At 48.1% G+C, this 576716-nt stretch overlaps 8 protein-coding genes, 1 long non-coding RNA gene and 1 pseudogene across 15 annotated transcripts; 5 read left to right on the forward strand and 5 right to left on the reverse strand.

Annotated features, from left to right (window-relative positions):
* The first annotated feature begins 12766 nt into the window (after window positions 1-12766).
* LOC143986855 (uncharacterized) lies at window positions 12767-134299 on the forward strand. The gene is given in 20 exon segments (XM_077485263.1): window positions 12767-12888; window positions 12975-13098; window positions 13215-13312; window positions 13402-13614; window positions 13695-13898; window positions 14015-14153; window positions 15160-16493; window positions 63700-63777; window positions 82322-82528; window positions 82624-82777; window positions 104987-105543; window positions 105624-105818; window positions 105899-106096; window positions 106512-106653; window positions 107917-108686; window positions 130323-130415; window positions 130543-130677; window positions 130874-131101; window positions 131204-131348; window positions 132834-134299. Coding segments are annotated over 19 exon segments (6138 nt in total). The 5' UTR covers window positions 12767-12888; window positions 12975-13013; the 3' UTR covers window positions 133997-134299.
* On the forward strand, window positions 12770-177676 carry LOC143989434 (uncharacterized). Of its 2 annotated transcripts, XM_077489561.1 has the most exons (8): window positions 170491-170688; window positions 171683-171811; window positions 173721-174065; window positions 174182-174279; window positions 174369-174510; window positions 174616-174776; window positions 174898-175039; window positions 175959-177676. In XM_077489561.1, exons 3-8 carry the CDS (start codon window positions 173981-173983, stop codon window positions 177371-177373), a joined length of 2043 nt encoding a protein of 680 aa, XP_077345687.1. In that variant the 5' UTR covers window positions 170491-170688; window positions 171683-171811; window positions 173721-173980; the 3' UTR covers window positions 177374-177676. The 2 variants fall into 2 exon arrangements, with proteins under 2 accessions (XP_077345688.1, XP_077345687.1); XM_077489562.1 differs by lacking the exons at window positions 170491-170688; window positions 171683-171811 and adding an exon at window positions 12770-12888 and having other exon boundaries at window positions 173942-174065.
* LOC143989470 (uncharacterized) lies at window positions 156747-470238 on the forward strand. Of its 5 annotated transcripts, XM_077489608.1 has the most exons (7): window positions 463313-463384; window positions 464989-465103; window positions 465377-465721; window positions 465838-465935; window positions 466025-466252; window positions 466346-466475; window positions 469025-470238. In XM_077489608.1, the coding sequence occupies exons 3-7, from the start codon at window positions 465637-465639 to the stop codon at window positions 469849-469851; spliced, it is 1368 nt and encodes a 455-aa protein (XP_077345734.1). In that variant the 5' UTR covers window positions 463313-463384; window positions 464989-465103; window positions 465377-465636; the 3' UTR covers window positions 469852-470238. The 5 variants fall into 5 exon arrangements, with proteins under 5 accessions (XP_077345732.1, XP_077345731.1, XP_077345735.1 ...); XM_077489609.1 differs by lacking the exons at window positions 463313-463384; window positions 464989-465103 and adding an exon at window positions 182907-183441; XM_077489606.1 differs by lacking the exons at window positions 463313-463384; window positions 464989-465103; window positions 465377-465721; ... (1 more) ...; window positions 466025-466252; window positions 466346-466475 and adding exons at window positions 156747-156995; window positions 157112-157209; window positions 446232-446459; window positions 446566-446707.
* LOC143989492 (uncharacterized) lies at window positions 157291-163564 on the forward strand (annotated as a pseudogene). Its single transcript, XR_013277038.1, has 3 exons — window positions 157291-157497; window positions 157578-157749; window positions 158584-163564. The product of XR_013277038.1 is annotated as an uncharacterized LOC143989492 (transcript).
* LOC143989484 (gastrula zinc finger protein XlCGF66.1-like) lies at window positions 256839-268289 on the reverse strand. Its single transcript, XM_077489625.1, has 7 exons — window positions 268226-268289; window positions 261276-261390; window positions 259334-259468; window positions 259124-259247; window positions 258910-259007; window positions 258675-258816; window positions 256839-258101 (listed from the first exon to the last, which is right to left on the reverse strand). Exons 1-7 carry the CDS (start codon window positions 268237-268239, stop codon window positions 257446-257448), a joined length of 1284 nt encoding a protein of 427 aa, XP_077345751.1. The 5' UTR covers window positions 268240-268289; the 3' UTR covers window positions 256839-257445.
* On the reverse strand, window positions 275670-291785 carry LOC143989488 (uncharacterized). The gene is made up of 4 exons (XM_077489630.1): window positions 291597-291785; window positions 290935-291141; window positions 290672-290807; window positions 275670-276712 (listed from the first exon to the last, which is right to left on the reverse strand). The coding sequence occupies exons 1-4, from the start codon at window positions 291699-291701 to the stop codon at window positions 275955-275957; spliced, it is 1206 nt and encodes a 401-aa protein (XP_077345756.1). The 5' UTR covers window positions 291702-291785; the 3' UTR covers window positions 275670-275954.
* LOC143989508 (uncharacterized) lies at window positions 291838-295005 on the reverse strand. Its single transcript, XR_013277039.1, has 5 exons — window positions 292808-295005; window positions 292598-292721; window positions 292384-292481; window positions 292075-292303; window positions 291838-291998 (listed from the first exon to the last, which is right to left on the reverse strand). It is a non-coding gene; the product is annotated as an uncharacterized LOC143989508 (long non-coding RNA).
* Window positions 312810-386655, reverse strand: LOC143989974 (uncharacterized). Its single transcript, XM_077490219.1, has 16 exons — window positions 386603-386655; window positions 374330-374442; window positions 374116-374213; window positions 373799-374026; window positions 373513-373719; window positions 373250-373391; window positions 361426-362585; window positions 319844-319954; window positions 319632-319755; window positions 319418-319515; window positions 319132-319338; window positions 318812-319042; window positions 318532-318732; window positions 318239-318445; window positions 317961-318096; window positions 312810-313837 (listed from the first exon to the last, which is right to left on the reverse strand). Exons 2-16 carry the CDS (start codon window positions 374412-374414, stop codon window positions 313095-313097), a joined length of 3978 nt encoding a protein of 1325 aa, XP_077346345.1. The 5' UTR covers window positions 374415-374442; window positions 386603-386655; the 3' UTR covers window positions 312810-313094.
* Window positions 422098-431173, reverse strand: LOC143989462 (uncharacterized). Its single transcript, XM_077489593.1, has 7 exons — window positions 431108-431173; window positions 427870-427994; window positions 427656-427753; window positions 427343-427570; window positions 427057-427263; window positions 426815-426956; window positions 422098-423854 (listed from the first exon to the last, which is right to left on the reverse strand). Exons 2-7 carry the CDS (start codon window positions 427952-427954, stop codon window positions 422860-422862), a joined length of 1755 nt encoding a protein of 584 aa, XP_077345719.1. The 5' UTR covers window positions 427955-427994; window positions 431108-431173; the 3' UTR covers window positions 422098-422859.
* Window positions 448227-458860, forward strand: LOC143989975 (uncharacterized). Its single transcript, XM_077490220.1, has 2 exons — window positions 448227-448415; window positions 457929-458860. Exons 1-2 carry the CDS (start codon window positions 448227-448229, stop codon window positions 458472-458474), a joined length of 735 nt encoding a protein of 244 aa, XP_077346346.1. The 3' UTR covers window positions 458475-458860.
* Window positions 470239-576716: the final 106478 nt, after the last annotated feature.

Raw genomic sequence — 576716 nt, forward strand, 5'->3', positions numbered from 1 at the left:
TCCCTCTCTTCTGGTATCTTCCCCAATGTTCTAAAACATGCATTGGTCAACCCCATACTTAAAATGCAAAGAAAAATGTAGCGCTAATAAATATGAAATAAACCAGTGATATATTCAATATAAATAAGTCCACTAGAAGTCCATCTAGAGGGATAATAAGGCCACCATGGATCCGAAGTCAACCACAAACAAGGGGAAATGAAAGCAAACTGTACTTCAGAGGGTAATGGCATCCACGAAGGTAGGTATGATTAAGTACTCTTACCAGAGTTGGTGGACCTGTGTGTCAACGACACCAGGTCAAACAGGCATGGAACGAGAAGCCACTTGGAGAGCAGGTCACAGGGAATCCTCCACCATCTTTGATTGATGTATGTCGCCTGGAAACTCTTGGAGGTCAGAACCTGGGTGACGATGAGGTCCAATATTGGTATGTCTCTCAAAATGATCAATACATTCATGGAGCAGATGTCATGAAAAACATAAAAAACAAGTTCCCAATGGTGTAGGTCAAACAAATATTATGGCTTTTTTATTTGCATAAAATACCAGCAATTTGGCAGAATTGCAGCAACAAGAGGTATTAAAAAATAAATAAAAATAGTGATCACAAAATTCTAAAAGCAATATGGGGAGCGGAAAAACTGGCCCTACGCGTTTCGTCCGAGATGGACTTCTACCGGGGCATAAAAAAAAATATTGCTTTTAGAATTTTGTGATCACTATTTTTATTTATTTTTTTATTACCTCTTGTTGCTGCAATTCTGTCAAATTGCTGGTATTTTATGCAAATAAAAAAGCCATAATATTCGTTTGACCTGGACCATTGGGAGCTTGTTTTTTATGTTTTTCATGACATCTGCTCCATGAATGTATTGATCATTTTGAGAGACATACCAATATTGGACCTCCTCGTCACCCCGGTTCTGGCCTCCAAGAGTTTCCAGATGACATACATCGATCGATTGATGGTGGAGGATTCCCTGTGACCTGCTCTCCAAGTGGCTTCTCGTTCCATGCCTGTTTGACCTGGTGTTGTTGACACACAGGTCCACCAACTCTGGTAAGAGTATTTAATCATACCTACCTTCGTGGATGCAATTACCCTCTGAAGTACAGTTTGTGGTTGACTTCGGATCCATGGTGGCCTTATTATCCCTCTAGATGAACTTCTAGTGGACTTATTTATATTGAATATATCACTGGTTTATTTCATATTTATTAGCGCTACATTTTTCTTTCCTTTTGTCACATTCGTATGTAGCTGCTTTTTTTGTTACATTGTTTTCACTTTTTTATAGCGCAGTATTTCTTCTCTTTCTTTACATTTCCCATACTTAAAAATCCATCCTTGGACCCTGCCAATCTTAACCTACGCCCTATCTCCTTGCTCCCCTTTTCTTCTAAACTCCTTGAACGCCTGGTTTACAACCAACTGAGTGACCACTTCACTAAGAATAACCTTCTTGATCCCCTTCAACCTGGATTTCGCCTCGACAATCCACAGAAACTGCTCTTTTAAAACCTACTAACCACCAATGGACACTATTCTATACTCCTACTTCTGGACCTTTCAGCTGCCTTTTGATACAGTTGACCACCCCCTCCTCCTCAAACAACTTTACTCCCTCGGTCTCCTTGACCGTGCTCTTCAGTGGCTCTCATGCTACCTATCCCAACGCACCTTCAGTGTCACTTACAATTGTTTTTTTTAACAAGAAAGAGGTTTATTCAAATCTTTACATTACAAGTGATGGACAGGCACAGTTGATAACATTTATATTACAGTAGGGTTTACCACATAAAACAATTTGCTGATATCAAAGGTGAGAGGGGAACAAAACCCCTAAGTACAGTAGGATAGTATGTTGATGGATGTATTGTACAATAAGGTCACATGAGGGAGTCATAGGGGGGTGGGGAGGGCTTGAGAAGAGGGAGGTGGAGGGGGGACCCCAAGTGATTAGTTCCAAACTCCACATACCGTTTTTATTGGCGCATAACACGCACCCAAAGTTTAGGAGGGAAGTTTAAAGAAAAAAACTTACATTTAAATGCCCATCTTTGCAGCCTTTTCAGTGTCTTTTTCAGCTTTGCCATTTAAAAATGGCACCGAGATGCAGAGCCGGATGTCCTGCTTTCGGCCGCTCTTGGCGGCTTTCGGCTACTCTCGGTGGCCGAAAGCTAGCGAGAACAGCTGAAGGTGGGCGAAAGCCACCCACAGGCTCACAATCGGCTGGGGATCGGTGTATAACACGCACCCACGATTTCCCCCTGATTTTAAGGAGAGAAAAGTGCGTGTTATATGCCGATAAATACGGTAAGTATTAGCAGGTAAGAAAACAGATATAGAAACAATTATTGTGGTGCAGCCTGAAGACCCAGGTCATCGTCCGTAATCTCCGAGCCCCAAGCATCTATTCATCCTGACCAGATTTTATCGAATTTGCTAGGGCAATTCTGATTAAGGTAGGTGATTCTATAGAGTGGCAGGACAGAATTCAGGACAGAGCGCCAGGAGGACACCGTAGGTGGTGCAGCATCTTTCCAGTGGCAAAATATCTCCCTGCGCGCATAGAATGTGGCATAGCTTAAAGAGGAAGTAAACCCTGATGAGTTTACTTCCTCTTTCATTCCCTGCAAAGGCAAAGCATAATGGACTACTATGCATCGCATAGTAGTCCATTATGTGTCACTTACCTGACACAGGAGCCAGCGAAGTCACCGCTTTCCCCTGTAGTCCAGCGCATCCATCTTCTCGTTGGGGTCTCGCAGCTCCGGCGCTGTCATTCGGCGAAGCCGCGATGACGTCACTCCCGCGCATGCGCACGGGAGCCGACACGCGCGGCAGCTCCATTGTTGGAAATGCCGCGCTCAGTGCGCCTGCGCGCCGCTGTCTACGGCGCATGCGCCGTAGACAGAGGTGCCTGTCTTCGGGCAAATATCTCCTAAACCGTATAGGTTTAGGAGATATTTCTTGGACCTACAGGTAAGCCTTAATCTAGGCTTACCTGTAGGTCAAAGTGGTTTGTAAGGGTTTACAACCACTTTAAGAACAGCCTAGTGCAGTGATGGCGAACCTTGGCACCCCAGATGTTTTGGAACTACATTTCCCATGATGCTCCACTACACTGCAGAGTGCATGAGCATCATGGGAAATGTAGTTCCAAAACATCTGGGGTGCCAAGGTTCGCCATCACTGGCCTAGTGTATCTACCCTAAACGTTGGTGCCGAAGATGTTGAGCAACATATACCTGAGGTCTGACTCGAGGGCCAAAGAGGTTATCCGATTGAGTTAATCAAGAATCCCTGACCAGTATGCAGCAAGGTGTGGACAGGACCAGACCATATGGAGAAAGGAGGCAGCCTGCAGATCACATCTGGGACAAGGAATCGGGGCAACCGGATTCATAACTGTCAATCGTTTTGGGGTGAAGTAGGCCCTGTGCAAGAACTTGACTTGCAGAAAACGGTCCCTGGCTGAGATCATGTTAGTCATCACCAGGTCACAGAAGTGGAGCAGCTTAAAGATGAAAGTGTGAGGCAGTGCTCCCTGGGGCCCCCTGGTGGAGGGTATATGGTGAGCTCTCTCCACAGTAAAAAATTGAGAGAAACGTGCAGAGGGAAGCAATTGTTGCAGAAGCCGTTCAGTAAAGGTGGTGGGGTCCGCACCCTTAGCCCCCTCAGGGAGGCCCAAAATGCGCAGATTGTTCTTCTATTATGGTTTTCAGCATCTTCAGCCCGAGCCGCCAATGCCTTTTTAACCTTAGTTTTTAGGGTGTGCATATCAGCCTCATGGTCACGTACCGTGTCTTCGGTCTGGGAGACCCTCTGTTCCACCTCAGCCATTCGGCCGTGGAAGGAGTCAAAGTCTTTCCTGATGAATTCCCTATTGGCCTGTATGTGATCCATCTTTTCGGTCAGTGAGGAAAAGCTGATCCGCACTCCGGTGATTGCTCTTACAAAATGTTGTATTTATTATCAAGCCACAGTGACCAAACGCAAATACGAAAGGTTGACGCGTTTCAGCCTATAAGGCCTTAGTCATATAGGCTGAAACGCGCCAACCTTTCGTATTTGCGTTTGGTCACTGTGGCTTGTTAATAAATATAACATTTTTTAAGAGCAATCGCCGGAGTGCAGATCATCTTTTCCTCATTTCTCTACTCGGCCAAAGACTGTGGATCGAGCACCCGCGAGCTCTGCATTCTATGTGATGTATGGGTAGTAGCACTGACTTTTATGTTTATATTTTTCAGTCAGTGTAGTGATCGCCTGCATGACCGCTTTAAAATCTGCCTGGATCTCCATTCGGGCAGGAGTTTTAGGCAAGGCTGTGGCCCTACCCGTGATGTTAGGCGCTGCGGCCATACGACGGGGTTTTGCCTGCGATTTCCGCTGATTTCCATCTTCGTATACCCCGGAGGTGTTACTGGGGCCACGGGGACACAGGCTCAACGTTTTAGGTCGGGTCTGCACCCGATAAAAGCTGGATCTAGAGCCGGTCTTCGGGAGCTCAGACACTACATTTCTGCTCCCAGCGGCATTCCGAACATGCCCCCCGTCACTTACAATTCTACTTCCTTCTCTTCTCTTCCCTTCTCAATCGGGGTCCCCCAAGGTTCTGTTCAATCTACTCCTCTTCCCTGGGTCAGTTGATTGCCTCCCACGGCTTTCACTATCATTTCTATGCTGATGACACCCAAATCTATCTCTCTACCCCTCAGCTCACTCCATCGATCTCCTCCGTCATCACTAACTTACTAACAGACGTATCTGTATGGATGTCGCACCACTTCCTTAAACTCAACTTGTCCAAAACCAACCTCATAATATTTCCTCCCCCACGTGCCTCTTCCCCTGACTTCTCTGTCAAGATCAATGGCACAGCCATCCACCCATCCCCACATCAGCGTGCTAGGTGTTATCCTGGACTCTGAACTTTCCTTTTGGCCCCACATCCAATCACTCTCTAAAACTTCATCCCAGAACCCTGCGCTCTGTACGTAGCCCATCCCAGAACCCTGCGCTCTGTACGTAGCCCATCCCAGAACCCTGCGCTCTGTACGTAGCCCATCCCAGAACCCTGCGCTCTGTACGTAGCCCATCCCAGAACCCTGCGCTCTGTACGTAGCCCATCCCAGAACCCTGCGCTCTGTACGTAGCCCATCCCAGAACCCTGCGCTCTGTACGTAGCCCATCCCAGAACCCTGCGCTCTGTACGTAGCCCATCCCAGAACCCTGCGCTCTGTACGTAGCCCATCCCAGAACCCTGCGCTCTGTACGTAGCCCATCCCAGAACCCTGCGCTCTGTACGTAGCCCATCCCAGAACCCTGCGCTCTGTACGTAGCCCATCCCAGAACCCTGCGCTCTGTACGTAGCCCATCCCAGAACCCTGCGCTCTGTACGTAGCCCATCCCAGAACCCTGCGCTCTGTACGTAGCCCATCCCAGAACCCTGCGCACTGTACGTAGCCCATCCCAGAACCCTGCGCTCTGTACGTAGCCCATCCCAGAACCCTGCGCTCTGTACGTAGCCCATCCCAGGACTCTGCACCTTTCCACCCCTTTTTTTTTTAAATGAATGTGCTGGGGTTTGTATGTATCCATGAGACTCTTGTTTGTGGAACAATAATAAAAGCATATTTTATGTGTACAAGGAAGCACGAGTTTTGTTTAATGACACTCCTTATGCTCCTCCCACTGTCAAGCGTTTGAACGCGCCCACGGTGCGCTATGCAAGGTAACTTTCTTCCTCGGGTCTCCCTCATTCTGAAGTTCAAAAGTTGGGAGGTATAATATAAGGGGGTCCTTCTCTCATTGTTCACCAATGTAAGGGACCAGTACACTGATCACTGATATAAGGGGGTGCTTCAACCTCTGCAACATCTCTAAACTACATCCCTTTCTAACCAATGAAACCACAAAGCTCCTGATTCACTCTCTGGTCTTCTGATGACAGATGGCACTAATACGTGGCACTGATGACATGTGACACTGACAGGTGGCACTGGGGACAGCTGGGACTGACAGGTGGCACTGGGGACAGCTGGCACTGACAGGTGGCACTGGGAACAGGTGGGCATGTGTGTGTGAGTGTGTGTTCCACTGCGTGAGTGCTAACTTGCTTCTCACTGACGCTGCAGCTGCAGCACGGAAGCTCTCCCTCCTCACTTGCTGTCTCTGTGTGAGGAGGGAGAGCCGGCGATGAGAGATGATCTCATGTGTTTACATATGAGATCACCTCCCATTGGACACGCCGATCGAGTGCTAAATGGCTGCTGTGATTGGCCATTTAGCACGATCTGTGATTGACTGTGTCCAATGGACACGGCCAACACAGAACTTCCCCGATGCGTGCCCGCGGCAGCGCGCAGAGGGTAAGTAAACAGGAGGACGTCCAGGGACGCCCTCCCATCAGTCATTTAGTGTCCGCGCTGTAGCCATCTTTTGGCTATAGCACAGGTGCAAAGTGGTTAATAATAATAATAATAAAAATATTATTATACAGGATTTATATAGCGCAGCGCTTTACAATGTAGAGAGACACTACAACAGTACAATTCAAAACAAGAGGGTTAGAGGAGCCCCGCTTCTGCAAGCTTACAATCTAAGAGGGAGGGGTTAGTGAAACAATAAAGGTAGGGACTGTGAGGGATGAACTGATGAGGGCAGGAGAAGATTTGGTTGTCAGCTGGAGGCAGGATAGGCTTCCCTGAAGAGATGAGTTTTCAGGGATCGCCTAAAAGTGGAGGGAGGAGGAGATAAGCGGACAGATTGGGGAAGTGAGTTCCAGAGGACGGGAGGGGCTCTGGAGAAGTCCTGGATGTGAGCATGGGAGTAGGAGACAAGGGAGCTAGAGAGTGGAGAGGACAGTTTGGGTGATATTTGGAGATAAGATTGGTGATGTACCTCAGGGCAGAATTGTTTTGAATTTTAGTTGTTGGGCAATGGGAAGCCAGTGGAGGGATTGGCAGAGAGGGGTGGCGGACACTGAACGGTTGGTAAGGTTAATGAGTCTGGCAGCAGCATTCATGATAGAAGAGGGGATAGCTTGCAGAGTGGTTGGCCAATGAGGAGGGAGTTGCAATAGTCAAGGGGAGAGATAAAAAGGGAGTGAATATGTTGCTTAGTGGTCTCAATGTTTGGAAAGGGGCATATTTTGGAGATTTTTCGGATGTGTAGTTACATTGTAGGTGAGATTGAAAAAAGACACAAGTCCATCAAATCCAACCTATGTGTGTGATTATATGTCAGTATTACATTGTATATCCCTGTATGTTGCGGTCATTCAGGTGCTTATCTAATAGTTTCTTGAAACTATCGATGCCCCCCCCCGCTGAGACCACCGCCTGTGGAAGCAAATTCCACAACCTTGCCGCTCTTACAGTAAAGAACCCTCTATGTAGTTTAAATTTAAACCTCTTTTCTTCGAATTTTAGTGTGGCCACATGTCTTGTTAAACTCCCTTATGCGAAAAAGTTTTATCCCTATTGTGGGGTCACCAGTACGATATTTGTAAATTTAAATCGTATTCCCTCTCAAGCGTCTCTTCTCCAGAGAGAATAAGTTCAGAGCTCGCAACCTTTCCTCATAATTAATACCCTCCAGACCCTTTATTAGCTTTGTTGCTCTTCTTTGTACTCGCTCCATTTCCAGTACATCCTTCCTGAGGACTGGTGCCCAGAACTGGAAGGCATACTCCAGGTGCGCCCGGACCAGAGTCTTGTAGAGCGGGAGAATTATCATTTTATCTCTGGAGTTGATCCCTTTTTAATGCCAATATTTGTTTTTTTAGCAGCAGCTTGCCATTGCTGAGCCTATCATCTACTAGGACCCCCAGGTCCTTTTCCATCTTAGATTCCCCCAGAGGTTCTCCCCCCAGTGTATAGATTGCATTCAGATTTTTGCCACCCAAATGCATTATTTTACATTTTTCTACATTGAACCTCATTTGCCATGTAGTTGTTCAGATCTTCTAGCAAGGTTTCCACATCCTGCGGAGAAGTTTTTGCCCTGCTTAGCTTAGTATCATCTGCAAATACAGACATTGAACTGTTTACCCCATCCTCCATGTCATTTATGAACAAATTAAATAGGATTGGTCCCAGCACAGAACCCTGGGGGACCCCACTGCCTACCCCTGACCATTCCGAGTACACCCCATTTATCACCACCCTCTGAACTCACCCTTGTAGCCAGTTTTTAATCCATGTACTCACCCTATGGTCCATGCCAACGGACCTTATTTTGTACAGTAAAGGTTTATGGGGAACTGTAATCCAGATACACCACGTCTACGGGCCTTCCTTTATCTAGCTGGCAACTCACCTCCTTATAGAAGGTTAATAGATTGACTTGGCAAGAACGATTCTTCATGAATCCATGCTGATTACTGCTAATGATACCGTTCTCATTACTAAAATCTTGTATATAGTCCCTTATCATCCCCTTCAAGGGCTTGCATACTATTGATGTTAGGCTAACTGGTCTGTAATCCCCAGGGATGTATTTTTGGCCCTTTCTAAATATTGGTGCTACATTGGCTTTTCTCCAAACAGCTGGTACCATTCCAGTCAGTAGACTGTCAGTAAAAATGAGGACAGTGGTCTGGGAATTACTTGACTGAGTTCCCTAAGTACCCTTGGGTGCAAGCCATCTGGTCCCGGTGATTTATTAATGTTACGTTTCCCAAGTCTAATTTTAATTCTGTCCTCTTTTAACCATGGAGGTGCTTCCTGTGATGTGTCATGAGGATAAACACTGCAGTTTTGGTTACTAAAGCCCCCCCAATTCCCTCGTGAAGACTGAGGAGAAGAATAAATTCAATACCTTCACCATCTCCCCATCCTTTGTAACCAGATGTCCTTCCTCATTCTTTATGGAGCCAATATGGTCTGTCTTCCCTTTTTGCTGTTTACATACTTAAAGAATTTCTTGGGATTTTTTTGCTCTCCTCCACTATGTGTCTTTCGTGTTCTGTCTTAGCCGCCCTAATTGCACCCTTACATTTCTTGTTGCATTCCTTATAAAGTCTGAATGCTGATGATGATCCCTCAACCTTGTATTTTTTAAAGGCCTATTCCTTTGCTTTTATATGCATTTTTACATTGGAGTTAAGCCATCCAGGACTTTTGTTGGCTCTTTTAAATTTTATTACCCAATGGGATGCATTGGCTAATGCCCTTATTTAAAGTGGAAGTAAACCCATGGATTCAAACAGTTAAAAAAAAAGGCATGCCGGGAATGCTAACTGCACATTGGCTGTGCTCTCAGCCAAACTATCAAACCATCCAATGGCTGGTGTCATAACGAATCACATGTGCAGCACCATAGCAGTTGAAGATTAAACAGAGGGGCAAAGATGGCAGCTTCCTTGGCTGAAAACGATAGGAGAGTTTACTTCCACTTTAATATGCTCTTAAAGCAAACCAATCTCTCCTCTGTGTTCTTTGTTTCTAACATTTTATCCCAATTTATGCCTTTTAGCATGGTTCATAGTTTAGGGAAGTTGGCTCTTTTGAAATTCAGTGTCTTTGTATTCCCCTTATGTCTCCTTTTTGTGTGATTTATACAGAAGCCAATTGACCTGTAATCGCTGTTTCCTAAATTGTCCCATATTTCCACATCCGTGATCAGGTCTGTATTGTTTGTAATCAGTAGATCCAGTAACACTTTATTTCTCGTTGGTGCGTCTACCATCTGAACCATGAAATTGGCCTGCAAGACATTTTGTAACTGGCGAGCCTTAGAGGAATGCGCTGTTCCCTCTGCCCAGTCTGTCTGGATAATTAAAATCCCCCATTATGATAACACTCCCCATCCTTGCTGATAATCCAGATTGTGATAGGAGATCCGTCTCCCCTTCCTCCCTCAGGTTAGGGGGCCCATAGCATTATTTCCCCCTTATCTTCATCCCTTTGGAGCTCTATGCATAAGGATTCCACCTCCTCCCTAGCCGAGGTCATCTCTCACATTCACTTGTACATTATTTTTGATATATAGGCATACCCCTCCCCCTTTTTTTACCCTCTCTACCCCTGTGATGAAGGGTATACCCTTGAATGGTTGCCAGCCAATCGTGAGAGCTTTTCCCACAAAATCCAAATCCTCGTCGTACAACAGTATCTGTAGTTCACCCATCTTGTCTGCCAGGCTCCTGGCATTGGTGAACATGCCACATAGTTTAGATCACTTGCATACTATCCTCTTATTGGGTGTTGTGAGATTGCAACTAGTACTTGATACTATACTTACCTTGGGTTTATGTTAGTGATGCACCGAAATTTCGGCTGCCGAAACATATCGGCCGAAAATGCCCTTTTCGGCAATTTGCCGAAAGAGAAAAACGGCCGAAAATGGGGCGTGGCCTGGGTGGGGGCGGGGCTCCGCCCCCGCCCCTGGTGACGCCCATCATAGCGCAGGAGAGCCACCTCCGCCGCCTTTTTGATAACAGCGCCGGGAACATCACAGCTTTCATTTCAATTGCTGTGTGTTCCCGGCCGTGCGCCGTCACACGCAGCCCCTCCCCCTTGTCCGGGCACAAAATGGCACACTGGCTGCAATGGGGACACACTGGCTGCAATGGGGACACACTGGCTGCAATGGGGGATGCCTCCTGTACCACGTCCTCTGTCTCTGACCATCTCCTGTACCATGTCCCCAGTCTGACCATCTTCGGTACCACGTCCCCAGTCTGACCATCTTCGGTACCACGTCCCCAGTCTGACCATCTTCGGTACCACGTCCCCAGTCTCTGACCATCTCCTGTACCACGTCCCCAGTCTCTGACCATCTCCTATACCGTGTCCCCAGTCTGACCATCTCCTGTACCGTGTCCCCAGTCTCTGACCACCTCCTGTACCGTGTCCCCAGTCTCTGACCACCTCCTGTACCGTGTCCCCAGTCTCTGACCACCTCCTGTACCGTGTCCCCAGTCTCTGACCACCTCCTGTACCGTGTCCCCAGTCTCTGACCACCTCCTGTACCGTGTCCCCAGTCTCTGACCACCTCCTGTACCGTGTCCCCAGTCTCTGACCACCTCCTGTACCGTGTCCCCAGTCTCTGACCACCTCCTGTACCGTGTCCCCAGTCTCTGACCACCTCCTGTACCGTGTCCCCAGTCTCTGACCACCTCCTGTACCGTGTCCCCAGTCTCTGACCACCTCCTGTACCGTGTCCCCAGTCTCTGACCACCTCCTGTACCGTGTCCCCAGTCTCTGACCACCTCCTGTACCGTGTCCCCAGTCTCTGACCACCTCCTGTACCGTGTCCCCAGTCTCTGACCACCTCCTGTACCATGCATGCAGTCTCTGACCACCTCCTGTACCATGTCCCCAGTCTGTGACCACCTCCTGTACCATGTCCCCAGTCTGTGACCACCTCCTGTACCATGTCCCCAGTCTGTGACCACCTCCTGTACCATGTCCCCAGTCTGTGACCACCTCCTGTACCATGTCCCCAGTCTGTGACCACCTCCTGTACCATGTCCCCAGTCTGTGACCACCTCCTGTACCATGTCCCCAGTCTGTGACCACCTCCTGTACCATGTCCCCAGTCTGTGACCACCTCCTGTACCATGTCCCCAGTCTGTGACCACCTCCTGTATAAAAATATTTTTTAAAAACAGTCATTTTCGGTATCGGTGCTGTTTCGATATCGGTTTCGGTTTTCGGCCTAGTGTATTTTTCATTTTCGGTATCGGTTTCGGCACCAAAAAACCCATTCGGTGCATCCCTAGTTTATGTGCTTTGGTCAACCTACCACCAATGCCCCCAATACTACCCTCTGGAATATTTTCCACGCTGACTATCTCTACCTCTGCCCCCCTGTCACTTAGTTTGAAAACCCCTCTAACTTTTTGATCATCTTTGCTCCCAGCTGATCTGCACCCTCCTCATTTAGGTGCAGTCCGTCCCTTCTAAAATACTGGTGATCGACTGAGAAGTCGGCCCAGTCCTCCAGGAACCCAAACCCCTCCTTACTACACCAGCTCCACAGCCACTTGTTTACTTCCCTAATCTCCCTCTGCCTTTCTGGTGTGGCTCGATGTACCGATTAGTATTCCTGAGAATACTACCTTGGAGGTCCTTTACCTCAATTTAGCTCCCAAGTCCATAAAATCGTTCTTTAGGACACGCCATCTGCCTCTGACTTTGTCATTGATGCCAACGTGCACCATGACAGCCGGGTCTTCCCGGCTCCGTGATGTGCCGAACCAGAGCGACCGGTAGACAACATACAGTTCAGTTCTTAGGTCTTTGTCGCAGATTGCCTTCTCTGTCCTTCTAAGAATTGAGTCTGGACGATTTGGATTGTGATTGTATGTGGGGCTGAAAGGACAGGTCAGAGTCGAGGATTACACCTAGTACCTTGGAATGAGGGGAGGGACTGATGGTTGTATTATTTATCCTGATGGAGAAGTGAGGGGGGGGGGGCATGGGCTGGAGGAAAAATGATGAGCTTGGTTTTATAAAGATTGAGTTTGGGGAAGTGGTGTGACATCCATGTTGATATGTCAGTTAGTATCACTCTGACCTCACAGCTCCTCCTCCCAACACTCCTCCAACCACAGTCAGATAATCCATTGACATCACACTGACCTCCATAGCTCCTCCTCCCAATGTCCCTCAAACCAGAGTCAGAGAATCCTATTGTGTAGGCAAATATATCTCAGCCTGAAATGGGGCTTTATTACAATAGACACCTGAGGTCAGGAGGATTCTGGGAATATCATTTGATTTTACTATTTATGTTCAAATCTAGATTTTTCCTCCTGTGAAGTCTGGAGCTCATATGACCATCACATTGCCTCCACCTCCCTCCCTGATAGAATAGAGAAATACAAAGAAGATTCTAGAAGTCACCAGAGAGATGATGGAGGAGAGGTGAGGAGGATTCTGGGAATTCTGGGACATTATCCAGTAACAGACAAGGGATGTCTGGATGGTGACTGTATCATTGTGTGTGTCAGGTTCCTATAAGGTGTCAAGATGTCACTGTCTATTTCTCCATGGAGGAGTGGGAGTATTTAGAAGGACACAAGGATCTCTACAAGGACGTCATGATGGACAATCAGCCGCCCCTCACATCACCGGGTAAGAGGAGACTTTATTGTAAAGGAGAGAGCAGTACGGAGGATCCACCTAGATCCCCCATCATCTGATAAACACATAGAAACAATGTATTCAGTCAGTGTGTGTGTTTCCTACAGATGGATCCAGTAATGGGAACCCACCAGAGAGATGTCCCCGTCCTCTGTATTCCCGGGATTCCACACAGGAAGGTCACACCATCCCCCACCATCATCAGGTAGATGAGGAGCAATCACTGATACTATCATTAGGATCTGTACATTATCTGCATGGTTACCATTAATATCATTTTTATTTTATATTCAGAGTGGAGACCTGAGAGATTCTAAAGTTGATATTAAAGTAATAGAGGAGGATGCTGAGGATGGGATAAAGGAGGAGTCAGAGCTTCTAAAAGGACACAAAGATCTGTACCAGGACACCATGCTGGAGTCATCCAGCTACAGAAACCCACCAGAGAGATGTCCCCATCTTCTGAATTCCACACAGGAAGATCACACCATCCCCCACCATCATCAGGTAGATGAGGAACAATTATTAGCAGTTATGATTTATACATAGCATGTTTGTTACAATGAATGTCATATTTTATCTTTCAGAGTGGAATCCTCAGGGATGATTATGTTGCTAAAGAAGAGTATAAAGAGGAGGATGAGGAGTATGGAGTGATAGAGAAGTTTTCAGAAGGACACAAGGATATGATGGAGCCACCTAATACCAGGAACCCACCAGAGAGATGTCCCCGTCCTCTGTATTCCCGGGATTCCATGCAGGAAGATCACACCATCCCTCATCATTACAAGGTTGGTGGGATGGAGTATGTAAAACATGGACTTGTGGAGACGACGTGGGGAGTTTTTTGTATGTGATATGTAAAATATAAGCTTTAATATTGTGATATGTAATTTTCTTGGTTTAGGGTGAAGACCTGATGGATATAAAAGTTGAGATTAAAGCAGAAGAAGAGAGGTATGTGAGGGATGATGAGCAGTCTATGGAGGAGGATGGAATAACGGGGACATTTATAGAGGAGGACACTCCTACAGAGATCAGCACAGGTGGGTCATTAACACTAAATACATTCCTCCACCCATACTGCTCACTGATTGGTCCAGAGTAGGGCAAGGGCTGGGTGATATTGGCCTGTAATCCCCTGGTCACTTTCCTGAGCTGTGTTCCCCGTTCTGTATTCCTGTATTTCTCTTGGATAATCTTCCTTCTCTGTGCTGCAGACACAATTTATGCATCTAGACTGGATTTATGGAGATTCTGGGGCAGGCTGGATGGATTGACTTCAGTCCAACCAGCCTATCAGATTTTTTTGTATATGGGATCACTGCCAGTGGCTATAGCAGCCAGCAATGATCATTGTTGGCAGAACACAATTGCGTTGTGGGAGAGATTCTCCTACCAACCCTGCCTATGGTGATGGAGGAATTGAGCAATCTTAATTTCTTCCATCCGAACGGAAAATCAATGCGTAATCAATGGGCTGCTTAACTTTGTTGTTGGCTGACGGTGCCAGGTAGACAGATATGTCTGCATACTTTTACATGTTGATAATAATGTGATAACATCCTCAGACTTTGGAACCTTAAACAGAAAGTGATAATGAGGGAGGAGTCAATAACCCAATGATGGGGGTCTTCAGGATCAGTCCAGTCTTCATCTTGGTTGTTCTCCCCCCATCCTCACTCTCTGACCTCTGGTGGGGCTCAGCCCCGCTGTTATTCATGACTAAATCATGGACTAAATAAGGAAGTGCAGGACTTCTTGTGTTGGGAAGATGGCAATGAGTGATAGAGGGGGAGGGGACACTCGTCCTATAATCCCCTCATCACTGTCACTCCTATAAAAGACAGTTCTCGTTGTTTCCTCACTCTCTGACTAAGGTCCATGAATAAAGAAATGATCTGGTAGGAGATCAGAGGACCCATTTACTAGTTACCTTGAGGGGGGAATTGTAAGACCCTCAGAGACAAAGCTGCCTGATGTGGGCGGAGTCCTGGTTTAGGGGAACCAATCAGCTCATGTCTACTAATAATCTTTGTATTTCTATTTTAGTAGATGGACGGGAGATGAGGAAAACCTCAGAGGATTGTCTCACTTTGTCTCCAGACTGTAAAGTAGAAGATGAGGACATCACACAGTATAGTCCAGGAGAAAACCCGACTACCTCAAATGTCCATCCGGCACCACACAGTGTAGATGGACCATCATATTCCTCTTATCCTGAGGAGCCTCAGACTGTGAGGGACGGTGCCGTCCTTCCAACAGAGAAGAGGTTTTCCTGTACGGAGTGCGGGAAGTGTTTTGTACGAAGATCAGAACTTGTCACTCATCAGAGATCTCACACAGGGGAGTCGCCTTATTCATGTCCTGAGTGTGGGAAATGTTTTTCATTTAAATCCAATCTTTGCAGACATCAGAAATTGCACAGAGGTGAGAAGCCATATTCCTGTTCTGAGTGCGGAAAATGTTTTTCCGAGAAATGTAAACTCTATACACATCTGAGATTGCACACAGGTGAGAAGCCATATTCCTGCCTTGAGTGCGGGAAATGTTTTATGGACAAATCAAATCTTTATACACATCAGAAATCTCACACGGGGGAGAAGCTGCATTCCTGTCCTGAGTGTGGGAAATGTTTTGTGCATAAATCATTACTTGTCACACATCAAAGGTGTCACTCGGGGGAAAAGCCATACGCCTGTGCTTATTGCGGGAAATGTTTTTCACATAAATCCAATCTTTATAGTCATCAGAAATTGCACACAGGTGAGAAACCATATTCTTGTTCTGAGTGCGGGAAATGTTTTGTGCAAAAATCCGAACTTGCCACACATCAAAGGTCTCACACGGGGGAAAAGCCGTATCCCTGTCCCGAGTGTGGGAAATGTTTTTCACAGAGATCCCATTTTTACAGCCATCAGAGATTGCACACGGGTGAGAAACCATATTCCTGTCCTGAGTGCGGGAAATGTTTTTCAGTGAAGTCGCATCTTGTCAGACATCAGAGATTGCACACGGGGGAGAAGCAACTTTCCTGTTCTGAGTGCGGGAAATGTTTTGTACAAAAATCAGAACTTGTCATACATCAGAGGTCTCACACAGGGGAGAAGCCGTATTCTTGTCCTGAGTGTGGAAAATGCTTTTCGGTTATATCCAATCTTTCCATGCACCGGAGATCTCACACGGGGGAAAAACCGTATTCCTGTTCTGAGTGTGGGAAATGTTTTTCAAGGAGGTCACATCTTTACAGACATCAGAGAATGCACACAGGTGAGAAACCGTATTCCTGTCCTGAGTGCGGAAAATGTTTTTCTTTAAAGTGCAATCTTTCCAGACATCAGAGATCTCACACGGGGGAGAAGCCACTTTCCTGTCCTGAGTGAGGGAATTGCTCCTCACTGAAGTCCTGTCTTCCTGTACATCAGGGATCCCACACAACCCTCGAGGTGTATTAGTGCCTTGAGTGCAGGAAATGTCTTCTATATGAATGTTGCTGGACATCACAGCTCTCATGTGGGGAAGAAGCACACCCTGATATACACCTCAGATATACTCCATGGCTGATCTTCATCATGTAAGAAACAGTTCATAAGGAGATCAGAGATCACCAAAGACATGGATGAAGTGTTGTACCGTGTTGGCCATTGATAGCAGTAGAAAAATAAAACATTGACAAGCATTCATCCAGCGATTGTGAAGTTTGGTTGTATTTTATTCATACTGTGATTTCCTATGTTCATCAGCTCCATTTAATGGCCATAATGTGGTATTGCAATACTTTACCTTAGGAGATATTTCAGGAAAAAACACTTCCTAGGTATTTAACACCTTCGCTGCTCCACTTGTATGGAAACCGTGAACTGAGTTTGTTTTTTAGGGGCGTATTCACCCCCAGCCCTAATATGTAAGATTTCCCCTCATTGACCTTGTAGTACGATAATTTGTTAAACATTTGCAAAGTTTTATGTACCAAAGCCAGGGATGTTTCCGGGTTTGTAAGCATCAGAATAATATCATCAGCAAACAAACTTATCACATGTTCAGAGTTATGGGCCTGAAAAACAGTTATGTTTGGGTGTGACCTGATGTAAACAGCCAAGGGTTCCAAGATTAAATAAAAAATTAGTGGGGAGAGCGGACACCCTTGGCGGGTGCCATTAGTGATATTAAATGGGTTGGAGAGTGCTCCAGAGGTGAATACCCTAGCTGAGGGCTTTGAATACAAGGCCTTATAGCATCTAAAATGTTACCAGAAAAACAATATATAGATAATACTCTACGTAAGTAGCCCCAGTGGACTCTATCAAAGGCCTTCTCTGCGTCCAGCGCTAGGAGCAGAGAAGGCCTCCTGCAGATATTAGCAAGGTGAATAATGTTGGTAAGTCTCCTGGTGGCATCAGAGGTCTGGCGTCCTCTAGTAAATCCAGTTTGATCGGGGTGTATCAAATGGGGAAGGATGTCTATCAAACGATTGGCTATGATTTTGGCGTACAATTTCACATCTGTATTAAGCAAAGAGATGGGTCTAAAATTGGCTGGGATATTCGGTTCCTTCCCTGGCTTCGGTAGAGTCACTATCAGTGCACTCAGCATTTCTGGTGGGAAGGACGAGGAGGCTGCAGCAGCATTGAACATCTCAGTCAAATAAGGTAATAAATACATTTATAAGTTTGGTAATATTCCCCTGTGAATCCGTCTGGGCCTGGAGATTTAGAAGTAGGTAGGGAGTCAATGGCTTTACCTATTTCCTCCATGGTGAAGGGTGAATTAAGGTTTGCTATGTGTTGTGGAGAGAGGGTAGGGAGGGAGATTTGTTGTAGGAAATCATTAATCACTGCGTCAGTAGGTTGAATAGTGTCGTGGTCGACTTTTAAATTGTAAAGGTTGCTATAAAAATCGCTAAATGCATTGGCAATATCCTGAGGATGTTGTAGTTTAGTGTTGTTTGTGGGGTGGAGGATGTAGGGAATTTTGGATTTGTGTCTGTAACCCTTAAACTGATGTGCTAATAATTTCCCAGCCTTGTTGCCCCGTGCACAGTATGTCATTTTAAGTCTCTTAGTCTGTTTTTCGAATTTTTCTAGTAGTAGGAGTCTGAGATCATACCGTAGTCGGGGTTTAGTCTGTCAGTTAAAGATTTAGACGTGGTTTGTTCGTTTTTTGTTTCCAGTTCAAATATTTCAGTGGTAATTTCGCGTATACGTTTTTGCTGCTGCCTCTTTGCCCTAACCCCCAACTTAATGAAAATACCCCTGATAAACGCCTTATGGGCATTCCAGAGTGAGAAGCAATTAGTTACAGATGGTTCATTTATGGAGAAAATTAGTCTCTTGAGCGCATAAAACATCAGAATTATTTATTATTGCCTCTCTCCATAGGGATTTCCTTTTCACTGGGTGATTAAGCCCTTTAGCATTGACAGATAAAAATTGGATAGCTATGAGAGGAGTAGGCAGATGCAAAAGGTTGTAGCTTCTCACATATATTTAGGGCGCTAAAGTTCCTACCAAGGGGATCTGTGTAACAAGAATTGACTTTACCGTAGTGTGAGTACTCACTGACATTGAGAAGTTGAGATAGAGTGCGTCGATCTCTCATCCCCTGTGGACTCAGACGCCGACTCCGGCCTTGTGGATAAGAAAATAGGGATGCGGTAAACCTCGGACCTGGAAAGTGGTTGCGGAACTCCGGAAACAAAAAAATGGAAATAAAAAATGAACAATAGTCAAAGAAAAAACAGAACAAGGTATCGCAAACAGGACGCATAGACATGCGTTGCCATTGCGAGGTGCAGAACACATGAGCATTCTGCCTCATACTGGTCTTGTGTAATGACCGAGTGCAGCCAGATGCTGCTCAGGTAAATCGGGGGATAAGTCCAAGCCTAGCAGGTAGCCTAACACTCCGCTACGGGATACAAGTCTACTCCGTGGTGTGGTATCATTCATTTATGCGACTTGGCGTTACTTTTGGTAACTCTGTGCCAGCCTGGGCTAGATGGTTGCCTGGTGGTAGCACCAGAATTGTCCTCAGAAGCTTCTGGGAGGATTTTCCAGTCTCTCAACAAGGAAAGACCCTTATCCAAAGAGTCCACAACATACGTTTGATCCTGTCTATTGACTACGTTTTTAGTAGGGTAGCCCCATCTGTACGCTATGTTATGGTTGCGGAGCACTTTTGTGATAGTGTTCAAGTTTCTCCTCCTTTGCAACATATGTTGAGATAAATCAGCATAAAATTGCAAGTGCTGATATTGGGATGGGATTTGCTCCAGTAGGCACATTTTTTGCATTAGTTGTTCCTTTGCATGAAAAAAGTGTAGGCGGAGAAGGACATCTCTGGGGATTTTCTCCGGGAGGAATGACAGTTTAGGTAAGCGATGAATTCTGTCTATGGTGACTTCCATGACAGAAAGGTTAGGCAGGAGAGAGGAAAGAGAGGTCAGTCGCATAGGAATGCAGGTCTGATGCCTGGACTGACTCCGGAATCCCCCTAATTTTGAGGTTGTTCCTCCCAGATCTGTCCCCAAGGTCTTCTATTTTGTCTCTTATCCATGCCGAATCCTCCTCCCGTTCCTCATGTGCATCCACCAAATCATTTATGGTGGACACGAACTCTCCCATTTTGCCCTCCATGTGTTCCACTCTATTTTCCACTGCTTTCAATTCACCACTAAATCTGTGCATACATCTCAGCATATCTGTTTGTAAAGTGCTCTTCAGAGAGACCAACATATCTTTAAGCACAGTGTCCAATACAGGCTGATTTGTAGTGGGATAGTTATTAATATAGTCATGGAGCTCCCTGGTGTCATCCTCTGAATCCACCACCGGGCTCAGTGTGGGGCTGCATCCAACGCCATCCAGCTTAAGCTTGGTCATGGCTGGGCTCCCTGATGGTGAGGACGAGGTTGGGGAGTTTTGCTGGCAAAATGACCCATTATTGTCTGGGGATGTTGCACTGGGGAGCAGTCTGGGCAGGTTTTTGGCAGCCAGCATGTGTGCATGGCCGGCACCATCTTGCCTACCTCCTTGCCGCGGCTGGGTGAAGAAGTCCGTCAGCCTCTGTGGCTTGGATGCACCTTTCCTCTTGCGCATCTCATGCCGAGTGTGTGCCCCCACTGGAACGCCAGGTGTGTGCTCCAAAAACTGAGTCTGGGAAGCCGCCGTGAGCTGCTGTATCCTCGGGGTAGCGGGAGCTCCGGAGTTATGCGTCCATATGGCTCTGCTGCAGGCCACGCCCCCGGCCTGTTCTGGTATTAAACGCAGTTTTCCATTTGTCACCCTCCTTAATCCACACAAGATTGTATGTATACCCCTCTCAAATCAAGCTTTGTGAAAACCATTGCTCCCTTGAGGAGGTCAAATAACTCTGTAATCAACAGAATCAGGTAGGCATTCTTAATCGTGAAACGAGCGAGACCCCTATAATCAATACACGGTCTCAGTTCACCGCTCTTCTTCTTCACAAAGAAGAAACCAGCAGGAGACGAGGATTTGCTTATGAAACCTTGAGAAAGTGCGTCTGCAACATACTCCTCCATGGCCTTATCCTCCAAGACCGACAAAGGGTAAACCCGGCCACGAGGGGATATGGCACCAGGTTGAAGGTCAATTGCACAATCATAATGCCAGTGTGGAGGCAAACTATCAATTTGACCTTTGTCAAAGACATTGCTAAAATCGCGGTACTTCTCCGACAGGGAGGAGAGTCAAGAGATGCATAGGACCTTGGCTACCTTCTAGAAGAATGTCTCACTGCATTGTGGTGACCAGGAGAGAACCTCAGCACGGAGCCAATCAAAAGAGGGGTTGTGCCTCTGTAACCAAGGATAACCAATAACCAGTGGAAACCTAGGTGAGGAATTAACTTGGAATTGGATTATCTCATGGGCAGGCTGTAGATGTCTCCCGTCAACAGCCTAATGGCAAGTGTAGTGTCACGCAGCTGCAGCAGAATCGAGTGCTGTGATACGAAGGCAGCATCAATGAACAGGCAGTCTCGATGGATGACTCAGCCCAAGAAAGGGTGACCAAAACCAGGGGCTTATCCTTCTGGATAACTGGGGACGAAACAACGCTACCTAAGGTCTGTCCATGACAGGACCTCAAGGTTCGGCCGTTCACTGGACAGGTAGGATAAGACTTCAAAAAGTGACCTGCCTGGCCACAATAAAGGCACAATCTCTCCCTCCTCCTAAAGACTCTCTCATCCGCAGAGAGACATATGAAGCCCAAGTGCATGGGTTCATCTTCACTGACCGACTCGGTACCAGGAGGCATGGGAGATGAGGAAGGCACAGGTGGGACTGCAAAGCTCGGAGGCAAACGTACAGGAGGCTTCCGCAAGCACTCCTTAAAAGAAAGTCTTTCTCTGAGTCTGGAGTCAATGAGGATGGCAAACAAGTTCAACTTCTCCAGCTCAGTGGGTATATCTCAGGTTGCTATCTCATCCTTGATAGTATCCGAGAAACCATGAGAAAAATCAGCCATGAGGGCCTCATTGTTCCAAGCAACCTCTGCTGCCAGAGTACGGAATTCAATGGTGTAATCGGCAACAGTTCTCGTACTCTGTTTGATGGACATGAGGCACTTGGCAGCAGAAGTGAAGCATGTAGGAACATCAAATACCCTTTTAAAAAGAAGCCACAAACTCAGGGTAACTCAAGACAACAGGGTTTGTAAAGGCCAAGGCTCTCTCAGAAAGAAAAGATATCATGAAACCTACTTTGCTTCTGTCTGTGGGAAAAGCCTGGGGCAGCATCTCAAAGTATATCTCAACCTGATTGCAAAACCCTCTGCATTGGTCTGTATCACCGCCAAATTGCTGGGGAAGCGGAGCGGAACCAGACATGCCTCTTATAGAGGTAATACTCGAGTCGGGTGCCTGCACAAAGAACAGCAGCAGGGATGGCCTGCAACACAGGTTGTACCGGAGCAGCCACAGTGGGAGATTCCAGGTGAGCCACATGACTCAGGAGCGTTTGTAATGGCAATCTTTTTTTTAACAATAAGTTTATTGAAAATCACAGAGCGGACAAATAATCCAGGAGTATATTGAGAACAAAAACAGGGAACAAACAAAAAAAAAGGGGGAAGGCAATAAAGGAATTCAGACAGTAATCGTATACCATTAGCAGATATGGATACAAAGTTAGGGTGATACAGTGAAGATAGAATATAAATATATAGCCTATGTAGAGAGCATCTAATCTATTGGAATACAAATCTCAAGCAGAATAGAGTAGCCTGTTAGAGATATTGGCCTAGTTTGGTTTGAAATATAGAACACTCAGAGGAGCGTTATAGGTGTAAAGGGGGTTCTATGGATTTACTCAAGAGTTAACTGCCTATCCTCCACCCATGCTGCCCATATTTTATCAGAATTTAAGCTGGGAGAACCTCACATACCTTAAGGGGCATACGCATAGATGGAGTCACTTGAGAGTTGGATCTGGGGCTCCGATATATTAAGTTCCTTAACTCTGAGTAGGAGCCAAGCAGCGCTGCCTCCACAATGGAATCAGGGTTGGTTGGCATCTCAGAAAGCCACCTCCTGACCATAACCAGGATTGCTGCCCAATAATATTTAATGTATCAAGGGAGGGCTAGGCCACCCAGTATGACAGGTAACTGTAGGGTCATTTTGGCTATTCTGGGAATTGACCCATTCCAAATAAAGGAGGTATTGATGCTATCCAGTCTCTTAAAAAACAGGCTGGGTATAGGTGTCTGTCTAAAAAGGTAAGTAAACTTAGGTAGGACTGATATTTTCACCAGATTAGCCCGTCCCACCAGAGTTAGTGGCAGGGATTTCCAGATGGCACATCTCTCAGACAACTGGGAAATCACTGGGTTCAAGTTAAGGGTGTTTGAGGTCTTGGTGGATTTCGACCCCTAAATATCTAGAGTGGGAGACTCTCAGAAGCTGCACCCCAGGTGTCTGTGGAGCCACACCAGAGTGGAAAAGAATAGATTTTTCCCAGTTGACACCTATTCCCAAAAAGCGCCCAAATTCATCAATGACCGACAGGGCAGCCCATAAGGAGTCCCCGTCATCCCTGAGGTATAATAGGGTGTCATTGGTAAACAATAATACTTTCTCTTGAAGGGGGCCTATAGTTATACCGCGAACTGCGGGTGTGGATCGCAGAAAAATGGCCACAGGTTCAATCGCCAGGGCAAAAAGCCCTGGAGAAAGTGGAAACCCCTGCCTAGTGCCTCTGTACAAAGGGAAGGATGGAGAGCACAGTGCCAGTGCGCACCCTGGCCGTTGGAGACTTGTACACAGCCCTGACCCAGGAGAGGATGACAGGCCCAAACCCAAGTCTGCGTAGAACCTTCCATAGGTATTCCCATTCCACAGAATCAAACACCTTTTCAGCATCCAGGGAGGCCACTACGGCATCTTATCCGTTCCCTTACCCGGCATGAACCCTGACTGGCCTCATGCACCAGATCTAGTATTTCCTCATTGAGACACCTGGTGAGACTCTTGGTAAGGACTTTAGCGTCAGTATTCAGGAGGGAGATAGGTCTATAGGATGAGCACAGCTGAGGGTCCTTTCCAGGCTTTGGTATCACAACTATGATGGCCTGGGCCATGGATGAAGGAAGAGCTCCTTCTTTCAAGGTTTCTGTGAGCATTTTGTGTACTCTTGGTGCCACCTCCTCCATTTATTGTTTGTAGAATTCTGGTGGGAGCCCATCTTCCCCAGGTGTCTTACCTGTGTGCAAAGAGCTTAATGCTGCTGGACCTCCTCCAACTTGATTGGGCCCTCCAGTCTGTCCCTTGCAGAGGGAGCAAGAGTAGGAAATGACACTCTATCAAGGAATTCAAATAACTCTGTGCTGGAGTATTGTGCTCTGGAGGAATATAATCGAGAGTAAAAGGAGGCAAAGCAGGCACTGATGCCCAGGGGATCCATCACTGTTACACCATCTTCCCCCCCGAATCTGGGCTATAGTGGAAATTGGGGTTTGTTCCCTGGAGAGCCAGGCCAAGAGTCTACCAGTCTTCTCCATTTGTTCAAAGATTATTTTTGTTTGGGCCAGCTGGGATTTTTGCGCCTTGGAGTAACAAAACCTCCCTATATGCTACCTTCATATCCTGACCTGAAATGGGATTAGCGGTAATGGCATAGCGGGCTCCCAGGTCCTGGCCTCCATTTTCAGCTTCCTCTAAGGTAATCGTGGCATTCCTACATTCCCTGGCTATAGAGGAAATGTAATAACCCCCAATGGAAGCCTTGAATGCTTCCCAATGATTCCCAGGTGAGGTGGAGCCTGCATTTACTAACCAATACTCCTTAATTGCTTTAGCTATTTCAATCTCTATGGTGGGGTTTGCTATCCAGAACCTAGAGAGGCACCAGATTCTGTGTGTTGGGGGTGTTTTCGTTTGTAGGCAGCAGAGGAGTTGGGAGTGATCTGATATATCCCTGTGGATGCACCGAGATCTCTTTAATTTTGGGTAGCATACTAGTGCTGGCATAGAAGAGGTCAATACGAGACACGGTATTGTGACAGGTTTAGATGCGGTCTGTTGGGTGTTTCCAGTGCCAGAGATCCATGAACCCAAATAGTTGTGCCCAGCAGGATAAGGCCGAATCAGTAGCAGGGTCAGGGGCTAACTGATCAAGGGAGGGGTTCGGTGGGAGATTAAAGTCTCCAGCAAGGAGAACATTATCTGTAGGATACTGGGAGAGTATTGAGGTGAGCTTGTGTAGAAGGGATAGGGTAGCGGGGGCAGGGGGGGCAGATATATACCACCATAGCAACAGTGTCAACAATTGCATTAACCAGTACATACCCATCCCTCCTTGTCTAATTTAACATCTAATAATTTGAAGCTGAGGGACTTATTAATTAAAATGCTAACTCCTCGTGCATAATTGGAGTGGGTGGCATGGTAATGGTGGTCTTTTCAATCCCACAATTTTACCCCCCATCAGTGTCTTTTGGAGAATGCAAACATGGGGCACATATTTCTTTAGGTAAACAAAAACTAACGAACGTTCAATCGTATTGTTAAGGCCCTTGACATTTCAGGAGAGGACCTTCAATGGAGCCATGTCAGAGGGGTGCATGAATAGGCAACGGGGACTTTCTGATACCTCAGACCCGGAGGGAGCGGTACACCAGTCAGGCCAAGTGAAATTAGAAGGTTAATTAGCAGAGCATAGGCAGACAATATATAAACAATGCATTTACTGTCTTGTTTCTGTCTGTGTAGTAGGAAAACCAGGAAAAAAAGGGAGGGGGGGGGGAGAAATCAAAAGAAAAACTAATACCCAACCCATCCCAACCCACACCCTGATAACCAAAGAACTACGGAGCGTTTGAGTACCCAAAACAAACCCACATTTACCCATGGGTAATTAAGCCGTAGGACAATTTGTTATGGGGGCAGTGCGTAGCAGGTAGCATACCAAGGATACAGTACCTACCAACGGTGGGGAGCTGCTGCTCCACCAGTCGCCTCTCCTGGAGGCAATATTGCAGGAAAAGGGATCACTTTTAAATTAGCAGATTTGTGTACACACGTACGTGTAAACCCTTAGGCTGAGCTAGGGGTGCATACTTCGTTACAATGATAATTGAGCAGAGCAAAATAGAGAAAAAATAGGAGGAGAAAACAAGCAGTTAACAAGGAACTAAACCTTAGAACGGTAAATCAGGTCCACCAATACGGAGTATCATAACAGGCAGAATCCCCTCCACTCGAGCCCCCACCATAACAGAACAGACAGCCACCGTACTTGGGCAAAGGGATACCTCCTGATTGTTAAAACAGATTTCCAAATGGAGTCATGAGGAGTCTCGGGGTTAGGGCCGTCAGGAAATCTGGGTGGCAATTAGGGTGGTGGTCAGTTTTCTGACCCCCAACATGTAGGGGGGAAGGAGGTCCAGGCCCAAGAAACCTGCAGATCCTGGCTGAGCTCACAGGTGGTGAGGTTCCATGGCGGGATTGTCAGCGGCAGGAGTCTCTGATATGAAGTCTTGGCCCTCAAGTAAAGTTCAGCAGTAGAGGGCCCTTGTTGCAGTTCAGCACAAAAGTTTCCATAGAGCAGGGCGATCCCTCCTAAGCCGTAGGAGCGGGCATGGTAGGGCAATAACAGAGACAACATGGCCAAGTGTTAAGGGGTGAGCATAAGGTTGAAAACAGGAGTGGCGGAGCAGCATATAGGTTCCTGATTATCTGGCCCTGGGGAGGGATTCAAGCCATTGAGAAGCCTCCTCAGGGTGGTAAAATAGCGGGTCGACTCACCATCAAGAAGTCGTAGCCGGGCCCGGAACATCATGTTGTATTTCACTCCCTTAAGACGGAGCTGGGCTTTGACATGCGAAGACGCTGCATCTCCAGTCGCGGAAGATCATGATCTTCACATTCTCGTGGTGTAGTTCTTCCTATTTCCTTGCCTCCCAGAGGACCAGGTCCTGGTCTAGAAAATTGAGCAACCGGAATATGAAGGGCCGGGCCTCTGGACGATGGCATTTTGTGGGCCCCGTTCCACCGTGAAATGGGAAGAAAAGGCATCTGCAGGAGAAGCACGCGGAGCAGACTTTCTGTGTAGGTTGCTGGATCATGACCCTCACCAGGCATAGATTATTTCTACGATTGCAGTTCTCCTGGTCTTCAACGCGGGATTCAAGTGCTCTCATTTTGACCTGTAATGTGCGGAGGGATGCATCATGGTTGCGGACCGTGTCTTTGGTATCACCCACCCTCCTTTCCAACTCCGAGAGCCTGTCCCGGTATTTGTCCATGTTGCGTCTAATCAAGTCCATCTGCATTTGTTCAATTTTATCAGTTAATGTAGTCTGGCATTCCGTCATGGCTTGCATCAGGGCAGTGAACTGGTGAGTTTCCATGGAAGTCCGATGGACCTGTTCGGTCTGGGACATCATGCTGGGATTGCGGCCCACGTGTAGGCCCCTTGCTAACGGAGCATTTTTTGGAGCCGAGTTCCGCCTCTTACCAGCTCTGGGGTTCCTCCTCTGCATGCCCGATGCTCACCAGGTCATAAATGCAAGTCAGGGTGATTATAAATCCCTTATAAGCGGATAATTAAGCCTGCCAGGTGTGGAGCATCAGGTCCCCACGTCCTCTCAGGCCGCCATCTTGACCACACCCCTAACACCATGGCAATCTGATCCATGCGCCGATCCTGCTCATCCAATCTGGAAAAAATATTACCAACAAGTGGATTGACTGCTCATCTTCTGAATTCATGGCCTTCGCCTACTGTCAGAAACCATGAATCAGACTGAGACAGAAGTGCAATTAAATCTCACTTGTTTAATAATAATGTAAAAAAAAGGTAAACAAAGTAAATGTAGTCAAGACAGCCAGAGTTCAGGAAACGTAATGGGTAGTCAGACAAGCCAAAACATCAGGGAGCCAGAAGGAATGTCAGCCAAACAAGTCTTTAACAGGAGAATGTTTCTAGAGATGTGACCAAGGCGAAGGCAGAGACCATCTGGACTGGACGGTTTAAGTAGGCAGGATAGACGAGCAGGATATCATCAACAGGTGAGTCACTGTGGAGAGATTGAGCTGGCAATTAGCTGACAGCTAAGCGGCCAGCTCGGAAAAGGAAGGGCTGGGCCCAGACCTGATAGTTGTACAGAGGTCAGTAGTATGTAGAACAGTGTACAGAGGTCAATAGTATGTAGAGCAGTGTACAGGGATCAGTAGTATGTAGTGCAGCATGTGTTGTGGTTGCAGCACTCTATTCTTTGAGCACTTATGATTTATTTCATGCACCCCGGCCAAAGCTCTATTTTTTTAGTGAAACGTGTAGGCCTGTAGGGTATTTTGTTTTCATAGAATGGGTTTTGGTGCATGATCGCTTTTATACACGGGGATATATTTTGGGGGGGAGTGGTTTTGATCAGTCTGTATAAATTCCTCCAGAGTAGGGGTAGGAGAGAGTAGTATACTGCAGCACAGGACAGTTTTTGGGTCCAGCAAGAATAGGGGTGATAGGGATAATTTCAGGAGTAATTTGAACAGGGAGGGACTGTTGGCAGTGGCAGAGAACCCTGATGCCTCCTTGATATACTCCCTTTAGTTACCACAGCGTAGATAGGGACAAACAGTTTGAGAGGAATCTTTTGAACGCACCCCTCCCTATAAGTGAAACACACACACCCAACAAAATAAACTTACTAAGACATTCTTTAGGCTTCATCTCTAGGTCGTTCCATGTGTGAGCATGCACACCTTGTTTAAATAGTATGTAGGGCAGTGTACAGAGGTCAGTAGTATGTAGGGCAGTGTACAGAGGTCGTTGGTATGTAGGGCAGTGTACAGAGGTCAGTAGTAGGTAGGGCAGTGTACAGAGGTCAGTAGTAGGTAGGGCAGTGTACAGAGGTCAGTAGTAGGTAGGGCAGTGTACAGAGGTCAGTAGTAGGTAGGGCAGTGTACAGAGGTCAGTAGTAGGTAGGGCAGTGTACAGAGGTCAGTAGTAGGTAGGGCAGTGTACAGAGGTCAGTAGTATGTATGGCAGTGTACAGAGGTCAGTAGTATGTAGGGCAGAGTACAGAGGTCAGTAGGATGTAGGACAGTGTACAGAGGTCAGTAGAATGTAGGGCAGTGTACAGAGGTAAGTAGTATTTAGAGCAGTTGTACGAAGGTCAGCAGTATGTAGTGCATTCTACAGAGTTCAGCAGTATGTAGGGCACTGTACAGAGGTCGTTGGTATGTAGGGCAGTGTACAGAGGTCGTTGGTATGTAGGGCAGTGTACAGAGGTCGTTGGTATGTAGGGCAGTGTACAGAGGTCGTTGGTATGTAGGGCAGTGTACAGAGGTCGTTGGTATGTAGGGCAGTGTACAGAGGTCGTTGGTATGTAGGGCAGTGTACAGAGGTCGTTAGCATGTAGGGCAGTGTACAGAGATTAGTAGGATGTAGGCTAGTGTACAGAGGTAAGTAGTATGTAAGGCAGTGTACTGGGGTCAGTAGGATGTAGGGTGGTGTACAGAGGTCAGTAGTGGGTAGAGCAGGTGTACAGAGGTCAGCAGTATGTAGCACATTCTACAGAGGTCTGTAGTATGTAGAGCAGTTGTACAGAGGTCTGTAGTATGTAGGGTTGTGTCCAAAGTTCTGTAGTATGTAGGACAGTATCAAGAGGTCTTTAGTATGTAAGCATCAGCATAGCATAGGGCTGGGCATCAGCAGGACAAAGGACTGGATGTCAGCAGGGCAGTGCAGAGGGGTCAGCAGGGCAGAGGATAGGGGGGTCAGGGAAGTGACATTGGGGGATCAGGATTTCCTAGACGTGTAGAGCGGCGCAGTAAAGTAGAAGTAAAAAAAGTGCTGTCAACTGACAAAGATGGCGTCTCTTTTTCCATGTAGCCCTCTCCTGACTTTGAGAACTTGGACAGTGAAGTTTTAAACCCAATTTCTCACAGCCACTTCTTGTGCTACACGAAGAAAGGAGATAGATGCCCATATTGCAGACTTTTTTTTTTCACTTCTATAATAGAAGAGCAGTTTGGTTAATGATCTGCAGATCCAGAGACTCCACCCACTCAAACGGCAAAGCCTTGCTGGCTCCACCTCAGGGAATGCGGAAGTCCTCCATGAGAGTGCATGGACAGAGCTGCTGGGGGCAGGAAGTATGGGGAGGCATCTGTCCCCACGGGTTCATGCCCGGGAGAACAACAATGCGTGCCCCTTGTGTGTCGGTGTTCTGTCAAAATAGCCAACTCTTCGAAATCTCCAACCACGTCACTTCCGGTGTCTCTCCAGCAGCAGTACTTGAATATTTCGACGAGTTGGCTGTTTTGACGGAACACCGGCTAAGGAGGAAAAAAGTTGTCGCCGCCTTGGAGGAGGCCATGTTGTTGGTTACTAGCGGGCGGACTAACAATCTCCACTCGTTATATCGTGTACTGTAGTGTATTCGCTGCCGGTGTTCTGTCAAAACAGCCAACTCATCGAAATCTTCAATTACTGATGCCGGAGAGTGACCAGAAAAGACGACGTGTTTTGGAGATTCTACGAGTTTGGCTATTTTGACAGAACACCGGTGTTATTTCAGATTATTGCTACCCGTCAGATCGTGTAACTGAAGTGACGCTCAGACCAAAAAATACTGCGCATAACCTATGCTTTCCAACATGCCTTCCACGGCGCCAGGGCCGGCCCAAGACATTGTGCTGCCTGGGACCAAAAATGAAAGGCTGCCCCCCCCCCCAAAAAAAAAAAAATCGCGCCCACCTAAAGGCCCCCACATTCATTATTTTATATCATGATAACTAAAGAGGACCTGTCATGGCTCAATACATGTAAATATGAGTATAAAGAGGACCTGTCATGGCTCAATACATGTAAATATGAGTATAAAGAGGACCTGTCATGGCTCTATACATGTATAAAGAGGACCTGTCATAGCTCGATACATGTATCGGAGTATAAAGAAGATTTGTCATGGCTCTATACATGTATATAGGAGTATAAAGAGGACCTGTCATGGCTCTATACATGTATATAGCAGTATAAAGAGGACCTGTCATGGCTCTATACATGTATATAGGAGTATAAAGAGGACCTGTCATTGCTCTATACATGTATATAGGAGTATAAAGAGGACCTGTCATGGCTCTATACATGTATATAGGAGTATAAAGAGGACTTGTCATGCCTCTATACATGTACATAGGAGTATAAAGAGGACCTGTCATGGCTCTATACATGTATATAGGAGTATAAAGAGGACCTGTCATGGCTCTATACATGTATATAGGAGTATAAAGAGGACCTGTCATGGCTCAATACATGTAAATATGAGTATAAAGAGGACCTGTCATGACTCTATACATGTAAATATGAGTATAAAGAGGACCTGTCATGACTCTATACATGTATAGGAGTATAAAGAGGACCTGTCATGGCTCTATACATGTATAAAGAGGACCTGTCATAGCTCGATACATGTATCGGAGTATAAAGAAGATTTGTCATGGCTCTATACATGTATATAGGAGTATAAAGAGGACCTGTCATGGCTCTATACATGTATATAGGAGTATAAAGAGGACCTGTCATGGCTCTATACATGTATATAGGAGTATAAAGAGGACCTGTCATGGCTCTATACATGTATATAGGAGTATAAAGAGGACCTGTCATGGCTCTATACATGTATATAGGAGTATAAAGAGGACCTGTCATGGCTCTATACATGTATATAGGAGTATAAAGAGGACCTGTCATTGCTCTATACATGTATATAGGAGTATAAAGAGGACCTGTCATGGCTCTATACATGTATATAGGAGTATAAAGAGGACCTGTCATGGCTCTATACATGTATATAGGAGTATAAAGAGGACCTGTCATGCCTCTATACATGTACATAGGAGTATAAAGAGGACCTGTCATGGCTCTATACATGTATATAGGAGTATAAAGAGGACCTGTCATGGCTCTATACATGTATATAGCAGTATAAAGAGGACCTGTCATGGCTCTATACATGTATATAGGAGTATAAAGAGGACCTGTCATTGCTCTATACATGTATATAGGAGTATAAAGAGGACCTGTCATGGCTCTATACATGTATATAGGAGTATAAAGAGGACCTGTCATGGCTCTATACATGTATATAGGAGTATAAAGAGGACCTGTCATGGCTCTATACATGTATATAGGAGTATAAAGAGGACCTGTCATGGCTCAATACATGTAAATATGAGTATAAAGAGGACCTGTCATGACTCTATACATGTAAATATGAGTATAAAGAGGACCTGTCATGACTCTATACATGTATAGGAGTATAAAGAGGACCTGTCATGGCTCTATACATGTATAAAGAGGACCTGTCATAGCTCGATACATGTATCGGAGTATAAAGAAGATTTGTCATGGCTCTATACATGTATATAGGAGTATAAAGAGGACCTGTCATGGCTCTATACATGTATATAGGAGTATAAAGAGGACCTGTCATGGCTCTATACATGTATATAGGAGTATAAAGAGGACCTGTCATGGCTCTATACATGTATATAGGAGTATAAAGAGGACCTGTCATGGCTCTATACATGTATATAGGAGTATAAAGAGGACCTGTCATGGCTCTATACATGTATATAGGAGTATAAAGAGGACCTGTCATTGCTCTATACATGTATATAGGAGTATAAAGAGGACCTGTCATGGCTCTATACATGTATATAGGAGTATAAAGAGGACCTGTCATGGCTCTATACATGTATATAGGAGTATAAAGAGGACCTGTCATGCCTCTATACATGTACATAGGAGTATAAAGAGGACCTGTCATGGCTCTATACATGTATATAGGAGTATAAAGAGGACCTGTCATGGCTCTATACATGTATATAGGAGTATAAAGAGGACCTGTCATGGCTCTATACATGTATATAGGAGTATAAAGAGGACTTGTCATGGCTCTGTACATGTATCGGAGTATAAAGAGGACCTGTCATGCCTCTATACATGTATATAGGAGTATAAAGAGGACCTGTCATGGCTCTATATATGTATATAGGAGTATAAAGAGGACCTGTCATGGCTCTATACATGTATATAGGAGTATAAAGAGGACCTGTCATTGCTCTATACATGTATATAGGAGTATAAAGAGGACCTGTCATGGCTCTATACATGTATATAGGAGTATAAAGAGGACCTGTCATGGCTCTATACATGTATATAGGAGTATAAAGAGGACCTGTCATGGCTCTATACATGTATATAGGAGTATAAAGAGGACCTGTCATTGCTCTATACATGTAAAGGAGTATAAAGAAGACCTGTCGTGGCTCTATACATGTATATAGGAGTATAAAGAGGACCTGTCATGGCTCTATACATGTATATAGGAGTATAAAGAGGACCTGTCATTGCTCTATACATGTATATAGGAGTATAAAGAGGACCTGTCATGGCTCTATACATGTATATAGGAGTATAAAGAGGACCTGTCATGGCTCTGTACATGTATATAGGAGTATAAAGAGGACCTGTCATTGCTCTATACATGTATATAGGAGTATAAAGAGGACATGTCATGGCTCTATACATGTATATAGGAGTATAAAGAGGACCTGTCATGGCTCTATACATGTATATAGGAGTATAAAGAGGACCTGTCATGGCTCTATACATGTATATAGGAGTATAAAGAGGACCTGTCATGGCTCTATACATGTATATAGGAGTATAAAGAGGACCTGTCATGGCTCTATACATGTATATAGGAGTATAAAGAGGACTTGTCATGGCTCTGTACATGTATCGGAGTATAAAGAGGACCTGTCATGGCTCTATACATGTATATAGGAGTATAAAGAGGACCTGTCATTGCTCTATACATGTATATAGGAGTATAAAGAGGACCTGTCATGGCTCTATACATGTATATAGGAGTATAAAGAGGACCTGTCATGGCTCTATACATGTATATAGGAGTATAAAGAGGACCTGTCATGGCTCTATACATGTATAGGAGTATAAAGGGAACCTGTCATGGCTCTATAGATGTATAGGAGTATAAAGGGAACCTGTCATGGCTCTATAGATGTATAGGAGTATAAAGAGGACCTGTCATGGCTCTATACATGTATATAGGAGTATAAAGAGGACCTGTCATGACTCTATACATGTATATAGGAGTATAAAGAGGACCTGTCATGGCTCTATACATGTATATAGGAGTATAAAGAGGACCTGTCATTGCTCTATACATGTAAAGGAGTATAAAGAAGACCTGTCATTGCTCTATACATGTATATAGGAGTATAAAGAGGACCTGTCATGGCTCTATACATGTATATAGGAGTATAAAGAGGACCTGTCATGGCTCTATACATGTATATAGGAGTATAAAGAGGACCTGTCATGGCTCTATACATGTATATAGGAGTATAAAGAGGACCTGTCATTGCTCTATACATGTATATAGGAGTATAAAGAGGACCTGTCATGGCTCTATACATGTATATAGGAGTATAAAGAGGACCTGTCATGGCTCTATACATGTATATAGGAGTATAAAGAGGACCTGTCGTGGCTCTATACATGTACATAGGAGTATAAAGAGGACCTGTCGTGGCTCTATACATGTACATAGGAGTATAAAGAGGACCTGTCATGGCTCTATACATGTACATAGGAGTATAAAGAGGACCTGTCATGGCTCTATACATGTACATAGGAGTATAAAGAGGACCTGTCGTGGCTCTATACATGTACATAGGAGTATAAAGAGGACCTGTCGTGGCTCTATACATGTACATAGGAGTATAAAGAGGACCTGTCATGGCTCTATACATGTATATAGGAGTATAAAGAGGACCTGTCATGGCTCTATACATGTATATAGGAGTATAAAGAGGACCTGTCATGGCTCTATACATGTATATAGGAGTATAAAGAGGACCTGTCATTGCTCTATACATGTATATAGGAGTATAAAGAGGACCTGTCATGGCTCTATACATGTATATAGGAGTATAAAGAGGACTTGTCGTGGCTCTATACATGTATCGGAGTATAAAGAGGACCTGTCATGGCTCTATACATGTATATAGGAGTATAAAGAGGACCTGTCATGGCTCTATACATGTATATAGGAGTATAAAGAGGACCTGTCATGGCTCTGTACATGTATCGGAGTATAAAGAGGACCTGTCATGGCTCTATACATGTATATAGGAGTATAAAGAGGACCTGTCATGGCTCTATACATGTATATAGGAGTATAAAGAGGACCTGTCATGGCTCTATACATGTATATAGGAGTATAAAGAGGACATGTCATGGCTCTATACATGTATATAGGAGTATAAAGAGGACCTGTCATGGCTCTATACATGTATATAGGAGTATAAAGAGGACCTGTCATGGCTCTATACATGTATATAGGAGTATAAAGAGGACTTGTCATGGCTCTGTACATGTATCGGAGTATAAAGAGGACCTGTCATGCCTCTATACATGTATATAGGAGTATAAAGAGGACCTGTCATGGCTCTATATATGTATATAGGAGTATAAAGAGGACCTGTCATGGCTCTATACATGTATATAGGAGTATAAAGAGGACCTGTCATTGCTCTATACATGTATATAGGAGTATAAAGAGGACCTGTCATGGCTCTATACATGTATATAGGAGTATAAAGAGGACCTGTCATGGCTCTATACATGTATATAGGAGTATAAAGAGGACCTGTCATGGCTCTATACATGTATATAGGAGTATAAAGAGGACCTGTCATTGCTCTATACATGTAAAGGAGTATAAAGAAGACCTGTCATTGCTCTATACATGTATATAGGAGTATAAAGAGGACCTGTCATGGCTCTATACATGTATATAGGAGTATAAAGAGGACCTGTCATTGCTCTATACATGTATATAGGAGTATAAAGAGGACCTGTCATGGCTCTATACATGTATATAGGAGTATAAAGAGGACCTGTCATGGCTCTGTACATGTATATAGGAGTATAAAGAGGACCTGTCATTGCTCTATACATGTATATTGGAGTATAAAGAGGACATGTCATGGCTCTATACATGTATATAGGAGTATAAAGAGGACCTGTCATGGCTCTATACATGTATCGGAGTATAAAGAGGACCTGTCATGGCTCTATACATGTATATAGGAGTATAAAGAGGACCTGTCATTGCTCTATACATGTATATAGGAGTATAAAGAGGACCTGTCATGGCTCTATACATGTATATAGGAGTATAAAGAGGACCTGTCATGGCTCTATACATGTATATAGGAGTATAAAGAGGACCTGTCATGGCTCTATACATGTATAGGAGTATAAAGGGAACCTGTCATGGCTCTATAGATGTATAGGAGTATAAAGGGAACCTGTCATGGCTCTATAGATGTATAGGAGTATAAAGAGGACCTGTCATGGCTCTATACATGTATATAGGAGTATAAAGAGGACCTGTCATGACTCTATACATGTATATAGGAGTATAAAGAGGACCTGTCATGGCTCTATACATGTATATAGGAGTATAAAGAGGACCTGTCATTGCTCTATACATGTATATAGGAGTATAAAGAGGACCTGTCATGGCTCTATACATGTACATAGGAGTATAAAGAGGACCTGTCGTGGCTCTATACATGTACATAGGAGTATAAAGAGGACCTGTCATGGCTCTATACATGTACATAGGAGTATAAAGAGGACCTGTCGTGGCTCTATACATGTACATAGGAGTATAAAGAGGACCTGTCGTGGCTCTATACATGTACATAGGAGTATAAAGAGGACCTGTCGTGGCTCTATACATGTACATAGGAGTATAAAGAGGACCTGTCATGGCTCTATACATGTATATAGGAGTATAAAGAGGACCTGTCATGGCTCTATACATGTATATAGGAGTATAAAGAGGACCTGTCATGGCTCTATACATGTATATAGGAGTATAAAGAGGACCTGTCATTGCTCTATACATGTATATAGGAGTATAAAGAGGACCTGTCATGGCTCTATACATGTATATAGGAGTATAAAGAGGACTTGTCGTGGCTCTATACATGTATCGGAGTATAAAGAGGACCTGTCATGGCTCTATACATGTATATAGGAGTATAAAGAGGACCTGTCATGGCTCTATACATGTATATAGGAGTATAAAGAGGACCTGTCATGGCTCTATACATGTATATAGGAGTATAAAGAGGACCTGTCATGGCTCTATACATGTATATAGGAGTATAAAGAGGACATGTCATGGCTCTATACATGTATATAGGAGTATAAAGAGGACCTGTCATGGCTCTATACATGTATATAGGAGTATAAAGAGGACCTGTCATGGCTCTATACATGTATATAGGAGTATAAAGAGGACTTGTCATGGCTCTGTACATGTATCGGAGTATAAAGAGGACCTGTCATGCCTCTATACATGTATATAGGAGTATAAAGAGGACCTGTCATGGCTCTATATATGTATATAGGAGTATAAAGAGGACCTGTCATGGCTCTATACATGTATATAGGAGTATAAAGAGGACCTGTCATTGCTCTATACATGTATATAGGAGTATAAAGAGGACCTGTCATGGCTCTATACATGTATATAGGAGTATAAAGAGGACCTGTCATGGCTCTATACATGTATATAGGAGTATAAAGAGGACCTGTCATGGCTCTATACATGTATATAGGAGTATAAAGAGGACCTGTCATTGCTCTATACATGTAAAGGAGTATAAAGAAGACCTGTCATTGCTCTATACATGTATATAGGAGTATAAAGAGGACCTGTCATGGCTCTATACATGTATATAGGAGTATAAAGAGGACCTGTCATTGCTCTATACATGTATATAGGAGTATAAAGAGGACCTGTCATGGCTCTATACATGTATATAGGAGTATAAAGAGGACCTGTCATGGCTCTGTACATGTATATAGGAGTATAAAGAGGACCTGTCATTGCTCTATACATGTATATAGGAGTATAAAGAGGACATGTCATGGCTCTATACATGTATATAGGAGTATAAAGAGGACCTGTCATGGCTCTATACATGTATCGGAGTATAAAGAGGACCTGTCATGGCTCTATACATGTATATAGGAGTATAAAGAGGACCTGTCATTGCTCTATACATGTATATAGGAGTATAAAGAGGACCTGTCATGGCTCTATACATGTATATAGGAGTATAAAGAGGACCTGTCATGGCTCTATACATGTATATAGGAGTATAAAGAGGACCTGTCATGGCTCTATACATGTATAGGAGTATAAAGGGAACCTGTCATGGCTCTATAGATGTATAGGAGTATAAAGGGAACCTGTCATGGCTCTATAGATGTATAGGAGTATAAAGAGGACCTGTCATGGCTCTATACATGTATATAGGAGTATAAAGAGGACCTGTCATGACTCTATACATGTATATAGGAGTATAAAGAGGACCTGTCATGGCTCTATACATGTATATAGGAGTATAAAGAGGACCTGTCATTGCTCTATACATGTATATAGGAGTATAAAGAGGACCTGTCATGGCTCTATACATGTATATAGGAGTATAAAGAGGACCTGTCATGGCTCTATACATGTACATAGGAGTATAAAGAGGACCTGTCGTGGCTCTATACATGTACATAGGAGTATAAAGAGGACCTGTCATGGCTCTATACATGTACATAGGAGTATAAAGAGGACCTGTCGTGGCTCTATACATGTACATAGGAGTATAAAGAGGACCTGTCGTGGCTCTATACATGTACATAGGAGTATAAAGAGGACCTGTCGTGGCTCTATACATGTACATAGGAGTATAAAGAGGACCTGTCATGGCTCTATACATGTATATAGGAGTATAAAGAGGACCTGTCATGGCTCTATACATGTATATAGGAGTATAAAGAGGACCTGTCATGGCTCTATACATGTATATAGGAGTATAAAGAGGACCTGTCATTGCTCTATACATGTATATAGGAGTATAAAGAGGACCTGTCATGGCTCTATACATGTATATAGGAGTATAAAGAGGACTTGTCGTGGCTCTATACATGTATCGGAGTATAAAGAGGACCTGTCATGGCTCTATACATGTATATAGGAGTATAAAGAGGACCTGTCATGGCTCTATACATGTATATAGGAGTATAAAGAGGACCTGTCATGGCTCTATACATGTATATAGGAGTATAAAGAGGACCTGTCATGGCTCTATACATGTATATAGGAGTATAAAGAGGACATGTCATGGCTCTATACATGTATATAGGAGTATAAAGAGGACCTGTCATGGCTCTATACATGTATATAGGAGTATAAAGAGGACCTGTCATGGCTCTATACATGTATATAGGAGTATAAAGAGGACTTGTCATGGCTCTGTACATGTATCGGAGTATAAAGAGGACCTGTCATGCCTCTATACATGTATATAGGAGTATAAAGAGGACCTGTCATGGCTCTATATATGTATATAGGAGTATAAAGAGGACCTGTCATGGCTCTATACATGTATATAGGAGTATAAAGAGGACCTGTCATTGCTCTATACATGTATATAGGAGTATAAAGAGGACCTGTCATGGCTCTATACATGTATATAGGAGTATAAAGAGGACCTGTCATGGCTCTATACATGTATATAGGAGTATAAAGAGGACCTGTCATGGCTCTATACATGTATATAGGAGTATAAAGAGGACCTGTCATTGCTCTATACATGTAAAGGAGTATAAAGAAGACCTGTCATTGCTCTATACATGTATATAGGAGTATAAAGAGGACCTGTCATGGCTCTATACATGTATATAGGAGTATAAAGAGGACCTGTCATTGCTCTATACATGTATATAGGAGTATAAAGAGGACCTGTCATGGCTTTATACATGTATATAGGAGTATAAAGAGGACCTGTCATGGCTCTGTACATGTATATAGGAGTATAAAGAGGACCTGTCATTGCTCTATACATGTATATAGGAGTATAAAGAGGACATGTCATGGCTCTATACATGTATATAGGAGTATAAAGAGGACCTGTCATGGCTCTATACATGTATATAGGAGTATAAAGAGGACCTGTCATGGCTCTATACATGTATATAGGAGTATAAAGAGGACCTGTCATGGCTTTATACATGTATATAGGAGTATAAAGAGGACCTGTCATGGCTCTATACATGTATATAGGAGTATAAAGAGGACTTGTCATGGCTCTGTACATGTATCGGAGTATAAAGAGGACCTGTCATGGCTCTATACATGTATATAGGAGTATAAAGAGGACCTGTCATTGCTCTATACATGTATATAGGAGTATAAAGAGGACCTGTCATGGCTCTATACATGTATATAGGAGTATAAAGAGGACCTGTCATGGCTCTATACATGTATATAGGAGTATAAAGAGGACCTGTCATGGCTCTATACATGTATAGGAGTATAAAGGGAACCTGTCATGGCTCTATAGATGTATAGGAGTATAAAGAGGACCTGTCATGGCTCTATACATGTATATAGGAGTATAAAGAGGACCTGTCATGACTCTATACATGTATATAGGAGTATAAAGAGGACCTGTCATGGCTCTATACATGTATATAGGAGTATAAAGAGGACCTGTCATTGCTCTATACATGTAAAGGAGTATAAAGAAGACCTGTCATTGCTCTATACATGTATATAGGAGTATAAAGAGGACCTGTCATGGCTCTATACATGTATATAGGAGTATAAAGAGGACCTGTCATGGCTCTATACATGTATATAGGAGTATAAAGAGGACCTGTCATGGCTCTATACATGTATATAGGAGTATAAAGAGGACCTGTCATTGCTCTATACATGTATATAGGAGTATAAAGAGGACCTGTCATGGCTCTATACATGTATATAGGAGTATAAAGAGGACCTGTCATGGCTCTATACATGTACATAGGAGTATAAAGAGGACCTGTCGTGGCTCTATACATGTACATAGGAGTATAAAGAGGACCTGTCATGGCTCTATACATGTACATAGGAGTATAAAGAGGACCTGTCGTGGCTCTATACATGTACATAGGAGTATAAAGAGGACCTGTCGTGGCTCTATACATGTACATAGGAGTATAAAGAGGACCTGTCATGGCTCTATACATGTACATAGGAGTATAAAGAGGACCTGTCATGGCTCTATACATGTACATAGGAGTATAAAGAGGACCTGTCGTGGCTCTATACATGTACATAGGAGTATAAAGAGGACCTGTCGTGGCTCTATACATGTACATAGGAGTATAAAGAGGACCTGTCATGGCTCTATACATGTATATAGGAGTATAAAGAGGACCTGTCATGGCTCTATACATGTATCAGAGTATAAAGAGGACCTGTCATGCCTCTATACATGTATATAGGAGTATAAAGAGGACCTGTCATGGCTCTATACATGTATATAGGAGTATAAAGAGGACCTGTCATGGCTCTATACATGTATATAGGAGTATAAAGAGGACCTGTCATTGCTCTATACATGTATATAGGAGTATAAAGAGGACCTGTCATGGCTCTATACATGTATATAGGAGTATAAAGAGGACTTGTCGTGGCTCTATACATGTATCGGAGTATAAAGAGGACCTGTCATGGCTCTATACATGTATATAGGAGTATAAAGAGGACCTGTCATGGCTCTATACATGTATATAGGAGTATAAAGAGGACCTGTTATGGCTCTATACATGTAAATGAGTATAAAGAAGACCTGTCATGACTCTATACATGTATAAGAGTATAAAGAGGACCTGTCATTGCTCTATACATGTGTATAGGAGTATAAAGAGGACCTGTCATGGCTCTATACATGTATATAGGAGTATAAAGAGGACCTGTCATGGCTCTATACATGTATATAGGAGTATAAAGAGGACCTGTCATGGCTCTATACATGTATATAGGAGTATAAAGAGGACCTGTCATGGCTCTATACATGTACATAGGAGTATAAAGAGGACCTGTCATGGCTCTATACATGTATATAGGAGTATAAAGAGGACCTGTCATGGCTCTATACATGTATATAGGAGTATAAAGAGGACCTGTCATGGCTCTATACATGTATAGGAGTATAAAGGGAACCTGTCATGGCTCTATAGATGTATAGGAGTATAAAGGGAACCTGTCATGGCTCTATAGATGTATAGGAGTATAAAGAGGACCTGTCATGGCTCTATACATGTATATAGGAGTATAAAGAGGACCTGTCATGACTCTATACATGTATATAGGAGTATAAAGAGGACCTGTCATGGCTCTAAACATGTATATAGGAGTATAAAGAGGACCTGTCATGGCTCTATACATGTATATAGGAGTATAAAGAGGACCTGTCATTGCTCTATACATGTAAAGGAGTATAAAGAAGACCTGTCATTGCTCTATACATGTATATAGGAGTATAAAGAGGACCTGTCATGGCTCTATACATGTATATAGGAGTAGAAAGAGGACCTGTCATGGCTCTATACATGTATATAGGAGTATAAAGAGGACCTGTCATGGCTCTATACATGTACATAGGAGTATAAAGAGGACCTGTCGTGGCTCTATACATGTACATAGGAGTATAAAGAGGACCTGTCATGGCTCTATACATGTACATAGGAGTATAAAGAGGACCTGTCGTGGCTCTATACATGTACATAGGAGTATAAAGAGGACCTGTCATGGCTCTATACATGTACATAGGAGTATAAAGAGGACCTGTCGTGGCTCTATACATGTACATAGGAGTATAAAGAGGACATGTCATGGCTCTATACATGTATATAGGAGTATAAAGAGGACCTGTCATGGCTCTATACATGTATATAGGAGTATAAAGAGGACTTGTCATGGCTCTGTACATGTATCGGAGTATAAAGAGGACCTGTCATGGCTCTATACATGTATATAGGAGTATAAAGAGGACCTGTCATGGCTCTATACATGTATATAGGAGTATAAAGAGGACCTGTCATGGTTCTATACATGTATATAGGAGTATAAAGAGGACCTGTTATGGCTCTATACATGTAAAGGAGTATAAAGAAGACCTGTCATGACTCTATACATGTATAAGAGTATAAAGAGGACCTGTCATTGCTCTATACATGTATATAGGAGTATAAGGAGGACCTGTCATGGCTCTATACATGTATATAGGAGTATAAAGAGGACCTGTCATGGCTCTATACATGTATATAGGAGTATAAAGAGGACCTGTCATTGCTCTATACATGTATATAGGAGTATAAAGAGGACCTGTCATTGCTCTATACATGTATAAGAGTATAAAGAGGACCTGTCATTGCTCTATACATGTATATAGGAGTATAAAGAGGACCTGTCATGGCTCTATACATGTATATAGGAGTATAAAGAGGACCTGTCATGGCTCTATACATGTATAGAGGAGTATAAAGAGGACCTGTCATTGCTCTATACATGTATATAGGAGTATAAAGAGGACCTGTCATGGCTCTATACATGTATATAGGAGTATAAAGAGGACCTGTCATGGCTCTATACATGTATGTAGGAGTATAAAGAGGACCTGTCATGGCTCTATACATGTATATCGGAGTATAAAGAGGACCTGTCATGGCTCTATAGATGTATAGGAGTATAAAGAGGACCTGTCATGGCTCTATACATGTATATAGGAGTATAAAGAGGACCTGTCATTGCTCTATACATGTATATAGGAGTATAAAGAGGACCTGTCATTGCTCTATACATGTATATAGGAGTATAAAGAGGACCTGTCATGGCTCTATACATGTATATAGGAGTATAAAGAGGACCTGTCATGGCTCTATACATGTATAGGAGTATAAAGGGAACCTGTCATGGCTCTATAGATGTATAGGAGTATAAAGGGAACCTGTCATGGCTCTATAGATGTATAGGAGCATAAAGAGGACCTGTCATGGCTCTATACATGTATATAGGAGTATAAAGAGGACCTGTCATGACTCTATACATGTATATAGGAGTATAAAGAGGACCTGTCATGGCTCTATACATGTATATAGGAGTATAAAGAGGACCTGTCATTGCTCTATACATGTAAAGGAGTATAAAGAAGACCTGTCATTGCTCTATACATGTATATAGGAGTATAAAGAGGACCTGTCATGGCTCTATACATGTATATAGGAGTATAAAGAGGACCTGTCATGGCTCTATACATGTATATAGGAGTATAAAGAGGACCTGTCATGGCTCTATACATGTATATCGGAGTATAAAGAGGACCTGTCATGGCTCTATAGATGTATAGGAGTATAAAGAGGACCTGTCATGGCTCTATACATGTATATAGGAGTATAAAGAGGACCTGTCATTGCTCTATACATGTATATAGGAGTATAAAGAGGACCTGTCATGGCTCTATACATGTATATAGGAGTATAAAGAGGACCTGTCATGGCTCTATACATGTATATAGGAGTATAAAGAGGACCTGTCATGGCTCTATACATGTATAGGAGTATAAAGGGAACCTGTCATGGCTCTATAGATGTATAGGAGTATAAAGGGAACCTGTCATGGCTCTATAGATGTATAGGAGCATAAAGAGGACCTGTCATGGCTCTATACATGTATATAGGAGTATAAAGAGGACCTGTCATGACTCTATACATGTATATAGGAGTATAAAGAGGACCTGTCATGGCTCTATACATGTATATAGGAGTATAAAGAGGACCTGTCATTGCTCTATACATGTAAAGGAGTATAAAGAAGACCTGTCATTGCTCTATACATGTATATAGGAGTATAAAGAGGACCTGTCATGGCTCTATACATGTATATAGGAGTATAAAGAGGACCTGTCATGGCTCTATACATGTATATAGGAGTATAAAGAGGACCTGTCATGGCTCTATACATGTACATAGGAGTATAAAGAGGACCTGTCGTGGCTCTATACATGTACATAGGAGTATAAAGAGGACCTGTCATGGCTCTATACATGTACATAGGAGTATAAAGAGGACCTGTCGTGGCTCTATACATGTACATAGGAGTATAAAGAGGACATGTCATGGCTCTGTACATGTATCGGAGTATAAAGAGGACCTGTCATGGCTCTATACATGTATATAGGAGTATAAAGAGGACCTGTCATGGCTCTATACATGTATATAGGAGTATAAAGAGGACCTGTCATGGCTCTATACATGTATATAGGAGTATAAAAAGGACCTGTTATGGCTCTATACATTTAAAGGAGTATAAAGAAGACCTGTCATGGCTCTATACATGTATATAGGAGTATAAAGAGGACCTGTCATGGCTCTATACATGTATATGGGAGTATAAAGAGGACCTGTCATGGCTCTATACATGTATATAGGAGTATAAAGAGGACCTGTCATTGCTCTATACATGTATATAGGAGTATAAAGAGGACCTGTCATGGCTCTATACATGTATATAGGAGTATAAAGAGGACCTGTCATGGCTCCATACATGTATATAGGAGTATAAAGAGGACCTGTCATGGCTCTATACATGTATAAGAGTATAAAGAGGACCTGTCATTGCTCTATATATGTATATAGGAGTATAAAGAGGACCTGTCATGGCTCTATACATGTATATAGGAGTATAAAGAGGACCTGTCATGGCTCTATACATGTAAAGGAGTATAAAGAAGACCTGTCATGGCTCTATACATGTATATAGGAGTATAAAGAGGACCTGTCATGGCTCTATACATGTACATAGGAGTATAAAGAGGACCTGTCATGGCTCTATACATGTATATAGGAGTATAAAGAGGACCTGTCATTGCTCTATACATGTATATAGGAGTATAAAGAGGACCTGTCATGGCTCTATACATGTATATAGGAGTATAAAGAGGACCTGTCATGGCTCTATACATGTATATAGGAGTATAAAGAGGACCTGTCATTGCTCTATACATGTAAAGGAGTATAAAGAAGACCTGTCATTGCTCTATACATGTATATAGGAGTATAAAGAGGACCTGTCGTGGCTCTATACATGTATATAGGAGTATAAAGAGGACCTGTCATGGCTCTATACATGTATATAGGAGTATAAAGAGGACCTGTCGTGGCTCTATACATGTACATAGGAGTATAAAGAGGACCTGTCGTGGCTCTATACATGTACATAGGAGTATAAAGAGGACCTGTCATGGCTCTATACATGTACATAGGAGTATAAAGAGGACCTGTCGTGGCTCTATACATGTACATAGGAGTATAAAGAGGACCTGTCATGGCTCTATACATGTACATAGGAGTATAAAGAGGACCTGTCGTGGCTCTATACATGTACATAGGAGTATAAAGAGGACATGTCATGGCTCTATACATGTATATAGAAGTATAAAGAGGACCTGTCATGGCTCTATACATGTATATAGGAGTATAAAGAGGACATGTCATGGCTCTATACATGTATAAAGAGGACCTGTGATGGCTCTATACATGTATAGGAGTATAAAGAGGACATGTCATGGCTCTATACATGTATATAGGAGTATAAAGAGGACCTGTCATGACTCTATACATGTATAGGAGTATAAAGAGGACCTGTCATGGCTCTATACATGTATATAGGAGTATAAAGAGGACCTGTCATGGCTCTATACATGTATATAGGAGTATAAAGAGGACCTGTCATTTCTCTATACATGTAAAGGAGTATAAAGAAGACCTGTCATGGCTCTATACATGTAAATGAGTATAAAGAAGACCTGTCATGGCTCTATACATGTATAAAGAGGACCTGTGATGGCTCTATACATGTATAGGAGTATAAAGAGGACCTGTCATGACTCTTTACATGTATAGGAGTATAAAGAGGACCTGTCGTGGCTCTATACATGTATAGGAGTATAAAGTGGACCTGTCATGGCTCTATACATGTATATAGGAGTATAAAGAGGACCTGTCATGGCTCTATACATGTATATAGGAGTATAAAGAGGACCTGTCATGGCTCTATACATGTATATAGGAGTATAAAGAGGACCTGTCATTGCTCTATACATGTAAAGGAGTATAAAGAAGACCTGTCATTGCTCTATACATGTATATAGGAGTATAAAGAGGACCTGTCGTGGCTCTATACATGTATATAGGAGTATAAAGAGGACCTGTCATGGCTCTATACATGTATATAGGAGTATAAAGAGGACCTGTCATGGCTCTATACATGTACATAGGAGTATAAAGAGGACCTGTCGTGGCTCTATACATGTACATAGGAGTATAAAGAGGACATGTCATGGCTCTATACATGTATATAGAAGTATAAAGAGGACCTGTCATGGCTCTATACATGTATATAGGAGTATAAAGAGGACATGTCATGGCTCTATACATGTATAAAGAGGACCTGTGATGGCTCTATACATGTATAGGAGTATAAAGAGGACATGTCATGGCTCTATACATGTATATAGGAGTATAAAGAGGACCTGTCATGACTCTATACATGTATAGGAGTATAAAGAGGACCTGTCATGGCTCTATACATGTATATAGGAGTATAAAGAGGACCTGTCATGGCTCTATACATGTATATAGGAGTATAAAGAGGACCTGTCATTTCTCTATACATGTAAAGGAGTATAAAGAAGACATGTCATGGCTCTATACATGTATAAAGAGGACCTGTCATGACTCTTTACATGTATAGGAGTATAAAGAGGACCTGTCGTGGCTCTATACATGTATAGGAGTATAAAGTGGACCTGTCATGGCTCTATACATGTATATAGGAGTATAAAGAGGACCTGTCATGGCTCTATACATGTATATAGGAGTATAAAGAGGACCTGTCATGGCTCTATACATGTATATAGGAGTATAAAGAGGACCTGTCATTGCTCTATACATGTATATAGGAGTATAAAGAGGACCTGTCATGGCTCTATACATGTATATAGGAGTATAAAGAGGACCTGTCATGGCTCTATACATGTATATAGGAGTATAAAGAGGACCTGTTACGGCTCTATACATGTATATAGGAGTATAAAGAGGACCTGTCATGGCTCTATACATGTATAAGAGTATAAAGAGGACCTGTCATGGCTCTATACATGTAAAGGAGTATAAAGAAGACCTGTCATTGCTCTATACATGTATATAGGAGTATAAAGAGGACCTGTCATGGCTCTATACATGTATATAGGAGTATAAAGAGGACCTGTCATGGCTCTATACATGTACATAGGAGTATAAAGAGGACCTGTCATGGCTCTATACATGTATATAGGAGTATAAAGAGGACCTGTCATTGCTCTATACATGTATATTGGAGTATAAAGAGGACCTGTCATGGCTCTATACATGTATATAGGAGTATAAAGAGGACCTGTCATGGCTCTATACATGTATATAGGAGTATAAAGAGGACCTGTCATGGCTCTATAGATGTATAGGAGTATAAAGAGGACCTGTCATGGCTCTATACATGTATATAGGAGTATAAGGAGGACCTGTCATGACTCTATACATGTATATAGGAGTATAAAGAGGACCTGTCATGGCTCTATACATGTATATAGGAGTATAAAGAGGACCTGTCATGGCTCTATACATGTATATAGGAGTATAAAGAGGACCTGTCATGGCTCTATACATGTACATAGGAGTATAAAGAGGACCTGTCGTGGCTCTATACATGTACATAGGAGTATAAAGAGGACATGTCATGGCTCTATACATGTATATAGGAGTATAAAGAGGACCTGTCATTGCTCTATACATGTAAAGGAGTATAAAGAGGACCTGTCATTGCTCTATACATGTATATAGGAGTATAAAGAGGACCTGTCATGGCTCTATACATGTATATAGGAGTATAAAGAGGACCTGTCATGGCTCTATACATGTATATAGGAGTATAAAGAGGACCTGTCATGGCTCTATACATGTACATAGGAGTATAAAGAGGACCTGTCGTGGCTCTATACATGTACATAGGAGTATAAAGAGGACATGTCATGGCTCTATACATGTATATAGGAGTATAAAGAGGACCTGTCATGGCTCTATACATGTATATAGGAGTATAAAGAGGACATGTCATGGCTCTATACATGTATATAGGAGTATAAAGAGGACCTGTCATGGCTCTATACATGTATATAGGAGTATAAAGAGGACCTGTCATGGCTCTATACATGTATAAGAGTATAAAGAGGACCTGTCATGGCTCTATACATGTATATAGGAGTATAAAGAGGACCTGTCATGACTCTATACATGTATATAGGAGTATAAAGAGGACCTGTCATGGCTCTATACATGTATATAGGAGTATAAAGAGGACCTGTCATGGCTCTATACATGTATATAGGAGTATAAAGAGGACCTGTCATTGCTCTATACATGTAAAGGAGTATAAAGAAGATCTGTCATGGCTCTATACATGTATAAAGAGGACCTGTGATGGCTCTATACATGTATAGGAGTATAAAGAGGACCTGTCATGGCTCTATACATGTATAGGAGTATAAAGGGGACCTGTCATGGCTCTATAGTTGTAAATATGAGTATAAAGAGGACCTGTCATGACTCTATACATGTATATAGGAGTATAAAGAGGACCTGTCATGGCTCTATACATGTATAGGAGTATAAAGAGGACCTGTCATGGCTCTATACATGTATAAAGAGGACCTGTGATGGCTCTATACATGTATAGGAGTATAAAGAGGACCTGTCATTGCTTTATACATGTATAGGAGTATAAAGGGACCTGTCATGGCTCTATACTTGTAAATATGAGTATAAAGAGGACCTGTCATGACTCTATACATGTATAGGAGTATAAAGAGGACCTGTCATTGCTCTATACATGTATAGGAGTATAAAGAGGACCTGTCATGGCTCTATACATGTATAGGAGTATAAAGAGGACCTGTCATGACTCTATACATGTATATAGGAGTATAAAGAGGACCTGTCATTGCTCTATACATGTATATATGAGTATAAAGAGGACCTGTCATGGCTCTATACATGTAAAGGAGTATAAAGAAGACCTGTCATGGCTCTATGCATGTAAAGGAGTATAAAGAAGACCTGTCATGGCTCTATACATGTATAAAGAGGACCTGTCATGGCTCTATACATGTATATAGGAGTATAAAGAGGACCTGTCATGGCTCTATACATGTATATATGAGTATAAAGAGGACCTGTCATGGCTCTATACATGTATATAGGAGTATAAAGAGGACCTGTCATTGCTCTATACATGTAAAGGAGTATAAAGAAGACCTGTCATGGCTCTATACATGTAAAGGAGTATAAAGAAGACTTGTCATGGCTCTATACATGTATAAAGAGGACCTGTGATGGCTCTATACATGTATAGGAGTATAAAGAGGACCTGTCATGGCTCTATACATGTATATAGGAGTATAAAGAGGACCTGTCATGACTCTATACATCTATAGGAGTATAAAGAGGACCTGTCATGGCTCTATACATGTATAGGAGTATAAAGGGGACCTGTCAAGGCTCTATAAATGTATAGGAGTATAAAGAGGACCTGTCATGGCTCTATACATGTATAGGAGTATAAAGGGGACCTGTCATGGCTCTATACTTGTAAATATGAGTATAAAGAGGACCTGTCATGACTCTATACATGTATATAGGAGTATAAAGAGGACCTGTCATTGCTCTATACATGTATATAGGAGTATAAAGAGGACCTGTCATTGCTCTATACATGTATAGGAGTATAAAGAGGACCTGTCATTGCTCTATACATGTATAGGAGTATAAATAGGACCTGTCATGGCTCTATACATGTATATAGGAGTATAAAGAGGACCTGTCATGGCTCGATACATGTATCGGAGTATAAAGAGGACCTGTCATGGCTCTATACATGTAAAGGAGTATAAAGAAGACCTGTCATGGCTCTATACATGTATATAGGAGTATAAAGAGGACCTGTCATGGCTCTATACATGTATATAGGAGTATAAAGAGGACCTGTCATGGCTCTATACATGTATATAGGAGTATAAAGAGGACCTGTTATGGCTCTATACATGTAAAGGAGTATAAAGAAGACCTGTCATGGCTCTATACATGTATAAAGAGGACCTGTCATGGCTCTATACATGTATAGGAGTATAAAGAGGACCTGTCATGGCTCTATACATGTATATAGGAGTATAAAGAGAACCTGTCATGGCTCTATACATGTATATAGGAGTATAAAGAGGACCTGTCATGGCTCTATACATCTATAGGAGTATAAAGAGGACCTGTCATGGCTCTATACATCTATAGGAGTATAAAGAGGACCTGTCATGGCTCTATACATGTATATAGGAGTATAAAGAGGACCTGTCATGGCTCTATACATCTATAGGAGTATAAAGAGGACCTGTCATGACTCTATACATTTATATAGGAGTATAAAGAGGACCTGTCATGGCTCTATACATGTATATAGGAGTATAAAGAGGACCTGTCATGGCTCTATACATGTATAAGAGTATAAAGAGGACCTGTCATGGCTCTATACATGTATATAGGAGTATAAAGAGGACCTGTCATGACTCTATACATGTATATAGGAGTATAAAGAGGACCTGTCATGGCTCTATACATGTATATAGGAGTATAAAGAGGACCTGTCATGGCTCTATACATGTATATAGGAGTATAAAGAGGACCTGTCATTGCTCTATACATGTAAAGGAGTATAAAGAAGATCTGTCATGGCTCTATACATGTATAAAGAGGACCTGTGATGGCTCTATACATGTATAGGAGTATAAAGAGGACCTGTCATGGCTCTATACATGTATAGGAGTATAAAGGGGACCTGTCATGGCTCTATAGTTGTAAATATGAGTATAAAGAGGACCTGTCATGACTCTATACATGTATATAGGAGTATAAAGAGGACCTGTCATGGCTCTATACATGTATAGGAGTATAAAGAGGACCTGTCATGGCTCTATACATGTATAAAGAGGACCTGTGATGGCTCTATACATGTATAGGAGTATAAAGAGGACCTGTCATTGCTTTATACATGTATAGGAGTATAAAGGGACCTGTCATGGCTCTATACTTGTAAATATGAGTATAAAGAGGACCTGTCATGACTCTATACTTGTAAATATGAGTATAAAGAGGACCTGTCATGACTCTATACATGTATAGGAGTATAAAGGGGACCTGTCATGGCTCTATACTTGTAAATATGAGTATAAAGAGGACCTGTCATGACTCTATACATGTATAGGAGTATAAAGAGGACCTGTCATTGCTCTATACATGTATAGGAGTATAAAGAGGACCTGTCATGGCTCTATACATGTATAGGAGTATAAAGAGGACCTGTCATGACTCTATACATGTATATAGGAGTATAAAGAGGACCTGTCATTGCTCTATACATGTATATATGAGTATAAAGAGGACCTGTCATGGCTCTATACATGTAAAGGAGTATAAAGAAGACCTGTCATGGCTCTATGCATGTAAAGGAGTATAAAGAAGACCTGTCATGGCTCTATACATGTATAAAGAGGACCTGTCATGGCTCTATACATGTATATAGGAGTATAAAGAGGACCTGTCATGGCTCTATACATGTATATATGAGTATAAAGAGGACCTGTCATGGCTCTATACATGTATATAGGAGTATAAAGAGGACCTGTCATTGCTCTATACATGTAAAGGAGTATAAAGAAGACCTGTCATGGCTCTATACATGTAAAGGAGTATAAAGAAGACTTGTCATGGCTCTATACATGTATAAAGAGGACCTGTGATGGCTCTATACATGTATAGGAGTATAAAGAGGACCTGTCATGGCTCTATACATGTATATAGGAGTATAAAGAGGACCTGTCATGACTCTATACATCTATAGGAGTATAAAGAGGACCTGTCATGGCTCTATACATGTATAGGAGTATAAAGGGGACCTGTCAAGGCTCTATAAATGTATAGGAGTATAAAGAGGACCTGTCATGGCTCTATACATGTATAGGAGTATAAAGGGGACCTGTCATGGCTCTATACTTGTAAATATGAGTATAAAGAGGACCTGTCATGACTCTATACATGTATATAGGAGTATAAAGAGGACCTGTCATTGCTCTATACATGTATATAGGAGTATAAAGAGGACCTGTCATTGCTCTATACATGTATAGGAGTATAAAGAGGACCTGTCATTGCTCTATACATGTATAGGAGTATAAATAGGACCTGTCATGGCTCTATACATGTATATAGGAGTATAAAGAGGACCTGTCATGGCTCGATACATGTATCGGAGTATAAAGAGGACCTGTCATGGCTCTATACATGTAAAGGAGTATAAAGAAGACCTGTCATGGCTCTATACATGTATATAGGAGTATAAAGAGGACCTGTCATGGCTCTATACATGTATATAGGAGTATAAAGAGGACCTGTCATGGCTCTATACATGTATATAGGAGTATAAAGAGGACCTGTTATGGCTCTATACATGTAAAGGAGTATAAAGAAGACCTGTCATGGCTCTATACATGTATAAAGAGGACCTGTCATGGCTCTATACATGTATAGGAGTATAAAGAGGACCTGTCATGGCTCTATACATGTATATAGGAGTATAAAGAGAACCTGTCATGGCTCTATACATGTATATAGGAGTATAAAGAGGACCTGTCATGGCTCTATACATCTATAGGAGTATAAAGAGGACCTGTCATGGCTCTATACATCTATAGGAGTATAAAGAGGACCTGTCATGGCTCTATACATGTATATAGGAGTATAAAGAGGACCTGTCATGGCTCTATACATCTATAGGAGTATAAAGAGGACCTGTCATGACTCTATACATTTATATAGGACTATAAAGAAGGCCTGTCACGGCTCTATACATCTATAGGAGTATAAAGAGGACCTGTCATGGCTCTATACATGTATATAGGAGTATAAAAGGGCCTTTGTGTAACTGCTCAGAACCCCAAGGTCACCTAATTTCTACCATCTACACACTACTGTTCTCACAACACAAGGTTAAGGACGACAAATTAGTTAAACAATGGGAATCGGATCTCTCTCTAGAACTTACCCCTGTTGATTGGGAACGCATACTTACACTTATTCACAAGGACTCAATCAACGTCTCCACTCAAGAGAACAGATATAAACTGTTTTCCAAGTGGTATAGGACTCCAGACAAGGTCCATCACTTCCACCCATCGGTTCCACCAATTTGCTGGATATGTCACGCTGCACCCTACTCCACATCTGGTGGGACTGTCCTCTTATCCAGCCATTATGGTCCGAAATCCACCAGCGTATATTCCACATCACTACCCACACACCGACCTTTTCACCGGCACACTACCTTTTACATCACACCTCCGAACCTCTTCGCTCATATAAAAAATCTCTTTCACTAAACCTCAACGCTGCCCACCTCTGCATTCCTATCTTGTGGAGAAATTCTGCCCCCCCCCCCCCCACGGTAGATGATTGGATCCGCAGGGTGGACAAAATAGCAGACATGAAAAAGCTCATCTGTCAGACAAACGACAACCCAACTAAATTTTCTGCTACGTGGTCCTGCTGGCTCCATTATAGGACGCTCACCTCTCCGAACACTTCCCTTGCTCCCCATCCCCCTCCACCCTGAACTCCTACCTAGCACTACTTCGAAAAGTCATAGGTTGACCCCTCACACCATACACCCAATTGCCCTTTTTTGAAGGGTATGTGTGCATCCCCAAACAGTCACTGGATTCCCCATTCCCCCCACACACCTGTAAACTCCACACCCCCTCGGGACCCACCAACGAGCCCCAGTGTACCGTCTCAGCTCGCACTACTATTTTACGCGACTCAGGCCCCCCCCCCCATTCACAGCAAGATCCCGTAAGGGGTGAATGGCGCTTGGGAAGGCCATGGACGGTGATTATTTATGCAACCTCCCTACACATCCTGAATCGCCCACTCAACGTTCACCCACATTTCGAATAACCCTGGCCATCTAGAAGACTTCGGTCACAAACTTCACCACGCGATGGCCGTTTTCTACCCCTTTTCTTCTCTATACACCTTGTGCTGATTCTCATTACATGTTTTTTCTCAGAGATGCTTTGCAACCTTAGGCATTGTTCTCCCTTTTTCATTCACCTTCTTGTATCCCTCTTGTATTGGATTATATGCTCATGATATTGCGATGTATGTATCCCGACTGGCAATAGATCCAGTTGAATGGATTTTATTTGCAAACGTCAACCATTGAACAGTCTTTTAACTTGGGAACAGAGGGTTGGAAAGGAAAGTTCAGGTACTCTCAATGTCAAAGTCTATAAACATTATGGAACTTGCTTACTTTGCATCCAGAGAATAGCCATTCGCAGCTGGACGAACACTCAGGTTGGACAGTCCCTCTCTCACAAGGCCTAGCAGCCAACAAGGTGCTTCCTCAAGAACAAAGTCTTTATCACAGACGTTGTTGCAGAACATGTAGGGAAACTAAGCTGTAGAACACTTGTAGGATACTTGGATCTTTCAGCCCACTTGGCGATATCCACAAAACCGGATTCTCTCGGTTACTTCAGCCCTTCCAGGCTCTTGTTAAGAAAACCAATCTCATGCGTGGTGTTCTTCTAAAGAGTCCTCCCCTGGAATGCTCGAAGTATACTTGGTCTCTCCCAGACCGGAGACAGCACCCATCCACCTCAGAATCCTTCCTCAGTTCCCTTGCCTTGGGCTAGCCAGCCCTGAGGTATCAAAGTCGGGTGGAACCGCACCCCAGGCCATAGCCTTCCTGGAGGCTGGTCAGGAGGACCAGGACCATATACTCAGCACAGCATACTGGACCGGAACCCCGAACCATGTGACGTCCTTGTCTTAAATACCCTCTCCCAGAGGGCACAGCGGGAGGGCCACTCCCACTGACCTGACTCAGAGAGAGAATAATTCAAGCGCCTAACCAGACCATAGTTCCATGCCTTTCACCAGAGACAGTGCCCCCCTGTGGCCAGGCTGAACATCTCACAGTCCAGTCAGACTGACACAGAAGCCAAATTTAGTCAAATAGGCCCAAACCAAACTGTAGTTTGGTTAAAGCTTTGACTTTGAAAAACATAGTGCGTGCTCTTCAGGAGCCCGCCACTACACACTCCTGCCACTTATTTAGACAATGTCCCCATCGTCTGGGAAAGCCAGGAAAAAGAAACCCAGAGCTAACAACTAATCCTATCAAAAAAAACATTAGAGTACCTGAGTTGGGGTGGGGAAGGGAAAAAAGGGGAACGGAAAGCAGCAGTAAAACTTTCACATTGCAGCAACACAGAATTATCTTGCAGTACAATTACCACCCAAGTCTGTCTATCTAACCCACCCCATTCTCCAGCGGTTTGATAGATGTCCTCCAGTGGATCCTGAAAAAGAAAAAAACATATGTACAGCAATTTACACCCAACTGTTAGAAAGCAGAATTCCACCAACCTCTGTGGATTTCTCTTTTCTAACCCTTAAAACTTCTTAAATTTCTAAAACCATTGTTTTTTTTTCTGTAAAACTGTACTAATTGTGCCTATGCGTCGCTGAAGTGCAGTCTTTAACCTAAAAACAGTTTAGGTATTCTTGACATGGTGGATGTTCCATTCTCAGTGTGACTGACTCTAATTACCCCAAAGTTCAGTAACTTGAAGAAAAATTGCAAAGGAGGTGAAGACCCGGAGAAGCTCTCCCTGCAAAGTTTAAAGTTTTGGCTCAGGAACAGTTAACCAGTAGAAACGGGGATCAGGCAAAGTTAAGTCTCTCCCCTGCGCATCCACAGTAGTAACAAAGTACACGACACTGTCTTTATCCGGTCTGCAGATCACAACTTTGTCCTCATAGATGTGCGGACCGTAACTCCAATGCCGCAAGCATCCGACAAACCGTTCATAAAGCTCCGGTGAAAAGGCCCTTTTCCAAAGCGGCTTTGGTACTTTTAAATAGCTCCAAACATCATCCTCATACCAGGCCTCATGATTCTTTTCAATAACAGTCATAATGTCCCTTGGAACATAGGGGAATTCCAACCCCATACTCTTTAGCTACTCTCTTATGAACAAGTCTCTGTGACCTTGCAAGTCTTGGTAATGCACGGACACTTCCTTCCCCGGGTGGTATGCAGGAGTTTGGGGACCGTTCCACCAACGTGGCAGAGTCCCTTTTCAATGTGTGGGCAAATTCACGGGTTTAAGGAGAGTCAAGCCGCATACACACGGGCGGACTGTATGGCCAACTTAGTCCGTCAGACAATCCGACGGACAGTTCGTCCTACTTTCGAATGAACGGACTTGACCACACACGGATGAACAACAGTCCGTCGAAAGCTTGCGCGATGACGTGTACAGCACGTACGACGGGACTAGAAATCGGAAGTCCAATACACAGCAATGCAACCTTTCACCGTGTAAATCCTTTCTGAGCATGCGCCATACTTAGTCCGTCGAACTAGCCTACTCACGAGCGGACTGTCCGCTGAAACCAAAGTTGGACAGACAATATTACGGAAATTCCGAAAGACTTAGTCTGCCAGACTGTACGCTGAAAAACTCCACTGAAGCCCACACACGAGCGGACTGTCCGCTGAAATGTGTTTCGACGGACTAAGTTGGCCAGACAGTCCGCCCGTGTGTACGCGGCTTCACATTTACTGTGATGGGGTTTTCTGCACTTGGCGTTTCATCCCCTGAGGTTAGAGTTAGCCAGTCGGAAGCATCTGTACAAGTGGCGGCTACATCATCCCCTCCAGCCCACAACAACTCCTCAAAATGTCATCATCTTCAACATCTGACAAAGACTCTAACTCCGAGTCTCTGTATTCCTCTGCCGGTAAGTAGTTAACTAAAAGTGTACTTATGGTCAGACTCTTTTTCCGAAGCAACCTTCTTCCGCCTATTGGATCCAGCCGGACTCGGTGGCGGAGCTTTACGTTGACTCCGGGAAGACTGTGTGCCTCACTTTCTCCAAAGGAGGCATAGTCATTTCCGTAGCGGTGGTAGAAGCAGTGTACATCTGCTCCAGAGTGGCTTCCTCAGAAGTCTCAGTAACAGATGCAGCGGCATCTCCCTTGAGGATGTCAGCAACAACAGGTGTCACTGCGGTGGAAGGCTTTACCGAAGGGGCGAAGATGGGCGACGACTCAGTTGTCACGCCCATGGTCCAGTCCACGCGATAGGCCCTTGGTAATGTAACTGACTGCTCCACTTTGAAAGCGTACTCTCCAGACTTCTTACATCTGGAGAAAGGCCAAGGGTTAACGACCAGGCTGTTGCACTTCCTGCACAACATACCCAGGCCTTCGATGTCTCCAGTAGTGTAGAGTACGAACCGCCCCTGCGGCAGCAAGCGAATGCCCGTGTCTGTGAGCATGGTACCAGGCAGCTGTATTCCTGTGGGAGGGCATTGGTCGGTGTCAGTAGAGCAATGGACGGTGTCAGTAGGGCAGTGGACGGTGTCAGTAGGGCAGTGGACAGTGTCAGTAGGGCAGTGGACGGTGTCAGTAGGGCAGTGGACGGTGTCAGTAGGGCAGTGGACGGTGCCAGTAGGGCAGTGGACGGTGCCAGTAGGGCAGTGGACGGTGCCAGTAGAGCAATGGACGGTGCCAGTAGGGCAGTGGACAGTGTCAGTAGTTTTTATTATTTTTTACAATTTTATTTCTTTAAATGCTCTCTTTGACAATTTTTTTTAGGAACCCCATTAGGGGGCTTTGGTAAAATATCAGGGTTCTAAACAGGGTGAATATGCATCAGATGGAATGATTAGGGTGTGCCCAGGCACGCCCTATGCCTGTGGCCCTCCTGTCCTATCAGTGTAGCTGAGCAATCTCCCCTCCCACCGCTGCACGGGCCACTGTGGTCTCTAAACGGCTGTGCTATCAAGGGAGGAGTGCTGTTGAGGGATGTACCCGCAATCCGTTTGACACCCCCCACCTCCTCCTGTCACCAGCCAACTCTGTCTAATCCCTGGAACTAATGGAAAAAAATGACCGCCAGAATGCAAGATAGACTGGAAGCCCATAATAAGGTCTGTGAGTTGTGGCACCTCCGGGAGGACCCACCATAACCAGGTAGGACATGCCAAGATGACGATCTCTCCTTACTTATTTCCCCTCTTTCTTTCCTTTCCTCTAACTACGAGTCCCCTAGCGACTGCTTTGACCATTTATGCAAGTTACTCATCACTGTTGATAACCAAACGAATGCGCTAAAGTTGTATTATCGGCTGTAAATTTCTTATGCATATTTGTAATGCAATACAGTAACCCTTGTCACAAAGTGTATAAAATAAAAATTGTTATTTGATAAAAAATAAATAAATTTATGGATAAAAAATAAATAAGGATATACAGTACATTCCTCGTTGGATTACCTTTACATAGACTATCCCCCCTTCAGTCCATAATGAACGCGGCTGCCAGACTCATCCACCTTACCAGCCATTCAGTGTCCTCCACCCCTCTCTGCCAATCCCTCCACTGGCTTCCACTCACCCAACGAATAAAATTCAAAGTACTAACAATAATTTACAAAGCCATCCATAACTCTGCCCCCAGCTACATCACTAACCTACTCCCAAAATACCAACCAAGCCGCTCTCTTCGGTCATCCCAAGACCTCCTGCTCTCTAGCTCCCTTGTCACCTCCTCCCATGCTCACCTCCAGGATTTCTCCAGAGCTTCTCCCATCCTTTGTAACTCCCTACCCCAATCTGTCCGACTATCCCCTAATCTATTCATCTTTCGACGGTCCCTGAAAACCCTTCTCTTCAAAGAAGCCTATGCTGCTTCTAACTAACACTGTTTTACTTCCTCCATCAGCTCACCCCCCCCCCCCCCCCCCACAGCTATTACATAGTTGCCAACATTGTAAAAAAAAAAATTTGGGACACTTTTTTGTCAGTAGGCGGGGCTGTCTTATAATTGGGGGGCGGGGCATGCGGTTATAGGTGTGGCATAGAAAAGGGGAAAATGCTGCGTGCTGAGCGCGCCGTGGCAAAATATGGGCGTGGTTTAAGTAAAATAGTGGGTGTGGTTTACATGGGGGCATGGCTCAAAGGGGTGTGGTTAGAGTCTGAGATGAATGTGGGATGGAGAGGGAAAGGAGGGGGGAGAGGGAAAGGAGGGGGGATGGAGGGACAGCAGCCCCCGGATCCTACACCACAATACCATTATGTGTTTTCCAAAGTTTGACAATCAGCAGATAAAGATACTCCAAATACCTGGTGTTAGCGCTTCAATCATCCCGGCACCATGGTTGTTATGGTGTCAGGATGATTGAAACGCATTATTTCTATTACTACATTGTAATACGAAATGAAATCATTCAACTCACCATAATGCAGAATCAGTGGGAGCCCTGAGGGTGTCACTAGCCACGTTGCCTGCCACCAGATTCCATCAGGTGTCCCAAGCAGAGTCTGTCCTTACATCAGGTGCCCCATCAGAGGTACCTTCCTCACATCTGTGTCCATCAGCAGAGCCCCTCCATACATCTGGTGCCCCTCTGACATCCAGACTGCCCCCCCCCCGACATCCTCAGACCGGCCCCGACATCTCCTCCAGACGTGGCAAGCCGTCGTTGCCACGCGGAATGACTTTGAACTGTGGCGCCGCCCATTGCACTTCGCAGACACTGTCAGCGGGGGTGGGCAGCGCCGCAGCATCTGAGCTCTATCGAAGACCAGCTTCTGGTCTTCTTTAAAATGTCTCCGCCAGCCGTGGACCTCTAGCGGACGGCGGCTGCGAAAAACGGGACAAACCTAATTTTCCGGGACAAAATTAAATCGGGACAAATGTCCTAATCCTGGGAAATTTGGGACAGTTGACAACTATGCTACAAGAGCCAGCCCGCCCTGCTTGCTATACACTAACATACAACATCATACAACGTGGTCTAGGGTCCTTGGTAAGTGACAGCAGAAGATAAGTGGTCTGTAGAACTACAAGAGGCAGCATGCTGTGTGGTACGACCATGCTGGATGATGCAATGCCATTATGTAGCAAACAAGTCATGCTGGCTCTTGTAGTTCTACAGATCACATATGCTGAATGGTGCAATGTTTTTATATAGCAAACAACCCATCCTGGCTCTTGTAGTTTTTCAGCCTTGTTATCTGTAAATGCTGCAATCATACCAAGTTCCCCCGGTGAATGCTGGTGTAGTAGTTCTATAGACTAGATATCTGTAAATGTGGCAACGTTTACCAAGTACCCCATTAAATGCTGGCTCTTGAAGTTCTACAGACAACATGTATCCTGGTGTTACTAGTATCAGTGACCCCAGATCATACTGGATGATGCAATGTCATTATGCAGCAAACAAGGCATGCTGGTTTTTGTAGTTCCTCAGGCTAGTTATCTGTAAATGCTGTAATCATACCAAGTACCCTAGTGCATGCTGGCTTTTGTAGTTCTAGACACCAGACCATGCTGGGTGATGCAATGTCGTTATAGAGCAAACAAGTCATGCTGGTTCTTGTAGTTCTACAAACCACTTACTGTACCTTATGGTGTCTATGCTGCATGAGATGCCATTTTAGTCCAAGCCAGGCATGCTGGCTCTTGTAGTTCCTCAGTAAATTGGTTTACAACCAAGGCAGGCATAAATAATAAAGCCATGGACATAAATACAGTGGTGTGAAAAAGTGTTTGCCCCCTTCCTCATTTCCTGTTCCTTTGCATGTTTGTCACACTTAAGTGTTTCGGAACATCAAACCAATTTAAACAATAGTCAAGGACAACACAAGTAAACACAAAATGCAATTTGTAAATGAAGGTGTTTATTATTAAAGGTGAAAAAAAAATCCAAACCATCATGGCCCTGTGTGAAAAAGTGATTGCCCCCTAAACCTAATAACTGGTTGGGCCACCCTTAGCAGCAACAACTGCAACCAAGCGTTTGCGATAACGTGCAATGAGGCTTGTACAGCGTCCTGGAGGAATTTTGGCCCACTCATCTTTGCAGAATTGTCCTAATTCAGTTACATTAGAGGGTTTTCGAGCATGAACGGCCTTTTTAAGGTCATACCACAACATCTCAATAGGATTCAGGTCAGGACTTTGGCTAGGCCACTCCAAAGTCTTCATTTTGTTTTTCTTCAGCCATTCGGTGGTGGACTTGCTGGTGTGTTTAGGATCATTGTCCTGCTGCAGAACCCAAGTTCGTTTCAGCTTGAGTACACGAACAGATGGTCGGACATTCTCCTTCAGGATCTCTTGGTAGACAGCAGAATTCATAGTTCCTTTTATCACGGCAAGTCTTCCAGGTCCTGAAGCAGCAAAACAGCCCCAGACCATCACACTACCACCACCATATTTTACTGGTATAATGTTCTTTTTATGAAATGCAGTGTTCCTTCTACGCCAGATATACTTGGACACACACCTTCCAAAGAGTTCCACTTTTGTCTCATCGGTCCACAGAATGTTGTCCCAAAAGTCTTGGGGATCATCAAGATGTGTTGTGGAGAAATTGAGACGAGCTTTGATGTTCTTTTTGCTCAGCAGTGGTTTTCTCCTTGGAACTCTGCCATGCAGGCCATTTTTGCCCAGTCTTTTCCTGATGGTGGAGGCATGAACGCTGACCTTAACTGAGGCAAGTGAGGCCTGCAGTTCCTTGGACGTTGTTGTGGGGTCTTTTGTGACCTCTTGGATGAGTCGTCGCTGCGTTCTTGGGGTAATTTTGGGCGGCCGGCCACTCCTGGGAAGGTTCACCACTGTTCCATGTCTTCGCCATTTGTGGATAATGGCTCTCACTGTGGTTCGCTGGATTCCCAAAGCTTTGGAAATGGCTTTATAACCCTTTCCAGACTGATAGATCTCAATTACTTTCTTTCTCAATTGTTCCTGAATTTCTTTGGGTCTCGGCATGATGTGTAGCTTTTAAGGATCTTCTGGTGGACCTTACTGTGTCAAGCAGCTCCTATTTAAGTGATGCCTTGATTGTGAACAGGTGTGGCAATAATCAGGCCTGGGTGTGGCTAGAGAAATTGAACTCGGGTGTGGACAACCACAGTTATAGTATGTTTTAACAAGGGGGGCAATCACTTTTTCACACAGGGCCATGATGGTTTGGATTTGTTTTCACCTTTAATAATAAACACCTTCATTTACAAATTGCATTTTGTTTTTACTTGTGTTGTCCTTGACTATTGTTTAAATTGGTTTGATGTTCCGAAACACTTAAGTGTGACAAACATGCAAAGGAACAGGAAATGAGGAAGGGGGCAAACACTTTTTCACACCACTGTATAACAATCTCAGGCAAACATCTCAGAGTAACCCCTTAATGAATCACTTTGCAATTGCATGGCTCTTCTGGCAAATTATTAATAAAAAAACAAGTATCTAGGCAGGTTAATCAGCAAGACATGTTTTCCTTACTCTGTGCTTTCTACCTGAAACTAATCTCTCTTCTTGCAGTGGAGAGGGGAGGGGCCTCCAATCCCTGCAGCACTGAAGAGAGAAGCCGATTGGCTGCACTCTCCTCTCTGCTGAACACAAGGGGAAACACTACTCCTGGCAAAGGCAGCGGTCATCTTTGTGTAGCCCGCTGCCTTGTTTTTAGACCAAAACATTCCCGATCTTCCCGGGACAAAAGCAAAATCCCAGGAAAATAATCGGGACAAGCTTAAATCGGGACAAGGGTCCAAAAATCGGGATTGTCCCGGGAAAACCGGGACTGTTGGCAACTATGCTATTACATTTTGTATCAATTGCCCCTTCCTTTTTAGATTGTAAGCTCTAACGAGCAGGGCCCTCTGATTCCTCTTGTACCAAATTGTAATGTAACTGTAATGTCTGCCCTCATGTTGTAAAGCACTGAGCAAACTGTTGGTGCTATATAAAACCTGTATAATAATAATAAATAATAATACATACACACTCAATGCAAGGCAATTTTTTGGGGGGGGGCGGGCTGCAGTTCTTCTGAGCTCCACAAGGTGGTAATCTCACTTCTACCCAGACAGGAGATCTCTATGGAAGACAGGAAGTGATGTCAGGTACAGACAGGAAGTTCCGGGTGAGAGGTGACTCGGGAGAAAATAGAGAGGAGACATTGCTGGAAGTGGGAGTAGAGGAGGTAATAAGATCTTATTTTCTATTTACACCCAGTAACCCCCCCCCCCGTCATGTCCGTCCTCTTCCTCCATAGTCACTGAGATGTCTTTTATCTCCAGCAGATGATGAAACACACATATATAGTGTGGAGACCTAGATTAACCCTTTCAGGGGCAGAACATCTCCACACTCATGGGGGCCGGAGCATTTTCTTCACTTTGGAGTAAGGCTTCTGCGAATTACCTCACTGCAGAGCTCCCCCAAGATGGGGGAATTGCACGTGACGGCACCCGGGGCACGTGCCCCAGATCTCTGGGCTGGGAGCCGACGCCGCCTGCCGGTGTTCTGTCAAAACAGCCAACTTGTCGAAATCCCCAACCGCGTCACTTCCCGTGACTTCTCCAGCCTCGGTAATTGAAAATTTCGACGAGCTGGCTGTTTTGACACAGCACCGGCAGCGCATACACTCCGCTAGAGGATATAACGAGTGGAGATTGTCAGTCTGCCCGCTAGTAACCGACAACATGGCCGCCTCCAAGTCAACGCCAACTTTTTTTTCCTCCTTAGCCACCGTTCTATCAAAAAAAAGCCAACTCGTCGCGTACCGGAGTGTATACGCTACCGGCGTTGTGTCAAAACGGCCAACTCATCGAAAATGTCCAATTACTGATGCTGGAGAGTCACGGGAAGTGACGTGGTTGGAGGTTTCGATGAGTTGGCTGTTTTGACAGAACACCGGCCATGCTGCTTTCTGAGAGAGACAGAGCAGTGAATGTGCTGTGCCCAATAGAGCGGGTCATCTGCTACAGGGGGGTGGTGAGTCCTAGAAGGATGCAGCACCAAAAGTGAGAGCTGTGGTTAGAAGGTACTGGGCACAGAAGGAAGAAATGTGGGTAGGAGGGAAGGGGGCCTGCCGAGTTCAGAGGTGAGAACTGTGTAGGGCTGGGTGCAAAAGTGACAACTGTGTATTGGGAATGGTTATAGGTGCAGGGGTGACAGCCGTGGATGGGTGGGGCCTTATTGTAGAGGTTACAGCAGTGGAGGAAGGGGGGGGTTTGGTGCAAAAGAGAGAGCCATGTAAGGGGGCGGGGGGGTTGCTGAGGTGAAACTTGTGGATGAAATGGTGTGCAGAAGTAAGATGTGGAAGGGGAAGACATGAAATATGCAATAGGTACAGAGGTGAGCTGTGGACAGGGAAAGTAGAAGTGGTCTGGAGACGGAGTGGAGATCTGGGGACGGAGAGGAGATGTGGGGACGTAGAGCTGATGTGTGGATGGTCGCGTAGAGGTGATGTGCGCGTAGAGGTGATGTGCGCGTAGAGGTGATGTGCGCGTAGAGGTGATGTGCGCGTAGAGGTGATGTGCGGACGGGCGCGTTGAGGGGATGTGCGGACGGGCGCGTAGAGGGGATGTGCGGACGGGCGCGTAGAGGGGATGTGCGGACGGGCGCGTAGAGGGGATGTGCGGACGGGCGCGTAGAGGTGATGTGCGGACGGGCGCGTTGAGGTGATGTGCGGACGGGCGCGTTGAGGTGATGTGCGGACGGGCGCGTAGAGGGGATGTGCGGACGGGCGCGTAGAGGGGATGTGCGGACGGGCGCGTAGAGGGGATGTGCGGACGGGCGCGTAGAGGGGATGTGCGGACGGGCGCGTGGAGGGGATGTGCGGACGGGCGCGTAGAGGGGATGTGCGGACGGGCGCGTAGAGGGGATGTGCGGACGGGCGCGTAGAGGGGATGTGCGGACGGGCGCGTAGAGGGGATGTGCGGACGGGCGCGTAGAGGGGATGTGCGGACGGGTGCGTAGAGGTGATGTGCGGACGGGAGCGTAGAGGTGATGTGCGGACGGGCGCGTGGAGGTGATCTTCGGACGGGGGCGTGGAGGTGATCTTCGGACGGGGGCGTGGAGGTGATCCGCGGACGGGGGCGTGGAGGAGATCCGCGGACGGGGGGCGTGGAGGAGATCCGCGGACGGGGACGTAGAGGGGATCATCTCTACACCTCTCACAAGTTAACTATGGTGGGGGGGGCGAGATGAGCTGTGAAAAAGGAATGTAGAAGTTAGTAGTGGAAGGTTAATGTGTGACTATTCATTATGTAATCCTCAGCACTCTGTATGCTCAAAAGGCAGCAGTCTGGTGTGCAAAGTTCCTCAGTCAGAAGTATGCAAAGTACGGGCGAGCTTACAATGCTCAGGAGTATGTAACACACAGCCTAGCAGGAGTAAAAATGATATAATTTTATAGCTCAGTATACAGAATAGTGGTTCATACATGGGTGTCCAACCCGTGGCCCTCCAGCTGTTGTGTAACTACAGGGCCCATGAGGCAAGGAAAGTCCCATGAGGCATTGCAAGGCTGACTGTTGCAAGCATGACACCCAACGACTGAGGCATGATGGGACTTGTAGTTCTGCAACAGCTGGAGGGCTGCAGATTGGACACCCATGGGTTAGAAAAATGCCATGTATAATACAGCATACAGTGTACATAACATTTATTGTTTATATACCAAAGACATGCAGGTAGGTTAATTGGCTTCTGTCTAAAATTGGCCCTAGTATATGAATGGGGACCTTGGATTATGGGCTCCTTGAGGGTAGGGATGTGTGATGTGAGTGTGCAATGTACAGGGATAGGGGCAATTGTAGACACTCACTCAGGTTGAACTGGATGGACTGGTGTCTTTATTCAACCTTACTAACTATGAAACTATGAAACTATATATATATATATATATAATATATTATACGGTGTACATAACATTTATTGTATCTTGTATACTTATGTCTGCTGTACTGTACATGATCTACAGTACCCCTGACCAGTGCACTGTACATTGTATACCCCTGACCCCTATACTCATATGCTGTATTGTAATTGCATACTTCTGACTAAAGGGTTCATTTTCTCAAAAGTTGCTGGTTTTAAAATAGTCCTGACTAGGGTTGCCACCTAAATGAATGGATTCAGTCAATGCAAAAAAATCACAATAAAAAATCCTAACCTAAGCAGCTGAACACTCAAGGCCAATATATTGCAATCCTTAAATGAACATAAAATACAAAATAGTGCAGCACTAAAAAAAACAAACTAAAAATGCATAAGAATAATAGCTAGCTGCTAAAAAAAAAAAAATACGCATAGAGAGCCCCAGATTATGAAGTTAGAAAGCCAGTCTTGACATAAATGAAGACACCAGCAGACGGGAGCAAACTTCTCGGTGGTGATCAGGGTGCTCAAGACGATCGTAATTAGTGTACATCCTTATCTGTGCTTCCACCACCATAGGTAGAGGGCGCTCGCCTTAATCTGTAGACCTCTGAAATAACAGAGAGGTCATTCAAGCAGTCCCCACTGGGGCAATCATAAGAGGCAAGTCCGTCTCGCGGTCGATCCAACGATCGAAATGCAGCCTCAATAGTGCAGCAGCAGGATGAAAACTCTCGTATGCAGTCATGGTTCATGGAAAATCAATGAGACATATACATACATAGATATAATATAGTGCTCTCCGTTTTGACTAAAACCATCTTTTATTAAAGGGGTTGTAAAGGTTTGTTTTTTATTTTCTAAATCGGTTCCTTTAAGCTAGTGCTAGATTCTCCTCCACTGTTCCGGAGGTCCAATCCAGTATTAACTCTTTTTTACGTAACTGTCCGTATAGTTCGGATTTAAGTCCCTTAGTTGTACCTGCTTGAATTGGTCTTGATGACGTCACAGGAGCCAATGGGACATGAGGAAGAAGAAGTTGCATGAACTGGTCTTAAAGGGGTTTTAAAGGTTCGTTTTTTTTATTTTCTAAATAGGTTCCTTTAAGCTAGTGCATTGTTGGTTCACTTACCTTTTCCTTCGATTTCCCTTCTAAATGTTTTTTTTCTTTGTCTGAATTTCTCACTTCCTGTTCCTCCTCAGTAAGCTGTTCTGGCTGACTAAACACCGCTCGGATGATGGTGTGAAGTTTACTGAGAAGAAACGGGAAGTGAGAAATTCAGACAAAGAAAGAAAACATTTAGAAGGGAAATCGAAGGAAAAGGTAAGTGAACCAACAATGCACAAGCTTAACCACTTCCCAACCAGCACACGACGATGTACGTCGGCAGAATGGCAGGCAAATTGGCGTACAGGTACGTCCATTTGAAATTGCCGCCATGCCTTCGCATGCACGCCGGCGGCGGCGCGTGCCGGCCGGGACCCCCGTGAGTCCGGTCGCCGCGGGGATATCCGCGATCCTCTCACGGGGAGGCTGAACGGGGAGATGCCGATGTAAACAGCATCTCCCCATTCTGCCTAGCAACAAGTGACACTGACCTCTACTCCCTGTGATTGGAGCAGAGATCAGTGTTCACTAACACAAAGCCCAGACCCCACAGTTAGTAACACGCCCCTAGGACATACTTAACCCCTACACTGCCACCCTCGGTTAACCCCTTCACGGCCAGTGCCATTTACACAGGAAACAGTGCATGTGTATAGCACTGATTGCTGTATAAATGACAATGGTCCCAAAAATGTCCGATGTGTCCGCCATAATGTCGCATTCACAATAAAAATCGCTAATCGCCGTCATTACTAGTAAAAAAAAAAAAAAATTATTAGTAAAAATGCCATAAAACTATCCCCTATTTTGTAAACGCTATAAATTTTGTGCAAACCAATCAATAATCGCTTATTGCAACTTTTTTTTATTTATTTATTTATTTTTTTTACCAAAAATATGTGAAAGAATACGTATCGGCCTAAACTGAGGGAAAAAAAAGTTTTTTTTAATATATTTTTTGGGGATATTATAGCAAAAAGTAAACAATAATGCTTTTTTTTTTTTTTTTTAAATTGTCGCTCTTTTTTTTGTTTATAGCGCGAAAAAAAAACCCGCAGGGGTGATCAAATACCACTAAAAGAAAGCTCTATTTGTGGGAAAAAAAGGACGCCAATTTTGTTTGGGAGCCACGTCGCACGACTGCGCAATTGTCGGTTAAAAGCGACGCAATGCCGAATCGCAAAAAGTGGTCTGGTCTTAAGCCAGCAAAATGGTCCGGGGCTGAAGTGGTTAAAGGAACCTATTTAGAAAAAACAAAACAAAAAAAAACTTTAACCCCTTTAAGAATAAAAATACTACTTACAAACATAGCACTGCAACCCCAGTGCTAGGATGCGAGACATACAGCATATCTCGTGTAAAACAGGGAAGGTGGCTGTGGTGACATCACGGTACCCGCCCGCATGCGTATCGTCCCCGTGGGCGCGAATTCTTCAGCGAATTACAGGCACTCTGGGACTCTCTATGCATTTTTTTTATAGCAGCTAGCTATTACCCTTATGCATTTTTAGTTAATTTTTAACGCTGAACTGTTTTGTATTTTAGGTCTGCCACTTGTTCGGGATTCACCTGGACAGTCCGGGTTTTGAATCGTGTCCTGGTTTCAGGTGGACTGAAACCCGGACACATGATTCAAAACCCGGACTGTCCTACATTATTCAGACAAGAATGTGGCTCGGAACAGGGCCTGACAGGTGGGTGAAGGAGGCTACTATGCGTGCCACACTACTGTTCTCTTTGGAGCACCCAATGGAGTCCCGGGTCTGTTACAATTCTTTAGTGCAGGGGTATGCAATTAGCGGACCTCCAGCTGTTGCAGAACTACAATTCCCATGAGGCTCTGCAAGACTCTGACAGCCACAATCATTACACCCAGAGGCAGAGGCATGATGGGACTTGTAGTTTTGCAACAGCTGGAGGTCCGCTAATTGCAGATCCCTGCTTTAGTGTATACAAAAAAACAAAAAAAAACTGTGCGTCACTAAAGTGTTCGGGTTTGGCTTGAAGAAAAAGTGGCAACCCTAGTCCTGACTATTTGAATGAAGTCCTTCTTAGACAAAGAGTTCTCTGTCTGTATATTATGTGTGCAGTACAGAATATATAAAGGAAGGGTTTCGGTAAACGTATTGTGTTTGAGGTTTTGTGATGTGTTGTATAGTGCAGCGACGTCTGTGCCGTGCACTGTGCACACATACCTGTATAACATCATTTGATCACTGTATTGGTGTCGCCGGTCCCAAAAAAAAGTGTCAGTTAGATGTGTGATTTGTCCGCAACAATGTCGCAGTCCCCTTTTAAAATTACTAGTAAAACAAATAAAAATTCCATAGATATATCACGTCGTTTGTAGGCGCCCCTGTAACTTTTGTGCAAAGCAATCAAGATACGCTTATTGGGAATTTTTTTAACAAAAATATGTAGAAGAAAACATATTGGCCTAAATTGATACGTTTCGATTTTTTTCAATTTTTTTACTGGATATGTATTAGGGCTGCAACTAACCATTATTTTCATAATCGATTATTGGCCGATTATTGTTTCGATTAATCAGATAAAATCATTAAAAAAAGACGTAATATGCATTTTCTTTTGTTTATTTAAAGTAATAATGAAAATTGTGGGGTACTATTCATCCCGGGAACACCAATGGGGCACTATTCCCCCCCCTCCCCCAGGAACAGCAATGGGGCACTATTTCCCCCCTCCAAGGAACACCAATGGGGCACTATCTCCCCCCCTTTCCCCCTCCCAGGAACACCAATGGAGCACTATTCCCCTCCCCCCAGCAACACCAATGGGGCACTACCCCCCCCTCAGCAACACCAATGGGGCATTACCCCTCCCAGCAACACCAATGGGGCACTATTCCCCCTCCCACTCCCAGCAACACCAATGGGGCACTATTCCCCCTCCCACTCCCAGCAACACCAATGGGGCACTATTCCCCCTCCCACTCCCAGCAACACCAATGGGGCACTATTCCCCCTCCCCCCAGCAACACCAATGGGGCACTATTCCCCCTCCCCCCCAGCAACACCAATGGGGCACTATTCCCCCTCCCCCCCAGCAACACCAATGGGGCACTATTCCCCCTCCCCCAGCAACACCTATGGGGCACTATCCCCCTCCCCCAGCAACACCTATGGGGCACTATCTCCCCCCCCCAGCAACACCTATGGGGCACTACCCCCCCCCAGCAACACCTATGGGGCACTACCCCCCCCCCCCAAAAACACCTATGGGGCACTACCCCCCCAGCAACACCTATGGGGCACTATTCCCCCTCCCCAGCAACACCTATAGAGCATTATTCCCCCCCCAGCAACACCTATAGGGCACTATTCCCCCCCCAAGCAACACCTATAGGGCACCCCCCCCAGCAACACCTATGGGGAACTATCCCCCCCCAGCAACACCTATGGGGAACTATCCCCCCCCAGCAACACCTATGGGGAACTATCCCCCCCCCAGCAACACCTATGGGGAACTATCCCCCCCCTAACAACACCTATCGGGTACTATTTCCCCCCTCCAAGCAACACCAATGGGGCAATATTCTCCCCCCCGCAACACCAATGGGGCACTATTCCCCCTCCCCCAGCAACACCTATGGTGCACTACCACCCCCAGCAACACCTATGGGGCACTACCCCCCCCCCAGCAACACCTATGGGGCAACACCTATAGGGCACTATCCCCCCCCAGCAACACCTGTAGGGCACCATCCCCCCCCCCCCCAGCAACACCAATGGGGCACTATCCCCCCCCAGAAACACCTATGGAGAACTATCCCCCCCCCCCAGCAACACCTATGGGGAACTATCCCCCCCCCAGCAACACCTATGGGGAACTATCCCCCCCCCCAGCAACACCTATGGGGAACTATCCCCCCCCCCCGCAACACCTATGGGGAACTATCCCCCCCAGCAACACCTATGGGGAACTATCCCCCCCCCAGCAACACCTATGGGGTACTATTTCCCCCCCCCTCAAAGCAACACCAATGGGGCACTATCCCCCCCCACAACACCAATGGGGCACTATCCCCCCCCCACAACACCAATGGGGCACTATCCCCCCCCCACAACACCAATGGGGCACTATCCCCCCCCCCACAACACCAATGGGGCACTATCCCCCCCCCCACAACACCAATGGGGCACTATCCCCCCACAACACCAATGGGGCACTATTCCCCCCTCCCCCAGCAACACCAATGGGGCACTATTCCCCCCCTCCCCCAGCAACACCAATGGGGCACTATTCCCCCCCTCCCCCAGCAACACCAATGGGGCACTATTCCCCCTCCCCCAGCAACACCAATGGGGCACTATTCCCCCTCCCCCAGCAACACCAATGGGGCACTATTCCCCCTCCCCCCAGCAACACCAATGGGGCACTATTCCCCCTCCCCCCAGCAACACCAATGGGGCACTATTCCCCCCTCCCCCCAGCAACACCAATAGGGCACTATTCCCCCCCCCCCCGCAACACCAATGGGGCACTATTCCCCCTCCCAGCAACACCAATGGGGCACTATTCCCCCTCCCACTCCCAGCAACACCTATAGGGCACTATCCCCCCCCAGCAACACCTATAGGGCACTATCCCCCCCAGCAACACCTATAGGGCACTACCCCCCCCCAGCAACACCTATAGGGCACTATACCCCCCCCAGCAACACCTATAGGGCACTATACCCCCCAGCAACACCAATGGGGCACTATCTCCCCCCCCCCAGCAACACCAATGGGGCACTATCTCCCCCCCCCCAGCAACACCAATGGGGCACTATCTCCCCCCCCCCCAGCAACACCAATGGGGCACTACCCCCCCCCCCCCAGCAACACCTATGGGGCACTACCCCCCCAGAAACACCTATGGGGCACTACCCCCCCAGCAACACCTATGGGGCACTACCCCCCCGGCAACACCAATGGGGCTCTATTCCCCCCCCCGCAACACCAATGGGGCACTATTCCCCCCCCCGCAACACCAATGGGGCACTATTCCCCCCCCCCCCGCAACACCAATGGGGCACTATTCCCCCCCCCCCGCAACACCAATGGGGCACTATTCCCCCTCCCCAGCAACACCAATGGGGCACTATTCCCCCCCGAAGAACCAATGATGGGGCACTATTGCATCCCCCCCCCCAGAAATACTTATGATCAAGTCAAGGGGCACTTGTCGTCACAATGTTTGTACTAGTATTGTTGTATACAGCTGCAGCGCCGCTACCTTTTATATATAAAAAAAACGCAGAGGGGATCAAATACCACCAAAAGAAAGCTCTATTTGTGGGGGAAAAAAGGACATACATTTTATATGGGTACAGCGTTGCGCAATTGTCAGTTAAAATAACGCAGCGCCGTATTTAAAAAAATGGCCTAGGCATAAAGGCCATTGATCTCATGCCCTCCGGTTGGAAACAAAGGAGGGTGAGTATGTGACAGTGCGAGGCCATGCCACTGTGAAAACGTAGGAGAAAATTACTCAAGATTCACATTAAGGGTTAATGCGAAGTTCCGGGCTATCGTTTGTGCCCGGAGAAAGCTGTGTTTTTGTTTTTCTCTGGATTCTGTAGACCCAGATTGGGGGCCTGAAGCTTGAAGGTTCCGAAGTGTCTTGGATGGGACGTAGGGTTGCCACCTTTTCTTCAAGACAAACCTGAACACTTTAGTGGCGCACAGCAATTTTTTTTTTTTTTTTATTATTTTTTTTTTTTTTTACAGCATCTACTATGCAGTACATATATTTTGTGATTAAATAACATTTCTAAGCATATGAAGTTAATCACAAGAGATCCCTCTTACATCAGAGTCCACAGAGTTCCCCTTTTACATCTGAACTTGCAGAGTTTCCTTATACCATAAGGGGATCCTGGGAAACCTGATTTAAGGGGGGGACAATGAGAACACATTACACTCTTGGCTTAGACAGCAACCCTGCTGGGAGTCTGGTCTGAATAATGTGTCCGGGTTTCAGGTGGTCTGAAACCCGGACACATGATTCAAAACCCGAACTGTCCGGGTGAATCCCGGACAGGTGGCAACCCTAGTGGGACGGAACCTTTAATCCTGTGTCTGGATTTTACCAGGTGCCTATGTTAGTGCACAGGTGTGCAGGGTCATTATATAATCAAGCCTGAGGATAGCCCAGAGCTCCCAGTTTGGAGACAGCTCCCAGTTGGAGGTGTGTTTGGACTTTAACCACTTGACCACTGGGCACTTAAAGTGGTTGTAAACCCTTACAAACCACTTTGACCTACAGGTAAGCCTAGATTAAGGCTTACCTGTGGGTTCAAGAAATATCTCCTAAACCTACACGGTTTCGGAGATATTTGCCGAAAGACAGGCACCGCTGTCTACAGCGCATGCACCGTAGACAGCGGCATGCAGATGCACTGAGCGCGCCGCTATCAACGGCGATATGCCGCGAGTGGCGGCATCTGTGCGCATGCGTGGGAGTGACATCATCGCGGCTTTGCCGAATGACAGCGGCGGAGCAGCGAGACCCACCGAGAAGATGGATGCTCCGGACTACAGGGGACAGGGGTGACTTCGCTGGCTCCTGTGTCAGGTAAGTGACACGTAATGGACTACTTTGCGATGCATAGTAGTCCATTATGCTTTACCTTTGCAGAGAATCAAAGAGGAAGTAAACTCATCAGGGTTTACTTCCTCTTTAAACCCCCCTTAATAGCCAGACCAGTTTTCAGCTTTCGGTGCTCTCACATTTTGAATGACAATTACTCAGACATACAACACTGTACCCATATGACATTTTTGTCCTTTTTTTCACACAAATAGAGCTTTCTTTGGTGGTATTTAATCACGTTGTGTTTTTTATTTTTTGCGCTATAAAAGAAAAAAGACTGAAAATTCTGTAAAAAAAAAAATAACATTTTTTTTCTTCGTTTGTTATAAAATTGAGCAAATTAGTAATTTTTCTTGATAAATTTTGGCCAAAATTTATACTACTACATATCTTTAGTAAAAATAAGTAAAAATTGGTGTATATTATTTGGTCTTTGTGAAAGTTATAGAGTCCACAAGCTATGGTGCCAATATCTTAAAATTGATCACACCTGAAGTACTGACAGCCTATCTCCTTGAGACCCTAACATGCCAGAAAAGTTATTTCTCACACACAGCATATGCATACCACAAATTACACCCCAAAACACATTCTGCTATTACTCCCGAGTACGGCGATACCACATGTGTGAGACTTTTACACCGCGTGGCCACATACAGAGGCCCAACATGCAGGGAGCACCTTCAGGCGTTCTGGAGCACCCAGGACAATTCTGACATTTCTCTCCTACATGTAAAAATCATCATTTATTTGCTAGAAAATTACATAGAACCCCAAAACATTATGTGTTTTTTTTTTTTTAGCAAAGACCCTAGAGCAGTGATGGCGAACCTTGGCACTCCCGATGTTTTGGAACTACAATTCCCAGGATACTCATCTACACTGCAGAGTGCATGAGCATCATGGGAAATGTAGTTCCAAAACATCTGGGGTGCCAAGGTTCGCCATCACTGCCCTAGAGAATACAATGACGGTCGTTTCAACTTTTTATCTCCCACAGTACTTGCGCAGCAATATTCCGAACGCGTTTCTTTTGGGAAAAAAAAAACAGTTTTGTGCTTTACAAAAAAAGAAAAAACAGTAAAGTTAGCCCAATGTTTTTGCATAATGTGAAAGATGAAATTACGCTGAGTAAATAGATACCCAACATGTCGCCCTTCAAAATTGCACACGCTCGTGGAATGGTGCCAAACTTCACTACTTAAAAATCCCCATAGGCGACGCTTTTTTTTTACTGGTTACATGTTTTGAGTTACAGAGGAAGTCTAGGGCTAGAATTATTGCTCTCGCTCTAACATTCGCAGCAATACCTCACATGTGTGGTTTGAACACCGTTTTCATGTGTGGGCGAGACTTACGTATGCGTTCGCTTTTGCATGCGGGCACATGGGGACAGGGGCGCTTTAAAAAATGTTTTTTTTTATTCATTTTACTTTATTTTAGTTTGACACTTTTTTTCCCAAAAATAATAATTTTGATCACTTTTATTCCTATTACAACAAATGTAAACATCCCTTGTAGTAGGAATATGGCATGACAGGTCCTCTTTACAGTGAGATATGGGGTCAGTAAGATCCCACATTTCACCTCTAGGCTGGGAAGCCTGAAATAAAAAAAAAAAACGATCCTGGCTTCGATCGTAGCGGTGAGTCGGTAGACGCACCGGAGGAGGGCGGGGGGGGGGGGGGTGTGTCCCTTCTCGCCTCCCGTAAGAACGATCAAGCAGTGGAACAGTCGCTATGATCATTCTTATGGTGTAGGGAATCGCCAGCTGATATCTGAATGATGTCTGTAGCTGCAGGCATCATTCAGATATCCCCACACAAATTCAAGGATGTCCTATGACTGCTGGCAGACGGGAAGTGGTTAAAACGCATTTTTTTTTTTTTTTTTATACAAAGTTGTCCATTTATACAATATTTCTAACACAGCATGTACATACCAAAATGACACCCCAAAATAGATTCTCCTACTCCTCCTGAGTACAGCGATTCCACATGTATGAGACTTCTACCTCCTGGCAACATACAGAGGCCGAGCATAGCTGAGCATGCCTGGGTTTTGCAGAGTATGGCAGAGTATGGAGGGATGGATCCATGGATGTGACTGCAATTGTCACAGACCAGCGCTGTGGGCACTACAGATCCAGCCCATGGCGCTGTTGCCATTCCCTCTCTCCCCTCACACTGTGCCGATCGGTACACAGAGAGGAGAGAGGAACCAGCATCATGTTCTCGGGTGTGCACCCCAGGGGGTGCGCGAGAGCGGAATTCTGGGTGGACGTCACTGTACGCCCTCCCGGGGTTAAGCAACCGCCCTGTAGACATCATTCGGCTATGGGCCGGTTGCTAAGTGGTTAAAACCAGAAATTACATAAACTCGTTTCATCCTCCCACAAGGCGTCAAGGACCTAATTTCTGGTACTTGAAGTCCTGTTTAAATACAAGAGAGGAGTCTCCTCCCTCTTGTATGGCCAATCAACAATTAGACGGTCATAATAATGTAAACTATTATTCTTATAAAGGTAATTGCAGTACCACACGCCACCTGAATGTCATGGCGGCCATTACATCGGTTGGACAAGAATGTGTCTCACAAATGTGTGGCGGTCATTGTTCAGGTTGGAAAAGAGTCAAAAACTCATTTAAAGCGGGATTCCACCCTAAAGTGGAACCCCCGCTAATCAGATCCCTCCCCCCCTCCGGTGTCACAATTGACACCTTTCAGGGGGGAGGGGGGTGGAGATACCTGTCAAAGACAGGTATTTTCACCCACTTCCGGGCATAGACTCCCGTGGGAGTCTACGCCATTTCCTGCCCTGCCGCGCTGTCTGCTGGGACACACACGGGTCCCAGTGACAGCGCGGAGATTTCCTATTGTGCGGCGCGGCTCGCGCATGCGCAGTAGGGAACCGGGAAGTGAAGCCGATTCGCTTCACTTCCTGATTCCCTCACCTAGAATGGTGGCGACAGCAGCCGAGAGCCGAGCGATCGATCGGCCTCGGCTGCCGGCATCGCTGGACCCCGGGACAGGTGAGTGTCCATTTATTAAAAGTCAGCAGCTGTAGCATTTATAGCTGCTGGCTTTTAATATATTTTTTTTTGGTGGAATCCCTCTTTAATTAATAAAATAAAAATAATCCAAAGGACGTCAATCCCTTACAATCTTATATTACTAAATAAAAGATTCTCTAAATTACAAAACATGAATGTTAAGAATGTACCAATACCATCCTATTGCATTTATTCAGACAAAAACAAAATAGAAAAAATACATAAAGAAAAAAATATACAAAATGAAAAAATAAAATAAAATAAAAAATAAATAAAAGTAAATGAAAATAATAATATAAAAATGAAAAATAAAAAAATTACATTAAAATAAAGATAGAAAAATTTAAAGAATTAAAAATCTATAAATTCATACATTATACCCAGTGACCTCTACCAATTGGAAAGCAAACAATTCAGATCGATATCTATGTTAAGGCCCAAAGGACTCATCGTCTTTAGACAATGGATCCACTGGGTCTCGTTCTGGGAGATGGCTTTCTTGAGATCACCTCCTCTCCAATTGTTCCCAACTTTATCCATGCCACAGAATGCCAAACCACTCGGATCCCTCCCATGATGAAGTCTAAAGTGGTTTGACAAACTTTGTTGCCTATATCCCTGCTTAATCCTTTTCACATGCTCACGAAGGCGAACTCCCAACTTCCTAGTGGTTCTACCTACGTACTGTAACCCGCATGAACGTCTTAATTTTGTGATACCTGATGTATTGGATGTGAAATGTGTGGTCTTCCTGACCCTATGTCTGGAAGTCCTACACATCACACATCTCCAGCAACTGTAGAAACCCACTTAGCCCAGGAAGGTGGACCTTCTTGGGTGGATCTACTACATTGGTGGGGGCTTATTGTAAATGAACTGTGGTCTTTCTGGCAATATTTTCTTTAAGTCAGCATCTATTAATAACGGAGGCCAATTATTCTGAATGATACTCTCCATCTGTTTGTGTTGACTAGAAATTGGTCATAAAAGCAACACTATAGTCCTTTTTTACATCCTTTTTTTTTTTTTCGTGAACAGATCTTCTCTCTCATTTCACCAACTAGAGTTTTAGTTTTATTTAAATCCTTCGAAATTATAGCCCTTTTCCTGAAACCTATCCAATAATATATCAGCCTTGCATATTATAATCTTCTTTAGACGCAATTGCGTCTAACTCTCAACAGTTGGTTTTTGGGAATTGCACTCAACCATCTTGGGTGATGGCAACTTCCCAAAGGAATGTAGCCATTCCTGTCCACTTCTTTGAAATAGTCAGCGATTATTCACTAAAACCTATCTTTGAATATTACAAGGTCCAGGAAATACATTTCTGGTCAAACATTGCTGTGAATGAGATACCATAACGATTGTTACCAATTTCATGGCCAAATCTAATGGCTAAATCTTTTTGTTTTTTTTCTAATATTTGAACTATTCAAGGCCCACTCTACTGCTTCAATCGCATGTTGCTGTTGAATGTTGGTGTATGAGGAGTTAATGTCAATACTGGCCAATATATGGTCCCCATCAAACTAAATCTCCTTAAGTAGTTCCATTAACTCTTTACTGTCCCTCAAATACGCTGGACATTTTTGGGCCAAATGCTGTAAAAAATAATGGTCCAAGTATTCGCCCATTCTTGAAATTGAGAATTAACTCCACTAACGATGGGTCTACCAGGAGGCTGGACAGGGTTCTTGTGAAGTTTTTGCAATTGGTAGATGACAGGGACTCTAGGCGCATCTGGCACTAAATATCTAGCCTCCCTTTTGTTCACAATGCCTTCTTCTTGAGCTTTCTTGACCAGACGTTTCAACTTAGCCTTACAGCCAAGGGTCAGAGGTCCCCCAGTCAGGAGTCCAGAGACAGAGGGTCTCATCCAGGGGTCAGAGGAGCCCCAGTCAGGAGTCCAGAGACAGAGGGTCTCACCCTGGGGTTATAGGAGCCCCAGTCAGGAGTCCAGAGACAGAGGGTCTCACCCTGGGGTTATAGGAGCCCCAGTCAGGAGTCCAGAGACAGAGGGTCTCACCCTGGGGTTATAGGAGCCCCAGTCAGGAGTCCAGAGACAGAGGGTCTCACCCAGGGGTTATAGGAGCCCCAGTCAGGAGTCCAGAGACAGAGGGTCTCACCCAGGGGTCAGAGGTGCCTCAGCCAGGAGACATAATATTTCATTTCAGGAGTCAGATGGGCTCCTATTTGGGTGTTAGGAGAGCCCCCATCCAGAGGCCAGGAATGGGCTGTGCAGCATGGCACTGCGACTAAATGTTAGGAGAGCCAAGCGAACCAGAAGAGTTGTTCAAAACAGTCAGAGGGACTGGTTAGAGCAGCAGTACTGCTAACAAGAGAGCCAGATGCCTTTAGTATTTTCAGTTGATCATGTTGATGCGAGAACTTCTGTGGGGACAACTGATGTTTGTGTTAACTTTCCGTTTTATTTAATAAAAGTGGGGTGCCATGCCCTAAATATAGTTTGATCTGGCACAACTCTTTGGAAAAGCACCTACCACATGAATATATTCTGCCAATGCCACAATATACACAAATGTTTTGCCTTTCACTAGACCTGTTAAGAAGGAAGGGTGTAGCACTGACGTGTTAGAAGTGGGGATTGCATCCATCCTCCACAAAGAGGTGCAAGTTAAAGTACCCAGTGACACTGACAGAAAATACTAACAGTGTTGGTAACTGTAACAAGGAAATGTGTGAATCAAAATGGATAGTATTGTAAATGAGGTTTTGGTTGCCAAAGGTAACCACAAAAGGGTTAAGGAACCCTTTTAATGAGCCTAATGCCGCGTACACATGATCGGACATTGATGGGACATTCCGACAACAAAATCCATGGATTTTTTCCAACGGATGTTGGCTCAAACTTGTCTTGCATACACACCTTCACACAAAGTTGGTCGGAAATTGAAAACACCAAGAACGCGGTGACACACAACACGTACGACGAGCCGAGAAAAATTAAGTTCAATAGCCAGTGCTGCTCTTCTGCTTGATTTCGAGCATGCGTGGAACTTTGTGCCTCGGAATTGTGTACACGCGATCGGAATTTCCGATAACGGATTTTATTGTCGGAAAATTTGAGAACCAGATCTCAAATTTTGTGCGACGGAAATTTCGATGGAAAATATCCGATGGAGCCTACACACGGATGGAATTTCCGACAAAAAGCTCCCATCGAACATTTTCCATTGGAAAATCCGACCATGTGTACAAGAGTGGTTGGAGTTGGTACAAATGAAGAAAAGTGGCTCTGGGTTAAAGCGGTTGTATACCCGCTAATGTTTTTTTTTTTTTTTTTTTTGCCACCTGCAAAGGAAAAGGCATAATGAGCTAGTGTGCACTGCATACTAGCTCATTATGAAATACTTACCTTAGAACTATGCACCGCATACTAGCTCATTATGAAATACTTACCTTAGAACGAGGCCCCGACATCTGGCCCAATCCACGCCGAGGGAGCTGACATGTTCCCTCAGCGTTTCTTCCGAGTATCGCGGCTCCGGCGCTGTGAGTGGCCGGAGCCGAGATATCGTCACTCCCGCTCATGAGCGTGGGAGATTTCATCCCGGCCGGGTCCGGCGCCTGCCGGGCTTTCAGCCGAAATCCCCTTGTGCGCATGCGCCGCTGCAGTCAGCGGCGCATTGCGAGGGGAATATCTCCTAAACCATACAGGTTTAGGAGATATTTTTTTATATATTTTTTAGATATTTTTTTTACCTACAGGTAAGCCTTATTATATTATAGTCAAAAAATTGACTATACAACCATTTTAAGCACAAGAGGTTCCCTACAGCTTCAGGACAGGGATTTGGGGAAAGGCAGCAGGAAAGCCAGAATGCACCAAGAAAATGAAAATATCCCTAGGACCACAAGGCTGAAAAGTAGGAGGATTGATAAAAGGATGGTTAGGGCCTCGGTAAGGTCTCAGAAAAAGTGCTTATGGAAAGAAGACTTGGGAAAGACTATCTGGGTCCTGTTTAGAGCTCCCCTTTTAATGGTAAGAAGGAAGGTTAACGGCAGGCAAAAAGTGGCTGAGTTAGGTGGCCACCGGCTAAGAGATGCCAAAGTGAGGAGCTTGGATCTTATGCCCTCCGGTTGGAAACGAAGAGGAGGTGGGTATGTGACAGTGCAAGGCCCTGCCACTGTGAAAATGTAGGCGAAAATTACACAGGATTCACATTGGGGGTTCCAGAGGCTTGAAGGTTCCAAAGTGTCTTGGGTTGAATGGAATCTTTTAATCCTGCGTCTGGCTTTTACCAGGTGCCTGTGTGCAGGGTCATTATATATTCTACAGGTGTGCAGGGTCATTATATATTCAAGGCTGAGGATAGCTCAGTTTGGAGACAGCTCCCAGTTGAAGGCAGATGGTCGCATTCAGGGGTAAGAGGAGCCCCAACCAGGAGTCCAGAGACAGAGGATCTCACCAAAGGGTCAGAGGTGCCCCAGCCAGGAAACCCAGAGACACAGAGGGTCTCACCCAGGGGGTCAGGGGTGCCTCAGCCATGAACAGAGTTGCCCCGGCCAGGAGTCCAAAGCCGAGGGTCTCACCCAGGGGTCAGAGATGCCATTGCCAGAAAATATGAGATTTAATTTCAGGAGTCAGATGGTCTCCTGTCAGGAGTTCAGGAGAGCCCCTATCCAGAGGCCATGAATGGGCTGTGCAGCAAGGAACTGCGACTAAACGCTAAGAGAGTCAAGCGAAACCAGGAGAGGTGGACAATGCAGTCAGAGGGACTGGTTAGGGCTGCAGTACTGCTAACAAGAGAGCCAGGTGCCTTAGTATTTTCAGTTGAATGTTCATGTTGATGTGAGAACCCCTGTGGGGGCAACCGATATTTATGTGAACTTTCCATTTTATTTAATAACAATGGGCTGCCATGCCCTAAAACACAGTTGGATCTGGCACAACTCTTTGGAAGGGTACCTACCACATGAGTGTATACTCCCAATGCCACAATATACACAAATGTTTTGCCTTTCATTTCTATTTTAAACTGAATGGGTTGTTTTAGAAGGTGAGGGTTTACATTATACTTTAGGATTTATACTCCAGCATGTTTGTTACATTTAATGTTTTATTATGCATACAGATCGGAGACGTTGGTGATTATGTTATTGTTGGTAAAGAAGAGTTGAAAGAGGAGTACGATGAGCATCGTGTGATGAAGGATATTTCTGAAGGAAAGGAGGTCAAAATGGAGCCGTCAAGAAACAGAAACCCACGAAAGAGATGTCCCCGTCCTCTGTATTCCCGGGATTCCACACAGGTAGATCACACCGTCCCTCACCATTACAAGGTTGGGATGGAGCATCTAGAACACGTGACGGTGTGTGTTTCTTTATTTGAGTTTATATTTTACAGACTATATTTTCTATCATTCTCTTGGTTTAGGATGAAAATCCGATAGCTATAAAAGTTATTGTACAAGCAGAAGAAGAAGAAGAAGAAGAGACATATGTGAGAGATGATGATCAGCAGTCTATGGAGGAGGATGGAATAACGGGGACATTTATAGAGGAGGACACTCCTACAGAGATCAGCACAGGTGGGTCATTAACACTAAATACATTCCTCCACCCATACTGATCACTGATTGGTCCAGAGTGTACTATGCTGATGGTCCTTACTCCTGCACTATATACTTTGTTATACATTTGTTTTGCGTTTGATAAATACAGTGCCTTGAAAAAGTATTCACACCCCTTGAAATTTTCCACATTTTGTCATGTTATAACCAAAAACGTAAATGGTATTTTATTGGGATTTTATGTGATAGACCAACACAAAGTGGCACATAATTGTGAAGTGGAAGAAAAATGAAAAATGGTTTTCCAAATTTTTTACGAATAAATATGTGAAAAGTGTGGAGAGCATTTGTATTCGGCCCAATAATTCAGTCAATTCTTTGTAGAACCACCTTTCTCTGCAATTACAGCTGCAAGTCTTTTTGGGGGATCTCTCTACCAGCTTTGCACATCTAGAGAGGGACATTTTTGCACATTCTTCTTTGCAAAATATCTCAAGCTCTGTCAGATTGGATGGAGAGCGTCTGTAAACAGCAATTTTTAAGTCTTTCCACAGACTCTCAATTGGATTTAGGTCTGCACTTTGACTGGGCCATTCTAAGCCCTTGTACACACGGTCGGACATTCCGATGGAAAATGTCTGATCGGATAATCCGACCGTGTGTGGGCTCCATCGGACTCCATCGGACTGTTTCTGACCGACAACGTTTTAGAGCTGGGCTATAAAATTTTCCGACAACATGATCCGATTGGATTTTGTCCGATCGTTTGTAGAGAATTCTGATCGGACAAAGTGCCACGCATGCTCAGATCAAATTCCCAGACCAAAGCTATTGGCTACTAGCCTGAACGTAGTCCCGTCGTAACTAAATTACGTCATCGCTTTACGAACGATCGGATTTTCTGACAACTTTGTCTGACGGATTTTGTTGTCGGAATGTTGACCGTGTGTACAAGGGCTAACACATGAATATGCTTTGATCTAAACCATTCCATTTTAGCTCTGGCTGTATGTTTAGGGTCGTTGTCCTGCTGGAAGGTGAACCTCCACCCCAGTCTCAAGTCTTTTGCAGACTCTAATGCCGCGTACACACGACCGGTTTTCCCGTGGGAATAAACTCTGAAGGTTTTTCAGACGGAATTCCTCTGAAACTGTCTTGCGTACACACGATCACACCAAAGTTTGATCATCAAGAACGTGGTGACGTACAGCACGTACGACGGGACTAGAAAAAGGAAGTTAAATAGCCAGTAACCAATAGCTTCCGTCTCGTACTTGCTTCAGAGCATGTGCCGTTTTTGGTCCGTCGGAACAGTATACAGACGAGCGGTTTTCCCGATAGGAATTGGTTCTGTCTGAATCATTTAGAACATGTTCTATTTCTAGGTCTGTCAGAATTAAAAAATAAATAAATAAATAAGTCAGATGAGGCATACACACGATCAGAATATACGATGAAAAGCTTCCGTCTGACTTTTTCTGTCGGACATTACACTCATCTGTACACGGCTTAACAGGTTTTCTTCTAAGATTTCCCTGTATTTGGCTCCATCCATCTTCCGATCAACTCTGACCAGCTTCCCTGTCCCTGCTGAAGAAAAGCATCCCCACAATCTGTTGCTGCCACCACCATGTCTCACAGTGGGGATTGTGTGTTCAGGGTCATGTGCAGTGTTAGTTTTCTGCCACACATAGCATTTTGCTTTTAGACCAAAAGGTTCAATTTTGGTCTCGCCTGAACCAGAGCACCTTCTTCCACATGTTTTGTGTGTCCACCAAATGGCTTCTCACAAACGGGACTTCTTATGGCTTTCTTCTTGCCACTCTTCAATAAAGGTCAGATTTGTGGAGCACACAACTAATAGTTGTCCTGTGGACAGATTCTCCCACCTGAGCTTTGAATCTCTGCAGCTCCTCCAGAGTTTCCATGGGCCTTTTGGCTGCTTCTCTGATGAATGTTCTCCTTTCCCGGCCTGTCAGTTTATATGGACGGCCATGTCTTGGTAGGATTGGTGTTGTACCATACTCTTTCCATTTTTGGATAATGGATTGAACAGTGCTCCATAAGATGTTCAAAGCTTGGAATATTTTTTTATATATATTTGTCCAGACAAAGTCAGCTACACTACTTTGTTATATTCTTAATATCTAAATTTTAATTGGCTTTATTATACTTTATTCAGGATAATAATATTCCCATATTCTCATACTGTGTGAATGCAAAACCTTGAATCAATTAATTCTGTGTTATGGCTTGCATAGCTGGAAAAGTAAATATTTAAAACCTGTCAGGATTTTGATGAATATTGTATATTTTATATATAATTATCTAGCAAAACACGTTAACGTCATCAGCATCACGTGACGCCGCCCATGGAATACCCTGTTTCCTTTTCGGATTAGCAGCCGAAGCTTGACCTTGACTGCAGTCCTATTAGCGGTGTATGCGGTGGACTTCATCACCACCTTGTCCTGAAAGGACTACAGTCACACCGCATGTAGCGGCAACTTAGTGTATGAACAACGGAAGTTGCTCAACATCATCTTTGTATACAACCACTAGGCATGTGCACTGCCGAAAAATGTGTTTTTGTTTTCCTTTTCATTCATTTTTTTGTTTTGTTTTTTTCCAATTTTTGGGCCCTTTGTTATGATCGCAATTTGTAAATTTGAAAAATTATAGTAATTGGAATTTCCTTTCAAATTTGGCTGTTAGTGAGCGTAACAAATACAAATTTATCCAAAGTTACGAATTATCCAAAATAACGAATGCCGCATCTAAACAAATGGAGCGGAACAAATTAAAAATAAAAAGTTTTTATTATTGTTTATTAATTTGTTACGTTCCATTAATTTAGATGATACGGCATTCGCTATTTTGGATAATTCGTAACTTCAGATAAATTTGTTACGTTCACGAACAGCCACATTTTAAAGGAAATTCCAATACCTATAATTTAATATAGATAGACAAAAAGTGCAGCGCTGGGGAATAAACTAATAATCAAAGTGATTATGAATAAAAACCGTTATTATACAAAGGTGTGTTCTAAATAATCAATCATAAAAAACATCATAATAATCCATATTTGTTAATATGATCAATCCACGAGCAACAAACACGTGTATCAAACACAAAAACAGTTCATGGGTGAAATAATCCAACAAAGAAGTGTTCAGCAGGCTTGCTGTTGAAGTACCACCGACTGTCCTCACAGGTAACCGGCCAACGTCTGTGGAAAGTGGTTTCAAAAGGCGCTTCTGTCAGGAGACGATCACTGCGCATCAATGGACGTTTCCTTCCACCAGTGGGATGTAGTCATCCAAAGGATTTCCGCAAAAAGTTGTGAGGAGAGAAAAAAAAAAAAAGACTCCAATAGTGCAGAGATACCTTTTGACTAATTTATTCAAAAAAGGTACCAATAGGTTCACAATCCATAAAAACATGCCTTGCAAGGATAAAAAGGCTCTGCTAATCTCCTCCAAAAAAACAATTCGCAAACTGCGTGTATGCGCAGCGTCCCTACAGCCATTTCGTCACAGCTAACATCATCAGTGTGACGAAATGGCCGTAGGGACGTCACACACACACACACGCAGTGTGCGTTTGCTAATTGCTTTTTTTGGAGATTAGCAGAGCCTTTTTATCTTTTATCCTTGCAAGGAACGTTTTTATGGATTGTGAACCTGTTGGTACCTTTTTTTAATAAAATAGTCAAAGGTTTCTCTGCGCTATTGGAGTCTTTTTTTCTCCCTTCGTCTTTCAGGACAGCACCTGGAGAGAGCGCAGCTCCACCCACTTTCCCAGGAAACACTGCAGATCACTTTAAAGACCGGACACTTCCACCATGGCCTCAGTTGTAGTGTTTCCTCCGGCCATGGTGGAAGCGCTGCAGGGAACCAAGGGGTGCTGCGCTCTCTCCAGGTGAGGAGAGTTGGAGGCATACCATTGTTGTTTTCTTTTTTTGTACAGACCTGGCCCAGCTTCCTCCCTTCACGTGCGGGGGTCGCTCCGGTGTCCGCTCTCCTTCATACCCAGGGGGGTCAGACCGTGGAGGTTCCCCCTCTTCTAGACCGGTGGCTGGGTCTGGGACGCGGCTGAGATTCATATCTCGCGCCGTTCGTTCAGGCTCATGCCTTCCGGGTCCGGATGACGAGCGCGTCATTCCGGCCGGGGGCGGGACTTCCGACGGTGCGACGCGGCTTCCGGTTCTGGCCGCTGGAACGCAGGGAGAGGGGGCGGTCTCTTTGGCTAACATCACTTCCGGGATTAGCGCAGAATTTAAACTGATAAAAGCGCCCAGACGCCATTGATCCTTGCTGAACGATGGAGGAGGATCAATCGGCGGTGGCAGGAGCAGGAGCCACGATTGTCAGCCAGGCTCAGGTAAGCAGGGGCAGTGGTCTCTGTCATTACTGTTTGAGCCATGTCGTTTCCTCCCTTCCTTGCATTGGGAAGCCTGCATCATTGTTTTCCTATGATGCTATTTAGGAATAATGCTTTTCAATAGTTGTTTAGTGAGTCTGTGGGGGGATTCACTGGCTGAAGAGCAAATAGAATTTGAAAATTGTTAATCTGTTCTATTTTGCAGCATATGTTCTTTTTTCTATGTTCATGTGTATTGTAACTGAGGTTTTGGGTTTTTATCCTTGGTATATTTCAGAACGCGAAAGAAAAGACCAAACATGTTTCCCCTCCTAGCAAGAGGAGGTGTCCATCATGTAAAAACTTACTTAGAGATTCTTGGACCAAGGTGTTATGCAGGTCCTGCATAAGCGACTTGGTCAAAGAAGAAGCAGCTTCCAATACCCCTGCATCTCAGCAGGGAGAGCTACTAAGTTCTTTCAGGAAAGAATTGTCAGATACCTTTGAATCTTTCCGGTCTTATTTAGACAGATGCCCAGCTGCAGGTTGTAGCTCAGCGTCCCGTTCTCACTCCCCAGCATCTGCATCCAGGGGGGGCAGTGACTCGGAGGAGGAGGAACATAGTAGGTCCTCTGCTTCTGAGGAGGAGGCAGAGGAAGTAAAGGAGGCTTCTGCTTCATCATCTCGGTATAAATTATTCCTAGAGGAGGTGGATGCCTGCTTAAAAATATCCACACTACTCTGAATATCACAGAGGATAAGGCCCAACTGTCACTACATGACAAAATGTTTCAGGGTTTGGGCGAGGTGAAACAGAGTGTTCCCGGTGCATAAGTTTCTATCCGAAACTGTCAAAAAGGAATGGAGAGACCCTGAGAGGGCTCCTTTCTTTTCCAGGTCCCTCAAACGCAGGTTTCCCTTTGAGGAGGATAGCTCTCAGGTATGGAACAAGAAACCTAAGCTCGACGCGGCCTTTTCTCAGGTCTCAAGGAATACGGATCTTGCGTTTGAGGACATGGGTATCCTCAAGGATCCCATGGACAAAAGGGCTGATTCCCTCCTAAGGAAGGCTTGGGACTTAACATTGGCAAACCTCAAGCCAGCGATGGCTTCAACAGTAGTAGCCAGAAATCTGGAGCACTGGCTAGAACAGTTAAAAGACCACATCGAGGCAGGAACGCCTAGAAAGGACCTGCTCGATACCTTGCCTGTCCTCTTAAAAGCAGTGGGGTATATGGCGGATGCCTCGGCAGAATCAATTAAGATGTCAGCCAGGTCCCTTAGCCCGGATAATCTCAGCCCGTAGGGCCTTATGGGTGAAGACATGGACAGGGGATACTGCCTCAAAAGCCAAATTATGCGGTCTTCCGTTCGAGGGAGATTTGGTGTTCGGCCCTGACCTTGAAGCCATTCTGGACAGAACGGCCGAAAAGAAGAAGGATTTTCCTGTTAAAAAGAAGGTGATTCCCCAGAGCACTAAAAATTTTCGTGCTTTTCGAAAAACCTCAGAAACCAAAGAGACAGGATATAGAAGGCCCTGGAAGCCTCAGAGGGGAGGGGGCAAGTCGGGAGTGTTATTCCGCCCCCCTACCCCGAACCCAAAAAGCCAGTGACGGTCTTCCAACTGTGGGAGCAAGGTTACAGGCCTTTTTTCCGCAGTGGAAGTCAGTGACAAACAGTCTGTTCATCCTCAAAACAATAGAAGAGGGTTACAGGCTGGAATTCGCTCATCCCCCCCCCCGCACGGTTTTATGTAACCCAGGCTCCTCGAGACCCAGAAAAATCAGTAGCCATGATCTCTATTTTGCAGGAACTGATGCAGCAAAGGGTGATCATGTACGTTCCCCCCGAGGAGGTAGGGCTAGGCTGTTACTCACACATTTTCCTTGTAAGGAAACCATCGGGCAAATTCAGATTGATTCTGAATCTGAAGATTTTAAACAAATCGATCAGATACAAGAGATTCAAGATGGATACAATTTTCTCGGTGAAGAGTCTTCTGATGCCAAACTGTTTTATGGCATCCATAGACCTAAGAGATGCATATCTCCATGTGCCTATGGCCATAGCTTCACAGAAATATCTGAGGTTTGCGGTCAGGACGGGAGGCTTGGTGCTACATCTCCAGTTCAGAGCTCTCCCGTTCAGTCTATCCTCATCTCCGAGGATATTTACAAAGATCGTAGCAGAGGCCCTAGCCCCCCTCAGGGTAGAAGGTATATCAATCGTTCCATACTTGGACGACCTTTTAATTTTTGCCAATACAAAACATCTATTGGAGAGGGACCTGGGAAGGACAGTAAGACACTTAGAGGGCCTCGGATGGCTGATAAACAGGGAAAAATCAATCATGATTGCATCCCAGTCGATAAAGTTCCTGGGATACACCATCGACTCCAGACAGGAAAAGATTTTTCTCCCAGTAGAGAAAATAGAAAAAGTTCAGAGTGCCGCGAAGAGGACCCAGACAAACCTGCCTATTTCTATCAGGGCAGCCATGTCTGTTTTGGGCCTCCTCACAGCATCCATCCCTGCAGTACAGTGGACACGCCTTCATGCAAGGGAGCTCCAACAGGCAATATTGACGAATTGGTCCTACGGGGAGTCCCTGGAGAAGCAATTCAGGATGCCCCCTCAGGTCAAGAGAAAGCTCTGGTGGTGGAGGAATCACTCAAATCTAGACAGGGGTCTACTTTGGTGTTTTCCGGTAGACCGGAGGTTGACTACAGATGCAAGCTCCTGGGGGTGGGGTGCCCACCTGGAAGGACAGATGGCCCAGGGGAGCTGGACAGTCAAGGAGGCCAGGAGATCCTCCAATTGGAGGGAACTCAGGGCCATCCTGCTCGGACTATGGGCCTTCAAGGAAGTGGTTCAAGGTCTCCATATCCAGGTCTTATCCGACAACGCCACAGCTGTATCCTATATAACAAGGCAGGGGGGCACAAGAAGCAGGGTGCTGCTATCCCTGGCCAGTCAGATTCTGTCATGGGTAGAAAGCAACCTGAGGTCCATATCAGCAGTACACCTAAAGGGAGACCTGAATGTTGTAGCGGATTTTCTGAGCAGGGAAAAAATTCGGGAATCAGAATGGAGTCTGAACCCCAAGGTTTTTCAAGATCTGACAGTGAGATGGGGACTGACTCAGATAGATCTATTCGCGTCACGGAGCAACACCAAAGTGAAGGCCTTCTTCTCTTTAAACAGGCAAGATCAGGCAAGGGGACTGGATGCCCTAGCACAACCGTGGGATTTCCACTTGTGCTACGCTTTCCCCCCTTTTCAGATGATCCCTTTGGTTCTAAAGAAATTGCAGGGGGAATCCACAAGTCTGATTTTAGTGGCCCCCTTTTGGCCCAAAAGGACATGGTTTGCTACCATACAGAGGATGGCGGTGGGACCCCACTGGGTTCTTCCTCTTCGAAGGGATCTCCTAACCCAGGGACCTCTTCAGCATCCGAACCTCGGGCAACTCAACCTAACTGGGTGGTTACTGAGGAGCAAATCTTAAAGAGAAAGGGGTTATCTGATAAGCTCGTCACAACCCTCTTAGGAAGTAGAAAAGATACTACTAGGTAAATTTATTTTAAAACGTTTTAACTCCTGGTGCCTATCAAAGGAATTCCCTCCCCAGGAGATTCTTTCGGTTCTTGAATTTCTCCATGAGGGCATGGAACTAGGGTTGGCAGCCAGTACCCTGAAGGCACAGGTGGCTGCTTTATCGTTTTTTTCTTGAGAGACAGTTATCTCAAGAACCACTTATTATTAGATTTTTTAAGGCATTGGCCAGAGCTAGGCCTGTACCATTTAAGTTTTTTCCAAAATGGGACTTGTCATTGGTTCTACAGGCATTGACCAAGGAACCTTTTGAACCCCCAGTAGAAGCGACTATCAGGTTGTGGTCGCTTAAGTTAATTCTTTTAGTGGCTATTACATCTGCTAGAAGAGTAAGCGAGTTACAAGCCTTATCAATAGTGGAGCCTTTCTGTTACATATTTCCGGACCGGGTGGTTCTTAAAACTGACCCGGGTTTCCTACCAAAAGTCTCAACAGCCTTCCATAGGACGCAGGAAATAGTTCTACCTACCTTTTGTCCTTCACCTTCAAATGCTAAGGAGAAGTCTTTTCATAGCCTAGATGTAAGAAGGTGCCTATTACACTATCTAGAGATCACAAGTAAGTTCAGGAAGTCAAACTCTCTCTTCGTCGCATTCTCAGGACCACGGAAGGGCTATAGTGCGTCCAAAAATACTATAGCTAGGTGGCTACGAATGGCTATTAGGGAAGCCTATAGAGCATCCGGAGTAGAGCCCCCCGCAGGGGTAGCGCCCATTCCACTCGGGCAGTAGCAACATCCTGGGCGGAAAGAGCGGGGGCCTCTCCGAATCGGATGTGTAAAGCGGCTACGTGGACAAGCTTCTCCACCTTCACCCGCCACTACAGGTTGGACCTGCTTTCAGCTTCAGACCAAGCGTTTGGCAGAAAGGTTCTGCAGGCGGTGGTCCCACCCTAGAGTAAGTACTCTCTTATCATCTCCAGGTGCTGTCCTGAAAGACGAAAGGGAGAAAACCCTAGTTAGACTTACCGGTAACGGTATTTCTACGAGTCTTTCAGGACAGCGCCGATGACCCACCCTAGATTGTATTAGAAAAATGTGGTGTTATTGCTATGTTCTGCTTATTTAATTTCAGCATGGCTGGAGGTACTCTATGAACAACTGAGGCCATGGTGGAAGTGTCCGGTCTTTAAAGTGATCTGCAGTGTTTCCTGGGAAAGTGGGTGGAGCTGCGCTCTCTCCAGGTGCTGTCCTAAAAGACTCGTAGAAATACCGTTACCGGTAAGTCTAACTAGGGTTTTTTTTTTCTCTCCTCACAACTTTTTGCGGAAATCCATTGGATGACTACATCCCACTGGTGGAAGGAAACGTCCATTGATGCGCAGTGATTGTCTCCTGACAGAAGCACCTTTTGAAACCACTTTCCACAAACGTTGGCCGGTTACCTGTGAGGACAGTCGGTGGTACTCCAACAGCAAGCCTGCTGTTCTACTAATGCCTCGTACACACACGATCAAACAATCCGGTGGAAAAGTCCGGCGGACTCAAGTCCGCCGGACAATCCCGCCGTGTGGGCTCCGGCTGACTTTTTTTTTACCCAAAAGTCCGGCGGACTAAGAAAGTATTTTTGCACTTTGCATTTTTGGACTCGCATTTCGGCGGACAATCCGGCCGTGTGTGTGCTAGTTCGCCACACTTTTGAAATGAACGGACTTTTCCCGCCCGGAGAAAAGTCCGCTCATTTTGAGCACATCTCCAGGTAGCCGGGGCCAGCGACACCTCCTTCACTTCACCTGGTATGGACTTAAAGGGGAACCCCTACGCCGAAAAATCAGCGTGGGGGTCCCCCCCAGGTCCATACCAGACCCTTATCCGAGCACGCTACCCGGCCAGCCAGGAAAGGGGGTGGGGACGAGCGGGCGCCCCCTCCTGAGCTGTACCAGGCCGCGTGCCCTCAACATGGGGGGGTGCCTTGGGGACCCATGTTGATGAGGACAAGGGCCTCTTCCCGACAACCCTGGCCATTGGTTGTCGGGGTCTGCGGGCTTATCGGAGTCCGGCAGCCCCCTTTAATAAGGGGGCCCCCGGATCCCGGCCCCCCACCCTATGTGAATGAGTATGGGGTACAATGTACCCCTACCCATTCACCTGGTGAAAAAAAGTAAAAAAAAAACACAACACACAAAAATAGTTTATTGCACAGCTCCGGGGGTCTTCTTCCGTCTTCGGGGGTCTTCTCGCCGGACTCCTCCGCTATCTTCTGCTCTTTTGCTAGCTCTTTCACTAGTGGAGGAGCCCGGCTTTCTTCTTCGCCGCCGCCCTCTTCTTCCGAGTTCGGGGGTCTTGTCCCCCTCTTCGGGGGTCTTGTCCCCCTTCTTCGGTTCTTCTTGCCGGGCCACCGCGCCTCCTTCTAGCTCTTTTACAGGCGGTGGCCCGGTCTTCTATCGCCACTGTCGCCGTCTTCTGTTCTTCTCTTCTTCTCTGCTTAGCTGCAGGGTATCCTTCACAGTTTATTTATTAATTTATTTATGTATTGTTTATTTCACACCTAGCGCAATTGTTTTCTTTTTAAATTTTTTACACTTATAATTTAATAGCTAGTTATAGTTAAGTTATTATTAGCTAGTTTATTATTTCAGATTTTCACATTTTTGGTTTCTCCGATTTCCAGATTTCCGAATTTGCGAATTTACCAATATTCTGAAAAATTTGTTAAACAGGTTTTTGTTCATTTGGATATTTACGAATTAACGAATTAGTCAAAATTAGTTAAAAAAACAAATTCAGAACGAAACGAATTGCACATATCTAATAGCCACCTGGTGTCCAGACGACCAGTAACAAAATGTGTTTGTGTCCTGTGTTTTTTGTTCAGTTGTGTCCCACTGCACCTCTGTGGTGCTTTTGTTGATTAAACCATACTGTGAAGCTGCAATTTATTTTGTAATATTAAAGTGGTTGTAAACCCTTACAAACCACTTTGACCTACAGGTCCAAGAAATATCTCCTAAACCTATACGGTTTAGGAGATATTTACAAAAACACAGCCACCACTGTCTACGGCGCAGGCGCACTGGGCAGGCCGCAGATCACAGCGATATGCTGCTCGGGACGGCTCCCGTGCGCATGTGCAGGAGTGACGTCATCGCGGCTCCGGCGTATCACAGCTATGCATACTAGCTCATTATGCCTTTGCCTTGCAGGTTGCATTTTTTTTTTTTTTAAATAGCCTTTACTTCCTCTTTAAGCATATGTTTTTTTACTTGCGTAAAATTAATACATTTTGTATCTTTTTATATTATCCTACTAAGACCCTTTTTGTTGCAAAAGTAACCCCCAGCCTCTAAGGTTATTTTGTTTATACAGACTTTTTTGGTTACGGTGACAACACCTGATGCGATGAGCGGCCTATGAATGTTTACCGTCGCTGTGGACTATTTAAATAGAACCTGTTGCTTGTGTTGTGTTTTTAGATCTTTTTTTTTTTTTTTTTTTTTTTATAATCTAACCCTGCTTTAAACTTATCCACAACTTTATCCCTGACCTGTCTGCTGTGTTCTTTGGCCTTCATGATGCGGTTTGTTCACCAAGGTTCTTTAGCAAACCTCTGAGGGCTTCATAGAACAGCTGTATTTATACTGAGATTAAATTACACACAGGTGGGGGGGCGTGTCTGGATGTAACAGGAGCAGGACGTGTTTCAGTGGAGCTCCGCCATCCTGATCCCATCCGCATCCATCCTGGGCCCTATTCTGCAGGACAAGTCTCCACGCCATCCCTACCTGACGCCCGCAGCCATCCGCAGCAGCCCTGGTGGTTATTATCCTGCTCGGCCGCCGATCGGTGAATTACAGGGCTATGTCTGGCCTCCTCCGCCGTGGTGCCGCCGCCATCTTGCGGCCTACCTCGCCGCCGGCCCCCCGGGCTCCGATACTGCGCTCTGCGGGTGGGGAGGCAGTGCACCGCGGCGCACACACGGCGGTCGCCCCTGGGACGGTGTGAGGCGGTGTGGGGGCTGGATGAACTGAGTAGATCCCGCGGAGCCGCTCCGGAGTGCTCGAGGCCCTCCGCCATCTTGCGGCCTCACAATCGGCCCCCATCCTCCTCCTAAGACTGCCTGGGGACTCCCCTGTTCGCCTCCTGGGACCATCGGAGGTCCCCTGCACCCAATCAAGCTGCAATTTGCGGGGCCTGACCGGCGGATAGTGTTTGGCGAGACTGTTTGGCACGTAGGACCTCACGGCCATCTTGGGGCCTGCTCTGCGCCCATCATCCGCGGTCTGGGGCTCCGCTGTCTGCGGGAAGCAGGACACCAGCTCCCTCTATGCCCGCAGGAAGTTCCAGGATGAAGGTTGGTCAGGGAGGGGGCCGGGGGAGAGGAGGGGGGTCCCTTATAGCCATCATCTGGTACCCTGCTTTCCTGGACTCACCCTTCATCTTCATCCTTGGGTCTTTCGTGTAGTACTGCAGCATCATAGTGTTGCCCCCTAGAGACTGCCGATGTGTCCTGGAGGTGACCGTACTGCCCCCCCCCCCCCGTGTACCCAACAGCACAAGTACTGCTCTGCCCTCTGTGTCTCCCCCTGCTGTATTTGTGCCCTGCTGGAGGCCCGGACCCTGAGTGAGTATCTCACCCACTCCTATCCTGACCTGCAAAGAGAACCCGGGCGTTTGCTGCCCCTTCCAGTTGGTGACGGGCTCTTCACCGCAACATCCCCCAGGATCCTCCCTCACCGCGGGGTGAACCTCGGATGGGCCACCCTAAGACCCGCTGTTCTAAATCCGGCTCCAGGACTCCACGTGCCCCCCTGCCGGCCGCTGCCTCATCCTCGAGGCGTTCCGCGGCTGTGATGGCGTCCGACGCGTGGGAGGCCGCGGATTCCGGGGAGGTGGGGGCTCCCACGGGAGCGGAGATCTTGGCAGCCATAACATCCTGTAAAGAAACCCTGACAGCCAAGATAGACTTCTTGAGTGTAGATGTTGGTCTCATCCGCCAGGACATGGATAAGTTCTGCTCGTGTGTCGCTGAAGTGGAGGATAAAATCTCTGTGGTGGAGGATACGGTCCGCTCAGACTCCAGGGAAGTTGAAGGCCTTGCAGATTCAGGTGAAGGCGCTGCAAGATCGTGCAATTGATACTGAAAATCGCCTGAGGCGCAACAATATCCGCATACTTGGACTTCCTGAAAGGGCTGAGGGCCCTAGGTCCGCTGAGTTTGCTGAAGGACTCCTGTCCACTTTGTTCAACCTGGGGGAGTTGCCACCCACCTTCGTGGTGGAGAGAGCTCACAGGGTCCCACCACTCCCTCCGAGGCCGGGGGCACCCCGCGCCCCTTCCTGCTGCGGCTGTTAAATTACCGCGACAGGGACCACATTCTTGCGGCGGCTCGTACCATGCCTGAAATCAAGTATGAGAACACCAAACTTCTATTCTTTCCGGACTTCTCTCAGGAAGTGCAGCAACGATGCAAGTCCTTTACCGATGTGAGATGCCGGCTCAGAGAAAGAGGAATTCGTTTTGGTCTACTGTATCCCATCAGGTTACGAATTACTGACGGTGATAACACCCGCTTCTTTGACACCCCGGAGGCTGCGGCGGCGTGGCTGGATGCCCACTGAACATCTGTGGTCGGGCACTTGGAATGGCTGAAAGTGATCACTGGGGGGTAGCAAAGTATCCCTCTTCTTCTTCAATGATTTGACCTGGGTAGAATCCTGGCAACATTTGTATTTTGTTCCCGGCCCTTTCTCCTCATTGAATCCAGCTTTTGCCTTAGGGCCGGTTCACACTGCGGGCGATGCGAGGCGACACCGACTTGCCTCGCCGCGACCTGCCGCGACCTCAGCGGCAACTTGCAAATGACTTCTGTATAGAAAGTAGTACAGGAACCTTTTTTCTGAGTCGGAGCGACTCGAGTCGCTCCTCTCAGAACGGTTCCATTGTACAGAACGGGGGCGACTTGTCAGATCGCGGCGAGGCAAGTCGTGTCGCCTCGCATCGCCCGCAGTGTGAACCGGCCCTTACAGTTTGTTTATTTGTCCTGCATGGCGGGATCGACTGTGATTACTCCTGCCTAAGGAGCTCCACTGGAGGCCACTGAGTTACCCACTTTTTGTGTGAGACGCACCCCCTGTCTACTTCTACTGCCCCTCCCCGTTCTCCCTCCAAGACTGGACTTTGCTTTCCAAAATTGGGGCGGACTCTACTGGGAAGGACTGTACCCACCTGTGGCCCACCATCCGGGGGCCTCAGTGAACTGAAAGTTCTAAAGTTATGGGAAGAAACCCCACATCGGTTTGTATGGGTAGATGGCCTAGTGTTTTGGTCTTCGACCTCAGTTCTTGTGATGTTGAGGTAGGGTTTTATATGTTCTGTGGGGAGGGGGCTTTTTGTCTTAAAGCTAAGTTTCAGTTACGTGCTGTTCGACTACTAAAAAGTGTGTGCACTAAATCTGGGTTTGCCTACACCTACTGGTTGCCTTGGATCATCCTGTTTTTGTTTCCCCCTGACGTCCCGTGATGGCCTCCTCTGATACTGAGTCGCTAACTATTCTATCATGGAATGTCAGGGGACTCAACTCCAAATACAAGCGCTCGCTGTTATTTCAATATCTAAAATTGCATAATCCCCACATAGTCCTGCTGCAGGAAACACATTTAACTGGTAGTAAGGTTCTGGCTCTGAAAAAACCCTGGGTGCAAAGTACTCATACTCTCGAGGGGTGTCGATACTGATCAGTAAGCGAATGCCATGTCTGATCCATGAGGTTCACTTGGATCCCCAGGGGAAATTTGCTATGGTAGTGTTGAGCATCTATAATAAGAAATATGTTATTGTAAATGTGTACTTGCCTCCTCCGAGCCAGGTGCAGGTTTTGTACACTTTATATGAGAGGTTGGCTCCGCATTGCTCGGCATGTATCCTGTTTATGGGTGATTTTAACGCCACACTGTCCCGGGACCTAGATAGACCCTCTCCACAAGCGACTTTCAATCCTGATCTTGGTTCGTGGGCCCTGGCAACTGACTATCAGGAGGTGTGGAGATGGCTTCACCCCCAGGATAGAGCATACTCCTGTTTTTCCTCCACGTTCAAAACGTCCTCCCGCATTGATCTGGCATTTGCAAATGACCTCCTCCTGGCTAATGTCCAGGCCAGCTACCTTCCCTCCGGTCTATCGGATCACCGCCCCCTTAAATTGATTATCAGGACCACCAAAACAAGGAGTAAAGCCCTTTTGGAGGCTACAGCCCCATTGGATCAATAACGTAACAGTTCACGACAGAGTTGCCCCCTCTTTGCAGGATTACTGGGTGCGCAATGTGGGGTCAGCCTCCCTGGAGATGACGTGGGATGCTTCCAAAGCCTACGGTAGGGGACCGTATATTTCTGCTGTGGCGGCAGTCAGAGCGGAACTTGGGGACAGGGTGTCTGAATTGCAGCACAGGGTTGAGGAGGCTCTAGATCAGTACTCCGCCTCAACGACGGTCCCCAACTTTGAGCACCTTTTGTCGCTCAGGCGAGAACTGCATCTCCATGTCTCAAACACCACCAGGCTGGGGCTACAAGACAGCAGACAGAAATACATTGAATATGGAGATAAGAATAGCAAACTACTAGCTATGCTGGCGCAGCAGGACAGGTCTGTAACGGTTATTCCCAAAATACTCACGGAGGACGGGGCACTGGTTACCTCTCCCGAGGATATTTTAACTGCGTTCACCAGGTTTTATACCTCTCTGTATGTCTACTCACTACCTGACTGCTTTGACCCTGCACCAATGACCTCATTGTTAGATATGCTGGCATTGGGGTGGCTCTCTGATGCGGAGCGACAGCTCCTTGTTTCGGAGATCACGCCAGAGGAGGTCACGATGGCCATTGGGTCCTTCCCGGCAGGGAGGTCCCCGGGGCCGGATGGGCTACCCATAGAGTATTATAGAGCCCACGTAGAACTACTTACCCCCAGGCTGGCTCAGATGTATCGCTCTTGTCTTCAGCAGGGCTCCCTGCAACCTTCTATGAGAGAGGCCCATATTGTTCTCATTCCAAAGCCTAATAAGGACCCCAAACAGTGCGCATCTTACAGGCCGATAGCTCTCCTCAATTGCGATTTAAAAATATTGACTAAAATACTGGCCATTAGAATTAATAAAGTAATCAAATCTCTGATTGATTCTGATCAAACTGGCTTTATGCCAGGTAGGTCCACGGATATCAATATTCTTAGACTGTTTTCCAACATTTATGCCCCCCACGATAACCAAGGCACTAGGACTATTGCCACCCTTGATATGGAAAAAGCATTTGATACGGTGGAATTGGTGTATCTGTGGGAGGTGCTTAGAAGAATGGGTTTCCCACTGCGGTTTATTGACTGGATACGCACATTGTACGCTGGTCCCCTGGCATGCATTAAACGGAATGGCTCCTTGTCTCCTTCGTTTCCCCTGCAGAGGGGCACCAGGCAGGGCTGCCCTCTTTCCCGGCCTTGTTTGCCCTAGCCATGGAACCTATTGCTGAGGCTCTCAGGAGTTCGGCTGAGGTCCGTGGTCTTCGGGTGGGCTGGCTGGAGGAGAGAGTGGCTCTCTATGCAGATGACCTTCTGCTCTTTTTGAATGATCCTGGTGACTCTTTGCGGGGCGCGCTCGGAATCATGGATGCCTTCTCTGTCTTCACCGGGTTGAAGGTGAATTGGCATAAGTCTCAACTCTTCCCGGTTGACGAAGGGGCCAAGACCTCTCCATCATCTACCACGCTTCAGTGGGTGGATAGGTTTACTTACCTACTTGGTTATTATTATCTCAAGAGAGAGCAAGGACTTTGTCCGGCTTCATCTTGAACCTGTTTTGGTAGGGATCAAGTCCAAATTGAAGGCGTGGGGCAATCTTCCCCTCTCCCTTATAGGCCGCATTAATCTTCTAAAAATGAAGATCCTTCCCAAGCTTACGTACATTTTTAGGAATTCCCCGCAATGGCTGACTAAAACCTTCTTTAACTCTCTGAAACAGCTTTTCCTCTCCTTCATTTGGGGACCCAAGTCCCCTAGATTCAGATATACCACTCTTGCCAGGCCTGTGGGTAATGGGGGGTTGGCTCTTCCTGATTGCCACAAATATTGTTTAGCTACTCAGCTTGTAACCGCCCACTGGTGGTTGCTGCCGGACCTGACCAACGCCGCAACGGTCCTGGAGGCAGCTATAGTGGGGTCTCTGGAGGCCTTGGGGTTGATATTCAGGGGGCTAAAAACTCCTCACTGCCTCACCCCTTCTATGCGCACCACTATTAGGGCGGGGGAGGCGCTGAGGGCACCCCCGCCTAACTCCTGGTCTCCCCACACCCCCCTGTGGCTGAATCCTAGCCTCCCGCAGTTTAGTACCATTCCGGACCCGCAGGCCTGGGCCAAATGTAAAATCCTGACTCTCGAACAGGTTATCACTAACGGGGAACTTACTCCCTTTCATATACTACGCACTAAATTTAATGTGCCAGCGTGGGCCCATTTTCGTTATCTTTAAATAGCACATGCGTATCGATGTCAATTTTTAGGTCAGTCGGTCGTGCTAGAATACTCTGAGCTTGAATCCATCCTTCGGGTAAAAGACCTGGAGAAACCCATGTCTCAGATTTATGGGTCCCTGCTGGTCGCTGCCGTCCCCGAGTTGTCCTCCCTCCGCAGGAAATGGGCGGAGGACATACCGGAGTTGGATGATGATGACTGGAGGGAGGTTTGGGATTTTCCATTCTCCCCTTTGGTGTCAGCCAGGGACAAATTAGTCCAATACAAAATTGTTCATAGGGCCCACTACACGCCCCACAGATTGCATCAGATGTTGCCGACACATTCCTCGGCGTGCTGGCGATGCTCTTATCGGCCAGGAGACTTCATTCACATCTTCTGGACTTGTCCAGCGATTGAGTGTTACTGGAAGGAGATTCTCCTGGTGATAGTCAGGACTACTGAGATCAGTATCCCTTGTGACCCTAAATACTGTCTGCTGGGGCTAGTGGCGCAAATGTTGCTCCTCAGAGCTAGGAAGACACTCATATCTTTGTTATTGTACTATGCACGCAAGGCCATCACCATGACCTGGAAGCAATCGTCTCCCCCCTCCATCAAATTCTGGAAAAGCCTGGTGAACGCTAGTTTGCCCCTCTATAAGGCCACCTACTCGAGCAGGGGTTGTCCACAAAAATTTGAGAAGGTGTGGACCTGCTGGTTGGATGATACCACTACGGCAACTGATGTAGTGAATAATCCATAGTTCTCTATTAAGGTCAGAGTGAGACGATAGGTTGACCCAAATGCTCCGATGATATTTTATCCTGTACGTATCACACTTAGCACAAATCCTCCTGCAATACCCTCTCCCCACATTGGGGTGTAGCTAGTTAAGGTTGTATTGTTTTGACCTGCCCTGCTGCGGCCTGTTGCTGCATCAGGAACAGATTGTATGTTAAGAGAATATGTTCTTATGTGGCCTCTTGCCACATTTGAAGGTTTACCCCTGCGTGGGAAATGTATGGCCCCTGCGTGGGCAATTTGTATACCACTGAAAACTCAATAAAAATGATTGTTTAAAAAAAAAAAAAAAATTACACACAGGTGGACTCTATTTACTAATTAGGTGACTTCTGAAGGCAATTAGTTTCACTAGATTTTAGTTAGGGGTATCGGAGTGAAGGGGGCTTAATACAAATGCTCACCACACTTTTCACATATTTATTAAAAAAAATAAAATAAAAAAATTTAAATCCATTTATCATTTTCCTTCCACTTCACAATTATGTGCCACTTTGTGTTGGTCTATCACATAAAATCCCAATAAAATACATTCATGTCTTTGGTTGTAACATGGCAAAGTGTGGAGAATTTCAAGGGGTATGAATACTTTTTCAAGTCTGTGTGTACAGTGCCTTGCGAAAGTATTCGGCCCCCTTGAACTTTTCAACCTTTTGCCACATTTCAGGCTTCAAACATAAAGATATAAAATTTTAATTTTTTGTGAAGAATCACCAACAAGTGGGACACAATCTTGAAGTGGAACGAAATCTATTGGATTTTTGAAACTTTTTTAACTAATAAAAAAATGAAAAGTGGGGCGTGCAAAATGATTCGGCCCCCTTGCGTTAATACTTTGTAGAGTCACCTTTTGCTGCGATTACAGCTGCAAGTCGCTTGGGGTATGTCTCTATCAGTTTTTCACATCGAGAGACTGAAATTCTTGCCCATTCTTCCTTGCAAAACAGCTCGAGCTCAGTGAGGTTGGATGGAGAGCGTTTGTGAACAGCAGTTTTCAGCTCTTTCTACAGATTCTCGATTGGATTCAGGTCTGGACTTTGACTTGGCCATTCTAACACCTGGATACATTTATTTGTGAACCATTCCTTTGTAGATTTTGCTGTATGTTTGGGATCATTGTCTTGTTGGAAGATAAATCTCCTTCCCAGTTTCAGGTCTTTTGCAGACTCCAACAGGTTTTCATCCAGAATGGTCCTGTATTTGGCTGCATCCATCTTCCCCTCAATTTTAACCATCTGCCCTGTCCCTGCTGAAGAAAAGCAGGCCCAAACCATGATGCTGCCACCACCATGTTTGACAGTGGGGATGGTGTGTTGAGGGTGATGAGCTGTGTTGCTTTTACGCCAAACATATCGTTTTGCATTGTGGCCAAAAAGTTTGATTTTGGTTTCATCTGACCAGAGCACCTTCTTCCACATGTTTGGTGTGTCTCCCAGGTGGCTTGTGGCAAACTTTAGACGAGACTTTTTATGGATATCTTTGAGAAATGGCTTTCTTCTTGCCACTCTTCCATAAAGGCCAGATTTGTGCAGTGTACGACTGATTGTTGTCCTATGGACAGACTCTCCCACCTCAGCTGTAGTTCTCTTCAGTTCATCCAGAGTGATCATGGGCCTCATCTCTGATCAGTCTGCTCCTTGTCTGAGCTGAAAGTTTAGAGGGGCGGCCAGGTCTTGGTAGATTTGCAGTGGTCTGATACTCCTTCCATTTTAAAATGATCGCTTGCACAGTGCTCCTTGGGATGTTTAAAGCTTGGGAAATCTTTTTGTATCCAAATCCGGCTTTAAACTTCTCCACAACAGTATTACGAACCTGCCTGGTGTGTTCCTTGGTCTTCATGATGCTCTCTGCACTTTCAACAGAACCCTGAGACTATCACAGAGCAGGTGCATTTATACAGAGACTTGATTACACACAGGTGGATTCTATTTATCACCATCAGTCATTTAGGACAACATTGGATCATTCAGAGATCCTCGCTGAACTTCTGGAGTGAGTTTGCTGCACTGAAAGTAAAGGGGCCGAATAATTTTGCACGCACCACTTTTCAGTTTTTTATTTGCTAAAAAAGTTTAAAATATCCAATAGATTTCATTCCACTTCACAATTGTGTCCCACTTGTTGGTGATTCTTCACAAAAAATAAAAATTTTATATCTTTATGTTTGAAGCCTGAAATGTGGCAAAAGGTTGAAAAGTTCAAGGGGGCCGAATACTTTCGCAAGGCACTGTATGTGTGTGTATGTATATTATATATATATATATATATATATATATATATATAGAGAGAGAGAGAGAGAGATATAGAGACATATATATTAGAGATATCTCTCTCTCTCTCTCTCTCTCTCTCTCTCTCTCTCTCTCTCTCTCTCTCTCTCTCTCTCTCTCTCTCTCTCTCTCTCTCATTCATATATATAGTCTTAGAAACAGACATCAAATTTGTTTGAGGGGATACTTTTCCAACAAATGCCTTGGTAACAATTACACAGGCTGTCGTCAAACAATGGGAACTTAGATACCACTGTTGCATTTTGGTTAACAGTTGGATCAGATAGTTGGATCGGCCTACTGTTCTGTAACTGCGGAAAACAATAGCTCTGCTTTTCTGACATAGACAACCTATGGCATGTATGATACCACAGTGCCATCTTGAGGTCTGATTGGAGAATGTTTCTCTAATTGATAAACAGTATTTGGGAAAGGGGCCACACCCATGTGGGGATGGTAAGCTTTTCCAAATAGAAAGCTGTTAGGCATAAGCTGACATGAGCAATCGATAATGACTTCACACCCAGGAAGGTCTGTGCTAGCCAGAAGAAACTATACCTTTTTAAGATGCATTTGCCTCATCTCCAGCAACTGCTTATAGATTAAGCCTGGGCCCTTGTTGCCTGTGGAGAACATAAACCCTACTGTAGCCGGAGTTGAGTAACTTTTAAGCGTATTTCTACCGTTTACAGACCATAGGCTGGTTATTTTGCTAGGAAGCAGGTAGCTTGGTATAGGTATACATAGTTACATAGTTAGTCAGGTTGAAAAAAGACACAAGTCCATCTAGTTCAACCACAAAAAATAATAATATCATACAATCCCATATACCCAATTCTATACCCACAGTTGATCCAGAGGTATATCTGTTAGTCTTTTGTTTAGTAAAAGCGCATTAATTCACTGCAGAGGCTGGACGAATGCTTGTCACACTCACCCAAGAAAATATTTGAATACCCCCCTTAGCTTCCTTGTTTATAACACAAAGGAACTTAAATAAACCAAAGCAAAACAAAATTGCATACTCCTGACCCCTTCGCAAAGTACAATATCTTGGGCATTACCTAGTCCCCATGCCACATCAATGTAACTGTTGTATCTTATTAAATAAGTTGTGGGTTACATACTTCTCTACTGCTCTCTACTGTCTACCCACCAAGAGTTAAAGTGGTTGTACACCCTGTACAAATTTTTTTACCTACAGGTAAGCCTATATTAAGGCTTACTTGTAGGTGCTTGAAATACCTCCTAAACCTCCACGGTTTGAGATATTTTCAAAAGACCCGGGCACCGAGGACTATGGCGCATGTGCACTTTAGAAAGGGCACATCGTGCCATTTATAATAGGGGTCATGCCGTGACTGGCGGCTCCCGATGCATAGTAGCCCATTATTTTTTTACCTTTGCAGGGAAATAAAGAGGAAGTAAAACCCCCCAGGGTTTACTTCCTCTTTAATTGTTCCTTTTAACAGATTGTGTGTTATCGATATTTGGCACCTTGAAAATTCCAAGAACCTGTTCCTTCACCTATAAAAGACAGTTGTGTCCTCACTCTCTGACTAAGGTCCATGAATAAAGAAATGATCTGGTAGGAGATCAGAGGACCCATTTACTAGTTACCTTGAGGGGGGAATTGTAAGATCCTCAGAGACAAAGCTGCCTGATGTGGGCGGAGTCCTGGTTTAGGGGAACCAATCAGCTCATGTCTAGTAATAATCTTTGTATTTCTATTTTAGTAGATGGACGGGAGATGAGGAAAACCTCAGAGGATTGTCTCACTTTGTCTCCAGACTGTGAAGTAGAAGATGAGGACATCACACAGTATAGTCCAGGAGAAAACCCGACTACCTCAAATGTCCATCCGGCACCACACAGTGTAGATGGACCATCGTATTCCTCTTATCCTAAGAAACCTCAGACTGCGAGGGACGGTGCCGTCCTTCCAACCGATAAGAGGTTTTCCTGTACTGAGTGCGGGAAGTTTTTCCAAATTAAATCTAATCTTAACATGCATAAAAGATCTCACACAGGGGAGAAGCCATATTGCTGTGCTGAATGCGGGAAATGTTTTTCAAAGAAGTCCCATCTTACCACACATCAGAGATTGCACACAGGGGAGAAGCCATTTTCCTGTCCTTCTTGCAGCAAATGTTTTGTACAGAAATCGGAACTTGTTATACATCAGAGATCTCACACGGGGGAGAAGCCGTTTTCCTGTACTGAGTGCGGGAAATGTTATTCAAGGAAATCACATCTTTGCAGACATCAGAGATTGCACACTCACAATTATAAGGTAGATGAGTAACAATCACTGATAGTTTAGATTTATACACAAGTGTATTTATTACAATACGTGTTTTATTATACATTTAGGGTGGAAACCTCAAGAATTATAATATTGTTGTTAAAGACAAGGATGACTATGGAGTGACGAAGCAGATTTCTGATGGACCCAAGGGCATCGTTATAGAGCCATCAGGTAGGAGAAACCCACCAGAGAGATGTCCCCGTCCTCGCTATTCCCGGGATTCCATACAGGAAGATCACACCATCGATCACCATCATCAGGTAAATTCATACTTATCATTGGTAACTATGACTTATACACAAATGTGTTTGAAACAATGAATGTGTTACCAAATTTTCAGAGTGGAGACCTGGAGGATTATAATATTGTGGTCAAAGAAGAGTATAAAGAGGAGGATGAGGCATATGGAGTGATGGGGGAGTTTTCAGAAGAACACAAGGATGTGATGAAGTCCCCTAATACCAGGGACCCACCAGAGAGATGTCTGCGTCCCATGTATTCCACACAGGAAGATCACACCATCCCTCACCATTACAAGGTTGGTGGGACAGAGCATCTAGAACAGTGATTCTCAACCAGGGTTCCTCCAGAGGTTGCTAGGGGTTCCTTCAGCATTGGGCAATTTCTGCCTCTCAGATAAGTTCCCACTCACACAATTGATCTTTTTAACTATCTGCAAGGAGGTAATTCTTCCCAAGGACCACAAGTGTAAGGACCATTCTTCCCACTGACCATCACACTAATGTATTATGAGTTGTAGATTTCAAATTTTTAACAGGGGTTCCCTGAGATCGGAGATCTATTTTTAAGGGTTCCTCTGTGTTGAAAAGGTTGAGAAAGGCTGATCTAGAAGATGGGACTGGTAGAAACAATGAGTTGGTTTTTTTTTGGGATATCACATCATAAAAACTTATATTTTACAGATGATAATTTCTCTCATTCTCTTGGTTTAGGGTGAAGATATGATAGATATAAAAGTTGAGAGCAACACAGAAGAAGAAGAGACGTATGTGAGGGATGATCAGCAGTCTATGGAGGAGGATGAAGTAACGGGGACATTTATAGAGGAGGACTCTCCTACAGAGATCAGCACAGGTGGGTCATTAACCACTTAAGCAATGGACCATTTGGCTGGCAAAAGACCAGAGCACTTTTTGCGATTCGGAACTGCGTCGCTTTAACTGACAATTGTGCGGTCGTGCGACGTGCCTCCCAAACAACAAATTTGACGTCCTTTTTTCCCCACAAATAGAGATTTCTTTTGGTGGTATTTGATCACCTCTGTGTTTTTTATTTTTTGTGCTATAAACAAAAAAAGAGCAACAATTTAGAAAAAAAAGCAATTTATTTAAACTTTTTGCTATAATAAATATCCCCCCCAAAAAATATAAAAAAAAAATTTTTCCCTCAGTTTAGGCCGCTACATATTCTTCATATTTTTGGTAAAAAAAAAATCGCAATAAGCATTTGGTTTGCGCAAAAGTTATAGCGTCAACAAAATGGGGGATAGATTTATGGCATTTTTATTATTATTATTTTTTTTTACTAGTAATGGCGGCAATCTGCGATTTTTATCGTGACTGCAACATTATGGAGGACACATCGGACAATTTTGACACATTTTTGGGGCCATTGTCATTTTTACAGCGATCAGTACAATTAAATTGCACCGATTACTGTAAAAATGACACTGGCAATGAAGGGATTAAACACTAGGGGGCAAGGGAAGGGTTAAATGTGTCCTGGGGAGTGATTCTAACTGTGGGGGGAGGGGCTGTGTGTGACACGTCACTGATCATAGCTCCTAATCACTAGGCAAAACGGGGAAATGCTTGTTTACATTAGCATCTCCCCGTTCTTCCTCCCCGTGAGACGATCGCGGGTATCCCCGCGGACATCAAGTCCACAGGACTCTCAATCCTACTCGCGGAGCTCACGACGGGCATGCAACGCTGGCGGTGCACACGTGATGGCACAGCGGCAAATTCAAAGGGACACACAGGTACTCCCGTTTGCCTGTCCGTGCCATTCTGCCAACGTATATCTGCGTGCGCCGGTCGTTATGTGGTTAACGCTAAATACATTCCTCCACCCATTCTGCTCACTGATTGGTCCAGAGTAGGGCAGGGGCGGGGTGATATCAGCCTGTAATAACCTGGTCACTTTCCTGAGCTGTGTTCTCCATCCTGTATTTGTCACAAAGAAGCTGGTAGGAGATCAGAGGACCCATTTACTAGTTACCTTGAGGGTCGAATTGTAAGATCCTCATAGACAGCTAGCTGCCTGATGTGGGCGGAGTCCTGGTTTAGGGGAACCAATCAGCTCATGTCTAGTAATAATCTTTTATTTTTATTTTAGTAGATGGACGGGAGAAAAGGAAAACCTCAGCGTTTAATCCAGGAGAAAACCCGGCTACCTCAAATGTCCATCCGGCACCACACAGTGTAGATGGACCATCGTGTCCCTCTTATCCTGAGGAACCTCGGACTGTGAGGGGCGGTGCCGTCCTTCCAACAGATGAGAGGTTTTTTTGTAGTGAGTGCGGGAAGTGTTTCCCCTCTAAATCCAAACTTAATGTGCATGAAATATCTCACACAGATGACAAGCCATATAATTGTCTAGAGTGCGGGAAATGTTTTTCAAAGAAGTCCCATTTTTTCATACATCGGAGATCTCACACAGGGAAAATGCCATTTTCCTGTCCTTGGTGCGGAAAATGTTTTGTAAAGAACTCAGAACTCGTCACACATCAGAGGTCTCACACCGGGGAGAAGCCATTTCCTTGTCCTATTTGCGGGAAATGTTTTTCACAGAAGTCTACGCTTTACACACATCAGAGATTGCACACAGGTGAGAAGCCGTACTCATGTCCTGAGTGTGGGAAAAGTTTTGTACAAAAACTACAACTTGACACACATCAAATGTCTCACACGGGGGAAAAGCCATACTCCTGTCCTGAGTGCGGGAAATGTTTTTCAAGGAACTCACATCTTTACAGACATCAGAGATTGCACACGGGGGAGAAGCCATTTTCCTGTGCCGAGTGCGGGAAATGTTTTTCAAGGAACTCGCATCTTTCCAGACATCAGAGATCTCATATGAGGGAGAAGACACTTTCTTGTTCTGAGTAAGGGAACTGTTTCTCATTGAAGTCCAGTCTTCCTGTACATCGGGGATCCTACACAACCCTCAAGGTATATTAGTGTGGGGAATGTTTTCTATATGAACGTTGCTGGACATCACAGCACTCATGTGGGGAAGAAGCACACCCTGATATACACCTCAGATATACTCCATGGCTGATCTTCATCATGTAAGAAACAGTTCATAAGAAGATGAGAGATCACCAAAGACATGGATGAAGTGTTGTACCGTGTTGCCCATTGATAGCAGTAGAAAAATAAAAAAAGGAGTCATTACCTTTCATTGGGTGAATTTTGTGGTGTAGAGACTTAGAGGTCTAACCTCAGCTGCTCCTAAACGATCCTCAAAGCCTATGTGTACATGGACACACAGGCTTTTATGGAGTTGCGCTTAGGAAGTTGCTAATGTATATGGAGCCTTATTGAGATATTTTGCAAATAATGGCAATAGATGAAGCTGGTGATCATAGGAAATCACTGTGTTTAATAAAATGCAATCAGAATTTGTCACGGCTGGACGAATGCTTGCCACACTCACCCGAGAAAATATTTGAATACCCCCCACTTAGCTTACTATATCAGGGGTGGTTTCATACAAATAACTCAGATCATAGTGCTTTGTAGCCGGGTGCTGCTGCTGGCTGTGTGACTCCTTTCCTCTGCCACTACGGACAGTAAACAGGGCTGTGTGCAGATCCTCCGCTCATCCTATCCTCCTCTGCTAGTCGGCATATAGAGCGGGAATGCTTCTCTCCCCTCTCCCACTGACGCTGACAAGAGCAGGAACTGTTTAAAATCCCTGGCTTGTTCTTCCACCTCTCCAACCTACCCCTACCCAGGCAGAAATGAAGGGCCAAAAAAGAGGGCAGGTGGGTCAGAGCCAATCAGAACACCATAGGACGACACTTATGGTGCCGCAGAGCCTCATTGGAAATGTAGTATTTTGTAAGGGGCAATTATAATGGAAGTGAATGGCTGCAGGAGCCAAAATCCCTACACACAGATGAGGAGCGATACAGGACTGTTTCCTGGGCAAATCTAGACACTGAGAGGTCTTTGCTGAGAGGAAGCCGTGCTGCTCGGATGTGTTGCCTTTGCATAAAACCTGCACAGAGACCAGGGGCTCTTGCTGTGTCTACAAGAGAAATGAGATACAGATCGCTGCTCTAGGTGAGGATAATAATCCACCAAAAAGGAAGGGCTGGATGCTAGCTCCGGCTCACAACCGCGAACAAGTCGACCAAGTAAGAAAAATTAGCTGCACACCAACATCCATGCAACAGGTTTGATAGACTGCTACCAGGACTAAAACAATGGACCAAGGGGTGGTGACATTTCACACATACATAGTGTTTCTTGAAGAAGCACTATGTGTGTGTGAAACGTGGTCACCCTTTGGTCGGTTGTTTTAGTCCTGTTGGCTGTCTTTCAGTAAACCTGTTGGATGGATGTTGGTGTACAGCAATTTTTTGTTACTTGAGCTACATGTGTCTACAAGAGCCTGAGTGTCTTCAGTGCCTATACCAGAGCTGACAGACTGAGCCTTGTGGAGGGCCGGACCTGCAGAGAGACTGAACCTTGTGAAGGACCGGACCTGCTGAGAGACCGAGCCTTGTGGAGGACCGGACCTGCAGAGAGACCGAGCCTTGTGGAGGACCGGACCTGCAGAGAGACCGAGCCTTGTGGAGGACCGGACCTGCAGAGAGACCGAGCCTTGTGGAGGACCAAACCTGCAGAGAGACTGATCCTTGTGGGTGACCGGACCTGCAGAGAGACTGATCCTTGTGGAGGACCGGACCTGCAGAGAGACAGACTTGTGGAGGACCGGACCTGCAGAGAGACAGACTTGTGGAGGACCATGCCTGTAGAGAGAATGAGCCTTGTGGAGGACTGGACCTGCAAAGAGACTGAGCCTTGTGGGTGACCGGACCTGCAGAGAGACTGATCCTTGTGGGTGACCGGACCTGCAGAGAGACTGATCCTTGTGGAGGACCGGACCTGCAGAGAGACAGACTTGTGGAGGACCATGCCTGTAGAGAGAATGAGCCTTGTGGAGGACTGGACCTGCAAAGAGACTGAGCCTTGTGGAGGACCAGAGACATTGACCTTTGTGTGGGACCAGATGCCTGTATACCAGGAGGGTTGAGCTGAATATCCATGCCTATCCCAATTTTGACACAGTTAATGCAGGAGAGACTTTGTTTGGCAGCTCACTAGCCATCTGCTGCCCACTTATAAAGGGACAGCCACATGTGCACTATCAAGAAAAGGGCCCCAACGAAAGCCGGCTAACCATGACAATTGGGCCCCGGGTATTGTTACTTCCAGGGGTTCCCCTTAGTCAGGAATACATCCCCCCCACCCTCACTATCGGGGCTGTATGCATAATGTGCACTCAATGACTTTTAGTTTCCTGAGATATTTGATGCCGTTACTTAAACTCTATGTGTGCTAGTTATAGTTTAATATAGCATTTCTATAGCTAAATTTGCTACCAGCTTATAGGTCAGTGCTCATATACCTAGTATGTTATCCTTTAATCTGTTTGTTTGTTGAATGATTTGTGCATTGTTTAATTGCATTTCTTGAATACATTCATTTAATCTACCACCAGTCGCTTGGCCTATTTCCTGTGTAGTGTTATAGAGGGTAGCATACTAACACTTAAGTTACACAGGTGTGAGCAGCCTTCTACCTATAACTGGGTGTTGTAGAGGGGACCAAGAACCCATCATCACCAGCGACTCCTGCAGGGGTAAGCAACACACATTTATGAATACAGTAGACATTAAAGGGCAGAAAATAAATAAAAACACAGTATTAAACCAACCATTAAGTTAAAACCAAAAATGCAACATTTGTCCATTAGATGGCGCTAAGTATCAGACCAATTAGTGACCAAATGCAACATTTTCCACTATAAATCAATGGAAAATATTCAACCAGCACCTTGCAATAGCCTAATACCATTCATTTTCATTTCATTTTTTTATACCCAATCACACAGAAGTAGACGTGTATAGAACCTGCTGCAGCAAAACTGATATTTATAAAGAAAATAATTTACATTTTAATTGCTGACAATAAAAAATGTTTAAAAAAAAATGGCGTGCCCCCCCCCAAATACAACCCCAGGCCCTTCTGGTCTGTTATGGATTTTAAGGGGAACCCTATGCCAAAGTTAAGAAAAGAAAAACGGCGTGGGGTCCCCCCCTCAATTATTAATACTAGATCCTTATCCGAGCATGCAGCCCAGCAGGTCAGGGAAGGGGGGGATGAGCGAGTGCGCCCCCTCTTGAACCATACCAGGCCACATGCCCTCAATCCAGGGGGATCTGTGTCGTCGTCCCCCGCCACAAAGCACCTTACCCTCATGTTGATGGGAACAAGTGCCTCTCCCCGACAACACTGGGCTGTGGTGGAGGGGTTCTGCGGGCAGAGGGCTTATCAGAATCTGCAATCCGAGCCTCTCTCTATGTAATGTATGTAATGTACCCGTTAAATAAAGACAGGAATTCCTTTATTAACCACTTGCCTACCAGGCCAATTCTGAAATTCTGACCGTTCTCCCCTAAAAATCATAATTCTTTGCTAGAGAAATTTTCATACGTGTTTTTTTTGGGAAAAAAAAAAGTTTCATGCATAAAAAAACAGTAAAGTTAGCCCAATTTTTTTGCATAATGTGAATGAGATGATAGGCCGAGTAAATAGATACCTAATGTCACGCTTCAAAATTGCACACGCGCCAAACTTTGGTACTTAAAAATCCCCATAGGCGCTTTAAATTTTTTTTACTGTTTACGTTTTGAGTTACAGAGGAAGTCTTGGGCTAGAATTATTGCTCTCGCTCTAACATTCGGGCGGTGTGGTTTGAATGCCGTTTACATATGTGGCGCGACTTACGTATGCGTTGGCTTCTGCATGTGAGCACATGGGGACAGGTGCGCTTTAAAAAAAAAAGTTATTGTTAATTTTATATTTTTCTAATTTGACACTTTCTTTTTACATTTTTTTTTATCACTTTTATTCCTATTACAAGGAATGTAAACTTTCCTTGTAATAGTAAAAAGCATGACAGGTCCTCTTTATGGTGAGATCTGGCATCAACAAGTCCCCACATCTCACCTCTAGGCTGGGAAGCCTGAAATAAAATAAATCTTGGCCTCACAGCCGAGGAGGCGCCATTTTTTCAAATACAGAGGCCGGGCATGACGTCATAACAATGCACCCGGCCTCCGAGCCATCATAGAGACTCCGGGGACCATCTGGACTGCTGGAAATCTCTATCGTCGGCATCCGGCGCTAGCGGCTCCCTTCTACGACTCACTGATGGCTGGGGTGAGTCGCTAGAAGCACCAGAGCGAGGGGGAGGAGATGTCTCTTCTCGCTGCCTGTAAGAACGATCAAGAGGCTGAACAGCCACTATGATCATCCTTATGGTGTAGGGAATCGCTGGCTAAAGAAGAAGATATCTGAATGATGTCTGTAGCTGCAGGCATTCAGATATCACCACTCAAACCCGGCGACATCATATGGCAGGCGGGAAGCGGTTAAAAAAAGAAAAAAAATGTTCCCCTGATTTTAGATCTATCGTCAATTACGATGCCACTGCTGGACCCGAAAAAAAAAAAAACGAAGGCTAACTGCCAAATGCCTGCTCTGTCGTTTAAATAGGTAAGGGGCGGGGCCACCTCAGGACATTACTTGGTGGCATCGCCCCCTTGTGACGTCCTCATTCGTCACCAACCTAAGAGCATGTTATGGTATTGGTTCTCCGGGGTCCCCACTCCGTTTTTTTTTTTCTTTTTAAATTGGCGTGTGGTTCACCTTAAAATCCATACCAGACCCAAAGGGCCTGGTATGGATTGGGAGAAGCTCCCCACACCATTTTCTTTTTCTTCTTCTTTTTTTTTAACATTTTTGTATTGCTGGCAATTTAAATGTAATTTTGTTTCTTTATAAATATCAGTTTTGCTGCAGCAGGTTCTATACATGGTACAGATGTGCCACTTTACAGACAAAGTAAGGGGACCCCCATGCTGTTTTTAAAAAAAATTCTATTGCTGGCAATGTTTTTTCTTTTTCATTCAGCGGTTAGTGGGGAAGCCCATTCACAGGTGATGATTCATCCGTTATTAAGGACGTCATGGCCAGCTTCCAGGCCTGCTCCTTAACAACCAGCCATTCACTATGCCCAGATTGAGCAAAGCTTTGCCCAATCAGGTCTTAGAATGCCATGTGCATTGTGGATCCTTCGTCACATGAACATCCTGCTGAGCGACCCGCAAATTCAGGTGTTCGTCAAACGGGTGAACAGGTGATGTTCGGCCCGAACTGTTCGCCCATCTCTACACAGATGCAATGTACATACTTTTTCATCAGCCGAATTGCAATGCAATTTTTTTTTTTTTTTTTTTATGAATAGACCCCTAAATGTCAGGAGATGTTTCTTTAACCACTTCAAGACCAGACACTTTCACCCCTTCCTGCTCAAGTAAATTTTTAGCTTTCAGGGCTGTCTTAATTTGAATGACAATTACTCAGTCACACATCACTGTACCCAAATGAAATTTTTTTGTAGACAAATAGAGCTTTTTTTCTGGTGGCATTTAATCACAGCTGTTTTTTTCTATATATAGTCTTTGTTTTGCAAATAAATAATCGTAATTTTAGGCCAAAATATATTCTGTGACATTTCTTTGGTAAAAATAACCCAAATCTGTGTATATTATTTAATCTGTTTATTTTATAGTCTACAAGCTATTGTATGAATATTTGAAAATTGATCAATCCTGATGTACTGACGGCCTGTCTCATCTCCTAAAGGATATGTTCACCTTTGTTCACGTTTTTTTATTTTTTTCTAAATTCCAGCTCCCCTATGTACCAATATACGATTAATGTACTTATTTTGCAAAAAATTTAAAGCTTTCCATTAATTCAACAGATGCTTACTTTACTGTCCTCATCCATGTTTCTAAACGTTACCATTAGCGATGTCTTATTTCCTGGACAGACTTTAGGTCATGAAAGAGTTGGCCAGCTGACCTCATTAGCATACACCCTGCACCACCACCCTCCTACCTACCCACCCATTCAGAAATTTTAAAGCTTTCCATTAATTCAACAGATGCTTACTTTACTGTCCTCATCCATGTTTCCAAACGTTTCCATTAGTGATGTCTTATTTCCTGGACAGACTTTAGGTCAGTGATGGCGAACCTTGGCACTCCAGATGTTTTGGAACTACATTTCCCATGATGCTCAACTGCACTGCAGAGTGCTTGAGCATCATGGGAAATTTAGTTCCAAAACATCAGGGGTGCCAAGGTTCGCCATCACTGCTTTAGGTCATGAAAGAGTTGACCAGCTGACCTCATTAGCATACACCCTGCACCACCACCCTCCTAGCTACCCACCCATTCCCAGCTGCACGTTTTGTAAATGAAATGCAATTAATCAGTGATCACCCTTCTCACCAAATACACAATATACAATCAGACTGCATAGTGTATGGCCATCTTAATGGAAGTACAAGTTTATGGAGAGAGTCAAGCCCCGTTCACATCTCTGCGTTTGATTGCATTTCATTTAAAATACGTGCTGGTCAACTCCTTCCTGTGTCATGACCTCTAGTCTGACCAGGAAGTAAGATATTACTAATGGATACATTTGGAAACATGGATGAGGACAAGTGAAGTAAATATCTGTAGATTTAATGGAAAGCTTTGATATTTTTGCAAAATAAGAACATTAACCACTTGCCGACAAGGTCGCACTGATATACGTTGGCAAAGTGGCACGTTCCCGCAAAACAACTTATGGGTATGTCTTCCCCTTTAAGAGCTGCCGGAGGCGCGCGCCCCTGCTGCACGATGGGCGACCCGATACGTCTCTTGCCCCAGTCAGTCACATCCCCCCACAGTAAGAAACACTAACTAGGGAACACATTTAACCCCCTAGTGTTAACCCCCTTCCCTACCAGTGACATTTACACAGTAATCAGTGCGTTTTTATAGCACTGATCTCTGTATAAATGTCAATGGTCCAAAAAATGTGTCAAAAGTGTCCGATCTGTCCGCAATGTCGCAGTTCCGTTAAAAATCGCAGATCACCACCATTACGAGTAAAAAAAAAAATGCCATAAATCTTTCCCATAGTTCGTAGACGCTATACCTTTTGTGCAAACCAATCAATAAACCGTTATTGTGATTTTTTTTTTTTTGATTTTTTTTTTTTTGATTTTTTTTTTTTTTTACCAAAAATATGTAGAAGAATATATATTGGCCTAAACTTATGAAGAAATTTTGTTTTTGTTTTTTACATTTTGGGAATATTTATTATAGCAAAAAGTAAAAAATATTGTTTTTTTCAAAACACTCACTTTTTTTTGTTTATCGCACAAAAAATAAAAACCGCAGAGGTGATCAAATAAAAAAAAGAAAACTCTATTTGTGAGAAAAAAAAAAGGACGTCTATTTTGTTTGGGTACAGCGTCTCACAAAAATGTCCTGGTCATTAAGCAGGAAAATTTTTCGGGTCTGTAAGTGGTTAATGCTATATTGGTACATGGGGGAGCCGGAGTTTAGAGAAAAAAAACAAAACGTGAACTTATCCTTTAAGGACCTTAATGCCAGAACAGAACAAATATCCCCCCCTCCAAAAGAAAAAAAAACTTTTTAAAAAGTTTTTGAAAAGTAAATACCCCAAGGTATTTAGTAAGAGGTGTGGTGAGTTTTTTTGAAGTTGTACATGTTTTTCTATTCTATAAAATCAAGACATTAAATACCTCCTGGGGAAATCTAGGATGGAAAAGGACTTGGGGGTCCTAGTAGATGATGGGCTCAGCAATGGCATGCAATGCCAAGCTGATGCTAACACAGCAAACAGAATATTGGCATTAAAAAGGGGATCAACTCCAGAAATAAACAATAATTCTCCCGCTCTACAAGACTCTGGTCCGGCCGCACCTGGAGTATACTGTCCAGTTCTGGGCACCAGTCCTCAGGAAGGATGTACTGGAAATGGAGCGAGTACAAAGAAGGGCAACAAAGCTGATAAAGGGTCTGGAGGATGTTAGTTATGAGGAAAGGTTGTGAGCACTGAACTTATTCTCTCTGGAGAAGAGATGCTTGAGAGGGGATATGATTTCAATATACAAATACTGTACTGGTGACCCCACAATAGGGATAAAAAAAATTTGCTTAAGGAAGTTTAACAAGACACAGGGCCACTCGTTAAAATTAGAACAAAAGAGATTTAACCTTAAACTGTGTTAAATGGTTCTTTAGTGTAAGAGCGGCAAGGATGTAGAATTCCCTTCCACAGGTGGTGGTTTCAGCGGGAAACATCGATAGTTTACAAAAACTATTAGATAAGCACCTGAACAACCGCAACATACAGGGATATACAATGTAATACTGACATATAATCACACACATAGGTTGGACATGATGGACTTGTGTCTTTTTTCAACCTCACTTACTATGTAAAATACATTTTTTCCACATTTTTTTTTCACATATTGTCACCAGAGCAGTACAGCGTCACCATATTACTGGTGTGGCGGTGATCAGGCACACTGACTGGGAGCCAAACAGGTTTTCTGACACCAGGCTGTCCCATTGCATATGGACATTCCACATCTTCTTTATAAGTCTTGTTGCTAGAAGCTACTATTCCTTTAGCTGCCACCCATGTCTTTCCAAGGTGTTGGCTACCCAACCCAGGTCCCTAACATACCTGGAGTTGTAGAGATTATACCTGTTCAGGAAAATGTTCAAATAGAACTCTGCCATTCCCCAGACTTCTACTACTGGAGTTGTTATAGCAGGTGCAGCTATTGAATTCAGAGTGGGTGTCCAGACCACCAGGCCTTGGCACAATAGAAGCAAAAGGTGCTCAGGCAGGGCAGCTTTAGGAATCCAAGAGCAGATGCATGCCAGACACGCGACAAATGTAGAGACACTGAGGTATCAAACCCAACAGCTGGCAAGAGCTTTACCTTAGTATCAGAGCCTGGCTGGGCAGCAGGACACTGGATCAGCAGAGCCAGCCTGGGCAGCAGACACTTTCAGCTGAGGCAGACTGGGCAGCAGACATATGATTATCAGAAGCAGGCTGACCAGGAGGCACTGGATCATCACAGGCAGGCTTGGCATCAGACACAGGATTAACGGGCAGGTTGGGTAGCATGCACAGGAATCAGAGACAGGCTGGGCAGCAGGCACAGAATCGGAAAAGGCAGTGTGGGAAGCAGGCACAGGGTCAGCAGAGGCAGACTGGGCATCAGGCACACACAGGGTCAGCAGAGGCAGACTGGGCATCAGGCACAGGGTCAGCAGAGGCAGACTGGGCATCAGGCACAGGGTCAGCAGAGGCAGACGTGGCATCAGGCACAGGGTCAGCAGAGGCAGACGTGGCATCAGGCACAGGGTCAGCAGAGGCAGGCTTGACAGCAGGCACAGGGTCAGTGAACACAGGCCAGGCAGCAAACAGGATAAATGGAGTCGGGCTGAAAAGCAGGTAGAGGAGCTGCCCACATCTCCAACACATTTGGGATCAGGCTTCATCCAGGGTAGCCTTGATCAATGGCTCTAGCATTGATTTAATGGCTTCAAGGTGCCTATTGTTTGCCCCAATCCCGGAGATTCCCTCTTCCTCTCAAAAATTGATCAACACTCTCTTTTGCGCTATTCAGTGGGCTATAGTCCTAAATTGGTTCTCAAAGTCAGTCCCCTGGCCCCAGGTTCTTCAGAGGATGGATACCATTCGTCTCATGGAACGCATCCATCATATCATGGATACGATGCAGGTATTCACCAACAAATGGGCCAATTGGCCTCCCAACCTGGGGCCCCATGGTCTGGAACCTCCCCCTCAATAGGGGAATGGTTGATGGCCTACTCAGGTGAAAAGATGAGCTAGGCGAGGGACACTATGGTAACCAAAACAGCTATATCATTGATCTTTATTAAACCCCCTACCTGCTTTTTCTTTTATTCTCGATTGAACAACTTAACAATGTGGGTTTTTGCCACTGTAAGCACAAAACTAAGACCTTATACTTCTCGGTTTTATACGTTTGGGTTTTACGGTTTATATTTTTACAATCTGTTTGGATGCTCTGAATGCTGAAGTAGTACTATTTGCTGGTCTGTAATACAGCTACCCTTTGTGCTTCATCTATTGTACACTGATTTATGCATTTTATGAGATGATGTCAATTGATACATGACCTATGTTTCTCTATGGGTTGCATCCCAACAAAATTCTGTAACGGTCTATTGATCTTATGTTCTATCCAATAAAAACGTTTGTATTAAAAAAAAAAAAAAAGCAGGTAGAGGATCAATGGAGTCAAAGTGCACAATAGGCAGAGGATCAGTGACATCAGGCTGGATAGCTGGTGGCATGTGAGCAGGGTCAGACTGAACTGTAGGCATGTTGTCAAGAACATCAGGCTGGTCAGTAGGTAGCCTATAAGCAAGATCAGGCTGCTCAGTAGGTAAAGGATCATTGGCATCTGACTGGGCAGCAGATGAAGCTCCAGTGGTATCAAACTGGATAGCAGGTAGAAGATCGGTAGAGTCGGACTGGACAGCAAGAGAGGTGTCAGCAGAGTCGAGCTGGAACACGAATTTGGTGCACAGTGGCTTTAAGCAGTGGTCAAGAGCCCCACTTGGCTGAGTGAATTCAGTCTGCCCTAAGGATAGATGGAATTGGAATTCTTAGAAAGTCCTGAGGAAATATTTTTGCCGTAGCGTAAGGCCAGGGTACTGAGAGTCCAAAATATGAAAGGGCTGTAGTCAGAGCTGAGGCCGAGTATGTACCAAACTGACCCATAGTTGATGCAATGCCAGGCCAAACTGAGGCAGCTGGTACAGAGACAGGCAGCACTTGACACAAACAATTAGCGTAGTCTGGACAGGAGCAGCAGGCTCAACTGGGGCAGCAGGCATGGAAGCAGGATGAACTGGAGCAGTAATCATGGAACTGGTTGGACTGGAGCAGCAGTTAATTGAACAAGCGGGATTGGAGTACTCAGCAGTGAAACCGTCTGGAATAAAGGAGCTGGCGCTGAAACAGGCTGGACAGAAGCAGCTGGTATGGAGGCAGACTGGGCTAAGGCAGCTGGGATGATGGCAGGAACCGGCACAGGATCAGGCTGAACAATGGTTGGTACAGGAGTGGACAGTGACAGAATTGTGCGAGTGGAAAAACCCCCCCTGTACTGAAAGTTTTTTCCACTCGCATGAGTTCTATGTACAGTATGTACGCCTATAACATGTACATTGACTCCCTCTTGGGCTGCCATGGGATGTCAAGTCATACAAGCCTAATTGGACAGTTCTATATATTTTCTATACTATTACTTCTGGAATTAAAAAAGAAAACTGCTTGCAAACTTGCATGTCATATTATGTGGATATCAAAATAAAGAATGCATTAAAAAAAACCCTGTTATGGCAGCCCCGGAACTACAAGCCAAGGTTTTTCATGCATACAGATGCCTCTACATATGGGCTGGGGGCTGTCCACAGGATTCTCATGCATACAGACACCTCTACGTAAGGGCTGGGGACTGTCCTCAGGTTTCTCTTGCATACAGACTCCTCTACATATGGGTTGGGAGCTGTCCTCAGGTTTCTCATTGCATACAGACGCCACTACATATGGGTTGGGGGCTGTCCCGAGGTTTCTCTTGCATAGACACCTCTACATATAGGCTGGGGGCTGTCCTCAGGTTTTTCGTGCATATAGACGCCGTTACATATGGGCTGGGGGCTGTCCTCAGATTTCTCGTGCATACAGATGCCTCTACATATGGGGTGGAGTCTTCCTCAGGTTTCTCGTGCAGACAGATGCTTCCACATATAGGCTGTCCTCAGGTTTCTCATACAGACAGACACCTCTACATGTGAGCTGGGGGCTGTCCTCAGGTTTCTCATGCATACAGATGCCTCTACATATAGGCTGGGGGCTGTCCTCTGGTTTTTTTTTTCGTGCAGACAGACACCTCTACATCTGGGCTGGGGGCTGTCCTCAGGTTTCTCTTGCATGCTGACGCCTCTACATTTGGGTTGGTTTAGCCAGGTAAATGTCAGGTCCTCTGCTATGGCAGGTGTATTGATCTCCTCGCACTGACCACAGTCTTTCCTCCCTTTCAGGCACAGTATGCTATTTTATCCCACGCTGTGCCCCGCTGGAAACATAGAGCTCACCTCTGGCCAAACGGGAAGTGAAAGTGAACTATAAATGTAACAGTGAAGCAAATAACCAACCTAACAATTTAAAGCGGTGTTCCGCCCAATAAAAAATTAAAAACCAGCAACTACACATACTGAAGCTGTTGGCTTTTAACAATACTATACTGTCCTGGAGTCTAGCGATGTTGGCACCACAGCTGTTTCCATCAGCTGTCGGGTGTTGCCGCTGCCATTGAGGGTAAGGGTACCCAGCAGTGTAGCCTTATGGCTTTGCGCCGGAAACCCTACTGTGCATGATGGAGGCCCCGCTCCTCTCCCCTACTGGTCCGGGGACAGGGAGAGGAGGAGAGAGCCCCACGGTGATGTCACACGCCGTGGCCCGGACTCCCGGAAGTGGGAACAGGATACCTGTCTCCTCCCGAAAGGTTGCCAATTGTGGCACCGGAGGGGGAAAGGAGACAAATGAGCAGAAGTTTCACTTTTGGGTGGAACTCCGTTTTAACTATAATACACTTTATACAAGTGCAGGGAACCTCGCATAAACAGGGCAAGACCAGAACTGAAAATAAGAGGAGCAGAGATGGGGTAGCAGGATACAGGATCAAGAAGGGAAGTGGCATATAGGCAGAACACTGAGACACTAATAAAAGTTAAGGGAGGGATTATAAACCTTCCCAGTAGCCAGCATCAGGTGAAACCTAATTACTGAAATCTGCTGGTAGTCGCACCTGCCAGTGGCCCCTGAAATTGCACCCTTCCGTGTCACCAGAAGTTGATTCAGGTCTTGGCAACCTTGTGTATAGAGTAGAGCAACGGTCCCCAACCTTGTTTGGCACCAGGGACTGGTGTCATGTCATTTCCAGGGACGTGGGGAGGGGGGGGGCTATTCACATAACCTGTCCTTAGCCCCCCTTTATAGCACAGCTCCCTTTATATCAGTGCCCTTAGTTCCCCTTCACATCACAGCCCCCCTTTATATTGTAGTGCCCCCTTTACATTAATGTGCAAGGGACTGCTCTGTAAAGAGAGGCTGTGATGTAAAAGGGGCACTGTAATGTAAAGGGGACTGCTCTGTAAGGGGGGACACTGATGTAAAGGGGACTGCACTGTAAAGAGGGCATGGTTATATAAAGGGGACTGCACTCGCCTTTTATATTACAGTGCCCCTAGCAATCACAGCCTCCAACAATGCCCTTGCAGGCTGATCCTTCCCTCTCTTAACATGACACTTCCCCATTCTAATCTCTGCCTCCCCTGCACAGGACTCCTTTGGCATTGCAGAGGCTGTAATCATTCCATGTATGATCTCCCGGCTCCCCCGCCCGCCTGATGCTGTCATCCTATTCAGTAGGGCAGGGGGCAGGAGGAGCTCTCCATTATGATCTGAAGCTCCTCCCACCCACTGCCCTGCTGATTGGATGACATCCTCGGCTAGGTGGGCAGAGGAGGCAGGAGAGGACAAGCAGGCATGGCCACACAGCAGGAGGAGAGCAGCGACCACGCTTTGTGATAGCCTCATGAGGACCGCGGTCGCCGCACATCTCCTGTTCTGTGGCCTGGCCATCAACAGACTACGCACTGGTACTGGTCCGCAGCCTGGGGGTTGGGGACCCCTGGAGTAGAGTATTAGAACCATGCAAATCATATAGTCGCTAGTTGGGTTGCACATTTAAGGTGCTCGGCGTGGATGAGCATAACAGATTATGGCTGTCAATGGTTACTAAATAATCAGTGGCTGCTTTTCACTCGCTGAGTCCTTAAAAACCACTGATGCCCCTCAGACCATACTTTATATGGCTGGGAATTGCTAGACACATAAGCAAATGCATAGCTCCCAACTGTCCCTGATTTGGAGCAATGTCCGTCATTCCACCTCATTTGTCCCTCATTTTGGTCTGAGCTATATAGTTGTTTATAAAATGCACTTTTTATCTTTCGAAAAGTGTTTTCCAGTGCTAAATCTTTCATCCAATTTCTAAATTGCTACATTTTTACATTTTAAGAGCCAATATAAAGGAATAGTAGTGGTAAAAAAAAGTCCTTGTGGATTTAATTAACATTTTTTGGGGGTTAATTCTCCTTTAAGGGGGTGTGGCAGGGGGCGTGTCCTATGCCTACATACATTTGTTAGTTGGCGTCCCTCATTCCCATCGCAAAATGTTGGGAGGTATGGCAAATGGGTTGGAAATGCAGCATTGCATCATTGCCTGAATATGGCCATACTTAGGACATGATGTCACCACCCCTACACCTTCCTTTATATAGCTGATAACAGCTTGGGGAGCTTTCGCTTGGCTTTTGTAGAATCTGGATCGATGGTGTGGTTTGGGTGTTTTTTTTGTTTTTTGTTTTCGAGTCAGTGGGCAGCCATTGTAATTGATAATGGATTTACAGTGAGAGACTTTTTTTGGGGGATTTTTATATATATATATATATATATATATATATATATATATATATATATATATATACTGGACATGTCAAACATTTTGGGTGTCTTTATTTCTATACGTTTTTTCTGTGAGCGAGTAGGGGTACTACCCCATACACTTTCACCTGGTGTTAGGGTGTCAGCAGCCACTGACTCCCTATTGTCCAGCCTGAGCAGGAAGCTGCCACATATAGCAGTGGAAGTAATACTGCAGCTCAAGGTTTGACTTGATTAAATACCCATCTAGTTCAGCCATTCGCTGACCCCCCAATCAAGCCAAATTCTGTCCAAACATAGGTCCATTTACTGGTCCTATGGGGGAAGGATTCCCTTATATCAGTAGTCAGAAATAGAAGAACGGTCTTACATCATCATGAAATTGTTGTTACTGAAAGACAGAAATTGCTCAAGAAACCTTTGGAGGAAACCTGGCAGAGAAAGGCTGGTCTAGTTAGTAATATATTTCTATAGCTCCCAACTGTTCCTGATTTGGAGCAATGTCCCTCTGTCCCCCCTCATTTGTCCCTCATTTTGGTCTGATCCATATAGTTATACATAAAATGCACTTGTTATCTTTCATAAAGTGTTTCCCAGCGCTAAACCTTTCATCTGAAATTTTAAATTGCTGCATTTGTAAATGTTAAAAGCCAACATACAGGAATAGGAGTGGCAAAAAAAAGTCCTTGTGGATTTAATTAACCTTTTTTGGGTTAATTCTCCTTTAAGGGGGTGTGTCAGGGGGGGCGTGTCCTATGTCTACATACGTTTGCAGGTAGGTGTCGCTCATAAATCTCAAAATGTTGGGAGGTATGTGTAGCGGATGACATTTTGGACAAAGTGTCATTCATGTGTAAATTTAGTTTTTGCCTCAGAACAGTAGGGGTTCTGAGGGTTAATTACGTAGGTTGAACTTTGACATCAGTTTGGCTGGGCTGTGTTAGAAGTTCTGCCAGGTCATGTGTGCAGTGAGGTGCACATGACAAGCCAGAACCAGGCCTGGTTGGACTTTTTGGGTATCAGCCTTCTCAGAATCAATCAGTGGGTGTGCCGGACCTTGCTGAGGAGTCTGAGAAGGGGCACTTAAGATGTTGAGGTCACGTGTTGAGTAGAGGAGTTCGTGAGGCCCATGTGGTCTGGTCTTGTTTCCAGGACCGGGGTAGCCCCGCGAGGGGTCCCGTTCACGGGGTGTTCGATACCCCGCAACATGCTAATGCTGGTTACCCCCAATAAACCTGTCTGGTCTGGGGTAGGGATCCGTCTGTTCCCGAGTCTCGGAGCTGGCTGGACCGAGGCGCAGTAACTGAGGGAGGATTCAAGGAGTGCGGGTGTGCTCTTGGCTTGGAGGGGCACCGCAGCTCGTGGAAGTGACCGGGGGAGGACTCTTAGGAGGAGGGCCGGCAAGTGGCATCCTGAGAAGTGCCTGGTTACTGAGTTGGGAAGGACATTGATTAATCCACGCTTTTTCCAGTACTATCAAGGAGACAGAGAACGTTGCAGGTACCGAGGAACCTGGAACATTATAACTTATACATGTTCAGAGGATTTTACAAGTTCTGAATCAACGTGCTGATTGCCATGATCTCTGGCTAGAGATCTGTTCAGCCTTGAAGTGCCCAGCTGCGAGTGGCTACTCTCTGGGTGGTATAAGAGACTTTGTTATGTCTGCAGTTCAAGTTGGCCGAGTTCTTCACCCTTGCCCTCTGTTCCTATATGAGACTGTGTTATTGGATGTTACCCTTGCAAAATAAAACCTTTCAAAAGGGACTTTATTGGTGTCAGCTTCCAAGTTGTTGGGTATCAACCCTGGGAACCCCTAGCTGTGGAAGAACAAGCCAAGCGGAGGTAACCGGTAAGCCCAATAAGTCAAGGCCGTCAAGCATAGGGTTATGGCTACTACATATGTATTTCTATCCCCCTTGATGGGAGTGGAGATGACCCATCTATAAAGATATACAGTACATACACACACACAGCACAAAGCCGGTGTTCAAACTACGAGATATTTCTCTGGGATGCAGTTCCTCTGAGCTCCACAAGGTGGTGACCTCACTTATATAGAGACATACAGGAAGTCTCTACGAAAGACAGGAAGTGACGTCAGTTATAAATAGGAAGTTCCGTGTGAGAGGTGAGTCGGGAGGAAGTAGAGAGAAGACATTGCTGGAAGTGGCAGTAGAGGAGGTAATAAGATCTTATTTTCTATTTACACCCAGTAACCCCCCGTCATGTCCGTCCTCTTCCTCCATAGTCACTGTGATGTCTTTTATCTCCAGCAGATGATGATACACACATATATAGTGTGGAGACCTAGATTAGACCCAGGGGCAGAACATTTCCCCCACTTACGGGGCCGGAACATTCTCTTCATTTCGGAGATGTCACCTTAGCACCATTGCCCCCTGTTCCCCCACTAAGCACCAATGCCCCCCTCTCCCCCTTACAGAGCACCAGTGACCCCCCCCCCCCCCCCACACACACACACACACACACACACACACACACACACACACACTGAGTAGCACGCTTTAAAATTGTGCACGCTCGTGGAATGGCACCAAACTTTGGTACTTAAAAATCTCCATAGGTGATGCTTTCAATCTTTTTTACTGGTTAGTGTTACCTGTTTAGAGTTACAGAGGTGGTCTTGGGGTAGAATTGTTGCTTTTGCTCTGACACATGCAGCGATACCTGCAGCAACTGCTCTCCCTACTGTCTTCTCGTGCAGCAACTGCTCTCCCTACTGTCTTCTCGTGCAGCAACTGCTCTCCCTACTGTCTTCTCGTGCAGCAACTGCTCTCCCTACTGTCTTCTCGTGCAGCAACTGCTCTCCCTACTGTCTTCTCGTGCAGCAACTGCTCTCCCTACTCTCTTCTCGTGCAGCAACTGCTCTCCCTACTCTCTTCTCGTGCAGAAACTGCTCTCCCTACTCTCTTCTCGTGCAGCAACTGCTCTCCCTACTCTCTTCTCGTGCAGCAACTGCTCTCCCCCTAGTATCTCCTAATGCAGCAACTGTTCGCCCCCCACTACAGTATCTCCCCGTGCAGCAACTGCTTGCCACTTACTATCCCCCCTGCATCAACTGCCCTCAACCTACTATCACCCCTGCATCAACAGCTCACCCCATACTACCTCCTTGTGCAGCAACTGCTCGGTCCCTACTATCTCCCTGTGCAGTAACTGCTCTCCCCCTACTATCTCCCTGTGCAACAACTGCTCTCCCCCTACTATCTCCCAGTGCAGTAACTGCTCTCATCCTACTATCTCCCCATGCAGCAAATGCTCTCCCCCTACTATCTCCATCTCCCTGTACAGCAACTGCTCTCCCTCTATTATCTCCATGTGCAACAACTGCTCTCATCCTACTATCTCCCCATGCAGTGACTGCTCTCATCCTATTATCTCCCCGTGCAGTGACTGCTCTCATCCTACTATCTCCCCGTGCAGTGACTGCTCTCATCCTACTATCTCCCCGTGCAGTGACTGCTCTCATCCTACTATCTCCCCGTGCAGTGACTGCTCTCATCCTACTATCTCCCCGTGCAGTAACTGCTCCAATCCTACTATCTCCCCATGCAGCAAATGCTCTCCCCCTACTATCTCCATCTCCCTGTACAGCAACTGCTCTCCCTCTATTATCTCCATGTGCAACAACTGCTCTCATCCTACTATCTCCCCATGCAGTGACTGCTCTCATCCTACTATCTCCCCGTGCAGTGACTGCTCTCATCCTACTATCTCCCCGTGCAGTAACTGCTCCAATCCTACTATCTCCCCTTGCAGCAAATGCTCTCTCCCTACTATCTACATCTCCCTGTACAGCAACTGCTCTCCCTCTATTATCTCCCTGTGCAACAACTGCTCTCATCCTACTATCTCCCCGTGCAGTGACTGCTGTCATCCTACTATCTCCCCGTGTAGTAACTGCTCTAATCCTACTATCTCCCCGTGCAGCAAATGCTCTCATCCTACTATCTCTCCTTGCAGCAAATGCTCTCATCCTACTATCTCTCCTTGCAGCAAATGCTCTCTCCCTACTATCTACATCTCCCTGTACAGCAACTGCTCTCCCTCTATTATCTCCCTGTACAGCAACTGCTCTCCCTCTATTATCTCCCTGTGCAACAATGGCTCTCCCCCTACTATTTCCTCCCCGTGCAGCAACTCTGCCTCTCATATGAGGTCTCTCTGTCTTTTGTAGTAGTTTGATGGAGTTGAATGAGCAGCCTAGCTATTATTTATAATATATTCATGGGGTAATGTGTGGTGCTTTTAGTGCACACTGTTTACCACACAGCAAGGTGACGGAGGGCTGTGTACAATGAGTGATCTAAAAACTTTTCAATGTCGTGTATGCTGCACACCCATTGGTTACTTTTATTGTATAATTCCCTCTAGTGTTCTCCAGAATTGTTACATCACATCTCTTGGGGGGGGAAAAAAAGGAAATGTATTTCCTGTACTCCTCGGTTCCATCTAGTGGCCCCCAATGTGTTTTTGTTTACAAGGCCCATAATAAAAGAACATTCTTTCAAAAGAGAAAAAAAGCCTAAAGAAAGTTCCTTGTTGCCGAATTTACAGATACAGCGATTTTCAGAATGAATGGCGATGCAGATATTTAAAAAAAATAAATAAACTAAAAGTAGTCCAACCTATGTGTTCCAATACACAGTGAGGCAGCCCAGCCCACCTATATCTCCATCCTAATTGTCAGGACCCGGGTTAGAACATGCAACCTCTACTGTATCTGGAGGTGTCTCTACTTGCTGAGCCACCTGGGGATGCCAGACAGCTACAACAATGATCCCCTAAGAAACCCAAATGGAACAATAGCTCTATTGCAGAAGTGGATAACTCCATTTGAAGCCTTGCTGACCTCTAGGACCAGGATTGTCCTCAGAACTCTGTAGCGATAGATAAAAGAAAGCGGGCGCACTGGCCTAGTGCATTATCCCACAAATTGTATTAAAATAGAATAAAATAAACACTACTCACGAACACAGGTAGTAAAAGCGCTCATCTGACAACACAACTTGGTTGTAAATCCTCGAACTCTCAGATTACTGCTGGCTAATGTGTTTCGAAGGCATGTCCTCCTTCATTAGAGCCGAAGAGAGTTTGGGAGATTACATCCAAGCTGTGTTGTCAGATTAGCGCTTTTACTACCCATGTTTGTGAGTAGTATTTATTTACTTTTATTCAGTTTTAATAAAATTTGCGGAATAATGCACTAGGCCAGTGCGCCCTCTTTCTTTTATCTATCCTGACAGATGCTGGGAAGCTCTCTGGACAATTCCTTGAACAATCTTGCCTTTAAGCTTGTTTCTCTTGAACCTTTTTTGTTTCTCCCATAAACGTCCTATTTAGGCCACGCCTTTGCAATTCCTGTTTGCCAGATTATTGTGCTCTCTCCAGCCAAAATCATTTTTACTCCTGCTGCCGTCTGCACCTACGCTACCATTTGTTACTGACCTTTGGCTTGTTCCTCGACTACACTTCTGCTTGATCTCAATCTGCAACCATTTGTTACTGACCTTTGGCTTGTTTACTGACTACACTGCTGCTTGTCCCTATCTCCTACTGGACCCTGGGTTGCTCACAACTGGTACTGACATGCAACAAAACCCATCTCCACCATCAGGAGCTCTGGTGAATACCGGGTAGTGCACCTCGGGTCAGCCCCCGTCATCCACCAGGGTGACCTGCTTCTGTACTTATCAAGCCTCTCTACTGCTATAGCTTCTGGTCTCCTAACCTGACCATGACACTAATATTGTACAATTAACCACTTACAGGCCGCTTGCCATTGTTAAACGACGGTTGTTTGAAGAGGAATACCACTGTTACGGCAGCAGATAGCTGCCACAAACCTAGTATCCTCTTCCTTAGCTTGTAGTCCTCTTTCAGATAAAAGTGGTCTCTGCGGCGGTTTCGCCACAAGATCACTTTTATGGGGGGCGGGAGAGGGGGCCCCCCTCCCGACTGCGGTCCGGTGGTCTCCGTCGCTTACCAGAGCTGCCGGTAGCAGTGGAGACAAACGCGTCCTCTCCCCTGTTTTGCTGGCTGCCGAGTGAGGGGAAGATGGCCCCCGCTCGGGTCCATAGCATTGACTGGAGGAAGCAACGTTTTTTACAAATTCCATTTTTTTTTTTTTGCATTTCAGTGTAAATATGAGATATGAGGTCTTTTTGACACCAGATCTCATATTTAAGAGGTCCTGTCATGCTTTTTTCTATTACAAGGGATGTTTATATTCCTTGTAATAGGAATAAAAGTGACACATTTTTTTTTTTTAAAAGGACAGTGTAAAAAAAAAAAAAATTTACAGCGCCCTGTCCCGCCGAGCTCATGTGCAGAAGTGAATGCATACGTGAGTAGCGCCTGCATATGAAAACGGTGTTCAAACCACACATGTGAGGTATTACTGCGATCGGTAGAGCAGGAGCAATAATTCCAGCCCTAGACCTCCTCTGTAACTCAAAACTGGTAACCTGTAGAAATGTTTAAACGTCACCTAAGAAGTAGATTTTTAAGGGTAAAAGTTTTTCACCATTCCACGAACAGACGCAATTTTAAAGCGTGACATGTTGGGTATCAATTTTCTCTGCATAACATTATCTTTCACAATATAAAAAAAAATTGGGCTAACTTTACTGTTCCAAAAAGTGTATATTTTCCCCAAAAAGTGCGCTTGTAAGACCAGTGCGCAAATATGGTGTGACAGAAAGTATTGCAACAACCTGCCATTTTATTCTCTAGGGTGTTAGAATTTTTATATATATATATATATATATATATATATATATACATATATATATACATATATATTATGTTTGGGGGTTCTAGGTAAGTAATTTTCTAGGAAAAAAAATGATTTTAACTTGTAAATGCAGAGTTTGAAAAATAGGCCCAGCCCTTAAGTGGATAATACAGTCCATATACAACATAATTCTCTGCTATCCATCAACAGAGAAAACCATATAGATCACATCAATGAAGATGGAGGAGGACTGGAGTCACATGACTGAGAAGATACTAAACCTCACCCTGGAGATCATCTACCTGCTGACCGGAGAGGTGAGGAGGATTCTGGGAGGTCACATGACATCACTCTTATCTCTATTAATAAAACACAGACCTGACCGGAGAGGTGAGGAGGATTCTGGAATACTAACATGATATTTCTATTGGTTCCTCAATACAGAGATTCCTTCCTGTGAAGTCAGGTGATCATATGACCATCACAGTGCCTCCATGTGACTCCCTAAAACCTGAGAGACACAACATGGAGAAGATTGTAGAAGTCACCAAGAAGATGATGGAGCTGCTGACAGGAGAGGTGAGCGGTGCTGGGAATTCTGGGACATTATCCAGTAACAGACAAGGGATGTGTCTGGATGGTGACTGTATCATTGTGTGTGTCAGGTTCCTATAAGGTGTCAGGATGTCATCATCAGGTAGATGAGGAACAATCACTGATAGTATCGTTAGGATCTGTATTGTTATAATTGATGTCATTTTTATTATATATTCAGAGTGGAGACCTGAGAGATTCTAAAGTTGAAGTTAAAGAAGAGATAAAAGAGGAAGATGATGAGGATGGGGTGATGGAGGAGTCAGGGCTTGTAAAAGGACACAACGATCTGTACCAGGACACCATGATGGAGTCATCCATCTACAGAAACCCACCAGAGAGATGTCCCCGTCCTCTGTATTCCCGGGATTCCACACAGGAAGATCACATCATCCCTTACCATTACAGGGTTAGTGAAAGGGAACATAGACTCTTGGAGATGATGTGTGAATATTTTTTTCATGTAAAAATATCTTTTACAGATATAATTTTCTCTCATAACTTGGTTTAGGGTGAAGATCTCATAGATATAAAAGTTGTAATTAAAGCAGAAGAAGAAGAAGAGAGGTACATGAGGGATGATCAGCAGTCTATGGAGGAGGATGGAATAACGGGGACATTTATAGAGGAGGACACTCCTACAGAGATCAGCACAGGTGGGTCATTAACACTAAATACATTCCTCCACCCATACTGCTCACTGATTGGTCCAGAGTAGGGCAAGGACTGGGTGATATCAGCCTGTAATCCCCTGGACACTTTCCTGAGCTGTGTTCCCCGTCCTGTATTCCTGTATTTCTCTCGGATAATCTTCCTTCTCTGTGCTGCAGACAAAATGTATGTATCTAGACTGGATTTATGGAGATTCTGGGCTTTGGATAGCAGCACAATGTAGATGTTTGCAATAGGCATTACTTAACCTAGGTACCTGGGGCATGTGTCTTGGGCTTTATGCCCCAAGCCTGGGTCTAGCAAGATCTCTGGCAAAACAATTCTCCCAGGGTTACTTCCTCTGTTGTTTGCTGTCTGTGCCGGGTGGAGGGATATGTCTGTATAGTCTCAGACCCAAGTCACTGAGTGCAGTCTCAGGAGATGGGAGGCAGCGGTGTGGGACCTCTGCAACTTGTCTCAGTTGAGGCCTGGTTTACACCTATGCAGGTTGCAGTTTGCATATTCCAGGTGCATTTTGCAATACACGTTTTTGATTCATTGAAGTCTATGGAACTAAAAACCAGAAAAGAGGTCCCTAGCACTTTCCATTAAAATATAAAGATGTGAATGTGACCCATAGGAAACCATGTTAAATGGACTGTAGTGTGCTTCTGCAAAACTGAAAACGCACTAAAAAAATGCATAGGTGTGAACCAAGCTTTATGGTTTTACATAACCAGGATTATGTAGGTACTACATAATCTAAATGGCATATTACATATTCTATGTTGTACAGTCCTATCTATAGTCCTATCTGTTGTATATTATATAATATGTTGTACATTACATAGTCCTGATTTCTGCTCTCTACCCACTGCTATATATAAACATAATATGTATTCTCTTTTGTTTCACCCATTTTCTACCAGCTGTACATTTTTATATCTGATGATTTGATTGGAGCACAGACTTTTACATGTTGATAATAATGTGATAACATTATTAAACTTTTGGAACCTTAAACAGAAAGTGATAATGAGGGGGAGGAGTCCATAACCCAATGATGGGGGTCTTCAGGATCAGTCCAGTCTTCATCTTGGTTGTTCTCCCCCCATCCTCACTCTCTGACCTCTGGTGGGGCTCAGCCCCGCTGTTATTCATGACTAAATCATGGACTAAATAGGGAAGTGCAGGACTTCTTGTGTTGGGAAGATGGCAATGAGTGATAGAGGGGGAGGGGACACTCGTCCTATAATCCCCTCATCACTGTCACTCCTATAAAAGACAGTTCTCGTTGTTTCCTCACTCTCTGACTAAGGTCCATGAATAAAGAAATGATCTGGTAGGAGATCAGAGGACCCATTTACTAGTTACCTTGAGGGGGGAATTGTAAGATCCTCAGAGACAAAGCTCCCTGATGTGGGCGGAGTCCTGGTTTAGGGGAACCAATCAGCTCATGTCTAGTAATAATCTTTTTATCTCTATTTTAGTAGATGGACGGGAGATGAGGAAAACCTCAGAGGATTGTCTCACTTTGTCTCCAGACTGTAAAGTAGAAGATGAGGACGTCACACAGTATAGTCCAGGAGAAAACCCGACTACCTCAAATGTCCATCCGGCACCACACAGTGTAGATGGACCATCGTATTCCTCTTATCCTGAGGAACCTCAGACTGTGAGGGACGGTGCCGTCCTTCCAACAGATAAGAAGTTTTCCTGTACTGAGTGCGGGAAGTGTTTCTATTTTAAATCTGGGCTTATTGTACATACAAGAACTCACACAGGTGAGAAGCCATATTCCTGTCCTGAGTGCGGGAAATGTTTTTCACAGAAGTACCATCTTTCCACACATCAGAGATCTCACACAGGGGAGAAGCCGTATTCTTGTCGTGAGTGTGAAAAATGTTTTTCAGAGAAGTCCTCTCTTTTTAAGCATCAGAGAGTTCACACAGGTGAAAAGCCATATTCTTGTCCTGAGTGCGGGAAATGCTTTGCAAAAAAATCAGAACTTGTCACACATCAGAGGTCTCACACAGGGGAAAAACCATATTTCTGTTCTGAGTGTGGGAAATGTTTTTCACAGAAGTCCCATCTTAACAGACATCGGAGATCTCACTCGGGTGAGAAGCCTTATCCCTGTTCTGAGTGTGGGAAATTTTTTTCAAGGAATTCCGATCTTTACAGACATCAGAGATCTCACACGGGTGAGAAACCTTATCCCTGTTCTGAGTGCGAGAAATGTTTTTCAAGGAAGTCTGATCTTTACAGACATCAGAGATTCCACACAGGAGAGAAGATGTATTCCTGTCCTGAGTGTGGGAAATATTTTTCTTTGAAGTCCAGTCTTTACAAACATCAGAAATTGCACAGGGGGGAGAAGCTATATTCCTGTTCTGAATGTGGGAAAAGTTTTTTGAAAAAATCGAAACTTGTGAGACATCAGAGATCTCATACGGGGGAAAAATCATTTGACTGTCCTGAGTGTGGGAAATGTTTTGTACAAACATCAGATCTTGTCAGACATCAGAGGTCTCACACAGGGGAGAAGCCGTATTCCTGTACTGAGTGTGGGAAACGCTTTTCACAGAGGTCGAATCTTTATACACATCAGAGATTGCACACAGCGGAGAAGCCCCCTTCCTGTCCTGAGTGAGGGAATTGTTGCTCACTGAAGTCCTGTTGTCCTGTACATCGGGGATCCCACACAACACTCGAGGTGTATTAGTGCCTTGAGTGTGGGAAATGTCTTCTATATGAATGTTGCTGGACATCACAGCTCTCATGTGGGGAAGAAGCACACCCTGATATACACCTCAGATATACTCCATGGCTGATCTTCATCATGTAAGAAACAGTTGATAAGGAGATCAGAGATCACCAAAGACATGGATGAAGTGTTGTACCGTGTTGGCCATTGATAGCAGTAGAAAAATAAAAATGGAGTCATTACATTTCATTAGCGGAGTACATTTTCTGGTGTAAGATTTCCAAACACGTAGAGGTCTATTTAAAAAAAAAAAAAATGTTGAAAGAACAGGACCAGCAATTGCCCAAACATGATGAATGTTGGTCGTATTTTACTTTATACACTGATTTCCTATGGTCACTGGTGCCATCTCATGGCCATAATGCAGTATTACTTTTTTTGATAGAGGTATGTCAAGAAAAATACCATATTCTAGGAAAAAGATGGAGTGGCTATAGATTACAACCAAAATTTGTAATGGCTGGGCAATTGCTTGTCAAATTTGTCAAATACATTTTTATGAATAGAATTTTATGAAGACCCCTTATTTTCCTTTTTTAGGCATGCCTTTATACTAATAACTGAGATCATAATCTTGGTTTAACTTATGTTCTGCAAAGTCTACTGTACTCATAGGTGCGTTAGTATTAAAGGCTTAGTTCACTCCCCCCCCCCCCCCCCAAATGTCAGGTTCCCTATGTACCAATATACTATTAATGTACCTCTGTTGCAGAAAAGAAAAAGCTTTCTCTGTCTTCTAGGACAGACTATACCTCGGCCTCCAGTCTAGGGTTGCCACATTTTTTTTCAAGCCAAACCCTAACTTTACTGGCCCACCGCCTTTTTATTTTTTGTAGTATACATTGTAAAAGACCTTGGACACTTTTGGGTGGACTAAAGTGACTACCTGAGGAAGGAAGAGTATTGACTCCCTGAAACGTGTTGGCTAATGACCTGTCATGTGAAATCAATATATACCAGACTTGCTAATTATAATAGTGGTGCCCTTACTCTCTCTACCCTTTCTGTGCCCCCGTTTGAAGTCTGTGTTCTGGAAATTCTGAGCACATTTAAGTACTGCGCAGTGCACCACCCAGCCCCAGAAGCCTCTCATAGTTTAACAGGCAGTCTGTAGTGGGGTTGGTTGGCACATCTGTGCCCTCTACCCATAGCTAAATGCCTAATGTGCATTGGACCTCAGACTACCCTGGGGAATCCCAAGGATACCCCCAGCTGATAGAGAGCTGCTTGAAATTTTACATCTAAAGCCAGATCCTGCCTGTTTTGGGTTCAACGCTCTACCAACACTCTGTCCAGAATACCAAAGGAAAAAGCGGCAGTAGGATAGACTGGGGGTGCAGAGGGACTGACATGGGGCAGAGGGCTAGATGGGGGGCAGTAGAGTTGACTGGAAATAGCGGGATGGACAGGTGGGAAGCGACGTGGACTTGGGGTAGCGTGGTGGACAGTGGGGGCAGCAGAGTGGGCTGGGGGGTAGTGGGATGGACCGGTGGGGCAGAAGCATGGATGGGGTAAGTGGGGTGGACTGGAGGGCAGCAGGGTCGATAGGGGGGACAGTGGGATGGGCGGGGGGGCAGTAGTCAGGTGGCATGTGAGGAGACGGTGGTGGACTGTGTACCTGTCTCCTGCTGGCTGTCTTGTTCTGTAGGCTGCGAGGCGCTGCCATTACAAGTAGTGAGTGCTCAGCTGCGCTTGCTTCTTCTGCTGGGCTCCTTGAAGTCGGATGATCCTGTCAGCACAGGAGAAAAGCAGACAAGGAGAAAGAGGGTCCTTTAGCTGTTGGTGGTCTGTCCGGAGAGGTGCCTGCCATTTTTGGGCACCATAAGCCTTGATGTGTAAACGCTGAATGTCAGTGAGGGGGACAGAAGCCAGCAGTTGTAAATAGAAAAATGCTTGCTGTCACTGGACTTGGGACAGAGATGAGGGGAAGACACATTGGTGGCAGGCTATGGGGGCACTTCAATGGCAGGTATGTCATCAGAATAATGCGTCTGGGAGTTAGTCCTGAAATTTTGTATTTTGGACAGGAAAATAGTTTCAAGGAAATAGCTCGGCAGATGGTTCATTTGACAGAGTGTGCAGGAGCTGAGCGATCACATAACCTATATGGATAGAGCTGTAGTATTGAAAACAGTGAAAAGTGTGTTCGTAGAAGTCTATAAAGCTCCCCATATACTGTACAATCTCTGTTCAATTTCCTTTGGACGAGGGAGGTGTAGTTCAGAGTGACCATAAATGACCATACATGTCTATTCTGTGATGCACTAAGGCAATGCATGATGGGAGATGATCTACAGGAAATGATGGAAGCAGAAAGCATTTTTTAACATTTCAAACAGAAAGGTGAAAATCCAAAGCTGCCATGGTCAAGGTATGTGAGAGATAAGCACATTGGGATGGCTTGGGCAGAAAAAGGCTTCTATTTATTATGAAAAATTTAATTCTGCCTCTAAAAAGGTGAACTTAGCCTTAAAACCAACCAATGATTTAATATCGTAATTAAGTATTTTACAAATTGGCACCATCTAGTGGATAAATATGGTATTTTACATGTTAACCGCTTGCCGACCAGCCGCCGTCATTATACTGGTCGGCACGTTCCCGCAAGCCTTCGTAGCTGTACGTCAGCCCTTTAAGTAGGGATAGCAGGTGTGTGCGCACCCGACGCACTGCAGGGAAACCGATGAGCGTGGCCGCGGGCACGAGAACCAGAACAGGGACGTGTGTGTGTAAGCACACAAATCCCTGTTCTATGAGGAGAGGAGAGACAGATTGTGTGTTCCTACTAGCTAGGAACAACGATCTGTCTTCTCTTCTAGTCAGTTCCTTCCCCCTCCAGTTAGAACACACACTAGGGAACACAGTTAACCCCTTGATCTCCCCCTAATGTTAACCCCTTCCCTGCCAGTGACATTTACACAGTAATCGGTGCATTTTTATAACACTGATCGCTGAATAAAAGTCAATGGTCCCAAAAATGTGTCAAAAGTGTCCGATCTGAATGATACAGTCCCGGTAAATATTGCAGATGACCGCCATTACTAGTAAAAAAAATAATAATAAAAATGCCATAAATCTTTCCCATTGTTTGTAGACACTATAACTTTTGCGCAAACCAATAAATATATGCTTACTGTGATTTTTATTACCAAAAATATGTAGAAAAATATATATCCTCCAGTCTGGACCTTCAGATATCAACTATTGCAGCCAAATGTACAACACTAGCCGACACTAGCTTGCAGGAGCATGGAACTTTATTAGACAAGAAATACAAGCTTCTATACATTTGAGAAGAACATTCCCCCCTCCTAATCATATTACCCTAACAATACAACCGTAAATTAACATGAGCTAATTAACTAATCATTTAACCAGCCTAGGTGACTCAGAGGCCTGACCTTTCAGGGCAGACTTGTCATCTTTTAGCTCAGAAGACACAACACACATTATCATAAATATAAACACAGGACACCTTTACACAATAGCAGGAGCTCCCAGAATTAGCAGACGGTCTGTCTCCTACATTGCAGACCATGGAATCCACATTCAAGCAATGCTTTTATTAATCAGGGATTGCAGACGGCATGGCAACAGTCTACAAAACTCCTACAATGTTCTATCATTCTGATACATTGGAATTAATGTATCATAGATTTCTTGAGGGATATTGTTGATGAATACTGCTGTTCCATTTTAAGTAATCCAAGCCACATTCTTAATGTCCATTATTTTCTTGGTCACCCTGTGCCCCTAATAGGCACAGGGTGGCTTAGACATAGTAGGTGCATGGGGAGCTGAATCTAGGGTTTCCCAACCTCACCAAGGGATTCTGGGTTCCACCAGCCCCCCGCCCAAAGTGACTCCTGTCACAAGCAGTTCAATGAATATACCTTCTAGCAATGTCATTATCAGGCTGCCATTGTAGCAAGCTGTCATTACCAGGCTGCTATTGTAGTAAGCTGTCATTATCAGGCTGCTCTGGTAGCAGAGGCTCAGCCAGCTTCCACACAGGGAATCTGAATGGATCCCAATATTAAAGTAGGGATCCTTCCAAAATCTGGACCAGCTGAGTGTCAGCAGACAGTAAGCCTTAGCCTATCATTGGCTGAATATGGGTCACAGGAGTGCAGATCTAAGTGCACTCCTGTGTAGTGATGGACGAACTTCCAACGGGACATTTCGCAAACGCGGCCGATAGTTCGCGAACCGTAACATTCGCGGTGGGCCCCATTGACTTCAATGGGAGGCGAACTTTGCAAACCTACAGGTCAAATTTGCAGCCACAAAATAATTAATAGCTGTGCAAACATAGTCCCACCACATGGCCAATGACATAACACATGTATGAGGTGAATCTGGGATCGACAACTACAAGCATTCTTTTTTTAGATGGGAAATTGTTGTGAAAATTCAGGACTGTGGAGCGCATGAAGGCAATGGAGGAGAGGGAAGGTCAGGGACCAGGGTAGGCAAAAAAGAGGGCGCAGGAGATGATCACTAGCAGCGTGACATACAGCAATGACACCTGCACCGTGATAGAGTCATCTGACAACAGCACCGTGATAGAGAGCACTGACATCAGCAGCGTGACATAAAGCACTCACACCAGCACCGTGATATACAGAACTGACAGCAGCACCGTGATGGAGAACACTGACATCAGCAGCGTGACATAAAGCACTCACACCAGCACCGTGATATACAGCACTGACAGCAGCACCGTGATAGAGCACTGACATCAGCAGCGTGACATAAAGCACTCACACCAGCACCGTGATATACAGCACTGACAGCTGCACCGTGACAGAGAGCACTGACATCAGCACCGTGATATACAGCACTGACACCTGCACCGTAAGCAGCCCCATGAGGAAGTCAGCATAGCACAGGGATGGTGGGAGCCCCTCATAATGAGCATAGCACAGGGATGGTGGGAGCCCCTCATAATTAGCAGCCCCAGGAGGATGTCAGCATAGCACAGGGATGGTGGGAGCCCCTCATAATAAGCAGCCCCAGGAGGATGTCAGCATAGCACAGGGATGGTGGGAGCCCCTCATAATAAGCAGCCCCAGGAGGATGTCAGCATAGCACAGGTATGGTGGGAGCCCCTCATAATAAGCAGCCCCAGGAGGATGTCAGCATAGCACAGGGATGGTGGGAGCCCCTCATAATAAGCAGCCCCAGGAGTAAGTCAGCACAGCACAGGGATGGTGGGAGCCCCTCATAATGAGCATAGCACAGGGATGGTGGGAGCACCTCAAAATATGCACAGCAGAGGTACAGCCCCAGGAGGAAGTCAACACAGCACAGGGATGGTGGGAGCCCCTCATAATATGCACAGCAGAGGTACAGCCCCAGGAGGATGTCAGCACAGCACAGGGATGGTGGGAGCCCCTCATAATAAGCAGCCCCAGTAGAAATATGACACCGCTCAACCTCTTCAAAGAGGAGGGTACGGGCATATAGTACGGTGTGCTTTTTTTGGACAAGGAAGTGAGCCAAATGAAGAAAGAAGGTCTCTGTGCTCGATTAAAAAAATTGTTTATAGACATATACATGGTCTACTGGTCACATGTGTTGAATTCCTCCGAGATCCATGCCTCATTCATTTTTAGAAATGTGAGGTAGTTAACACTGTCGTGAGCTAGGTGAGTACGCTTATCGGTCACGATCCCCCTTCTGCGCTGAACGTCCTTTCGGACAGGACACTGGATGAGGGGCAAGCCAACAGTTCGATTGCAAATTGGGCAAACTCTGGCCAGAGGTCAAGCCTGCCCACCCAGTAGTCCAGGGGTTCATCACTCCTCAGAGCGTCCACATCGGCCGTTAACCCGATGTAGTCGGACACCTGACGGTCTAGGCGTTCCCTGATGCTGGATCCGGATGACACCTGTCGATGGGTCGGCTGAAAGAATGACCTCATTTTCGAAGTCACCAACACATCTTCAAACCGGCCTCTTCTTGCAGGCGCTGTTGGATTGGTACCCGCAACTCCTTCTCTGGGAGTGGGAATTGCTCCTCTGCCAGCGCACGCAAAAACAGAATGCAGCATTTCTCGAAGCAAGGCCTGGAAGTGCTGCATTCTGACAGCCCTCTGTGACGGCGGTAACATTTCCGCCATTTTGTGTTTGTACCGGGGGTCTAAGTACGTTGCCACCCAGTACTGGTCCTTGACCCTTATGCTTTTTATACGGGGGTCCCTATTAAAACACTGGAGCATGAAGGCCCCCATTTGCACTAAAGTGGAAGCGGTGTGGTGGCCTGGCTCCTGCTCATCATCCAGGATAATGTCGTCCTCTTCATTCTCCTCTCCCCATCCACGCACAACAGGGATCCCAGAAAGGTTTAAAGCATGCTCTTCTTGCTCCTCCTCATCCGCCCCGACACCATCCTCCTCTGACTCCTCTTCAGAATCCTGTTGTTCACTTGTCTCAGATAGAGTAGCCCCCCCCTGGGAATTCATCCAGCATTGCGACTTCCTCATCTTCCCGCTCCTGCTCCTCCACAGCTTGATCAATGACACGACGCAATGCACGCTCCATAAAGAAGGCATAAGGTACCATGTCACTGATGGCGCCAATGGCTGCGACTGACAAGTTTGGTGATCTCCTCAAATGGGCGCAGAAGTCTGCATGCGTCGCGCATGAGCAGCCACTGGCGCGGTGAAAAAAAAACCAGCTCCCCAGAACTGGTTCTGCCGCAGAGTTCATACAGGTAGACGTTAACTGCACGTTTCTGCTGGAGCAGCCTATCAAGCATATAGAAGGTTGAGTTCCATCGCGTCGGGCAATCGCAAATAAGACGTCTGACCGGCAGATTGTGTCACCGCTGAATGTCAGCAAGGCGAGCCATGGCCGTGTAAGATCTTCTGAAATGGGCCGAGATTTTCCTTGCCTGCCGCAAGATGTCCTGGACCCCAGGGTATTTGACAACGAATCGTTGCACGACCAAGTTTAAGACGTGTGCCATGCATGGCACGTGCGTGATTTTGCCCTGTTTCAATGCGCTAAGCAGATTGGCACCATTGTCACAAACCACTTTACCAACTGTCAAATTGAGCGGTGTTAGCCATTGATCTGCCTGTGAACGCAAAGCTGAAAGGAGTGCCGGGCCAGTGTGGCTCTTGGCTTCCAGGCACAACAGACGCAGCACGGCATGGCAACATCTCACCTGGCATGTCGAATAGGTTCTGGGGAGCTTGGGTGGCACAGCGGAAGAGACGCTAGCAGCGGAAAAGGAGGAGTCAGCTGAGGAGGAGAGGGAGGAGGATGGAGTAGGAGGAGGAGGAGAAGAAGAGTCAGCCCTGCATGCAATCCGTGGTGGTAAAACCAAATCTACACGGGTGCCACGGGTTACATGCTTGACGGCTGTCAGAAGGTTCACCCAGTGGGCAGTAAAAGTGATATACCTTCCCTGCCCGTGTTTGCTAGACCACGTGTCTGTGGTCAGATGTATCTTGGCACCGACACTGTGTGCCAGAGATACATTCACTTGCCGCTGAACATGGCCATATAGCTCTGAGATGCCCTTCTCTGAGAAATACTTCTTTGCTGGGACCTTCCATTGTGGTGTTCCAATGGCCACAAATTTGCGAAAGGCCTCGGAGTCCACCAGTTTATATGGCAGTAGTTGGCGGGCTATGAGTTCTGACAAGCCAGCCATCAACCGTTGGGCAAGAGGGTTATCCGGCTTCATCATTTTTTTATGCTCAAACATTAGGCCCACGGAAGCCTGCCTTTTTGCAGAAAAACGTGAGCTTGGCGTGATGGAAGGTGGAGTGGAGGACAATTGTGAGGAGAGAGGAGAAGGAGAAGTAGAAGACGAGGCTGGACGGTGAGAGCCTGCAGTGTGGCTTTGTGTGTTTCGTTGCTCCCACTCGGCTCGGTGATGGCTGCCCATGTGCCTTCTTAAGGCGGTCGTCCCTAGGTGAGTGTTGGGCTTACCGCGACTAATGCGTTGACTGCAAAGATTGCAGATGGCAACGCTATTGTCAGCAGCGGACACGTTAAAAAAAGCCCACACTGCGGAGCCATGTGCCGGTGTCCTGGGAGCGCGAGATGTGACCGTACATGGTCGATGACTCGCTCCTGATACATTTGCAGTCTGCTTTGTCCCTCCTGTGCAATGTAAGTTATTCCTGCTTCTCCTCCCTATCTGCTGGTCCATATCTCGCTCTGAACTCCCCTCCTCTTCCTCTCTTGTGGGCACCCACGTGACATCACTAGACACGTCATCATCAACGTCACCTTCCACACCGCTATAAGTAGAGATCTCGGAGTAGGCAGCAACACCGGGGACCAACCTCCTCCTTGGGCTGATCTAGGTACTGTCGTCAGACTGCTGAGTAGCGGTTGTTGCTACCTCCTCTTCCTGATCCAATACCAAGAGTGGCTGCGCATCAGAAATGTCCTCTTGATATGGATCGGAAAATAATTCCTGTGACTCAAGCGGAAGGTATGTGGTGGTGGTGGTGGTGGTGTTGTTGGTGTTAGTGTCTTTGGGGGTGCACATAGCAAAGAGTGAAGAAGAGGGTGCAGATCGAGAGGATGAGGAGGGTGCAGAAGAGTAAGGCTGAGCGAGCCATTCAACCAAGTCTGGTGCGTCCTTTAAAGTAATTGAACGCACCTTCTGCAACTTCCCACTTTGGCTCAAGCCTGTTGCTCCTGCCCTACCCCTACCACCCCTGCGGAAGAGCCTGCCTCTTCCTCTGCCTGTCATTTTTTAAATGACCCTGTGACAAAGCTCTCAGTCCCTATACCAATGAAGGACTGCTGCAGTATAGGGCAGCGGTCAGCAGTAGTTCACCTCAACCCTATGTATTGTGGACCGATACCAGTCCTTATAGAATAGCAGACTGTACCTCACTCAACCCTATGTACTGTAGCACCCTAGACCAAGTTACCAGTCCTTATAAGGACTTTTGTGGACCAAGTAGGTTGTGTGTGAGTGATTAGCAGACTGTACGTCAGTCCCTATACCGATGAAGGACTGCTGCAGTATAGGGCAGCGGTCAGCAGTAGTGCACCTCAACCCTATGTATTGTGGACCGATAGCAGTCCTTATAGAATAGCAGACTGTACCTCACTCAACCCTATGTACTGTAGCACCCTAGACCAAGTTACCAGTCCTTATAAGGACTTTTGTGGACCAAGTAGGTTGTGTGTGAGTGATTAGCAGACTGTACGTCAGTCCCTATACCGAAGAAGGACTGCTGCAGTATAGGGCAGCGGTCAGCAGTAGTTCACCTCAACCCTATGTATTGTGGACCGATACCAGTCCTTATAAAATAGCAGACTGTACCTCACTCAACCCTATGTACTGTAGCACCCTAGACAGACCAAGTTACCAGTCCTGATAAAGAGCTTTGTGCAACAAGTGAGTTGTGAATGATTAGCAGACTGCAGCAGAAGGGCAGCAGTCAAGTATAATATTCTTTCTATATTTGGAAGAAAGAATATTATACGTGTACAAGCCTATTACCATACCACTGATACCAGTCCTGAAAAGAACCTTTGTGGAACTAATAGTAACAGCTACTGTTTAAACTGACCCTCACTGCTTGACACACTGCTTCCTGCCTGTCCCTATATAAACTGGCAAAACAGAGGCTGCTGGAACAATAACTGGTTACTGGAATAGCACTTTTGTGGACCTGATAGTAACAGCTAATGATGATGACTAATCTGGCTGTCCCTACAGCAGCACACACCGTCCTGTCCCTTTCTCTAAACTGACAAAAGACACTCAGGCTGCTGCAACAATCAGTAGCACAGCAAACCTATATACACCTAACACCTATACCAGTCCTGAAAAGAACTTTTGTGTACCAAATAGCTAGCGATTTATCTCTCCCTGCTCCACACAGCAACCTTTCCCTATAGTGACAGAAGAAAGAATGTAAAATGGCCGCCGGATCAGGTGTATTTATAAGTTAGTTTATATGTCCAAGTGTCCATGTGCTGTAATGTCTCAATTGGCTGTCCTGTACCCCATGATGGATGTGTCATCAGGTCAAAGTTCTTTTACACAGTAAGAACACGGAAGTCCGCCGGGCGAACGGCGCCAATAGTCCGCCGAACGGGCGGACCGCGAACAGCCGAAATTCGCCGCGAAACGACCGCCGGGCGAACTGTTCGGCCATCACTAATGGGGATGAGCTGAATTGCTCAGGGTTCAATTTGAGCAGGGTACGGAGAACTTCAATGAAGTTCAGAATCCCTTTAAGCCAAGTCTGTCAAATTAAAAATGTCAATTTTCTGGGCTAAGAGGCAAAGAGGTGTAAAAAGCAAATGGGGTGGCACCGCTCTGGGGAACTTGAACCAATGCAAAAAAAAAATATAAAAAAAAATCCATTTGGCCATGAGCTGTGATTATTTAAATGTTAAAAGTGAAACATTAAAAATGTTTACTTGCGGAAACTAGTGGAAAGCCTCACTACTGGTATATCCTGTACAAAGGAGTGATGGTACCCTATGGGAATGTTTTACTGAGGACTTCAAGGAATGGGTCTGAATGCCTCCATCTCTGTAGATGTGTACCCCTGCATAGGTGCTTGCCTCATCAGGTGCTCCCCTGATTGGTTATTATCCTGAGGGGACCACCAGTGGTGGGTAGGCTCACTTAGTGCCCCACTTAGTCTACTGTTGTGAATTTTATGTTTATTGTTGTTGTGTCTGACCTTCTTTTTCTTTGTTTGCCTCCTAATCCACCCTTTCTTTCCTCTTCCTTCCACTTTTTTTTCTCCTTTCTATTCCCCTCCACTGCATTGACGACAATATGACAGTCTATCTTTGCACCTCTCTGAATGCTAAGGGGTTGAATATTCCCAAGTAGGGCTCTATGTTGCTTCTTTTTTTTTTTTTTTTTTCTTTGCTACTTCAGCGAATTTATCAGCGAGGTGCCAATCACCTTGGCGTTCATTTTAGTTTGCCTCGTCTTAACTTCACATCATTGTAGCTCTTCTTAATAGTAAACCTTATCGTTCAAAGACTTTATTCATTTATACATTTAAAAAAAAACACAAAAAAAAAAACCAAGAAAGGGAACGCCATCGAGTCATCTTTAACTTTCCCTTTAAATTTATCCCTTATCATCCTTCGCCCAAGTTCTTCACTTTATTTACTCCCCACCCCCCCCTTCCCTCTCTTTTTCACACTCGTTATGGGTAGGAAGAGAAGAGGTAAGCATCCCGTATCCTAAGACGATACATCGAATATCTACTCTCGTTTGTGCCTCCTCTTCTCTTTGTCCCTTTATACTCTTTTCTACCCCCTCCCTCCCACCTCCATGTTCCTGGTTACTTTTCCTCAGAGTTCTACTTAAAACCTCACTTCCAGTTTACCTTTCCCGTAGTTATTCCTGCGTTATTTCCTCCACATATCGCCATGATTTTTTAAATTTCTCCCAGAGATCCCATTTCCGATCCCTCTCCTCCTTTATGGCTGGTTCCTCCTCTCCACCCTCCCCACTTTCCATATGTTGAATTTTGGTAACCTGACGAATCCAATCTTGGATTTTGGGGCTTTCTTTCTCTCGCCATTTTCTCGGGATGAGATTTTTTGCGATGTCTAATAATATAGGGACTAATGATGCTTTGTATTGGTTAATTGTCTCTTCTGTCCCATGGAATAACACCATCCATGGGTCTTCTCTGACCACTTTTCCCGTTACCACCTTTACTAATTCAATTATCTTCTTCCAGAATTCTTTAATTTTGGGGCAATCCCACCATATATGGCCCATACTCCCGATAGATTTACAACCTCGCCAGCACTCCGGTGATTGATCATTTCTAAACCTACTTAGTTTGTCAGGGGTAGCATACCATCTTGCTATACATTTGTAATTTGTTTCTATCATTTTACTCCCTCCCCCCGCAAAGTGAATTAAAGTTAATATTTTCTTTCTAATTTGAATATTACATTGAACCCCCAGTTCTTTTTCCCACTTTTTAAAAAATGTCGGTTCCTCCAGCTCGTCCCCCTCTGAGATTATTTTATATATCGAACCAATATTTTTTCTTTTTTTTGTTGTTTTGTCCTTCTGACACAATTGTTCAAAGGGTCTTAACTCTTCTTTACTCCGGAGGGGATGGGGTAACTTTAAAACAAAGGTTCTTAACTGGAGGTACCGCCATTCATCAATCCTCATCAATTCTGTGTCTTCTCTTAGTGCTTGGAACGTGTTTAAGTTATCTTCTACTAAGATATCTTTTAATTGTGCATTGTCTTTTAATATCCAGTTCCCCCCTATTTCTCGTTGTCCTGGTGGGAAATAGTTATTATCTTTCAGAAAAATCAACGGTGAGTTATACCTCCACTTTTTTTGCGTGTGTAATTGATCCCATAGTTTAAAGACTTGTCGTGTAATCTTGTGAGTGTTTAAGCCCAGTGTCCTGAATTGTGGCGGGTTCCAAATTATTCTTCCTAATTGTGTTTGTGAAAGCGTGCTTTCTATACCTACCCATCTTTTATCATTTCCCTCTTTCGCCCACTCTACCACCCGTGACAGTACTACAGCATTATAATATCTTTTTATGTCCGGGGCTGCCACTCCACCTTGATCTTTCCCTCTCCTTAGTACCGCATACGAGATTCTCGGTTTTTTATTTTGCCATATAAACTTTGATATTATCTTCTTTAAAACTGAAAAATAGGTCGCAGGGAGTGCTATGGGCATCATTTGAAATTTATATATTATCTTCGGGACTAAGATCATTTTTACCACGTTTATCCGACCTAACCACGAAAGAGGACTCGCTGAGATTTTATTTATTTTGCTCTTGATTTCCTCTAGTAAAGGTATATAGTTTTTTAAATATAATTTTCTTACGTTGTTCGACAAGAGGACCCCCAGATATTTAATTTCTTTACGCCAGGGAAAAAAGAATTGCGCACATAGTCTCTCCTCTTCTTGTTTACAGATATTTATATTTAAAACCTCTGACTTTCCAAGGTTAATTTTTAGGTTAGAGATCTGTCCAAACTCATCTATTATCTTTAACAGATTCGGGATCGTTATCTTGGGATTTGTAATGAAGAAGAGCACATCATCCGCATAAGCGGCTAATTTGTGTTCCTCTTCCCCTATTCTAATCCCTTTAATGTCTGGATTATTACGAATCGCAGCCAGCAAAGGTTCTAGTGATATCGCGAACAGTAGGGGCGACAATGGACATCCCTGTCTAGTCCCGTTGCTCATTTGCAACAAAGAAGAAGATTCTCCGTTGACCTTGACCGTCGCTTGTGGGTTTTTATATAGCGCCTTGATCCAGTATAACATCCTCGGGCCCACCCCCATCTCTTCTAGTGTTTCTAACATGAGTCCCCAGTCTACCCTGTCAAATGCTTTTTCGGCATCGATTGACAGGAATAGGCCTGGGGACCCACTGTCTTTTAAAGCTTGGATGAGGAGCAAGGCCCTTATTCCATTGTCCCTGCCCTCTCTCTCCGGGATAAACCCGACTTGGTCCGGATGTATCAGTTTTGTCATATTTCTTTTTAATCTTGCTGCTATTACTTTAGCATATAATTTCACGTCTGTATTTAGCAGCGCGATCGGCCTATAGTTACCACAAAGTGTTTGGTCTTTCTCCTCTTTCGGGATTAAAGTGATCGCGGCCCGCAATGTTTCCCTCCCCATATCATACTCAGTACCTAATCCGTTGATATATTTACATAAATGGGGGACTAAAAGTTCCTTAAATTTTTTGTAGTACGAGATTACGAACCCATCTGAGCCCGGGCTTTTCCCTGAGGCTGTCTCCTTTAATGCCTCGTAGATTTCTTCTTCAGTAATGGGACTCTCCATGTCTTCCCTTTCCCCATCTGTCAGGCGGGGCATTTTGGCTTTACATATAAATTCTTTCATTTTTTCCCTTTGCCCTTTTCCCTGTTCCCCTCTCTTTTCCACATTATACAAGGCTTCGTAATATTGTTTGAATACTTCTGCTATTTCCCTAGAGGTGTATACCATTTTACCATTCTTATCCTTTATTTTATCGATGAAGTTGACCCCTTTTTTATTTTTCACTTGTCTTACTAGATTTTTTCCTATTTTATTTTCCCCATAATACCTTTCTCTAGCTCTACCTAGAAACGTCCTTCTAGTTTCTTCCTCATAAATATCTTTAAGTTCCTCTCTCTTATTGATCAATCTGTGAAAGGTCTCTTGTTGTTGGCCCCCTTGCATTTTGTGCCTCTGTTCCAGACTATAAATCTCTCTCATTAATTTCTCCTTTTCTTCTTTTCTTTCCTTTTTTTTCCTGGTACCTATAGATATGAGGACGCCCCTGATGTAAGCTTTATGACCCTCCCATAGGGCCGCTCCCGACACCCCCTCCGTACTATTTGTCTCAAAGTAAAATTCTATCTCTTTCTGTATAATTTCCGCTGTTTTCTTATCCCAAAGAAGCTCCTCATTTAACCTCCAAGAAAAAGGGCGTCTTTGTATCCCGGGTATCTTCAACTTCATTACCACTGGGGAATGATCTGAGAAAGTGGCTATCTCTATTTTTGTTTCCGAGACCCACTCCAGTAACCTATGTTCGACCAACATATAGTCCAGCCTGGTATACGTCCCGTGCACTGGGGAAAAAAACGTGTAATCTTTTATTTTTTCATGCTGTATCCTCCATACATCTATCAGTTGGCAACGCCTCAACTGAAGTTTTACTTTTTTTATATTTCTCACATTCCTCCCCCTTGCACCGGACGTACTATCAGCTGCTGGATCCAAACAAAAATTAATGTCCCCTGCCACTATTACCTCTCCTTTCTTAAACTCCTCTAGTCTCCTCATTGTTTGTATCATATATCTCTCTGGGTTTTTATTTGGGCAGTATATGTTAGCTAGAGTGATCTTTCTATCTCCTATTTTCCCGTTCAAAAATAGATATCGCCCCTCTGGGTCGGTCAGCCTATCGCACACCTCATATTTAATACCCTTCTCGAACCCAATAGCCACCCCCTTTGCCCTTCTAATTGGTGAATCTCCATAGATCCAGGTTGGATAGTTCACGGAGTACAATTTCACCTTTGTGTCTTGTGTTAAGTGCGTCTCTTGTAAAAAAATTATTTCTGCTTTATATTGTTGAAGTTCTTTTAAAAGCTTAAATCTCTTATCAGGCGAGTTCAGGCCCTTTACATTGTATGACAAGAATTTTATCTCAGCCATCCAATCCTTCTCTGGGAACAAATACTCTGAACCTTTTAGTATACCCTAGTACCCCCCCAGGAACATTTCCCCCCCCCTCCCCCACCTACCCTCCCCCCCCTACCCACCCACCCAGCCCATTCCGGGCCTCTGCTTTGCATAGTGAGTATCACTCCCTCTGCAAGCCAAATCTCCCAGGGTATGACCTTGACTACGTCCCCTCTCCACCCACCTCCCCCTAGGCCCCGATCCCCCTCCTTCCCCCTCAGCCGCACCTCCCCCCCCCTCCCCCCACCCCCAAATCAAGAACCAAACACATCGGGAGACACAGGAAAGACACCGGAAAAGGAGGAAAAAAAAAAAAAGAATAAAAACATGATAAAACACGATTATGCCTCTATTAAGCTGCCTGCGATTCCCCCTTCCTGGGCCTCTCAGTCATTACACATCCCAGGGGTCTAATGGGATCAGAGGAAGTGGAATTCCTATTTTATTACAGAAGTCCTCAATTTCATCCAAGGTTTTGAGCTTGAATGTCATCCCCTCCTTCTGCACTAAAAGCGCTGCCGGGAAACCCCAACTATATTTCACGTTTACACTTCTCAATTGATCCAATAAAGGCTTTAGTCTTCTTCTGCGAGCCAGAGTTCCTGGTGCCAAGTCCTGAAAAATCTGTAACTTTACTCCTTCATATTGAATCGGGGCCAGGCCTCTAAGCTTACTCCAAATCTTCGCCTTATCTTCGTATTGCTGGAATTTTATTATTACATCCCTCGGGATTTCTTCCCTCAGCCCTTGGGGTTTCCTTATTCTGAGCGCACGTTCTAGTTTTAGCTCTGACCCCTCTTCTTTTCCCAGTAAGGGATTAAATATCTTTCCAATTTTTGTACCCAGTTCTTCTCCCTGTTGCTCCGGCAATGATCTAATTCTCAAATTTTGTCTTCGGTTTTGATTTTCCTGTTCCTCCATCTTATATCGGATCTCTCTATGCGCTTCCTGCGATTTCTTTACTTGTATTTTTAATTCCTGTATCTCCCTGGCCTGTCTTCCTGTTTGATCCTCCATTTCTTCTACTCGCTTCAGTAAGTGCCCCATGTCTTTCCTTACAGTTAAAATCTCGGCTTTAATTATATTTTCTAATTTTAGGAACATTTCCTGCATTTCCCCCTTTGTGGGTATCTGAGAGGGGATCCCTTCTCGCCTTCTTCCACTCTCCTGATCCACCTCTTCTCCCGAAGAGTCTCCCCTTGCCCCCTCCGGTTTTCCAACTTCCTTTCTCCGCTCTCTCCCCCCTCTTTGATTTCCCTCGATACCCGGGCTTTTTTGACTTGTTTCCTTTAAATATTTTTGTATTGAGCTGGAGTTCAAACTCTCCCTTGGGTTTTTGGGCTCGTTCGTTCTCGTGTTTTTCCCCTTCATGTTCTCCTTTATCTTTCTTTTCCCCAGGGTTTCCCAGGGACCTCCTTCCCAGCGCTTCTCTTATTGGGGGTTTCTCTTTTACTGTTACCCCGCTACCTCCAGTTTTAAACTTCAAAGGTCGTGGTTAGGGTAGCTTTCCTAATATCAGGCACTGTCCTTTTAATTACTCTTATTCCACCTTTGCAGTATTATTAGGCCACCATAACGGGGGAAATGGTTAGAAAAGTCCTCCTCCCAATGTACTTTAAGCCCAGATTCCTGAGTCCCGATTTTTTCTCTTTTTTTCCCCTTTTTTCCTCTTTTTTTTTTTTTTCTTTTTTCTTCCCTCTTTCCCCCTTTTTCAAACAGGAACCTCCTTCTCTTTTCCAGTTCTATATTCTTGTTCTGATGGTTCCTACTCTGGAACCTGCTTTTATAATTTCACTGTTAACCTTCGAATTTGCAGACTTTGTCTACCATAATTATTATAACTCTCATTTGAAAATGAACTGTATAATATGATACCGTCCCTTTAAGTCACTTTGCAAACCGTGGGAAAAAGAGAGCAGGAGGGGAAGATACTGGAGCTAATAAGCACAGTTAGAACAGACAAACAAGGCGAGGTTTCAAACAGGTGCAAACAGGTGCATAAGGCCAGTCTCTCCGTCCTTCCCAGGAACGGGATCTACTTTGCCCGGATTGCCACTTATTCCCTTACAGGCTTACAGACTTCAGCAATATCCCTTCTCTCAGAACATACCACTGTCCGTCTGATGTTGCATTTATCTGCTGACACGTTCAATCACATCTGAATCATCCCATCTGAGACATAAGCCATAAGGAACAATCTGACCTTATTTTCCCCTCCTCTTACAGAGGAGACCGGGTGTCGTAGAGGGTTCGCTGGGGTTCCGGAGTGAGCGCCACTGCCTCCAGGAGAGAGTCCTTCCTCCCGTCTGTCTTGATCTCGTCCCCTGGTCCCACTGCTCGTGCCGCTACTCCCCCACACACTCCCGTCCTGCTCGCGCCAGAGCGGGAGTTTATCCGGGCGGAACCGCCACTAATCTGCCGCACGCCGTTCTCGATGCTCGGGGGGGGGGGGACGGAGCTGAGAGTCAGTGCGGCTGATCGATCCTTTACGCCGGGGAAGAGCACCCTCTCACTGTGCTCACCTCCGGCTCACTCCTCGGGGCCTCCTCCATCTCCCACGAGGACGCCGTAGTCAGGCCCCTCCCCTCACCTCTCTCACATCCGCCCCGTCATCAGTCCCTATGTTGCTTCTTGAACGCTGTTGCTTGAGAACCCAAGTGGCCTTCATCCTGGAAACCCACATTAGATTTTCTCATTTTAGATTTCCCTTAGCATATCACAGTACCAATCCACACTCGAAATGGAAGAGGGGGGAGTATCCTGCTTGCCAGAATGGTGGCCTAGGTACTTGTGCATAAAAAAAACTAACCGTGATGGTTGCCATTTGTTCTTAAAGAGTGCTCCAGAGGGCAGCAGGGTAACCCTGGCATCAGTCTATCTAACCAATCAAGCGCAGTTGACCCATTTTGAGGACATACTGAATGCCCTTCAGAATTTAATGGAGGGGGGTGATCCTTGGGGGTGATCTAAACATAGCCCTTGATTCCTTGCTTGATACTTCTCAATCTACTTTCCATTTGTCGTATCCCTACCTCTGCCAAGTTGAAAAGGCACTCTCTTATCTTAGACTGGTAGATGTGTAGCATATACTTCACAGCTGCTCTAGGATAGACTATGTTGTGATTTCTCAATCATTACTTCCTGAGGCCATACATGCCGCTATAACTTCCCAGACTATTCCCCAGTCATTCTAGTTATCAGAATGGGTTCTGCTTGTCCAAAAGTGTGGTTGTGGAAACTTAACAAGTCCCAGGAAGGTCCTATTCAGGATGAACTCTCCCAGGCCTTGACTCAAAATTTCCATGATAACGATACTGCTGACATTACCCAAGTTGATCCAGAAGGCGATAGAATTTAAAAAGAATAGGTTGCTCAAAATTCATCAACAAATTGTTTTGGTAGGCAGCCTTGAAAGAGCCCACAAAAAATCTCTTTCCCAAAACATGGCGGCTGACCTCCCAGGGCAACAAGGAAAAATGGAAGGCATGCTTCTACACAACACTAAGACCAAGCTTCCTAGAGTTCACCACACCTATTACAAGCAAGGGAATAAAACGGAGATTCCATGGTTGTTCTCTCCACAAACATTCTCTTAGAGCTACATTCCCTTTATAGTTAAAGAGACAGGACAACACTACCATACCTTCTGAGATATTACGCTACGCTACACTCCTATTACTCAGATCTTTCTAATGTCAACAGCCTGCTCCCTCCCACTCAATCTATTCATCAATGGCAATAAATATGCCTGTACCTTACTGCCTATTTCTTTCCTATGCTATCTGCAGACTCAACTGAACCGCTTAATGCCCCGCTAACTGCTGATGAATTCCTAGCAGGGGTCAAATCTCTCAAACCCAACAAAGACCTGGGTCCCAAAGTTTACATAGGGGCCTGCTATGAAGCATTCTCCTTGATCCTGGCACCTAGATTTTTGTCTGCTTTTAATTCACTTCTGGATGGCAAAATTTCTCCATCATTTGAAGAATGGGAAGGATCCTACTCAATGGCGGAACTATCGCCCAATATCATTATTAAATATGAACTTTGAAGATCTTCATGAATATCCTCTCATGTATCTGCCATTTCTCCTTCAGGAAATCATCCACCCTGATCAGGTCAGATTTATGCCCACCAAAGAAAACAAGTACAACATTTGGACATTGAGGAGTGGGATAGAATTTTACTACAAGGATTGAGGCCATCTACTCAAACCTAATGGTTGCTGTACGAACAAAGGAAAGTGACCTCATCCTACATTCAACTGTCCAGTGATACACACCAGGGCTGCCCCGTTCTCGCCTCTGTTTTTTTATTTTATCCTTGGAACCCTTCTTACTCATTCTACATCAGAATATCAAAGGCCGAGTGGGCCCTACTGAACACAATCATTTCTCTGATCGCAGCTTTTGGTGATGACTTGATGCTTTTTGTTGCCTCTCCGGCGGTCACTCTTCCAAATTTGCTGGAGAAATTTTGTCCATATGCCGCACACACAAATTTTAAAATAAACACATTTCTCTTTCCTCTGCTAGATCCCGAACCCTTAATTTTTCTTTCCTGTTTCAATGGTCTACCTCCTGTCTCCATTACCTGGGAGTGAAGATAACTCCCACTCTAGATATGCTTTTTGAGACCAACTTTCCTCCCATCCTATGTCGCAATACCGATGGTCTGCATAAATGGAACAAAAACTCTTAATCTTGGATAGGCAGAAATGGCAATCTCAAGATAAATATTATGCCAAGGCTGCTCTATTTGTTCCACACACTCCCCATCATGATTCCTCAGTTTTAGCTTAAAAAGGTATATAGCGCCTTTATCCATATTCTGTTGGCCAAATCCCATCGATGTCTTTCTCACAAGTACCTACCCATGCTGAAGATCTATGGAGTAATGTCTTCTCCAGATCCCATCCACTACTTCCAAGCTGTCCATCTCTCTAGGGCACTCTCCTGGAGCAGAGACCAAGGTCACAAACAATAGCTTGATCTTGAACAATCTTCTACCGCTATTCATTTACAATGTCTGCCGTGGCTTGAACTGGCCCTTCTGCAAACCTTCAAGGGTCATTCTCTCATAGGAGTGACCCTTGGAGTGTTGCAACAATGTAGGGGTACCATTAGTTCCCGCCTTACACTTACTCGCATATACCCAGTGATTGGAAATCCTTCCTTCTCACCAGGTTTATCAGATGGTAGATTAAAGCAACCTTTAACCTAAGGCATGTTCCGATTTTATGTCTGGCCAGATGCTAAAGGATCCATCGACCCTGCACTTGTTATTCTTACCACCCCTAGACAAGTGGTGTCTCTAACAGCCCCCTAATTTCCTTATCGCTTTGATGCGTTGTCAGATCTCCTCTCATCCTAATACTCCCTTTGAAGATCTTTGTCTGGAACTTGACCCCATTTCTTATGCAGTTTCAAGCGCTTATAAATCTTTGATCCGTCCAGCTGACTCTTTTGTTCCTCCATACCTACTCAGAGTGAGACTTGGGTAGGGAATTCACTGCAGAACAAAGAGACCCTGGGGAACTGATGAGGCTGCACTGTTGGGCACTGATGAGGCTGTGCTGATGGGCACTAGTGGTGCTGCATTGGTGGGCACTGATGAGGCTGCACTGATGGCCACCGATCAGGCTGCGCTGATGGGCACTGGTGATGCTGCATTGATGGGCACTGATGAGGCTGCACTTGGTACCCACTTTTAATGTACAGAGAGAAATAGGTGGAGCACTAAGAGGAAAAGGTGAAGCTTAAAGTGGAAGGGGTGGGGTTTACAGATGACAGGGTGGGTCTTAAACAGGAAGGGGTGTAATGTTGACAGGAAGGGGTGGATCATATTTAAATTAGGGGGTGCACAAGTTTAGTCAGTCCTAGGGCAGCACAAAGCCTAAATACACCACTGCCCCTTATATCTGTGATCAGTGGGAGAAGGACATTCCTACATCATCATACCTTGGAAAACTGCCCCCCTTACAAGTCATTGATGTCTATTAGATTGTAAGCTCCCAGGAGCAGGGCCCTTCTAACCCTTTTCAGTTGAATTGTATTGTACCTGCATTATCTCCCTTTATAATGTAAAACACTGCACTGCTGGCACTATATAAATCCTGTATAAAAATTTAAATAATAATGGCAGTTGTTCCTGAGAGACAGAAATTGTTCATTTACTGAAGGAACCCCATGAAACCTTTGGAGGTATTCTGGCTGAGAAAGGCTGGACTAGGCAGTAATATATTTCTATCCCTCTTGGTGGGAGTGGAGATGACACCATCTATAAGGATATACTGTAAATACACACACAGCACAAGGCCGTGTTCACATTAGATGTTTCTTGGGGCTGCAGTTCCTCTGAGCTCCACAAGGTGGTGATCTCACTTCTATCCAGACAGGAAGTCTCTATGGGTGACAGGAAGTGATGTCAAGTATAAATAGGAAGTTCCAGGTGAAAGGTGAGTAGGAAGTAGAGAGGAGACATTGCTAGAACTGGCAGCAGGGGAGGTAATAAGATCTTATTTTCTATTTACACCCAGTAACCCCCCCCCCCCACATCATGTCCGTCCTCTTCCTCCATAGTCACTGTGATGTCATTTATCTCCAGCAAATGATGATACACACATATATAGTGTGGAAACCTAGATTAACCCCTTCAGGAGCAGAACATTTCCCCACTTACGGGGCCAGAACATTCTCTTTAATTTGGAGATAAATTCTAGTAATATGGTCCTATAAACAAACAGCACTGACAATAAATGGACAAGAGAATGACCATCCTGACCATACATTGCCTACAAAGGGCAATTATTACACTACACAGGCACCCAATGGGCAATCATTACAATACGCAGCCAACACAATGATGGAGTGCAGGGGTCAGGAGTATGGAGCATAGAGCCACTTATATTTCTGGTCAGGAGGAAAAAAACATTCCCCACCCTGCCATGGAGAATATGTTCCATTATTGGTGTCAGAGGGAGGAAAACCCAACAGAGAAAAGGGAATTTCTGATCCGACAAGCTGAGAGAGTTCTAGGTTCTGTAGCAAACACTAAACAGCCCAGACTAAAATGTGTTCCCATGGGGGCAGTAGTTATTAAATGTGCAGAAACCCTCCTTATACTCCCCCACACCCACATCCTATTATTGTGTGACCAATACCATCCAAATAATTCTTACTTTCATTTCCCAAAGTTATCCGTCTACAAGGAGACCTGTATAGACCAAATGACGGCACAAATGAGGATGGAGGAGGATCAGAGTCACATGACGGAGAAGATACTAAACCTCACCCAGGAGATCATCTACCCGCTGACCGGAGAGGTGAGGAGGATTCTTGGAGGTCACATGACATCACAGCCCTGACCCAACAGGTGATGAGGATTCTGTGATTCTAACATGATATTCCTTTTGGTTCTCCAATACAGAGATTTCCTCTTCTGAAGTCAGGTGATCATATGACCATCACAGTGCCTCCATGTGACTCCCTAAAACCTGAGAGACACAACATGCAGAAGATTCTAGAAGTCACCAAGAAGATGATGGAGCTGCTGACAGAAGGTGTAAGGTGTCAGGATGTCACTGTCTATTTCTCCATGGAGGAGTGGGAGTATTTAGAAGGACACAAGGATCTCTACAAGGACGTCATGATGGACAATCAGCCGCCCCTCACATCACCGGGTAAGAGGAGACTTTATTGTAAAGGAGAGAGCAGTACGGAGGCTCCACCTAGATCCCCCATCATCTGATAAACACATAGAAACAATGTATTCAGTCAGTGTGTGTGTTTCCTACAGATGGATCCAGTAATGGGAACCCACCAGAGAGATGTCCCCGTCCTCTGTATTCCCGGGATTCCACACAGGAAGGTCACACCATCCCTCACCATCATCAGGTAGATGAGGAACAATCACTGATAGTTAAAATTTATACACAGCGTGTTTGTTACAATGAATGTTTTATTTAATATTCAGGTTGAAACTTCGGAGGTTATAATATTGTTGTTAAAGAAGAGTATGATGAGGAGTATGGTGTGACGAAGTAGCTTTCAGAAGGGCAGAAGAATATCTACAAGAATATCATGGAGCCATCAAGTAACAGAAACCCAATAGAGAGATCTCCCCGTCCTTTGTATTACTGGGATTCCACACAGGAATATCACACCATCCCTCACCGTTACAAGGTCGGTGGGACGGAGCATTTGGAAAATGGACTTGTTGAGATGATGTGTGGATTTTTATAACGTGACCTTATGTTTTACAGATAATATTGGATATCCTTCTCTTGGTTTAGGGTAAAGATCTGATGGATATAAAAGTTGAGGGTAAACCAGAAAAAGAAGAGATGTATGTGAGGGATGATCAGCAGTCTATGGAGGAGGATGGAATAACGGGGACATTTATAGATGAGGACACTCCTACAGTGAGCAACACAGGTGGGTAATTAACATTAAATACACTACTCTGTACTGCTCCAGAGTAGGCAGGATAGTCACTGAGTGCAGTCAGATGGGAGACAGCGGTGTGGGACCTTTACAGGTCTTATTAGTTATGTAAACATTTAGGCTACCACTGAATACCAATATTATGAGTCCTGACCCTTACACTATATAACTCATATTGCACTTTACATTGTCCTGATCCCTGTAGTATATACTCTATGTTGTATATCACATAATTCTGCTACTATATACTCCAATATGTTGTACTTTACATTGACCTGACTTCTGCTCTCTATCTTTTATCCACTGCTGTATTTAAACATAATATGCATTCTCTTTTGTTACACTAATTTGATGTAATAACAGCCTCAATAATGAGGGGGAGGAGTCAATAACCCAATGATGGTGGTCTTCAGGATCAGTCCAGTCGTCATCTTGGTTGTTCTCCCCCATCCTCACTCTCTGACCTCTGGTGGGGCTCAGCCCCGCTGTTATTCGTGACTAAATCATGGACTAAATAAGGAAGTGCAGGACTTCTTGTGTTGGGAAGATGGCAATGAGTGATAGAGGGGGAGGGGACTCTCGTCCTATAATCCCCTCATCACTGTCACTCCTATAAAAGACAGTTCTCGTTGTTTCCTCACTCTCTGACTAAGGTCCATGAATAAAGAAATGATCTGGTAGGAGATCAGAGGACCCATTTACTAGTTACCTTGAGGGGGGAATTGTAAGATCCTCAGAGACAAAGCTGCCTGATGTGGGCGGAGTCCTGGTTTAGGGGAACCAATCCGCTCATGTCTAGTAATAATCTTTGTATTTCTATTTTAGTAGATGGACGGGAGATGAGGAAAACCTCAGAGGATTGTCTCACTTTGTCTCCAGACTGTAAAGTAGAAGATGAGGACATCACACAGTATAGTCCAGGAGAAAACCCGACTACCTCAAATGTCCATCCGGCACCACACAGTGTAGATGGACCATCGTATTCCTCTTATCCTGAGGAACCTCAGTCTGTGAGGGGCGGTGCCGTCCTTCCAACACAGAAGAGGTTTTCCTGTACTGAGTGCGGAAAGAGTTTCCGTTTTGAATCCGGTCTTAATATTCATCAAATATCTCACACAGGTGAAAAGCCACATTCCTGCCCCGAATGCGGGAAATGGTTTTCAAGGAAATACGATCTTGACAGACATCAGAAATCTCACACAGGGGATAAACCGTATTGCTGTGCTGAGTGCGGGAAATGTTTTGTAACACAAATATAGCTTGTGACACATCAGAGGTCCCACACGGGTGAGAAGCCGTATTCTTGTCCCGAGTGTGAAAAATGTTTTTCGAGGTATTCCAGCCTTTACAATCATAAGAAATTGCATACAGGGGAAAAAAAAGTATTCCTGTTCTGAGTGCGGGAAATGTTTTGCACGAAAATCAGAGCTTATCACACACCGGAGGTCTCACAGCCGTATTCCTGTCCTGAGTGCGGGAAATGTTTTTCAGAGAATTCCCATCTTTACAAACATCAGAGAATTCACACAAGGGCGAAGTCACTTTCCTGTTCTGAGTGCTGGAAATAAATTGCACAAAAATCTGTATTTGTCACACATTAGAGGTATCACACGGGGGAAAAGCCGTATTCCTGTCCTGAGTACGTCCCATCTTTCCACACGTCTGAGATTGCACATGGGGCAGAAGTCCCATCCCTGTCCTGAGTGAGGGAATTGTTCCTCACTGACATCTGGTCTTCCTTGTACATCAGGGATCCCACACAACCCTTGAGGTGTATGCAACGGTTACATTTTGATAAATGGGACTTTTTAGGCATACTGATTCAAACACAACATTTTAAATTAAAAAGTCCACATTTCAATGTTTTTGTACATTGCGACATCCCAGTAAAAAAAACAAAAAAAAAAAAAACCTACTGGCTGAAGTATTGATATGTCATGTCAACATTTACGATTGGCATCAGCATGCCTAAAAAGTCAAAATTTTGAAATGTAACGATTGTATGTTCCTAAGGGATGCGAGGACATTGCACTTATATGTCACTTCACACATTTTTAACCACATGCTTACCAGGCCAATATTGACATTTCTCACATACATGTAAAAATCTGCATTTTTAAAAAGCAAAGAAAATGACTTAGAAACCCAAACATAATATATTTTCCTATAGCAGAGGCAGAGAATAAAATGGTGGTTGTTGCAATTTTGTTACGTTGCGTGATCTTTGCGCAGCCATTTACCAAATGCAAATTTTCACGGAAAAATACACTTAAATCCATTTTAGTACACACAAAGACAATATAATACTATTTTTTTTTTTTGGTAACATGAGACAGAAGTACAGTTAAATCACACTTTAATAATAATAAAAAAGGTAAACTGAGTAAATGTAGTCAAAACATAGCCAGAGTTCAGAAACTGGAACGGATAGTCAGACAAGCCAAACGTCAGGGAGTCGGAGATGAGCGTAGTAAAACAGCAAGCATGATCTGGAGCCAAAAGGGATGTCAGCCAAGCAAGTCTTTAACAGGAATGCAGCAGATAGTCTCTGTGATGTAGACCAAGGCGAAGGCAGAGATCATCTGGGCTGGATGGTTTAAGTAGGCAGGACTGACGAGCAGGATATCATTAACAGGCGAGTAGCTGTGGAGAGATAGGAGCTGGCAATTAGCAGACAGCTGAGCGGCCAGCTCTGAGAAGGAAGGGCTGATCCCAGCCCTGACAATAGGTGACATTTTAAAAGCCTTTACTGCAGTGGCGGCCTGTCCATAAGGGGCGCCCCCCGATCCACGCACCTGGCCCCGAATATCCATGCAGGGCACCAGACACATGGATTTCAATGTTTTTTTTTTCTGAAGCACATGATTAGAGCTAAAAGCTCTAATTGGCTTCAAAAAGGGTGGCCTCGAGGGGAGGCAGGGCACTGCCCCCTGAGCCCACCCAGTTGTGTGACATTAGCAAATTAATATTCGCTAATGTCTCCCAGCTTCTCCTCCCGGCTAATCAGGAAGCGGCTCCTGAGGCCCGATTGGCTGGAAGTCTCATGACAGGTCTCAGGACCCACCTTCTGTTCGGCTGGGAGGAGAAGCAATGCTCCCCAGCAGCAGCAGTCTCTTCTTTCTACCGCGGATGCAGCAGAGCATCGTCACCTCGTCGTCCTCCCCGCGCCTATATCACAGTAAGACATGGCCATCGATCGTGTTCACAGGGGGGGCTGGTGCTAGTGCGAGAGAATCGCAGCTGAAGGGGTGGTGATAAGAGTAGTGTCAGTAGATCACCCTGTTTTGATCGGAGGGGAGGGGGCAAGGTGCGAGTGAGACCTGACCCCTCCCCCCAAAAAACAAAATTTGACCACCAGCCGCCACTGCTTTACAGGTTACCAGTTTAGAATTGAACAGGAGCTCTGGCAGTAGAATTATTGCTCTCACTCTGACGTTCACAGCGCTACCTTACACATGCGCGTGGGATTTACGTGTGCGTTCACATTTGTGCTCGAGGGGGCGGAGGTGCTTTTAATTTTATTATTATTTAATTCTTTTTTTTTTTTTTTACATTTTTTAAATTGAACTTTTTGCTATTACAAGGGATGAACAACATCCCTTGTGATAGCTCGGGCAGTGACAGGTACTTTGTCTTTGAAGACCCCTGATTTTTTCTCTGTCCTCCAAAGCATCTGACAAACAAAGATTGGATTGATCAAATGCTTGCCTTGCTGGAAATGTTGCAGAAACCAGAAGTGATGAAATCCTCATTGTTTCCAGGATCATTTGTCACAGAGGATGGAGAGAACTACATGTTCCTCCCTGTCCTCTGTGTGCATCCAGTCCAACAGAGTGCAGCAGTCCCGGACTCCCCGGTGTGATGGGAGATCCCTGGAATAATCTTTATGTCCAGGGTAGCAAATGCCCACTTGTATTATATTAAAAATAAGGTTGTAGGGACACTTGATAGAATGTATATGAAGTTTTACGAATTTATGATGTTATGTAAGAGTTTGAGGAACTTTTCAGTATGGCAGAATTTCAAGGTCCGAGATGGGACAGTTTCATGTCCATACATCAGGCCCAGTTTGGGCAATGTCATTCAATCATTCATGGGTCTGGTCCCCTCTCTGAAGAACCTTGTAATCTCTGTAATCCATGGATGAATATGACAGACAATTGGAAGAGCGGTTAGAATTTTCCAATAGACAAGTTAAATACATTTTGACAAAAGAAATTGTCGTTCTCAGAGAGATCCTACACATGGCCGACTCCCCCCTTAGATAGAGATTATGAAGGAGTCACGTCTCATTTTCAGGATAACAACACATCCATGGATTCATCATCTAGCTCATCCTCTTCGCCATTTAGCTCATCCTCTACATCTTCTCTTTCACAGAGCACAAAGCACTTTTTTTGGAGAGAATCGCATTCATTTAAGGTAATGGGTTGGTAACACACCTTGAAGACCACAAGTGATGGGTTTCAACATGTGGGGTGGTTTAGCATGTGTAGCCCCCTCCTAGAATGAGTTGCTGGAGAGGCTCAGGTAAATCAAGTTCTTTAGTAATCTTTGGAGGGGTTTGTGATTTTTGGCTGTTCTGGGTCTCACTGGTTGCAGGCTCAACTACCTCTCCCTGCCTTCTAGTAGATTCATGAATGTAGAGGGTTGGAAGAGGCAGACCCTTGGCCTGAATATTTATGTTGGCTCAGTCAATGCCCTGTAGGTGCCTGAGGAGGGCATACATAGTGCCCTGGGGCCTGGAGCAACAGGGTTCTTGTCCAGGAAAAATAGATCCCAGCCTCAAAGGCTGCTGCCCCTCTGGACACGTAGCTAAAGTTTGCAGGAGTTCATTGAGGTCCCAATTTTCTGAAAGCAATTGGAGTCAAATCAAGGAATCCTGAGCTTCGGTCAGTACTCACAATGTCCCAGGGCCACCACACCTTCTTACTTTCACAAGGCACTCTTCAGTGAGCTCTCTCTTCAGCAAAACTACTTTGCTCCAAAGATAATTAGGAAAAGGCCTTTCAGCTCTGCTATAGCTGGGACCTCGATGAACAGCAGCAGACTCCAGCCAAACTTCCTCAAAGGGGCAATAGCCACTGAGGCTGGGAATTTCTCCAGCAAGACATGAAGACAGCAGTTCTAGACCTCAGACTATTTATGTTCCCCCTAGCCACCTACTGGGCACACCCCATTAGGGTTTGTCTGCGGTACAATATATGTTCAAGCTGCCCATTTGACTTCCCCATTCCTCTATGTTACGGAAGCCTCCAGAATGCAGGGGGAAGTAATCAAACTTGCAGCCTATAAGATCTATAACAGCCCAAAGAAAGCAATAGCTGCTCCGGTGATTACAGAGGAGCCAAAAAGAACTACATTTACAATCCTAAGAACCTACCTAGTCGGGTACCACACACACAAATTTGGAAAGGGTATAGAACCTTATGTCAGGGAATTGCACCAGGATGTGATGGTGGCTTTTCTTTGAGGCTCAGTTCTCCTCCAACAAAAACTGCTGTTTCTAAATCATTAAGGACTTATTTGCATGATAAAAATAGGCATAAAAATGATATGGATTTGGAAATGGATGGTCCCAATATTCGGTCAGTGACTCCAAGGCCATGATGGACTAAGGCCGCGTACACACGCGCGGACTGTTTGCCCAACCTTGTTCGTCAAACAGTTTGGGCAAACAGTCCGCTCAAAATTTGCATGAGCGGACTTGCCCACACACGAGCGGACTGTTTGACGAACAAGGTTGGGCAAACAGTTCGCTCAACTTTTGAAATGAACGGACTCGCCCACGTAAGGAGGAGGCAAATCCGCCCATTTCGAGCGCGTGTACAGGTAGGCGGGGCCCGCGAAGGAGACGTCGCGGGCTCCGCCGCCTGGAATGGGCTTAAAGGGGAACCCCAACGCCGAAAAAAATCGGCGTGGGGGTTCCCCCAAGTCCACACCAGACCCTTGTCCGAGCACGCTACCCGGCCGGCCAGGAAAGGGGGGCGAGCGAGCGCGCCCCCCCTCCTGAGCCGTACCAGGCCGCGTGCCCTCAACATGGGGGGGTGCCTTGGGGAAGGGGGGGCCGCGCGGCCCCCCCACCCCAAAGCACCTTGTCCCCATGTTGATGAGGACAAGGGCCTCTTCCCGACAACCCTGGCCGTTGGTTGTCGGGGTCTGCGGGCGGGGGGCTTATCGGAATCCGGGAGCCCCCTTTAAGAAGGGGGCCCCCGGATACCGGCCCCCCACCCTATGTGAATGAGTATGGGGTACAATGTACCCCTACCCATTCACCTGTGAAATAAAGTACAAAAAAAAACACAACACATGGAAAAAGTATTTTATTGCACAGCTCCGGGGGTCTTCTCGCCGGACTCCTCCGCTATGTGTGTGTAGCTCTTTTACTAGCGGAGGAGTCCGGCTTTCTTCCTCCCCGCCGCCGGCCTCTTCTCCCGACTTCGGGGGTCTTGTCCCCCTCTTCGGTTCTTCTGCCGGGCCACCGCGCCTGGTCCGGTGGCCCGGTCTTCTGTCGCCGTCTTCCGTTCTTCTGTCGCCGCCTTCGGTTCTTCTGCCGGGCCACCGCGCCTTCTTGTAGCTCTTTTACAGGCGGTGGCCCGGTCTTCTGTCGCCGCTGTCGTCGCCGCCGCCGCCTTCCGTTCTTGTTCTTCTTGTTCTTCTTCTTGTTCTTCTCCTGGAGATGTTGACTCGACGATCTCTCCGGCCGGAATGCCAGAGCCGCGCTGTGCGGTCACTTATATAGTGACAATGGGGCGGTGTCACATGGTATATGTCACATGGGTTGGTCACATGGTGACCCCGCCCCCTTACGATGTCATAGTCCCCATGTGACATCAACCCATGTGACCAACCCATGTGACATATACCATGTGACACCGCCCCATTGTCACTATATAAGTGGCAGCGGAGCGTGTCCCTGGCATTCCGGCCGGAGAGATCGTCGAGTCAACATCTCCAGGAGAAGAAGAAGAAGAACAAGAACGGAAGGCGGCGGCGGCGGCGACGGCGACAGAAGACCGGGCCACCGCCTGTAAAAGAGCTACAAGAAGGCGCGGTGGCCCGGCAGAAGAACCGAAGGCGGCGACAGAAGAACGGAAGACGGCGACAGAAGACCGGGCCACCGGACCAGGCGCGGTGGCCCGGCAGAAGAACCGAAGAGGGGGACAAGACCCCCGAAGTCGGGAGAAGAGGCCGGCGGCGGGGAGGAAGAAAGCCGGACTCCTCCGCTAGTAAAAGAGCTACACACACATAGCGGAGGAGTCCGGCGAGAAGACCCCCGAAGACGGAAGACCCCCGGAGCTGTGCAATAAAATACTTTTTCCATGTATTGTGTTTTTTTTTGTACTTTATTTCACAGGTGAATGGGTAGGGGTACATTGTACCCCATACTCATTCACATAGGGTGGGGGGCCGGTATCCGGGGGCCCCCTTCTTAAAGGGGGCTCCCGGATTCCGATAAGCCCCCCGCCCGCAGACCCCGACAACCAACGGCCAGGGTTGTCGGGAAGAGGCCCTTGTCCTCATCAAGATGGGGACAAGGTGCTTTGGGGTGGGGGGGCCGCGCGGCCCCCCTTCCCCAAGGCACCCCCCCATGTTGAGGGCACGCGGCCTGGTACGGCTCAGGAGGGGGGGCGCGCTCGCTCGCCCCCCTTTCCTGGCCGGCCGGGTAGCGTGCTCGGACAAGGGTCTGGTGTGGACTTGGGGGGAACCCCCACGCCGATTTTTTTCGGCGTTGGGGTTCCCCTTTAAGCCCATTCCAGGCGGCGGAGCCCGCGACGTCTCCCTCGCGGGCCCCGCCTACCTGTACACGCGCTCGAAATGGGCGGACTTTCCGAGCGGGAACAGTCCGCTCATTTCGAAAGTACAGCGGACAGGCCCACACACGGGCGGACTGTTCGCTCAAACACAGTTTCAGCGGACAGTTTTTCGGAATTTCCGAAAGACTTTGTCCGTCCAACTGTCCGCTGAGACTGTCCGCTGAAAGCCCACACACGAGCGGACTGTCCGCCCAAACACTGTTCAGCGGACAAGGTTGGGCGAACAGTCCGCCCGTGTGTACGCGGCCTTAGTGTTATTACTTGAAGAAACCGAGGTTCTAAATCGTATTGCCTCCTTGATAGGAGACATAGTAAAGTGTGCCCCTTCCCGAAAAGCTTTGCAACAGTACTGTGTGATATTGTAATTTCAGTGTTCACTATTATATGTCCATGTTTAATTATATGATTATATACTGTGTTTATTAAATATTTCTTGGTCATTCCCAAAGGTACAACTGGGCATACACCTGGGGGCCGTTAGGGGGCTCAGACATAGCCACTCAGTGCAAGTAGGGTGATCAACTGTATGTCCGGTGAATGTACCCCGTACTAGCTCCATTGTTGACCGTTTGGTCCACTGATGTGGGAGCATGGGTCTCCCTGTCACAGCCTGGCTCACCCATTTCTAGAGTGCTTGGGAGGGTGCGATGAGGAGGCCCTCTCTCCTGGTTAAACCCTTAATGCAATTTCCTTTCTCCTTGGCAATTCTCATGCCAGCAGTGGGTAAAAGGCTGGTTGGGTGCTGGGACAGGGCCAGCATGTGTCGTCATCGTGGCGCATTAGGCATTGTGCAAGTAGGATGATCAACTGTATGTCCAGTGAATGTACCCCGTACTAGCTCCATTGTTGACCGCTTGGTCCACTGATGTGGGAGCATGGGTCTCCCTGTCACAGCCTGGCCCACCCATTTCTAGAGTGCTTGGGAGGGTGCGATGAGGAGGCCCTCTCTCCTCATGGGTAAACCCTTAATGCAATTTCCTTTCTCCTTGGCAATTCTCATGCCAGCAGTGGGTAAAAGGCTGGTTGGGTGCTGGGACTGGGCCAGCATGTGTCGTCATCGTGGCGCATTAGGCATTGTTGCCGTGCCACACTTTAGATAGGTGGGCAGTGCACCCTGGCCAGTGTTGTCTCGCATAGGATATAGTTTTAATATGGACTATATTTGACCCTAGTTAAGGAGAATATGATGTAACAGGAAAGGAGGTTATAATGCTTCCCTCAATAGGAGGGCATGGCATTCCTCCATTTTAAATCATGACCAGTATATAAGGAGGCAGCAACCACAGTTCCACATCCCTCTTTGGGGATCTGGACACATTTAATTTGACCCATTTGAGGTAGTCTTGGCATCTTTCTACATAGAACTACATGAAATGTAGATTAGGCTGTGTATATTGGGAGATATTTGGTTTGGTAATGTTTTTTTTTTTCTCAAGTAACATTTATTACTATTTTATTTATTCATATTTTGATTCCCCCACTCCTAGTGGTTGCAGGGACTTAGTATATTTAATGCATTCCATTTATAGGGTTTTTTACCATGCCATTTTTACCATTTACTTAAAAAAAAAAACGTTTTTTAACAGCATTCTCACTATAGTTGTTTATCTTGTATTATTGCCTTACGGGGTATTTAACCCATCTGCGGTGACACAACCCTGTGGGATTCTTTTGAGGTTTCTCAGTCTCTATCGTCTGCTATGGTGGAGGCAGCAGCTGCACCACTGGGAATGTGATTTTAATTTTAATTACTTTTCTTGGCTGATGAGTACTAAAATGTCTTGCACTTTGTAAGTGAGGATCTGTACTGTGTTTGTACCGTGTTGACTATTGCTAGCAGTAGAAAAATTAAAATGTAGTCGTTTCCTTTCATTGGCTGTGTAAACCTTAACAAACACTTAGAGGTCTATTTTTATAAAATTCGTTGAACAAATGTGACATGCATTCGTCCAGCCATGATGAATTTTGGCCTTATTTAGAGCCACTAGATTACTCTGTGTTGGGTCATTTATATATATATATATATATATATATATATATATATATATATATATATATATATACACACACACACACACATTGTTCCCTGTGCAGAATCTAGGTGTGACAGAATAGAGGAATGCTGGCAAGTAAGGTAATGTAGACAGCAATATGGTAATAGCAAGGAATGGAGGTATAGGATGACAGAGTATCCTATCACTAGATGACACTGGTGAACAAAGGAAATTACTGCGTTAAATAAAATATGGCTAGAATTTGTCACAGCTGGATGAATGCTTGTGTCGGGCTATACTGGTAGTGAGCCCTTGTAGAACGCAAGGGGTTCCCCAGAGTCTAAGCCCCCGTACACACGTTCGGAAATTCAGACGGAAAAGGTCCGATCGGATTATATTGTCGGAAAATCCGATCGTGTGTGGGCTCTATCGAACTTTTTCCGTCAGAAATTCCGACAGAAAAAATTTGAGAGCAGGATCTCAAATTTTCCGACAACAAAATCCGATCGAACTTGTAGAGAATTCCAATCGAACAAAGTGCCACGCATGCTCAGATCAAATTACGAGACCAGAGCTATTGGCTACTAGCCTGAACGCAGTCCCGTCGTAACGAACGAACGGCATCACATTGTTCCCGAATGATCGGATTTTCCGACAACTTTGTCAGACCGTGTGTATGCAATACCAGTTTCGGACAAAATCTGATGGATTTTGTGGTCGGAATGTCCGAAGTGTGTACGGGGGCTTAGCCCCCGTACACACGGTCGGACATTCCGACAACAAAATCCGTCGGATTTTTTCCTATGGATTTTGTCCGAAACTGGTGTTGCATACACATGGTCGGACAAAGTTGTCCGAAATCCGAACGTTCAGAACATGATGACATTCCTTCGTTACGACGAGACTGCGTTCAGGCTAGTAGCCAATAGCTTGGGTCGCGTAATTTGATCTGAGCATGCGCGGCACTTTGTCCGATCGGAATTCACTACAAACGATCGGAAAAAGTCAGATCGGATTTTGTTGTCGGAAAAATTTGAGGTCCTGCTCAAATTTTGGAAATTCCGACGGAAAAAGTCTGACAGAGCCCACACACGATCGGATTTTCCGACAATATAATCCGATCCGACCTTTTCCGTCAGAATTTCTGACCGTGTTTACGGGGGCTTAGCCCCAGCTTGCTTCTTCACCAGGGCCCCTGATGGTGGGAATTAGGGATGAACTGAACACCCCTCGGTTTACAGCAGAACATGCAAACAATTTGTGTGAACACCGTTAAAGTCTATGGGACACAAACATATAAAATCAAAAGTGCTCATTTTAAAGGCTTATATGCATGTTCTTGCCATAAAAGGTGTATGAGGACCCGGGTACTCTCTATGATGCATCTCTGTTGTACTTCTTCCTGTGTGGTGTTTCCTGTTCCTACTTGGTCATTCAGTGAACATGGCTTCTGTACAGTAATGGCTTGTGCTGTCTCTTTACTTATATCACATCAAACATGGTTTCAGAAGTATGTGAATCCATACTTTTTCTACACATTTGATGCTGAGAGCCTGACCAAAAAACACGACAGTGATACAAAAAAGATGCCACTTGCTCCCATCTATAGCTGGATATTGCAGTAAGAAGCATTGGAAGGCTAACAACAGGTACAAACAAGGCCAAGGAGAAATCCAAGGAAAAAAAACAAACTTAACTTACCGACCAGCTTGTCAGTGGGATATGTATAAGGTTAGTCTGAGTTAAGGAATGTATAAAATTATAAAAGCGGATCCAAAACCTATTAACTTGTGGGCATGTTGAGTGGAATGGCCTTACTAGAGTTGGCACCTCATCCCTTTAAACCAAAACACATAAAAGTCCATTCACACAGGGGCAACACGACTTCCAGCGAGACTTTGGGAGGCAACTTGGACATGACTTGAGTATGAATCACAGCGCGACTTGAAGCAACTTACAAGGCAACTTGAAGTTGCCTCCAGGACAGGGGACTTTGCCAGTGGCCAATCACATAATAATCAGCTCTGTGGGAGGGAGGGGTTTGCCTAGAAAACGATTTTTACTTCCTGGAAAGTTGCTTCAGTTAAGACAGGAGATCCGACTTGGAGGCAACTTCCATTGAAATCAATGGGTACAAGTTGCCTTGAAGTTGGATTGAAGTAGTACAGGAACCTTTTCTGAAGTCGGAGCGACTTCAGTAGTGTACATTAAGATGGCTCTCATTCTCTTACATTGATTTTATCATGTTGCGTGACTCGAGGCAACTTGGGACGACTTCAAGTCAGATTAAAAGTTGCCCCTGTGTGAATGGACTCTAAGAATTACACAGGTTCTGAGGCTAAATGAATGCAGATGAGGCACCAAGTGAGTTTAATTAGCCACAAAACCTGTTTAATTAATATGTGTTCAGTTTTAATGGGATGAGTTGACAACCCAACCCTTTACATTGGTGACCAATGAGAGAAGGGCCCACTTATATCGGTTATATCAGTGGTCGGTGGGGGAAGGATGTTCTTACATCATCATCAGTGGGAAGGCTGTCCCCTTACAGATCACTGATGACAGTTGTTACTGAGAAAGAGAAATTGTTAATTGCTGAATCTACCCCTAGAAACCTTTAGAAGAATCCTGTCTGAGAAAGGCTGGACTGGGCGATAATATATTTCTATCCCCCTTGATGGGAGTGGAGATAACCCCATCTATAAGGATATACTGTAGGGTTGCCACCTCATCCCTTTAAAATGGAACACATATTAATTACACAGGTTCTGTGTCTGATTAAGGTGGTAAGTAAACTCACTTGGTGCCTTATCTGCATTAAATTAGCCTCAGAACCTGTGTAGATCATATGTGCTCGGGTTTAAAGGGATAAGGTGGCAACTCTAGATATACAGTACATACACACACAGCACAAGGCCGTGTTCACACTACGAGACGTTTCTCTGGGCTGCAGTTTCTCTGAGCTCCACAGGGTGGTGATATCACGTCTATCCAGATGACAGGAAGTCTCTATGGAAGACAGACAGGAAGTGATGTCATGTACAGATGGGAAGTTGCAGGTGAGAGGTGAGTCGGGATGAAGTAGAGAGAAGACATTGCTGGAAGTGGCAGTAGAGGAGGTAATAAGATCTTATTTTCTATTTACACCCAGTAATCCCCTGTCATGTCCGTCCTCTTCCTCCATAGTCACTGTGATGTCTTTTATCTTCAGCAGATGATGATATACACATATATAGTGTGGAGACCTAGATTAACCCCTTCAGGGGCAGATATGGTTGCCACCTCCTCCCTTTGAACACATAATAATTACACGGGTTCTGTGGCTGATGAAGGTGGTAATTAAACTCACTTGGTGCCTTACCTGCATTTAATTAGCCTCAGAACCTGTGTAATTTATATGTGTTCGGGTTTAAAGGGATGAGGTGGCAACTGTAGGGTCAGAACATTTCCCCACTTACGGGGGTCGGAACATTATCTTCATTTTGGAGATAAATTCTAGTAATATGGTCTTCTTTACAAACAGCATTGGCAATAAATAGACAAGACAATGACCGTCCTGACCATACATGGCCTACAAAGGACAATAATTACGCTACACAGGCAGACAATGGGCAATCATTACAATATGCAGCCAACACAACGATGGAGTGCAGGGGTCAGGAGTATGGGGTATAGCGCCTCTTACATTGCTGCTCAATAGGAAGAAAACATTCCCCAGCCTGCCATAAAGAAGTATACATTGTGTTTGTGTAATGTCAGATAACAGGTTAGAAATGTCTGTCCAGAGTTTTTTCAGATGTGGGCAAGACCAAAATATTTGACATTTTTGTCCACGTAATCTCCAACACATGGAGATTTCTGCTAGTTTCTGTGGTGTTAGGTACCACCTTAGAGATATTTTTTGGGTCAAATCAGATAAGAGAATTTTGGATCTGGCAGGGGAAGAGGGTTCATGAAAACGTAGCAAAAGCTTAACAGTCCAAAACTAAATGTGTTGCTATTGGAAAGTGGTTACTAAATGTACAGCATCCCTCCTATTACCCCCCTCACATCCACATCCTATTATTGTGTGACCAATACCAACTAAATAATTCTTACTTTCATTTACCAAAGTTATCCGTCTACAAGGAGACCTGTATAGATCAAATGGCGGCACCAATGAGGATGGAGGAGGACCGGAGTCACATGACTGAGAAGATACTAAACCTCACCCTGGAGATCATCTACCTGCTGACTGGAGAGGTGAGGAGGATTCTGGGAGGTCACATGACATCACTCTTATCGCTATTAATAAAACACAGACCTGACCGGAGAGGTGAGGATTCTGGGAGGTCACATGACATCACTCTTATCTCTATTAATAAAACACAGACCTGACCGGAGAGGTGAGGAGGATTCTGGGAGGTCACATGACATCACTCTTATCTCTATTAATAAAACACAGACCCGATTGGGGAAGTGAGGAGGATTCTGGGAGGTCACATGACATCACTCTTATCTCTATTAATAAAACACAGACCTGACCGTAGAGGTGAGGAGGATTCTGGGAGGTCACATGACATCACTCTTATCTCTATTAATAAAACACAGACCTGACTGGGGAGGTGGGGAGGATTCCGGGAGGTCACATTACATTAGTTATAGGGTTGCACAAGTACTCGTGGAAATGCTCCGATGCCTAATCCGATACCTGGGCAGCCTCCGACATGATTGGTGCGGTGGTGGGGGCAGTTACAAGCACTGATCTCCCTATATAGTTCTTCTGACAGCCGCTTCTCCTCCTCTCCCTCCTGCAGCTGTCAGGGAGATCAGTGCTTGTAACTGCCCGCACCGACTGTCCCCTGCACTGGGTCCCCCTCTGTGCTGAATATCCAAACAAAAGAACTCTGTGAGACGGGAAGCCTAATGATATCACGGGTGCCCGTCTCGGCTCGCCTCCACATATGATCAACACTGAAGAAATGGCTGCACTCCAAGATCCATCAAAATTCTTGCTTAATAAACGAACACCCCAAGTGTTACAAACACTTAAAATGGTAGACGCGTTTTGCACACTAAGAGGTGCGCATAAAGAATAAGCGCACCTGTTAGTGTGTGAAACGCGCCTACCATTTGAACTGTTTGTAACACTTGGGATGTCTGTTTATTAAACAAGAATTTTGATGGATCTTGGAGTGCAGCCATTTCTTCCATGTTTTTCCCCCCTCTGTGCTCCAGGGTCTCTGTATCCTGCTCCGGGTCCCCCTCTGTGCTCTCGGGTCTCTGTGTCCTCCCTCTGGGTCACGATCCGTGTTGTCCTCCAGGTCCTGATCCGCGTCTTCCTCCGGGTCCCCCTGTGTCCTCTCCGACTCTCCCGTTCCTCCGGTCCCTCCATGTCCCGGATCTTTCAGGATGGGTAGCGAAGGAAGGAGCTAGTAAATGTAATTTGCCTGCTCCTTCTTTTTCTGAATGCACAGAGTCCCTGATCACTGACTCTGCATCCATAACTGAGCATCGTAACCTGTGTTTACGATGCTTCTGTTAATGAATGGAGGGGAGATTCTGTCTCCTGTCCATTCATCTTCAGTGCATTTTCAGTGCAGCTGAGGCTGCTGAGAAAGGGAATGGGGAATCTCTATCCTCAGTCCCTTTACCTGTCTCAAAGGGGAGATATCAGGGGTCTGTTTAGACCCCCGATATCTCACCAAAGCCCCCCCCCCCAAAAAAAATAAAATAAAATAATAATAATTGTAATAAATATTAAAAAAGTTGTTACATTTTTTTTAAATAAAAAACACTGACACTGTCCACTCCACCCCCCCCCCCCCCCCTAAAAAAAACTGAAAGCATTGTAAAAAAAAAAATAAACTAACAAAAATATAAATATAAAATTAAATAATTGTAAAAAATAATTAAAGAAAAAACAAAAAAAACTACTGAAACAGACCACACCTCATGAGTGCTGCATATTAGTGCCACTGTCACATGACATAAAAAAAAGTATCTGTAATTGGTATCAGTGAGTACTTGAAAAAAGTATTGGTACTTGTACTCCTTCTTAAAAAAAAAAGTGGTATCCTTGAAACCCTAATTAATAAAACACAGACCTGACCAGAGAGGTGAGGAGGATTCTGGGATTCTAACATGATATTCCTTTTGGTTCCTCCAACAGAGATTTCCTCCTGTGAAGTCTGGAGATCATATGACCATCACAGTGCCTGCATGTCACTCCCTAAAACCTGAGAGACACAACATGCAGAAGATTCTAGAAGTCACCAAGAAGATGATGGAGCTGCTGACAGGAGAGGTGAGCGGTGCTGGGAATTCTGGGACATTATCCAGTAACAGACAAGGGATGTGTCTGGATGGTGACTGTATCATTGTGTGTGTCAGGTTCCTATAAGGTGTCAGGATGTCACTGTCTATTTCTCCATGGAGGAGTGGGAGTATTTAGAAGGACACAAGGATCTCTACAAGGACGTCATGATGGACAATCAGCCGCCCCTCAGATCACCGGGTAAGAGGAGACTTTATTGTAAAGGAGAGAGCAGTACGGAGGCTCCACCTAGATCCCCCATCATCTGATAAACACATAGAAGCAATGTATTCAGTCAGTGTGTGTGTTTCCTACAGATGGATCCAGTAATGGGAACCCACCAGAGAGATGTCCCCGTCCTCTGTATTCCTGGGATTCCACACAGGAAGGTCACACCATCCCCCACCATCATCAGGTAGATGAGGAACAATCACTGATAGTATCATTAGGATCTGTACATTATCTGCATTGTTACCATTGATGTCATTTTTATTCTATATTCAGAGTGGAAACCTGAGAGATTCTCAAGCTGAGATTAAATCAGAAGAAGAAGAGAGGTATGTGAGGGATGATCAGCAGTCTATGGAGGAGGATGGAATAACGAGGACATTTATAGAGGAGGACACTCCTACAGAGATCAGCACAGGTATGACTGATAGGTATGATTTATAAATGGCTTGTTTGATATAATGGATGTTTTATAAAATATTCAGAGTGGAAACTGTGAGAATTATAATATTGTTTTTTAAAGATGATTATAAAGTGGAAGAGTGCAGAGTGAGGGAGGAGTTTTCAATACACAAGGAGATGATGGAGCCACCCTATACCAGGAACCCACCAGAGAGATGTCCCCGTCCTCTGTATTCCCGGGATTCCACACAGGAAGATCACACCATCCCTCACCATTACAAGGTTGGTGAGAGAGAGCTTATAGAACATGGATTCATGGAGATAATGTGTTTTTCTTTTATGTGATTTCACAATATTAAAGCTTACATTTTTTATGATATTTTCCATCATTCTCCTGGTTTAGGGTGAAGATCTGATAGATATAAAAGTTGAGATTAAAGCAGAAGACGAAGAGGCATATGAGTGGTATGATCAGCAGTCTATGGAGGAGGATGGAATAATGGGGACATTTATAGAGGAGGACACTCCTACAGAGATCAGCACAGGTGGGTCATTAACACTAAATACATCCCTCTACTGATACTGCTCACTGATTGGTCCAGAGTAGGGAGGATATAGTCACTGAGTGCAGTCTCAGGAGATTGGAGGCATCGGAGTGGGATCTCTGCAACTTGTTTTAGGTAAGTAAACATTTAAGTTACCACTGATTACTGAACTGCAATATTATGAGTCCTGACCCTTACAATATATACACTATTCTATACATTTCAGAATTATCACACTATATAGTACTAACTGTTTTATCTTATACAATATGTTGTACATTATAGTCCTGACTTTTGCTCTCTACCCACTGCTATATATAAACATAATATGTATTCTCTTTTGCTACACCCATCTCCTACAAGCTGGACATTTTATATCTGATGATTTGATTGGAGCACAGACTTTTACATGGTGATAATAATGTGATAACATCTCAAACTTTGGAACCTTAAACAGGAAGTGATAATGAGGGAGGAGTCAATAACCCAATGATGGTGGTCTTCAGGATCAGTCCAGTCTTCATCTTGGTTGTTCTCCCCCCATCCTCACTCTCTGACCTCTGGTGGGGCTCAGCCCCGCTGTTATTCATGACTAAATCATGGACTAAATAAGGAAGTGCAGGACTTCTTGTGTTGGGAAGATGACAATGAGGGATAGAGGGGGAGGGGACACTCGTCCTATAATCCCCTCATCACTGTCACTCCTATAAAAGACAGTTCTCGTTGTTTCCTCACTCTCTGACTAAGGTCCATGAATAAAGAAATTAGCTGGTAGGAGATCAGAGGACCCATTTACTAGTTACCTTGAGGGGGAAATTGTAAGATCCTCAGAGACAAAGCTGCCTGATGTGGGCGGAGTCCTGGTTTAGGGGAACCAATCAGCTCATGTCTAGTAATAATCTTTGTATTTCTATTTTAGTAGATGGACGGGAGATGAGGAAAACCTCAGAGGATTGTCTCATGTTGTCTCCAGACTGTAAAGTAGAAGATGAGGACATCACACAGTATAGTCCAGGAGAAAACCCGACTACCTCAAATGTCCATCCGGCACCACACAGTGTAGATGGACCATCGTATTCCTCTTATCCTGAGGAACCTCAGACTGTGAGGGACGGTGCCGTCCTTCCAACAGAGAAGAGGTTTTCCTGTACTGAGTGCGGGAAGAGTTTTCATTATAAATCTGATTTTAATGTGCATAAGAGATCTCACAGAGTTGAGAAGCCATATTCCTGCCCTAAGTGTGGAAAATATTTTGTAAAGAAATCAGAACTTGTAGAACATCAAAGTTCTCACGCTGGAGAGAAGCCGTATTCCTGTTCCGAGTGTGGGAAATGTTTTTCACATAAGTCCAATGTTTACAGACATCAGAAATTGCACACGGGGGAGAAGTCATATTTCTGTTCTGAATGTGGGAAATGTTTTTCACAGAAGACCGATCTTTACAGACATCAGAGATTGCACACAGGTGAGAAGCCATATTCATGTCCTGAGTGCGGGAAATGCTTTGTACAAAAATCAGAACTTGTCACACATCAACGGTGTCACACTGGAGAAAAGCCGTATTCCTGTCCTGAGTGCAGGAAATGTTTTTCACATAAGTCGCATCTTTACAGACATCAGAGATTGCACACGGGGGAGAAGCCATATTTCTGTTCTGAATGTGGGAAATGTTTTTCACAGAAGACCGATCTTTACAGACATCAGAGATTGCACACAGGTGAGAAGCCATATTCATGTCCTGAGTGCGGGAAATGCTTTGTACAAAAATCAGAACTTGTCACACATCAACGGTGTCACACTGGAGAAAAGCCGTATTCCTGTCCTGAGTGCAGGAAATGTTTTTCACATATGTCGCATCTTTACAGACATCAGAGATTGCACACGGGGGAGAAGCCATATTTCTGTTCAGAGTGCGGGAAGCGTTTTATACAAAAATCACTACTTGTCACACACCAGAGGTCTCATACTGGGGAAAAGCCGTATTCCTGTTCTGAATGTGGGAAATGTTTTTTACAAAAATCAGTACTTCTCACACATCAGAGGTCTCATACTGGGGAAAAGCCATTTTCCTGTCTTGAATGCGGGAAATGTTTTTCAAATAAGTCTCAGCTTTCCAGACATCAGAGAGTGCACACAGATGAGAAGCCATATTCCTGTCCTGAATGCAGGAAGTGTTTTCTACAAAAATCAGAACTTGTCACACATCAGAGATCTCACACGGGGAAGAAGCCGCATTCCTGTCCTGAGTGCGGGAAATGTTTTTCACAGAAGTCTCATCTTTACAGACATCAGAGATCTCACACGGGGGAGAAGCCACTTTCCTGTCCTGAGTGAGGGAATTGTTCCTCACTGAAGTCCTGTCTTTCTGTACATCGGGGATCCCACACAACCCTCGGGGTGTATTAGTGCCTTGAGTGTGGGAAATGTCTTCTATATGAATGTTGCTGGACATCACAGCTCTCATGTGGGGAAGAAGCACACCCTGATATACACCTCAGATATACGCCATGGCTGATCTTCATCATGTAAGAAACAGTTCATAAGGAGATCAGAGATCACCAAAGACATGGGTGAAGTGTTGTACCGTGTTGGCCATTGATAGCAGTAGAAAAATAAAAATGGAGTCATCACCTTTCATTGGCTCAGTACATTTTTTAGAGGTCTATTTTTGAAGAACTGTTGAAAGAATGTGACAAGGACTTACAGCCAAGACAAATTTTGACAGTTGCTTTTTTATTTCTTATAGTGATTTCCTATGATCATTAGAAACTTCTAGTGGCAGAACTGGAGGATTAATACTGTTTAAGGCCCCTTTCACACTAACGTCCCGTTCAGGCCCGCCTGTCAGTTTTTCAGGCGGACCTGAACGGGTGCTCCATAGAGCTCTATGGAGCGTCGGATGTCAGCGGTGACATGTCCGCTGACATCCGACCCGCTCCGATCCGAAAAAGTGTGACGGAGGAAAAAGCTATTTTTCCATCCGTCTGCGGATCGGATCGGATGACGACGGGCACTGCGGTCCGTCGTCATCCGATCTCCCATAGGGGAGAGCGGCGCTGTGACAGGTCCGTCCCTGCACAGTGTGCGGAGACAGACCTGTCATCTCCCTGCTCAGCGGGGATCGGCGGAGTGATCCCCGCTGAGCAAACGGACATCCACGGGGCGGATCAGAACTGATCCGCCCCGTGTGAAAGGACCCTTATAGACACTAGATAAGTCTGATGATCATAGGAAATCAAAATAAACTATTCCACCCACTCCGTGCTTCTGATGTACCCCTACTCAACAATTCTCAATCTCAAAAAAAAATGACAAACTTGAGTACAAGTGTAACCAATAAAATCCCACCCAACCAATGGGCTGTTGTATTATAAGTCTGTTATGACCAATATAATACATTCAGGCCGGTCCCAAACTTATACAGGACTAAAACAAAACAAACTTGTCTCTGATAGTGCAGAGTCAATCCCAGAAATCACCAAAAATGTATTATTTTACAAAATAAAGGAATATATATATATATATATATAAGGGCTGTTACTGATTACAATTTTTGTGTTTGATTAATACATTTTTTTTTTAAATCGATTAATCGACTAATTCTGATTAATTATAACGCACATACAGATCCAACTACTTTTATCTGATCTCCTTGCATTGCAACTCTGCATTAGTCAGTGGTAAATGTTATATACACTATATACAATCACCCGACACTAGTTCGTTTCCACAATCCATGACTTAACTTCACAGTCCATACAAATATGTTTTTAATTTAAACCGTAGCACTGACGTAAGTCATTTTTTTTTCTCCACAGTAGCGTGACAATCCCTCCACCTCCGGTCTAACTAATCACTCTCACCTTATGGCACGGACCCCTGTGCAAACAGGTGGTCATGCAAGCGCGTCTCAAAAGGGTTAACACGGACCATAAACTTCTCTCGTGTCTCCTTAGATCACAGCAAGGACGCCAGGTCATGGGGTAGAAAGAAAAGATCTAAGTGCTCACCGCTTAACTATGAGATTTCATTTTTGTGTTCAAACACAAACTACTCACATAAAGATGATAAAAACACAGCATGTAAAGCCGACAATCGTGTTAGTTCCGTAGCTGAAGTGCAGAGCAGTCTGGCGGCTGCAGCCAGGAATACCAATAAAAAAAAGACTTGATGTGAATGGATGATAAAGATTTTCTGATTCAGCCAAATGCAGAGAAACCTATCATAGATATTTCAATTATTGATGCTATTTCATTGACAATGTAGAGAAGCTCTTGATCTGCATTGGGGCCATAATAATTTTGCTAATGGCTATGGCTATACAGAATACTCGTTATCAGTCATCATTGGTGTTCCCAGGAGGAATAGTGCCCCATCATTGGTGTTCCCAGGAGGAATAGTACCTCATCATTGATGTTCCCGGGAGGAATAGTGCCCCATCATTGGTATTCCCAGGAGGAATAGTAACCCATCATTGGTGTTCCCAGGAGGAATAGTGCCCCATCATTGGTGTTCCCAGGAGGAATAGTGCCCCATCATTGGTGTTCCCAGGAAGAATAGTACCCCTATCATTGGTGTTCCCAAGAGGAATAGTATCCCATCATTGGTGTTCCCAAGAGGAATAGTATCCCATCATTGGTGTTCCCAAGAGGAATAGTATCCCATCATTGGTGTTCCCGGGAGGAATAGTGACCCATCATTGGTGTTCCCAGGAGGAATAGTACCCCATCATTGATGTTCCCAGGAGGAATAGTCCCCCATCATTGGTGTTTTGTTCTGCAGTTTGAGTGTATACCACCTGCCTCCACTTCAATCAAATCAAAATCGTGACCCAATTTGCATTATTCGGATGTATCAGAATTTCCAAATCACAATAATAACAAACTTCACATGGCTACAGTTGCGCCTTTGGGCATAGTATACCTAGCGCACGGGCATGGTAGGCCCCGCCCACAATCTGGCATAATCAACATTAAAAAAACACCTGCAAGTGTGTTCTGTTTTTCATTGGCTCCTTCTCTGGCTGGAAATGGAAGATAGATGGCTATAAAAGTCAAATTAGCAGCTGAACATTTATGCAGCCCTAGCCAATACCTGAGGAGATTTGCTGGGCTAGCTGGAGGGCCTGGTTGCTAAAGGTTGCTGGTGGAGACTGAGGGACTTTTCATCAGAGGATCTAGTCTGATATCACTGGAAGAAAATGTCCAGAAGGCATTGGCATGTGGCAACCAACTATCTGAAAACATTAGCAAGTATAGACTGGTGTGAGAGATCCTAGATTGTGGGCTCCAGCAGCCAGACCCTTGGCCCCAGCAACCAGGCCCCAGCAGCAAGGGCCTAGCAGCCAGACCCCTGGCCCCAGCAGCCAGGCCCCAGGACCAGCCGCCAGTCCCTAGCAGCCAGGACCAGGAGCCAGATCCTTTGCACAAAGCAGCCAGGCTCCAGGCCAGCAGCCAGACCCCAGGTCCAGCAACCCAGCCCCAGCAGCATTTCATGGGCACTGGTAAGGCTGCATTTCATGGGCACTGGCAGTGCCGGGACAAGGTCATTCGGTGCCCCCCCCCACCCCTCGCTGTGAAAAGCCACAGTGCCTAAAGATGATGGGATTTATACTAACTCATCAGTGACAGTGCCTTCCTGCTACATATTACCAATACCATTGCTAATTAGGCAAACTCCCCTCAGAGACTGCAGACATGATATAAGACAAGAGATGGTTAGAGACTGAGGACATGATGCAGGCGATGGTTAGAGACTTAGGACATCATACTAAACATGGTCAGAGACTGCAGACATGATACAAGAGATCAATGCAGTCTCACCAGTGCCAATCAAATGCATCCTACCACTGTGCCCATGAATTCCACCTCACTGTGCCCACAATCGCAGCCTCTCTGTGACCATAATCACATCCTCTCTGTGACCATAATCGCAGCCTCTTTGTGATCATAATTGCAGCCTCTCTGTGCCCATCAATGCCGCCTCTCTATGCCCATAATCACATCCTCTCTGTGACCATAATCACAGCCTCTCTGTAACCATAATAGCAGCCTCTCTGTGACCATAATCGCAGCCTCTCTGTGACCATAATAGCAGCCTCTCTGTGCCCATAATCACATCCTCTCTGTGACCATAATCACAGCCTCTCTGTGACCATAATAGCAGCCTCTCTGTGGCCATAATCGCAGCCTCTCTGTGCCCATAATCACAGCCTCTCTGTGACCATAATTGCAGCCTCTCTTTGCCCATAATCGCAGCCTCCCTGTACCCATACTCGCAGCCTCTCTGTGCCCATAATTGCAGCCTCACTGTGCCCATCAATGCCGCCTCTCTGTGACCATAATCGCAGTCTCTCTGTGAATATAATCGCAGCCTCTCTGTGACCATCAATTCTGCTTCTCGGTGCCCATAATAGCAGCCTTACTTTGCCTATGAATGCAGACTCACCATAGCCTGCCCAGGCTGCCCTGGATCACACAGCGGACATTTCCCGCCGCCTTGTGTGTCACATAGCTGGGTCTGTGTGTGTGTTTAGCGGCGCCGTAACAAGGTCTCGCCCCCCTAGACCGGCTTGTGTGATCGGCGGGATACTTATTCAATCTGCTACCACACAAGCCGGTCTAGCAGGGCAGGAAGTGAGGAGAAATCTCTCTATCAGCAACATGAGAGAAATAGTAATCCTTTTCCACAGTAGAGTGGGGGAAGGCTAGAAGATGGTCGTGTCTGATTGCGGATATGTCCTTACTTCCTGTCTGGTGTTGTCAACAGGACAGGAAGTGAGGGTAAGTTTCTCTAATGGAGCGGTAGCACATTTTGTTCCAAAATGATAAAAAATAAGTTTTTGTAGTAGAGGGACATCTTGTGAGCTGTACATGTGATACGTGATGGTGGATAAGAATGATTGAGTCTCTATCCTGGGAGGTGTAGAGGGGCTCTTCAGGAGTATAAGACGAAAGGAGCTCAGCACTGATCCCGGGGGAGGGATGACCTGGTGGCTCTTTCCCCCATGTACTTTATAGAAAAGTTGCCAGTACCCACTCCCCCACACACACCCCCTTCCCCGGTGTACTACCTTTCACAAGTCGCCCGTCTGCTCCTGTGTGCGGCTCTCAGAGGAGGGGGCCAGGCAGATGACACGGTCCAGCCACGGGAGGGAAAGACGAACTGCCATGTAGGCCCGTAGAGCACTAGAAGAGGGAGGCAGCCGTAGATGTGAGTGGAGAGAAAAGGCCAGAGGGAAGCAGACCGGCTCCTGTGATAGGCGGAATACTTATTCAATCTGCTACCACACGAGCCGGTCTAGGGGGGTGGGACATTGTTACGACACCTCCGAACAACCACACAGACCCAGCTATGTGACACACGGCGCTCCCGGCGCTGTGTGACAAACAAAAGGAGAACGTGGAAGGGGAGCAACGGATAAAAGCAGCCCCAGGACAGGCAGCCAGTAGCGTGGCCTCTATTGCGCCCCCCTTCCTCCAGTAAATGGCCCCACCCAGGGCATCCGTCCCTTCTGCCCACCCCTTGTACCGGCCCTGGGCACTGGTATAGCTGCATTTAATTGGTACTGATCAGGCTTCATTTAATTGGCACTGGTAAGGCTGCATTTTATCGCTGGGGGGGGTCGGCGCTGGCGCGAAGCGTCGCCTCCCTGAAATGAGTTTGAAACCTCCCCGAAAGACACACAGCACAAAGCCATGTTCACACTATGAGACGCTTCTCAAGGCTGCAGTTCCTCTGAGCTCCACAAGGTGGTGATCTCACTTCTACCCAGACAGGAAGTCTCTATAGAATACAGACAGGAAGTCTCTATGGAAGACAGAACGTGATGGCAGGTACAGACAGGAAGTTCTGAGTGAGAGGTGAGTCGGGAAGAAGTAGAGAAGGTAATAAGATCGTATTTACAGTACACCCAGTAACACCCCAGAATTGATAGATTGTATCTCTTGTTACAAAAGCAAATGTATTTCCTGTGCTCCTTTGCTCCATTTGGTGGCCCCCAATGTGGTATATTACTACTGCCTATAATAAAGGAGTGTTTGTTCAGAAGAGAAAATAGTATGACGAACCTTTGTGTTCACACAAAGCACAATTTGCACAAAAAGAATGTACATGCAGCTTTGCGGAATAAATGGCTATGCCAATGTTGTTTATTAATAGACCCATAGTTAACCCAATCAACGTGCTGCAATTCAAAAAAGGGGGCAGCCTGCCTATTCACCCCCCTATATCCCCATCCTAATATTGTGCAACCAATACTGCCCAGATAATTCTCCCCTGTTTACAGAGCAACCCACATAGATCACAGGACGGCACCAATGAGGATGGCGGAGGACCGGAGTCACATGACTGAGAAGATACTAAACCTCACCCTGGAGATCATCTACCTGCTGACCGGAGAGGTGAGGAGGATTCTGGGAGGTCACATGACATCACTCTTATCTCTATTAATAAAACACAGACCTGACCGGAGAGGTGAGGAGGATTCTGGGAGGTCACATGACATCACTCTGATCTCTACTAATAAAACACAGACCTGACCAGAGAGGTGAGGAGGATTCTGGGATTCTAACACAGTGTTCCTATTGGTTTTTCAATACAGAGTTTTCCCCTTCTGGAGTCAGAAGATCATATGATCATCACAGTGCCTCCATGTGACTCCCTAAAACCTGAGAGACACAACATACAGAAGATTCTAGAAGTCACCAAGAAGATGATGGAGCTGCTGACAGGAGAGGTGAGCGGTGCCGGGAATTCTGGGACATTATCCAGTAACAGACAAGGGATGTGTCTGGATGGTGACTGTATCATTGTGTGTATCAGGTTCCTATAAGGTGTCAGGATGTCACTGTCTATTTCTCCATGGAGGAGTGGGAGTATTTAGAAGGACACAAGGATCTCTACAAGGACGTCATGATGGACAATCAGCCGCCCCTCACATCACCGGGTAAGAGGAGACTTTATTGTAAAGGAGAGATCAGTACGGAGGCTCCACCTAGATCCCCCATAGAAACAATGTATTCAGTCAGTGTGTGTGTTTCCTACATCATCATCAGGTAGATGAGGAACAGTTATGGGTAGTTATGAATTATACACAAATGTGTTTGATACAACAAATATTTTATTACAAATTTCAGAGTGGAAACCTAGAGGAAGATAATATTGTTCTTAAAGAAGAGTATAAAGAGGAAGATGAGGAGTATGGAGTGATGGAGAGGTTTTCAGAAGGACACAAGGATATGATGGAGCCACCTAATAACAGAAACCCACCAGAGAGATGTCCCTGTCCTCTGTATTCCCGGGATTCCACACAGGAAGATCACACCATCCGTCATTGTCATCAGGTAGATGAGGAACAATCACTGATAGTATCGTTAGGATCTGTACATTATCTACATTGTTACAACTGATATTTTTTATTATATATTCAGAGTGGAAACCTGAGAGATTCTAAATTAATGTTAAAGAAGAGATAAAAGTTGAAGATAATGAGGATGGGGTGATGAAGGGGTCAAAGTTTCCAACTTTGCACAAGGATCTCTACAAGGACGTCATGATGGAGAATCAGCCGCCCCTCACATCACCTGGTAAGAGGAGACTTTATTGTAAAGGAGAAGTGTAGAAATCACCAAGAAAATGATGGAGCTGCTGACAGAAGGTGTAAGGTGTCAAGATGTCACTGTCTATTTCTCCATGGAGGAGTGGGAGTATTTAGAAGGACACAAGGATCTCTACAAGGATGTCATGATGGACAATCAGCCGCCCCTCACATCACCGGGTAAGAGGAGACTTTATTGTAAAGGAGAGAGCAGTACGGAGGCTCCACCTAGATCCCCCATCATCTGATAAACACATAGAAACAATGTATTCAGTCAGTGTGTGTGTTTCCTACAGATGGATCCAGTAATAGGAACCCACCAGAGAGATGTTTCTTGAATAATCTCCGTTCTCTGTGTTGCAGACACATTTTATGTCTCTAGACTGGATTTATGGAGATTCTGGGGTTCAGTTGGCAGGAAAATGTTAATTTTCACCATGGGAGGGGAGGGGGGGGGGGGGGTAGCTGCTATTATAACCCATCGTATGTATGAGTTCTTACACCCCAGAAACATTGAATTTGTCCTCCTCCTCTAACCTTTCACCAGGGTCTGGCTCAACCACCCTTCTTATCATTCTATTCTGGGTATTGAATTCCTGTATCAGTGTGTCTATATACATGCATGCATTTTTGTTGGTTAAAATGACTAGTGAGGCTAGGTTCTCACATGCTGCGGTCACAGCTCATAGCAGGGGGTCTGGTGCATCCCTGTTCACCGATTCAGGTGCAAATTAGGTCAGAATTTTTGCCTGAATTTGCACCTGAATCAGAGCCAAAGATGCACAGGACCCTTTCCAAATGCGGACTGCGGCCGCCCTGGAGCTGTGTGAACCAGCTCCACTGAGAGCCAGGCACACTCTCCTGACATGTGAATTGGATGCGGTCAAAGTCACATCCAATTTGCATATGTGTGAACCCAGTTTGAAGCCATCAGGGCCATTTGGGTGATTTCTGTTATCATGATTTAAAAAGGATCCAAAAAACTATGTGATAATAAATGGCTTCATGTGATGGCTATCCTTAAAGCGGGAGTCTGCCGGGAGTTCCGCTGTTTTTTTTTTTTTTAAAAGCCAGCAGCTACAAATACTGCAGCTGCTGACTTTTAAAATAAGGACACTTACCCGCCCAGTGCGCCCGCGATGTCGGCACCCGAAGCCGATCTCTCGATCGTCTCTCGGGTGCTGCCGCCGCCATCTTGGGTATGGGAATCAGGAAGTGGAGCCTTTCGGCTTCATTTCCCGGTTCCCTACTGCGCATGCACGAGTCGCGCTGCGCAATAAGGATGGACCCGCTGCCTCTGGGATCTGTGTGTTTCCCAGCAGACAGCGGGGGACTTTCGGAAAGGGGCGTAAATCTACGCCCCTTTCCGCAGAGAGCTATCCCGGAAGTGGGTGCAGATACCTGTACTGTACAGGTACCTGCACCCCCCTCCCCCCTGAAAGGTGCCAATTGTGGCGCCGGAGGGGGCGAGGATTCCAATGAGCGGAAGGTCCACTGTAGGGTGGACCTCCGCTTTAAATAAAAGACATTATTTTGCCATGATCAGTCATATTTTTAATATTAATGCCAAAATTTCACAATTGCTGCCAGGGTATGCAAACTTTTGCAGCACGACTGTGTGTGAGATATATATATAATATTGTTACATATCTGAGTGTGGATCTCCCCTTACATCAGGATCCCCAGAGAGCCTCCCTTCTTACATCAGCATCCCCAGAGAGCCTCCCTTCTTACATCAGGGTCCCCAGAGAGCCTCTCTTCTTACATCAGGGTCCCCAGAGAGCCTCCCTTCTTACATCAGGGTCCCCAGAGAGCCTCCCTTCTTACATCAGGGTCCCCAGAGAGCCTCCCTTCTTACATCAGGGTCCCCAGAGAGCCTCCCTTCTTACATCAGGGTCCCCAGAGAGCCTCCCTTCTTACATCAGAGTCCCCAGAGAGCCTCCCTTCTTACATCAGGGTCCCCAGAGAGCCTCCCTTCTTACATCAGGGTCCCCAGAGAGCCTCCCTTCTTTCATCAGGGTCCCCAGAGAGCCTCCCTTCTTTCATCAGGGTCCCCAGAGAGCCTCCCTTCTTTCATCAGGGTCCCCAGAGAGCCTCCCTTCTTTCATCAGGGTCCCCAGAGAGCCCCCCCTTACATCAGGGTCCCCAGAGAGCCCCCCCTTACATCAGGGTCCCCAGAGAGCCCCCTCTTACATTAGGCTCCCCACAGAGCCCCCCCCTTACATTAGGCTCCCCACAGAGCCCCCCTCCTTACATTAGGCTCCCCACAGAGCCCCCCCTTACATTAGGCTCCCCACAGAGCCTCCCCCTTGCATCAGGGCCCCCAGAGAGCCCCCCTTGCATCAGGGCCCCCAGAGTGCCCCCCCCCCTGCATCAGGGCCCCCAGAGTGCCCCCCCTTCTTGCATCAGGGCCCCCAGAGTGCCCCCTTCTTTCATCAGGGTCCCCAGAGTGTCCCCCTCTCTGCTGTGCACCTCCAACCCCCAGCACATCTCTGGGGAGGTGGCAATCGGCAGCTCTGTGGATCTCACTGGGGCTACTAGTTCTCTTGAGTGTATACAGTTGAGAGGGGAGAGGCCTCTGACCCGGGAATGTATCAGCAAGAGTGTACAAGCAGAGGGATTCATTTGTACACTGAAGAGTGAAACTGATACCTGCCTGGGACCTGCCTGGGACAGGGGCCCCTCCCCTCTCAACTGTATACACTCAGGAAGAGAACTACTAGCCCCAGGGAGATCCCACGGGCACTATAGAGCTGCCGATTGCCTCCTCCCACACCGTATACTAAACTGACAGCCAGAGATGCAGGGGGAGATGCCGTGTCTTGGGGGCCACTCACAGCGGCAGAATGCCAGGGCCCAGTTGCAAGTGCGACTGCTGCGACCCTGGTAGTTCCGCCACTGATTGTATGTATATGCCGAACACAACTTTATTACCAAAGCATTTTTGTTATTTTACGTGCTTACTTTATACATTTAAAAGTTCTGACTTCTGCTCTCTCCCCTCTACCCACTGCTATATATAAACCTAATATAAATTCTCTTTTGTTACACCCATTTTCTACCAGCTGGACATTTTATATCTGATGATTTGATTTGATTGGAGCACAGACTTTTACATGTTGATAATAATGTCATAATATCCTCAAACTTTCAGAATCTTAAACAGAAAGTGATAATGAGGGAGGAGTCAATAACCCAATGATGGTGGTCTTCAGGATCAGTCCAGTCTTCATCTTGGTTGTTCTCCCCCCATCCTCACTCTCTGACCTCTGGTGGGGCTCAGCCCCGCTGTTATTCATGACTAAATCATGGACTAAATAAGGAAGTGCAGGACTTCTTGTGTTGGGAAGATGGCAATGAGTGATAGAGGGGGAGGGGACACTCGTCCTATAATCCCCTCATCACTGTCACTCCGACTACCTCAAATGTCCATCCGGCACCACACAGTGTAGATGGACCATCGTATTCCTCTTATCCTGAGGAACCTCAGACTGTGAGGGACGGGGCCGTCCTTCCAACAGAGAAGAGGTTTTCCTGTACTGAGTGCGGGAAGAGTTTTCATTATAAATCTGATTTTAATGTGCATAGGAGATCTCACAGAGTTGAGAAGCCATATTCCTGTCCTAAGTGTGGAAAATATTTTGTAAAGAAATCAGAACTTGTAGAACATCAAAGTTCTCACGCTGGAGAGAAGCCGTATTCCTGTTCCGAGTGCGGGAAATGTTTTTCAGATAAATCCAATCTTCAAAAACATCATAGATCTCACACAGCAGAAAAGCCGTATTCATGTTCTAAGTGTGGAAAATGTTTTTCAAAGAAGGTCAATCTTTCCAGACTTTAGAGAACTGGGAACAGGGATCCCACACAACCCTCGAGGTGTATTAGTGCCTTGAGTGCGGGAAATGTCTCCTATATGAATGTTGCTGGACATCACAGCTCTCATGTGGGGAAGAAGCACACCCTGATATACACCTCAGATATACTCCATGGCTGATCTTCATCATGTAAGAAACAGTTCATAAGGAGATCAGAGATCACCAGAGACATGGATGAAGTGTTGTACCGTGTTGGCCATTGATAGCAGTAGAAAAATAAAAGTGGAGTCATTACCATTCAGTTGAGGCACATTTTGTGGTGTAAGCTTTTGCAAACGTTTAGAGCTCTATTTTTGAAAGATTAATTCAATGATCGTGACCAGCATCTGCCCAGTCATGACAAATATTGTCTATATTTCATATAGTGATTTCCTTTAATCATCAGCTCCATCTGGTGGAGATAATGTGGTAGGTCTTCAATTTCAACAGCAGGTTTGGGATAGATACCAGGGGGTTGGTTACGAAGAACAAGAGGTCGTCAGTAAACGCCGCAATTTTTGGGGATAGCGTGTCATCTACGCCGAGGCCTGTGATATTGGGATTGTCCCTAACTGAGCGAAGAAAGGGTTCCAGGGTCAGTATAAAAATCAAGGGGGAAAGAGGACACCCCTGTCTCGTCCCATTGGCTATTCCAAGCGACGCAGAGAGGTGACCATTCACATTTACTTGGGCTGTTGGGTGAGAATAAATGGCTTGTACCCAATTTATCATCCATTGTCCTAACCCCACACACCGCAGGGTCTCTAAAAGGAAGGGCCAATTCACCCTGTCGAAAACCTATGCATCGGTCAAAAGGAGTAACACAGGGGTCCCCCACGTCCTGGCAGCATGAATTTACTCGCCTTTGTGGTATTGTCCTGGGTTTCGGTCGTAGGCACGAAACCTGCTTGATACGAGTGGACCAATTGGGGGATCAGTTCCATTAAGGGGATCGAGAAGATTTTGGTAAAAAATTTTAGATCCACATTAAGGAGAGAAATGGGCTGATAGTTTTTTTCAATGGAGCTGGTCCTTGCCCACCTTAGGGATCACTGTGATGCAAGCATGCAACGTGTTCTCCGGGGGAAGCACCCCGTCCTAGTGGCATTGTACATTGCATAAAAATTTTAGTTCCAGAGATCCCCAAAGGTCTTATAGTACAAGAGGGAATACCCATTCGGGCCAGGGGCCTTGCCGGTTTGCATTCGGGCAATCGCCAGGGACACTTCGTCGCCGGAAAGAGGCACTGTCGGAACCTTGTCAGGCAGACCAGATTTGTGCAGGTATTCTCAAATAGCTCTACGTTCGGAAGATTTCTCCTGCTCAGAAGACACGTTGGGAAGGTTGTATAGAGAAGTGTAATACGTGTGAAACTGTTCCACGATTTCCTCCGTGGCATGGACCTTTAGTAGCGCCCTCACCGAGAAGTTCGGGCTTGTTGCGCTCTCAGGGCCCTAGCTAACAGTTTACCGCACTTGTTACTATGCAAAAATGGGGGAAAGAAGGGATTAGCATGGATTACTCCCAGTGTCTCACCGTGCAATACCAATGGAATTGAGGACTGTCTTGATACCACAAATGGAACAAAAGTAAAAATACAATAATTTTTATTTAAGACAGAAGAAAAGAAAAAATATATAATTTTAAACATTAAAAACATTAATTACAAAGCCAATGCATACTTCATAATGGCATACAAACACATAGTGTAATCATGTCCAGCCCTCTATTTTGGAGAAAGCCAGTAATCCAGAGGTTGATGCCCAAACTGATAGCAGTTCTTTTTCTCAACTAGTTTCACGACCATCAGTTGCTTCTTCAGGAGATCTTAGGGCGTATCTGGAGTTTAAGTGGATAATAGCTCTTGATTAGAAGTATACAATAAATGTGTACATAACTAAATTATAGTTACTATAAAGATTCATTCATTGAGTAAAAGGGAGCATTGTTTGCAATAATAATGATAGATAAATAGAGCCATGGCTTACCAACGAAGTCCCCAAAGGCACACACGGCATGGGTAGCTCCCCGTTAATAACAGGGTTTGCCACCCTGGGGGGGGACAAGGGAGGCTCGTTTATAAATCAGAGCAGGCTGTAAAAACATAATAGATATATAGATGTCCACATCTAGAGTTTTCACTAATATGTACTGTATAGCATTTATTGCAATCATAATACCTACTGGAGAGGGGAAAAGAAAAGGGAGAGAAAGGGGGGGGGGGGTTTTACCCCAGGTTACACCGGAAACAAATCGACGAGGGAGTCTGGATGCATTTGTGCTAAAGACCCCTGCACCAAACATGACATAAAGTTGTTATCTACTTCACATAATTCTACTAGTGAAAATTTAAATATTAATTTAACTTCTTATTCTCTAACCCATGATGAAGTATCGGTTCTTCCATTGGGACTTGGATTTAGTCCAGCCGAACCTATCAATGTATACGAAACCATAAAAGACCTCTATCTTTTTGCTCGTAACCTGACTTACAAATTTTTATACGATAAGGATAGACAGAATTTAAATTTGGAAAAAGAATTGGCCGAAAAAACAAAGCATTTTTCAATGCAAGAATTCCAGGCGCTACGAGACCTTATGTTACTATATGATGAGGGACAGGTGGAAAACGGAGACCCTAACCTGGAGATGTCCAGGGGTGCCTCCTCTTCCCCGGTTGTTGTCCCCATGGCCCCTTCGGACCCAGTGGGGCATAAGCAGAAAACTGTGTTCAAACTGGGGTCTCGTGCCTTTCCGGACTTGATGACCTGCCCTACTATTTGGGTATTTCTAATGGAGTTCATCAAATCATTGAAAAAAACAACAATGGCCGTCTTTACCCTCTAACTTGAATTGGAAACAAAAACGAGCAATTCGTACCCTTCAGAAAAGAACGGATATCGTTATTAAAAAATCAGACAAAGGCAGTAACCTGGTGTTGATGACACACCATCAATACCAACGGATGTGCCTTAAAATTCTATCCAATCATGTATGGTATGCTTCCATCAACCAGTCCATGATGCTTAACTATATTTTAGAGTTTCGCAGCCTGGTGACTGGCGCCTTTTGGCAAGGGTTAATTGATGAAGACACCTTTAAGTTTATTAACACTTTAAAACCACGGGTCCCAACGTTCTACGCTCTACCCAAGACTCACAAAAATCTCATGTCCTTAGCCTGCCATCGTATATTAAAGACACCACTAATTTACTACGCAACCTTGAGGGGGGTGCAAGTTCCTCCAGACACCCTTCTCGTGGCTATAGATGTAGAGGCATTGTACTCGAGCATCCCCCACGAGCAGGGCGTCCGGATGATTAGCACCTTCCTCATGGAACAGGACCATCACACTTGGCCCTTCAATAAATTTATTTTGCAATTGTTAACATTTATTCTCACTAGAAATTATTTCATGTTCATGGACGAGCTATACTTGCAAATCCAGGGTGTAGCAATGGGCACTTCATGTGCACCATCATATGCTAATTTATACCTGGGAGGGTGGGAACGTTCTATTTTTGGTAATGAGAAGTTACAAACTTTTCTGGACTCTGTATTGTGTTGGTACAGGTTCATAGACGATATTCATATGGACAGGCACCACACAGGCCCTTGTTGAGTTCATTAAACTTCTTAACATAAATCAATTTAATCTAACTTTTACCTATTCATACAGTCACAATTGTATTTCTTTTCTAGATTTGAGCATTAGTAAGGATATTCAAGGTAAATTAACAACCAACCTTTACCATAAGTCAACTGCAGGGAATACTCTACTACACGCATCAAGTTCACATCCTCGCCCACTAGTACGTAGCATCCCATATGCCCAGTACCTTAGACTTAAACGCAACTGTACGGAAGAGCGGGACTTCTTGGCCCAGGCAGCAGCATTACGGGAGCGCCTACTGGGTCGTGGATATACACATTCCAACCTCAGGAAGGCGTTCAATAGGGCACGTGCCCGGACACGGGAGTCATTACTGTATGGTCCCCTTGGCAAAATGGCCCCACTACGACTAAAATTGTCACCAAATTTTCAATGCATCACAATGTGCTAAGAAATGTGATTTCGAGCCATTGGCATCTCCTAGCGGACCACCATATTCGGGGGAAGTATGTGAAATCTACCCCAGAGTTGGTCTTCAGGAGAGCTACCACTGTTGGAGACAAATTAACCAGTAGCCATTATCGGACGGATGGACAGGAACCAAAAGGCCCTAGGGGCACTTCCCATTGTGGAAGCTGCCCGAAATGCCCATGGATTTTGGAGGGTGCTACTCACACCCTTCCGAACGGAGAAATCTTTTCTCCTTCTCACCATGCTGATTGTGGCACCAAGGGCGTAGTTTATCTGATGGTCTGTGCCTGCAGGACTTTCTATGTGGGCAAGACCATCAGAGAACTGCAAAACAAGGACACACTTACTCTTTCCCTCCATCTATTGTGTATCACCACTGCGCTAAACAAAACACTATACACTAAGCCACCACTTTAAAAAAACTAAATGTGTACAGTATTTCTTATCTAAACAATAGACAAAGCGGCGCTGAATATAAATCCACACCAGTGAATTCAAAAATATTAAAGATAATAGACCCAATCCAGTGAACATGAATTACTAAATGTTTTGTAAACTATTAATTAATTTTTTCTATTTTTTGTATGCTCGGGGCAGGGCTTGCACAGTGTAGTAACATTTAGTAATTCATGTTCACTGGATTGGGTCTATTATCTTTAATATTTTTGAATTCACTGGTGTGGATTTATATTCAGCGCCGCTTTGTCTATTGTTTAGATAAGGAATACTGTACACATCAGAGAACTGCGCCAAAGAATAGGTGACCACTTATATTATTCATCTGGTGGGAAGCTAACCTCGGTAGGATGACATATAGGCATCTATCACCGTTATCAACCAGAATTTGTAAAAAATTTTGTCTTGGAGGTTGTCTCAGAGGACCCACGTGGTGGGGACTGGGAGATACTGAGGCGTGAAACCCTCTGGATAGAGCGGCTGAACGCCTTGGTGCCACCCGGCCTTAATGAGGCACAGACGTATAAATACTTTCTTAAGTGAGTGTGTTTTTTATATGTCCAATTTTTGGGGCCAGACCTCCTAGATTCCATTAGCTGACTATTGGGACCATTAAGCCGAAGTATAAAATGGTGTTTTTGCTCTATTATTCGTTATTGCTTTAAATTGTTTAATTTATATATTTTTCCATCTATCATAGATTATTCTGACAGTATTGTTGGTGAGATTATTTGTGAATAACTATTTTATATATTGCATTACCTTTTTGTAATATTTTGTATTTATCCAAGTTATGTACAGTATCTGTATTGTTGTAGCGTCATGGCTTGCAGTGAGTTACCCTCCGCAGATGACCAGCATTGGGAGGTTAACTCCCGGGGCAGACATGCGCCGCTCCATCAGAGCAGAGTTCCTCCCCTCTCTTCTTTATTGGTGGAGGACCCGCCTGAGCCTCTGACCCGTGGATGTTTCCATCGCAACCAGAGGCTGGTGCGCAGTCATCAATTGATGTATGCGCACTAGGAGCGGCAGACCCGGTGACGTCAGCGCCATCGTCGGGGTTGTGACGCATACCGGGTTGGAGGCTCTAAAAGGGCGTCTATTCAGACAGCCCGCTCAGAGCAGACGCTCAACCAGAGGACTAGCTGGCGTTCCCCACAGTCAAAGGTAACAGAGGTCCGTTTGGGTAACGGACCTCTATCTAAATACTCTCTGTGTTCTTTAGAGCATTGGAAGACTATATTATTAACCACAGGACTTTGTTCCTGTAACATTTATAGGGACAACTCTGCTTAGGCAACTGTGCTGACGCGGTGGGGATCACTAAAACGTTTCTTCTGGATGAGGTTAAATCAAATCTTACTAGTCATCACTGCTAGGTAGGTGTTGCTTATCTTCAAGCCTTTTGGTCCTCCAACTATGTGTGTATGTATATTTGGATGGACGCATATGTATATAGGTTTGTGTGTGTGTGTGTGTGTGTATATGTACATATGTTTGGATGGATACAATCCTCTTTTCCCCATTTTTTTCTCCCTTTCATTCCCTCTCCCCTTTTCCTCCCCCTTCCCCCCCCCCTTTCCTTTCCCTCCTTTTGCCCCCCCCCCCCTTTCTCTCCCCTTTCTTTTCCCCTCTCCAGTAGGTATTATGATTGCAATAATTGCTATACATATGAGTGAAAACTCTAGATGTGAACATCTATATATCTATTATGTTTTTACAGCCAGCTCTGATTTATAAACGAGCCTCCCTTGTGCGCCCCCAGGGTGGCAAACCCTGTTATTAACGGGGAGCTACCCATGCTGTGTGTGCCTTTGGGGACTTCGTTGGTGAGCCATGGCTCTATTTATCTATCATTATTATTGCAAACAATGCTCCCTTTTACTCAATGAATGAATCTTTATAGTAACTATAATTTAGTTATGTACACATTTATTGTATACTTCTAATCAAGAGCTATTATCCACTTAAACTCCAGATACGCCCTAAGATCTCCTGAAGAAGCGACTGATGGTCGCGAAACTAGTTGAGAAAAAGAACTGCTATCAGTTTGGGCATCAACCTCTGGATTACTGGCTTTCTCCAAAATAGAGAGCTGGACATGATTACACTATGTGGTTGTATGCCATTATGAAGTATGCATTGGCTCTGTAAACAATGTTTTTAATGTTTACAATTATATAGTTTTTCTTTTCTTCTATGTCTTAAAGTGGTTCTGCACCTTTAAAAAAAATATTAAAAGCCAGCATCTACAAATATTGCAGCTGCTGACTTTTAATAAATTGACACTTACCTGTCCCAGGGTCCAGCGATGTCGGCGGCAGATGACGAGCAATCGCTCGTCTCGCTGCTGCCCCCGCCGCCATCCTCTGTCAGGGAATCGGGAAGTGAAGCATTGCGGCTTCACTGCCCGGTTCCCTACTGTGCATGCGCAAGTTGCGCTGCGCGTATCTGCTGGTCCCCGAAACTGTGTGTTTCCCAGAACACAACGGGGGGGGGGGGGCATCTGCGGCGGTCTGTCCCGGAAGTGGGTGCAGATACCTGGATTATCCAGGTAACTGCACCCCCTCCCCCTGAAAGGTGCCGATTGTGGCACCGGAGGGGGGGAGGGATCAGATGAGCGGAACTTCCACTTCAGGGTGGACCTCCGCTTTAAAAAAAATTATTGTATTTTTACTTTTGTTCCATTTGACAGTCCTCAATTCCATTGGTATTGCACGGTGAAACACTGGGAGTAATCCGTGCTAATCCCTTCTTTCCCCCATTTTTGCAACATAATTAATGAGGATGAGGGTACCAACCCCCAACTAAAGTATATCATTTTCAATATTAGGCACCTTAATCGATCTCTGCACTTGTTACTATGTTCGTAGAACGTTCGTTTGCATTTAGCGATCACTTTCTTGGCCCTAACTAGAGCCAGGGAGCGCAGTTGGATTCTCAGGTTAGTAGGCTCTGCCAGAGTTTGGGCAGCTAACGATCTTTTATGCACGGCCTTCAATGACCTAATCTTCTCCAGGTCAACAACTTGCTTAATTCTGGCCTTCTTAAGACAAGATCCAATCTTGATCAAGATTCCTCTGATGTAGCTCTTATGAGCTTCCCAGACCATCATGTGGGTGCTATCGGGGCCCCTGACAGAATTTTTAACAGCTGGGTGATTGCTTCTCACATTCGTTCAACAGGGAGCATGCTCCAGTTTCAGTTCCCTTGTGTTAGCTGCTAATTTCCTCAGTTTTCTTATCTGTGCAGCCCACATGACTATAAAGCCAAACATGTGGGTGTATACAGAGTGGTAAATGACACCCCCCCCTTTTTTTCCTTCTCCATGTCCACTATGTGGATGGGATAAGAGAATGTTTATTAATGGAGACTTCACCTTCCTATTAGTTCCAGCACAGGCTGGAGAGGCATGACACAGCCTATGATTAGCAGAACCTCCTCCAGATATCTTTACAGTGTGAACAAAGTGGAGGCTATTGTTAGTCTACTTGAACTTCGCCCATACCATGTTATTGCAAAAAGAAAATTGTTTTGAAATATAGATTTGTAAAACACATTGTTGCTATTAATTATTCATTTTGATTCTGAAAGCAATTTTTCAAATGTCACGTGACCAACACTGCACCAATTGGCTCTGTGCAGACATAGATTAGCAGAATACTAGAATCTCCTCCCTCAGAAAATTTCCAGAGGACAAGAAAGACCGGTGTAGGCAGGCGCAGCTATCTATTCTGACACTAGGTGGCTCTGTTCCAGAATTGTGTCTAGTTACAGAAGACAGTGTCATCAGGTGGTAGACCCCTTTTAGTTGGAGCCCTCATGTAGTGATATAATGGGTGAGTCAGTGCCCAGTTATAAGCTAGGTTGGAAGGAGCCCTAGAGCAGTTGGGGCATGGGAGTCAAAACACCCCACACCAGTACACATGTAACCAGTACATGAAGACCCTGGGTTGGAGACTGGAGAGAAGTAGACCAGCACCCAGCAGAGCCAGCTGTAGACTTCCTGACCCTTTATGGAGGTGAAGGCCAGGGCTGGTTGCAAAAGGCCTTTCAGGGTCAGATTTCTGTGAGTGTGGCTTTTGCCCTAGAGGGTCCTAGATTAGGTGTACCCATAAAGGAGGTGCCTACAGGGAACCAGTTCTGAGAGTATTCATAACCCAAATGGAAAGGGAGACTGTTATATGGAGATGGCTGCTTAAAATGATGCATTCGTGTAGCCAGGGCAGCCATCAGAAATTGTGGGGCCCCTTAGACAGCTTTAGGCCTAGCCCCCCCCCCCCCCCCCCAGGCCTGACCGCCAACATTCCCCACTGGCTGTCCCACCAAATCCGCCCAGTAGCCTTTCTTTAACACTTACAACGTCATATATGAAAATGAACAGTGTATTATAAGTCATCAGTGCTTTCATATTTATATTTTGCCCAAAAGAGACATCCCAAACCAGCAGCTGTACGCTCACAGCCCCCCTAACACCTGTACGCTCTCAACCCCCCTCACATCTGTACTCTCTCAGCCTCCCTTACATCTGTACGCTCTAAGCCCCCCCACACACGTACAGAGGCACACACATATGTACACAGACACACACACACACACGAACACAGGCACGTACACATGCACTGGCACACACACATATGTACACAGACACACACATGCACAAACATACACACACACATATATGTAAATCTAACCTCTGGGCGATCACTGCTCCAAAATGTTTGTGTACTAAATTCTGGAAAATCCAAAAGCTTTCCTTGCACCCCATCCAAGTTTTACCAGCAATAAAACCAAGAGAAGACATCCATTGCCTGGGTATTGTGTCCCGTGCTTGGCTGTCTGTGGATCCAGAAGGGAATAGAACCTGGTATAAAGTTGTGGGACCAGTCAAAGTCTGTGCTACACAAGCTTTCACATGTGACTGCTGCGGACCGTCCACTAAATGTAATTGGCTATGTAATGTCAAGTGACTCCGGATAATATGTGAATGTGATGTGACTGTTATGCCATTCCCTGAGTACCATCAGTAAAGTGCAGCAACCCTATGCATGTGTGGACGTTCCTTCCTTGGGATATAAAGGTAATGTGGTGTGGTGGGTTCTGGCATGGAGTGGGGCACAATACGGTGGAGGGTTTGGCTTCAGCAGGAGGGACAGTGTTTGTAGCAAAGGCAGGAGCATCGCAGGGACTTGTGCTCTTAGCACCGTTACTAACCAATTACCCTCTTACACCTGGGAAATGTTATGTGACTGTTGAACAGCAATGATTAAATAAGGTACTCGGATGATTTGTCATATTAAACTAAACACAGTGGCATGATCTTTACATATAAATAAACCTGATAATGGCAACTAAACTTTGTATGTTTAGTATCACTTTAAATGAATGGAAAACATTCAAACAGCACAGCAAAGAACCTAATAACATTCGTTTTTTTACCCCAATTCACATAGAAAGGAATGTACATGCATTTTCACTGGGCTAGGTACATTTTTGTATGAATAGATCCCTAAATGTCAGGAGATGTTTATTTAGGCTGGGTTCACACGTATACCAATTGGATGTGGGTTTCTCCGCATCCAATTCGCATGACAGTGTGTGACCGGCTCTCAATGGAACTGGTTCCCACACCTCCGTGGTGGCCGCGGTCTGTGTTTGGAAAAGGGTCCTGTGCTTCTTTGGTTCTGAATCAGGTGCAAATTCAAGCAAACACCCCCCGTGTGTGGCACCCGGGGTGGACCACCCCTCGTTGATATGTTTTGGTGCCACCCCACCCCGCCTCAGCATCCACCCAGGATCCTGCACCTAGTGTCACTCCTGCAATCCAGAGACTAAACCAGGGACAGACTGGCTCCAGGGACAGACTGGCTCTGGGGACAGTGTCCTCAGTCTGGGGACTGTCCCTGAAAATGGGGGACGTCTGGTCACCCTACCTTATATCAGTGTAGAGGTCTCTTACATTTTTTTGGCCAATGGGAGAGGGATCCCCTTATATCAGTGGGCAGTTGTAGAAGAACTTACTTTCACTGCAATTATTTATTGCTCAAGGAACCCCTAGAAGCCTTTGGAGGAACCCTGGCCGAGAGAGGCTGGACTAGGCAGTAATATATTTCTATCCCCCTTGGTGGGAGTGGAGATGACCCATCTATAAGGATATACAGTACATACACACACAGCACAAGGCCGTGTTCACACTACGAGACGTTTCTCGGGGCTGCAGTTCCTTTGAGCTCCACAAGGTGGTGATCTCACTTCTACCCAGACAGGAAGTCTCTATGGAAGACAGGAAGTGATGTCAAGTATAAATAGGAAGTTCCAGGCGAAAGGTGAGTTAGGAAGTAGAGAGGAGACGTTGTTGGAAGTGGTAGCAGAGGAGGTAATAAGATCTTATTTTCTATTTACATCCAGTAACCCCCGTCATGTCCGTCCTCACCTTCTCACCTCATCAGTCTATACTAACGGATTATATGACTTTTATTAGTGGCGGGGGGTGGAGGGGAGGGGGGTTGTCTTTATTATATAAGATTCAAATGGGAAGAAAGAGGAAAAATTAAATTTGTAGTAAATGTTGTGAAATTTTCCCATAATGATCCCAGTCTCAGATATTCATCCTAAAATGTGATCAGTAAAGTCTCCGGAGTACACGGAGATCACAGGAATACGATGTGTCCTGACAAAGCCCAAAGACAAAGGTCATCTTTCAGTTTAGGAGAGGTGGGACGCACCCGGGAGAAATTATTCTGTGTGTAAAGAAGCCTCACAGAGTGCCCCCTACAGCTCCTCCTCCCAATCTCCCTCCAATCACAGTCAGAAAATCCTATGATATCGCACTGACGTCGCAGCTCCTCCTCCAAATGTCCCTCCAATCACAATCATAAAATCCTATGACATCACACTGACCTCACAACTCCTCCCCCCACCAATGTTCCTCCATCTGTCTTTTTTCTCTTCTTTCTGATGCTCTTAGGATGTAGGGGAACTTTTGTATTCTCATGTGCAAAGCAGGACTGTTGGTCCTGAATTGCATGTAATCAGGGACGGCACTTCCACTAGGCAAATCAGGCAGCCGCCTAGGGCGCAGCCACAGCCGCTAGGGGTGTTGAAAATAATCGGCTGAGACCAGAGACCGATGGCGTCCCCTCCTGTCCTCCTCCTTCAGTCATAGTCACCCCCTCTCCCCCGTTCGTGGTTCCCTCAGATCGCTCAGTAACTCCTCAGAAGGCGATCTATGGGGGGGGGGGGGGGGGGGCGGAGTCTTGTTCTGTCTGGATTAGGGGAAAAGACGAATGATGAACTATGAAGGGCGGAGTTGTATGATGTCGTGAAGGAGGCGGGGTTAGACGGTCCGGGGTCAGAAAGAGGGCAGAGTGTATGGGTAGTAATGGAGGTGGTGAAGACGACGTCGGTGTCAGGTGATGTGAGGAGCCAGGATGGCGCTCCGTGCTCATCACACTGATCATACTCTGCCTGACGGTGAGTCACTTGTCCATACAGCCTGACTGCCTTGTGTGTGTGAGAGGACACCGACCTCCCTACACAGCTATCTGCATATGGACTGTGCCCAGGGGGGTGTATTGTACACCCCCGCGCCACTCCCCACCTGTATACTGTACACTTCCTGCCCCCACCTGTATACTGTACACCCCCTACCCCCCACCTGTATACTGTACACCCCCTTCCCCCACCTGTATACTGTACACTTCCTGCCCTCCACCTGTATACTGTACACCCTCTACCCCCCATCTGTATACTGTACACTTCTTGCCCCCCCACCTGTATACTGTAAAATCTTGCCCCCCACCTGTATACTGTACACCCTCTACCCCCCACCTGTATACTGTACACTTCTTGCCCCCCCACCTGTATACTGTACACCCTCTACTGCCCACCTGTATACTGTACACCCTCTACCCCCACCTGTATACTGTACACTACCCCCCCACACACACATACACCTGTATACTGTACACACACAAACAAAAATGCATGCGCTGTGTCACATATGATTGCCCTACACATGTTATCTATCACCACGTACACCGGAGTGAGAGCAATAATTCTAGCATGAGATGCCTTACAGGTCATGAGTTTAATGTTACGCGGGAGTTCTGTTGCTAGAATTATTGAATTCATTTTGAATAATTTTTTTCTTGGTGGGGGGTGGCCATGACCCCCGCTACCTCCACCGTATACATGGGCAGGGCAAAGGGGGGGTGGGGTCAGGGGTGGAGCTAAGTGGGGCAGCAAAACAAGGTTTTTCGCCTAGGGTGTCAAAAATCCTTGAACCAGCCCTGCATGTAATGATGTCAGAATGCCTGCAACAAGCTTTTAACCTCTTGTTCCTATAAGGTGTCAGGATGTCACTGTCTATTTCTCCATGGAGGAGTGGGAGTATTTAGAAGGACACAAGGATCTCTACAAGGACGTCATGATGGACAATCAGCCGCCCCTCACATCACCGGGTAAGAGGAGACTTTATTGTAAAGGAGAGAGCAGTACGGAGGCTCCACCTAGATCCCCCATCATCTGATAAACACATAGAAACAATGTATTCAGTCAGTGTGTGTGTTTCCTACAGATGGATCCAGTAATGGGAACCCACCAGAGAGATGTCCCCGTCCTCTGTATTCCCGGGATTCCACACAGGAAGGTCACACCATCCCTCACCATCATCCGGTAGATGATTGACAATTATTGGTAGATATGATTTATACACAGCATGTTTGTTACAATGAATGTTTTATTATATATTCAGGGTGGAATCTTCGGGGATGATAATATTAATGCTAAAGAAGAGTATAAAGAGGAGGATGAGGAGTATGGTGTGATGGAGGAGTTTTTTGAAGGACACAAGGACATGATGGAACCACCTAATACCAGCAACCCACCAGAGAGATGTCCCCGTCCTCTGTATTCCCGGGATTCCACACAGGAAGATCACACCATCCCTCACTGTTACAAGGTTGGTGGAATGGATCATCTACAACATAGACTTGTGGAGACAAAGTGTTTTCTTCGTGTATGTGATGTCACAGTATTACAGCTTATACTTTACAGATAATATTTTCTCGCTTTCACTTGATTTAGAGTGGAGATCCAATCGATATAGAATTTGAGGTTAAAGCAGAAGAAGAAGAAGAGAGGTATGTGAGGGATGATCAGCAGTCTATGGAGGAGGATGGAATAACAGGGACATTTATAGAGGAGGACACTCCTACAGAGATCAGCACAGGTGGGTCATTAACAACAAATACATTCCTCCACCCATACTGCTCACTGAAAATGAGAAAACAATACAAAAAAAACAGTCCAGAACGTAGTCCTTTTAAAATATTGTAGCAACGCTCTTGTCAAATAAGATGAAATGACTTGCTCTCATAAACAGTTCATGTGAAATCACTAAGTGAACTATAGACTATAACTTGTGCTGTGATATACTGAGAACACCATCCACCAAACACTTCACCATGTGAGGTAAATCTCCCCTTTGGGGATGCACACATCAGAAATATGGTAGTGATAAGCCTTTAGTTATAAATGTTTCTCCAACGCTACCAACCAATACTGGTTACACTGAATGGGGCTCCAGTACAAACGTGGAAAATATAACATCCACATAGCGTAATACTGTATAAAGTTATTTAATGAAACCAAACCCCCCCCCCCCCCTTACAAATTAAGCGTACATTCAAGCCCAATAAATGAAGCTATAATAAAGTGCAGTGTGCTACTGTATTCACCCGTTATCCAGTATTCGCAGGAGAACTCCCGCTGTATACAACAGTGGTCCTACTTTCTGGCTATCCGGCCCATGGAGCGCACATGTCACTTCCGGGAAATGTCATTGATCATGTCACTGACGCGTTTCGTCACATCCTGACTTTGTCTGAGGGCGTGATCCACATGTCCCACACCACATGGCATACGTATCTCAGGCTTCTCGGTCACTGGATTGACGCTATACAAATAAACATAACAACTTTAAAACAATATTATAGTGGTCACAATTTAAAACAAGTTCAGCATAAATGGCATTGAATGATATTAAATAGCAAGAAAATGCTCCATAAAGCTATATTAGAATTATATTAAAAACATATTAAAAATGACAAAAATGTTGATAACCATGCCTACAATGAGAGCAGACATTAAGAATATAACATAATATAATTAGAGATGGCCTTGTGGTTCGCCCGGCGGTCAGTTCGCGGCAAATTTTGCTCTTTCGCGATTTGCCAAACCGGCTGTTCGCGCGGCGGACATATGCGTTTACATTGTGAAGAACTTTGACCCATGATGACACATCCATCATGGGGTACAGGACAGCCAATTGAGACATTTCAGCACATGGACAATTGGACATTCCCCCTAACTTATAAATAGACCTGATCTGGCAGCCATTTTACATTCTGTCTTTTGTCAGTGTAGGGACAGGACGCTGTGTGGAGCAGGGACAGTCAGTTTAATCACTAGCTATTACTATTAGATCCACAAAGTTCCTTTTAAGGACTGGTATAGGTGTACAGTATATAGGGTTGTAATACACTTAGAATATACTTTCTTTCAAGTATATTATGGTGCACTGCTGAGTGCTTGCTGCCCGATTCTGCAGCTGTCTTTTATCAGTGAAGGAACTGAGGGACAGTCTGCAAATCACTAGCTACTAGGTCCACAAAGGTCCTTTTATAGGTGTACAGTATATAGGGTTGTACACGTATAATATACTTTCTTTCAAATATAGAAAGCATCATACAGTGCACTGCAGCGCTGCTGACCGATTCTGCAGCTGTCGTTTCTCAGTGTAGGGAGGGACAGTTTGGTTTTTGGAGCAGGGACAGTCTGAAATTCACTAGCTACTAGCTAGCTACTATTAGGTCCATAAAGGTCCTTTTAAGGACTGGTATAGGTGTACTATTTGGTGTGCAGTATATAGTGGTGTAATACACGTATAAAATACTTGCACATATAGAAAGCATAGTATAGTGCATTTCCACTGTGCAGCATTGTGACTGCTGAGCGGTTCTGCAGCGATACTACAAAGAGTGACAAACGCAATTAAAAAAAAGTATTATAACTGGTGTGATAGACCAGTGGCCCCCAAAAACAACAGATTGAAGCGGGGTGTTATATACCTTCTTCCACATACATACTGCACTTCTCTAGAGACATTTGTCACAGGGTCATTTAAAAAATGACAGGCAGAGGAAGAGGCAGGCCATTCCGCAGGGGTGGTAGGGGTAGGGCAGGAGCAACAGGCTTGAGCCAAAGTGGCAAATTGCAGAAGATGCGTGTGATTACGTCAAAAGATGCACCAGACTTGGTTAAGTGGCTCACTCAGCCTTACTCTTCTGCACCCTCCTCATCCTCTCGATCTGCACCCTCTTCTTCGCTCTCTGCTGTGTACACCCCCAAAGACACTACCACCAACAACACCACCACCATATACCCTCCACTTGAGTCACAGGAATTCTTTTCTGATCCATCACAAGACATTGCCGATGCGCAGCCACTCTTGGCATTGGATCAGGAAGAGGAGGTAGCAACAACCACTACTCAGCAGTCTGACGACAGTACCCAGATCAGCCCAAGGAGGAGGTTGGTCCCCGGTGTTGCTGCCTACTCCGAGATCTCTAATTATAGCGGTGGGGAAGGTGACGTCGTTGATGACGTGTCTAGTGATGTCACGTGGGTGCCCACAAGAGAGGAAGAGGAGGGGAGTTCAGAGGGAGATATGGACCAGCAGATAGGCAGGAGAAGCGGGCAGAACTTAGATTGCACAGGAGGGACAAAGCAGACTGCTAATGTATCAGGAGCGAGGCATCAACCATGTACGGTCACATCTGGTGCTCCCAGGATGCCAGCACAGGGCTTTTTTTAACGTGTCCGCTGCAGCCTTTGCAGTCAATACATAAGTCGCGGTAAGCCCAACACTCACCTAGGGACGACCGCCTTAAGAAGGCACATGAGCTGCTATCACCGAGCCCAGTGGGAGCAACGGAACTCACAAAGCCACACTCCAGGCTCTCACCGTCCAGCCCTGTCTTCTACTTCTCCTTCTCCTCTCTCTTCAGAATTGTCCTCCACTCCACCTTCCATCATGCCATCCTCACGTTTTTCTGGAAAAAGGCAGGCTTCCGTGGGCCTAATGTTCGAGCGTAAAAAAAATTATGACGCCGCATAACCCTCTTGCCCAACGGTTGACGGCTGGCTTGTCAGAACTGATAGCCTGCCAACTACTGCCATATAAACTGGTGGACTCTGAGACCTTTCAAAAATTTGTGGCCATTGGAACACCACAATGGAAGGTCCCAGGAAGGAAGTATTTCTCACAGAAGGGTATCCCAGAGCTATATGGCCATGTTCAGCGGCAAGTGAATGCATCTCTGGCACACAGTGTCGGTGCCAAGATACACCTGACCACAGACACGTGGTCTAGCAAACGCGGGCAGGAAAGGTATATCACTTTTACTGCCCACTGGGTGAACCTTCTGACGGCCATCAAGCATGTAACCTGTGGCACCCGTGTAGATTTGGTTTTACCGCCACGGATTGCATGCAGGCCTACCTCTTCTTCTCCTCCTCCTCCTACTCCATCCTCCTCCCTCTCCTCCTCGGCTGACTCCTCCTTTTCTGCTGCTAGCGTCTCTTCCGCTGCGCCGCCCAAGCTCCCCAGAACCTATTCGACATGCCAGGTGAGACGTTGCCATCCTGTGCTGCGTCTGTTGTGCCTGGAAGCCAAGAGTCACACTGGCCCTGCACTTCTTTCAGCTTTGCGTTCATAGGCAGATCAGTGGCTAACACCGCTCAATTTGACAGTTGGTAAAGTGGTGTGTGACAACAGTGCCAATCTGCTTAGCGCATTGAAATGGGGCAAAATTACACATGTGCCATGCATGGCACACGTCTTAAACTTGGTCGTGCAGCGATTCGTTGTCAAATACCCTGGGGTCCAGAACATCTTGCGGCAGGCAAGGAAAATCTCGGCCCATTTCAGAAGATCTTACACGGCCATGGCTCGCCTTGCTGACATTCAGCGGTGACACAATCTGCCGGTCAGACGTCTTATTTGCGATTGCCCGACGTGATGGAACTCAACCTTCTATATGATTGATAGGCTGCTCCAGCAGAAGCGTGCAGTTAACGACTACCTGTACGAACTCTGCAGCAGAACATGTTCTGGGGAGCTTGTTTTTTTGCATGCAGACTTCTGTGGCCATTTGATGAGATCACCAAACTGGTCAGTCGCAGTCATGGCGTCATTAGTGACATCGTACCTTATGCCTTCTTTATGGAGCGTGCATTGCGTCGTGTCATTGATCAAGCTGTGGAGGAGCAGGAGCGGGAAGATGAGGAAGTCACAAGGCTGGATGAATTCCCAGGGGGGGCTACTCTACCTGAGACAGGTCAACAACAGGAGTCTGAAGAGGAGTCAGAGGAGGATGGTGCTGGAGCGGATGAGGAGGAGCAAGAAGAGCATTCTTTAAACCTTTCTGGGATCCCTGTTGTTGAGCGTGGATGGGGAGAGGAGAACGAGGAGGACGACATTATCCTGGATGATGAGCAGGAGCCAGGCCACCACACCGCTTCCAGTTTAGTGCAAATGGGGGCCTTCATGCTCCAGTGTTTTAACAGGGACCCCCGTATAAAAAGCATAAAGGTAAAGAACCAGTACTGGGTGGCAACGTACTTAGACCCCCCAGGACAAACACCAAATGGCGGAAATGTTACCACCATCACAGAGGGCTGTCAGAATGGAGCACTTCCAGGCCTTGCTTCGACAAATGCTGCATTCTGCTTTTGCGTGCGCTGGCAGAGGAGGAATTCCCACTCCCAGAGAAAGAGTTGCGGGTACCAATCCAACAGCGCCTGCAAGAAGAGGGCGGTTTGAAGATGTGTTGGTGACTTCTGATATGAGGTCATTCTTTCAGCCGACCCATCGACAGGTCTCATCCGGATCCAGCATCAGGGAACACCTAGACCGACAGGTGTCCGACTACATCAGGTTAACGGCCGATGTGGACGCTCTGAGGAGTGATTGAACCCCTGGACTACTGGGTGGGCAGGCTTGACCTCTGGCCAGAGCTTGCCCAATTTGCAATGGCTTGCCCCTCGTCCAGTGTCCTGTCCGAAAGGACGTTCAGCGCAGCAGGGGGGATCGTGACCGATAAGCGCACTCGCCTAGATCACGACAGTGTTGACTACCTCACATTTATAAAAATGAATGAGGCATGGATCTCGGAGGAATTCAACACATGTGACCAGTAGACCATGTAAATGCATAACTCTATAAACTATTTAATCGAGCACACGGACCTTTTTTCTACCTTTGACTCACTTCTTTGTACAAAAAAAGCATACCGTACTATATGCCCGTACCCTCCTGTTTGAAGAGATTGAGCGGTGTCATATTTTTGGGTCCCGCAGTGAGTTGCTGGTATCAGTGCTCTCTATCTCAGTGCTGGTGTGGTCTCAGTGCTCTCTATCACAGTGCTGGTGTCAGTGCTCTCTATCACGGTGCTGGTGTGGTCTCAGTGCTCTCTATCACGGTGCTGGTGTCAGTGCTCTCTCTCTATCACGGTGCTGGTGTCAGTGCTCTCTCTCACGGTGCTGGTGTCAGTGCTCTCTATCACGGTGCTGGTGTCAGTGCTCTCTATCACAGTGCTGGTGTCAGTGCTCACTCTTTATCACGGTGCTGGTGCCAGTGCTCACTCTTTATCACGGTGCTGGTGCCAGTGCTCACTCTCTATCTCGGTGCTGGTGTCCGTGCTCTCTATTTCGGTGCTGGTGTAGTCTCAGTGCTCTCTATCACGGTGCTGGTGTCAGTGAGGGAGATAGCAGCGGAGAAGTTAATCAGCAGGCAGTGCCAGCACCATGGCTGAGGATCAGCACTGGACTGGCACCTCCGGACCACCGCAGTGGAGCCCTGCATAGGTGGGGGTAAGGGCCGGGCAGAGGGAGGGGCTCAAGCACAGGTTGGGACACTGGCACAGGACTGCGCTGCCCTGACTGTGGCACTGATCATCTCCTGCACCCTCGTCATAGCCTGGCCTGACCTTGCCTCTCCTCCATGGTCTTCATGCGCTCCTGAATTGTCAAAATTTCACAGATAAAAAGAGAGTGCTTGTCGTTGTCGATCCCAGATTCACTTAATACTTTTGTTATGTCAGTGTCCATGTTGTGGGACTATGTTTACACAGCTACTAAGTATTTTTTGGCTGAAAATATGACCTGGAGGTTTTTAAGGTTCGCCTGCCATTAAAGTCAATAGGGTCCGCCGCAAACTTTGCGGTTCGCAAACTTTTGGCCGTGTTCGCGGTTCGCATTCGCCAAACGTCCCGCCGGAAGTTCGTCCATCACTAAATATAATATAATAATTAACTGAGTCTATTCTCAAATAAAAAAACACCAATTTCCCAGATATATACCAAATGGATAATGTCGTCCATAAAGATATAAATGCTGTAAAAATGCGACCAATGTATATAAAAAAAACCTTTGAACCAACTAAGGGCAAACAAAGTATATATAATGATTATTATGGAGGAAAGTCAAAAGACGTGTGTGTGTGTGTGTGTATCTATATATATATATATATATATATATATATATATATATAATATAATATAAATTCAGTAAGCATAGTCCCACCGTAGACAATGAGTATGCTTAAAATCTATATGTATAAGAAAATAGAGAATGTGTATATTAAAAATATATATATTTTCCAAATGTATTTAGTAAAACAAAATTCGATGAGATCACCTAATATAGCCAGAGAAATCTAACTCTAATCCGTTTGAAATCAACAACAGTCAGCATGGCGGAGAATGATATTCTAATGTTAAAAATTATAATATCCTATTAAAAGATTTCAAAAAGCTATTTATAATGTTTTAATATAATATGGGACCAGAAGTATGTATCACTAGTAAAACAATGTTGAGTTCTATATTGAGGCCTTTAGGGGAGAGAACATCTGCCGAAAGTATCCGCTGTGACTCTTGTTTCGACAACTCAGGAACCAGGTTCAAACCCCTCCAATGTGGTTAAAGGCGTTCGACACCCCAGAACTCTAAACCAGTGGGATCTTGGTTGTGTTCAAGTTTAAAGTGTGGTTCTTAAACCCTATTTTGATATTGTGAACATGCTCAGCAATCCTTACTCGTAACATCCTCTTAGTGCGTCCTATATAGAGAAGACCACATGGCCATTTTAAGGCATACACCACATGAGTGTTATTGAAGGTGATGAATTGTTTAATCTTATAATTCCTATCGTTCGCAGGGGATGTAAAACTCTCCAGACCTCTTACTGGTCTGGCCACCTCCCTCCATGGCTTTCATCTTCTACAGGCAAAAAAAAAATTTTTTTTGAATCCAGAATGACTGGGGCGTTTTGGGGGGGGGGGGGGGGGTCTATGTCTTTTTTTTACCACTTTGTCTCCAAAACTCATGGCTTTCCTGTATATGAATTGTGGTGTTGAGGGTAATGCCTTATTGAGTTTTTTGTCCATCAAAAGAATGTGCCATTTGTTGCTTAACCACTTTCAGACCGTACCATTTTGCTGGTTTTAGAACGGACCACTTTTTGCGATTCGGCACAGCGTCGCTTTAACTGACGTGGCTCCCAAACAAAATTGACGTCTTTTTTCCCCACAAATAGAGCTTTCTTTTGGTGGTATTTGATCACTCCTGCGGTTTTTATTTTTTGCACTATAAACAAAAATAGAGCGACAGTTTTGAAAAAAAAAACATCATTTTTTACTTTTTGCTATAATAAATATCCCCCCAAAAAATATTAAAAAAAACATTTTTTTTCCTCAGTTTAGGCCGATGCGTATTCTACATACTTTTGGTTAAAAAAATCACAATAAGCGATTATTGATTGGTTTGCGCAAAATTTATAGCGTTTACAAAATAGGGGATAGTTTTATGGCATTTTTATAAATTATTTTTTTACTAGTATTGGCGGCGATCAGTGATTTTTTTATTGTGACTGCGACATTATGGCGGACACATCGGACATTTTTGGGACCATTGTCATTTATACAGCAATCAGTGCTATACAAATGCACTGATTCCTGTGTAAATGACACTGGCAGTGAAGGGGTTAACCAGGGGGGGCAGTGTACGGGGTTAAGTGTTCCTAGGGGCCGGTTACTAACTGTGGGGGGCTGGGCTGTGTTTCAGTGAACACTTATCTCTGCTCCAATCACATGGAGCAGAGATCAGTGTCACTTGTTGTTAGGCAGAACGGGGAGATGCTGTTTACAACGGCATCTCCCTGTTCAGCCTCCCTGTGAGACGATCGTGGGTATCCCCGCGGTGATCGAGTCCGTGGGACCCGCGACCGGACTCACGGGGTCCCGACCGGCACGCACGTGCACCGCCGGTGACGTGCACACGATGGCAGGACGGCAAATACAAATGGCCGTACCTGTACGCCAATTTGCCTGCCATTCTGCCGACCTACATTGGCGTGCGCCAGTCGGGAAGTGGATAAAAATCTCCTCCACGTCTTTATATTGGGCATGGAAGCCAGAAATGAAACCCCATTCTTTATTATTCTTCGAGGTAGAGGGGACCACTGAGTTTTTCTCCTGCAAGCATTCATCTCTGGAAATAGCTCCAACCTCTTTGACCAATCTTTCCAATACCCGTGGATTATAGCCCCTGGCTTCGAATCTTTCAGTGAGAATTTTTTAGACTGTGAGAAGTAATTATCAGCCTCAAAAAAATTCCTCCTCACTCTCATGATTTGTCCTTTTCGGGAAATATTTTTAAGCCAGAAGGGGTGATGGCCACTTGAGGTAGGGAGATGGCTATTTCAGTCAGTTTTTTTAAAAATATACTTTGGTCTCTAATCTATTATTCCGCCGATACACGTTTACATCCTTTAAAAATAACTTTGTCCTCCCATTCTGCCATAAATAAATTCGCAATACTGGGCGCACATTTTGTGCCCATTGCCACTCCTTTTTGTTGCGAATAAAATGTATTGTTTTACCAAAAATAGTTATGGCTTAGGCAAAAGTCAAGGGCGTTTCTGAGAAAAATCTTTTGATTGTGAGGGAGATCATCCCTTTTTGATGAAAGCCCAATTTAATGCAAGTAAGGCATCGTCATGTTGTATTATGGAATACAAGGACGCTACGTCAGCTGAAAAACCAAAAGGACATGTTGTTTACCTAGCAAGTCCACATTTAATAAGCAATTCAGAAAATTCTTTGTGTCTCTCAAATATGAGCGGTTATTAACCACACTTTTTTGTAAGAATTGGCCTAAATATTGACCCACTCTCGAAGAGACAGAATCTATACTGTTGACAAATGGTCTTGCTGGAGGGTTCGTTGGATCCTTGTGGACCTTAGGTAAGGTATATAGCATCGGAATTCGACTACTAGAGGGTAACAAGTATCTCCTTTCCTTAACAGATAAGACCCCAGAACGAAATCCCATATCCACCAATACTTTTAATTGGTTTCTGTAAGATTGGGTGGGGTCCTTATCCAAAAATGTATACGTTGAATCATCGGACAATGTATCCATAATTTGCCCATGATAAAAATCTTTGGAGAGTACCAACACTCCTCCTCCTTTGTCAGCAGGCCTTATAATAATGTCTGTGCGTTTCTCAAGCATGTCTATACCGTCTTGTATATGTCTCAGATTCGCCTCTTTTTTTAGGCTTCAAATGTTCCAAGTCAATCCTTTAAAAATCTCCACTTGGTTATTAGCATTATTCAGGGGGTTAAACAGGGATTTATTTTTTAAACCACTGCTTACTTCCCCAGGATTCCCAACATCGGCAGTGATATGAGGATTGCATCCTAAAAAATATTTCTTTATATTCAGTTTCCTGATATATTTATGGATATCGATAAAGACATTAAACGTATTTATCGGCCTCTTCATACCACATTTCAAACCTAAATTCAGAATATTATTTATTATTATTTCTTTGTGTGTCAATTTTGTCTGGCTTAAATTAAAAATACCTCCTAGTCCAATTATCTTATCTTCTTTTTTTGGGTCCTATATCCAGCCCTACATCCCCAATGTCTTCTGTTCTTGGATGCGGGTGTTGTATCCGGTATTTCACCTACTGATTGGTCCAGAGTAGGGCAAGGACTGTGTGATATCAGCCTGTAATACCCTGGTCACTTTCCTGAGCTGTGTTCCTGTATTTCTTTATTTATCTTAGATATAATCCTTCTTCTCTGTGCTGCAGACAGCATTTATGTATCTAGACTGGATTTATGAATATTCTGGGGTTCAGCTGGCAGCAAAATCCTGGTTTTCACCATAGGAGTTGCTCAGCTAGGCACCTGGGGCATGTGCTCTGGGTCCTTTGCCCCATGGCTCTAGTAAGATCTCTGACAAAACAATTCTACCAGGATTACATGCTCTATTGTCTGCTGGCTGTGCTGGGTGGAGGGATATGTCTGTATAGTCTCAGACCCAAGTCACTGACTGCAGTCTCAGGAGATGGGAGACAGCGGCGTGGGACCTTTGCAACTTGTCTCAGTTCAGTAAACATTTATTCTACCATGGATTACTGGATATCAATAATACAGACTCTCTCTGCCTGGTACATTCACACAGTTGGTCTGTGAAGAGAAGTAAGTTAGGAGCAAAGGGAGGCTGGTCTTCTGCTGCTGGTCTAATGAAAGGACCTCTGACAAGCAAGACATGCAGAATTATTTGTCTGAAACTTGACAACCAGAGGAATACCTGGGAAGTGAAGCGTTAACTAAACAGGAATAAGAGTTCTTGGATGATTTCTCTCTGGGAGGATTACATTCTTGTAGATGAAGGGAAGCCGGCATAGAAGATCTCCTTTGATCCATTATATGCTTTTATATTTACAGACTGATGGTAAGAGTCAGTGATTTTGGGTGTTGGTGACGGTTCCTCCTACTTTTACATATGAAATGGAATATATGCCTTCACTTCTCTACGTTTGAGTCTGATCACTTTGTTTGAGGATATCCCATTGGAAATCGTGAATTATTAAATCGAACTCTTAAAACATATTTTTTGTTTTTATTTTTATTTTATTAAGAGCGCTATATCATAATTTATATATATATATATATATATATATATATATATATATATATATAATATAAATCATTTAAAGGCGAGTTGGGAATTGTATGAGGCAGGTGGCGAATAGAAAGGATAAGACATACGTGGTAGTGATTACATGCAATGATGATCGACTAAAACAGTTTGCATTCTGTCAACGCTTTTAGTGTAAATACACTTCATCAGGAACAGATGCATCCGTTGGTCTGTAAGAGATGTAGATAAACAGATACTGGTAAGTTCTGATAAGAACCCCAGAACCCCAGCATTAAGGGAAGGGGAATGGAAAGGTCATGATCGGGTTACTTACATGGAACTGGAAAGCAGGAGTATATAATGCTTCAAATAGTAATGCTCCCCCTGATTGCATAGCCTGTTGTGTTCTGTTTGCTGACGAATAAAGGCAGACAGTTCAGTAAACTTAAACTCCACAAGAACCTGATCTTGACAATTGGTGGAGGATGCGGGCAGTTTGAGTGGGTTAGGCCAGACCCATGCCCTGGGTTAAAGCCACACAGGCTAAAAAAAAAATCTGAAAAAACAATGGATGAACTGATTAGCAGTAGCTAATGCACAGGCACACACCTGCCATGGACAGGTTTTGGCACAGCCAGTTGTTGCTCAACAAAAGACAACCACTTACTGGTTGAACACATAGCAGATTTACAGAAGGTAATGATCCAGCAGGCTGAAATGGTGAAAGGTGGCTCCATTGTCAAGGGTGAACTGCAGAGGGCTGTGCAGCGGGTTCTACCAAAAATGACAGCCATAGATAACATTGAAGCTTATTTGGAGCCTTTTAAGTGGGTTGCAACAAGTGAAGGACTGCCTGAGAAAGACTGGGCGAATGTGCTGTTCCCTTTCCTGGCTGCAGATTTCGAAAAGGAGTACTGTGACTTGGCCCCAGAGTCATCATGAGACTATACACTGCTAAAGGCAGAAATTCTAGCCATGCCTGGGACTTAACCTGCCCGTGCACAGCTGTATCATCTAAAGCACCTGTTCTGGGATTGTCTTAAACCTGAGGAAAAGACACCTACCCAGATTGTAGAGCGGGTTGCCCTTGACCGTTTTCTACATATTATTCCTAGGGAGCTCAACCGATGGGTGGCTCAGTCGGATCCCCGGTCTCTCAATAAGATGGCCGCTGCTGTTAAATGAAACGGCTTTGCAGAAAGCTTCTGTGAGGACCTTTCTACAAGAGAGCTGGGCCAGTGTACCCCTCTTTGATCCCCAACAGAGAACTGGTCACAGTGCTAAATGTTGAGCCACAGCAACCTGGGGTGTATATATGCGACTACCCCATTTTGCTGTTTATTATTATTTGCTGTATAGAGTAACCAAAGAAAACAAGGTGATACCCTGACCTTTCAGGCCCAAAGTGTCATGTTGGGATCATGCTCATGTACTTGGGGGTCATCTCGGGGGGGGGCTAAAACTCAAAAAACGGGTTTTGCAGCAGTTTTATTAGCCTTGTGTATTTTGGGAAATTAAGGACGACTATGAGTCCTGCCCAACCTGTCAAAGAACTACCTCCAATGCCGCATTTTTGCAGTCCGCTTGTACGCTTCTGATTATCAAGGTGCCCTTTGATCGGATAGCCATCGACCTAGGGGGGCCCCCTACTCAAGTCAGCCCTTGGGCCCTTTAAGAAATTGCTCATCCAAGGTCATAGCAATGGAGTTGTTTCACATGCTCTTGATAACAGGTCTCCCATCTGAAATCTTGACAGATCATGGTACCTCGTTTATGTTAAAGGTGTTGAAAGAGCTTTGTAAACTGTTTAAAATTAAAAGAGAAGTAAAGTTTTTTTTTCCCCCATTTATACTTACATAGGTGGATGTAGCATCGGTCTGATGCTGCATCTGTCCCCCAGCCCCACTACACTGAGAACTGAGCGATCAAACACTGACAATCACTCGGTTTTCAGAGCTCCCTGAGCAGAGAGCTGCTGACTGTCAGTCATATCTCTCTGCTCTTCGCTCATTGGAGCGCTGAGCCGTGGAGGGCCAGGAAGCGGCCGTCTCAGGCTCTCAGCGGCTCCCTGAAAGCCTGAGATGGGTGTCCTTTCAGACACCTGGCAGAACCAGACTTCCATTGTTGGGATGACGCTGTGCTTGGACTGATTCCTGTGACATCAGCAGAGAGCGAACTTCAGCCCGCTCTCTGCTGAAATCGGGTAGCAGGAGTGCAAAGCAGATTGCACTCCTGTGATCCATAGGAGAAGTACAGTCAAGCGAGCTCCTTTAAACACTTGCAGACTGCAGTATATCATCCACAAACTGATGGGTTAGTAGAGCGATTTAACAAAGCCTTAAAGGGTATGCTTTACCACTTCAATACAGGGCACTTATATATTAATACATTTAAAAGAGAGAACAAAAGTCCTGGGTGGCTTAACTCCAATGTAAAAATGCATATAAAAGCAAAGAAGAAGTCTTTCAAAAAATACAAGGTTGAGGGATCATCATCAGCATTCAGACTTTATAAAGAATGCAACAAGAAATGTAAGGGTACAGTAAGGATGGCTAAGATAGAACATGAAAGACACATAGCAGAGGAGAGCAAAAAAAATCCCAAGAAATTATTTAAGTATGTAAACAGTAAAAAAATGGAGGAAAGTCCATACTGGCCCCATAAATAATGAGGAAGGACATCTGGTTACAAAGGATGGGGAGATGGCGAAGGTATTGAATTTATTCTCCTCAGTCTTCACAAGGGAATCGGGGGGGCTTCAGTAACCAAAACTGCAATGTTTATCCTCATGACACATCAAAGGAAGAACCTCCCATGGTTAACAGAAGACAGAATTAAAATGAGACTTGGGAAACTTAATATTAATAAATCACCGGGACCAGGTGGCTTGCATCCGAGGGTACTTGGGGAACTCAGTCAAGTAATTGCCAGACCATTGTTCCTAATTTTTACTGAGAGTCTACTGACTGGAATGGTACCAGCTGATTGTAGAAAAGCCAATGTAGCACCAATATTTAAAAAGGGCTCAAAATACATCTCTGTGAATTACAGACCAGTTAGCCTAACATCAATAGTATGCAAGCTCTTGGAGGGGATGATAAGTGACTATATACAAGATTTTATTAATGAGAACGGTATCATTAGCAGTAATCAGCATGGATTCATGAAGAATCATTCTTGCCAAACCAATCTATTAACCTTCTATGAGCAGGCGAGTTGCCAGCTAGATAAAGGAAGGCCCCTAGATGTGGTGTATCTGGATTTTGCAAAAGAATTTGGCACAGTTCCCCATAAATGTTTACTGTACGAAATAAGGTCCATTGGCATGGACCATAGGGTGAGTACATGGATTGAAAACTGGCTACAAGGGCAAGTTCAGAGGGTGGAGGGTAAATGGGGAGTACTCTGAATGGTCAGGAGTGGGTAGTGGGGTCCACCAGGGTTCTGTGCTGGGATCAATCCTGTTTAATTTGTTCATAAATGACCTGGAGGATGGAGTAAACAGTTCAATCTCTGTATTTGCGGACGATACTAAGCGAAGCAGGGCAATAACTTCTCCGTGGGATGTGGAAACCTTGCAAAAAGATCTGAACAAATGAATAGGGTGGGCAACTATATGGCAAATGAGGGTTAATATAGAAAAATGTAAAATAATGCATTTGGGTGGCAAAAATATGAATGCAATCTATACACTGGGGGGAGAACCTCTGGGGGAACCTAGGATGGAAAAGGAGCTGGGGGTCCTAGTAGATGAAAGGCTCAGCAATGGCATGCAATGCCAAGCTGCTGCTAACAAAGCAAACAGAATATTAGCATGCATTTAAAAAAGGGGATCAACTCCAGAGATAAAATTATAATTCTCCCGCTCTACAAGACTCTGGTCTGGCCGCACCTGGAGTATGCTGTCCAGTTCTGGGCACCAGCCCTCAGGAAGGATGTAGTGGAAATGGAGCGAGTACAAAGAAGGGCAACAAAGCTAATAAATGGTCTGGAGGATATTAGTTATGAGGAAAAGTTGTGAGCACTGAACTTATTCTCTCTGGAGAAGAGACGCTTGAGAGGGGATATGATTTCAATATACAAATACCGTACTGGTGACCCCACAATGGGGATAAGTCTTTTTCGCATAAGGGAGTCCTAGACCAGTGCCCAGACCAATTTTGAGCTTTCAGCGCTGTCACATTTTGAATGACAATTGTGCGGTCATACAACACTGTGCCCAAACAAATTTTTTATCATTTTGTTCCCACAAATAGAGCTTTCTTTTGGTGGTATTTGCTCACCTCTGGGATTTTTATTTTCTGCTAAACAAATTTAAAAAAAAGACTGAAAATGTAAAAAAAAAATTTTTTTTGTTTCTGTTACAAAATTTTGTAAATAAGTACGTTTTCTCCTTCACTGACGGGCACTTATGAGACGGCACTGATGGGCACCGATGAATTGGCACCAATGAGGTGGCACTGATGGGGCACTAATATGCGGCACTGATATGCAGCACTGATGGGTTCACATAGGCAGCACTGATGGTATGGATGGATGCCAGTCAGTGCCAAACAATAATGCCTGCCAATCAGTGATGCCCATTGTGGGCACTGATTGGCATCCACTGTGGGCACTGATTGGCATCCCTGATGGTCTAAAGTGGCATACCTGGTGGTGACATCCCTGGTGGTCCTAGTGGCATCTCTGGTGGTCCAGTGTGGGCACCCTGGGGGGGGGGCTGCACTGATTATCAGCACAGACCCCTGTGTCAGAGGAGCAGCCGATCGGCTCTCCTCTTCTCACGTCTGACAGATGCAAGCAAGGAAAAGCTGATCACCAGCTCTTCCTGTTTACTTTGTGATCAGCCATGATTGGACACAGCTGATCACGTGGTAAAGAGTCTCTGTCAGAGATCGCTGCGATGAGCGCCCCCGGGCGGCTTGATATCCTGGCGACGTCATATGACGTCCAGTCAGGATATTGAAATCATTTTGCCATCGTCATTTTGCTATATGGCGGGAGGTAAGTGGTTTAAAAAGGTGGTAAAAGAGGTTTGTTGTGACTGGGACTGTTTGCTGCCTCCCTTATTGTTTGCAATATGGGAGGTACCCCAGGCCTCCATGGGGTCCTCACACTTTGAGTTGATTTATGTGAGCCCACCCCCATGGATTGCTGAACGTAGCGAAAGGGACGTGTGAACAAGAGGCTCAGAATGTAGTGGAACAAATTGCACAAATGCAGGATCGAATGACCAAAGTTATGCCCATAGTTAAAGAACATTTGCAGGCTGCGTAGAAGGCCCAGAGTTGAGAGTTGGGTGCAGAGGCGTATCTAGTGAAAATGGCGCCCATGGCAAGAACTAAAACTGCGCCCCTGTCAAAACATTTGAAACCCATCTATCAGATAACCTTACCAAAAAAAAAAACAGTTAACAAAATTACAATTCATGTTACCCCATAAATGTGGTAACATCAGCCCCCATGAATGCGGTGACATCAGCCCCTGTGAATGCGGTGACATCAGTCCCCGTGAATGCGGTGACATCCATCAGTCCCCGTGAATGCGGTGACATCAGCCCCCATGAATGCGGTAACATCAGCCCCCGTGAATGCGGTAACATCAGCCCCCATGAATGCGGTAACATCAGCCCCCGTGAATGCGGTAACATCAGCCCCCTTGAATGCGGTAACATCAGCCCCCTTGAATGCGGTAACATCAGCCCCCGTGAATGCGGTAACATCAGCCCCCGTGAATGCGGTAACATCAGCCCCCGTGAATGCGGTAACATCAGCCCCCGTGAATGCGGTAACATCAGCCCCCGTGAATGCGGTAACATCAGCCCCCATGAATGCGGTAACATCAGCCCCCATGAATGCGGTAACATCAGCCCCCATGAATGCGGTAACATCAGCCCCCATGAATACGGTAACATCAGCCCCTATAAATGCGGTAACATCAGCCATGTTTTCCTTCCCTCCAGGTCACAGCACCGGCGTCAGCACGTCACACAGACCTGGGAGACCTCCAGCGAAGCTAAAGCCGATACGCAGAGGAGGGTAGGCGGAGCATTAGGCTCCGCCTCTGGCAGTCACTCTAGGGGAACGTAGGCGACCCGGGTGGTCACTCTGGCCAGAACCAAGTGACCGGCCGTTATGGGGGACACCCGGGCGCCTGTTACAATTGTACCGTGCCGGCGCCGCGCTCCAGCAAGCCAGTCGCGGCGCCGGGAATTGCGGGAGGCGGCAGTGAGAGGACCATGGGGGTCGGTCAGATAGACTAGATGGACTACATTTTTTTGTGCTTTTTTGCCGCCCCCACCATGGCGCCCATGGCACTTGCCATGGCTGCCATACCCTAGGTACGCCACTGGTTGGGTGTCAAGGTTAGAGAGTTTAACCTTGGGGATTGGGTACTTGTTTTAGTGCCTACAGGGGAGAGTACATTTCTCACAAAATGGCAGGGGACTCCTTGAGAAAGTTGAAAAGGTGGGAAAGGTCTACCAGCCCACAAAGAGAAAACCCTACAAGACCTATCGTGTTAATCTGATCAGACTTTGTCCGATCATGTGTAGAGAATTACAATCGGACAAAGTGCCACGCATGCTCAGATCAAATTCCTAGACCAAAGCTATTGGCTACTAGCCTGAACGTAGTCCCGTCATAACGAAATAACGTCATCACGTTACGTACGATCGGATTTTCCGACAACTTTGTCCGACCGTGTGTATGCAACACCAGTTTCCGACAAAATCCATCAGACAAAATCCAACGAATTTTGTTGTCGGAATGTCCGACCGTGTGTACAATGGCTAATGGCAGTACGTCAGAATGCCATTTGGGTTGCATGGGGCCCCAGCCACTTTTCAGAGAAACGTGGACCAAGTCATTAAACCCCATAATGAGTTTTCAGGAACTTACCTTGACAACATTGTCATATTTTAGTCATGACTGGGAAGGTCATTTTACAAAATGTCCACTTGCGCTCCGAAAGGCAGAGTTCACAGTGAATCCAGAAAAAAAAAAGCAAGATTGGATTGGAAGAGACCCACTATTAGGCTGAGGCATGATCAAACCATAACTGAGCAAGGCGGAGGCCATCCAGATCCTAACAATCCTCAAAAGTGATAATGAGGGAAGAATCGATAGCTTAAAGATAGTGGACTTCAGGATCAGTCCAGTCTTCATCTTGGTTGTTCTCCCCCCCATCCTCACTCTCTGACCTCTGGTGGGGCTCAGCTAGAGTTGCCACCTCATCCCTTTAAACCCAAACACCTTTGAATTACACAGGTTCTGAGGCTAATTAAATGCAGGTAAGGCACTAATTGAGTTTAATTACCACCTTACCAGCCACAGAACCTGTGTAATTAATATGTGTTTGGGTTTAAAGGGATGAGGTGGCAACCATAGGCTCAGCTCCACTGTTATTCATGACTAAATCATGGACTAAATAAGGAAGTGCAGGACTTCTTGTGTTGGGAAGATGGCAATGAGTGATAGAGGGGGAGGGGACACTCGTCCTATAATCCCCTCATCACTGTCACTCCTATAAAAGACAGTTCTCGTTGTTTCCTCACTCTCTGACTAAGGTCCATGAATAAAGAAATGATCTGGTAGGAGATCAGAGGACCCATTTACTAGTTACCTTGAGGGGGGAATTGTAAGATCCTCAGAGACAAAGCTGCCTGATGTGGGCGGAGTCCTGGTTTAGGGGAACCAATCAGCTCATGTCTAGTAATAATCTTTGTATTTCTATTTTAGTAGATGGACGGGAGATGAGGAAAACCTCAGAGGATTGTCTCACTTTGTCTCCAGACTGTAAAGTAGAAGATGAGGACATCACACAGTATAGTCCAGGAGAAAACCCGACTACCTCAAATGTCCATCCGGCACCACACAGTGTAGATGGACCATCGTATTCCTCTTATCCTGAGGGACATGGAAAGACTCACACAGGGCAGAAGTCATGTTTCTGTGATGAGTGTGGGAAATGTTTTTCACAAAAGTCCGAACTTGACAAACATCAGAGATCTCACACAGGGGAGAAACCGTATTCCTGTCCTGAGTGTGGGAAATGTTTTTCACGGAAGTTCCATCTTTACACACATCAAAGATCTCACACGGGGTATAAGCCATATTCCTGTCCTGAGTGTGGGAAATGTTTTACACAGAAGTGCGAACTTCACACACATCAGAGATCTCACACGGGGGAGAAGCCGTATTCCTGTCCTGAGTGCGGGAAATGTTTTTCACAGAAGTGCCATCTTTACACACATCAAAGATCTCACACGGGGGAGAAGCCGCATTCCTGTCCTGAGTGCGGGAAATGTTTTTCACAGAAGTCCAGTCTTTCCAGACATCAGAGATCTCACACAGGAGAGAAGCCGTATTCCTGTCCTGAGTGTGGGAAGTGTTTTTCACAGACGTACCATCTTTACACACATCAAAGATCTCACACGGGGGAGAAGCCATATTCCTGTTCCGAGTGCGGGAAATGTTTTTCACAGAAGTCCAATCTTTCCACACATCAGGAATCTCACATGGGGCAGAAGCTGTATTCCTGTCCTGAGTGCGGGAAATGTTTTTCACAGAAGTCCAGTCTTTACACACATCAGAGATCTCACGCAGACGAGAAGCCGTATTCCTGTCCTGAGTGCGGGAAATGTTTTTCAAACAAGTCCAATCTTTCCAGACACCAGAGAGCTCACACGGGGGGAGAAGCCACTTTCCTGTCCTGAGTGAGGGAATTGTTCCTCACTGAAGTCCTGTCTTCCTGTACATCAGGGATCCCACACAACCCTCGAGGTGTATTAGTGCCTTGAGTGCGGGAAATGTCTTCTATATGAATGTTGCTGGACATCACAGCTCTCATGTGGGGAAGAAGCACACCCTGATATACACCTCAGATATACTCCATGGCTGATCTTCATCATGTAAGAAACAGTTCATAACGAGATCAGAGATCACCAAAGACATGGATGAAGTGTTGTACCGTGTTGGCCATTGATGGCAGGAGAACAAAAAAAAATGGAGTCATCACCTTTCATTGGCTGAGTACATTGTGTAATGTAAGCTTTCACAAACACACAAAGCTCTATTTATTAAAATAATTCGTTGAACAAATGTGACCTGCATTTGCACTGCCATGATGTATATTGGTCATATTTTATTTAATATAGTTCACTACTGTATATCATACAGTGAATTCCTATGGTCATTGGCTCCATCTAGTGGCAATAATGGCATACTGCAGTATTGATACCATATTAACACCCCTTGATTGAGCTGACAATCGTAAGAAAATTGCCGCATTAAAGTGGTTGTAAGCCCACTTTTTGGACTCCTACCTATAGGTAAGCCTAGAATAAGGCTTACCTATAGGTAGTGGAAATATCTCCTAAACGTGCGCATAGCAAAAAATAAAAAATATTGATTATTTTTCAAAATTGTCACTCTTTTTTTGTTAATAGGAAAAGAAGGAGGTTTTTACAAAAATCAACGTAGTGGCCACATCCCTAGATTGTGTAGAACATAATTATTTACCCCCTATGTTTGGGACTTTGAAGGCCACAGACACTGATATGTGTAGAAAAAGAATTTTATTACATAAAAAGAATGGTACAAGATCACAACAAATGATCAAACATTAAAAGATGTCTAGCATCTAATACTGTATGCATGTGACCAACATAACAGACAACATAAAACAAGCTGTGACAGTACATATGAAAATAACACTAGTACTCTCCAGTGGATGATAATCCCTGGTAACCGACACGTTTCCAGTTTAATATCTTCGTCAGGGGTAGAGAGTAGGAATAAGTACGGTCAAAAATAGTTTAACTCTAAAACGATAATAAAAGGAAATATCAGAAAGAACAGCAAATAAAACATGAGATATGTACAATAATCAACGAATTTATCTATATCAACAAGTTGATCCAAATGGCGCAAAAAAATAAAAACCGCAGAGGTGATCAAATACCACCAAAAGAAAGCTCTGTTTGTAGGGGGGGGGGGGGGGGGAAGAACATAAATTTTGTTTGGGTACAGCCTCGCACGACTGCGCAATTGTCGGTTAACGCGACACAGTGCAGTATCACAAAAAAACGGCCTGGGCATTAAGGGGGCAAATCCTTCCGGTCCTTAAGTGGTTAAACAAAGAATGTCTGACGTGTGGAACATCCAGGGGACAGCTGTGGGACACAGAGCAGGCTCTGAACCATTCACTTTTAGCAGTTCATTTCTCCTTACCCAGGTCACGTGAGTCACCAGGTGTTGGTTGGCAGACTAAGGTGCTTAGCAGGATTGTTGCATAGGGGCTTGGCGAGCCCTATTAAGGGGTCTCTGCTTTCTGCCTCTGCTGGGTCTTCTCCGCTATCTTCTCGCTCTTTTGCTGGGTCTTCTCCGCTGTCTTCTCGCTCTTTTGCTGGGTCTTCTCCGCTGTCTTCTCGCTCTTTTGCTGGGTCTTCTCCGCTGTCTTCTCTCTCTTTTGCTGGGTCTTCTCCGCTGTCTCCTCCCTCCGTTCTTCTGATGTTGACTCAACACTCTCTCCTGCTCTAATTCTGGGTGCATGGTGTGCCACTACTTATATTGGCATGGGGCGGCATCACCGGAGGCCCGCCCCTTATGACGTCACCGCCACATCATGCCCCGGGTGGTGACGTCATAAGGGGTGGGACCTCCGGGTGACCCCGCCCCATTCCAATATAAGTAGTGGCGCACCCAGCATTAGAGCGGGAGAGAGCGTCTAGTCAACATCGGAAGAAGAACAGAGGGAGAAGACAGCAGAGAAGACCGGGTAAAAGAGTCAGAACACAGCGGAGAAGACCCAGCAGAGGCAGAAGACAGCGGCCAGAGGGAGAAGAACCGGAGAGGGTTAGAAGACCTCGGCGGAGAGGGAAGAAGAACAGCAGAGGCAGAAGATGTCAGTGGAGGCGGCAGAAGAGCCGGACAGGGGAGAAGAGATTGGAAGAGATGACGGAGCTTCCTTAATAAATTACTTTAAAAACCTGTGTAATGTGTTTTAGTTTTGACATTTATTTTAGGGCTTACAGATTCTGATAAGCCCCCTGCCTGCAGACCCCGTCAACCAACAGCCAGTGTTGTCGGGAAGAGGCCTTTGTCCTCATCAACATGGGGACAAGGTGCTTTGGGGTGGGGGGCACAGGGCCACCCCTGCCCCAAAGCACGCACCCCCCCATGTTACGGGCATGTGGCCTGGTACAGTTCAGGAGGGGGGGCACTCGCTCGTCCCCACCCCCTTTCCTGACCTGCTGGGCTTTGTGCTCGGATAAGGGCCTGGTATGCTCTTGGAAGGGAACCCATGGCTTTTTTTTTACATTGTGCGTGTAGTCCCCTCTAAAGATTAATATTAGACACGGTACCTGGTATTGTCAGGGATCAAAGTCAGATCCCTGTTCATTGAAGTCGGACGCATGTCGGACTTCAAGTCGCAGGGCGAAGTCGGATCCGAAGTAGAACGCCTGTCGTGTCATACCAGTGTGAACCCGGCCACATCCCCAAAAAGACTTGCAGCTGTAATCGCAGCGAAAGGCGGTTCGACAAAGTATTGATTCATAGGGGCCAAATACAAATGCCCCCCACACTTTTTATATATTTATTTGTAAAACATTTTGAAAACCATTTATAATTTTCCTTCGACTTCACAATTATGTACCACTTTGTGTTGGTCTATCACATAAAATCCCAATAAAATACATTGACGTTTTTGGTTGTAACATGGCAAAGTGTGGAAAACTTCAAGGGGCCTGAATTCTTTTTTTAAGGTACTGTACATGGAGCCTCAAACATTGAAGCGGGGGGGGGGGGGGGGGTTAGGTAATTTGGAGTAACTTTCTTAATTTTACAGTACGGGATACAAGCAACATATTCATACACCATGGGTTATAGATATGTGTTGTTGGGGACTAGGGCAAGCAGAGGGCTTATCAGAATCTGTAAGCCCTTGTTAAGAAGGGGGCCCCTAGATCCTGCCCCCCCATGTGAATGAGTATGGGGTACATAGTACAGAGACAGTTTTTTCAATCCCTTTATTTAAAAATAAATAAAAATAAAAACATCTCCGATGTAGATCCATCGTCAATCAAGATGCTGCTGCACTGCCGACCCAAAGAAGAAAATTACATTTGCTCAGCTGTCAATCAAGCCAAACTGCCGTGTCCCCCACAGCAAGCAGTTTGCTATGGGGTCACCCGAAACAGCTCCGTGTGTCCATTTAGACAGTTTGGCCCTGTCCCCTCTCTCTCCTGATTGGATAACTGACTTTGACAGCAGCGGGAGCTGCTGAGTAGGGATGAGCTTCGTGTTCGAGTCGAACATACGTTCGACTCGAACATCGGCTGTTCGCCCGTTCGGCGAATTCCGAACGTTATGGGCCGTTCGCACCAAATTCGTGTGGCGCTCACGGCCCACAATGCACTGCACCATCGCAGTGCATTGCTGGCTCATGATTGGCCAAGCATGCACTGTGACCCCGCATGCTTGGCCAATCACAGCGCCGGCAGCGAGGAGAGCCATGATTGGCCACAGGCAGGATGCCTGTGGCCAATCATAGCTCAGGCTGTGTAGTACACGCCCCACACTATATAAGGCCGCCAGCGCGGCGGCCTTGTGTAGTGTGTTGGCGTCTGTAGGAGTTAGTGGGTGTTCTGTGTACCTTCAACACAGTATACACCATTCGTTATCGGCCGATTTTGTGTTCTTGCTCTTTTGTAGTGGTTGTTGTCTGCGTGCTCTGACCGCAGTATACACCGCTATATCCACCTATATAGCTAGCTATATTTCTCTTTTTTAATAGAGTTTGCAGTCAGTTGTAGGAGATTGTGCGTGCTGTCTGCGTGCCCTGACCGCAGTATACACCGATATATCCACCTATATAGCTAGCTATCTTGCTCTTTTTAAATAGAGCTTGCAGTCAGTTGTAGGAGATTGTGCGTGCTGTCTGCGTGCCCTGACCGCAGTATACACCGCTATATCCACCTATATAGCTAGCTATCTTGCTCTTTTTAAATAGAGCTTGCAGTCAGTTGTAGGAGATTGTGTGTGCTGTCTGTGTGCCCTGACCACAGTATAAACCGTTATATCCACCTACATAGCTCTTCTCTAATTGAGCCATCTGCAGGAGTTAGTGGATGTTGTGTGTGCCTCCAGCACAATATACACTACCCAATTGCTGGTTTTCCCATCTCCCTTCAGGCCATTACCATGTCTGGAAGGCCAGCAAGGAGAGGCAGACAGGCGCGAGTCGATAAAAGAGGGCAAGCAGGCTCTGTGTCTAGAGACAACAGTGCTGGTCGTGGACGAGGTGCATCGTCATCATCAGCACGTGGCCATGGTACAAGCTTGTCCTTCTTTTCGGCAGCTGGACATGTTGAGCCGCAACATGCCAACGACTTGGTAGAGTGGATGACCAAGCCCTCTTCATCCTCCACATCCTCTCACCCAGGCTCAGGGTACTAGCAAAGCAGCTGCCAACGCATCGTCTTCCCTCCTCTCAATATCATCATCAGTGACTCCTTCCCTAGACCCACCACGTCCTCCTGAGGAGTCTCCTGAACTCTTTGAGCACAGTGTTGGGTACATACTCCAGGAGGATGCCCAGTGTTTTGTAGGCTCTGATGATGATACTCAGCTAGAGGAAGGCAGTAGCGTGAATGCAGAGAGAGGGGATGCTCAAGAAGGACAGCAATCTGGCAGTCATGTTCCACAAGCTGCAGCATACTGCCAGGTTTGCTCCAGCGATGAAGAGGGAGGGGATGATGAGGGCACTGACTCCACGTGGGTACCTGGTAGGAGGGAGGAGGCACATGTCCAACGAGGCAGGATGCCCTCCGCTGGCCAGCTTAGGGGCAGCACACCGACTGAATCACACCGCAGTGCTCCGCCTGTGCAGGGTGCTGCCTCTGCATGTTATTCTAAAAGTTCTTTGGTGTGGGCCTTTTTTGAGACGAGTGCATCAGATCGCACCGCTGCTATTTGCAACATATGTCTCAAGCGTATCTCGCGTGGCTAAAACATCAGCCGCTTGGACACCACATGCTTGACCAGACATATGTTGACCTGCCATGCAGCTCGTTGGCAAGCGTACCTCAAAGACCCACACCAAAGAACAAAGCGGACCTCTCCTTGCTCCTCATCAGCTGGCATCTCCAACCCCACTAGACCTTCAGTCCTCTCTGAAACCTGCTCTGAGAGGAATGAAGGTGTAGAATTAGGTGTGTCACAGCCAAGTGCTTCTGGGCACTCTGCTAGCAGTACACCCACGTCCGATTATAGCAGGCAAATGTCCCTGCCCCAGCTGCTGGACCGGCGAAAGAAGTTCACTCCCAGCCATCCACATGCCCAGCGGTTGAATGCTAGCTTGGCTAAATTGCTAGCACTTCAACTGCTGCCTTTTCAGTTGGTAGACTCTGCCCCCTTCCGTGAGTTTGTACAATGTGTGGTTCCTCAGTGGCAGGTCCCCAAACGCCACTTTTTCTCATGGAAGGCGATTCCGGCTCTCTACCGGCACGTGGAAGGCAATGTCCTTGCCTCGTTGGACAGGGCGGTCAGCGGTAAGGTGCATATTACCGCTGACTCATGGTCCAGCAGGCATGGACAGGGACGTTACCTGTCTTTCACGGTCCATTGGGTCACTCTTCTGGCAGCTGGGAAGGATGCAGGACAAGGTGCAGTAGTGTTGGAGGTTGTTCCGCCACCACGCCTCCAAAATGCTACTATTGGTTGTGACACACCTCTCTCCTCCACCCCCTCCTCTTCTTCTTCCTCCTTGGCCTCTTCCAGTGCTCTGTCCTCAGAACCAGCGGTAGTCCGTAGGCGTTCAAGGGGCTACGCAAGTACGCAGGCAAAACTATGCCATGCCGTGCTTGCGCTGGTTTGTTTGGGGGACAGGAGCCACACTGGGGCGGATGTTTTGTCAGCTCTGCAGGGGCAGGCCGAGAGGTGGTTGACGCCACGCCAGCTTAAGCCAGGAATGGTGGTTTGCGACAATGGCACCAACCTCCTCTCCGCCCTCCGACAGGGACAACTGACCCATGTGCCCTGTGTGGCTCACGTCCTTAACCTGGTGGTGCAACGGTTCTTGGGTAGGTACCCGGGCTTACAGGATGTCCCGAAGCAGGCCAGGAAAGTCTGTGTGCATTTCTGCTGATCATTTAATGCCTGTGCTCGACTGGCTGAGCTCCAAAAGGAGTTGAACCTGCCCAAGAACCGACTTATATGTGACATACCCACCAGGTGGAACTCAACGTTGGCCATGCTGCAGCGGCTGCACATGCAGCAGAGGGCCATCAATGAGTACCTGTGCGACTACGGCACCAGGACAGGGTCAGGGGAGCTCGGTTTTTTCTCACCATGCCAGTGGGGCATGATCAGGGATGCATGCACTGTCCTGTCACCGTTTGAGGAGGCCACAAGGATGGTGAGCAGTGACAGTGCATGCATCAGTGACACTGTACCTCTTGTCCACCTCTGCAAAGCCTGCGGAAGGATCCTCGGATTTCTTTGGATCAAGGAGAGGAACCATTACTGGCTGGCCACTCTCCTTGATCCATGGTACAAGGGTAAGGTTGCCGACCTTATCTTGCCATCGCAGAGGGAGTAGAGGATGAGACATCTCCGGGAGGCCTTGCAGAAAGGTCTGTGCAACGCGTTCCCAGAGACTGGGAGGTTACAAACTCCTGGTCCTGGACAACGTGTTGCTGAGGCATCCGTCAGAAGGAGCGGTGGAGAAGGTGGCCGTCTGACTGATGCTTTCAGACAATTTTTTAGTCCGCAGCCCCAAGGTATGATCGGTTCCAGCAACCATCGCCAGTGTCTGATTTACATGGTGCAGGAATACCTAGGGGCAAGGTCAGACTTGGACACCTTTCCCACTGAAAATCCTCTGGCTTACTGGGTCTTGAGGATGGATCACTGGCCAGAGCTTGCACAGTATTCAATTGAGCTACTGGCCTGTCCTGCATCCAGCGTTCTTTCGGAACGCACCTTCAGTGCTGCTGGTGGCTTTGTTACCGATCACAGGGTGCGCCTGTCCACCGACTCAGTTGATCGACTGACCTTCATCAAGATGAATCAGTCTTGGATCACCCACAGCTACCAAGCACCTGAAGCTGATGTAACCGAATAATTGTTTTTGAAATATCACATCCCTTCAAGACTGCCTATGCTGATGCTGAGTGACTGTCCTGTTATGTTGATTGTCTATCCTCTTCCTCCTCCGCTGATATGTTGGAAGAACATTTTTGGTTCTGGGTGATGCCACCAGCCCAATTTTTCTGCCCCTGTTTAACAGGGGCGTTTAATTACAATTTTTGATGCAATGCTTTGCAGCAGGGCTCATTCCTGCACTTCAACTAGAGTATATGGGAGAGGTTGCAGTTTTGTGGCGCCAGCAGCCCAATTTTTCAGCCCCTGTTTAACAGGGGCATGTAATTACAATTCTTGATATAATATTTCACAGGAGGGCCTGTTCCTGTGCCCACCCAGAGTAACTGTGAGGACTTATAGTGTTGTGGCACCAGCACCACAACCACCAAAGGTCAATTTTTCTAACACTGTTCAACAATGGCATGTAATTACAATTCTTGATATAATCGTTCACAGCAGGGCGCTCCAGCACCCACCAAGAGTCACTTTGAGGGCTTACAATGTTGTGGCAAAACCAACACCTTTTTCCGCCATTTCTGCAGAGCATATAGGGCAGGCCCCTACTTTCAAACATCCAACTTACAAACATCTCCTACTTGCAAACGGAAGGAGACAACAGCAAGTGAGATGAAAATAGACGGACGGCAAAACAAATTATACAGGGGTGATAACCCTTCCCTATGTTTTCCAAAAAGCTTAAAAATAGATTTTTTGACTGGAGCTACACTTTAAAAATGTACCAGTTGAAAATTACAAATTCTACTTAACATAACAAAACCTACACAGTCCCTGTCTTGTTTGCACCGCCTGTATACTGCTGTTCTGAGTATATAGGGCCTGGGGGCCACACGTATTTCCTTTTTTTAAATATGGGTATGGGGTTCCCCTTAATATCCGTACAAGACCCAAAGGGGCTGGTAATGGGCAGGGAGGGCTACCCATGCCATTTTTCTCAATGATTTTCAACCATATTGCAGGAACCAGATATAACATTAAAACCGCAAGCAGTTTTAAATTATGTTATTTCCGTTTAATGTCATTTTGTGCAGGGACTGTTCTAAACACGGGAAACACGTGGCACTTCACAGGCATACTACAGACACCCCCCAGGCACCATATTTAAAGGAATATTTCACTTTTTTTCCACTTTAATCGTCATTAAAATCAGTGCTCCCGCCAAAATGGCCATTTTTAAAAACATTTTAGGCATTGACCCATGTCCCCTGGGGCAGGAGCCAGGTCCCCAAACCCTTTTTAGGACAGTATCTTGCATATTAGCCATTAAAATTAGCACTTTTAATTTTGAATGTTCGAGTCCCATAGACTTCAATGGGGTTCTAACGTTCGTATGAATTTGGGGTCCGTTTGAAAGTTCTGGTGCGAACCGAACCGTGGGTGTTCGGCTCATCCCTACTGCTGAGTCTCAGCCAATTAGGAGGGAGTGTCCCGGATGACTGAGACACTCGTGAACATCGCTGGATAGAGATGGGGCTCTGGTAAGTATCAGGGTGGGCTGAGGGGGGTGCATGACACTGAAGGCTTTTTATCTTGTTCCATCATTGGTGTCAGAGGGAGGAAATAGTGAAGGTTCTGAGGGAAGTAGATGAGCTGAGGGTCCTATAAAGGGGGTACTGAGGCTGAAGGACTTTTGGGCCTTTGAAGAGGTAGTGTGGTCGAAGGGCTTTGCGTGTGTAGTGTAGCTGAAGGGCCCTTGATAGGGGGTTGGTGGGACTGCAGGGCTCTGAGGGAAGAGGAGGCTGCAGGGCTCAGGAGGACTCCAAGGTAGGGCATGGGGGCTCTTGGTCTATGATGGTCCTCCCACCTAATTACTTTTCAGACTTCCTTACAGAACTCCTGCCAGAAAAGGAAGACCTTCTTTCAAGTGGAATCAAGAAGGGCAGTCCTTGGTGGCACTCATTTTTTAGAGGAGAACTGTTGGTGGAGTATTGCCTAACAGGAGGTCGGGGATCAGTGCTGTGCATCCGGAGGGACAGTTCAATGCATCCCCATGACACTGGCTGTGGCAGTGCCCGGTGCTGGAATTCGGAACACCAGGAAACCACTTCAGCAGAGTTCTGACAATTATCCTGATTAGCTGGCCTCTTTGGCCAATAGTCAGCAAGTTCCCCTTCCTGGACATCATGATGACCCTGGGTTAAAATAATTACGCTGTCCCTTTAAAAGTCAACCAAAAAAAGACAGTGAATGATTAACCTGTTCCCATCCCGCAAGTTGTCTCTCTCTTATCCTGGGCGGTCGTCATATGACGTCCTCTGCTTCCCAGCCGCTAGGGGGCGCGTGCCCCTGCGTCACTCGGGAACCAATGCACATGCCTGGTGACCGCAATGTCTGCCAGGTACCCACGATTGCCGCTCACAGAGCAGGGACACACAGGTACACGTTCTGTCTGGGGAAAGGAAACCCATTGTGTGTTCCCAGTACAGAGGAACACTGATCGGTCTCCTCCCCCAGTCAGTCCCCTCCCCCCACAGTTAGAATCACTCCCTAGGTAACGCATTTAATCCCTTGATCGCCCCCTAGTGTTAACCCCTTCCCAGCCAGTGACATTTATACAGTAATCAGTGCATTTTTATAGCACTGTTTGCTATATAAATGCGAATGGTCCCAAAATAGTGTCAAAACCGTCCGCCGCAATATCACAGTCCTGACAAAAATTGCAGATCGCCACTGTTACTAGTAAGTAAAAAATTTAAAATGCCATAAATCTATCCCCTATTTTGTAAACGCTATAACTTTTGCGCAAACTAATCAATACACGCTTATTGCGTTTTTTTTGGTTTTTTTTACCGACCAGCTTACGCCGATATACGTTGGCAGAAGGACTCATACAGGCAAGCTAACGTACCTGTACGTCGCCCTTTAAGAGATGGCCTGCGAGCACGCGCCCGCAACAAGCTCCATGAGTCGGGTCGTGGGTCCCGCGGACTCGATCGCCACGGGGATAACCAGCGATAGTCTCACATAGAGGAAGGAACAGGGAGATACTCATGTAAACAAGCATCTCCCCGTTCTGCCTAGCGACAGCGTCACTGATCTCTTCTCCCTGTGATCAGAGCATAAATCAGTGATGTGTCACACGTAGCCACGCCCCCCCCACAGTTAGAATCACTCCCCAGGACACACTTAATCCCTCCCTAGCCCCCTAGTGGTTAACCTCTTCACTGCCAGTGTCATTTACACAGGAATCACTGCATTTGTATAGCACTGATTGCTGTATAAATGACAACGGTCCCAAAAATGTGTCAAAAATGACCGATGTGTCCGCCATAATGTCACAGTCACGATAAAAATCGCTGATCGCCGCCATTATTAGTAAAAAAAAAAAAAAATTATTAATAAAAATGCCATAAAACTATCCCCTATTTTGTAAACGCTATAACTTTTTGAAACCAATCAATAAACACTTATTGGATTTTTTTTTTTACCAAAAATATGTAGAAGAATACGTATTGGCCTAAACTGAGGAAAACATTTTTTTTATATATTTTTGGGGGATATTTATTATAGCAAAATGTAAAAAGCAATGCGTTTTTTTCAAAATTGTCCCTCTTTTTTTGTTTATAGCGCAAAAAATTAAAACCGCAGAGGCGATCGAATACCACCAAAAGAAAGCTCTATTTGTGGCAAAAAAAGGACGTCAAATTGGTCTGGGAGTCACGTCGCACAACCGCGCAATTGTCAGTTAAAACGACGTAGTGCCGAATCGCAAAAAGTGCTCTGGTCAGGAAGGGGGTAAATTCTTCCGGGACTGAAGTGGTTAACCAAAAATATGTAGACAAAGTTTTTTTTTTTTTTTTTTAATATTTGGATATTTATTATAGCAAAAAGTAAAAAATTTTGTGTTTTTTTTTTTTTTTTTTTTTTTAATTGTCGCTCTTTTTTTGTTTATAGCGCAAAAAATAAAGACCGCAGAGGTGATCAAATGCCGCCATTCCCTATACACATTTTTTACACTATGTATCTCTTTAGGCTTGCCTTATTTTCTTCCCATGGAGACCACTGCTCTAGCAGATCACCGTCAGCCCATTAGGTAAGGGGGGAGAGGATTTACCTTGGTAAGTAGTGAAGATTAAAAAAGAGAGCAATCCTAATGCTGCCTAATCGGTTAGCCCTACCAGGTCCTCAAAATCATCCAAATCAAGGCACAGAGATACCTCACGCAGGAGAAGCCATTCTGGCCACAGACTGAGCCGCTCAAGTCGCAGGAGAAGTCACTCAGGCCATAGAGGGAGTCGCAGGAGAAGTCGCTCCAGATCATATTCTAGACACAGCCGCTCCTACCATAGAATTTTCTCCCGTGCATAGACAGCGATCCCCAGTGCGACCCTCCTAAAAAAGCATGCTGGATATGCAGGGCCGCAGCTCTCCCCGACAAACTGGCCTGCCGTAGGTGCTTCGAGGAGGCTACTAAGGAAAGAGAACCACAGTCTAAAAATCTAAAGAGCCTGTAGCTCCACAGATTCTTACTTCAGAAACAGAGTTGTCCATGCGAAGCGCCTCACATGCTCCTCCCAGTACGTCAAGAGAGCAGGATTCCCTGTCTGATAATGAGTGGTTGGAAGCATCTGCCAGTTTTGACTTTTCGCTAATAGAACCCTTTGTCAAATCAGTTAAAGAGGGGATTGGTTGGGAGGAACCCCAGGAGGCTCAACCGAAACGGAAGAAATACTTCCCGAACCTCAAAAGGGACTCAGAGGCTTTTCTGTTCATTGAGGAATTGGACGATTTAATGAAGGAAGAATGGCAGGGACCCGAGAAGAAATTGGGTCTGAATATCAGGCTTGCCAAATTGTATCCCCTCAAAGGGCCTAAAGTGAGTCGTCTGGTCTCTCCTCCTATTGTGGATGCAATTAGGCATATGGCACTGCCGATTGAGGATGCTGTGACATTCAGGGATGTTCTGGATAGGAGGATTGACATGGATATGAAAAGGGCCTACCTGGTGGCAGGAGGTGCTTTCAGACTGGCAGTGGCACTCGCAGCCGTAGACAGGGCCATCTCCAGCTGGTGCAGATCAGGAGAGCATAGTGAAAGTTCTGCAGGAGCTGAGTCTCACGGAGGACTTTGTGGCAGAGGCCTCGGTGGATGCGGTTAAATCGGCATCAAGGGCCATGTTGGCATCTGTAATGGCCAGGTGTGCACTGTGGCTAAAACCCTGGGCGGCAGACCCGGTCTCTAAATCTAATTGGTGCCACATCCCGTATGATGGCGAGAATCTCTTTGGTGCAAAGCTGGATTTAGCAATTTCAAAAGTGACTGGCAGGAAGTCGGGACTTATACCATCGGACAGGAAACCAAAGCAACAGAGGCCTCCACCCTTTAGGAATAATCTGCCAGACAGATACAGGGATGCAAAAGCCTATAGGCCGGGGAAAGAATACAGGAGGAGCTAGAAGAACCCAAAACTCCCGCTTCCAGTGATCACAATTCTTTTTGATGGTGCGCCCGCCCAGCCAGCGGTAGTGGGGACAAGGCTTTCAGAATTCAAGCTGGCTTGGGCGGAAGGCAATAAAGGACCCATGGGCAGTGGCCACTGGCTGTTTCAGGCACAGATGGTCTTTCAGAGGATGTCCCCCAGGGGACCATTTTTGTCCGACCAGGCTTCCACCATCAGGGGAAAAACGGTTACTGCTGACCAGTTACGTTCAAGAGCTTCTCCAAAAGAAAGCAATAATAGAAGTACCTATATCACAGAGGGGACTGGGATTCTACTCCCCGTTATTTCTGGTCAAGAAAAAATCAGGGGACCTCCATCCAGTCTTAGATCTGAAAAACCGAAATCGCTCCATCCAAGTGGAGTCATTCAAGATGGAAAGTTTACAATCGATCCTCCAAGCCATAAATCTGGGAGACTGGATGCTCTCCATAGACCTCCAGGACGCCTACCTACACATTCCAATCCATGTCGCCTTCCAGAAGTTCCTTCAGTTCTCTGTAAATCAGGGCCACTTTCAGTTTCAGAGCCTCCCGTTTGGGATCTCTACTGCCCCCAGAACCTTCATGAAGTTCCTATTACCAGTGATAGCATCCTTGAGGGAGAAAGGATTGAGAGTCCATCACTACCTGGACGACATCCTCCTCCTTTCAAACAGCTAGGAGTCCCTTATCCAACATCGAGAGGTCCTAGTTTCCACACTACAAGGACTGGGCAGGTTAATAAATTGGAAAAAGAGCAATGCTCGTCCCACCTAGAGGATAATCTTCCTGGGTGTGGAGTTGGATACCCGGACAAACACGGTAGAGCTACTGGTAGAGAAGCTTTCCCCACTGATTCAGAGGGTGAGAAGAGCAATCTCGGCAGCATCCCTACCAGCCAGAGCATGTCTCAGTCTCCCAGGCTCTCTGTCTTCGACCATCCCTATGGTCGAATGGGCCCAATGGAACGCGAGACCACTTCAAACTTCCTTTCTGCGCCAATGAGATGGCTCATCCATGACCCAACCTATCTACATCTCGGAAGAGGTCAAACAATCCTTGCAGTGGTGGACCCATCTCTGCAATCTGAGGAGATGCAGGTATATAGTCTCCCCCCCCCCTCAGAAAATGATAACCTTGGATGCCAGGGATGGGGGGCACACTACCAACATCATGCGGCTCAGGGGCGCTGGCCATTCAGGATCCAGGATTCAGTCTCAAACGTACTGGAAATGAAGGCAGCCTTTCAGGCCCTCCTGACCTTCAGTGCTCACCTGAGAGGGAAATGAGTCCTCCTGAGGATGGACAAAAGGGTGGCCGTCGCCTACGTCAACAGGCAGGGGGGCACCAGAAGCTCCTCCCTGATGTAGGAAGTTTGCCCCGTGATGGAGTGGGTGCAATTTGAACCTACTGGACCTGAGAGCGGCCTATATCCCAGGGATCGAGAATGTCCTGGCCGACTCACTCAGCAGAAGCTTTGTTTCACACAACGAGTGGTCTCTGAGTCCCCAAGCATTCACGCTCATAACTCAGACCTGGGGCCCACCGGACATAGATCTGGTGGCTACACCAGCAAATGCAAAATATCAGAGGTTCCTATCAAGAATTTCCTTTCCTTCAGCGGAGGAAGTAGATTGTCTTCAACATCCCTGGAACTTCAACCTCGGCTACATCTTCCCTCCGACTCCCCTCATAGCGAGATCAGCAGCATTAGTAGCGGTGATCCACTTTTGGCCAAGGAAGCCATGGTTCGCTACTCTCCTTCAGTTGAACGTGGTGGATCTGCTTCCTCTCCTCAGCAGACCTACTCTGTCAGGGCCAGCTTCTACATCCGAACCCAGAGAGACTACATCTGATGGCCTGGAGGCTGAGAGAATTAGGTATCTAGTACAGGGCTGTTCTCAGAGGGTAGTGGAGAAATTGCTTCAGGCTAGGAAGCCGACTACCAACAACACCCACCGAAGGATCTGGGAGAAGTTTACCACCTTTTCTCAACAACAAGGTTGGGACATATCTTCTCTGGCAGCCTATCAAATTCTGGAATTTCTGCAGTCAGGCCTAGAGAAAGGGCTTCGTTCCAGTACCCTGAAAGTCCAAGTATCAGCCTTATCCGCTCTGACCGGGGTCAAATGGGCACATGATCCTTTAGTCATCCAGTTTCAGAGGGCCTGCCTTAAACTAAGGCCACCTAGGAAACCTTCATTCCCAGTGTGGGACCTCTCAGTTGTCTTGGAAATCTTGTCTAAGGAACCGTTCTCTCCACTCGACAACATCTACCTTTGGGATCTGACGCTCAAGGTTTAATTCCTGATTGCTATAACTTCAGCAAAGAGAGTCTCGGAGATGCAATATGGCTGTAGGAAAGGTCAGGCGGCATCGACTTGCACCATCGCCTTATGGCTGGTAAAGACCATCAAAAAGGACTACTCGCTGAGTGAACTACAAATTCTGGAGGGCTTAAAGGCGCATTCCACCAGGGCAGTGGCAACTTCTTGGGCGGCCTATTGTAGGGTCTCAGCGGAGACTATCTGCAAAGCGGCCACCTGGTCTTCCAGACTCACCTTTATATCGCATTAGAAGGTGGATTCTGCACGATTTTCAACAGTAGACTTTGGAAGGGCCGTCATCCAGGCCAACTCCTCTGTTTCTTGTTAATAAATGTATTTTTTCTTGCATTCCCACCCAGTCTGCGAGTTACTCCCCAGAGTGTATGCTGCCATGATGCGACAGGAAACCAGAAAATTGTATACTTACCTTTCCGTAATTTCCCTTTCCTGTTGCATCTTCATGGCAGCATACAACGACCCACCGAAGGTGATTTATATATACGGAGAATACTGGGGCAGGGGCCATCTTGTCGTCTTATAGCTATGTGGTCCTATCAGGTTGTGGAGGCGGAGTCACAACCCAGAGTGTATGCTGCCATGAAGATACGATAGGAAAGGAAAATTACGGAAAGGTAAGTATACAATTTTCCGGTATTATATTTACTAGGAAGCCGAAAAAAATGCCCATGATGTAGATGAGGGTTACATATAATATAAAAGCAGCATCAAATTTCACTCGCCTAGATTGACAATGCACATACCAATCTCATGGTTTTGGTGGACTTTCTTCTTTTGATTATTCCCAGGTTAACATAAATGAAAGGTCCAATGTCTCCCCTGTTTTCTGCAGACAGATATACATTTCCCGATGTCTGATGCTGCATAGATTCCTCATGTTCCCCAATATGATCACATACATTGTACTTGTTCAACTTTCCAGCCAGTAGTGGATGAACTTGGCAAGATACTCTCCCTATGTTGAGGGCATGTGTCCTGGTATGGTCCAGGAGGGGGCACACTCAGTCCCCACCCCAACCCTTTCCTGCATGCTAGGATAAGGGTTTAGTATGATATTTGGGGGTATCCCACAAGTTTTTCTTGCTTTTCTTGCCTAGTATTCCCTCATGAACCCCTCACCAGCCTTGTAGGGTCTAGTGGGAGTTTTTGTGGGGACTCCATGCATTTGTTTTACAATTTGTTTACATTCTCCTCTCAGCCATGAATTCCCAGTCGATAGCTGAATGTGCCATGTTAGTATACGTCACTGGGTGGTAGGACACTTATGACTGCCAACTCCCTATCAGCCAGCTTGAGCAGGAAGCTACTACATTTAGCATTGGTAGTAATACTACAACTGGAGATTTGAGTTGGCTGAATACCCATTTAGTTTAACCCTTCAATGAACCCCTCAAACAAGCCAAATTCTGTCCAAACCTAGTGCTCATTCCAAGTTTTCCTTTTATTGGTCCCTTTCATTGGTGAAAAATAAGAGAAGGATCCCCTTATATCAGTTGAAGAAGGGCATTTATAAATTAATATGAAATAATTTTTACTGAGAGACAGAAATTGTTAATTTATTTAGTGTACACCACAGAACACAAAATATCGTCTTAAATCCTTGATTAGACACTGGCAAACAAAAACAGGGATCCCCTTCTAGTGCATAATTAATCCCCAGTAGGCAGGATTAAAAATTGTTTACCCACGTCTGTAGGTGATGGCCACTGCACATATTGAACCAGTATCTTGATACTTTCAATGGGGATCAGGAGATGTGTTCTATCAAGATCCATTCCTACAGCTATTATCACTGAGAAAAATGGCACCCTGCAATGGACAAAGAGGTGGCTGTAACGTGGGGACAGCCTATAATGTTGGTGGTCAGCACTCTACCCTGTAATTATGGAACCCTGCGCACTGATATATTGCCCGTTTTCCAGTAGGGTGCTACACAGTTCCAGGATAGTGAACCCTAGCTGGGGAATTGAGTCCCTGAAGGCCCTCTGAGCAAAGCTCACCATGATGGGAAGGGGGTTCTTCTGCTGGTCCGTTTGAATAACTAATTGCCTTCCCTTTCTGCCCTCTCTCTTGGCCATTTTTTGGTAGGGAGTGTAACCCTTTTGGTGAGGTTGTGTGCTGCTTTGACTTTTTTGTGATGGGGACAGCTGTAGAGCTCTGTGTTGACCAGTATGGTTCCACTTTAGTGCCCATTGCAGTGCTAAAAGCCTTCTAGTGACGATTGCACGGGTGGAGTTGTGGTTGCAGATATCTTATAATACCTGTGCAAGTACCTGTGCAAGGCTAGGAATTTTTATCTTCACGAGTATGTTTTGGGTTGTATCTTGGCTTTTCTCCAAACAAGGATTGATATGCCTAGACCTTGAAAATGATCAAGGGGCAGATTTCCAGCATGGCAGTCTTTTTGCAGCAGCCACTTGCTTCTCATTCTTTGGTGCATGCTTTTTGAGGGTTTCACGTATATTGTTCCTTTGATTAGCCTGCCCTTGTGTCCATGGAATCTGTATTTGGTTCTTTCTGTGCTACAAAACACTTCTGAGTCATCTTGGAAACCTTCACTTCGTTAATTCAGCTCAGAAGATTGTGTTTCTGATTGTCATTGATTTGACTCTTATGCTGCGTACACGCGGTTGGAATTTTGGCCAGCAAAAGACCGATGAGAGCTTTTCATCGGAAAACGCGACCATGTGTATGCTCCATCGGAATTTTGCTGGCCGAATTTCCACCAGCAAAAGATTGAGAGCAGGTTCTCAATTTTTCCGATGGGAAAAGTTTCTCATGTGTACGCAATTCCGACGCGCAAAAACTCACACATGCTCAGATTCAACTACAAGATGAAAGCTGCCCACCTTACTAGACTGGTCGACTGGTACTGCCATGCGGAGGCCAAGCAGTGGGTGGCGATGGAACTGGAAGACTCTAAGGGTATGGCCGGGTGCTGGCCATGGGTCGCTACCCCATTTCCGAGGGACCTAAATGACCATCCTACGCTGGGCAGTACCTTACGGGTGATCAGGGACACTTTTCGCTGTTCCTCGATCTCCCCGATGCCCTCCCCCATGGTGCCCGTTTTGGGTAATCCTGACTTTCCGCCTGGCAGGCAAAACCCCGCTTTTGGGCGATTGGCATCAGCGGGGCTCTCTCATTTTTACGACTTTCTGGATCCGGACGGCACCCTTGCACTAGAAGCAAGGCTATCCACTTTAGACCCCCCATTGGACTTCTGGAGTAGTCTCCAGCTCCGCAATTTCCTGCGCAGATGTGCAAGGACATCCGGCATAGCGCACCCGCTCACGGAGCTGGAGCGCATCTGCTACCGCAGGGAACCGACTCGTCACTGTTTATCTCTGATTTACTCCTCGCTGATCTCTCCGCCTGCAGGGTCTGTCCCCCCTTATCTCGCCAAATGGGAGCTGGACCTCGGTGTCCAATTTACCAGCTCACAGCGGGAGAAGATCCTCCACTTCGCCCAGAAGTCCTCTATTGCCACTAGGGTCCAGGAATCCTGCTATAAAATCTTGACCCGCTGGTATAGGGTGCCCACCTCTCTACACCGTTTCTTCCCGCAGGTCCCCAGTCTTTGTTGGCGGTGCAATGTGGGGGAAGGGACGACGCTGCACATTTTCTGGGACTGCCCCAGAATTCAACCTTACTGGGCGGAGGTGGCGCGCACGATTGAACACCTGACTGGTACTGCCCTGGAGGGAGACCCCGCGGCCTGTCTACTGCACCTCTCTAAGCGATCGATAAAGAAGTACAAAGCTTCTCTTACCATTCATCTCTTGAATGCCGCCAAGGCATGCATTCCCTTGTGTTGGAGATCGGAGATTCCGCCAACTAAATCCATGTGGTATGCCAAGGTAAATGAAATCAGAAACATGGAAGATCTTACTGCCACTTTGCGTGGGGGGGAGGAGGCCTTCCGGGAGATATGGCGACCATGGATACAATACATCTACACGGAAGCCTACCTCCGTGAGGTTGCTATCCCGGCTCAGTCTCTGTAGTGTACTCCGTCCTCTGATCAGGAGGTGCCACCACTCCACCCCACTTTCCCTTGCTTTGCTTCTCTGTTCTCTCTCCCACCCCCACCTTCCTGCTTCTTCACTCCCTTTGTTCCCCCTCCCATTACCTGACTCGCCCCCCGCCCTAGGCCGGCCCATCCAGATACTTTGAATATCCTATTTTTTATAACTTATCAGGCGCGCCACACGGCTGGGCCTAGCTGGTGGTGGGTCGGTTCTCCGTGACAGGTATCAGTGAGTCTACCACAGTTTAGCTCTGGTGTCTCAACTGGCGGTAGGAGATTGCTAAGATAACGGTCGGATGGCTCCCCCCGGGGCGGTGCACCGCTAGCCGTTATTCGTAATCATAACCACTTATGCTTATTACTGGGTGCACAGCCTCGGGTTTTGAGTTTTGAGATTTGATGTTTGCTATCTGATGTCTGATATTTGATAATGCTGTTATTACGCCACACTGAACCCGACTCCTGTCTCTGTTTCTTATCTTAACTACTGTCATTTTTTGTTATGGTATGTGACGTTGTTTCATTGTGGAAAATAATAAAGGAATTACAAGATGAAAGCTATTGGCTACTGGCTATTGAACTTCCTTTCTCTAGTCCGGTCGTACGTGTTGTACGTCACCACGTTCTTGACTGTCAGAATTTGGTGTGACTGTGTGTATACAACACAGCTTGAGCGAAATCCCGTCAGGAAAACCATCACAGCTTTTTCCGACCAAAATTCCGATCGTGTATACGTAGCATTAGGGTTTCAGTACTGGCTGTCCTTTCCTGTAAGGATCCATTTCTCCTGCTCCACCATGACAAGGTGATTCTTCAGCCTCAGTGGTCATTTTTGCCTAGGGTGATTTTGGTGTTCCATCTCAACCAGGAAATATTTTTGTTCTTAGACTCAAACACTGGGAGACAAGGCTCTGCATACTTTGGATGTGGTTCACGCTATCAGGATTTATCTGAAGTTCACTGCTGTGATTTGGCAATCAAATTTTCTCTTTGTGCTTCCAGGGAGACCAAAAAAAGTCATGTACTTACCAAGTCTACCATTTCTTACTGGGTTAGTCAACTTATTTCTCAATCTTATTGTTTGAAAAGAAAGATTCCACCTTTTCCAGTGACAGCTCATTCTACCAGGAGTGTATTTTTTTGTTTATTAAAAATATTGCAAACATACAGCTTGTTATTAAAAACATATTTACATATATTAAACACAAATCTACGAGGTAAATGGATAAATCAATTCACCCGTAGAGACAACAGCGCATAATACTCAATAGATAAAAAGAAATTATATGTGATTTGTGCTAGTGCAAACTGTTGTTCTACGGAAAAACATGTATATCTTCCCAAATGTAGTCATACAAAATAAGTATTGTCCATGATCACTGTCCATATATCTAGATTATACTGAGTAATCAAGATGGTTTCAGGGAAAAAACTGAAACGGAATATCTATTTCAGTCCATAAACAAAACACAAAACTGAAACAAAGTGTCCTGGTACAGATCATAAGGGGTATGTGATACAATCCTTCCTTCCAACAGTAAAATGCAGTATTCCCGAATTTGCTGGGGTGCAATCTCAAGCATGAGGTGACCCCCCTTAGTAATATTCTTACCAGATATGCCTGGTTACATGGGCTCTCAGATATTACTCCTCATCGGCTTGATCTCCTCCGCTTCGTAAGCACCAGGTCATGCACGATCAGATTTGATTGGTTACAACGGGCTCTCAGATATTACACGGGCTCTCAGATATCACTCATCAGCTGGATCTCATCCACTTCATAAGTGCTGGGTGATTCAAGATCTCCGAAAAAAGCAATTATGGGAAACAAACATAGCGTAATACCGTCTTGTAAAAACACAATTTATTTTAATAAAAATATTGCACTCACAAAAAAACAATTCTTTAAAGCATTGGTTCACTCAGCGTGCATAGTTCTTTATCACAGTCTAGGGAGAAGTAATAGCATCAGCCGCCAATGAGCCGCCGTGAGCTATTATGTGGTGACGGCCATTGGCGGCTGATGCTATTACTTCTCCCTAGACTGTGATAAAAAACTATGCACGCTGAGTGAACCAATGCTTTAAAGAATTGTTTTTTTGTGAGTGCAATATTTTTATTAAAATAAATTGTGTTTTTACAAGACGGTATTACGCTATGTTTGTTTCCCATAATTGCTTTTTTCGGAGATCTTGAATCACCCAGCACTTATGAAGTGGATGAGATCCAGCCGATGAGTGATATCTGAGAGCCCGTGTAATATCTGAGAGCCCGTTGTAACCAATCAAATCTGATCATGCATGACCTGGTGCTTACGAAGCGGAGGAGATCAAGCCGATGAGGAGTAATATCTGAGAGCCCATGTAACCAGGCATATCTGGTAAGAATATTACTAAGGGGGGTCACCTCATGCTTGAGATTGCACCCCAGCAGATTCGGGAATACTGCATTTTACTGTTGGAAGGAAGGATTGTATCACATACCCCTTATGATCTGTACCAGGACACTTTGTTTCAGTTTTGTGTTTTGTTTATGGACTGAAATAGATATTCCGTTTCAGTTTTTTCCCTGAAACCATCTTGATTACTCAGTATAATCTAGATATATGGACAGTGATCATGGACAATACTTATTTTGTATGACTACATTTGGGAAGATATACATGTTTTTCCGTAGAACAACAGTTTGCACTAGCACAAATCACATATAATTTCTTTTTATCTATTGAGTATTATGCGCTGTTGTCTCTACGGGTGAATTGATTTATCCATTTACCTCGTAGATTTGTGTTTAATGTTTTCTAGTGGTTTTATTGATTTAATACCTTTTAAAACAGCTGCTTAAATTCCACAGCTCCCAGGTAGAAAGCATATTTTTTGATGCTGAGCGCCTTTTATTTGCGTGGTTAACGGGCGGAGGTTATCCTAAGCAAAGGTGCACATATATTTACATATATACAAAAAAATTTTTTTATATATATACATACATAAACAAACAAACAAAAAAAAAAACTTACACCCTCCGATAATAGAAAAGAAAATGGCTTTTGCCAAAAGAAACATAAAATAGAACTATATACAAAGAAACAATTTTATTATCAGTAAAACTACTAAACTATGCAAAACACAACCCTATCGTGCCCTAAACACACCCTCGGGCTAAGAAATGGTTAAACATTTAACCCATGCATACAGCTTTTTTTTTAAAATCTGATTGTAACAAAATCTAGGGGACCTCAAAAGACAGAAAGAAAAGCCACACACCCAGAGACTAACAGACAACAGACACAAATACCTGACATTCCTCCACGCCTTTGTCCAGGCCCCCAGCTACCACCACCTGTCCTGCTGAAGACCCCAAATCTTCCCAACCTCACCCAGAATGTTGTGCACCACCACCTCGACAGGAAGGACTTTGTTCCGAGTGGAAACCCGACACCGTGCATTCCACGTGTAGTAAAGTATTACTGAGCTAACTAAAAAGTGTACAAAAATCCCAGTGAGTCTCAAAAGTCCCATATGACTACTCCGCGTAACTCAAGCACCTGCTTATAGGTTTCTACATTGAGGAAAAACTGAAGCAAGAATGGTCCATCGTTTTCTCCACCCCACCACACTCCACTTTTGGACAACAATGGTTCTCCACAGAGCGATGCTCTAGTTGCCCTCCACATAGCGTCTGTCCTGAAATGAATGCCAGGCCAAACCCTGAAACAAACTTTAAGGGGATTCTTTCCAGGTTAAAGGGGTTGTAAAGGCAGAGGGTTTTTTTTTTTTATCTTAATGCATTTAATGCATTAAGATAAAAAGCCTTCTGTGTGCAGCAGCCCTCCCAAAACTTACCTGAGGTCCCTCTCTGTCTACGAGTGTCTCAGCCGAGTGAGAGTCTCCTTCCTGGGGCAGGGCTCCATGTCTGAATGGACACAGGGAACTGTGACTCAGGTTGGATGCCCCCATAGCATGTTGCTTCCTGTCGGGGCACTGACCAGGAAGGAGGGAGGAGTCAGGATCACAGAAGAGGGACCCAAGAAGAGGAAGATCTGGGCTGCTCAGTGCAAAAAACTGCAAAAGAGCAGGTAAGTATAACATGTTTATTAGTTTTATAGGAAAAAAAATGAGACTTTACAATTACTTTAATTAAACACAGACCCTCCCTCGTAACAGGGCCTGGGCAATCCCTCAAGGCTAGTGGCTCACTAAAGGCAGATTTAACAACCCGGTCGACCTTACCAAGGCCACACATCCACCTGGGAAGGTAGGTTGCAGACTTCTTAATGAGATTCGGTCCGTTTCCCCATAACAGTTGCAAGAAACAGCTGTAGATTCTCACATAGACAGACACTGGCAAAACACAGGCAAAGCTGACATACAGAAATACCAGGATCAGGTAAGTTTTAATAAGGTCAATCCTTTCCCTGTAAGAGAGTTTACAATCCTTCCATCCGGCAACCTTGGCATCTGCATCTTATAGCCTATTTATCAAATTTGCAAGGCCGTAATCGCCAGGAATAAAATTTGATGCCTAAAACTTTAATTTCTTGTTGCGGGTCTGGGAAGGCATCTGGTATCTCAAAGCCTTCACCTCCCTCTCCCATCCAGAAAATCTCACTCTTATTCCAATTGATCTTTGAGTCAGATGCCTCAGCATACTGCCTCATCACTGAGACCACCTCCTCCGCTGTCCCAGAGATAAAAACAGACTCATCATCAGCATAGGCAATGACCCTCAAAGGAGGCTTACCAGGAATGCCCAAAAGGCACTTCGCACAGTGGTCCGCTCTTTAACCTCCAGATGAAGGCATTGATTGTGAATGTGTATATCAGAGGACTCAAAAGGACCCCCGGAAGCACACTTGAGCCCACCTCAAAGGGCCATCCATTCATAATCAAGAAGCTTTTAGCCTCTCTCTTCAGTCAATCGATAAAGCCCCCCCTCCAGGCCATACATGCCAAGTAGTCACAGGTACTCATGACTGACCCAATCAAACACTTTAACCTGACCCAATGCCAGCAGGTACTTTCTCAAGCCTGCAGTCCTGCACCGTTCCAGAGCCTCCCAGACAGCTAACACTTCTGAAAAAATGCACCTACCCTGAACCAAACAGTGCTGGTGGTGAGAAAGTAAATTGCCTGCTACAGACGATAAACGCCAGAAAATTATTTTTGCCAATATCTTCCTATCAACATTGAGGAGGCTAATAGGTCCCCAACTCTATAAGAACCTTTACCCCTTGACAAAAGAATCTCCGCAGATTGTCACGTAGAGGGAGAGAGTGAACCCTCTCTCAGACAGCCACTAAAAACTTCCACCAAATATGGGACCAGTAACCTAGGAGACTGTCAATTAGGCCTACAACTGACTTAAAGCAGAAGTAAAACCATCCATAAAACAGTTTCATTTACGGCAAGCACCGGAAATGTAATACTCCCATTGGTTGTGCTCTCGACCAAACTGCCAAACCATCCCATGGCTGGTGTCATAACTGACCACATGTGCAGCATCATGGCAGTTGTAGATTAAACAGAGGCAAAGATGGCAGCTTCCTTGGCTGAAAAAGATAGGGGGTTTACTTACACTTTAACTTTTCTACCTTGTTTGCAATTCTGGTAAGGGGTCGGGTGAGTGATATTTCCCATAATCCCTTTGCAGAACCAAAGATGCATGCCTGTCACATTGACACTTCCAGAGGAACGTTTTAACCTCAGAGATAATACCTGTATCTCCATTATTCGAGACAAGCCTATCAAGCTTTCCCCGCAGGCGCTGGTAGGCTACAAACATGTCAAACTGTTTATTTCTTCCTATGGCTTTGAAAAACCCAACAATCCTTTGTCTGTGATTGATACCTGTGCCCAAAAAAAATCCTCAAAGGATTAACTCACCTTCACATCATTTACCAGTGCCAAATTCAGCTTTCAAGTAGCCCTTCCCCTAGGTGGTGTATTGGGGCGATTCAGAATAACAGACAGGATAAAGTGATCGGAAAACTTCACCACCTGACACACTGGTGCTGAGAAGGCTGAATTCCCCTTAAAAAAAACTAACAAACAATCTATGCTCCTTTGACTACTTCCTCGCTGAAAAGTTAATCCCGTGTCATCTTGGCAGCAATAAATGTGCACAACCAGACCTGCCTCTCTAGCTATATCACCCATAAAATGGCTGTCACAGTCCAGCCTGGCTCTGATACCTTTCATGTCCTTAGTCCTAGTGATGTTGTTGAAATCACCACCCAAGACAACTTGCTGGGCTGTAAAAAGAAAAGGTTTGATCTTCATAAAGAGGTATTTCCTGTCCGACTTTGTCTGGGGGCCATTTATGTTGATTAGGTGCAGGACCTGCTCCCCATGGAGACGTCCAAGACCATTCATCTCCCCATTTCTACCTCAATAATTCACTTACAGGTTACCATGTTGGAAAAAAAAGTACCGCCACTACAGTGTAAGGCTCGGCTGCAAGAGACCAGGAGAGGATGCACCTTCACCAGATAAATTCCAGCCAAACTTGACAACCAGGTCTCTTGCAAAAAGAAAACATCAGTATCAAACCTCCTGAGCAAAAATAAGGCCATGTTACGAGCACTTACTGATTTTATGCGGGCAAAATTATTGGTCGCCACCTTCAAAGGAGTGGGAACCGCCACCGGGATGATTTAAGTACGTTTGTTAGTCTGCTTACCCCTCTCTCTACTCAGAGACCCTATACGCTTCAATATTCCTTGTGAATCCTCTTTCATAGAAATCACTGACTCCTCACCATAAGAAACCTCACCCCCCCCCCCCCCTCAAAAGAAAACAACTTAAAAGGTATTTGACACCTCCACCCTCACTAGTTCTGAAGCACTGACACCTTTCCTCCTCCTCTACCTCTTACCTCCTTACTACCCATTTACCTTCCAACCATTCCATTACCTTACTTGACAATCTTGTTAGCAGAATCTTGATCAATCTTGACACTCTACACCAGCCACTCTCATCCCCTTCCCACCTTCCCCCCACCATCATGTAATCCATAACCCACCCCACTCCTTGACATCTTCTGAGCTCCAGCCGCATTGCTGCCACTCCGAGGAAGGGGGATTGGTGCAACCATACGCACTAGTCCAGCACCCTCCACTACTCTATGACAAACAGTTTTAGACACAGACTTGACAACCACACTTTCTGGCACTGACTGGGTAATCATAGACTGGGGGAACACTGACACCTCAGACGCACTCACAGACACAGATGGTGATGGGACAGAGACAGTAGGGTTCCCTGGTACAACCTCAGCCAACTCAGACTCTTCCCTATCCTCCACTAACTCTGGATTATTGTGCAAAGCCTCAGGGCACTGGCTATAAGGGTGACCATCCTTATTACATAAGTTACACCTAATGATCTCACAGTCTCTTGGAAGATGCCCCAGTTCCCGACAAAAAGAGCACTTTTGCTCTGGACCGGAAGAGTAGAAATTTCTTTTGACTCTGCATTTATGACACAGCTTAGGTTGACCAGGGTAGAAGATATCAAGCCTATCCCTATCAGTAAAGACAGAGGAGGGCAAACGCTGGACCACACTCCCACACACTCTCAACCTCATCGGCACTAGGGATGAGCCGAACACCCCCCGGTTCGGTTTGCACCAGAACTTTCAAACGGACCCCAAATTCGTACGAACTTTAGAACCCCATTTAAGTCTATGGGACTCGAACGTTCAAAATTAAAAGTGCTAATTTTAACGGCTAATATGCAAGATGCTGTCCTAAAAAGGGTTTGGGGACCTGGCTCCTGCCCCAGGGGACATGGGTCAATGCCTAAAATGTTTTTAAAAATGGCCGTTTTGGAGGGAGCACTGATTTTAATGATGATTAAAGTGAAAAAAAAAATATTTAATATTTAAATATTCCTTTAAATATGGTGCCTGGGGGGTGTCTGTAGTATGCCTGTGAAGTGCCATGTGTTTCCCGTGTTTAGAACAGTCCCTGCACAAAATGACATTTAACGGAAATAACATCATTTAAAACTTCTTGCGGTTTTAATGTTATATCTGGTTCCTGCAATATGGTTGAAAATCATTGAGAAAAATGGCATGGGTAGCCCTCCCTGCCCATTACCAGCCCCTTTGGGTCTTGTGCGCATATTAAGGGGAACCCCGTACCCATATTAAAAAAAGGAAATACGTGTGGCCCCCAGGCCCTATATACTCAGAACAGCAGTATACAGGCGGTGCAAACAAGACAGGGACTGTGTAGGTTTGTTGTGTTAAGTTGAATCTGTTTGTAATTTTCAACTGGTACATTTTTAAAGTGTAGCTCCAGTCAAAAAAACTATTTTTAAGCTTTTTGGAAAACATAGGGAAGGGTTATCACCCCTGAATAATTAGTTTTGTCGTCCATCCTTTTTCATCTCACTTGCTGTTGTCTCCTTCCGTTTGCAAGTAGGAGATGTTTGTAAGTTGGATGTTTGAAAGTAGGGGCCTGCCCTATATGCTCTGCAGAAATGGCGGAACAAGGTGTTGGTTTCGCCACAACATTGTAAGCCCTCAAAGTGACTCTTGGTGGGCGCTGGAGCGCCCTGCTGTGAACGATTATATCAAGAATTGTAATTACATGCCATTGTTGAACAGTGGTAGAAAAATTGACCTTTGGTGGTTGTGGTGCTGGTGCCACAACACTATAAGTCCTCACAGTTACTCTGGGTGGGCACAGGAACAGGCCCTCCTGTGAAATATTATATCAAGAATTGTAATTACATGTCCCTGTTAAACAGGGGTAGAAAAATTGAGCCTTAGGCACTGGTGCTGGTGCCACGACACTGCAACCTCTCCCATATACTCTAGTTTTAGTGCAGGAATTAGCCCTGTTGCAAAGCATTGCATCAAAAATTGTAATTTAACGTCCCTGTTAAACAGGGGCAGAAAAATTGGGCCTTAGGCATCACCCAGAACCAGAAATGTTCTTCCAACATATCAGCGGAGGAGGAAGAGGATAGACAATCAACATAACAGGACAGTCACTCAGCATCAGCCTAGGCAGTCTTGAAGGTATGTGATATTTCAAAAAAAATTATTCGGTTACATCAGCTTCAGGTGCTTGGTAGCTGTGGGTGATCCAAGACTGATTCATCTTGATGAAGGTCAGTCGATCCACTGATTCGGTGGACAGGCGCACCCTGTGATCGGTAACAAAGCCACCAGCAGCACTGAAGGTGCGTTCCGAAAGAACGCTGGATGCAGGACAGGCCAGTAGCTCAATTGCATACTGTGCAAGCTCTGGCCAGTGATCCATCCTCAAGACCCAGTAAGCCAGAGGATTTTCGGTGGGAAAGGTGTCCAAGTCTGACCTTGCCCCTAGGTATTCCTGCACCATGTAAATCAGACGTTGCCGATGGTTGCTGGAACTGATCATACCTTGGGGCTGCGGACTAAAAAATTGTCTGAAAGCATTGGCCTCCACCGCTCCTTCTGACCGATGCCTCAGCAACACGTTGTCCAGGACCAGGAGTTTGTAACCTCCCAGTCTCTGGGAACGCGTTGCACAGACCTTTCTGCAAGGCCTCCCGGAGATGTCTCATCCTCTGCTCCCTCTGCGACGGCAAGATAAGGTTGGTAACCTTACCCTTGTACCGTGGATCAAGGAGAGTGGCCAGCCAGTAATGGTCCCTCTCCTTGATCCGAAGAATACGAGGATCCTTCCGCAGGCTTTGCAGGATCAGGGAGGCCATGCAGTGTAGGTTAGCTGAGGCATTCGGTCCGGAGTCCTCTGGGTCACTAAGGACAACATGATCCACAGCTACCTCCTCCCAGCCACGTACAAGTCCAGGGGTTTCTTGGGACTGTAAATCATCCCTACAAGACTGCTGCTGCTGCGTGCCAGCCTCCACCTCCATGATGACACAATCATCCTCCTCCTCTTCCTGTGTGATGGGTGGCACAGCAGGAACACTGTCTGGATAAAGGGGGCCTTGAGAGGCAAGGAAGTCCTCCTCTTCCTGCCTCTGTTCTGCCTCAAGTGCCCTGTCCATTACTCCACGCAGTGTATGCTCCAAGAGGTGGACAAGAGGTACAGTGTCACTGATGCATGCACTGTCACTGCTCACCATCCTTGTGGCCTCCTCAAATGGTGACAGGACAGTGCATGCATCCCTGATCATGCCCCACTGGCGTGGTGAGAAAAAACCGAGCTCCCCTGACCCTGTCCTGGTGCCATAGTCGCACAGGTACTCATTGATGGCCCTCTGCTGCGTGTGCAGCCGCTGCAGCATGGCCAACGTTGAGTTCCACCTGGTGGGCATGTCACATATAAGGCGGTTCTTGGGCAGGTTCAACTCCTTTTGGAGCTCAGCCAGCCGAGCACAGGCATTAAATGATCGGCGGAAATGCACACAGACTTTCCTGGCCTGCTTCAGGACATCCTGTAAGCCCGGGTACCTGCCCAAGAACCGCTGCACCACCAGGTTAAGGACGTGAGCTACAAAGGGCACATGGGTCAGTTGTCCCTGTCGGAGGGCGGAGAGGAGGCTGGTGCCATTGTCGCAAACCACCATTCCTGGTTTAAGCTGGCGTGGCATCAACCACCTCTCAGCCTCCCCCTGCAGAGCTGACAAAACATCCGCCCCAGTGTGGCTCCTGTCCCCCAAACAAACCAGCGCAAGCACGGCATGGCATCGTTTTGCCTGCATACTTGCGTAGCCCCTGGAATGCCTACGGAGCACCGCTGGTTCTGAGGACAGAGCACTGGAAGAGGCCATGGAGGAAGAAGAAGAGGAGGGGGTGGAGGAGAGAGGTGTGTCACAACCAACAGTAGCATTTTGGAGGCGTGGTGGTGGAACAACCTCCAACACTACTGCACCTTGTCCTGCATCCTTCCCAGCTGCCAGAAGAGTGACCCAATGGGCCGTGAAAGACAGGTAACATCCCTGTCCATGCCTGCGGAGTCAGCGGTAATATGCACCTTACCGCTGACCGCCCTGTCCAGCGAGGCAAGGACATTGCCTTCCACATGCCGGTAGAGAGCCGGAATCGCCTTCCGTGAGAAAAAGTGGCGTTTGGGGACCTGCCACTGAGGAACCGCACATTGTATAAACTCACGGAAGAGGGCCGAGTCTACCAACTGAAAAGGCAGCAGTTGAAGTGCTAGCAATTTAGCCAAGCTAGCATTCAACCGCTGGGCATGTGGATGGCTGGGAGTGAACTTCTTTCGCCGGTGCAGCAGCTGGGGCAGGGACATTTGCCTGCTATAATCAGACGTGGGTGTACTGCTAGCAGAGTGCCCGGAAGCACTTGGCTGTGACACACCTAATCCTACACCTTCATTCCTCTCAGAGCAGGTTTCAGAGAGGACTGAAGGTCTAGTTCGGTTGGAGATCCCAGCTGATGAGGAGCAAGGAGAGGTCCGCTTTGTTCTTTGGTGTGGGTCTTTGAGGTACGCTTGCCAACGAGCTGCATGGCAGGTCAACATATGTCTGGTCAAGCATGCGGTGCCCAAGCGGCTGATGTTTTGGCCACGCGAGATACGCTTGAGACATATGTTGCAAATAGCAGCAGTGTGATCTGATGCACTCGTCTCAAAAAAGGCCCACACCAAAGAACTTTTAGAATAACGCGCAGAGGCAGCGCCCTGCACAGGCGGAGCTCTGCGGTGTGATTCAGTCGGTGTGCTGCCCCTAAGCTGGCCCCCGGAGGGCATCCTGCCTCGTTGGACATGTGCCTCCTCCTCCTCCTACCAGGCACCCATGTGGAGTCAGTGCCCTCATCATTCCCTCCCTCTTCGTCGCTGGAGCAAACCTGGCAGTATGCTGCAGCTTGTGGAACATGACTGCCATATTGCTGTCCTTCTTGATCATCCCCTCTCTCTGCGCTCACGCTACTGCCTTCCTCTAGCTGAGTATCATCATCAGAGCCTACAAAACACTGGGCATCCTCCTGGAGCATGTACCCAACACTGTGCTCAAAGAGTTCAGGAGACTCCTCAGGAGAACGTGGTGGGTCTAGGGAAGGAGTCATTGATGATGACATTGAGAGGAGGGGAGGGAAGACGATGCGTTGGCAGCTGCTTTGCTAGTACCCTGAGACTGGGTGAGAGAGGATGAGGAGGGTGAAGAGGGCTTGGTCATCCACTCTACCAAGTCGTTGGCATGTTGCGGCTCAACATGTCCAGATGCCGAAAAGAAGGACAAGCGTGTCCCATGGCCACGTGCTGATGATCACGATGCACCGCGTCCACGACCAGCACTGTTGTCTCTAGACACAGAGCCTGCTTGCCCTCTTTTATTGGCTCGCACCTGTCTGCCTCTCCTTGCTGGCCTTCCAGACATGGTAATGGCCTGAAGGGAGTTGGGAAAACCAGCAATTGGGTAGTGTATATTGTGCTGGAGGCACACACAACTTCCACTAACTCCTGCAGATGGCTCAAATAGAGAAGAGCTATGTAGGTGGATATATCGTGTATACTGGGTTCAGAGCACGCAGACAGCACGCACAAATCTTCTACCGCTGACTGCAAGCTCTATTTAAAACGAGCAAGATAGTTTGCTATATAGGTGGATATAGCAGTGTATACTGGGTTCAGAGCACGCAGACAGCACGCACAAGCTCCTACCGCTGACTGCAAGCTCTATTTAAAACGAGCAAGATAGTTTGCTATATAGGTGGATATAGCGGTGTATACTGGGTTCAGAGCACGCAGACAGCACGCACAAGCTCCTACCGCTGACTGCAAGCTCTATTTAAAACGAGCAAAATCGTTTGCTATATAGGTGGCTATAGCGGTGTATACTGGGTTCTGAGCACGCAGAAAGCACGCACAAGCTCCTACCGCTGACTGCAAGCTCTATTTAGAACGAGCAAGATAGTTTGCTATATAGGTGGATATAGCGGTGTATACTGGGTTCAGAGCACGCACAAGCTCCTACCGCTGACTGCAAGCTCTATTTAAAACGAGCAACATAGTTTGTTATATAGGTGGATATAGCGGTGTATACTGGGTTCAGAGCACGCAGACAGCACGCACAAGCTCCTACCGCTGACTGCAAGCTCTATTTAAAACGAGCAAGATCCTTAACCGTACCCATAAATCCTCAGGGGGTATAGACTCATTCCTAGTCAGGATAGTCACATTTTTTTTATCAAGGGTTGCCGTGAGATAACCTTGGGGACAAGCCCCTTCAAGTCTGACTGGCCCCTATACACATGCTGATACCATTCCCAAAACAGGTTGAGTGACTCTGGACGCATGAATGATAAATCATGTTCATAGGAACCTGCCGGACTGATTAGAGTATAAATACCCTCTGCCTTATATCCCATAGCTAGGATCCTATCCACAAACACTCTCCTGATAGGTGGAATACCTCCTTCTTCCCACCTGAGCTGTACCACATGCCTGCGTTTAATGGAAGAAGGTGCGTTAGATGAAAGTCCCATAACTGGCTCCCTTCCAGCAGCAGTATGGCTTTGTCCTGACACAGCCCTAGCATAGCTCTTACCTGGGGCAAATGGCAGATAATTTCCAGATTTGGGCACATTTACTGGCTGCAAAGGATCCTCTGAATTCAAGTTTGGCAGATTACCCATCACCTGATCCTCCCTCCTCCACTCCAGAACAGCAATCCCACTCACCATACTCCCAGAAGTACCACATTTACCAGCATTCTCATTATCAGGTAAAGTCTTCTGTTTAAAAAAAAAAACACCAGCAGTCTTAGTGTCTATGCAGTGCTCCTGCTCTGCAGTCTTAGTGTCCATGCAGCACTCCTAATCTACAGTCTTAGTGTTCATATGGGACATCTGCACCTTATTCTCACGGCCGGAGCTTTGTCTGGATTCCCGCCATCTCCTCCAGCATTCCTTGTCGATTGCAAGACTCTGTTGGTGGATGCAATCCCTTTCTCTGTAGTAGCAATCACAGGAAAGTCCTCCACACACTGAGAGATTTTAAACAAGCACTCCCTCACCAGCATTTCCTCCATCTGCAGACACTGCCACAATCTTGATCAGACTTAACGATTACTTTTTCTTGACATTCTCCCTTACAGGTCGAGGGACATCTGCCTCGTCTTCATCCAAGGAGTCAGTAGAAAATAGAAGCTTCCTGCCACTTAAGGGAGATTCCATTTCCGCAATGGCCTGCAGAAATCCGCCATTTTATTCAACCTCCTACTGAGGTGACTCAGGTTGGTGGGGAGGAGATACTGACTCAGACACAACAGATTCTGAAAAAGGGGTAGTACTGGGGCCACGTTGTGAAACTGCTTCCTTGCCCTCATCTGTACTGTTGCCGTTGCTCTAGCATTCACCCTCTGGCTGGTACCGGTATGGGCACTTTCCTTCATCTGTCGGAATCTCTCCTCATCCTGATATCTGAATACACCATATCTCTCCTTCAGAGAGGTGACCAATTCCTCCTGCATCATTACTGCATTGTCTTCAACTTGGAGTTTTGGCCCCTTTTGTTCCAGGTCTTACCATGCAGAATTTATTTTTCCTGAATTCAGCCTTCAGGACAGTAAGCTTCCCTTCCTCCTTAGTTATATGGCAACATTTATTCACCACTCTGTCCTGGAAAGCTGGTAAGGACTACCCAATTCATAGGAACAAGTCCAGGATCCATTGCAGCTTGAGAGTGTGGTGTTGACCTCAGTCCCTCTGTAGAGCCCCCGCCTGCTGCATCATGGCTGGGGAAAGGGCTGTAGGAGCCCCCAGGCTTGATGCTTCTTCCAGCTGAGACCGAAGCCAAGTGAGCCACCAGGAGTGTCGGAGCTTCCTGGGCTATCCGTCATCAAGTTGCAGTAGCTTCCGGTTTGCAAAGTTGCAACCTGATCTTCATTTCACATGTTTACACATTTTTACTAGGTGAATGATAGAGCTGCCAAGGACACTACATTTGGTTGCAGTGTTTTGCAGGCTGCTGCATGAGGTTCCTTTCTGTTTTTTTTTTTCAATACTTTGGGACATCCCTGTTCATGAGGATTAATTAAGTTGCTTTGTGTCATGTGATGTGCAATAAAAAAAAAAAATAGGAGTTTTGGTTTACCTGTAACATCCAGTTCTTGTAATACACCTTGGGACACCGGATCCCTCCCCTTTGTGTTGTTGTTTATGGCTCTCTATAAAACTGAATTTCTTCCTATTGGGGATGAGTTATGCTTAGAAGGAGACTCAGGCCGCGTACACACGGGCGGACTGTTCGCCCCCAACTTTGTCCGCTGAACAGTGTTTCAGCGGACAGTCCGCTCGTGTGTGGGCTTCAGCGGACAGTTTCAGCGGACAGTCTGACGAACAAAGTTTTTCGGAATTTCCGTAAGACAGTCTGCTGAAACTTGGTTTTGTCCGCTGAAACTTGGTTTGAGCGGACAGTCCGCTCGTGTGTAGGCTTGTCAAACTAAGTTCCGCGCATGCTCAGAAAGGATTTACACGGCCAAAGATTGCATTGCAGTGTATAGGACGTCGTTTTTCTAGTCCCGTCGTACGTGTCGTTCACGTCATCGCGCACGGTTTCAGCGGACTGTTCGTTCATCGTGTGTGGTCAAGTCCGCTCATGCTAATTTTGAGCGGACTGTTTGTCAAACTGTTTGACGAACAAGGTTGGGCGAACAGTCCGCCCGTGTGTATGCGGCCTTACAGTCTTTTTTTTTGCCAATGTCCAATCACCTGTAGATGGCACATAACCCTGATGGTAACGAAAATTTAAGCTGCTCTGTGTCCTGTGATGTACTCCACGTAATGGGTTTTACAGGTCAGACCAAAATTCTATTTTTTTTTTTGCACACATGTTAAAATGCAGATTTTGAGCCTGAAGATTAGTTAAAACCCCCAATATTTATTTTCTGAATGCAGAGGCCCTGGAGAATAGAATGGTGGTAATTGTGAAGATTTTCCTCATACACACATTTCACCTTAATAACTGTATTTATTTTCTACTTTTTCTATGTTGTGATCTTTGCTACAATACTTTGTTATAATAATGTAACATGTTGTGTATTGTACACAAATTAATAACTACTCCACCTCCACGTCCCAGACAAGTCATCATTTTCCTGACCAATAGGATTTCTACCTTTACCATTTCCTGATTTTTTGACTGCAATTTTGTTAAAAGTAAAAAATAAAATATTGAGCAAAATAAAATAAAAAATTGTGTGTGCCGGTGTAATGATGCAAATCTTTGATTGCTCATATGCAACACTTTTAAAGCCTTTGTAGGTCATCATTTTAGAGTCAACTCTCAATGACCAAACAAAACTTATTGAAGATTCTGCAGCCAGTGATACATATGGGTATCAGATTCATTACAGTAATTCTTGTGATCGTTCACTGTGTATATTGGTCTACACTTGATGGTGTCTTGTGTGAGCACTACATGATTTCTTTTTGCGTTCATCTCTTTATACAAAATATTTCCAATTCTCACAAAGGCAAAATGGTTTCTCCCCTCGAGTGAGACCTCTGATGTTTGATAAGTTCTAATTTTTTTACAAACCATTTCCCACACTCGGGACAGGAATACGGCTTCTCACCTGTGTGCAATCTCTGATGACTATAAAGATTGGATTTGTGGGAAAAGCATTTCCCACACTCAGTACAGGAATACGGCTTCTCCCCTGTGTGAGATCTCTGATGCACTTTCAGAGTGAATTTTTGTGAAAAACATTTTCCGCACTCAGAACAGAAATAAGGCTTTTCCCCCGTGTGAGATCTCTGATGTCTGTAAAGATGGGACGACTTTGAATAACATTTTCCACACTCAGAACAGGAATGTGGCTTCTCACCTGTGTGAGATCTGCTATGCACATTAAGTCCAGATTTAAAATGGAAGCGTTTCCCGCACTCAGGACAGGTAAACCTTTTATCTTTTGGAAGGACGGCACCATCCCTCACAGTCCGAGGGTCCACAAGATAAGAGGAATACGATGGTCCATATACACTGTGTGGTGCCAGATGGAAGTTTGAGGTAGCCAGGTTTTCTCCTAGACTATACTGTGTGATGTCCTCATCTTCTACTTTACAGTCTGGAGACAAAATGAGACAATCCTCTGAGGTTTTCCTGATCTTCCATCCATGTACTAAAATAGAAATAAAAGATTATTACTAGACATAAGCAGATTGGTTCCCCTAAACCAGGACTCAGTCTACATCAGGCAGCTTTGTCTCTGAGGATCTTACAATTCCCCCCTCAAGGTAACTAGTAAATGGGTCCTCTGAATCTTCTATCACTCAGTGGCTTGGGTTTGAGACTATACTGACATATTCCTACACCCAGCACAGTCAGCAAACATCAGAGCAAGAAACCCTCTGAGAATTGTTATGTCAGAGATCTTGCTAGACTGGGGGAAAGTGCTAAAAGACCCAAGGAACATGCCCCAGGTTCCTAGGTCTAGCAATGCCTATCATGAAAATTAACCTTTTTTTGTCTGTTAAACCCCAGAATTTCCATAAATCCAGTCCAGATACATAAATTGTGTCTGCAGCACACAGAAGGAAGATTATCCGAGAGAAATACAGGAATACAGGATGGGGAACACAGCTCAGGAAAGTGACCAGGGGATTACAGGCTGATATCACTCAGTCCTTGCCCTACTCTGGACCAATCAGTGAACAGTATGGGAGGAGGAATGTATTTAGTGTTAATGACCCACCTCTGCTGATCTCTGTAGTTGTGTCCTCCTCTATACACGTCACAGTTATTCCATCCTCCTCCATAGACTGCTGATCATCCATTACATACCTCTCCTCTTCTTCTGCTTTAACCACAACTTTTATATCTATAAGATCTTCACCCTAAACCAGTAAAATAATATCTGTAAAGTATAAATTCATATAAAAAACACACATCTATACAAATCTATGATCTAGATGTTCCGTCCTACCAACCTGATGATGGTGAGGGATGGTGTGATCTTCCTGTGTGGAATCCCGGGAATACAGAGGACGGGGACATCTCTCTGGTGGGTTCCCATTACTGGATCCATCTGTAGGAAACACACACACTGACTGAATACATTGTTTCTATGTGTTTATCAGATGATGGGGGATCTAGGTGGACCCTTCGTACTGCTCTCTCCTTTACAATAAAGTCTCCTCTTACCCGGTGATGTGAGGGGCGGCTGATTGTCCATCATGACGTCCTTGTAGAGATCCTTGTGTCCTTCTAAATACTCCCACTCCTCCATGGAGAAATAGACAGAGACATCCTGACACCTTATAGGAACCTGACACACACAATGATACAGTCACCATCCAGACACATCCCTTGTCTGTTACTGGATAATGTCCCAGAATTCCCAGCACCGCTCACCTCTCCTGTCAGCAGCTCCATCATCTTCTTGGTGACTTCTAGAATATTCTGCATGTTGTGTCTCTCAGGTTTTAGAGAGTCACATGGAGGCACTGTGATGGTCATATTATCACCCGACTTCACAATAGGAAATTTCTGTATTAAGAAACCAATAGGAATATCATGTTAGAATCGCAGAATCCTCCTCACCTCTCCGGTTAGGCCTGTGTTTTATTACTAAAGAAAAGAGTGATGTCATGTGACCTCCCTGTTGTGGAAAGGTTTATTAATGTATGTTGTCAGATGTCTCCCAGTGTCAGTTTTGCTGCAATACGCTCATGCAAGCGTATTCACACATACAGACGTCGGTGGAAGACCATTGGCTGCGGAAACCTTCCCGTGGACACCGCAGATCTGTTTGCTCTTTTAGGGATGTTCGTTTATGCCTCACCAAGAGACTGGCCACCTCATGGCGATTGCATTAACGCTCCTGGCAAACATGTTTGTGTACATGGGAACCATAGCATAACCATACAAAAATGATGGCCCACTGAGCCATGATAGAGTATGGCTTCCATCAGTGGTAGAGGTGGGAATGTGCACACAATCGTGTTCAGAGCCATGTAAGTAGTGTTCAAATTGTGACACACTTTGTGTCTCAACAGGAAGCTGGCCGCATGGCTCTGCACACGTCACTACTGGAAGTCTATTTGAATAGATACATCAGTCTGATTGGTTCTTTTGAAGGAATACAAGTGTCTGATTGGCTGATTCTAAAGCCACCACCTTCTTTTTGTTATTCATGTTTTACACTATAAAAAAAATAAAAGAAAGAGAGAGCAGATGCTGCTAGGGAGGATTTTGATAAGCTCCACGTGATACCACCATCTGTCTGTGTTACTTGGAGGTATACAAGCGCACTTTCCCGGATTATGCAAGAAAGCTATAAGTGTGCTTTTCAGTAGACATGTGCGATTAGTTTCATACGAATTGAAAATTCGTACAAACTTCCGGAAATTCGTACAAATTCGAAATATGAATTTTTATGCATACGAATTCTGTACGCAATAAGAAATGTAGTTTACGAATCTCGGTTCCAAATTCAAAAAGAAAATTTGTAATTGTTGCGAAAAGTTAACGAACCTAGAAGTTAAAACCCCAGGAAGTCAGCACAGCACAGGCATGGTGGGAACCCCTCATAATGATAAAATCATCATAACGAAAATTCATAATTGTTACGAATAGTTAACAAACCTAAACGTTAAAACCTCAGGAAGCCAGCACAGGGATGGTGGGAACCCCTCATAATGGACACAGCGGGTGTACACTCAGACCCTGAAACTCAGCACAGGGATGGTGGGAACCCCTCATAATAAACACACAGCAGACCTGGGAACTCAGCATAAGGACGGTAGGAACCCTATGGGAATTTCTATGCTTACGAATTTTATATACAAAATTTCTTTAACGAATTTCACATCCAAATTAACAGAAACGTGACTGGTGTTTTGTTCACCAATCAAAAGAAGTCAGCACAGCACAGGGATGGTGGGAACCCCTCAATGATAAATTCATCATAAGGAACATTTGTTATTTTTAACGAACCTAAAAAGTTAACGAACCTAAAGGTTAAAAACCCAGGAAGTCAGCACAGGGATGGCAGGGGTCCCTCATAATGATAAATTCATAACGAAAGTTCATGAATCTAACGAAAATTCGTATTTCGTACGAATCCGATACAATACAAATACAAATTAATTTGCGTACGAAACGAAATGGAACGAAACTAATTTATTGACAGCGCACATGTCTACCTTTCAGCACAACCAAATTATTTGCTTATAGGAGAAGTTTATAAATATTCCATAACACTCCCAGAATCCTCCTCACCTCTCCGGTCAGGTCTGTGTTTTATTAATAGAGATAAGAGTGATGTCATGTGACCTCCCAGAATCCTCCTCACCTCTCCGGTCAGCAGGTAGATGATCTCCAGGGTGAGGTTTAGTATCTTCTCAGTCATGTGACTCCGGTCCTCCTCCATCCTCATTGATGTGGTCATGTGATCTATGTGGGTTTCTCTGTAGACAGATAGCGGAAAATTATCTGCACTGTTTTGGTTGTACAATATTGGGATGGGGTTTTAAGGGGATAATAGCCAGGCTGCTTCTAGTGGGAACAAGCAGATTAAGTTAGTTAGGGGTCTATTTATAGAAAAAAATTGTATAGCTATTTCCCCAGGGAATCTGCACATACATTTGTTCTGTGTAAATAGGGCTAACAGACTTTAGTTCTACTATTTTCTACTAAAATACTACACTGGGACCACTATATGGAGCCAAGGAGCATAGGAAATATGCATTTTAAAGGGGTTGTAAAGGTTTGTTTTTTTATTTTCTAAATAGGTTCCTTTAACCACTACAATACCGGGCACTTTCGCCCCCTTCCTTCCCAGCCCAATTTTCAGATTTCAGCGTTCTCGCAATTTCAATGACAATTGCGCGGTCATGCTATGCTATGCTGTAACCAGATTAAATTGTTATCATTTTGTTTGCACAAATAGAGCTTTATTTTGGTGTTACTTATTAACGACTCAGTTTTTAATTTTTTGTGATATAAGCGAAAAAACTGCGGAAATTTGGGAAAAAAACAATATTTTCTTCTTTCTATTTTAAAAGAAATCCAATAAAATCGAATTTTGTCATACATTTAAGCCAAAATGTATTCTGCTACATGTCTTTGGTAAAAAAAATTCCGTTAAGTGTATAATAATTGGTTTGTGTGATCACGGACATATGTACGTAAATGATCATGTACATATGTGTGCAGGTGATCACGGACATATGTGTGCAGATAATCATTGAGACATGTGATTTTAATGGGAAATATGTGGGGGACATGTTTTTATTATTAAGGACATGTGTTTTTATTATTTGGGGACATGTAGGTTTTGGGGACATTGTGTTTATACTGTGTGGTGTGTTGTGTGCTTACACTAGACTGGTGATCAGTGAGTAAAAAGCTGTAAAAAACAGCTCATACTCACTGATCATCAGCCGGCTGCAGCGATCTGTTCTCCTCTCCTCCGCGATGACTTCCGTGTGAGGAGAGGAGGAGCCGATTGCCTAGCAACCAGCTGTTTGTTTACATCACATGATGGCTGTGATTGGACACGGCCGTCATGTGATCAGGAGGGCCAATCACAGAGCCCTCCTGCCGATCCGAGATGTGCAGTGTCCGGGTGACACGGGCGCATCGGGATCACGCCGCTGCGCGGACACACGCGCGCGCGATCCCCCTACTTCTGATGGACGTTCAGGAACATCCACTCATAAGTAGAGAGCTCCCACCCGGCTGTATATGTATATTGGCCGGATGGGAAGTAGTTAAGCTAGTGCATTGTTGGTTCACTTACCTTTTCCTTTGATTTCCCTTCTAAATGTTTTTTTTCTTTGTCTGAATTTCTCACTTCCTGTTTCTCCTCAGTAAACTTCACACCATCATCCGAGCGGCGGTTAGTCAGCCAGAACAGCTTACTGAGGAGGAACAGGAAGTGAGAAATTCAGACAAAGAAAACAAAGAAAAAAAACATTTAGAAGGGAAATCGAAGGAAAAGGTAAGTGAACCAACAATGCACTAGCTTAAAGGAACCTATTTAGAAAATAAAAAACAAACCTTTACAACCCCTTTAAGACCAGTTCATGCAACTTCTTCTTCCTTATGTCCCATTGGCTGCAGGTTCTGTGACGTCATCAAGACCAATTCAGGCAGGTACAACTAAGGGACTTAAATCCAAACTATACGGACAGTTACGTAAAAGAGTTAATACTGGATTGGACCTCCGGAGCAGTGGAGGAGAATCCTGAAGATGGGACCAATGGTTTTGGTCTGGCCCCCCAGCCCCCCCCCTGCAGAAAGTATCTGATATATAGAGCCTACTACACCCCTAAGAGACTGTTCAAGTATGGTAGAAGACCAGATGACAAATGCCCTAGATGCCAGGAAACATACATATGGTATGGAGATGCCCAAAGTTGTTTTGATTTTGGGAGGGGGTGCTTAACACTGTGGGTGAGACATTTGGGATACCTTTGGAGATGGAGGTTGGACTTTGTATACTGGGATACAGGAAGGAACTAGAGGAAGAGTGTCACAGTAGCAATATTAAGATGTTTATTTCAAGCCAGAAAAACCATTGCAATGAGATGGCGCCCCCGGCAGTGAGGGGCTGGATTAGTGTAGTAAATGAGACGATTTGTAAAGAAAGAGCCATTAATATAAAAAGAGGAAGCCTCAAGGAATTTGAGAGGATGTGGAGGCCCTGGCTGGAAAAGATAGGACCCCCCCCTTAGAGGGGAGAGACTATAGTAGGACCGGAGAACCACTTAAAGCAAAGTGTTGAGTGCGGAATCTGCATACCAGACAATTGAGTATAGGTACGCTGTAACATCCTTTTAAATCTAAAATGAGTGAAGTTATGTGAATTGAAAGAAATTGTTGAGTGAAACGATTGATGAATTTATATATACACCGAGACAAATTGATTACTAAGGGAGGGGGGTGGGGAAAGAAGACAGGGAAGGGGATAATGAGTATTGTCATATTAATACAATATCAGAGCAGGAAAATATAAGTGATAAATGCTTTTTCCTTTTTTTCTTGTTTCCCGTTTCTTATGATGATTGTAATGATTAATTTGCTACTGAATTTTTGTACTGGAAAAAATTGAATAAAGAATAAACAGTTAACCACTTCCGGACCGACCGCACTCCGATGTACGTTCCTACATTTGGGGACAGATATGGTTGTTATGGCAGCAGCTAGCTGCCATAACCCCGGTATCTCCATGTTCGGCCGGCGGTCCGGTACAAGATAAAAGTGGTCTCTGCGGTGGATTCGCCGCGAGATCACTTTTATCTATGGCGGGAGAGGGCCCCCCCCCCTCCGCCGCTTACCGGAGCCGTCGGCAGTGGTGGAGGCGATCGCGTCTGTCCCCTGGGCTGACATGGAGACGAGTGAGGGGGAAGATGGCCCGTCTCCATGATACTATAGGGCGGGAGTGACGTCAAAACATCACTTCCGCCCATAGCTCTTAAAGGATAATTTTATTTTTGTTATTTTTTTTAAATGACAAAACATTTTTTTTATTGCATTTTAGTGTAAAGATTATTATTATACACGATTTATATAGCGCAAACAGTTTACGCAGCGCTTTACAATGTATAGGGGGGACAACACAATTACAGTACAGTTCAATACAAAAGGTACAGGAGGGCCCGGCTCATAGAGCTTACATTCTAAAGGGAGGGGGTGGTGGTACAAAAGGTAATGGCTGCAGAGAATGATTTGATGGGGGTGGATCTGATTTGATGTGAGGTCTTTTTGACCCCAAATCTCATATTTAAGAGAACCTGTCGTGCTTTTTTTCTATTACAAGGGATGTTTACATTCCTTGTAATAGGAATAAAAGTGACAGATTTTTTTTTTTAAACAGTGTAAAAATAAAAATTAAAAGGCAAAATAAATAAGAAAAAAAAAATATTTAAACGCGCCCCGTCCCGCCGAGCTCACGTGCAGAAGCGAACGCATACGTCAGTAGCGCGAGCATATGAAAACGGTGTTCAAACCACACATGTGAGGTATCGCCGCAATCGGTAGAGTGAGAGCAATAATTCTAGCCCTAGACCTCCTCTGTAATGCAAAACATGCAACCGGCAGAATTTTTTAAATGTCGCATATTGAGATTTTTAAGGGTAAAAGTTTGTCGCCATTCCACGAGTGGATACAATTTTGAAGCGTGACATGTTGGGTATCAATTTACTTGGCGTAACATCATCTTTCACAATATAAAAAATTGGGCTAACTTTACTGTTGTCTTATTTTCTAATTTAAAAAAAGTGTATTTTTTCACAAAAAAGTGTGCTTGTAAGACCGCTGCGCAAATAGGGTGCGACAGAAAGTATTGCAACAATCTCCATTTTATTCTCTAGGATGTTAGGGGAAAAAAATGTATAATGTTTGGGGGTTCTAAGTAATTTTCTAGCCCAAAAAAATGTTTTTAACTTGTAAACCACAAATCTAAAAAAGAGGCCTGGTCTTAACAAAAAATAAAAACAATTCAGAGCCCATAGCCCTTCCTTGGACAGGACGACTCTGGGGTACAGTCAATTTCTGGAGTATAGGGGAGTAGAACAGAGTGTTGACAGCAAGGAGAGCAGAGGATCAGGTAAGTTAAAGTGCTTTTTCTGATCCCCTACACATGACCGAGCATTTAACCTTTGGAGTGGGGCTTCCCCCATTATGCAAGGGTTAAATGCTCATTAAAGAGGAAGTAAACCCTGATGGGTTTTACTTCCTCTTTGTTTCCCTGCAAGGGTAAAGCATAATGGGCTACTATGCATCGCATAGTAGCCCATTATGTGTCACTTACCTAACACAGAAGCCAGCGATGTCACCGCTATCCCCTCTTCCACGAAGCATCCATCTTCCTTCCTGGTATCGTGGCTGCGCTGTGATTGGCCTGAACCATGAAGACGTCACTCCTGCGCATGCGCGCAGTAGCCGCTACTAACGGCACAATCGCCGTTAGCAACGGCACGCTCAGTGCGCCTGCGCGCCGCTGTCTACAGTGCATGCGGTGCCTGTCTTTTGCAAATATCTCCTAAACTGTGTAGGTTTTGGAGATATTTCTTGCACCTACAGGTAAAACTTAATCTAGGCTTACCTGTAGGTCAAAGTGGTCTGTAATGCCGCGTACACACGACCAGACTTTTCGATGCACTAGGTCCGACAGAATGAATCCGTCGCAAATTACGATTGTGTATGGGCTCCAGCTGACTTTTTTTCCCCCAAAAGTCAGACGGACCTAGAAAAAAAAAAAAACATGTTTCAAATCTTTCAGACGGACTCGAGTCTGGATGAAAAATCAGTTCGTCTGTATGCTAGTCCGAAGGATGAAAACCGACACTAGGGCAGCTATTGGCTACTGGCTACAAACTTCCTTATTCTAGTCCAGTCGTACGTCATCACGTTCGAATCCTTCAGACTTTGGTGTGATTGTGTGTGTCCAAGTCCGTTCATCTGGAAAGTCCGTCGGAACTCCACCAAAAGTCCGTCGGACCTAGTCCGTCGAAAAAGTCCGGTCGTGTGTGTACGCGCCATAAGGGTTTACAACCACCTTAAAGAGGGAGTCCCTTGAAAAAAAAGCTACAAATACTGCAGCTGCTGACTTTTAAAACAAGGACACTCACCTGTCTCAGGGTCCAGTGATGTCGGCACCTGAGGCCGAAGCTTCCCCCGGTCCTCGGATGCTGCCATCGCCATCTTCGGTATGGGAATCAGGAAATTAAGCCTTGCGGCTTCACTTCCCGGTTCCCTACTGGGCATGCGCGAGCCGCGCAGCGCAATGACAATGATCCGCGCTGTCCCTGGGACCCGTGTGTGTCCCAGCAGACAGCGTGGCGGGAAGAGGCGTAGACTCCCGCGGGAGTCTATGCCCGGAAGTGGGCGCAAATACCTGTCTTAGACCAGTATCTGCAACCCCTCCCCCCCCCCGAAAGGTGCCAAATGTGACACCGGAGGGGGGTCCGAAAAGCAGAGGTTCAATTTTTGTGAACCTCCGCTTTAAAGTGGTTGTAAACCCTTACAAACCACTTTGACCTACAGGTAAGCCTAGATTAAGGCTTACCTGTAGGTCCAAGAAATATCTCCTAAACCTATATGGTTTAGGAGATATTTGCCCTAAAACAGGCACCGCTGTCTACGGCGCATGCGCCATAGACAGCGGCGCGCAGGCGCACTGGGCGCTGCATTTTCAACGACGGAGCTGCCGCGCGTGTCGGCTCCCGTGCGTATGCGCGGGAGTGACGTCATCGCGGCTTCGCCGAATGACAGCGGCGGAGCTGTGAGACCCCACCAAGAACATGGATGCGGCCGACTACAGGGGACAGCGGCGACTTCGCTGGCTCCTGTGTCAGGTAAGTGACATATAATGCATTATGCTTTACCTTTGCAGGGAATGAAAGAGGAAGTAAACTCATCAGGGTTTACTTCCTCTTTAAGGTCTCAGTCATTTTTCCTTTTCCCAGAGATGGGCTTTTAAAAAAGAAAACATTTTTACGCACAAGGTAAAAATCAGCATTTTTTTTTTTTGCTAATAAAATACTTAGCTCTCCTACACACAATTATGTCAACCCTTAAAATGCGTGTCCCCATGAAACAGCGACTAAATTCGGCATCAAACTAAGTTCAGTAATATGGTGCAAAGACAACGCTTTAAAAACTGTTACAGGCCATCAACTTAAGAGATAACAGCCCAAGAATTATTGCTTTCCCTCTGGAGTGCACTGCAGTGCTTAATATGTGTGGCATAATAATCTTTTGCACGTGCATAGATGCATGCATTTATGTTCGTATGTATGAAAGGGTTTATTATTTGTCCTGAAAATATGGATGTCGGTGCAAATAAAAATAAAAAAGTATCAAGGACAATCAATTGTTTCTGTCTCAAGTGCACTAATACTGCTACAATCACCTTACGAGACGGCTAAGGTGAAAAGGTGACAAATCTTCAAAACGTTCCGACCCCGTAAGTGGGGGAATGTTCTGCCCCTGAAGGGGTTAATCTAGGTTTCCACACTATATATGTGTGTATCATCATCTGCTGGAGATAAAAGACGTCACAGTGACTATGGAGGAAGAGGACGGAACATGACGGGGGTGATTACTGGGTGTAAATATGATCTTATTATCGGATCCTGTCTAAATTGGCCCTACTATGTGTATGTATAAATGTGAGTTAGGGACCTTAGATTGTAAGCTCCTTGAGGGCAGGGACTGATGTGAATCTATAATATATATGTAAAGCGCTTCAAAAATTGACTGTGCTATATAAGTACCTATAATAAATAACAATACCTTCTCTGCTGCATCTTCCAGCAATGTCTCCTCTCTACTTCCTCCCGGCTCACCTCTCACCCGGAAATTCCTGTCTGTACCTCACACAACTTCCTATCTGTAGCTAACATCACTTCCTGTCTACCATAGAGACTTCCTTTCTTGGTTAAAGTGAGATCACCATCTTGTGGAGCTCGGAGGAACTGCCGTCCCAAGAAACATCTCGTAGTGTGAACACGGCCTTGTGCTGTGTGTGTATGTACTGTAAATCCTTATAGATGAGGTCTAGGGTTGCCACCTCGTCCCTTTAAACCCGAACACATATGAATTACACATGTTCTGAGGCTAATTTAATTCAGATGAGGCACCAAGTCTGTATAATTACCATCTTAATCAGCCACAGAACCTGTGTAATCATTATGTGTTTGGTTTTAAAGGGATGAGGTGACAACTATAATGAGGTCATCTCCACTCCCACCAAGGGCGATAGCGATATATTACTGCCTAGTCCAGCCTTTCTCAGCCAGGGTTCCGCCAAAGGTTTCTAGGGATTCCTTGAGCAATAACAAGTTTTTGGCTCTCAGTAACAACTGGCATCAGTGATCTGTAAGGGGGGGGGGGGCTGGGAAGTCTTTTCACTGATGGTGATGTAATAATGAACTTCTCCTACTGACCACTGATATGAGGAGGTCCTTCTTCCATTGGTCACCAATATAAGGGACCAATATACTGATCACTAATATAACGGGTCCTTCTCCTATTGGCCAATGTGATGATAATAAAGACTGGGTAACCCGAAAACTGAACCAGGAACACAGAGATTCCCTTTACTCTGTGAATATCCTTTGGATGTCCTGGGTTAGAGCAACACTGGAGCTGAAAACCACTGAAGGCAGCATGAGAGAGGTTTTAAAAGCTTTGGTTTAGAGCAGGGTTTCTCAATTCCAGTCCTGAAGGCGCACCAACAGGTCATGTGTCCAGGCTTTCTATTATTTTGCAAAGGTGATTTGGTCAGTTTCACTGCCTTAGTAATTACCACAGCCGTTTCATCTGAGGGAAATCCTAAATACATGACCTGTTGATGCACCTTGAGGACTGGAATTGAGAAACACTGGTTTAGAGCATTGCAGCCCAGCAGCAAACCTCTGTGAATGCTAACCACCACTATGAGGAAGCTGAGGCTCATTAGCAAGAGGCCATATAGGTGCAGCAAGAGGTTCAACAACAGGCCACTGTGGAAGCAAACCCCCACCATGCGTTAACCATGGTTCTCTTGATATAGGTTCAGCAGGCCCAGGCAGCATAGCTGGAGGTTCAAAAGAAATCTGTACAGGCTCAGTTGGACACGCTACAGATCAGCTGAAGAAATGTGTTGCACCTAACAGCTCAGGGACAGTGAGGGTCAGCCACTATCTTCAAAAGCTAACAGAGAGGGAGGGGTGTTCCCAAGACCAGTGGGCTAGCCTTCTCACCTTTTTCTTACTAAGGATTCACAAAAAAATATTTTGTCCTATCATCTGCTGATGTCAAGAACTATGAATAACTATAGATCCTGGCCCACCTTGGGGTGACTACAGCTGTAAGGGCTCAAAGGGTACACCTCTGGAAGTACAGCCCAGACTGCCCATCCAGATACCACAAGAAATGTCTGCAGCCTGAGGCATTGTCTGGTTCTCAGATGGTGGAGCCGGTCATATTGGGCTGGTACCTGTGGTCTCTGCCAAAAATAATCAACAAACCTGGGCACCAGCACTCAGGAGAGCCAGGGAGTGATTTGACTGAGGGGTGGAATGGGCCCCATAACTAAGACTCTGCATGTAGTATGCAGACATGTGGACTCTAGAGAGTACCCATTGGTAACAATAGCAATAACCACGTCATTTAGTACAGTTATCCAGGAGGTTGGGGTGGTAACCAGCTTGATTCATGATATCATAGTGGAGCAGGGCTGTCCTCTCTATGTGAAACTATAGGACTATGTGAGCTTAGGACTTCCTGAACAATGTGACCTTTTGGATCCCCCTTGAAGGGAAGGACAATATGACTTTAGAGGATACTGATGATGTTGCACCTGTGGTAGATGGTCTACAGCCCAAAGACGCCTCTTGAAGGGGAATCTCCTCCTATGCAGGTCATGGTTGGAGAGGATGTAGAATAAAAAAATCTCCCCCAATGCAAGCTATTTCCTAGAAGGGTAATTGAGAGGGTACCTCTAATGCAGTGCATCCTGGCAGTGTCACGGTGTGCTTTTGGTGCCGCTTAAATAAGGGACCTCATGTTAAAAAATGCCAGAGAGTAACTCAAAGTGATTCATGGGGTATCATAACTGTTTGAGGCTAAAATAAAGTTTCCCCATATTGTGGATTCCTCACACTGAGGGGTGGAATGGGCCCCATAACTAAGAAGCTGCATGTAGTATGAAGACATGGGGACACTAGAGAGTACCCATTGGTAACAATAGCAATAACCACGTCATGTGGTACAGTTATCCAGGAGGTTGGGGTGGTACCCAGCTTGATTCATGATCTCATCGTGGGGCAGGGCTGTCCTCTCTATGTGAAACTATTGGACTATGTGAGCTTAGGACCTCCTGAATAATGTGACCTTTTGGATCCCCCCTTGAAGGGCAGGATAATATGACTTTAGAGAATACTGATGACGTTGCACCTGTGGTAGATGGTCTACAGCCCAAGGAGGTTTCTTGAAGGGGAATCTCCTCCTATGCAGGTCATGGTTGGAGAGGATGTAGAATAAAAAAATCTCCCCCAATGCAAGCTATTTCCTAGAAGGGTAATTGAGAGGGTACCTCTAATGCAGTGCATCCTGGCAGTGTCACGGTGTGCTTTTGGTGCCGCTTAAATAAGGGACCTCATGTTAAAAAATGCCAGAGAGTAACTCAAAGTGATTCATGGGGTATCATAACTGTTTGAGGCTAAAATAAAGTTTCCCCATATTGTGGATTCCTCACACTGAGGGGTGGAATGGGCCCCATAACTAAGAAGCTGCATGTAGTATGAAGACATGGGGACACTAGAGAGTACCCATTGGTAACAATAGCAATAACCACGTCATGTGGTACAGTTATCCAGGAGGTTGGGGGTGGTACCCAGCTTGATTCATGATCTCATAGTGGGGCAGGGCTGTCCTCTCTATGTGAAACTATTGGACTATGTGAGCTTAGGACCTCCTGAATAATGTGACCTTTTGGATCCCCCCTTGAAGGGCAGGATAATATGACTTTAGAAAATACTGATGACGTTGCACCTGTGGTAGATGGTCTACAGCCCAAGGAGGTTTCTTGACGGGGAATCTCCTGCTATGCAGGTCATGGTTGGAGAGGAAATCTTCCCCAATACAAGCTATTTCCTAGAAGGGTAATTGAGAGGGTACCTCTAATGCAGTGCATCCTGGCAGTGTCAAGGTGTGCTTTTGGCGCAGCCCAAATAAGGGACCCCATGTTAAAAAATGCCAGAGAGTAACTCAAAGTGATTCATGAGGTATCATAACTGCTTGAGGCTGAAAGAAAGTTTCCCCACATTGTGGATTATTCAGTGATTTGCTATCTGGGATGAACTGGTCAACCAGTTCCGGATCCCCCAGCCTTTCAGGTGCAAGAAAATTGATTTGGCACACATTGGGAGGTCACCTGAGGGCTGAGAAAACAGAGGCATAGATAATAGACAAGGTATACTGGCTGGTGTTGAAGTGAGAAGGTATTGTGGTTCATGTCCCACCTGCCAACTAACTGCTACAGTGTAACATTTTAAGAAGCCTTTGGTGCCTCTGCCTGTTATAAAAGTACCATTTGAAAAAATTGCAATGGATCTGGTGGGCCCATTGTTGAAATTGGCTTGGGTAAACCAATATATCCTGGAGGTACTCAATTATGCAACAAGGTATCCAGAAGCAGTCCCACTATGGAAAGCCCCCTCCATAGTGAGACCTGTTTAACATGTTCTCCAGGACTGGGTTCTCTATAGAGATCTTGAATGCCCAAGGCACACCATTCAGGTCAAAGGTGATGGCAGACCTATTCAAGCTTTTCCAGATTAAACAAGTGTGTGTCTATCACCCGCAGACAGATGGGCTGGTTGAAAAGTGCAATCAGAATCTAATTTCTATGCTCAAGAGGTTGGTGCATAAAGATGGAAACAATTCAGGCTGCATACTCCCAACACTTATGTTTTCCATCAGAGAGGTACCTCAAGAATCCACCAGATTTTTCCCGTTTGAATTTTGTACAGGCTGAGACCTCATTGGTTGCTTAACCAAGAAACCTGGGAAAGTAAATCTACTCCACATAAAACAGTGGTTGAACATATCACACAAATTAAAGAGAGTGGCCTAAGATGATGCCTCTGGTAAAGGAACATTTATAGAAGTGTTGCACCCTCTAGTGTGTGCTACTAGAGCGAGAGTAGGCAAACTATACTCTGACTCGTGCTTAGCCCATGAGTCCGTAATTGGGTCAAGATTATTAGAGGTTAGGCTGGATGACACATACAGACAGCCCTTTGGTACCTCTCCCGGGATCTGGAATGTTGGAGAACATTCTAGATCAGTGATGGCGAACCTTGGCACCCCAGATGTTTTGGAACTACGTTTCCCATGATGCTCAAGCACTCTGCAGTGTGGTTGAGCATTATGGGAAATCTAGTTCCAAAACATCTGGGGTGCCAAGGTTCGCCATCACTGTTCTAGATACTCGTGGGAGTAGGGGCTGTTCTGAATATTTGAAGGTCCTTAGCCAATCCCCAGGAGTAGGCCTAGCAGAGAAGTAAGGAGCCCATAAATAGGCTTTTTTTTTTTTTAAGTCATCTTGCATCTTTTCTGTTGTTTTCAAGCTGGGCCTCCATCCTACCTCACCGAGGCGAGTACGTCATTTCTACGTTTGCATCTGCCCCTCCTCCTTTCCTCCACTGCCTTCTGGGACACACACAGGTCAACTTCAGAAAGCACAGAGCGACTCCCGCATGCACAGTAGGAAACCGGCTGTGAAGCCTGAAGGCTTCATTGCTGGTTTCCCTTACTTGCAATGCCGGCGCCTGGACCGGAAGCCGATGGATGAATCGGCTTTGGGTGCTGACATCACCGGATCCCTGGACAGGTAAGTGTGCTTATATTAAAAGTAAGAAGGTACAGTATTTGTAGCTGCTGACTTTAAAAAAAAAAAAATTTCAGGCTGGAACTCCTCCAACCTTGCCATGGGAAGCCTCCAGTGTGTCAGTCGGGTAGACTGGGAAGAAGAAGAATCCAGGTAGCCTGGTGAAGCGGCAGTCAGGTGAGCTAGCATTTCTGCAGGAATTAGAACTGAGACCCGTGTCTAAAGGGAAGCAGAAGGTGATGCAGGATGCAGCTCACCCCACATGTGCTATTTTCTACAGGGACTGAAAGTTCCTAGCCTGTAATGGACTGTTGCTGAGCTAATGAGAGACTGAAGCCCCATACACACTATCAGTTTTTCTGCTGAGTTTTTCCTTCAGGTTTACCAAAACCATGTAGTGTAAGGGCCTGCTTTGACCCAAGCCCAGTCCAGGAACAGGAGGAGGAGGATTTCTTGGACCAAAAATTGGTTGCTTTATTAATCGTGACCAATTATGTCATATGCCTTTGCTGCGGGAGCTCCAGGAGAATAATCTAGATGTTTGTCGGAATTATCTCCGGGTGACGGACACCTGCTTTCACCAACTCTTGGCATTGTTGACCCCCTATATTAAGAAGCAGGACACATGCATGAGGCTTTTATTTTTTGGTTGAAAAATAATGATTTGCCTGTCATCACACATTTCCCATTGGAAAATCTGATCGTGTGTACGAGGCTATAGCCTTAGACCTTTCAAATGCCACCCACTCCTCCTCAATAAACTCCACTCCCTTTCCCTCCATAACTCTGCTCTTTCCTGGTTCTCCTCTTACCTATTTCAACACACCTTCAGTGTCACCTACAACTCTTATCTCCTCTGCCCCTCTTCCACTTTCTGGTTTGGTAACCCAAGGCCCCATCCATGGGCCCCTCCTATTCTCTCTCTATACCTCTTCCCTGAGCCAGTTGATAACTTCACGTGCCTTCCAATACCAGCTCTATACTGACGACACCCAGATCTATCTCTACACTCCCCAGCTCACCCCCTCGATCTCCTCATGCATCACAAATTTACTGAGTGACATTTCAGGATGGATGTCACACCACTTCCTCAAGCGCAATCATTCTAAAACAGAGCTTGTAATATTTCCTTCTCCCTCAACCCTCCCTCATGACTTAACCATTGAGACCAGCAGAACACCATAATTATTGGTCTCTCTGCACATCTCAGCGTGCCAGGTGCAATCCTCGACTCTGACCTCTCCTTTGGGTCCCACATCCAATCTCTGTCTACATCTTGCAGCCTAACGACACCACAAAACAAGGTATTCATTCCTTGGATGGATAGATCCACCAAGTAAGGACCTAAGGAGGTATTTTTCCCATAATACCTCAATCAGAAAAATAGCGAAATACCACATTGTTGCCATTGGAAGGAGCTGAGAGTTATAGGAAATCACCATGTTAATTAAAATACAGCCAAGATTTGTCATGGTTGGACAAATGCTTGTCACACTTATTCAATAAATTTTTTTTTAAATGGACATATTATGCTCCGTACACATGATCGGACTTTCCAATGGGAAATGTTGGATGGGAGCATGTTGGCTGAAAGTCTGACCGTGTGTACGCTCCATTGAACATTTGTTGTCGGACTTTCCGCCAACAAATGTTGGCTAGCAGGTTCTCAAATTTTCTGCCAACAAAACGTTGTTGTCGGACTTTCCGATCGCGTGTACACAAGTCCATCGCACAAAAGTCCATGCATGCTCGGAATCAAGTATGAGCCGGAAGCGCTCGGTCTTGTAAAACTAGCGTTCATAATGGAGATATCACCACTATTGAACTTGTTCTGGACAGACTCTTGAAAAAAGAGCTGACGTTTCAAACTAGTACAGTACAGTAGTGCTTATATGAGCTATGAATAAGCACTACTGTTAGTGCGAAGCGTCAGCTCTTTTGTCTGCTGTGATTTTCATCTTTGATTTTGATGTGAACTTTTCTAAATAAAAGAAGGCAATTTTTCAAGAGTGCGGCTGTCCAGAATCAGTTCCTGTTTATTGCTATTAGCAATTGACAGCACCTATGGCTTCCGAACCGAGAGAGAGTTTTACCATCTGTCTGTCCTCCTGGAGAGGTGATATCTCCCCCTTCCTACGACTATTAAACTTCCTTTTTATCGGCTCATAGTACATCTTGTACATCACCACGTTCCCACATTCGTAATTGTTGGCCAACATTCGTGTGACCGTGTGTATGCAAGACAAGTTGGAGCCAACAATCTTCGAACACAAATCCACGGTTTTGTTGGCGGAAAGTCCGATCGTGTGTATGGGGCATTAGTGTTTGCGAAATCTTACACCACACAATGTACTCAGCCAATGAAAGGTGATGACTCAATTTTTAATTTTTCTACTGCTATCAATGACCAACACAGTACAACACTTCATCCATGTCTTTGGTGATCTCTGTTCTCCTTATGAACTGTTTCTTACATGATGAAGATCAGCCATGGAGTATATCTGAGGTGTATATCAGGGTGTGCTTCTTCCCCACATGAGAGCTGTGATGTCCAGCAACATTCATATAGAAGACATTTCCCGCACTCAAGGCACTAATACACCTCGAGGGTTGTGTGGGATCCCCGATGTACAAGAAGACAGGACTTCAGTGAGTAACGGTTCCCTCACTAAGAAAAGGAAAGTGGGTTCCCGGTTGCAATCTCTGATGTCTGTAAAGACTAGATATCCGTGTAAAACATTTTCCGCACTCAGAACAGGAATACGGCTTCTCATGCTTGTGCAATCTCTGATGTGTAGAAAGATTGCACTTCTGTGAAAAACATTTACTGCACTCAGAACAGGAAAATGGCTTCTCCCCCGTGTGGGACCTCTGATGTACGGCAAGTTTGGATTTTTGTACGAAGCATTTCCCGCACTCAGAACAGAAATATGTTTTTTCCCCCGTGTGTGATCTCTGATGTCTGCAAAGATGGGATTTCTTTGAAAAACATTTCATGCACTCAAGACAGGAATGCAGATTCTCCCCCATGTGAGATCTCTGATGTATGAAAAGAAGGGACTTCTTTGAAAAATATTTCCCGCACTCAGGGCAGGTATGTGCCTTCTCATCTGTGTGAGATCTTTTATCCATATGAAGATTGGATTTAAAATGGAAACACTTCCCGCACTCAGTACAGGAAAATCTCTTATCTGTTGGAAGGACGGCACCGTCCCTCACAGTCTGAGGTTCCTCAGGATAAGAGGAATACGATGGTCCATCTACACTGTGTGGTGCCGGATGGACATTTGAGGTAGTCGGGTTTTCTCCTGGACTATACTGTGTGATGTCCTCATCTTCTACTTTACAGTCTGGAGACAAAGTGAGACAATCCTCTGAGGTTTTCCTCATCTCCCGTCCATCTACTAAAATAGAAATAAAAAGATTATTACTAGACATGAGCTGATTGGTTCCCCTAAACCAGGACTCCGCCCACATCAGGCAGCTTTGTCTCTGAGGATCTTACAATTCCCCCCTCAAGGTAACTAGTAAATGGGTCCTCTGATCTCCTACCAGATCATTTCTTTATTCATGGACCTTAGTCAGAGAGTGAGGAAACAACGAGAACTGTCTTTTATAGGAGTGACAGTGATGAGGGGATTATAGGACGAGTGTCCCCTCCCCCTCTATCCCTCATTGTCATCTTCCCAACACAAGAAGTCCTGCACTTCCTTATTTAGTCCATGATTTAGTCATGAATAACAGCGGGGCTGAGCCCCACCAGAGGTCAGAGAGTGAGGATGGGGGGAGAACAACCAATAAGAAGACTGATCCTGAAGACCATAACCATTGGGTTGACTCCTCCCTCATTATCACTTTCTGTTTAAGGTTCCAATGTGTAAGGATTTTATCACATTATTATCACCATGTAAAAGTCTGTGCTCCAATCAAATCATCAGATATAAAAAATGTCCAGCTGGTAGAAAATGGGTGTACCAAAAGAGAACACATATTATGTTTATATATAGCAGTGGGTAGAGAGCAGAAGTCAGGACTATGCAATGTACAACATATTGTATAAGATACAACAGATAGGACTATATAGTATCAGGAGTATACAAAGTGCAACATATAGTATATAGTGCAGGGGTCAGGACTATATAATGTGCAATACAAATTTTATAGTGTAATTTTTCATTTTTCTGTACACAAAGTTGTCACTTTAAATTAGATATTGCTCACACATGGGGGTGTGGCCGGATTGAGATGGGCGTGAGTGAGTGAGAAGGAGTGTGAGGGTGTCCGAGCTCCCTGCCTCCGCCCTGCGATGAGAGGAATGTAATCTGCTGGTGGCTACAGCTGCTGTTCCCTGACTCCCTCTATCGGAGCTCCGTAACGAGCGTCCGACCTGGAGCGTGCACTCCCACGATTGCTGCCCAGCACTGACGGAGATTGCTGAAAGTACCCGAGGAGGGCTCCGCGGAAGGCTTCGCTATCGCGAGAACCCGGTCGGAGATCCGAAGATAGACGAACCCTCGGACGCCGCACGAGGACACGCGGAGAGAGCCCTGCGATTGCCTCGGACGGATGCAAACCTCCCGGTGACATTTGCCTGCTTCATTGAGGACAAATCCTGGCTGTGAAGTGGTGAGAAATGCTATATAATCTAGCGGGACGGAAGATAGAACCCGTGTGGTGGAGACTGTGGCTCGTTTGGCAATAGACAGTGGAGAGGTGCACTGGTTATTCCTGCTTGGTTGGAATGTTTGCTTCTCCCTATCTGCTTTGCTTTTGATAACCGCTGGCTGAAGCGAGCTCACCCCACAAACACAATTAACGTGGGATTCTGGCACTGTGCGTCTGGTGAAATTGGCTGGTCCCCCTCCCAGGCTCTCTTGAATCAAAAATTGGGCCTTTTGCTGGGGAGATTTGATTTAGCGATATAAACTGCTATAATACTATCCTCCGCTGGCTTAGTGACTTTTCCACGTGGACTTTACCATGCTTAGCAAAAGAGCGGTAGAGGATATATCCCATGGACAGGGGAATCAAAAACGCGTGCTGCCAAAGAAAAATTAAACCAAGCCTCTGCGGCTTCGAAACTTGAGCGTTTTGCACATGCAACCTCCCCAGTTAGGAAAGTCCAACACCATCCGCCAGGCCAATCTAAAATGCAGGGGTCATTGGGGGACAGAAGGAGTGCAGGTCACCCTTCATTAGATCCTGGTACCCCATTGCCAGGAGGTGGGGTGGGTGAGCTATCCCAGGAGGAAAGCAGGACGGCCCAAAAACCCGGGGGGGGTGGTGAACCGACTTTACGAGAGATACTGCTGGCGGTTAATGATTGCAAGAATTCTATTTCTGGGCTGGACAGCCAACTGAGAAACATTCAAAATGAACTGCACGCTATGAGCCAACTTTTAAGCAACACCATTGATAGAATAGATGCTCTAGAGGGAAGATTAAGTACGGTGGAAGACGAATTATCCCCCCGGCAGGAAAAAATAGCTACACTTCAGAAACAAATTGTCGCACAGGCATCCAAAATTGACGACATGGACAACAAGAACCGCAGGAATAATGTGCGACTAATTGGCCTGTCAGAGGGAAGCGAGGGTCCTGACCCCATAATTTTTCTGGAAAACTGGTTCAAGGAATTATTGGGAGATGTCTCCTTCTCCTCGCCCTCTAGCATCGAAAGAGCCCACAGAGTTCCTCTTAGATCTCACTTATCAGAGGGACGCTGCAGGCCAATGATATTGAAATTTATCAATTATAATAATCGAATGATCTTGATGCGGAGGGTCAGGGGATTGGGAGACATCTTCTATAAGGGGATTAGGGTGTCATTTTATCCAGATTTTTCACCGGACTTGCAGAAACAGAGAGCGGAATTTATTCCTGTCAAACGCACCTTGCAAAAGTATAAGATAATGTATGCCCTATTGTATCCAGCCCGACTCCGAGTGTCTGCTTTGGGCTCAACAATTTTTTTTAACTCCCCGCAGGAGGCCGTGAATTGGCTGGAGGATCACAAGGAGGCCCTTTAATGATGCTTAGAGTCGGCCTGTACTAGCCCTTTTTTTTATTTGGTGGGGGGGGGGTTTGGGTTTTTTTTTTTTTTTTGTGTTATTAATTTTTAAATAGGGGGGTAGATGTAGATGGATACAATGCATAGCCTATGATTGGGGTAAATGTATCACGAGTAACTGAACACTATAGGGTGACTTATATTGTGTATAAAAATATACCTATAGGAGAGGTGGGAAGATGGGGGTGTGGGGGTTGGGGGGGGTTGTAAAGGGGAATGTAAACCTTTGTATGTATATTACTGGAAATAACTTTGCTTATGTACCTATCTTGGTGAAGGACTGGGGAGCCCTAATGTTACAGTTCGTTGCTTGGGTGAGATGGGAAAAATGATATAATAAATTGATTAGGAATGGGGTAAAACACGATGGATTATAGAGCACTGTGATATCACAAGGCGAATTAATACATAATAATAATCAAAAGTCTATACAATTTCACATTAGAAGTGGTAAATGAGGTTTTATGGATGAGTTGGGAGGGTGGGATTTGAGGGAAGGGAAATTTCCTTTTTTTTTTTTTTTTTTTTTTTTTGGGGAGTTATAATCTCGCTGCTCGCTGCTTGGGCGAGGTGGGTAAAATGATATAACAAATTGACTAAAGCTGGGGTATAGTATTATAGATCACAGAACACTGCGATGCCATATGGCGAAAAAATAGTTCACACACTAGAAGTGGTAATGAGGTTTTTTAGTTGAGTTGGGCGAGTGGGACTTGGGGGGGGGAGGGCTGGGGGGGGGGGGATATATATATATATATATATATATATATATATATATATATATATATTTTTTTTTTTTTCTTGAGGTAAGCAACGCTGTATAATAATAACATTGTGACTACTGAGTTTTTGAAGCCACAGAGGTACTTCCCTTCCCCCCCCCCCTCTTTTTCTTTCTTTTTTTTTTTCTTTGTAGGGCATGATTGATGCTATGGAGGGATTATGATCCCACCTTAGAAGTATATTGAAGGGGTGTGATAAGATCATGTGGGGGGATGGCGAGTTCGGACACTTTTGAATGGGGTATGATTATACCGGCTACAATTGAGACCCCTAAGGGTGGCTCTGATGGGCAGGGTTGGGTGGGGGGAGGGAGGGAGGGGAGTCTTCGAACACGTGCTGTGAGCAACGGGGCGGTGATGGGGGACAGGTTGAGATGGAGAGAGGCGACGGGGAGAGGAAGCGGTTCCCTCCCCCCTTATCCTCTCCCCTCCATGGGTATATCAATCATTGGAGCTGATGGGTAGGAGGAATATTATTGGAGCCGATGGGTAGGTGGAATATAACTTCGTGGAACGTGAGGGGCTTGGGAGACCCTGAGAAGCGGGGGTCTGTGATGTTGGAGATGGAAGGAAGGGGACCTGGCTTTCTTTTTCTGCAGGAAACCCATCTAACCCCAACCACGGCCCCTCTGCTTCATGACCGGAAATTCCAGGCATATTATCACTCCTTTTATTCATCGTATTCCCGCGGCGTGAGTGTGTTAGTATGGAAGGGTACAGAATTTTTATGTAAAGAGTCCCAGATAGATGAGGAGGGGAGATTTGTCTTCTTGCACTGCCTGGTGGCTGGGCAAGAATACGTTCTAGCGAATATCTATATACCCCCTCCTTTTAAACTAGAGGTTATGGATACATTTCTCATGTTCAGTTTGGGTAAAATGGGCGTCCCGTGGATAATTGCCGGTGATTTTAATGAAATTATAGATAAGCGCTTGGACAGATTCCCTTGTCCAACTGGGAATAGAACAGGCCGATTACATGAACTTCTATTGGAAGTTGGTTTAAGAGACATCTGGCGCATGCGACATCCTCAGGATAGGCAGTATTCCTGTTTTTCTAGTACCCACCAGACGCTATCAAGAATAGACATGGGTTTGGGGAACAATGAGGCAGTTGGAGTGGTGGCAGATATAGAATACGGGGTACGTGGGATCTCAGACCATTCCCCTTTGGCTATAACTTTGAACACGGGAGAGCGCGTCCCACTGAGAGAGTGGAGAATAAACCCCGCTTGGTTGGAACTGATTGATAGATCTAACCTCTTAGGGCAGGGATGTCCAAACTTTTTTCAAAGAGGGCCAGATTTGATGAACTGAACATGCGCGAGGGCCGACCATTTTGCCTGACATTCTTTGAACCATTAAAATTTGGTCTAAGTGTGTCCATCCGAGCACTAATACACTTCCCCACAAGAATTCTCTTGCCTTTGTGGCTGTGTGTGGTGAATAGATGAGCTCAAGTGTATTATTTGGATACACCATATTTATTGACGTATAACACGCACCTTCACTTTAAGAAAATTTCAGGAAAAAAAAACTTAAAATTTTAAATAAAGAACTGTGAAGCAAAACAAGGATCAGTGTCTATCTGCAGACCCACAATTGCTAGGAATGCAGCGGCCACCATTGCCAGGGATGCACTCACCATTGCCAGGGAATTCATCCACCATTGCCAGGGAATTCACCCACCATTGCCGGGAATTCACTCACCATTGCCGGGAATTCACTCACCATTGCAGGGAATGCTGCCACCATTGCCGGGAATGCAGCCACCATTGCCGGGAATGCAGCCACCATTGCCAGGGATTCACCCGCCATTGCCAGGGATTCACTCACCATTGCCGGGAATGCAGCCACCATTGCCGGGAATGCAGCCACCATTGCCGGGAATGCAGCCACCATTGCCAGGGATTTACCCGCCATTGCCAAGGATTCACCCGCCATTGCCAGGGATTCCCTCACCATTGCCGGGAATGCAGCCACCATTGCAGGGAATGCTGCCACCATTGCCGGGAATGCAGCCACCATTGCCAGGGATTCACCCGCCATTGCCAGGGATTCACTCACCATTGCCGGGAATGCAGCCACCATTGCCGGGAATGCAGCCACCATTGCCGGGAATGCAGCCACCATTGCCGGGAATGCAGCCACCATTGCCAGGAATGCAGCCACCATTGCCAGGGATTCACCCGCCATTGCCAGGGATTCACTCCCCATTGCCGGGAATGCAGCCACCATTGCCGGGAATGCAGCCACCATTGCCGGGAATGCAGCCACCATTGCCAGCAATTCACTGATCATTGCCGGGAATGCAGCCACCATTGCCAGGAATGCAGGCACCATTGCCAGGAATGCACCCACCATTGATAGGAATGCACCCACCATTGCCAGGAATGCACCCACCATTGCCAGGGATTCACCCGCCAATGCCAGGAATTCACTCACCATTGCCGGGAATGCTGCCACCATTGCCAGGAATGCATCCACCAATGCCAGAAATGCAGCCACCATTGCTAGGAATGCAGCCACCATTGCCAGGAATTTCACCCACCATTGCCAGGAATTTTACCCACCATTGCCAGGAATGCAGCCACCATTGCCAGGAATGCAGCCACCATTGCTAGTAATTCACTCACCATTGCCAGGAATGCAGCTCCACAATTGCAATTGCCAGGAATGCAGCCACCATTACCATCAGTGCAGCCATGGAGGGCAGGACGAGTGCCAAAGACATCTTACAGGAGAATCTCCTGTTTACACAACGGCCTCTTTAAGAGAAAGTCCCGCCTCCTTTGATGGACAGCACAGTCGTCCAATGACAGAGACGGGACTTCCTATTACAGCTGCCGTGTAAACAGGAAGTTCTCCTCCTGTGTGCACGGCACTCGTCCCGCCTCCTCCGTCCGAGGCAGCCGGACTATACATCTTTTGTGGCCCCGGCGCTGGGAGATCGCCGGGGGCCACAAAAGATATATATGTTTAAACAACCAGGCGGGCCGTTCAAAACCGGACCGTGGGCCGCAATTGGCCCGCGGGCCAGACTTTGGACATGCCTGTCTTAGGGGATCAAATAGGGGAATTTCTCCAGACTAACAGAGGGACAGCGGCACCTGGAATGGTTTGGGATTCCCTAAAAGCCTTTCTTAGAGGAATACTCATACAGAAAATTGCAATAACAAAACGGGAATCTCGAGACCAAGAGGGGAAAATTCGAAATTATGTTATCCAGGCTGAGAGAGAGTTTGTGGAAGATCCATCGCCGGGGAAACAACAGACTTGGGAGGATAACCAACAGACATATAAAATGGCACTTCTAAAAAGGGTAGAAAACCAACGTATTTTCCAACGTCAATACTATTTTGGCGAAGGGGAGAAGGTGGGTCGAGTTCTTTCCTTATTGGTTCAAACCAATGCCCCCCCCCACAGGAATACAGGCAATTAAAACACAGAAGGGTGACCTTGTCTCTAGGCCCCCCGAGGTTATGAAGGTACTGGGCGATTATTACAGAACCTTATATAAATCAACTATACAGAATTGCGAGGGCTTGACTACTAATTTTTTGCATCAAACAGCTATTCCTGTGCTTTCAGACCAGGATAAACTGAATCTAGACTTACCACTTACTTTGGAAGAACTAAAATGCGCGATGAACAGTATGCCCAATTATAAATCTCCTGGTCCCGATGGGCTTCCAGTGGAAATTTATAAACGATACAGCGAACAGCTGATGCCGGCACTGCTGGAAACGCTAAACCATGCACTAGAGGCGGGGGAGCTCCCCGCTTCAATGCTGGAGGCTAATATCACTTTAATTCTTAAAGAAGGGAAGGACCAACAAGAGGTCTCGTCGTATCGGCCGATATCTCTGTTATGCTCAGATATAAAAATCCTAGCCAAGGCCCTAGCAATTCGGTTAAATAGCTATATTCACAAATTAATACATCCAGACCAGTCCGGGTTTATCCCAGGCAGAACAACTAATACTAATATTAGGAGAGTCTTTCTAAACTTACAAATACCTAGAGATAATGACAACCCAGGTGCCATATTAGCTTTAGATGCTACTAAGGCTTTCGACAGCCTGGAGTGGGACTATCTCTGGGGTGTACTGGAACGCTTCGGCTTTGGGCCCTATTTATCCAATGGGTAAAACTACTATATAGGGGACCCAGGGCCAAGATTAAAATGGGGACCCTATTTTCTGATATGTTTTATCTAGAAAGGGGTACGAGGCAGGGATGCCCGCTGTCTCCCCTCCTGTTCGTGCTGGCTATGGAACCCCTGGCTGTGATGGCGAGATCACGCTCGGACATCCAGGGATTCCGGCGCGGACTGGAGGAGGAGAAGCTGGCTTTATTCGCAGACAATGTCTTGTTTTTTATTGGCGATGTGCGCTCCACTCTGAACAGTGTAGTACGGCTGATGGAGGAATTCGGGCAACAATCAGGTTTGGTCATTAATTGGAGTAAATCAGCCCTTATGCCACTGTCGGAGTCTGAAGATCAAACATCGCCTATAGTTGCGGGATTAGAAGTGGTACCTAAGCTGAAATACTTGGGTGTCTGGATTCCCAGAGATATAGACCGGTATGTTGAGGAGAATCTGGTACCATTATTGGCAAAGCTGAAGCAGAAGGTCAATAGCTGGTGTCGCCTTCCCCTGTCTGTGGCGGGGCGCTGTAATTTAGTAAAAATGATCTGGCAGCCACAGATCTTATACATCCTCCACAACTCCCCAGTCTGGATCAACCAGAAATGGTTTAACAGACTGGAGGGATTAATTCGAGAATATGGAAAAAGAGACAACCTCGGATTCGGCTGCGGACGCTGCAGCTCCCTGTCGAAAAGGGAGGAGTAGCGATACCACATCCAAGAACATACTTTCTATCAGCCCAGCTCCAGCATTTAACTGGGGCTGGACTGGAGGGGGGTGGTTGCCCGAATCATAAATTGATGATTAATAATGCATATCATAAAACTCTAGTTGAAGTCCTGGAGGCCAACTCATTTGCTTGTAAATGCCCCACTAATGTTTTGGCGAGGAAAGTATGGCAGATAGCTAAGCAACTCTTGGGCTATGAGGGGGTAACTGAGTACACCCCCCTATGGAACAATGGAGAATTGGCCGAATTAAATAGTATAGATCGGTCCCTGGAGTGGGAGAGGAGGGGGATTAGTAGACTGGTGCATCTCTACCAGGGGAATACTATGAAATCTTTTGAAGATCTTCGCCAGGAGTTCGGCATCTCCAATAAAACATTTTATATATATTTGCAAGTGAGGCATGGGATACAGGCACAGTACGGCACACTTGTTATCGAGAGGACGAAGAACCCCCTGTTTCAGGGATTCCTCGAGCAAGGACAAACAAAGGGTCAGATTTCTAGTTTATATACAAAACTTAAAGACAAAGTTTTGAATGGAGAGGGACCGGATAAGAGCAGGAGGGGATGGGAGGATGACCTGGGACTAATTGAGCAGGAACAATGGGATGAGATCCTAGCACAGGGGAACCTGGTGTCTATCTCCCCATCGCAGCGCATGTCCCACAAGCTCTTTCTATATAGGGCATACTACACCCCTAAAAAAATGTGGAGGATAAGTAGAAAGTCTAATGGTGAGTGCCCTAGATGTGGAGCACCAGGAGATCTGCTTCATATGGTATGGAAGTGCCTAAAACTATACCGGTACTGGATAGAAATTGTACATAGAATTAATAGGATCTTTAATACCACCTTGGAACCTGAAGCTAGGACTTGTTTATTAGGGATTATGGAAAGGGGTAGAATCTCTGCTGTAATAAAAATATCTATATTAAGATGCCTGTATCAGGCCAGACGCCTAATTGCGATGAACTGGCAGACAAAAAACCCTCCAGTACTGCAAGCATGGATAAATGCCATAAATTCTATAATTTGGTGCGAACGGGCAATGTATATTAGACAAAATAACTTAAAAAAATTCAAGTTGCTATGGAATCCATGGTTGAGAGACATTGGTTACCCCCTAGACGAGATAGCGGAGGATAGGATTTAGGGTGTACCCATTCGGCTCAGGCCTGGTGTGGTCTGGGAGTCTCCTGGAAGCTCCTTATTTCTGTTCCTGAAGGGATTTGCCACTCCGTTACCGGCTAGCCAAATAGGCTTGACTGGATTTAGCAGCGCGTGTTCGAAGAACAGGGTTATGGGGGGGAGGGGATAGATTTGCAGGTGTGTTAGGGATAACTAGATTGTTAGGTATGGTTGCGCCTTTGGCGCTAATATTTTTGAAGTAAAAATCTGTATTTTTTGTTGATATGCACATTCTTTTTATGTGTTGAAAACCATGCTTTATGTATGTATAAACCAAATCTCTTTTTCAATAAAAAGCAATTAAAATAAAAAAAGATATTGCTCACACATGCCATGAGTAAACCTGGAATTACACCCCAAAACACACTCTACTACTACCTCCGAGTATGGGGATACCACATGTGTGAGACTTTTTGGCATCCTAGCTGTGTACATGCCCCCAAAATCCAATAACCACCTTCCGGCTTTCAAGGGGTGTTAATTACACATTGGATTTCCTGACTACCTGTGAAATTTTCGGAGGCCCTAAAACGTCAGGACTGTCCAAACACCCCACAAATTATGCCTTTTTTGGAGTAGACACCCCTAGGTAATTTATGAAAGGCATGTTGAGCTCATGAAAGATTTTATTTTTTGCCTCAAGTTTTTTTGCCAGGATAGTCCCATATTTAGGTTATAGTGGTGGATGCAGAGAGGCTTTTCAATGACTCCAGATGCCTTTTTATTTTGGACCGCCATGTGTAAATAGAAGACCCCCATTTGTCCTTCCATTTCACTGAAAGTAGCTCTTCATTGTGCAAGCAGGCTCTCTACCCCTTTGCAAGTGGGGTATTAACTAGCCGCTGGGGCAAGCCCCTGTGATTAGGTTGCATGGTGCCACAGCAGCCAATTTCTTAAAGAAACAAAATGTCATGTTTGCATAAAAGTTGTCCACATACAAACCTTTTATGGAACAAGAGTGACAACAAGTCCAACACTATCTTACCACTGCTCCTCATGCAGTCTTGACATCCAGGGGGCTCCACTTCACTGTCTTCCCCCTCATAAAGTGGCAAGTATAGTTTTGCCCTCTCACAGAGCTTTTACAGTTTGACCCCATATCTGGCATGCTTGCTGGGGAGATATTGCTTGATTGCAAGTCTGCCAGAAAAATGTACACGGGACTCGTCTCTGCGGATGTTTTGTTGGGGCATATACACCTCTGCAAACTTCCGGGACAGGTAATTTACAAGGGGGCCGTATTTTGTGGAGCTGATAATAGTCAGGGTCACCCCCGAGGAGGACAGAATGTATTGTCATTGAAATACATAAAACACATTATTGCCTCATATCGTTTCCTGGCCATGGCAGCAGAGAACACTGGCGCATGAAGAATCAGTTCTGTGGACCAATATGACCGCGATTCCTTCTTATTTGTAATGCCCATGTTAAGGGTTACGCCCCAAAAAAGTTTTGCGTGATAGATTTCCACTCAAATGGCCTGGCAAGGTATGAATTTGGGTTTCTGGTGATGCATTGTTGGGCAAAAACCATTACCTTAGTCCACAATCAAATTGTAGAGTTCTTCAGGTGAAAAACAGCTCACAAAAAGTCAAGGGGCGTTTTTAGGTTGGCTGTTGCCACCTGAACCCCAGGCTGGGCTGATGGGGGGGGGGGGGAAGAATAACCTTGCTTCTGAATCTGGGGGGTAGCCAATTAGGATTTGCAAGCACCTCTGGAAGGCTACTATTGTCTCTACAGGACTGTGCTTGAATTCTTGGCCATTGCGGTTCCATTAATAACTAATAGCGCTAGTCACCTCACCAGCTTGTACTGCACTGCTGGTGCTCACCACTTCACTATGAGTCCTGAGCAGTGCTGGTGTCTAAAATACCAGAATGTACTATGCCACTGGTGCTTGCCAGATCACCAAAAAGTAGTGAAGTGCTAGTACCTCTGTACCCTGCTGGATCTGAGCATAATCCTGCGTTTCTAGCACTTCAGCAACATGGGGATGGGTACGTCTGGTTTCAGCAGGGACATCTTCACCATCATTCGCGCTTCCCGTCAGGGTGTTGCTGCCCTCTACAGGTTCATATTCTGAGCCCCATTCTGACAGCGAGGCCTCCCCTTCGCTCTCATCTGTCACGATTCTGGGCCTCCCCTTCGCTCTCATCTGTCATAATTCTGGTCCTCCCCTTCGCTCTCATCTGTCATGATTCTGGGCCTCCCCTTCGCTCTCATCTGTCATGATTCTGGGACTCCCTTTCGCTCTCATCTGTCATGATTCTGGGCCTCCCCTTCGTTCTCATCTGTCACGATTCTGGGCCTCCCCTTTGCTCTCATCTGTCATAATTCTGGGCCTCCCCTTCGCTCTTATCTGTCATGATTCTGGGCCTCCCCTTCGCTCTCATCTGTCATGATTCTGGGCCTCCCCTTCGCTCTCATCTGTCATGATTCTGGGCCTCCTCTTCGCTCTCATCTGTCATGATTCTGGGCCTCCACTTCGCTCTCATCTGTCACGATTCTTGGCCTCCCCTTCACTCTCATCTGTCACGATTCTTGGCCTCCCCTTCACTCTCATCTGTCACGATTCTCGGCCTTCCCTTTGCTCTCATCTGTCATTATTCTGGGCCTCCCCTTCGCTCTCATCTGTCATGCTCAGAATCCTGTAGGCCTGTAACATTATTATTATTATTATTATTATTATTAATAATAATAAAACCTTTTTATTATTATTACTTATTATTAATTTGTTCCATTCCATTTGTTTAGATGCGGCATTCGTTATTACGGATAATTCGTAACTTCAGATAAATTTGTATTCATTCACTCCAAAGACATGCTGTTAGGTTAATTGGCTTCTGTCCAAAATTAGCCCTAGTATATGAATGGGGACCTTGGATTGTGGGCTCCTTGAGGGTAGGGACCGATGTAATTTGTAACGGTGTGCAATGTAAAATGTACAGTGAGAGGGACAATTGTAGACACTCACTCAGGTTGAACTGGATGGACTGGTGTCTTTATTCAACCTAACTATGTAACTATTACGTTCACAAACAGCCAAGATTTGAACGGAAATTCCAATACCAATAATTGAATATTTATTATTAGTTAATATTTCAAATTTTACTGATTTTGTTTTTTTTCAGATTTTTGAATTTCCGAGTTTTCAAATTCCAAAAATTCGAAAATGCGGAAATGTGAAAATTCGAAAATTCAGAAATTCGAAATGTGAAAATTCAGAAATTCGAAATGTGGAAATTCGAAATGTGGAAATTCGAAATGTGGAAATTCGGAAATTCGAAATGTGGAAATTCGAAATGTGGAAATTTGAAAACTCGGAAATTCAAAAATCGGAATTTTCGTATTTCAGAAAAAAGCAAAGAAAACAAACAATGAAAAACGTAAACAAATACATTTTTTGTCAGTGAGCATGTCTAGCGATGAGTGAATAAATGCTGTAAACTGTAGTAGTGACAGGCAAATCAAAAGGTTAACTGGAGAATAATCAAAGGGTAAAATGTGCCCAACAAGGTGTATGCAAGTGTAAATGTGCCGCTTCTACTAACACAGGTCTGGCTTTCTTCTCTCTCTGATCGTAAAGGGCAGAGAGCGTGAGAAGATCCGGCCAGAACCTATGTTTGTGTTTACAAACAAGACACAGGGCTGTGCTGTGATTGGCTACAGCCAATCAGCAGGTTCACAGCCAAAATCATTGGCTGGAAACCTGCTGACAAACTTGTGCTGTATCAAATAACAGAAGAGGGCCGCAGAGAACGTGCATGCACCCCAAACCCGGGAACCAGGCTAGTGACGTATATATCCATGGGAGGTGCCTGCACTTGTCACTCACTCGCAGTAGGTTCACTGTGAGTGGGTCAGCGAGTGGTTAAAGCTTACTTAAACTGAAACAAGTTGCAGAGGTCCAGCATTCATGCCTCCTGAGACTGCACCAGGCACAGCCAGCAAATAACAGTGTAAGTAACCCTCAGAGAATTGATGAACGGTGCATGCGCACCACTTAGTAACAGGGCCCCTCGTGGGCTCGCTTTGCTCGCCACGCTTCAGGCACGGCCTTGCTTCACTTGGCAAATTTTTATTCTAACTCTATGTCCACTTGGATGGTGGGGCTTGAACCTGGACTCATCTTCGGACACCTTTGGCGTCTCCTTGTCCTCCGTACTGCGCAAGAGCAGTACAGGGTGCACACTATCCGACGGGGGACACTATTCGACAAGACACAAGCTGAACCCCAGAATCTGCATCAATCCAGTCTAGACACATAAATTATGCCTGCAGCACAGAGAAGGAAGATTATTTGAGAGGAATACAGGACCGGGAACACAGCGCAGGAAAGTGACCAGGGTATTACAGGCTTATATCACCCAGTCCTTGCGCTAATTTGGACCAATCAGTGAGCAGTATGGGTGGAGGAATGTAATTAGTGTTAATGACCCACCTGTGCTGATCTCTGTAGGAGTGTCCTCCTCTATAAATGTCCCCGTTATTCCATCCTCCTCCATAGACTGCTGATCATCCCTCACATAAATCTCTTCTGCTTTAACTTCAAATTCTAAATCGATTGGATCTTCCCACTAAAAAAAAAAAGAACATGATAGAAAATATCATCTCTGAACTGTGAGCTTTAATATTGTGAGATCACATAAAAAATCCACACATTGTCTACATGAGTCTGTGTTTTATAAGCTTTGTCCTACTAACCTTGTAACAGTGAGGGATGGTGTGACCTTCCTGCATGGAATCCCGGGAATACAGAGGACGGGGACATCTCTCTGGTGGGTTCCTGGTATTAGGCGGCTCCATCATATCCTTGTGTCCTTCTGAAAACTCCTCCATCACTCCATACTTCTCATCCTCCTCTTTATACTCTTCTTTGACAACATTATAATAATTTCCAAGGTTTTTGCTCTGAAAGATATAATAGTTACATAGTTACATAGTTAGTAAGGTTGAATAAAGACATCAGTCCATCCAGTTCAACCTGAGTGAGTGTCTACAATTGTCCCTATCCCTTTACATTGCACACTCACATTGGTCCCTACCCTCAAGGAGCCACAATCCAAGATCCCCAGTTGTATACTAGGGCCAATTTTAGACAGAAGCCAATTAACCTAACTGCATGTCTTTGGAGTGTGGGAGGAAACCGGAGTACCTGGAGGAAACCCACGCAGGCACAGGGAGAACATGCAAACTCCAGGCAGGTAGTGTCATGGTTGGGATTTGAACCAGTGACCTTTTTTACTGCTAGACGAGAGTGCTAACCACTACACCACTGTGCCGCCCTACACCACTGTGCCGCCCTTAATTGTGAAAAAACATAATTGTGTATAATTCATAACTACCACTGACTGTTCCTCATCTACCTGATGATGGTGGGGGATGGTGTGCTCTTCCTGTGTGGAATCCCGGGAATACAGAGGACGGGGACATCTCTCTGGTGGGTTCCTAGTATTAGGTGGCTCCATCATATCCTTGTCTCCTTCACTCCATACTCCTCATCCTTCTCTTTATACTCTTCTTTAACAACAATATTATTATCCATGATGGTTCCATTCTGAATAAATAATACAACATTCATTGTAACAAACATGTGTATAAATAATAACTACTAATAATTGATAATCATCTAACTGATCATGGTGTGCATAGTTGTGATCTTCCTGTTTATCCTTTTGTCCTTCTAAAAACTCATCCATCACTCCATACTCCTCATCCTCCTCAAACTCTTCTTTAACACCAATATTATTATCCACGATATCTCCATTCTGAATATATAATACAATCATTGTAACAAACATGCTATCTATAAATCAGAACTGCTAATAGTTGTCAATCATCTACCTGAGCATCCTGTACATAGTCGTGATCTTCCTTTGTGGAATCCCGGGAATACAGAGGACGGGGACATCTCTCTGGTAGGTTTCTGCAGCTGGATGACTCCACCATGGTGTCCTGGTACAGATCTTTATGTTCTTTTAAAAAAATCTGACTCCCCCATCACCCAATTTTCATCATCCTCCTCTTTTATCTCTTCTTTAACCTCAACTTTAGAATCTCTTAGGTTTCCACTCTGAATTTATAATAAAAATGACATCAATGCAGATAATGTACAGATCCTAATGATACTATCAGTGATTGTTCCTCATCTACCTGATGATGGTGGGGGATGGTGTGATCTTCCTGTGTGGAATCCCGGGAATACAGAGGACGGGGACATCTCTCTGGTGGGTTCCCATTACTGGATCCATCTGTAGGAAACACACACACTGACTGAATACATTGTTTCTATGTGTTTATCAGATGATGGGGGATCTAGGTGGACCCTCCGTACTGCTCTCTCCTTTACAATAAAGTCTCCTCTTACCCGGTGATGTGAGGGGCGGCTGATTGTCCATCATGACGTCCTTGTAGAGATCCTTGTGTCCTTCTAAATACTCCCACTCCTCCATGGAGAAATAGACAGTGACATCCTGACACCTTATAGGAACCTGACACACACAATGATACAGTCACCATCCAGACACATCCCTTGTCTGTTACTGGATAATGTCCCAGAATTCCCAGCACCGTTCACCTATCCTCCATCATCTCTCTGGTGACTTCTAGAATCTTCTTTGTAGTTCTCTATTCTATCAGGGAGGGAGGTGGAGGCAATGTGATGGTCATATGATCTCCAGACTTCACAGGAGGAAAACTCTACATTTGAACATAAATAGCAAAATCAAATGATATTCCCAGAATCCTTCTCACCTCTCCGTTCAGGTCTTAATTATAATAAAGCCCCACTTCATGCTGCGGTTTAATTTACCCACACAGGGCTCCCCACCCTGTAGGTTTAAAGCTGGTTGCAGGCATTCTGGCATCATTACGTACATTGCAGGAATCAGTTATGTATTATAGAGGGATATTGGGAAGAGGAGCTGTGAGGTCATTCAGGACATTTACTACAAATTACATTTTCCCTCTTTCTTTTTATTTGAATCTTATAAAATAAAGACAAACATATTCAAATCCCCCCAAAATAAGCCCCCCATCCCCGTCACTTATAAAAGTCATAAAATGTATTTGTATAGACCATAGATGGACACCAACGATGGGGCACTATTCCTTCGGCCTACACAAGCTCGATTGACCCACTACCGCCGGTAAGTGGGTCCACCATATCCGGTAAGAATACCCACCTATATTCTTTTGATAGAGGATTTCTTCACATCCACTGCTTCACAGCTAGTGTCATACTGTTTGCACTATCCTTTTTTCATCGAAGATTCACCAACATGTATGAAATGGACACGTTTCTTTGAACTTTCAGTAAGTTTTTATAGTTCACATCCAGTGAACATTGGATTTCTTACAAGTTCACCAGATCTGTTCAAATGTTATACACATTTATTATTACAGTTTATTGCTGTTATGTTACTTTAGCACTACACTGTATTTTTATATTTGTTTGGACTTTCTTTGTTTGAGTGTTAGCAGCTCCTTTGACATTCTTTTTTGGTTTAGCGTGGTAATTCACCAAATTTCCTTGTTTTGAAAGATTGCAGACTCCTGGTATAGACAGATGAGGTAAAAATGTTATTGGTGGAAAAGGTGACACATCTCTAAAATGAAGAGTGTGTTCAGGCCCAGTATGTGGGGAAAATATTCTGACTCTGAAGGGGTTAATCTATGTTTCCACATGTAGCACCCTCTAGCTTAGTGTTCAAGTGCGCATAGCTCTAACCTGTAGTGTAGGTAAATTTAGCCAGGCTGGGTTGAACCTGGGTCAGGGTTGAGTAACTCAGGGAGGCTAGATGACTCAGCAAGTGGCACCTCTATTACATTCCCCCTACTTGCTGTAACCTTGGAGAAGTTTCCAGAAGAATGGGGGGGGGGGGGGTTATGATATTGATGAAGGCCTCCGGCAATCGCCGGCCAAATTGGCTGGCAGGGGGCAGGCACCTCTTAAATACTCCTGAGTCATGCCAGCAGGGCCAGTCGGGTGGAAAATGAAGAAGGAGTGCTAAGGAGGCTGTCGTGGCCCTCGAGGGTGCCCCCTAGTCTCAGGGGGTGACCTCGGGCTGGAAGGGTCCCCTACAACACACAGAGGAACCCCTTCCTGGAGGCACGGGAGCAAAAGTGAGGGCAGCAGGAGTCAGCTAGCACGTCCAGGAGTCTCCAGACATTAGCAGGGCAGGCTGGTGAGTATGCAGTCTGGGAGGGCCGTGGGAAGTAGCCAGGTGGGCTAGTGAGAGAAGCATTTGCAGCCGGGCAGGATGGCAGTGCCTGAAGAGGTGGAACTGGGATCAGTAGCCACAGGGATGGAATCTGGACTTTGCTACACAACCAAGAGGCCCGGGGTCCCTGCCTGTAAGGGGCTTTTGCTTAATCTGCCTAAGAGCTTTTGTCAGACCCTCAAACAGTGTTCAAGCTGGGTCTGTATTTCTTTTCTGCAAGCCAGTGCTGGAGGAAGAGGAGTGTATAGAGACTGTATATAGGAACGTTGTCTCCGAAGAGTTCTGAAGTCAAGCGGCATCCCATAATTTCCCTATCCAAGTTCTAATCCCTCAATAAAACATAAAAACAAGCACTGGACTGTTTACCCGACTCTGGGATATTGTGGAACTTCAGTGTGCAGGGTGGGGGATTCCTATTCACCAGCAGCTTCTATGTGGGGTGTGCTACATACACTATATATGTGTGTATCATCATCTGCTGGAGATAATAGACATCACAGTGACTATGGAGGAAGAGGATGGACATGACGGGGGGGTTACTGGGTGTAAATAGAAAATAAGATCTTATTACCACCTCTACTGCCACTTCCAGCAATGTCTCCTCTCTTATTCTTCCGACTCACCTCTCACCTGGAACTTCCTATTTATACCTGACATCACTTTCTGTCTGCCTTCCATAGAGACTTCCCGTCTGGGTAGAAGTGAGATCACCACCTTGTGGAGATCAGAGGAACTGTAGTCCAGAGAAACGTCTCATACTGGAACACGGCCTTGTGCTATGTGTGCATGTGCTGTATAGCCTTAAGGCCCGTACACACGATACAAAAATCGGATGGAAAAATTCGTATGACAAGCTGGCTGACAGTTTTAGGATCGCGTTAGTACGGTGTTTGCGATTTTCTTTTTTGTCAGACAAAAGCTGGATGTGCAGACTGTAGCATTTTTGTTGTATGTGACCTTAGGGTTGCCACCTAAACCGCTTAAAACCGAACACATATTAATTACATAGGTTCTGTGGCTGATTAAGGTGGTAATTAAACTCACTTGGTGTCTTATCTGCATTAAATTAACCTCAGAACCTGTGTAATGCATATGTGTTCGTGTTTAAAGGGATGAGATGGCAACCCCATGTGAACGCAACGTCCGATTTTAATTTCATTAGCACATTTTTCATCCGAAAAAAAAAAATCGTAAGAGCAAGACTACGCATGCTCTGAAATGAAAGAACACATACAAAACTATTGAACACACTTCTGATCTTGTATTGTGACGTCCGAAAATTTTCGTATTGTGAGTAACCTCTGCACTTTCGACATGAGATTAGCATGCCACAAAAAAAATAGACGTTCAGTCGTCCAAAAATCTAAGCGTGTGTACGAGGCTTAAGAGCTCATGCATACTGCAGCTCCAAACAAAAAGCTGCTTTTACAGTGTAGCGGCCACCAACCCTTGCAGGGCGGCCTTGACTTATTGGGCTAACCAGTTACCTTCTCTTGGCCTGCTCTTCCGCGTCTAGGGGTTCCCAGGGTTGATACCCAATGACTTGAACGCTGACGCGGATAAAGTCCTATTTAAAAGGTTTTATTTTGCAGTAGTAACATCCAATAACACAGTCTCTCGTGAGAACAGAGGGCACGGGTGAAGAACACCTTGAACTGCAGGTCTAGCAAAGTCTCTAATTCCACCCAGAGAGTAGCCACTCGCAGATGGGTACTCCAAGGCTGAACAGATCTCTAGCCAGAGATCATGGCAGTCAGCACGTTGACTCAAAACTTGAAGCAATCCTATGAACGTATACAAGTTGTAACTAAGGGTGAGCAGGAACCCTTTTCCTCAGTACCTGGAACGTTTCCCGTCTCCTCAATGGTACAGGAAAAATGTGAAATCGTCAATGTCCTTCACAACTCAGTGACCAGGCACTTCCCAGGGTGCCACTTGCCGGCCCTCCTCCGAAGAGTCCTCCCCCGGTCATTTCCACAAGCTGTGGTGCCTCTCCAAGTCGAGAGCACACCGGGACACCTTGAATCCTCCCTTGGTTACTGCGCCTCGGACCAGCCGGGTCCGGGACTCGGGAACAGACGGATCCCTACCCCAGACCAGGAAGGTCTATCAGGGGGCTCCAACAGGAACATGTTGCGGGGTGTCGAACACCCCGTGACCCTTCACGGGGCTACCCCCATCCTGGAACCAGAACAGACCACACAGGCCTCACGAGCTCCTCTCCTCCCAACAGGTGACCCACACATCTTAAGTACCCCTTCCCAGACTCCCCAGCGGGTCGGCACTCCCACTGACTGGTTCTGGCCTGTTATGTGCACCTCACTGCTCACATGACGAGGCAGAACTTCCAACACAGCCCGGCCCGACTGATGTCAAGGCCAACCTACGTAATTAACCCTCAGAACCCCTACTGTTCTGAGGCAAAAACTAAATTTACATGCGTATGACATTTTGTCCAAAATGTCATCCACTACAACAGGCATTTGAGCTTTTATTTCAGCTTGAAGAACTTGTGCTTTTTTGTGCTCTTGTGTCTGTTTTTATTGAGCTCCATCAAGCTCCCTTGATTTGCCGAGATTTTTGGAGCATAACCATTTTTTTCACAATAGCATTTTCTTAACCACTGTATAAGCAAAACAAAAAGCTGGAACAAACGTTTTCAAGCTTTTTCAAGCTCTTTTTAGCTCTTTGAGGCACTAGCTCCTCTCAAAAACGCAAGCTTGTTGGGGTTTTGTTTCTGCCTGCAGGAGCATATGTCTGAAAAAAGCCCTAGTGTGAATGGACACATTGGCTAACATGGAGGGGAGTTTCAAGGCAGAAAAAAATAAGAGCTCAAAAGCCTAAAGAGGCCGCTTCTTTGAGCTACTTTGAGCTGCAGTGTGCATGAGCCCTTATAGATGGGTCATCTTCACTTCCACCAAGGAGGATAGAAATATATTACTGCCTAGTCCAGCATTTCTCAGGCAGGGTTCCTCCAAAGATTTCTAGGGGTTCCTTGGGCAATGAACAATTACCGTCTCTCAATAACAACTGGTATCAATGATCTGTAAGGGGGCAGTCTTCCCACTGATGATGATGTAAGAATATCCTTCTCCCACTGACCACTGATATAAGGGGTCCTTCTCCCATTGGTCACCATTGTAAGACACCACTACACTGACTACTGAATAAGGGGGTCCTTCTCCCATTGGTCTCCAATGTAAGGGACCACTACACTGACCACTGAAATAAAAGTGTCCTTCTCCAATTGGTCACCAATGTAAGGGGCCACTACACTGACCATTGAAATAAGGGGGTCCTTCTCCCATTGGTCACCAAAGCCGTTGGTGAAAATCGAACTTTGGCCCCCATAGAAGTGATTTTTCTACCAGTTCTATATAACAGCTCCACTGGTTCCCAACGAACCAGCGGGTGCTTGCACACGAACCGCTGATATCACCAGAAATCCATATTATGTAAGCAAAGACGTGGGGATAGCAGTCATATCACCACCCATATCAGGCCACTAGCCATATTTGCCAATGATATCACCATTATCCCCACTCCACAGGGAGCTGTCATTTGGATAGTAGTACCATTGGGTACTGTGTACCCCATACTCCTTTATGTGGGGGGCGGTATTTGGGGATACCCTTATTATTAAAAAGGTCTTCCACATTTCAAAAGGCCCTCTACCTGAAGATCTTCACAGCCACTAACCAGGGTTGTGGACATAAGGGCCTTTGTCCTCATTAGTATGGAGTCAAGGTGCTTTGCAAGGGGCGCCCACCCTGCAAAGGCATGTTGAGGAATGTGACCTGGAATGGTTTGGGGCACACTCACCAACACCCTTTCCTGGCCAACCAGGCTGCATTCTTGGATTATGGGTCTGGCATGGATTTCACAGGATCCCCTTTAAAATCCATACCAGACTCAAAGGGTATGGATTTTAGGGGGGATTTTACACAAATTTATTTTTTATTTTTTTTATTCTGGCTGTAGGATGTGCTACAGGAAAAGTGAACTTTACAAAGAAAAAAATGATGCAGGGAAACACATTACAGTGTCAGCTTCTTAAAAGGAAAAAAACAACACATAGAGCCCTCCTGAGGCCCCCCAAAAATATATTTTTTTTACACCTTCTTGTCTATTAGCCCAGAAAAGGGGCATTTTTTATTCTGTTGAATTCATTGGGGTTCGGGTTCTGCTTAAACCAAACCTAGGGCAGTTTACTTCATCCCTAGAAGCCAAACAGTGGCCACTGTTATCCTAACAACTAGCCCATACCTACCCTTCCCATTCAACTGTGATTCAATTCCCATTCAAACTGGGATTTCCTGGCTAATGGGTGAATGTGAATAAAGATGCGGTGAAGGATTCCCCTCTAAAAATCATACCAGGTCCATTGAGTTTAATATCGATTTTAAGGGGTAACCCCCTGCAAAACTACAAGAAAAAGAGCATGGGTCCTCCCAAAAATACTAGAGCCATATCCAAGCCTGAAACATGGCTGGTCTGCTAAGGGGAGGGCAACCGTGCACCCCCCACCTCCTGAACCATACCAGGCCACATACCCTCAACATAGGAAGAGTATCTTGCCAAGTCCATTCACTTCTGGTTGGAGAGTTGAACAAGTACAATGTATTTGCTTGTATCGGGGATCATGAGGCATCGGGAAATGTATATCTGTCTGCAGAAAACAGGGGAGGTATTGGAACTCTAATTCATGTTTACCTGGAAACATTTCAAAGAAGAATGTCCATCCAAACTGTGAGATTGGTCAGAGACTAATTGGTATCATTATGTGCATTGCCAGACTAGGTCTTGGTTACAGAATGAAGGCTGTGGCTGCTCATACTACTGCACTATATACACAGGGCTGTATATAACATGTTCCTGATCACTGAACTCTATACATAGGGCTGTATATGACATGTTCCTGACCACTGCACTCTATACACAGGGTTGTATATGATATACAGTGGTGTGAAAAAGTGTTTGCCCCCTTTCTCATTTCCTGTTCCTTTGCATGTTTGTCACACTAAAAGTGTTTCGGAACATCAAACCAATTTAAACAATAGTCAAGGACAACACAAGTAAACACAAAATGCAATTTGTAAATGAAGGTGTTTATTATTAAAGGTGAAAAAAAATCCAAACCATCATGGCCCTGTGTGAAAAAGTGATTGCCCCCCTTGTTAAAACATACTATAACTGTGGTTGTCCACACCTGAGTTCAATTTCTCTAGCCACACCCAGGCCTGGTTATTGCCACACCTGTTCACAATCAAGGCATCACTTAAATAGGAGCTGCTTGACACAGTAAGGTCCACCAGAAGATCCTTAAAAGCTACACATCATGCCGAGACCCAAAGAAATTCAGGAACAATTGAGAAAGAAAGTAATTGAGATCTATCAGTCTGGAAAGGGTTATAAAGCCATTTCCAAAGCTTTGGGAATCCAGCGAACCACAGTGAGAGCCATTATCCACAAATGGCGAAGACATGGAACAGTGGTGAACCTTCCCAGGAGTGGCCGGCCGCCCAAAATTACCCCAAGAGCGCAGCGACGACTCATCCAAGAGGTCACAAAAGACCCCACAACAACGTCCAAGGAACTGCAGGCCTCACTTGCCTCAGTTAAGGTCAGCGTTCATGCCTCCACCATCAGGAAAAGACTGGGCAAAAATGGCCTGCATGGCAGAGTTCCAAGGAGAAAACCACTGCTGAGCAAAAAGAACATCAAAGCTCGTCTCAATTTCTCCACAACACATCTTGATGATCCCCAAGACTTTTGGGACAACATTCTGTGGACTGATGAGACAAAAGTGGAACTCTTTGGAAGGTGTGTGTCGAAGTATATCTGGCGTAGAAGGAACACTGCATTTCATAAAAAGAACATTATACCAACAGTAAAATATGGTGGTGGTAGTGTGATGGTCTGGGGCTGTTTTGCTGCTTCAGGACCTGGAAGACTTGCCGTGATAAAAGGAACTATGAATTCTGCTGTCTACCAAGAGATCCTGAAGGAGAATGTCCGACCATTTGTTCGTGTACTCAAGCTGAAACGAACTTGGGTTCTGCAGCAGGACAATGATCCTAAACACACCAGCAAGTCCACCACCGAATGGCTGAAGAAAAACAAAATGAAGACTTTGGAGTGGCCTAACCAAAGTCCTGACCTGAATCCTATTGAGATGTTGTGGTATGACCTTAAAAAGGCCGTTCATGCTCGAAAACCCTCTAATGTAACTGAATTAGGACAATTCTGCAAAGATGAGTGGGCCAAAATTCCTCCAGGACGCTGTAAAATCCTCATTGCACGTTATCGCAAACGCTTGGTTGCAGTTGTTGGTGCTAAGGGTGGCCCAACCAGTTATTAGGTTTAGGGGGCAATCACTTTTTCACACAGGGCCATTTTGATGTTCCGAAACACATAAGTGTGACAAACATGCAAAGGAACAGGAAATGAGGAAGGGGGCAAACACTTTTTCACACCACTGTACTCCTGACCACTGCACGCTATACACAGGGCTGTATAGGATATACTCCTGAGCACTGCACTCTATACACAGGGCTGTATATGACATATTCCTGACCACTGCACTCTATACACAGAGCTGTATATGACATGTTCCTGACCACTGCACTCTATACACAGGGCTGTATATGACATGTTCCTGACCACTGCAATTAATACACAGGACTGTATAAGACATGTTCTTCCTTAGCTAGCACTCTGCTCCTTCTCCTGCTTCTTCTCCCAAGGCCTCTGCCAAGATGATATTCAACTTTGCTTAGATGATGGTGAGAACCGCAATCGGCGAAACAATCTAAGTTTCAGGGGGATTCCAGAAGCCACCATGGGTGCAGATTTGCATGTCACGGTGACAGCGATCCTTTACCACCTGCTGGGGAAGCCACCTACTGTTAAGTTGGAGCTAGACTGGGTTTATCGAGTGCAAGAGGACCTCATGTACCTTCTTCAACCACAGTTCTGCCACGAGATGTCCTCTGCCAAGTCCATTTTTACACCATTAAAGAAGAGATCCTGCGCCAAGCTTGGTCCAGAGGCTCTATTGACTTTGATGGAGCCTCAATCACAGTCTATTCTGATGTCTCCAGACAGACCCGAGCAATGAGGGGAATGCTACGTCCTCTTTTGGAAGTTATCCGGGGGGTAGAGGTGACCTATCGATGGGGCCCCCCATTCCATCTTATTGTCTGCAAACAGGGGACTAAGTTATTTCTGCGCTCTCCCGAGTATCTGCCAGTGCTGTTCAGTTTCTTGGATAAACCTGCTGTCGAGATCCCCAACTGGTTGGACTATCTGTTGAATCCGGAGGCTTCCTACTCATCCCTGCCAAGACCACAGCGGACCCAGCGCCCTTGATCCAGAGCCTGCAGTCGCGAGACTCCCAGCCAAGCAATGCCTAGACCTTCACCCACTGCATCGGAAGACTGACTTTGTCCACCTTTCTCCATGTGTTTTTTTTACGGTGGGCCTGGCCTCGTGCCTCCCCCCCCTGTGGGACGCTATCTGGTCTAATTAGTTTCCATGGTTCCCTCTTTTATAAATGTCATTGTTGCATATTTTTCTATATTTGATTTTCCCTATTTGTGGTTTGTGACCTCTGTGGGCCTTTTTTTGTACGTTCTTGGATTTGGTGCCTGAAACGGGGGGGTGTATTTGAATACTTACCCTGATTGGGCGGGTGCATAGGTTTTATGTTTTTTATCGCTTCTACAGCCCTGGCATGTCACGGCTACTGATTCCTTTGGTCTCGCCAGATTGCTGCTCCCCCTTATTCTTTTTCATTTGTGGGGCTGCAGGTGGTCGGTCACTCTGAGCAATTATAGCTACTATGTGGGTAGACGTCCTTCCCCCTAGTTTTTTGTATACAGGGTATGGATCAGTTTTCGGTCAGTAGCCCTATTACTGCCCACTTCTCGAGAGCGAGGCCTACTGCTGTTTTTTATTATATTTTTCTTCATAACATGGGCACTGGCTACTTTCATGGGGCTATGGGGTCCATCCCGCAGCTAAGTACACTGTTAAATAGCTTTATTATGTGATAGTGATGTATGTTCACATAATAGAATTTAATATTGAACAGAGCATTAGATATCTTTCATTTCATGCCTTCAGGTCGGAGGACAGGGCCTGGCCTCGCGCCTGTGTCAAGCTGTTTGTGCCAGTGAAGCTACCTGTTATTCTTTTATTACTCTATCCATTGCTGTCTGGACTTCTAAGTGGTTGTAGGGTGCAGTCCTATCAGTTCTTTACTAGGATTGTCTTGGACACCCTCCTCTTTTTGTTGGTTTAACCCTTATTTTTGAGCTTTTACACTGGAGCCGCATCCATAGAGAGCCAGTCACATTCTCCTACTATTGCGAATTGGATGTGGGCTATCCGTGTGAACCAGGTAAACAGTGTGAACCAGGCATTGAGTGTCTGAGCAATCCATCGGCAGGCGAGTGATACTTTTTTGCTGACTTCTCCCTCGCCTCCCCCCTGCTTCTCTCCTTCTCTGTCCCACCTTCTCCGTCACTTGTAGGGGTGTCAACCAGGGCCCTACCCCTTGCCCTTTGGCCATTACTCTTCTCAATCTCTCTTCCCTTCTACTGACCTCTCCTTTCTCCCCTTTCCTCCTCCCCCTCCCCCCCTTTTGTCGCTCTCTAACTTCTCTTCCTTTCCGTTCTCTTTTGTTTTCCCTTTCTTGGGTTCTGTTAGCTCGTCCAGAGCTACCTACCCTGTGGGTCTTCTTCCGCTAATCTCCCCGTTGGTGTGTCTTTTCTCACTCTGCCATGGTTTCTCTTCGGGTCTCTAACCTCAATGTGTGAGGTCTGAATGTCCCGGAAAAACGTTCTTGGCTTCTAGCCGGTCTCCGGAAGGATAAAACCCAAGTTGCCTTTCTCCAAGAAACACACTTTAGAATTGACAGTGTTCCTAGATTGACTAATAGAAACTTTCCATAGGCGTATCACAGTCCCTCGCCTATTTCTAAATTCAAAGGGGTCAGTACACTGGTTGCTAAGTCAGTACCGTGGACTTTTGGTGAGGTGTGGACGGATGCCCAGGGTCACTTTCGACTGCTTAAAGGTAAGGTTCAAGATGTTCAGATCACTTTTGCCAATGTCTATTTCCCAAATGTGGACCACCCCCAGTTCCCCCAGGACCTTCTTCCTGTTCTTTTGGAATTCTCTGAAGGTCTCTTGCCTCAAACGATTGAAGGCAGATTTGCAGTTTTTGCATTTGGTGGACCCCTGGCGACTGTTGCACCCACAGGAACAGGACTATTCTTTTTTCTCCTCTGTACATAGTTACAGTACATAGTAGGTGAGGTTGAAAAAAAGATACAAGTCCATCAAGTTCAACCTATGTGTGTGATTATATGTCAGTATTACATTGTATATCCCTGTATGTTGCGGTCATTCAGGTGCTTAACTAATCGTTTCTTGAAACTATCGATGCCCCCCGCCGGGACCACCGCCTGTGGAAGGGAATTCCACATCCTTGCCCCTCTTACAGTAAAGAACCCTCTACGTAGTTTAAGGTTAAACCTCTTTTCTTCTAATTTTAAGGAGTGGACACGAGTCTTGTTAAACTCCGCAGCTCTGGATGGGAATTTGTGTGTGTAGCACTGACCCCCGAAGGAGCGGCTGATTTTGTTGGGCTTACCGTTACCTTCTTGACCTCGTATGTGTCTAGGGGTTTCCCGAGGTAGATAGCCCAAAGAATTGCAGAAACTGACCCTGGATCCACCTTTGGGATTTTTATTTGCAAAAAAGGGTAGACAAAACACAGTCTCTTGATGAAGGATAGAAGGTTTAGGTAGAACGTTCAGGTACTCTTGGAACTGCTCAAGATATGAAGTCTCTCACTATAGAAATCCAAAGAATGGCCACTCACAACTGGATAGACCTCCTCTCACTAGGCCTAGCAGCCGATAGAGTGTTCAAATAAAGCAAAGCCTCTGCCACAGACTTGCATGTAGGACACTTGAATAAAGTCTCTGCCACAGACTTGTTGTAGAACACGTGAAGATACTGAAGGATGTAGACAAATTTAGAGAGCCCTCATATGGTAACCAGTATCTTGCAGCCTGTCGGGCAATACTGTACAAGTGTAGATTCACTTGGTGTCTTTCAACTAAGCCTCCGGGCTCTTTCTGAGAAGCCAGCCTTATGTGTGGCCTTCTCCCGAAGAGTCCTCCCCTGGTTGCTTCTTCAGTTGCTGAGCCTTTCCACAGATGAGACGGCACTGGACCACCTTTGAATCCTCCTTCCAGTTACTTTGCCTCGGGCTAGCCAGAATTGGATGGATCCGCACCCCAGGCCATGAGGGCCACGGGGGCTGGTCAGGAGGACCAGGACCAAACAGACAGAAAAATCTTCTGGACCGGAACCCAGAAGCACGTGATGTCAGTACCTTAAGTACCCTCCCCCAGAATACACAGCAGGATGACACTCCCACTGGGCTGGTTCCGAGAAAGAAATGGCATTCAATGCACCTAGCTAAACCGCGTTCTCACACTTGCCAGAAGTGACAGCGACGCCTGTGGCCAAGCAGAACCCAGTGCAATCCAGCTAGACTGGTACTGAAACCATAATTTGGTATAATTAAGCCCAAAACCAAAAACACATAGCGCATGCTCTTCAGGAGACGGCGCTACATGTGGTTGCATCGGAAACCCCGTCTCCAACTTCTCCCTAAACGGCAGGGCGTAGTTGGCCTTCCTGATGTGCGGGCTTATTATAGGGCGGCTCATCTTACCAGGTTGGTGGACTGTCATGCTGAGGTAAAACATTGGGTGGCTATGATAATAAGTAGTAATTGGTGTTGCGCTCCAAATAAACAGAGAAAATAACGATGTAGCTATATAAACTGATTATAGTGCCTAGATACCAATAATAAACTACGTGTCTTCATAGACTCAAACAGTGTATATATCAACTCAGGTGCAATACATCAGACTGTGCACCTAACCCAGTGCTAGCAGTATCCAATCAAGTGCTATGTGCAAAGTCAATAATTAAAAAAGGGGTTCAAATAAAAACTAAAAAAATATATAAAAAATATAAAAATAAAAAAATATAAAAAATATAATAAAAATAAAAAAAATAAAGATAAGAATAAAAATAAAGTAAAATAAAAATAAAAAACTTTTTCCAAAATATACAAAGGGATAAAACTTGTAAAACACTTAATAGTGCAACTTAGTGCAGTGCAATGACATTCAGTGTATCTTGATCAAAGTGCATCTAGTGCTAAAAATAATAATCAAAATCCAAACGCACATCCAAAATGTGCTCTAAAATATAAATGTCCAAAATGTGCTCTCGAATATCACATTTATCTATAATCATGCAAAAAAGTGAGTCCATCCAGTGATAAATAAATCAATATGCTGCGTGACCAAAAAAAGGGGGCAGATTCCACCGGTGCTCCTGTGAATCTTGTGTTCACACACTGGGTGCAATAACTACCTTACCTTACTGCTGTAAGGTAAACAGCATTCCAATAAACACTTGCTATCCGTTGGTGTGGGTTCAGTAAATGGTTTACTCTGGACACTCAGTCACCATGCATATGTGATTAGCATAAAGGGAAAAAAAGGGGGACACTCCAATAGTGAAGTAAGTATAGAAAAGTTTCTATTTATTCAATAGGCAAAAGTCTTGGGTACTCACAATGAAAAAAACATAGAATGCACAGTTTAAAATACGAACGAGCGTCGCGCTTGTACTCCGGACGTCACTTCCGGTGTCCTCACTCTCCAATAGCGTGTCTACGCGTATCGTCACCAGTCATGTGACTTCATCAGGGAATAACAGCTAGGGTGAGGACGAACGTTTAAATAATGTCAGTGATTAGCGGCCATTTTCTCGTAGCCAACAACTCTTAATCACATCAGTAGTAGCCGGCCACGGCCGCGGCCATTTTCTTGTAGACGAGTGTAACTATAATAGGGCAGAACAACACGCCGATCTACGGCCGCCATTTTCTTGTGGCCAACAGACATAACAGTCCTAGAAAACCATAGACTACACTCGCGGCCATTATACCAGGGATAATTAAGATGTTGGCATAATCGTAACCAAGGTTACACTCCTAGATATCTACCTGTGCACAATATAAACTGGCCAGACACACAGGTACCTGCTGGAATAGCGGGAAGAGGTTCCTGATTCAAAACTATATTAACTATAGCGCACCTCTAACTAGTGCACTGACACTTATGGCATGATCTTACACAATACTATGTGACATCTGGCAACAATCAAAGAGGCATGTATAAACCAGTAGTTAATGATAACACTGAAAACTACAAAATATTAAAAATATATTAAAAATATAAAAAAATCATAATTATACTTAACATTAATATACACAATATAAAATAGGTCCATAATTAATTAAAAGACATCACCCATAGGGTGATGTACATATAGATGACCACCAGCTACCATCAACGTAAACAACCAAACGACCATATATTAAAAGGTGGGAGCGATATAGGGATCCTACAGCCTATATTCTGGACCATCATAAGTACCCATGGTCCTCACAGGTGCTCCCCCCAATCCGGAGGGACCGTGAACAACAAACATTAATATACACAATATAAAATAGGTCCATAATTAATTAAAAGACATCACCCATAGGGTGATGTACATATAGATGACCACCAACTACCATCAACGTAAACAACCAAACGACCATATATTAGAAGGTGGGAGCGATATAGGGATCCTACAGCCTATATTCTTTTCCCTCGCCCCTTGGATTGTGCGTACGCTTAGAGTGGGAACTAGGTCCTATCTCTATGCCCAATCTTTGATGGGTCGGTTGTTTGTTGTTCACGGTCCCTCCGGATTGGGGGGAGCACCTGTGAGGACCATGGGTACTTATGATGGTCCAGAATATAGGCTGTAGGATCCCTATATCGCTCCCACCTTCTAATATATGGTCGTTTGGTTGTTTACGTTGATGGTAGCTGGTGGTCATCTATATGTACATCACCCTATGGGTGATGTCTTTTAATTAATTATGGACCTATTTTATATTGTGTATATTAATGTTAAGTATAATTATGATTTAATATTTTTAATATATTTTTAATATTTTGTAGTTTTCAGTGTTATCATTAACTACTGGTTTATACATGCCTCTTTGATTGTTGCCAGATGTCACATAGTATTGTGTAAGATCATGCCATAAGTGTTAGTGCACTAGTTAGAGGTGCGCTATAGTTAATATAGTTTTGAATCAGGAACCTCTTCCCGCTATTCCAGCAGGTACCTGTGTGTCTGGCCAGTTTATATTGTGCACAGGTAGATATCTAGGAGTGTAACCTTGGTTACGATTATGCCAACATCTTAATTATCCCTGGTATAATGGCCGCGCGAGTGTAGTCTATGGTTTTCTAGGACTGTTATGTCTGTTGGCCACAAGAAAATGGTGGCCGTAGATCGGCGTGTTGTTCTGCCCTATTATAGTTACACTCGTCTACAAGAAAATGGCCGCGGCCGTGGCCGGCTACTACTGATGTGATTAGGAGTTGTTGGCTACAAGAAAATGGCCGCTAATCACTGACATTATTTAAACGTTCGTCCTCACCCTAGCTGTTATTCCCTGATGAAGTCACATGACTGGTGACGATACGCGTAGACACGCTATTGGAGAGTGAGGACACCGGAAGTGACGTCCGGAGTACGAGCGCGGCGCTCGTTCGTATTTTAAACTGTGCATTCTATGTTTTTTAAATGTGAGTACCCAAGACTTTTGCCTATTGAATAAATAGAAACTTTTCTATACTTACTTCACTATTGGAGTGTCCCCCTTTTTTTCCCTTTATGCTAATCACATATGCATGGTGACTGAGTGTCCAGAGTAAACCATTTACTGAACCCACACCAACGGATAGCAAGTGTTTATTGGAATGCTGTTTACCTTACAGCAGTAAGGTAAGGTAGTTATTGCACCCAGTGTGTGAACACAAGATTCACAGGAGCACCGGTGGAATCTGCCCCCTTTTTCTGGTCACGCAGCATATTGATTTATTTATCACTGGATGGACTCACTTTTTTGCATGATTATAGATAAATGTGATATTCGAGAGCACATTTTGGACATTTATATTTTAGAGCACATTTTGGATGTGCGTTTGGATTTTGGATTATTATTTTTAGCACTAGATGCACTTTGATCAAGATACACTGAATGTCATTGCACTGCATTAAGTTGCACTATTAAGTGTTTTACAAGTTTTATCCCTTTGTATATTTTGGAAAAAGTTTTTTATTTTTATTTTACTTTATTTTTATTCTTATTTTTATATTTTTTTTATTTTTATTATATTTTTAATATTTTTTTATTTTTATATTTTTTTATATATTTTTTTATTTGAACCCCTTTTTTAATTATTGACTTTGCACATAGCACTTGATTGGATACTGCTAGCACTGGGTTATGCCGCGTACACACGGGCGGATTGTATGGCGTACTTAGTCCGTCGAAACACATTTCAGCGGAGAATCCGCTCGTGTGTGGGCTTCAGCGGACTTTTTCAGCGTGCAGTCTGGAGTACTAAGTATTTCGGTTTTTTTCGAAATTCTGTCCGTCGTACTTTGGTTTCAGCGGACAATACGGTCGTCAGTATGCTAGTTCGACGGACTAAGAATGGCGCATGCCCAGTAAGGATTTACACGGCGGAAGGGTGCTTTGCTGTGTCTTGGACTTCCTATTTCTAGTCCCGTCGTACGTGCTGTACGTCATCGCGCAAGCTTTCGACGGACTGTTTGTGTATCCGTGTGTGGTCAAGTCCGTTCAGTGGAAAGTACGTCAGACTGTCCGTCGGATTGTATGACGGACTAAGTACGCCATACAATCCGCTCGTGTGTACGCGGCATTAGGTGCACAGTCTGATGTATTGCACCTGAGTTGATATATACACTGTTTGAGTCTATGAAGACACGTAGTTTATTATTGGTATCTAGGCACTATAATCAGTTTATATAGCTACAACGTTATTTTCTCTGTTTATTTGGAGCGCAACATCAATTACTACTTATTATCACTTATTTTGGGGAGGGTTATCACCCCTACCGGTGTTTTGCTGCAACCATAGTTTTTATTTATTTTATTTCACTTTAGGGCACGTAGTTTGGCGCGAGAATACCTTATACTTCTACTACTATTGGGTGGCTATGGAGCTGGAGGACTCCCGCACCACCGCGAGGAGTTGGCCCTGGATCACCTCCCAGTTATCTACACTTGGTGGTACTTTGATGGTTTCTAGGGATACTTTTCGGAGCTCCTCAATTTCCCCACTGCCGTCACCTATGATCCCTATTCTAGGTAATCCAGAGTTCGAGCCCAGTCTCCACAACCCACAGATCCAATGTTTGTTGTCCAGTGGCCCTCTCTATCTTTGGGATTTCTGGGGGGGGTCCGATAACAAGCTCTCCTCTAATGAACATTTCGGCACCCTCCTTGGATTTTAGGGGTAGCTTCCAGCTCAGGCATTTTCTCCACCAGTGTGCTCTCTGGGTGTCACCCGCCAACTCACAGAATTAAAAGAGCACTTGTCATAGACGGGATCCGATTCGCCATTGCCTTTCCACCATCTACGCTGCCTTAATCCAACCCGAGGAGGATTTCATTCTGGCTTTCCTCTCCAAGTTGGAATCAGTTCTCACCATGCCTTTTACTGATCCACAAAAGGAGAAAAATTCTTAATTTTGCTCAGAAGACCTCTATTACTACGAAGGTCCAAGAGACCAGTTATAAGATTTTGACTAGGTGGTATAGGGTGCCCAAAACTTTACAAAGCATTTTTCCGCAGGTACCAGATACTGTACGTGTTGGCGGTGTGGCGCTGACCAGGGCACGATGTTTCACATTTTCTGGGACTGTCCAAAAATCAAACCGTTTTGGCAGGGGGTATCCTGTACCATGAAAGATCTGACCAATGTTGATCTAGTTAGAAAAATGGCAGCGTGCCTGCTGCAGCTCACACAACTGCCCATCAAAAAAAACATAAGGCCTCTCTCACGATCCATCTGCTGAATGCTGCAAAGGCTTGTGTTCCTTTGAGCTGGAGATCTGCGACTCCCGCCCTCAAGGTCTCTTTGGTTTTCCAAAATGAACGAACTTCAGGACGTGAAGGATCCTACGGCCACCTTGTACAATCGAGAGGAGATCTTTTAGAGACACTTGGAGGCCGTGGCAACATTTAGTATACACTGATGCCTATCGGCGGGAAGTTTTGCAACCCGGGTTGAACTACTGGGACTCGCTAGATTGTGATCCTGGGCGAGCGATCCTGCGTCTCTGATTTTATTTTTCTTTAATTCCTCTTTATCTCTACCCCCACCCTTGCTTTACCCTCTTCTCTCCCCTCTAATTTTGTGACCTATCATCTTCAATCCCAAGCTGTTATAATATTCGTACATTTGATCACTTTGGAGATTCAGGCCTGCCCGAAGATACTTTTTTGGCCCCTGGGGTTCTTTTGGCAACCGCAGGACTTTTTACTAGTTCTCACTATATATGGACCTGTGTTGGAGGTGCTGTCGCCTCTAGTTAGGATATTAGTTTTGGCTGCTGATAACCGATTTAAAGCTTGCTCAATTTCTATGACCTGTTGGCTGATTCAATGATTATTTTACTTTTATATGTTTATTATTGCTAAGTAGATTGTCTATACACCATACAGAACTTTGGTTATCTTTGTACCCCTTTAAGTTTTTTTCTTGCCCAAGTTGTACTGGGTAATTTTGGGTATACAAAAGAATTACAAAAACCAAAGAAATTGGAAAATACTACATTTGGTCATTAGATGGTGCTCATTCCAATCATCCTTAGTGCTATTCAATAGCAAAGGCAGTATTTTCAATTTTAAATCAATGATCGGTTTAGATCATTGATATCCTTCAATGTCTAATGTAGTCATAAGTACATGCGTATGATCTCATGTATTTGTGTGACCCACGCCTGATGAAGAAAATGAACCACTTCCCGACCGGCACGTGCCGATTTACGTCGGCAGAATGGCACGGGCAGGCATATTGGCATACAGGTACGTCCAATCTTAAATGCCGCCCTGCCATCGCGAGCTCGCCGCCGGCGGCATGCTCGCGTGTCGGTCGGGACCCCCTTGAGTCTGGTTGCGGGTCCCGCGGACTCCATCGCCGCGGGCATACCCGCGATCGTCTCACGGGGCGGCTGAACTGGGAAATGCTGTTGTAAACAGCATCTCCCCATTCTGCCTAGCAACAAGTGACGCTGATCTCTGCTCCATGTGATTGGAGCAGAGATCAGTGTTCACTAAAAGAAAGCCCAACCCCCCCACAGTTAGTAACACACCCCTAGGAACACTTAACACCTACACTGACACCCACTGGTTAACCCCTTCACTGCTAGTGTCATTTACACAGGAATCACTGCATTTGTATAGCACCGATTGCTGTATAAAATGACAATGGTCCCAAAAATGTGTCAAAAATGTCCGTTGTGTCCGCCATAATGTTGCAGTCACAATAAAAAAAAAAAATCGCTGATCGCCGCCATTACTAATAAAAAAAAATTATTAATAAAAATGCCATAAAACTATCCCCTATTTTGTAAACGCTATAACTTTTGCGCAAACCAATCAATCGCTTACTACGATTTTTGTACCAAAAATATGTAGAAGAATACGTATCGGCCTAAACTGAGGGGAAAAAAATAAAAATAAAATTTGATATTTTTGGGGGATATTTATTATAACAAAAAGTAAAAAATAATGCGTTTTTTTTAAATTGTCGCTCTATTTTTGTTTATAGCGCAAAAAATAAAAACCGCAGGGGTGATCAAATACCACCAAAAGAAAGCTCTATTTGTGGGAAAAAAAGGACACCAATTTTGTTTGGGAGCCACGTCGCACGACTGCGCAATTGTCAGTTAAAGCGACGCAGTGCCGAAACGCAAAAAGTGGTCTGGTCTTAAGCCAGCAAAGTGGTTCGGTCTGTTAGTGGTTAAGGGGTCTATAAGTAGAAAATTCACGTGACAAGCTTTTGCCCAGATATGATAAATTCTGGAAAATATTTAATCAACGCTGTGATTTCCTATGATCATCAGCTCCATCTAGTGACCATAATGGAGTATTTTTTCTGAAATATCTCCATCATTAAAAATAGTGCGATAGAGCATTATGGCCACGAGATGGAGCCAATGATCACAGGAAATCACTGTATGAAATAAAATACGACCAACATTTATCATCATGATTGGCTGAATACAAGTGACATTTGTTCAACTTATTTAAAAAAAAAAAAAAAAAAATAGACCTCTAAAGTGTGAAAGTTTACACCACAAAATGTACTCAGCCAATGAAAGGTGATGACTCCATTTTTATTTTTCTACTGCTATCAATGGCCAATATGGTACAACACTTCAGCCATGTCTTTGGTGATCTCTGATCTCCTTATGAACTGTTTCTTCCATGATGAAGATCAGCCATGGAGTATATCTGAGGTGTATATCAGGGTGTGCTTCTTCCCCACATGAGAGCTGTGATGTCCAGCAACATTCATATAGAAGACACTAATGCACCTCGAGAGTTGTGTGGGATCCCTGATGTACAGGAAGACAGGACTTCAGTGAGGAGAAATTCCCTCACTCAGGACCGGAAAGGAGCTTCTTTCTCATGTGAGATCTCTGATGTCTGTAAAGACCGCATGTCCGTGAAAAACCTTTTCCACACTCAGAACAGGAATACGGCTTTTCCCCCGTGTGATATCTCTGATGTACAGAAAGATAGGACCTCTGTGAAAAACATTTCCCGCACACAGTACAGGAAAATGGCTTCTCCCCTGTGTGAGATCTCTGATGTTCCTCAAGATTGGATTTTTGTACGAAGCATTTCCCGCACTCAGAACAGAAATATGGTTTTTCCCCCGTGTGCAATCTCTGATGCCTGGAAAGATTGGACTTATCTGAAAAACATTTCCCGCACTCAAGACAGGCAAGCCGATTCTCCCCGGTGTGCAATCTTTGATGTCTGGTAAGATGGCACATCTTTGGGAAATACTTCCCACACTCAGGGCAGGTATGTGTCTTCTCATCTGTGTGAGTTCTTTTATGCACATTAAGATTGGATTTAAAATGGAAACTCTTCCCGCACTCAGTACAGGAAAACCTCTTCTCTGTTGGAAGGGCGGCACCGTCCCGCACAGTCTGAGGTTCCTCAGGATAAGAGGAATACGATGGTCCATCTACACTGTGTGGTGCCGGATGGACATTTGAGGTAGTCGGGTTTTCTCCTGGACTATACTGTGTGATGTCCTCATCTTCTACTTTACAGTCTGGAGACAAAGTGAGACAATCCTCTGAGGTTTTCCTCATCTCCCGTCCATCTACTAAAATAGAAATAAAAAGATTATTACTAGACATGAGCTGATTGGTTCCCCTAAACCAGGACTCCGCCCACATCAGGCAGCTTTGTCTCTGAAGATCTTACAATTCCCCCCTCAAGGTAACTAGTAAATGGGTCCTCTGATCTCCTACCAGATCATTTCTTTATTCATGGACCTTAGTCAAAGAGTGAGGAAACAACGAGAACTGTCTTTTATAGGAGTGACAGTGATGAGGGGATTATAGGACGAGTGTCCCCTCCCCCTCTATCACTCATTGCCATCTTCCCAACACAAGAAGTCCTGCACTTCCTTATTTAGTCCATGATTTAGTCATGAATAACAGCGGGGCTGAGCCCCACCAGAGGTCAGAGAGTGAGGATGGGGGGAGAACAACCAAGATGAAGACTGGACTGATCCTGAAGACCCCCATCATTGGGTTATTGACTCCCCTGACACCTCATCATCACTTTCTGTTTAAGGTTCCAATATGTAAGGATGTTATCACATTATTATGAACAGGTAAAAATCTGTGCTCCAATCAAAATCACATGTTAAATGTTTAGCTGGTAGGAAATGGGTGTAACAAGAGAATTTATAGTGTGTGTAAAATTATATATTTATATATATATCTCAGTGGGGAGAGAGCAGAAGTCAGGACTATGTAATGTACAACATATTGTATACAATACAACAGATAGGACTATATAGTATCAGGAGTATACAAAGTACAACAGAGTATATAGTGCAGGGGTCCGGACTATATAAAATGTGCAATACAAATTTTATAGTGCAATTTTTCATTTTTCTTTTACACAAAGTTGTCAGTTTAATTAGATATTGCTCACACATGCCATGGGTATACCTGGAATTACACCCCAAAACACATTCTGCTACAACCTCAGGGTATGGGGATACCACATGTGTGAGACTTTGTGGCAGCCTAGCCAAGTACATGCCCCCAAAATCCAAATAAATAAATCAGGCTTTCAAGGGTTGTTAATTACACATTGGATTTCCTGACTACCTGTGACATTTTCGGAGGCCCGGAAATGTCAGCACAGTATAAACACCCCACAAATGACCCCTTTTTGGAAAGTAGACACTCCTAGGAGGCAAGTCCATGGAAGATTTTATTTTTTGCCACAAGCTTTTTTATTTAACACAAAGTTGTGCCTTTACCAAGATATTTCTCACACATACCATGGGTAGATGTGAAATAACACCCCAAATACACATTCTCCTACTTCTCCCGAATATGGGGATCCCACATGTGTGAGGCTTTTTGGAGAGCCTAGCCGCATACAGAGGCCCAAAATCCAATGAGAACTTTCAGGCTTCCAAAGAGCATAACTTGCTCATTTGATGTTCCGACTACCTATCACAGTTTGAGGTCCTAAAATGCCAGGATAGTACAAATAACCCCACCCACCCCCACTGAAAACTCCTTTTTTAGAAAGTAGACACTCTAAGGTATTTGATAAGAGACATGGCGAGTATTTTTCAGATCTCATCTGTCACAAGGTTTTGAAAAAAAAAAAAATATATATATATATATATATATATATATATATATATATATATATATATATATATATATATATATATATATATATATATATATATATATATATATATATATATTTATTTGTTTCTTTCTTTATTTTCTAAGAACTTGTGGCAATATGAGATCTGCAAATATACCTCCCATATTTATGTTATAGTCTTGGATACAGAGAGGCTTTTCAATGACTCCAGATGCAAATGTATATGCTGGCAAAACAATGTAAGCGCTCAGTGGGTAACATTAGGTGGACGTAGCACTGGCAGAAACCATTAAATGGCAGGCAATGGATTCATAAAAATATTCCTTTTGGGTGGTGTTGGTGAACCAAAGGCAAGGCATTCATATTTATCATACCATTAAAACCAAGAATCCTCATACATGTAATGTATTAAAAGGAGAGAGGGAGAGAAAGAGAGAAAGAGAGAAAGAAAGAGAGAGAGAGAAAGAGAGAACACTCTGAAGTCTTGGGAACGAGCAGAGAGAGGACAGGAAAGTGGGTGGATCCAGACTCCAGAGCCAGACCATTGTCGGTATTACGCTGTATGAAAGTCTGTAGAACCTCCCACCCGTATTTAGCTCGACTTTAACAGAACAGGGCACTTCTGAGAGGGCTGGAAGGATTTATAGATATCGCAAAAAAAAAAAAATAAAAAAAAAAGGAAACCCATACTTCTTTTTTAAATAAGCCTATGGTGTCACTGGTTTTCCCGAAGCAATGAGGAGCTTACGGTGTCCAACTATGAAGCAGTGCAGCTAGGGGGGGTGCCAGTGATCCCATCGGCACTGAAGAGTCCTGACCCGAACAGTAGACTTGCTTGCGTGGTCTGGAAAGGCTGGCTTGCTGATGGAAGAAGGCAGCTCGCTATGCAGGCTGACATGCAGATGGATGTGGAAGGGAAAACCATGGACCGTCCGCACTGCCGAGTCACTCTCCCTAGATGGATCCGCTCCGTTCAGTGTGACAAGGATGTGAAGTGAAGCGGGGAGCCACTGCAGTCACAAGCCAAAAGCCAGGGGGGAGGGGGGGATGGGGGGGACGTACAGATGATGTAACAAGCCTGGTTAGGATGGTGGTGAAAGGAAGTCTGAAATCCTCAGGAACCAGCATGAGGTGCAGGCCGGAGGGTTGCCGTGATGACGCGTTTCGCGCGCATGCGCTATTTCAAAGGTCTCCCCGCTTCACTTTACATCCCCGTCACACCGAACGGAGTGGATCCATCTAGGGAGAGTGACTCACCAGTGTCGACTTTGCCGGCTTTCCCCTCCACATCCATCTGCATGCCAGCCTGCATAGCGAGCTGCCTTGTGGAGAGCGGTTTGGTTCTCTGACCGCCCCAGCAGTCACCACCTTCCTCCATCAGCATGCCAGCCTTTCCAGACCACGCCAGTGAGCGGGTCTACCGTTTGGGTCGGGGCTCTTCAGTGCAGGGGGATCACTGGTGGCTCCCCCCTAGCTGCACCGTTTCATTGTTGGACACCGTAAGCTCCTCATTGCTCCAGGAACCACCAGTGAGACACCATGGGCTTATTCAATGTTACCCTCTTTTTTTAATACATTACATGTATGAGGATTCTTGGTTTTAATGTTATGATGAATATCAATTAAACTTGCCTTTGGTTCAGCAACATCACCCAAAAGGAATATTTTGATTAACCCATTAATGGTTAATGTCAATTCTACGTCCACCTAATCACCTATCAGTGAATAAATGCTGTATACTGTACGAACGACACTGGAGACAGGGCACTCAAAGGATTAAATAAGCCAAACAAGGTGTATTCAAGTGTAAATGTTCTGTTTCTACTAACACGGGTCTGGCTTTCTTCTCTCTCTAAAACAAAGGGTTCAGAGGGAGAAGATCTGGCCAGAACCTGTGTCTGTGTTTACAAACAAGACACAGGGCTGTGCTGTGATTTGCTGCAGCCAAATCAGCAGGTTCACAGCCAAAATCATTGGCTGAAACCTGCTGACTAACTTGTGCTGTAGCAAAACAGCACAGATCAGCAGGGAACGTGAACGCCCCAAAGCCAGGCTTGTGACGTACATATATGTGGGAGGTGCCCGCACTTGTCACTTACACACAGTGGATTCACTGTGAGTGGCTCAGCAGGTGGTTAAGGTTTACTTAAGTTGCAGAGGTCCCACATTCCTGCCTCCTGAGACTGCACTCAGAGACTTGTGTCTGAAACTATACAGACATATCCCTCCACCCGGCACAGCCAGCAAATAACAGTAACCCTGGGGGGGGGGGGGGGGGGGGAATGTTCTGTCAGATCTTTGCTAGACCCAGGGTATGGGGAAGAAGATAAAGGGCACAGTTCCCAGGTGCCTAGATGAAGCCACGCCTATGGTCAAAATAAACATATTGTTGCCAGATGAACCCGAAAATCTCCATAAATTGTGTTTGCAGCACAGAGAAGGAAGAGAAATACAGGACGGGGAACACAGCTCAGGAAAGTGACCAGGGTATTACAGGCTGATATAACCCAGCCCCTGTACTATTTTGGACCAATCAGTGAGCAGTATAGGTGGGAGGAATGTATTCAGTGTTGATGACCCACCTGTGCTGATCTCTGTAGGAGTGTCCTCCTCTATAAATGTCCCTGTTATTCCATCCTCCTCCATAGACTGCTCATCATCCCTCAAAGACCACTCTTCTTCTTCTGCTTTAACTTCTATATCTATTGGATCTTCCCACTAAAAAAAAAAAAAAACAAAAAAAAAAAAAAATGAAAAATAGAAAATATCTGTGAACAATAAGCTTTAATATTGTGAGATCACATAAAACTCCACACATTGTCTACATGAGTCTGTGTTTTATAAGCTCCATCCCACCAACCTTGTAATTATGAGGGATGGTGTGACCTTCCTGTGTGGAATCCCAGGAATACAGAGGACGGGGACATCTCTCTGGTGGGTTCCTGGTATTAGGTGGCTCCATCATATCCTTGTGTCCTTCTGAAAACTCCTCCTTCACTCCATACTCCTCATCCTCTTCTTTAAACTCTTCTTTGACAACAATATTATAATCTCCGAGGTCTCTGCTCTGAAAAATATAAGAAGATATAAATGGTAACATTGCAGATAATGTACAGCTCCTAATGATACGATCAGTGACTGTTCTTCATCTACCTGATGATGGTGAGGGATGGTGTGATCTTCTGGAGTAGAATCCTTGGAATACAGAGGACGGGGACATCTCTCTGGTGGGTTCCTGGTATTAGGTGGCTCCATCATGTCCTTGTGTCCTGAAAACTCCATCACTCCATACGCCTCATCCTCCTCTTTATACTCTTCTTTAACACTAATATTATTATCCATGATGGTTCCATTCTGAACAAATAATACAACATTCATTGTAACAAATATGCTGTCTATAAATAAAAACTACCAATAATTGGTAATCATCTACCAGATGATGGTGTGCATAGTTGTGATTTTCCTGTGTGGAATCCCGGGAATACAGAGGACGGGGACATCTCTCTGGTGGGTTTCTGTAGCTGGATAACTCCATCATGGTGTCCTGGTACAGATCTTTGTGTTCTTTTCGAAACTCCGACTCCTCCATCACCCTATCATCATCATCATCCTCCTCTTTGATCTCTTCTTTAACTTCAACTTTAGAATCTCTCAGGTCTCCACTCTGAATATATAATAAAAATGACAAAAATTGTAACAATGCAGATAATGTACAGATCCTAATGATACTATCAGTGATTGTTCCTCATCTACCTGATGATGGTGAGGGATGGTGTGACCTTCCTGTGTGGAATCCCGGGAATACAGAGGACGGGGACATCTCTCTGGTGGGTTCCTGGTATTAGTTGGTTCCATCGTATCCTTGTGTCCTTCTAAAAACTCCTCCATCACTCCATACTCCTCATCCTTCTCTTTATACTCTTCTTTAATAGGAATATCATTATCCACGATGTCTCCATTCTGAATATATAATACAATATTCATTGTAACAAACATGCTGTGTATAAATCATAACTGCCAATGATTGTTCCTCATCTACCTGATGATGGTGGGGGATGGTGTGACCTTCCTGTGTGGAATCCTGGGAATACAGAGGACGGGGACATCTCTCTGGTGGGTTCCCATTACTGGATCCATCTGTAGGAAACACACACACTGACTGAATACATTGTTTCTATGTGTTTATCAGATGATGGGGGATCTAGGTGGAGCCTCCGTACTGCTCTCTCCTTTACAATAAAGTCTCCTCTTACCCGGTGATGTGAGGGGCGGCTGATTCTCCATCATGACGTCCTTGTAGAGATCCTTGTGTCCTTCTAAATACTCCCACTCCTCCATGGAGAAATAGACAGTGACATCCTGACACCTTATAGGAACCTGACACACACAATGATACAGTCACCATCCAGACACATCCCTTGTCTGTTACTGGATAATGTCCCAGAATTCCCAGAATCCTCCTCACCTCTCCTCCATCATCTCTCTGGTGACTTCTAGAATCTTCTTTGTATTTCTCTATTCTATCAGGGAGGGAGGTGGAGGCAATGTGATGGTCATATGATCTCCAGACTTCAGGAGGAAAACTCTAGATCTGAACACAAATAATAAAATCAAACGATATTCCCAGAATCCTCCTCACCATTCAGGTCTCCATTATAATAAAGCAAAAAAGTAATTACCGCGCTATCAAAAAATATCTAAAATATGTGCAAAAAAAAAAAGCAACAACTTCCTGTGAGATACACACAGTAACAAACACCTTTCCAAATAATAAGTTGCGCTAATCATCTAAAAGTAGGAATAAAATTGGTGAGAAATGACAATAAATAAAGGCCATCCAATGTAGTGACATTAGCGTGGCAATAACAAATATTACACCCTAGAAAACGTGATTGAAAAAAAAAAAAAAAAAAAAAAGGGGGGGGGGATGACTTCCACCACTAGATTCGCTGCTGCTTACCGACTCCCTATGATCTCCTATTACGGGAGATCACAATCTCCCTCGGCTCAATACTCAGCCCGGGCCTTTAATGGACACAGCAACGTGGTGCCCCTGGACATCATCATTTATGACAAAACGCGTAGAGGGGAGCAACGTGCTGACGTCATTGCAGGTCCCAGAGTGACGGGCTTGCGATTTTGAGCTGGCCGGCTTTTTTTTTTATCTACAGAATTCTAAGTGCATTACAGCTTTTTAATATTAAAAACACCCTAATGCCCCGTACACACGATCAGACTTTCTGACAACAAAACCGTGGAATTTTGTTCGAAGGGTTGCTGGCTCCAACTTGTCTTGCATACATACGGTCACACAAACGTTGGCCAACAATTACGAACGTAGTGACGTACAAGATGTACGGCGAGCTGATAAAAAGGACGTTCAACAGTCATGTGATGTCTCCATTACGAGCGCTGGTGTTACAAGACCGAGCACTTTCAGCTCGTACTTGATTCCGAGCATGCATGGACTTTTGTGCGTCGGACTTGTGTACACGCGATCGGAAAAAGTCTGACAACAAAAATTTGTTGGCGGAAAATATTGAGAGCCTGATAGCCGACATTTGTTGGCGGAAAGTCTGACAACAAATGTCCGATGGAGCGTACACACGGTCGGATTTTCCGCCAACAAGCTCACATCCAACATTTGTTGTCGAAAAAATCCAATTGTGTGTACGGGGCATTCGATTTTACAGCTTTTTATTCCTTCATGGGGATCCTATGTCATTGCGCTTTATATTAGCGATGGAAGTTTATGAAGACGCTGTGACTGTTACTGTGTCCATTAAAGGCCCGGCTGGGTATTGAGCCGAAAGCACTTGCGATCTCCCATAATAGGAGATCATAGGGAGTCGGTAAGCAGCAGCGAATCTAGTGGTCATCTTTTTTTTTTTTTTGCACATCAGGTTATAATTTTGAAAAAAATAAAATAAAAAATTGTGTGTGTGTGTATATATATATATATATATATATATATATATATATATATATATATATATATATATATATATATATATATATATATATATATATATATATATATATATATATATATATATATATATTTATTTATTTTTTTTTTCAAAATGATATATTTAGAATTTATATTGGCCTAAACTGATGAATAAATTTGTTTTGAATACATATTGTTTGGATATGTATTATAGCAAAAAGTATTGTTTTTTTTCAGAATTATATGTATTTTTTACTTTTTGCTGTAATACATATCCAAAAAATATATATATAAAAAAACGAATTTATTTATTTATCAGTTTATTCAGGCCAATATATATTCTTCTACATCAGTACTTCTAAAAATCGCAATAGGCGTATATTGATTGGTTTGCGCAAGAGTCATCACGTCTACAAACTATGGGATACTATGGGATAGACTTAGGGACTTTTAAATTTATTTTTTTATTGTTTTTACTGGTAATAGCGGCGATTTTTAGCAGGACTGTGACATTGCAGCGGACAAATCTGACCCCAAATGACACTTATTAGGGACCAGTGACATTATTAGATTGATCAGTGATAAAACAATGCACTGATCAATGTATAAATGACACTGGCAGGGAAGGTGTTAATAGTAAAAGGCGATTAAGGGGTTAACTATGTTCCCTGGGTGTGTTCTAACTGCAGGGGGATGGGCTGCCAGGGACATGACAGAGATCAGTGCTCCCGATCACTGGGAACAGAAGATCTGACATGTCCCCTGTCAGATCAGGGATCCGGCCTTGTTTACAAAAGGCAGATCCCCGTTCTGCCTCTGTATACCGCAAACGCGGGTCGGCGGCGGACAGAGTCTGCCAGACCCGCAGACGGGCTCCCGCGGCACGCCCGCTAGATCACATGCATGCACCAACGTAAAATTCTATAAGTGATAAGTGATCTCTGTGGCGGATTCGCCAGAAGATCACTTATAGTGGCAGGAGAGGCCCCCCCCCCCCCCCCCTCTCTAGGGTGTTAGAAAAAAAAAAAGTATAAAACGTTTGGGGGTTCTAAGTAATTTTCTAGCAAAAAAACGTGTTTTTATCTTGCAAACAAACCACAGAAAGAGTTTCAGTCCTTCAGTGGTTAATGTATAGAATGCATTAAGATAAAAAAAAACCTTATGACTTTACAATCACTTTAAGTTTAAAGAACAAGCTGCTCCTTTGTTTAGAAAGTTTGCAGGCCTCTGGTATAGACAGAAGAGATGAGAAGGGGACGCGTCTCTAATAGAGACTGAAGAGAATGTTCCGGCCCCATAAGTAGTAGTGTTGCCAACTGTTCAGGATTTACACGGGCAGTTTGGGTTTTTGAATCACATGTCCGGGTTTCAGTCTGCCCCTGAAACCCAGACACATTTTTCAGACAGGCCTGTGGCTCCACAAGCAACTGAGACAGTCACTCACACAAATCTGTTGCCATCCGGGAGCTGCGGGTTGCTGCCTAGGGACAGGTTCAGCATCACTGGGGGAGGGGGGGGCAGGGCAATGATGTCAGCAAGAGTAATTTGGACACACCCACCTGTTCCCCCACAGCGTGCCCCATTACTACTCTCTTTGGGGCCCCCAAAAGGTGTCCCATGTCTCTTATAATCCAATAGTGCAGGCATCACTAAATGGCGGCCTGCGGTCCGGCCCCCAAGTCAGTGATTGGTTGCAAAGATGAAGAGCGGTACAGGCAACTAATCACCAGCTTGCAGCTTCCGTCCTCCATTCAGACCTGCTGTGCCTCCCGTCTGTGTAAGGTAGGGGAGATGTAATGTGGGAAGGGGGAGAGGCACTGAGTACTGTTATGTGTGGGGGGGGGGGAGTTAAGGCTGAGTACTGTAATGTTGGGAGGAGGGGGGAGGCCGATTGCTGTAAAGAGGGGGGGGGCTATGGACTGTAATGGGGGGCTGATGATAATAATGTGAGGGAGCCAAGTACTATAATGGGGGGGTTTGAGGACAGTAATATAGGGCAGCTGAGGATAGTAATATGGAGCAGCTGAATACTGTATTGGGGGCTGAAGACAATGTGGGGGAGTTAAGGCCGAGTACTGTAATGTCGCCCCCCCCCCCCCCGAGTACTGTAAAGAGGGGGGCTGAGGACTGTAATGTCAGGGGGGGCTGAGGACTGTAATGTCGGGGGGGGGACGGGGGCCCCCCCAGTACTGTAATGTTGGGAGGGGGGGGCTGAGTAATGTAATGGGGCAACTAAGGGCAGTAATGTGGGGGAAATGAATACTGTATGGGGGGGGGGGGGGGCTGAGGATAATAATGTGAGGGAGCCGAGTACCATAATGGGGGCTGAGGTCAGTAATGTGGGGCAGCTGACTACTGTATTGGGGGCTGAAGACAATATGGGAGAAAGGAGCACTGTAATGTGTGTGGGGGAGTTAAGTCTGAGCACTGTAATGTCGGGGGGGGGGGGGGGCTGAGCACTGTAAAGAGGGGGCTGAGTACTGTAATGTCAGGAGGGGGGGCTGAGTACTGTAATATTGGGAGAGGGGCTGAGTACTGTAATAGGGCGACTAAGGGCAGTAATGTGGGGGAACTGAATACTGGATTGGGGGGCTGAGGATAATAACGTGAGGGAGCCGGGTATTATAATGGGGGCTGAGGTCAGTAATAGGGGGGCTGAGGATAGTAATGCAGGGGAGCTGAGTACTTTAATGGGAGTGGGGGTTGAGGACAGTAATGTGGGGCAGCTGAATACTGTATTGGGGGATGAAAACAATGTGGGGGAGCTGAGGACAATATGGGGGATATGAGTACTGTAATGTGGGGGGGGGGGGGGCAGAGGACAGTAATGTGGGGGGGGGGCAGAGGACAGTACTGTTGGAGGGTCTTGATGTCAAGGGGGTATGAGAACGCTACTGTGAAGGGAACTGTGATGTACAGTGGACACTGTGGAACTAATGTCAGGATGGGATTGTGATATGGGGCTCAGTTCAGATATGCGCATAAAGATAATTTAAAAAAAGCGCAGCACCAAGCTATATGGTGTTGCAGGACCATGCGGTTTGGTGCACACGCGTGTGCTAAAGTGTGGCATGTTCCTCTGCAGGTCGGGAACACGTGCAATTTCGCCTGGGTTCCCCATAGGGTTGCCACCTTTTCTTTAAGTCAAACCCGAACACATTAGCGGCACACAGCAATTTTATTTTATTTTATTTTTGTAGTGTGTACTATGCATATATTTTGTTATTAAATAACAGTTCAAATCCCCCATCCTTCACAAAATGTTTTCACATAAGAATTAATAGAATTCTAGGGGGAGGTTTCATTGCATTTTTTCTATTTTTTTGGAGGTGTGGAACACATATCAGTGCTGGCAGCAACCCAACAATGAGTTTATTTACGGAGTTTTTCTCTTTTAACTTAAAAAGTACAGGGAATGCAGATAAGGAGGATCTCTCATCCAATGCAGCACCCCTCCCCTACAGACACCCCATTAGATCAGTCTCTTTATATCAGCACCCCCTCTTAAAGACCTCTGTAAGAGGAAGGGTGGTGCTTATATAAGGTGATTCTGATATAATGGGGGGGTTTAAGAGGGGGTGCTGATATAAAGAGACTTTGATCTAATGGGGTATCTGTAGGGGAGGGGTGCTGCCTGGTGATCCAATGATTAGCAGCCAGCACCCATTAGAGACCCTCATTACCTCATAGTCCCCTTCTAACAGTGCCCCCTCCTTCCTTCAGAGATCTCCTTTAGATGAGAGATCCCCTTTGCAGGGCCGCTGTTAGAAATCTTGGGGCCCCACTGCCAAACTGACGAGGCCCCTTCGACCCCACCCCTGGCCTTGCTCCCAAACGCACAAAGTGCAGAATTCAGGGGTGCGCTGTGTACAGAGTTGAGAAGTGCGTTACACACGGACTGCAGAGTTTGAACAGTGCGCTGAGAACAGAGTACAGTGTTGAGGTGTGCACTATGTACAAAGTAAAGAATTCAGCGCTCTGCTACTTACAGAGCGCAGGGTTGAGGAGTGCCTCACTCTCAGAGCGCCGGGGGGCGTCAGGAGTGCCTCGCTCTCAGAGCGCGGGGGTTCAGGAGTTCTTTACATTCAGAGCGCGGGGGCTCAGGAGTTCTTTACATTCAGAGCGCGGGGGTTCAGGAGTGTCTTACATTCAGAGCGCGGGGGTTCAGGAGTGTCTTACATTCAGAGCGCGGAGGGGCTCAGGAGTGCGTCGCTCTCGGAGCGCGGAGGGGCTCAGGAGTGCGTCGCTCTCGGAGCGCGGAGGGGCTCAGGAGTGCGTCGCTCTCGGAGCGCGGAGGGGCTCAGGAGTGCGTCGCTCTCGGAGCGCGGAGGGGCTCAGGAGTGCGTCGCTCTCGGAGCGCGGAGGGGCTCAGGAGTGCGTCGCTCTCGGAGCGCGGAGGGGCTCAGGAGTGCGTCGCTCTCGGAGCGCGGAGGGGCTCAGGAGTGCGTCGCTCTCGGAGCGCGGAGGGGCTCAGGAGTGCGTCGCTCTCGGAGCGCGGAGGGGCTCAGGAGTGCGTCGCTCTCGGAGCGCGGAGGGGCTCAGGAGTGCGTCGCTCTCGGAGCGCGGAGGGGCTCAGGAGTGCGTCGCTCTCGGAGCGCGGAGGGGCTCAGGAGTGCGTCGCTCTCGGAGCGCGGAGGGGCTCAGGAGTGCGTCGCTCTCGGAGCGCGGAGGGGCTCAGGAGTGCGTCGCTCTCGGAGCGCGGAGGGGCTCAGGAGTGCGTCGCTCTCGGAGCGCGGAGGGGCTCAGGAGTGCGTCGCTCTCGGAGCGCGGAGGGGCTCAGGAGTGCGTCGCTCTCGGAGAGCGGAGGGGCTCAGGAGTGCGTCGCTCTCGGAGAGCGGAGGGGCTCAGGAGTGCGTCGCTCTCGGAGAGCGGAGGGGCTCAGGAGTGCGTCGCTCTCGGAGCGCGGAGGGGCTCAGGAGTGCGTCGCTCTCGGAGCGCGGAGGGGCTCAGGAGTGCGTCGCTCTCGGAGCGCGGAGAGGCTCAGGAGTGCGTCGCTCTCGGAGCGCGGAGGGGCTCAGGAGTGCGTCGCTCTCGGAGCGCGGAGGGGCTCAGGAGTGCGTCGCTCTCGGAGCGCGGAGGGGCTCAGGTGTGCGTCGCTCTCGGAGCGCGGAGGGGCTCAGGAGTGCGTCGCTCTCGGAGCGCGGAGGGGCTCAGGAGTGCGTCGCTCTCGGAGCGCGGAGGGGCTCAGGAGTGCGTCGCTCTCGGAGCGCGGAGGGGCTCAGGAGTGCGTCGCTCTCGGAGCGCGGAGGGGCTCAGGAGTGCGTCGCTCTCGGAGCGCGGAGGGGCTCAGGAGTGCGTCGCTCTCGGAGCGCGGAGGGGCTCAGGAGTGCGTCGCTCTCGGAGCGCGGAGGGGCTCAGGAGTGCGTCGCTCTCGGAGCGCGGAGGGGCTCAGGTGTGCGTCGCTCTCGGAGCGCGGAGGGGCTCAGGAGTGCGTCGCTCTCGGAGCGCGGAGGGGCTCAGGAGTGCGTCGCTCTCGGAGCGCGGAGGGGCTCAGGAGTGCGTCGCTCTCGGAGCGCGGAGGGGCTCAGGAGTGCGTCGCTCTCGGAGCGCGGAGGGGCTCAGGAGTGCGTCGCTCTCGGAGCGCGGAGGGGCTCAGGAGTGCGTCGCTCTCGGAGCGCGGGGGGCTCAGGAGTGCGTCACTCTCAGAGTGCGGGGGGCTCAGGTGTGCGTCACTCTCAGAGCGCGGGGGTTCAGGAGTGCCTTACATTCAGAGCGCGGGGGCTCAGGAGTGCCTGGGTATAAATAGAAAATAAGATCTTATTACCTCCTCTACTGCCACTTCCAGTGAGGTCTTCTCTCTACTTCCTCCCGACTCACCTCTCACCTATTTAAACCTGACATCACTTCCTGTCTGCATTCCATAGAGACTTCCTGCCTGGATAAAAGTGAGATTACCATCTTGTGGAGCTCAGAGGAACTGCAGCCCAGAGAAACGTCTAATAGCGTGAACACGGACTTGTGCTTTGTGTGTATGTACTGTATATATCCTTATCCACCTCAATACAGGGCACTTAACCCCCTTCCTGCCCTGGCCAATTTTCAGCGCTGTTTAAATGACAATTGCACGGTCATGCTATACTGTACCCAAACAGAATTTTTATCATTTTGTTCCCACAAATACAGCTTTCTTTTGGTGGTATTTGATCACCTCTGCAGTTTTTATTTTTTGCTAAACAAATAAAAAATACCTAAAATTTTGAAAAAAAAAATAGTTTTTCTTTTGTTTCTGTTCGAAAATTTTGTAAATAAGTACGTTTTCTCCTTCGCTGATGGGCACTGATAAGGCATAGTTGCCAACTGTCCCGAATTTCCCGGGATATTCCCTTGTCCCGAATTAATTTTGTCCCGGGAAATTCGGTTTGTCCCGTTAACCTCGCTGCCGGCCGCTAGAGGCCGCCATTTTAAAGAAGACCAGAAGCTGGTCTATAGAGATGCTGCAGCACCGCCCACCCCCGCTGCCAGTGTCTATGGAAGGTGGGCGGCGCCGCAGTTCAAACTCTTTCCGCGCGGCAACAACGGTCACGGCGTCTGGAGGATGTCGGGGCCAGTCAGGGTAAGTCGGGAGGATGTCGGGGGCCAGTCAGAGTGAGTCTGTAGGATGTCGGGGGCCAGTCAGAGTCTGGGGGATGTCCCCGTTTCCTGATTACTCTGTGACAGTCCACAATCAAAGAGCCAGTTATCAGCGTGTCAAGCAGAAACTCTGGGAGCATGATATCCAATACTCCATGGTGTTCCCTGCTACCCTCCGGCTTACCCATCAAGGGAGGGTTCACTGATTTGTGTTTCTCTTCCTGTCCTTTCCCCTTGTCCTTTTATTTTCCCTTACCAAGGCTCTGTTAAGCGACAGTTTGGTCGACCATACACCTCTCCTGTGGGAGAGTAACTGGTCCTCATCTACTGAGCCTATAGTGGCCACCTCATCCCTTTAAACCAGAACACCTTTGAATTACACGGGTTCTGAGGCAAATTAAATGCAGACAAGGCACAAAGTGAGTTTTATTACCACCTTAATCAGCCACAGAACCTGTGTGATTCATATGTGTTCGGGTTTAAAGGGATGAGGTGGCAACTCTAACTGCGCCGGCCCGAGCTGCAGTGGGGTGAACTACTCTACCCCTCAATTTTTTTGTTGAACACTGACTATTTTGTTTTTCTGAATTTTTTTTTTGTGTTTTCTGTTGTCGGCCATGTGCCCCATGCATGGTACAAATTCAGGGTATAGACCCACTCCCGTTCTTTGGAGCTGGGCAGGGGTTAAGCTACCCTTATTGGGTAATGATTATGCTATTCTACATAGTTTTGCTTTTGTGTGTATGTTGTATGTGTGGATGTATGTTTGTGCGCCACTGTGACCCTCTAGACCATCTGTAGCTGTGACCGGAGTTGGGGATACTTATTTGTGTGCTCCTCCTTCCCTCTTCCTTCCTGCCCTGTGGGTTTTAATGTCTTCCCTATGTCCACGATAAATATTTGTTTGTGGAATGTTGAACTCTAAATTTAAAAGAGCATCTGTATTTGAGGTCCTGAAGCAGCATAAACCACATGTCTTGTGTCTGCAGGAAACTCATCTCATAGGTTCTACTATTTTGGCCCTGAAAAAACATTGGGTGGCTCATAATTACCACTCTACCTATTCTAACTATGCCCACGGGGTTGCGATTCTAATTCGTAAAGGGATAGGATATCATTCTCCTTTCAAGTTATTTTGGACCCTAAGGGGCAGTATATTATTTTACATGTGACTATATATGGAATTCCCCTCCTGTTGGTCACGGTCTACTTGCCCCCTCCGGTCACGGCTGCAGTGTTCCCGGAACTGAGTGTGCATTTTTCCTCATTGCCTAGCATTGCCTATGCTCATTCTTGGGGATTTTAATTCTGTGTTGCAGCCTGAATTAGATAGGTTGAAGCCTCTACAATCTGAATCTTAATTGTGTAGCGTGTGGTGCAATACCTATGGATATGTGGATCTATGGCGCTGGAAATATCCCAGGGACAAGGTCTTCTCCTGCCAGTCCAGGTCTTATGCTGCCCTCTACAGATTGGAGTATGCAGTGGCCATGGATGACCATTTGCCCTATGCTCAGTCCATAGCATATCTGTCACAGACTGTGTCTGACCATTCCATAGTACAGGTCGGTTTGACTTTGGGACACAGACCCTCATTTAGGGCTTGGAGACTCAGCCCTCTCTGGATCTCCACACCGGAAATACTCCAGTCCATTCCAACTGACATGGCCAACTACTGGTCCTCTAATTCTAACTCTGCGGCTGTGGGGGCCCTGTCTGAGATGCCTTTAAGGCGGTGGTTAGGGGTTCCTATAGCTCACGTATTAAACACTATATATCCGTTGGGCAGGCCACGCAGGAGGCTCTCCAAAAAGTACTGAATGAGGCACGCCACCATCACATGGGTAACCCTTCCTCTGAAACTCGTGGTATGCTGACGGACGCTCATAGGGTGCTGCAGCTTCATATGGTGGATTTGATTAGGAAGCAACAATTGTACCTCTCTGCTCGTATTCACGAGCATGGGGGGAAAAACAGTAGTCTTCTTGCGCATCTCGCCCACACAGACTTTCAGGACAGTTCGATTGCTGAAATTCAACTCACAGATGGGTCAACTACCTCTGACGGATTGACTATTAACCAAACCTTTGCAGAATTCTATAGCAGGTTATATGAGTATAAGACTGCACCTCCCGAACAAGCCTTTATGGGTTTCTTTGAATTACTTGACTTCCCAGCACTTAGTGCCCTGCAGCACCTCCTCTTAAATAAACCTATCACGTTAGAGGAGGTAACTACTGCTATACATCTATTACCGCTGTGGAGATGCGACCCCATGTCACAGGTGCATATAAGCAGTATATGCCTGATTTTTGGCAGGAATACTCAGGGCCGTCTTTAATGTTGATTGGACCCTGGACAAAGATTTTATTGGGCCCCCACACCCCCTCATTGAAATTCATTCTCCACCTGCTCTGAGACATACAATAAAAAGCTGCTAGATCTAAAATCAGTTTACTATAGCAGATCAGGCAGCAATTGCAATTGGTTACCAGAGGTTACAGCATATCATTACTGCTTACTGACTGGTTGCTAGAGGTTACAGCACACATCACAGCTCAGTGATTAGTTGCTAGAGGTTACAGCAAATGATTTCTGCTTGTTAATTGGTTGCTAGAGATTACTGTACAGTATTACTGCTCACTGACTTGCTGCTAAAGGTTACAACACATCATCTCCTCACTGCAGGGGGCCATGATATACATATGAATGCCCCCTTTATTTACATATCTATGCCGCCGACAGCAGCTATTTACTTATGAATGCCACTGCTATTTACATATAAATGCCGTTTATTTACATGTAAACACAGGGTCTGCAGGTGAGTCATCTGTACACAACAATAAGGCAGAGCTGGACAACATTAATACCAGTACTTCTCACTGAGATATTGGGACACAGCATAGGACTAAAACTTCAAAGGACAAGGGAATTTAAACTGGGATAGTTGGCAAGTATGAGGCAGCTGCTTTGGGCCCCACAAAATGACAGGGCCCAGGGCAGCTGCCCCTTTTGCCCTGCCTTAAAGACGGCCCTGGGAATATTAATTGCACACCTGTGGGCTGGGTTCATAAACATGGCAGGAAAAGAAGTCAGTGCTCAGACTTGGAGACAGCGCCGCCCGGCAGACAGGAAGTCTGGCCAGGAGGCAGTGGCGTAACTAGAACCTTCAGGGCCCGAATGCAAGAAACCATGAAGGGCCCCCCTGAACCCCAGCCAGGGCCCTTCCCTCCGAGTCCGGCGATGGAACTCTGGGGCGTGGTCACAGGTATGACCTTTGTGAGCCCTGTAGTTCCACCACTGGTATCAGTAGTTTTTATTTTATTTAATTTTTTTACATTTTTAGGTGCCCCATTGGGGGACTGTCCCTAGGCAGGATGGGGTGCCTGTCCTCAGAAGAGATGAGGTCCTTTTCTCCAGGACAGATGAAGTTACTGCCCCCAGGTGAGAAGGGGTCCCTGTCCCCATGGGAGGTGGGGGTCCCTGTCCCCACGTGAGAAGGGGTCCCTGTCCCCAGGGGGAGATGGAGGGGGTATGTGTGTGGGGGATGGGGTCCTCTCACTCACCATGACCAAGCTGTAGGCCGTGCACTCATCCATGTTGGCCTGGGCTCCATCCAGTGTGCTAGACGGGCGATCAGCATATCTCCCAGAAAGACCTTTCATCATCTGTGTATGACGGGGGAGGAGGGGGGCTGGCAGACAAGCCTGCAGTGTCCTCCGGGGGGCTCTCATAGGGCTGCACTGCATCTGTGTGCTTAAAGTTTGTTTACCCGGGAGAAGTATGCAGTGCAGTGTGGGCCGGACTCAGGGGGGACGGGACTCTGGCTGGGGAGAACAGACATCGGACTGAGTGGCAATGCATGGTGCAGGAGAGGGATACTCTGAGGAGCCGGCCGAGGACACAGGTTATGCGGGGAATGCACAACTAAAGAGCAGCCAGGGCAATAGTCAAGTATGGAGCTCTGCTAGTCACCCTCCACCTCCAGCCACCCGTGTGCATGGTGCACTGGTACCCCTAGCTGCCTATGCTGCTGCCGGCCATATGTAGAGGGGGCTGCATGGGCCCCCTGCATCTCAGGGCCCGGTTGCGGTCGCGACTGCTGCACCCCCTATAGTTACTCCCCTGCCAGGAGGGTTTCAGTAGGAGACGGCTCCAGAAGAAACAGACAGGAGGTCTCGGAGTCTAAGACTGCAGGTGACAGTCTGTGTGGATGTCTGAAGCAGGCAGGTGTAGCCTGTGACTAAAGCAGCACGAAGCTGACAGTGAGTAAGCCAGGAAGCTATCGTTTGCTTATACAGTGATGGTGGAACCCCTTGCGAGGGAAGATTACTATTTGTTTGAACTTTTTCGTTTCCTTTAAATAAAAGTGGGCTGCCATGCCCTAAAAACGTAAGTCTGGAGTGGCACGTTTCTGGAAAATTGCATGCACCACTTGAACCTAATCACCCCAGAGGTGCCACCCCCCCTCCCGCCACCCTCCCGTGCCCTCCGCCACTTACCGGAGCCGTCGGTAGCGGCGGATGCGATCGGGTCCTTTCGCTAGCTGGGTATTGAGACGAGTGAGGCTAAGATGGCCCCCACTCGTCTCTACACCATATGAGGGGGGAAGCGACATCAAAGCGTCACTTTCACCCATACCTCTTAACCACTTGAGACCTGCGCTATAGCCGAATGACGGCTACAGCGTGGACCTCCTTTGCCGGGACTACGTCTATTGACGTCGTCCCGTGCACGAGCACGAGCGCGGCGCGCTCTGTGATCGGCGAGTCTATGAGACTCGCCTGATCACTGATCCGAGCAAGGGGTCGATCCCGACCCCTTACCACGTGATCAGCTGTCAGCCAATGACAGCTGATCATGTGATACAACGGAGCCGGTAATTGGCTATTATTCCTTTCAGCGCGAGGAGAAAAAAAAAGAGCCGATCACCAGCGGCCGTGATCGGGACATCAGTCCCGATCACGGCCAGCCCTGCCAGTGCCCACCTGCCCCCTGCCAGTGCCACCTCATTAAAAAATAAGTGCCCCCCGTCAGTGCCACCCATAGTGCCACCCAGCAATGCCCACAGTGCCACCCAGCAGTGCCCACAATCTGCCTCAACAACGGTGCTGCACCCCAGTGCCACATATCCGTGCCCATCAGTGTCATCTACCAGTGCCCATCGGTGCCCATCAGTGCCCAGCAGTGCCACCTATCAGAGCCACCGATCAGTGCCACCTATCAGTGCCCATCAGTCCCATCTATCAGTGCCCCTTAGTGCCACCCATCCGTGCCATCTTATCTGTGCCCATCTTTGCCCATCAGTGCCGCCTTATCTATGCCCATCAGTACTGCCTTATCTGTGCCTATCGGTGCCACCTTATCTGTGCCTATTAGTGCCCACCAATGCAGCCTATCAGTGCCGCCTCATCAGCGCACTTCAATGAAGGAGAAAAATGACCTGTTTGCAAAATTTTATAACAAACTATTAAACATGATTTTTTTTTTTTTTTTTTTAATAAAACTCCGAGCTGTAATTAAATACCACCAAAAGAAAGCTCTATTTGTGGGAAACAAATGATAAAAATTTCATTTGGGTACAGTGTTGTATGCCCGCGCAATTGTCATTCAAAGTGCATCAGCGCTGAAAGCTGAAAATTGGTCTGGGCATGAGGGGGGTTTAAGTGCCCAGTAAGCAAGTGGTTAAAGGTATATTTTTTTTAATGTCATTTTTTCAAATGACATTTTTTTTAATTTTATTTTTTATTGCATTTAAGTCCAAATATGAGATCTGAGGACTTTTTGACCCCAGATCTCATATTTAAGAGGACCTGTCATGCTTTTTTCTATTACAAGGAATGTTTACATTCCTTGTAATAGGAATAAAAGTGATCCATTATTTTTTTTTAAACAGTGTAAAAATAAATCAAATCAATTAAAATAAATAATAAAAAATAAAGGTTTTTAAAAACACGGCGAGCTTGTGCGCAGAAGCGAGTGCAAACGTGAGTAGCGCCCGCATATGAAAATGGTAGTCAAACCACACATGTGAGGTATCGCCACGATCGGTAGAGCAAGAGCAATAATTCTAGCCCTAGACCTCCTCTGTAACGCAAAAAATGCAACCTGTAGAATATTTTAAATGTCGCTTATGGAGATTTTTGAGGCTAAAAGTTTGACGCCATTCCACAAGCGGGCGCAATTTTGAAGCGTGACATGTTGGGTATCAATTTACTCGGCGTAACATTATCTTTCACAATATAAAAAAATTGGGCTAATTTTACTGTTATCTTATTTTTTTATTCAAAAAAGTGATTTTTTTCCAAAAAAAGTGCACTTGAAAGACCGCTGCGCAAATACGGTGTGAAAAAAAGTATTGCAATGACCGCCATTTTATTCTCTAGGGTGTTAGAAAAAAAAACAATATAAAATGTTTGAGGGTTCTAAGTAATTTTCTAGCAAAAAAATAGGATTTTTTGTACTCACCGTAAAATCCTTTTCTCTGTAATTCACCGACCGGCACAGCTCCTCTCTGTAACTAAATGGGTTTTATACAGGGCTCAAGTCCTGCGGGAATGCATGGAAACGGAGTTCCTGTACTTTTTCCACAACAGGAACTCCGTTCCCATTAGCAGCCACGTCTTGCATATGCCTGAGTAACTGGATGCTAGGGTGAGCAGCGCCTCCGAGAGAGAGCAACCAGCCACAAACACCACACCAGACAGAGCCATACTTACTGCTGGTAAGGATCCAGCCTGTGCCCACTGCCCAGTCAGTGCCAGACAGTCCCAGGGCAGAACCCGACTACTCCCGCAGCCGCTGTAGCACATTGCCAGCAGTACAGCCCAACTCTGAGCTGCCAGACTTCTCCAGTTCAACTTCTCCTCTCCTGAGCTGAGCCTCTGAGTCCTCCCGCCCACGAGGTCCGCCGCGAGTTTGCCGCCCGCCAGAGTCATTGACAAACTTCCAGGTTAGTGTGTTACACACACTTTGTTAATTATAGCGAGCATGCTCTCCCTCCGTTCTGCTGCTGTCCCCCACTCCCCCTCCATTCTGCTGCTGTGTCCCCCACTCCCCCTCCGTTCTGCTGCTGTCCCCCACTCCCCCTCCATTCTGCTGCTGTGTCCCCCACTCCCCCTCCATTCTGCTGCTGTCCCCCACTCCCCCTCCATTCTGCTGCTGTGTCCCCTACTCCCCCTCCGTTCTGCTGCTGTCCCCCACTCCCCCTCCGTTCTGCTGCTGTGTCCCCCACTCCCCCTCCATTCTGCTGCTGTCCCCCACTCCCCCTCCGTTCTGCTGCTGTGTCCCCCACTCCCCCTCCGTTCTGCTGCTGCCCCCCACTCCCCCTCCATTCTGCTGCTGTGTCCCCCACTCCCCCTCCTTCTGCTGCTGTCCCCCACTCCCCCTCCTTCTGCTGCTGTCCCCCACTCCCCCTCCATTCTGCTGCTGTGTCCCCCACTCCCCCTCCGTTCTGCTGCTGTCCCCCACTCCCCCTCCATTCTGCTGCTGTCCCCCACTCCCCCTCCGTTCTGCTACTGTCCCCCTCCGTTCTGCTGTCCCCCTCCGTTATGCTGTCCCCTCCTTTCTTGTAGTGATTATTCTGTTAGTTTGACAAGTTAACTTATTTTGTTTTTGTAAACTGGCACTTTACAATAAATGTTGCACTGTATTTTCTGTGAAATATATATGCATATGAGCGTATCATTTTTTTTTTTGGTGGGGGAGTGGATCTTGGGTGGGAGTTCCCACACTTTTTTCCCCAGGACTTGACCCCTGGTTGTATAGCCTGCCATTAGGAGAAACTAGGCAAAATTGTTACACAATACACAGAACTTTAATCTTGCCCCAGGGGGTGGACCCTGTGCTATCAACCCTCCTCCTGCTCCCAGCAGCCTCAGTATGTCAACAAGCAGTATAACGTAGAAAAAAGGAGGGGCGGGTGCTGTGTCGGTCGGTGAATTACAGAGAAAAGGATTTTACGGTGAGTACAAAAATCCTATTTTCTCTTATATTCACCGACCGACACAGCTCCTCTCTGTAACTAAATGGGACGTCCCCAAGCAGTGCCAAACGAGGGGTGGGAAAAAACAGCATTAAAACTTCATCCACCATGGCAAGTGGGAACTAGTGAAACTAAACCCACAAAAAAAAAAAACACAGCAGTATGTGGAAAGCTTCACCACATAATCGGGCACCCTCAACAGGAGTGATCCCCAAGACCGCAACATTGCGGAAGTAATGCAACAGTGCATTAACGAAAACAGTACTGTGTTTTTATCAAAAAAACAGGAAAAAACTCAATAGCAACTACACGGCCGCCTGCAAAACTTTGCGGCCAAAACCAGCATCAGCCGATGCACTGACGTCTACCTTGTAGAACTTGGTAAACATATGGATGCTGCCTTACACACCTGAGCGACAGACGCTTGGTGCCGGAAGGCCCAAGACATTCCGATTGCTCTTGTAGAGTGGGCCGTGACTGGAAAGGGAGGCACCTGCCCCTTCAAGGCGTGGGCTTGGACTACAATCTGTCTGATCCACCTGGAAATGGTGGCTGACGAGACCACCATGCCCTTCTTAGGACCAGCCACCGAAACAAACAGTGAGTCTGACTTCCGAAAAGAAGCTGTGACAGACAAGTACACCTTCAGAGCCCTAACCAGATTAAGCGCGTGAAGGGCCACCTCCTTGGGGTGCTTCGGCTCCGTTCTGCTACTGTCCCCCTCCGTTCTGCTGTCCCCCTCCGTTATGCTGTCCCCTCCTTTCTTGTGGTGATTATTCTGTTAGTTTGACAAGTTAACTTATTTTGTTTTTGTAAACTGGCACTTTACAATAAATGTTGCACTGTATTTTCTGTGAAATATATATGCATATGAGCGTATCATTTTTTTTTTTTTGGTGGGGGAGTGGATCTTGGGTGGGAGTTCCCACACTTTTTTCCCAAGGACTTGACCCCTGCTTCCAAGTACGATGGTATATCTTCCTGGAAGAAGAAGATTTCCGTGCCCTCAGCATAGTTGGAATCACTGAGTCCAACAGACCCCGGTTCCTTAATACCTGGCTTTCAACAGCCAGGCCGTTAAAGCCAGCGATGGTAAAGCAGGGTGAGAGATTGGACCTTGAGATAGGAGGTCCTCTCGCAACGGCAGTCGCCAGGGAGCATCTGCCACCAGGCGCACCAGGTCTGCATACCAGGCCCACTGAGGCCAATCTGGGGAAATCAGGATTACTGGAAACCCCTCGGCTTCCAGTCTGCGAAGCAGACGTGGCAACAGTTTTAGCGGAGGAAAGGCGTAGATCAGCTGGTACTGATCTCACTGAGCCACCAGCGCGTATGACGCGTCTGCCCACGGATCTCTGGTCCTAGACACGAATCTCGGTACCTTCCGATTGAGACGGGAGGTCAGTAGATCCACATCTGGTGTGCCCCACCTCAGGCACAGCGGCCTGAACACCTCCGGATGCAATGCCCACTCTCCTGGGTCCAGCATCCGTGGACTCAGATAGTCCGCCTGCCAATTTTCCCCCACTGGGATGTAAATGGCCGATAGGGCCGGTACATGTTGGTCTGCCCACCGAAGTATATGAGCGATCTCCCGAGCAGTGGCTGAGCTTCTTGTTCCTCCTTGGTGATTTATGTACGCCACAGCCGTGGCGTTGTCTGACTGTATTCTGATCGGACGCCCTTGAAGCCTCATCGACCATGTGTGGAGACACAGCCTGATCACTCTCAATTCAAGCAGATTGATCGGCAACTTGGATTCCTCCATCGACCAGAGGCCCTGAGCCGACTGAATCCCCATCACTCCACCCCAGCCGGACAGACTGGCATCCGTAGTGATCACCGTCCATGTCAGAGGACGAACGATTTTCCTGACTGAACCACCGGGGACCTAAACCACCAGATCAGGGAGTCCCTGACTGGTTGGCTCAACTGGATCTGCCAATCCAGGGACAACAGCGATTTGTCCCACTTCGTCAGAATCTCCTTCTGCAGGAATCTTGTGTGGAACTGGGCATAAGGTACCGCCTCGAAGGAGGCCACCATGAGCCCCAGCACTCACGTGCAAAAGCGGAGTGATGACCACTTGCGGCTCATCAGTAGATTTGCCGCCGATCTGAGAGTCCTCAATTTGTCTGAGGGGAGAAAAACCCTCGCTTCCCTGGAGTCCAACAGTAACCCCAGGTACTCCAGATGCTGAGTCGGTACCACCACCGACTTCTTTAGGTTCAACAGCCACCCAAAATCTTGGAGGGTCTGCAAGGTGATCGCCACATCCTCCAGTAATTCTGAGGCGGAAGAAGCTCTCAAGAGGAGATCGTCTAGATAACCCACGATCGCGTTCCCGTGTTTTCTCAGGAACGCCAAAACTGGAGCCAGTAACTTGGTAAAGACTCGGGGGGCTGATGCCAGGCCAAAAGGAAGAGCCACAAACTGGTAGTGGGCTTCCCCAACTGCCAAACGCAGACATTTTTGATGCCGAAGGCATATGGGTATGTGCAGGTACGCATCCTGGATGTCTAAAGATGCCAGGAAGTCCCCTTGATGGAGTGCAGCGACTACTGAACTGGTACAATCACCCCCTGATTCAGCAAGTCCCTCACCGCCCCTAACAGGGCCTCCCGGCGAACCGGGGACACGGGTATGCTGGAGGGGAAGAATCTGTTTGGCGGCCAAGAGAGAAACTCTATTTTGTAGCCCGTGGAAATCAGATCGCAGACCCATTGGTCGGATAACCGAGAGGTCCATCAGGGGTGCAAACTCCCAAAGGCGACCCTTCATGCGGTAGCGCTTTTGTTCCCAGGCTTGTTAGGCTTGCAGGTTCCAGGGACACTTCTGACTGTCCGTGGGGGTCCTGTCGGGCTGGGGACGTTTCGCCGAAGCACCGGGCAGATGAAAAAGCCGCTTGTGAGCAAAAGAGGGCCCTTGCCTGCGGCGTGGCTCCTTAGCCTTCCTGGCCTGTGGGAGTAGAGTACTCTTGCCACCCATGGCATTCTTAATAATGTCATCCAACGAGGCTCCAAAGAGCCGGTCGCCAAGGAAGGGAAGATCCGTCAGGGCTTTCTTCGATGCCTGGTCAGCAGACCAACATTTCAGCCAAATGAGCCGCCTCAGCACCACAGCTGTCACTGAAGCCCTGGACAACAGGGGGAGAGTGTCCAAGGCCGCGTCACAAACGTACTTAAGGCCATGCACTTGTTGGTCTGCTAGCTCCACGCAGACAGGGGAGGCGTTCTGCTCTCCCAATTCGCGGTGCAAAAGTTTTGCCCACTCAGTCAGTGTCTGCGACATCAGTGCGGATGCGAGTACAGGTCGCAAGGCTGACCCCACAACCGTAAACAAGGAACGAGCCACTGCCTCGGCCTTCCTGTCCGTGGGATCCTTGAATGCAGTAGTCTCCTCAACCGGGATCGTGGTTACTTTATTTAACCTAGATACTGGGGGGTCCACGACCGGAGGAGCCGACTACTTTTTGAGAAGGCTTTCCTCAAAGGGGTAACGCACCGCCAAATTTTTGGGGACCGAAAAGGTCAGTTGCGGGCGACCCCATTCCCTGTAGATGAATTTGTCAAAATAAGTCAAATACGGGAACACCTTAGGTGAACGTGCTGGCTTGCGGGACCTAAAAGGGACCGGAACATCAACAGAGGAATCCGCTGGCTCCTGAATCTTCAGGGTATTACGCACAGCTATTATAAGTGCTCCAACAAGCGCCTTGTCACACCCGGACCCGGAATCATCCTCACTGTCCGAACGGTCCTGGTCAGCCACATCTGATAGGTCGGAGCAGGGGTCTCCAGCCGCAGCAGGGCCCGAGTCTGCATCAGAGCTCTCCCCAGAGGACGGGGGGGGGGGGGCAGGGACCTCTTACGTGCACCTTTCCTGCCACGTGCCGCCTCTATCTTAGCAACATTGGAGTGAAGGATCGCTGTCAGGGTGTCCATGCGCACCGCACCAACTGCAGGTGACCCGGTTGCTATAGTATACAAAAACTGAACAAAACTCTGGATAGCCGCACTCCAGATTGAGTAAAAAGTAAAGTGCCTTTATTTCTTCAAATGCAAAAACTCCACAGCAAAGGGAAACAAAAAATTAGAACAAGGTTGTTGATGTGTTTCACGCTATAACCAGCGCGGTTGCTATAGCCTGGATTTCGGGGGAAGAAACACCAGTTTCTGAAGCCATGCTGACCCTAGCCTGTCTGCCACCTGCAAGGGGACTTAGGACAGTGAAGGTCCCACCCTCCTGCTGCCGCCACGTGGGGGGGGCTGGGGGGCTACTTAGCGCTAGACTCACCACCCTGGGGCGTTCTGTGATAGCTACAGCAGTGCCTGTAATCCCTAGGAGCAGCAGCTCCAACCAGCGGTGCAACGATCTGCAGAGCAGCTTCAGCGTTCAGCAAAGAGCCATCCAACGTCCTGCACACACAGTGGACACAGGAAGCAGCCAGTGAAAGCACATGTAATGCTGCCACAAGAGGACAGCGGTGAAAAAAGTGCTCAGGCTTTAAGAAAATGGCCGTCAATGTAATCAATAGAAATCCTAAGGAAAATGGCTGCTGAATCTCACCAGGGAATCTATAGCTTTCCCAAATCCAAGATGGCCACCGGTATGGCGCCATGCGGTGAACAGAGCAATAAAAAAAAACGAGCTGCCTGCTAACAGTCAGAACAACCTCCACAAACCCTGTTTTTGGGACCCCCAGACCTGGACCAGGACTCAGGCCGCGTACACATGGGCGGACTGTTCGCCCAACCTTGTCCGCTGAACAGTGTTTGGGCGGACAGTCCGCCCGTGTGTGGGCTTTCAGCGGACAGTTTCAGCGGACAGTTGGACGGACAAAGTCTTTCGGAAATTCCGAAAAACTGTCCGCTGAAACTGTGTTTGAGCGAACAGTCCGCCCGTGTGTGGGCCTGTCCGCTGTACTTTCGAAATGAGCGGACTGTTCCCGCTCGGAAAGTCCGCCCATTTCGAGCGCGTGTACAGGTAGGCGGGGCCCGCGAAGGAGACGTCGCGGGCTCCGCCGCCTGGAATGGACTTAAAGGGGAACCCCAACGCCGAAAAAAATCGGCGTGGGGGTTCCCCCCAAGTCCACACCAGACCCTTGTCCGAGCACGCTACCCGGCCGGCCAGGAAAGGGGGGCGAGCGAGCGCGCCCCCCCTCCTGAGCCGTACCAGGCCGCGTGCCCTCAACATGGGGGGTGCCTTGGGGAAGGGGGGGCCGCGCGGCCCCCCACCCCAAAGCACCTTGTCCCCATGTTGATGAGGACAAGGGCCTCTTCCCGACAACCCTGGCCGTTGGTTGTCGGGGTCTGCGGGCGGGGGGCTTATCGGAATCCGGGAGCCCCCTTTAAGAAGGGGGCCCCCGGATACCGGCCCCCCACCCTATGTGAATGAGTATGGGGTACAATGTACCCCTACCCATTCACCTGTGGAATAAAGTACAATAAAAAACACAACACAGAGAAAAAATATTTTATTGCACAGCTCCGGGGGTCTTCCGTCTTCGGGGGTCTTCTCGCCGGACTCCTCCGCTATGTGTGTAGCTCTTTTACTAGCGGAGGAGTCCGGCTTTCTTCCTCCCCGCCGCCGGCCTCTTCTCCCGACTTCGGGGGTCTTGTCCCCCTCTTCGGTTCTTCTGCCGGGCCACCGCGCCTGGTCCGGTGGCCCGGTCTTCTGTCGCCGTCTTCCGTTCTTCTGTCGCCGCCTTCGGTTCTTCTGCCGGGCCACCGCGCCTTCTTGTAGCTCTTTTACAGGCGGTGGCCCGGTCTTCTGTCGCCGTCGCCGCCTTCCGTTCGTGTTCTTCTTCTTGTTCTTCTTGTTCTTCTCCAGGCGATGTTGACTCGACGAGCTCTCCGGCCGGAATGCCGGGGACGCGCTGTGCGGTCACTTATATAGTGACAATGGGGCGGGGTCACATGGTATATGTCACATGGGTTGGTCACATGGGTTGATGTCACATGGGGACTATGACATCGTAAGGGGGCGGGGTCACCATGTGACATCAACCCATGTGACATATACCATGTGACCCCGCCCCATTGTCACTATATAAGTCACAGCGCAGGGCGGCTCTGGCATTCCGGCCGGAGGGAGCGACGTGTCAACATCGCCTGGAGAAGAACAAGAAGAACAAGAAGAAGAACACGAACGGAAGGCGGCGACGGCGACAGAAGACCGGGCCACCGCCTGTAAAAGAGCTACAAGAAGGCGCGGTGGCCCGGCAGAAGAACCGAAGGCGGCGACAGAAGAACGGAAGACGGCGACAGAAGACCGGGCCACCGGACCAGGCGCGGTGGCCCGGCAGAAGAACCGAAGAGGGGGACAAGACCCCCGAAGTCGGGAGAAGAGGCCGGCGGCGGGGAGGAAGAAAGCCGGACTCCTCCGCTGGCAAAAGAGCTACACACACATAGCGGAGGAGTCCGGCGAGAAGACCCCCGAAGACGGAAGACCCCCGGCTGTGCAATAAAATATTTTTTCCCCCTGTGTTGTGTTTTTATTGTACTTTATTTCACAGGTGAATGGGTAGGGGTACATTGTACCCCATACTCATTCACATAGGGTGGGGGGCCGGTATCCGGGGGCCCCCTTCTTAAAGGGGGCTCCCGGATTCCGATAAGCCCCCCGCCCGCAGACCCCGACAACCAACGGCCAGGGTTGTCGGGAAGAGGCCCTTGTCCTCATCAACATGGGGACAAGGTGCTTTGGGGTGGGGGGCCGCGCGGCCCCCCCCTTCCCCAAGGTACCCCCCCATGTTGAGGGCACGCGGCCTGGTACGGCTCAGGAGGGGGGGGCGCGCTCGCTCGCCCCCCTTTCCTGGCCGGCCGGGTAGCGTGCTCGGACAAGGGTCTGGTGTGGACTTGGGGGGAACCCCCACGCCGATTTTTTTCGGCGTTGGGGTTCCCCTTTAAGCCCATTCCAGGCGGCGGAGCCCGCGACGTCTCCTTCGCGGGCCCCGCCTACCTGTACACGCGCTCGAAATGGGCGGATTTGCCTCCTCCTTACGTGGGCGAGTCCGTTCATTTCAAAAGTTGAGCGAACTGTTTGCCCAACCTTGTTCGTCAAACAGTCCGCTCGTGTGTGGGCAAGTCCGCTCATGCAAATTTTGAGCGGACTGTTTGACAAACTGTTTGCCGAACAAGGTTGGGCGAACAGTCCGCACGTGTGTACGCGGCCTCACGCCAGCCGCACAGAGCCCCCACAGGTGAGAAACAGCGACACACACACACCGCATCAACCCCCCAGGGAATGCCCAGCTGCTCACCCCACCAAAGCAGGGAGAGCCGTACTTGCCAGTCCTGAAGAGCTGGGAGACATTCCATCACAGACCCACTCCTGCACAGTTACAGGGTGGCTACTGGCCTCGGTATACTGTGATCCAGACATCAGTAGCCCAGTCATATGTATACCCCGGAGCATTGAAGCTCACCGACCACCTCTGGAGCATGAGGTATGTCGTGGCCTGCCGAGCCGTAGCTTCGGCCTGCTCACGCTCGATGGCCGGACTGGGGAGACTACAAGGATATCATTAACCAGCCTGTCACCCAGCCGGCAGTTGATAGAAGATCTCAGGATCTTTCATCTTGCGCAAAAAGCAGCAAACTTGCAGCAAAAATATGGACCGAGAGGCCCGCAGGGTTTCCTAAGTGATTCTCCTTGCTAGGCAAAATAAAAACTGAAGCTGCTGGGAGCAGGAGGAGGGTTGATAGCACGGGGCCCGCCCCCCTGGGGCGGGATTAAAGTTCTGTGTATTGTGTAACAATTTTGCCTAGTTTCTCCTAATGGCAGGCTATACAACCCATTTAGTTATAGAGAGGAGTTGTGTCGATCGGTGAATATAAGAGAAAAACTGTTTTAAACATGTAAACACAGAGTCTGAAAAAGAGGCCTGGTCCTTAAGTGGTTAATGATCATGTTCCTCGTGCGCAGGCTAGGATTTTGTTACGTATACTGTTATTTTATGCACGTAAAACCATCTTATTGCATTGGAAGGATGTGGACCCTCTTTCGACTAACGCCTTCTTCCGTAACGTTCACAGGGTTCTCCCCAAATTTAAATTGATTTATTAAAGTAGGGCATGCCCTAAGAAATTCACCAAAATATGGCAACCATGGCTAGATGTCTCGGAGGATTTCTGGGGGATGTCCTATCATCACAACTTACCCAGTGAGTGGATTTCCACCAATATAGCTTTTGAACAGTGATCTGAAGGTTAGCTACGCATTGGCCAGGTGATTGGTTGGTGTGTAACTTTCCGCTACATAGGGGGACCTGGGGAAAAATGTCTCAGTGTAACGGGGTCATATGTACTGCGGGTTTGAATGTGTGTGTGTTGTGAATGTTGTTGTCAATTACTTTAAAGGACGCACCAGACTTGGTTGAGTGGCTCACTCAGCCTTACTCTTCTGCACCCTCCTCATCCTCTCAAACTGCACCCTCTTCTTTACTCTCTGCTATGTGCACCCCCAAAGACACTACCACCAACAACACCACCAGCACCACATACCTTCCGCTTGAGTCACAGGAATTATTTTCCGATCCATATCAAGACCGCCTTAAGAAGGCACATGAGTAGCCATCACCGAGCCCAGTGGGAGCAACGGAACACACAAAGCCACACTGCAGGCTCTCACCGTCCAGCCTCGTCTTCTACTTCTCCTTCTCCTCTCTCCTCACAATTGTCCTCCACTCCACCTTCCATCACGCCAAGCTCACGTTTTTCTGCAAAAAGGCAGGCTTCCGTGGGCCTAATGTTCGAGCGTAAAAAAATGATGACGCCGGATAACCCTCTTGCCCAACGGTTGACGGCTGGCTTGTCAGAACTGATAGCCCGCCAACTACTGCCATATAAACTGGTGGACTCGGAGGCCTTTCGAAAATTTGTGGCCATTGGAACACCACAATGGAAGGTCCCAGGAAGGAAGTATTTCTCAGAGAAGGGCATCCCAGAGCTATATGGCCATGTTCAGCGGCAAGTGAATGTATCTCTGGCACACAGTGTCGGTGCCAAGATACATCTGACCACAGACACGTGGTCTAGCAAACACGGGCAGGGAAGGTATATCACTTTTACTGCCCACTGGGTGAACCGTCTGACGACCGTCAAGCATGTAACCCGTGGCACCCATGTAGATTTGGTTTTACCGCCACGGATTGCATGCAGGCCTGGCTCTTCTTCTCCTCCTCCTCCATCCTCCTCCCTCTCCTCCTCGGCTGACTCCTCCTTTTCCGCTGCTAGCGTCTCTTCAGCTGCGCTGCCCAAGCTCCCCAGAACCTATTCGACATGCCAGGTGAGACGTTGCCATGCAGTGCTGCGTCTGTTGTGCCTGGAAGCCAAAAGCCACACTGGCCCGGCACTCCTTTCAGCTTTGCGTTCACAGGCAGATCAGTGGCTAACACCGCTCAATTTGACAGTTGGTAAAGTGATGTGTGACAACGGTGCCAATCTGCTTAGCGCATTGAAACAGGGCAAAATCATGCACGTGCCATGCATGGCACACGTCTTAAACTTGGTCGTGCAGCGATTCGTTGTCAAATACCCTGGGGTCCAGTACATCTTGTGGCAGGCAAGGAAAATCTCGGCCCATTTCAGAAGATCTTACACGGCCATGGCTTGCCTTGCTGACATTCAGCGGTGACACAATCTGCCGGTCAGAAGTCTTAATTGCGATTGCCCGACATGATGGAACTCAACCTTCTATATGCTTGATAGGCTGCTCCAGCAGAAACGTGCAGTTAACGTCTACCTGTATGAACTCTGCAGCAGAACAGGTTCTGGGGAGCTGGGGTTTTTTTCACCGCGCCAGTGGCTGCTCATGCGCGACGCATGCAGACTTCTGCGGCTATTCGAGGAGATCACCAAACTGTCAGTGACATGGTACCTTATGCCTTCTTTATGGAGCATGCATTGCGTTGTGTCATTGATCAAGCTGTGGAGGAGCAGGAGGATGAGGAAGTCGCAATGCTGGATGAATTCCCAGGGGGGGCTACTCTATCTGAGACAAGTGAACAACAGGAGTCTGAAGAGGAGTCAGAGGAGGATGGTACCGGGGCGGATGAGGAGGAGCAAGAAGAGCATGCTTTAAACCTTTCTGGGATCCCTGTTGTTGTGCGTGGATGGGGAGAGGAGAATGAAGAGGACGACATTATCCTGGATGATGAGCAGGAGCCAGGCCACCACGCCGCTTCCACTTTAGTGCAAATGGGGGCCTTCATGCTCCAGTGTTTTAATAGGGACCCCCGTATAAAAAGCATAAGGGTCAAGGACCAGTACTGGGTGGCAACGTACTTAGACCCCCGGTACAAACACAAAATGGCGGAAATGTTACCGCCGTCACAGAGGGCTGTCAGACTGGAGCACTTCCAGGCCTTGCTTCGAGAAATGCTGCATTCTGCTTTTGCGTGCGCTGGCAGAGGAGCAATTCCCACTCCCAGAGAAGGAGTTGTGGGTACCAATCCAACAGCGCCTGCAAGAAGAGGCCGGTTTGAAGATGTGTTGGTGACTTCTGATATGAGGTCATTCTTTCAGCCGACCCATCGACAGGTGTCATCCGGATCCAGCATCAGGGAACGCCTAGACCGTCAGGTGTCCGACTACATCGGGTTAACGGCCGATGTGGACGCTCTGAGGAGTGATGAACCCCTGGACTACTGGGTGGGCAGGCTTGACCTCTGGCCAGAGCTTGCCCAATTTGCAATCGAACTGTTGGCTTGCCCCTCATCCAGTGTCCTGTCCGAAAGGACGTTCAGCGCAGCAGGGGGGATCGTGACCGATAAGTGTACTCGCCTACCTCACGACAGTGTTGACTACCTCACATTTCTAAAAATGAATGAGGCATGGATCTCGGAGGAATTCAACACATGTTACCAGTAGACCATGTATATGTCTATAAACGATTTTTTTATTCGAGCACACAGACCTTCTTTCTTCATTTGGTTCACTTCCTTGTCCAAAAAAACACACCGTACTATATGCCCGTACCCTCCTGTTTGAAGGGGTTGAGCGGTGTCATATTTCTACTGGGGCTGCTTATTATGAGGGTCTCCCACCATCCCTGTGCTGTGCTGACTTCCTCCTGCTGTGCATATTATGAGGGGCTCCCACCATCCCTGTGCTGTGCTGACTTCCTCCTGGGGCTGCTTATTATGAGGGGCTCCCACCATCCCTGTGCTGACTTCCTCCTGGGGCTGTACCTCTGCTGTGCATATTATGGGGGGCTCCCACCATCCCTGTGCTATGCTTATTATGAGGGGCTCCCACCATCCCTGTGCTATGCTCATTATTAGGGGCTCCCACCATCCCTGTGCAGTGCTGACTTCCTCCTGGGGCTGTACCTCTGCTGTTCATATTATGAGGGGCTCCCACCATCCCTGTGCTATGCTCATTATGAGGGGCTCCCACCATCCCTGTGCTATGCTCATTATGAGGGGCTCCCACCATCCCTGTGCTGTGCTGACTTCCTCCTGGGGCTGCTTATTATGAGGGGCTCCCACCATCCCTGTGCTATTCTGACATCCTCCTGGGGCTGCTTATTATGAGGGGCTCCCACCATCCCTGTGCTGACTTCCTCCTGGGGCTGTACCTCTGCTGTGCATATTATGAGGGGCTCCCACCATCCCTGTGCTATGCTCATTATGAGGGGCTCCCACCATTCCTGTGCTATGCTCATTATGAGGGGCTCCCACCATCCCTGTGCTATGCTGACTTCCTCATGGGGCTGCTTACGGTGCAGGTGTCAGTGCTGTATATCACGGTGCTGGTGTCAGTGCTTTATGTCACGCTGCTGATGTCAGTGCTCTCTATCACAGTGCTGGTGTCAGATCACTCTATCACGGTGCAGGTGTCATTGCTGTATGTCACGCTGCTGATGTCAGTGCTCTCTATCATGGTGCTGCTGTCAGTGCTGTATATTACGGTGCTGGTGTCAGTTCTTTACGCCACGCTGCTGATGTCAGTGCTCTCTATCACGGTGCTGGTGTCAGATCACTCTATCACGGTGCAGGTGTCATTGCTGTATGTCACGCTGCTGATGTCAGTGCTCTATCACGGTGCTGGTGTCAGATCACTCTATCACGGTGCAGGTGTCATTGCTGTATGTCACGCTGCTGGTGATCATCTCCTGCACCCTCTTCTTTGCCTATGCTGACCTTCCCTCTCCTCCATTGCCTTCATGCGCTCCACAGTCCTGAATTGTCACAACAATTTCACATATAAAAAAAGAATGCTTGTAGTTGTCGATCCCAGATTCACCGCATACATGTGTTATGTCATTGGCCATGCGGTGGGACTATGTTTGCACAGCTAGTAATTATTTTGTGGCTGCAAATTTGACCTGTAGGTTTGCAACGTTCGCCTCCCATTGAAGTCAATGGGGCCCGCCGCAAACGTTACGGTTCGCGAACTATCGGCCGCGTTCACGAAACGTCCCGTCGGAGGTTCGTCCATCACTACTGGTATGGTTCAGGGCACATTAAATCCACTTTCCTGGCCAAATAGGCTGTATGCTTGGATTATGGGTCTGGCATGGATTTCCTGAAAGACCTCACAGGATCCCCTTTAAAATCCATACCAGACTCAAAGGTTCTGGTATGGATTTTAGGGGGGACTCTACACACTTTTTTTTTCCATTCTCACTGTAGGGTGTGCTACAGGAAAAGTGAAATTTACATGTGCTATGAATCTGCAGTAATACTTTCATGCCATGTCTGTCTGCTTACTCTTGTGTATCAGCCTTAGGGCCTGCACTCTCACACATGTCTGCTTAAGTAATCTTCCCTTGAGCATGGCTCCACCTCAGCCTCTAACTAGGAACACTATATTAACCTGTGCACTGCAAGCCAGCCTTGCTGATCAATATTATGTGTTTGGCTTTCTGTGTGTTTCTTGCCATGTGCTCTATGTTTGTTTCTGTTCACAGATCTTGGCTTGTTATTTGGCGTGATCTTTGTCTAATCCTTGTCTGCTGGTTGCCCCAACCTTTGGCTTATCTTCTGACTATCCCTTGTCCTGGACTGTTGCTTCCTCTCTATCCTCGAGTAGCCTACAGTGAGCGTGAGACCCTGGGGCCATGAGCCAGTTGCAGCAAAGTCCATCCTCTGTCACGTTCCTACGTACCTGACAGATGAGCCCAATAGTGCAGAGGAAGGCCTTCCTTACGTATCTGGTATCCTCCAGTTGCCTACCGTGAGCATGATCTGGGAGACCCTGGGGTTTGCAACCTGGAGCTAGTTGCAGCGCAGTCCATCTTCACCACTAGAGGCTCTGGTGAACACCTGCTGGCTCTTAAACTCCACTCCCTGGGGAATCGTATGCTCTTGCTCCCAGTGGGATCCATGTTGGTGCTCTAGTGGACCTGCTTTTCTGAACCACGCAGAGCTCCATCCGCAGCAGTCAGCCGTAGGGTCCACTACCTTAGCGGTGCACTCCTGACCCCAACAGGGTGCATCTGTCACCTGGATTCAGGTGACCTGACCTGTTTGAAAAGCCATGGACCCAGCTGATGTGCCGCTACCTGCCGATGATCAGCTGCAGGGCATAGTCAGCAGACTTGAGTCCCAGGTGATGTGACTCCGATTCAGGAATTGGTCTTCTGCTTTGAACAGCTTCAGGCCTCCTTAAGACCCCTGGTTCCACAACCTCAACTGCCATCTGCTGCTGCACCTATTTCGGTCACAGCCGCATCCACAAATTCTTTGCATTTACCTGCTCCGTCCCATTACTCTGGGGACTCCTAGGCCTGCAGGGGGTTCCCTAGCCAGTGCACCATTCATTTTGAACTCCAGCTCCAAAACTTCCTGTCCGATCAGGCAAAGGTAGCCTATATTATATCCCTCCTGTCCGGCGAGGCATTAGCCTGGGCTGCCCCTCTGTGGAAACAGAATGATCCAGTGGTTTTTAGCCTGTCTAACCGCTTAAAATGTTTTTTGGAATATCTTCGAGGAACTGGGTTTTTCATCGGCCAGCACCCTTTTACGTCTCCGTCAAGAGTCCGCTTCTATGGGACAGTATGCTCTTCATTTTCATACTTTGCTGAGCTGAGCTGGAATAATGAGACCTTAGTTGCAACTTTTTTACATGGCCTCTATGACAGAGTGAAGGATGAATTAGTGGAAAAAAAAACATACCTGCTGATCTGGTCGGTGTCATCTCCTTGTGTAACCAGATTGATATTCCCTTTCAGGAGAGGACGCTGGAAAAAAGACGCTAGTACTCCCTTAGGCAGCCTGAGCTCCCCTCTCTTCCATCCGAGGAGCACCACCTGCCAGCTGAGGAACCTATGCAGCTGGGACGGACCAGTCTATCTCCTGAGGAAAGTGCTAGGGGCAGAACTCTGGGTCTGTGCCTCTATTGTGGGGCCAAAGGTCTTTTTCGTGACACTTGCTCTTTTCGTCCAGGAAAACGATTGTGTCTAATACACCTAGAAAGTGGAGTATTGGACCCAGAAATATCACCTTCACATCGTCTTCTTTCTGTGTTCCTTCATGTTGGCGCTTCCTTTCATTCGGTCTTGGCATATCTGGATTCCGGATCCACTGGAAATGTCATGGACTGGGGAACTGCATCTTCCATGAGACTTACCCTTTTGCTCCTCACCACGCCATTGGTGGTCTTGGCGATTAATGGCACTGTAGTCCCAGGGGGCCCTATCTGCTTCCAGACCCTCCCTGTTAAGATGTTGGTAGGGATACTCCATCAGGAGTGGATATCCTTCCTTATTTCACTTAAGGCCTCAACTCCTATCGTTTTGGGTCTTCCTTGGTTACAGATCAATTCTCCACACGTTGACTGGACTGCTGGGCAGATCCTGGCTTGGGGTTCCTCGTACTGCCTACTCAGGGTTGCCCCAAAAGAGAAACTTCCTGTTGCCACCATCTAAGTATCTTCTGCTCTTCCCGCTGTGTATAGCAATTTCTGGGATGTGTCCTGCAATAGTTGGGCTGATGCACTCTCTAGGTCATTTGACACTCTGGATGAGGAGCCCACCTGCAAATCTGAGCCGATTATTCACTCCAGTTTGCATAACCATTTACTCTTGCCTGTCTCTAAACTCCCTTGGACGCACACCTAGACTAACTTGTTCGCAAGTTCCACAGTCGCTACACCTTGCAATGCGATTCAGGTAGTCGCTACACTGGCGGTGCAATTCGGTTGGCCTCTGCACCAGTTTTGCCAGTCCAGCCCATGCCCATTAAGACCCCTGCTTTTTCTTATTTAGGACCTTCCATAACCTGGCCTCACCCTACTACTACTACATCCATTCAAATCTGTCTAAGCCCCTGTACACACGGTCGGAGATTTCCACAACCAAATCCGTCGGATTTTATCCGAAACTGTTGCATACACACGGTCGGGCCAAGTTGGCAAAAAATCAGATCTTTCAGAACGTGATGACGTAATTTCGTTACGATGGGATTACGTTCAGGCTAGTAGCCAATAGCTTTGATGTAGGAATTTGAACTGAGCATGCGTGGCACTTGGTCCGATCAAAATTCTCTACACATGATCGGAATATGTCCGACCGGCCCAGTTGGTCTGGAAATATTTCCAACATGTTGGAAAATTGGGTCCGACGGAGATTGCATACCACACACAGTCGGATTATCTGACGACACGGTCTGATAAGACGCATTCTGACGGATTCTCCGACCGTGTGTACACGGCATAAGAGGTTCAATCCATCCTTTGGATAGACTGGCTCATTCGGCCAAGTGGGGCATTCAAACTTTTTTCTGGGCTCTCTGCATTCTGCTTGTGTTTCAGCTATCTGGCTTGACTCCTATGACACGTCACCTTCTAACCAATTGGCCTCAGGGATCCACTGACCTCTGCCCAATCTGACGGTCCTGTGCTGGAAGTCAAGCTCATCTTTAAGGGTCTGGGGGCCCCTCCTCAGACTCCTGCTGGTCTTCTCATGCCCATTCCTAAAAAGCCTTTGGTCCTCAATGAGTCCTCTCCCTACCTCGGTTCCGGTCTCTGAGGATAATCTAAAGTACAGGATTAGTCGGGTTCTGGATTCCTGGGTCTGTAAAGGCATTCTTCAATACCTCGTGCATTGGAAAGGGTTTGGTCCTGAGGAGAGGTCTTGGATCACTGCATCTGAAATCTTTGCGGATCTTCTGAGGAAGTTCCCCTCTAAGCCTGGTCCCAAGCGGGGGAGGACTCATAAGAGGGGGAGGGGGGTACTGTCATGAATCTGCAGTAATACTTTCATGCCCTGTCTGCTTACCTCTGGTTGCACTCTCACACCTGTCTGTTTAAGTAGTCTTCCCTCAAGCATGGCTCCACCCCAGCCTCTAACTAGGAACACTATATTATCCTGTGCGCTGCAAGCCAGCCTTGCTGATCAATATTGTGTTTTTGGCTTCCTGTGCGTTTCTTGCCATGTGCTCTACATCTGTTTCCGTTCACTGATCTTGGCTTGTTCTTTGACTATCCCTGCCTGCTTGTTACCCTGACCTTTGGCGTGCCATTTGTCTAATCCTTGTTTGCTAGTTGCCCCAACCTTTGGCTTATATCCCTTGTTGTCCTGTACTGTTGCTTCCTCTCTATCCTCCAGTAGCCTACCGTGAGAGTGAGACCCTGGGGGATGCGAGCCAGTTGCAGCACAGTCCATCCTCTTTCACGTTCCTATGTACCTGATGGATGAGCCCAATGGTACAGAGGAAGGCCTCCTTTACTTATCGGACTCACAGCCCCTGATAGAGCAGACAGGCAGCTCGGGAGTGCAGAATGGCATGAGTGCTTGGCGGGTCAGCTGCTAGAAAAGCCACTCCAGGGTGTCCTGATGCTGCAAGGATGAGGACCAGCAAGGAGAAGAATCAGAACAGCAGGCAGGCTGGAAATTGGATATCCAGACACACACACACCCAGATGCTGGGGCTGACGGACAGGGGACCAGCCCAGAGGGATATGGATCAAAAGCAGGTGCAGGCAGACTGGATCTTCACACAGACAGGAGATCCTGGAGCAGGTGCAATATACAAGCAGGTCGGATCACAGGCCGGGTCAGTAACTGGCGGGCAGCGTAGTATGTAAAGGAGCAGGCAGAACCAAGGTCAAAGACGAGCTGGGGTCAGGTGCAGGCAGAAGGCAGGGAGAGGCCAAAGGCAAGCTGGGTAATTCAGGAAATTAATCACAGAAGCAGATTTACAAGGAGCAGGGGTGACAGGAAGCTTCAGATCAGAGATCGCTGGTCCTGTCTGCACATCCTGTTTAAAAAGGTTGTTTGGCGCAGAGAATCCCACACGCGTGCACCAGCTCAGCCAGCACCATTGTTCCTTCTACGCGGGCACTTCCTGATATCCCCACCACTAGAGGCTCAGGTGAACACCTGCTGGCTCTTAGACTCCGCACCCTGGGGAATCTTATGCTCTAGCTCCCAGTGGGATCCATTTTGGTGCTCCAGTAGACCTGCTTTCCTGAACCACTGTCTGACCCCAGGTGACCTGACAACATGTAGCACCTACCCCGATTTTCCAGGAGCCTGATGGTGGCTACCGAGGGTAGGGATGGCTAAATTACATTCTCAGGGTGCAGGTTTGGTGGCATGGTGGGTGATGAACAAGAAAGAAAGCTGGGAGCCAGTCACTTATGCTTAAACAAAAGAGAAGTTTATTTCTCAAAGAGGAAAATTGTGGGAGAGAGGGGATTAGGGCACAGGACACCTTTAAAACAATCAGCAACAGGCCGATTGGCAGACTCCTTAGACAAAAATAGGTGAAGTAAGACAGACAGCAGTACAGGAATAAGAGCCTTTAAGCTGAATCAGCACATCTGTACTTTGTAGGACAGGCTTTCTCCTCTAGTAACTGAACTTTACTCACTGCTACATGCATTGATTCCCTTGGATGAGTTCTCTCTGAAGCCACCTCCCAGCCACCTCATAGCCTCCAGCTCATGATGGGTCCTCTCTCTGGTGCAGGATTATCATCCAAGTGTCAACTCGCAGAATCTGCAGGGGACGCCACTGATGTACAAATGTATTACCCAAAGGACACCATCCTAAATGCCTACATACCATGGACATCTTTTACAATTGAATCAACATGTAATAAAAAAAACACCCATAAATATTATTAAAAAAGCTAACAAAAAAATGACTACTCCTCACACATATATACGGTAGTTATTTTTATTAAAGGGACAGTACCCAAAACGAATTTAACCACTTAAGGACCAAGCCTATTTCCTAATTTGGTGTTCGTTATATATATATATAGAGAGATATATTTATATAATATATATTTTTTAGCAGACACCCTAGAGAATAAAATGGAGATCGTTGCAATACTTTATGTCACACTGTATTTGCGCAGCAGTTTTACAAACGCATTTAAAAAAAATATATACAAATTTTTGAATGGAAAAAAAATAAGAACAGCAAAATTAGCCCAATTTTTTTCTATAATGTGAAAGATGATGGTAAATTGATACTTAACATGTCACACATCAAAATTGCGCACGCTCATGGAACGACGACAAACTTTTGTAATTAAAAATCACCATGAGCGACATTTAAAAACAGGTCACCAGAGTTACAGAGGAGGTCTAGGGCTAGAAGTATTGCTCTCGCTCTAACGATCGCGGCGATACCTCACGTGTGGTTTGAACACCGTTTACATATGTGGGCACGACTTGCGTATGCTTTCACTTCTCTGCGCAAGCTCTGAGGGATGGGGCACTTTAAAAAAAATGTTATCATTATTTATTTTACTTTTTATTTTTACACTGTCTTTTAAAAAAATTAATTGATCAATTTTATTCCTATTACAAGGAATGTAAACATCCCTTGTAATAGAAATAAGCAGGACGAGGCCTCTTTAATATGAGATCTGGGGTCAAAAAGACCTCAGATCTCACATTTACATTTAAAAGCAATAAAAAAAATTATTTTTTCCGATAAAAAAAAAATTGCCCCTTTAACTCAGGAGGGCAGAAGTGACATTGGACATCGCTCCAGTCCTCCAAGGGCATAGACTTCCTGCCCATCCATTCCAACAGCTCCGGTAAGCGGTGGAGACGACCGGGAAGCGCCAGTGGACCTCTCCCACCACCCATAAAAGTGATTTTGTGATGAATCTGTTTCTGAGACCACTTTTATGTGAAAGAGGATCGCCGGCCATGTATAAAAATACCAGGGTTATGGCAGCTAGCTGCCACAACAACGGTATTTAATATCAAAGTAGCGACATATATCCATGGTGGGCTATCAGTGCTGCCCATCAGTTTCACCTACTAATGCCTATCAGTGTCCATCAGTGCAGCTTATCAGTGTCCATCAGTGCAGCCTATCAGTGTCCATTAGTGCAGCCTATCAGTGTCCATCAGTGCAGCCTATCAGTGTCCATCAGTGCATCCTCATCAGTGCACATCATTGAAGGAGAAAAATTACATGTTTGTAACATTTTATAACAAACTACAATTTGTTTTCAAAATCTTAGTTTTTTTTGTTTCTTTAGCAAAAAATTAAAAACCCCGTGGTGAGTAAACACCACCAAAAGAAAGCTCTATTTGTGTAAAAAAAAAAGATAAAAAATTTAATTTGGGTACAGTGTTGTATGACCGCGCAATACAGTGCTGAAAGCTGAAATTTGATCTGGGTGGGAAGGGGGTTTAAGTGCCCAGTAGGCAAGTAGTTAATAAAAATAACTACCGTGTTTTCCAAAAAATAAGACCAGGTCTTAATTTTGGCAGCAAAAGACACATTAGGGCTTATTTTCAGGGTAGGTATTATCATGTAATGTGTATTTGCCAGTTCCTGTGTCCCCTGTCTTCTCTCCGCCTCTCCCTCCCTGCCTGTCAGCTCAGGAGTCATTAGCTTTTAGCATTAGAAGTTAAAACGCTTAAACAAATTCTATAATCCACTCTATTACAGTACAGTAAAACCTGGGATTGCGAGCATAATTCGTTCCGGAAGCATGCTTGTAATCCAAAGCACTTGTATATCAAAGCGAATTTCCCCATAAGAAATAATGGAAACTCAAATGATTCGTTACGCAACCATTTACTCATAGGTCCTTCAGTTTATAGTACTCAATCTAAAAATGGAATGATGAAATTGGCTCAATGCTTTACCTTAGAGCAGGCATATGCAATTAGCGGACCTCCAGCTGTTGCAGCAACTCCCAACAACTCCCATGAGGCATAGCAGGACTCTGACAGCCACAAGCATGGCACCCAGAGGCAGAGGCATGATGGGACTTGTAGTTTTGCAACAGCTGGAGGTCCGCCATTTGCATATCCCTACCTTAGAGCATTGAGCCAATTTCATCATTTAATTTTGATTCGATTACTGCAGCACTGCAAGTTTATTTCATTGGATTTTCTCCCTTCTCATGTATGATGTAATCTATTGGGGTTCCTTAGAGCTGTTTCAATAGACATTTTGTCTATGAGAGAGATTTTGAAACGGGATTTAATTATGAGGAAGGATTCATCATAGGAATTACCACATATTAACCTCATAGGAGGTAGAACTTTCTTTCATCAATTATCATGCAAGTATAGTTTCATACTATCTCCAACTTCAGACAACATCTCCATCTCTCAGTTTCAATGAATACATGTTACGGTTAACCAGTCCAAGCAATATATATCACCTAAAGTTTTAGGAGCCCATTGTCCTACCATCTCCAAATTTTCCCTTTCCCATTCATTATATGTAGAACAAAACCCTTTGATTTTGTGCAATATCTTCATGTGGTTCCTAACATCTGATGTATACTATTTCAGACGCCTACTCGCAGAGTGGAAAATGAAGGCTGGCAAGGAGCTGGGCTGCCTGGGAGTGGGGGCAAGCACCGCCGGTGGCCGGGGTTGATTGGGAGACGTTCTCCCGGGGGAAGAGAGCATGGAGGAAGAGGAGAGCCTGCTGTAACAGCTTACATTACAATTGCCTCCGCTCGCCATCATACACAGCCACACCCCCTCCTGACCCTGCGCCTGTGATAGACAGAACGTGGGTCCAGTGCGGGGATGCATTCTGTCTATCACAGATGCGGGGTCAGGAGGAAGCGGGGCCAGGAGGAAGCGGGGCCGTATGTGACGGCGAGCAGAGCGGAGGCAATTGTAAGTTAAGCGGTTACAGCATGCTATCCCGCTCTGTGATCCCACGGCTCTCCTCTTCCTGCAGTCATGATCTGGCTGCCCTCTCTCTTCCTCTGCCCAGGTGAGGCTGCAATGGTGAGCACAGTGAGGCTGCAATGGTGGGCACAGTGAGGCTGAAATGGTGGGCACGGTGTGTCTGCAATGGTGGGCACAGTGAGGCTGCAATGGTGGGCACAGTGAGGTTGTAATGGTGGGCACAGTGTGGCTGCAATGGTGGGCACAGTGTGGCTGCAATAGTGGGTACAGTGTGGATGCAATGGTGGGCACAGTGTGGATGCAATGGTGGGCACAGTGTGGCTGCAATGGTGGGCAGTGTGGATGCAATTGTGGGCAGTGTGGCTGCGATGGTGGGCACAGTGAGGTTGTAATGGTGGGCACAGTGTGGCTGCAATGGTGGGCACAGTGAGGTTGTAATGGGGGGCACAGTGTGGCTGCAATGGTGGGCACATTGAGGTTGTAATGGTGGGCACAGTGTGGCTACAATGGTGGGCACAGTGAGGTTGTAATGGTAAGCACAGTGAGGCTGCAATGGTGGGCACAATGTGGCTGCAATTATGGGCAAGGTGTGGCTGCAATGCTGGGAAAATTGAAGTTGCAATGGTGGGCACAGGTAAGGCTGCATTGATAGGCACAGGTGAGGCTGTGCTGAGGGGCACTGATAAAGTTGTTGTTAATATTTATTTTTGCAACTTAATTCTGCAGAAAACATTTTAAGTGTAATTTCATGAGATAATTTATGAGGGTGTGTTTAGGGATGGAATTAGGGGCAGGGTAGGGGTTGGTGTCGAGTAACCCTTGAGGCTTGGCTAGTAGCTCAGGACTTGAAATTTTGAGCCCTGTACTATTCGACTATTATTTTTTACATCCATATCAATCTCCACTTGGAAAAGAGACATATGTTTTACATCTATTTTTTTTCCAGGAACCACCTGCTCTCCAATCACTGTCACTAAACTGATATCCCTTCTTATTGCAGCAATTTATTTGGGTCATCCTGCATTGGTCTGCAGTTTCCACAGTATACAGCCGTTATTATTTCATTGGATATCAGGATTTATGTCACATCTTGTTCATCATTAGATTAATCATTGGAAATCCCCTTTTTCTGGATAACCACCAGGATTGTTTTTATCATTCATGTATATGTATTTGTGCCATTTTGTATGGGAAGGTTTTACATATCTACATGGATGTTGTTCTGTATCAATTTAACCAGTTTTATCATTAAAATGTATTTAGACTACGCTGCATGGTCACCTTTTTGCCTACTTCTACAGTCTGTACTCTGCAGCCGTTTTCTTTTTTCAAATCAAGTCAATATTGAACCCTATGGACTGAGAATGGGATGCCATTAAAGTTCCTGTGCGTGTAAAGGCAGGCGTCTCAATACTTTGGAAATATAGTGTATATATCAAACATAAATGTAATGATCAACAGGACACCATCAGGGGACCAGAAGGACGAAACGTATGTAGGGTGGAGATATAGTGCTGACATCACACAGCAAGTGAATGCTAACTCTCCAGAAGGATTTGCTGCAAAATCTACAGAAGAAAAAATGCTCAGGTAATCACATCCAGGAAATGTCATCCACTGCAATCGCCACCATCACCGATTACCACCAGGGAAGATATCCCTCTAATAGAAAAATTGCATATTACATATTTCCTTAGTTAAAGTTGTCTAGTGGTCTCACAAATATCTACTAATGAATTCTAAACCTGGTCAAGGAGAAATATGAGGACATGTATGGCTTTATGTATGGCTTTACCTTAACTGGCATAAGGCTTGAGGAAGGCAGGATGACCAGCCCACTATACCTCCTAAAAGGTGATAACGCTGTCCAAACTACTTTGTTCATTTGCTCACATATCAGCCTGTAGCTACCACAGCCCAAACTGGAATAAGCTGATCTCACATCGGAGGTACAATTAGGTATGTGTCTGAACCTGGTCAATGGCCACGCCATCATGGGCCGGACTCCGTGGCGAAACAGCATCTTTAGTTAAGTATTATTGTTATAAATTTTTAATATTATCTTTATTTGTATCTCTCATTACATGTCACACTTAGAAGTATTTGTGTAAGCTCTCTTTGCACATATCTAATACAACCCCATCACATGACCATGATACTAGACATTCCAATAGTTACTCTGCACTAGGTGAATTCACATCGCACGCTATCAAAAAAAAAAAAGTCACCACACGAGCCAGTAAAATATGTTCATAGTGTAGCATTCAATTTAAATAAAAGAAAACAAAATCACAGACCAAGCGGCTGCAAAGCACCCAGCAGCAGCGGCGTGACATTAAGGCTATATCTCCACCCTACGTACGCTTCATCCTTCATGATGGTGTCAGAGCAGTGGATGGCGTCAGTAGGGCAGAGGACGGCGTCAGTAGGGCAGAGGACGGCGTCAGTTGGGCAGAGGATGGCGTCAGTTGGGCAAGAAGGGCAGTGAACTGTGTCAGTAGGGCAGTGGATGATGTCAGTAGGGCAGTGAAAAAAACAAGCGGGTCTATAAATAAAACATTTATAGCAAATTCTGGCTGTTTTTTTAGTTAACACCATGATTTCCTATGATGATCAGCTCCATCTTGTGACCATAATACAGTATTTTTTTAACTACCTCAATCGGAACAATAGCGAAATAACACATTATGGCCATCAGATGGAGCTGGCGATTATTGGAAATTGATGTATTAACCACTTTCCACCCATGCTACAGCTGAAAGACGGCTGCAGCATGGGCTTCCAGTGCCGGGAGGGCGTCCACAGATGTCCTCCCGTGATCGCGCAGGCGGTGCAGTCTGTGATCATTGGGTCATTCGGACTCGGCTGATCACAGATCAGGGGGAAAGGGCCAAATCACATTGGCCCTTTACTACGTGTCACGTTGTCAGCCAATGATAGCCGATCCCAGCAGTAAACAGAAGACAGTTATCAGCTTTTTTTTTTATCCTCATGCTGACAGAGTAAGGAGAAAAGAAGGAAGTCGGTTACCGGCTTCTGTTACAGGGACATCGGTCCCAACATTACTCACCAGTGCTGCTAATCGGTGCAAACTAGTGCCACCTATTAGTGCCTATCAGTACTGCTAATCAGTGTCCACCAGTTCTGCTAATCCATGCTTATCAGTGCCTCACCATCAGTGCAGCCTACCGGTGCTGCCACTCAGTGACACCTATAAGTACAGCCACATCAGTGCCTCCTCATCAGTGCCCCCCAGTGCAGCCTATCAGTGCAGCCTCATCAGCGCACATCAGTACAAGAGAAAAAATACCTATTTGCAAAATTTTGTAACAGAAACTAAGAAAAAAACATTTATTTTCAAAATGATAATTTTTTATTTTTTTTGCTTGTTTAGCCAAAAATAAAAACCCCAGTGGTGATTAAATACCTCCAAAAGAAAAGATCTATTTGTGTGAACAAAAATGCTAAAAATGTCATATGGGTACAGTATTGTATGACCGCGCAATTGTCATTCAAGGTGCGACAGCACTGAAAGCTGAAAAGTGGCCTGGGCAGGAAGAGGGTGAAAGTGCCCAGTGGGCAAGTGGTTAAAAAAATACAATCAATATTTGTCATGGCTGGACAAATGCTGGTCACAATCATTCAACGATTATTATTATTTTTTTGAATAGAGCTTTAAGTGTTTGTGAAAGCTTATGCCGTGTACACATGACTGGACATTTCGAGGGACTAGGTCTGACGGTCTTCCCGACTGACTTTCGGCGGTCGGGAAGAGTTACGACGGTCTTTCTGAACGAACGGACTTGGCCACACACTATCACACCAAAGTCCGATGGATTTGGACGTGATGACGTACGACCGGACTAGAATAAGGAAGTTCATAGCCAGTAGCCAATAGCTGCCCTAGATTCGGTTTTCGTCTGTCGGACTAGCATACAGACAAACTGATTTTTCGACTGGACTCAAGTCCATCGGAAAGATTTGAAACAAGTTTTATATTTCTAGGTCCGTCAGACTTTTGGGGGGAAAAAAAGTCCGCTGGAGCCCATACACGATCGTAATATCCGACGGATTCATTCCGACGGACCTAGTCCGTCGAAAAGTCCGGTCCTGTGTACGCAGAATTACACCACAAGATGTACTCAGCCAATCAATGAAAGGTAATGACTCCATTTTTATTTTTCTACTGCTATAAATGGCCAACACGGCACAACACTTCATCCATGTCTTTGGTGATCTCTGATCTCCTTATCAACTGTTTCTTCCATGATGAAGATCAGCCATGGAGTATATCTGAGGTGTATATCAGGGTGTGCTTCTTCCCCACATGAGAGCTGTGATGTCCAGCAACATTCATGTAGAAGACATTTCCCACACTCAAGGCACTAATACACCTCAAGGGTTGTGGGGGATCCCTGATGTACAAGTAGATGGGACATCAGTGAGGAATAATTCCCTCACTCAGGACAGGAAAGTGGCTTCTCCCCCGTGTGAGATTTCTGATGTCTGGAAAGATGGGACTTCCTTGAAAAACATTTCCCGCACTCAGGGCAGGAATACGGCTTCTCCCCTGTGTGCAATCTTTGATGTCTGTAAAGGTTGGGCATCCCCGAAAAACATTTCCCGCACTCAGGACAAGAATATGGCTTCTCCCCCGTGTGAGACCTCTGATGTGCAACAATATCCGATTTACTTGCAAAACATTTCCCACACTCAGAACAGGAATACGGCTTTTCCCCCGTGTGAGATCTCAGATGGCTGTCAAGATGTGCCTTTTGTGAAAAACATTTCCCGCACGCAGGACAGGAATGTGGCTTTTCCCCCGTGTGAGATCTCTTATGGCTGTCAAGATGTGCCTTTTGTGAAAAACATTTCCCGCATGTAGGACAGGAATACGGCTTTTCCCCTGTGTGAGATCTCTGATGTACAACAACTTCTGATTTTCTTACAAAACATTTACCACACTCAACGCAGGAAAAAGGCTTCTCCCCTGTGTGCAGTCTCTGATGTCTGTATAGATGGGACTTCTGTGAAAATAGTTTCCCACACTCAGGACAGGAAAGCGTCTTCTCCCCCGTGTGAGATCTCTGATGTCTGTAAAGATGGGATTTCTGTGAAAAAAATTTCCCACACTCAGGACAGGAATACGGTTTCTCCCCTGTGTGAGACCTCTGATGTGCATCAAGTACCGATTTTTGTACAAAACATTTCCCGCACACAGGACAGGAATATGGCTTCTCCCCTGTGTGCAGTTTCCGATGATTATAAAGATTGGACTTCTGTGAAAAACATTTCCCGCACTCAGGACAAGAAAATGGCTTCTCCCCTGAGTGAGATCTCTGATGAATGGAAAGATGGTCATTCTTTGCAAAACACTTTCCGCACTCCGTACAGGAAAACCTCTTATCTTTTGGAAGGACGGCACCGACCCTCACAGTCTGAGGTTCCTCAGGATAAGAGGAATACGATGGTCCATCTACACTGTGTGGTGCCGGATGGACATTTGAGGTAGTCGGGTTTTCTCCTGGACTATACTGTGTGATGTCCTCATCTTCTACTTTACAGTCTGGAGACAAAGTGAGACAATCCTCTGAGGTTTTCCTCATCTCCCGTCCATCTACTAAAATAGAAATAAAAAGATTATTACTAGACATGAGCTGATTGGTTCCCCTAAACCAGGACTCCGCCCACATCAGGCAGCTTTGTCTCTGAGGATCTTACAATTCCCCCCTCAAGGTAACTAGTAAATGGATCCTCTGATCTCCTACCAGATCATTTCTTTATTCATGGACCTTAGTCAGAGAGTGAGGAAACAACGAGAACTGTCTTTTATAGGAGTGACAGTGATGAGGGGATTATAGGACGAGTGTCCCCTCCCCCTCTATCACTCATTGCCATCTTACCAACACAAGAAGTCCTGCACTTCCTTATTTAGTCCATGATTTAGTCATGAATAACAGCGGGGCTGAGCCCCACCAGAGGTCAGAGAGTGAGGATGGGGGGGAGAACAACCAAGATGAAGACTGGACTGATCCTGAAGACATCCATCATTGGGCTATTGACTCCTCCACTTCATTATCACTTTCTGTTTAAGGTTCCAAAGTTTAAGGATGTTATCACATTATTATCAACATGTAAATGTCTGTGCTCCAATCAAATCTATAAATATAAAAATGTCCAGCTGGTAGAAAATGGGTGTAACAAAAGATAATACATAGTATGTGTATATATAACAGTGGGTAGAGAGCAGAAGTCAGAGCTATGTAGTATACAACATATACAACAGGGAGGACTATATAGCATCAGAATTATGTAATGTACAACATAAAGTAATGTCAGGGCTGGTCTCCTGCTAGTTACGAGTAGCTCTTTTCTTTCAGTGCATAGAAGCTGCTTGGCTGTCAGTTAATTACCAGCCACACATAGTTTCCACAGTGACTCACATAGTTACCATTACCTGCCTCATTAGTTCAGCCTACAGCCAACCCCTTTTGGCTAAAAAGCTTTTCGAATTTCCTCCCTGCCCTTGCATAGTTTCTGATCTCCAGTGTGTTTCTGCCTGTGTTCCTGTGTATGACTTGGACTGTCTGACTTGCCTTCCGATATCTGTTCCTGTTTTGCTCCTTATTACGCCAACTTCTGGCTTCTTGCACCTGGCTCGTCTGATTACCCGCTCTAGCATCCAAACCCTGGCTTCAGTTTTTGACTGCGTTCTTGAACTGTGTTATTTTTTGCCATTTCATTAAAGGTGTGATTTTAACTGCATTTTCTGACTCCTGGTTTATGGTTACTTACATTACGCAAGGGCCATGCATTCAGAAGATGCAGGCAACTGTATGCGATCACACTGAAAAGTATTTTCCCATGGGCAATACGTTTAAAGGCTAAAAATAAAACCTACGTGGCTCATGTCCAAAGTTAAAAAAAGCTATGAATAAGAAAAGAGCTTTTAAAAAAATATAAAAATTAAGGAACACTATCATCGTCTAAATGTTACAAAGAATATAACAGAATATACAAAAAGGAAATCAAGGACGCAAAAATAAAAAATGAACTACAGATTGCAAAAGCTAGTAGGAAAAACCCCAAACATTCTTCAAATATTTTAATAGTAAAAAGATCAGCTTTGAGCATGTATGCCCTTTACAAAATAATCTGGAGTGGGTGACTGGGGACAAAGAGAAGGCAAAATTAATAAATACTTTCTTCTGCTCTGTGTATACAAAGGAGCATGGGGGGAGCTCATGGCCATAATGGAGGTGGTAGTGAAACAGCCCCAAATGATCCACAGTGGTTTAAAATGTATATGGTCCAGACAGAATAAAAGTGAATAAAGCACCTGGACCAGATGGCATCCACCCACATATCCTAAAAGAATTGAGCTCTGTCATTTCAAAGCCATTGTTTCCAATTTTTAGGGAGCAGTATTAATATGGATTCAGCTCCAGCAGAGTGGTGCCCCTGAGCATGCTGTATGTTGGTATTTACATTCAGTGAGCACATGGAACCAGGGTCTTTTCCCAAAGAGGAGATGTCCAGTTGGGGAGGGAGCACATTACCTCTCTTGAGTAAAAGCTACCATGTGGCCTTAGGTGGGCAACATGTGGGCCTGAATGCTGAAACCCAGGGTTCTCTTGAGAGCTGACTGAAGGAGGATGTCCATGGATCCTGCCTGGTATCACTGAGGAAAATGACCTGTGACCAGGGCCTTGTGAGTACAGAACCCCCTAAATGGACACTAGAGACTGGTGCTGCTGAATCCCCCTCTGGGTGCTAGAAGTCTTCTGCTGGGTGTAAGCTAAAAGGAGACACTGGCTGGTGTCTTGAAGAACAAGGTCCACTCCATTCCTTTCCTTTGCAAGGGACTCTGCTACAGTCTGAGGAATCTCTGACTGTCCTCCGCGATTGGAATGTGCAGATAGGCATCTCTTAGATCTATGGACACCATGTAGCAATATGGAGGAAGTAGTGTTTACACAGAAAAAATGGAATCCATCCGAAACCTCTTGTAGGAGATTGATAGATTCAGGGGTTTCAGGTTCAAAATGAGCCTGAATTTCCCTGAGGGCTTCCGGACCACAAGAATGTGGGAATAAAACCCCCTGCCTATCTCCCCAGGTGGGACTCGTGACACTACATCCTGCTGTTCCAGCTCCTCCAGAGACGCCAGTAAAGCTGCCCCTTTTTCTGCACACCTTGGCAAATCTGTTATTAGCAGCCTGTGGGCTTGAGAATTCCAGTCTGTACCCCCTCCTTACAACCTGTCAGGAAAGGGTCAGTCCGCTGGTAAGATCCATCATTTGGCATACAGTGCTGAGGTCCACCAGCAGGTGTCTCCTGGCAGTTTGTAACTGTCAGGAGAGACATTCCCTGCTGGTGTTATGTCATCATTGGGCCGCAGTACTGGCACCCACCAGATGATGGATTCTGGCAGGAGGGAGCAGGCAACACTTCCTGCACTCAGGTGTTACTTGAGGACAAATACTGCAGTCTTATAAATACCCGAAAAGCCCACACATGCTTGCCTTGGTATCTCTCTCCCTGGGCCCTGACCTTGAGCCTGCATCTGACCCGACCTGATCTATTCCGACCCCATCCTGGACCTGTCCCTCCTGTTTGCCTTGGATCCCTGCTCTGCAGCCCATCCATCCGTCCTCGCCCTGTCCTGTTGATTCCCCATCCTTACCCACCTGCTGACCCCCCTGTGTATGACCTCGGCCTGGCTTTTGTTACGATTCCGGTATTTTCCATTATTTGTATATACCATTGTCGTTTGTGGGTTTGGGTTGGTTGTGCACTGTTATATTCACTTACTTGTCACCTATGTAAATAAACACCATTATTATTCACTTACATGTGTTTCTGGTTTCCTCTGTGCAGTCCACACAGTCTGGTCTACTAATTCCCTGACACAACCCTTAGAATGAACGGATTGGAGGTAACCGACTCCCATTGTGGGAGGAAAGCCCCCAGTCTTCCTAGTACACTAGGCAGACTAAGGCCACCCCATCCTAGCTGCAGTGCATTGAGAGACCTCTGTCTCTCCCTTTCAGGAATATACCGGCCTCAGCCTCCCCAGCTGAAAAAATGGCCCTGGTTCCTAGCAGTGTCTCCCTTCCAGAGGAAACACCGAAACTGACGGGCTGGAGGGATGGCGTGGTTTAAAACTCTGGTGGGAGGGGCGTGGCCTGAGCATGGTTGAGTGAGGACGTTCATTCCTCGAGCTACTGACGATCTCCCGGCTTTCCAGGCCTATTTTGAGCCAAGAGCTGCTCGCTGTCTGGGGAATGCACTCCGCAAAGCAGAGAACCAGAGGGAAGAGCAACCCTGCCAAAAAGAAAGGATCCAGAGGCGCCATTGATCAATATCTGACACAGAAGCGGCGCACCTCTGCAGATCACAAGATGGCGAAACCGCGTGGGGGAACAAGTAAAACATTGAACCAAGGAAGCCGGTCGGCGTCCCCAGCCACATCTATGGAATCCGACTTATTTTCAGAAGCCCCGGCAGCGCTGCAGACGGATCCTGGCACCCCGTCGAGCACCGCTCTAAGTGTTGCGGGGGATGCAGAGATGTGGGCACTGCTCCGATCCCTCCCCACCAAAGCCGACATTGAATCGCTCATCGGCCGGATTGAGACTCAGCAGAGGCAGGACATACAGGAGGTGAGAGGAGTGCTCGATGCACTGACTGGCAGGCTGACCGCGGGGGAGACCTCCGTGACGGATCTGGAGAGGAGACCTGGAGAGTCTACAAGACTATGATACTACAGCTACACATGGAGGACAGAGGCAGGAGAAATAACCTCCGCCTACGAGGTCTCCCAGAGGCGACGGGTGTGGAGGACCTCACTGCTGCCGCCACTGCTATTTTCCGAGGTCTCCCGAGAGACACACTACCTCCAAAGCTGGAATTTGACAGGATCCACCGGGCTCTGGGACCGAGATCTACTGACCCCAACAGACCAAGAGACTTATATGCCGCCTCCACCACTATATTCACAAAGAAGCAATTACCCGCAGAGCGTAGGAAGCAGAGGATGTGGACTTTGATGGAGCTACAGTGAAGATACTTCCGGATGTCTCTCGAGCTACATTACAAAGAAGGGCTATGCTCCGCCCACTGCTGGATCTAGCCTGCCGGCGGGCCGCCACATACCGATGGGGATATCCCCTATCGGTTACGTTCAAGAGAGAGCAGTGTTTCTTCACTCTCCGGTCCCCAAGAGATCTCCCTAGCTTGTTCGAGTTTCTGGAAACGGAACCCACCAGGATTCCGAATTGGCTGCAGTTCCTTCCACGCGGGGGGCAACCGAAACAACCAGCAGTCCACACAGCGGCACCTTCAACCCAGACCGCAGAGGCAATGCAGAAGATTCCGGGCTCCTTCGCCCGAAGGATCACGGGAGTTATAGATGGCTCTCCTCCCCTCCCCCCCCCCTGCCCACTAGATGCCCATGTGCCAAGCGCTCTTGACCACTGTACGCCCTCCCCCCCCCCCCCCAGACCTGGCCAGATGGCGCCCACTAGACCCTCAGGTGATCCACCTGGACGTCCGTCTGCATATGTCCCCTGATGCCTGGTGTGTGCCATTGTCCCCAATGTTTGTGGTAACTGCAGTCTAGGAACACTATGCAGCTACAGAGAGACAGGCAATGTAATACTTCTAGTTAACGTTCTGCCGAGGTCCCCTTGAGGGGACGACTCCCGTGCTCACAGGAACCTTGACACTGAGACCCTCCCCTGTGAGACATGAAACCTACTCACTCTAGCTCCTCTGGTCGCACAGATTCAGCACACGGGAGAGACTCACGGCGGCGGACCCCCGGTGGGTGAACCCCCACTTATTCCCACCCCCCCAGATTGAATAAGTTAAGTGAGATTTGTGGAACCCTCCTCCGAGGACAAGGAGATCATTATTGCCAGGAGACAAATATATAAACGTTTATTGTTAGGGGTGTTTTGCGTAGACTTAGATCAAAAGTTTTGCATGCATATTTGAAGCTACGCGGGCATATTGCTAATGTCTGCCTGTGTAGGAGGATGTGGGTCATAAAGCCGGGCAGGGAATATTCTGGTGGACAACCATGAATGCCGGATTGGCGGTGGTTGGGGATGTGGAGGGTGGGGGGTCTGGGTGCGGGATGCCCCTCCCACATGTTACGTAGGGAGAAGCCCCTCCCTCCCCCCCCCCCGGCTCCTGACGGGAGGGGGGCGGGTGATGCAGGACTTAAGGTACCAGAGTTGGGCAGCCCGGGTTGGTTTGATCTCGAGTCGGGAGCTCCCCCTTTTGTTGGCCTCGTTCAGATACTCCCCCACGTAGGCCGTCACATACCTTGACCACGTTGGTTAAGGCGTGCCAAGCAAGCAAGTGGCTTGCCTTTAGTGATCCAATCCTCCCCACCTACCCCTTCCGACCGATATTGTACTGGTCTGACCCCTTCCCCTCCACTGGTGAGCCAAAGGCGATTTAAAAAATATCTCCCTGGTTTTGGGAGTTGATAGATTAAGTCCGGGACGGTTTACCGTCCCCTGGACACCAGTCCCCCGGCCCCCCTTGTTGCCCTCTACCCCTCCCTCTCCCCCCCCTCCTTTCCTTCTCCCCGGGGAATCCCGGCTCTGTTCAGTGCTTCCTCTACTAAATCTACCCCCATAACCCCGGTTGGGAATGAACGGTCTCAAAGTGTACTCTATTAACGCAAAAGGTCTCAATACACCCGAAGAGAGGCGAATGCTTATGAATGACTTACGGAAAGATAGGGTTGATATAGCCTTTATTCAGGAAACTCACTTCAAGGAAGACAGATTACCTGTCCTTAAGAACAGGTTTTTCCCCTTAGCATTCCACTCCACCAACAAAACTAAATCACGGGGTACCTCCATTCTCCTGTCTAACAGAATACAGTGGACCCATTGCGACACTAAGTTGGATATAGAAGGACGTTTTACGTTTATTAAGGGTTTTATAGGTGACGTACAGCTGACCTTAGCAACCATTTATGCCCCAAACGCAGGCCAAGACTCCTTTATGCAGCGCACGCTATCGCAACTGTCGAAATTCCAGGGAGGCCAACTTATTTTGGGAGGAGACTTTAACACCCCGCTGGTACCCGGGAAGGATACATCCTCAGGTACGTCATCCCTACCGACTGGAGCCCGTAAACGCATACTCAAAGATTTACACAAAGCTCAGCTGATAGACGTATGGCGGCTCCAGCAGAGAAGGACTACACTTTTTACTCCACCCCCCCATAAACTATACTTAAGAATAGACTTCTTTCTAGTGCCACATAATCAGTTGCACACCATACGAGAATCCACAATAGGTATTAGGACATGGTCCGACCATGCCCCTATTTCATTGACCTACATGCTCTCAGACAATCCCTCCTCCAGGACACACTTCTGGTGACTAAATGAAAGCCTTTTGCAGAATCCGGTAGTCATGGAGGAGGTGACTAGAGAATTGAAATTCTACTTCCAAACCAACACGACAGCAGAGTCTGCCCCTGGGGCAGTATGGGAGGCACACATGGCAGTTGTTAGGGGCATTTTTATAAAACACAGAGCACGTATCAAAAGAGAGAAGGGTGAACAACTAGAGAAGCTTTTAACTAATCTCCATACAACTGAGGCATGACATAAAAGCTCCCTGGACCCCATAGTTGAAGCTGAACTTGCCTCCATTTGTAACCAAATTAATGAGCTCCTAAACTACACAGTGAAAGCAGCACTACAGAAATGCCAGCTCATATCCTACGAGTCCGGAAATAAATGCAGACGTATTCTAGCCAGGGCAGTTAAATAAATTAGAATGCAAACGTACATCCCGCAAATTAAGACCGCGTCCAACACGACGGCCAACCTGCCACGGCACATTGCCAACACCTTTAAAGAATACTACACTGGCCTGTATAATATTTCAACATCCACTGACAAGTAACCGCTGATTGAGGCCTACTTGGCCTCAGCCCAAATCCCCACTCTGACACCAGAAAGTATATCAGAATTGGACGCCCCAATCACGACCGACGAACTCGAACTTGCACTAAGCTCCACCAAACCAGGTAGGGCCCCAGGGCCGGACGGCCTTACCCTACAGTATTATAAAAAAACTGCTCCTATCCCTTGGCTCTCATATGACATCCTTCTATAATAAACTGGGAGACATGGCAGCCTTCTTTAGCGATACCCTGCGGGCACATATCACGGTCATACGTAAAGAAGGTAAGGACCCCACCCTATGTAGTAGTTATCGGCCAATTTCCCTCCTTAACACAGACCTTAAGTTATTCACCAAGATTCTAGCGACCCGACTTGCCCACCATTTACAGTCACTGATCCATTTAGACCAAGTAGGCTTCATCCCCACTAGAGAAGCTAGGGATGGTACAATTAAAGTCTTAAACCTAATACATTTTGCCAATAAAACGCATACGCCCTCAATCTTTATAAACACAGACGCGGAAAAAGCCTTTGACCGGGTCGACTGGGGCTATATGATCTTTGTCCTTAGATACTTGGGACTTGGGGAAACCATGATGAGATGGATTTCCCAAATCTACTCCAACCCCTCCGCACAAGTCAAGGTTAATGGTCTACTGTCGGACCCCCTCAAGAATGGGACCAGACAGGGCTGCCTGCTGTCACCCCTCCTCTTTGCCCTTTCTTTAGAGCCTTTTCTGTGCAAAATTAGATGTAACCCGGATATCCAGGGACTTACGATATGAGACTTACAATACAAGGTTTCAGCCTATACAGATGATCTGCTTTTTTACCTGACGAACCCGGTAATATCCCTCTTGAACCTCCTCCGTGAATTTGATGCATACAGAACTATTTCCAACCTTAAAATTAATTATAACAAGTCGGAAGCCATGGGAGTAGGCATACCCAAATCAAAAATGCAGGCACTACGCGCCAACTTCAATTTTAAATGGACTGAGACTGCCTTGAACTACCTGGGAGCCTATGTACCAGCTAATCTTAAGCACACCTTTCGCCTGAACTTCCCCCCCACTAGCTAAAACCCGAACCCTACTGGAGTTGTGGCACGGGGGCCTCCACTCATGGTTTGGCAGGTGCAACCTTATTAAAATGTGTATACTACCCAAGTTCCTTTATTTGTTACAGGCACTCCCAATCTTCATTCCAACATCATTTTTTAAACAAGTACACTGCCAGTTTTACAAGTTCATATGGGAAAATAGGAGACCGAGAATACCCTGTGCCCTACTCTCCCAACCAAAACTCAACGGTGGACTTGTGAGGGAATACTACCAAGATGTCCAGCTCGGTAGGATTGTAGACTGGAATCGACACCGAGACCTTAAAACGTGGACACGCCTAGAACAGGCGCAGTCACTGATACCCCTGCAGGGTGCTGCATGGTGCTATGAACACCTCCTGGCTGAGATGAGAGCTCACCCGTTGATAGGGACAACACTTCGCATTGGGTCACGAACATATCTCACACAATCACTATCCACACCAAACTCGCCTATATATCCTATTATAGGAAGCCCAAAATTTCCCCCAGGTCTTGACCCCAGACTAGAAATCTCTTCACAGACCTAAAGTGTACGCAAGCCAGACATTTTATACAGAATAACTCCTGGCCCTCCCTAGAAGCACTTAGAAGCGAGACAGGCACCTTTAAACTACCGTTTTGGACAGCACTACGACTTAGACATTTTCTTACATCTACTCCTAACCCGCAGGAGTTTGACAGACCCCTCACCTAGAGGCGATTCAGTTTGCATTGTGCGCTATACAAGTATTTCATTCATTCATTCATTCACCTCTCTAGAGATTCTGAAGAGGAGAGACTCTTTGAGGACATTGTCCTTAATGTATAACCTCCTGACTTCCCCGAAGGATAGCGCTCCCCCGCTATTCCTGAGTAAATGGGAAAAAGGATCTAAATTGCACGTTCACGGCAGACCAGACTAAACGGGTGATAGCATTAGCCCTGAATCCTCCATCTGTACGAAGGTACAGGAAACTAACTATAAACTTATGACAAGGTGGTACTTGACCCCACATGCCTTATATTCCTATTATCCGAACACCTCAGCAAGGTGTTGGAGGTGCCATGGAGATGGTGGTATGCTGTTACACAAGCTAACACATTTCTGGTCCACAGTCAGAACGACTATACAGAAATTTACAGATTATGTCATGCCAAACGACCCGGCATTTTTCCTTCTTCATGTAAGTACCATGTCAATTAGGAAATACAAAAAAAACGGTAATTTGTCATTTGATAAACGCTGCAAAATCTTGCATCCCAATTAACTGGAAAAGTCAGGCATCACCAACGGTAGCTAGCTGGATCCAGAGAGTAGAAGACAGTAGGAGAATGGAGGACCTGGTGCGAAACAACAGGAAGAAAAATATAAAGCGACATGGGATTTGTGGCTTCAATTTGTCATCTCCCCAGAGGGCATTGCTCTCAGATCTTTATAAGGAGGTCATCGCCGTATCATATGAAGGGACCAGGGACCGCCCGGAACCAACCGGGGTTCCCCCCCCCTCCCCCTATGCCTATCCTACCTGTTTCTTCCCCTTCCCATTCAGATATCCTCCGTGATTTGGAGATCCTGGTCCTCCTGGTCCCCCTCGCCCTCGAGTCCTACCCATATGAGGTGGGGGGCGGCTAGGAGGAGGGGGAGGGGAGCAGACGTGGGGTTGGTCTTCCCGGACCTGATGCATCAGACTGAGAATTACTGCCGGGAAGGGCCATTGACCCTACATTGACAATTTCAAGGATCCGGGGTGTGGTTACACTGCAATCTAGGACCATATGTATGCCCCCTGTCTGTTGCCCCCCTTGTATGTGAATGATGTATGAGGATCTCCCTTCCCCTTCCCCCTTTTATTGAATGTCTATATATATGTTGTACCCCCCCTTTTTTTTTTCTTTCTTTTTTCGCCCAAGTTGGGCATTAATAAAACTTATACTTGCAAAAAAAAAAAAAAAACAACTCTGGTGGAGGTGGTGTTTCCTGAGAAGGGAGGAGCCGAGGTCTCTCAAGTGTGCTGTCCTGAAAGGCGAAAGAGGGAAATCAACAATTTTCTGGCAGCTGAACCCCAAAATCTCCATGAATCCAGTCTAGAGACTAAACTGTGTCCGCAGCAAAGAGAAGGAAGATTATCTGAGAGAAATACAGGACGGGGAAAGTGACCAGGGTATTACAGGCTGATACCACCCAGTCCTTGCCCTACTCTGGACCAATCAGTGAGCAGTATGGGTGGAGGAATGTATTTAGTGTTAATGACCCACCTGTGCTGATCTCTGTAGGAGTGTCCTCCTCTATAAATGTCCTCGTTATTCCATCCTCCTCCATAGACTGCTGATCATCCCTCACATATGTCTCTTCTTCTTCTGCTTTAACCTCAACTTTTATAGCTATCAGATCTTCACCCTAAACCAAGAGAAGGATAGGAAATATTACCTTTAAAATAAAAACTTTAATATTATATCATATAAAAAAATCCACATATCATCCCCACAGGTCAATATTCTAGATACTCCACCCCACCAACCTGATAATGGTGAGGGATGGTGTGACCTTCCTGTGTGGAATCCCGGGAATACAGAGGACGGGGACATCTCTCTGTTGGGTTCCTGGTATTAGGTGGCTCCATCATATCCTTGTGTCCTTCTAAAAACTCCTCCATCACTCCATACTCCTCATCCTCCTCTATATACTCTTCTTTAACAATAATATTGTAATCTCCAAGACTTCCACTCTGAAAGATATTAAAAACATTCATTATAACCAACATGTTGTGTATAAATCAGAACTACCAATAATTGTCAATCATCTACCTGATGATGGTGGGGGATGGTGTGATCTTCCTGTGTGGAATCCCGGGAATACAGAGGACGGGGACATCTCTCTGGTGGGTTTCTGTAGCTGGATGACTCCACCATGGTGTCCTGGTACAGATCTTTGTGTCTTTTTAGAAACTCTGACTCCTCCATCACCCCTTCCTCATCATCCTCCTCTTTTAGCTCTTCTTTAACCTCAACTTTAGAATCTCTCAGGTTTCCACTCTGAATATATAATAAAAATGACATCAATGGTAACAATGCAGATAATGTACAGACCCTAATGATACTATCAGTAATTTTTTCTCATCTACCTGATGATGGTGGGGGATGGTGTGACCTTCCTGTGTGGAATCCCGGGAATACAGAGGACGGGGACATCTCTCTGGTGGGTTCCCATTACTGGATCCATCTGTAGGAAACACACACACTGACTGAATACATTGTTTCTATGTGTTTATCAGATGATGGGGGATCTAGGTGGAGCCTCCGTACTGCTCTCTCCTTTACAATAAAGTCTCCTCTTACCCGGTGATGTGAGGGGCGGCTGATTGTCCATCATGACGTCCTTGTAGAGATCCTTGTGTCCTTCTAAATACTCCCACTCCTCCATGGAGAAATAGACAGTGACAGGTCTCCTTCTAGATGGATAATTTTGGTAAATGAAAGTAAGAATTATTTGGATGGTATTGGTCACACAATAATTGGATGGCGGGGGGTGGGGGGTTAATAGGAGGTTTGCTTTACATTTAATAACCACTAACCCCCATGGAAAAACATAGATTCGTATCAGAAATTCCCTTTACTCTGTTGGGTCTGTTTTGTTTCTGAACTGGTTTTTCTTTGTATTCGATCTCCGGACAAGGAATGATAACTATGACCTTTCTTCTGTATTCTTGTTTGCTCTGAGGCAGTGCTGTGAGGTCAATATAGGATCATCCTGATGTCCAGGAAGGGGAACTTTCTGACTTTTGGCTGGAGTTGCCGGCTAATCACAATAATTGCCAGAACTCTGGTTGCAAGGCTCCAATCATCGGCAGCCTGCTGACTGACAGGAGTGATGTCACTATCACTCTCTGCAGTAAGAGAAGGATTTGGATTGGATAACAGGAGGATGGTGCTGGTGGAGTTGAGAGCTGTGGGGGAGGAGTCTGTTCTTTCCCTCCCTCCAATAACAGCCCAGTGTGGATAGCAGGGGTGAGGGGTTTGTTCTCTTGGTTGGCAAGTATACTGTAGTAACCAGGACATTGTACAGAGTGGCAGTGGGTTACTGGTGTTCTAAATTGCAGCACTGGGCACTGCCAGAGCCTGTGTCATGGGAAGGTTTAGGACTGCCTCCCCAGATGCACATCACTGATCCCTGGCCACCTATTTACGCAATACTGCACAAACGTAATGAGTGCCGACCAAGGGGTGAAGGACTGCCCCTCTTCATTCTACTTGGTATCTTGGAAATTGTATTTGACCAGTGAGATGGTAAGAAGGCGAAGGTTGCCTTTCTTTCCTAACAGGAGTTCTGTAAGAATGCCTGAACAGTAAGCTCAGGTGGGAGAACCATCATAGACCAAGACAACCCCCCATCCCACCCGTCCTACCTTAGAGTCCCTCTGAGCCCTACAACCTCCTCATCTCTTTTTTTTTTTTTCAAAATCTTTTATTGAAAGTAATAGTCAGACGAATACATTCATGTTGCATAGTAAAGCAAAATACAATGAAATGAGCATATTAAATATTCGACCATGAATTGCATATCACATGTAAACAGGTGAGTGAAATTACCGTATATACTCGAGTATAAGCCGAGATTTTCAGCCTCTTTTTTGAGGCTGAAAGTGCCCCCCTCGGCTTATACTCGAGTCATCGCTGTCTGCCTGCTCGATCAGCGTGTCGAGCAGACAGACAGCGGACATTCTACCCTTCAAACGCCGCGCCTCCGCCTTCGCCTGTGATAGGCGGAACACTGAATTTCCCAGCAGCCTGTGTTCCGCCTATCACGGACATCGTCTCATCCTCGTACTACGGACGAGGATGAGACGATGTCCGTGATAGGCGGAACACAGGCTGCTGGGAAATTCAGTGTTCCGCCTATCACAGGCGAAGGCGGAGGCGCGGCTTTTGAATTTTAGAATGGCCGCCGAGGCGCCGACGAAGAGCGGCGATCCTGGCAAGGCACGGGACGGAGGCAAGGCAAGGCACGGCACGGGACGGGACGGAGGCAAGGCACGACACGGGACGGAGGCAAGGCACGGCACGGGACGGAGGCAAGGAGGCAAGGCACGGCACGGGACGGAGGCAAGGCACGGGACGGAGGCTCGGGACACAGGCTCGGGACACAGGTAGGCTGGACACACACACACACACACACACACACACACACATGGACACACACACACAGGGATGGATGGATGGATGGAGACACACACACACAGGGATGGATGGATGGAGACACACACACACAGGGATGGATGGATGGATGGAGACACACACACACAGGGATGGATGGATGGATGGACACACACACACACAGGGATGGATGGATGGATGGACACACACACACACAGGGATGGATGGATGGATGGACACACACACACAGGGATGGATGGACGGACACACAGGGATGGACGGACACACAGGGATGGACGGACACACAGGGATGGACGGACACACAGGGATGGACGGACACACACACAGGGATGGACAGGCATGTCTCACCCTCGGCTTATACACGAGTCAATAAGTTTGCCAGTTTTTTTGGGGGTAAATTGGGGGCCTCGGCTTATATTCGGGTCGGCCTATACTCGAGTATATACGGTACAAAACGGATATTAATTGAAAAAGTAGCAAAGACAATAGAATCATATCTGAATGACTGGTAAAAAATAAACTAGAGGTAACAACAAAAGAAAAAAAGGGGAAAGCGTTCCCTAAAATACCACAATACGTCAGGGGAAGTATCCGGTTATCGTGGAGGGAAAGCAATCAACGGGACACAGGTAAGATAAAAAGAGGGAAAAATAGGAGATTACCGGAGTCTCCACCTCAGGTTGGTGGAGAACCCGTCAACAGGTGAAGACACTCATCCGAGACTCGAAAATGATGCCAGCAGGCCCAGGTGGCCCAAAATTTACTTGGGGTATCATTAGATTGATGTATCAATTCTTCCATCTCGGCTACTTTAGACGTTCGCTTAATCCAATCCGCGATGGAGGGAGGAGAGCTGGATTTCCAGGCATCTCTTTTTTTTTTTTTTAACCAAAATGAAGTTTAGTGAGCATACAAGTCAATACAGTATATTGCACTTTCAACAACTGGTGCAACAAGCACCAACCAGCATTAAAGAAAATATACACACTTCGTCTGACATAGTTAGCAAAATGTACCATCTACACAATACAGTCTCAATATACAAGAAAGCGAGTAAATAAGTACTCCCGGGAATACCATGCCCTCGATGCCAATGGTAGTAGGAAGCAGACCCCGCACCTCCATCCAAATAGAACAGCTGCCCTAGCCCGTACAACTATGGAAGTTCTCTATCCACCTTCTCCTCAGGAAGAGGGAGAAGACCAAGGATGCACTGACGTGGGCACAGTGTAAGGGGAGAACCCATGTGATCGTGCAGGAACTTAATGACCTGTGCCCAGTACCGCTGAATAGGTGGGCAGGACCAAATAAGGTGGTAAAAGGTACTATTAGTGTCCCCACATCTGGGGCATGCGGGATCAGAGTCCGGTTTGTATTTGGAGAGGCAATTAGGTGTGATATATGAGCGGTGGAGGATATAAAAGGTGAGTGAGTCTGTCCGAGAGCTTGGGTGATACTTTCGTAGACACTGCTAATATGTCTCCCCACTGACCGTCCTCTATGTCCCCAAGATCCGCCTCCCACCTTGTTTTCAACTGATAGGCACGAGCCGTAGTTCTGGGGGTAAGGAGGTGCATATATAGAAGAGAGATCAGTTTCTTGGGGTCATCCCCGAGTACTAAGTCCGCTAGGGCCGTGGGTTCTAGAGCTGGGGGTGAGTTCCCAAACTGAGTCTGGACAGCGTGTCGGACCTGCAAGTAGTGGAATAGCGCGTGGTTAGGAAGACCATATTCCTCCTTAAGTGTCTGAAATGTCTTAAATAGTGCGGTTGGTGTAAAGTTGAGATAGGTATATGATCCCCTTGAATATCCACACCTTGTGATCCGGGACGCTCAGCAATTCCGGGAGACAAGGGTTCTCCCATAGGGGTGTATGGGCATGCGGGGGGGGGGGGCCCAGTCTTCGACTGCGCCATCCGCCAGATCCTACTGTGGTGTGTAAGCATGTGTCTCTTGTCCCCCAAACTCGAGAGCCCTCGATGGTTACAAAATATAATCTGGTAGGGATGTGCCACAACACCCGTGGCCGCTGTGCACACTAGAGCGGAGTACCTCAGTTTGTCGTGGTTATTAATGTAGTAGAGGTGGGACAGTTGGGAGGCTAGGTATAATGATGCCAGGTCAGGTAGAGCTGTGCCTCCCAAGTGAACGTTGCACTTAAGTGTCTGCCAAGCTAATTTATGCCTAGAGGAGCCCCAGACGAACGTGTTAAGGATCGATTCCATATTCTGAAATATGTGGGCTGGGATGTAGAGCGGGGAATGCCAGAAAAGGTAGAGCAGTTTGGGGAGAAGAATCATTTTTACAAACCCGAGCCCATGATCCAAAGAGGGAGCCTGGACCAGACCTGGGTCTTTCGTTTCAGAAGGGCAAAAAGTGGTTCCAAATTTAATCGGATATAGTCCGTGAGGGAGCAGGAGCACTGTATGCCCAAGTACTTAATCTGGTCGGTGCGCACGAGGGGTAATGTCGCCTGCGTTTTCGTGGGAGCGGCGATATCGATAGGGAGAAATTGGGATTTAGACCAGTTTATCTGGAGACCTGAGAAGGTGCCGAAGCATTGAATCAATTCTAGAGCCGCCGTCAGCGAGGGGCCTGCATCCTCTAAATAAAGCAGCATATCGTCCGCGTACAGGCTAATGACTTCCGACAGTTGTCCCATGCGGAGGCCCCCGGATACCCGGGTGTGCTCTGATAGCGATAGCCAGGGGCTCCACAGCCAACGCATACAATACAGGCGAGACTGGGCAACCCTGGCGCGTACCACGCGACAGGGGGAAGGGGCTAGATGTCTGCCCGTTCACCCGGATTCTGGCAGTGGGGGCTTGATAGAGGAGTTGGATCCAGCGCACAAACCTAGGACCAAAGCCGAATCTACGTAGGCACTCCCATAGGTAGCCCCACTCCACCGAATCGAACGCCTTGGCGGCATCCAAGCTGACCACCACCCTGGCACCGGTATTGTCATGGGGGGCCTGCAGGTTCATAAACAACCTCCTAAGATTAAAAGCTGTGTTTTTTTTGGGCATAAAGCCAGTTTGGTCTGCGTGAATAAGGTGGAGGATTATCTTGTTAAGTCTGAGGGCAAGAATCTTTGGCAATATTTTGACATCCAATTGCAATAGGGAAATAGGGCGGTAAGACTCAGGGCGTAGGGGATCCTTGCCCGGCTTTGGGATGAGGACGATCAGGGCCTCACTCATAGTGCGGGGGAGTGAGCCAGTGTCAAATATATGGGATTATAGCGCATGAAGTTTGGATAGTAGAACTTCCTGGAACTGAGAGTAAAACTCCAGGGGGAGGCCGTCAGAGCCCAGGGCCTTAGATGGTGGCAGACATGCTATGGCATCTGCTATGCATTTCTCCGTTCTAGGAGCCTCAAGGAGCTCTATCTGAGGGCCTGCGAGAGCGGGGAAGTCCACAGTCTGTAGCAGGGCCTGCAATTCCCCCAGGGAGCTATTGGCCCCTGAGGTGTAGAGATCGGCATAAAAGCGCCTGAATTCCTGGGCCACCTCCACCGGATCCGACTCTCTCCCCGTATTGATATGTTTTCTGCTTACTGAAAAAGATGCCCCTCCTAGCCCTTTCGAAATGCAGGTCTGTAAGCCTAAGTGTAAGTGTAGCTTGGCAGAGTTGGAAGGCGTAGGGTGGGTGAGGAATTCCCTTTCCAGTACCTCCAGCGTCTCTTCAGCCTGCTGTATAGTGAACTTCGAGGAGGCCCTATGTCTGTTAATGCGGGATGTCAATATAATACGGGCATGTCGTTTAAAGGCCTCCCACACCATGCCAAACGAGGCTGAACCCGCATTTGTTAGGAAGTAATGAACTCACTCCCGCTGAGCGACCTCCAAGTCAGTGAGGACCGTCAGCCAGAATGGGTTCAGCCTCCACAGTCGAGATGCTGGAGTAGAGGGTAAGCGAATTTTGGCCCAGCGTGGTGAATGATCTGACAGGATCCTGGCACCAAACCCCACGTCCTGCAAATATGGGAGTAGTGTGGGAGAGAGCAAAATCATGTCTATACGTGACATGGCATTTTGGGACAGCGTAAAGCAAGAATACGCTCTTGTGGTGGGGTGTTTGTGTCTCCATGTATCTGTCATGGCAAATTCCGAAAGAAACTTACCAAATCTGGTCAGTAAGGTCCGGGGCGGGGATGCGGGGACTGGGTGAGTCTGTCAAGACAGGGGTCTATCACTGCATTGAAGTCTCCTATCCATATGGCTAGCACCGTAGGGTGTTGCATTATAAAGTCAATGCCTTCCTGAAGGGCCTCAAAATGAAAGGGCGGAGGGATGTAAAAGGCTAGCAGGAGGAGCTCCAAGCCCCCCACAGTGGCATGCAGGAAAAGGAAGCCCCCCTGCCGATCTGACCGCAGAGCGTGCAGGTGGAATTGGACCATTTTAGCCAAAAGGACAGCGACCCCCCTAGAGTTGTTCGTGTGCGGGGCATGATAAAGCCATCCCACCCATGTTTTTTTAAGGGACATTTGCAGCTGCCCTGTTATGTGGGTCTCTACTAGTACAGTGATATCTGCATGTATTTGCTTAAGGTGGGAAAGTACAGCCACGCGCTTGGGCCTGGCCCTCACCCCCCTCACATTCCAAGTGACCAATTTAAGGGTCGCCATCCCCGGCGATGTACACTATGTGGGGTAAACGGATCAACAGGGGACCACCCGACCCCGCATCCACCAGCAACAGACTATATAAATATGCAGACATGTAGTAAACCGTCAGCCCCCGCCCCCCACCCCAGGGCGGCACCGCGTGCAGGAATTCCACTGCGATCCCCACCTGGAGGCGGACCCAGGAGCAGCATGACCAACTCGGAGCAGACTGAGTAATACAAACTATCAGTTGTCAGACGATACAAAAATAGTAGAAGTGTGCAAACCATTATGAAAACAAAACGGAGCCAAGTGGCAATATAAATTGCGCCAACAATGCCTACTCTGGACCAGCATGGCAATGCAAACTCAGGGCAGCCCTCCACAGCTGTGTGAGCTGAAGCCGGCCAGGGAAACCCATCTTGTAAGGTCAGCGAGGAGCGCACCTGGCTACGTGAAGAAGCTTGAGACACACAGGTGTAAACGTGGTATATAGCCGGGCGCGCTCCCCGCCGACAACGGGGGGCGACCAAAAGTTAACTGTGCTGCATGGCAGGGCAGGTAAACCCAGCATCCGGAGGCAGCTGAGAGCGGAATCCGAGATCCCGGCTGCAGAGTCTTTCCTCAGGAAAAGGAGACCAGATAGGGTTGGGGTTAACTAAGGAGCTGGGCACAGTCATTTCAGAGGCGTGCGGCGTACGGAGGGTGTGTAAGGCCATTAGCCAGCCGCTCCATATGACTCCGACCAGAACAGTCTCTGAGCCAAGGGGAAATGGGAAGATAGTGGCCAGAATCTACTCACAGTAAATGACGTGGGAGTCCCCGGTGAGGCGCGGCAGGCTTCGGATCAGCAGGTCTTCAGAGCGGGGATAGTCACATCTAAGCACGGGCATCATCCTGGCGCTGCTCCAGCCAGGATAACACTGCGGCAGGATCTTCAAAAAAGTGTGTCTAGCCATCCCAGATAACCCGAAGTCTAGCAGGGAACAGCATTGCGTAGGCCAGATGGCGAGTGCGGAGTTGGCGCTTGGCTTCAGTGGACTGTGCCCGCTTCTTCTGGACCTCGGCGGAGAAATCCGGGAACACCACAATGCGCTGGTCGCCAAACGGTATGTTGCCCTTCTGGCGGGTGAGACATAGGACTGCTTTGCGGTCACAGTAGTTCATCATTTTTGCTATAAAAGTGAGTGGCGGGGCACCAGGAGGCTCTGGAACGAACGTGGAGGAAAAGGCCTCCCTTCCAAAGTTGGCAACGAGTAGGCGCTCAAGGAATGCGGGAGGGTCAGAGCCCTCCGCCTTCTCTGGTAGTCCCACGAACCGGAGGTTGCAGCGGCACAGTCTATTTTCCATGTCGTCCTGTTTACGAGCCGTATCGCTGGAGGGCGGGTTCTCCTCACCCGAGCCCACCGCGGCGCCATCTTCCTCCACGAGGTCCGGGCCGTCCGCTCGGAATTTGCAGAGTTTCGCAATCACGCCTTGGGCTCTTTTTGGTGGCGACATGATCGCAGGATAATCACCCGAGGTTGTCAGTGTGGTGTGCCGCAAAATCAGTCCATAAGGATAAAACACAGGATAAAATGCAGCCGGAGCTCTCTCTGTGCGTCCTACGCCATGCAGCTTCAGGCCACGCCCCCCAACCTCCTTATCTCTCAGAGCCCTGCTGCCTGCCAACCCTATCAAGGGACGAGAGTCCTTCAGCTACACTACCCCTCTCTGAACTGCTTATTCCCCCTGTAACCCCACTACCCCCTCAGGGGCCCCATAGAATTTCAGTCCCAGCACCCCACAAAGGCTCCTCAACTTCCCTCAGTTCCTTCATTATTTTCCTCCCTCTGACACCAATGATAGAACATATTCTTCATGGCTGGGAATGCTCCATACTCCTGCCCCCTGCACTCCATCATTGTGTTGGCTGCATATTGTAATGATTGCCCACTGGTTGCCTGTGTAGTGTAATAATTGCCCTTTTTAAGCCATGTATGGTCAGGATGGTCATCGTCTTGTCTATTTATTGTCAGTGCTGTTTGTTTAGAGGACCATATTACTAGAATTTATCTCCAAAATGAGGAGAAAGTTCCGGCCCCGTAAGTGGGGAATAAGGATGAGCTCCGGGGTGTTCGCATGGTCCACGTGCAGAGCTTGCCAGGAAGTCGGCGCAGCGCTGCGCTAATCACAGGCAGTGAGACATTGTCCTAATGTGCGGCTGCTAGGGTGCCCACGTGTCCCGGATTGCCCGGGATTGTCCCTGATTTAACATTTTTGTCCCGTGTCCCGGGCACCTTCATTCCGGGACAATACAGTGTCCCGGAATGAAAAAAAAACACAGTGATCACCAGAGTGTCTGCTCCGCGAGTCTCCCTGTCTGCCGCCGCAGCGCCGCCACAGTCACACTCACTACACAGACAGCACAGGAGGATGAGTCATTATATGCTGGCAGTCTGGTTGCTAGGCTAGGGGCCGCCCCGCGTCTAGCAACCAGTGACGTCAGCCTGAGGGGCGGGCTGAGAAGGAACTGGTCTGGCACTAGCAGTCAGTGTGGGCAGTGCACCCCCCCCCCCCCCCGCGCAGGCTCCCGCACAGTACGTACCCCAGCCAGAGTGACGCCACTGACGACACAGGAACAGAGCGCCTCACTTAAATTGGTCTCCAGCCATCTTGAGTCTCGTCTCCTCTCACTCAGAGTCCTCCTCCAGAGCCCAGGCTCCTCCCGCCCACGAGGTCCCCAAGTTTGCCTGCAGTGAATTTACAGACATTGACAAACTTCCAGGAGTACAGGTTAGTGTACAATTCTGCAGCTGTCCCCCTCCCCCTCCATTCTGCTGCTGACTGTCCCCCTCCATTCTTTCTGCTGCTGTCCCCCTCCAGTTTTTCTCTGTGTCCCCCTCCGTTCTTCCTCTGTGTCCCCCTCTTTTCTGTTGCTGTCCCCCTCCGTTCTTCCTCCGTGCCCCCCTCCGTTCTTCCTCTGTGTCCCCCTCCGTTTTTCCTCTGTGTCCCCCTCTGTTCTTCCTCCATTTTTCCTCCGTGTCCCCCTCTGTTCTTCCTCCGTGTCCCCCTCCGTTGTTTCTCAGTGTCCCCCTCCGTTGTTTCTCAGTGTCCCCCTCCGTTGTTTCTCAGTGTCCCCCTCCGTTGTTTCTCAGTGTCCCCCTCCGTTGTTTCTCAGTGTCCCCCTCCGTTGTTTCTCAGTGTCCCCCTCCGTTCTTCCTCCGTGTCCCCCTTCATTCTTTCTCAGTGTCCCCCTCCGTTCTGCTGCTGTACCCCACCGTTCTTTCTCCGTCTCCCCCTCCGATCTTCCTCCATGTCCCCCTCTGTTTTTCCTCCGTGTCCCCCTCTGTTCTGCTGCTGTTCCCCTCCATTCTTCCTCTGTGTCCCCCTCTGTTCTGCTGCTGTCCCCCTCCGTTCTTCCTCCGTGCCCCCCTCCGTTCTTCCTCCGTGCACCCCTCCGTTCTTCCTCTGTGTCCCCCTCTGTTTTTCCTCCGTGTCCCCCTCCGTTCTTCCTCTGTGTCCCCCTCCGTTCTTCCTCTGTGTCCCCCTCCGTTCTTCCTCTGTGTCCCCCTCCGTTTTTCCTCAGTGTCCCCCTCTGTTCTTCCTCTGTTTTTCCTCCATGTCCCCCTCTGTTCTTCCTCTGTGTCCCCCTCTGTTTTTCCTCCGTCTCCCCCTCCGTTCTTCCTCTGTGTCCCCCTCCGTTTTTCCTCAGTGTCCCCCTCTGTTCTTCCTCCATTTTTCCTCAGTGTCCCCCTCTGTTCTTCCTCTGTTTTTCCTCCATGTCCCCCTCTGTTCTTCCTCCGTGTCCCCCTCCGTTGTTTCTCAGTGTCCCCCTCCGTTGTTTCTCAGTGTCCCCCTCCGTTGTTTCTCAGTGTCCCCCTCCGTTGTTTCTCAGTGTCCCCCTCCGTTGTTTCTCAGTGTCCCCCTCCATTCTGCTGCTGTCCCCCACCAATCTTCCTCCGTCTCCCCCTCCGATCTTCCTCCATGTCCCCCTCTATTTTTCCTCCGTGTCCCCCTCTGCTCTGCTGCTGTTTCCCTCCATTCTTCCTCTGTGTCCCCCTCTGTTCTTCCTCTGTGTCCCCCTCTGTTCTGCTGCTGTCCCCCTCCGTTCTTCCTCTGTGTCCCCCTCCGTTCTTCCTCTGTGTCCCCCTCTGTTCTTCCTCTGTTTTTCCTCCATGTCCCCCTCTGTTCTTCCTCCGTGTCCCCCTCCGTTGTTTCTCAGTGTCCCCCTCCGTTGTTTCTCAGTGTCCCCCTCCGTTGTTTCTCAGTGTCCCCCTCCGTTGTTTCTCAGTGTCCCCCTCCGTTGTTTCTCAGTGTACCCCTCCGTTGTTTCTCAGTGTCCCCCTCCGTTGTTTCTCAGTGTCCCCCTCCGTTGTTTCTCAGTGTCCCCCTCCGTTGTTTCTCAGTGTCCCCCTCCGTTTTTCCTCAGTGTCCCCCTCTGTTCTTCCTCTGTTTTTCCTCCATGTCCCCCTCTGTTCTTCCTCCGTGTCCCCCTCCGTTGTTTCTCAGTGTCCCCCTCCGTTGTTTCTCAGTGTCCCCCTCCGTTGTTTCTCAGTGTCCCCCTCCGTTGTTTCTCAGTGTCCCCCTCCGTTGTTTCTCAGTGTCCCCCTCCGTTCTTCCTCCATGTCCCCCTCCATTCTTTCTCAGTGTCCCCCTCCATTCTGCTGCTGTCCCCCACCAATCTTCCTCCGTCTCCCCCTCCGATCTTCCTCCATGTCCCCCTCTATTTTTCCTCCGTGTCCCCCTCTGCTCTGCTGCTGTTTCCCTCCATTCTTCCTCTGTGTCCCCCTCTGTTCTTCCTCTGTGTCCCCCTCTGTTCTGCTGCTGTCCCCCTCCGTTCTTCCTCCGTGTCCCCCTCTGTTCTTCCTCCGTGTCCCCCTCTGTTCTTCCTCCGTGTCCCCCTCCGTTGTTTCTCAGTGTCCCCCTCCGACGTTTCTCAGTGTCCCCCTCCGACGTTTCTCAGTGTCCCCCTCCGTTGTTTCTCAGTGTCCCCCTCCGTTGTTTCTCAGTGTCCCCCTCCGTTCTTCCTCAGTGTCCCCCTCTGTTCTTCCTCTGTGTCCACCTCCGTTCTTCCTCCGTGTCCCCCTCCGTTCTTCCTCCGTGTCCCCCTCTATTCTTCCTCCGTGTCCCCTATGTTCTGCTGCTGTTCCCCTCTGTTCTGCTGCTGTCCCCCTCCGTGTCCCCCTCCGTTCTTTCTCCGTGTCCCCCTCCGTTCTTCCTCCGTGTCCCCCTCTGTTCTTCCTCCGTGTCCCCCTCTGTTCTTCCTCCGTGTCCCCCTCTGTTCTTCCTCCGTGTCCCCCTCTGTTCTGCTATCCCCCTCCGCTCTTCCTCCATGTCCCCCTCCATTCTGCTGTCCTCCTCCATTCTTCCTCCGCGTCCCCCTCCGTTCTTCCTCCATGTCCCCCTCTACACATTGCATACCACCTGTCTAAACTGGTTACCACTGTTTGCTTTTTTCCCCAAAAATTGGCAAAAAAAAGTATCAAAAAACATCTTTTTTGGGTGGGTGCGGGGGGGGGGGGGGGGCGGGGGGTGTGTCCCTGAATGGCCATTTGGAAATGTGGTCACCCTAGCGGCTGCAGAGATCGGGAAATGTCTCACTGCCTGTGATTAGCGCAACGCCGACTTCCTGGCGGGCTCTGCACATGGAGCATGCAAACACCCCGGAGCTGATCCCTAGCGGGGAAATGTTCTGCCCCTGAAGGGGTTAATCTAGGTTTCCACACTATATATGTGTGTATCATCATCTGCTGGAGATAAAAGACATCACAGTGACTATGGAGGAAGAGGACGGACATGTCGGGGGGGGGGTTTACTGGGTGTAAATAGAAAATAAGATCTTATTACCTCCTCTACTGCCACTTCCAGCAATGTCTCCTCTCTACTTCCTCCCGACTCACCTCTCGCCTGGAACTTCCTATTTATACCCGACATCACTTCCTTTTGTCCATAGAGACTTTCTGCCTTCCTGCGTAGACATGAGATCACCACCTTGTGGATTTCAGAGGAACTGCAGTGTAAACACGGCCTTGTGCTGTGTGTATGTAATGTATATATCCTTATAGATGGGGTCATCTCCACTCCCACCAAGGGGGATAGAAGGCTGACTAGCGGCTCCATGTGGTGACCTCCCAGACCTACAGCGTGAACCCATTTGGGGTAGGCTGGATTGGGCCATCAAGATTCGAACAAAGTCTATTTTATATGCCTTTATTACAATGATATGTACAATTTGCAACAATCTTAATTGTTATGTTCTCTTTTGATCAAAAATAAAAAATGTATGGATTAAAAAAAAGAAGCCGGTGTTCTCACGAGAAAGGTCCCCTCATCGGATAGTGCCCGCCCTGTACTGCGCAGGCGCAGCACTTGTGCAGTACGGAGGACAAAGGAGACGCCGAAAGTCTCCGAAAATGAACAGCTGTTAATCAGCTCTACACGGCACCTGCGCACTTAATACTACATTCTGTCACACGCTCCCGATGCTTGTGGGGGTGGATTTCTCAAATGGGCGTATGTTTGCGGGGAGTGTATACACAACTGAAGGGTGGGTTTAGCAATGTTGATGGGGGGGGGGGGTTAAGATATATTGTAATGTTGAATTACCCGCCCTTTTATCACTGCCCCAGCTCTGCCCATTGTGGTCACCACCCCAGCTCTGCCCATTGTGGTCACCGCCCCAGCTCTGCCCATTGTGGTCACCGCCCCAGCTCTGCCCATTGTGTAGGCACACCGCCCTTTACAGAGTAGTACGAGCATCGGGAGCGTGTGGCAGAATGTAGTATTAAGTGCGTAGGCGCCGTGTAGAGCTGATTAACAGCTGTTCATCTTCAGAGACTTTTGGCATCTCCTTTGTCCTCCGTACTGCACAAGCGCTGCGCCTGCGCAGTACAGGGCGGACACTATCCGATGGGGGACATTTCTCGACAGAACACCGGCCCCTCCCACGGGTCCCAGGCGGTAAAAGTTGAAAGGGGCGGCAGAGCTGGGCCGCTGTTCTGACACAAAGTCGAACCTGGCCAAATGAGCAACTCGTGTCACCATCATGAATTGCAGATTTTGGCGAATTGCTGTTTGGACACAAAACCGGCAATCAAGTAGAGTCCGGTTCACAATATTATGAGTGGAGATCGTTAATTAGCTCTGAAACTAACCAAGGAGATGGCCGCCTCCGAGGCAGCGTCAACCTTGTCCTCGTTAGCCGCTGTGCTGTGAAAACAGCAAAATCTTCCGGTACCGGACTGTATTCGGTAGCCGGTGTTGTGTCCAAACACCAATTCATCCAAAACAGCAATTACTGATGGTTTAAAAAAAAAAAAAAGTGGAAGTGATGTGGTTCGATTTTCTGCCGAGTTGCCTATTTTGTCAGGACACCGGATCACACTGATAAGATCTCTGGAAGACGTTGCGGTTGCTTTGGAGGATTTACTGCTGGATCAGGCTAGAAGCTTCACAGACCCATTAACTGGTTACTGTCCTCCACTAATCTTGAGCAGTTCACTGTTTGTAAGAAAATTTGGAAATTGGATGTGATGCTGTCTTCTGTCACTTGGTTGTACGTTCAAATAAAAATGACTGACTTGATCTTGCAAAGGTGGTTTAACCACCTCAATACCGGGCACTTTCACCCCCTTTCTGCCCAGACCAATTTTCAGCTTTCAGCGCTGTCACACTTTGCATGACAATTGCGCGGTCATGCTACAGTGTACCCAAATTACATTTTAATCATTTTCTTCACACAAATAGAGCTTTCTTTTGGTGGTATTTAATCACTGCTGGGTTTTTTATTTTTTACAACAAACAAAACAAAAATGAAATGTAAAAAATTTAGTTTTTCCCCTTTACTGATATGTGCTGAGGAGGCACTGATGAGGTGGCACTTATGGGTACTGATTAGGTGGCACTGATGAGGAGACACTAATATGCCACACTTATGGGCAGTGATAGGTGACACTGGTGGGCACTGATAGGCAGCACTGATGTACATTTATGGGTGGCACTGATGGGCAGGACTGATAGACGGGCATGGATGATCAGTGCCCTGATTAGCTGTCTCGTTGTCCCCTGCAAGGAGATGCCACTGATCTGCCCTCCTCGCCACACACTCAGTGTGAGGTGATGAGAGCCGGTTACCGGCACTTCCGTGTTTACATGTGGCCAGCTGTGATTGGACACAGCCGATCACTTGGTTAAAGAGCTCTTTACAGAGATCGAGGCCTCACAGTGTCCTAGCAACATGGCCGCGATCACCACGCTGCGTGCCCCAGGGGCGCGTGAGAGTGGCAGTTCTGGGACCCCATCATATGACGCCCACCCAGAACGAAAGCCCCACCGACATTTGAGGGTGGGCGGGCGGCAAGTGGTTAGAGTGGAGCAGCCCTGCATTACTATATATTTGTACACTGAGTTCATCCATAAATACAGTTTCTGACCATCTCCTGAATTAATCATGTCTGCACTCTCTAACTGTCCCCTGTACTATGTCTGCAGTCTCTGACAGTCCCCTGTACTATGTCTGCAGTCTCTGACAGTTCCCCGTACTATGTCTGCAATCTCTGACAGTCCCCTGTACTATGTCTGCAGTCTCTGTCCATCTCCTGTAATATGTCTGCAGTCTCCAACCGTCCCCTGTACTATGTCTGCAGTCTCTGACCGTCCCCTGTACTATGTCTGCAGTCTCTGACCACCCCCTGTACCATGTCTGCAATCTCTGACCGTCCCCTGTATTATGTCTGCAGTCTCTGACCGTCCCCTGTACCATGTCTCCAGTCTCTGACCGTCTCCTGTAATATGTCTGCAGTCTCTGACTGTGCCCTGTACTATGTCTGCAGTCTCTGACCATCTCCTGTAGTATGTCTGCAGTCTCTGACCATCTCCTGTAGTATGTCTGCAGTCTCTGACCGTCACCTGTAATATATCTGCAGTCTCTGACCGTCACCTGTAATATATCTGCAGTCTCTGACTGTCACCTGTAATATATCTGCAGTCTCTGACCGTCACCTGTAATATATCTGCAATCTCTGACCGTCTCCTGTAATATGTCTGCAGTCTCTGTCCATCTCCTGTACTATGTCTGCAGTCTCTGTCCATCTCCTGTACTATGTCTGCAGTCTCTGTCCATCTCCTGTACTATGTCTGCAGTCTCTGTCCATCTCCTGTACTATGTCTGCAGTCTCTGTCCATCTCCTGTAATATGTCTGCAGTCTCTGTCCATCTCCTGTAATATGTCTGCAGTTTCTGACCATCCCCTGCTGTATGTCTTCAGTCTCTGACCATCCCCTGTACTATGTCTGCAATCTCTGACCGTCCCCTGTACTATGTCTGCAGTCTCTGACAGTCCCCGGCTGTATGTCTGCAGTCTCTGACCGTCCCGTGTACTATGTCTGCAGTCTCTGACCGTCCCGTGTACTATGTCTGCAGTCTCTGACCATCTCCTGTAATATGTCTGCAGTCTCTGTCCGTCTCCTGTAATATGTCTGCAGTCTCTGACCGTCCCCTGTACTATGTCTGCAGTCTCTGTCCATCTCCTGTAATATGTCTGCAGTCTCTGTCCGTCTCCTGTAATATGTCTGCAGTCTCTGTCCATCTCCTGTAATATGTCTGCAGTCTCTGACAGTCCCCTGTACTATGTCTGCAGTCTCTGACCGTCCCCTGTACTATGTCTGCAGTCTCTGACCATCCCCTGTAATATGTCTGCAGTCTCTGACCGTCCCCTGTAATATGTCTGCAGTCTCTGACCGTCCCCTGTAATATGTCTGCAGTCTCTGACCGTCCCCTGTAATATGCCTGCAGTCTCTGACCGTCCCCTGTAACATGTCTGCAGTCTCTGACCGTCCCCTGTAACATGTCTGCAGTCTCTGACTGTCCCCTGTAACATGTCTGCAGTCTCTGACCATCCCCGGCTGTATGTCTGCAGTCTCTGACCGTCCCCGGCTGTATGTCTATAGTCTCTGACCGTCCCCTGTACTATGTCAGCAGTCTCTGACCATCTCCTGTAATATGTCTGCAGTCTCTGACCATCTCCTGTAATATGTCTGCAGTCTCTGACCATCTCCTGTAATGTGTCTGCAATTCCTGCAGGAGAGGGCACACACACACAATACACACACACACACTTCCACATCAGTCACAGCAGAAGTATATTGCAGCCCCCAGCCCAGGACCAGTACAGAGGGAGGGTGCTGTATTGGGGGGGGAGCTATGGCCAAGGCACATTTCACATTGGAATCCCCCCTCCCCCAAAGACAATCATTCATTGGGTGCACTATACATATAGGTGTAAATACATACAGTGCATATATGTATGTGTATATATATATATATATATATATTATGGTTAGCATTTTACTCAATAACGCAAGAAATGGCCATTCACTTCCTGGAAAGAAAGAGGTATGGGGGTTAAAGCGGAGGTCCACCCTAAAGTGGACCTCCGCTCATCGGAACCCTCCCCCCCTCCGGCGCCACAATTGGCACCTTTCAGGGGGGAGGGGGGTGCAGATACCTGTACAGTACAGGTATTCTGCACCCACTTCCGGGATAGCTCTCTGCGGAAAGGGGCGTAGATTACGCCCCTTTCCGCAAGTGCCCCGCTGCCTGCTGGGAAACACACAGATCCCAGAGGCAGCGGGGACCGTCCTTATTGCGCAGCGCGATTCGCGCATGCGCAGTAGGGAACCGGGAAATGAAGCCGAAAGGCTCCATTTCCTGATTCCCATACCCAAGATGGCGGCGGCAGCACCCGACAGACGATCGGCTTCGGGTGCCGTCATCGCGGGCGCGCTGGACAGGTAAGTGTCACTATTTTAAAAGTCAGCAGCTGCAGTATTTGTAGCTGCTGGCATTTAAAAAAAAAAAAAACACGGAGTCCCGGCGGACTCCCGCTTTAAGAAAGGAGGCAAGAGAGAGAAAAAAAAAACAAGGAGTAAGAGAAGGAATAAAAATAGAGAATACATGGAAGAGAGAGGAAAAGAGGGGGAAGAACAAAGAAAACGGTTGAGAAAGAATAAGAGAAAGAACAAGAAAGATGGATAGAGAGTGAGAGATGGAGAAAAAAAAAGAAATAAGGATAGAGAGAGATAAAAGGCAAAGAAAGGAGAACAAAGAGAAAGAGTGTTACATCCTAAAATGTACCATAAGGGGTTTAATACTGTAGGAGTTAAAGGGACTCAGGAAGCGCTAAATGTCTGTGCGGAGGCGACTCTGCCTCAGGCTGGAGCTCGGACTGGCTTGAGAGAATCCTTTTTTCAATCTTTTTTTTTTTTTTCAAAGCTTCTTTCAATCCTGACAGCAGTGCAGTTTGAAAGAACTCTTACCTAAGAAGCAGCGGGAGCAAGGAGGATAGTGTGAGTATAATTCCCATTCCCCATCCAAGTTATCACCCCTAATAAACAACAAAAACCAAGCTTAAAGCCTATTCCTTGTGTATGGAGAAAGTGTGGAAAATGCTTGTTGACTGGCTGTGGGGAAACCAGTCATCTGCAACCAGCAAAACTCATGGAATTTACTGACAGAGCCACATTTTTTTACCGACACTGCAAAAAAAAAAAAAAAACAGTAAAAAAAAAAATGTAACAGTGCAAATATTAATATTTAAACTATAAATATGTAGCTGCTAGTGCTATTAGCAATGTGTTTGAGTTAGAACAAGAATCAAAAACCATATTTCTCCATTTACATGAAGGTCAGGTTACTATAACCCAGCACAGTGTTCCCCCATACACCAGAGTCTTCAGGATTCCCCCTTAAAGTGATGTAAAGGGGAATGCTGCAGATCATGATCTAAGGGGGGACTCTGATGTAAGGGGGGGGGGGGGCTCTGGTGACCAGAGACCACCTTTTATCAGAGTCCGCTGCATTCCCCTTTACATCAGAGTTCCCACTTACGTTAGGTCCTGCAGAGTTCCCCCTTGTACCGTAAAGGGGAATCCTGTAGACCAGGGATATGCAATTAGCGGACCTCCAGCTGTTGCAGAACTACAAGTCCCATGAGGCATAGCAAGACTCTGACAGCCACAAGCATGATACCCAGAGGCAGAGGCATGATGGGACTTGTAGTTTTGCAACAGCTGGAGGGCCGCTAATTGCATATCCCTGCTGTAGACTCTGATATAAAGGGGAATACTGTGAACTCTGATGTGGAGAGGACTCTGTTGACCAGAGACCACCTTCTGCAGTGTGAATACACTAAGGTAAGGGGGGGTTAGTGACATAAGGGGGAACCTTTATCTCATTGCCCCCTTACATTATTGTATTCACTTCCCTCTTACATCAGTGACCTCCCCCCCAGACTGACCTCCTCTCAGGTACACTTTACAGGGCTCAGTCAGATGGCTCCAGCTTGGGGGCTCTGGTTTTATCCTATAGTCTCCTCGCCACAGTCAACACATCTGACTCTTTCCATGATCCCACGTGGTTAGAAGTTGCGGACAGGATACAGGAGGTTGTGGCCATAATACAGGAGGTGGTTAGAGGCTGCAGACATGATACAGGAGGTGATTAGAGGCTGCAGACAGGATACAGGAGATGATTAGAGACTGTGGACAGGATACAAGAGGTGGTTAGAGGCTGCGGACAGGATACAGGAGGTGGTTAGAGGCTGCGGACTAGGCTTGTGCAATTCGTTTCGTAACGAATCGAAAATTCGGCCAAATTTTGCATCTTTCTGAATAAAAAAATAACGAATTTCAACGAATATAAAATAAATTATAGCAGATATAACTAATGAATTCGACATGATTCGGTAATTCTTTAAAGATCTAATGAAACAAAAGGTCAGCTCAAAGTAAATCTTACAGTCCAATCAGCTGATTAATTTTGTCCTGGATGTTGGATTACTACGAATCATTATCACGAATATATATACATACATAAATATTGAATTTCAATAAATACGAACGAAATTATAGCGCATATAACGAATTCATTCGTCATGATTCGAGATTCAGTATAACTAATATCGACACTCTACGAATAATAACGATTTATCCGAAAACGTATTAACGTAACATAACGAATATAACAGAACGAAATTATGTATTTTACGAATGACAATGAACCGAAACCACATTTTCCGTTGTGCACAAGTCTACTGCGGACAGGATACAGGAGGTGATTAGAGGCTGCGGACAGGATACAGGAGATGATTAGAGACTGTGGACAGGATACAGGAGGTGGTTAGAGGATGCGAACGGGATACAGGAGGTGGTTAGAGGATGCGGACAGGATACACGAGGAGCTTAGAGGCTGCAGTCATGATACAGGAGGTGGTTAAAGGATGCGGACATGGTACAGAAGGTGGTTAGAGGATGCAGACAGGATACAAGAGGTGGTTAAAGGATGTGGACATGGGGACATGGTACAGAAGGTGGTTAGAGGATGCGTACAGGAAACAAGAGATGGTTAGAGGATGTGGACATGATACAGAAGTATAGGAAATGGTTAGAGGCTGCGGCATAATACAGGAGGTGATTAGAGGCTTCAGATAGGATAGAGCAGGTGATTAGAGGATGCAGACAGGATACAAGAGGTGGTTAGAAGCTGCGGACAGGATAGAGGAGGTGGTTAGAGGCTGTAGACATGATACAGGAGGTTGGTTTGAGGATGTGGACATGATACAAGAGGTGGTTAGGGGCTGCGGACAGGATACAGGAGGTGGTTAGAGGATGTGGACATGATACAGGAGGTTGATTAGAGGTTGTGGTCATGATACAGGAGGTGGTTAGAGGATGCTGACATGATACAGGAGGTGGTTAGAGGATGCGGACATGATACAGGAGGTGGTTAGAGGATGCGGACAGGATACAGGAGGTGGTTAGAGGCTGCGGACAGGATACAGGAGGTGGTTAGAGGCTGCGGACTAGGCTTGTGCAATTCGTTTCGTAACGAATCGAAAATTCGGCCAAATTTTGCATCTTTCTGAATAAAGAAATAACGAATTTCAACGAATATAAAATAAATTATAGCAAAGTGTACGGCAGACGTCCACGACCTCGCCCCTAACGCCCATTCTAGGCAACCCCAAATTCCCTCCGGGCATGTCATCCATACACTTCCGGACCCTACGGGAGTCCGACATCACAGCCGCATCTAATTTTGTCCTAGGAAATAGATGGCCATCTATTACAGAGTTGACAGATTCTGCAGGTCCCTTCCGTGTGCCCTTCTGGCCGGCGGCACAACTGCATCACTTCCTACACTCTTTACATGACCCACATCAATACTGTAGACCCCTTACTACATTTGAGGATTACTGCTCGGGCAGGGAACCACTTCCCCGGATCCTATCTGGGGCATATACCCTTCTTAATACACCCCCAGTCCAACCTGAACTGACTTGCATTGAGAAATGGGGCGTGGACCTCCAACGTACTTTTGACGCAGGGCAGGTCCACAGGATGATACACCTGTCTCTCAAGTCTTCCATTTGTTCAAAGACACAAGAAACAAATTATAAGGTTTTGATGAGATGGTACTTGACTCCCAGCAGACTCCGTGCCATGTTCCCGGAGACCTCAGACCGGTGCTGGCGATGTGGCACGGATAAGGGGACATTGCTCCATATTTTTTGGACCTGCCCCAAACTGCTAACATTTTGGCACTCGGTACGCACTATATCTCAGGACTTCACGGAATTCGTGATACCTGATGATCCCGCCTTCTTCCTGCTACATGTCTCTACCATGTCGCTCAAGACCTATAAAAAATCGATTCTACGACATTTGGTGAACGCGGCCAAGGCCTGCGTTCCCCTCATGTGGAAACAGCAAAACCCACCTACGGTGGCACTATGGCTGAGAAAGGTTGAAGAAATCAATAAAATGGAGGACTTGATTTTGACAGCAGCGGATAAACGTGAGACGTATCTTCAGATATGGACCCGTTGGAACCTATTCAAGTATTCAGATGCAGGGAGACCCTTATTTGACGCCTGACATGTTAAATAGTGTATGTTACCCGGGGGCTCTACTATTAAGCCTAGAGACCCTGCGACCTGCCTCTACAGATTTGTCTACCCGTTACCCCTTCCTCCCTTCCCTCTCCCTCTTCCCCCCTCCTTCCCCCAATCCCTGTCTCTACTTATTGCTTCTCCTTCTTTATTTTCAGACTATCCATACTCTCTGTTTTCTCTGGTGATTCCAGTTCACGTAATTTACATTGCGCAGTGGTGATATATGGTTGTGGTCAATTATATATGTATGGAGGATGGTTATCAAAGTGGCTACTTTCAATATATGTCTGTGCATTTCACCGTGCCCTCGGGCAACCATTGATATTCGATCTGAGCTGGATTTTGTCTTCCACCGGTGCTGCGCACCTGTTTTCACCAATCTCTGTTACCTATATGATATGGTCACCAGACTGTTTGTTTTTTCTTCTTTGTTCTATGTACCGATAAAATTAATAAAACTATATTTGGAAAAAAATTAAAAATAAATTATAGCAGATATAACTAATGAATTCGACATGATTCGGTAATTCTTTAAAGATCTAATGAAACAAAAGGTCAGCTCAAAGTAAATCTTACAGTCCAATCAGCTGATTAATTTTGTCCTGGATGTTGGATTACTACGAATCATTATCACGAATATATATACATACATAAATATTGAATTTCAATAAATACGAACGAAATTATAGCGCATATAACGAATTAATTCGTCATGATTCGAGATTCAGTATAACTAATATCGACACTCTACGAATAATAACGATTTATCCGAAAACGTATTAACGTAACATAACGAATATAACAGAACGAAATTATGTATTTTACGAATGACAATGAACCGAAACCACATTTTCCGTTGTGCACAAGTCTACTGCGGACAGGATACAGGAGGTGATTAGAGGCTGCGGACAGGATACAGGAGATGATTAGAGACTGTGGACAGGATACAGGAGGTGGTTAGAGGATGCGAACGGGATACAGGAGGTGGTTAGAGGATGCGGACAGGATACACGAGGAGCTTAGAGGCTGCAGTCATGATACAGGAGGTGGTTAAAGGATGCGGACATGGTACAGAAGGTGGTTAGAGGATGCAGACAGGATACAAGAGGTGGTTAAAGGATGTGGACATGGGGACATGGTACAGAAGGTGGTTAGAGGATGCGTACAGGAAACAAGAGATGGTTAGAGGATGTGGACATGATACAGAAGTATAGGAAATGGTTAGAGGCTGCGGCATAATACAGGAGGTGATTAGAGGCTTCAGATAGGATAGAGCAGGTGATTAGAGGATGCAGACAGGATACAAGAGGTGGTTAGAAGCTGCGGACAGGATAGAGGAGGTGGTTAGAGGCTGTAGACATGATACAGGAGGTTGGTTTGAGGATGTGGACATGATACAAGAGGTGGTTAGGGGCTGCGGACAGGATACAGGAGGTGGTTAGAGGATGTGGACATGATACAGGAGGTTGATTAGAGGTTGTGGTCATGATACAGGAGGTGGTTAGAGGATGCTGACATGATACAGGAGGTGGTTAGAGGATGCGGACATGATACAGGAGGTGGTTAGAGGATGCGGACAGGATACAGGAGGTGGTTAGAGGATGCGGACAGGATACAGGAGGTGGTTAGAGATTGGGGACATCTGTGATTCTTTAAAATCTCAACAGGCACTGCCGCTCTTGTCTGGTAACTGCTAGGCCTCCTCAGCCCTCAAGTGTATGGATAGTTCTTGCAGGGGTCCAGTCTCCAGGTCACAGTCAGTGGGAGTCTCCAGCAGCCATGAATGAATGGTGCAGGGCTCCGGTCTCCAGGACTCTGGGTGGCCATGCTTACAGTCAGTGGTGTGGTGGTGGTAGTCTCCATAGGCTCCAGCCATGGGGCAGGCCGGGGGCCAGTCTCTGGGGGTGCCGAGACAAGACCAAGTGCCGACTGCCATTAATTTAACAATGGCACCAGGCCGTGCCATTACACCACTGATTCACTGCACATGTGCCTGCCCAGCCAAAAATTGCCAAGCATGTACAAGCTTGCCCAAGCCCGGAAGGCTTTGGAAATGCATATGTGCAGTTCCTATGGCAGCCCACAGCCATATTATTTACAGGTGGCTGTTATCTGTAATGGACATTTACATGCAGTCTGAAAATGTGTTGAAATTTACGGACGGTTGAAAACACTGACCCAAGGCCATATTCACACTATGAGATGTTTCTCGGGGCTGCAGTTCCAATGAGCTCCACAAGATGGTAATCTTACTTCTATCCAGAAGTGAAGACAGGAAGTGATGCCAGATATAAAATAAGAAATTGCACTATAAACAGCAAAAAGAATTACAATTTTGAAAAAAAAAAACCTTAATATTTTTTACTGTTTGCTATAATAAATATCCCCAAAAAATGTTTTTCATCAGTTTAGGCCAAATATGTATTCTACATATTTTTGGTATAAAAAGGGAAGGGGTTATTACTAGGTGGGCGATCAAAGGGTTAAGTGTTCCCTAGGGAGGGAGTGTACTGACAGGTAGTCACTAGGAACAGCAGATCTCGCTCTACTTCCCTAACAGAACGGGGATCTGTCTGTTTACCTTGACAGATCCCCTTTCTGCCTCTCTGAGGAGCGATCGCACGTGGCCAGCAGATATCACGGCCACACGAATTGGCTCTGGCGTCGGGGGTGCGCCCACTAGAGCTCTTAAAGCAGCCGACGTACACCTATGGCGATACGCCCAGGGGAGCCAACCTGCTGCAGTATAATGACGGCGGCTGGTTGGGAAGCAGTTAATAAAGGACTAACCATATAGTTTAGGTCAGGGGTAATGAATTAAAATTCAAGGAGGTCCAGTCGCCAAAATTTTCTTTGGGCGGAGGTCCGAATCTCAAGTCTGTGCTATGACTCAGAAAGATTGTAGTCACTGTATATCTATCAAAAACATGAGAAATGTACAATTTCCTTAGCATTTCAACAATATTTATTGTCAAGTTTCAGTTACAATATTAAACATGTGGACAGTTGGAACTAGGATAGCTTTACATTTGCTCTTGTCTTTGTATGGAAAACAAACAACTATTTTTAACAAAAACAATATGGAAACAAATCAATAACTCTTTAATAAAACATAAAAAGAACATCAATTTTTCAAGTAAAAGAAATAAGCACTTTCTGACTTTATTTCAATTTTTTACCACCCAAAAACCTGTCTAGTGAGAAAAATGGGCTTTTGATTGTCCTGCCAGTAGTTTGAATCTTGGCTTAAATTGAGTTACTGCCATTCTCATGCACATATGTAGGTGCTCATTGGTGAGCCTGGAACGATACTTTGTTTTAATAATGTTCATAGTGGAGAAAGCTGACTCACAGCTGTACGTAGATCCAAACATGGTCAAGGTGTGTAGTGCTACCTTGATCAGACAAGGGAAATCAGTCTCAGGCACAGTCTGTAACCAGAAGTTAGCCGGATCAGTTCCTTCAAAGTGCTCTCTTAGTGCGACATTTGTTTGCAGGTCAATCATTTCTGTCTGTAGAGATCCCTCATGTACCCACTTGAAGATCTGCATCACCTCCTTTGAAAACACTCTGACATCTTTAACCAGTTGCCGACCGCCGCACGCCGATGTACGTCGGTAGAATGGCACGGGCAGGCATAAGGACATACATGTACGTCCCTTGCCTCCCGCGGGTCGGGGGCCCGATCGGGCCTCCGCCCGGTGCCTGCGGCGGTCGGTATTCGTTCGGGAGCGATCCGGGACGAGGGGACGGCCATTCATTCATGGCCACCCCCTCGCGATCGCTCCCGACGAATAGAAATCCCCGGTGACATCACTTCCTCTCCTGTAATGTAAACACAGGAGAGGAAGTGATGTATTCTCTCCTCCGTGTCGGTATTTTTCGTTCCGACACGGAGGAGAGCGGATCAGTGAGTTGCACCAACACTCTACACACACAGTAGAACATGCCAGGCACACTCACACCCCCCCTTTACCCCCCGATCACCCCCCCAATTACCCCTGCCCCCCAGTCACAGTGACACCAATGTCATTTTTTTTTTTTTTTTTGCATTGGTGTCATTTGTGACTGTAATAACTGTTAGGGCAGTTAGAGTTAGCCCCCTTTAGTTCTAATGTACCCCCCTAACCCCCCCAATAAAGGTTTAACCCCGTGATCACCCCCCGTCGCCAGTGTCACTAAGGCTGGGTTCACATTGCAGCGGTTTATGAGAACGAATGTGATTCGCACCGCACTGCAGTGCAAATCACATCCGATCTCTGTGCGATTCGAGTTCAGCCATTCGCTGCACCCGCCGCAAATTCGCACGGGACCCTTTTTTTGGCCCGCAGCAGAATCGGATCGCATGGGTGTTCACACCATGCGATCCGAGTTTGCAGATCGCACTGCGATATGCGAACTGATCTGGGGGTGTCAGTAACATTTCACTGACACTCCCAGCAGTTCGCATAGGGCAGTGTGAACTGCCGCCGGGAGGCATGCGATGCGGGAACCCGCCGCGGATTCGCGGCGTTTCCGCATCGCTCCAGTGTGAACCCAGCCTAATAAGCGATCATTTTTCTGATCGCCGTATTAGTGTCACAGGTGACGCTAGTTAGGCAGGTAGGTATTTAGGTTCGCCGCAGCTTTTTATAGCGCCAGGGACCCCCATATACTACCGCATAAAGCCCCCTGATTGCCCCCTAGTTAACCCTTTCACCAGTGATCACCATATAACTGTTACAGGTGACGCTGGTTGGTTAGTTATTTTTTTATAGTTTCAGGGCACCCGCCATTTATTACCTAATAAAGGTTTAACCCCCTGATCACCCGGCGGGTGTCATTTGTGACTAATAACTGTTAGGGCAGTTAGGGTTAGCCCCCTTTAGTTCTAAGGTACCCCCCTAACCCCCCCAATAAAGGTTTAACCCCGTGATCACCCCCCGTCGCCAGTGTCACTAAGGCTGGGTTCACATTGCAGCGGTTTATGAGAACGGATGTGATTCGCACCGCACTGCAGTGCAAATCACATCCGATCTCTGTGCGATTCGAGTTCAGCCATTCGCCGCACCCGCCGCACCCGCCGCACCCGCCGCAAATTCGCACGGGACCCTTTTTTTGGCCCGCAGCAGAATCGGATCGCATGGGTGTTCACACCATGCGATCCGAGTTTGCAGATCGCACTGCGATATGCGAACTGATCTGGGGGTGTCAGTAACATTTCACTGACACTCCCAGCAGTTCGCATAGGGCAGTGTGAACTGCCGCCGGGAGGCATGCGATGCGGGAACCCGCCGCGGATTCGCGGCGTTTCCGCATCGCTCCAGTGTGAACCCAGCCTAATAAGCGATCATTTTTCTGATCGCCGTATTAGTGTCACAGGTGACGCTAGTTAGGCAGGTAGGTATTTAGGTTCGCCGCAGCTTTTTATAGCGCCAGGGACCCCCATATACTACCGCATAAAGCCCCCTGATTGCCCCCTAGTTAACCCTTTCACCAGTGATCACCATATAACTGTTACAGGTGACGCTGGTTGGTTAGTTATTTTTTTATAGTTTCAGGGCACCCGCCATTTATTACCTAATAAAGGTTTAACCCCCTGATCACCCGGCGGGTGTCATTTGTGACTAATAACTGTTAGGGCAGTTAGGGTTAGCCCCCTTTAGTTCTAAGGTACCCCCCTAACCCCCCCAATAAAGGTTTAACCCCGTGATCACCCCCCGTCGCCAGTGTCACTAAGGCTGGGTTCACATTGCAGCGGTTTATGAGAACGGATGTGATTCGCACCGCACTGCAGTGCAAATCACATCCGATCTCTGTGCGATTCGAGTTCAGCCATTCGCCGCACCCGCCGCAAATTCGCACGGGACCCTTTTTTTGGCCCGCAGCAGAATCGGATCGCATGGGTGTTCACACCATGCGATCCGAGTTTGCAGATCGCACTGCGATATGCGAACTGATCTGGGGGAGTCAGTAACATTTCACTGACACTCCCAGCAGTTCGCATAGGGCAGTGTGAACTGCCGCCGGGAGGCATGCGATGCGGGAACCCGCCGCGCATTCGTGGCGTTCCCGCATCGCTCCAGTGTGAACCCAGCCTAATAAGCGATCGTTTTTCTGATCGCTGTATTAGTGTCACAGGTGACGCTAGTTAGGCAGGTAGGTATTTAGGTTCGCTGCAGCTTTTTATAGCGCCAGGGACCCCCATATACTACCGCATAAAGCCCCCTAATTGCCCCCTAGTTAACCCTTTCACCAGTGATCACCATATAACTGTTACAGGTGACGCTGGTTGGTTAGTTATTTTTTTATAGTTTCAGGGCACCCGCCATTTATTACCTAGTCTCACTAGTGTACCCCTAAATTTAGGGGTGTCTACTTTCCAAAATGGGGTCATTTGGGGGGGTTTGTGCCATCTTGGCATTTTATGGCCTTCAAAACTGTAACGCCCTTAGAAAGCCTGAAGGCGGTGCTTGGTTTTCGGGGCCCCGTACGCGGCTAGGCTCCCAAAAAGTCCCACATATGTGGTATCCCCATACTCAGGAGAAGCAGCAGAATTTATTTTGGGGTGTCATTTCACATATGCCCATGGCATGCGTGAGCAATATATCATTTAGTGACAACTTTGTGAAAAAAAAAAAAAAAAAATTTGTAATTTTCCCGCAACTTGTGGCAAAATATAAAATATTCCATGGACTCAACATGCCTCTCAGCAAATAGCTTGGGGTGTCTACTTTCTAAAATGGGGTCATTTGTGGGGGTTTTGTGCCATCTTGGCATTTTATGGCCTTCAAAACTGTAATAGGTAGTGAGAAGTGAACTCAAAAATTTACGCCCTTAGAAAGCCTGAAGGCGGTGCTTGGTTTTCGGGGCCCCGTACGCGGCTAGGCTCCCAAAAAGTCCCACATATGTGGTATCCCCGTACTCAGGAGAAGCAGCAGAATTTATTTTGGGGTGTCATTTCACATATGCCCATGGCATGCATGAGCAATATATCATTTAGTGACAACTTTGTTAAAAAAAAAAAAAAAAAAAAAAAGTTTGTAATTTTCCCGCAACTTGTGGCAAAATATAAAATATTCCATGAACTCAACATGCCTCTCAGCAAATAGCTTGGGGTGTCTACTTTCTAAAATGGGGTCATTTGTGGGGGTTTTGTGCCATCTTGGCATTTTATGGCCTTCAAAACTGTAATAGGTAGTGAGAAGTGAACTCAAAAATTTACGCCCTTAGAAAGCCTGAAGGCGGTGCTTGGTTTTCGGGGCCCCGTACTCGGCTAGGCTCCCAAAAAGTCCCACATATGTGGTATCCCCATACTCAGGAGAAGCAGCAGAATTTATTTTGGGGTGTCATTTCACATACGCCCATAGCATGTGTGAGCAATATATCATTTAGTGACAACTTTGTGTAAAAAAAAAAAAAAATTTTTTTTTTTGTCATTATTCAATCGCTTGAGGCAAAAAAATAAAATATTCAATGGGCTCAACATGCCTCTTATCAATTTCCTTAGGGGGTCTACTTTCCAAAATGGGGTCATTTGGGGGGGTTTTGTACTGCCCTGCCATTTTAGCACCTCAAGAAATGAGATAGGCAGTCGTAAACTAAAAGCTGCGTAAATTCCAGAAAACGTACCTTAGTTTGTAGATGTGACAACTTTTGCGCAAACCAATAAATATACAATTATTGACTTTTTTTTTACCAAAGACATGTGGCTGAATATATTTTGGCCTAAATGTATGACTAAAATTGAGTTTATTGGATTTTTCTAATAACAAAAAGTAGAAAATATCATTTTTTTTCAAAATTTGCGGTCTTTTTACGTTTATATCGCAAAAAATAAAAATCGCAGAGGCAATCAAATACCATCAAAAGAAAGCTCTATTTGTGGGAAGAAAAGGATGCAAATTTTGTTTGGGTACAACATTGCATGACCGCGCAATTACCAGTTAAAGCAGCGCAGTGCCAAAGTGTAAAAAGACCTCTGGTCATTTACCAGCAAAATGGTCCGGTCTGAAAGTGGTTAATGAGGAATGGATTGTGAATGAACAGGAGGATCTGATGTCCAAGACTGAAGCTATCAAACCTTTTACTGAAGTTTCCAATGAGTTTATTTATGAAGTCAACAAAAGTAGAAACATCTCTCTTTCCTTGAATCTGTTCTTTCACCTTTGTGAAATGCAAGCACTCTCCTTGCAGATCTTCCTTGAACAAATCCAGTTTTCTCTGGAAGGAGCGGACATCAAATCACAGATGGAATTGTTCTTGCCCTGGAGCTTTAAATTGAGTTCGTTAAGGTGTGATGTTATGTCCACTAGGAAAGTGATATTTTCCATTGTGCTTTCATCTTGTAAAAACAGTGAAAACTGTCTTGCTTTCTGACTTTTGAGTTGCACTAAGAAAGCTGCTACTTCAGTTCGAATGGACCAAAAGCATTCCAATACATTGCCTTTACTTAGCCATCTAACATTGTTGTGAAGTAAAAGGTCATTTGCATTTGCCTCAACTTCTTTAACCACTTGCTTACTGGGCACTTAAAGAGGAAGTAAACCCTGATGGGTTTACTTCCTCTTTTTTTCCCTGCAAAGGTAAAGCATAATGGACTACTATGCATCGCATAGTAGCTCATTATGTGTCACTTACCTGACACAGGAGCCAGCGAAGTCGCCGCTGATCCCTGTAGTCCGCCGCGTCCATCTTGCTGGTGGCGTCTCGCAGCTCCGACCAATGACAGCGGCGAAGCCGCGATGACGTCACTCCCGCGCATGCGCACGGGAGTCGCGCCTCGCAGCTCCGCCGCTGTCATACGGCGAGGCCGCGATGACGTCACTCCCGCGCATGCGCACGGGAGTCGACAAATTTGGCAAATCCATTCTTGGACTTGCCGCATTTAGTGCGCATGCGCGCCGCTGTCTACGGCGCATGCGCCGTAGACAGCGGTGCCCATTTTCGGGCAAATATCTCCTAAACCATATAGGTTTAGGAGATATTACTTGGACCTACAGGTAAGCCTTAATCTAGGCTTACCTGTAGGTCAAAGTTGTTTGGAAGGGTTTACTTCCATTTTAAACACCCTTCCTGCCCAGACCAATTTTCAGCTTTCGGTGCTCTCACACTTTGAATGACAATTACTCAGTCATGCAACACTGTACCCAAATGAATTTTGTGTCCTTTTTTTCCCACAAATAGAGCTTTCTTTTGGTGGTATTTGATCACCTCTGGGGTTTTTATTTTTTGCGCTATAAATGAAAAAAGACCGAAAATTTTGAAAAAAAATGCATATTTCTTTGTTTCTGTGACAGAATTATGCAAATTATTAATTTTTCTTCATAAATTTTGGCCACAATTTATACTGCTACATATCTTTGGTAAAAATAACCCAAATTAGTGGATATTATTTGGTCTTTGTGAAAGTTAGAGAGTCTACAAGCTGTGGTGCGAATCGCACAAAATTGATCACACCTGAAGTACTGACGGCCTATTTCAATTCTTGAGACCCTAACATGCCAGAAAAGTACAAATACCCCCCAAATGACCCCTTTTTGGAAAGTAGACATTCCAAGGTATTTAGTAAGAGGCATGGTGAGCTTTTTGATGTTGTCATTTTTTTCCCACAATTCTTTGCAAAATGAAGATTTTTCATTTTCTTTATTTTTCTCCACAAAATTGTCATTGTAATAGGTTATTTCTCTCACGTGGCATGTGTATACCACAAATGACACCCCCCAAAAAATTCTGCTACTCCTCCTGAGTATTACGATACCACATGTGTGGGACTTTTTCGCAGCCTGGCCACATAGAGAGGCCCAACATGCAGGGAGCGCCATCACGTGTTCTAGAAGCATAAATTACACATCTAACTTGTTGACTACTTATTACACTTTTGAAATACCAGGACAATGACACGTGACACTGATGACAGATGGCACTGATACGTGGCAATGATGACACTTATACGTGGCACTGATGACACGTGGCACTGATGACAGATGACACTAATATGTGGCACTGATGACACGTGGCACTAATACGTGGCACTGATGACACGTGGCACTAATACGTGGCACTGATGACACGTGGCACTAATATGTGGCACTGATGACACGTGGCACTAATACGTGGCACTGATGACATGTGGCACTAATACGTGGCACTAATACGTGCCACCGGTGACAGATGGCACTAATACGTGGCACCAATGACACGTGACACTGATGACAGATGGCACTGATAAGTGGCATTGATGACACGTGACACTGACAACAGATGGCACGTGACACTGACAGGTGGCACTGATGACAAATGGCACTGATACGTGGCACTGATGACAGATGGCACTAATACGTGGCACTGATGACAGATGGCACTATGTGGCACTAATAACATGTGGCACTGATGACAGATGCCACTTATACGTGGCACTGATGACAGATGGCACTGGGGACAAATGGCACTGACAACAGGTGGCACTGGGGACAGATAGCACTGCGGGCAGGTGGCACTGGGGTGGGGTGGATTGCACTGGGGTGGATGGCACTGGGGCGGATGGCACTGGGGCAGGATGGCACTGGGGCGGATGGCACTGGGGCGGATGGCACTGGGGCAGGATGGCACTGGGGCAGGATGGCACTGGGGGGGGCATGGCACTGGGGGGGGGGGTGGCACTGGGGGAGGATGGCTCTGGGGGAGGATGGCACTTTTTATTAAACTTTTTTTTTACTTTTTTTTTTTTCTTTTTTACACTGACGGCTGCGGCAGCCGTTCTTCTCTCCCCTCTCACACGCTGTCTGTGTGAGGAGGGAGAGCGGCGCTGAGAGATGATCTCATATGTTTACATATGAGATCATCTCCCATTGGACACGCCGATCACGCTGTAAACGGCCGCTGTGATTGGCCGTTTACAGCGATCTGTGTTTGCCTGTCCCCGGGGGACACGGCAAACACAGAACTTCCGCGATGCGCGCCCGCGGCGGCGCGCATTGCGGAAGTAAACACCAGGCCGTCCAGGGACGGCCAGGCACGGGAAGCCGCCCGCCCTAAGGCCGTCATTCGGCTATAGGGCGGGCAGGAAGCGGTTAAGAAACTCTCTTAGTAAACAATGTTGATGGGATGAGGATACCCTGAGGAAGTTGATGAGTTTCATAATTGTGTCCATGATTTCTGCGAACTTGTCCGATAGAATGGCACACAGGACAGTCTGGTGAATAACCCTTTCCCGCCGAGCGTACGCACATCTGCGTACTCGGCTTCCGGGGGTTATACCGGGATGATGCCCGCACCTGCAGGCATCATCCCGGTACCGTTTTTTACAGCAGGCGATTGGCTATCCAGGCATAACAACCGATGCGGCTAAAAGCCGCTCGGCTGTTATGCCGGAGGAGCGGGAGGGGACGTCCCCCCCTCCCGCCGCCTCTCGCCGCTGTTACCGGTGCTCCCGCTCGATCGGGAGCACCGATTAAAGATCCGTCGGCTCTGGCTGCTGGGGAGGAACTGGAACGAAGCCGTAATCGGCTTCGTTCCAGTCTCCTCATCGTAAACACGGAAGCGACGTCATGACGTCACTTCCCGTTTACTCGGCTGCCAATGGCGCCGGTTTTAAAAAAATATCCGGTATTCAGAATCGCCGTTTTCGGCGATCTGAATACATTGAAGTATAAAGAGTACCTGTCACCACCTATTACTGTCACAAGGGATGTTTACATTCCTTGTGACAGCAATAAAAGTGATCAAATTTTTATTTTATTTTTTTAAACAATTTAGTCATTTAAAAATAAATAAAATAAATTAAAAAAAAATTTTCAAAGCGCCCGCCGTCCCCGCGAGCTCGCGAAGCAAAGAAAACGCATGCGGAAGTCGCGCCCGCGTACGTAAACGGTGTTCAAGTCACACATGTGAGGTATCGCCGCGATCGTCAGAGCGAGAGCAATAATTCTAGCAGTAGACCTCCTCTGTAACGCTAACCTGGTAACCGTAAAAAATGTTTAAAGCGTCGCCTATTGAGATTTTTAGGTACCGTACTTTGTCGTCAATCTACAAGTGCGCGCAATTATAAAGTGTGACATGTTTGGTATCTATTTACTCGGCGTAACATTATCTTTCACATTTTGCAAAAAAATTGGGCTACTTTTACTGTTTTTTTTTTTTTTTTATTCATGAAAGTGTCCCTTTTCCCAAAAAGTTGCGTTTAAAACACCACTGCGCAAATACCGTGTGACATAAAATATTGCAACAATCACCGTTTTATTCTCTAGAGCCTCTGCTAAAAAAATATATATGTTTGGGGGTTCCAAGTAATTTTCTAGCAAAAAATATGGATTTTAACTTGTAAACACCAAATTCCAAAAATAGGCTTAGTCATGAAAGGGATAATGCAGTGGTAAGAAATAAGGTCAGGGTTGTCCTCTTTCAGTCGTGCCACAGCTCCTCTCTCCTTTCCTACCATGGCAGGGGCACCATCTGTGGTAACCGAGACCACTTTTTTCAGATCTATCTTCCTCTTTCTCAGAATCTCCTTAATGGCCTCATATATGTCTTGTCCTCTTGTGTGCGTCTCAAGTGGTGTTACGCCTAACAGGTCCTCACAAAGTTCTTTTGTTTCTTTGTAAAAAAATCTTACATACACCAAAAGCTGGGCATTATCAGTTATAGCTGTTGATTCATCAATGTCTAAAGAAATGCATATTGCACTCTGAATCGCTGCATCAAGTTGTCCCAAAACATCCTCTGTTAATATTTCAGTCTTTTTTGTTGCCGTTGACAGTGGGATCTGGTTGATTTTTCCACACAGCTCATCTTTTTGTTTACCCTCAAGTAACGTTTCAGCAACAGCATTCAAACACTCCTTTACAAATGTACCATCAGTAAATGGTCTTTTGTGTTGCCCCAAAATCCATGCTACTTTAAGTGAACATTGATTTGCACGCTGCTGTGCTGTAAATGTATGTGAGAGGACTTTGGTAGATCTGTCATACTGGGCTTTCAGTTCCGTTATTTTACGTGCCCTCACCTCGGAATGCTGTGGATATGTTTGTGCAAACGAACTGTGTTTTGTTACGTAGTGACGCTTCATATTGCTACTTTTTATTAACGCAACGGTTTCGCAACAAATGAGACAAACTGGTTTTACACTTCCCACAGGAAGAATGAACATATATTGGTCTGTCCATTCATCTTTGAAGACTCGGTTTTCAGTGTCTATCTTCCTTTTCTTGGCACAAGCCATGCTCTCTGTCACTTTTGCTACAGTTTCCTCCACACACTTTGGTAATATTCTGTAAATGTAAATGTCCCCATTAGTTTTCCCCCTTACATCAGTTGCCCCTATTAAAGTAATTCATTACATTGGGTGCCCCATCAGACTACCCCCAAAAATCTGTTGCCAAAGGCAGAGTACTCTCTTACATCAGGTATTCTTGTCAGAGTGCCCACTTACATCAGGTTTCTGCAATGGAAAGCCCCCTTACAACTGGTGTTTCCCATCAGTGTGCCCCCTTATATAATTTGTCACCATCAGAGTGCCCAATTATATAAAGGTGCCCCCTTACATTAGGTGTCACCATAAGTGTGCCTCCTTACATCAGGTGTTCCCACCAGATCAGGTGTGCCCATCATAGTGCACTTTAAATTATGTGTGTTCTTCACAGTGCCACTTTACATCAATTGTCCCCATCACAGTACTCTTACATCAGGTGTCTCCATCACAGTGCCCCTTTACATCAGGTGTCCCCATCACAGTGCCCCTTTACATCAGGTGTCCCCATCAGAGTCCTCCTTAACATAAAATGTGTACATAAGGGTGTCCCTTAACATAAAATCAGGGCCACGCTGATGGGTAAATTTTATGTTAAGGGTCACGCTGATGGGCACATTTTATATTAAGGGGCACTCTGATGGACACAACAAAATGTGCCCCTTAACTTAAAATTTGCCCATCAGAGTGCCCCTTTAATATAAAATGTACCCATCAGTGTTGCTCTTAAAATAAAATATGCCCATCAGCGTGCCCCCATCACAGTGCGCCTTTAAATCGGGTGTCCCCATCACAGTGCCCCTTTACATCAGGTGCCCCATCACAGTGCCCCTTTACATCAGGTGTCCCCATCACAGTGCCCTCTTTACATCAGGTGTCCCCATCACAGTGCCCCCTTTACATCGGGTGTCCCCATCACAGTGCCCCCTTTACATCGGGTGTCCCCATCACAGTGCCCCTTTACATCGGGTGCCCCCATCACAGTGCCCCTTTACATCAGGTGCACCCATCACAGTGCGCCTTTACATCAGGTGCACCATCACAGTGCCCCTTTACATCAGGTGCCCCCATCACAGTGCGTCTTTACATCGAGTGCCCCACCACAGTGCCCCTTTACATCAGGCATTCCTGTCAGAGTGTCCCCTTACATCAGATGTCCCCATCAGAGTCCCCCTTAACATAAACTGTGCACATCAGGGTGCCCCTTAACATAAAATAAGGGTCACGCTGATGGGCACATTTTATATTAAGGGGCACTCTGATGGACACAACAAAACGCGCCCCTTAACTTAAAATTTGCCCATCAGAGTGCCCCTTTTAATATAAAATGTACCCATCAGTGTTGCTCTTAAAATAAAATATGCCCATTAGCGTGCCCCTTAACATGAAATAAGGGTCACACTGATGGCCGCCTATTATGTTAGGAGGCTCTCTGATGGACACATTTTATTTTAAGGGGCATGCTGATAGGTATATTATTAATATGCACAATGCTGGGCTTTTTTTGTAAGGAGCACATGGGTATATTTTTTATGTGCACACTGATGGGCATGTTTTGTTAAGGTGCCCCTTAACAAAATATGCCCATCGGTGTGCACAATAAAAATATACCTATCAGCGTGCCCCTTAACATAAAATAAGGGTCACGCTGATGGGCACCTTTTATGTTAAGGGGTACTCCGATGGACAAATTTTATTTTGCGGGGCACGCTGATGGGTATATTTTTAATGTGCACATCGATGGTAATATTTTGTAGGGCACATTTTGTTGTGCCCATCAGCGTGCCCCTTAACAAAATATTCCCATTGATGTGCACATTAAAAATATATATATTTTTATTGTGCACACCGATGGGCATATTTTGTTAAGGGGCACCTTAACAAAACATGCCCATCAGTGTGCACAAAAAATATACCCATGTGCTCCTTACAAAAAAAGCCCAGCATTGTGCATATTAATAATATACCTATCGGTGTGCCCCTTAAAATATGCCCAACAGTGTGCGCAATAAAAACGAATGAATTATCCATAATGTGCCCACATACCTTTACTGCAGGAGCGAGGGCACAACTGAAATGGCCTGGCAAGGATGGCTCTCGGATGGACCCGGGAATAGGGAACCGCGGGCAGCAGGGGGGCGGGGCGCGCATGTGACGTCACACCCCTACTGCCCGTGAGCGTGTCTCTCTTCAGCTTCGAGAGACGCGGCCAGGAGCAGGGGGCGGGCGCATGCGCGCAGCATCACTGGTTGCTGGGGAAACCCGCGGTCCCAGCAAACCAGTGATTGCTTCAATTTAGTAGTATGCTGGCGGCACGGCGGTCCGGGCAGAAGCTCCGTTCGGTCCGGACTCGGACCGCGGGCCGCCATTTAATGACGGCTGGTTTAGGTGATGTCATTATTTACTATTGACATTATTTATTTCTGAATTCTTTCCCGGGGAGTACGTACCCCTTACACATTCACTTGGGGGGGGGGGGGGTATCCAAGGCTTCCAACAAACCCGCTACCAAGGGAACCCCAGGCTGTTGGGAAAGAGGCCCTTTGCAAGATACACATTTTATGTTGAGTGTATGTAGCCAGGCATGCTTCAGAGGGGTGGGCACATGCGGCCACCCCTCCCGTTCCTGGTCTGCATGCTCACATAAGGGTATGGTATGGTATTGCCACCTGTCCAAGATTCACCCAGACAGTTCGGGTTTGGAATCATGCATCCGGGTTTCAGACTACCTGAAACCCGGACATATTATTTAGACAGGACCATGGCTTCCCAGCAGGGTTGCTGGCTCCATTTGTCCTATCTGAGAGTGTGTTATACTCCTTCATACTGCCCAAAGCATAGCACTAACAACCCCCCCCCGCCCTCAACACCCCTACCCCTCCCCCTCTGTGTCTGTCCACACTCCAATCCCCAGCAATGTGCCTCAGAAAAAGAAATGTTTGGGCTGGAAATTTGAAGGCCAGCAGCCTCAGAGACATCTGGATGAGAGGTGCAAAGGGGTGAGTGAGCTCACCATCCATCCCTGTCTGTGACTTAAGTCTCCTTCCTTCTTTCTCCTGCCTCTGAGTAAGTACACTAAGGCAAATCAGGGTTCTCAGAGCACCCCTTACATCATTGTTCCCCTTTACACCAGAAGCCACGTGTTTCCCCTTACATCAGAGTCTTCTCTGTACATCAGAATTCTCAGTGTTCCCTCTTAAATCAGGGTTCTCAGAACATCCCTTATGTTAGTGCCCAGAGTTCTCCCTTACATCAGAGTCTGCAGAGTCCTCCCTTACAGTGAAAGGGAACTCTGTGGATTCAGATGTAAAAGGGGAACTCTGCGGATTCTGATGTAAAGGGGAACTCTTGTTATTAACTTCATATGATTAAAAATGTTATTTAATAGCAAAATATATCCTGTGTGCCGCTAAAGTGTTCGGGTTTGACTTGAAAAAAAAGTGGCAACCCTATATGGAATGTGGGTAGGCCATTTTTCTTTTATTATGTGAATTTCCCCCTTGACATCCATACCTGATGCCCATCAAGGATAAAGGTCTGGTGTGTATTTTTTAGGGGAAACTACACACAATTTAGATTTTGTTTCCACTGGAGTCCCCTATTAGCAGCTATACCAGACCCTCATTTTGGACAAGAGTCCAGTATGGATAAAAGTAACCCAGGCTGAAACTGAGTACATTAGGCTCATCAATACCTTTCACTATGGCCAGCTCCAATTTACTGAGATTGTGGCTGCTCTCAGAACCCCCCCCCCCCCCCCCCCCCCAATGACCTTCAGGAAATCGTTAGTCAAATCAGGTCAAGTACAGGTTTGCAGGAAATACAACAAACACTAAGGGGGTGATTTACTATGGCGCCGCAGCACTAATTAACGCTTAAAAAAATTATTCACTATAGCGCTGGTGAAAAAAATACTCCCAAATTCAAATAGACTATAGCTCCCTAAAAAAAACAAATAGCACCCAAACCCTTATGCCGCGTACACATGATTGGACATTCCGACAACAAAACCGTGATTGTTTTTTTCCGACGGATGTTGGCTCAAACTTGTCTTGCTTACACACGGTCGCACAAATGTTGTCGGAAATTCAGATCGCCAAGAACGCGGTGACGTACAACACGTACAATGGGCTGAGAATAATGAAGTTCAATAGCTAATGCGGCTCTTCTGCTTGATTCAGAGCATGCGTGGAATTTTGAGCGTTGGAATTGTGTACACACGATCGGAATTTCCCGAATTTCATTGTCGGAAAATTTGACATCTAACTCTCAAACATTTGTTGTCGGAAATTCCGACAGCAAATATCCGATGGCGCCTACCCACGGTCGGAATTTCCAACAAGCTCACATGGAACATTTGTTGTCGGAAATTCCGACCGTGTGTACTCTGCTAAAACCTGGAGTAGTGCACATGGAAATAATGTTTAGAGCACGATATACCGTATTTATCGGCGTATAACACGCACTTTTTTTCCCCTTAAAATCAGGGGAAAATCGTGGGTGCATGTTATATGCGGAGCGAGCGCTGCCGAAAAAGACAGAGCCGAGTGTACACGGCTCCGCTCGCAGTCCCGCCTCCTAGCCTTTACGTCCCACCATTGGACCGGTGTTGTGTCCATCGTAGGAGCCGGGCCAAGGGGCGGGACTGCGAGAGGAGCCGAATACACAGGACAACCAGCTCTGTGTATCTCAGCAGCTCAATAATTGAAAAAACGATCATGCTGCATATTTGGCCAAGGTTGCAGATGGACACTGGGCAAGGCTGCAGATGGACACTTAAAATGTAATTTTTTTTCCTTAAACTTCCCTCCTAAACTTTATACACTGATAAATACGTTAAATTGCCTAAATAGAACTGAAATATGCAGTATATTGTTTAAAGATAATCTGCTTTTACACTGTGTGGAAAAAACACTGAAATATATTTAAAAGTCTGAGAAGAGATAAATTCCCCATCTCTGTACAACTAGGTGCCAGCACAACTGAGCATGCTCAGACCTGCAAACTACTCTCATTTTAACTCCCATGGATTTTTTACAGGGCGCTATAGAAAATAACAAATACAATGTATGCGAAAGCCATTCACATGGGGGGGCCAGGACCTGGGGCCCCCTTGTTAAAGGGGGCTTCCAGATTCCGATAAGCCCCCCACCCGCAGACCCCCACAACCACAGGGCAAGGGTTGTGGGGATGAGGCCCTTGTCCCCATTACATGGGGGTAAGGTGTTTTGCGGGGACCCCAAAGCACCCTCCCCATGTTGAGGGCATATGGCCTGGTACGGTTCAGGAGGGGGGGGGCGCTCTTTCGCCCCCCACTTTTCCTGCAGCCTGCCAGGTTGCTTGCTCGGATAAGGGTCTGGTATGGATTTTGGGGGGGGGCCCCACTCCATTTTTTTTACAGGGTTCCCCTTAAAATCCATACCAGACCTGAAGGGCCTGGAAATGGACTGGTGGGGGGGGGGGGGGGGGGGGAAACTCGCGCTGTTTTTTTCAATGATTTTTATCGATATTGCCAGGATATGACAATACGTTACAGCCGCGAGCAGGTTTAAAATTACATTTTTTCCTTTAGAAATTTCATTTGTTGTGGTATTGTTCTAAACACGGGAAAGAGATGCGCTACTTTACAGGCATACTAAGGTCACCCCCAGGCACAATATTTAAAGGAATATTTCATTTCTATTGTTTCACTATAAGCATTCTTAAATTCACTGCTCCATAGACTTTAACGGTGTTCGTACACATTTTTTGCCGGTTCGCAAGTTCTGATGCGAACCAAATCGGCGAATTTCGGCTCATCCCTATTTCCCACTAGTATTGCTGGCAGCAAAATTTCCCATTTGGCAAATGTGCCTCCTGCAACCTTCCTAATCTTGTCCCCAATTGTTCTTATTCATCCTTTCCACCATACCAGAACCTTGCGGGTGGCAATGAATGCGGAACTCCTACTCAATCGGTCATTGCCATACAAGTTCCTGACATACCTTAGAAATGAAAGCTGGTCCACTGTCTGAATTGATCCGCAATGGACAGTCCCATTTTGGTATGATTTCTCTTAGCCCTTGTACACACGGTCGGACATTCCGACAACAAAATCCATAGCATTTTGTCCGAAACTTGTGTTGCATACACACAGTCAGACAAAGTTGTCGGAAAATCCGATCGTTCGTAACGTGATGACGTTATTTCGTTACGACGGGACTACGTTCAGGCTAGTAGCCAATAGCTTTGGTCTAGGAATTTGATCTGAGCATGCGTGCCACTTTGTCCGATCAGAATTCTCTACAAATGATCGGACAAAGTCCGATTGGACCATGTTGTCGGAAAATTTTATAGCCCAGCTCTAAAACTTTGTCGGTCAGATATTCCGATGGAAACAGTCCGATGGAGCCCACACACGGTCGGATTATCCGACAACACGGTCCAATCGGACATTTTCCGTCAGACTGTCAGACCGTGTGTACAAGGGCTTTCTAATATCTTTACCATTATTTTAGCATATTCCCTATTACAGGTGAAGGCTTCCGGTCACTTTAGAAAAATCATCTACAATTACTAACAAATATTTCAATCTACAAATGCTCATATTGTACATAATACAAAATATTGGGGCTAATAAAAAATGGGCACTACTTTAAGCATGCCTACCCTCCCCCCTTTGGCAAGGACACCTTCTGGAGTCATCTCCAAACCTTATGGAGGGACAATACAGAAGATATTCCTTTGCTGCAAAAGTCTGCAGTGTCTGTAACATATGTTCTTGTGACACAATGTGAGGCCTCTTTTGCAGCCTGATCTGCCAGTGCATTTTCCAGAGATACAGAATCTCTTGTGTGTGTGCCCTAAAGTGAATGATGGCTAGCTGAAGGACTTCTAATGCCCCGTACACACGAGCGAAATTTCCGTCCGAAAAATCTTGGATGGTTTTTCCAACGGAATTCCGCTCAAGCTAGGCTTGCATACACACAGTCACACAAAAGTTCTCGGAACTTTCGACCGTCAAGAACGCGGTGACGTACAACACCACGACGAGCCGAGAAAATGAAGTTCAACGCTTCCAAGCATGCTTCGAATTGTTTGAGCATGCATAGGAATTTTGCGCATCGGAAATGCATTTTCGGATAGGAACTTTTTCCGACCGAAAAATTGAGAACCTGCTCTCAATTTTTTGCTGCCAGGAAATTCCGCCAGCAAAAGTCCGATTGAGCATACACACAGTCGCGTTTTCCGACCAAAAGCTCTCATCTGTCTTTTGCTGGCTGAATTTCCGATCGTGTGTACGGGGCATTAGAGATTATTTATAAGAGCAGAATGGAAAATTGCCATCCGCTGCCACAAAACCTCACTGCTACCAGATTCCACCAAGATCACGGACAGGTACATGAGCATATTTGGGGGTCTATGTAAATTTTTACCTGTTGTCCCTCAAAAAGTTGACAAGCTCCTGTTAAGTTCACCAGCTTCCGCAACCTGTGCAGACAGGACATTAACCACTTCAGCCCCGGAAGATTACCCCACCCCCCTTCCTGACCAGAGCACTTTTTACAATTTGGCACTGCGTCGCTTTAAGTGACAATTGCGCCGTCATGCAACGCTGTACCCAAACAATTTTTTTTGCCCACAGATAGAGCTTTCTTTTGGTGGCATTTTATCTCCTCTGCGGTTTTTATTTTTTGCCCTATAAAAAAAAGACTTCAGTTTAGGCCAATATATATATATATATATATATATATATATATATATATATATATATATATATATATATATATATATAGATATATATATAAAAATATATATAATAATAATAATAATAATAATAATAATAATAAGCATATATTGATTGGTTTGCACAAAAAAGTTATAGTGTCCACAAACTATGGGAAAGATTTATGGCATTTTTTATTATTATTTTTTTCCTACTAGTAATGCTGGCAATCTGCGATTTTTAGCAACACTACGACATACATGACATTGACACTTTTTGGGATCATTGACATCTATACAGCGATCAGAGCTATAAAAATGCACTGATTACTGTGTAAATGTCACTGGTAGTGAAGGGATTAACACTAGGGGGCGCTCAAGGTGTTAAATGGGTGTTCCCTAAGTGTGTTCTAACTATATGGGGATAGGGCTGAATAGGAGTGGAGACATATCGCTGTTCCTACTTAGTAGGAACAAACATGTCTCTTCTGACACAAACACGCACAAATCCCTGTGCTGGCGCTTGTGCACGCGATCATGCCTGCCAACCATGTGCATTGGGCCCCCCGCCATGCCTCGGCACGCCCTCTGGTGGCTGAAAAGGGGAAGGACGTACCCGTATGGGATTTCTCCCAGGAGAGCCATTGTGCCGCAGTATATCTGCGTGAGCGTCGGGAACCGGTTAAATGGATTGGCTTCCAGAATAACATCAGAGAGCATAACCACAGAGCAACCTACATAATACATGTTGTCATAGGGCCTGAACCATCTACATAAACCATCAAGCACATTAGAATTGCACATGGACATTAAAATCAGACCTCAGTGAGGTCATAGAATGCATAACTTCTATACACTCATGTTGTTCCACCACCTCATCTTCCTCTCCCTTCAAACCAAACATGGTATTCAGAATAGGAGCCGGTTCTGAGGCGGGTGAAGCAAAACGAACGGTCAGAGCTTCAGTGGAGAGAAGAATAATCTCATATCCAGTGAGCCTCAGAGCAGACATAGATTGAGTGTTCAGATTCTTAAACAAAAATAATACCTAGTGTGACGTATGTAAATATATAGCATGCCACAGAGGTATCGTGGCTGACATCTCAATACCCGTGGCGCGGACCACGGCATGTCTTGTACCAGAACTGAAACGACTTTGGAAAACAAAGACTACAGGTCTCAGCTTACTCCTGTGGGCTAGGACGGCTGCCATGGCTTAACAGTTGTCCCTTGTGTACAAATGGTTTACAACGCACAAAGAGTCCCAAAAACCACTGCAATAACCATTGCAGTTTTCTTAACCTTGTACAAACATATATTTTCTTATCATCCCAAGTCACCAGGTCCAGGGCTTCTGTCAAAATACTGAGTATGTTGTCAAAAACAGTCAGGTATCTATTGGCGGCAGTAACCAATCGTACCTGAAGAGAACAGCATGTCTTGTTTAGTGGGCATGTCACTCCCACGACAGCTGTAACCCTTGCAGAGCTTTATTTTGCATTCCCTGGGGGCGAGTGTGAACCCCAAATACTCAACCTGTAGGAGAGAGAGAGCTGGACCTTGGCCTGGGAGACCTTATGACCCTCTTTACACAGACAATTCTACAAAACCAACAGTGTCTAACCGAAAAGCCATCAGGGGAAGGACTTCACAATAGTAAGTCGTTGACATACTGAAGGAGGACAGAACCGTTTTCAGCCGACCATGAGCGTGGAGTCTCGCGGCGCGCTACTGAGTAGATTACAGGCTAGTCAACGTAGCCTTAAGGCAAATGGCCCAGGTATACTGGGTCTTTAAAAAAAAAAGGAAAAATACATAAAGCAGTTATGTCTCATCAACAAGGACGGAAAAAAAAACATTACTTAAATCAATGACAGGAAAACTCTGGCACTGTCGGGTATAGAGACAATCAACGACGATACATCTGGGACAATTGGGCCCATCAGTACTACAAAACTACTACTCGCTCTCAAATCCTGTACAAATCTGTAAGCACCATCTGCTTTAGGCACAGAACTTATGGGAGCATTGTATGGAGATATCACTCCTTTATTAGCCTTTGCTGCCGGAAAGATTGCACCAAAATTCTGATACCTTCAATCCCTTCTTGCGACAAAGGGGTACTGTCTATAAAAAAAAAAATATATAAATAATAAAAAATAAAAAAATAAAATGGAGCTGTGCCTTTCCAATGAGAAAGGTCTTAAAACAAATCCCCTTCTGATTAAAATACAAGGGGGGCTTCTAACTGTACTTCCTCACTAGCTTTCCCTGCTTCCTTGCTAGGCGGGTGGTCCTGAGATCTGAACCCGTGCCCCAGAAATAAAGGCTACAGTGCTCCCTCCCCCCACCGGCACCCGTCTCCCCAGCCACACAGCTCATTTTAACCTCTTCAGTTTGACAGTCAACTATTTTAGTTAACATTTCTATTCTGTATTTCTAGGTGTGCTTCATCGGGGTCTGAGGAATTTCCTCCGCTGGCTAGGGCACCACCATCTATCCCTTCTTCCTGGTCCTGGCCCAGTGGTGGTGGGACCACCACGTGTGCCAGCAGCAGGATGTCCCGTTGCTCTTGAGGGGCCCGAGGCAGTAGGGAACAGATGTCTTGCAAGTAAAACATCTGAGTCAGTTCCACCCAAACTAGGACAGATCTGACTATATCCAGGAGAATATACCCGTGCCAGAGTATAGAAGGGGTTAGTATGAGGAAAAGGCAATGTCGTTCTCTCAGACTCTGGGCTGGGCTGTGGCGGACTGGGACTGGGCTGCACCTTCTCTCTCTTTCCCTTGGTATTATCTTCTGGTGGAGGCATTGCCTTCCACCAAAGAGGAACATTCAACCAATTTAAACCTCCTCCTCTCATATCCCACCCAGGATCAGGTCCAAAGGATGGAAAAGCAGCCTTGTTACCAAGACACAGACCCTTCACAATATCTATATGGAACTCTTTATTTGATCTTTCCGGGGAAAAGGGATCATAACTCCCCAAAGCCCGCGTCCAGCCCCCCCAACTTTGAAACCCATGGGTCCACATGATAACCTGTTGATGACAAATTTTCTCCATAAACTGGAGGAGCATTTTTACTACCTTGAGAGCCTATTTCCAATCAAGCATTAACCACTCTATTGGGCCGTACACTCGATAGGATTTTCCAACAAATGTTCGATCTGAGCTTGTTGTCCGGCCGTGTGTATGCTCCATCGGACATTTGCTGTCGGAATTTCCGACAACAGCTGTTTGAGAGCAGCATCTCAAATTTTCCTCCAACAAGACTTTTTGTCGGAAATTCCGAGCGTGTGTACACAATTCTGATGCACAAAAGTCCACGCATGCTCGGGAATCAAGCAGAAGAGCCGCACTGGCTATTGAACTTCATTTTTCTCGGCACGTCGTACGTGTTGTACGTCAAGGCGTTCAGAATTTCCGACAACATTTGTGTGACTGTGTGTATGCAAGACAAGTTTGAGCCAACATCTATCTGAACAAAAAATAAAAATAAAAAAAAAACACAGTTTTGTTGTCGGAATGTCCGATCGTGTGTACATAGCACTAAACGATGCGGAGAAGCCATCGCAACAAATGACTTCTTTTCCTGTTATCCCTATGTGCATGTGTGTTCTTTTTAGACCCGCTACTCTCTGAGATCGGCTGTCAAGCCTCTTGTTACAGAGACATTATTATTATTATTATTATAATAATAATACACGATTTATATAGCGCCAACAGTTTACGCAGCGCTTTACAATGTATAGGGGGAGACAACACAATTACAGTACATAAAAACTGTAAAGGGGGTTTGGGACTTTTAGATGAAGCAATTGTATAGTAAAGACAAACTGTAAATGAATAATATTTAATTGAAGACATTCATCTAGAATCATAAAGAATATAATTTATTTCATATACATATATACTGCACATAAGGCCTGAACATAATGAGTAAGATAATATAATCAAAACGATATAAGATCAAAGTCAAATAAATAAGTAAATAGAAAAGGAGAAAATGATTTTGAGAAATTATAAATACTATGGCATATGCACCCACAGGGTATATACAGATCTATTGGCTAATATAAGGACAATATCAAATTGACATATAATATCTTGTATAATTCTATTTTAAATATTAATATATCTTATATACCTTTATAGGAATCTCTGGTGCATTTGCTCCTGATGAGTGGAAAAATCCACGAAACGCGTCAAGCTATACTTGATGACACAGTTGTATTCCATATGGATTGATCCCTACCCTGCTTTTATCAACATTTTATGATATTGTCCTTAGATTAGCCAATAGATCTGTATATACCCTGTGGGTGCATATGCCAGTTTTGGGTCCGTTGCTGTGGCATTTTTTTCGCCATAGCATTTATAATTTTTCAAAATCATTTTCTCCTTTTCTATTTACTTATTTATTTGACTTTGATCTTATATCGTTTTGATTATATTATCTTACTCATTATGTTCAGGCCTTATGTGCAGTATATATGTATATGAAATAAATTATATTCTTTATGATTCTAGATGAATGTCTTCAATTATATATTATTCATTTACAGTTTGTCTTTACTATACAATTGCTTCATCTAAAAGTCCCAAACCCCCTTTACAGTTTTTACTGACTATCGGGATGGAAGCACCATGTTGTGCTTCATTTAAAGTCCCAAACTCCCCCCCCCCCTCTGTTTTACACAATTACAGTACAGTTCAATACAAAAAAGGTACAGGAGGGCATCCATCAATCCGGTCAACCACAAGAGTGCAGTGTCAGAGCACACATTCACATATAAATATCATACATGTGTGCACATTTTAAAATGGGTTTAAGCATGCAGCATATAATACAAGTAACATACAGCAGTGGGAGCTATCCAGCCATCAGCCGAACGTGGCTTGGTGCCTCCGCAAGGTAAACCTGACTTGATGAAACAAATCTAAAAAAAAAAAAAAACAAAAAAAAAAAAAAAAACGCAGAGCGCCACCTGATTTCTATTTAAACAAATCTCCAATCTGTGCTAATACAGCTAAACAGATTCTGGTCCCTACCAAACAAATCCTGCCCCTAGAACCAACCAATTTCTTTTCTTCTATTGCAAACTGATCAGTGCAGAGGTGATAGAACGAGCGAAAAACCAGGTACAATTCACTCACCTTAGATCAGTGGTCATCAACCCTGTCCTCAGGGCCCACTAACAGGCCAGGTTTTATGTATTACCTTAGGGAGATGCCGACTGCAGGCTGACACACTGAGCATCAAATGATATCACCTGTGATGTATTTCAGTTATCTTGCCAACCTGACCTGTTAGTGGGCCCTGAGGACAGGAGTTGATGACCACTGCCTTAGATAATCTTGCATCCCAACGCTGCCACCAGGCCTGTTGGGGACTTGAACCGGACAGCTGGATGCCTCCCCCACCACTATCCCGGAAGTACAGATTGACCCGCTCACAGGGTGAGATCAAAATATACTCATTTAATATGGGCGATCGCCCTTGGTTTTATGCAATATGAAAGTAGGATGGATTACATTTTAGTGTTTGGTTACAGAGAAAATAGAACAATTCTAGAAAACATGCTTACCTCCATATGATGTACAATCTCACAATTGTTTTCAATTAGAAAATAGGTACAAGTCAAAGTGTTCCCATAACAATCCAGCCATACTGATCTATTTAGCTTAAACATTTCTTAGCGAGTAAATACATTCCAAGTCAAACTCAGATAATAGGAACATGATGGGAATTTACAGAACAGACAGCAACATCATTAATCCTTCATCTACTGTACCCATCAGTACGATCTCAGTTATTAGTATGAAACCACGACTGAGGAAATAAAAAACAAGCGGGTCTATTCAGAAAAAGATTGTTGGATGAATGTGACAGGCATTTGACAAATCCTGGCTGTTTTTTTAGTTACTGTAATTTCCTATATGTACAAATTATTAGTCTTTAAGTAAGTCCCATTATAAGCTACTATGAATGTCTTTGGTGATCTCTGATCTCCTTATGAACTGTTCCTTACATGATGAAGATCAGCCATGGAGTATATCTGAGGTGTATATCAGGGTGTGCTTCTTCCCCACATGAGAGCTGTGATGTCCAGCAACATTCATATAGAAGACATTTCCTGCACTCAAGGCATTAATACACCTCGAGGGTTGTGTGGGATCCCCGATGTACAGGAAGACAGGACTTCAGCGAGGAACAATTCCCTCACTTGGAAGAGGAAAGTGGCTTCTCCCCCGTGTGAGATCTCTGATGTCTGTAAAGGTGGGACTTCCTCGAAAAACATTTCCCGCACTCAGGACAGGAAAACGGCTTTTCCCCCGTATGCAATCTATGATGCCTGTAAAGATTGCGCATCCCTGAAAAACATTTCCCACATTCAGGACAAGAATACGGCTTCTCCCCCGTGTGAGATCTCTGATGTGCAACAATATCTGATTTATTTGCAAAACATTTCCCACACTCAGAACAAGAATAAGGCTTTTCCCCAGTGTGAGATCTCAGATGGCTGTCAAGATGTGCCTTTTGTGAAAAACATTTCCCACATGCAGGACATGAATGTGGCTTTTCCCCAGTGTGAGATCTCAGATGGCTGTCAACATGTGCCTTTTGTGAAAAACATTTCCCGCACTCGAAGCAGGAATAAGGCTTCTCCCCCGTGTGAGATCTCTGATGTCTGTACAGATGGGATCTCTGTGAAAAACATTTCCCGCACTCAGGACAGGAAAGTGTCTTCTCCCCTGTGTGAGATCTCTGATGTCTGTAAAGATGGGATTTCTGTGAAAAGAATTTCCCGCACTCAGGACAGGAATACGGTTTCTCCCCTGTGTGAGACCTCTGATGTGTGTCAAGTACCGATTTTTGTACAAAACATTTCCCGCACACAGGACAGGAATATGGCTTCTCTCCTGTGTGATATCTCTGATGAATGGAAAGATGATTATTCTTTGAAAAACACTTCCCACATACAGTACAGGAAAACCTCTTCTCTTTTGGGAAAACTGCACCGTCCCTCACAGTCTGAGGTTCCTCAGGATAAGAGGAATACGATGGTCCATCTACACTGTGTGGTGCCGGATGGACATTTGAGGTAGTCGGGTTTTCTCCTGGACTATACTGTGTGATGTCCTCATCTTCTACTTTACAGTCTGGAGACAAAGTGAGACAATCCTCTGAGGTTTTCCTCATCTCCCGTCCATCTACTAAAATAGAGATAAAAAGATTATTACTAGACATGAGCTGATTGGTTCCCCTAAACCAGGACTCCGCCCACATCAGGCAGCTTTGTCTCTGAGGATCTGACAATTCCCCCCTCAAGGTAACTAGTAAATGGGTCCTCTGATCTCCTACCAGATCATTTCTTTATTCATGGACCTTAGTCAGAGAGTGAGGAAACAACGAGAACTGTCTTTTATAGGAGTAACAGTAATGAGGGGATTATAGGACGAGTGTCCCCTCCCCCTCTATCACTCATTGCCATCTTCCCAACACAAGAAGTCCTGCACTTCCTTATTTAGTCCATGATTTAGTCATGAATAACAGTGGGGCTGAGCCCCACCAGAGGTCAGAGAGTGAGGATGGGGGGCGGGGGGGGGGGGGGGGGACAACCCAGACAAAGACTGGACTGATCTTGAAGACCACCGTCATTGGGTTATTGACTCCTCCCTCATTATCACTTTCTGTTTAAAGGTTCCAAAGTTTATGGATGTTATCACATTATTATAAACATGTAAAAATCTGTGCTCCAATCAGATCATCAGATATAAAATGGGTGTAAGAAAAAAGAGAATACATATTATGTGTATATATAGTAGAGGGTAGAGAGCAGAAATCAGGGCTATGTAGTATACAACATATTGTATAAGTTATATACTATATCTATTATAGTATCAGAATTATGTAATGTACAAAACATTTTTTAAATAATGTCAGGGCTGCTCTCTTGTTATTTACGAGCAGCTATTTTCTTTGAGTGCACAGAAGCTGCTCAGCTGTCAGTTATGTACCAGCCACAGTGACTCACCTAGTTACCATTATCTGCCTCATTAGTTCAGTGTGTATTCCTGTGTATGACTCGGACTGGCTAACTTCCCTTCTGATACCCGTTCCAGCTTTTGCTCTTTACTACACTGACTTCTGGCTTCCTGACCCCTGGATCGTCTCACTATCCGCTCTGTCTTCCAAACCCTGGCTCAGTTTTTGACTACCTTCTTGAACTGTGTTATTTTTTGCCATTTCATTAAAGGTGTGATTTTAACTGCATTTTCTGACTCCTGGTTTATGGTTACTGACATTACGCAAGGGTCGTGAATCCAGAAGATGCAGGCAATCCACTTAGTTGTAATATTTTCTCCAGATTGGATGAGCAGGACCACTGCATGGATGAGTTTGCCATAGCGTTACAAATGCTCCTGATTTGCACTGCTCATCTGGATCCTCCTACTCCGGCTGCTCCAGTACAAGCAGTGTTTTAAGCCATCCCTACTGCTGATCCAGTCTCTGTTCAGGCAGCCGCCTCTAATACTACCAATGTAGGAGGTATGACTGGTTCTGCTCCACTTCCAAAGCCTCTTGGGAGTGATCCATCTCACTGCAGAGGGTTTCTCAGCCAGGTTGGAATATATTTTGAGAATCTGTGCCAGGTGTTCCCTACGGACAGAAGCAAAGAATGCTTAATTTTTTCTTTGCTTTCTCACAAAGCCTTGGCTTGGGCAAACCCTCTATGGGAACCACAAAAACCCATCCAGAATAACCCTGAGTTTGTAACATCCTTTGAAATGGGTATTTAATATTCCCACTCACTCTGCCTCTGCTTCCAAAAGCCTTATGTCCATGACACAGAGAACGAGAACTACTGCTGATTACGCCATTGAATACCATACTCGGGCAGCAGAGGTTGCTTGGAACAATGAGGCCCTCGTGGCTTTTTTCCCATGGCCTCTCTGATAACATTAAATATGGGATTGCAGCTCAAAATATACCTAGGAATTTGGAGGTGTTCATCTCGTTCGCCATTCTCATTGACTCCTGACTTCGAGAGAGACCTTCCTTTAAGGAGCGCTTGTCTAAGCCTCCTTTACTTTTGGCTCAGAGCTTTGGTTTCCCATCCATGCCTCCCTAACCTCCCATGCCTCCTGGCCCCAAGTTCTCCACTGAAGTAGAGCCGATGCAGCTGGGCTTCACGTCTCTCTCTGCTGAACGAGGGCCTTAGGAGGAGGGAGAGATTGTGCCATTACTGTGGCCAGGCAGGTCACTTATTGAAGTCTTGCCCAAAATGTCCTGGAAACACATGTTAATTTCTCTTCTCTGGTCAAACCCCTGACTGATATGACCAGAAAAGTCAGCAACCCACAGAATTGGTCCCTGGATTCCATTAAAGCCTTTGATTCCCTCAAGGATGCTTTCACTACAGCTCCAGCGCTGGAACATGCTGATCCTATGTTACCCTTACTCTCAACGTCCAACCGCTGCACGCTCTATGCATCCTTTTGTAAGAAATTGTCTCCAGCAGAATGCAATTAGGAAATTGGGGTCAGAGAATTACTAGCCATCACTTTAGATCTTCAAGAATGGAGGCATCTCCTTGAGGGTACTACTGTGCCAATCCTCATTTTGACCAACTATAAGAATCTCACATTTTTGTCTGAGGCTAAATGCTTATCTCCTAGAAAGGCTCATTGGGCCCCTTTTCTCTCGAGCTTCAATTACATAGTCTCATTCTTAAGCCCCGTATACACATGCGACATCGGACGGTTAAACAAAAAAATAAATAAATTGACATTTGGCCCATGTGTATGCCACCCTGCCTGACATATTCCTCTACCCGGCACAGCCAGAAAATAACAGAGCAAGTAACCCTGAGAGAATTGTTGTCGGAGATCTTACTAGACCCACCAGGTGCCTAGGTCAAACAGCACCTATGGTGAATATCAACAAATTTGTTGGCAGCTGAACCCCAGAATCCCCATGAATCCAGTCTAGAAACATAAATTGTGTCTGAAGTACAGAAAAGGAAGATTATCCAAGAGGAATACAGAACGGGGAACACAGCTCAGGAAAGTGACCAGGGGATTAAAGGCCGATATCACCCGGTCCTTGCCCTACTCTAGGCCAATCAGCGAGCAGTATGGGTGGAGGAATGTATTTAGTGTTAATGACCCACCTGTGCTGATCTCTGTAGGAGTGTACTCCTCTATAAATGTCCCCGTTATTCCATCCTCCTCCATAGACTGCTCATCATCCCTCACATACCTCTCTTCTTCTTCTTCTTTAACCTCAACTTTTATATCTATCAGATCTTCACCCTAAACCAAGAGAAGGATAGAAAACATTACCTTTAATAGAAAATCTTTAATATTCTGATATATAAAAAAATCCACATTCTAGATATTCCATCCCACCAACCTTGTAATGATGAGGGTTGGTGTGATCTTCCTGTGTGGAATCCCGGGAATACAGAGGACGGGGACATCTCTCTGGTGGGTTCCTGGTATTAGGTGGCTCCATCATGTCCTTTTGTCCTTCTGAAAACTCCTCCATCACTCCATACTCCTCATCCTCCTCTTTATACTCTTCTTTAACAACAATATTATAATCCCAGAGATTTCCACTCTGAAAGATATTAAAAACATTAATTATAACAAACATGTTGTGTATGAATCAGAACTACTGATAACTGTCAGTCATCTACCTGATGATGGTGAGGGATGGTGTGACCTTCCTGTGTGGAATCCCGGGAATACAGAGGACGGGGACATCTCTCTGGTGGGTTTCTGTAGCTGGATGACTCCACCATGGTGTCCTGGTACAGATCTTTGTGTCTTTTTAGAAACTCTGACTTCTCCATCATCCCATCCTTATCATCCTCCTCTTTTATCTCTTCTTTAACCACAACTTTAGAATCTCTCAGGTCTCCACTCTGAATTTATAATAAAAAATCAATGGTAACAATGCAGATAATGTACAGATCCTAATAATACTATCAGTGATTGTTCCTCATCTACCTGATGATGATGAGGGATGGTGTGATCTTCCTGTGTGGAATCCCGGGAATACAGAGGATGGGGACATCTCTCTGGTGGGTTCCCATTACTGGATCCATCTGTAGGAAACACACACACTGACTGAATACATTGTTTCTATGTGTTTATCAGATGATGGGGGATCTAGGTGGAGCCTCCGTACTGCTCTCTCCTTTACAATAAAGTCTCCTCTTACCCGGTGATGTGAGGGGCGGCTGATTGTCCATCACGACGTCCTTGTAGAGATCCTTGTGTCCTTCTAAATACTCCCACTCCTCCATGGAGAAATAGACAGATACAGGTCTCCTTGTAGACGGATAACTTTGGTAAATGAAAGTAAGAATTATTTGGATGGCATTGGTCACACAATAATTGGATGTGAGGGTGGTAATAAGAGGGTTGCCTTACATTTAGTAACCACTAACCCCAATGGGAAAACAGAAATTCAGATCAGAATTTCCCTTTATTCTGTTGGGTCTGTTTTGTTTCTGAACAGGTTTTGCTTTGTTTTCGACCTACGGACAAGGAACGATAAATACAACCCTTCTGTATTCTGTTTGCTCTGAGGCGGTGCTTTTAGGTCAATATGGGATCATCACGATGTCCAGGAAGGGGAACTTTCTGACAGTTGGCTAGAGTTGCCAGCTAATCAGGATAATTGAGAGAACTCTGGTTGCAAGGCTCCAATCACCGACAGCCTGCTGACTGACAGGAGTGAAGTCACTCTCTGTAGTAAGAGAAGGGATTGGATTGGATAGCAGGAGGATGGTGCTAGTGGAGTTGAGAGTGGTGGGGGAGGAATCTGTTCTTTTCCCTTCAATGACAGCCCAGTGTGGATAGGAGGACAGCAGGGGGAGGGGTTTTGCAAGTATACTGTAGTATCCAGGACATTGTACCGAGTGGCAGTGGTCTCCTGGGGTTCCAAATTCCAGCACCGGGCACTGCCAGAGCCTGGGTCATGGGAAGATATTGAACTGCCTCCCCCAGATGCACAGCACTGATCCCTATCCACCTATTAGGCAATACTGCACAAACGTAATGAGTGCCGACCAAGGGGTGAAGGACTGACCCTCTTCATTCCACTTGGTATCTTGGAAATTGTATTTGACCAGTGAAATGGTAAGAAGGCAAAGGTTTCCTTCCTTTCCTAACAGGAGTTCTGTAGGAATGCCTGAACAGTAAGCTCAGGTGGGAGAAGATCCCCCAGCCTTCCTACCTTAGAGTCCTTCTGAGCCCTACAACCTCCTCATCCCTCAGAGCTCTGCTGCCCACCAACCCTATCAAGGGCCCAGAGTCTTTCAGCTATACTCCCCTCTCAGAACTGTTCACCCCCCTCAGAGCCCTTTAACCCCACTACCCTCACAGGGCCCCCCAGAGTATTTTAGCCACCGGAACCCCATCAACTCTTCAACTGCCCTCAGGTCCTTCAGAGTTGTCCTCCCTCTGACACCAATGATAGAACATATTCTTCATGACAGGCTGGGGAATATTTTCTTCCAACTGACCAGCAATGTAAGGGGCTCTATGCTCCTTACTCCTGACCCCTGCACTCCATCATTGTGTTGGCTGCATATTGTAAGGATTGCCCATTTTCAGCCTGTGTAGTGCAATGATTGCCCTTTGTAGGCCATGTATGGTCATTGTCCTGTCTATTGTCTGTAGTACCCTGGAGTTAAGACAGGGATGCGCCTCACAAATTTATTTGGCAGGAGAAGTTACCCTGGTTGATTGCCTGGTTGCACTTGTCTCTACTACCACTAGGTGGCCGGGTACTTGGAGGTGCTAGATAAGAGAAGGGCAACGCAAGGTCACGTTATGGGTATCTCAGCCAACGGTTAAAGGTTTCTTACAATCCCATGGCCTGCTGAGAGCACCAATATATTTGGGTGGAGTCAGGTGATCAGTGTTCAGTGCCACCTGGACGGCTGTCTGGGTGGACGTGTGTCGCGTTGTCCCAAACTGCTAGGCCAGAGATGATGGGGCACATTTGGCTGCTAGGCTGTCTGAGGAGCTATCCAGATGCAAGAGAGCAGCGCAGGGTTGGGATTGCGGCTTGCAGTCCAACCAGAAGTGACGATTCTGCCAGCCGGAGAACCTGTCAGAGGTGGAGGGGAAGCGGTCGCCACTAAGGGACCAACCCCCTTTTTTTCCAGGGGCCACAGTGATTAACTGAAGCAAGTACCGGAGCAGTATTCCCACCGAACGGACACGGTGGAGAATCTGAAAACTTCGGATGGTGATCTAATCAGGGACCCAGCCTTGTGTGTCAAGACAGGGACTGTGCAGGCCAGCGGGGGTGAAGCTTGAGAAGTATCGGGAGTGCCAAGCTAGGGACCCAACAGAGAGGTGGGGGTGACGCTTGAGAAGTAACTGGAGTGCCAAGCTAGGGACCCAACAGAGAGGTGGGGGTGACGCTTGAGAAGTATCGGGAGTGCCAAGCTAGGGACTCAACAGAGAGGTGGGGGTGACGCTTGAGAAGTAACTGGAGTGCCAAGCTAGGGACCCAACAGAGAGGTGGGGGTGACGCTTGAGAAGTATCGGGAGTGCCAAGCTAGGGACTCAACAGAGAGGTGGGGGTGACGCTTGAGAAGTATCAGGAGTGCCAAGCTAGGGGCCCAACAGAGAGGTGGGGGTGACGCTTGAGAAGTAACTGGAGTGCCAAGCTAGGGACCCAACAGAGAGGTGGGGGTGACACTTGAGGATACAACCGTGAAGATTGGAGGAGCTCAATGGATTCTGTGGCAGTGAATCAACGGGTCTAGTGAGAGAGACCGGGAGCTCAGTGGGCTGAAGAACTACAAGGAAAGATTGTAGTAGAAGTGAAAGGAGCCGTTACATTTTGTGTTAAGAACTGTTAGACTGTTGCCATAGGAGACAGCATTTCTGCACATACAGACGTGGCGTCTTGCCGGAGGCCTTTCCCTGCACGGCTGTCCGCCTACTGAAGTCTTAGAGTCTGCTTTTTGAACTTGCAACTACTTAAGGGTGTCCTGGCCCTAACCCTCTTTCCCTTCCATAAAAGTTTGTAAGAGAAATAAACATCTCTTTTGCATCAGAGAAGTGTCTGGCGCCCAATAACTTCCGCATTGCACCCACTAAGCCTCACAACCCACCACATACAGAAGGATGCCAGCTATCTCTGGCCCTGGAGGTTCTCATTAGCCTGAAGGAGGCCGGAGACCTCGCTACATCAGTGCTGCTTTTTTTTTTAGAGGACCATATTACTAGAATTTATCTCCAAAATTAGGAGAATGTTCCGGCCCCGTAAGCTGCGGAAATGTTCTGCCCCTTAAGGGGTTAATCTAGATTTCCACACTATATATGTGTGTGTATCATCATGTGCTGGAGATAAAAGACATCACAGTGACTATGGAGGAAGAGGACGGACATGACGGGGGGTTACTGGGTGTAAATAGAAAATAAGATCTTATTACCTCCTCTACTGCCACTTCCAGCAATGTCTCCCCTCTACTTCCTCCCGACTCACCTCTCACCCGGAACTTCCTATTTATACCTGACATCACTTCCTTTCGTCCATAGAGACTTTCAGTCTTCGTATGTAGACATGAGATCACCACCTTGTGGAGGTCAGAGGAACTGCAGCCCCGAGAAACATCTCATAGTGTGAACACGGTGATCATCACTCCCACCAAGGGGGATAGAAATATATTACTGCCTAGTCCAGCCTTTCCCAGCTAGGGTTCCTCCAAAGGTTTTTAGGGGTTTCTTGAGCAATGAACAATTTTTGTCTCTCAGTGGCAACTGACATTAATGATCTGTAAGGGGGGCAGTCTTCCCTCTGATGACTCTGGTGACCAAAGGGTTCCTTCTACACTACACTGACAGCGCGAGGAGAAAAAAAAGCAGATCACCGGCTTATGTGCAAGGGGCATCGGTCCCGAAGAGGAATGAGGCACATCTCCCTCAACTGTGCCCATCAGTGCCCTGCCAATGCCACCTGCCATTGCCACCCACCAGTGCGACCTATCAATGCCCATGAGTACCACCTATCAATGCCCACAAGTGCCACCTATCAATGCCCACCAGTGGTGCCAATCAGTGCCTCATCAGTGCCATCTAGCAGTGCTGCCGATCAGTGTAACATACCAGTGTTGATCAGTGCCTATTATTGCCACCCATCAGTGCCCATCATCAGTGCCCATCACTGCCACCTATCAGTGCCCATCACTGCCAGATATCAGTGCCACCTATTAGTGCCACTTCTCAGTGCCACCTATCAATGCCCTTCAGTGCCACCTCTCAGTGCACACCAGTGCCGCCTATCAGTGCCCATCAGTGCAGCCTATCTGTGCCCATCAGTGCAGCCCATCAGTGCCCACCAGTACCGTCTTATCGGTGCCCATCAGTGCAGCCCATCGGTGCCATTCTGTGCAGCCTATCGGTGTCCATCAGTGCAGCCTCATCAGTGTACATCAATGAAGGAGAAAAATTACCAGTTTTCAAAATTGTATAACAAAATATAAAAAAATATATATAATTTGTTTTTAACAAAAAATAAAAACCGCAGAGGTGATCAAATACCACCAAAAGAAAGGTCTATTTGTGGGAAGAAAATGATAAAAATGTAATTTGAGTACAGTGTTGTATGACCGTGCAATTGTCATTCAGCGTGCGACAGCTGAAAGCTGAAAATTGATCTGGGCAGGAGGGGGGTTTAAGTACCCAGTAAGCAAGTGGTTAAATAACATTTCTAATCATATGAAGTTAAAGTGGAGGGCCACCCTAAAAAAAAAAAAAAAAGAGCATTAATATTCTTAAAAAAATAAAAAATAAAACATTTGAAAAAATATTTTTTTTTTACCTCGCCAGAAATCCCTGTTGCTAGACAGTCTTCCTAATCTGCCTTCTTCATGTTCCTCGTGATCTTCGGTCTTCTGTCCTCCTCCGCGTTGTCTTCTGGGTAATGGGGCTCGCTGTGTTCTGTGTTCCCTAACAGCGTGTCCCATTCACAAAGCGCCGCCCGACTCGCGCATGCGCAGTAGGAAACGGGCAGTGAAGCCGCAAGGCTCCACTGCCTGTTTCCCTTAGTGAGGATGGCGGCGCTGGGACCCGAGAGCCGGGGGACATGTCAGCCTCGGCGGTCGACATTGCAGGCGACTTGGAAAGGTAAGTCTCCTTATTAAAAGTCAGCAGCTACTTTTGTTTTAGCTGCTGACTTTTAAGAAAATGTTTTTTTACGGCTGAAACACCGCTTTAATAACAAGAGTCCCCCTTTACATCAGAGTCCACAGAGTTCCCCTTTTACATCTGAACTCACTGAGTTCCCCTACACTGTAAGGGGGGACTCTGCAGACTCTGATGTAAGGGATGCTCTGGGCACCCTGATTTAAGGGGGAACACTGAGAACTCTGATGTACGGAGAGGACTCTGATGTAAGGGGAAACACTGTGGCTTCTGGTGTCAAGGGGAACTCTGATGTAAGGGGTGCTCTGAGAACCCTGATTTACCTTAGTGTATTCACTCAGAGGCAGGAGAGAGAACGGGGGGGGGGGGGACTTCAGTCACAGACAGGGATGGATGGTGAGCTCACTCAATCACTAATATCTCTTTTTGTATGTGGAATACTCTGAAATTATGTGAGATCTAACGTTAAAATCATTTGATCTTACGGGATCTAATGAATATCTATTAGCTTGGATGATTTTTGGGCAGAAAATTTGATAAGGGGGGGCAGCCCCCCTCAATAATCACTTAATAAGTCTCTGTTTATTATTATTATTATTAACGATTTATATAGCACCAACAGTATATGTGAGATCTAATGTTAAAACCACTTGATCTTACCGGATCTAACAAATAGCTTCTAAAATGGCTGTTTGGTCAATTTTTTTGATAAGGGGGGGCTGATGACGGGTTAGCCCCCCCCCCCAGAAAATAACTGTTAATATTGCTTCTTCTGTGTGAGATCTAAGGCAAACAATGGTTGATCTAACATGGTCTAACAAAGATCTAACAAACTACATAACATTTTTTTTTCAAAAATTTTGATATGGGGGGCTAATCCGGTGTACTGTTGAATACTGTCCCCCGTCGGATAGTGTCCGCCCTGTACTGTGCTTGCGCAGTACGGAGGACAAGGAGACGCTGAAGGTCTCCGAAGATGAACGGCGCCTGCGCACTGAGTCCAGGTTCAAGCCCCACCATCAGGGCCGCTGATAGGCCAGTACAACTGGCCCTGCTGTACCGGGCCTGACCAGCAGGGGGGGCCCGGGCAACCTGAACTGCAAAGTAAATAAAAAAAAAAAAAAATAAAAATAAAGATTCTCCTCCACCGATCATCGTCCGCACAACCCCACCCCCGTTCGGTAAGTTTTTTTTTTTATTAGATGTGATTAGTCTGTGCTGTATGAGGCTGCAGGGGAGGGACTATTTGTTGTATTTCGGGCGCGGAAGAATACGCCTTCTGCGCCCGCTCCTCCTGCTCCGCACACAGCACAAGTCCAGGCCAGCATACCCTATGGTGTTGCGGAGTGATATTCCTCTCTCTCTCTCTCCGCGTGAGAAGAAGTAGCAGAGTGAGAGGAGCAGAGAGTGCAGGGGCCGGGCGATCGAGCTATTGTGGACACTCAAGAAGAGGGAGGAAGTGATCTCTGCTGCCCTGCTGGAGCTAACAATTACACAGGTGAGGTGTATGCTTGAAGTTCAACATCTACTACTACTCTGCAAATACTCTGCAATACATACTCTGCAATACTCTGCAATACATACTCTGCAATATATACTCTGCAATACATACTCTGCAATACATACTCTGCAATACATACTCTGCAATATATACTCTGCAATATATACTCTGCAATATATACTCTGCAATACATACTCTGCAATACATACTCTGCAATATATACTCTGCAATATATACTCTGAAATACATACTCTGCAATACATACTCTGCAATACATACTCTGCAATACTCTGCAATACATACTCTGCAATACATACCCTGCCAATACATACCCTGCCAATACTCTGCAATACATACTCTGCCAATACTCTGCAATACTTTATACCTACCCTGCCAATACTCTGCAATACTTACCCTGCCAATACTTTGCCAATGCTCTGCAATACTTACTCTGCCAATACCCTGCAATACTTACCCCGCCAATACTCTGCAATACTTACCCCGCCAATACTCTGCAATACTTACCCCGCCAATACTCTGCAATACTTACCCCGCCAATACTCTGCAATACATACCCCGCCAATACTCTGCAATACATACCCCGCCAATACCCCGCCAATACCCTGGCAATACTCTGCAATACTTACCCTGCCAATACTCTGCAATACATACCCCGCCAATACTCTGCAATACATACCCCGCCAATACCCTGGCAATACTCTGCAATACTTACCCTGCCAATACTCTGCAATACTTACCCCGCCAATACTCTGCAATACTTACCCCGCCAATACGCTGCAATACATACCCCGCCAATACTCTGCAATACATACCCCGCCAATACCCTGCCAATACTCTGCAATACATACCCCGCCAATACTCTGCAATACATACCCCGCCAATACCCTGGCAATACTCTGCAATACTTACCCTGCCAATACTCTGCAATACTTACCCTGCCAATACTCTCCAAAATACCATTTTATTTATTCATTAATGGTTTGTATTACATATAGATATTAAAGAGGTATGTTCTCATTTGAAAACAGTATTTCTTTTGGATAATCAAACCTATAACTGACTGGAGAAAAACAAATATCACTTGTAGACAAACCTACACTTTGTTTCAAGGCGGGGTCTGGGGAGGGGCAATGGGTGGGGCCAGGGGTGGGGCTAAAGGAGGGACCAGGGGCGGGGCCAGGGTGGAGCTGAAGGGGGCCCCGTCAGATAGGCTGTACGGGGCCCCATGATTTCTATCAGCGGCCCTGCCCACCATCCAAGTGGACATAGAGTTAGAATAAATAATTGCAGAGCGAAGCGAGACCACGCCTAAAGCGTGGCGAGCGAAGCGAACCCACGAGGGGCCCTGTTACGAAGTGCTACCGTATGTCCACTTGTATGGTGGGGCTTGAACCTCGACTCAGGGCAGAAGGTACTAGCAAGCGTGCAGGCGCTGTTCATCTTCGGAGACTTTTGGAGTCTCCTTGTCCTCCGTACTGCGCTGTGCCTGCACAGTAGGGGGCGGACACTATCCGATGGGGGGACAGTTTTTGGCAGAACGCCTGCAGAGGTGTATTCTCAGTGTGCGGAGATCATTGGCTGGAGAACATGTTCAAACTTGTTCTGCCCCGATTATCTCTGGTTCATTAACCGTTTATTGACTGTGATCAGTGGCGAGCCTCTAGATCAGCCTTTCTCAACCTTTTCAAAACAGAGGAACCCTTGAAATGGTTCTCCGGTCTCGGGAACCCCTGCTAAAAATTAGAAATCTACAACTCATGATACAATAGTGTGATGGTCAGTGGGAAGAATGTTCCTTACACTTGTGGTCATTGGGAAGAATTGCCTCCTTACAGATAGCTAAAAAGATCAATGGTGACGGTGAGAACTTATCCGAGAGGCAGAAATTGCCCAATGCTGAAGGAACCCCTAGCAACCTCTGGAGGAACCCTAGGGTTCCACGGAACCCTGGTTGAAAATCACTGCTCTGGATCATCGCTGTTCACTGCATCATAAATGGACACCTCTGAGACATTTCTCGGGGCTGCAGTTCCAATGAGCTCCACAAGATGCAGAAGTCTTTGCAGACAGGAAGTGATGTCATATATAAATAAGAAATTCTGAGCGAGAAGTTGGTCGGGAAGATGTAGAGAGAAGACATTGCTGGAAGTGGTGGTAGAGGAGGTAATAAGATCTTATTTTCTATTTACACCCAGTAACCCCTCCCGTCATGTCCGTCCTCTTCCTCCATAGTCACTGTGAGCTGCCTTTCGTGTTGAATAGTTGCTGGGACTGGATCGTTTTGGTGATCAACATATGTTTTTTTTGGTGGGCATCATTCATTATTAATGATGTAGATCTACACCATTGGTCAAGTACCAGGAATTTACTTTGTGGACATCTTTTATTAACCACTTCAGCCCCGGGAAGGATTTACCCCCTTCCTGACCAGGCTATTTTTTGCGATACGGCACAGCTTCGCTTTAACTGACAATTGCGCTGTCATGTGACATTGTACCCAAACAAAATTGATGCTTTTTTTTACCCACAAATAGAGCTTCCTCGTGGTGGTATTTGATCACCTCTGCGGTTTTTATTTTTTGCGCTACAAACAAAAAAAGAGCAACAATTAAAAAAAAAGAAAAAATATTTCTCATTCGTTCATTCATAACGATAGGGTTATATCGCCTCCGCAGGAGTAGGACTAGGCAGAACAAAAAAAACTAAAAACTTGGCCACTCCCATGGGCTGTCCTCAGACAGTATATAACTCCCTCCCTGCTCTAGGTATTCTAGGTGTTTTTTTCTGCCTAGTCAGGAGTATGGACTTATTCCCCGTACACACCAGGGGCAGATCCAGGGGGGCAATGGGGCAATTGCCCCCCCCCCCCCCCCCGAGAAAATAATGAGCGGGTGACTGAGCAGGCCGGCGGGTGAGCGAGTGGACGGGCAATCGTACCAGCGGGTGGTTGGGCTGGGGTGTGACTGAGCAAGCAGGCAGATGTTATCAGGAAGCCGCGCTACCCATCTGAATATGCCACTGAAGGGACGTTGCGTTGCGGCCATCTTGGCACTCCCACACTCGTCCGCAGTAAGCCTAGTGTTATAACTGCCACCAGATGTGGATTATCACTTGCCAATGTCACCTGCCACAAGAAGCCTGGGCCTCCCCCAGGAAAGGGGGGTGGAGGAGAACCCCAGAGGGACCGACCACCCCAGGGAGTCTTGCTTTTCACAGGTATTTTTAAAAGTAAATAACTTATATTTCACTAATTAAGCTGAGTTTACTGTTAAAATTAACTGGGAAAAGCAAGACTCCGGTGGGTGTATAAAGATGTCCGCTTGTCGACTTCTAACTCTAGGCTTACTGCAGACAAGTAGGGGTGTACCAAGATGGCCGCAATGCAACGTCACTTTGTGACAATCCACATCATGTGGCAGGCGACATTGGCAAGTGACAATCCACATCTGGTGGCAGGGGATGTGGCAAGTGATATGGCAAGTGACAATCTGCATTTGGTGGCAAGTGACACGCTACATCTCGTGGCAAGTGACACGCACAGGGCTCCCACTGATTCTGCATTATGGTGAGTTAAACTATTTCATTTTATATTACAATGTAATAATAGAAATAATGCGCTTCAATTATCCTGACACCATATCAACTATGGCGCTGTGATGATTGAAGCGCCAACACCAGCCATTGCCCCGACAAATTGCCCGCAAAATTTTCTGGCAATGCCCCTTCCGAGACTAGGCTCTGGATCCGCCCCTGGTACACACAATGAGATTATCGGACGAATGATAGTCTGTTTTTTTTGCATGCTAATCTCAGATCGAATCTGATGAGTTTACGTCATGAAAGTCACGAAAATTCCCATACGACAGAAAAAAAAATCGGAAGTGATGTCATGTGTTGTAATTCATTTGCATTGCATTTTCGAATGATAGCTGTACTGATTAAACAAAAATCGCATGATCTGGCATCGTACGGAAAAAAAATTCATGCACGTCCAATAGAATAATATCAGATGAACTGTCATGATCGGCTCTCGGAAGCTCTGCACTAACGATCCGATTACCGTACGATCGATTCGAAAGTTGTATTTTCCATTTGATTTTCTGATCGTGTATACGGGGTATTAGTTCCCTGCTGGGATCGCTAGGCCTGGGAATTTTTGTTTATTTTCTTTTTGGTTTTCCTGGATTTTTTCCGGTGAGATCTCCAATTAACTGCCGGACTGGGTGATGGACTGGACACTTGGTCCAGGGGTCAACCCAGTCTGGCCACTTACGCGCTAGGTCGGCCCCGACATAGCCACACTGGACAGGGGCTGATCCTGCAAGTTAAACATCAAGAGGTCGCATACGACCCGGTCTCGGCCTGTGTCGCAGCGTTCCTCATGGCCGACAGCCCTCCCACTTTGGTGGCGAGGAGGATCTGTCCAAGATCGTTACCCGCGCATTTCACTGGAGAGGTAAGTAGTCCCCTCTTCTCCTTCCCTGGAGTGGTGTAGGACGCGGGTACTCCCTGGGGTGGTCGGTCCCTCTGGGGTTCTCCTCCACCCCCCTTTCCTGGGGGAGGCCCAGGCTTCTTGCCTAGGGACTTTTTGGGACGCATGGCCCTTTTTTCCACCCTCGAGTTTGTATTGGGGGGGGGGTATCTGGTGGTTAGGCTGGAAGGCGGGAAATCGGGGATCCTGCTGTATAATTTTATTCCACGGCTTTGCGGCCTACCAGCTAAGATGGGCCTGCTCATGGCTGGAATGCGAAAATTTAGGCCGCAGCTTTGTAGCCTACTGTCCGAGTGTTCATTCAGGGCTCAGGATCTGCCCGGTCCCCACGCGGGTGGCCAGAAATTTAGCCGGGCTTTTGTTGCCTACTAGGACTTGGCTTCGGTGGCCCCCTTTCCTGAGGATCGATCCAGTCATCCCGTGGGCCGACAGAAATTTAGCCCGTGGCTTTTGTGGCCTACTAGGCCTCGTGGCAGCCCCCTTTCCTGAGGGGTGGTGCTGTGGGGGTCTGTGTCCCCTGAGAGGGGCTCTGGTCTGTGCTCCCTGTGAGGGGTCACGGTTTGTGCCCCCTGTGGGGGGCCATGGTTCGTGCCTCTGTGAGGGGCCCCAGTCTGTGCCCCCTGTGAGGGGCCCCGTTTTGTGCCCCCTGTGAGGGGCCACGGTTTGTGCCCCCTGTGGGGGGGCCATGGTCTGTGTCCCCGGTGAGGGGCCCCGGGCTGTGCCCCCTATGAGGGGCCACAGTTTGTGCCCCCGGTAAGGGGCCACGGTTTGTGCCCCCTGTGCAGGGCCTCAGTCGACATCCCCTATATGGACCTCGGGGGGGGGTCACGGTGGTTGGGGCCCCCATCCCCCTGTGAGGTGCCACGGTTTGTGCCCCCTGTGAGGGGCCGTGGTTTGTGCCCCTTGTGTTGGGCCACGGTCTGTTCCCCCTGTGAGGGGCCGCGGTCTGTTCCTCCTGTGAGGGGCCGCGGTCTGTTCCCCCTGTGAGGGGCTGCGGTCTGTTCCCCCTGTGAGGGGCCGCGGTCTGTTCCCGCTGTGAGGGGCCGCGGTCTGTTCCCCCTGTGAGGGGCCGCGGTCTGTGCCCCCTGTGCGGGGCCTCAGTCAACATCCCCTATGTGGACCTCAGGGGGGGTCCCGGTGGTTGGGACCCCCATCCCCCCCTGACTTTTTGGTGTAGCGCTCAGGCAGGTAGCCTAGTATAGGGCACTTCTGCCCTCCCCTACCTCCCCTGTTGAACAATCCTATCTGTCTCTGTGGCCACCTTGCGGGCTGGTGGCCACGCTCCCTATCCTGTCAGGGGGTGAGGATAATGGCAGAAGGGCTCAAAGGGGTGCTGGTTTCGCACTTTTTACATCTGTGTGGGAACTTTTTCAAAATTGGGCATGCAGCGTTGGCTGCGAGGGAGGGCTGGTTCCCTCTTTGATATACAGTCTTGCGTGGCGAAAGCGTTCCCCTTTTTCTCTTATTTTAACAAAATTTGTCTATGCAGACTGGGAATGTCCAAAATGTCTTTTGCGTTTCCAAAATGCTGGCTGTAAGGTACCCCTTTGGGGAGTTCCCCCTTCAGACTGAACTCCTCTGTCTACAGGCTGCTAGAGGCAACCATTGCTCCGATAGAGGAATCTCTGGCTTCTGAGGGCCCTGCTGGCAAACACGGAGGGGGAGCAGAATTCCCCTGCCTTTGCTTCTGGGGACCTATTGGGTAGGTGCTGCGGTTTGTCTGCTATGCCTCTTGGCCGCAGTTCCCCTGGTTGCTGAGTCTGTTGCCTCAGTGGCGCTTAGACATGTATTTTGGGGGGCTACTCTGAATGACTTCATGTCGCGTCTTGAGTTTGTCCGGTTATAAGATAATTTTCCTTCAGTTTGTTTTGTTGCTTCCAATGGTCGTCTGTTGCCAGACTGTGTGCTGTTCTCTGCGGGGGGCTGTGCAAGCCCATTTCTGCAGAGTGTGATTGTCCTGGTTCCTGTGCTGGGAACAGTGTCAGAGGTTTTTTTTCGAACTTGTGCACAGTCTAAAAGATGGAGGGCATGGTACATCCAATTCTAGACCTCAAGGCCCTGACCTGCCTTGTGTGGGAACAGGAGTTCAGAATGGAGTCTGTCCACGCAGCGGTGGCACTCCATCATGGGGTCTTTCTGACTTCTACGACATCACGAATGCTTAAGCATTCTGTTATGTGCCCGACTCCAGCACTTCCTCCATCTGCTGTGGGTGCGGAGCATTATCAGCGCGTGGTGTGGTCCTTTGATCTAGCCATCACTCCTCGGGTGTTCATGAGGTGCTGGCCCCAGATCTAGCATGGTTATGTCAGTGGAGCAGATCTACATGTGGGTGTTGGGTCTGATGGTATCTACCCCCTTTTTTTTGAGGCAAGGTCATTTGCACAGTTCCATGTAGGCTCCCCTTGGGGAGATCCTGGCATAATGGAACAAATACCCAAGGTCTCTGAACAATCGGATTCGGCTCAGTCAGGAAACCAGAGGTTCCTAGTCTGGGGGCTTCATTCTCCGGGACTTAATTGGGGAAGATCCTTTCTCCCCTTGTAGTGACCACCAATACTGGTCTGTCCGGGTGGGGAGATGTCCTGGGACTGAGCTCAGCTCGGGGTCATTGGACATTGATGGAATACGGACTACCGGGTAATATACCAGAACTTCAGTTGATCAGACTAGGTGTGGATCACGGACGGCTTGACTTCGGGGGCTCCCAGTATGGATCCAGTCTGACAATTCAACAGCGGTGGCTTATGTCCCTCATTAGGGTGGGCTAAAAAGGCTGTTGGCGACCCTGGCTGTTGCCATTATCCTCCTCTGGTGGGCAGAACATCTAGTTCCAGCCTTTTCCGATGAACGCATTCTAGGAGTGAAATGCTGTCAGATGGATACCTCAGTTGGCTAGGGTTGGACCACGGGGTGGGCCTTTCTCCGGGCCGTGTTTTCATCAGATTTGTCCCCGTTCCTTTTAGGTGGCTCCGTTTCTGACCTCCATTTACAAAGGGATGAGCAGGAATAGGCCTTGAGCACCATAGAGAGCCAGGTGTTGGCCTGGGCGGTCTTCTTCTGCATCTCCTGGTCTTGCACTCCCTGGCGCGTGCCTTTTTGTTCAAGGGGTTAGACGTCTGTTTCCACCAGGAGGTTTCTTCCACCGCCGTGGGATCTGAATTTAGTGTTTTTCGGTTCTCCAAAAGCCTCTCTATCTTTCTCTCAAAATATTCGTGAGTTTCCACTGCTTACTCTGTTTCGAAAGGTGGCCTCTTGGTGGCTATCACCTCTACTCGCAGGGTGGTGTGAATGGTGGCTTTATCTTGTCGTTCTCCTTACCCAGGTTAAGGTGGTGCTTCGTCCTTTTTTACATAGTGCCGTCCTTGGATTTCCATTTGAATAAGGACATTGAGTTGGCTCCTTGTGTCCCTGATCAGCACACCCCAAGGAATTGGCTTTATCTGGTCTGGATGTGTTTTGGGGGATTCGGATGTATTTGCCAGCCACTGAGTCTGTTGGTCTGGATGGATCGGACAGAGGATGTCTCTGAGCTATCCTGTCAGGCATCAGTTTCCTCCTTTCCCAGTTATGGCGCATTTTGTTTTTTTGTCTTCAGTATGCCGAAGTGAACTTCGCTCTGTTTCTGGTGCTGTGACTGCATGCAGGTAAGCAACAGACCTATTTCTGGGAAAACTCCAAGTTTCTCTACTACTCGGTTATGGGATTAGGTAGCTTTGCTACTGCTCTGCCGTCTTTGCTAATGGCAGTGATCACTGATTTTTACCGGGTCTGCGACATTGCGGCGGACACTTTTTTAGGACCAGTGACATTTATACAGCGATCAGAGCTAAAAATAGCCACTGATTACTGTATAAATGTCCATGGCAGGGAAGGGGTTAACGCTAGAGGGCAATCAAGGGGTTAAGTGGAGGTATTTCTAACTGTGGAGGGAGTGTACTGACAGGCAGTAAAGAGAGATCGCTGTTCCTGATCACTAGGAACAGCAGATCTCTCTCTCCTCTCCTGACAGAACAGGGATCTGTCTGTTTACATTGACAGATCCCTGTTCTGCCTCTCTGAGGAGCGATCATGTGTGGCCGGTAGACATTATGGCCGCCGGCCACGTGCATCGGCTTCTGGTGCGTGCCCCCTACAGCTCTTAAAGCGGCCGATGTACACCTACGGCGATTTGCCCAGGGGAGCCAACTTGCAGCCGTATAATGACGACTGCTCGGGAAGCAGTTATTAAAGGACTATAGTGTAGTCCTAGTCATATAGTGTGGGTGATGTCATTATTTACTAATTACATTATTTCTTTCTGAGTTCTTTCCTGGGTATATGTACCCTTACATTCACTTGGGGGGTTATCTAAGGACCCCCTTAATTTCAAGGTGACTTCCAGATCCCAACAAACACGCTACCAAGGGACCCTCAGGCCAGGGTTGTTGGGAAAGATGCTGTTTGCAAGATACACATTTTATGTTGAGGGTATGAAGCCAGGCATGCTTCAGAGGGGTGGGCACATGCCCCCTTCCCATTACTGGCCTACATGCTCACATAAGGGGATGGTATGGGATGTGGGTAGGCCATTTTTCTTTATTATGTGAATTTCCCCCTTGACATTCATACCTGATGCCCATGAAGGATAAAAGGTCTGGTATGTATTTTATAGGGGAAACTACATACAATTTAGATTTATTTTTTCCACTGGAGTCCCCTATTAGCAGCTATACCAGACCCTCATTTTGGACAAGAGTCCGGTATGGATAAAAGGATCCCAGGCCACTTTGTTTATAAACTGGACTGAAACTGAGTACATTAGGCTCATCGATACCTTTCACTATGGCCAGCTCCAATGTACCGACATTGTGGCTGCTCTCAGACCCCCCCCCCCCCCCCCCATGGCCTGTCTCTGCATTCAAGCCTGTTGGTGCTTCATACAAAAATATCTGTCTCCAGTCAAAGAAAGAAAGCCATTTTTCTGATATTAAAAAAGGAAAATGATTAACTTTTGTTAGTCAAAGCAGACCAAGTACAGGTTTGCAGGAAATGCAACAAACCAGTGGCTGTTCATCCATAGGGGGCTGCCCCAAGGCAGTCACAAAAATAAAAATAAAAAAAGGTCCTTTAAGTGCACTGTGTTCAGGCACCAGACACAGTACATTATGGGAAGTGTGATGTCTATGCAATCACGTGATTGCAGACGAGACGCTTCATTTGCCTGCTTTTAACCTGCCTTGTGGCGCAATGCAATGCGCCTGAATACTTCCTCCCATAGTGTTAATATGGTAGCCCTGCTTTTGATTGGCACCGCTGGGCAGTGCTTTCCCTCTGAGTTGTGGCGTAATTTCTGGCTTCTCTGTGCCAGTGATAAACCGGAAGTGACGTCCATTCAACTCTGTGGAGCGCACGGCTCCAGCTTTGTTTTTTTTTTGTTTGTTTTTTTGTCTTCAGTATGCTGAAGTGAACTTCGCTCTGTTTCTGGTGCTGTGACTGCGTGCAGGTAAGCAACAAACCTATTTCTGGGAAAAATCCACGTTTCTCTACTACTCTGTTATGGGACTAGGTAGCTTTGCTACTGCTCTGCCGTCTTTGCTGTCTACTTCGGGGAGTTGACTGGTCAGCAGATTAGTCCCGGCTGGGATCTCTGGAATGTGAGGAGAGATGGCCCGATTTACTGCAGCCCTCTGTTATGCAGGGTTCTCAGTGTGCAGCTCAGGCCAGTGAGACAGCATCAGCTTTAACCCCTGTCAGGCTGAGAAGTAATTAGTGCAACATCTGTACAAATGTACGGGGGGGGGTAACATGTAGAGGGAAGTGAAGTAATATGTACAGGGAGGGGGTAATATGGGGGGGGTAATATGTACAAGGAAGGGAGGTAATATGTACAGGGAGGGGGGTAATATGTACAGGGAGGGGGGTAAGATGTACAAGGAAGGGAGGTAATATGTACAGGGAGGGGGTTAAAATGTACAGGGAGAAGGGTAAAATGTACAGGAGGGGGGTAATATGTACAGGGGGGGGTAAAATGTACAGGAGGGGGTAATATGTACAAGGAAGGGAGGAGATATGTACAGGGGGGTAATATGTATAGGAGGGGGTAATGTATGCAGAAAAGGGGGTAACATGTACAGGGAGGGGAGGGACATATACAGATGATTGGAACCCCTCATAATGGGCACCGTGGGTGTACAGACCCGGGAACTCAGCACAGGGATGGTGGGAAACCCTCATAATGGGCACCGCGGGTGTACAGACCCGGGAACTCAGCACAGGGATGGTGGGAACCCCTCATAATGGGCACAGCCGATGTACAGATCAGGCCTGCATTACCAACAATTGCATTTTTCAGTTTGTTTGCACCCCCTCAAAAATTTTGAGCACCAGCCGCCACTGCAACAAACACTAAGTAACCTGATCTTCATGTTCCAATTCCCACTGGGGGCAGCCCGTCTATTAGCACCTTATATCCACATCCTAATATTGTACAACCAATACATTCCAGATAATTCTCCACTATCTTACTACAGAGAAACCTGTATAGATCACATGACCACAACCGTGGGGATGGAGGAGGACTGGAGTCACATAACTGTGAGGATACTAAACCTAACCCTGGAGATCATCTACCTGCTGACCAGAGAGGTGAGGAGGATTCTGGGAGGTCACATGACATTGTTATCTCTAATAATAAAACACAGACCGGACCGGAGAGGTGAGGAGGATTCTGGTATTCTAAAATTACTTTTTTATTGGTTTTACAAAACAGAGATTTCCTCCTCTGAAGTCAGGTGATGATATGACCATCACAGTGCCTCCATGTGACTCCCTAAACCCTGAGAGACACAACATGGAGAAGATTCTAGAAGTCACCAAGAAGATGATGGAGCTGCTGACAGGAGAGGTGAGCGGTGCTGGGAATTCTGGGACATTATCCAGTAACAGACAAGGGATGTGTCTGGATGGTGACTGTATCATTGTGTGTGTCAGGTTCCTATAAGGTGTCAGGATGTCACTGTCTATTTCTCCATGGAGGAGTGGGAGTATTTAGAAGGACACAAGGATCTCTACAAGGACGTCATGATGGACAATCAGCCGCCCCTCACATCACCGGGTAAGAGGAGACTTTATTGTAAAGGAGAGAGCAGTACGGAGGCTCCACCTAGATCCCCCATCATCTGATAAACACATAGAAACAATGTATTCAGTCAGTGTGTGTGTTTCCTACAGATGGATCCAGTAATGGGAACCCACCAGAGAGATGTCCCCGTCCTCTGTATTCCCGGGATTCCACACAGGAAGATCACACAATCCCCCACCATCATCAGGTAGATGAGGAACAATCACTGATAGTATCATTAGGATCTGTACATTATCTGTATTGTTACAATTTATATAATTTTCATTATATATTCAGAGTGGAAAACTGAGAGATTGTAAAGTTGAGGCTAAAGAAGAGATAAAAGAGGAGGATGATGAGGATGGCTTGACAGAGGAATCTGTAATTCTAAAAGAACAGAAAGATTTGTACCAGCACATCATGGTGGAGTCATCCAGCTACAGGAACCCACCAGAGAGATGTCCCCGTCCTCTGTATTCCCGGGATTCCACACAGGAAGATCACACCATCCCTCATCATTACAAGGTTGGTGGGACGAAGCATCTAGAACATGAACTTGTGGAGACGGTGTGTGGGTTTTGTTTATGTGATTTCACAAGATTAACTCTTTTCTGTAATTTTCTTGTTTTAGAGTGAAGATTTGTTAAATATAAAAGTTGAGATAAAAGCAGAAGAGGAAGAGACATATGTAAAGGATGATCAGCAGTCTATGGAGGAGGATGGAATAACGGTGACTTTTATAGAGGAGGACACTCCTACAGAGATCAGCACAGGTGGGTCATTAACACTAAATACATTCCTCCACCCATACTGCTCACTGATTGGTCCAGAGTAGGGCAAGGACTGGGTGATATCAGCCATTAATCCTCTGGTCACTTTCCTGAGCTGTGTTCCCCGTCCTGTTTTCCTGTATTTTTCTTGGATAATCTTCCTTCTCTGTGCTGCAGACACAATTTATATATCTAGACTGGATTTATGAAAATGATGTGCTTCAGCTGCCAGCAGAATGTTGATTTCTGCCATATTGGGTACCTGGGGCATGTGTCTTTTATCTTTGGCCCCATGCTCGGGTCTAGCAAGATCTCTGATGAAGCAATTCTCCCAGGGTTACTTGCTTTGTTATTTGCTGGCGGTGCCGGGTGGAGGGATATGTCTGTATAGTCTCAGACCCAAGTCACTGAGTGCAGTTGAACATTTTTCCCTCACAGTTAAACATTTTACCCTCTGTTTTCACCTGGTGATCTGGCCTTTAACACACCTACTGCATAAGGCGGCTTTCACACGCCCATCACAGGCCCATCAGGGGATCCGTTTACTCAGGGGGGATCTGTCCACTGATCCCTCCTGAGCAAGTGAATGACAGGTCCGTGTTCACTCTGCTATTGTAGCCCACTGATCTCAATTGGGAAGTTAGATGGAAACGGACCTCCTATCTGTTTCCATCTGACTGTCATCTGATGTGATCCGCCAGACGGATCCCCACGTACCTATTTTTAGTGAAACGGATTGGATGCAGGTGGGTGTAAACACACACATGTCCGTTTACAACCGCCACTCCATAGAGAGCAATGGAGAGTCCTATTGGGTATGCCTGAAAAACGGACAGGCACATCCGATCAGTTTGCCATTGTGAAAGGGGCCTTAAGTAAATACAACTCTGAGCAGCAGGAGCATAGCAGACAATAGCACTGTTGAGCAGTGTTAAATGTATTAGCAGATTTAGAACCACTATCAAGTTGAAGCCAAACTCCAGCTCACACTTTATAATCCGTTGCATCAAACTGTTGTCTTTTCATTTTGGGATAACGGTTTTGTATGAATAAATAAATGCTGATAATTTTAAGCACCCCCTGCCAGTGTAAAGTGGGGTGTCTCATCCATGAAAACTGATACATTCTGCTGGCTGTATTATCAGATGAAAATAGAAGAAATAAAGCCTAAAAATGGAAACCAATGCAGCCGTTGCATCTAAGAATTGGTTAGCCGGGCGTGTCCAAGATGGTGATGTGAGCGGTTGCTTTTGCCGAGAGTTCCGCTGGACTGTCTGCTTTTCTCCAGATCCCTCAAGCCTTTATCCCTGCTTTCAACTCCCACGAAGCCTGAATGGAGCACAGATCATCAGGTACATCGTTCGGTAAAGGGGAAAAAAGCTAAATTTCCCACCGTTTCCGGGAGGAATCCCCACTGCTCTCCTGCGCCCAGATGGAGCCCCACACGCGGATCACACAAGGCCTCATGGATGGGTGCTATGAAGTCGGCTGACTCCCGACCCCTCCCTGGCTGGTGGAGGTGATGGCGGTGATAGCCACATGCCAATCGACCCTCACTACTAAAATAGAGGCTGTGCAAATGGATGTCGCTCTCCTGCGACCACACATGGAGAAGCTCAGATTCAGAGTAGCAGATACAGAGCAGAGAGTAAGCAATACAGAAGACACGGTTGCAGAGCATGGAGCTGCTCTCCGCACGGTTCACACTAAGGTGAGTACAGAGCCGGGGATGCAGAGAACAGAAACAGGAGAAACAACCTCCGCATAGTGGGCCTAGCTGAGGGGGCTGAAGGGACAAACCCAACAAGCTATGTGGAGGACATGCTGCGCAAGCTCCTCCCTGATGCTCACTTATCCCCTCATGGTGGAAAGGGCACACTGCATTCTGCCTAAACCAGAGCCCCTCTGCAAACCTTTATCCTTCGTTTGCTCAACTTCAGGGACCGGGACGAGATCCTCTGTGCCTCCAGGACCATCGGTGACCTCCGCTTCCAAAACAACAAACGGTTGATTTTCCCTGACTATTTGGAGGAGACACAAAAGCTAAGGACATCGTTTGATCATGTTAAGGCAGACGATGAGGGCCTTAACATGATATTCGCTACAGTGTCGTTTTTCCAGCCCGTCTGAGGGTCCCAGATGGAGAAACTACCCACTTCTTTGCTACAGCAAGGGAGGCGTCTACATGGCTGGATTTCCTGCAACCTGCCCGCTGACCTGGAGACAAGTATGTGAGTTTTTTGCTTCTTCATTTGGGCTGTTCTATCAAATGGGCCTAGGTCAAAGGTGCAAAGGTTAATGGCTTGGCCTTCACGAACCATACTGCCGGCCGAATGGTCGCCTCTTTTTGACCTTGTTGTGTCTTATTATACAGGCTGGGGTGTTTACACCGGTTGTGCCTGAGTGCCCTGCCTGTAGCAAACCAAGTGAGTGCCCCTGATATGGACAAGTTCAGGAGACTACCAAAGCATGGCTTCTTTTCTTTTCTGGTATGTTTCTGCATTAGAACTGTTGACATTGCTCGCATATTTTTTATTTTTATTTTCTCTGTTGGATCATACATACTGCGGGGATATTGAACGGCCCTTTTTTCTGCATCATCACTCCGTGCCCCATACAGGACCTTTTATCATTGCAGCGGATGTCTATGGCACTGGGAGCTGCCTTTGCTGACTACCACACCTCCCAGATGCTCTCTGGTGGGGTGAGGTTCGCCTTTTGCACAGGACCCCCCTTTGCAGCCGGTGTGCTGATTTGGGTTGGGATGGAAACCCTCCTCAGTTTTATGGGGACGGGTGGGGTGGGGTAATGGTTGCCCTGTTGGGGCTGGTTTGTTCGTCTATTGTTTGTTCATTTTATGTTTTATGATGTTTTTCTCACATGTGCGCAATAACATATTCAATATTTCAGCACTGTCTTATCCTCTGTCCATTCTGGGTCCAATGGCTCTTTCAGGGGTGACCGAGTCTCCCTAATTCTGTATCCCATGCTGTCACAAATATGTCCTCCCTTAACATAATGTCCTTGAACACCAGGGGGTTGAACTCTCCAGTTAAACGCTCTCTGGTGTTCCAATTTAGGTCCCATAATCCACACATATGTATACTTAAAGATACCCACCTGGTGGGCAGTAAAACCTTAGCTCTCAAGAATCTGTGGATAGGTCTCCATTATCATTCTACATATTCCAACTTTGCAAGGGGAGTCAGCATATTGGTATTGAGAAAAAGGAAAAAAGAAAAAAAAGAGGTTTTGGACTTTATATGATGCCAAATAAATGTGCCTCCATCCCCAATATATGGAAATATAAAAGGGAAGTCAGTATATTGGTACTTAAGACAATCCCCTTTAAACTTTTGGATTTAACCTTGGACCTGGATGGCAGATATGTAATTCTACATGCTCAGATTCGATCCCCGAGATGGGCAATAGTGGGCCTATACCTGCTGCCTGGTATCTTTTTCACTATTGAACCGGATCACACCTAGGATTGCGGAGTTTGCCGTTGACAACACCATCATCCTGGGAAATTTCAACCTGGTCCCTGACTCAGGCATGGATAGGATGTCAACGAGTGGCCCCTTACACTCTGGATTGCTGGAATGGGCGGAGACATATGATCTGACAGATGTGTGGTGGTGGTGACATCCTTACTCTCAGGCCTACACCTGTCACTCTGCATCCACCACACTGGATTGACTTGGCCTATTCCAGGCAGGCTGTCCTGCCTAGAGTTATGGACATCAAAGAAATACTGTCTAGGGGTATATCAGACCACACACCGCTGCTTCTGAGCTTGGCCCTATCTGTCGCCCCTGCGGATACTTTCTGGAGACTCTAGGTTCTGGATATTGGACGCAGCGGTGGATGCATAATTTAAGGGGGTAATGACAGGATACTGAGGATACTGGTCCGCTAATCCCAGTTCAACTGATACAATGGTGGTATAATGGGACACCTTCAAGGTGTATACAAGGGAACAGTGCCAGACCATCATCATTGCTAAAAGTCATAGAGAGAGGAGGGCTGACCTTACTAAGGCTGAATCTGAGGTGAGTTTACAGGAGGAATTATATATCAGATCTTGTGACCCCCAACATTATGTTAGACTACAGTCTCTGACTGGGGAGGTGCTCCGTCTTTGCACCTCTCTCACTCAGAAACAGCTGTTGGCTCAGCTTCAACGTACATCGAACAGGGTGAGAGATCGGGGAAACTGTTGGCCTGGCTCTCTCTGGAGCAGTCAGGGGAAATTAGTGTTTTGCATGTCCTGGGGCCTAGCGGTGTTCCATTATATGCCCCTGATGAGATAAACAGACTTTGTCTCGTTTTTACCAAACCTTCTATTGTTCCAGGGTAACCTACGAAATGGCAGAGCTGACTGCCTATTTGGAGGATGTGGACATCCCGGTTCTCACTTCCACTTACCGTGACAGGCTGGATAACCCCATTACGGTGGAGGAAATTTTTAAAGCGCTCAAAACGCTCCAATCGGGTAAAACTCCTGGCCCTGATGGCATCCCAGTAAAATTTTACAAACAATATGCTGAAGAACTAGTTCATAAATTCCACACAATGCTAACTGCGGCATTCACTGCAGAAACCCTCCCAAACTCTTTGAGCGAGGCGGTGATCCCCAAGCCGGGGAAGGACCCCTCCCTGTGCTCTTCATATCATCCAATATCCCTGTTAAATGTGGATGTGAAGCTTCTGGCCAAGATCTTGGCCAACAGACTGAGCACGTTAATAACCACACTGATTCACCCGGATCAAACGGGGTTCATGCCCAGGCAGAGTACGGACATCAACATTAGAAGGCTCTTCATGCATATGGCCAGGGCACATACAGACTCGGCAGGAGTGGTGGCCACACTGGACAAGGGTAAGGCCTTCGACTCTGTCGAGTGGGGGTATCTCTGAGAGGTCCTTTCTCGGTTTGGCTTTGGTCCTAAGTATATGGCCTGGCTACGAATGCTCTACACTAATGGTAGTTTATCACACATTTTTTTTCTGGGGAGCGGGACATGACAGGGTTGCCCCCTTTTACGGGGACTATTCGCCCTAGCGTTGGAACCTTTGGCCATTATCCTTAGGGCTGAGAAAGGGGTGAGGGGCATAGTGGTGGGCCCGGTGGAAGAAAAGGTATCCCTCTATGTGGACGACACCCTCCTTTATCTCACGGATGCCTCTTCATCTCTTCAAATGGCGCTGAAAATATTTGAAAGGTTTGGTCGTTTCTCTGGAATCTGTATTAACTGGGGAAAGTCGGTACTGTTCCCGCTGCACCCCTCGGTCCCCCGCCTGGACACCAGCACTCCCCTCCAGTGGGTGGATGAATTCATCTACCTGGGTATCAAGATAAGCGGTACAACAGATGAATACCTAGCAAATAACGTACACCCCCCTCTGTCCCAGCTCACGAGTAAATGCACAGCATGACTTACCCTTCCACTTACACTGGTTGGCAGAGTGAACGTTCTGAAAATGATCTACTTACCTAAATTTCTGTATTTCTTTCACAACACTCTGTCACACATTCCCGGGGCCTTCTTCAGGCATCTCAAGGGGATTCTGATTTGCTTTGTTTGGGCTGGGAAGCCACCCAGGGTGGGGAAACAGATCCTATACCTTCCCATTTTGGGAGGAGGATTGGCACTCCCTAACTTCTTACTGTCCTATTGGGCAGCAGTCCTGATTATGATGCGCTGGTGGTTCTCTCAGCCCAGACAAAACCCAGCCATTATGCTGGATGCAGCCATTCTGGGGTCCTGTGCGGCTCTAAGCAATCTGGTGTTCAGGTAGGGTGAAAGCTCACTGCTCCCTGACTCCCCCCATGAGGACCATGATCAGAGTGTGGCAGGATGCTAGGGCTGTATACCAGAAGCCTCTTTGTGTATCCCCACATACAACACTCTGGGGAAACCCAAGGCTGCCTCATTTTTTATTTTATTTTTTCTTAAATCTTTTTTTACTGAGTTTTCAATTTCATTCAGAACTAAACTAGCCCATGCAGGGGCCAAACATTATTGCCCACACAGGGGCAAGTCTCATATCACAGTAACATGCCTTAACATTGATACTATGTTCAACTTAACGCAAACAACTAAAACTACTACCCCAAGGTGGGGAGAGGCTCCAGCTCAGGGGAGGATCTGTGCTCAAACTGGTGTTAGCAGGATACTTAAAGTGGAAGTAAACCCATCGATTTAATAGTTTAAAAAAACAGTTACATTCCCGGGATGCCGGAAATGCTAACCATCACATTGGTTGTGCTCTCAACCAAACTGCCAAACCATCCAATGGTTGGTGTCATAACTGATCACATGTGCGGCATCATGACAGTTTAAGATTACACAGAGGCCAAGATGGCAGCTTCCTTGGCTGAAAACGATAGAAGGGTTTACTTCCACTTTAAATAAAAGATTATCTGGGTTCAAATATATTTTTAAGCTAGATCTTTCTTTCTTCTTCACTTGCTGTGGTGTCATCTTCTAGCCAACATGTCCACACTCTATCAAATATTTGTGGGCAACCCCTGCTCGAATAGGTGGCCCTGTATAAGCATAAGCTAGCATTTATCAGGCTTTTCCAAAATCTAGTAGGGGGGGATGATTGTTTCCAGGTCATCGTGATGACTTTACGAGCATAATATAGTAGTAAGGATATAAGTATTTTTCGCGCTCTAATCACTGCCATTTGTTCAACCAACCCCAGCAGACAGTATTTAGGATCATAAGGAACGTGAGTCCTGGTGACCTTTACAATCACCTGAATAACCTCCTGCCAGTGATGCTGAATTGCTGGGCAGCTCCAAGAAACGTGCAAAAACTCTCCGGGCTGATGTGAGCAATGCCAACACAACGGAGAGTATGACGCTGACATCCTATGGAGCCTGTGGGGTGTGTAGTGAGCTCTGTGCTGAATTTTGTACTGGACCAGTTTATCTCTTGCTGAAACTAGATGGGAGAAGGGAAAGTCATAAATCTCCCTTCAGTCGTCATCATCCCGTTCCGGGATGTCCCCCACCCATTTCCTGGGGAGGGAGTACAATTCGGCACTGCCAGCAAGGCTGCCTCATTTTTACAACATTCCAGACCCTTTTCTGTGGGCAAAGGGGGGAATCACCACCCTGAAACATATTATATTGAATGGTAAGATTATGCCTTTTTAGGAACTAAGACACATATATTCACTACCCACTTCTTTTGAATTTAGATACTGGCAACTGGAACATGCAGTTGGGGCCCAATTCACAGGGTTGATAGTCCTCGAGTCTGATTCCATTGAGTGCATGCTGACCTCCAGCGTGATGGAGACGCCCCTATCCACTTACTATTATTACTGTATTTATACCTGACAGTGGTTTACGACACTAAACCCACCCAATCTTTAGATAAATGGAGAATGGATGTTTCGGGCCTGGGTGAAGAGGAGTGGGAGGACTGTGTCTCTACTATTATACCATCTATGAAAGTGGCCATAGATAGGTTCATCCAGCTTAAGTTCCTCCAGAGAGCATACTACACTCCGCATAGAATGACCAGCATATAAACCCACCTTGACCCATCCTGCCCTAGATGTAGGACTGAGGCAGGGTCTGGTCTGGTCCTGTCTCAAGCTCCGGACATACTGGGAAGAGGTGGCTAGGACTCTAGGTGAACTGAGTGACCCCCAGATACCCCTAGATACTCTGGTGCTCCTGCTGAGTTATCTGGAGGAGGTTGAGGGAGACTGATATGTTAAGCTATGTATAACCTTTTCTCTGTTCTATGCCAAAAGGGAGATAATTCTAATGGAAATCGGTTGAGCCACCTACTCCTGGTGAAAATCGGTCAATTCAGTATTGCCCCTATACAGACTTGCCTATGAGGCATATATAGGCAATGCCTGGGAATATTTGACAAAGTGTGGTCTGCATGGATAGATGCCTGTGGCTGAGGGGTGTAGAGAGGGGCTGCCCTTCTTGAGCATGCAGTCCTCCTCTCCTATTTTCTGTGTGAATCCTCTCTACTACATTGGCCTCACGGCATGGGTCTCTCCTGTTCCACTCCCCATGGTGTTATATTACCCTTTACTGGATGTTGATAGCTAATGGGTGAGGGTTGATGAATGCTGATATTCTAACTGCCAGATTGTTATACTTGGATTTAAGTTTTTCATTGAAATAGGACTATATGATAAACCATAGGATACTATATCTCTTGTATGGATTATTATCACCAATACTAATCTGTATTGTAATTTCAAGAATGCCTTTTGATGCATATGCTGTAATGCTGATTTGTTCAATAAAAATCCTTTTCAGTAAAAAAAATAAAAAAATAAAAAAAAGAATTGGTAAGCCACAATATAATAAATGTTTTCTTTTGGGGTTAATAATGCTTTAACCAGAAAGTGATAATGAGGGAGGAGTCAATAACCCAATGATGGGGGTCTTCAGGATCAGTCCAGTCTTCATCTTGGTTGTCCCCCCCATTCCTCATTCTCTGACCGCTGGTGGCGCTCAGCCCTGCTGTTATTCATGACCAAATCGTGGACTAAATAAGGAAGTGCAGGACTCCTTGTGTTGGGAATAGGGATGAGCTTTGAGTTCGAACATTGCCTGTTCGCCTGTTCAGCGAACAGTGAACAATTTGGGGTGTTGGTGGCAAATTAAAAAAAAGCGACGGAACACCCTGTACAAGTCTATGGGAGAATTCTAAAGTGCTCATTTTAAAGGCTAATATGCAAGTTACTGTCCTAAAAAGTGTTTGGGGACCTGGGTCCTGCCCCAGGGGACATGGATCAATGCAAAAAAAAGTTTTAAAAATGGCTGTTTTTTCGGGAGCAGTGATTTTAATAAAGTGTAATATTCCTTTAAATTTCGTACCTGGCGGGTGTCTATAGTATGCCTGTGAAGGGGCGCATGTTTCCCTGTGCTTTAAACTGTCCCTGCACAAAGTGTCATTTATGCAGAAAAAACATTTATTTAAAATCACTCGTGGCTATAATGAATTGTCGGCTCCTGTAATACAGAGAACACTCATTGAAAGTCATTGATTAAAAAAAAATAAAAAAAAATAAATAAAAAGCGTGGGGTTCCCCCAAATTCAATTACCAGGCCCTTCAGGTCTGGTATGGATATTAAGGGGAACCTCGCGTCAAAAAAAAAAAAAAATGACGTGGAGGTCCCCCCCAAAAATCCATACAAGACCCTTTATCCGAGAACGCCACAGGAAAAGAGGGGGGAGGGGAGAGCGCGCCCCCCCTGAACCGTACCAGGCCACATGCCCTCAACATTGGGAGGATGCTTTGGGGTCTGTGACCCCTCAAAGCACCATGTCCCCATGTTGATGGGGACAAGGGCCTCATCCCCACAACCCTGGCCGGTGGTTGTGGGGGTCTGCGGGCGGGGGGGCTTATCAGAATCTGGAATCCGCCTTTAACAAGGGGACCCCCAGATCCCGCCGCCCCATTTGAAATGGTAAGAGGGTACAAAAGTACCCCTACCATTTCACAAAGAAAGTGTAAAAAATAGTTAAATAAGACAAACACACACTTTTGAAAAATTCCTTTATTAAAAATAAAAAAAAGATTCCAGCGGTGGTAATCCACTCTTGCTATCCAGCGACAGATGATCATCTCTCCGGGGTCCAGCGATGGCTGATCTGATCCAGTGCAGCGCATCCATCCATCTTCTGTCTCCACGGAGGAGACACTGCGGGATCCCGGCGGCCTGATGTTTCAAGTTTGATCACCCCGTCAAGTCCTAAATTCCTAAATTCAAATCTCAGCGAGTACCTCCATCTGTTGTTAATAAAATGGAATTTCTATATACCTGACAAAGACCAGCTAGGTATAATTACGGCAATTACCATACTCACGAAACCCTCTACTTAGCACTGCAGACTAAGGAGACAACATCTTGCTGAACACAAGAAGAGATGAGTCAAGATTGATGTTCAGGGGTTGTCTGGTTTATTCTGGGAGGGTCTACATTTTATATGCACCATTATCAGCCAAACATTGCATAGAACATGGGTGTAGTTAATACATAGGTGCACATTAGATATCATTACATATCATTAATTATGTCATCTGCTTTCATGAGTCACAGTCATGAGTTCTGTGGCCTAGACATATTGTGACACAATTTCTTTATTTAGACAGTACAGAATAAAACTGCTTATGCAAGCTATATTTTCTTATATGTATGCTTTATAGGAAAACTGCTACAGTCTGTAAATACAGAGTTTAAACTAACTAATAGGTTAACCCAAGTTAATATTATATGAACTTATAAAGATGGAGTCACTCTGGTTCAGCCATATCACAACAGTTATATGCGGAGGGCAGGGCCACCCGTCACCTGACCCCGCCCCCCTCTGATGCTAGTGAGGGAAGCCGGGCTTCCCCAATGACGTATGGGTGACCCCGCCCCCTCTGATGTAATGCAGGTTTCAGTTACATCAGAGGGGGCGGGATCACCCATACCTCATTGGGGAAGCCCGGATTCCCCAATCGCGTCAGAGGGGGCACGGGGGTCAGGTGACGGATGGCCCAGCCCTCCGCATATAAAAAATGTCAGGCCACCGGGATCCCGCAGTGTCTCCTCTGTGGAGACAGAAAATGGATGGATGCGCTGCGCTGGATCAGATCAGCCATCGCTGGACCCCAGGGAGATGATCATCCGTCGCTGGATAGCAAGAGTGGATTACCACCGCTGGAATCTTTTTTTTTTTTAATAAAGGAATTTTTCAAAAGTGTGTTTGTCTTATCCGTTTTTAAAACTTTTTTGTGCATTGATACATGTCCCCAGGGGCAGGACCCAGGTCCCCAAACACTTTTTTAGGACAGTAACTTGCATATTAGCCTTTAAAATTAGCACTTTAGGTTTTGAATGTTCAAGTCCCATATACTTTAATAGGGTTTTAAAGTTCACACGAAGTTTAGGTCTGTTCGCAGGTTCTGGTGCGAACCGAACTGGGGGGTGTTCGGCTCATCCTTAGTTGGGAAGATGGCAATGAGTGATAGAGGGGGAGGGGACACTCGTCCTATAATCCCCTCATCACTGTCACTCCTATAAAAGACAGTTCTCTTTGTTTCCTCACTCTCTGACTAAGGTCCATGAATAAAGAAATGATCTGGTAGGAGATCAGAGGACCCATTTACTAGTTACCTTGAGGGGGGAATTGTAAGATCCTCAGAGACAAAGCTGCCTGATGTGGGCGGAGTCCTGGTTTAGAGGAACCAATCAGCTCAGAAGAGCTTTTCCTGTACTGAATGCGGGAAAGGGTTCAGTATTAAATTCAATCTTAAGAGGCATAAATTATCTCACACAGGGGCAAAGCCGTATTCCTGTCCTGAGTGCGGGAAATGTTTTGTACATAAGTCCAGTCTTAACAAGCATCAAAGATCTCACACGGGGGAAAAGCCATATTCTTGTCCTGAGTGCGGGAAATGTTTTTCAGATAATTCACATTTTTACAGACATCAGAAATCTCACACAGGGGAAAAACCTTATTCCTGTTCCGAGTGTGGGAAATGTTTCTCACAAAAGTCAAAAGTTTACATACATCAGAGATCTCACACAGGGGAAAAGCCATACTGCTGTCCTGAGTGTGGGAAATGTTTTTCACAGAAGTCCTGTCTTTCCAGACATCAGAAATTGCACACGGGGGAAAAGCCATATTCCTGTCCTGAGTGCGGGAAATGTTTTTCATTGAAATCCAGTCTTAACACACATCGGAGAACTCACACTGGGGAGAAGCCACTTTCCTGTCCCCAGTGAGGGAATTTTCACTCGTTGAAGTCCTGTCTTTACAGACATCAGAGATTGCACATGGAGGAGAAGCATATTCCTGTCCCGAGTGAGGGAATTGTTCCTCACTGAAGTCCTGTCTTCCTGTACATCAGGGATCCCACACAACCCTCGAGGTGTATTAGTGCCTTGGGTGCCAGAAATGTCTTCTATATGAATGTTGCTGGACATCACAGCTCTCATGTGGAGAAGAAGCACACCCTGATATACACCTCAGATATACTCCATGGCTGATCTTCATCATGTAAGAAACAGCTCATAAGGAGATCAGAGATCACCAAGGACATGGATGAAGTGTTGTACCATGTTAGCCATTGATAGCAGTAGAAAAATAAAAGTGGACTCATCATCTTTCATTAGCTGAGTACATTTTGTGTTGTAAGCTGTCACAAACATTTAGAGGTCTATTGTAAAAAATAAATAAATAACTGAACAGATATAAACATGTAGACAGTACTATCAGCAATGTGTTTAAAATAAAACAAAAGTCAAAAAACATTTTTCTCCATTTACATGAGGATTGGGTTAATATAACCCAGCACAGAGTCCCCCCCTTACATGAGAGTCTGCAGAATTCCCCCTTAAAGTGATGTAAAGGGGAACACTGCAGATCATGATCTAAGGGGGAACTCTAATGTAAGGGGTGGCTCTGGTGACCAGAGGTCACCTTATATCAAAATCTACTGGGTTCCCCTTTACATCAGAGTTCCCACTTACATCAGGATCTGCAGCATTCCCCTTTACATCAAGGTCTGCAGAGTTCCCCCTGCACTGAAATCCTGCAGACTCTGATATAAAAGGCGAACGCCAAGAAATCTGATGTGGAGGGGGAACAGAGACCACCTTATGCAGAGTGAATACACTAAGGTAAGGGGGAGGGGTTAGTGATATAAGGGGGAACTGACCTCCTCTCAGGTGCACTGTGCAGGGCTCAGTTGGCTCCAGTTTGGCAGCTCAGGTTTTATCCTGTAGTCTCCGCTCCACAGTCCACAAATCTGACTCCTCCCGTGGCTCTCGCCCCGGCAGCACTCCCACTCGACTCCTCTCCAGGCTCCCCCTAAGGGACTGCAGACATGATACAAGACAAGAGATAGAGACTGCAGGCATGATACAGGAGGTGGATAGAGGCTGTAGACATGATACAGCAGGTGGTTAGAGGCTGTAGACATGATACAGCAGGTGGTTAGAGGCTGTGGACAGGATATATGAGGGGGTTAGAGGCTGTGGACAGGATAAAGGAGGTGCTTAGAGGCTGTGAACAGGATCTAGGAGGGGGTTAGAGGCTGTGGACAGGATACAGGAGGTGGTTAGAGGCTGTCAGCATACTACAGGAGATGGTTAGAGGCTGCGGCCAGGATACAGGAGGTGGTGAGAGGCTGCAGACAGGATACAAGAAGTGGTTAGAGGCTGCAGACAGGATACAAGTGGTTAGAGGCTGCAGACAGGATACAGGAGGTGATTAGAGAATGCGGAGAGAGGATACAAGAGGTGGTTAGAGGCTGCGGAAAGGAAGGATACAGGAGGTGTTTAGAGGATGCGGACAGGATACAGGAGGTGGTTAGAGGCTGAGGACAGGATACAGGAGGTGGTTAGAGAATGCGGAGATGAAAAAGGTGATGATTCAAGAATGTGGAGAGGATGCAGGAGGTGGTTAGAGGATGCAGACAGGATACAGGAGGTGGTTAGAGGCTGCAGACAGGATACAGGAGGTGGTTAGAGGCTGCAGACAGGATACAGGAGGTGGTCAGAGACTGCGGACAGGATACAGGAGGTGGCCAGAGACTGCGGACAGGATACAGGAGGTGGTTAGCGGCTGCAGACAGGAGACAAGAGGTGGTTAGAGGCTGCAGACAGGATACAGGAGATGATTAAAGAATGCAGAGAGGATACAGAGGGTGGTTAGAGACTGTTGGCATGATACAGGAGATGGTTAGAGGCTGCAGACAGAATACAGGAGGTGGTTAAAGTGAACCATTAAAGACCACTTTAACCTACAGGTAAGCCTAGATTAAGGCTCACCTGTAGGCCCAAGAAATATCTCCTTAACCTACACGGTTAAGGAGATATTTTATTAAGAACAGGCACCGATGTCTATGGCGCGTGCGTGCCGTAGACAGCGGCGCAGGCGCACTGAGCGTGCCGTTAGTGAAGGCGATCATGCCGTCACTGATGGCTCCCGCGTACATGCGCCGGAGTGACGTCATTCCTGCTCCAGCCAGTCACAGCGTCGGAGCAGCGATACCCGGAAGTCACTCCGGGACATATGGCAACAATGGAGGAGGTGAACGAGGGTCGATTCTGGGGCTTCGATCTCAGGTAAGTAATTCATAATCAGCTAGTATGCTATGCATACTAGCTCGTTATGCCTTTGTCCTGCAGGGCGTTTAGTTTTTTAGAGAGGGTTTACTTCCTCTTGAAAGGCTGCAGACAGGATACAGGAGGTGATTTTTATTTGCAGAAAGTAATTAACGAACACAGTCTCTCAACATGGGGTTAGTGGGTTTAGGTAGGAAAGTCCAGGTACTCTTTGTGTTAATTCAAATAGGAAAAGTCTCTCACCAGTATGAAATCCAGAGAATAGCCATTCACAGCTGGATTCTCAACCCTTATTGGATAGTCCTTCTCTCACCAGGCCTGGCAGCCAACAGGATGCTTCAATCAGATACAGTCTCTGCCACAGACTTGCTATAGAACACTTGAGTAAAACTGAAAGTTTGTAGAACACTTGGAGAACCCTCATATTGCACCAGTATCTTGCAGTCGGCCCGGCGATACCACACAAGACCAGATTCACTTGGGGTCTTTCAACTTGTCCAGGCTCTTATTGAGAAGCCAAACTTTGCGGGGCCTTCTCCCAAAGAGTCCTCCCCTGGATATCTTCACAGGGGCCTCTCCACAAACCAAGACGGCACCGGACCACCTTTGAATCCTTCTTTCAGTTTCTTTGCCTCGGGCTAGCCAGCCCCGAGACCTGTAGTCGGGTGGATCCGCACCTCAGGCCATGAGAGTCCTGGGGGCTGGTTAGAAGGACCAGGACCATCAGCCAGAAAGCACTTCTGGACTGGAACCCTGAAAAACGTGACGTCAGCATCTTAAGTACCCTCTCCCAGAATGCACAGCAAGAGTGACACTCCCACTGGGCTGGTTCCGATAGAGAATAAATCCTTAAAGGAACCAACTAGACTATGTTCTGGACCCTGCCAGGGACGACAGCGCCACCCATGGTCAGGCAGAACACCATGCAGTCCAGCCAGACTGGTACTGAGGTCAAAATTTATAATAATTAAACCCAAACCGCGGTTCCAGGAAAAGTTAAATAACAAAACACATAACTCGTGCTCTTCAGGAGCCGGCGCTACATGTATGCTGCCATAAAAGCACCGGGAAATTACAAACACCCAAAGCACCACGTTGTGTTCACACTATGAGATATTTCTCAGGGCTGCAGTTCCTTTAAGCTCCATAAGGTGGTGGTCTCATGCGCATGCACGACGCCACCATATGCGTTCCAACACTGTTAAGACCACTTTGCCACAGGCCATGCTTTGGGCACGGCCTTGCTTCGCTCGGCATAATTATAATTGTAGCACTGACCCCCGAAGGAGCGGCTGAGATTAATGGGCTTACCGTTACCTTCTTCACCTTGATTTGCATCTAGGGGTTTCCCGAGGTAGATAGCCCAAGAACTATAGAGACTGACAACAGATCTGCTTGAAGGGATTTTTATTTGCAAAAAGTAGTTAACAAACAGTCTCTCACTATAGGATCAGAGGGTTTAGGTGAAAAGTCCAGGTACTCTTGGTATCAAAGTCAGTATGAAAAGTACTCTCTCACTTTGAATAAATCCAGAGAATAGCCATTCACAGCTGGATCCTCACCCTAGTTGGATAGTCCTTCTCTCACCAGGCCTAGCAGCCAACAGGGTTCTTGATTCGGAACAAGTCTCTGCCACAGACTTTGTTATAGAACACGAACAAGGAAACTTGAGCACTTGTAGAACACTTGTGTGATACCAGTATCTTGCAGCCGGTCCGGTGATAGCACACGAGATTGGATTCACTTAGGTTGTTCAGCTTTACCAGGCTCTTGTTGAGAAGCCAACCCTTGCGTGGTCTTCTCCCAAAGAGTCCTCCCCTGGATAACTTTGAAGTTTCTGGGCCTCTCTACAACCTGAGACGGCAACAGTCCACCTCCGAATCATTTGTTTAGTTTCCTCGCCTTGGGCCAGCCAGCCCGAGACATAAAGTCGGGTGGATCTGCACCCCAGGCCATGGAAGTCCTAGGGGCTGGTCAGGAGGACCAAGACCATGCAGTCAGAACATACCTCTGGACCGGAACCCCGAAACACGTGACCTCCGCAACTTAAGTACCCCATCCCAGAAGCAGAGCAAGAGTGACACTCCCACTGGGCTGGTTCCGAGAGAATGTAACCTTAAAGCACCCAACCAGACTGTTTCTATACCTGCCAAAAGTGACAGCGCCCCCATTGGCCAGGCAGAACACCCTGTAGTCTAGTCAGACTGATGCTGAGGCCAAAATTTTGAATAATTAAACCCAAACCAAACTGCGGTTCAGAGGTAACATAAAATTTCAAAAAAAACATAGCGCATGCTCTTCAGGAGCCGGCGCTACATAATCTAACTCTATGTCCACTTGGATGGTGGGGCTTGAATCTGCGCATGCACAGTCCAGCAGGTAGCCAAATGTGATGGGTCACCATATGTAATGAAACACAGGAACACAGAAAATCTCTATGGAAGAAAGGAAGTGATGTCAGGTCAAGATAGGAAATTATGTTAGGTACAGATAGGAAGTTCCGGGTGAGAGGTGAGTGGAGAGGAAGTATAGAGGAGACATTGCTGGAAGTAGCAGTAGAGGAGGTAATAAGATCTTATTTTCTATTTACACCCAGTAACCCCCCCCCCCCCCCCCCCCCCGTCATGTCCGTCCTCTTCCTCCATAGTCACTGTGAGCTGTCATTAAAGAGGAATATACTCCAGCTATGGACTTATAATATATGGACACTTACCTGTCCAGGGAGCCTGCGATGTCGGCACCCCAGCTGATTTTCGACTACCAGGTGATTTTCGACCACTGCCGCCATTCATCGTATGGGTAACGGGCAGTGAAGCCTTTCATCTTCACAGACGGTCCCTTACTGCGCATGCGCGCAGCGCGCTGGGCTTTCTAACTGGCCCAGTGGTGGAGGAAGGAAGCCGAACTTCCGAGAGATGGTGTCGTCTCCCAGAAGTTGGGAAGGGAAAAACAGGTACCCGTTCCCCCCCGAAAGGTGCCAAATGTGGCACCGGGGGAGGGTGGAGCAGATAAGCAGAAGTTCCACTTTGGGGTTGATCTTGGCTTTCACGATGAGTGGTTGCTCGGAATGGAGCACATTGATTGTCAACGTGTGTTTTTTTTATTGGTACGCATCGTTCATTATTATTGAAATAGATCTACACCATTGGACGAGTGACAAGGGATTTACTTTGTGAAAATCTTTTATTAATAAAGGACTAGTCATATAGTATGGGTGATTATTTACTATTTACATTATTTCTTTCTGAATGAGTAACCCGGGTTGTACCCCTTACACATTCACTTGGGGGCAATTTTTCGAGGGCCCTCCCTTTTTTTAATGATGGCTTCCAGACCCTGCCACCAAGGGACCCCCCCAGGCAAGGGTTGTTCGGAAAGAGGCCCTTTGCAAGATCCACATTCTATGTTGAGGGTATGTTGCCTGGCATTGTTCAGAGGGGTGTGCACATGTTTTCCCCTCCCCGTTCCTGGCCTACATGTTCACATAAGGGTCTGGTATGGAATGTGGGTAGGACTCTATGCCATTTTTTTTTTTTTTATTGTGTGAATTTCCCCCTTGACGTCTTCACTTGACACCCATCAAGGATAAGGGTCTGGTATGTATTTTTTTAGGGGAAACTACACACAATTTCGATTTTGTTTTTCACTGGGGTTCCTTATTAGTAGCTATATCAGACCCCCTTATTGGACAAGGGTCCGGTATAGAAGGACATCAGGCCGTTTTGTTTACAAACTGGACTGAAAATGGGTACCATTTGCTCATCAATATCTTCACTATCACTATCAAAGGCTCCAATGTACTGACATTATGGGTGCTCTCAGACCCGCCACTGGCCATAGGAACACCCTGTGTAGTCTGCAGCTTCTGACTGCATTTAGACATGTTAGTGCTTCATACAAACATATCTGTCTCCAGTCAAAAACTTATTTTTTACATATATATATATATATATCTCAAAAATGAAAATTATTTTAGTGCCTCTACTTCTGTTAGTCAAAGCAGGCCAAGTAGAGGTTTGCAGGAGCTACAACAAACACTGAGTAACCTGATCTATGTGTTCCAATTCCCACTGGGGGCAGCCCATCTATTAGCCCCTTATATCCCATTCCCCATCCTAATATTGCACAATCAATACATTCCAGATAATTCTCTACTATCCATCTATAGAGAAACCCACACAGATCACATGAACACATCAATGAGGATGGAGGAGGACCGAAGTCGCACGACTGAGAGGATACTAAACCTCACCCTGGAGATCATCTACCTGCTGACCAGAGAGGTGAGGAGGATTCTGGGAGGTCACATGACATCACTCTTATCACTATTAATAAAACACAGACCTGACTGGAGAGGTGAGGAGGATTCTGGGAGGTCACATGACATAACTCTTATCACTATTAATAAAACACAGACCTGATTGGAGAGGTGAGGAGGATTCTGGGAGGTCACATGACATAACTCTTATCACTATTAATAAAACACAGACCTGACCAGAGAGGTGAGGAGGATTCTGGGATTCTAACATTATATTTATATTGGTTCCTCAATACAGAGATTTCCTCTTGTGAAGTCAGGTGATCATATGACCATCACAGTGCCTTCATGTGACTCCTTGAAACCTGAGAGACACAACATGCAGAAGATTCTAGAAGTCACCAAGAAGATGATGGAGCTGCTGACAGGAGAGGTGAGCGGTGCTGGGAATTCTGGGACATTATCCAGTAACAGACAAGGGATGTGTCTGGATGGTGACTGTATCATTGTGTGTGTCAGGTTCCTATAAGGTGTCAGGATGTCACTGTCTATTTCTCCATGGAGGAGTGGGAGTATTTAGAAGGACACAAGGATCTCTACAAGGATGTCATGATGGACAATCAGCCGCCCCTCACATCACCGGGTAAGAGGAGACTTTATTGTAAAGGAGAGAGCAGTACGGAGGCTCCACCTAGATCCCCCATCATCTGATAAACACATAGAAACAATGTATTCAGTCAGTGTGTGTGTTTCCTACAGATGGATCCAGTAATGGGAACCCACCAGAGAGATGTCCCCGTCCTCTGTATTCCCGGGATTCCACACAGGAAGGTCACACCATCCCCCACCATCTTCAGGTAGATGAGGAACAATCACTGATAGTATCATTAGGATCTGTACATTATCTACATGGCTACCACTAATGTCATTTTTATTATATATTCAGTATGGTAACCTGAGAGATTCTAAAGTTGAGGCTAAAGAAAAGATAAAAGAGGAGCATGATGAGGATGGTTTGACAGAGGAATCTGTAATATTAAAAGGACACAAAGATCTGTACCAGCACATCATGGTGGAGTCATCCATCTACAGAATCGCACCAGAGAGATGTCCCCGTCCTCTGTATTCCCGGGATTCCACACAGGAAGATCACACCATCCCCCATCATTACAAGGTTGGTGGGACGAAGCATCTAGAACATGGACGTGTGGATTTTGTTTATGTGATATCACAGCATTAACTCTTTTCTGTATTTTCCTTGGATTAGAGTGAAGACCTGATAGATATAAAAGTTGAGATAAAAACAGAAGAGGTGAGGGATGATCAGCAGTCTATGGAGGAGGATGGAATAACGGGGACATTTATAGAGGAGGACACTCCTACAGAGATCAGCACAGGTGGGTCACTAACACTAAATACATTCCTCCACCCATACTGATCACTGATTGGTCCAGAGTAGGGAAAGGACTGGGTGATATCAGCCTGTAATCCCCTGGTCACTTTCCTGAGCTGTGTTCCCCGTCCTGTATTCCTGGATTTCTCTCGGATAATCTTCCTTCTCTGTGCTGCAGACACAATTTATGTATCTAGACTGGATTTATGGGGATTCTGGGGTTCAGCTGGCAGCTGAATAGCTATTTCCACTATAGACATTGCTTGACCTAGACACCTGGGACATGTGATTTGGGATTTCTGCTCCATGCCAGGATCTAGCAAGATCTTTGCCAGAACAATTCTCCCGGAGTTACTTGCTCTGTTATTTGCTGGCTGTGCCGGGTGGAGGGATATGTCTGTATAGTCTCAGACCCAAGTCACTGAGTGCAGTCTCAGGAGATGGGAGGCAGCGGTGTGGGACCTCTGCAACTTGTCTCATGTAAACATTTAGGCTTCCACTGATTACTGAATGCCAATATTAAGAGTCCCGGCCCTTACACTATATAATTTATATTGTATATTGCATACTCCTGACCCCTGCACTATATATTCTATGTTGTACATTACATACTCCTGACCGCTGCACTATATGCTATATATTAGTGTTTCTCAACTCCAGTCCTCAAGGCACCCCAACAGGTCATGTTTTCAGGATTTCCCTCAGATGAAACGGCTGTGGTAATTACTAAGGCAGTGAAATTGATCAAATCACCTGTGCAAAATAATGGCAAGCCTGAAAACATGACCCGTTGTGGCGCCTTGAGGACTAGAGTTGAGAAACACTGCTCTATGTTGTACATTACATCATTCTGATACTATATAGTCCTATCTGTTGTATCTTATACTATATGTTGTACATTACATAGGCCTGGCTTCTGCTCTCTACTCACTGCTATAGATACACATAATATGTATTCTCTTTTGTTACACCCATTTTCTACCTGCTGAACATTTTATATCTGATGATTTGATTGGAGCACAGACTTTTACATGGGATAATAATGTGATAACATCCTCAAACGTTTTCACCTGCTGATCTGGCCTTTAACGCACCTACTGTATATGTCCCCTTTTACACATGCTGCCCCCATCAGCGGATCTGCTTGCTCATCAGAGGATCTGTCCACTGACCGCCCCCACTGAGAAAGTGGATGACAGGTCCGTGTCTGCCCTGCTGGTGTAGAGCAGACACAGACCGCTGATCTCAATGGGGCGGTCGGATGGAAATGAGCCGTCTGTCTGTTTCCATATGGCCGTTATCTGATCCCCCAGGCGGATGGGGAAAAGATCCCTACCCGTCTGTTTTAGCGGATGGGATTGGATCAGATGCAGGCGTGTGTATGGACACATGTCCCTTTACACCCGCCACTCCATAGACAGCAATAGAGCGTCTGATCAGGCCTGCCTTTCTTTTTACGAAGCTCTAACTAGAGCTCAATGCCCCTTGTTTTTTATTTTTTTACCGCCTTCGTTTCGTTCTCTGCTGTGTTTCTTATTTTCTCCCTGTGGCTATGGGCGGGATTTCTGCAGGGATCAGCATCATTTCCGCTGAACTCTGCACTGTCTCCTGAGATCTCATATAATTCATCCCAGAAGTCAGCGCCGAATATGCTGCTCGTAGCTGTAGACACTGAGCGTGCGCAGGATGAATTATACGAGATCTCAGGAGACAGTGCAGAGTTCAGCGGAAATGATGCTGATCCCCGAAGGCGGTAAAAAAATAAAAAAACAAGGGGCATTAAGGAACTAGTTAGAGCTTCGTAAAAAGAAAGGCAGGAAGATATAAAAATGTGTACAGAATCGCTTTAATAAATGCTGATCATCGTAAGCACTAATTCCAGTGTTAAGTGGTGTGCCTCATCCGTGTAAACTGATACATTCTGATGGAGAGTTTGTGCTGTGAAAAACAGGCTTGCTGGCTGGATTATCAGATGAAAATAGATGAAAGAGAGCCTGAAAATGAAAACTAATGCAGCCATTACATCTAAGAATTTGGTAACCAGCAATATAATAAATGTTTGTTTTTGGGTTTAATGCTGCCTTAAAACAGAAAGTGATAATGAGGGAGGAGTCAATATCCCAATGATGGAGGTCTCCAGGATCAGTCCAGTCTTCATCTTGGTTGTTCTCCCCCCATCCTCACTCTCTGACCTCTGGTGGGGCTCAGCCCCGCTGTTATTCATGACTAAATCATGGACTAAATAAGGAAGTGCAGGACTTCTTGTGTTTGGAAGATGGCAATGAGGGATAGAGGGGGAGGGGACACTCGTCCTATAATCCCCTCATCACTGTCACTCCTATAAAAGACAGTTCTCGTTGTTTCCTCACTCTCTGACTAAGGTCCATGAATAAAGAAATGATCTGATAGGAGATCAGAGGACCCATTTACTAGTTACCTTGAGGGGGGAATTGTAAGATCCTCAGAGACAAAGCTGCCTGATGTGGGCGGAGTCCTGGTTTAGGGGAACCAATCAGCTCATGTCTAGTACTAATCTTTGTATTTCTATTTTAGTAGATGGACGGGAGATGAGGAAAACCTCAGAGGATTGTCTCACTTTGTCTCCAGACTGTAAAGTAGAAGATGAGGACATCACACAGTATAGTCCAGGAGAAAACCCGACTACCTCAAATGTCCATCCGGCACCACACAGTGTAGATGGACCATCGTATTCCTCTTATCCTGAGGAACCTCAGACTGTGAGGGACGGGGCCATCCTTCCAACAGAGAAGAGGTTTTCCTGTGCTGAGTGCGGGAAGTGTTTCAGTTTTAAATGCAATCTTAATGTGCATAAATTATCTCACACAGCTGAGAAGCCATTTTCCTGTCCTGAGTGCGGGAAATGTTTTTCACATAAGTCCAGTCTTAACAAGCATCAGAGATCTCACACGGGGGAGAAGCCATATTCTTGTCCTGAGTGTGGGAAATGTTTTTCAGATAATTCACATTTTTACAGACATCAGAGGTCTCACACGGGGGAAAAACCTTTTTTCTGTTCTGAGTGCGGGAAATGTTTCTCACAAAAGTCAAAACTTTACATTCATCAGAGGTCTCACATAGGGGAAAAGCCGTACTGCTGTCCTGACTGCGGGAAATGTTTTTCACAGAAGTCCTGTTTTTCCAGACATCAGAGATCTCACACGGGGGAGAAGCCGTATTCCTGTCCAGAGTGCGGGAAATGTTTTTCACAGAAGTCCAATCTTTACACACATCAGAGATCTCACATGGGGAGGAAGCCATATTCCTGTCCTGAGTGCGGGAAATGTTTTTCAGCGAAGTCCAGTCTTATCAGACATCAGAGATCTCACACGGAGGAGAAGGCACTTTCCTGCCCTGAGTGAGTGAACTGTCACTCATTGAAGTCCTGTCTTTACAGACATCTGAAATTGAACACACAAGACAATGAACTTTCTTGGTCCAAGTGAGGGAATTTCTCCTCACTGAAGTCCTGTCTTCCTGTACATCAGGGATCCCACACAACCCTGGAGGTGTATTAGTGCCTTGAGTGCGGGAAATGTCTTCTATATGAATGTTGCTGGACATCACAGCTCTCATGTGGGGAAGAAGCACACCCTGATATACACCTCAGATATACTCCATGGCTGATCTTCATCATGTAAGAAACAGTTGATAAGGAGATCGGAGATCACCAAAGACATGGATGAAGTGTTGTACCGTCTTGGTCATTTATAGAAGTATAAAAATAAAAATGGAGTCATTACCTGTTATTGGCTGAGTACATTTTGTGATATAAGCTTCCACAAACACTAAGGGGTATATTGTAGAAAATAAATGTGACCAGACATGACTTCCTCCCTTCCATGTACCATAGTGATCTTCCTTCCTTTCTTTAATGTACCATAGTGATCCTTCCTATCTTCCAAGTACTATAGTGATCCTTCCTCACTTCCATATACCATAGTGATCTGTCCTGCCTTCCATGTACCATAGTGATATTTTCTCACTTCCATGCACCTTAGTGATTTGTCCTGCCTTCCATGTGTCAGTGATCCTTCCATGTACCATAGTGATCCTCCCTGCCTTTCATGTATCATAGTGATCCTTCCTTCCATGTACCATAGTGATCCTTCCTGCCTTCCATGTACCAGTGATCCTTCCTTCCATGTACCATAGTTATCCTTCCTGTCTTCCATATACCATAGTGATCCTTCCCTCTCTCAAATCTCTCTCCCTAAGGGTCCCTTGGTTCACACTGGAACACTGTGCAGGAAAGGGGGGTTCCGTGTGCATTTCCTGCACTGCATGCAACCATGATGCCCTTATGAGACGCATGCAGGTGCCATTCATTGTTAAAAGCAGTGTGTTTGTGGCCACCAAACCACATAGTACTGCACTATTATGCAGTTTGGCGTGGTGCGATTTGAAAAAGTAGTGCTTTGCAGAGCACCCCCATTCACTTGAATGGGTCACGGTTGGTGGACAGTAGTGCCCACCGATGCATCAGGGAATATAATTTGTGCTGCAGCCACAGAGCCAAGCATTGCGGCTGCAGCATATGTACACCCATGGGTGATGCCTCTGCAGCTAAAAGGGGAGCACTTGGTGAGGTGGTAAAACCCAGTTCTGCTACCCCCACAACCACTAGTGTGAATGAGCTCCAAGTTTTATGTTGCATAATAATGGCATTTATTGATTACATTAGAACCTTTTCTCTAGAGCTCCAGGGGTGCCAGAAATGTGATGGTTTGGTGCCAGAGGTTGCTACAAAGACTGCTCATACAGAGTCACAAACTAGAGGGCTGTCCCTTCTACTTCCAACAATACTTATGCTCCATACACACACGGTCAGACATTTCGACCACAAAATCCGTCAGATTTTTTCAGACGGATTTTGGCCAAAACTTGTGTTGCATACACACGGTCGCACAAAGTTGTCGTAAAATCGATCGTTCTGAGCGAGGTGACGTCAAACACGTACGTCGGGACTATAAACTGGCCAATAGCATTCCTCTCTTAATTTATTCTGAGCGTGCGTGGCACTTTGCCCGTCGGAATTGTCTACACACGATAGGAATTTATGCAATCAGATTTTGTTGTCAGAAAATTTTAGATCCTGCTCTCAAACTTTGTGCGTCGGAAAATCAGATGGAAAAAGTCAGAGGGAGCCCACACACTGTTGGATTTTCCATCAACATGATCCGATCGCACATTTTCAGTCGGAAAATCTGACCGTGTGTATGGGGCATTAAGGCTGCTACTGAAGGACTTTGCTTGAGAGTTTGTCCTCCGAGACCTTTGTGTGTTTTTGGAGTATCCTGCACCCTCATCCCTCTATCCACCTCTGTTCAAGTATTGCAATAAATCATCAGAAGACACCCCTAGACAGAGACTGAGCTTTATCTGAGTGTTCTGGAGCTTGTACCTGGGCTGGCAGCCTCTGAACAGGTAAGGGAGATCTAGACCAAGAGAGTTCCAGATTCATGAAACTGTAACTAAATGTGTTCCCATGCAGGCAGTTGTCCTTCTACGTACAACAACCCTCCTATTACCCCCCTCACATCCTATTAATACCATCCAAATAATTCTTACTTTCATTTACCAAAGTTATCTGTCTACAAGGAGACCTGTATAGCTCAATCACTGGCACCAATGAGGATGGAAGAGGACCGGAGTCACATGACTGAGAAGATACTAAACCTCACCCTGGAGATCATCTACCTGCTGACCGGAGAGGTAAGGAGGATTCTGGGAGGTCACATGACATCACTCTTATCTCCATTAATAAAACACAGACCTGATCGGAGAGGTGAGGAGGATTCTGGGAGGTCACATGACATCACTCTTATCTCTATTAATAAAACACAGACCTGACCGGAGAGGTGAGGAGGATTCTGGGAGGTCACATGACATCACTCTTATCTCTATTAATAAAACACAGACCTGACCGGAGAGGTGAGGAGGATTCTGGGAGGTCACATGACATCACTCTTATCTCTATTAATAAAACACAGACCTGACCGGAGAGGTGAGAAGGATTCTGGGAGGTCACATGACATCACTCTTATCTCTATTAATAAAACACAGACCTGACCGGAGAGGTGAGAAGGATTCTGGGAGGTCACATGACATCACCCTTATCTCTATTAATAAAGCACAGACCTGATTGGAGAGGTGAGGAGGATTCTGGGAGGTCACATGACATCACCCTTATCTCTATTAATAAAACACAGACCTGATCGGAGAGGTGAGAAGGATTCTGGGAGGTCACATGACATCACTCTTATCTCTATTAATAAAACACAGACCTGACCGGAGAGGTGAGGAGGATTGTGGGAGGTAACATGACATCACTCTTATCTCTATTAATAAAACACAGACCTGACCGGAGAGGTGAGGAGGATTCTGGGAGGTCACATGACATCACTCTTATCTCTATTAATAAAACACAGACCTGACCGGAGAGGGAGAAGGATTCTGGGATTCTAACATGACCTAACAACCTATTAGTTCCTCAATACAGAAATTTCCTCTTCTGAAGTCAGGAGATCATATGACCATCACAGTGCCTCCATGTGACTCCCTAAAACCTGAGAGACACAACATGCAGATGATTCTAGAAGTCACCATGAAGATGATGGAGCTGTTGACAGGAGAGGCGAGCGGTGCTGGGAATTCTGGGACATTAACCAGTAACAGACAGGGGATGTGCCTGGATACATTTGCCAGGCAATGAGTAGACATTGTAGCGCCTCCCCACTACTTGCTTTAACCCCTTGGACCTTGCGCAAGCACTTCACTTGAATCGGTCGCTATTGGTGAGCATACAGGGGGTATAATTCCTGCCACAGCTGCGAAGCTGCGGCACGTGAACACCCCCAGCCACTGCCTCTGCAGCTAAAGGTGGTAACAGTTGAGGGGATTTAAAGCCACAGCTCAATCACCAGAACCCCATTTTTGAAAGAAAACACTTCAAGGTATTTTCTGAAAGGCATAGTGAATCTTTTTGAAAATCTTTTTGCCACGTTTTTGGAAAATCCAGCAAAAAACATGAAATAAATAGGATATTTCTAATAAAAAGCATAGACACACTTGGAATTACACCCCAAAACACATTCTACTACTCCTCCCGAGTATGGTAATACCACATGTGTGAGACTTTTTCATAGTCTAGCCCTAGCTATATAGAGGGGCCCAAAATCCAAGGAATACCTTCAGGCTTTCTATGAGCATAAACTACACATCTAATTTCCTGACTACCTATCAACATTTTAAGGCTAGGTTTCCACTAGTGCGACTTTTCAGGTGATTTGGGACTGAAATATCGCATGACAAGTCGTACCCCATGATTTCCAATGAGTACCATTCATATCTGTGTGACTTCAAGACGCAGCGACTTCAAAGTAGTCCCTGCACTACTTTGGTCCCACTTTGATGCGACTTGAGGCCCATAGACCTCAAGAATACACAGGCATTGCTTCAAGTCGCGGTAAAAAAAAAATCACGCAACTTTGGGGACACAATAGTGGAAACATAGCCTTAAGGTCATGGAGAACCAAGACGGTGGAAAAACCCACAAAATGACCAGATTTTGGAAAGCAACCATCCCAAGGTATTTTTCAAGAAGCATGGTGAGTCTTTTGAAGACTTTTTTGCCAGAAGTTTTTTGAAAAATGTGGAATGAAAATGATTTTTTTTTTTTTTTTACACAAAGTTGTTAAACAGCAACTGCATACTTAGAAAAAAAAAAAAACACACATTCTGCTACCCCCCCCCCCCCCCCCCCCGACTATTGGCGATACCACGTGTGAGACTTTTTCAATGTTTAGGCTGATTATGTATCATATTTTTATCTTGTGTATCACACAAATAAACCAATTGTATCAACAACAGTGTACTGTAGAGATGAGCCGAACACCCCCCGGTTCGGTTCGCACCAGAACTTTCGAACGGACTCCAAATTCGCACGAACTTTAGAACCCCATTGAAGTCTATGGGACTCGAACGTTCGAAATTAAAAGTGCTAATTTTAACGGCTAATATGCAAGATGCTGTCCTAAAAAGGGTTTGGGGACCTGGCTCCTGCCCCAGGGGACATGGGTCAATGCCTAAAATGTTTTTAAAAATGGCAGTTTTGGCGGGAGCACTGATTTTAATGATGATTAAAGTGAAAAAAAAGTGAAATATTCCTTTAAATATGGTCCCTGGGGGGGTGTCTGTAGTATGCCTGTGAAGTGCCACGTGTTTCCCGTGTTTAGAACAGTCCCTGCACAAAATGACATTAAACGGAAATAACACCATTTAAAACTGCTTGCGGTTTTAATGTTATATCTGGTTCCTGCAATATGGTTGAAAATCATTGAGAAAAATGGCATGGGTAGCCCTCCCTGCCCATTACCAGCCCCTTTGGGTCTTGTACGCATATTAAGGGGAACCCAGTACCCATATTAAAAAAAGGAAATGCGTGTGGCCCCCAGGCCCTATATACTCAGAACAGCAGTATACAGGCGGTGCAAACAAGATAGGGACTGTGTAGGTTTGTTGTGTTAAGTTGAATCTGTTTGTAATTTTAAACTGGTAAATTTTTAAAGTGTAGCTCCAGTCAAAAAAACTATTTTTAAGCTTTTTGGAAAACATAGGGAAGGGTTATCACCCCTGTATAATTTGTTTTGTCGTCCATCTTTTTTCATCTCACTTGCTGTTGTCTCCTTCCATTTGCAAGTAGGAGATGTTTGTAAGTTGGATGTTTGATAGTAGGGGCCTGCCCTATATGTTCTGCAGAAATGGAGGAACAAGGTGTTGGTTTTGCCACAACATTGTAAGCCCTCAAAGTGACTCTTGGTGGGCGCTGGAGCGCCCTGCTGTGAACGATTATATCAAGAATTGTAATTACATGCCGTTGTTGAACAGTGGTAGAAAAATTGACCTTTGGTGGTTGTGGTGCTGGTGCCACAACGCTATAAGTCCTCACAGTTACTCTGGGTGAGCACAGGAACGGGCCCTCCTGTGAAATATTATATCAAGAATTGTAATTACTAGTCCCTGTTAAACAGGGGCAGAAAAATTGGGCCTTAGGCACTGGTGCCACGACACTGCAACCTCTCCCATATACTCTAGTTTTATTGCAGGAATTAGCCCTGCTGCAAAGCATTGCATCAAAAATTGTACTTAAACGCCCCTGTTAAACAGGGGCAGAAAAATTGGGCCTTAGGTATCACCCAGAACCAGAAATGTTCTTCCAACATATCAGCGGAGGAGGAAGAGGATAGACAATCAACATAACAGGACAGTCACTCAGCATCAGCATAGGCAGTCTTGAAGGAAAGTGATATTTCAAAAAAAATTATTCGGTTACATCAGCTTCAGGTGCTTGGTAGCTGTGGGTGATCCAAGACTGATTCATCTTGATGAAGGTCAGTCGATCAACTGATTCGGTGGACAGGCGCACCCTGTGATCGGTAACAAAGCCACCAGCAGCACTGAAGGTGCGTTCCGAAAGAACGCTGGATGCAGGACAGGCCAGTAGCTCAATTGCATACTGTGCAAGCTCTGGCCAGTGATCCATCCTCAAGACCCAGTAAGCCAGAGGATTTTCGGTGGGAAAGGTGTCCAAGTCTGACCTTGCCCCTAGGTATTCCTGCGCCATGTAAATCAGACGCTGGCGATGGTTGCTGGAACCGATCATACCTTGGGGCTGCGGACTAAAAAATTGTCTGAAAGCATCAGTCAGACGGCCACCTTCTCCACCGCTCCTTCTGACCGATGCCTCAGCAACACGTTGTCCAGGACCAGGAGTTTGTAACCTCCCAGTCTCTGGGAACGCATTGCACAGACCTTTCTGCAAGGCCTCCCGGATATGTCTCATCCTCTGCTCCCTCTGCGATGGCAAAATAAGGTCGGCAACCTTACCCTTGTACCGTGGATCAAGGAGAGTGGCCAGCTAGTAATGGTCCCTCTCCTTGATCCGAAGAATACGAGGATCCTTCCGCAGGCTTTGCAGGATCAGGGAGGCCATGCAGCGTAGGTTAGCTGAGGCATTCGGTCCGGAGTCCTCTGGGTCACTAAGGACAACATGATCCGCAGCTACCTCCTCCCAGCCACGTACAAGTCCACCTGTTTCTTGGGACTGTAAATCATCCCTACAAGACTGCTGCTGCTGCTGATGCTGAGTGCCAGCCTCCACCTCCATGCTGACACAATCATCCTCCTCATCCTCTTCCTGTGTGATGGGTGGCACAGCAGGAACACTGTCTGGATAAAGGGGGCCTTGAGAGGCAAGGAAGTCCTCCTCTTCCTGCCTCTGTTCTGCCTCAAGTGCCCTGTCCACTATTCCACGCAGCGTATGCTCCAAGAAGTGGACAAGAGGTACAGTGTCACTGATGCATGCACTGTCACTGCTCACCATCCTTGTGGCCTCCTCAAACGGTGACAGGACAGTGCATGCATCCCTGATCATGCTCCACTGGCTTGGTGAGAAAAAACCGAGCTCCCCTGACCTTGTCCTGGTGCCATAGTCGCACAGGTACTCATTGATGGCCCTCTGCTGCGTGTGCAGCCGCTGCAGCATGGCCAATGTTGAGTTCCACCTGGTGGGCATGTCACATATAAGGCGGTTCTTGGGCAGGTTCAAATCCTTTTGGAGCTCAGCCAGCCGAGCACAGGCATTAAATTAAAAGTTGTCCCTGTTGGAGGGCGGAGAGGAGGTTGGTGCCATTGTCGCAAACCACCATTCCTGGCTTAAGCTGGCGTGGCGTCAACCACCTCTCGGCCTGCCCCTGCAGAGCTGACAAAACATCCGCCCCAGTGTGGCTCCTGTCCCCCAAACAAACCAGCGCAAGCACGGCATGGCATCGTTTTGCCTGCATACTTGCGTAGCCCCTGGAACACCTACGGAGCACCGCTGGTTCTGAGGACAGAGCACTGGGAGAGGCCATGGAGGAAGAAGAAGAGGAGGGGGTGGAGGAGAGAGGTGTGTCACAACCAATAGTAGCATTTTGGAGGTGTGGTGGCGGAACAACCTCCAACACTACTGCACCTTGTCCTGCATCCTTCCCAGCTGCCAGAAGAGTGACCCAATGGGCCGTGAAAGACAGGTAACGTCCCTGTCCATGCCTGCTGGACCATGAGTCAGCGGTAATATGCACCTTACCGCTGACCGCCCTGTCCAGCGGGGCAAGGACATTGCCTTCCACGTGCCGGTAGAGAGCCGGAATCGCCTTCCGTGAGAAAAAGTGGCGTTTGGGGACCTGCCACTGAGGAACCGCACATTGTACAAACTCACGGAAGGGGGCCCGAGCCTACCAACTGAAAAGGCAGCAGTTGAAGTGCTAGCATTTTAGCCAAGCTAGCATTCAACCGCTGGGCATGTGGATGGCTGGGAGTGAACTTCTTTTGCCGGTCCAGCAGCTGGGGCAGGGACATTTGCCTGCTACAATTGGACGTGGGTGTACTGCTAGCAGAGTGCCCGAAAGCACTTGGCTGTGACACACCTAATTCTACACCTTCATTCCTCTCAGAGCAGGTTTCAGAGAGGACTGAAGGTCTAGTGGGGTTGGAGATGCCAGCTGATGAGGAGCAAGGAGAGGTCCGCTTTGTTCTTTGGTGTGGGTCTTTGAGGTACGCTTGCCAACGAGCTGCATGGCAGGTCAACATATGTCTGGTCAAGCATGTGGTGCCCAAGCGGCTGATGTTTTGGCCACGCGAGATACGCTTGAGACATATGTTGCAAATAGCAGCGGTGCGATCTGATGCACTCGTCTCAAAAAAGGCCCACACCAAAGAACTTTTAGAATAACGCGCAGAGGCAGCGCCCTGCACAGGCGGAGCTCTGCGGTGTGATTCAGTCAGTGTGCTGCCCCTAAGCTGGCCCCCGGAGGGCATCCTGCCTCGTTGGACATGTGCCTCCTCCACCTCCTCCTCCCTCCTTCCAGGCACCCACGTGGAGTCAGTGGCCTCATCATCCCCTCCCTCTTCATCGCTGTAGCAAACCTGGCAATATGCTGCAGCTTGTGGAACATGACTGCCAGATTGCTGTCCTTCTTGAGCACCCCCTCTCTCTGCATTCACGCTACTGCCTTCCTCTAGCTGAGTGTCATCATCAGAGCCCACCAAACACTGGGCATCCTCCTGGAGCATGTACCCAACACTGTGCTCAAAGAGTTCAGGAGACTCTTCAGGAGGACGTGGTGGGTCTAGGGAAGGAGTCACTGATGATGACATTGAGAGGAGGGAAGACGATGCGTTGGCAGCTGCTTTGCTAGTACCCTGAGACTGGGTGAGAGAGGATGAGGAGGATGAAGAGGGCTTGGTCATCCACTCTACCAAGTCGTTGGCATGTTGCGGATCAACATGTCCAGCTGCCGAAAAGAAGGACAAGCGTGTCCCATGGCCACGTGCTGATGACAATGCACCGCGTCCACGACCAGCACTGTTGTCTCTAGACACAGAGCCTGCTTGCCCTCTTTTATTTGCTTGCGCCTGTCTGCCTCTCCTTGCTGGCCTTCCAGACATGGTAATGGCCTGAAGGGAGTTGGGTAAAACAGCAGTTGGGTAGTTTATATTGTGCTGGAGGCACACAACACCCACTAACTCCTGCAGATGCCTTTATTATAGAACAGCAGAGATAAAGGGGTATATACAGATGTATACTGTGCTGTGCTGGAGGCACACACAACTACCAATAACTCCTGAAGATGGCAAGTGGGCTCAAATAGAGAAGAGCTATGTAGGTGGATTATAGCGGTATGTACTGGGTACAGAGCACGCAGACAGCACGCACTATCTCCTAACACTACTGACTGCAAGCTCTATTATTAAAGATAGATCACTAGCTATATAGGTGAGGTGAATATAGCGGTGTATACTGCGGTCAGGGCACGCAGACAACAACCACTACAGAAGAGCAAGATCGAAAATCGGCCGATAACGATCGGTGTGTACTGTGTTGAAGGTACACATGACCTGCGTAGCCCAACAGTCCCCCTCTCAATAATGTCCCATACCAGCCCTTATATATCTATAATAATGAGACCACACCTTTTCTTTGGAGTAAAATGGCCACAACAGCCTTTTATTAAACATAACCAAAATATTTTACTCCCTCCAAAATATGTATATAAATATATAAATATATAAATATATATCTACAACTGTAAACCAAAACCTTGAACAACTTTTATCAACTCCAGTCTGGTGATCTCTGACGGTGACCCACTTTAATTCCAAAAACCAACCTCACTGCTTTACCTTTGTTTACCATACCAGGCCTCACGCTGTGACCGCTCAGAGACAAATAATTCCTGCAGTGAAAAACCTCCCAGTATTCCGTCCACCGTTCGGGAATACAACTGAGGGGCCCATAATACCAATGAGCCCCCCCCACCCTTTTATATCACCTCTGTTTTACCGCCACCGTCAAAGACCACCAGAAATCTCACGCAGCAGCCCCCCAAAGGGCCGACTTCACTGTTGTGACGAACATCCCACTGCACCTGAAAGACAGAAAACAAACACAACGAAAAAACACCAGCAATCCAACCAACAACTCACACCCAAACATGCTATCCAGTAGGGAGGGAGGGTGGGAAAGCTGCCTCCTCTGATGTCTTCCCCTCGAGACTGGTCCCGTTCCGGCTCCGCCCCCCCTTTTATATGGCTCCTCCCCCTTGTGTGTTTCTCTTCCTCCACCTATCCTCTGTCTTGGTGTCTCTAGGCACCCGGTCATGCCCGCCCCTCCATTACCCCTCCCCTTCAGTACGTGTCATTCCGGGGCTCCCTTGACCTGCGTAGCCCAACAGTCCCCCTCTCAATAATGTCCCATACCAGCCCTTATATATCTATAATAATGAGACCACACCTTTTCTTTGGAGTAAAATGGCCACAACAGCCTTTTATTAAACATAACCAAAATATTTTACTCCCTCCAAAATATGTATATAAATATATAAATATATAAATATATATCTACAACTGTAAACCAAAACCTTGAACAACTTTTATCAACTCCAGTCTGGTGATCTCTGACGGTGACCCACTTTAATTCCAAAAACCAACCTCACTGCTTTACCTTTGTTTACCATACCAGGCCTCACGCTGTGACCGCTCAGAGACAAATAATTCCTGCAGTGAAAAACCTCCCAGTATTCCGTCCACCGTTCGGGAATACAACTGAGGGGCCCATAATACCAATGAGCCCCCCCCACCCTTTTATATCACCTCTGTTTTACCGCCACCGTCAAAGACCACCAGAAATCTCCCGCCACAGCCTGAAAAGGGTGACCACCTTACCCTTGAGGGCAACCCCACACCCTCAAAGCTTGTTGGATCCCCCCCTGTAAACCCAAAGACCACAGGTCAATCCCGACATCCGTGAGATGAACCCCATCCCCCCTTAGGTACAGACCCACGTTGGACTCCAGTTCCCTGTGCCTGATCACCAGCCCTCCATTCTGAATCACGAATCTCCCCACCACCTTATTCACCCGGATCCTCGTCTTCTGAATGCTGGCCACTGACCTTGCCCATCTCCACTGCGTCCGGGCGACAATATCCGACCACAGCAGGATCGTACTGGGAAACCTAGCACGCAGCTTCAGAAAATCCGCCTTAATGTCATTCAGTAAATCCCGGACTTTCCGGGCTCCCAGGTCATTCCCCCCAGCATGCAGAACCAACACATCCGGGGGCCCATGCAGCCACACGAACCTTTCAACCACACTCACCACCCTCTCCCACCGCATTCCTGGTATCCCCAACCATCTCAATTCCGCTTCTGCCCTGGAAATACCCAGTTGCCTCCCCGCAGGTCTCATGTCTCCTCTCCTGGCCCCCCAACACACGTAGGAGTGGCCCACGATCCAAACGAGGCGCGGTGAACCTCCATCTGAAACGAGAAACCAAAACCTGCTGATCCCCGAAAAACAATAACCCCCACAGCAAAACCACTAACCACTGCCCTTACCACCCCACGGAGATCCCAACCCTACCCCCGTGGAAAAAACTCCATCAGTCCCAGGAACGGTTCCTGTATCGCATTCCTTATTACCAACCAACCAGGAATACAACTAAGGGCCATCCCACTCCCTGGACCGCCCAACCGCTAACTGAGGTCGAACGTATGACCTAAACCTACGCGACTCCCAACGACCAATCCTTCGTACCGCCGCCTCATCCAACCCGCACCGGGCCGCCTCTGTGGCCGCCCCGATGCGGAAGGAGTGTGAAGCATATTCCGACTCCTCCCAACCATTCAGCGCCAAACTTCGCCGGAAAACCGCCACGAACTGGAATCTGGACAGGAAAGACCCGTCCGCGTGGACAAGGAATGGACCCGGACTCCCCGGCCTAACCGCTCGGTAACTCCGAACCGCTTCTACCGGGCAAACCTGCGACCCTGCCAAACTGAATAAGCAAATGTTCACACCCCTACCCCGTTGGTCCGTCTTCGAACGCCTAAGAGTTATCTCCACCACCGATCCTGCCACCCGAACGTCCTGATCCCCCAGCCCCCCAGGAACTTTCCGGGACGGGCTGACCAACTCCCCAATCCGAAAAGCCCCGTAAAAAGCCAATGAAAAGGCCGCCGTGAACAACCGCACCTCGAACGGAGACGTGCAAACCGAAACCAATGTACCACAAATGGCCACCAAGACCCCAAACGTCACCGGACGTCTCGTGTCCCCCCTCTTCGACTGCTTCCGAAAACCCTTCATCATCTGACGTATCCAAAAACCCTTCGACCAATCCTCCGACCCCAACAACTTAAAAAGGAATGACAAGCCTGCCAGTTTCCGATCGATCACTGCCGCCGAGCGCCCACTCTCCACGTTCCGGACCACAAAATAAAGTGCCAGCAAGCGCCCATCCCCGGCTCCCCCAGTTCCGTCCACCTCTCGCACCAACTCCTGCCATTCCCGCCATACCTTCACGTATGCCGTCCAGGTAGCCCCACTTACAGACCTGCGTATCCAGCCCGCGGCGACTCCAAGGGCAGTTCCCAAATCCACCCCGGGCACGGAATCCCGACTGCCTCCGCGCCAGGTGCCAGTTCCCGGAACTTGTCCCACTGGAAACGAGACAGGGAGTCAGCTAAGGCATTCTCCACCCCAGGTATATGCACAGCATACAAAAACACATTCAAACGCAGGCACCGAAGGACCAATTGGCGCAAAAGTCTGATAACAGGAGGGGAGGAGGCAGACATGCGATTCACCACCTGCACCACACCCATGTTGTCACAGTTGATGCGCAGCTTCAAATTCCTGCAACTCTCCCCCCACCGCTCCAGAGCCAACACAATCGGAAAGAGTTCCAGCAACACCAGGTTGCCCAGGAAACCCGCTTCCTTCCACGAGCGCGGCCAAGGTTCCGCACTCCACCTGCCCTGAAAAAACGCACCATAGCCCGTAGACCCTGCTGCGTCTGTGACCAATGCGACATCGAAGTTGCTCACCGGCCCCGACATCCACACCGCCCTGCCGTTATAGGAGGACAAGAAATCATGCCACACCCCCAAGTCGTCCCGGTGCTCCTTCGTCAACCGAATGAAGTGCGTGGGCGCCCGCACCCCCGCCGTCGCCGCCGACAGCCGCCGGCAGAACACCCGTCCCATCGGGATGATGCGGCACGCAAAGTTCAGTTTGCCCAGCAATGACTGCAAGGTTGTCAGCTGAACTTTCCGACGGCCCTGAATCTCCCGAATCGCCCCCTGCAAATCCGCCAACTTGTCATCCGGCAACCTGCACTCCATAGCCGCCGAATCTATCACTATACCCAAGAAACTCAACACCCCCACTGGGCCCTCCGTCTTTTCGGCCGCCAATGGCACCCCAAAAACGCCTGCGATGTGCTGCAACGTGGACAAGAGAATCGCACACACAGCGGAGGCATGGGGGCCGATGCAGAGAAAATCGTCCAAGTAGTGAATGATTGACTCACTGCCGGAAACATCCCGCACCACCCACTCCAGGAACGAACTAAACTGCTCGAACACGGAGCAAGAAACGGAGCAGCCCATAGGCAAACACTTGTCCACGTAGAACTGCTCCCGCCAGTGACAACCCAACCACCGAAAACTGTCCGGGTGCACCGGCAGCAACCGGAAAGCCGACTCAATGTCCGCCTTAGCCATGAGCGCTCCCCGGCCGTAGCGCCGCACCCACCGAACAGCCGCGTCAAATGACGTATACGACACCGCACAGACGTCCGGGTCAATGAAATCGTTGACCGAACCCCCCTTTGGAAACGACAAGTGGTGTATGAGCCGAAACTTGCCCGGCTCCTTCTTGGGGACAACCCCCAAGGGGGACACCACCAGCGAGTCCCACGGCTTAACCGTAAACGGCCCCCCCATCCGACCCAGCGCCACTTCCTTCCCCAACTTTTCGTCCACCACCGTAGGGTGCTGCAAGGCCGACCTGAGGTTTTGCGCCACCGGCGGCACCACTTCCAAGTCACAGGGAATCCGGAAACCCTCCCGGAACCCCTCGGCCAGCAGCCGCGCAGCCACCCTGTCCGGGTACCTATTTAGGAAAGGAAGCATCCTTTCCACCCTCACCGGCGTCTTCCCTCTTGTTAGCAGCGTCGCCGGGACGCTTTCCCCTTTTAAAGCAGCGAGACAGGGCGTGAGCCCCCCCGCAGCCGGAACACTCGTGCTTGAACCGGCACGCACTTCCAAACTTGCAGGCACCCTCGTTAAAAGACCAGCACACCCCCCACTTCTTTCCGGCCGACAGTCCTGAGGAGGGTGTACCCCCGGCCCCCCCCTGAAAAAACTGAGGCGGGGCCCGGGCGGAGGACATCAGCCTCATCCAGAGGCTGATGTCCTTGTGATCCCACCGCAACTCCTGACGCACCGCCTTCCGCTGCCGGAACTGTTCGTCGTACCGGAGCCATGCCACCCCCCCGTACACCCGGTGTGCCTCCCCAATGGCGTCCATATAGCAAAACAACGCCGAGAAGTGCTCGGGGTTCTTTTCGCCGATGACGCTCGCTAAAATCGCGAACGCCTGCAACCAATTCGCAAACGTACGCGGTATCAGCCTATAACGCCTCTTTTCCTCATCGTCCTTTTTCGTGTCATTGGGCTTGACCCGATCCAAATTGAATTTTTCCAGTGGGAGCAGCGAGAATATCTCCACGTACTCACCTTTTGCAATTTTCTCCCGCACCTCCTGCTTCAGGTGCGCCCCGAGCGGTCCCTCGAAGCAGACGTACACCTCACAACGCGCCGCATCCCCAATCCGAACCACATCCGTGCGGTTGGGTGTCGCGGCCGCCTCCTCCCCGCCGGACCCCCCGCCCACCACCGGCACTGCCGTTGCGGACGCCGCAGGTTCCCCACCCGCAGCCGGCGGGACCCCCGCCGCCCCCGCTACCTTACCAGCCCCCCAAGGCGCCGTCAGGGCAGGAGATCCCCCACCCCCCCCAAACCTGTCCACCAAAGCCCGCAATCCCTCCAACAAACCCTGCATGGGCGGCGCGGGCCCCGGGTCCACCTGACCCGACCCCGCCACCGACACCCCACCCAGCGGCGCCGGAGGCGCCGCTGAACCAGCCGCCCCTTGTACCACCCCCAGCAACCCCTGCCAAACATCAGATAAAACAGTAGGTACTGACTTACCGGGCCGACCAGGAATACGTCCCGCAGCCGCGTTGCCGCTCTCCACCGCCGGGGGAACCACGTCGTCTTCAGCGGACAGTTCTCCCTCCGACCGGTCCTCCTCTTCCCTCTCCGCAGGCGCCAGAAGCCCCCTGGGCGATCCGCTCCCAGAGGCCGCAGCAAGCAGGTGGCTGGGAAGATCCTTCACCACAGGGGCCTTGCTCCCAGACTGGCGTAGCGAACCAGACCTAGGGCGCCCCCCCGCACCACCCCTGGGCGTCAGTCCTCCAGTCTGTCCATCAATTGAGCCCGCATCCGCCCGGCGCCCCCCACCCACCGCCCGTGTCCCCCTGTAGGCCGACTCCGTCCGTCTTGCAGAAACCTCCGCTCCGCTGGCTGTCCCCCTGCTCGTGCAGGGCCCCCCACAGGGGTCCCCCATGCGAACGGTCGCCGGGCTGGACGGCGGGGAGCCGGCGCCATCGTGGCCCGTGGCCCCGCCCCCCGGGGTAGGCCGGCGGCGTGCAGACCGCCCCAGGCCCCGATCGTCCTGCTGTCTCCGTTTTGCGGGGGGGACCGACCTGTCCGCCCCCGGGCTCCGCCGCTCACGAGGTGGCCGAGGGGCGGGTCCCGGCGAAAAGCGCGCCGGAGGCCGGGACCTCCGGGCCCGCAGCACCGGCTCCCCGCTACTCGTGCCCGCCTCCGTCTCGCCCATCCAGCGCTCCACCTGCTCGGTTAGCCACTCTGAACCCCGTACCTCCGCCTGCGCCCGCAGCCGCTCCAACACGTGGTCGATCGCCGCCATTTTGTCCAGAGAGGAGCAGCGCTGGAAAGCTGCCTCCTCTGATGTCTTCCCCTCGAGACTGGTCCCGTTCCGGCTCCGCCCCCCCTTTTATATGGCTCCTCCCCCTTGTGTGTTTCTCTTCCTCCACCTATCCTCTGTCTTGGTGTCTCTAGGCACCCGGTCATGCCCGCCCCTCCATTACCCCTCCCCTTCAGTACGTGTCATTCCGGGGCTCCCTGAACACCCACTAACTGCTTCAGACGCCAACACACTACACAAGGCCGCCGCGCTGGCGGCCTTATATAGTGTGGGGAGTGTACTACACAGCCTGAGCTATGATTGGCCACAGGAATCCTGCCTGTGGCCAATCATGGCTCTCCTCGCTGCTGGCGCTGTGATTGGCCAAGCAGGCCACAGTGCATGCTTGGTCAATCATGAGCCAGCAATGCACTGCGCCATCGCAGTGCATTGTGGGCCGTGAGCGCCACACGAATTTGGCGCGAACGGCCCATAACGTTCGGAATTTGCCGAACGGGCGAACAGCCGATGTTCGAGTCGAACGTATGTTCGACTCGAACACGAAGCTCATCCCTAATACAGACCATGAAAATAGGTATCCCCTCCCCCCTCTAATAATATCACAGGCCATGAAAATAGGTATCCCCTCCCCCCTCTAATAATACAGACCATTAGCCACCCTGTCATTACCTCTAATGGGATAATCATTTAGCCACACATAGACTGGTGGCTGCGGCAGAGCCACATAAAAACCTCCGCTATCCTACCTCCATCCTCCCCTCCATTTTAAAGATCCCACTGCAAGTGGATGGATCATCCATCGCTGGACCCCGGAGAGATGAGTCACGGGATGGTGGGAGGAGTCGCACAGTGGTGGGAGGAGTCACGGGGTGTGGGAGGAGTCATTGGGTGGTGAGAGGAGTCACAGGATTGTGGGAGGAGTCACGCGCTGGTGGGAGGAGTCACGCAATGGTGGTGGGAGGAGTCACGCAATGGTGGTGGGAGGAGTCACACGATGGTGGGAGGAGTCACACAACAGTGGGAGGAGTCACGGGATGGTGGGAGGGTGAAGTCACGCGATGGTGGGAGGAGTCAGGGGGTGGTGGGAGGAGTCCCGCAATGGTGGTGGGAGGAGTCACGCAATGGTGGGAGGAGTCACGGGGTGGTGGGAGGAGTCACGCAATGGTGGTGGGAGGAGTCTTGCAATGGTGGGAGGAGTCACGGGGTGGTTGGAGGAGTCACACGACGGTGGGAGGAGTCACACAACAGTGGGAGGAGTTATGGGATGGTGGGAGGAGTCACACGGGGTGGGAGGGGTCACGGGATGGTGGGCGGAGTCACGTGATGGTGGGAGGAGGCACGGGTGGTGGGAGGAGGCACACGATGGTTGGAGGAGTCACAGGATTGTGGGAGGAGTCAGACCAGTGGGTGCAGTCATGTGACAGGAGAAAAGGCAAACCATAATGAAGTGGGAGGAGCCATGCAATACCATTGATGGTGGGAGGAGTCACACAACAGTGGGAGGAGTTATGTGATGGTGGGAGGAGTCACGTGGGGTGGGAGGAGTCACGGGATGGTGGGAGGGGGAGGAGTCACATGATGGTGGGAGGAGTCACGGGATGGTGGGAGGAAGCACGCAATGGTGAGAGGAGTCACGCGGAGGAGTCACGGGGTGGTGGGAGGAGTCACGGGGTGGTGGGAGGAGTCACGCAATGGTGGTGGGAGGAGTCACGCAATGGTGGTGGGAGGAGTCACATGATGGTGGGAGGAGTCACACAACAGTGAGAGGAGTTATGGGATGGTGGCAGGAGTCACGCGGGGTGGGAGGATTCATGGGATGGTGAGAGGAGTCACATGATAGTTGGAGGAGTCACTGGGTGGTGGTAGGAGGCACAGGGTGGTGGGAGGAGGCACGAGATGGCGGGAGGAGTCACGAGATGGCGGGAGGAGTCAGACCAGCGGGTGCAGTCAGGTGACAGGAGAAAAGGCAAACCATAATGAAGTGGGAGGAGCCATGCAATACCATTGAAGGCTGTGCCCTTCCATTTGATGTCACTGGGGTGTGAGATGTCTATTGGAGGAGAGAGAAGAGGGGTGGGGCCTGTGGTGCGGCAGAAGACATTGGTATGGTTGGTTAGAATCATTCACCACCTACAGCGATCAATTCTATAATAGACCCCAGACACTCCCACTGGGAGGGGCGTCTCTGCCCCCACCCCCCTATTGTAGGGGTAGATCTGTCAGGGGGTGATTGCTGAACTGACCTCATAGGGTGGAACAGAGGAACCGCACCACAAAATAAGAAATAAAATGAAAATAGGTATCCCCTCCCCCCTCTAATAATACAGGCCATGAAAATAGGTATCCCCTCCCCCTCTAATAATACAGACCATGAAAATAGGTATCCCCTCCCCCCTCTAATAATACAGGCCATGAAAATAGGTATCCCCTCCCCCCTCTAATAATACAGACCATAAAAATAGGCATCCCCTCCCCCCTCTAATAATACAGACCATGAAAATAGGTGTCCCCTCCCCCTCTAATAATACAGACCATGAAAATAGGTATCCCCTCCCCCCTCTAATAATACAGGCCATTAGCCACCCTGTCATTACCTCTAATGGGATAATCATTTAGCCACACATAGACTGGTGGCTGCGGCAGAGCCACATAAAAACCTCCGTTATCCTACCTCCATCCTCCCCTCCATTTTAAAGATCCCACTGCAAGTGGATGGATCACCCATCGCTGGACCCCGGAGAGATGAGTCACGGGGTGGTGGGAGGAGTCAAACGATGGTGGGAGGAGTCAAAGGATGGTGGGAGGAGTCACGCAGTGGTGGGAGGAGTCTCGCAATGGTGGGAGGAGTCACGGGGTGGTGGGAGGAGTCACGGGATGGTGGGAGGGGTCATGCAATGGTGGTGGGAGAAGTCACACGATGGTGGGAGGAGTCACAGGGTGGTGGGAGGAGTCACGAGATGGTGGGAGGAGTCATGCAATGGTGGTGGGAGGAGTCTCACAATGGTGGGAGGAGTTACGGGGTGGTTGGAGGAGTCACACGACGGTGGGAGGAGTTATGGGATGGTGGGTGGAGTCATGCGGGGGTGGGAGGAGTCACGGGATGGTGGGCGGCGTCACAGGGTGGTGAGAGGAGTCACATGATGGTGGGAGGAGGCAGGGGTGGTGGACCAGTGGGTGCAGTCATGTGACAGGAGAAAAGGCAAACCATAATGAAGTGGGAGGAGCCATGCAATACCATTGATGGTGGGAGGAGTCACACAACAGTGGGAGGAGTTATGTGATAGTGGGAGGAGTCACGCAATGGTGGTGGGAGGAGTCTCGCAATGGTGGGAGGAGTCACAGGGTGGTTGGAGGAGTCACACAACGGTGGGAGGAGTCACACAACAGTGGGAGGAGTTCTGGGATGGTGGGAGGAGTCATGCGGGGGTGGGAGGAGTCACGCAATGGTGGGAGGAGTCACGGGGTGGTGGGAGGAGTCACGCAATGGTGGTGGGAGGAGTCACGCAATGGTGGGAGGAGTCACGGGATGGTGGGAGGGGTCACGCAATGGTGGTGGGAGGAGTCACACGATGGTGGGAGGAGTCAAATGATGGTGCAAGGAGTCACAGGGTGGTGGGAGGAGTCACGAGATGGTGGGAGGAGTCATGCAATGGTGGTGGGAGGAGTTATGGGGTGGTTGGAGGAGTCACACGACGGTGGGAGGAGTTATGGGATGGTGGGTGGAGTCATGCGGGGGTGGGAGGAGTCACGGGATGGTGGGCGGAGTCACGGGGTGGTGAGAGGAGTCACATGATGGTGGGAGGAGGCAGGGGTGGTGGGAGGAGTCAGACCAGTGGGTGCAGTCATGTGACAGGAGAAAAGGCAAACCATAATGAAGTGGGAAGAGCCATGCAATACCATTGATGGTGGGAGGAGTCACACAACAGTGGGAGGAGTTATGTGATAGTGGGAGGAGTCACGGGGTGGTGGGAGGGGTCACGCAATGGCGGTGGGAGGAGTCACGCGATGGTGGGAGGAGTCAAATAATGGTGGGAGGAGTCACAGTGTGGTGGGAGGAGTCACTGGGTGGTGGGAGGAGTCATGCAATGGTGGTGGGAGGAGTTACGGAGTGGTTGGAGGAGTCACACGACGGTGGGAGGAGTTATGGGATGGTGGGTGGAGTCATGCGGGGGTGGGAGGAGTCACGGGATGGTGGGCGGAGTCACGGGGTGGTGAGAGGAGTCACATGATGGTGGGAGGAGGCAGGGGTGGTGGGAGGAGTCAGACCAGAGGGTACAGTCATGTGACAGGAGAAAAGACAAACCATAATGAAGTGGGAGGAGCCATGCAATACCATTGATGGTGGGAGGAGTCACACAACAGTGGGAGGAGTTATGTGATAATGGGAGGAAGCACGCAATGGTGGGAGGAGTCACAGGATGCTGGGAGAAGTCACACAATGGTGGGAGGAGTCACGTGATGGTGGGAGGAAGCACGCAATGGTGGGGGGAGTCACAGGATGCTGGGAGGAGTCACGGGATGGTGGGAGGAGGCACACGGTGGTGGGAGGAGTCACGGGATGGTGGGAGGAGTCACACGATGGTGGGAGGAGTCAAAGGATGGTGGGAGGAGTCACGCAGTGGTGGTGGGAGGAGTCGCGGGGTGGTGGGAGGAGTCACGGATGGTGGGAGGGGTCACGCAATGGTGGTAGGAGAAGTCACGCAATGGTGGGAGAAGTCACACGATGGTGGGAGGAGTCACAGGGTGGTGGGAGGAGTCACGAGATGGTGGGAGGAGTCATGCAATGGTGGTGGGAGGAATCTCGCAATGGTGGGAGGAGTTACTGGGTGGTTGGAGGAGTCACACGACGGTGGGAGGAGTTATGGGATGGTGGGTGGAGTCATGCGGGAGTGGGAGGAGTCACGGGATGGTGGGCGGCGTCACGGGGTGGTGAGAGGAGTCACATGATGGTGGGAGGAGGCAGGGGTGGTGGACCAGTGGGTGCAGTCATGTGACAGGAGAAAAGGCAAACCATAATGAAGTGGGAGGAGCCATGCAATACCATTGAAGTCTGTGCCCTTCCATTTGATGTCACTGGGGTGTGAGATGTCTATTGGAGGAGAGAGAAGAGGGGTGGGGCCTGTGGTGCGACAGAAGACATTGGTTGGTTAGAATCATTCACCACCTACAGCAATCAATTCTATACTAGACCCCAGACACTCCCACTGGGTGGTGGGAGGAGTCACAGGATGGCGGGAGGAGTCACGCAATGGTGGTGGGAGAAGTCACGCAATGGTGGGAGGAGTCACACGATGGTGGGAGGAGTCAAAGGATGGTGGGAGGAGTCACACAATGGTGGTGGGAGGAGTCTCGCAATGGTGGGAGGAGTCACAGGGTGGTTGGAGGAGTCACACGACGGTGGGAGGAGTCACACAACAGTGGGAGGAGTTATGGGATGGTGGGAGGAGTCACGCGGCCTGGGAGGAGTCAAGGGATGGTGGGCGGAGTCACGAGGTGGTGAGAGGAGTCACATGATGGTGGGAGGAGTCACGGGGTGGTGGGAGGAGTGACGGGATGGTGGGAGGAGGCATACTGTGGTGGGAGGAGTCACGGGGTGGTGGGAGGAGTCACGCGCTGGTGGAAGGAGTCAGGGGTGGTGGGAGGAGTCAAGCAATGGTGGTGGGAGGAGTCACGCAATGGTTGTTGGAGGAGTCACATGATGGTGGGAGGAGTCACGGGGTGGTGGGAGGAGTGACGGGATGGTGGGAGGAGGCACACGGTGGTGGGAGGAGTCACGCAGTGGTGGTGGGAGGAGGCTCGCAATGGTGGGAGGAGTCACGGGGTGGTGGGAGCAGTCACGGGATGGTGGGAGGGGTCACGTAATGGTGGTGGGAGGAGTCACACAATGGTGGGAGGAGTCACACGATGGTGGGAGGAGTCAAATGATGGTGGGAGGAGTCACAGGGTGGTGGGAGGAGTCACAGGGTGGTGGGAGGAGTCACGAGATGGTGGGAGGAGTCATGCAATGGTGGTGGGAGGAGTCTCGCAATGGTGGGAGGAGTTACGGGGTGGTTAGAGGAGTCACACGACAGTGGGAGGAGTTATGGGATGGTGGGTGGAGTCATGCGGGGGTGGGAGGAGTCACGGGATAGTGGGCAGAGTCACGGGGTGGTGAGAGGAGTCACATGATGGTGGGAGGAGGCAGGGGTGGTGGGAGGAGTCAGACCAGTGGGTGCAGTCATGTGACAGGAGAAAAGGCAAACCATAATGAAGTGGGAGGAGCCATGCAATACCATTGATGGTGGGAGGAGTCACACAACAGTGGGAGGAGTTATGTGATAGTGGGAGGAGTCACGGGGTGGTGGGAAGAGTCACAGGATGGTGGGAGGGGTCACGCAATGGCAGTGGGAGGAGTCACGCAATGGTGGGAGGAGTCACACGATGGTGGGAGGAGTCAAATGATGGTGGGAGGAGTCACAGGGTGGTGGGAGGAGTCACGGGATGGTGGGAGGAGTCATGCAATGGTGGTGGGAGGAGTCTCGCAATGGTGGGAGGAGTTACGGGGTGGTTGGAGGAGTCACACGACGGTGGGAGGAGTTATGGTATGGTGAGTGGAGTCATGCGGGGGTGGGAGGAGTCACGGGATGGTGGGCGGAGTCACGGGGTAGTGAGAGGAGTCACATGATGGTGGGAGGAGGCAGGGGTGGTGGGAGGAGTCAGACCAGTGGGTAGTCATGTGACAGGAGCAAAGGCAAACCATAATGAAGTGGGAGGAGCCATGCAATACCATTAATGGTGGGAGGAGTCACACAACAGTGGGAGGAGTTATGTGAGAGTGGGAGGAGTCACGTGGGGTGGGAGGAGTCACGGGATAGTGGGAGGGGGAGGAGTCACACAATGGTGGGAGGAGTCACGTGATGGTGGGAGGAGTCACAGGATGCTGGGAGGAGTCGCGGGTTGGTGGGAGGAGTCACAGGGTGGTGGGAGGAGGCACACGGTGGTGGGAGGAGTTACGGGATGGTGAGAGCTGTCATATGATAGTGGGAGGAGTCACGGGGTGGTGGGAAGAGGCACAGGGTGGTGGGAGGAGGCACGAGATGGCGGGAGGAGTCACGAGATGGTGGGAGGAGTCACTAGATGGTGGGAGGAGTCAAATTATGGTGGGAGGAGTCAAATTATGGTGGGAGGAATCACATGGGAGTGGGAGGAGTCACACAATGGTGGTGGGAGGAGTCTCGCAATGGTGGGAGGAGTTAGGGGGTGGTTGGAGGAGTCACACTACGGTGGGAGGAGTCACGGGATGGGGGGCGGAGTCACATGATGGTGGGAGGAGGCAGGGGTGGTGGGAGGAGTCAGACCAGTGGGTGCAGTCATGTGACAGGAGAAAAGGCAAACCATAATGAAGTGGGAGGAGACATGCAATACCATTGATGGTGGGAGGAGTCACACAACAGTGGGAGGAGTTATGCGATGGTGGGAGGAGTCATGGGATGGTGGGAGGAGTCCCAGGATGGTGGGAGGGGTCACGCAATGGCGGTGGGAGGAGTCACGCAATGGTGGGATGAGTCAAATGATGGTGGGAGGAGTCACAGGGTGGCAGGAGGAGTCACGCGATGGCGGGAGGAGTCAGGTGACAGGAGAAAAGGCAAACCATAATGAAGTGGGAGGAGCCATGCAATACCATTGAAGGCTGTGCCCTTCCATTTGATGTCACTGGGGTGTGAGATGTCTATTGGAGGAGAGAGAAGAGGGGTGTGGGCTCTGGTGCGGCAGAAGACATTGGTTGGTTAGAATCATTCACCACCTACAGCGATCAATTCTATAATAGACCCCAGACACTCCCACTGGGTGGTGGGAGGAGTCACGGGATGGTGGGAGGAGTCTTGCAATGGTGGTGGGAGAAGTCACGCAATGGTGGGAGGAGTCAAAGGATGGTGGGAGGAGTCAGGGGGTGGTGGGAGGAGTCACGCAGTGGTGGTGGGAGGAGTCTTGCAATGGTGGGAGGAGTCGCGGGGTGGTGGGAGGAGTCTCGGGATGGTGGGAGGGGTCACGCAATGGTGGTGGGAGAAGTCACGCAATGGTGGGAGAAGTCACACGATGGTGGGAGGAGTCACAGGGTGGTGGGAGGAGTCACGAGATGGTTGGAGGAGTCATGCAATGGTGGTGGGAGGAGTCTCGCAATGGTGGGAGGAGTTACGGGGTGGTTGGAGGAGTCACACGACGGTGGGAGGAGTTATGGGATGGTGGGTGGAGTCATGCGGGGGTGGGAGGAGTCACGGGATGGTGGGCGGCGTCACGGGGTGGTGAGAGGAGTCACATGATGGTGGGAGGAGGCAGGGGTGGTGGACCAGTGGGTGCAGTCATGTGACAGGAGAAAAGGCAAACCATAATGAAGTGGGAGGAGCCATGCAATACCATTGATGGTGAGAGGAGTCACACAACAGTGGGAGGAGTTATGTGATAGTGGGAGGAGTCACGCAATGGTGGTGGGAGGAGTCTCGCAATGGTGGGAGGAGTCACAGGGTGGTTGGAGGAGTCACACGACGGTGGGAGGAGTCACACAACAGTGGGAGGAGTTCTGGGATGGTGGGAGGAGTCATGTGGGGGGTGGGAGGAGTCAAGGGATGGTGGGCGGAGTCACGAGGTGGTGAGAGGAGTCACGCGATGGCGGGAGGAGTCAGCTCAGTGGGTGCAGTCAGGTGACAGGAGTAAAGGTGTTGTGGGTGAGTCATGGGATGGTGGGAGGAGTCACAGGATGGCGGGAGGAGTCACACAATGGTGGTGGGAGAAGTCACGCAATGGTGGGAGGAGTCACACGATGGTGGGAGGAGTCAGGGGGTGGTGGGAGGAGTCACGCAGTGGTGGGAGGAGTCACACGATGGTGGGAGGAGTCAAATGATGGTGGGAGGAGTCACAGGGTGGTGGGAGGAGTCACAGGGTGGTGGGAGGAGTCACGAGATGGTGGGAGGAGTCATGCAATGGTGGTGGGAGGAGTCTCGCAATGGTGGGAGGAGTTACGGGGTGGTTGGAGGAGTCACACGACGGTGGGAGGAGTTATGGGATGGTGGGTGGAGTCATGCGGGGGTGGGAGGAGTCACGGGATAGTGGGAGGGGAGGAGTCACACAATGGTGGGAGGAGTCACGTGACGGTGGGAGGAGTCACAGGATGCTGGGAGGAGTCACGGGGTGGTGGGAGGAGTCACAGGGTGGTGGGAGGAGGCACACGGTGGTGGGAGGAGTTACGGGATGGTGAGAGCTGTCATATGATAGTGGGAGGAGTCACGGGGTGGTGGGAAGAGGCACAGGGTGGTGGGAGGAGTCATGAGATGGTGGGAGGAGTCATGCAATGGTGGTGGGAGGAGTTACGGGGTGGATGGAGGAGTCACACGACAGTGGGAGGAGTTATGGGATGGTGGGTGGAGTCATGCGGGGGTGGGAGGAGTCACGGGATGGTGGGCGGAGTCACAGGGTGGTGAGAGGAGTCACATGATGGTGGGAGGAGTCACACGATGGTGGGAGGAGTCAAAGGATGGTGGGAGGAGTCACGGGGTGGTGGGAGGAGTCACACAATGGTGGTGGGAGGAGTCACAGGGTGGTTGGAGGAGTCACACGACGGTGGGAGGAGTTATGGGATGGTGGGAGGAGTCACGCGGGGTGGGAGGAGTCAAGGGATGGTGGGCGGAGTCACGAGGTGGTGAGAGGAGTCACGCGATGGCGGGAGGAGTCAGCTCAGTGGGTGCAGTCAGGTGACAGGAGAAAAGGCAAACCATAATGAAGTGGGAGGAGCCATGCAATACCATTGAAGGTTGTGCCCTTCCATTTGATGTCACTGGGGTGTGAGATGTCTATTGGAGGAGAGAGAAGAGGGGTGGGGGCTGTGGTGCGGCAGAAGACATTGGTTGGTTAGAATCATTCACCACCTACAGCGATCAATTCTATAATAGACCCCAGACACTCCCACTGGGTGGTGGGAGGAGTCACGGGATGGTGGGAGGAGTCACGCAATGGTGGTGGGAGAAGTCGCGCAATGGTGGGAGGAGTCACGGGGTGGTGGGAGGAGTCACATGGGTGTGGGAGGGGTCACGCAACAGTGACAGGAGTCACACGATGGTGGGAGGAGTCACAGGGTGGTGGGAGGAGTCACGAGATGGTGGGAGGAGTCATGCAATGGTGGTGGGAGGAGTTACGGGGTGGTTGGAGGAGTCACACGACGGTGGGAGGAGTCACGGGATGGTGGGCGGAGTCACGGGGTGGTGAGAGGAGTCACATGATGGTGGGAGGAGGCAGGGGTGGTGGGAGGAGTCAGACCAGTGGGTGCAGTCATGTGACAGGAGAAAAGGCAAACCATAATGAAGTGGGAGGAGCCATGCAATACCATTGATGGTGGGAGGAGTCACACAACAGTGGGAGGAGTTATGTGATAGTGGGAGGAGTCACGCGGGGTGGGAGGAGTCAAGGGATGGTGGGCGGAGTCACGAGGTGGTGAGAGGAGTCACGCGATGGCGGGAGGAGTCAGCTCAGTGGGTGCAGTCAGGTGACAGGAGAAAAGGCAAACCATAATGAAGTGGGAGGAGCCATGCAATACCATTGAAGGTTGTGCCCTTCCATTTGATGTCACTGGGGTGTGAGATGTCTATTGGAGGAGAGAGAAGAGGGGTGGGGGCTGTGGTGCGGCAGAAGACATTGGTTGGTTAGAATCATTCACCACCTACAGCGATCAATTCTATAATAGACCCCAGACACTCCCACTGGGTGGTGGGAGGAGTCACGGGATGGTGGGAGGAGTCACGCAATGGTGGTGGGAGAAGTCGCGCAATGGTGGGAGGAGTCACGGGGTGGTGGGAGGAGTCACATGGGTGTGGGAGGGGTCACGCAACAGTGACAGGAGTCACACGATGGTGGGAGGAGTCAAATGATGGTGGGAGGAGTCACAGGGTGGTGGGAGGAGTCACGAGATGGTGGGAGGAGTCATGCAATGGTGGTGGGAGGAGTTACGGGGTGGTTGGAGAAGTCACACGACGGTGGGAGGAGTCACGGGATGGTGGGCGGAGTCACGGGGTGGTGAGAGGAGTCACATGATGGTGGGAGGAGGCAGGGGTGGTGGGAGGAGTCTGACCAGTGGGTGCAGTCATGTGACAGGAGAAAAGGCAAACCATAATGAAGTGGGAGGAGCCATGCAATACCATTGATGGTGGGAGGAGTCACACAACAGTGGGAGGAGTTATGTGATAGTGGGAGGAGTCACGGGGTGGTGGGAGGAGTCACGGGATGGTGGGAGCGGTCACGCAATGGCAGTGGGAGGAGTCACACAATGGTGGGAGGAGTCACACGATGGAGGGAGGAGTCAAATAATGATGGGAGGAGTCACAGGGTGGTGGGAGGAGTCATGCAATGGAGGTGGGAGGAGTCTCGCAATGGTGGGAGGAGTTACGGGGTGGTTGGAGGAGTCACACGACGGTGGGAGGAGTTATGGGATGGTGGGAGGAGTCACGCGGGGGAGGAGTCACGGGATGGTGGGAGGAGGCAGGGGTGGTGGGAGGAGTCAGACCAGTGGGTGCAGTCATGTGACAGGAGAAAAGGCAAACCATAATGAAGTGGGAGGAGCCATGCAATACCATTGATGGTGGGAGGAGTCACACAACAGTGGGAGGAGTTATGTGATAGTGGGAGCAGTCACGGGGTGGTGGGAGGAGTCACGGGATGGTGGGAGGGGTCACGCAATGGCGGTGGGAGGAGTCACGCGATGGTGGGAGGAGTCAAATAATGGTGGGAGGAGTCACAGTGTGGTGGGAGGAGTCACGGGATGGTGGGAGGAGTCATGCAATGGTGGTGGGAGGAGTCACGCAATGGTGGGAGGAGTCACACGATGGTGGGAGGAGTCAAATGATGGTGGGAGGAGTCACAGGGTGGTGGGAGGAGTCACGAGATGGCGGGAGGAGTCACGAGATGGTGGGAGGAGTCACGAGATGGTGGGAGGAGTCAGACCAGCGGGTGCAGTCATGTGACAGGAGAAAAGGCAAACCATAATGAAGTGGGAGGAGCCATGCAATACCATTGAAGTCTGTGCCCTTCCATTTGATGTCACTGGGGTGTGAGATGTCTATTGGAGGAGAGAGAAGAGGGGTGGGGCCTGTGGTGCGGCAGAAGACATTGGTTGGTTAGAATCATTCACCACCTACAGCGATCAATTCTATAATAGACCCCAGACACTCCCACTGGGAGGGACGTCTCTGCCCCCCCCCTATTGTAGGGGTAGATCTGTCAGGGGGCGATTGGTGAACTGACCTCATAGGCTGGAACGGAGGAACCGCACCACAAAATAGGAAATAAAATGAAAATAGGTATCCCCTCCCCCTCTAATAATACAGACCATGAAAATAGGTATCCCCTCCCCCCTCTAATAATACCACAGGCCATGAAAATAGGTATCCCCTCCCCCCTCTAATAATACAGACCATGAAAATAGGTATCCCCTCCCCCCTGTAATAATACAGGCCATGAAAATAGGTGTCCCCTCCCCCCTCTAATAATACAGGCCATTAGCCACACAATGGTGGGAGGAGTCACTGGGTGGTGGGAGGAGTCAAACAACAGTGGGGGAGTTATGGGATGGTGGTAGGAGTCACATGGGGGTGGGAGGAGTCACGGGTGGTGGGAGGAATCATGCAATGGTGGTGGGAGAAGTCACGCAATGGTGGGAGGAGTCAAATGATGGTGGGAGGAGTCACGGGGTGGTGGGAGGAGTCACGCAATGGTGGTGGGAGGAGTCAGGCAATGGTGGTGGGAGGAGTCACGGGGTGGTTGGAGGAGTCACACGACGGTGGGAGGAGTTAGGGGATGGTGGGAGGAGTCACGCGGGGGGAGGGGTCACGGGATGGTGGGCGGAGACACGGGATGGTGGGCGGAGTCGGAGGGTGGTGAGAGGAGTCACATGATGGTGGGAGGAGTCATGGGATTGTGGGAGGAGTCAGACCAGTGGGTGCAGTCATGTGACAGGAGAAAAGGCAAACCATAATGAAGTGGGAGGAGCCATGCAATACCATTTATGGTGGAAGGAGTCACACAACAGTGGGAGGAGTGAGAGGAGTGATAGTGAGAGGAGTCACGTGGTGGTGGGAGGAGTCACGGGATGGTGGTGGGAGGAGTCACGCAAAGGTGGGAGGAGTCACACGATGGTGGGAGGAGTCAAATGATGGTGGGAGGAGTCACAGGGTGGTGGGAGGAGTCACAGGGTGGTGGGAGGAGTCATGCAATGGTGGTGGGAGGAGTCTCGCAATGGTGGGAGGAGTTACGGGGTGGTTGGAGGAGTCACACGACGGTGGAAGGAGTCACGGGATGGTGGGCGGAGTCACGGGGTGGTGAGAGGAGTCACATGATGGTGGGAGGAGGCAGGGGTGGTGGGAGGAGTCAGACCAGTGGGTGCAGTCATGTGACAGGAGAAAAGGCAAACCATAATGAAGTGGGAGGAGCCATGCAATACCATTGATGGTGGGAGGAGTCACACAACAGTGGGAGGAGTTATGTGATAGTGGGAGGAGTCACGGGGTGGTGGGAGGAGTCACGGGATGGTGGGAGGGGTCACGCGATGGCGGTGGGAGGAGTCACGCAATGGTGGGAGGAGTCACACGATGGTGGGAGGAGTCAAATGATGGTGGGAGGAGTCACATGGTGGTGGGAGGAGTCATGAAATGGTGGTGGGAGGAGTCTCGCAATGGTGGGAGGAGTTACGGGGTGGTTGGAGGAGTCACACGACGGTGGGAGGAGTTATGGGATGGTGGGTGGAGTCATGCGGGGGTGGGAGGAGTCACGGGATGGTGGGCGGAGTCACGGGGTGGTGAGAGGAGTCACATGATGGTGGGAGGAGGCAGGGGTGGTGGGAGGAGTCAGACCAGTGGGTGCAGTCATGTGACAGGAGAAAAGGCAAACCATAATGAAGTGGGAGGAGCCATGCAATACCATTGATGGTGGGAGGAGTCACACAACAGTGGGAGGAGTTATGTGATAGTGGGAGGAGTCACGGGGTGGTGGGAGGAGTCACGGGATGGTGGGAGGGGTCACGCGATGGCGGTGGGAGGAGTCACGCAATGGTGGGAGGAGTCACACGATGGTGGGAGGAGTCAAATGATGGTGGGAGGAGTCACATGGTGGTGGGAGGAGTCATGAAATGGTGGTGGGAGGAGTCTCGCAATGGTGGGAGGAGTTACGGGGTGGTTGGAGGAGTCACACGACGGTGGGAGGAGTTATGGGATGGTGGGTGGAGTCATGCGGGGGTGGGAGGAGTCACGGGATGGTGGGCGGAGTCACGGGGTGGTGAGAGGAGTCACATGATGGTGGGAGGAGGCAGGGGTGGTGGGAGGAGTCAGACCAGTGGGTGCAGTCATGTGACAGGAGAAAAGGCAAACCATAATGAAGTGGGAGGAGCCATGCTATACCATTGATGGTGGGAGGAGTCACACAACAGTGGGAGGAGTTATGTGATAGTGGGAGGAGTCACGTGGGGTGGGAGGAGTCACGGGATAGTGGGAGGGGAGGAGTCACACGATGGTGGGAGGAAGAACGCAATGGTGGGAGGAGTCACGCGGTGGTGGGAGGAGTCACAGGATGCTGGGAGGAGTCACGGGGTGGTGGGAGGAGTCACGGGATGGTGGGAGGAGTCACAGAGTGGCGGGAGGAGTCACGCAATGGTGGGAGGAGTCACACGGTGGTGGTGGGAGGAGTCACGCAATGGTGGGAGGAGTCACGCAATGGTGGGAGGAGTCACGCAATGGTGGGAGGAGTCACACGGTGGTGGGAGGAGTCAAATGATGGTGGGAGGAGTCATGCAATGGTGGTGGGAGGAGTCACACGGTGGTGGTGGGAGGAGTCACACGACGGTGGGAGGAGTCACATGATGGTGGGAGGAGTCACTGGGTGGTGGGAAAAGTCATAGGATGGTGGGAGGAAGCACGCGATGGTGGGAGGAGTCACGCGATGGTGGTGGGAGGAGTCAAGCGATGGTGGGTGGAGTCACACGGTGGTGGGAGGAGTTTGGGAGGAGTCACACAGTGGTGGGAGGAGTCAGGGGATGTGGGAGGAGTGACGGGATGTAGGAGTCACGTGATGGTGGGCGGAGTCAAGGGGTGGTGGGAGGAGTGACGGGTGGTGGGAGGAGTCACGGGATGTGGGAGGGGTCACGTGATGGTGGGCGGAGTCACGGGTGGTGGGAGGAGTCACACAGTGGTGGGAGGAGTCACACGGTGGTGGGAGGAGTCATGGGATGGCGGAGGAGTCACGGGATGGCGGGAGGAGGAGTCACGGGATGGCGGGAGGAGGAGTCACGGGATGGTGGGAGGAGTCACGGGATATGGAAGTCCAGTGATGGTGGGAGGAGTCACACAGTGGTGGGTGGAGTCACGGGACGGTGGGAGGAGCCACGGGATGGTGGGAGGAGTCACGCGACGGTGGGAGGAGTCACGCAATGGCGGGAGGAGTCAACTCAATGGGTGCAGTCAGGTGACAGGAGAAAAGGCAAACCATAATGAAGTGGGAGGAGCCATGCAATACCATTGAAGGCTGTGCCCTTCCATTTGATGTCACTGGGGTGTGAGATATCTATTGGAGGAGAGAGAAGAGGGGTGGGGCCTGTGGTGCGGCAGAAGACATTGGTTGGTTAGAATCATTCACCACCTACAGCGATCAATTCTATAATAGACCCCAGACACTCCCACTGGGAGGGGCGTCTCTGCCCCCCCCTATTGTAGGGGTAGATCTGTCAGGGGGCGAGTGGTGAACTGACCTCATAGGCTGGAACGGAGGAACCGCACCACAAAATAGGAAATAAAATGAAAATAGGTATCCCCTCCCCCTCTAATAATACAGACCATGAAAATAGGTATCCCCTCCCCCCTCTAATAATACCACAGGCCATGAAAATAGGTATCCCCTCCCCCCTCTAATAATACAGGTCATGAAAATAGGTATCCCCTCCCCCCTGTAATAATACAGGCCATGAAAATAGGTGTCCCCTCCCCCCTCTAATAATACAGGCCATTAGCCACACAATGGTGGGAGGAGTCACTGGGTGGTGGGAGGAGTCAAACAACAGTGGGGAGTTATGGGATGGTGGTAGGAGTCACATGGGGGTGGGAGGAGTCACGGGTGGTGGGAGGAATCATGCAATGGTGGTGGGAGAAGTCACGCAATGGTGGGAGGAGTCAAATGATGGTGGGAGGAGTCACGGGGTGGTGGGAGGAGTCACGCAATGGTGGTGGGAGGAGTCATGCAATGGTGGTGGGAGGAGTCACGGGGTGGTTGGAGGAGTCACACGACGGTGGGAGGAGTTAGGGGATGGTGGGAGGAGTCACGCGGGGGGAGGGGTCACGGGATGGTGGGCGGAGACACGGGATGGTGGGCGGAGTCGGAGGGTGGTGAGAGGAGTCACATGATGGTGGGAGGAGTCATGGGATTGTGGGAGGAGTCAGACCAGTGGGTGCAGTCATGTGACAGGAGAAAAGGCAAACCACAATGAAGTGGGAGGAGCCATGCAATACCATTGATGGTGGAAGGAGTCACACAACAGTGGGAGGAGTGAGAGGAGTGATAGTGAGAGGAGTCACGTGGTGGTGGGAGGAGTCACGGGATGGTGGTGGGAGGAGTCACGCAATGGTGGGAGGAGTCACACGATGGTGGGAGGAGTCAAATGATGGTGGGAGGAGTCACCGGGTGGTGGGAGGAGTCACAGTGTGGTGGGAGGAGTCATGCAATGGTGGTGGGAGGAGTCTCGCAATGGTGGGAGGAGTTAAGGGGTGGTTGGAGGAGTCACACGACGGTGGAAGGAGTCACGGGATGGTGGGCGGAGTCACGGGGTGGTGAGAGGAGTCACATGATGGTGGGAGGAGGCAGGGGTGGTGGGAGGAGTCAGACCAGTGGGTGCAGTCATGTGACAGGAGAAAAGGCAAACCATAATGAAGTGGGAGGAGCCATGTAATACCATTGATGGTGGGAGGAGTCACACAACAGTGGGAGGAGTTATGTGATAGTGGGAGCAGTCACGGGGTGGTGGGAGGAGTCACGGGATGGTGGGAGGGGTCACGCAATGGCGGTGGGAGGAGTCACGCGATGGTGGGAGGAGTCAAATAATGGCGGGAGGAGTCACAGTGTGGTGGGAGGAGTCACTGGATGGTGGGAAGAGTCATGCAATGGTGGTGGGAGGAGTCACGCAATGGTGGGAGGAGTCACACGATGGTGGGAGGAGTCAAATGATGGTGGGAGGAGTCACAGGGTGGTGGGAGGAGTCACGAGATGGCGGGAGGAGTCACGAGATGGTGGGAGGAGTCACGAGATGGTGGGAGGAGTCAGACCAGCGGGTGCAGTCATGTGACAGGAGAAAAGGCAAACCATAATGAAGTGGGAGGAGCCATGCAATACCATTGAAGGCTGTGCCCTTCCATTTGATGTCACTGGGGTGTGAGATGTCTATTGGAGGAGAGAGAAGAGGGGTGGGGCCTGTGGTGCGGCAGAAGACATTGGTTGGTTAGAATCATTCACCACCTACAGCGATCAATTCTATAATAGACCCCAGACACTCCCACTGGGTGGTGGGAGGAGTCACGGGATGGTGGGAGGAGTCACAGGATGGCGGGAGGAGTCACGCAATGGTGGGAGGAGTCACGGGGTGGTGGAAGGAGTCACTGGATGGTGGGAGGGGTCACGCAATGGTGGTGGGAGGAGTCACGCAATGGTGGGAGGAGTCACACGATGGTGGGAGGAGTCAAATGATGGTGGAAGGAGTCACAGGGTGGTGGGAGGAGTCACAGGGTGGTGGGAGGAGTCATGCAATGGTGGTGGGAGGAGTCTCGCAATGGTGGGAGGAGTTACGGGGTGGTTGGATGAGTCACACGACAGTGGTGTAGGGGTCAGCCCCTAGGATTACTGAACTATATTGCACTGTGTTCCATCTATAATATATACAGCCTGCTATTTCCAGTTTAGCCACAAGATGTCACTGTTGCTGCCGACCCTTCAGAGGAGAGGAAACAGGAAGTGGCAGTGAGAGAGAACTGTGAGGAGTGTGTGGGCAGCTGAGAAATTCCTGTGCGGAGCTGAGGAAAAGTCAAGTCTGCCCTGAGGAGAGGGAGACTTTGTGTGGATAAAGAGTCGCAGTATCCAGCTAAAGATCGGGCACCTCGGGCAGAGAGAGAGAGCTGTGGTGATTTTGGGCCGCATCTGTGTTCATCCATCCGTCCCAGACGGGCAAGCTGCAGCACTAGGAACTGGACTTCACCTGCCTCATGAAGGAGGCCAAGACAAGGGACCCTCCAGCTGTCTAACAAACTGTGAGTGAGCACCGGTGCTGGATTGTGATAGGGAATAGTACAGTCCCTACTGAGATAGTACGTTGTAGAAACGTGTCCCGATAAGCGGGAATCAGGCAGGACATATTAGAAGAGGGTAGCCTGTATCACTGTGCATGTGTTGGCGGGAAAGCCATTTTGTGTACCACATTCCAGTTAGCCTTACTGTAAACTACTGTGAATTGTTAATACTGTTATCCTCCTCCTCCGGCCATTATATCTTACTGTTTAATAAAGCCGGTTTTTGTTTCAGCCTCCTTGTCTGCTGTCCCGTACTTGAAACCTGCATTGCGGTCTCCTATACCTCTGACCGCTACAAGTGGCGCTGCGAGCAGGGTACGGTTACAGAGATGGAGGCGGCTGAAGGCAACGTACCTGATGTTGATGTGAATGCCTTAGGTAATGGTGGAACCCCTACAAGGACCCTCCCTATGGGCATGCTTTTTAACTTGTTGCCAAAATTTGATGGCCAGAACATGTCACTGTCAGACTGGGTGACGAGATTACAGAGCGTTGCTAGAATTTACAATGTCAGCCCAGAGCTACAGGTGGAAATTGCTTTGGCTGCCCTGGAGGGTGAAGCGCGGAAAACTGTTTGCTTACAACCGGAAGCTACGCGCAGTACCTTGAAAGAGATTGTGCGCTTTCTAGAAGAAATATACGGTGAAACAGCTAGTGCGGGCCACCTCCGGGCAAAGTTCTTCTACCGGGTACAGCAGGAAAATGAAGGGGTCTCACAATATGCAACGGCTCTACAGGAAGTACTGGCTGAGATACAGAAAAAAGAGGCAGACGGGATAACCGCCATGGGATCCGCAGACCGGATACTGAGGGAACAATTGATCCTGGGACTCTACAGCTCTCACCTGAGACAAGCCCTACGGGAACGAGTCAGAGTGGACCCTACACTGAATTTTCGGCAAATATTGGCTGAGGCCGTGGAGCGAAGTAAAGAAGAAATTTATGCCTCTGGAGTGATACGGACCCAGACCGCCTCCCTCGGGGTTGCGAAGAATGAAGAGGTCCTGGTTAGAGTGGTGCAGGACCTACAAAGCTCCCTGGGTCTCATGCATGAGAAGTTGACGCAAATAGAGAGACGGATGGATTTGAGCTACCCCCCTGAGGTTGCATATCTGGGGCAACAACAACCTTATCAGACTGCCTCGATGGTTCCTGCACCAGAGCATCCTTACCCACGTATTCCCACCTACCGAGTCCCTCAATATCCTCCAGTGAGCTCGGCCAGTCCAGGCCTACGGGCGCCTCCCGCACACAGACAGAGAGAACAACGCAGAGAGGCTCAGTGCTGGCGGTGTGGAGAAAAAGGACACTTCGCTAGAGAATGCCGGAGGGACCTGCCTAGACGCCCAGAGCCGGCGTTAAACTTCAGGCCCCCGCAGTAATGAGGCACACTGCGGGGGAAGTAGAGTGTCAGGCCACTCAGCACAGCTCCGAACACCTGGTTGCAGGATGTCCCACCATAAGAGCCGAGTTTGAAGGCATTCCAGTCAACTGTTTAGTGGACACCGGATCACAGGTAACGACCATGCCTGAGTCATATTTCAACCGTTACTTTCAAGCACTGGCCAAGCCAGAACAGGGGACATTGATCCGGGTCACAGCAGCTAACCAGCAACAAATCCCTGTCACAGGTGTCGTATGGATGAATGTACGTCTGTGTGGACAGGAAGTTGGAAAAAAAGGTATCCTGCTGGTCCCTGAAACCTTCAAAGAAGATGTACCGGTGATAATGGGCATGAATATCCTGCGAGAGTTGGATCAAATTATGTTCACTAAAAGGGGGCCGGGCTATTGGAAGAATGCCACTCCACACAAACCAACGCAAAAGGCATTTCAACGGTTAATCCGGTTTTGTGGGACACAGAAGAGTGTCCCAGTACATCAGTCTGTAGGAAATATTCGAGTGCCGGGAAGGGCTACCCTTACCCTCCCTCCTGATCGGGAGACTATACTGACTTTGCCCGTGGGAACCTCCCGCAACCTTGAAGGTATGGAGGTGATCATTGAGCCTGCAGGCCTGGGAGAGTTAGGTCAGGATGTCCTAGTGGCCCGGACACTGGCAGTAGTCCAAAATGGACGAGTACCCATAAGAGCTGTAAATGTTGGACAACGGGAAGTCTCTCTGGTGCCAGGAGTGGAACTGGCTCGCGTGTACCTACATCGGGGAGAAGTGCTGAGTCAGGGAGAAGTGACTCTAGCTCCGATAGGCAATTCTGCTTGGACCTTGGCAGTTACTGCAAAGCCTGCAGAGGCACCGACCCCAGAATGGAATGGGACAGTCATCTTGGAACAAATGGAGATAGATGTGAAAGCTCTAAGTCCGGATCATTTACGAGCAGTTGAAACCATGCTGTGGGAGAATCAAGCTGCGTTTGCCCGCAATGCCAATGACTTTGGTTGCACAGATGCTATCACACATGAGATACCGACGGGGGACACTCCCCCAAGCCGAGAGAGATATCGACAGATTCCACCCAAGTTGTATCAAGAGGTGAAGACATTGCTGAAACAGATGATCGATTCAGGAGTGGTTCGGGGTAGTCAAAGTCCCTGGGCAGCCCCAGTGGTGCTTGTCAAGAAGAAGGATGGCACCATTCGATTTTGTGTGGATTACCGGAGATTGAATGCGTGCACAGTGCGGGACTCATATCCTCTGCCTCGCATCGAAGAGTCCCTAACAGCCCTAGGGCGGGCTAAATACTTCTCCACCTTGGATTTAGCAAGTGGATACTGGCAGGTACCGGTGGCTGAACAAGACAAGGAAAAGACAGCATTCATACTTCCCATGGGTCTGTTTGAATTTAATAGGATGCCATTTGGGCTGTCTAATGCCCCAGGAACCTTTCAGAGGCTGATGGAAAAATGTCTGGGAGATCTAAATTTTGAAGCTACCCTGATATACTTGGATGATATTATAGTGTACTCTGCTACTTTTGAAGAACACTTGGCCCGATTAGGACAGGTACTTGAGCGACTGCGGGCCCATGGCCTGAAGATAAAGCCAAAGAAGTGTCATCTCTTCAAGAAGGAGATCGAGTACTTAGGCCATACGGTGTCCAAAGACGGGGTGCTGCCATCCCAAAATAAAGTGGCTGCCATTCAACAATGGCCGGAGCCTAGAACGCTGCGTGAGTTGAAGGCCTTCCTTGGTCTGACTGGTTACTACCGGCGGTTCATCAAAGACTATGCAAAGATAGCGGGCCCTCTGAATGAGATTTTGAGAGGAACTGCTGGGCAATCCAAGAGTCAAAGTGTTCCCTGGGGACAGAAGCAAGAGGAGGCCTTCCTGACCTTGAAAGAGGCTCTGACATCGGCCCCCATCTTGGCTTATGCTGATTTTGACAAACCATTCTTCTTATCTACTGACGGTAGTCTCTACGGACTCGGGGCAGTGTTGTCACAGATGCAGGACGGACACGAAAGAGTGATTGCCTATGCCAGTAGGTCCCTGCGGGATACGGAGCGAAACCCTCATAACTATAGTTCCTTCCGGCTAGAGCTCCTTGCCCTGGTGTGGGCCATGACAGAGAAGTTTGCCGGTTACCTTACAGGGGCTAAAATCTTTGTACGGACTGATAACAATCCCCTGGCCCATCTGGATACTGCTAGACTGGGAGCCCTGGAGCAACGTTGGGCAGCTCGCCTTGCAAAGTATGACTTCTCAATTCGCTATCGCTCTGCTACAGAGAATACCAATGCTGATGGTCTGTCGAGGGTTACTTTTGAAACTCCATTGGGAGAGCTTGATGAACAAAAGGAAGAGGATGAAATTCCAGACTTCCGCAAGTTTACACCTCCAGCAGTCGCAGCACAGACAAGCGGGGAGGCCCGGTCCCTGCCTAAGGCATTAGCAAGAACTAATGAGGAATGGGGGCGAATACAAGATGAAGACATTGGACTGCGACAGATAAAAGGTTGGGTGGCTCGGCAAAGAAAACCAGACAGAGAGGAAAGGGCTGATCTTGATGCTGAGATGAAGTCAATTCTACATCAATGGGACAGACTAGAGGTTCATGGAGCTGTTCTATACCGCAAGTGGCAGCAGCCTGCCGATCTGGAGGCAAGATGGCAGGTTGTCATACCAAGGAGTCTGGCACTAGAGATAGCCAGGGAAGCTCATGAATTTGGAGCTCATTTCGGGCCAGTCAAAACTTACCAGTGGCTGCAGCGTTATGTGTATTGTCCACGACTGGAGGTCGTAGTTGAAGAAGTCTGCCGACAGTGTAGAGTGTGTGAGCTTACTAAAAGCACAGAGCAGAGGGCACCCATACAGCCCATACAGACCAAGGAACCGCTGGAGGTATTGCTGATAGATTATCTCCTCGTGGGACAGTCAGCCAGAGGCCCACAATACTGCCTGGTCATGATTGACCACTTCTCCAAGTTTGCAGTGGTCACTCCAACTCGGGACCAGACGGCTGAGTCTGCAGCTCGGGCCATCTGTCAAGATTTCATCCGGGTCTATGGATGCCCGAAACGGATTCACTCAGATCAAGGAGCATGCTTTCAAGGGAAAGTGATGGAGGAGTTACACCGACTGTATGGCATTGGAAAATCCAGGACAACTCCATATCATCCCCAAGGGAATGGGGCCTGTGAGCGCTTTAATCGGACTCTGCTTCAGATGCTGAGGACCTTAGAGGAGGACAAAAAGACGCACTGGCCAGACTATCTGCCTGAATTAGTCTGGGCCTACAATAATCGTGTCCACACTACCACCGGCTATACCCCATACATGCTACTGTTCGGTAGAGCCGGACGAGAAATTGTCGAATTGAATTTGGAACAGCCAGAAGATGTGATAGAGCGATCAACCACCTCATGGGTGAAAGAACACCGCAAGCGACTCCAGACCATCTGCCGGTTAGTAGGCCAGAGATTGCAAGAAAAGACTTATACTGACCGTCCTCCCATCCAAGAGATTCCGTTGCAACCTGGAGACCGGGTGCTGGTTCGAGAGAAACGGCCCAGAGGCAAGTTGAGTGAGCGTTGGGAGGTACAGCCGTACAAAGTGATCAAGAGAGTGTATCCCAATGGTCCAGTTTACGAAGTTCGTGTTGAGAATGGGGAGTCGGCTTCAAGGGTTCTACATAGGAATATGCTACGGCCATGTCGGTCAGAAGATCGGATACCTGCACAGAGGACACCACTCCCTGCCCCTTCCTCAGAATTTATCATTTCCGATGGGAATAATATTGAAGACTGGTGGATTGTTCCTGACTCTGCACGTGATGAAGCCCCTGTTATAGAACCAGTACCAGCTCCAAGGGAGGAAGGACAAGTCCTAACAGAAAGACAAGACCTTCGGAGATCTAGTAGGTCTACTGCAGGGGTTCCACCAAACAGGTACAATGCTGATCAGTTTATTTGGTCTAACTGTATGTATTATGAACAATGTTGTGCTGCCGTTAAAGATTGATTTAACCCTTTTCTTCCCCATGGACTATATAGCAAGGCCGAGGACGGCCACCTTTAAGCGGGGAGGCATGTAGGGGTCAGCCCCTAGGATTACTGAACTATATTGCACTGTGTTCCATCTATAATATATACAGCCTGCTATTTCCAGTTTAGCCACAAGATGTCACTGTTGCTGCCGACCCTTCAGAGGAGAGGAAACAGGAAGTGGCAGTGAGAGAGAACTGTGAGGAGTGTGTGGGCAGCTGAGAAATTCCTGTGCGGAGCTGAGGAAAAGTCAAGTCTGCCCTGAGGAGAGGGAGACTTTGTGTGGATAAAGAGTCGCAGTATCCAGCTAAAGATCGGGCACCTCGGGCAGAGAGAGAGAGCTGTGGTGATTTTGGGCCGCATCTGTGTTCATCCATCCGTCCCAGACGGGCAAGCTGCAGCACTAGGAACTGGACTTCACCTGCCTCATGAAGGAGGCCAAGACAAGGGACCCTCCAGCTGTCTAACAAACTGTGAGTGAGCACCGGTGCTGGATTGTGATAGGGAATAGTACAGTCCCTACTGAGATAGTACGTTGTAGAAACGTGTCCCGATAAGCGGGAATCAGGCAGGACATATTAGAAGAGGGTAGCCTGTATCACTGTGCATGTGTTGGCGGGAAAGCCATTTTGTGTACCACATTCCAGTTAGCCTTACTGTAAACTACTGTGAATTGTTAATACTGTTATCCTCCTCCTCCGGCCATTATATCTTACTGTTTAATAAAGCCGGTTTTTGTTTCAGCCTCCTTGTCTGCTGTCCCGTACTTGAAACCTGCATTGCGGTCTCCTATACCTCTGACCGCTACAGTGGGAGGAGTTATGGGATGGTGGGTGGAGTCATGCGGGGGTGGGAGGAGTCACGGGATGGTGGGCGGAGTCACGGAGTGGTGAGAGGAGGCAGGGGTGGTGGGAGAAGTCAGACCAGTGGGTGCAGTCATGTGACAGGAGAAAGTGCAAACCATAATGAAGTGGGAGGAGCCATGCAATACCATTGATGGTGGCAGGAGTCACACAACAGTGGGAGGATTTATGTGATAGTGGGAGGAGTCACGTGGGGTGGGAGGAGTCACGGGATATTGGGAGGGGGAGGAGTCACACAATGGTGGGAGGAGTCACGTGATGGTGGGAGGAAGAACGCAATGGTGGGAGGAGTCACGCGGTGGTGGGAGGAGTCACAGGATGCTGGGAGGAGTCACGGGGTGGTGGGAGGAGTCACGGGATGGTGGGAGGAGGCACACAGTGGTGGGAGGAGTCACGCAATGGTGGTGGGAGGAGTTACGCAATTGTGGTGGGAGGAGTCACGGGGTGGTTGGAGGAGTCACACAACAGTGGGAGGAGTTATGGGATGGTGGCAGGAGTCACGCGGGGTGGGAGGATTCACGGGATGGTGAGAGGAGTCATATGATAGTGGGAGGAGTCACGGGGTGGTGGGAGGAGGCACAGGGTGGTGGGAGGAGGCACGAGATGGCGGGAGGAGTCACAAGATGGCGGGAGGAGTCACGAGATGGTGGGAGGAGTCACGAGATGGTGGGAGGAGTCAGACCAGCGGGTGCAGTCATGTGACAGGAGAAAAGGCAAACCATAATGAAGTGGGAGGAGCCATGCAATACCATTGAAGGCTGTGCCCTTCCATTTGATGTCACTGGGGTGTGAGATGTCTATTGGAGGAGAGAGAAGAGGGGTGGGGCCTGTGGTGCGGCAGAAGGCATTGGTTGGTTAGAATCATTCACCACCTACAGCGATCAATTCTATAATAGACCCCAGACACTCCCACTGGGTGGTGGGAGGAGTCACGGGATGGTGGGAGGAGTCACAGGATGGCGGGAGGAGTCACGCAATGGTGGTGAGAGAAGTCACGCAATGGTGGGAGGAGTCACACGATGGTGGGAGGAGTCAAATGATGGTGGGAGGAGTCACGGGGTGGTGGGAGGAGTCACACAATGGTGGTGGGAGGAGTCTCGCAATGGTGGGAGGAGTCTCGCAATGGTGGGAGGAGTCACAGGGTGGTTGGAGGAGTCACACGACGGTGGGAGGAGTCACACAACAGTGGGAGGAGTTATGGGATGGTGGGAGGAGTCACGCGGGGGTGGGAGGAGTCAATGGATGGTGGGCGGAGTCACGAGGTGGTGAGAGGAGTCACGCGATGGCGGGAGGAGTCAGCTCAGTGGGTGCAGTCAGGTGACAGGAGAAAAGGCAAACCATAATGAAGTGGGAGGAGCCATGCAATACCATTGAAGGCTGTGCCCTTCCATTTGATGTCACTGGGGTGTGAGATATCTATTGGAGGAGAGAGAAGAGGGGTGGGGGCTGTGGTGCGGCAGAAGACATTGGTTGGTTAGAATCATTCACTACCTACAGCGATCAATTCTATAATAGACCCCAAACACTCCCACTGGGTGGTGGGAGGAGTCACGGGATGGTGGGAGGAGTCACACGATGGTGGGAGGAGTCAAAGGATGGTGGGAGGAGTCACGCAGTGGTGGTGGGAGGAGTCTCGCAATGGTGGGAGGAGTCACAGGGTGGTGGGAGGAGTCACGGGATGGTGGGAGGGGTCATGCAATGGTGGTGGAAGAAGTCACGCAATGGTGGGAGAAGTCACACGATGGTGGGAGAAGTCACAGGGTGGTGGGAGGAGTCACGAGATGGTGGGAGGAGTCATGCAATGGTGGTGGGAGGAGTCTCGCAATGGTTGGAGGAGATACGGGGTGGTTGGAGGAGTCACACGACGGTGGGAGGAGTTATGGGATGGTGGGTGGAGTCATGCGGGGGTGGGAGGAGTCACGGGATGGTGGGCGGCGTCACAGGGTGGTGAGAGGAGTCACATGATGGTGGTAGGAGGCAGGGGTGGTGGACCAGTGGGTGCAGTCATGTGACAGGAGAAAAGGCAAACCATAATGAAGTGGGAGGAGCCATGCAATACCATTGATGGTGGGAGGAGTCACACAACAGTGGGAGGAGTTATGTGATAGTGGGAGGAGTCACGCAATGGTGGTGGGAGGAGTCTCGCAATGGTGGGAGGAGTCACAGGGTGGTTGGAGGAGTCACACAACGGTGGGAGGAGTCACACAACAGTGGTAGGAGTTCTGGGATGGTGGGAGGAGTCATGCGGGGTGGGAGGAGTCAAGGGATGGTGGGCGGAGTCACGAGGTGGTGAGAGGAGTCACACGATGGCGGGAGGAGTAAGCTCAGTGGGTGCAGTCAGGTGACAGGAGAAAAGGTGTTGTGGGTGAGTCACGCAATGGTGGTGGGAGGAGTCACGCAATGGTGGGAGGGGTCACGGGGTGGTGGGAGGAGTCACGCAATGGTGGTGGGAGGAGTCACACAATGGTGGTGGGAGGAGTCACGCAATGGTGGGAGGGGTCACGGGATGGTGGGAGGGGTCACGCAATGGTGGTGGGAGGAGTCACGCGATGGTGGGAGGAGTCAAATGATGGTGCAAGGAGTCACAGGGTGGTGGGAGGAGTCACGAGATGGTGGGAGGATTCATGCAATGGTGGTGGAAGGAGTTATGGGGTGGTTGGAGGAGTCACACGACGGTGGGAGGAGTTATGGGATGGTGGGTGGAGTCATGCGGGGGTGGGAGGAGTCACGGGATGGTGGGCGGAGTCACGGGGTGGTGAGAGGAGTCACATGATGGTGGGAGGAGGCAGGGGTGGTGGGAGGAGTCAGACCAGTGGGTGCAGTCATGTGACAGGAGAAAAGGCAAACCATAATGAAGTGGGAGGAGCCATGCAATACCATTGATGGTGGGAGGAGTCACACAACAGTGGGAGGAGTTATGTGATAGTGGGAGGAGTCACGGGGTGGTGGGAGGGGTCACGCAATGGCGGTGGGAGGAGTCACGCGATGGTGGGAGGAGTCAAATAATGGTGGGAGGAGTCACAGTGTGGTGGGAGGAATCATGCAATGGTGGTGGGAGGAGTCACGCAATGGTGGGAGAAGTCACACGATGGTGGGAGAAGTCACAGGGTGGTGGGAGGAGTCACGAGATGGTGGGAGGAGTCATGCAATGGTGGTGGGAGGAGTCTCACAATGGTGGGAGGAGTTACGGGGTGGTTGGAGGAGTCACACGACGGTGGGAGGAGTTATGGGATGGTGGGTGGAGTCATGCGGGGGTGGGAGGAGTCACGGGATGGTGGGCGGCGTCACAGGGTGGTGAGAGGAGTCACATGATGGTGGGAGGAGGCAGGGGTGGTGGACCAGTGGGTGCAGTCATGTGACAGGAGAAAAGGCAAACCATAATGAAGTGGGAGGAGCCATGCAATACCATTGATGGTGGGAGGAGTCACACAACAGTGGGAGGAGTTATGTGATAGTGGGAGGAGTCACGCAATGGTGGTGGGAGGAGTCTCGCAATGGTGGGAGGAGTCACAGGGTGGTTGGAGGAGTCACACAACGGTGGGAGGAGTCACACAACAGTGGGAGGAGTTCTGGGATGGTGGGAGGAGTCATGCGGGGGTGGGAGGAGTCAAGGGATGGTGGGCGGAGTCACGAGGTGGTGAGAGGAGTCACGCGATGGCGGGAGGAGTCAGCTCAGTGGGTGCAGTCAGGTGACAGGAGAAAAGGTGTTGTGGGTGAGTCACGCAATGGTGGTGGGAGGAGTCACGCAATGGTGGGAGGAGTCACGGGGTGGTGGGAGGAGTCACGCAATGGTGGTGGGAGGAGTCACGGGATGGTGGGAGGGGTCACGCAATGGTGGTGGGAGGAGTCACACGATGGTGGGAGGAGTTAAATGATGGTGGGAGGAGTCACAGGGTGGTGGGAGGAGTCACGAGATGGTGGGATGAGTCATGCAATGGTGGTGGGAGGAGTTATGGGGTGGTTGGAGGAGTCACACGACGGTGGGAGGAGTTATGGGATTGTGGGTGGAGTCATGCGGGGGTGGGAGGAGTCACGGGATGGTGGGCGGAGTCACGGGGTGGTGAGAGGAGTCACATGATGGTGGGAGGAGGCAGGGGTGGTGGGAGGAGTCAGACCAGTGGGTGCAGTCATGTGACAGGAGAAAAGGCAAACCATAATGAAGTGGGAGGAGCCATGCAATACCATTGATGGTGGGAGGAGTCACACAACAGTGGGAGGAGTTATGTGATAGTGGGAGGAGTCACGGGGTGGTGGGAGGGGTCACGCAATGGCGGTGGGAGGAGTCACGCGATGGTGGGAGGAGTCAAATAATGGTGGGAGGAGTCACAGTGTGGTGGGAGGAGTCACTGGGTGGTGGGAGGAGTCATGCAATGGTGGTGGGAGGAGTCTCGCAATGGTGGGAGGAGTTACGGGGTGGTTGGAGGAGTCACACGACGGTGGGAGGAGTTATGGTATGGTGGGTGGAGTCATGCGGGGGTGGGAGGAGTCACGGGATGGTGGGCGGAGTCACGGGGTAGAGAGAGGAGTCACATGATGGTGGGAGGAGGCAGGGGTGGTGGGAGGAGTCAGACCAGTGGGTAGTCATGTGACAGGAGCAAAGGCAAACCATAATGAAGTGGGAGGAGCCATGCAATACCATTAATGGTGGGAGGAGTCACACAACAGTGGGAGGAGTTATGTGAGAGTGGGAGGAGTCACGTGGGGTGGGAGGAGTCACGGGATAGTGGGAGGGGGAGGAGTCACACAATGGTGGGAGGAGTCACGTGACGGTGGGAGGAGTCACAGGATGCTGGGAGGAGTCGCGGGGTGGTGGGAGGAGTCACAGGGTGGTGGGAGGAGGCACACGGTGGTGGGAGGAGTTACGGGATGGTGAGAGCTGTCATATGATAGTGGGAGGAGTCACGGGGTGGTGGGAAGAGGCACAGGGTGGTGGGAGGAGGCACGAGATGGCGGGAGGAATCACGAGATGGTGGGAGGAGTCACTAGATGGTGGGAGGAGTCAAATTATGGTGGGAGGAGTCAAATTATGGTGGGAGGAATCACATAGTGGTGGGAGGAGTCACACAATGGTGGTGGGAGGAGTCTCGCAATGGTGGGAGGAGTTAGGGGGTGGTTGGAGGAGTCACACTACGGTGGGAGGAGTCACGGGATGGGGGGCGGAGTCACATGATGGTGGGAGGAGGCAGGGGTGGTGGGAGGAGTCAGACCAGTGGGTGCAGTCATGTGACAGGAGAAAAGGCAAACCATAATGAAGTGGGAGGAGACATGCAATACCATTGATGGTGGGAGGAGTCACACAACAGTGGGAGGAGTTATGTGATGGTGGGAGGAGTCATGGGATGGTGGGAGGAGTCCCAGGATGGTGGGAGGGGTCACGCAATGGCGGTGGGAGGAGTCACGCAATGGTGGGATGAGTCAATGATGGTGGGAGGAGTCACAGGGTGGCAGGAGGAGTCACGCGATGGCGGGAGGAGTCAGGTGACAGGAGAAAAGGCAAACCATAATGAAGTGGGAGGAGCCATGCAATACCATTGAAGGCTGTGCCCTTCCATTTGATGTCACTGGGGTGTGAGATGTCTATTGGAGGAGAGAGAAGAGGGGTGTGGGCTCTGGTGCGGCAGAAGACATTGGTTGGTTAGAATCATTCACCACCTACAGCGATCAATTCTATAATAGACCCCAGACACTCCCACTGGGTGGTGGGAGGAGTCACGGGATGGTGGGAGGAGTCTTGCAATGGTGGTGGGAGAAGTCACGCAATGGTGGGAGGAGTCAAAGGATGGTGGGAGGAGTCAGGGGGTGGTGGGAGGAGTCACGCAGTGGTGGTGGGAGGAGTCTTGCAATGGTGGGAGGAGTCGCGGGGTGGTGGGAGGAGTCACGGGATGGTGGGAGGAGTCACGCAATGGTGGTGGGAGAAGTCACGCAATGGTGGGAGAAGTCACACGATGGTGGGAGGAGTCACAGGGTGGTGGGAGGAGTCACGAGATGGTTGGAGGAGTCATGCAATGGTGGTGGGAGGAGTCTCGCAATGGTGGGAGGAGTTACGGGGTTGGTTGGAGGAGTCACACGACGGTGGGAGGAGTTATGGGATGGTGGGTGGAGTCATGCGGGGGTGGGAGGAGTCACGGGATAGTGGGCAGAGTCACGGGGTGGTGAGAGGAGTCACATGATGGTGGGAGGAGGCAGGGGTGGTGGGAGGAGTCAGACCAGTGGGTGCAGTCATGTGACAGGAGAAAAGGCAAACCATAATGAAGTGGGAGGAGCCATGCAATACCATTGATGGTGGGAGGAGTCACACAACAGTGGGAGGAGTTATGTGATAGTGGGAGGAGTCACGCAATGGTGGTGGGAGGAGTCTCGCAATGGTGGGAGGAGTCACAGGGTGGTTGGAGGAGTCACACGACGGTGGGAGGAGTCACACAACAGTGGGAGGAGTTCTGGGATGGTGGGAGGAGTCATGTGGGGGTGGGAGGAGTCAAGGTATGGTGGGCGGAGTCACGAGGTGGTGAGAGGAGTCACGCGATGGCGGGAGGAGTCAGCTCAGTGGGTGCAGTCAGGTGACAGGAGTAAAGGTGTTGTGGGTGAGTCATGGGATGGTGGGAGAAGTCACAGGATGGCGGGAGGAGTCACGCAATGGTGGTGGGAGAAGTCACGCAATGGTGGGAGGAGTCACACGATGGTGGGAGGAGTCAGGGGGTGGTGGGAGGAGTCACGCAGTGGTGGGATGAGTTACGGGGTGGTTGGAGGAGTCAAACGACGGTGGGAGGAGTTATGGGATGGTGGGTGGAGTCATGCGGGGGTGGGAGGAGTCACGGGATAGTGGGAGGGGAGGAGTCACACAATGGTGGGAGGAGTCACGTGACGGTGGGAGGAGTCACAGGATGCTGGGAGGAGTCACGGGGTGGTGGGAGGAGTCACAGGGTGGTGGGAGGAGGCACACGGTAGTGGGAGGAGTTACGGGATGGTGAGAGCTGTCATATGATAGTGGGAGGAGTCACGGGGTGGTGGGAAGAGGCACAGGGTGGTGGGAGGAGTCACGAGATGGTGGGAGGAGTCATGCAATGGTGGTGGGAGGAGTTACGGGGTGGATGGAGGAGTCACACAACAGTGGGAGGAGTTATGGGATGGTGGGTGGAGTCATGCGGGGGTGGGAGGAGTCACGGGATGGTGGGCGGAGTCACGGGGTGGTGAGAGGAGTCACATGATGGTGGGAGGAGTCACACGATGGTGGGAGGCGTCAAAGGATGGTGGGAGGAGTCACGGGGTGGTGGGAGGAGTCACACAATGGTGGTGGGAGGATTTACAGGGTGGTTGGAGGAGTCACACGACGGTGGGAGGAGTTATGGGATGGTGGGAGGAGTCACGCGGGGTGGGAGGAGTCAAGGGATGGTGGGCGGAGTCACGAGGTGGTGAGAGGAGTCACGCGATGGCGGGAGGAGTCAGCTCAGTGGGTGCAGTCAGGTGACAGGAGAAAAGGCAAACCATAATGAAGTGGGAGGAGCCATGCAATACCATTGAAGGCTGTGCCCTTCCATTTGATGTCACTGGGGTGTGAGATGTCTATTGGAGGAGAGAGAAGAGGGGTGGGGGCTGTGGTGCGGCAGAAGACATTGGTTGGTTAGAATCATTCACCACCTACAGCGATCAATTCTATAATAGACCCCAGACACTCCCACTGGGTGGTGGGAGGAGTCACGGGATGGTGGGAGGAGTCACGCAATGGTGGTGGGAGAAGTCGCGCAATGGTGGGAGGAGTCACGGGGTGGTGGGAGGAGTCACATGGGTGTGGGAGGGGTCACGCAACAGTGACAGGAGTCACACGATGGTGGGAGGAGTCAAATGATGGTGGGAGGAATCACAGGGTGGTGGGAGGAGTCACTAGATGGTGGGAGGAGTCATGCAATGGTGGTGGGAGGAGTTACGGGGTGGTTGGAGGAGTCACACGACGGTGGGAGGAGTCACGGGATGGTGGGCGGAGTCACGGGGTGGTGAGAGGAGTCACATGATGGTGGGAGGAGGGAGGGGTGGTGGGAGGAGTCAGACCAGTGGGTGCAGTCATGTGACAGGAGAAAAGGCAAACCATAATGAAGTGGGAGGAGCCATGCAATACCATTGATGGTGGGAGGAGTCACACAACAGTGGGAGGAGTTATGTGATAGTGGGAGGAGTCACGGGGTGGTGGGAGGAGTCACGGGATGGTGGGAGCGGTCACGCAATGGCAGTGGGAGGAGTCACACAATGGTGGGAGGAGTCACACGATGGAGGGAGGAGTCAAATAATGGTGGGAGGAGTCACAGGGTGGTGGGAGGAGTCATGCAATGGAGGTGGGAGGAGTCTCGCAATGGTGGGAGGAGTTACGGGGTGGTTGGAGGAGTCACACGACGGTGGAAGGAGTTATGGGATGGTGGGAGGAGTCACGCGGGGGAGGAGTCACGGGATGGTGGGAGGAGGCAGGGGTGGTGGGAGGAGTCAGACCAGCGGGTGCAGTCATGTGACAGGAGAAAAGGCAAACCATAATGAAGTGGGAGGAGCCATGCAATACCATTGATGGTGGGAGGAGTCACACAACAGTGGGAGGAGTTATGTAATAGTGGGAGGAGTCACGTGGGGTGGGAGGAGTCACGGGATAGTGGGATGGGAGGAGTCACACGATGGTGGGAGGAGTCACGTGATGGTGGGAGGAAGAACGCAATGGTGGGAGGAGTTACGCGGTGGTGGGAGGAGTCACAGGATGGTGGGAGGAGTCACGGGATGGTGGGCGGAGTCACGGGGTGGTGAGGAGTCACATGATGGTGGGAGGAGGCAGGGGTGGTGGGAGGAGTCAGACCAGTGGGTGCAGTCATGTGACAGGAGAAAAGGCAAACCATAATGAAGTGGGAGGAGCCATGCAATACCATTGATGGTGGGAAGAGTCACACAACAGTGGGAGGAGTTATGTGATAGTGGGAGGAGTCACGGGGTGGTGGGAGGAGTCATGGGATAGTGGGAGGGGGAGGAGTCACACGATGGTGGGAGGAGTCACGTGATGGTGGGAGGAAGAACGCAATGGTGGGAGGAGTCACGCGGTGGTGGGAGGAGTCACAGGATGCTGGGAGGAGTCACGGAGTGGTGGGAGGAGTCACGGGATGGTGGGAGGAGTCACGCGGTGGTGGGAGGAGTCACGCAATGGTGGTGGGAGGAGTCACACGATGGTAGGAGGAGTCATATGATAGTGGGAGGAGTCACGGGGTGGTGGGAGGAGGCACTGGGTGGTGGGAGGAGGCACGAGATGGCGGGAGGAGTCACGAGATGGTGGGAGGAGTCACGAGATGGTGGGAGGAGTCAGACCAGCGGGTGCAGTCATGTGACAGGAGAAAAGGCAAACCATAATGAAGTGGGAGGAGCCATGCAATACCATTGAAGGCTGTGCCCTTCCATTTGATGTCACTGGGGTGTGAGATGTCTATTGGAGGAGAGAGAAGAGGGGTGGGGCCTGTGGTGCGTCAAAAGACATTGGTTGGTTAGAATCATTCACCACCTACAGCGATCAATTCTATAATAGACCCCAGACACTCCCACTGGGTGGTGGGAGGAGTCACACGATGGTGGGAGGAGTCACAGGGTGGTGGGAGGGGTCATGCAATGGTGGTGGGAGGAGTCTCGCAATGGTGGGAGGAGTTACGGGGTGGTTGGAGGAGTCACACGACAGTGGGAGGAGTTATGGGATGGTGGATGGAGTCATGCGGGGGTGGGAGGAGTCACGGGATGGTGGGCGGAGTCACGGGGTGGTGAGAGGAGTCACATGATGGTGGGAGAAGGCAGGGGTGGTAGGAGGAGTCAGACCAGTGGGTGCAGTCATGTGACAGGAGAAAAGGCAAACCATAATGAAGTGGGAGGAGCCATGCAATACCATTGATGGTGGGAGGAGTCACACAACAGTGGGAGGAGTTATGTGATAGTGGGAGGAGTCACGGGGTGGTGGGAGGAGTCACGGGATGGTGGGAGGGGTCCCGCAAAGGTGGTGGGAGGAGTCACGCAATGGTGGGAGGAGTCACACGATGGTGGGAGGTGTCAAATGATGGTGGGAGGAGTCACAGGGTGGTGGGAGGAGTCACGGGATGGTTGGAGGAGCCATGCAATGGTTGTGGGAGGAGTCTTGCAATGGTGGGAGGAGTTACGGGTTGGTTGGAGGAGTCACACGACAGTGGGAGGAGTTATGGGATGGTGGGTGGAGTCATGCGGGGGTGGGAGGAGTCACGGGGTGGTGGGCGGAGTCACGGGGTGGTGAGAGGAGTCACATGATGGTGGGAGGAGGCAGGGGTGGTGGGAGGAGTCAGACCAGTGGGTGCAGTTATGTGACAGGAGAAAAGGCAAACCATAATGAAGTGGGAGGAGCCATGCAATACCATTGATGGTGGGAGGAGTCACACAACAATGGGAGGAGTTATGTGATAGTGGGAGGAGTCACGTGGGGTGGGAGGAGTCACAGGATAGTGGGAGGGGGAGGAGTCACACGATGGTGGGAGGAGTCACGTGATGGTGGGAGGAAGAACGCAATGGTGGGGGGAGTCACGTGGTGGTGGGAGGAGTCACGGGGTGGTGGGAGGAGTCACGGGATGGTGGGAGGAGGCACACGGTGGTGGGAGGAGTCACAGGGTGGTGGGAGGAGTCACACAATGGTGGTTTGAGGAGTCACACAATGGTGGTGGGAGAAGTCACGCAATGGTGGTGGGAGGAGTCACGGGTGGTTGGAGGAGTCACACGATGGTGGGAGGAGTCACACAACAGTGGGAGGAGTTATGGGATGGTGGCAGGAGTTACGCGGGGGTGGGAGGATTCACGGGATGGTGAAAGGAGTCATATGATAGTGGGAGGAGTCACGGGGTGGTGGGAGGAGGCACGAGATGGCGGGAGGAGTCACGAGATGGTGGGAGGAGTCACGAGATGGTGGGAGGAGTCAGACCAGCGGGTGCAGTCATGTGACAGGAGAAAAGGCAAACCATAATGAAGTGGGAGGAGCCATGCAATACCATTGAAGGCTGTGCCCTTCCATCTGATGTCACTGGGGTGTGAGATGTCTATTGGAGGAGAGAGAAGAGGGGTGGGGCCTGTGGTGCGGCAGAAGACATTGGTTAGTTAGAATCATTCACCACCTACAGCGATCAATTCTATAATAGACCCCAGACACTCCCACTGGGTGGTGGGAGGAGTCACGGGATGGTGGGAGGAGTCACAGGATGGCGGGAGGAGTCACGCAATGGTGGTGGGAGAAGTCACGCAATGGTGGGAGGAGTCAGGGGGTGGTGGGAGGAGTCTCGCAATGGTGGGAGGAGTCACGGGGTCGTGGAAGGAGTCACAGGATGGTGGGAGGGGTCACGCAATGGTGGTGGGAGGAGTCACGCAATGGTGGGAGGAGTCACACGATGGTGGGAGGAGTCAGACCAGCGGGTGCAGTCATGTGACAGGAGAAAAGGCAAACCATAATGAAGTGGGAGGAGCCATGCAATACCATTGAAGTTCCATTTGATGTCACTGGGGTGTGAGATGTCTATTGGAGGAGAGAGAAGAGGGGTGGGGCCTGTGGTGCGGCAAAAGACATTGGTTGGTTAGAATCATTCACCACCTACAGCGATCAATTCTATAATAGACCCCAGACACTCCCACTGGGTGGTGGGAGGAGTCACACGATGGTGGGAGAAGTCACAGGGTGGTGGGAGGAGTCTCACAATGGTGGGAGGAGTTACGGGGTGGTTGGAGGAGTCACACGACGGTGGGAGGAGTTATGGGATGGTGGGTGGAGTCATGCGGGGGTGGGAGGAGTCACGGGATGGTGGGCGGCGTCACGGGGTGGTGAGAGGAGTCACATGATGGTGGGAGGAGGCAGGGGTGGTGGACCAGTGGGTGCAGTCATGTGACAGGAGAAAAGGCAAACCATAATGAAGTGGGAGGAGCCATGCAATACCATTGATGGTGGGAGGAGTCACACAACAGTGGGAGGAGTTATGTGATAGTGGGAGGAGTCACGCAATGGTGGTGGGAGGAGTCTCGCAATGGTGGGAGGAGTCACAGGGTGGTTGGAGGAGTCACACAACGGTGGGAGGAGTCACGCAACAGTCGGAGGAGTTCTGGGATGGTGGGAGGAGTCATGCGGGGGTGGGAGGAGTCAAGGCATGGTGGGCGGAGTCACGAGGTGGTGAGAGGAGTCACGCGATGGCGGGAGGAGTCAGCTCAGTGGGTGCAGTCAGGTGACAGGAGAAAAGGTGTTGTGGGTGAGTCACGCAATGGTGGTGGGAGGAGTCACGCAATGGTGGGAGGAGTCACGGGGTGGTGGGAGGAGTCACGCAATGGTGGTGGGAGGAGTCACGCAATGGTGGGAGGAGTCACGGGATGGTGGGAGGGGTCACGCAATGGTGGTGGGAGGAGTCACGCGATGGTGGGAGGAGTCAAATGATGGTGCAAGGAGTCACAGGGTGGTGGGAGGAGTCACGAAATGGTGGGAGGAGTCACGGGATGGTGGGAGGAGTCACAGGATGGCGGGAGGAGTCACGCAATGGTGGTGGGAGAAGTCACGCGATGGTGGGAGGAGTCACACGATGGTGGGAGGAGTCACGGGGTGGTGGGAGGAGTCACGCAATGGTGGTGGGAGGAGTCACGCAATGGTGGGAGGAGTCACGGGATGGTGGGAGGGGTCACGCAATGGTGGTGGGAGGAGTCACACGATGGTGGGAGGAGTCAAATGATGGTGGCAGGAGTCACAGGGTGGTGGGAGGAGTCACGAGATGGTGGGAGGAGTCATGCAATGGTGGTGGGAGGAGTTACGGGGTGGTTGGAGGAGTCACACGACGGTGGGAGGAGTTATGGGATGGTGGGTGGAGTCATGCGGGGGTGGGAGGAGTCACGGGATGGTGGGCGGAGTCACGGGGTGGTGAGAGGAGTCACATGATGGTGGGAGGAGGCAGGGGTGGTGGGAGGAGTCAGACCAGTGGGTGCAGTCATGTGACAGGAGAAAAGGCAAACCATAATGAAGTGGGAGGAGCCATGCAGTACCATTGATGGTGGGAGGAGTCACACAACAGTGGGAGGAGTTATGTGATAGTGGGAGGAGTCAAGGGGTGGTGGTTGGGGTCACGCAATGGCGGTGGGAGGAGTCACGCGATGGTGGGAGGAGTCAAATAATGGTGGGAGGAGTCACAGTGTGGTGGGAGGAGTCACGGGATGGTGGGAGGAGTCATGCAATGGTGGTGGGAGGAGTCACGCAATGGTGGGAGGAGTCACACGATGGTGGGAGGAGTCAAATGATGGTGGGAGGAGTCGCAGGGTGGTGGGAGGAGTCACGAGATGGTGGGAGGAGTCATGCAATGGTGGTGGGAGGAGTTACGGAGTGGTTGGAGGAGTCACACGACGGTGGGAGGAGTTATGGGATGGTGGGTGGAGTCATGCGGGGGTGGGAGGAGTCACGGGATGGTGGGCGGAGTCACGGGGTGGTGAGAGGAGTCACATGATGGTGGGAGGAGGCAGGGGTGGTGGGAGGAGTCAGACCAGAGGGTACAGTCATGTGACAGGAGAAAAGACAAACCATAATGAAGTGGGAGGAGCCATGCAATACCATTGATGGTGGGAGGAGTCACACAACAGTGGGAGGAGTTATGTGATAATGGGAGGAAGCACGCAATGGTGGGAGGAGTCACAGGATGCTGGGAGAAGTCACGCAATGGTGGGAGGAGTCACGTGATGGTGGGAGGAAGCACGCAATGGTGGGGGGAGTCACAGGATGCTGGGAGGAGTCACGGGATGGTGGGAGGAGGCACACGGTGGTGGGAGGAGTCACGGGATGGTGGGAGGAGTCACACGATGGTGGGAGGAGTCAAAGGATGGTGGGAGGAGTCACGCAGTGGTGGTGGGAGGAGTCTCACAATGGTGGGAGGAGTCGCGGGGTGGTGGGAGGAGTCACGGGATGGTGGGAGGGGTTACGCAATGGTGGTGGGAGAAGTCACGCAATGGTGGGAGAAGTCACACGATGGTGGGAGGAGTCACAGGGTGGTGGGAGGAGTCACGAGATCGTGGGAGGAGTCATGCAATGGTGGTGGGAGGAGTTACGGGGTGGTTGGAGGAGTCACACGACGGTGGGAGGAGTTATGGGATGGTGGGTGGAGTCATGCGGGGGTGGGAGGAGTCACGGGATGGTGGGCGGCGTCACGGGGTGTTGAGAGGAGTCACATGATGGTGGGAGGAGGCAGGAGTGGTGGACCAGTGGGTGCAGTCATGTGACAGGAGAAAAGGCAAACCATAATGAAGTGGGAGGAGCCATGCAATACCATCGACGGTGGGAGGAGTCACACAACAGTGGGAGGAGTTATGTGATAGTGGGAGGAGTCACGCAATGGTGGTGGGAGGAGTCTCGCAATGGTGGGAGGAGTCACAGGGTGGTTGGAGGAGTCACACAACGGTGGGAGGAGTCACACAACAGTGGGAGGAGTTCTGGGATGGTGGGAGGGGTCATGCGGGGGTGGGAGGAGTCAAGGGATGGTGGGCGGAGTCACGAGGTGGTAAGAGGAGTCACGCGATGGCGGGAGGAGTCAGCTCAGTGGGTGCAGTCAGGTGACAGGAGAAAAGGTGTTGTGGGTGAGTCATGGGATGGTGGGAGGAGTCACAGGATGGCGGGAGGAGTCATGCAATGGTGGTGGGAGAAGTCACGCAATGGTGGGAGGAGTCACACGATAGTGGGAGGAGTCAGTGGGTGGTGGGAGGAGTCACGCAGTGGTGGGAGGAGTCTCGCAATGGTGGGAGGAGTCACGGGGTGGTGGGAGGAGTCACGCAATGGTGGTGGGAGGAGTCACGCAATGGTGGGAGGTGTCACGCAATGGTGGGAGGAGTCACTGGATGGTGGGAGGGGTCACACAATGGTGGGAGGAGTCACACGATGGTGGGAGGAGTCAAATTATGGTGGGAGGAGTCACAGGGTGGTGGGAGGAGTCACAGGGTGGTGGGAGGAGTCACGAGATGGTGGGAGGAGTCATGCAATGGTGGTGGGAGGAGTTACGGGGTGGTTGGAGGAGTCACACGACGGTGGGAGGAGTTATGGGATGGTGGGTGGAGTCATGCGGGGTGGGAGGAGTCACGGGATGGTGGGCGGAGTCACGGGGTGGTGAGAGGAGTCACATGATGGTGGGAGGAGGCAGGGGTGGTGAGAGGAGTCAGACCAGTGGGTGCAGTCATGTGACAGGAGAAAAGGCAAACCATAATGAAGTGGGAGGAGCCATGCAATACCATTGATGGTGGGAGGAGTCACACAACAGTGGGAGGAGTTATGTGATAGTGGGAGGAGTCACGGGGTGGTGGGAGGAGTCATGGGATGGTGGGAGGGGTCACGCAATAGCGGTGGGAGGAGTCACGCGATGGTGGGAGGAGTCAAATAATGGTGGGAGGAGTCACAGTGTGGTGGGAGGAGTCACGGGATGGTGGGAGGAGTTATGCAATGGTGGTGGGAGGAGTCACGCAATGGTGGGAGGAGTCACACGATGGTGGGAGGAGTCAAATGATGGTGGGAGGAGTCACAGGGTGGTGGGAGGAGTCACGAGATGGTGGGAGGAGTCATGCAATGGTGGTGGGAGGAGTTACGGAGTGATTGGAGGAGTCACACGACGGTGGGAGGAGTTATGTGATGGTGGGTGGAGTCATGCGGGGGTGGGAGGAGTCACGGGATGGTGGGCGGAGTCACGGGGTGGTGAGAGGAGTCACATGATGGTGGGAGGAGGCAGGGGTGGTGGGAGGAGTCAGACCAGAGGGTACAGTCATGTGACAGGAGAAAAGACAAACCATAATGAAGTGGGAGGAGCCATGCAATACCATTGATGGTGGGAGGAGTCACACAACAGTGGGAGGAGTTATGTGATAATGGGAGGAAGCACGCAATGGTGGGAGGAGTCACAGGGTGGTGGGAGGAGTCATGCAATGGTGGTGGGAGGAGTTACGGAGTGGTTGGAGGAGTCACACGACGGTGGGAGGAGTTATGGGATGGTGGGTGGAGTCATGCGGGGGTGGGAGGAGTCACGGGATGGTGGGCGGAGTCACTGGGTGGTTAGAGGAGTCACATGATGGTGGGAGGAGGCAGGGGTGGTGGGAGGAGTCAAACCAGAGGGTACAGTCATGTGACAGGAGAAAAGACAAACCATAATGAAGTGGGAGGAGCCATGCAATACCATTGATGGTGGGAGGAGTCACACAACAGTGGGAGGAGTTATGTGATAATGGGAGGAAGCACGCAATGGTGGGAGGAGTCACAGGATGCTGGGAGGAGTCACGCAATGGTGGGAGGAGTCACGTGATGGTGGGAGGAAGCACGCAATGGTGGGGGGAGTCACAGGATGCTGGGAGGAGTCACGGGATGGTGGGAGGAGGCACACGGTGGTGGAAGGAGTCACGGAATGGTGGGAGGAGTCACACGATGGTGGGAGGAGTCAAAGGATGGTGGGAGGAGTCACGCAGTGGTGGTGGGAGGAGTCTCGCAATGGTGGGAGGAGTCGCGGGGTGGTGGGAGGAGTCACGGATGGTGGGAGGGGTCACGCAATGGTGGTGGGAGAAGTCACGCAATGGTGGGAGAAGTCACACGATGGTGGGAGGAGTCACAGGGTGGTGGGAGGAGTCACGAGATGGTGGGAGGAGTCATGCAATGGTGGTGGGAGGAATCTCGCAATGGTGGGAGGAGTTACGGGGTGGTTGGAGGAGTCACACGACGGTGGGAGGAGTTATGGGATGGTGGGTGGAGTCATGCGGGGGTGGGAGGAGTCACGGGATGGTGGGCGGCGTCACGGGGTGGTGAGAGGAGTCACATGATGGTGGGAGGAGGCAGGGGTGGTGGACCAGTGGGTGCAGTCATGTGACAGGAGAAAAGGCAAACCATAATGAAGTGGGAGGAGCCATGCAATACCATTGAAGTCTGTGCCCTTCCATTTGATGTCACTGGGGTGTGAGATGTCTATTGGAGGAGAGAGAAGAGGGGTGGGGCCTGTGGTGCGACAGAAGACATTGGTTGGTTAGAATCATTCACCACCTACAGCAATCAATTCTATACTAGACCCCAGACACTCCCACTGGGTGGTGGGAGGAGTCACAGGATGGCGGGAGGAGTCACGCAATGGTGGTGGGAGAAGTCACGCAATGGTGGGAGGAGTCACACGATGGTGGGAGGAGTCAAAGGATGGTGGGAGGAGTCACACAATGGTTGTGGGAGGAGTCTCGCAATGGTGGGAGGAGTCACAGGGTGGTTGAAGGAGTCACACGACGGTGGGAGGAGTCACACAACAGTGGGAGGAGTTATGGGATGGTGGGAGGAGTCACGTGGCTTGGGAGGAGTCAATGGATGGTGGGCGGAGTCACGAGGTGGTGAGAGGAGTCACATGATGGTGGGAGGAGTGACGGGATGGTGGGAGGAGGCATACTGTGGTGGGAGGAGTCACGGGGTGGTGGGAGGAGTCACGCGCTGGTGGAAGGAGTCAGGGGTGGTGGGAGGAGTCACGCAATGGTGGTGGGAGGAGTCACGCAATGGTTGTTGGAGGAGTCACATGATGGTGGGAGGAGTCACGGGGTGGTGGGAGGAGTGACGGGATGGTGGGAGGAGGCACACGGTGGTGGGAGGAGTCACGCAGTGGTGGTGGGAGGAGGCTCGCAATGGTGGGAGGAGTCACGGGGTGGTGGGAGCAGTCACGGGATGGTGGGAGGGGTCACGCAATGGTGGTGGGAGGAGTCACGCAATGGTGGGAGGAGTCACACGATGGTGGGAGGAGTCAAATGATGGTGGGAGGAGTCACAGGGTGGTGGGAGGAGTCACGAGATGGTGGGAGGAGTCATGCAATGGTGGTGGGAGGAGTCTCGCAATGGTGGGAGGAGTTACGGGGTGGTTAGAGGAGTCACACGACAGTGGGAGGAGTTATGGGATGGTGGGTGGAGTCATGCGGGGGTGGGAGGAGTCACGGGATAGTGGGCAGAGTCACGGGGTGGTGGGAGGAGTCACATGATGGTGGGAGGAGGCAGGGGTGGTGGGAGGAGTCAGACCAGTGGGTGCAGTCATGTGACAGGAGAAAAGGCAAACCATAATGAAGTGGGAGGAGCCATGCAATACCATTGATGGTGGGAGGAGTCACACAACAGTGGGAGGAGTTATGTGATAGTGGGAGGAGTCACGGGTGGTGGGAAGAGTCACGGGATGGTGGGAGGGGTCACGCAATGGCAGTGGGAGGAGTCACGCAATGGTGGGAGGAGTCACACGATGGTGGGAGGAGTCACAGGGTGGTGGGAGGAGTCACGGGATGGTGGGAGGAGTCATGCAATGGTGGTGGGAGGAGTCTCGCAATGGTGGGAGGAGTTACGGGGTGGTTGGAGGAGTCACACGACGGTGGGAGGAGTTATGGTATGGTGGGTGGAGTCATGCGGGGGTGGGAGGAGTCACGGGATGGTGGGCGGAGTCACGGGGTAGTGAGAGGAGTCACATGATGGTGGGAGGAGGCAGGGGTGGTGGGAGGAGTCAGACCAGTGGGTAGTCATGTGACAGGAGCAAAGGCAAACCATAATGAAGTGGGAGGAGCCATGCAATACCATTAATGGTGGGAGGAGTCACACAACAGTGGGAGGAGTTATGTGAGTGGGAGGAGTCACGTGGGGTGGGAGGAGTCACGGGATAGTGGGAGGGGGAGGAGTCACACAATGGTGGGAAGGAGTCACGTGATGGTGGGAGAAGTCACAGGATGCTGGGAGGAGTCGCGGGGTGGTGGGAGGAGTCACAGGGTGGTGGGAGGAGGCACACGGTGGTGGGAGGAGTTACGGGATGGTGAGAGCTGTCATATGATAGTGGGAGGAGTCATGGGGTGGTGGGAAGAGGCACAGGGTGGTGGGAGGAGGCACGAGATGGCGGGAGGAGTCACGAGATGGTGGGAGGAGTCACGAGATGGTGGGAGGAGTAAAATTATGGTGGGAGGAGTCAAATTATGGTGGGAGGAGTCACATGGTGGTGGGAGGAGTCACGCAATGGTGGTGGGAGGAGTCTCGCAATGGTGGGAGGAGTTAGGGGGTGGTTGGAGGAGTCACACGACGGTGGGAGGAGTCACGGGATGGGGGGGCGGAGTCACATGATGGTGTGAGGAGGCAGGGGTGGTGGGAGGAGTCAGACCAGTGGGTGCAGTCATGTGACAGGAGAAAAGGCAAACCATAATGAAGTGGGAGGAGCCATGCAATACCATTGATGGTGGGAGGAGTCACACAACAGTGGGAGGAGTTATGTGATGGTGGGAGGAGTCACGGGGTGGTGGGAGGAGTCACGGGATGGTGGGAGGGGTCACGCAATGGCGGTGGGAGGAGTCACGCAATGGTGGGATGAGTCAAATGATGGTGGGAGGAGTCACAGGGTGGCAGGAGGAGTCACGCGATGGCGGGAGGAGTCAGGTGACAGGAGAAAAGACAAACCATAATGAAGTGGGAGGAGCCATGCAATACCATTGAAGGCTGTGCCCTTCCATTTGATGTCACTGGGGTGTGAGATATCTATTGGAGGAGAGAGAAGAGGGGTGTGGGCTCTGGTGCGGCAGAAGACATTGGTTGGTTAGAATCATTCACCACCTACAGCGATCAATTCTATAATAGACCCCAGACACTCCCACTGGGTGGTGGGAGGAGTCACGGGATGGTGGGAGGAGTCACGCAATGGTGGTGGGAGAAGTCACGCAATGGTGGGAGGAGTCAAAGGATGGTGGGAGGAGTCAGGGGTGATGGGAGGAGTCACGCAGTGGTGGTGGGAGGGGTCTTGCAATGGTGGTGGGAGGAATCTCGCAATGGTGGGAGGAGTTACGGGGTGGTTGGAGGAGTCACACGACGGTGGGAGGAGTTATGGGATGGTGGGTGGAGTCATGCGGGGGTGGGAGGAGTAAAGGGATGGTGGGCGGCGTCACGGGGTGGTGAGAGGAGTCACATGATGGTGGGAGGAGGCAGGGGTGGTGGACCAGTGGGTGCAGTCATGTGACAGGAGAAAAGGCAAACCATAATGAAGTGGGAGGAGCCATGCAATACCATTGATGGTGGGACGAGTCACACAACAGTGGGAGGAGTTATGTGATAGTGGGAGGAGTCACGCAATGGTGGTGGGAGGAGTCTCGCAATGGTGGGAGGAGTCACAGGGTGGTTGGAGGAGTCACACGACGGTGGGAGGAGTCACACAACAGTGGGAGGAGTTCTGAGATGGTGGGAGGAGTCATGTGGGGGTGGGAGGAGTCAAGGGATGGTGGGCGGAGTCACGAGGTGGTGAGAGGAGTCACGCGATGGCGGGAGGAGTCAGCTCAGTGGGTGCAGTCAGGTGACAGGAGAAAAGGTGTTGTGGGTGAGTCATGGGATGGTGGGAGGAGTCACAGGATGGCGGGAGGAGTCACGCAATGGTGGTGGGAGAAGTCACGCAATGGTGGGAGGAGTCACACGATGGTGGGAGGAGTCAGGGGGTGGTGGGAGGAGTCACGCAGTGGTGGGAGGAGTCTCGCAATGGTGGGAGGAGTCACGGGGTGGTGGGAGGAGTCACGCAATGGTGGTGGGAGGAGTCACGCAATGGTGGGAGGAGTCACGGGATGGTGGGAGGGGTCAAATGATGATGGGAGGAGTCACAGGGTGGTGGGAGGAGTCATGCAATGGTGGTGGGAGGAGTCATGCAATGGTGGTGGGAGGAGTTACGGGGTGGTTAGAGGAGTCACACGACAGTGGGAGGAGTTATGGGATGGTGGGTGGAGTCATGCGGGGGTGGGAGGAGTCACGGGATGGTGGGCGGAGTCACGGGGTGGTGAGAGGAGTCACATGATGGTGGGAGGAGGCAGGGGTGGTGGGAGGAGTTAGACCAGTGGGTGCAGTCATGTGACAGGAGAAAAGGCAAACCATAATGAAGTGGGAGGAGCCATGCAATACCATTGATGGTGGGAGGAGTCACACAACAGTGGGAGGAGTTATGTGATAGTGGGAGGAGTCACGGGGTGGTGGGAGGAGTCACGGGATGGTGGGAGGGGTCACACAATGGCGGTGGGAGGAGTCACGCGATGGTGGGAGGAGTCAAATAATGGTGGGAGGAGTCACAGTGTGGTGGGAGGAGTCATGCAATGGTGGTGGGAGGAGTCACGCAATGGTGGGAGGAGTCACACGATGGTGGGAGGAGTCAAATGATGCTGGGAGAAGTCACAGGGTGGTGGGAGGAGTCACGAGATGGTGGGAGGAGTCATGCAATGGTGGTGGGAGGAGTTACGGAGTGGTTGGAGGAGTCACACGACGGTGGGAGGAGTTATGGGATGGTGGGTGGAGTCATGCGGGGGTGGGAGGAGTCACGGGATGGTGGGCGGAGTCACGGGGTGGTGAGAGGAGTCACATGATGGTGGGAGGAGGCAGGGGTGGTGGGAGGAGTCAGACCAGTGGGTGCAGTCATGTGACAGGAGAAAAGGCAAACCATAATGAAGTGGGAGGAGCCATGCAATACCATTGATGGTGGGAGGAGTCACACAACAGTGGGAGGAGTTATGTGATAGTGGGAGGAGTCACGGGGTGGTGGGAGGAGTCACGGGATGGTGGGAGGGGTCACGCAATGGCGGTGGGAGGAGTCACGTGATGGTGGGAGGAAGAACGCAATGGTGGGGGGAGTCACAGGGTGCTGGGAGGAGTCACAGGGTGCTGGGAGGAGTCACGCAATGGTGGTGGGAGGAGTCACGGGGTGGTGGGAGGAGTCACGGGGTGGTGGGAGGGGTCAGGCAATGGCGGTGGGAGGAGTCACGCGATGGTGGGAGGAGTCAAATAATGGTGGGAGGAGTCACAGTGTGGTGGGAGGAGTCACGGGATGGTGGGAGGAGTCATGCAATGGTGGTGGGAGGAGTCACGCAATGGTGGGAGGAGTCACACGATGGTGGGAGGAGTCAAATGATGGTGGGAGGAGTCACAGGGTGGTGGGAGGAGTCACGAGATGGTGGGAGGAGTCATGCAATGGTGGTGGGAGGAGTTACGGAGTGGTTGGAGGAGTCACACGACGGTGGGAGGAGTTATGGGATGGTGGGTGGAGTCATGCGGGGGTGGGAGGAGTCACGGGATGGTGGGCGGAGTCACGGGGTGGTGAGAGGAGTCACATGATGGTGGGAGGAGGCAGGGGTGGTGGGAGGAGTCAGACCAGAGGGTACAGTCATGTGACAGGAGAAAAGACAAACCATAATGAAGTGGGAGGAGCCATGCAATACCATTGATGGTGGGAGGAAGCACGCAATGGTGGGAGGAGTCACAGGATGCTGGGAGGAGTCACGCAATGGTGGGAGGAGTCACATGATGGTGGGAGGAAGCACGCAATGGTGGGGGGAGTCACAGGATGCTGGGAGGAGTCACGGGATGGTGGGAGGAGGCACACGGTGGTGGGAGGATTCACGCAATGGTGGTGGGAGGAGTCACACAATGGTGGTGGGAGGAGTCCCACGGTGGTGGGAGGAGTCACACAACAGTGGGAGGAGTTATGGGATGGTGGCAGGAGTCACGCGGGGATGGTGAGAGGAGTCATGATAGTGGGAGGAGTCACGGGGTGGTGGGAGGAGGCATGAGATGGCGGGAGGAGTCACGAGATGGTGGGAGGAGTCACGAGATGGTGGGAGGAGTAAGACCAGCGGGTGCAGTCATGTGACAGGAGAAAAGACAAACCATAATGAAGTGGGAGGAGCCATGCAATACCATTGAAGTCTGTGCCCTTCCATTTGATGTCACTGGGGTGTGAGATGTCTATTGGAGGAGAGAGAAGAGGGGTGGGGCCTGTGGTGCGGCAGAAGACATTGGTTGGTTAGAATCATTCACCACCTACAGCAATCAATTCTATACTAGACCCCAGACACTCCCACTGGGTGGTGGGAGGAGTCACGGGATGGTGGGAGGAGTCACGCAATGGTGGTGGGAGAAGTCACGCAATGGTGGGAGGAGTCACACGATGGCGGGAGGAGTCACGGGGTGGTGGGAGGAGTGACGGGATGGTGGGAGGAGGCACACAGTGGTGGGAGGAGTCACGGGGTGGTGGGAGGAGTCACGCGCTGGTGGAAGGAGTCAGGGGTGGTGGGAGGAGTCACGCAATGGTGGTGGGAGGAGTCACGCAATGGTGGTGGGAGGAGTCACATGATGGTGGGAGGAGTCACGGGGTGGTGGGAGGAGTGACGGGATGGTGGGAGGAGGCACACGGTGGTGGGAGGAGTCACGCACTGGTGGGAGGAGTCACGGGGTGGTGGGAGGAGTCACGCAATGGTGGTGGGATGAGTCACGCAATGGTGGTGGGAGGAGTCACGAGATGGCGGGAGGAGTCACGAGATGGTGGGAGGATTCACGCAATGGTGGTGGGAGAAGTCACGCAATGGTGGGAGGAGTCACACGATGGTGGGAGGAGTCAAAGGATGGTGGGAGGAGTCACACAATGGTGGTGGGAGGAGTCTCGCAATGGTGGGAGGAGTCACAGGGTGGTTGAAGGAGTCACACGACGGTGGGAGGAGTCACACAACAGTGGGAGGAGTTATGGGATGGTGGGAGGAGTCACGTGGCTTGGGAGGAGTCAATGGATGGTGGGCGGAGTCACGAGGTGGTGAGAGGAGTCACATGATGGTGGGAGGAGTCACGGGGTGGTGGGAGGAGTGACGGGATGGTGGGAGGAGGCACACGGTGGTGGGAGGAGTCACGGGGTGGTGGGAGGAGTCACGCGCTGGTGGAAGGAGTCAGGGGTGGTGGGAGGAGTCACGCAATGGTGGTGGGAGGAGTCACGCAATGGTTGTTGGAGGAGTCACATGATGGTGGGAGGAGTCACGGGGTGGTGGGAGGAGTGACGGGATGGTGGGAGGAGGCACACAGTGGTGGGAGGAGTCACGCACTGGTGGGATGAGTCACGCACTGGTGGGAGGAGTCACGGGGTGATGGGAGGAGTCACGCAATGGTGGTGGGAGGAGTCACGCAATCGTGGTTGGAGGAGTCACATGATGGAGAGAGGAGTCATGGGGTGGTGGGAGGAGTCACGGGGTGGTGGGAGGAAGCACGGTATGCTGGGAGGAGTCGCGCGGTGGTGGGAGGAGTCAGACCAGCGGGTGCAGTCATGTGACAGGAGAAAAGGCAAACCATAATGAAGTGGGAGGAGCCATGCAATACCATTGAAGGCTGTGCCCTTCCATTTGATGTCACTGGGGTGTGAGATGTCTATTGGAGGAGAGAGAAGAGGGGTGGGGCCTGTGGTGCGGCAGAAGACATTGGTTGGTTAGAATCATTCACCACCTACAGCGATCAATTCTATAATAGACCCCAGACACTCCCACTGGGTGGTGGGAGGAGTCACGGGATGGTGGGAGGAGTCACAGGATGGCGGGAGGAGTCACGCAATGGTGGGAGGAGTCACGGGGTGGTGGAAGGAGTCACTGGATGGTGGGAGGGGTCACGCAATGGTGGTGGGAGGAGTCACGCAATGGTGGGAGGAGTCACACGATGGTGGGAGGAGTCAAATGATGGTGGAAGGAGTCACAGGGTGGTGGGAGGAGTCACAGGGTGGTGGGAGGAGTCATGCAATGGTGGTGGGAGGAGTCTCGCAATGGTGGGAGGAGTTACGGGGTGGTTGGATGAGTCACACGACAGTGGGAGGAGTTATGGGATGGTGGGTGGAGTCATGCGGGGGTGGGAGGAGTCACGGGATGGTGGGCGGAGTCACGGAGTGGTGAGAGGAGGCAGGGGTGGTGGGAGAAGTCAGACCAGTGGGTGCAGTCATGTGACAGGAGAAAGTGCAAACCATAATGAAGTGGGAGGAGCCATGCAATACCATTGATGGTGGCAGGAGTCACACAACAGTGGGAGGATTTATGTGATAGTGGGAGGAGTCACGTGGGGTGGGAGGAGTCACGGGATATTGGGAGGGGGAGGAGTCACACAATGGTGGGAGGAGTCACGTGATGGTGGGAGGAAGAACGCAATGGTGGGAGGAAGAACGCGGTGGTGGGAGGAGTCACAGGATGCTGGGAGGAGTCACGGGGTGGTGGGAGGAGTCACGGGATGGTGGGAGGAGGCACACAGTGGTGGGAGGAGTCACGCAATGGTGGTGGGAGGAGTTACGCAATTGTGGTGGGAGGAGTCACGGGGTGGTTGGAGGAGTCACACAACAGTGGGAGGAGTTATGGGATGGTGGCAGGAGTCACGCGGGGTGGGAGGATTCACGGGATGGTGAGAGGAGTCATATGATAGTGGGAGGAGTCACGGGGTGGTGGGAGGAGGCACAGGGTGGTGGGAGGAGTCACGCGGTGGTGGGAGGAGTCACGCAATGGTGGTGGGAGGAGTCACACGATGGTAGGAGGAGTCATATGATAGTGGGAGGAGTCACGGGGTGGTGGGAGGAGGCACTGGGTGGTGGGAGGAGGCACGAGATGGCGGGAGGAGTCACGAGATGGTGGGAGGAGTCACGAGATGGTGGGAGGAGTCAGACCAGCGGGTGCAGTCATGTGACAGGAGAAAAGGCAAACCATAATGAAGTGGGAGGAGCCATGCAATACCATTGAAGGCTGTGCCCTTCCATTTGATGTCACTGGGGTGTGAGATGTCTATTGGAGGAGAGAGAAGAGGGGTGGGGCCTGTGGTGCGGCAGAAGGCATTGGTTGGTTAGAATCATTCACCACCTACAGCGATCAATTCTATAATAGACCCCAGACACTCCCACTGGGTGGTGGGAGGAGTCACGGGATGGTGGGAGGAGTCACAGGATGGCGGGAGGAGTCACGCAATGGTGGTGAGAGAAGTCACGCAATGGTGGGAGGAGTCACACGATGGTGGGAGGAGTCAAATGATGGTGGGAGGAGTCACGGGGTGGTGGGAGGAGTCACACAATGGTGGTGGGAGGAGTCTCGCAATGGTGGGAGGAGTCTCGCAATGGTGGGAGGAGTCACAGGGTGGTTGGAGGAGTCACACGACGGTGGGAGGAGTCACACAACAGTGGGAGGAGTTATGGGATGGTGGGAGGAGTCACGCGGGGGTGGGAGGAGTCAATGGATGGTGGGCGGAGTCACGAGGTGGTGAGAGGAGTCACGCGATGGCGGGAGGAGTCAGCTCAGTGGGTGCAGTCAGGTGACAGGAGAAAAGGCAAACCATAATGAAGTGGGAGGAGCCATGCAATACCATTGAAGGCTGTGCCCTTCCATTTGATGTCACTGGGGTGTGAGATATCTATTGGAGGAGAGAGAAGAGGGGTGGGGGCTGTGGTGCGGCAGAAGACATTGGTTGGTTAGAATCATTCACTACCTACAGCGATCAATTCTATAATAGACCCCAAACACTCCCACTGGGTGGTGGGAGGAGTCACGGGATGGTGGGAGGAGTCACACGATGGTGGGAGGAGTCAAAGGATGGTGGGAGGAGTCACGCAGTGGTGGTGGGAGGAGTCTCGCAATGGTGGGAGGAGTCACGGGGTGGTGGGAGGAGTCACGGGATGGTGGGAGGGGTCATGCAATGGTGGTGGAAGAAGTCACGCAATGGTGGGAGAAGTCACACGATGGTGGGAGAAGTCACAGGGTGGTGGGAGGAGTCACGAGATGGTGGGAGGAGTCATGCAATGGTGGTGGGAGGAGTCTCGCAATGGTTGGAGGAGATACGGGGTGGTTGGAGGAGTCACACGACGGTGGGAGGAGTTATGGGATGGTGGGTGGAGTCATGCGGGGGTGGGAGGAGTCACGGGATGGTGGGCGGCGTCACAGGGTGGTGAGAGGAGTCACATGATGGTGGTAGGAGGCAGGGGTGGTGGACCAGTGGGTGCAGTCATGTGACAGGAGAAAAGGCAAACCATAATGAAGTGGGAGGAGCCATGCAATACCATTGATGGTGGGAGGAGTCACACAACAGTGGGAGGAGTTATGTGATAGTGGGAGGAGTCACGCAATGGTGGTGGGAGGAGTCTCGCAATGGTGGGAGGAGTCACAGGGTGGTTGGAGGAGTCACACAACGGTGGGAGGAGTCACACAACAGTGGGAGGAGTTCTGGGATGGTGGGAGGAGTCATGCGGGGTGGGAGGAGTCAAGGGATGGTGGGCGGAGTCACGAGGTGGTGAGAGGAGTCACGCGATGGCGGGAGGAGTAAGCTCAGTGGGTGCAGTCAGGTGACAGGAGAAAAGGTGTTGTGGGTGAGTCACGCAATGGTGGTGGGAGGAGTCACGCAATGGTGGGAGGAGTCACGGGGTGGTGGGAGGAGTCACGCAATGGTGGTGGGAGGAGTCACGCAATGGTGGGAGGGGTCACGGGATGGTGGGAGGGGTCACGCAATGGTGGTGGGAGGAGTCACGCGATGGTGGGAGGAGTCAAATGATGGTGCAAGGAGTCACAGGGTGGTGGGAGGAGTCACGAGATGGTGGGAGGATTCATGCAATGGTGGTGGAAGGAGTTATGGGGTGGTTGGAGGAGTCACACGACGGTGGGAGGAGTTATGGGATGGTGGGTGGAGTCATGCGGGGGTGGGAGGAGTCACGGGATGGTGGGCGGAGTCACGGGGTGGTGAGAGGAGTCACATGATGGTGGGAGGAGGCAGGGGTGGTGGGAGGAGTCAGACCAGTGGGTGCAGTCATGTGACAGGAGAAAAGGCAAACCATAATGAAGTGGGAGGAGCCATGCAATACCATTGATGGTGGGAGGAGTTATGTGATAGTGGGAGGAGTCACGGGGTGGTGGGAGGGGTCACGCAATGGCGGTGGGAGGAGTCACGCGATGGTGGGAGGAGTCAAATAATGGTGGGAGGAGTCACAGTGTGGTGGGAGGAATCATGCAATGGTGGTGGGAGGAGTCACGCAATGGTGGGAGAAGTCACACGATGGTGGGAGAAGTCACAGGGTGGTGGGAGGAGTCACGAGATGGTGGGAGGAGTCATGCAATGGTGGTGGGAGGAGTCTCACAATGGTGGGAGGAGTTACGGGGTGGTTGGAGGAGTCACACGACGGTGGGAGGAGTTATGGGATGGTGGGTGGAGTCATGCGGGGGTGGGAGGAGTCACGGGATGGTGGGCGGCGTCACAGGGTGGTGAGAGGAGTCACATGATGGTGGGAGGAGGCAGGGGTGGTGGACCAGTGGGTGCAGTCATGTGACAGGAGAAAAGGCAAACCATAATGAAGTGGGAGGAGCCATGCAATACCATTGATGGTGGGAGGAGTCACACAACAGTGGGAGGAGTTATGTGATAGTGGGAGGAGTCACGCAATGGTGGTGGGAGGAGTCTCGCAATGGTGGGAGGAGTCACAGGGTGGTTGGAGGAGTCACACAACGGTGGGAGGAGTCACACAACAGTGGGAGGAGTTCTGGGATGGTGGGAGGAGTCATGCGGGGGTGGGAGGAGTCAAGGGATGGTGGGCGGAGTCACGAGGTGGTGAGAGGAGTCACGCGATGGCGGGAGGAGTCAGCTCAGTGGGTGCAGTCAGGTGACAGGAGAAAAGGTGTTGTGGGTGAGTCACGCAATGGTGGTGGGAGGAGTCACGCAATGGTGGGAGGAGTCACGGGGTGGTGGGAGGAGTCACGCAATGGTGGTGGGAGGAGTCACGCAATGGTGGGAGGAGTCACGGGATGGTGGGAGGGGTCACGCAATGGTGGTGGGAGGAGTCACACGATGGTGGGAGGAGTTAAATGATGGTGGGAGGAGTCACAGGGTGGTGGGAGGAGTCACGAGATGGTGGGATGAGTCATGCAATGGTGGTGGGAGGAGTTATGGGGTGGTTGGAGGAGTCACACGACGGTGGGAGGAGTTATGGGATTGTGGGTGGAGTCATGCGGGGGTGGGAGGAGTCACGGGATGGTGGGCGGAGTCACGGGGTGGTGAGAGGAGTCACATGATGGTGGGAGGAGGCAGGGGTGGTGGGAGGAGTCAGACCAGTGGGTGCAGTCATGTGACAGGAGAAAAGGCAAACCATAATGAAGTGGGAGGAGCCATGCAATACCATTGATGGTGGGAGGAGTCACACAACAGTGGGAGGAGTTATGTGATAGTGGGAGGAGTCACGGGGTGGTGGAAGGGGTCACGCAATGGCGGTGGGAGGAGTCACGCGATGGTGGGAGGAGTCAAATAATGGTGGGAGGAGTCACAGTGTGGTGGGAGGAGTCACTGGGTGGTGGGAGGAGTCATGCAATGGTGGTGGGAGGAGTCTCGCAATGGTGGGAGGAGTTACGGGGTGGTTGGAGGAGTCACACGACGGTGGGAGGAGTTATGGTATGGTGGGTGGAGTCATGCGGGGGTGGGAGGAGTCACGGGATGGTGGGCGGAGTCACGGGGTAGAGAGAGGAGTCACATGATGGTGGGAGGAGGCAGGGGTGGTGGGAGGAGTCAGACCAGTGGGTAGTCATGTGACAGGAGCAAAGGCAAACCATAATGAAGTGGGAGGAGCCATGCAATACCATTAATGGTGGGAGGAGTCACACAACAGTGGGAGGAGTTATGTGAGAGTGGGAGGAGTCACGTGGGGTGGGAGGAGTCACGGGATAGTGGGAGGGGGAGGAGTCACACAATGGTGGGAGGAGTCACGTGATGGTGGGAGGAGTCACAGGATGCTGGGAGGAGTCGCGGGGTGGTGGGAGGAGTCACAGGGTGGTGGGAGGAGGCACACGGTGGTGGGAGGAGTTACGGGATGGTGAGAGCTGTCATATGATAGTGGGAGGAGTCACGGGGTGGTGGGAAGAGGCACAGGGTGGTGGGAGGAGGCACGAGATGGCGGGAGGAATCACGAGATGGTGGGAGGAGTCACTAGATGGTGGGAGGAGTCAAATTATGGTGGGAGGAGTCAAATTATGGTGGGAGGAATCACATAGTGGTGGGAGGAGTCACACAATGGTGGTGGGAGGAGTCTCGCAATGGTGGGAGGAGTTAGGGGGTGGTTGGAGGAGTCACACTACGGTGGGAGGAGTCACGGGATGGGGGGCGGAGTCACATGATGGTGGGAGGAGGCAGGGGTGGTGGGAGGAGTCAGACCAGTGGGTGCAGTCATGTGACAGGAGAAAAGGCAAACCATAATGAAGTGGGAGGAGACATGCAATACCATTGATGGTGGGAGGAGTCACACAACAGTGGGAGGAGTTATGTGATGGTGGGAGGAGTCATGGGATGGTGGGAGGAGTCCCAGGATGGTGGGAGGGGTCACGCAATGGCGGTGGGAGGAGTCACGCAATGGTGGGATGAGTCAATGATGGTGGGAGGAGTCACAGGGTGGCAGGAGGAGTCACGCGATGGCGGGAGGAGTCAGGTGACAGGAGAAAAGGCAAACCATAATGAAGTGGGAGGAGCCATGCAATACCATTGAAGGCTGTGCCCTTCCATTTGATGTCACTGGGGTGTGAGATGTCTATTGGAGGAGAGAGAAGAGGGGTGTGGGCTCTGGTGCGGCAGAAGACATTGGTTGGTTAGAATCATTCACCACCTACAGCGATCAATTCTATAATAGACCCCAGACACTCCCACTGGGTGGTGGGAGGAGTCACGGGATGGTGGGAGGAGTCTTGCAATGGTGGTGGGAGAAGTCACGCAATGGTGGGAGGAGTCAAAGGATGGTGGGAGGAGTCAGGGGGTGGTGGGAGGAGTCACGCAGTGGTGGTGGGAGGAGTCTTGCAATGGTGGGAGGAGTCGCGGGGTGGTGGGAGGAGTCACGGGATGGTGGGAGGGGTCACGCAATGGTGGTGGGAGAAGTCACGCAATGGTGGGAGAAGTCACACGATGGTGGGAGGAGTCACAGGGTGGTGGGAGGAGTCACGAGATGGTTGGAGGAGTCATGCAATGGTGGTGGGAGGAGTCTCGCAATGGTGGGAGGAGTTACGGGGTTGGTTGGAGGAGTCACACGACGGTGGGAGGAGTTATGGGATGGTGGGTGGAGTCATGCGGGGGTGGGAGGAGTCACGGGATAGTGGGCAGAGTCACGGGGTGGTGAGAGGAGTCACATGATGGTGGGAGGAGGCAGGGGTGGTGGGAGGAGTCAGACCAGTGGGTGCAGTCATGTGACAGGAGAAAAGGCAAACCATAATGAAGTGGGAGGAGCCATGCAATACCATTGATGGTGGGAGGAGTCACACAACAGTGGGAGGAGTTATGTGATAGTGGGAGGAGTCACGCAATGGTGGTGGGAGGAGTCTCGCAATGGTGGGAGGAGTCACAGGGTGGTTGGAGGAGTCACACGACGGTGGGAGGAGTCACACAACAGTGGGAGGAGTTCTGGGATGGTGGGAGGAGTCATGTGGGGGTGGGAGGAGTCAAGGTATGGTGGGCGGAGTCACGAGGTGGTGAGAGGAGTCACGCGATGGCGGGAGGAGTCAGCTCAGTGGGTGCAGTCAGGTGACAGGAGTAAAGGTGTTGTGGGTGAGTCATGGGATGGTGGGAGAAGTCACAGGATGGCGGGAGGAGTCACGCAATGGTGGTGGGAGAAGTCACGCAATGGTGGGAGGAGTCACACGATGGTGGGAGGAGTCAGGGGGTGGTGGGAGGAGTCACGCAGTGGTGGGATGAGTTACGGGGTGGTTGGAGGAGTCAAACGACGGTGGGAGGAGTTATGGGATGGTGGGTGGAGTCATGCGGGGGTGGGAGGAGTCACGGAATAGTGGGAGGGGAGGAGTCACACAATGGTGGGAGGAGTCACGTGACGGTGGGAGGAGTCACAGGATGCTGGGAGGAGTCACGGGGTGGTGGGAGGAGTCACAGGGTGGTGGGAGGAGGCACACGGTAGTGGGAGGAGTTACGGGATGGTGAGAGCTGTCATATGATAGTGGGAGGAGTCACGGGGTGGTGGGAAGAGGCACAGGGTGGTGGGAGGAGTCACGAGATGGTGGGAGGAGTCATGCAATGGTGGTGGGAGGAGTTACGGGGTGGATGGAGGAGTCACACAACAGTGGGAGGAGTTATGGGATGGTGGGTGGAGTCATGCGGGGGTGGGAGGAGTCACGGGATGGTGGGCGGAGTCACGGGGTGGTGAGAGGAGTCACATGATGGTGGGAGGAGTCACACGATGGTGGGAGGCGTCAAAGGATGGTGGGAGGAGTCACGGGGTGGTGGGAGGAGTCACACAATGGTGGTGGGAGGATTTACAGGGTGGTTGGAGGAGTCACACGACGGTGGGAGGAGTTATGGGATGGTGGGAGGAGTCACGCGGGTGGGAGGAGTCAAGGGATGGTGGGCGGAGTCACGAGGTGGTGAGAGGAGTCACGCGATGGCGGGAGGAGTCAGCTCAGTGGGTGCAGTCAGGTGACAGGAGAAAAGGCAAACCATAATGAAGTGGGAGGAGCCATGCAATACCATTGAAGGCTGTGCCCTTCCATTTGATGTCACTGGGGTGTGAGATGTCTATTGGAGGAGAGAGAAGAGGGGTGGGGGCTGTGGTGCGGCAGAAGACATTGGTTGGTTAGAATCATTCACCACCTACAGCGATCAATTCTATAATAGACCCCAGACACTCCCACTGGGTGGTGGGAGGAGTCACGGGATGGTGGGAGGAGTCACGCAATGGTGGTGGGAGAAGTCGCGCAATGGTGGGAGGAGTCACGGGGTGGTGGGAGGAGTCACATGGGTGTGGGAGGGGTCACGCAACAGTGACAGGAGTCACACGATGGTGGGAGGAGTCAAATGATGGTGGGAGGAATCACAGGGTGGTGGGAGGAGTCACTAGATGGTGGGAGGAGTCATGCAATGGTGGTGGGAGGAGTTACGGGGTGGTTGGAGGAGTCACACGACGGTGGGAGGAGTCACGGGATGGTGGGCGGAGTCACGGGGTGGTGAGAGGAGTCACATGATGGTGGGAGGAGGGAGGGGTGGTGGGAGGAGTCAGACCAGTGGGTGCAGTCATGTGACAGGAGAAAAGGCAAACCATAATGAAGTGGGAGGAGCCATGCAATACCATTGATGGTGGGAGGAGTCACACAACAGTGGGAGGAGTTATGTGATAGTGGGAGGAGTCACGGGGTGGTGGGAGGAGTCACGGGATGGTGGGAGCGGTCACGCAATGGCAGTGGGAGGAGTCACACAATGGTGGGAGGAGTCACACGATGGAGGGAGGAGTCAAATAATGGTGGGAGGAGTCACAGGGTGGTGGGAGGAGTCATGCAATGGAGGTGGGAGGAGTCTCGCAATGGTGGGAGGAGTTACGGGGTGGTTGGAGGAGTCACACGACGGTGGAAGGAGTTATGGGATGGTGGGAGGAGTCACGCGGGGGAGGAGTCACGGGATGGTGGGAGGAGGCAGGGGTGGTGGGAGGAGTCAGACCAGCGGGTGCAGTCATGTGACAGGAGAAAAGGCAAACCATAATGAAGTGGGAGGAGCCATGCAATACCATTGATGGTGGGAGGAGTCACACAACAGTGGGAGGAGTTATGTAATAGTGGGAGGAGTCACGTGGGGTGGGAGGAGTCACGGGATAGTGGGATGGGAGGAGTCACACGATGGTGGGAGGAGTCACGTGATGGTGGGAGGAAGAACGCAATGGTGGGAGGAGTTACGCGGTGGTGGGAGGAGTCACAGGATGGTGGGAGGAGTCACGGGATGGTGGGCGGAGTCACGGGGTGGTGAGGAGTCACATGATGGTGGGAGGAGGCAGGGGTGGTGGGAGGAGTCAGACCAGTGGGTGCAGTCATGTGACAGGAGAAAAGGCAAACCATAATGAAGTGGGAGGAGCCATGCAATACCATTGATGGTGGGAAGAGTCACACAACAGTGGGAGGAGTTATGTGATAGTGGGAGGAGTCACGGGGTGGTGGGAGGAGTCATGGGATAGTGGGAGGGGGAGGAGTCACCAGATGGTGGGAGGAGTCACGTGATGGTGGGAGGAAGAACGCAATGGTGGGAGGAGTCACGCGGTGGTGGGAGGAGTCACAGGATGCTGGGAGGAGTCACGGAGTGGTGGGAGGAGTCACGGGATGGTGGGAGGAGTCACGCGGTGGTGGGAGGAGTCACGCAATGGTGGTGGGAGGAGTCACACGATGGTAGGAGGAGTCATATGATAGTGGGAGGAGTCACGGGGTGGTGGGAGGAGGCACTGGGTGGTGGGAGGAGGCACGAGATGGCGGGAGGAGTCACGAGATGGTGGGAGGAGTCACGAGATGGTGGGAGGAGTCAGACCAGCGGGTGCAGTCATGTGACAGGAGAAAAGGCAAACCATAATGAAGTGGGAGGAGCCATGCAATACCATTGAAGGCTGTGCCCTTCCATTTGATGTCACTGGGGTGTGAGATGTCTATTGGAGGAGAGAGAAGAGGGGTGGGGCCTGTGGTGCGTCAAAAGACATTGGTTGGTTAGAATCATTCACCACCTACAGCGATCAATTCTATAATAGACCCCAGACACTCCCACTGGGTGGTGGGAGGAGTCACACGATGGTGGGAGGAGTCACAGGGTGGTGGGAGGGGTCATGCAATGGTGGTGGGAGGAGTCTCGCAATGGTGGGAGGAGTTACGGGGTGGTTGGAGGAGTCACACGACAGTGGGAGGAGTTATGGGATGGTGGATGGAGTCATGCGGGGGTGGGAGGAGTCACGGGATGGTGGGCGGAGTCACGGGGTGGTGAGAGGAGTCACATGATGGTGGGAGAAGGCAGGGGTGGTAGGAGGAGTCAGACCAGTGGGTGCAGTCATGTGACAGGAGAAAAGGCAAACCATAATGAAGTGGGAGGAGCCATGCAATACCATTGATGGTGGGAGGAGTCACACAACAGTGGGAGGAGTTATGTGATAGTGGGAGGAGTCACGGGGTGGTGGGAGGAGTCACGGGATGGTGGGAGGGGTCCCGCAAAGGTGGTGGGAGGAGTCACGCAATGGTGGGAGGAGTCACACGATGGTGGGAGGTGTCAAATGATGGTGGGAGGAGTCACAGGGTGGTGGGAGGAGTCACGGGATGGTTGGAGGAGCCATGCAATGGTTGTGGGAGGAGTCTTGCAATGGTGGGAGGAGTTACGGGTTGGTTGGAGGAGTCACACGACAGTGGGAGGAGTTATGGGATGGTGGGTGGAGTCATGCGGGGGTGGGAGGAGTCACGGGGTGGTGGGCGGAGTCACGGGGTGGTGAGAGGAGTCACATGATGGTGGGAGGAGGCAGGGGTGGTGGGAGGAGTCAGACCAGTGGGTGCAGTTATGTGACAGGAGAAAAGGCAAACCATAATGAAGTGGGAGGAGCCATGCAATACCATTGATGGTGGGAGGAGTCACACAACAATGGGAGGAGTTATGTGATAGTGGGAGGAGTCACGTGGGGTGGGAGGAGTCACAGGATAGTGGGAGGGGGAGGAGTCACACGATGGTGGGAGGAGTCACGTGATGGTGGGAGGAAGAACGCAATGGTGGGGGGAGTCACGTGGTGGTGGGAGGAGTCACGGGGTGGTGGGAGGAGTCACGGGATGGTGGGAGGAGGCACACGGTGGTGGGAGGAGTCACAGGGTGGTGGGAGGAGTCACACAATGGTGGTTTGAGGAGTCACACAATGGTGGTGGGAGAAGTCACGCAATGGTGGTGGGAGGAGTCACGGGTGGTTGGAGGAGTCACACGATGGTGGGAGGAGTCACACAACAGTGGGAGGAGTTATGGGATGGTGGCAGGAGTTACGCGGGGGTGGGAGGATTCACGGGATGGTGAAAGGAGTCATATGATAGTGGGAGGAGTCACGGGGTGGTGGGAGGAGGCACGAGATGGCGGGAGGAGTCACGAGATGGTGGGAGGAGTCACGAGATGGTGGGAGGAGTCAGACCAGCGGGTGCAGTCATGTGACAGGAGAAAAGGCAAACCATAATGAAGTGGGAGGAGCCATGCAATACCATTGAAGGCTGTGCCCTTCCATCTGATGTCACTGGGGTGTGAGATGTCTATTGGAGGAGAGAGAAGAGGGGTGGGGCCTGTGGTGCGGCAGAAGACATTGGTTAGTTAGAATCATTCACCACCTACAGCGATCAATTCTATAATAGACCCCAGACACTCCCACTGGGTGGTGGGAGGAGTCACGGGATGGTGGGAGGAGTCACAGGATGGCGGGAGGAGTCACGCAATGGTGGTGGGAGAAGTCACGCAATGGTGGGAGGAGTCAGGGGGTGGTGGGAGGAGTCTCGCAATGGTGGGAGGAGTCACGGGGTCGTGGAAGGAGTCACAGGATGGTGGGAGGGGTCACGCAATGGTGGTGGGAGGAGTCACGCAATGGTGGGAGGAGTCACACGATGGTGGGAGGAGTCAAATGATGGTGGAAGGAGTCACAGGGTGGTGGGAGGAGTCACAGGGTGGTGGGAGGAGTCATGCAATGGTGGTGGGAGGAGTCTCGCAATAGTGGGAGAAGTTACGGGGTGGTTGGATGAGTCACACGACAGTGGGAGGAGTTATGGGATGGTGGGTGGAGTCATGCGGGGGTGGGAGGAGTCACGGGATGGTGGGCGGAGTCACGAGATGGTGGGAGAAGTCACGAGATGGTGGGAGGAGTCAGACCAGCGGGTGCAGTCATGTGACAGGAGAAAAGGCAAACCATAATGAAGTGGGAGGAGCCATGCAATACCATTGAAGTTCCATTTGATGTCACTGGGGTGTGAGATGTCTATTGGAGGAGAGAGAAGAGGGGTGGGGCCTGTGGTGCGGCAAAAGACATTGGTTGGTTAGAATCATTCACCACCTACAGCGATCAATTCTATAATAGACCCCAGACACTCCCACTGGGTGGTGGGAGGAGTCACACGATGGTGGGAGAAGTCACAGGGTGGTGGGAGGAGTCTCACAATGGTGGGAGGAGTTACGGGGTGGTTGGAGGAGTCACACGACGGTGGGAGGAGTTATGGGATGGTGGGTGGAGTCATGCGGGGGTGGGAGGAGTCACGGGATGGTGGGCGGCGTCACGGGGTGGTGAGAGGAGTCACATGATGGTGGGAGGAGGCAGGGGTGGTGGACCAGTGGGTGCAGTTATGTGACAGGAGAAAAGGCAAACCATAATGAAGTGGGAGGAGCCATGCAATACCATTGATGGTGGGAGGAGTCACACAACAGTGGGAGGAGTTATGTGATAGTGGGAGGAGTCACGCAATGGTGGTGGGAGGAGTCTCGCAATGGTGGGAGGAGTCACAGGGTGGTTGGAGGAGTCACACAACGGTGGGAGGAGTCACGCAACAGTCGGAGGAGTTCTGGGATGGTGGGAGGAGTCATGCGGGGGTGGGAGGAGTCAAGGCATGGTGGGCGGAGTCACGAGGTGGTGAGAGGAGTCACGCGATGGCGGGAGGAGTCAGCTCAGTGGGTGCAGTCAGGTGACAGGAGAAAAGGTGTTGTGGGTGAGTCACGCAATGGTGGTGGGAGGAGTCACGCAATGGTGGGAGGAGTCACGGGGTGGTGGGAGGAGTCACGCAATGGTGGTGGGAGGAGTCACGCAATGGTGGGAGGAGTCACGGGATGGTGGGAGGGGTCACGCAATGGTGGTGGGAGGAGTCACGCGATGGTGGGAGGAGTCAAATGATGGTGCAAGGAGTCACAGGGTGGTGGGAGGAGTCACGAAATGGTGGGAGGAGTCACGGGATGGTGGGAGGAGTCACAGGATGGCGGGAGGAGTCACGCAATGGTGGTGGGAGAAGTCACGCGATGGTGGGAGGAGTCACACGATGGTGGGAGGAGTCACGGGGTGGTGGGAGGAGTCACGCAATGGTGGTGGGAGGAGTCACGCAATGGTGGGAGGAGTCACGGGATGGTGGGAGGGGTCACGCAATGGTGGTGGGAGGAGTCACACGATGGTGGGAGGAGTCAAATGATGGTGGCAGGAGTCACAGGGTGGTGGGAGGAGTCACGAGATGGTGGGAGGAGTCATGCAATGGTGGTGGGAGGAGTTACGGGGTGGTTGGAGGAGTCACACGACGGTGGGAGGAGTTATGGGATGGTGGGTGGAGTCATGCGGGGGTGGGAGGAGTCACGGGATGGTGGGCGGAGTCACGGGGTGGTGAGAGGAGTCACATGATGGTGGGAGGAGGCAGGGGTGGTGGGAGGAGTCAGACCAGTGGGTGCAGTCATGTGACAGGAGAAAAGGCAAACCATAATGAAGTGGGAGGAGCCATGCAGTACCATTGATGGTGGGAGGAGTCACACAACAGTGGGAGGAGTTATGTGATAGTGGGAGGAGTCAAGGGGTGGTGGTTGGGGTCACGCAATGGCGGTGGGAGGAGTCACGCGATGGTGGGAGGAGTCAAATAATGGTGGGAGGAGTCACAGTGTGGTGGGAGGAGTCACGGGATGGTGGGAGGAGTCATGCAATGGTGGTGGGAGGAGTCACGCAATGGTGGGAGGAGTCACACGATGGTGGGAGGAGTCAAATGATGGTGGGAGGAGTCGCAGGGTGGTGGGAGGAGTCACGAGATGGTGGGAGGAGTCATGCAATGGTGGTGGGAGGAGTTACGGAGTGGTTGGAGGAGTCACACGACGGTGGGAGGAGTTATGGGATGGTGGGTGGAGTCATGCGGGGGTGGGAGGAGTCACGGGATGGTGGGCGGAGTCACGGGGTGGTGAGAGGAGTCACATGATGGTGGGAGGAGGCAGGGGTGGTGGGAGGAGTCAGACCAGAGGGTACAGTCATGTGACAGGAGAAAAGACAAACCATAATGAAGTGGGAGGAGCCATGCAATACCATTGATGGTGGGAGGAGTCACACAACAGTGGGAGGAGTTATGTGATAATGGGAGGAAGCACGCAATGGTGGGAGGAGTCACAGGATGCTGGGAGAAGTCACGCAATGGTGGGAGGAGTCACGTGATGGTGGGAGGAAGCACGCAATGGTGGGGGGAGTCACAGGATGCTGGGAGGAGTCACGGGATGGTGGGAGGAGGCACACGGTGGTGGGAGGAGTCACGGGATGGTGGGAGGAGTCACACGATGGTGGGAGGAGTCAAAGGATGGTGGGAGGAGTCACGCAGTGGTGGTGGGAGGAGTCTCACAATGGTGGGAGGAGTCGCGGGGTGGTGGGAGGAGTCACGGGATGGTGGGAGGGGTTACGCAATGGTGGTGGGAGAAGTCACGCAATGGTGGGAGAAGTCACACGATGGTGGGAGGAGTCACAGGGTGGTGGGAGGAGTCACGAGATCGTGGGAGGAGTCATGCAATGGTGGTGGGAGGAGTTACGGGGTGGTTGGAGGAGTCACACGACGGTGGGAGGAGTTATGGGATGGTGGGTGGAGTCATGCGGGGGTGGGAGGAGTCACGGGATGGTGGGCGGCGTCACGGGGTGTTGAGAGGAGTCACATGATGGTGGGAGGAGGCAGGAGTGGTGGACCAGTGGGTGCAGTCATGTGACAGGAGAAAAGGCAAACCATAATGAAGTGGGAGGAGCCATGCAATACCATCGACGGTGGGAGGAGTCACACAACAGTGGGAGGAGTTATGTGATAGTGGGAGGAGTCACGCAATGGTGGTGGGAGGAGTCTCGCAATGGTGGGAGGAGTCACAGGGTGGTTGGAGGAGTCACACAACGGTGGGAGGAGTCACACAACAGTGGGAGGAGTTCTGGGATGGTGGGAGGGGTCATGCGGGGGTGGGAGGAGTCAAGGGATGGTGGGCGGAGTCACGAGGTGGTGAGAGGAGTCACGCGATGGCGGGAGGAGTCAGCTCAGTGGGTGCAGTCAGGTGACAGGAGAAAAGGTGTTGTGGGTGAGTCATGGGATGGTGGGAGGAGTCACAGGATGGCGGGAGGAGTCATGCAATGGTGGTGGGAGAAGTCACGCAATGGTGGGAGGAGTCACACGATAGTGGGAGGAGTCAGTGGGTGGTGGGAGGAGTCACGCAGTGGTGGGAGGAGTCTCGCAATGGTGGGAGGAGTCACGGGGTGGTGGGAGGAGTCACGCAATGGTGGTGGGAGGAGTCACGCAATGGTGGGAGGTGTCACGCAATGGTGGGAGGAGTCACTGGATGGTGGGAGGGGTCACACAATGGTGGGAGGAGTCACACGATGGTGGGAGGAGTCAAATTATGGTGGGAGGAGTCACAGGGTGGTGGGAGGAGTCACAGGGTGGTGGGAGGAGTCACGAGATGGTGGGAGGAGTCATGCAATGGTGGTGGGAGGAGTTACAGGGTGGTTGGAGGAGTCACACGACGGTGGGAGGAGTTATGGGATGGTGGGTGGAGTCATGCGGGGTGGGAGGAGTCACGGGATGGTGGGCGGAGTCACGGGGTGGTGAGAGGAGTCACATGATGGTGGGAGGAGGCAGGGGTGGTGAGAGGAGTCAGACCAGTGGGTGCAGTCATGTGACAGGAGAAAAGGCAAACCATAATGAAGTGGGAGGAGCCATGCAATACCATTGATGGTGGGAGGAGTCACACAACAGTGGGAGGAGTTATGTGATAGTGGGAGGAGTCACGGGGTGGTGGGAGGAGTCATGGGATGGTGGGAGGGGTCACGCAATAGCGGTGGGAGGAGTCACGCGATGGTGGGAGGAGTCAAATAATGGTGGGAGGAGTCACAGTGTGGTGGGAGGAGTCACGGGATGGCGGGAGGAGTTATGCAATGGTGGTGGGAGGAGTCACGCAATGGTGGGAGGAGTCACACGATGGTGGGAGGAGTCAAATGATGGTGGGAGGAGTCACAGGGTGGTGGGAGGAGTCACGAGATGGTGGGAGGAGTCATGCAATGGTGGTGGGAGGAGTTACGGAGTGATTGGAGGAGTCACACGACGGTGGGAGGAGTTATGTGATGGTGGGTGGAGTCATGCGGGGGTGGGAGGAGTCACGGGATGGTGGGCGGAGTCACGGGGTGGTGAGAGGAGTCACATGATGGTGGGAGGAGGCAGGGGTGGTGGGAGGAGTCAGACCAGAGGGTACAGTCATGTGACAGGAGAAAAGACAAACCATAATGAAGTGGGAGGAGCCATGCAATACCATTGATGGTGGGAGGAGTCACACAACAGTGGGAGGAGTTATGTGATAATGGGAGGAAGCACGCAATGGTGGGAGGAGTCACAGGGTGGTGGGAGGAGTCATGCAATGGTGGTGGGAGGAGTTACGGAGTGGTTGGAGGAGTCACACGACGGTGGGAGGAGTTATGGGATGGTGGGTGGAGTCATGCGGGGGTGGGAGGAGTCACGGGATGGTGGGCGGAGTCACTGGGTGGTTAGAGGAGTCACATGATGGTGGGAGGAGGCAGGGGTGGTGGGAGGAGTCAAACCAGAGGGTACAGTCATGTGACAGGAGAAAAGACAAACCATAATGAAGTGGGAGGAGCCATGCAATACCATTGATGGTGGGAGGAGTCACACAACAGTGGGAGGAGTTATGTGATAATGGGAGGAAGCACGCAATGGTGGGAGGAGTCACAGGATGCTGGGAGGAGTCACGCAATGGTGGGAGGAGTCACGTGATGGTGGGAGGAAGCACGCAATGGTGGGGGGAGTCACAGGATGCTGGGAGGAGTCACGGGATGGTGGGAGGAGGCACACGGTGGTGGGAGGAGTCACGGAATGGTGGGAGGAGTCACACGATGGTGGGAGGAGTCAAAGGATGGTGGGAGGAGTCACGCAGTGGTGGTGGGAGGAGTCTCGCAATGGTGGGAGGAGTCGCGGGGTGGTGGGAGGAGTCACGGATGGTGGGAGGGGTCACGCAATGGTGGTGGGAGAAGTCACGCAATGGTGGGAGAAGTCACACGATGGTGGGAGGAGTCACAGGGTGGTGGGAGGAGTCACGAGATGGTGGGAGGAGTCATGCAATGGTGGTGGGAGGAATCTCGCAATGGTGGGAGGAGTTACGGGGTGGTTGGAGGAGTCACACGACGGTGGGAGGAGTTATGGGATGGTGGGTGAAGTCATGCGGGGGTGGGAGGAGTCACGGGATGGTGGGCGGCGTCACGGGGTGGTGAGAGGAGTCACATGATGGTGGGAGGAGGCAGGGGTGGTGGACCAGTGGGTGCAGTCATGTGACAGGAGAAAAGGCAAACCATAATGAAGTGGGAGGAGCCATGCAATACCATTGAAGTCTGTGCCCTTCCATTTGATGTCACTGGGGTGTGAGATGTCTATTGGAGGAGAGAGAAGAGGGGTGGGGCCTGTGGTGCGACAGAAGACATTGGTTGGTTAGAATCATTCACCACCTACAGCAATCAATTCTATACTAGACCCCAGACACTCCCACTGGGTGGTGGGAGGAGTCACAGGATGGCGGGAGGAGTCACGCAATGGTGGTGGGAGAAGTCACGCAATGGTGGGAGGAGTCACACGATGGTGGGAGGAGTCAAAGGATGGTGGGAGGAGTCACACAATGGTTGTGGGAGGAGTCTCGCAATGGTGGGAGGAGTCACAGGGTGGTTGAAGGAGTCACACGACGGTGGGAGGAGTCACACAACAGTGGGAGGAGTTATGGGATGGTGGGAGGAGTCACGTGGCTTGGGAGGAGTCAATGGATGGTGGGCGGAGTCACGAGGTGGTGAGAGGAGTCACATGATGGTGGGAGGAGTGACGGGATGGTGGGAGGAGGCATACTGTGGTGGGAGGAGTCACGGGGTGGTGGGAGGAGTCACGCGCTGGTGGAAGGAGTCAGGGGTGGTGGGAGGAGTCACGCAATGGTGGTGGGAGGAGTCACGCAATGGTTGTTGGAGGAGTCACATGATGGTGGGAGGAGTCACGGGGTGGTGGGAGGAGTGACGGGATGGTGGGAGGAGGCACACGGTGGTGGGAGGAGTCACGCAGTGGTGGTGGGAGGAGGCTCGCAATGGTGGGAGGAGTCACGGGGTGGTGGGAGCAGTCACGGGATGGTGGGAGGGGTCACGCAATGGTGGTGGGAGGAGTCACGCAATGGTGGGAGGAGTCACACGATGGTGGGAGGAGTCAAATGATGGTGGGAGGAGTCACAGGGTGGTGGGAGGAGTCACGAGATGGTGGGAGGAGTCATGCAATGGTGGTGGGAGGAGTCTCGCAATGGTGGGAGGAGTTACGGGGTGGTTAGAGGAGTCACACGACAGTGGGAGGAGTTATGGGATGGTGGGTGGAGTCATGCGGGGGTGGGAGGAGTCACGGGATAGTGGGCAGAGTCACGGGGTGGTGGGAGGAGTCACATGATGGTGGGAGGAGGCAGGGGTGGTGGGAGGAGTCAGACCAGTGGGTGCAGTCATGTGACAGGAGAAAAGGCAAACCATAATGAAGTGGGAGGAGCCATGCAATACCATTGATGGTGGGAGGAGTCACACAACAGTGGGAGGAGTTATGTGATAGTGGGAGGAGTCACGGGTGGTGGGAAGAGTCACGGGATGGTGGGAGGGGTCACGCAATGGCAGTGGGAGGAGTCACGCAATGGTGGGAGGAGTCACACGATGGTGGGAGGAGTCACAGGGTGGTGGGAGGAGTCACGGGATGGTGGGAGGAGTCATGCAATGGTGGTGGGAGGAGTCTCGCAATGGTGGGAGGAGTTACGGGGTGGTTGGAGGAGTCACACGACGGTGGGAGGAGTTATGGTATGGTGGGTGGAGTCATGCGGGGGTGGGAGGAGTCACGGGATGGTGGGCGGAGTCACGGGGTAGTGAGAGGAGTCACATGATGGTGGGAGGAGGCAGGGGTGGTGGGAGGAGTCAGACCAGTGGGTAGTCATGTGACAGGAGCAAAGGCAAACCATAATGAAGTGGGAGGAGCCATGCAATACCATTAATGGTGGGAGGAGTCACACAACCGTGGGAGGAGTTATGTGAGTGGGAGGAGTCACGTGGGGTGGGAGGAGTCACGGGATAGTGGGAGGGGGAGGAGTCACACAATGGTGGGAAGGAGTCACGTGATGGTGGGAGAAGTCACAGGATGCTGGGAGGAGTCGCGGGGTGGTGGGAGGAGTCACAGGGTGGTGGGAGGAGGCACACGGTGGTGGGAGGAGTTACGGGATGGTGAGAGCTGTCATATGATAGTGGGAGGAGTCATGGGGTGGTGGGAAGAGGCACAGGGTGGTGGGAGGAGGCACGAGATGGCGGGAGGAGTCACGAGATGGTGGGAGGAGTCACGAGATGGTGGGAGGAGTAAAATTATGGTGGGAGGAGTCAAATTATGGTGGGAGGAGTCACATGGTGGTGGGAGGAGTCACGCAATGGTGGTGGGAGGAGTCTCGCAATGGTGGGAGGAGTTAGGGGGTGGTTGGAGGAGTCACACGACGGTGGGAGGAGTCACGGGATGGGGGGGCGGAGTCACATGATGGTGTGAGGAGGCAGGGGTGGTGGGAGGAGTCAGACCAGTGGGTGCAGTCATGTGACAGGAGAAAAGGCAAACCATAATGAAGTGGGAGGAGCCATGCAATACCATTGATGGTGGGAGGAGTCACACAACAGTGGGAGGAGTTATGTGATGGTGGGAGGAGTCACGGGGTGGTGGGAGGAGTCACGGGATGGTGGGAGGGGTCACGCAATGGCGGTGGGAGGAGTCACGCAATGGTGGGATGAGTCAAATGATGGTGGGAGGAGTCACAGGGTGGCAGGAGGAGTCACGCGATGGCGGGAGGAGTCAGGTGACAGGAGAAAAGACAAACCATAATGAAGTGGGAGGAGCCATGCAATACCATTGAAGGCTGTGCCCTTCCAATTGATGTCACTGGGGTGTGAGATATCTATTGGAGGAGAGAGAAGAGGGGTGTGGGCTCTGGTGCGGCAGAAGACATTGGTTGGTTAGAATCATTCACCACCTACAGCGATCAATTCTATAATAGACCCCAGACACTCCCACTGGGTGGTGGGAGGAGTCACGGGATGGTGGGAGGAGTCACGCAATGGTGGTGGGAGAAGTCACGCAATGGTGGGAGGAGTCAAAGGATGGTGGGAGGAGTCAGGGGTGATGGGAGGAGTCACGCAGTGGTGGTGGGAGGGGTCTTGCAATGGTGGTGGGAGGAATCTCGCAATGGTGGGAGGAGTTACGGGGTGGTTGGAGGAGTCACACGACGGTGGGAGGAGTTATGGGATGGTGGGTGGAGTCATGCGGGGGTGGGAGGAGTAAAGGGATGGTGGGCGGCGTCACGGGGTGGTGAGAGGAGTCACATGATGGTGGGAGGAGGCAGGGGTGGTGGACCAGTGGGTGCAGTCATGTGACAGGAGAAAAGGCAAACCATAATGAAGTGGGAGGAGCCATGCAATACCATTGATGGTGGGACGAGTCACACAACAGTGGGAGGAGTTATGTGATAGTGGGAGGAGTCACGCAATGGTGGTGGGAGGAGTCTCGCAATGGTGGGAGGAGTCACAGGGTGGTTGGAGGAGTCACACGACGGTGGGAGGAGTCACACAACAGTGGGAGGAGTTCTGGGATGGTGGGAGGAGTCATGTGGGGGTGGGAGGAGTCAAGGGATGGTGGGCGGAGTCACGAGGTGGTGAGAGGAGTCACGCGATGGCGGGAGGAGTCAGCTCAGTGGGTGCAGTCAGGTGACAGGAGAAAAGGTGTTGTGGGTGAGTCATGGGATGGTGGGAGGAGTCACAGGATGGCGGGAGGAGTCACGCAATGGTGGTGGGAGAAGTCACGCAATGGTGGGAGGAGTCACACGATGGTGGGAGGAGTCAGGGGGTGGTGGGAGGAGTCACGCAGTGGTGGGAGGAGTCTCGCAATGGTGGGAGGAGTCACGGGGTGGTGGGAGGAGTCACGCAATGGTGGTGGGAGGAGTCACGCAATGGTGGGAGGAGTCACGGGATGGTGGGAGGGGTCAAATGATGATGGGAGGAGTCACAGGGTGGTGGGAGGAGTCATGCAATGGTGGTGGGAGGAGTCATGCAATGGTGGTGGGAGGAGTTACGGGGTGGTTAGAGGAGTCACACGACAGTGGGAGGAGTTATGGGATGGTGGGTGGAGTCATGCGGGGGTGGGAGGAGTCACGGGATGGTGGGCGGAGTCACGGGGTGGTGAGAGGAGTCACATGATGGTGGGAGGAGGCAGGGGTGGTGGGAGGAGTTAGACCAGTGGGTGCAGTCATGTGACAGGAGAAAAGGCAAACCATAATGAAGTGGGAGGAGCCATGCAATACCATTGATGGTGGGAGGAGTCACACAACAGTGGGAGGAGTTATGTGATAGTGGGAGGAGTCACGGGGTGGTGGGAGGAGTCACGGGATGGTGGGAGGGGTCACACAATGGCGGTGGGAGGAGTCACGCGATGGTGGGAGGAGTCAAATAATGGTGGGAGGAGTCACAGTGTGGTGGGAGGAGTCATGCAATGGTGGTGGGAGGAGTCACGCAATGGTGGGAGGAGTCACACGATGGTGGGAGGAGTCAAATGATGCTGGGAGAAGTCACAGGGTGGTGGGAGGAGTCACGAGATGGTGGGAGGAGTCATGCAATGGTGGTGGGAGGAGTTACGGAGTGGTTGGAGGAGTCACACGACGGTGGGAGGAGTTATGGGATGGTGGGTGGAGTCATGCGGGGGTGGGAGGAGTCACGGGATGGTGGGCGGAGTCACGGGGTGGTGAGAGGAGTCACATGATGGTGGGAGGAGGCAGGGGTGGTGGGAGGAGTCAGACCAGTGGGTGCAGTCATGTGACAGGAGAAAAGGCAAACCATAATGAAGTGGGAGGAGCCATGCAATACCATTGATGGTGGGAGGAGTCACACAACAGTGGGAGGAGTTATGTGATAGTGGGAGGAGTCACGGGGTGGTGGGAGGAGTCACGGGATGGTGGGAGGGGTCACGCAATGGCGGTGGGAGGAGTCACGTGATGGTGGGAGGAAGAACGCAATGGTGGGGGGAGTCACAGGGTGCTGGGAGGAGTCACAGGGTGCTGGGAGGAGTCACGCAATGGTGGTGGGAGGAGTCACGGGGTGGTGGGAGGAGTCACGGGGTGGTGGGAGGGGTCAGGCAATGGCGGTGGGAGGAGTCACGCGATGGTGGGAGGAGTCAAATAATGGTGGGAGGAGTCACAGTGTGGTGGGAGGAGTCACGGGATGGTGGGAGGAGTCATGCAATGGTGGTGGGAGGAGTCACGCAATGGTGGGAGGAGTCACACGATGGTGGGAGGAGTCAAATGATGGTGGGAGGAGTCACAGGGTGGTGGGAGGAGTCACGAGATGGTGGGAGGAGTCATGCAATGGTGGTGGGAGGAGTTACGGAGTGGTTGGAGGAGTCACACGACGGTGGGAGGAGTTATGGGATGGTGGGTGGAGTCATGCGGGGGTGGGAGGAGTCACGGGATGGTGGGCGGAGTCACGGGGTGGTGAGAGGAGTCACATGATGGTGGGAGGAGGCAGGGGTGGTGGGAGGAGTCAGACCAGAGGGTACAGTCATGTGACAGGAGAAAAGACAAACCATAATGAAGTGGGAGGAGCCATGCAATACCATTGATGGTGGGAGGAAGCACGCAATGGTGGGAGGAGTCACAGGATGCTGGGAGGAGTCACGCAATGGTGGGAGGAGTCACATGATGGTGGGAGGAAGCACGCAATGGTGGGGGGAGTCACAGGATGCTGGGAGGAGTCACGGGATGGTGGGAGGAGGCACACGGTGGTGGGAGGATTCACGCAATGGTGGTGGGAGGAGTCACACAATGGTGGTGGGAGGAGTCACACGGTGGTGGGAGGAGTCACACAACAGTGGGAGGAGTTATGGGATGGTGGCAGGAGTCACGCGGGGATGGTGAGAGGAGTCATGATAGTGGGAGGAGTCACGGGGTGGTGGGAGGAGGCATGAGATGGCGGGAGGAGTCACGAGATGGTGGGAGGAGTCACGAGATGGTGGGAGGAGTAAGACCAGCGGGTGCAGTCATGTGACAGGAGAAAAGACAAACCATAATGAAGTGGGAGGAGCCATGCAATACCATTGAAGTCTGTGCCCTTCCATTTGATGTCACTGGGGTGTGAGATGTCTATTGGAGGAGAGAGAAGAGGGGTGGGGCCTGTGGTGCGGCAGAAGACATTGGTTGGTTAGAATCATTCACCACCTACAGCAATCAATTCTATACTAGACCCCAGACACTCCCACTGGGTGGTGGGAGGAGTCACGGGATGGTGGGAGGAGTCACGCAATGGTGGTGGGAGAAGTCACGCAATGGTGGGAGGAGTCACACGATGGCGGGAGGAGTCACGGGGTGGTGGGAGGAGTGACGGGATGGTGGGAGGAGGCACACAGTGGTGGGAGGAGTCACGGGGTGGTGGGAGGAGTCACGCGCTGGTGGAAGGAGTCAGGGGTGGTGGGAGGAGTCACGCAATGGTGGTGGGAGGAGTCACGCAATGGTGGTGGGAGGAGTCACATGATGGTGGGAGGAGTCACGGGGTGGTGGGAGGAGTGACGGGATGGTGGGAGGAGGCACACAGTGGTGGGAGGAGTCACGCACTGGTGGGAGGAGTCACGGGGTGGTGGGAGGAGTCACGCAATGGTGGTGGGATGAGTCACGCAATGGTGGTGGGAGGAGTCACGAGATGGCGGGAGGAGTCACGAGATGGTGGGAGGATTCACGCAATGGTGGTGGGAGAAGTCACGCAATGGTGGGAGGAGTCACACGATGGTGGGAGGAGTCAAAGGATGGTGGGAGGAGTCACACAATGGTGGTGGGAGGAGTCTCGCAATGGTGGGAGGAGTCACAGGGTGGTTGAAGGAGTCACACGACGGTGGGAGGAGTCACACAACAGTGGGAGGAGTTATGGGATGGTGGGAGGAGTCACGTGGCTTGGGAGGAGTCAATGGATGGTGGGCGGAGTCACGAGGTGGTGAGAGGAGTCACATGATGGTGGGAGGAGTCACGGGGTGGTGGGAGGAGTGACGGGATGGTGGGAGGAGGCACACGGTGGTGGGAGGAGTCACGGGGTGGTGGGAGGAGTCACGCGCTGGTGGAAGGAGTCAGGGGTGGTGGGAGGAGTCACGCAATGGTGGTGGGAGGAGTCACGCAATGGTTGTTGGAGGAGTCACATGATGGTGGGAGGAGTCACGGGGTGGTGGGAGGAGTGACGGGATGGTGGGAGGAGGCACACAGTGGTGGGAGGAGTCACGCACTGGTGGGATGAGTCACGCACTGGTGGGAGGAGTCACGGGGTGATGGGAGGAGTCACGCAATGGTGGTGGGAGGAGTCACGCAATCGTGGTTGGAGGAGTCACATGATGGAGAGAGGAGTCATGGGGTGGTGGGAGGAGTCACGGGGTGGTGGGAGGAAGCACGGTATGCTGGGAGGAGTCGCGCGGTGGTGGGAGGAGTCAGACCAGCGGGTGCAGTCATGTGACAGGAGAAAAGGCAAACCATAATGAAGTGGGAGGAGCCATGCAATACCATTGAAGGCTGTGCCCTTCCATTTGATGTCACTGGGGTGTGAGATGTCTATTGGAGGAGAGAGAAGAGGGGTGGGGCCTGTGGTGCGGCAGAAGACATTGGTTGGTTAGAATCATTCACCACCTACAGCGATCAATTCTATAATAGACCCCAGACACTCCCACTGGGTGGTGGGAGGAGTCACGGGATGGTGGGAGGAGTCACAGGATGGCGGGAGGAGTCACGCAATGGTGGGAGGAGTCACGGGGTGGTGGAAGGAGTCACTGGATGGTGGGAGGGGTCACGCAATGGTGGTGGGAGGAGTCACGCAATGGTGGGAGGAGTCACACGATGGTGGGAGGAGTCAAATGATGGTGGAAGGAGTCACAGGGTGGTGGGAGGAGTCACAGGGTGGTGGGAGGAGTCATGCAATGGTGGTGGGAGGAGTCTCGCAATGGTGGGAGGAGTTACGGGGTGGTTGGATGAGTCACACGACAGTGGGAGGAGTTATGGGATGGTGGGTGGAGTCATGCGGGGGTGGGAGGAGTCACGGGATGGTGGGCGGAGTCACGGAGTGGTGAGAGGAGGCAGGGGTGGTGGGAGAAGTCAGACCAGTGGGTGCAGTCATGTGACAGGAGAAAGTGCAAACCATAATGAAGTGGGAGGAGCCATGCAATACCATTGATGGTGGCAGGAGTCACACAACAGTGGGAGGATTTATGTGATAGTGGGAGGAGTCACGTGGGGTGGGAGGAGTCACGGGATATTGGGAGGGGGAGGAGTCACACAATGGTGGGAGGAGTCACGTGATGGTGGGAGGAAGAACGCAATGGTGGGAGGAGTCACGCGGTGGTGGGAGGAGTCACAGGATGCTGGGAGGAGTCACGGGGTGGTGGGAGGAGTCACGGGATGGTGGGAGGAGGCACACAGTGGTGGGAGGAGTCACGCAATGGTGGTGGGAGGAGTTACGCAATTGTGGTGGGAGGAGTCACGGGGTGGTTGGAGGAGTCACACAACAGTGGGAGGAGTTATGGGATGGTGGCAGGAGTCACGCGGGGTGGGAGGATTCACGGGATGGTGAGAGGAGTCATATGATAGTGGGAGGAGTCACGGGGTGGTGGGAGGAGGCACAGGGTGGTGGGAGGAGGCACGAGATGGCGGGAGGAGTCACAAGATGGCGGGAGGAGTCACGAGATGGTGGGAGGAGTCACGAGATGGTGGGAGGAGTCAGACCAGCGGGTGCAGTCATGTGACAGGAGAAAAGGCAAACCATAATGAAGTGGGAGGAGCCATGCAATACCATTGAAGGCTGTGCCCTTCCATTTGATGTCACTGGGGTGTGAGATGTCTATTGGAGGAGAGAGAAGAGGGGTGGGGCCTGTGGTGCGGCAGAAGGCATTGGTTGGTTAGAATCATTCACCACCTACAGCGATCAATTCTATAATAGACCCCAGACACTCCCACTGGGTGGTGGGAGGAGTCACGGGATGGTGGGAGGAGTCACAGGATGGCGGGAGGAGTCACGCAATGGTGGTGAGAGAAGTCACGCAATGGTGGGAGGAGTCACACGATGGTGGGAGGAGTCAAATGATGGTGGGAGGAGTCACGGGGTGGTGGGAGGAGTCACACAATGGTGGTGGGAGGAGTCTCGCAATGGTGGGAGGAGTCTCGCAATGGTGGGAGGAGTCACAGGGTGGTTGGAGGAGTCACACGACGGTGGGAGGAGTCACACAACAGTGGGAGGAGTTATGGGATGGTGGGAGGAGTCACGCGGGGGTGGGAGGAGTCAATGGATGGTGGGCGGAGTCACGAGGTGGTGAGAGGAGTCACGCGATGGCGGGAGGAGTCAGCTCAGTGGGTGCAGTCAGGTGACAGGAGAAAAGGCAAACCATAATGAAGTGGGAGGAGCCATGCAATACCATTGAAGGCTGTGCCCTTCCATTTGATGTCACTGGGGTGTGAGATATCTATTGGAGGAGAGAGAAGAGGGGTGGGGGCTGTGGTGCGGCAGAAGACATTGGTTGGTTAGAATCATTCACTACCTACAGCGATCAATTCTATAATAGACCCCAAACACTCCCACTGGGTGGTGGGAGGAGTCACGGGATGGTGGGAGGAGTCACACGATGGTGGGAGGAGTCAAAGGATGGTGGGAGGAGTCACGCAGTGGTGGTGGGAGGAGTCTCGCAATGGTGGGAGGAGTCACGGGGTGGTGGGAGGAGTCACGGGATGGTGGGAGGGGTCATGCAATGGTGGTGGAAGAAGTCACGCAATGGTGGGAGAAGTCACACGATGGTGGGAGAAGTCACAGGGTGGTGGGAGGAGTCACGAGATGGTGGGAGGAGTCATGCAATGGTGGTGGGAGGAGTCTCGCAATGGTTGGAGGAGATACGGGGTGGTTGGAGGAGTCACACGACGGTGGGAGGAGTTATGGGATGGTGGGTGGAGTCATGCGGGGGTGGGAGGAGTCACGGGATGGTGGGCGGCGTCACAGGGTGGTGAGAGGAGTCACATGATGGTGGTAGGAGGCAGGGGTGGTGGACCAGTGGGTGCAGTCATGTGACAGGAGAAAAGGCAAACCATAATGAAGTGGGAGGAGCCATGCAATACCATTGATGGTGGGAGGAGTCACACAACAGTGGGAGGAGTTATGTGATAGTGGGAGGAGTCACGCAATGGTGGTGGGAGGAGTCTCGCAATGGTGGGAGGAGTCACAGGGTGGTTGGAGGAGTCACACAACGGTGGGAGGAGTCACACAACAGTGGGAGGAGTTCTGGGATGGTGGGAGGAGTCATGCGGGGTGGGAGGAGTCAAGGGATGGTGGGCGGAGTCACGAGGTGGTGAGAGGAGTCACGCGATGGCGGGAGGAGTAAGCTCAGTGGGTGCAGTCAGGTGACAGGAGAAAAGGTGTTGTGGGTGAGTCACGCAATGGTGGTGGGAGGAGTCACGCAATGGTGGGAGGAGTCACGGGGTGGTGGGAGGAGTCACGCAATGGTGGTGGGAGGAGTCACGCAATGGTGGGAGGGGTCACGGGATGGTGGGAGGGGTCACGCAATGGTGGTGGGAGGAGTCACGCGATGGTGGGAGGAGTCAAATGATGGTGCAAGGAGTCACAGGGTGGTGGGAGGAGTCACGAGATGGTGGGAGGATTCATGCAATGGTGGTGGAAGGAGTTATGGGGTGGTTGGAGGAGTCACACGACGGTGGGAGGAGTTATGGGATGGTGGGTGGAGTCATGCGGGGGTGGGAGGAGTCACGGGATGGTGGGCGGAGTCACGGGGTGGTGAGAGGAGTCACATGATGGTGGGAGGAGGCAGGGGTGGTGGGAGGAGTCAGACCAGTGGGTGCAGTCATGTGACAGGAGAAAAGGCAAACCATAATGAAGTGGGAGGAGCCATGCAATACCATTGATGGTGGGAGGAGTTATGTGATAGTGGGAGGAGTCACGGGGTGGTGGGAGGGGTCACGCAATGGCGGTGGGAGGAGTCACGCGATGGTGGGAGGAGTCAAATAATGGTGGGAGGAGTCACAGTGTGGTGGGAGGAATCATGCAATGGTGGTGGGAGGAGTCACGCAATGGTGGGAGAAGTCACACGATGGTGGGAGAAGTCACAGGGTGGTGGGAGGAGTCACGAGATGGTGGGAGGAGTCATGCAATGGTGGTGGGAGGAGTCTCACAATGGTGGGAGGAGTTACGGGGTGGTTGGAGGAGTCACACGACGGTGGGAGGAGTTATGGGATGGTGGGTGGAGTCATGCGGGGGTGGGAGGAGTCACGGGATGGTGGGCGGCGTCACAGGGTGGTGAGAGGAGTCACATGATGGTGGGAGGAGGCAGGGGTGGTGGACCAGTGGGTGCAGTCATGTGACAGGAGAAAAGGCAAACCATAATGAAGTGGGAGGAGCCATGCAATACCATTGATGGTGGGAGGAGTCACACAACAGTGGGAGGAGTTATGTGATAGTGGGAGGAGTCACGCAATGGTGGTGGGAGGAGTCTCGCAATGGTGGGAGGAGTCACAGGGTGGTTGGAGGAGTCACACAACGGTGGGAGGAGTCACACAACAGTGGGAGGAGTTCTGGGATGGTGGGAGGAGTCATGCGGGGGTGGGAGGAGTCAAGGGATGGTGGGCGGAGTCACGAGGTGGTGAGAGGAGTCACGCGATGGCGGGAGGAGTCAGCTCAGTGGGTGCAGTCAGGTGACAGGAGAAAAGGTGTTGTGGGTGAGTCACGCAATGGTGGTGGGAGGAGTCACGCAATGGTGGGAGGAGTCACGGGGTGGTGGGAGGAGTCACGCAATGGTGGTGGGAGGAGTCACGCAATGGTGGGAGGAGTCACGGGATGGTGGGAGGGGTCACGCAATGGTGGTGGGAGGAGTCACACGATGGTGGGAGGAGTTAAATGATGGTGGGAGGAGTCACAGGGTGGTGGGAGGAGTCACGAGATGGTGGGATGAGTCATGCAATGGTGGTGGGAGGAGTTATGGGGTGGTTGGAGGAGTCACACGACGGTGGGAGGAGTTATGGGATTGTGGGTGGAGTCATGCGGGGGTGGGAGGAGTCACGGGATGGTGGGCGGAGTCACGGGGTGGTGAGAGGAGTCACATGATGGTGGGAGGAGGCAGGGGTGGTGGGAGGAGTCAGACCAGTGGGTGCAGTCATGTGACAGGAGAAAAGGCAAACCATAATGAAGTGGGAGGAGCCATGCAATACCATTGATGGTGGGAGGAGTCACACAACAGTGGGAGGAGTTATGTGATAGTGGGAGGAGTCACGGGGTGGTGGAAGGGGTCACGCAATGGCGGTGGGAGGAGTCACGCGATGGTGGGAGGAGTCAAATAATGGTGGGAGGAGTCACAGTGTGGTGGGAGGAGTCACTGGGTGGTGGGAGGAGTCATGCAATGGTGGTGGGAGGAGTCTCGCAATGGTGGGAGGAGTTACGGGGTGGTTGGAGGAGTCACACGACGGTGGGAGGAGTTATGGTATGGTGGGTGGAGTCATGCGGGGGTGGGAGGAGTCACGGGATGGTGGGCGGAGTCACGGGGTAGAGAGAGGAGTCACATGATGGTGGGAGGAGGCAGGGGTGGTGGGAGGAGTCAGACCAGTGGGTAGTCATGTGACAGGAGCAAAGGCAAACCATAATGAAGTGGGAGGAGCCATGCAATACCATTAATGGTGGGAGGAGTCACACAACAGTGGGAGGAGTTATGTGAGAGTGGGAGGAGTCACGTGGGGTGGGAGGAGTCACGGGATAGTGGGAGGGGGAGGAGTCACACAATGGTGGGAGGAGTCACGTGATGGTGGGAGGAGTCACAGGATGCTGGGAGGAGTCGCGGGGTGGTGGGAGGAGTCACAGGGTGGTGGGAGGAGGCACACGGTGGTGGGAGGAGTTACGGGATGGTGAGAGCTGTCATATGATAGTGGGAGGAGTCACGGGGTGGTGGGAAGAGGCACAGGGTGGTGGGAGGAGGCACGAGATGGCGGGAGGAATCACGAGATGGTGGGAGGAGTCACTAGATGGTGGGAGGAGTCAAATTATGGTGGGAGGAGTCAAATTATGGTGGGAGGAATCACATAGTGGTGGGAGGAGTCACACAATGGTGGTGGGAGGAGTCTCGCAATGGTGGGAGGAGTTAGGGGGTGGTTGGAGGAGTCACACTACGGTGGGAGGAGTCACGGGATGGGGGGCGGAGTCACATGATGGTGGGAGGAGGCAGGGGTGGTGGGAGGAGTCAGACCAGTGGGTGCAGTCATGTGACAGGAGAAAAGGCAAACCATAATGAAGTGGGAGGAGACATGCAATACCATTGATGGTGGGAGGAGTCACACAACAGTTGGAGGAGTTATGTGATGGTGGGAGGAGTCATGGGATGGTGGGAGGAGTCCCAGGATGGTGGGAGGGGTCACGCAATGGCGGTGGGAGGAGTCACGCAATGGTGGGATGAGTCAATGATGGTGGGAGGAGTCACAGGGTGGCAGGAGGAGTCACGCGATGGCGGGAGGAGTCAGGTGACAGGAGAAAAGGCAAACCATAATGAAGTGGGAGGAGCCATGCAATACCATTGAAGGCTGTGCCCTTCCATTTGATGTCACTGGGGTGTGAGATGTCTATTGGAGGAGAGAGAAGAGGGGTGTGGGCTCTGGTGCGGCAGAAGACATTGGTTGGTTAGAATCATTCACCACCTACAGCGATCAATTCTATAATAGACCCCAGACACTCCCACTGGGTGGTGGGAGGAGTCACGGGATGGTGGGAGGAGTCTTGCAATGGTGGTGGGAGAAGTCACGCAATGGTGGGAGGAGTCAAAGGATGGTGGGAGGAGTCAGGGGGTGGTGGGAGGAGTCACGCAGTGGTGGTGGGAGGAGTCTTGCAATGGTGGGAGGAGTCGCGGGGTGGTGGGAGGAGTCACGGGATGGTGGGAGGGGTCACGCAATGGTGGTGGGAGAAGTCACGCAATGGTGGGAGAAGTCACACGATGGTGGGAGGAGTCACAGGGTGGTGGGAGGAGTCACGAGATGGTTGGAGGAGTCATGCAATGGTGGTGGGAGGAGTCTCGCAATGGTGGGAGGAGTTACGGGGTTGGTTGGAGGAGTCACACGACGGTGGGAGGAGTTATGGGATGGTGGGTGGAGTCATGCGGGGGTGGGAGGAGTCACGGGATAGTGGGCAGAGTCACGGGGTGGTGAGAGGAGTCACATGATGGTGGGAGGAGGCAGGGGTGGTGGGAGGAGTCAGACCAGTGGGTGCAGTCATGTGACAGGAGAAAAGGCAAACCATAATGAAGTGGGAGGAGCCATGCAATACCATTGATGGTGGGAGGAGTCACACAACAGTGGGAGGAGTTATGTGATAGTGGGAGGAGTCACGCAATGGTGGTGGGAGGAGTCTCGCAATGGTGGGAGGAGTCACAGGGTGGTTGGAGGAGTCACACGACGGTGGGAGGAGTCACACAACAGTGGGAGGAGTTCTGGGATGGTGGGAGGAGTCATGTGGGGGTGGGAGGAGTCAAGGTATGGTGGGCGGAGTCACGAGGTGGTGAGAGGAGTCACGCGATGGCGGGAGGAGTCAGCTCAGTGGGTGCAGTCAGGTGACAGGAGTAAAGGTGTTGTGGGTGAGTCATGGGATGGTGGGAGAAGTCACAGGATGGCGGGAGGAGTCACGCAATGGTGGTGGGAGAAGTCACGCAATGGTGGGAGGAGTCACACGATGGTGGGAGGAGTCAGGGGGTGGTGGGAGGAGTCACGCAGTGGTGGGATGAGTTACGGGGTGGTTGGAGGAGTCAAACGACGGTGGGAGGAGTTATGGGATGGTGGGTGGAGTCATGCGGGGGTGGGAGGAGTCACGGGATAGTGGGAGGGGAGGAGTCACACAATGGTGGGAGGAGTCACGTGACGGTGGGAGGAGTCACAGGATGCTGGGAGGAGTCACGGGGTGGTGGGAGGAGTCACAGGGTGGTGGGAGGAGGCACACGGTAGTGGGAGGAGTTACGGGATGGTGAGAGCTGTCATATGATAGTGGGAGGAGTCACGGGGTGGTGGGAAGAGGCACAGGGTGGTGGGAGGAGTCACGAGATGGTGGGAGGAGTCATGCAATGGTGGTGGGAGGAGTTACGGGGTGGATGGAGGAGTCACACGACAGTGGGAGGAGTTATGGGATGGTGGGTGGAGTCATGCGGGGGTGGGAGGAGTCACGGGATGGTGGGCGGAGTCACGGGGTGGTGAGAGGAGTCACATGATGGTGGGAGGAGTCACACGATGGTGGGAGGCGTCAAAGGATGGTGGGAGGAGTCACGGGGTGGTGGGAGGAGTCACACAATGGTGGTGGGAGGAGTCACAGGGTGGTTGGAGGAGTCACACGACGGTGGGAGGAGTTATGGGATGGTGGGAGGAGTCACGCGGGGTGGGAGGAGTCAAGGGATGGTGGGCGGAGTCACGAGGTGGTGAGAGGAGTCACGCGATGGCGGGAGGAGTCAGCTCAGTGGGTGCAGTCAGGTGACAGGAGAAAAGGCAAACCATAATGAAGTGGGAGGAGCCATGCAATACCATTGAAGGCTGTGCCCTTCCATTTGATGTCACTGGGGTGTGAGATGTCTATTGGAGGAGAGAGAAGAGGGGTGGGGGCTGTGGTGCGGCAGAAGACATTGGTTGGTTAGAATCATTCACCACCTACAGCGATCAATTCTATAATAGACCCCAGACACTCCCACTGGGTGGTGGGAGGAGTCACGGGATGGTGGGAGGAGTCACGCAATGGTGGTGGGAGAAGTCGCGCAATGGTGGGAGGAGTCACGGGGTGGTGGGAGGGGTCACGCAATGGTGGTGGGAGAAGTCACGCAATGGTGGGAGAAGTCACACGATGGTGGGAGGAGTCACAGGGTGGTGGGAGGAGTCACGAGATGGTTGGAGGAGTCATGCAATGGTGGTGGGAGGAGTCTCGCAATGGTGGGAGGAGTTAAGGGGTTGGTTGGAGGAGTCACACGACGGTGGGAGGAGTTATGGGATGGTGGGTGGAGTCATGCGGGGGTGGGAGGAGTCACGGGATAGTGGGCAGAGTCACGGGGTGGTGAGAGGAGTCACATGATGGTGGGAGGAGGCAGGGGTGGTGGGAGGAGTCAGACCAGTGGGTGCAGTCATGTGACAGGAGAAAAGGCAAACCATAATGAAGTGGGAGGAGCCATGCAATACCATTGATGGTGGGAGGAGTCACACAACAGTGGGAGGAGTTATGTGATAGTGGGAGGAGTCACGCAACGGTGGTGGGAGGAGTCTCGCAATGGTGGGAGGAGTCACAGGGTGGTTGGAGGAGTCACACGACGGTGGGAGGAGTCACACAACAGTGGGAGGAGTTCTGGGATGGTGGGAGGAGTCATGTGGGGGTGGGAGGAGTCAAGGTATGGTGGGCGGAGTCACGAGGTGGTGAGAGGAGTCACGCGATGGCGGGAGGAGTCAGCTCAGTGGGTGCAGTCAGGTGACAGGAGTAAAGGTGTTGTGGGTGAGTCATGGGATGGTGGGAGAAGTCACAGGATGGCGGGAGGAGTCACGCAATGGTGGTGGGAGAAGTCACGCAATGGTGGGAGGAGTCACACGATGGTGGGAGGAGTCAGGGGGTGGTGGGAGGAGTCACGCAGTGGTGGGATGAGTTACGGGGTGGGAGGAGTCAAGGGATGGTGGGCGGAGTCACGAGGTGGTGAGAGGAGTCACGCGATGGCGGGAGGAGTCAGCTCAGTGGGTGCAGTCAGGTGACAGGAGAAAAGGCAAACCATAATGAAGTGGGAGGAGCCATGCAATACCATTGAAGGCTGTGCCCTTCCATTTGATGTCACTGGGGTGTGAGATGTCTATTGGAGGAGAGAGAAGAGGGGTGGGGGCTGTGGTGCGGCAGAAGACATTGGTTGGTTAGAATCATTCACCACCTACAGCGATCAATTCTATAATAGACCCCAGACACTCCCACTGGGTGGTGGGAGGAGTCACGGGATGGTGGGAGGAGTCACGCAATGGTGGTGGGAGAAGTCGCGCAATGGTGGGAGGAGTCACGGGGTGGTGGGAGGGGTCACGCAATGGTGGTGGGAGAAGTCACGCAATGGTGGGAGAAGTCACACGATGGTGGGAGGAGTCACAGGGTGGTGGGAGGAGTCACGAGATGGTTGGAGGAGTCATGCAATGGTGGTGGGAGGAGTCTCGCAATGGTGGGAGGAGTTAAGGGGTTGGTTGGAGGAGTCACACGACGGTGGGAGGAGTTATGGGATGGTGGGTGGAGTCATGCGGGGGTGGGAGGAGTCACGGGATAGCGGGCAGAGTCACGGGGTGGTGAGAGGAGTCACATGATGGTGGGAGGAGGCAGGGGTGGTGGGAGGAGTCAGACCAGTGGGTGCAGTCATGTGACAGGAGAAAAGGCAAACCATAATGAAGTGGGAGGAGCCATGCAATACCATTGATGGTGGGAGGAGTCACACAACAGTGGGAGGAGTTATGTGATAGTGGGAGGAGTCACGCAATGGTGGTGGGAGGAGTCTCGCAATGGTGGGAGGAGTCACAGGGTGGTTGGAGGAGTCACACGACGGTGGGAGGAGTCACACAACAGTGGGAGGAGTTCTGGGATGGTGGGAGGAGTCATGTGGGGGTGGGAGGAGTCAAGGTATGGTGGGCGGAGTCACGAGGTGGTGAGAGGAGTCACGCGATGGCGGGAGGAGTCAGCTCAGTGGGTGCAGTCAGGTGACAGGAGTAAAGGTGTTGTGGGTGAGTCATGGGATGGTGGGAGAAGTCACAGGATGGCGGGAGGAGTCACGCAATGGTGGTGGGAGAAGTCACGCAATGGTGGGAGGAGTCACACGATGGTGGGAGGAGTCAGGGGGTGGTGGGAGGAGTCACGCAGTGGTGGGATGAGTTACGGGGTGGTTGGAGGAGTCAAACGACGGTGGGAGGAGTTATGGGATGGTGGGTGGAGTCATGCGGGGGTGGGAGGAGTCACGGAATAGTGGGAGGGGAGGAGTCACACAATGGTGGGAGGAGTCACGTGACGGTGGGAGGAGTCACAGGATGCTGGGAGGAGTCACGGGGTGGTGGGAGGAGTCACAGGGTGGTGGGAGGAGGCACACGGTAGTGGGAGGAGTTACGGGATGGTGAGAGCTGTCATATGATAGTGGGAGGAGTCACGGGGTGGTGGGAAGAGGCACAGGGTGGTGGGAGGAGTCACGAGATGGTGGGAGGAGTCATGCAATGGTGGTGGGAGGAGTTACGGGGTGGATGGAGGAGTCACACGACAGTGGGAGGAGTTATGGGATGGTGGGTGGAGTCATGCGGGGGTGGGAGGAGTCACGGGATGGTGGGCGGAGTCACGGGGTGGTGAGAGGAGTCACATGATGGTGGGAGGAGTCACACGATGGTGGGAGGCGTCAAAGGATGGTGGGAGGAGTCACGGGGTGGTGGGAGGAGTCACACAATGGTGGTGGGAGGATTTACAGGGTGGTTGGAGGAGTCACACGACGGTGGGAGGAGTTATGGGATGGTGGGAGGAGTCACGCGGGTGGGAGGAGTCAAGGGATGGTGGGCGGAGTCACGAGGTGGTGAGAGGAGTCACGCGATGGCGGGAGGAGTCAGCTCAGTGGGTGCAGTCAGGTGACAGGAGAAAAGGCAAACCATAATGAAGTGGGAGGAGCCATGCAATACCATTGAAGGCTGTGCCCTTCCATTTGATGTCACTGGGGTGTGAGATGTCTATTGGAGGAGAGAGAAGAGGGGTGGGGGCTGTGGTGCGGCAGAAGACATTGGTTGGTTAGAATCATTCACCACCTACAGCGATCAATTCTATAATAGACCCCAGACACTCCCACTGGGTGGTGGGAGGAGTCACGGGATGGTGGGAGGAGTCACGCAATGGTGGTGGGAGAAGTCGCGCAATGGTGGGAGGAGTCACGGGGTGGTGGGAGGAGTCACATGGGTGTGGGAGGGGTCACGCAACAGTGACAGGAGTCACACGATGGTGGGAGGAGTCAAATGATGGTGGGAGGAATCACAGGGTGGTGGGAGGAGTCACTAGATGGTGGGAGGAGTCATGCAATGGTGGTGGGAGGAGTTACGGGGTGGTTGGAGGAGTCACACGACGGTGGGAGGAGTCACGGGATGGTGGGCGGAGTCACGGGGTGGTGAGAGGAGTCACATGATGGTGGGAGGAGGGAGGGGTGGTGGGAGGAGTCAGACCAGTGGGTGCAGTCATGTGACAGGAGAAAAGGCAAACCATAATGAAGTGGGAGGAGCCATGCAATACCATTGATGGTGGGAGGAGTCACACAACAGTGGGAGGAGTTATGTGATAGTGGGAGGAGTCACGGGGTGGTGGGAGGAGTCACGGGATGGTGGGAGCGGTCACGCAATGGCAGTGGGAGGAGTCACACAATGGTGGGAGGAGTCACACGATGGAGGGAGGAGTCAAATAATGGTGGGAGGAGTCACAGGGTGGTGGGAGGAGTCATGCAATGGAGGTGGGAGGAGTCTCGCAATGGTGGGAGGAGTTACGGGGTGGTTGGAGGAGTCACACGACGGTGGAAGGAGTTATGGGATGGTGGGAGGAGTCACGCGGGGGAGGAGTCACGGGATGGTGGGAGGAGGCAGGGGTGGTGGGAGGAGTCAGACCAGCGGGTGCAGTCATGTGACAGGAGAAAAGGCAAACCATAATGAAGTGGGAGGAGCCATGCAATACCATTGATGGTGGGAGGAGTCACACAACAGTGGGAGGAGTTATGTAATAGTGGGAGGAGTCACGTGGGGTGGGAGGAGTCACGGGATAGTGGGATGGGAGGAGTCACACGATGGTGGGAGGAGTCACGTGATGGTGGGAGGAAGAACGCAATGGTGGGAGGAGTTACGCGGTGGTGGGAGGAGTCACAGGATGGTGGGAGGAGTCACGGGATGGTGGGCGGAGTCACGGGGTGGTGAGGAGTCACATGATGGTGGGAGGAGGCAGGGGTGGTGGGAGGAGTCAGACCAGTGGGTGCAGTCATGTGACAGGAGAAAAGGCAAACCATAATGAAGTGGGAGGAGCCATGCAATACCATTGATGGTGGGAAGAGTCACACAACAGTGGGAGGAGTTATGTGATAGTGGGAGGAGTCACGGGGTGGTGGGAGGAGTCATGGGATAGTGGGAGGGGGAGGAGTCACACGATGGTGGGAGGAGTCACGTGATGGTGGGAGGAAGAACGCAATGGTGGGAGGAGTCACGCGGTGGTGGGAGGAGTCACAGGATGCTGGGAGGAGTCACGGAGTGGTGGGAGGAGTCACGGGATGGTGGGAGGAGTCACGCGGTGGTGGGAGGAGTCACGCAATGGTGGTGGGAGGAGTCACACGATGGTAGGAGGAGTCATATGATAGTGGGAGGAGTCACGGGGTGGTGGGAGGAGGCACTGGGTGGTGGGAGGAGGCACGAGATGGCGGGAGGAGTCACGAGATGGTGGGAGGAGTCACGAGATGGTGGGAGGAGTCAGACCAGCGGGTGCAGTCATGTGACAGGAGAAAAGGCAAACCATAATGAAGTGGGAGGAGCCATGCAATACCATTGAAGGCTGTGCCCTTCCATTTGATGTCACTGGGGTGTGAGATGTCTATTGGAGGAGAGAGAAGAGGGGTGGGGCCTGTGGTGCGTCAAAAGACATTGGTTGGTTAGAATCATTCACCACCTACAGCGATCAATTCTATAATAGACCCCAGACACTCCCACTGGGTGGTGGGAGGAGTCACACGATGGTGGGAGGAGTCACAGGGTGGTGGGAGGGGTCATGCAATGGTGGTGGGAGGAGTCTCGCAATGGTGGGAGGAGTTACGGGGTGGTTGGAGGAGTCACACGACAGTGGGAGGAGTTATGGGATGGTGGATGGAGTCATGCGGGGGTGGGAGGAGTCACGGGATGGTGGGCGGAGTCACGGGGTGGTGAGAGGAGTCACATGATGGTGGGAGAAGGCAGGGGTGGTAGGAGGAGTCAGACCAGTGGGTGCAGTCATGTGACAGGAGAAAAGGCAAACCATAATGAAGTGGGAGGAGCCATGCAATACCATTGATGGTGGGAGGAGTCACACAACAGTGGGAGGAGTTATGTGATAGTGGGAGGAGTCACGGGGTGGTGGGAGGAGTCACGGGATGGTGGGAGGGGTCCCGCAAAGGTGGTGGGAGGAGTCACGCAATGGTGGGAGGAGTCACACGATGGTGGGAGGTGTCAAATGATGGTGGGAGGAGTCACAGGGTGGTGGGAGGAGTCACGGGATGGTTGGAGGAGCCATGCAATGGTTGTGGGAGGAGTCTTGCAATGGTGGGAGGAGTTACGGGTTGGTTGGAGGAGTCACACGACAGTGGGAGGAGTTATGGGATGGTGGGTGGAGTCATGCGGGGGTGGGAGGAGTCACGGGGTGGTGGGCGGAGTCACGGGGTGGTGAGAGGAGTCACATGATGGTGGGAGGAGGCAGGGGTGGTGGGAGGAGTCAGACCAGTGGGTGCAGTTATGTGACAGGAGAAAAGGCAAACCATAATGAAGTGGGAGGAGCCATGCAATACCATTGATGGTGGGAGGAGTCACACAACAATGGGAGGAGTTATGTGATAGTGGGAGGAGTCACGTGGGGTGGGAGGAGTCACAGGATAGTGGGAGGGGGAGGAGTCACACGATGGTGGGAGGAGTCACGTGATGGTGGGAGGAAGAACGCAATGGTGGGGGGAGTCACGTGGTGGTGGGAGGAGTCACGGGGTGGTGGGAGGAGTCACGGGATGGTGGGAGGAGGCACACGGTGGTGGGAGGAGTCACAGGGTGGTGGGAGGAGTCACACAATGGTGGTTTGAGGAGTCACACAATGGTGGTGGGAGAAGTCACGCAATGGTGGTGGGAGGAGTCACGGGTGGTTGGAGGAGTCACACGATGGTGGGAGGAGTCACACAACAGTGGGAGGAGTTATGGGATGGTGGCAGGAGTTACGCGGGGGTGGGAGGATTCACGGGATGGTGAAAGGAGTCATATGATAGTGGGAGGAGTCACGGGGTGGTGGGAGGAGGCACGAGATGGCGGGAGGAGTCACGAGATGGTGGGAGGAGTCACGAGATGGTGGGAGGAGTCAGACCAGCGGGTGCAGTCATGTGACAGGAGAAAAGGCAAACCATAATGAAGTGGGAGGAGCCATGCAATACCATTGAAGGCTGTGCCCTTCCATCTGATGTCACTGGGGTGTGAGATGTCTATTGGAGGAGAGAGAAGAGGGGTGGGGCCTGTGGTGCGGCAGAAGACATTGGTTAGTTAGAATCATTCACCACCTACAGCGATCAATTCTATAATAGACCCCAGACACTCCCACTGGGTGGTGGGAGGAGTCACGGGATGGTGGGAGGAGTCACAGGATGGCGGGAGGAGTCACGCAATGGTGGTGGGAGAAGTCACGCAATGGTGGGAGGAGTCAGGGGGTGGTGGGAGGAGTCTCGCAATGGTGGGAGGAGTCACGGGGTCGTGGAAGGAGTCACAGGATGGTGGGAGGGGTCACGCAATGGTGGTGGGAGGAGTCACGCAATGGTGGGAGGAGTCACACGATGGTGGGAGGAGTCAAATGATGGTGGAAGGAGTCACAGGGTGGTGGGAGGAGTCACAGGGTGGTGGGAGGAGTCATGCAATGGTGGTGGGAGGAGTCTCGCAATAGTGGGAGAAGTTACGGGGTGGTTGGATGAGTCACACGACAGTGGGAGGAGTTATGGGATGGTGGGTGGAGTCATGCGGGGGTGGGAGGAGTCACGGGATGGTGGGCGGAGTCACGAGATGGTGGGAGAAGTCACGAGATGGTGGGAGGAGTCAGACCAGCGGGTGCAGTCATGTGACAGGAGAAAAGGCAAACCATAATGAAGTGGGAGGAGCCATGCAATACCATTGAAGTTCCATTTGATGTCACTGGGGTGTGAGATGTCTATTGGAGGAGAGAGAAGAGGGGTGGGGCCTGTGGTGCGGCAAAAGACATTGGTTGGTTAGAATCATTCACCACCTACAGCGATCAATTCTATAATAGACCCCAGACACTCCCACTGGGTGGTGGGAGGAGTCACACGATGGTGGGAGAAGTCACAGGGTGGTGGGAGGAGTCTCACAATGGTGGGAGGAGTTACGGGGTGGTTGGAGGAGTCACACGACGGTGGGAGGAGTTATGGGATGGTGGGTGGAGTCATGCGGGGGTGGGAGGAGTCACGGGATGGTGGGCGGCGTCACGGGGTGGTGAGAGGAGTCACATGATGGTGGGAGGAGGCAGGGGTGGTGGACCAGTGGGTGCAGTTATGTGACAGGAGAAAAGGCAAACCATAATGAAGTGGGAGGAGCCATGCAATACCATTGATGGTGGGAGGAGTCACACAACAGTGGGAGGAGTTATGTGATAGTGGGAGGAGTCACGCAATGGTGGTGGGAGGAGTCTCGCAATGGTGGGAGGAGTCACAGGGTGGTTGGAGGAGTCACACAACGGTGGGAGGAGTCACGCAACAGTCGGAGGAGTTCTGGGATGGTGGGAGGAGTCATGCGGGGGTGGGAGGAGTCAAGGCATGGTGGGCGGAGTCACGAGGTGGTGAGAGGAGTCACGCGATGGCGGGAGGAGTCAGCTCAGTGGGTGCAGTCAGGTGACAGGAGAAAAGGTGTTGTGGGTGAGTCACGCAATGGTGGTGGGAGGAGTCACGCAATGGTGGGAGGAGTCACGGGGTGGTGGGAGGAGTCACGCAATGGTGGTGGGAGGAGTCACGCAATGGTGGGAGGAGTCACGGGATGGTGGGAGGGGTCACGCAATGGTGGTGGGAGGAGTCACGCGATGGTGGGAGGAGTCAAATGATGGTGCAAGGAGTCACAGGGTGGTGGGAGGAGTCACGAAATGGTGGGAGGAGTCACGGGATGGTGGGAGGAGTCACAGGATGGCGGGAGGAGTCACGCAATGGTGGTGGGAGAAGTCACGCGATGGTGGGAGGAGTCACACGATGGTGGGAGGAGTCACGGGGTGGTGGGAGGAGTCACGCAATGGTGGTGGGAGGAGTCACGCAATGGTGGGAGGAGTCACGGGATGGTGGGAGGGGTCACGCAATGGTGGTGGGAGGAGTCACACGATGGTGGGAGGAGTCAAATGATGGTGGCAGGAGTCACAGGGTGGTGGGAGGAGTCACGAGATGGTGGGAGGAGTCATGCAATGGTGGTGGGAGGAGTTACGGGGTGGTTGGAGGAGTCACACGACGGTGGGAGGAGTTATGGGATGGTGGGTGGAGTCATGCGGGGGTGGGAGGAGTCACGGGATGGTGGGCGGAGTCACGGGGTGGTGAGAGGAGTCACATGATGGTGGGAGGAGGCAGGGGTGGTGGGAGGAGTCAGACCAGTGGGTGCAGTCATGTGACAGGAGAAAAGGCAAACCATAATGAAGTGGGAGGAGCCATGCAGTACCATTGATGGTGGGAGGAGTCACACAACAGTGGGAGGAGTTATGTGATAGTGGGAGGAGTCAAGGGGTGGTGGTTGGGGTCACGCAATGGCGGTGGGAGGAGTCACGCGATGGTGGGAGGAGTCAAATAATGGTGGGAGGAGTCACAGTGTGGTGGGAGGAGTCACGGGA

The sequence above is a fragment of the Lithobates pipiens genome, unplaced genomic scaffold, assembly GCF_037356315.1.
Source record: "Lithobates pipiens isolate NorthernLeopardFrog02 unplaced genomic scaffold, aLitPip1_a1.2 Scaffold_18, whole genome shotgun sequence".
Lineage (NCBI taxonomy): Eukaryota > Metazoa > Chordata > Amphibia > Anura > Ranidae > Lithobates > Lithobates pipiens.

Excerpts from the sequence above, each read along its gene's own strand:
- LOC143989470 (XM_077489605.1), top strand. The coding sequence starts at position 156,773 with ATGACCATCACAGTGCCTCCATGTGACTCCCTAAAACCTGAGAGACAC. Across the intron at positions 156,996-157,111 it reads GCCGCCCCTCACATCACCGG|ATGGATCCAGTAATGGGAAC; the intron begins GTAAGAGGAGAC and ends TGTTTCCTACAG. Across the intron at positions 157,210-201,786 it reads CCATCCCTCACCATCATCAG|GGTGGAATCTTCGGGGATGA; the intron begins GTAGATGAGGAA and ends TTATATATTCAG.
- LOC143989434 (XM_077489562.1), top strand. The coding sequence starts at position 173,981 with ATGGAGGAGTGGGAGTATTTAGAAGGACACAAGGATCTCTACAAGGAC. Across the intron at positions 174,511-174,615 it reads TCCTACAGAGATCAGCACAG|ATGATTATAAAGTGGAAGAG; the intron begins GTATGACTGATA and ends TGTTTTTTAAAG. Across the intron at positions 174,777-174,897 it reads CCATCCCTCACCATTACAAG|GGTGAAGATCTGATAGATAT; the intron begins GTTGGTGAGAGA and ends CTCCTGGTTTAG.
- LOC143989484 (XM_077489625.1), bottom strand. Across the intron at positions 259,008-259,123 it reads GCCGCCCCTCACATCACCGG|ATGGATCCAGTAATGGGAAC; the intron begins GTAAGAGGAGAC and ends TGTTTCCTACAG. Across the intron at positions 258,102-258,674 it reads AACTACAGAGATCAGCAGAG|TACATGGATGGAAGATCAGG; the intron begins GTGGGTCATTAA and ends TTTCTATTTTAG.
- LOC143989488 (XM_077489630.1), bottom strand. The coding sequence starts at position 291,701 with ATGATGGAGCCACCTAATACTAGGAACCCACCAGAGAGATGTCCCCGT. Across the intron at positions 291,142-291,596 it reads CCATCCCCCACCATCATCAG|AGCAAAAACCTTGGAAATTA; the intron begins GTAGATGAGGAA and ends TATATCTTTCAG. Across the intron at positions 276,713-290,671 it reads TCCTACAGAGATCAGCACAG|TAGATGGACGGGAGATGAGG; the intron begins GTGGGTCATTAA and ends TTTCTATTTTAG.
- LOC143989974 (XM_077490219.1), bottom strand. The coding sequence starts at position 374,414 with ATGGAGGAGTGGGAGTATTTAGAAGGACACAAGGATCTCTACAAGGAC. Across the intron at positions 373,392-373,512 it reads CCATCCCTCACCATTATCAG|GGTGAAGATCTGATAGCTAT; the intron begins GTTGGTGGGGTG and ends CTCTTGGTTTAG. Across the intron at positions 318,733-318,811 it reads ACTATGCACACCATCATCTG|AATGGAACCATCATGGATAA; the intron begins GTAGATGATTAC and ends TTATTTGTTCAG.
- LOC143989462 (XM_077489593.1), bottom strand. The coding sequence starts at position 427,954 with ATGGAGGAGTGGGAGTATTTAGAAGGACACAAGGATCTCTACAAGGAC. Across the intron at positions 427,571-427,655 it reads CCATCCCTCATCATCATCAG|AGTGGAGACCTGAGAGATTC; the intron begins GTAGATGAGGAA and ends TTATAAATTCAG. Across the intron at positions 427,264-427,342 it reads CCATCCCTCACCATCATCAG|AGTGGAAATCTCTGGGATTA; the intron begins GTAGATGACTGA and ends AATATCTTTCAG.
- LOC143989975 (XM_077490220.1), top strand. The coding sequence starts at position 448,227 with ATGGCGGTGATAGCCACATGCCAATCGACCCTCACTACTAAAATAGAG. Across the intron at positions 448,416-457,928 it reads TCCGCACGGTTCACACTAAG|AGGAACCAATCAGCTCAGAA; the intron begins GTGAGTACAGAG and ends GTCCTGGTTTAG.